This window comes from Micromys minutus, assembly GCF_963924665.1.
Source record: "Micromys minutus genome assembly, chromosome: 1".
Lineage (NCBI taxonomy): Eukaryota > Metazoa > Chordata > Mammalia > Rodentia > Muridae > Micromys > Micromys minutus.
In genome coordinates this window covers 121,573,329-122,140,353 of record NC_137969.1, presented here as the reverse complement: position 1 = coordinate 122,140,353, position 567,025 = coordinate 121,573,329, and the positions used below count along the sequence as shown (strand labels likewise).

Genomic DNA, 567,025 nt, shown 5'->3' with positions numbered 1-567,025 from the left:
AACATATCTAAGATTAAAAATTTCCTTAAAAACTCTCTGAAAATTTTTATATTTCCCCCAAATCTACCTTACCTCATACGCCTGCATTCCTGCCCTAACTCGTCTCTGTTGTATCAGAGTCCCTTAGTCTGTTCTCCACAGACGAGCTACAGTCATCTTCACAGAACTCATGTCTGACTGGAAGAGGGTCTGCTCTAAGTTTGCAAGCAGGTTTGCAGGTCATCATAGTAAAAGCTAAAGTCCACCCACGGGTGGCCCAGGCCAGCCCTTGATACATTCTTCCCATAAGATATTAGCATAGATAATTTTCACTCTAAGGTTCTGTTCTCTTTTCAAGTGTGGTATTCAATTATTGCCTCCCTGACTACCCAATTCAAAGTCAGACATCCCACTCCCTCTGCCCCAATCTCCACTTTCAAGCAAATCACTGATTGTCCTTATCTCTTAACAAACTATAAAATTTACCTTGTAATTAAATTTGTGTCATAGCTCCCTCCACCTTCCAGTAATGAGAGCCACCAGCCGTATGCGCCTAAATTTAAATTAATTAAAATTAAAAACATATTGTTATATATTATATCAGATATAAGTAGAATTTAGAGAAAAGATTATTGGGAGGAAGAAGAAGTCATAATAAGAACCAATTCACCAGAACAAAAATAACAATACTAAATGTCTATACATCAAAAACATAACTACAAACAGGAAAAAAACAACACTAAAAGAAAAGGTAAACAAATTTCACTACTGTCAAAATCTCAAGACTATACTGTCAGCAATTTGCAGAACAACTATACAAAATCCCAATACAGAACTCAACACCACCAACAATTAAAGATTTAGTCCACATTTACGGAACATTCCTCTCCACAGTGGCAGAAGACACTCTTTCCTATGCACATAGAAGTTTGTCATAGTAAACCATAACCCACATGACATGCCAAATCTTAAGGAGCTTCAAAGAACTGTATGCACACAAAGTATGCTAGGCAACCACAGAGACAACTAGAAATCAGTAACAGAAAGACAAGAGGAAATCTTCAAACACTTGGAACCTGAGCAATAACCGATCAAAAAGAGCAAGTCTTGGGGCTAGGGAGACAGACCTGTCAGTAAATGTGGTGGCACTAACATGAAGACCTGCCTTTGGGCCTGAGAACCCATAAAGAGCTAGGCAGAGTGCAGTTATCTATATAATCCCACAGTAGGGAAGGAAGGAGACAGGAGAACCCTGGGGTCACTGAGACAGCCAAGCTATGAAACTTGCAAGGACACTCAATCTTTAATTTTTTTAAATTATAGAAAAATGTCACTAACGAGGACATATTAAAACAATAACACAAGCTATACTCCCTCCCCCTTTTCTGGCTTTTCAAAACAGGGTTTCTCTGTGTAAACATCTGTAGACCAATCTGACCTTAAACTCAAAGAGACCCACCTGCCTCTTGCCTCCCAAGGGCTGCAGGTTAAAGGTTAAGTTATGTTCCACACAGCCTCTATTACACTGGTGGTTTCATTAAGCCTTAATACCATACAAGCTACAACAACATGCTAACAAATTAATATCTCAATCAGCAACTCTCCCTGGCCTGACATCAAACTCCCCACTGAACTTGATCCTCAGCTGGCAGATCCAATCACTGAGATGGGATTAGATCCTGAAGGCTCTGACCTAACCAACTTGGTTGGAGTGCCACTGGGGGTATGACATGAAGAGTCTGTTCTGCCCCTGGGCCTTTCTGACTCCCTGTCTGACTCCTACACTCCAAGGATGTTCTACCTTACCACAGAAGTGCCCACAAGCAAAAGTGCCAAGATAAAAACCTCGGAAACAAGGAGCTGAATAGTTTTTCTCCAGTGCCTGTTCAGAGACACACTATAGTCAATAAACATGCAAGCCTGTATAAAAATCTCACCTAGAGGCAATTGAGAGTGGCTGAAACCAAACAAGAGTCATTTTGTTGTCACTGTTTTTGAGACAATGTCCCACTCTGTAGGCCAAGCTGGCTTTCACTTAGCACCTGTGTGTTAGCTTCCCCTGCAGAGTGCTGGGCTTGGAAGCCCCTTAGCAGCAGCTCTTGACTCCTTTTCCCTTAAACCTCTTATCTTAGACACTGTACAAAATCTACTAGGTCTAAATGCAAAATACATTTGTTAGCCGGGCATAGTGGCTCACACCTTTAATCCCAGCACTCTGAGAGGCAGAAACAGGCAGCCCAGTTTACATAGAGAATTCCAGGACAGCCAAAGCTACATAGTGAGACTCTGGTCTTGGAAAAAAAAAATTTGGTAATCCACCCAATTCTTATTACTTCCACCTGGATTAAAGATAGCATCCTCTCATCTGGACATTTATGTATGTAGGTACCTAATTATCTATTTTTATATCATTTTTATTAAAACACAATATACATATCATAAAATTCACTATTTTGGGCAGTGGTTTCCAACCTTCCTAATGCTGCAAAACTTTAATACAGTTCTTCATATTGTGGTGACCCCCAACAATAAAATGATTTTTGCTACCTCCTAACTCTAAATTTGATGTTATGAATTGTACTGTAAATACCTAAGTTTTCCAATGGTCTTAGGTGACTCCTGTGAAAGGGTTAGTTGACCCCCCCCCAAAGTGGTCGCACAATGGGACCATTCATTTAGGGGTATTTTCTCTCTTTATGTGTATACATATGTACTTGGTTGTCTATACAGTGACATTATGTGCAGGTGCCCTCAAAAGTCAGAAGAGGGTGCCAGAGTTACAGGTGGTTGTAAGTGGCCCAGTGTGAGTGGCTGGGAGCCAAACCCCGTCCTCTCCAAGAGCAGGGAGTGCTATAATGTCTGAACTACCTCTCTAGCCCCTTTTCTCTTTTTGCATTTTTACTTATTGCTTCAGTGTTTGCTTGTGTGCTTGTTTGTTTGTTTGATGTTTGTGATTCAAAGGATTAAACCTGGGGCCTCATATATGATAAGAAGTATGACATTCTCCAAGTCCAAAATTCACCATACATAATTCAGAGATTTTTCAGCATATATGTAAGGCAATTCTGGAATTTTGGTTTCTTTAGAAATATTATAAGAATGTGTTTTTGTTTTAACCGCAGGTATGGTTATGTATATAGGGCTGCTTCGGACTGTCCAAAGCAGCTAATTAGGATTAGCTCTGGCAGAGGAGTGGTTTTGCCAGCTGCAGACAGTGTTTGTGATTGTGTGATGCTTGGAATTCTCGGAAATGTTCAGAGGATAGATAAATGCTAGGGCCCTGAGAGGCAGAGTTGGTGATTGTTGGTGGGCTCAGGGAGGTTAATTGTAGTATGTTAAGAGTCATGCTCAAAGAAGAAACAAAAAGAAATTAGACTCAAGGATCTAACTCTCTCTCCCCCTCTATCCTTTCTCTCCTATCTGGTAATAAGGAGTGAAATGGGGGGGGGGGTGTGTGGGCAGAAGATAAATGATGGGAAAAAGAACCCACAAAGTAGAAAGACCAGCTATACTGTACAACCATCACCACATTCTAGTACCAGAACATTCCTGACATATCTTCTTATTCCCCTGGTATCTCTTATCCCTGGCAACCACAAAGCCTCTGTTTCTGTAGGCTGCCTATTCAGGGCCACTGTACAAATGGAACCATGCAATAAGGCTTCTCACTAGTGTGTGCTTTGTTTCGCTAAACATTTCAAACTAAGATGTAGCCTATGACAGCACTTCATTCACTTTGCTACTGAGCATAAACACATCATATCTAACAATTTCCAAATGATGGAAATTTTAATACTTACTTTTATTATAATCTTACTCTAATCATCTTTTTGACATTTACTTTATTTTATGTACATGAGTATTTTGCCTACTTGAATGTAAGTGCACATGTGCACAATGCCCTAGAAGGCCAGGAGAGGACATTGGATCCCCTGGAACTAGAGTTAGACAGCTGTGAGCCACCATGTGGGTGCTTGAAACTGAACTTGAGTCTCCTGGAAGAGCAGCCAGTGAGTGCTCTTAGCCAATAAGCCATCTCTCCAGTCATATTCTAAACATTCCTGAATAAATTTTATGTAAACACATGTTTTCATATTTCTCAGAGAGAACTCTAAGTCACATAACCATTTAACCCTTTGAGGAACCATCAGACTTTTTCAGGAGGTACATTCCCGTGACCCCCAACTAGCCACAGACAAGGGCTCCAAATTCACTATACTCTCAACAGTATGGAGAACTGCCCTTCATTTTAATTATGGAGATCTTATTTAAATTTATCTAGTCTGGATAGTAAGTTTTGATTTGCATTTCCCTAGAGTTTAATGTGGCCAACATTACATGTACATTACCACTTGTGTGTCTTCTTCGAAGAAATACCTATTTTCACTACTTGCTGTTTTTAAAACTGATTTGTTTCTATTGCTGAGTAGAAATGAGGTTACTTACTCTACTTGGTAAGAGCGAGTTTTAAGCAGTGAGGTGATCTGAATGAGAATGGTCCCCGGAGGCTCAGAGATTTCAATGTTTAGTCACCACAGAGTGGCACTCTCTGAGAAGGGTTAGGAGGTGTGGACACACCCAGTCTGTCTTTGTCTCTACCCCTCTCTGTGTTCATGGATTAGGGTCCACACTCAGTTACTCTCCAAGCCAAGCCTGCCTCCCACCTGCCAAGCTAATGCCACACTCCCTGACATAATGGACTGAGCCTCTCAAACTACAAGCAAGCCTCCAATTAAATGGTTTCTTTGATAAGAGTTGTTTTGGCCACAGTGTTTCTTCGCAACAGTAGGACAGTGACTAAGAAAGGCAGTCACTGAAAACTATGTTTTGAGCTGAATGTGTGAGGGTGTAGCTATAGTCTTAGTCACTGCGGACACAAAGCACAAAGACTGTTCAAGTACAGAAAGAAGCTCAAGACCAGCAATGGCAACATGGCAAGAAAACATCTAAAGTAAATCTTCTTTAAATGCTTCAGATAGAGGGAGAGAGGGAGGGAGGGAAGGAGAGAGGATGAGAGGATGAGAGAAAGGGGGAGAGAGGGAGAGAGGGAGAAAAGGAGAGAGACCAGGAACTGAACCTAGATCTCAAGCAAGTACTCTGCTTCTGAGCTACATTCTCAGGCTTTTTTACTTATTCTGAGCCACCCAAACAGAATGGGATTAGAATGAGAACATAAAAGGCAAAGAATTGTGACTATGCTTTATTTATATTTTGTATTATTATTTATATGACTGTTATGTACACTTTTATATTTTCCAAATATAATATCTGCAGTTTTCAGAATCAGGAGAAAAAGTTTCTATTATCTATACAAAAGCAAATCTTTTTGTTTGTTTTGTTAGACAGGGTTTCTCCATGTAACACGCATTAGCTGTCCTCAACTCCCTTTGTAAACCAGGCTGGCCTCAAACTCAGAGATCCAGCTGCCTCTGCCTCCTTAGTGCTAGGATGAAAGGCGTCTGCCACCACACCCAGCACACAGAAGCAAACCTGAACTTCCCTCTATACCTCACCAGCTTACAAACTATCTCTTATCCATGTCCATATATGTGGTAACATGAAAGACACATGTAAGAAGTGTCCAAACAATATTTAGTACAGCTGGGAAATTCTAATGCATAAAAACACAGCTAAACATCTCAATTACTTTATGTATCCAATTTACATCAGTCTCATTTTTGTATTATATGTGGTTTATATTTAATTCATTTAGCATCTAATCTTGTGTCCTCCTTTCTCCTTAACAAGAACCTCTTAAATCCATGAATTGTTAGCAAGTTGTAGTTTCTTCACATATAGAGCTATGTTAAATAAGATAATATATTCTAAAAAGATATAAAATAAGGACAGATAAAATTTGATAAGAAAATGTAAAAAGATTGGACCAAATAAAAATTATTAATAATACTACAAACATAAATTTCATATATACTTCCCCAAAACTTCTACCCAATATCAACTTTGGTTAGCCTCAAACTTGCTATGTAGACAAAGCTGTCCTTGAACTTGCATCATCCTATATCATACTCCCAAACGTCTCTTTTTAAACAGTTTTAAAGAGCTGTGGTACTGGGACTCAGGATGTAACTCGGTTGATAAGCCACCTACCATGGACAATGCCCTGGGCAAGCACTATATAAAACTGGGTGTGTGGTGACATAGGCCTGTCATCAGCTCTATGGAGGTAGAAACAGGAGGGTCAGCAGTTCACTGGCAAGGTGGCACAGGCCTGTAACCCCAGTACTCAGGAGGTAGAGGCAGGTAGGTCTTTGAGGGTTTGAGGCCAACTTCATAGAACATAGTTAAGTTCCAGGACAGCCAGGGCTACATAGTGAGATCCTATCTTAGAAAGGAAAAAAAAAGAATACAATTTTTTAAATATATTTTTGGTTATGAGTCTAGCCTCTAACGGTTGAGTCATCTATGTAGCCAATCTTTAAGATTAAGTCAAATAAAAGATAATTTCAAGCACATAATATGACATACCTGCAATTTTAGAATCCCAGGACTCAAAGAAGCTAAGGCAGGATTGTGAACTCAAATCCAACCTGGGCTACCTGGCAAATCCTTTCCAAAAACATACAAGTACCATATGATAAAGATAAGGCAGATACTAAAGTCTCATGGAGATACCAAGACTAAGTCACCAAAACAGGCACAATTTATAGAAAAGAAACCAATTTTCTTTACAATGTATTTACATATCATAAAAATTATAATAATTGATAAGTGAAGTATAGTGCAGCCATTTAAAAAAAAAAAAAAAAAAAAAAATTGTTCTAGAGAGACCAGAGCTGAGACACTGTCACAATAAAGCCCATTGCTGAGCAGCATGTAGCTCTTGTTCCAAGAACAGATGAGGGTACGCGTCTCTACAATCCAGCACCTTTACAGCCCTTCCCTATGTACTGTAATATTCGTCTCCCTTATTTTAGCCCCTTCCATTGTTAGCTCCCTAACCTGTATTCTCTGTGTATACTTAGACAGGATTTATACGTGATTAGTCTTCCTGGTCATTGTCCCATGGAACCCAGAGCTAGAGCAATGCTCAGTGCTGACACAGCTCATCGTGAACACTGCACAGGGACTGTGTACCATGCTCCCTGAACATGAGAAAATATGGAGAAAGTAATTGACCAGGGTATCTGTAGTGAGAGTTTTGGCTTCTTTAAAATCCCAGTTGTGTTACGTAAACACGTTTTTGTTTTAACCCCAGGTGTGGGGTATGAGGCTGCTTCAGATTATCCACAGCAGCAGTCTCTTTTCATGCTAGGACAGGGGTGTGACTCTACCGGCTACAGATAGTTTAATTCTGAGATGCTATGAAGAAGAAGGAGGAAGAGAAGAGGGGAGGAAGCTGCTGCTGGTCTGTTGTTGCACTTTGACAAGAAAGAAGCCAGAGATATCCTATAAAGCTTGGACTTGACCCAAGAAACTCAATGCCCTTATTCAGCAGGAAGTAGTTTACAGAGACCCACACCCCTTTCCCCTATAACCTTCTTTCTCTTCTACCTAGTGTTGGGGGTGGGAACACTTGGAAAGGATTAGAGTTGATAAGGGTTGGAAGGGAGGTAAAGATAAAAGAACTAAATAAAATAGCAGGAAAAAAATACACATATGGGTATCCACTCCAAAAGTAACTTTCCGTTTCATCTGTAGATGTTCATCTCCTTGACCAACATGTCTGTGGTGGTCTGAATAGGAATGGCCCCTGTAAACTCATGTGTTTGGTTGAATGTCTGGCCAATGAGGAGTGGCACTATCAGGAGGTGTGGCCTTATTGGAGTAGGTGTGGCCTTGTTGGAAGAAGTGTGACTGTGGGGGCAAGCACGAGGTCACTTATGGTCAAGCTCTGCCCATGTGGGATTTAATCACCCTCTGCTCTCTTCAGGATACAGAATGGTCAGCTCAGTCTCCTGCACCAGGAGTCCCATATGCTGCCATGCTTCCTGCTATGACCATAATGGACTGAATCTCTGAACCTGTAAGCTAGCCCCTACTTAAATGTTAGCCTTTGTAAGAGTAGGCCAAGGTGTCTCTTCACAGCAATGAAACCCTAACTAAAACTAACAATGTTTCTTTGAGAACATGGATCATGACCTGAAACTATTGACATGGTTCCACACATAAAAAGGACACACGAAAAATGTACATATGGCTAACATTACATAAAATATAAAAGATAAAGAAGTGATCTACCAGGAGACGTGATATATCACGGTGGCCCACACCTTTAATCCCAGCACTCAGGAGGCAGAGGGAGGCAGGCAGATCTCTGATGCACAAGAGAGGTCCAGGACAACCAGGGCTAGACAGAGAAACCCTGTCCCAAATAACTATAGGAGGTGTGTCTTAAGGAAAGACTAAAACAGTCACCAAATGGAAAAACCAGGGCACCAATAGTTAAGCTGTCAAAGTCAGTAACTGTCTCACAACACCCGCTCTTCCAAATACCTAGTAACAAAAATGTGACAGTTGCTTTCTCATGATTTTTCTTTTAATCACTCACTCAAATATATAAATCGAAGTTTGAAAACCTCTGTGTAAAATATTTACCCACGACAAATTTAGTAGTACTTACTGGCTGGCATTGACAATACGCATGTGCTTAGGAAGGCCACAGATTGACGTCTGCAACTCTAAAGCCGTCTTCTTACTAGAAAATATAATAAAACCAATGTTAAATATACTTATAAGGCACAGTTAAATCAAATTACAATCTTTTGGGGAATGGGGATTTCACTATGTAGCCCCAACACTTACTCTGTTGATTGGGCTAGCCTGGAACTCACAGAGATCCACCTGCCTCTGCCTCCAAGTACTGGGATTAAAGGCATGAGTGTGCCACCATGCCCAGCATTCAAATTATAATTTAAACAAATAAAAATCTAAATTATATTAAACATTTAGGAGTACATGATATTGTTAGTAGAAAGCTACTAAAAAAAAATAAAACTCCATTTGACACCACTCCAGTTTGGAAATATTATTTATAAAGAACAAGCACTAGGCATCTATTCTAAGTAGGATACTATCAGAGAGAATCAATAACACTGAAAATAAAAACACACTAATTCTTGTTGCTTGTTTGAGCTTGGTTTGGACTGTTCCTTGGACTGGATAATGGTCTTATCCAAGACTTTGAGCTTCCTCCTCTGACCCCTTTGACCCTAGTCCTTAGTCCAGCTGCCCCATTGTCTTTACATTAGTCAGGAGACAGAAAACAAAATAAGAGCAAATCAACTGTTCTGATGTGTTCCAGTTTTTACCTTTAAAAAATTAAATTTGCTTTCAAGTTCTTTTTTATATATGCATGTATGAGTGCTTTTCCTACACGTATGTCTGTCCACCACATGAATGCCTGGTGCCTACAAACACCAGAAGAGGGCATCAGATCCCCTAAAACTAGAGCTGCAGATGGTGTGAGCTGCTGTCAATAGAACCCTGGTCCTCTGCAAAAGTAGCAAGTGCTCTTAAGAACTGACCCATCTCTCTAGCCTATTTTTACTTTTGAATCTCAATTTTTATTTCACAAATAAATGAATTAAAAAACTAAAACTAGCTGGAGAGATGGCTCAGTGGTTACAAGCACTGACTGCTCTTCCAGAGGTCCTGAGTTCAATTCCCAGCAAAAAGCTAAAACTAAAACTAAAATCACTAATCACCACTAAAAATCATTATTAGGTGAAATCATAATAAAAACTGGCCTTGTATAACCAGGTGTAGTGGTCCATGCCTGTAACTCCAACACACAGGCGGCTAAGGAAGAGCGGCAAAGACTAAGGCCAGTTTGGGGTTCGCAGCAAGTTTGAGGCCAAAATGAGCTGCCTGGTGAGACACTACTCAAATCTTCATCAAAGAAAAGGGAGGAGAGGAGTAAAAGTATTGATAGGTTTTATTTCAGGTACTATTTACCATCACCTTATTTCAAATGGCTTAGTGGCAGCTCAGCTAGCATGGACAAGGCCTAAATTTGATCCCAGTACCAACAAAGCTTACAAGGAGTGCTGTTGGGCTTTGAATAGAAAATATCCCAAGACTTTATGTTGAAGGGTTGGTCCCCAGCTGGGGCTATTTTGGTAGAAACTTTAGAAAGCAATTCACTGGAAGCATGTCATATGAAGGGTATCTTGTCTCTGCCATATTCTAACCCATACTCCAGTCAAAGTGATGCCACGCCTCACTGTAGCCCCACAACAGGGCCAGACGAAACCTTAGAAATGAGCCCAGTGTAATAAGTCCTCCCTCCCTCTCAGAACAGTCCTCCAGAAACAGATATGAGTCTGCACATCTGTAACCTCAGCACTCAGCGAATGTCTGAAAGTTTACAGCCAAACTGCTCAAAACAGAATCCAAGACAAGCCAGGGCTACATAGCAAGACTCTGTCTGAAAACTATATGCACACACGTATTCATGAATGCCTATGACCAGCTCCTCCACATTCAGTGAACAAAGCAGCTGCTGCTTCATTGAAAGTACCAACTTCCTTGCTCACCTATTCATATAAGGCCCTGTGACTGTGAGGCCTCATATCACAAAACAACTATGAGTATGATCCTTCAATAGCTTTTAATAAATATCAATGTTTTCCCTATACGTACGTTTGTGTACCACATGCATGTCTGGTGTCCACAGAGGCTCAAAGAGGACACTGGATCTCCTGAAACTGGAGTTATAGATGGTTGGGAGCTGCCGTTTGAGTGCTGGGAATTGAACCTAGGTTCTCCAGAAGAGCAGCACTACTAAACCATGTCTCCAGCCCCAAAAGTATAATCTGAGGGACCACATTCACATAACTTTTATTACAGTATATTGTTAGAATTTGGCCGCCATGGAGCTGGAGAGATGGCTCAGCAGTTAAGAGCACTCACTGCTCTTCCAGAGGTCCTGGGTTCAAATCCCAGCAACCTCATGGTGGCTTGCAACCATCTGTAATGGGATCCGATGTCCTCTTCTGGTGTGTCTGAAGACAGCTACAGTGTACTCACATGCATAAAATAAATAAATAAATCTTTAAAAAAAGAACTGGCCGCCATTTCCTACTTTGCTATTCACTATTGTTGTTCATCTCCCACTGTGTTCATAAGTTACTCTATCACAGGTGTGCATATATACATAGGTGTTTATATATATGGGGAAAACATACTAGGAAGTATTCCACCTTAAAGCCAACCCAAGTCCTCTTTTCTTCAATAAATCAGTATGTATGATTTCATCACAGGTATCTGTATTTATACTTCAACTCAGGTTTTTGTTTGTTTTTATTTTTAGTGGTACTAAGGACTGAACCCAGAATTTTCTATGTGCTATTCAACACATTTCCAGTCAGTTATTTTCTCTCATTTCCTCTCTTCTCCCCATGACATTTTCCATAGTTCAGGCTGGCCTAAAACTTACTTTGTAGCAGAGATGACCTTTCTGCCTCCATAGCCCAAGTGCTGGAAGGGATTCCGTTTGCATGCCACGGCACCCGCCTCCAGTTAGATCCCTGATGTGCTACGGATCTAAACCCATCTCAACATTTGTTTTACAATGCATACTTTACAACTCTGCACTCAATAATATTCTCAATCTCATAAACTTCCCCCACCCCATAAATACGGTGGCTTGAGCCATGTATTTAGCAAACAATCCTGATTCTTTACTTTCATCGACGGTGATCCTTTCTGACACCCTCCTCTAACCTTGTCATCTCATTTCCTCTGCCCTCACCCTCAAGCCATAACTTCCTTTCTTCTCCTTTTGAGATTTTTTTTTCTACTTAGTTATTTCATGTGATGTGTGATGCATGTATATGAGCATGTACATGCTATGCTGTATGTGTGGGGTCAGAAGACAACTCACAGCAGTCTATTCTTTTTTCCACCACACAAGATCTGGTATTAAACTCAGGTCATCAGCTTTGGCAAAGTGATGGTTTACTCCTAAACCATCTTACTGGTTCCTTTCTTCTTATTTATCCACTATTAATTTCCTAATTAGACTTAAAGATCATAAAAGCAAAGTGAGTGAGTATGTGTGTGTGTGTGTGTGTGTGTGTGTGTGTGTGTGTGTGTGTGTGTGTATCTCAAAGCATCGGTAGAGTGCTTTGTACATGGAAACCTTTAATAAATATGGAGTAAAGAAAAAAGATAAACATATACATGTAAGGTTTGATATTTTCTGCAGTTTCTAGCTGCCGTTTAGGATCTTGAATGCATCCCCAGTGGATACCGAGCATTCCCACTGAAGTCATAGCCTCCTTCAGACACTCTTCTGCTTATTTCTCTTATGTCACTATTCCTCCTGGGTCCTGTCACAGAACCAGCCTTTGTCTACTCATTTTTTCTAGGTCCATCTAAGTTCATAGTTTCAACAGCTATAACTAATCTGTTAAGGAATTCTCTCCAAAATTCAATAGTTAACTGCCTGACACACCGCCACATGGCTATTCCAGTGTGCTTCAATGCTTTAAAAAAAAAAAAAAAAAAAAAAATCTTTCTTGGCTCCATGCTCTCAGAATCATGGTCCACTTCCTTAGTAATACATTCAAGGAGTTTCATAGCCTGGTCCCTCACCGTAACAGCATCTTCTTTCTATACTTCACATTCTCTCTACCCCATCTGCATCTATCAGGTGCTTCTATCAGGAGGACAGTCAGCACAATGTATCTTTGCCTCATACATGCTCAACCCATATGCTCTACATCACACCAAAGCAATATTCCCTACCTCTATTAAACTTTTAGAAATGTCATCCACTCCCCCAAAGTCTGATTTCAACTCAACTCCCATTGCATCCTGGGCATACCTTTATCTTAGCATCTCTGAATTCACTTTAGACTATTTTTATAAAAGCTGATATGTATGTTATTTAGCAAACAAAAAACTCAATGAATATCCTATATGCTAGTGTAAGCCAAAAATAATGCTGTTTTTTTTTAAACAAAAGACTTACCATCTCAGCACCTGCAATATTTCAGATCCATAATCTCTTTCCCACAAATAAAGTACCTACAAAAACCAATGCATAATCAGACTAGTGACTAGAAATAGCAATGGACATCCTTTACATTTTCCAAGAACTCCTTCCTCATCCCTTGCTCCATCAGGGGTCACTTTTCCACTAAGATAACCCAAGCTAAAGCATCATCAAATAACATGAGGCGCTAACATGAAACTCTAATAGATAAGCCTGTGCTGATAGGAACCAGGTCTAATCCTTAGCAGAAAGAAGAATGAGGTCCATATGTGTTGTGTGTGCAGGAAAGGCCAAACAAGCTATGATTAAATTCCCACCCTCATGACTGCCTGCATCATATAATTTCTATTCAACTTCAACTCCAAAATGCCCCAATAACAAGAAAACGGAAAAGACAAAAATTAGAAGTCAAAGAGTATTTATCATTCAGGCTTTAAATTTTTTCATCTATTGTAGGATGATGTCATTACACAACAAGGCAGGTCCAGCCTATCATTGGATGAGAAGGAAAGGTAGGTGGGGAAAAGTCTAGGAAGGAGAGAGGAGGAGGACAAAGCAGGAGATTCAGGAGGAAGCAACATGGAAGCAGACAGGATGTTTCTCTTGGCGCATCTCTACATGGATAAGGTTGTTGTAAATAATTTATAAGGGATGGAATTGTATGGGATCATTTGACTCATCTAGGTGGGCAAATTATATCATACCAATTGGATATATTTTGGTGTTTTCTTTGATGTGGTGACTTAATTGAGTTTGAAGTGGTGGGATGCACAAAGCCTGCCATGGAGAGTTGGGATGTGTGTGTGTGTGTGTGTGTGTGTGTGTGTGTGTGTGCATGGCTTGGCAACAATACACCAAGGGAAAGTGAGTGAAAACAACACACTGGGGTAGTCGTGAACCACCCGGGACAGAAGCAGCTGGGGCAGTGGACCGTGCCTGGGTCAAAAGAAGCCGTGGTCTATGAGTACTTAGAGGCAGCACAGAGCCGCTAAAATAAAGATACCATAGCCCTATGGGTACCAGCACTAGCGTGGGATAAAATTTAATATTTAACACAACAATCTATCAGTTCCAATATCTCTGTTCTTTCTCTTCTAAGTAAACTCCCAAATTACTATTTAATTGCTTTTTTATTATGTTTCGATGCAAATCAGATCTTATTTTCAGACACTTTGTTATACCTTAAACAGTACATTGTAAAATGATTAATAAGCAAGCAATTTGTGTGATTATGAAAACACAGAGTACTAAGGAAACAGAGCTTGTGTAACTAAGTTTTGTATCAAAGCTTTTTGCAGAGCACTGCCCACACTTGAGACAAACAAATATGACTTAGCAAATAAAAGTGCAGGTCACCATGGAAGTAAAGAGCCATTCAAGAGACAAAAGTTTCTGGATTTAAAGAAGTTGGCATGTTAAAAAATTGCAAATAACTAAAAATAGCTCATTGAGGGGGGGGAGTCAGGAGAGGATGAAGAAAATTTAAAGTCAAATTATACAGATCTCAGAAGCCAAATCTAGCAATGAAAGCAATGAAAAGGAAAACAAAACCCCACAAGCAAAATACTTGCTCAACTATGTTAGAAAAATTACTCAGCTAGAGTGAAAGACAAAACCAATGGAAGCTATGACAGCAACCACACTGAGATGATGCTAACAATGGAATACAATAATAACATTAAGGATAACAAACACATCCAACAGATTGTTCAGAAAATAATACAGTGAGGCTCAGTGATCCATTGCAAGTAAAATGAAAAGGAACACAGGAATGGCCTATGTACAGCCAAGCAGTAGAAACGCACACACTACCTAGGTTAATCTCTCCAGAAAGAGATGCAAAAGGCTGTGCCTTTTGGTTTGAGGATAGGACAGTTGATGATGACTAGTTTTGGAAAATGTAGTTTGAATTAGCAGAAAGAATATCCAAACGAGCATGTCATTAAGACAGATGCTCGATTATCAGAAAAAATCTTTGGGCTAACAATTTATAGAACTGTCAGCACAGACGTGATGACGACAGAAAATACTTTTTGAAATCAAGTATCTGTTATTCACAACAGAAGTTATTTAATATCCCCATTCTTCTAGGGCAGCCATTCTCAACCTGTGGGTGGTAACCCCTCTGGAGTTGGACGGTCCTTTTATAGGGGTTATCAAACATGCTGCATGAATATCAGATATTTACATTATGATTCATAATGGTAACAAAATTACAGTTATGAAGTAACAACAAACATCATCTTATGATGAGGAACTGTTGAGAACCACTGCTCTAGGGTGTTAGAAATATTAAGCCAAAATGCTAAGACTCAATACCAGCCTTCCAGAGATTCCTGGTCTGTAGAAGCTCACTCAGTAAGCAGTAAGTGCATGGGAAAGAATGAAGAATAACAGCAAGTACCCCCCCCACACACACCCACCCCCCCCCCCCACACACACACACACACACACCCCTCAATGCTGAGTCAGCAGAAAGGCCAGGGAAAAGGCTGGAAGTCTATCTGATCTATTCCAGATAGACTCAGAAATTCAAGACAGGAAGGATTTTTGGTGGGGTTTTTATTGTTGTTTGGGCTTGTTTTGGGGGGGGGGTTTATTTTTGTTTTAAGACAGGATCTCACTATATCTCACTATAGACCCTGTCTTAGTCAGAGTTTCTATTCCTACACAAACATCATGACCAAGAAACAAGTTGGGGAATTAAGGGTTTATTCAGCTTACACTTCCATATCACTGTTCATCACCAAAGGAAGTCAGGACTGGAACTAAGCAGGTCAGGAAGCAGGAGCTGATGCAGAGGCCATGGAGGGATGTCACTTACTGGCTTGCTTCCCCTGGCTTGCTCAGCCTGCTTTCTTATAGAACCCAGGTCTACCAGCCCAGGGATGGCACCACCCACAATGGACTGGGCCCTCCCCCCTTGATCACTAGTTGAAAAAAAGCCTTACAGCTGGATCTCATGGAGGCATTTCCCCAACTGAGGCTTTCTCTGTGATTAACTCCAGCTTGTGTCAAGTTGACACAAAACTAGCCAGTACAGACCCCTAGCTGGCCTGGAACTCAGTGCAAACTAGACTGGCCTTGAATTTGCAGTGACCCCCTGCCTATGTCTCCCCAGTACTAGGATTACAGGACTGAGATAGAAAAGAGGAATTTATAGTGCCCACTCTGAAACAAACATTTAAGTTCTATTCACATTAATCCCCCAAACAGAAACATTTATTAAATATCCTTCTTAAAAATATATGGACTAAGGAAGGTGGAGCACACCTTTAATGCAGGCACTTGGAAGGCAGAGGCAGGGGAGTATTTGTAAGCCTGAGGCCAGCTGGACAACAATGTAGAGGGCAACTGTATCAATTTTTTTTTTGATAATCAGTTTATTGCCTGAGCTCCATCCATCCTTCTACCCACTTTTAAAAAATGTGTATAGACACTCTTCCTGCATGCATGAGCATGCACTCAGTACTTATGGAGATGAGAAGACAGCTGTTATTAACCATGTGGGTGTTGGAAATCGAACCCAGGTCCTTTGGAAAAAGAGCCAGTGCTCCTAACTGCTGAGACATCTCTCTAGCCCTCTCTTCTGACTTTTTAAGGTAGGATTTCTAGCTCTGATTGGCTTTGAACTCATTATGTAGCCCATAGCCCAGATCTACCCCTGACCTTATTTGTGACAGTCTTCTTGCCTTGGCTTCCCAAGTCCTGAGATTACAAGCAGGAGCTGCCACCACTTAGGTTGTGAAACAGAATTATTCCTAGGCTTCAGACTTCTCACTGCAGTTCATCGTCCATTGGACTTTGGCAGGTACATTTAATACTATGTAATTTTTATCAGGAACAAGGCCTAGAACTATCCTCTGCCACATCATGAATTCAAGGTCAATGTGGGCCTTGATACCATGTCCAAATCACAACAGAAAAGGAGAGTAGGAGCCAACAATCCATATTTAGAACATGGACTGACAGTGGACAGGTCTAGGGATTATTTTAAAGATTTATTTATTTATTACATATAAGTACACTGTAGCTATTTTCAGACACACCAGAAGAGGTCATCAGATCCCATTATAGATGGTTGTGAGCCACCATGTGGTTGCTGGGAATTGAACTCAGGACCTTGGAAAGAACAGTCAGTGCTCTTAACCACTGAGCCATCTCTCCAGCCCCCTGGGTCTAGGGATTTTTAATGAACACAGGAACCAGCTTCAGTAAGAACAACATGGAACTTCAAACCAGTAATTCCACTGATTAGTAATCATAAGAATCCTGCTGACTTATCAGTGTAATAACCCAGGGGAATCAATAAAGCATTCTTTTACGATGTTAAGTTATGTGTGTTCCAAGAGGCTATTAACTGCTGTCTAGGAGCACCAATGACCACTGGAAGGCAATGAGCTCTGAGCTGTGGGATAAGAAGGAAAAGTGTTCCCACTTTTTTTGAGGTCTTCCTTCTCAAGTATCAAAACCTACGCTAGGCTGGAGACCTCGGTGAGGATAGGCAGGAAGATACAAGCAAATCCAATAACCAAAATCCTTCATCACTTTAAAAACTATCAAACTGCTAGAAGGAAAATTGCCCACGTGAGAGTCCAGCGGTCTCATCCCACCCATGTACACCCACTAGAGCTGGTGCTTGTCCCTCCGTTAGTGAAAAGGTGGCTCATCTGGAGTAATCTTTATACTGGCATATAAAATAAGAATATCTTATAATGGATGGGCTGAACAAAGTTTTGAAAATGTAGTCATTCTCTCAGTATCAAAAGATTTAGGCCAGACATGGTAGGGTGTGCCTTTAATCCTAGTTTGGGAGGTACAGGCAGGTTGACTTCTATATGAGTTTAAGGCCAGCATGGTCTACATAGAATCCAGGGCAGTCTACATAGTGAGACCCTATCTTAAAAAAACAGTTCTAGATCCAAAGTGCCATAGAAATGTATTAAGAGAGAGGTTTGGGGCTAGAGAGATGTGTCAGTGGTTAAGAGCACTGACTGCTCTTCCAAAGGTCCTGAATTCAATTCCCAGCAACCACATGGTGGTTCACAGCCATCTATAATGGGATCTGATGCCTTCTTCTGGTGTGTCTGAGGACAGCCACAGAGTACTCATATACAATAAATAAGTAAATAAGTAAATAAATAAATCTTTAAAAAAAGAGAGAGGTTTGGATCATAAAAATATGGTTTCACTGAACAGTCATGTATAGGTATACACTGGGGTGACTTAGCAATTTGAGTATTTCTCAAGTCTCTTGTCTGTAAAACAAAGCTGAAAAACAGTGAGTGCAAATTTCAGAGTGAGGCAAATTAAACATAAGGAATACTAAAGTCCTTAAAACAGGGCTGGACATCAGTAAGTGTGTGATTTCATTACCATGAAGACAATAATAATGTATTAATCTGCACAGAGGGTTATCAAAAGAACTTCAACCTCAACACCTACATAAACTAAAGGGAACAGATATATGTTGAGTTCACTGCTCAGCCTGACTGTTGGCTGTGCTTCAAACTTACATGATTCTGTCTGTGAAAAGCTGAAGGGAAGGCAAGGGAGACAGGTGGCCACTTTACTTTCTAAAATCCAAGCTGATTAACACACTGTTATGCTGAGTATAGTTGATCAGACCTTTAAAGCTCTTGAGAAGCAGAGGCAGGTGGATATTTGAGTTGAGGCCAACCAGGAAAACCATACCTCAAAAAATAAATAAAAATCAAGTTTCCTTTGTATATCAAAAGACACGAATAACAGAATTAAATCATGGAGTCTTACAAGAAAAATGTTTTTTTTAAACACACCTATGTTTAGGTGTTAGCCTTTAATTGTGTATACGACAAACATCTTTACTGTGACGTAAGCTGTTTTTCTATTAAGTTCAGGACCCACTGTCTCTCCTTCACAGCAACTAAAGCCAACAGGTGAACAGAAAAAGCTCTGAGTACTGTACACTCATCTGCAGGGTAGGGAGGTCTGTTTTCTAGGTTGGGTTTTCTTGTTGTTGCTGCTGCTTTTTCTCATTAACTATACTGTTGTCTCTCTGCAAAAGAGCAGCAGCCATTTCTTTCTAATTCTTCGAAACATCTCCAGAGAACATTTAAGTACGTTGGCATAGTAACTGAAATTGACTGACCTTTAACTACAAAAGAAAAAAAAATTGGTTGAAAGAAAACTGAACCACACTTACCAACACACAAAAACGCATGTTTATGTTTCTTTAAAAAGGTAAGAATTATTTCTGTGAAAACTGAACCATGGGAGTTCTAATGAGTTGCATCTGAAAGCCAACAGTGGAAGTGATTCTTTTTCCTAAGGAATAAAAAGGCGAATCCTACTACCAATGGGTAATGCATTAAAAGAAATAAATTAACCGGGATCGAGAGGCAGCTGCAAATCAGTCATTGTTTTCTAAAAGGCCAGGTTTTCCCCGGGATTTTTTTTTCCGCTCCCCACCTCGGGGCTCAACCAATCCCCACCTTTTCTGAGTTAACCAGTCTCCAGGCAAACCGTGCTTCCTGATTGGCTCGGAGACACCGAGTAGGAAAAAAAAAAAAAAAAACAGCCAATCCTCCTCAATTCAGACCTGGGCTATGGAGACATTACAACCACTGCATGGCAAGAGTGTGTACAAACCTGTCGGTGCAGCAGTAACAGTCCTACTCCTAAAGACATTTGCGGAAGGATTCCCTAAAGCCAGAGGGCCCTGCCTCCGATCTAGCAATCGGTTTTAAAAAAAAAAAATCTTCCCGCTCTCTCTCTCTCTTTTTTTTTTTTTTTTTTTTTGCGGGGGGGGGGGGGTGAGCTAAAGAAAAAGTGTTGTTACCAAAAGCGCAAGCGGGATAAACTCTGCCCTCGGTCTGACTCACTCTCTCCAAGTCTGGTTTTCGGAGACCGTGAGGGAAAGTTACGGAAGGGAAGGGGCGAGGGTCGCAGGCGCACACGCCCGGAGGGAGGCGAGCCTGGCCGGGTAGAGCGAGCGTGCGAGCGCTTTGGAAGTGAGTAAATAAACAGCTCTACTAGCACTACGAGCCCGGGCAGGCGGCCCAAGTTCCCACAAGGCTCGGCCTGGGAAACGGCGGGGCGCTCCCCGGGGGCGCGAGGTCAAGGCGGGGCGGGAAGGCACCCCCGGAGAGTCCGGGGGCGGGAGGGGTGTGTCGGGGCCTGGAGGCCCGCCAGGCGCTGGAGGCCGGGGAAGCTGGCCGCGGCGCCCGCCTTCGCTCGGCCTCGGGCCCCGCGCCAGGGCCCGCCTCCCGCGACGCCTCACTCCCCTTCCGCACGGCGCCCGGCCCGCGCCTGCCCGGGCTGCCGCGTCTCTCGCCGCCCGCCTCGGGCCCTCCTCCTCTGGGACTCCGCACTCTCTCTCCCGTGATTCCCCCCCCTCCCCGAACCCCTCGCCGGCTCCCTTCTCCCCGGGGTCCCGCCGCCTGCCCCTTCCCTCCCTCCGCCTTTACCTGCTGCGGGACCCGGGCGTCGAGGCCCGGGCCGTGTCGTCGAGTGAGCGCCGCGGCTCCGCAGCCCTTTCCCGCCGCCGCCACTCCGCTCTCCGGCGCGGCGCGGGACTGGCGAGCAGCTGTGTCCGCGGGGGTGCGGGGTGGGGGGGGGGACGCGGCGAGCGTGCGGAGCGAGGACACACTGCCGCTCTCCGTCCGACCGTGGAAGAGCAGCCGCGCAGAAGCCCGCCGCGAGAGGGCGGGTGGGCGGCCGCGTGGGGAGGGGTCTCGCGGCCGCCGCAATGGCTGCCACGTAGCCAGGTGGATCTCCGCCCCCCGCCCCGGGGGCCGCGACCTGGGCCTCTCCGCACCCCCACCCCGGGGCTCTTCCTGGACGCGTCACCGCGCCGGCCCGCAGACCCGAGCCCACCGGTGCTGGCGCCTCGCCGGCCCGGGTTAAGCGAAGTGAGTCCCCGGCCTGGCGGGAGGCGCAGCCTGGGACCCGCGGCCCCCCAGGCTCTCCCGGAAGCTTGCGGCCAGTCGGTCTGCCCCCCCCCGACCCTCCCCCAGGGCTCCGGGGACTGGCGAGCGCGGGTAAGCGCCCCGGGCGAGCCGCGGCCGGGTCAAGCCCTCACCTCTCTTCCCGAGCCCGAAAAGCAAAACAAGGTCGTTCTGGCCCCGGGGCAGCGAGGGAGGAACTAGGAGCTGGGGCGGGCCGGACTGCAGCTGCGAGGTCGGCGGGGCGAGGCGATGGCCCCTCGCTGTCCCCCACGGGGGCCCGCTCGCTCGGGGCGGACGGGCGGCGGCGCCCCGCGGGAACAAAGGGGCCCGCGGCCCCAGCCAGCGGGACGGAGGCTGCGGGGACCCAGCCCACGCCGCCAACGTGCGGTCGGAACCCTCTGGCCTGAGCCCAGCAGAGCTGCGGCCTCTGCCAGTGTGGAGCTGGAGTTTTCAGGTGCCAAGAAAAAGCAACAGTGTTCCCTTCCCCGTTAACGATCCTGGATTAGTAGCCCGTCCCCTCAGCCCGCTCCATGTTTGCCCTGCTGGACTCTCTTAACTTCCCTGTTTTAATTTATGCCGTCCTGACACGAAACAATCAGAGTACAGAAGTGTCTCGCTCTGGCCTTCTGATGAGTGATGCTACTTGTCATTTCGGTTTTTGATTTTTGTTTTGTTTTTGTGTGTTTTCTCCCACAGTTTCCTCTCTTTGCATATACTTTGTATTCTTTCACTAACACACACACACACACACACACACACACACACACACGCTGCCATAGTAAAATAACTTCTTGGTAAGGTATCCCTCTACATCAGAGACAGATTCTCTGTCAATTGTTATGGCAACTACTTAAAGTAAATGTAAATTTGGAAAGTATTGCAAGTGGAAAGAAAAATTCCCTTTAGATCTCTCTGGTTTGAACACTCACACTCAATGAGAAAATGGTCTAGTGGGCTTTTTTTTTTTCTAGAAACTAGTGTATTTTAAGCAAAGACCTTAGGATGATCAATTTTCTGATGAAATCTCCCATGCAGAAAACACTATGAACAGATTTGTTTTTCATTTTCTTTGCCTTTTTAGGGATCTTTTGAGTTTTCATGTTTAAAAAAAAAAAAATGCTATTCAAGCACCTTTATTGAGGCTTATTCTAAATATCATAAACAAAAGAAATGTAATAATCCAGGATCCCGATCTTAAGTAGCTACTGCTGAGAACCTAACATTAATCTGCCTCCAAGCAGCTATTAGGCTAATAACTGTCATGTATGCCATTTTTGAAATGAAAGAAACTTAGTAATTATAACTTCAAACAAACCTAGCAAATTGATATTAATTTTGTTCACCTGAAATATGTTCAGCATGATAATAGAAACTCATATTTAAGTTCTTGAATTTCTTTTGAGCATCCGTTAAGTATTTATAACATCTTAAATCTGAATAATAAAAAAGGAATTCTTAACATTAGAGAATATATTTCAAGGCACACCACCACCCAGTCTGGATTATTTTTTGCTTACTATGTCAAAAGAAAGCTGTCAGCCCCACAGAATCCTCACAGTCAGACTGAAAGAACAAAGCCATCTTTACCAGTGCTCACAATGCCAAGCTTGCTTTATGAATAGTTACAAGGACGCCTCTTTCCTTATTGGCTCACATTCTAAGCCAATCGGAAAAGTACAGCACATCTTTCAAAGGAGGAGGCAGCACAGGAATAAATGGATTGTTTATCACATCCATTCTCTTTCCAGCTCACGGGTCCTGTAATTCCAAAGGAGACATGTGAGAGTCTTTGAGTTACTGACTGTCCGCACATGGATGCTACTTCTGGGTGCAGACCCATCTCTGCTGTCTTCAAGTTGACATAGTTGGTTATTATTAATTATGAGAAAGTAATATTTCTCTAAAATACCAGATGAATGTTAAGAATGACAAGATGCTACCAGCTAGTACTTGTAATAATGAGGTGACTGCTCAAATTTTATTTAAGAAACTGGCCCTTAAGGAAAGAGTGACTTATAAACGTTTTTGGAATGTTTGGAGCATGTTTAATGTATAAATTCTAAACCTGCTTACTTATATTTGCATTTGGAGCCTGGGTATGATTTCACTGCAAGAAAAGTAATCTATGCCACCTTTACATTCCTCTGAGGCTGTTTCCTGCTGCGTCTTGTATTCCTCACCCAAACCCAGAAACTTGCACAAAATAAGCAGTGTGCTGTGTTAAAGGTGCAATAAACATGCCCTATGACAGGCAATCAAAAGGAAATCTGTCTGATTCTCTCCTTAGCTACGTCATAGCAGGTCGACTGTTTTAGTTCCTGTGTCTTCTGACTCACCTCTCCTGAGGTCTGGGGTGTAGCTCAGGAACACTGTTCTTGCTTAGTGTATGAAGCCTCAGACAACAGAAACTAAACATGGAAACGGGACAGTAGGTGCCTCTGCTGTTATCTAAGTAAACAAGCTTCAGTGGCTTGTGTCAGATGTCCCTACCACAGACAGAGGTGTCCTGTGCCCTCAGAATGAGTATCTATTGTGTGATAAATTATGACCACATGTTAGGAACTCAATAAATTATAGATATGAGCCGGCTCAGTCCTGAAGAAAATGTAATTTCCTACAATTACTCATCTATAAAAAGTAGTTATTAACACCTTAGATTTTCAGAGTCTCAGATATGTACAGTTCATCGAGTGAAGTGTTAGCCATGAAAATGAGGGCCACATTTCAGATCTCCAAGAGGTGTGTCTGCAGTCCAGCCAAGCCAAAAATGGACAAGCTATGAATGAGTTCAAGAATCTAGTATTTGCTCAGTCCCATGAGGCTGGGTGTTTGAGCTGGTCTTCTGTATAAGCTGGAATCTTGGAAGTAGTAGGTTCCAATGAAAGAGTTAAAATTTTAAGTTGACCCCACTGACCCTGCCTTGAGAGCAGGTATGTCTCAAGGCTGAGAACAAAAAACCACAGACCACCTGGTCTCGATAAGGTCTGACTCCACAGTCCTGAGAAAAACAAGTATGAAGGTCAGAGTGTCCCCAAAGCAGAATGGCCTAGAGTTGAATCATGTCCAGAATAGGTAGAGTGTGCCATTTCAAATGAACCAATGAAATTGCTATGCGCTTGTTGCTAACTACCTATGAAATTTTCCGTATAAAAATGTCCCTCTAATTGAGTTCAGGGTCAAGTCCTCTATCTCCTGCATGAGATATATGTTGTCCCCAGAGCTCTGGCCTCCCCCGCCCCAAATAAACCTCTTGCCTGATTGCAGCAGGATAGGCTCTCTGTGAGTTCTTGGGTTCGAGTTCTCCTGCTACTATAGTGAATGGCTTCCCCAATTCAGGGGTCTTTCACCGACAGATTTGCTGGCAAAAAAAAAAAAAAAAGCCTTCCTTCTTTTGTTGTCCTTATGAAGGCCTCCAGCAGAAGGTATGGCCCAGAATGAAGGTATGTACCACCAGGCCTGAACTTGGAACTTACTCTGTCTCAGGCTGGCCTTGAACTCAGGGATCTGCTTGTCTCTGTCTCCTGGGATTAAAGGCTGCACTACTTTGCCTGGGCTTAAGCTTTTCATGGCCACTGTGCCTCAAGATCCAGATCAAAAGCCCGTGTCTTCCAGCTTCAAGATCTGGAACACAGGTGTGCCCTGTTTCTGGGTTGTAGTTCACTTTGGATGTAGGCAGCTGGTAAGCTCAGAGTGGCCATCACAGATATCAGCACAGAATGAGGAACCACAGCATTGGGAGGATGAGAGCCTCTAGATTGGATCTTTATCACTGAAACATGGCCTCCATGATCTCACATACCCCAGGAATGTTCTCTACCACCAAGCTGCATTCCCAGCCCTTGGTGTCTGCTTCTTGTATTTGGGGACAGAATTCAGTGAAGCCAAGCTTAATGAACTGAGTGTAAACTCATGCAGTGGAAGGGAAGAACCTATGTCCACAGTTCTCTGACCACTACATACATGTGATATGCATATACCCACACATCCACATACAAACAAATGTAATAAAAAATGCAAAGCTATACTGATATTAAAGAAATGTGTGTTAATGTGGAGGTGGGACTGGAGAGACAACTCAGTGGTTAAGAGCACCTTTTGTTTTTCCATTGGATCAGACATCCCCTTCTGACCTCTGCAGGCAAAAAAAACTCATGAACATATTTTTTAATTAATGTGTTTACAAAAAAAAAAAAAAAGCACTATACATGGCTTCTTTTAATTTTTATTGCCAAGTCTGGCTTGGCCACGTAAGGGATGGCAAGACATGATTCTTGCCCCTGGGACAGAGCCAGAAGCGGGTGGGCCTATACACATGTTAATGTTTATGAAGTGCACATATTTCCATGTCTCTTCTTCAGCAAATGTCCTCTCTGCCAGGGTCAATGGCTCAATGATCATCAGAGACAGCACAAGTCCAGGAGGTGAAGGTGTCTCTATGTCTCAGCAAAATGGTGAATGTAGACACCTTCAGGACAGCCCTTAAGGCTGTAAAAAAAGAACTCTTGAAAACATGAGTTCAAAGATATATAATTTTTCAACTATGTAATATATAATGATGCAATGTGAATTGTATAAAGAGCCTCACAGATATAAAAGAACAGAGGCAGCCACACTAAGCCAGCTTGTCAGGAAGATACTAAGGAAGGAGATGAAGAGATAGAGGGAATAGTGATCACAGGGCAAGATCCCACCCAGGTAGTTTTTCTTGTTTGTGCTTACAGGACTGGAGAGATGGCTGAGTGGTTAAGAGCACCAACTGTTCTTCCAGAAATCCTGAGTTCAATTCCCAGAAACCACTTGGTGGCTCACAACCATCTGTAATAAGATCTGATGCCCTCTTCTGGTGCGTCTGAAGACAGCTACTTGTCTGTGCTTACAAAATTAGGTAGATTCCTGAGTTCAAGGTCAGCCTGGGACAGGCCCTGAAGACAGCTACTTGTTTGTGCTTACAAAATTAGGTAGATTCCTGAGTTCAAGGTCAGCCTGGGACAGGCCCTGGAGTGGTAGAACATAAATTTCAGGGCAGGGTCCCACCCAGCTAGTTTATTGTCGGTGCTTAACAAAGACATGCAGCAGATCTCTAAATTCTTTTGCAGTGTTTAAAAAAAAAAAAAAAAGTACTTGCTGTCTCTTGCAATCAAGGGGCCAGAGTCATGGGATGAGATTCACAGGAAATCAAAGGGGAGCCTGGGGAAATGAATCAATTGACCTGTAAATAAAAGACTGGGCTTTTGATCTAGAATAAATGAGCTATCTGGAGATTTTAGGACAGCAAGAGAAAGCTGTCTCAGGCAGAACATAGAGAACTATCTGGAAACCTGTCTCAGGCACAACACGGGCTATCAGCTTGTAATCCAAGATTTGACCTAGCTTGCTCTGCCACCCTCAAACACTCCTTCCTCAGAGCCCCTCTCCAAACCAAGGCTGGTCCTTGGCAACTTACTTTATTTTATATGTATGAGTGTTTTGTCTGCATACATATGTATATGTATCACATGTATATCTGGTACCTTGGGATGTCAGCAAAGGGTACTGAATTCCCTGGAACTGGAGTTAATGTAGATGGTAGTGAGCCACCAGGCAGATGTTGGTACGTGAACTAAAGTCTTCTGCAAAAGCAACAAGTGCTCCTAACCACTTCCCTAGCCTATTAGTTTTTTGCTTTTTGTCTTTTTAAGACAAGTTTTTGCTATCTAGCCCTGACCAGAAGATACTCAACGTGCAATCCGGGATGGCCCGGGATTCTCAGCATACCTCTTGCCTCAGACTTCCAAATACTAGGATTATAGGATTGTGCAAGCACAATTTTTTTTGCTTTTAATTTTAATGAAAATATAAAAATTATCATGGATCCCTGAGAGTACCGTAAACCCTAAATGCTAAGATCTCTGAGTGATAGAGAAGTTGGCCTGAACCCTGGAGGAAATGTCTACTTTCTGAGATCAGTCTGACTCGAGAATAAAGCTTAGACTAGCAGTCCTAGGCTGCTCTTCCAGAGTCTGTCAGTTTGGTAAGCCTCTCTCCCCTCAACAGGAGTCTCTGAAGAGGTAGAAAAACTCACTCGTACCTCTTCAGCTCAACCCCCAGGAAAGACAGTATCAGCAGAAAGTAATCAGCTCAGCAGGTATAATAATCCTAGTACTCGAGAGGCAGAGGCAGGAGGATCAAGAGTTCAGGGCTAGCCTACACATCACATTTGAGACCAGCAAGCTATAAGAATATGTCTCAAAAAGAAAGTAAAGTAAAAAAAAAAGAGAAAGAAACAGCATTTCTTAGAAATTCTATCTTTATTACTGAAATTGCTGTGCTCCGTTTTCATAACTTGCTCAACCTAGTCTTGCCATCCTGTTCCAGCTTCCCACTAACCAGACAATTGTAGATGGCTAAGCCTTCCTTGAAGCTTTCCCTACAGGACAAGAGTGTCTCCAGTAGGTGGTAAAATAAGCAATCTGCTTTATATTATTATAACAGATTAACAGTCTAGTTTACAAGTCATTCTATGAGACAATGTCAGGAAAACCTATGGATTCATGCAACAAAAATTTTAACTGATGGGTTTTTTCTACATTATTGAGTCAGGGAAGTTCATGTTTAGCATCTGAGTTCTGATGGGTTGATCCAAGTTTCTACAGCCCTACAAGATTCAATCTTGTAGCAAGTTTTTATTAGCTGGGGTTCAGTTTTCCCATTTTCTAAGCGCAGCCTACCCATTATCCCTACACCGCTTCTCAGTCTCCCATGGAGAAAGAACCCTGCCAGAAAAGGTCTCCTCAGCCGGTACTTTCTTACAGTCCTATCCAATGAGAGAAGCTGTTACTTTCCTACAGTTGTAGCCAATGAGAGAGAATTAAAAATACATGCTTTTTCTTCCTCATGGCTCCTAATTGGAAAAAAAAAATTAGTCACTAGCAGTTAGTGCTATGTAAAACAAGGCATGTTCTTTATTCTTGACCAAAGAACAGAAGAAACTATGGCAAGCCTAACAGCTCAGCTTCTCAACCCATCCTCCCTGACAAATTGATTGGAACTTTTCATTTGGTCTTAACCAAATGGCTCAGTAAGATTTCTTTTTTGTTTGGTTGGGGTTGTTTGTTTTTCTAAACAGGATTTTTCTGTGTAGCTTGGCTGCCCTGGAACTTGCTGTGTAGACCAGGCTGGCCAGAAACTTAGAAATCGGCCTGCCTCTGCCTCTGCCTCCCCAAATGCCAGGATTAAAAGCGTGCACACCACTGCTCATCTAAAACCCAAGGTTTTGTGCATCCTACACAAGCACTCTACAAATAGCTTGAGCCACATCCACAACCTTCACTTTTTATTTTGAGATAATTTCACACAGACAGAAAACTTACAAAAGAAAAAGTCAGAGTTCAAATACACTCACCCCCTCCCACCGTTAGCTTCCCATAGATTTAACTCGAAGAACTAGTTGTCGGAACCAGGTTGTTGACAGTGTAGAAACTATGGACTAGTTGTCGGAAGCAGGTTGTTGACAGTGTAGGAACTATGGATCTGTGGATCTCGGCACCATGACAGAAACCTATAACTGTTTAAAGAACTGAATGTCTACTTGTCTCACGCTTCCTTTCAGTTTCTTTCTTTCTTTCTCTCTTTTTTAATTATCTTCTGTGTCTGGGTGTTTGTCTGCACACAGAAGAGCCCAGGTCCTCTGGGAGAGCAGTCAGTGCTCTGAACTGCTGAGCCATCATCTCTCCAGCCTTCTTTCACAAGTTTCAGTTCAAGTGACACTGGTCCTTCACTTGGCACATGAGGTAAGACATCATGGCGTTAGGAGTGTGTGGAAGAAACTATGTACCTCATGGCAGCCGAGAGGGTCATGACTCAGATGGCCTACATGCTCCAACTTAGCCCAGAAAAGAAGAAGTCTCAGAACCAGTAAGGCAGATCATGCAGCCCTGACTCTTGAGACCAAAGGCCAAAGGGACCAAAAGGAACAGCTACTGCAGACTAAAGTTTGGAGCTGAAGAACCTGGAGTCTGATGTTTAGGAGCAATGGCCCAGAAGGCTTGGCCCACTCCACCAAGGAAAGTCGGAGACTGTGTATCAGTTTCTTTCTTTCTTTCTTTCTTTCTTTCTTTTTAAAGATTTATTTATTTATCATACATAAGTACACTGTAGCTGTCTTCAGACATACCAGAAGAGGGCATCAGATCCCATTACAGATGGTTGTGAGCCACCATGTGGTTCCTGGGATTTGAACTCAGGACCTCTGGAAGAGTAGTCAGTGCTCTTAACCACTGAGCCATCTCTCCAGCCTGTGTATCCATTTCTTGAACCTTCCTTTTCCATGTGGGCCCTAGCCGACTGGATCATGCCTATCACATTGAGGGTCTGGCCAGAGTGCTAACCCACGTACCAGTGTTCTTTGGAAACGTGACACCCTAAATGAACCATCACAGATGACTTTAATTCACATGTAACTCCTTAAAAGTTAAGGGAAATCTAGAGTCACTTTGTAGAATGTCTCCGAGTTGAATTAGTTGCTCTTACATTTTTCTCATCGCTTGACTGAAGTACTGGATCTTTGGCAAAACTACAGTCTAAGAGGTCCTGTCTTCTCCGTGCATGCTATCAATATCTTTTTATTGGTGGCATAGACCTTGATGGAAGCATTAAGCCAGTATGTGCCAGTCAATAAAGTTACTGTTTTCTCTTTTGTATTGATAGTATCTTGGGTAAGACATGTTGTTTCTTTTATTAGTATATATTAATTTGTAAAATAGTACATTTCATTACGTTGGGCTGATACATATGTGATGCTTTGATAGTAATGCAAACATGTTACGTCTCTTCAGTGTTGCAGCCCCTGATGTTAGCAGGCATCACCAGCTCTTGCCTGCAAGTCCCACTCCTGCTGTGCCTATCTAAGGAAGAACACGGATAATCTCTACATCCCTCATTCATTTTGCATCTACTAACTGGAATCTCCAGTGATAAATAATGTGTCCTTGCTCATTTATTCATTTAATTTATCAATGTCGGTATGGGATCATAGACATTGATTTTATTCTGCACGTTATAATTATTCTATTTTCTCAAATCGTTCCAGTTTTGGCACTTGGAACTTAGAAGTTCATTAGTTCATGAGTCATTTTGATATTTCTACTTGTCTTTTTAAACCTTTCTTTCCTGTACTTCAGGATATTCTAGGTTCACCATGTCCCAGCCCTAGAATCAAGTACTTCTCTAAGGCACTCCTGGTCCCCTTTATCAAAGAATAGCACTGAGGAACCATGATCAAGCTCCAGGCGTGCTCATCGCTACAAGGTCTCGCCATCCCCATGCCTCCTGCTGAACAGAAATGATGAGTTCTATCCCATACACACTCATTTATATTTCAGCCATGTTGGATGGTGGGGCTCACTGAGCAGGCCGAGACAAGACACTGCCTCAAACTCAAGGGCAGTTTGTTCTACAGGGAGTTCAAGCCAACCTCCCAGACTTTAAAGAAGAGTTAATACCAGTGCATCTCAAACTGTTCCACAAAGTAGAAAGGGAAATGAGACGATCAAGCCAGCGATACTGAAGTACTAAAGCCAGTCAACAAAATGACAACGAAAGCAAAACTGTAGACTACTGTGTGTGTGTGTGTTTCTCTGTGTAACCCTGGCTGTACTGGAACATGCTCTGTACACCAGGCTGATCTCCACTCAGAGACTCTACAACCTCTGCCTCTGAAGTACTGGCCTTTGCTACCACAGCCTGCTTCGTTAACTAGTCTTTAGCCTGGTGCGGGAAGGGGGAAGGGGAGGTGGGCTCACACTTTTAATGCTAGCACTTGGGAGGCAGAGGCAAGTGGGTCTCAGTGAGTGGTCCAGTGAGTGGTCTCAGTGAGGCCAGTGTGGTCTGAAGAGTGAGTTCCAGAGCTACACAGAGAAACCCTGTCTGGGGGGGGGGGGGACAAACACGTAGAGGTCAAACTCTGGGAAGTAGAGGCAGGAGAGTCAGGAGTACTCCATCATCCTCAGAAACACAAACACTGGGACACTGCAAACAGCAAGGGCTAAACTGAGCATAGTGGATACATCTGTAAGCCAGACTGGGGAGACTGAGTCATAAGGAGTGAGGATTGAGGACATCCTGGGCTACATAGTAAATTCCAGTACTGACCACTAAGGAGGGAAGGAAACAAAGAAAGTCTAGGAGAGAGGGGGCAGGGAGAAGGGGGGAAAAGAGGGAGATAAGAAGAGGGGGTGAGAAGGTAGGTGGGAGAGAGACAGAGACCTAGATCAGTTAAGCAATATCCCCCCATATCCACCAGAGAACCAAATGTGTGGCCTAAAGCAGTGGGCAGGCCCCTAAAATCCTCCCTTTCATTCCCCAGACCGCAGCCCCAGAAGTCAGGTTTATTCTTTCAGGCAAGAAATTAAAGACTCTATCTCCAGAATCTAAATTGCTACAGAGAAAATACCTATATAAACAGGCACTTGGGAAAACACCTCCACCCAAGTTCATCAATCTAAAAATACCTCAAGAGCAACAGGACCAGCCCGTTCACACCTGGCTTCCAATCAGCTTCCACAGAGTCCTCTTAAGAACCAGATCCACAGAGCTCTAGGGCTTAGAGGGAAGCTTCCAACAGGAAAGATTGACACAAAAAGAAACAAGCTGGAGGAGGAGAAAAATTATAGTGATAACAAAGAAAATGCAGGCAGAGGAAAAAATCTGAAAAGTAAGTTAATATTCTCCCGGAGGTAAGATTGTATACCAGAAGACTCAAACCCTGTAAGGAGGGGGGATGTCCAGGGTCATCCTCAGGGACACAGAGTTGGAGGCCAGCCTGGGCTACATGAAACCCTATGTCAGGAAGAAAATAGTCTTGGAGGAAAAAAGATATCTTGAAATTTTATTTGAAGAGTAGTTATTTCTTCTTCCCCGTCCTCCCCTCCTCCTCCTCTCATTTTTTTCTCCAGATTGTTTCCTATTGACAGTTAAAGTTAACCATTATACTCTTTCAACACTGATTATTAGCTTCTTATTTTTTTTAAAGTTCTAAAAAAAAAAAAGATTCTTTAATCTTTTTTTATTACTCTCTGTATTTACATTTGAAATGTTATTCCCTTCCCCCACCCCACTCCCATGCCCCCCCTTACTTCTCTTCACAAAGGTGCACTCGCTCCCAATCACCCTCTCCACCTCAGTGCCTTGGCTTCCCCATTGGGAAAACGTGCCCTCACTGGACCAAAGGCCTCTTCTCACATTGATGCCAGACACTGCTATCCTCTGCTACATATGCAATGGGCCTCTCGATGCCTGCTTGATGGTTGGTGTTCTAGTCCATGGGAGCTGCGGAGGATTTGGTTGGTCGACAATGTTGTTCTTTCCATGAAGCCACAACCCCCTTCAGCTCCTTCATTCTCCCCCAGCCCCCAACCCCAGAACCCTCGCCAGAGTCCCTGTACTCGGTCTGATGGTTAGCTACATGATTCTGGAAGAACCCCTGAAGAGGCACCCCCATCTGGTTCCTGCCAGCAAGCACCTCCCAGCATCAGCGATAGTGTTTGGGCCTGGTGGCTGCACATAGGGTGGGTCCCCAGGTGAGGCAGTCCTGAAAGATCCCCTCTTCAGTCCCAGCTCTTCCACTTGATCCTGTACCTCCTCCCGTGTGTTTTGTTCTCTCTTCTAAGAAGGACTGAGGCTTCAACATTTTGGCCTTCCTTCTTTTCTTCCTCTCATTTTAAGTGGGTCTCACTCTATAGGCCAGATTGACCTAAATTCACTAGGCTAAGATTGGCAATCCTGATTCTCCCTTCCTGGTTTCACCCAGTTCAAACTTTCTAAACACTGGGTAAAAGGAGAGGTGAAGAGAGACTAGGAAGGGAGGGAGAGAGAGTTTTAAATCTTTCAAAGGGGAAAAAAGGAGAGCAAGCCTCATACAGAAGATTGTTTGTGTGTGTTCAATTAGAACATAATTGGACTTCGTGAGAAAAAGGTAATGAATGGTTTATTACTCATAGACCTCAGAATTAAGAATGACTTTAAAGCTAAGCAGTGGTGGTGTGTGCTTTTAAACCCAGCACTTGGGAGGCAGAGGCAGGCAGATCTCTGAGTATGAGGACAGCCTGGTCTACAGAATGAGTTCCAGGACAGCCAGGGCTATACAGAGAAACCCTGCAATAATAATAATAATGATAATAATAATAATAAATGGTAATAATTTAAATTTAGGATATGTGACATCCCAAGGTTTCACTTCTGTGTCCCACTTTCAAGCTGATGCCAAAGGATACGGATACAAGTGAGTAAAGTAAGAGCAAAAAGCAAAGGGAAAATCATCAAACCAGGACAGAGTGCTGGAGAGCCAAACGCCATCCATGCAGGAGCCCTCGCTGAAGCTAAGGAAGGGCCAGCCAACCAGCTAGGAGGGTGAAAGGAGAGATCTGACTCCTGCAGGCCCCAACCTCTATGCTTACACACAAGACACGTCAGCGTAAATACAAAAGCATTATACAAAATCTTCAACGAGCTGAAGCTGTGTAAGTGTACGGAACAGTGTGGGAACGGGACAGTGTGGGAAAGGAACAGTGTGGGAACGGGACACTGTGGGAACAGGACACTGTGGGAACGGGACAGTGTGGGAACGGGACAGTGTGGGAACGAGACAGTGTGGGAACGGGACAGTGTGGGAACGGGACAGTGTGGGAACGGGACAGTGTGGGAACGGGACACTGTGGGAACGGGACACTGTGGGAACGGGACACTGTGGGAACGGGACAGTGTGGGAACGGGACAGTGTGGGAACGGGACACTGTGGGAACGGGACAGTGTGGGAACGGGACAGTGTGGGAAGGGGACAGTGTGGGAACGGGACAGTGTGGGAACGGGACAGTGTGGGAACGGGACACTGTGGGAAAGGGACAGTGTGGGAACGGGACAGTGTGGGAACGGGACAGTGTGGGAACGGGACAGTGTGGGAACGGGACACTGTGGGAAAGGAACAGTGTGGGAACGGGACAGTGTGGGAAAGGAACGGTGTGGAACGATACAGTGTAGAAATGGGACACTGTGGGAACGGGACAGTGTGGGAACGGGACAATGTGGGAACGGGACACTGTGAAAACGGGACACTGTGGGAAAGGAACAGTGTGGGAACGGGACAGTGTGGGAACGGGACAATGTGGGAACGAGACACTGTGGGAACGGGACAGTGTGGGAAAGGAACAGTGTGGGAACGGGACAGTGTGGGAAAGGAACGGTGTGGAACGATACAGTGTAGAAATGGGACACTGTGGGAACGGGACACTGTGGGAACAGGACAGTGTGGAAATGGAGTTCTTGGGTACGGCAAGATGGAGAAGACTTCTGAATCTCGTCGATCGGTCAGTGCAAACATGGAGGGGACACAGTTGCTATCAGTCTATAATTTGAGGCTCAGGAACAAACAGTAATTAAGGTTTATTTTTTAATTGGTATATGTTCCTGAAATTCAAGGAGGTAGCCCATTTTTCAAATTCAGGGGGAAAACTTTACAGATTAAAATATATTATACAGCAATGAATTATAAAATCAGTGTCAGGCTGGAGATTTCTCAGTGGTTAGAGCACTGACTGCTCTTCCAGAGGTCTTGAGTTCAAATCCCAGCAACCACATGGTGGCTCACAACCATCTGTAATGGGGACGAGGCCCTCTTCTGGAGTGTCTGAAAACAGCTACAGTGTACTCACATGCATAAAATAAATAAATCTTTAAAAAATAAAATAAAAGCAGTGTCTCCTGTAGCCCAGAATGTCCTAGAACTGTGTATCAGAGGATGACTCCATACTCCCAAACCTTCCATCTCTACTTTCTAAGTGCTGGGGATGCCACGCTCAGTTTCATCTTTCTTGTTTGTACACACGGGATGTGTAGGGTCTACACTTACTTAGGACGAAGTCTTGGAAGTGGAATGGGGCAGGTCAAAGGCAACTCTACTTCTCTTTACTCTTTTTACCTTTATTTGTGACCGTGTTTGCAAACATGTGCATAGGCGGTTTACAAAGGCCAGCAGAGGGTGTACCGTGTCCCAGAGCTAGAGTTGCAGGTAGTTGTGAGCCCCCTGAAGTGGGTGCTAGGATCTGAACTCTTGTCCACTAAAAGAACAGAAAGTACTTTAACTGCTGAACCCTCTCCAGCCCCTTGAGACAGCTTCTTACCGGGTAGCCCAGGCTGGCCTCTAGCTCACATTACTCTGCCTCAGTCTTCCGCTGCTTGAATCACTAGCAGTTATGACTCTGGATTTCAATGACTAACATTAGTCTATCTATACATCAAGGATTCATTTTAGGCCCCACCTTGGAAGCAACTTGTAAAATCAACTGGAGGCCTAGAAGGGAGAAAAAGTTACACTTCCCTACTGTTTTGGGAACAAACTGGATGCGTTATAGAAATATCAGTTAGAACCTAAGACAGACAATCTCAGAGCTCTACCTCACTAGTTTAGTGAGGGGTGTCCATGAGAGGCTGGTGTTTTAGAAAGTCAGTGTCTGATGACTTTGTGAAGAACAACTCAAGGCCAGAAATGATGTTTTAAAATTAAAGTCATAAGAGTCAAGTGTGGTATCTTTGTTAGAGTTCCTATTGCTGTGAAGGGACACTATGACCATAACTCTAATAAAGGAAAACATTTAATTAGGGCTGGCTTACAGTCTCAGAGGCTTAGTCCATTATGGTCATGGCAGGAGAAAGTGGGGCCGAGCTTCTGAGACCTCAAAGCAAGACCACACCTCCTCCAACAAGGCCACACCTCCTCCAACAAGGCCACACCTCCTCCAACAAGGCCACACCTCCTCCAGCAAGGCCACACCTCCTCCAACAAGACCACACCTTCTCCAACAAGGCCACACCACCTCCAACAAGACCACACCTCCTCCAACAAGGGCACACCTCCTCCAACAAGACCACACCTTCTCCAACAAGACCACACCTCCTCCAACAAGGCCACACCTCCTCCAACAAGACCACACCTCCTCCAACAAGGGCACACCTCCTCCAACAAGACCACACCTCCTCCAACAAGGCCACACCTCCTCCAACAAGGGCACACCTCCTCCAACAAGACCACACCTCCTCCAACAAGGCCACACCTCCTCCAACAAGGCCACACCTCCTCCAACAAGGCCACACCTCCTCCAACAAGACCACACCTAATACTGCCACACCCTCTGGGCCTTTGGAGCCAATTTCATTCAAACCCCACTGTGTTGACTCCTGCCTGCCATCCCTGACATGTTTGGTAAAATGCAGTATGGTGTGGTGGGAAGGGGGTGCCTTAGCAGGACCCATGCCCAGGCATCCAGTCATACAAATGGAAGCCATAAAATGAAGTTTATTTGGGGGCATAGAAAGGGGGTTGGGAAGGGAGTAGAGACAAAGAACGAGAAGGGACAGAGAAGGTCAGAGAGAGAGAAGGAAGAAAGAAAAGAGGCTGGCCAGGAACATGGGAGATAAAAAGAGGGAGTGAGGTCAGAGAGAGAAAGGTCAGAGAGCATGAGAAACACACAAAATAGTCCTTTTATAGCAAGCCAAGCTCTCTGTACCTGGCTGTTGCTAGGTAACTGTTGGGCGGAGCCTGGAAGAAATGTTAAGGTGCTAATGATTTCAGAGATATGGAGGTGCTGGCTGGAGGGTCAGGAGGCCAGCCTTGGATCCTGAGACCTGGCTCATAGGAAGGCTATTATTTTAGAGCAAACTTCTTGACAGACCAGACAAAAACAGACAACACCAAAATGCCAATTTCTGGAGAGCCCAAGTCAGGAAGACTGCCTCCAGTTCTAGGCCAGCCTGGGTTCATAGCCTTAGCTAGATAATAAGATCCTACCTCAAGGAAAAGAAAGGAGGAAGAAATCCATAAACCCGGATTATTTGTTGGAACAGCCATTTCATCGGACCCCCCTGAGAAGTCTAGATTGGAAAGGTAAATGGCTACATTTTCCAAACAGACCAGTTTCTACTGGCGAGATACAGACTGTTGCAAACTTTGAAATACTCCCCACGGTGTTTCTGTTTAAATCTTTGTCTACAAAACCAGTGTCCTTTGGTTAGAGATTAGGGATTCCCTTATGTCCTTTGTATCTGTCACTGGAGTTTGAACACAGGGCCTCGGGTAAGTCCTCGTCACTAAGCTGTATCACCAGCCTTCCTTTTACCACTCTAGACCAGGCAGCCATGAACTTCCCGCTGAGGCTTCCGGAGAAGCTGGGCTCACAGCCGACAACAGCAGACCTCACTGGCCCATCCTGTGTCGCCTTATTCTACAATGACAGAAAAAGTAGAGAACGAGTTATAGCCTACGTTGTTTTCTTCCGTGAGCCTGTGAGCTGGAAGAGTAACTGCTCTAGCCTGGAAACAGGGTGACCAGGGCAGCCTGTGGTGACAAGCCTCCAGAGCAACCTGAGTCTTTCTCCCTGACTTAACGTTAGTTTCTTGGCTCTTAGAGGTAACAAATGCAGAGTACAGTAATTTGGGGAGGAATGTGCCAATTACTGGAAGGAGGAGCCATGTCTGCTTTGGGAAAGAATGGGGATTTCTCTGGAAATTTGAACTTTGTATCTTTCCCCTGTCTTTATGAGCCTGGTGGTAACCATGGCAACAGGCCTAGCACTAGAGGATGTGTCATTCAGCCTGTAGGTAAAATGGTGACGCTTGAGATTGTCTGGCAGATACTCTGGCAGCCATCTTAGCTCCCACCCTCTGGCTCACTCACCAGAACAGCAACTTCTGGCCTACAGCCATCCTGGCCCCAGTAGGGTAGGGTAAAAATTCTGCTGTCAAGTAGGGAGTGCTCAAGGTAACTCCTTACATGTGCCAAAAGCATCAGCCAATCAGTGACAGCACCTTTCTATTCCCTGAAGGCAGCCAGTAAGGTAAGAGGCAGGAACCCAGGGGGAGAACTGCTAACATCAGGCTCTAAAGCCATAAACCAACAAGTTAAACCTGATCAACAGGACTGTCCGATGCTTCCATAACTATGTCTCAGTGCTAAAAGAAATGGTCAGCTGTGGGTCTAACTTACTCCATCCCAAAGAAGACAAACCAAACACAAGGCAAACATAAAAGCTAACATCCTCACTTCTTTCCTCTGTGTGTGTGTGTGTGTGTGTGTGTGTGTTAGGGTCTTACCATGCTATATAGCCCTGGCTGTCCTGGAACTCACCATGTAGATCAGGCTGGCTTCGAACTCACAGATCTGCCTGCCTTTGTCTTCCAAGAGTTGAGATTAAAGGTGTGTGTTACCATGACAGCTTTTCTTTTCTTTTTTTCTCTTTTTTCTTTCTTTTTTTTTAAACACTTGAGACAGGGTCTCCTGTACCCCAGGCTGGCCTTTTGCCCTGTCAGTGAGATAGCCTTCACTTCTGGTCCTACTGCCTGGACTTCCTGAGTGCTGGCATTACTGGTGGGCATCACCTCACCTGGTTTACACTAGGCTGGGAGTTGAAACCAGGGCTTTGTGTGTGCCAGCCAAGTACTCTGTGAACCAAACCATAGCCCTAGCCCCTATGTCTAATTTTCTTTTCTTAGTTACAACTACTAGAAACACAAACAGCTCCAATTCCCATTGACCTCCTCAGGAAATCACTATAAGGATAAGGGGGATTCTCCACCCCAGCAGAAGACTGTGGGACCATGAACTGTAGCCTGGTTCTTGGTTGAGCAAAGGCTAGAAGCCCTGAAGGGACAGTAGGAGCTTTGCCTGCTCCCAGGCCCAGGTCCGTGTCACTAGCCACATCTCTCCATAGATTTGTGGCCATCAGTCACGTAAGGGCAACGCCCCAAGCCCCTTAGAAAAGGATGTGACCTGTGGTCACATAGGCTCAAGATAGATCTCCATGCAAATGAGGTACATAGAGGCCTGGAGGGCTTAGCCAAAGGCTTAGCTTTTCTTCCCTTTACCTTCCCTGTGAAAAACGTAATCTCAAGCAGACCCTGAAATTATGGAAAGGGGATATGGTTTTATGCATCCATTTTTTCGCCATGATAAATGTCTTAAAACCATGAACTGTATCCTTTCATAGGGATCCACAGTGGGGAGCCATGAAGAAGGCCTTCGCTATAGAGCCTCCCGCTAGTCTCCTATAGGCTTCTCTGTGCTTTCATCCAAGGCTGTCCTGCAGTCAAGCCAAGGACTCTTCCCCCACCCCACCCCCAGGGACCGTCCGGAGCTGCTCCCTTCTCTCTCTCCCTCACCTCCGCTAAATCCAGCCTGAGGGCCCAGAATCTGTTCTCAGTTCTTCTGTGACTTCCTGCAGCGCCAGCTCATCCAAGAGCCTGGGAATCCCACAACCCGACCACCTCACAGGCCCTGGGACCCGGGAGCCAGCTCCAACTGTCCCACACCTCAGACTGTGTTTTCCCACCCACACCCCCACCCCACCCCACCCCCAGCAGTGTCTCGGGGCTTCTCATCAACCCAACGCCTGGCCTGCCCGGCGGTGGTGCGGGATAAGCGCAGTCAACTGCCAGTGTCCCACCTCCCCATGTGGCCAAGCCCTATGGCATAGTGGACAAGGTACCCTACAACCCTAGAGAGGACAGCTGTCACACTACCCCCTAGTCCCTTTCACCATAGCTCTCCCTTACTCTCCCTGCCTTGTCCCTCACAGACTCCCCTTTTTAGGCTGCCCTCGGGTCCGCATTTTGTTTTCATGATTGACAGCACTTAGGTAACCCTCTGCCATGTCCCCAGCCCTCCCTTATGTTTTTGGACATCATTTTTCATCTCTTAGCTATTAGTAAGCCCTAAGAATATATGTCTGCTATTCAGTTAGCCTTTCTTTAAAAGCAAACCCCTTCTCCAATTCTGCTGAGTAAAATTATGTGGTTTTCCCTATTGGCCCCCCTTGACCAACAGTACATTGAGACAAGTTTTCTCTGTGTAGCCCAGGATCTTAGGGTTCTCTGGAGTCACAGAACTTATGGAATGTCCCTAGATATTAAGGAAAATGATTGGAATGACTTACAGTCTGCAGTCCAACTAACCCAACAACGGGCAGCTGTGGGTGGGAAGTCCAAGAATCTGTAAATTGCTCAGCACCACAAGGCTGGGTGCTTCAGCTGGTCTTCTGTATAAGCTGGAATCCTGAAGAGGTAGATTCCACAGATGTGCTGAATTTGTAAGTGCACTCGGGTGAAGAAGATCGAGCCTCCCTTCTCCCATTGTCCTTAGGAAGGCCTTAAGCAGAAGGTATGGACCAGATTAAAGGTGTGTGCCATAATGCCAGGACCTTAGCGGTTCTGTAACTGGCTCTGTCCTAGGCTGGCCTTGAACTCAAAAGTCTGCTTACCTCTATCTCCTGGGATTAAAAATGAGTAACACCTTTCCTGGGCCTAAGCTTTTTATAGCCACTATGCCTCAAAATCCCAGGCTTCCTGTATTCTAGGCACACACTCCACTACAGAGTTACAACCCCAGCACTAGGTAATATACTCACAACAGATATACATGTTTGTCTCCTGTCTCTGGTCATGCCATGTTCTCTGCTTAAGACTGCCGGCAAGATTATCACCAGATGTACACCCTCAACCTTGAAGCTCCCGGACCACGAGCCAAGATAAATTCATCCCTACCCCCTTTTTTCTCGGACACACGCAAGCCAGTAATGAATGCTCTTGGGTACAGACGTCAACCTGGATTGGTGGGAAACTTTCTTTGCTTGTCTTCCCTGCTCATCACACAGGACACAGCATGAATATTACTGCTGCAGGAGAATTTCAGCCAGCTCCTCGGGATCTTGCTCAGTTTTTTCCTACAGGGCTTCCATACCTTCCCTGTACAGCTGTGTCAGCCAGACACTGAAGAGATGGCTCAGTGGTTAAAAGTGCCCAGAGGACCAGGGTTCCATCACCTGCACATACATACATGTAGGCAAAACACTCATACATGTAAAGTAAAATGGATGGATGGACGGATGGGTGTTTGGCAGCCAAGAGAGAGAGTATCCAGAGATAGTATACCCTTAGTTTGGAACACTAGGGCAATGTCACGGTGAACTGTAGACATATTCAAAGTGATCGAGGCAGGGACAGCGCTTTTTTTAAAAATTCTAATAGTTTTACACTTATGTTTTGTTTTTCTTTGCTTGTTGTTGAGACAGGGATTCACTAAGTAGCCCTGGATGACCTGGAACTAACTGTGTAAACCAGACTGGCCTCAAACTCAGAGTCACTTGCCTCAGCCTAGTGCTAGGATTAAAGGCTGTGCCACTACGTCCTAAAGAAAACGTTTATGTTTTCTTGTTTGTCGATTGTTTGTTTGTTTACAATGTACCTGTGTTGAGAACAGAGAACAACTTTGGAAGTAAGTTTTCTCCTTCGACCTTGTGAGTCCTAAGGACCAAACTCAGATCGTTGGAGTTGGGTCCCACTGCCTTCATTCAAGGGAAAGGTTTTTAAGGTAAAATTGGGTAGGAAAATCAAGCATGGCAGCATGTATCTATTGTCCCAACATTTAGGAGTCAGAGGCAAGAGGATCACCACAAATTTGAGGACATCCTGAAAAGAAAAGAAAAAAAAAAAAAAAAAAAAAAACTAACCAATCAAACAAACAAAAAAAAAAAAAAAAAAAAAAAAAACTTTAATGGAGTCGATGATATATAACTTAACCAATAATGATTGCCTGACATGCACAAAACCCTGAGTTTGATCTTCAGTACCACATACTCCAGGCATGGTAGTTCATAGAAAAGAAAGAGGGTCAGAAGTTTAAAGTCAGCCTCAGCTACACGGCAAGTGTGAGGCCAGAGTGGGCTGTAAGACATACAACATCAAATAAACAACCAGGGCTGGTGACATGGCTTAGTTGGTTCAGCCTTGGGTTTAATTCCCAACACCATGAAAAAACAAACGTCTACTCATGAGAGGAAGTAGGATCAGAAGTTACCATGTCTCAGAAATAAATAAAATGTAAGTAAAATAAATCATAAATATCCAAGTGTTATATTTTTAATACCTGATATAATCCTCATGGGGGGTCATTTTATTTATTTTTTGTATTTATTTTATGTTTATTTTTATTTTATGTGTTTGAGTGCTTTGCCTGCATGTATGTACGTTTACCATGTGCATTCCACAGAGGTCAGAAGAGAGTGTTAGGTCCCCTGGAACTGGAGGTATGGACTATTGTGAGCTATCATCTGACTAATGAGAGCCACCCCCTTAATTTTACTTTTAAACAGAGTCCAATAAGTATCCGACGTGGATCTGGAATCTACTATATATTCCAGGCTGGCTTCAAACTTAAGATCCTTCCCTTCAGCTTCCCAAGTCACAGGGTTGCAGGTGTGTGCTACAAAAATCCATCTTTGCAATGGGTCTTTGGAGTGGCAGTGGCCCAGGTTGAACAAGCAGCTGCTGGCAGATGTCCTTGTAGAGGTTCAGTCTGTGTAAGGTTGGGGTGGCCTTCGTGATGCTGGCATCAAAGTTACTATCCAGAAATCTTTTAAAGATACTTTCCTTCATAACCTCCTGATTCTATTTACACCATACCCCACCACTTCGGGCTGCAAGTTTTTGATTTTCAATGGACCTCCTGAATCTATCTCTGCAGCTCCTCAGAGGGTCATCCCCAGACCTACCCTCAAATCCCTGAACGAAGCTTGTTTGCATAAGAACAGAAGCATTTACTGCATGCGGCGCCTGCTGAGCGAGAAAGCTGGCTGTCAGCTCGATTGCTTGGGACAGAGGTCATCTACTGCATATGAGAAGGCATCAGTGTAGTGATTAAGAATCAGATTCAGAGGACATGAGGCACATGAGAAAGCTGGAGCTGAGGTGACATAGAGAGTGTCTGAGTTAGGGTCTTATTGCCCTGAAGAGACTTCGTGACCACAGCTACTCTCATAAAGAAAAGCATTGAACTGGGCCTGGCTTACAGTTCAGAGGTTCAGTCCATTGTCATGGAGGGAAGCATGGTGACTTGGTGCTGGAGAAGAAGCTGGACACTCTACATTTTAATCTGCAGGCAACAGTAGATAGTGTGCCACAACGGATGTAGTTTGAGCATATCTTGACCTAAAGGAGGACCGCAAAGCCCATCTCCATAGGAAATGACACACTTCTTCCAACAAGGCCACACCTTCTAACAGTGCCACTCCCTATGGCCAAGCTTTCAAACACACAAATCTATGGGAGCCATTCCTATTGAACCACCACAGAGTGTTATTTAGTTTGGTCTTGTCTTGAATTTGAATATAGAGAGAAGAGGACTAGACGTTACTGGCAGAAACCCTGACTCACTCAGACCAAATTGCTACAGAGGTGTTTCAGCATTTTATCATTGTGTTTGCTTTGGCCAATGCATATTCAATGTTTTACTCTTCATGGGCTATGAATGTGAGTGTTTTCCACTTTGCTTGTGTGATTATTCCCACCTAGTGGTTCCTTTCTGTAGACTATTTCCTATCTCTTTTAATGATTTTTCTACTTCTCCATATCCAGCCTTACCTTCTCATTAGACCTTCTGTACCTGGCCTCCTCTTTATTAGATGTTTTCTTCAGTGTGCAAATAGGATTTAGCCTTTCTCATAAATCTTAATTTGTCTATACATGCTTTCAGCTGTGGATGTACCAGAAATCTAATTACTTTCTTCTTTCTCCTTTGGGGTCGTCACCATTTTAAAATTGATGCATTTCTTTTTCCGTGTGGCTGGCACCATCTCACGGGCTGATGTCCTACACTGAGTATATGAAAAGCAAGCAAATGCAGTAATAGCGTTCATATCTGTTTTCTGTTTGTAAGCACGATGTGAGCAGCCGCCTCATGTCTGCCTGCCACCACGTCTTCCCGTCATGGTAGACTGACTGTTCCGTCTTAATATCTGAGTCTCAATAAGTCCTGTCTCCCTAGAGTTGCTTTTGGTCAGGTATCAGATCACAGCAAGGAGAAAAGTCAGGTATCAGATCACAGCAAGGGGAAAAGCAACTGTGATCCCATCCTTAAATGGATTTAAGCTCTACCAGTAGACTTAACTCTACAGTGTTTTAGTATTTAATCATCTGGAACTAAAAACAAGCCCACTTAGTACAATTTAATGTAAACATGCATAACAATACCAGGTCCATTTTCCATCTCTAAAATTTGTCATTTGAGGGGGACATAGAGATGACTCAGCAAATACAGGTGTTTGCCACCAATTCTGCCTACGAGAGTTGAGTCTCCAGAACCCACACTGTGAAAGGAGAGAAGCGAATTCTGCATGTTGCTTTCCTGACCCACTCACATTCCCCCAGTACACAAAATAAATAAAAATATAATCGAAAACCTGTCATGTTTGAGGATGTTTTATAAATTAGAGAATTCAGTTTGTATTCTTTTGAATACAATGTATTGAGAGTCCTTCAAGTCATCGCATGTATCCATAATTCCTCCAGGGCTGGTGAAACAGCGCTGCAGGTTCGATGTGTTTGCCGAGCAAGCCTAGTGACTTGAGTTTGTCCCTGCAAGTTACATAAAGTTACATGGAAGGAAAGAAATCACCACACATTATTGTCTTCCATGTGCATTGTGGAATATGTGTGCATATTCACTAATACAGTATTATAATCATACAGACTAATAATAGTAAGTAGTAATAATTGTTCCACCCAGGAGAGATGGATCATGTTCAAAACTGAGTCAGGAAGGTTGATGTGAGTTTGAGGCTAGCCTAGGCTAAACAGTAAGTTCACAGCCAGCCTTAGCCTTGGGGGTTGGGAGTGGAGTTGTGTTGAATGCTGAGCATTCATGGATTTCCATGTCACCTATTAGGCTCATTTTTGGTGGTTTATTGATTACAGCTATTTAAAATAAAATCACTACAAACATTTCTATGTAGCTAATATGTGAATATAATTTTTCTTCCTTTTGTTTTTTTTAAGACAGAGTCTTATGTATCCCATACTGGCCAGCTTTAAGTTCTCTATGGAGTCAAGGATGACTTGAACTAATCCTCCTCCCTCTACTTCAAAGTGTTTGAATTTTTTTTTTCCTTTGGTTGTTTATTTGTTTTGTTTTGGGTTGCTTTGTACTTCAAGATAAGGTTTCTCTGTGTAACTCTGGCTGTCCTAGAGCTCCCTCTATAGACCAGGCTGGCCTTCAACTCAGGGATCTGCCTGCCTCTGCCTCCCCAGAGACAGAATTAAAGACACAATTGGCTAGATGATTAGATTAAAAAAAAAAAATCAGAGTTATAACATCAAGCTATCATACCTGTAATCCCAAGCACTCAAGAGTCTAAAGCTGGAGAACTGTTATGAATTCACAGCCAGCATACACAGTGAGTTCCAGGTCAGCTTAGACCTCAAGGAGAGACTTAGTCTCAAAAATGAGATAAAATAAAATCCACTACGCTCAGTTTAAAACATAATTTCTTAGGGCTCAATGACTTTAGTAGCAAGATCTTCTCCCATATTTCCTCCTCCCCCAAAGTGATTTTTATTTGGACATGGGGTGCAGAGAATCTACTTTGAGGTCTGGAGAGATGGCTCAGTGGTTAAGGGCACTGACTGCCCTTCCAGAGGTCCTGAGTTCAGTTCCCAGCAACCACAGGGTAACTCACAACCATCTGTAATGGGCTGTGATGCCCTTTTCTGGTGTGTCTGAAGAGGGAATCTACTTTGAATTAATCCTTGGTATCTGGGTACTTGCTAGCATCCCCTTCTATGATTGGCCATAGTGTACTTATCTTTTTCTGTCTCAGAGGATGGTTGGATGGTTTCCATAAGCAGTACTTTAATAGTCCACTCTGCTCATTTCACACAATGAGATGCCATTTTGTACACACCATTCTTCCCAAGTCATTCCCTGACCTGCTCTTATCAACCTGAATCATTGCTTTCAATTTTTCCATCACTTGAACAATCAGGAGCTTTGACTCAGGGACAGGTTTCTGGGGGGACACTTTTTCCTCTTGGACTTCCATTACAACACATGCTTCTGGTCACTCTTTGGGACTCCTCTCCTGCCCTTCTCTTTCCAGCCTTTCAATGTTGTCACATTCTGATCCTGTTCCTTTTGATTTATTTATTTTAGGCTCCTATGACAGGGCCCCACACATCCCAGGCTGGCGTTGAACTTGCTATAGAGCTTATGAGGGACTTTAACTCCTAATCTGCCTCCTGGTTTTGCATCCAAGTGCTGGGCTTGGATTGTAGGTTTGCCTAGCTTTCTCTTCTTCACTTGGCCAGCTTCAAGATGTCAAATGTATCTCTACACACAAGATTTATCTTTAGCCTTCCAGATCTTTATCTCTAATCTCAATGCCTCCTCTTCAGTGCCACACATTTGAACATCTCAGAACTTAGTATTAACAAACACGTACTGCTGATGAGTCTTGCAAAACTATGTTGCCTTCTGTGTCCTGCTCTGTGTCCTACAACTCACAAAGTCAGTGTTCGAACTACAGCATGGGACTCTACTTCATAATGCTTTCTTGTGTCTCCATCTTGTACATCTTGCTTGGTTTTATTTAGTTACTTTGTGAGCTGGGGTGGTCTTAGGTAGCTCCAGTTGGCCTTAGCATCATTATGTGGCAGACAGTAATGACGTCAAACTTCTGATTCCCTTGCCTCCATCTCTTGAATGCTGGAATTACAGGTTTATGTCATCGTGTTTGAATAATGGTGCTAGAATCCGACCCAGGCGTTCGTGCGTGCTAAGTAAACACTCTACAAACTAAGCTGCATTATCAGCCCTTAAATCTCAACTTCTATCTGAAAGATCAAGATAAATCCTGACTTTCTAACAGGTAAAGTAGAAGACCTCTAGCAGGTAGAGTAGAGCCAAAAATGTAGGTTAGCCAGTTCAGCAACAGTTCAGCAAGTCTATTCTTCTATTCCAGGAACTGGATGACCATAAAGAATCAAGGTTTGGGTGGCTTTGTTCCAGGAACTGGCGGGCCATAAAAAATTTAAGTTAGGCAATCTTGAGAAGCCAGGTGTTTCCCTTGTGAGTCTTCACTGGTATTTTCAGTATTTTCCAATGATGCCCTCCCTGTCCCCTTTGGATTGTGGTTTTTCTCCTTTAAATATTCCTTCTCCCAGCTATTCCGGGTAGAGCTCTTCTACCACTGTGTGGAATAGTCTCGGCCCCAGCGCGCTGGTTCCTGTCAATTCCTCCTGTGATTGCAGCAAGAACGGTCTCTTGTGAGTTCTTGGGGAGTTGTGTCATCCCAAAACTTGAGTGAGGGTCTCCCTACTCTGGGGAGTCTTTCATTTGGGGGCTCATCCCAGGATTTGCAACCACCCTTGTCTCCGAAGGCCCACTTGGAGGTGAGATATTGTCTGTGTCTTTGTAACTCTGTCCCGGCTAAATTCTGATTCTGTACTTTTGGTTCTGCAGTTGCTCTCGAGTTCTGGTTCTGGTTTTGCAGTCGCTTGAATCTCGGGTAGAGATGGAGACTCATGTTTTGAGTAGAGGCAGGGAGTGTGAGTATTGGCAGACGTACCAGGGGCTGACCAACTGCATTGCCCTGGATTATGTCCTGGGAGGTCTGGAAGAACCCCAGGGACGCCTGGGAAATTCCTGTCTGGGTGCTGGTGAGGATACGGTAGTTCTCCTGGACTGGAGAAGTTATAGCCCTCCCGGCCATCTGTATTTCTGGAGTGGTTTTGTCTAGGTGGAGACAGGCATCTGTTAGTCTTTGTGTGTCTTAGGTCTCTGTTTTGTCTTACTTGTAACTTTGACAATGGGTTATGACTCCTCTGAGTTTGACTTTGTATCATTGGGCTGAAGTTAGGGATAGAGCACACAATTTGTCAGTTGAGATTAAGAAAGGACAATGGCAGACTTTTCGCTCCTTGGAGTGGCCGACGTTTGATGTTGGTTGGCCTCCAGAGGGCACCTTTTACTTAACAATCATTTTTGAAATTAAAGCTATTGTCTTTCAGGAAGGGCCGGGATCCCATCCCGATCAACAACCTCACGTTATTGTCTGAGAAGATTTGGTTCAAAATCCCCCACCTATAACCTGTTGAGCTCATTGCCCCCATCCAGAACTTGGTGTACAGTACTGGACTTGAAGAAAAGGCATCAATGGACTCGTCTAGAGGTAGACAAACTTGTGAAGACTGTCTTAGGTCAAACTCTTTTGTGCCAGATTTGAGGCGTCTAGTGGGACCAGTAGTTGACATCTGTGTGCTGTGCCAGAAGTGAACGGACGTAGAAGTAAGGTAGAAAAAAGAAAGAGGCCGGGGAGGAAGGAGCATAGACCCGAAGTTTACTGGGAAGTGGATTTTATGGAGACTAAGCCAGGAAGATATGGATATAAGTATCTATTAGTCTTTATAGATACCTTTTCTGGGCCGGTGAAAGCCTCCCCACAAAGAGAGAAATGGTGGCAGTGGTCATAGCTAAGAAGATTCTAGAAGAGATCTTCCCTAGGTTTGGCACCCCTAAGGTAATTGGATCAGACAATGGGCCAGCTTGTGTTGCCCAAGTAAGTCAGATATTAGAACGTTTCTTGGGGACCAATTGAAAATTACATTGTGCTTACTGACCCCAGAGCTCAGGTCAGGTAGAAAGGATGAATAGAACCCTAAAAGAGACCAAAATTGGCCTTAGAGACCGGCGGGAATGACTGGACATCCCTCCTTCCCTTTGCCCTGTTCTGAGTACGGAATACCCCTGGACGATTTAAACTCACCCCTTATGAGATCCTGTGCGGGGGACTGCCACCGCTCGCTGAGTTGGGCGGAGTATATGATCCTGATGCTGTTTTCTCTAAACCCGTTTGTCCGCTTAAAGGCCCTTGAGGTGATAAGACGTCAAACCTGGGAACAACTGAAAGGCCTATGAGGCTGGGAGTCCAGACGTACCCCACCAGTTCCGGGTAGGAGACACCATCCTGGTTCGACGCCATTGAGTGGGAAACCTAGAACCTCGCTGGAAGGGGCCATATCTAGTGCTTTTGACAACTCCTACAGCAGTTAAAGTTGAAGGCATTTCAGCTTGGATCCACGCATCCCAAGTCAAAAGAGCACCAGAGCCAGCCCAAGATGAATGGAAATTGGAAAAGACTGCTGATCCTTTTAAGCTGCGCCTGCATCATAGGCGTAACTCAGGTGAAGGGTAAAAACCCCCATGCCCCTAAAAAACTGACTTGGCAAGTTTCTACACAGACTGGGGAGGTGATTTGGTCCACCTCCAAAGTGGCCCCACCATACACATGGTGGCCCACACTCACTCCTGACTTCTGCCAGTTGGCAGCTGGGCTGGATACCTGGGACATTCCTAACACAGACCCTCAGAGATTGCCCCTAGATGTCCCTAAGAGATATTCACCAGGGGGCAAGTTTGGATGTGGGAGTCCAGAGGCAAGGTGCAACTTGGGGAAACTAGGTTTTTACGTTTGCCCCCGAGACGGCCGAGACCAGGTCACCGTTCGACGTTGTGGAGGCTTAGAAAGTTTATATTGCTCTGCTTGGGGATGTGAAACTACTGGAGAGGCCTACTGGAAACCCAGTTCTTCTTGGGACTGGATTGTAGTACATAAAAATTATTCTTCCCCAACGCAGTGTGGCCGGTGGGATGCAGGGGCCTGTGGCACCAGCCCCACATGCCTGCCCTTGAATATCACCTTTACCACCCAAGGACAGACTAAGGATATGTCAAAATGGTTAAAAGGAAGAATATGGGGCCTTCGATGGTATTTTCCAGATAGATTGCTTAAGCAAGATTTAGGCGCCACCTTCACAATACAGTTAAAAATAGAGAGCCTTCCTGCTCAACCAATAGGTCCCAACAAAGTGTTACCCGAACAAGGACCCCCTGCTCCGGTCACTCCAGTGACACCCCCACCTGCCATACACCCCTCGGGGTCATCTCTAACCTCTCCTTCACTTTTTCCAAGCACCGGACAAAGACTACTGAACTTGATCCAAGGGGCATTCACTGTATTAAATGGGTCCAGCCCAAATATGACAGAATCCTGCTGGCTTTGCCTCTCCTCTGGACCCCCTTATTATGAAGGTATTGCAGTGTCTGGGACCTTTAATAACACTACCAACCATGACACCTGTGTCTGGAATAGTAAAAACAAGTTAACCCTTACAGAGGTCTCAGGAAAAGGGACCTGTATAGGGAACCCACCAGCTGCTTATAGACATCTTTGTAATGAGATCCTTAAGAACCCACAGACATCTACTAACAGATTTTTGGTACCCACGCTTGATAAATGGTGGGCATGTGGTTCAGGATTAACCCCTTGTATATCCACTTCTGTCTTTGATGATGCCAAAGACTACTGCATACTTGTACAGTTGGTCCCTCGGGTTTATTATCACCCTGCTGGCACTCTTGAAAATGAGTATGATAAGCACCCGAGACGTTTCCGTAGGGAACCCATTTCGTTGACCTTAGCAGTCATATTGGGACTTGGAGTAGCCGCAGGTGTGGGAAGAGACACAGCAGCACTAATACAGACCCCTCAATATTTCCACTCATTGAGATCCGCAATAGATGAAGATTTGCGAGCCCTAGAACAATCCATATCTAAGCTTGAAGAATCACTGACCTCCCTCTCGGAGGTAGTTTTGCAAAACAGAAGGGGATTAGACTTACTGTTCCTTAAGGAAGGAGGGCTATGTGCTGCCTTAAGAGAAGAATGTTGCTTTTATGTAGATCATTCAGGAGTGATTAAAGACTCTATGAGTAAGCTGAGGGAAAGATTAGACAAAAGAAGAAGAGACAGAGAAAAACAGCAAAGATGGTTTGAGGGATGGTTTAACAGATCCCCATGGCTGACCACTTTAATTTCCTCATTAATGGGGCCTCTTTTAATTTTGCTTTTGCTTCTCACATTTGGACCCTACATCCTTAGTAAGTTAGTAACTTTTGTTAGAGAAAGAATAAACGCTGTACAGATTTTGATGTTACACCAACAATATCATGCTTTAGGAGGCCAAGAAAATCAATATCATGAAGATACAGAAGTCTAGTTCTAGGATTAGAACTAGGCACTAGAAGAGGTGGGGAATGAAAGACCAGGATAAATCCTGACCCCTAACTCCCCACTCTGGGGGTCTTTTACTATCTTTTTCATTTATTAGTATTGTATGTATATGTATGGTATGTACTTGTGTATGTGTGTTATACTGGACAACTTTATGGTGTAAGTTCTCTCCCTCCATCTTAAGATGAGATCTGGGACTCGAACTTAGGTCACTAGAACTGTGAAGCAAATACCCTTGACTGACTGTCAAGTCAACTCACCTACCCGAGATCTTGCTTTCTAAATAAATCTTTAATCTGTCTACTTACATTTCCACTGATATCACTTCATTTTAAGATCTTACAATTCCACTGTCAGACATAATGACACAAACCCTTAACTCCAGTACCCAGGAGGCAGAAGTACATGGATCTGGTTGAGTTAGAAGCCTGAAGAAGCTATATAGTAAGACCTCAAAAACAAACAAACAAACAAAAAAGCCCCAACAACAGCAAAAACCCAGGAGTCAATGCCATGTCTGGTGTGGCCATGTAAGGGACAGTATGACAAGGTTTTCTCCCTCCTCCCAGTCAAGAATTGACCCTTCCTGCCAAGGTCAATTAATCCATGTTAGTCAGAGACAACAGAAGTCTGGGAGGTGAGAGCCTGTCTCTGTCTCAGCAAAACAGTAAACACTGAGACCTCCAGGACAGTCCTTGGGGCTGTAGGAAAGAACACTGAAAACATGAGTTCAAAAACATAATTTCTCAACTATGCAAAATAGAAGGATACAATATGAAGTGTATAAAGATCTTTACAGATCTAAAGGAACTAAGCAGCTGCACTATGAGACAGCTTGTTAGAGAAATACAAAGGCAGGTAATTCCTGAGTTCAAGGTCAGTTTGGAATAGAGCAAATGTAGGCCAGGTGTGGTGGGAGCAATGATCTCAGATTCTACTCAGCTAATTTATTGTCTATGCATACAAAGGCAGGTAGATCTCTGAATTCATTTGCAATGTTAAGAAAAAATGTGCTTGTGGTCTTTTCCTAGGAGTCAAGAGATAAGGGCAAAAAGTTCTCATTGGTGGGATACTCAAAAGGGAACCTGGAGTAGAGAACGAAATTGATATGTAAATAAAAGACTGGGCTTTGGTCTGTGAGAGCTGAGCTATCTGGATAAGCTGTCTGTTGATCTTCAGAACGCTGTCTCAAGCAGAATGCAGGCTGTCAGCTTGTACCCATGATTTGACCAACAAGTTATTCTTGTTGGTCCCAAAGACCCCTTCCTCAGAACCCCTCTCCAAGAGGCTGGTCCTTGGCAAGCATCGTATTCGTCTCTGACTCCTAACTATAAAAGAGCTGTGACCAGCTGCCTCACATTCCTCTCACCCCATTTCTGCAGCATGGTAGGTTGTACCTGCAGACCAAGAGCCAAACGAAACCCCTCCTTCTTCTAATTGATTTGTCCAATATTTTGTAAAAAGCATTAAGAAAAGTAGCTTTTAATGCAGAGAATTTGTATTAGGGGTCTGTCTGTTGGGATTCTGTAAACCCCACCTCTCAGTTACCTAGCAACAGCCAGGTATACCCCACCCCTCAATTACCCAGCAGTGGCCAGGTATGCTCCGCCCCAGTGACCTGACACTATAAAAGGAGCTGCTTGACCCCTCCTCTCTCTCTTGGCCTCTCCTGCCCTTGTGCTCTTGCAGCCTTGCTCTCCCTTCCCTTCCCCCCTCTCTCCCACGTGCTCATGGCCGGCCTCTACTCCTCTACTTCTCTCTCTGCCTCTACCACCCTCTTAACTCTCCCATGACCTGAATAAACTCTATTCCGTACTATACTGTTGTGTGGCTGGTCCCTCAGGGAAGGGATTCCCAACATGGACCTCCCAGAGGCATCTCCCCTGCCCTCAGGCCTCGCCGCACCTCTATGGGCCATATGCCCCCCACTCTCTTCATCCTTCCCCTAACATTGGTGCCGTGACTCGGATCGTTATCCTTTCACAACATTGGTGCCCTGTGACTTTTCCTTTCATTGGTGCCCCGTCATCTTTTCCTTACACTGTCTGCTCCATGTTATGCTGAGAACACCATGCTCTTACAAATGACTTATACCTGTTTACTGTCCTGTTACTAGCCTTTAGTTCAAAGTCTAGTTGGCTGATGATACATATCTGTGGAATAAATGAATAATTGAAATGGACCACTGTATATATCTATAGTATTTTTTAAAATCTGGTGGCCTTTACTGTGTTCAGAGCTTTGTGAGTTTGAGGCCAGTCTACATAGAGAATTCTAAGACAGTCAGGGCTTTAAGAGACCCTATCTCAAAATAATAATAATGATGATGATGATAATGATAATGATGGCAATGACAAAGCCTATAGGAAAATGTGTATGTTTCAAAATCTCTTGGGTAGTAGCAAAGCTTAAATACTAAGTACTGTTTTGTTTTGTATTTGTGATGCTGGGGTGAGCAAACCCAAGGTCCTGTGTATGCTCACCTAGGTCTCTCTCTCTCTCTCTCTCTCTCTCTCTCTCTCTCTCTGTCTGTCTGTCTGTCTCTCAACTCTTGAAGGTTTGTTTGTTTTTTAACATACACTGCAGTTGTCTTCAGACACACCAAAAGGGGGCATCATATCTCATTACAGATGGTTGTGAGCCACCATGTGGTTGCTGGGATTTGAACTCAGGACCTCTGGAAGAACAGTCAGTGCTTTTAACCACTGAGCCATCTCTCCAGCCCCAGCCAGATCTCTTAATGCTCATTGTTGAGTTGCTGCAGTCTAGTTTCTGAAAGCCATTCCTATGCTGGGATAAATTATAATGTCATAAGGAAGCATAAAAATATTTGTAAACTACACAAATATACTCCATTAAATCGCAAATCAATGCACCACACTTCCACTTATGTACAGCTAAATCCCCACATGTCTAAGGGTTTTGTTGTGCTATTTGTCATGAAGGCAAGGCTAGATAGAATCCTGTTGAAGAGCCTTTACAGGGGTGGGGCAGTCTCCTAAGTGTATAGCTCTTTAAGTCACTTAGTAAATGGGCCCAGCTGTCTTTTCTTCGTAGTGAAAACATGAAGTTATCAGTAGTGGGTGGCACACGCCTGTAATCCCAGCACTTGAGAGACTGAGGCAGGATGATCACAATTTGAGGCTAGCTTGAGCTATCCAATGAAATTCTGTTTCAAGAAACAAAATAAATAAAAACTTTAAAAATTCTTATACAAAGAAGTGGGGAGAAGGAGGAGGGAAAGAGGAGGAGGGGGAGAAGGAGGAGGGAAAGAGGAGGAGGGGGAGGAGGAGGGGGAGGGGAAGGAGAAGCAGCAGCAACAGCAAGCTGTGCAATAGTGGTGCACACCTTTAATCCCAGTGCTCCGGCAGCAGAAGCAGGCAGATCTCTAAGTTGGGCCAGCCTGGTCTACATGTGAGATCCAGGACATTCAGGGTTACAGTTACACAGAGAAACCCTGTCTCAAAAATCCAAATCAAAAGAAACAACCCCCCCCCCCACATTATTACCTACCTTGTTACAAATAACAGGACAGCATCTTTTCTAGGGCTACATAGTAATTTATTCTGTGTACTGCAGTACTGCATTTCCCTTCATCAGCTAGCTAGGGGCAGCTCAGTCGTTTGCAGCTCTCTGTCATCCTGAATAGGGCTGTATGGAACACTGGAGTGTAGTTGCCTCAATATGGTGAGTTCATGTACATCCAGTCGTGGGACTGTTGGATTAAGTAGTAGGTTTATTTTTAATTTTTCGAACAACTCTCATACTGTTTTCCATGTTGCTATACTGATTTAATATACATTACCACCAATGGTGCTCTTACATATCCATACCCTAAGCAGTATTTAGAGATTTTTTTTTTTAAGATTTATTTATTTTTTAAATATGTGAGTACACTGTCACTGTCCTCAGACACACCAGAAGAGGGCATTAGATCCCATTACGGATAGTTGTTTCTGGGAATTGAACTCAGGACCTCTGGAAGAGCAGTCAGTGCTCTTAACCACTAAGCCATCTCTCCAGCCCCCTGGGTTTTTGTTTTTTTGTTTTTCTGTTTGGTTTGGTTGGTTGGGTTTTTGATACTAGCCATCTTGCTGGGGGTGTGGGGAGACAATGGACTGTTCTGAGTGCCGATTTGACTCTCCTATTTATATAAGTGGCTCAACCTACCTTACCTTCGGTGCTCCTAGGTCACTGCTTGGCCCCTGCATCCTGGTATGGAGTCACTCCTGCTGCCTTCGGTTTTTCTAATGAAATTGTGTGATCACCATTCCTGAAACATGGTCTGGCCTTCGTGAAGAGTGTATCACAGACCTCATCAGAGATGTTGGGGGATCCTCCCACACACATGTAAGTTTCAAAGAATTGCATTTCTCAAAAAAGTATGTGTTACGGGAAAACTTAGGCTGAGACTACATGGAACAAAGACCTGCACCAAGATATCACAAAGCAAAGACATGTGTTCAGTCTCTTCAACAGAGAGGGGCCAAGACACTAAGGAAAAACATTGGCCCTTGATTGCTAAGGGCCAGAGTTTGTATAAGGTTAAGTGACACTTGTAGCTGCTTCCTAGAAGTCATCTGCGGTGCAGTGGCTGAGCTGGTTCTAAGAAGCCGCCTGCAGGATGGTAGGATTTCCCTCCTTTGTCTCTTATCTGGCTCAGCAGACAGATGTTTCAGGGTGAACTCAGTACTTTTACAAACTCCAAAATGGTGGAGGCCATTTTGGAACTTTTATCCTTATTAGGTCTTTTCAGAGTTAATGTTAGAGCTAGCTAGGCTTGGCCACTATGCTGGCTACTTTTGTATCAACTTGATACAAGCTGATCATTTGGGAAGAGAGAACCTCAGTTAAGGAAATGCTCCCACCAAAATTATCCTGCAGTTCATTTTCCTAATATATGATTGATGTGTGAAGCTCCAGCCCATAGGGGGTTGTGCCCCCTGGGCAGGTCATGCCCCTTCCAACCCCCCCATATAAGGAAACTAAGCATCCCTGGGGAACAGGCCTATAAACTGACTTCCTCCATGGTTTCTGTTTCAGTTCCTGGCTTGAGTTTTTGCCTTAAATTTCCCGGATGATAGATTACAAGATGTCAGATGAAATAAATCCTCTCCTCCACAAGCAGATTCTGCTCATGCTCTTTTGTTTTTGTTTTGTTTTGTTTTGTTTTGTTTTTGAGACAGTAAGCTTTGGCTATACTAGAACTATTATGTAGACCTGGAATATCTGACACCAAACTCAGAGATCCCAGAGGCCCACCTGCCTCTGCGTCCCAAGTGTTGGGATTAAAGGTGTGCACCATCCACCTGGTTCTGGTCATGCTGCATAATCACAACAGTAGAAGTTCTAAGATAGCTATTCATCCCGCATAGGCCAATTAAACGGATAAAAAAAAAAACAACAGTGAAAAGCAGAAAAAGGAGATCTATTCAGTGTGAACACACTGTAAAAAACAACGAGGTTCTCTCTCTCTCTCTCTCTCTCTCTCTCACACACACACACACACACACACACACTCGCGCGCGCGCGTGCGCGCGCGCACACACACACACACATACAGGACACAAGCAAGCATGCACAAACACTGTAAGTCCATCTTTGGGGTCCTGACATGAGATTTAGGTTTATTTTGTCTTGTTTTAATTAATAATTTTGGAGGCAGGGTCTCACATAGCACAAGTTGGCCTCAACTGGATATGTAGCCATAAATGACCTTCAACTCCCGATTCTCCACCTTCCCAGTGCTGGTGTTAGAGGCATGCACCACCACACCCGTTTATGCAAATGCTCTCCCCACTGAGTTACAGGTACCTAGTCCAATCACGACAGGTTTATTAATGTCGTCGTCTAATCGTGGAAGGGTTCTTATTGTTGCTATGTTAGGGTCTGTGAATTGCTGAAGAACGATACCCCAGATTCAGATAGAATCCAAAAGCAAAGAGCACTTATTCCCGCATGCAGGGGCCCAATTCCATCCAGATGGAAGTACCTCGACTGAATTTGCGGCTTCAGTTTCAAAGCCAAAGAGAGGACATTAGGGAGGGTGGGTAATGTGTATATCTTCATTGGTGGGTTCCATTTCCAGGGTCCGGGTGATGCTGTGGTTCAGACCAACTATTTTTGCTTCATGCCAAGGAGGGTCTAGGCAGCTCTTGACCTCGTCTGCAAGCTTGCCTAACTGTCCTTTTACAAGCTGAGGAGGGGTCTCTTTTACATAAGCCTTCAGTTGTTCAGTAACTGACTGGCCTAGTTCTGGGAAGTAGAAATTCAGGCCTGGTCTCCTGAACAGCTAATTTTCAGCCTGTCATGGGGTCAGCCTGTGTTGGACCAATTTACTCCTTTCAGCTGCTGCTGCTGCAGCATTTGTTTACTTGTGAAAGGGAGCACATGTATCGTGTGGAGGTTGGTTAGGGGACTGGTTCATCCCTTCTACCATTTTACATCCTGGTGATTGACTGAGGTTTTGAGGCTTGGCGGGTGGCCTTACCCACTGAGATCTCTCTCTTTCTCTAGCCCAGGCTTAGGTTTAAATGGAGGGCAAGAAGCATCATTTAGCAGTGGCCTCAAGGTGTGGCCTCAGTCATCAATGCCTGGCAGCTCCAGTCTCTGCTGCAAAGTGACCTGACAAACTGTCAGGCTGAGGACAAGTCTCTCCATAGCTATCACAGACCTCAGGGACCTTTCCTTCTCTCAGCGGGAGATTCCTGGAGAAATTTCAATGATTCAGGGAGTGTTCCAGTCTCTTAGCCAACGGGAGAGGGACAGTGTCTCTTTAGAATATCTTCATGCCTTCAAGGACTAGAGAGGTGGCTCTGTATTTAAGAAGAATTGCTTAGAGTTTGGTGTTTGGCATCCACAACTGTCTGCAACTCCAGTCCCAAAGGATCTGACTCTCTTCTGAACTCCCTGGGCACCAGGTACACATGTGATGCACACACATATATACATACAGGCAAAACACTTATTCACATAAAATTAAGCAAGTCTAAAAGAGAAAAGAATATTCTTGGCTGGCCATAGTGGCCATTCTGGCCTACATAGTGAGATCCAGGATAGCTAGAGCTATGTAGTGAGACCCTGTTAAAAAAATTGCATCCAACCCATATGATCACACGATATCATAGCAGGAAGACAAGGCCAGCGAGCTTATCAGACCCACCAGACTGAAGATACAGAAACACCTCAACTCTACCTAGAGGGCAGCAGGGAGCTCTGGAGATGAGTTAGCTGGGGAAGTGTTTGCCGTGCAAGCATGAATTCAATTCCTAGTACCCATGTAAGAAAAATCCGGGCCTAGTTCTTCACAGCTACAATCCCAGTGCTGGAGAAGGAAAGACAGGAACGTTCTGGCCAGCACCAGGCTCAGTGAGAGATGATGATGATGACGACGATGACAACGACAAGGAAGAAGAGGAAAATGAGGAGGAGGAAATCAACTGAGGGGAACACCTAGTCTACACATTCACACACGCCTGAACACAAACACACAAACACACATGAGGGAGAAAACCTAGCACTGTGATAGTGACAGCCCTACATACATGCAGCCATATGTATCTTGTCAAGGAACTAATAATAGGTAAAGGACTGATGGACAAGATCTGACTGTCCGATAATTTCAGCTCAGTTTGATCTCCATTGCTGACATGGCTTAACCAAACTGCCACACACACATCTGTTTGTTCCCCTGAACTCAGTCCTACATGGTACTTGAGCAGTTCCACTCAATCATGAATCTTGGTTATTTTTTGACACAGGGTCACATGTCTTGCCTGTCCCAGAACTTACTATGTAGTTGGTCTGGAACCGAGAGATCACCTGACCCCCCCTAAGTGCTGGGATTAAGGATTAAAGGTGTGCATCCCTATGCCCAGCTCAAAGCTGAGTCTTGGCTTCAGCCCGGGACTCTGCCTGTGCTCTGTGGTGAGACCTCTAGCAGCTCCAATAGACTTTGTTCTGTAATAACCTGTTCCTGAGATGCCCCCTGCATCCCTCTCAGCCTCTGCCTATAATAAAGCCTCTTTGAACTCCTTGAGCTTTACTGTGACCTCTTTAAACCCTGTGGCCAACATATATACATACAAATACAATTACCGTGTGTTATGTATTGTGTGAGATGAGAGTTAATTTTAGTGGTTAAGATTGGGAGAAAGGGGATTGGGAGATGGCTCAGTGGGAAAAGTACCTGCCAAATGAACAAAAAGACCTGAGTTTGGGTCTCCAGAATACACATAAAAAGACAAGTGTGTCAGTGTGCCCCTGTAACCACACCCCTCCAGTGTGGAGACAAGAACCTCATCGGCCAGCCTACCTTACCAAATAAATAAGCTTCAGATTTAGTGGGGGACCATGTGTTGGCTAGTTTTATGTTATCTTGACACAAGCTAGAGTTATTTGAGGAGAGAGCTCAATTCAGAAAATGCACCCACCAAACTGGGCAAAGTGTCTAACACCTTTAATCCAGCACTTGGAAGGCAGAGACAGGTAGATCCATCAGTTAGAGGCCAGCTTAGTCTACAGAGCAAGTTCTAGGACAGTCAGGACTACACAGAGAAACCCTGTCTCAACTCCCTCAAGCCCTCAAAAAAGAAAGTAAGAAAGGAAAGAAAAAAGGAAATCTACCCACCAGATTAGCATGTGGGCAAGCCTGTGGTACATTTTCTATTGATTATGGATGTGGGAAGGCCTACCTCACCATGATAGTGCCATACCTGCGCTGGTGGTCCTGGGAGCTATACAAAAGCAGGCCAAATGAGCCACAGGAAGCAACTCATTAAGCAGCGCTCCTCCCTAGCCTTTGCATCAGCTCCTGTCTCCAGGTTCCAGCCCTATTTATTCCTGTCCTGACTTTCTTAGTTAATGACGTCATAGAAGTGTTAGCCGAATGAGCCATTTCCTTACACTGATTTTGGCTATAGTGTTCTAACACAGCAGCCCTAAGATCTTATCTCAAAAAATAAAGGTGGCTGCTAGGCATGAGAGAATATGCCTTTAATGTTAACACTGGGCAAACAGATGCAGTCAGATCTCTGTGAGTTCAAGGCCAGCCCGGTCTACATACTAAGTTCTAGGCCAGCCAGGGCTACATAATGAGACCCTGTCTCAAAAATAAGTAAATAAATAAATAACAAGGGTTTGAACAGATGGCTCAGTAGTTAAGAGTGAATATAGTTAAGCAAATAAGAGTTAAGTAAATAAAAGGACCTGAATTCAGTGCTCAGCCCTCACATCAGACAGCTCACAATCACTGGTAATTCTATCTATATGAGATTTGATACCTCTGACTTAGGAGACCCCCACACTCATGCACATACCTATGCATAGATACATACCCATGTACCTAGTTTAAAAAAGCAAATATTTTAATTCTCTAAAATTTATTTTGTGTGTATGTGTTTTGCCTGCACATATGTATGTATACCAAGTGTGTATCTGGTGCCCAGGAGGCCCATTAGATCCCCTGAATTTGAAGTTGCAGATGGTTGTGAGTCAACACATAGGTGCTCTAACTGAACACGGTCCTCTGCAAGAGCAACAAACTAATTCTCCTAATCACTGAGCCATCTCTCCAGCCCTCCCCCCACAAAAAAATTTAAAGGTAGAAAGTAATTAACCAAGTTCAGGCCTTCACACATACCACAAACATATATAATACCACACACAAACTTAAAACTACAAATAGATTAGGATAAAAGAACTTCTGCTTGTTAATCATCTATCAAGAGAAACAGGAACAACTTGGACAATTTCAGGTAACAAAATCACCATAGCTTGTAAATTTATTGTTACTCAATAAGTTCTGACACTGTGGAAAGACACAACATGGCAGTCTGTTGTAACATAGCAGACTCCCAATACCTAGGCTCAACTCTCAGATTCTCTACTTCAGACTCCCGAAGACAGGAACTAGAGGCATGTAGGACTTTCGAAACTCTCATGGTGACAACATTAAACTTAGAATCTCTTAGTGGGATTTATTTAAACTAGCCAGACTCAGGTTTTTTGTTTTGTTTTTAAGATTTATGTATTTATTTCATGTATGTGAGTACACTGTAACTGTCTTCAGACACACCAGAAGAGGGCATCAGATCTCATTACAGATGGTTGTGAGCCACCATGTGGTTGCTGGGATTTGAACTCAGGACCTCTGGAAGAGCAGTCAATGCTCCTAACCACTGAGCCATCTCTCCAGCCCCAGGTTTATGCTCTTTTCACCGTTATCCAACACTTCTAACAGCCTTTCTCACACACATTCCCTGGATCTCCAATTATACAAACGTGTCTATTCAAACGACTCTTCCCAAGCCAGTATGTAAACCTCTTCACAGGTTTCAGTTGTCACTTTGCTTTTTGAGGCCTGCTGGGACTTGAATCTAGAGGTGGGTCTTGAGATCTTGCATTGGGGAGAGAGAGAACAATTTCCTCAGACTATTCAAGCTTCACTCAAAACCCACAGCAGAAGGGTGGCTGTGTGGATGTGTGTGTGTTGCTGGGTGAGGGTGGGGGAGTTCGACAGAGAATGGGGAGATCTCTCATTGGCAAAGGAGATTCAGCAGAATGGAAAAATCCTATGTCCTGAGCATCTCTAGGATCTTCCCACCTAGTCTCATCCCTGTTTTGTGCAGGGGGCGGGTGGTTGGGGGTGGAGAGGGAGGTGGGGGTGAGGGCAACGACAGAGTTTCTGGGGCTCTCTTTAAAAAGCAAGAAGGAAGCATCTTCAGGAGGACTGGACTGCCTTCCTGGTGGTCTTTCCGTTCTTTCAGTTCCCTCCTGAATTCTGAGATCAGAGTCCACCCGACTAGTCTGTCACCTTTTAAAACACTATCCTAAATCTCATGCAAATACCTGTAATTCCCTTAGCACTGAGGCAGATGCAGGATTGCCCTACACTGGAAGTCAGCCTGATCAACATGGTGTGTTTTAAGCTAGCTATGGCTACACAGAAAGATCTTTTACCAAAAACACATCTGGGGATGTAGCTCAGTTGGCAGAGTGCCAGTGCTTGCCTACTCTGCACAGAACCCTGGATCTGATCTCCAGCACAGCATACAATCTGGCACAGGAGAGGTAGAGGTGGAAGGATCAGAAGTTCAAGACCATCCTCCACTACATAATAAATGCAGGCCTGGCCAGCTGAATACAGGACATTTGTCAAAATAATAAGGAAAAAAACTAAAATGGAGAACTTATTTATTCTAGAATCCACAATACAGCCAGCGGCACAGACAGATCAGAAAGTAAAAGCAATTGCTGTTGAGGCTGACAACCTGAGTTTGATCTCTGTGACCCATGATGTGGAAAGAAAGAATTAGCTGCCCAAAGTTGTATCTGATCTCCACCTTCATGCTGTGATATGAGCCTTCACCCAAATCAATCAATTGCTAAAAAAGAAAAGAAGGTTAAAGACTACAATAATACCAATAGGTGGTTGTTGTTATGGTGGCGGTGGTGGTGGTGGTGATGATGGTCTACACCTTTAATTCCAGTACTCAAGAGGCAGAGGCAAGCAGATCTCTGAGTCTGAGACCAGCCTGGTCCATAGAGTTCCAGGATAGCTACAGAGAAAGAGAGACTGTCTCAAAAATAAAAGAATCCCACCATATTATCAGCCAACATGCTCTAATTAATATTTGTAGAATAGAGCATCCAACACATCAAAATAAAAAGGAAAAAGAATTATAAATTCCAACTCCTAAAAGGTTCAATAGTTTTTGTTTTGTTTTTAAAGATTTATTTATTTTATGTATATGAGTATATGCTGTCTTCACCAGAAGAGGGCATCAGATCCCATAACAGATGGTTGTGAGCCACCATGTGGTTGCTGGAAATTGAACTCAGGACCTCTGGAAGAGCAGTCAGTGCTCTTAACCGCTGAGCCATCTCTCCAGCCCTCAATAGTTCTTGTTAAGTTTCCTGCTGTATTTAATTTCTTTAGCCTCTAGACAAATGTGCAATAAATGAATTCTGAAGCCTTGGCCTCAGAAATCCTCCTGCTTCTGTCTCCCAAGTGCTGGGATTAAAGGCTTGATTCACCACTGCCCAGACAATACAGTTAAAGTTATTGTATTATTTTATGTGTAAAGATAGTTTGCATGCATCCATATCTGTGCGCATCTGTGCCTGGAAACCAGAAGAGTTACAATTACAGAAGGTTGTGAGCCATTATGTGGGTGCTTGGAATTGAACTCAGGTCCTCTGGAAGAAGAGTCGGTGCTCTTAACCACTGAGCCATCTCCCCAGGCCCCACCGAATATATTTCACCTGCTTTTGTTGTTATTGCTTTAAAAATCCTACATTAGACTTTTGCCCACCAGTTGACAAGTACTTTGAGTCAAGCTTTGGCGGAGGCTGTCTGCCAACCAATAGTTCTGTTTCTGTTGTTTCTTTGTGTTAATTGTGCAATCATTTAATGGTAAATTATTGTTTGTTTGTTTATAAGTCTACTTTTTTTGGATTTTTGTTCTGTTTTTCTCACTTTCCTGTTTTCCTGAGACGTTGATTTAAATATTATATAAACCCCTTTCATAAGCAGAGGCTCTGTGCTGGTCTGTGCCTGTAATGCCAGGCTCAGGTGGGACCTCCTGGGGAAGACAAACCACCATTGTCAACTATATAGGCTTGAGGGCAGTCTGAGCTACATGAGACCCTCTCTCAAACAACAAAAATAAAGTCCAGAGAGTTGAATGGCTGGTGAAGACGCTGGCTAGGTATGGTGGTTTTTATACGCTTGCCCAGGGAGTGGCACTATTAGGAAGTGTGGCCTTGTTGGAGGAAGTGTGTCACTGTGGAGATGGGCTTTGAAACCCTGCTCCTAGCTTCCTGAAAGATAGTTTTTCTCCTGTTTGTCTTCAGAACAAGCTCCTCTAATGCCAGGCCTGCCTGGATGCTGTCATGCTTCCTGTCTTGATGAGAATGGACTGAACCTCAGAACCAGTAGCCAGCCCCAATTAAATGTTGTCCTTAATAAGAATTTTCCTGGTCACGTCTCTTCACAGCAATGGAACCCCTAAGATACCGGGCTAGCTGAGATATGTGAGTTTGATTTCCACAGCCCACACAGAGGCGGAAAGAGTCAACTCTACAAAGTTGTCTTCTGACCTGAGGAAAGTGAACTTTTCCAACTGTCTGTGTGTAACATACATAAAGCTATGAATAGATTTTAAAAACAAAACAAAGCAGAGAACGGGATCAGAAACTTCACAAGTCGATATAGACTTTTCCTTTTAAAACAAAGCAACAAACAAAACCACAGGAGGCTGGAGGGATGGCTCAGTGGTTAGGAACACTTGCTCCTCTCCCAGAGGAAGAACTTGTGGGTGTGACTAACAACCGATTATAACTCCTGGTCCAGGGAGTGCTCTTCCGGTTTCCACAGGCTGCAGATACACAAGTGGTGCACACACATACATATATGTGGACAAAACATTTATACACATAAAAATAAACAGATCTTAAGTACATAGTCTTTTTTTAAACACACACACACACACACACACACACACACACACACACAAGGAAGGATGCATGACTAATCAAAAAGAAAGAAAAAGAAAATCAGAATCCACCTAAGTTAGCTCAGACTAGGCATGGGACACTGCAGTCCTAGCTACTTAGGAGGCTGAAAGGTGGAAAACTTGAGATTGGCATCCTGAGTCCCACTAGGTCCCCACAGTGCAACCTTACCTAGATAATCACACAAGCAAATAAAGAGAAGGAAGCAGCGCCTACTGAATCTAAGGAGAGCCAACAAAACTGAAACTGTGGATACAATGTGAGCTGGAGAGCCCCGCTGATTGGCTGTAACTCATCAGCTCCTCTGGCTTTGTTTGCTCATCATAAAGGGGGCTGAATCTAATGGAATAGATTCACTGTCTAGATGAGCAGCACTGCCTTTAGACTTTACCTTTCTTTATTTTGGTCATGTGACATTCGTTTCCACTCACATGTTGCCTTGCCAGGTGCAAGCTAGTCTGAGGAAAAGCTGCAGCAGAGAAGCATCCAGAAGACAGGTGTACATATAAGCTACCCTCCTTGTTAGCGTGCCCCACGTTCTTGAGATAGGGTCTCATTTGCCCAGCCTGGCCTCCAACTCTCTATGTAGCTGAGGCTAAACCTGAACCCCAGGTCCTCCCATCTTGAATCCCAGGGTCTGAACATGTGCCGTTTTACTCTTTTTCGCTATTTTGAGATAGAGTTTCACTAAGCTGCCCAAACTGCCTTTGAACTAATTCACTTTGTAGCTCAGGCTGGACTGAACTTGTGATCCCCCTGCCTCAGCTTCTCTGTAGCTGCAGGCCTTCACCAAAAGTTATATTGTTGTGGAGTCTTAATTCAAAGTTCCTCTTCCTGCTCTGCTGTCCCGGCTGAGCCTTTTATCTCCATTTTCCTTTTATCTTTTTTTACCAGTGTTGGCCGATGTCAGACATGGTTTCCCAGGCATGCAGCTTGCTCTGAAACTGTCCTTCCACCACGTCCCTGCTTGCTGACCTCCATGTCAAGATTCACAGTTGTCTTTCCCTGTTGCTTCCTCTCAAATGCTAATAAAATTGTCCCCAGCTTGAGAAAAAAAAGAACCAAAAGAAAAGCTTCAAGTAACCCCTCATGGTACTGGACTAGCATTATTGAGAAAGGGAAATCACATAGCGACAACGTGTCTTTAACTTGAGCAAAATAGAATCTTTAATTTTTTAAAAAAGATTGATTTATTTATTAAACATCTAAATACACTGTAGCTGTCTTCAGACACACCAGAAGAGGGCGTCATGAACCTTGGAGGGACACACCACATTCACGCGGTCACAGTGAGACTTCAAGATATTTTTTAGGGGTCAGGTCCTCTCAAATCTCAGTCCTGTCAGCCCCCCCAGTGCTGGGTTAGTAAACCACTATGCCTTACTTTACATTGGAAGGGAGACACACACAGACCAAACACTATTGGGCTCAGTTCGCATAGTCTTTAAATAACTGTAAAAAACATGGACAGAGACGCATGCTCCCAGGACTCTGGAGTTGGGGGCAGCCTAGTCCACACAGCCAATCCTAGCCAAGCCTATACTCCAGGATGAGACTTTGTCTCAAAAACAACAAAAACAGAGCAACACCTGAGCTTGGTCCCTAGTGGTATGCACTCCAGGCATTGTGGACTACGCTAGTAATTACCATTCATCCTAGAGTTTAAGATGTAACATCCATGGACTGGAGAGATGGCTCAGTGGTTAAGAGCACTGACTGCTCTTCTAGAGGTCCTGAGTTCAAATCCCCAGCAACCACATGGTGGCTCACAACCATCTGTAATGGGATCTGATGTCTTCTTCTGGTGTATCTGAAGACAGCTACAGTGTACTCACATATAATAATAAATAAATCTTAAAAAAAACAAAAACAAAAAGAAGTAACATCCTGATTCTCTGGTTTAGGGGTTCAGGGTTGTTTTATGCGACATACCTAGAAAAACAAAGAGAGTCAGAACAATGGCTCAGAGGGTAAGGGTATTTCCCATGTAAGCCTGGTGACATTAGTTTGATGCCTGGAGCCCATCCAGCGGTAGAAAGAACTGATTCCCAAAAGTTAGCCTCTGACCTTCACAGTATAATATATGCACCCCTCTCATCATGTATTATTAACAAATAAATTAAATAATATTAAGCAATCAGAAACAAAAAGGTATAGTCATAGGAAGCCCAATTCAGACTCTGTCTTTATCAATCATCATTGAACCATAGGTACGCTACAATGCTGTGTTTTATCGATCACCATTGAAACATAGGTACACTACAATGCTATGGTTTAATACACAGCCATCTCTCTCTATACCTGCAGCCTTTTATACTCATATTCAAAAACGTAGATTGAAATATTCAGAAAAATATGTGCAGGGTGTGGTACTATAATCATCCCACTTAGGAGGGAGAAACGAGAGGACCGAGAGTTTAGGGTCAACTAAGGGGTATATATTGAATTTGAGGCCCAATTAAGCTAAATGATACTGTGCTGAAAAGGAAGAGAAAGAAAAGGAAAATATAGAGACACACACCTGCAATCTCCACCTTCGGGGTGCGGCAGGAGGACCGCAGTGAGTTCTAGGCTAGTCTGAGCTACATAGAGAGTCTCTGTCTTCAAAACTCAAAGGAAAACACAGCAGGAGCGGCAAAATGATGTCTGCACCAAACGCATCATCTACTTCTCTTGTTATTGGTGACTAAATGCAACAGATATTCATATAACACTGACCTTATCTTAGGTATGTTAGGCAACCTAGACATCACAAAGCACAGGAGATCCAGACATGGTGATAAACATGTGTAGTCCCAGCACTGGGGAGACAGGCAGAGGCTAGAGAATCAATGAAAGTTCAGCCCACGTATGGTGACCCCCCTGGTATTGAGGTAGAAGCAGATTGTCTATTGTGTTCAAGACCAGCTTGGTCCACACAGGGAGTTCCAGGCCAGCCAGGGCTACACAGTGAAACCCTCTTTCAAAACAACAGGTCAGGGAAAGGCTCAGAAGGTAAAAGCCAAAGCCACATAAGCCTTGTGATCTAAGTTCATCCCTGGAACAAACATGGAAAAAAAAAAAAAAAAAAAAAAAAAACAGGGAACCTGGAGAGCTGACTCAGCAGTTGAGAGCACTGCCTGCTCTTCCAGAGGACCTGGGTTCAATTCCCACTACCCGAATCACAGCTCACAACAGTCTGCAACTACATCTCAATATACCCAGTGTATTCTTCTGGCCTCCTTAAGTACTACGTGCCTGTGGTGTACAGACATGTACGCAGTGCTACATCCATGCACATAAAATAAGAAAGGAAGGACTCTAAAGACAGTTAGATATGGTGTCGTCCATCTATAACCCCATCACTCCCACATGAGGAGTACGCAGGAAAGAGGCAGAAACAAGAAAGGTGGCCTCAGAACAGGAGAAAAGGAGATAGCCAGTTCCAGGAGAGTTGTTCTCTTCCTTCAATGCTCACGTAGCACCAGCGTGCCTTCACTCATAGCCACAGGATAAGTGAAGGCAACCATAAAGTATAAAGAGTGTGCACAGGGCGGGTGCACACACATCATTTTATATAAAGGTTTGCCAAGCGAAGATGTTAGTTATATCTGCAATGATCAATCTCCTGGACTTGCTTAGTGGTACCAGGGATGGAACCCACAAATGCCACACGAGGACCCCCAACTACTGAGCTGTCTCTCCAGCCCCCGTGTTCTTAAGATCTAAGCCAATATTTAAAAAAAATATATCTGAAAAGACATTAAATTAAAGCCTTACTTTTTTTTCAGCTTGACGATATGTTACGTATTGTTAGAATGTCTACATAGCTAGAGATAAATAAGGGTGGTTCCTATTTATATTTGTGAAAGTACATAGATTTAATTAGTTATATTTCAAATTTTAAAAGTAACTTCAAATAGCCAGAGTAAATAGCCCAGAGCTGCTTTGGGCACGTTGAGCAGTTTGTGGTTTTATGTGCTTTGCTGCGTCTCATCTCAGCCCGTTCACTGTGGCAGTTTCCTGTCCCCTTAATTCATCCACGGAAACTCTCTCGATTTCTTCCGTGGCATCCTGTAAGAACACTCTTTGTCAAAAGAGAAAATCAAAGCCATTTTTTTTTTAAACTTTTGAGATCTTTTTCATTTGAAGGTAATCTTAATGCTATTAAAGTCACAAATGCTATTTTTATTACCCAATCCTAATTATCTAAAACACACATTGAAAAACATACAAATATCTGTTCTCTCCACATGTCAGTGCCCACTCACCACGGTTTTGGAAGTGGGGAGAATAGATTCCCCTTAAATTGCAAGTCAGTAGGTGTTTCTTTACAGTTAACTTTAGCAAAATTCATACAAAATAGTAATTAACAATGATCTTCTTTTCTTGTTAACTCACAAGGAAACACCTTCAAAACTGCATTTTATTAGTTTCTGTACTAGAAACTGAACTACACAAATATTGAAAAGTTAAAAATTCCTTAATTTTTTATTCCTGGTACCACTACCACAATTTACAGGGCAATATACCTGATGTAATGAAAAGGAAAAGAAAAAGACAAAGCTACAACAGATAAAAGACCTCGGGAATGTCCATCTATTTGACACCACATTGCATTAATCAATAGCTGCACTTTTTGCAAACTGTGGCTATGACAGTCCTGAACAAGAAGGGTTTCCTGTTTAAGCTGCAGTAACTTTTCTGACTGTGGATCTTCCTTCCTCCTGTGGCAGATTGTTACAGTTCCTCTAATACATTTAGGACGAGTGTCTCAAAGTAACCTGCAGCTTTCCTGACAACTCCTCACTCTCTCTCCTGCTAAGAACTGTAGCCGTTTCTGTTTTATTTTAAAACCTTCTGCTACCATATCCACCACTTCCACCTCCAGATCCACAGCCACCTCCACAGGGACTGCCTGGGCTTCTGCCACCAAAACTGCCCCCTTTCATGGGTCCATAATTTGATTGTTGCTGCCCACTATAATTTCCAAAGTCATTATAGTTTCCACCACCACCATAGTTACCTCCACCAAAATTCCCTCCTTCATTGTAACCATCATATCCTCCTCCTCCACCACCGTATCCACCGCCTTGGTTTCCATATCCTGGTCCACCACCTCCATAGCCTCCTCTACTGCTGTGACCAGGGCCACCACCATAGTTGCCACCATCACCTCCAAATCCATTATATCCACCATCGCCACCTCCATAACTACCTCTGCTGCCTCCACCTCCACCGCCATAGCCTCCTCTTCCACCACAGCCTCCTCTTCCACCAAAGTTTCCTCCGCGACCAAAGTTTCCTCCACCACCTCCAAAGTTTCCTCCACGACCTCTCTGAGATCCAGCAGACTGCATCTCCTGTTTAGAAAGGGCCTTTTTCACTTCACAATTATGCCCATTAATAGTGTGGTATTTCTGAACAACAATTTTATCAACTGTGTCATGATCATTAAAAGTTACAAAAGCAAATCCTCTCTTTTTCGCACTCTGCCTGTCTTCCATAACTTCTATGGTTTCAATCTTGCCATACTTTTCAAAGTAGTCTCTCAGATTATATTCTTCCGTATCCTCTTTAATACCACCAACAAAAATTTTCTTCACCGTTAAATGGGCACCAGGCTTCACAGAACCCTCTCTAGAAACAGCTCTCTTTGGTTCCACCACACGCCCATCGACCTTGTGTGGCCGAGCACACATTGCAGCACCCACCTCTTCAACACAAGAGTAGGTCACAAAACCAAAGCCTCTGGAACGTTTTGTTTGAGGATCTCTCATTACCACACAGTCTGTAAGTGTGCCCCACTTCTCAAAATGTTCTCTTAAACTGTCATCTGTGGTTTCAAAGCTCAGCCCACCAATGAACAGCTTCCTCAGCTGCTCTGGTTCCTTAGGATCATAGCCCTCCATTTTGAGTCCGGACTCGCCTCTTCCAACTCGAGTTCAACATGGGACCGAGAGCTCAAAGCCATTTTTAATTTTAGACTGAACAGCTTTTTTGGTGACTTAGGAATTGAGGCAGCTCTCATTCTATGAAGTAAGAGGAGCACTCCCACTAAGCGCTACAAAAAACAAAAGTTGGGCTGGAGAGACCACTGACTGTTCTTCCAGAGGTCCTGAGTTCAATTCCCAGCAACCACATGGTGGCTCACAACCATCTGTCCTGGGATCTGACGCCCTCTTCTGGTGGGTCTGAGGACAGCTACAATGTATGCATGCACATAAAAATAAATGAATTTTTTTAAAAGTTGCTTGTTTTGTTTTGTTGTTTTGTTTTGTTTTGTTTTGTTTTTTTTTTTTGAGCGAGTCATAAACAGCCCAAACTGGTCTCTAAACCTGTTTATGTAGCTGAGGCTGACCCTTGAGCAGTGTTGGGATATCTAAGTGTTAGGATAACAGGCTTACACCATCATACCCAGCTGGTTTCTGTTTTTGAGATAGGGTCCCCCTATGTAGCTCCAAGCTATCCTCAACCTGGATCTTCCTGCCTCTACCTCCCTGCTTCCTGGATTACAGGCCTGGGTTACCTTACTGGTTTGTACTGTATTTTGTTTTTAAGAGACAGGCTGGCCTCTTAAAGCTGAAGTAAGTCTGTCTCAGACTCCAGAAAAGCCAGGACTGCAGCTGTGTTCTGCTGTATCTATCCAATATCAAGAACGTGAAGTCTTGGTAACCAGGGACTCCACAAACGGAACCGTCTAAAACTGAATAAGCCAAGAATGAAGATAATTCCTGCTTTCTGTGGTTTGAATGTTCACGCTAAACCCATCTTGAAATGTAGTCTCCATTGTGAGGTGTTAAGGGGGCAGAATACTGGACAGGGAGATAGTTCAGTGGATGGGTATGAGGAACAAGGCTCGGATCTCAGCACCCACATCTCCAGCACCCACATACAAGTCCGGAGGACACACAGAGCCACCTATAATTCCAGTGCTTCCGAGGCCAACTGCTAGCTAGACTAGCTGAATCCGATCTTCCCTGGCTTAGCGAGAGCTCTGCCTCGGTAAGAGGAGGCTGGTAAGACAAGCAAGCTAATACTAACACACACACAGTGCACCACCCCCAGGGAGAGCAGGCACACAAGCATGTTCACACATACACATAGAAACATGCAGGGGGGAAGGGCGTGCAGTGCTAATCTCACTCCACTTGGGAGGCCTCTGGGAGGTAATTAAAGTTAAATGAGGCCTTTATAAGAAGATGCTCGGTTTAACCACATGATGCCCTGTACTGCCTCTGGGCTTTGAAGAGAGGCTCCTCCAGAAAGAAGCAATCACCAGATATAGCTTCCAAGTCTTAAAGTCTTCAGAACCCTGGGCCAAATAGACATCTCTATGTGATCTAGGCTAGTCTTGAACTCACATTGATCCTCTTGCCTCGGTCTCCTGATGTTTATAGCCTAGACTATTATACAGAACACCTTTATTCTTTATATAGCAGTCATCCTGTGGTACTATTTATACCAACAACATAAGAACTAACCCCTCTTTTTTAAAAGATTTATTATTTTATGTATATGAGTACACTCTAGCTATCTTTAGACACACCAGAAGAGGACATCAGATTCCCATAACAGATGGTTGTGAGCCACCATGTGGTTGCTGGGAATTGAACTCAGATCCTCTGGAAGAGCAGACAGTGCTCTTAACCCCTGAGCCATCTCTCCAGCCCCTAATGCCCCCTTTTTCTGAGACAGGGTATTGGGATATATCTCAGGTTTGCACCTAGGCACAGTGGCACATAACCTCAGGGGCTAAGGCAAGAAGATCACAATGTGAGATTAATCTGGACTGCACAGTGGTTTGGGGGTGTGTCTATGGGTCTAGGGTAGGACTTCTTAAATTTTTTCCTTCTTATGATCTCTCCCTCTCCTCTTCCCCCTTCCCCTCCCCTCTCTCCCTCCCTCCCCCTCCCTCTTGCTCCTCCTCCTCCCTGGATTTTTGAGACTTCACTGTGTACCTCCTGCTGTTCTGGAACTAGCTCTGTAGACCAGGCCAGGAGGTCTTGAACTCACAGAGATCCACTTACTTCCTCCCTACTCCTGGCTCCTGAGGTCATCACCACCTGGTTTGTGATCCCTTTTTATCCAAGAAATTAATTAATTGTGAGACAAGGTCTCTTTGTGTAGCCTCGACTGCCCTGGAACTTGCTAGTGAAACAGCCTTGAACTCCGAGGGATCCTCCTGAGATTAAAGGTGTGTGTGCCACCACAGAGGGCTCATGCAGGAAAGTTTAAAATGACCCAAGTGTCAAATATATAAAATAAGTACCCAAATCAAACATTTGCTCTTAATAGTTCATGAGAATTTTCAAAAAATTCTTTGACATACATTTTTAAGCCACTTACTCACTTGCTTGTTTATGTATAGTTTACTTGTGTAATCCAGGGCGGCTCATAAATCATTGTGTTGCCAAAAATAGCTCAGAATTGATTCTCCTGCCTCTACCACCCAAGTGCTGCTAGGATAACAGGTGTGTGCTATATATTTTTTAAGATTTATTTTATATATATATATACACTGCAGCTGTCCTCAGACACACCAGAAGAGGGCATCAGATCCCATGACAGATGGTTGTGAGCTACCATGTGGTTGCCGGGATTTGAACTCAGGACCTCTGGAAGAGCAGTCGGTGCTCTTAACCGCTGAGCCATCTCTGCAGCCCAGGTGTGTGCTATCTTGCCCGGCTTTTTTCAACGTTTATTAAAATTTAAAGCAGTTACCATGCATGGTTCAGTTATCATTACAGAAGACACGACGGAGTAAAAAGAACGGAAGAGCTGACAGCCGGGGGAGAATGGTGAGTGCTGACTTCGGGAGATGGCCTGGCTGTGGCACACCTCAACTCCCAGTGACTGGCGTCACCTGCAGAATACCAAGCAGTCATTTTTTGGCCCAGGAGGCCCCGTGCTCGGTAGGAGAGTTATAGGCATTTGATGCTGCAAAGGAGAGTTCTTCTACAGGAATGGCCCAGTGGATGACCCTATATTCATGCACATATGGGCAACTTTAATTAGACCCAGGGGGATCATTAACACCACACCAAAAAGTAGACAGTAGGGGACTTCAGAGGAAGTTAAAGGGAAGCAGTGGCAGATGGATACAGTAAAAGTACATCGTATAAATGTAGGGGCTGGAAAGATGGCTCAGTGGTTAAGAGCACTGACTGATCTTCCAGAGGTTCTGAGTTCAATTCCCAGCAACCACATGGTGGCTCACAACCATCTGTAATGAGATCTGATGCCCTCTACTGGTGTGTCTGAAGACAGCTACAGTTTATATGTAATAAATAAGTATACCTAAAAATTACTTTAAAAAAATGTAGGGGCTGGAGAGATGGAGCTATTAAGAGCACTTTTTGCTTTTGCAGAGGACCGGTGCTCAATTCCCAGCACCCACATGGTAGTTCCAAGGCATTCAATGCCCTCCTCTGGTCTCCAAGAACACTGGGCACAACATACAGGCAAACTACACATAAAATGAATGAATCTAATAAAAATAATACACCATTGAATATAATGTTAAATACATGTATGAAATTTTCAAAGAATAAAATAGCAATTTTTGGGTAAACCAAACACATGTGTCCATGAAAACCTAATTAAAATTTTTGCTTACACTTCTGGCCTTTTTGGTTTCTCTCTTTTGTGTGTGGCTACAGCACAAGCGTGGAGGTCAGAGGACAATTTGAAGAAGTCTGTTCTCTCCTTCCACCCCGTGGGGCCTTCCATCTCTCTCTTGCGACGGGGTCTCTCTGTCTAACTCTGGCTGTCCTAAAACTTGCTGTGAAAACCAGAGTGCCTCCAAACTCTCAGAGATCCACCCGTCCCATCATGCTCAGCCCTGCTTGATTTCTGAGATGGGCTTCTTGTAGCTCCGACTGGACCGGAACTCACTACGTAGCTGTGCCGTAAACTCCTGATTCTCCCGCCTCTACCTCCAAACTGCTCGGATTACAGTTACGCACAGCCATGTGTATCTTTTGCTTACCTTTATTTGTGTGTGATCTGAAATGTTATTGTGGGATGGAACCTTGCTGTACAGCCCAGGGTGATCTGGAACTTGCGATACTCCTGCTTCAGCCTCCTGAACAACGTGATCATAGGTATGTTAACACTCTTAAGACTCTCCCCTGTGCAAGGAGCTAAAGGGGTAGGTCCCAGACCTGTGTCTGTCACTTTCAGGTACCCTGCTGAGTCCTTTACCATCTCTCCTTCCTAGGGGCAGCCTCATATGGCCTGCTACTAGGAGCTATATTGCTCACAAACTCAGTTTTAGGAATCTGGGACCCACTGTGGCCCAGTAACCCCTGGGATTATAGACCAGTCACCATGCAGGCTTTATCTTAAAGGTATCAGAAACTTGGGCTTGTCACAGCCCTTTAGAATTGCCTTAAATACACAATATTTTCATGTTATAGTTGTATATGAAGTGACTTGTTTCTGTTTGCTTTGGATTTTTGCTTTGTTTGTGTGTTTTAATTTTACGTATTTAATGTCTCAGTAATCTGCTGCGTATACATCCAACTGCCTGAAGAGGGCGCCAGATCCCATTATAGATGGCTGTGAGCCTCCATGTGGCTGCTGGGAATTGAACTCAGGACCTCTGGAAGTGCTCTTAACCACTGAGTCATCTCTCCAGCCCCCTTGGGTTTGTTTGTTGTCTAGTTTGTTTTGAACTCACTGTGTAGGTTTGGTTGGCTGAGAACTCAGAGATCTGCCTACCCTTGCCCAACACATTTCATGATTCCTGGATACAAGTATTTCCTCGTAGAATAATTCTATTCTATTCGTGTTTACTAGCAGACCTAAATTTGTTTAGTTTCCTTATACCATCTAAAATAAGGTGTTAAAACAACTAACATTTTAGCAATTTAACTTAGAAATGATTTAGCCAAGTTGGGTCTGGTAGCATAGTCCCGTAGTCCCACATAGTAGGGTTGCTAAAGCAAGAACATTTGAAGTTCAAAGCCTGCCTAAGCTTCAGAGTGATTTCAACATCATGAAACCTTACCTCAAAATAAAAATCAAACAAGAGAGCTGGGTGTGGTGGCACACACTTTTAGTTCCAATACTTGGAGGCAGAGGCAGGAAGATTTATGGGAGTTTGAAAACCCAGTCTACATAGCAAGTCCCAGGACAGCCAAGGTTGCATAGACAAACCTTGTCTCAACAAAGTAACAAGAAGGGGGTGGAGAGATGGCTCCCGTGGCTGTTCTTCCAGACGGTTCCCTGCACCCACATGGCAGCTAACAGATACTTGAAACTCCAGTTCTAGAGGATCCAAAATCCACTTCTGGCCTTGTTAAATACTGCAAACATGTGGCATAAGGTATTCATGCAGGCAAAACACTCATACACATAAAATAAAATAAATAAATATCTAACGAAAAGATACAAAAAGTTAACAGTGGAGCTGAAAATGTTGCATCACCCAGTGACAGCAAAGTCTTCATAACACTGCAGCATAAAACATTCTTACGGGCTGGAGAGATGGCTCAGTGGTTAAGAGCACTGACTGCACTTCCAGAGGTCCTGAGTTCAAATTCCAGCAATCACATGGTGGCTCACACATTCTTACGTGCTTATGGTGATGCTGGTATAAGTTACTGCACTAAATCATATAAAAGGTTTGAACACATGATTATGTACAGTACTTTTGGGTTACTTTATTGGCTTCTTATATCTACCATGCTTCCCCACCCCAATCCCTTCCAACTCCCGATACTAAATAGTCGAGGAAGAAGGTTGGAGCTGGGGGGGAGGGGGTGGGTATAGATCTCTCTAGACTACTTCCTGCAGATTAGGGGCATCAAGTTCCTTGGGGGGGAGGCAAATCCAATTTTCATTGTCAGGATATCTCCAATCAGTAACAGCAACCAGCAAAGGCAGTAGCAGGAACCAGCAGCAGCAGGAACCAGCAGCAGGAAGAACCAGCAGCAGCAGGTGCAGCATCAACCACTGAAGTCTCTCAGGGCTTTTTTATAACCCACTGTGGACAATCTAAAGCAGCCCCTTATACCTCACCTGGGATTAAAACACAAACATATTCGGGGGGCTGGAGAGATGGCTCAGTGGTTAAGATCACCACTGCTCTTCCAAAGATCCCGAGTTCATCTCAGCAACCACACGGTGGCTTATAGCCATCTATAGTGAGTTCTGATGCCCTCTTCTCGCTTTCAGCTATACATGCAGATAGAGCACTTATAATACATCTTTTTTAAAAAGATGTATTTATTTATTATATATAAGTTCATTGTAGTTGTCTTCAGACACACCAGAAGAGGGCATCAGATCTCATTACAGATGGTTGTGAGCCACCATGTGGTTGCTGGGAATTCAACTCAGGACCTCTGGAAGAGCAGTCAAGCAGTTGGCACTCTTAACCACTGAGCCATCTCTCCAGACCAAATACATCTTTTAAAAACAAACATAGTCACATAACTGGGTTTTTTAAGAAGTCAAAATTGTCACCACTCATAATTCTTGATAATCAATGACTTATTAGTTTACATATCTACTATGCTATTGTTTTTACTAATTTATTAAACTATACTTTTTCATCATTATCTTAGAGTATATTCTAACTTATTCATTTTATTTTACTTCATTTGTGTTGTTTCTTTTCTTTTTGAGACAGGATCTCATTTAGCCTATGTTGCTCTTGAACTCCTTTTAAAAAAAATGTTCTTTAAGATTTATTTACTTATTATATATGAGTACACTGCAGCTGTTTTCACAGACACCAGAAGAGGGCATTAGATCCCCTTACAGATTACTGTGAGCCACTATGTGGTTGCTGAGATTTAAACTCAGGTCCTCTGGAAGAGCAGTCAGTGCTTTCAACCACTGAGCCATCTCTCCAGCTCCTTGCTCTTGAACTCCTAATCCTCCTGTTTCCACTGCAGACATGCTAGGGTTACAGGTGTGCACCAGTGTGTTTACACTCACCCTTTATCAACAAGTTTCCAGTGTATCTCATGTTACACTGTCCGGAATCCCACAGATCTCACATTGACCTCACGTCATAACTAAACCATCAGTACTCTTGAGAAGGCTGAGTAGGTAAAGGTGTTCCCTGCCAAGCCTGAGGATCTGAGTTTAATCCCTTGAGCCCACATGCTGGAGGGGAAGAACATACTTAGTGCATGTGCCCTGAGCAGGCACATGCCTAAACATACACAGTCAGACAATAAAAACACCCATGTCAAACAACTGACCTAAAACAGCTGGGTTTGTAAAAATATCTAGTGCTTCAATAAACACTCGACAATGCATTTCTCAGACAATTATCCTTGTTAACAAGTGACATGCGGTTAACGTTTACTTACCGAAGATTTACTGAAGTCACAGGAATTATAATATAATTTAGTCCATTTCTCTCTCTTTGGGATAATTGCTTATTTTCTTTCAACTGTTTTCTCCCACACTCACTTATTTGTAGTAGAAGCCGTGTTACAAGGTCTCATGAAACATAGACTCCACTGAGTGCTAGGATTATCAACATGCTAGCTCTATGCCCTTATTTCTTCTTTAAGCCAATGTTTTATTTGGTTTGGTATTATTCCAGAACCTCAGGATGCTAGGCAGGAATTCTTCCACTGACTCCTTATTGAATCTGCTTAAATTTCACACAAATTCAATCAAATACAGCTTCCCCTCGATTTATTACGTATATAATGTTCTGCCTGTATGTATGGTCTTCTAGAAGAGTGCACCAGATCTTGTTATATATGGTTATGAGCCGTGTGGTTGCTGGGAATTAAACTCGGGACCTCTGGAAGAACAGACGGTGCTCTAACCACTGAGTCATCTATGTTGTCCAAATACAGCTTTTTTTTTTTTTTTTAGGGTTTATATTTTATTATTTGTGTGTATGTGTGTGTATATTGGGATACCCATTAAAGAAGGTACCTATAAGTTATGTATCTATAGGCTACACTGGACCAGGGAGGCAAGTCATCACCACATTCTGTAATAACGTTTCCACAGCCACAGCCTGGTAAACTGTAACTCTAGCCCTCTGGCAATACAACCAATAGACTTTGGGTACTACCCTTGGAAGCTAGAAGAGAGCATTTGATCCCCTGGAGCTAGAGTTTCAGGCTGTTGTGAGCAGCCTCCAAACATTAGAAACTGAACTCAGGTCCTCTGAGAGAACAGTGCTTTAGCCACTGAGCCATCTTCCTGCCCCACTTTGATAAGTATAAAGTTTTAACTTATTGACCTTTGTTTTATGTGCATTGGTATTTTGCCTGCCTGTATGTTTATGCAAGAATGTTAGATCTTGGAGTTATAAACAGTTGTGAGTCGCCATGTGGGTGCTGGGATTTGAACCTAGGTCCTCTGGAAGAGCAGTCAGTGTGCTTAACTGCCGAACCATCTCTCCAGTTCTTTTTTTAAAATTCTATTTCTTTTATTATTTTATTCTATGTTATATAGGTGTTTTGCCTGCACATATATATTGCTGCCATCTGAGGACACACATGGTGTCAGACTGGAGCTACAGATGCCGTGAGCCTCTGTATGGGTGCTGGGAATCAAATCTGAATCCTTGGGGGCTGGGGATTTAGTTCAGTGGTAGAGCACTTGCTTAGCAAGCACAAGGCCCTAGGTTCGGTCCTAGGCTCTGAAAAAAAAAAAGTCCGAGTCCTTTGGAAGGGCAGCTCTTAACCACTAAGGCATATCTCCATCCCCTAAAACACAGCTTTTTATAAGTTTTTCATCATTAAGTAGAAAAATACCATCTATATAGCACATACATAGAACATATCAAAACAGACGCACAGCTCTCTCCCAGCCCTCATTAAGTTTTTTTTTTTATTCCTGCCTTTTCAAACAGTTTCTCTTCACCTTTCAGCATATTAATCTCTCAGTCACCCGTTCATTTCCTTAAGAAACTGTTTGATAGGCAAGTCTGAATTTGTACTTCCAAGGGAATGATGTTGCGGTAGAGAGCACCTACAAGTCAAAGACACAGAGAAAGAAGTCAAGTCCTCTCTAACAAGTGCCGAGCATACCTTGCCTGCTAACAGAGGGCAATTTTACAAAGGCTGCAACACTAACTCCTAGAGCTAAGTGACCCGAAGGTCACCTGGTGGGCAAAATACCCATTTTCACTCAAACTGAATCAGGTGAATTTTCCTCAAGGTTTCTTCCTTGAAGTGAATCCAAGAATCCAGTATGTGTTTATCCTTGCCTGCACTGAACACTTCTTCATCCTTCTGGTCACTTATATGGACAGCCTAAAGCCTGAGCCCATAGCCAATGCTCCTCTCGAACCTGGCATTTGTTTCTGCTGGCCGATACCCTTGTGTGGCAGCCTGTGTCTGATTTGTTCCAATCGTGAAAACCACACTCTAGAGAGTTTCTAGGAGAGGGGAGGGGTTTAGTTTAGTCAGGGCAGCAAGATAGAGTTCAAAATGGACACAGAGGAAACAGAAATCAACTTCACTACAAGTTTTACAAGGAAGTGAACAGATGGGCTTCTGAGAAAATTCAAAAGCCTGTTCAAAGAAACCAGCTGTGAAGACATATTTTGGAGACCAATTTAGTTAGATATGCGGCTTTCCAATTTGGCTTCCGTTTCTTAACTGAATTATTACCGAGTTCATTGTGGAAGGAGTCCACAAGGAATAGGCCACACAGGGGATGCTCAGGAATCAGCATGGAAATCTCTGAAAAATCTGCATGACCAAAGGGACTAATGTGTCTGTGTGTCTCTGTTTGCCTGCCTCTCTCTGTCTCTCTCTCTGTCTCTCTGTTTCTCTCTCTCTCTCTCTCTCTCTCTCTCTCTGTGTGTGTGTGTGTGTGTATGTGTGTGTGTGTGAGTGAGTGAGAGAGAGAGAGAGAGAGAGAAAGACCTCCAGGGCCAGAAGAGGGAGACTAGAGTTAGAGATGGGTTGTTAATTGAACAAAATGTGTGTTAGGAACTGAACTTAAGTCCCCTGGAAAAGAATCGAGTACTCTTAACCTTGAACTTCTGATCCTCCTCCTACTTCCAGAGTGCTAGATTACAAGCCTATGCCACCATGTTCAGTTTACAGGGTGCTGGGAAGAAACTCAGGGGTTCCTGCATGTTGGGTGAGTGTTCACTCTACCAACTGAGCTGCATACATTCCTGACCCTAAAATCAACTTAATTTATGTGTTCGGTGTTTTGCTTGGATGTATGTCTGTGCTCCCAGTGATGCCTGCAGAGGCCACAAGAGGGCATTAGAGTTCCTGGAATGGGAGTTACAGACAGGTCCTCAGCAAGAACAAGCTTGTCTTTTTTTTACTGAGCCATCGCTTGTCTTTTTCTCTCTTTCTTTCAAGACATGGTTTCTCTGTGTAGCCATGCCTGTCCTGGAACTCACTCACTTTATAGACCGAGTTGGCCTTGAGCTCACAGAGATCTGCCTGCCTCTGTCTCCCATGGATTAAAAAAATGTGCCACTAGCCTTTTTTTTTTTTTTTTTTTTTTTTTAAATAGTGTCTCACTTTGTAGCTCTGGCAGACCAGGAAATGGATATGTTACATTGTTCCTTCTGCCTCCCAAGCGTCCCAAGAGTCGTGCTGGAATTACAGTCACCTGGCTTGGAGCAACATTTTTTTTATAGGTCATCCTGATGGCCAAGAGGAACCACCAGTGAAAGAGGTGAAAAGGTAGTGTACTTCCATGGTACGGAGCAGTCTTCCCTTGTCTTTATAAGGGGGTTTCAGCTGTTTCATGACTCAGATTCACAACGGGAACATCCAAAACTGTTATGCTAATACCAAATGGAAACACTATTATGCTGAAGCAAATTAGCTTAGTTGACTGCTATGTTGGTGTCAGCTGGTTTTGGCAAGATCTTGTTTCTCAGGTTTGTGTGATTACCCGATGTCCTACTGTAAGGCAGCTCTGTTGTTGCATCAGCCCAGAGCAGCCAGCCTGTGCAGCTGCCTCTTCCTGCTGGCTAGACAGCCTTGGCTTCTGAAGGCATCAGGCATGCATGGCTACCAAAAGGGGCAGGAGGGGCAGTGGCTCAATGGCAGAGTGCATGTGGAAAGAACTAGATTTATCTCAAGTGCTGAAGGGAGAGAGTGGCCAGAGTGGTAAGGTCTCTGTGGTGCAAGCACAATAGCCTGAGTTCAGACTCCCAGACCATGTGAAGGCAGGCACAGCAGCGCACGTCTGTGGTTGCGACACTGGGTGGCAGATGCAGGTGGACTCCTGAAGCTTGTTTGCCAGCCAGCTTCCCGAATCTGCAAACTCCAGGTTCATTGAAACACTTTACATCAGTAAGACAAATAAAGACCTGAGAGGCTGACCTTTGGCTTACACATGCATGCACATGTGCACACAATCCCATGCGTATTCGCACGCACCTATGTGAGCATGTGCATATGTAGGTATCTTAGTTAGGGTCTTACTGCTGTGATGGCCAAGGCAACTCTTAGAAGGACATTTAATTGGGGCTGGCTTACAGGTTCAGAGGTTCAGTCCATGTTCAAGGCAGGAGCATGGCAGCATCCAGGCAGGCATGGTGCAGGAGGAGTGAGAGTTCTACATCTTCATCTGAAGGCTGCTAGCCTGGAATCCTGGCTTCCAGGCAGCTAGGATGAGGGTCTTAAAGCCCACACCCACAATGTCACACCTACTCCAACAGGGTCACACCTTCTAACAGTGCCACTCCCTGGGCCATGCATTTATGAACCATCACAGTAGGTTTGCTTTTTTGGGCTTTTTTTTTTTTTTTTTTTATTTCTACCTCTTTTCCAACCCTTATTCTGCCCTCGTACCTTCCAAGTCAGTGCTGATTGGGGTAGTGAGTTCCTCAGGGTAAGAACAATTCTGACCCTTCCGCTAGAGTGATAGGCCGCCAGTCTCAGGTTTATGAGGTGCGGGGACTTTATAATACAAATATTCTAAAATAATCAGTAAAGCATTTTGTAGTCCAAGCTGCCAAAGAGGCAGAGACAAGAGGGATTTATTTGAGCCTAGGATTCTAGGGCCTGTTTCGGTAACATAGTGAGAACTTGTACCTTAAAAATTATTTTTAAAGATTTATTTATTTTATTTATGAGTTCACTGTAGCTGTCTTCAAACACACCAGAAGAGGGCGTCAGATCCCATTACAGATGATTTTTGAGCTACCATGTGGTTGCTGGGGATTGAACTCAGGACCTCTGAAGAGCAGCCAGTGCTCTTAACCGCTGAGCCATCTCTCTAGCCCTAAATTTGTTTAAAAAATTAAGAGTCATTATTTCTCTAGGATCATGGCTAGCAGCCACTATATTGAATAATGCAAAAGCGGAACTTCCTATTGTAAGTTGCTATTGGCCAGTCAGTCCCCCTGGGATCTCTCATGTTCCTATAGATAGCACCTTATTCAAATTCTTGTAAGTAACCCAATACACTCTAGTTTTAATATAGAAATTAAAAAAAAAAAGTAAATATGGCATAGTCAACCAGAGGAGTATTGTTGCAAATGGAAGGCTGGCGACAGACTCTAAAGAGTGTTGCAATCTGCTTCAATTGTGTTTCCAATCTCAGCCCGGTTTACTCTCTTTTGGAAGCTCTAGTAATTATTCGACAGTAGGAGGTTTGCATAAGAATGGCCCCTATAGGTTTGCAGGTTTGAATGCTTAGTCTCCAGGGAATGGCACTATTTGAAATGATTCGGAGGTTTAGCCTTTCCAGAGGAATTCTATCTCTGGGGGTGGGTTTTGAGGTTTCAAAAGTCCACAATAGGCCCAGAGTCTCTCCTCTACCGCCCTCCTTGCTTCTGAGTATGTAGTGGACTGAGCCTCTGAAACTAAGCAAGGCCCTGATTAAATGTTTCCTGTGATAAGACTTGCCTTGGTGATGGTTTCTCTCCAGAACAGTAAACAATGGCCTAGACAAATAATAACAAAGTAATACATTGTATGTTTGTATTTTACCTTTCTATACAAGAAGGTCTTTAAATAGCGGATAGTTGCAGAGCTCAGTGGTACAAAAGGTGCCTATCTGCTAGCTCCATACTCCAGGGGAGAGACAGGAAGATTGAAGAGCTAGCCTGGGCTATATAATAAGTTCCAGGCTGGCCTTAGGATATGGTGGGACCCTGCTTCAATAAAACAGTAAATTTTTTCCTTTGTGTTTTTATTCTTTAGGTCTTCCAAACCTTCGCCTCCCAAGTCCTGGGACCACTGGAATATCAGAGATTGCCTCCTCCCTGCCACATATTACTAGCTCGTCTAGAAAAAAAAACTTTATCTATTTAATGTATGTGAGTACACTGTATCTGTCTTCAGAACAGAGCATGGGATCCCATTACAGATGGTTGTGAGCCAGCATGTGGTTGCTGGGATTTGAACTCAAGACCTTTGGAAGTACAGTCAGTACTCTTAACCACTGAACCATCCCACCAGCCTCCTGGGTCTAAGCTCAAAAAATTCCCGTGCCTAAATCTCTTGAATAGCTGCAACCGACAAAGGCGAGTATTTTAAAGAATGATGCATAAACTCAACAACTGCACAGCTTCCTATTTGTTTTCTTGAGACAGGGTTTCTCTGGCCATGCTGGAACCTGCTCTGTAGACCAGGCTAGCCTCGAACTCAAAAGATTTGCCTACCTCTGCCTCCCCATGAAAGGCGTGAGAAAGGCGTGAACCATAACTGTCCAGCTTATTACTGTTTATTTTACTTTATTTTTTGAGACGGGGTTTCTTTGTTGCCCTGGCTGGCTGCTGTCCTGGAGCTAGCACAACTGGCCAGGGAGCTTCGAACTCAGAGAGGCACTTGCCTCTGCCTCCCAGGTGCCAGGGTTAAAGGTGTGTGCCGCCAGAAACCCTACGGCTTATTTTTATAGTTGTTTCCTGACATTATGGTGCGTGTTGTTCTGGTGCATTCGCTTACTATTTACCTTAAGTGGCTCAAACCCTGCTGCACTGAGTTTTCCTTGGCAATCCTTTTCTTTTGGAGGAAAGAAAAAGTATTCACATGTCAATCAAACAAACAAACAAACAAACAAACAAAAAAAAAAAAAAAAAAAAAAAACGAGGTCTCAGATTCACACAGTTCATCTGTAAGAACACCCTCCCTCTTTCTTTCTCTGGGTTTCATGATTCAGGAGCCCTGATCTGGGTTTTCAGCTTGTACCCCAAACGGGAGCGCAGGAGCCCAGGAACCATAGCTTGAGCTCGAATGGCGACTTCCTATACTGCAGCTTTGAGGACCTCGCTGGTGGGAGACGAAGGCCGCGAACCCGGGCGACTCTCCGAGCAGCCCACGTCGTGCCGAGCTGAGCCCTAAAACTTTGCCTCGGCTCCTCGAGCTCGGCTCGGGAAACCAGCAGTTCCTCCGAGGACTTAACCATTTCCCAACCAGTCCGGTCACATCCCCGCCGGATGAGCCTCCGAGAGCCCCGGACTCTGCCCGGGGAACGGGAGCGTCGCCAACCCGGCGCCTCTCGGGGCTCCGCTTCCCGCCACCGGGGGCTCCTCCTTCGCGCGCCCGCTCGGCGGCCGGCCTCCCGGAGGCGCCCGCGCGGGCAGGTCTTGGCGCCAAACGGGTGGCGGCGCTGTCCACACCGCGCGCGTGCGCGCGCAGGCGCGCGGCCGCGTCGGGCTAGAGGGAGGCGGGGGCTCGGCGGGCGGAAGAAGGAGCAGGAGCGAGGCGCGCGGTGCTCTCGCGGGCTCTCGCGCCGCTCGCGGGAAGGGCTCCGGGGCGTGCGCGACGCTCGGGCTCCGCTGGGGGGCACGGGGCGGGCCGGGAGCGCGCCGCGGCGAGAGGGCGTCTGGTGCGGGTGGGCGCGAGGTGCGGGCGGGCGGGAGGGACGCGCGGGCGTGCACCCGTGCGCGGGCCCTCGGAGGAGCCGCGGCCGAGGCTGCGCTTCCTCAGCCCGACGGAGAGCGGCAGTGTCGCCCCGGCCGGCGCACGCTCGGGCCCGCGTCTCCCCCCGCGGCGGCTGCTCCTCGGCACCGCCAGCCCCAGCGCCGCTCCGGGGCGGGCGGGCGGCGGCGGCGGCGGGACCCGCGGAGCCGCTTTGTGTGCAGCCCGACGAGGGGCGGCGGCGGCGGCGCAACCACCTGACAGAGGACCGGCGCTCGCTGCACCGTCCGCCCGCATGAGGAGGAGGTACGGCGGCGGCCGGGCTCGCGCCCTCGGCGGCGAGGGAGGGACGGAAGGGAGACCGCAGGGGAGGGCGCGCGCTGAGGCCCGGCGGGGTTGCCCGGAGCGGCGGCTCAGGCCTTGGCGGCGCCGAGTAGCTCCGGGCGACCGAGGGGGGCTCGAGATGCCGCCGGGCTCGGGTTGCTGAAGTTACGGAACAAAATGTGAAGTGCGGAGCCGGCTCCTCCGCTTCCTGGCAAGGGGCTCGGGCCGCGGGCGGCTGGCGGGGGTGGCGGACCGGCCGGGGAGGGGCGGCCGCGCGGCGGGGACGCCGTGGGGGGGCCCGGGGCTAGGCACGGCCACTGCGTTCTGCTCCCGGGCGCCGGCGCCGCGCGTGGGTCTTCTTGGGTACCGAGTTTTGCGGCCTAAGCTGAACCCTCTAGGCCTCGAGTCTCCTTTCCCGGAGGTGACCGGCCAGGCGGGGATCGGGCCGCTTCTCATGAGCCGAGCTGGGGCCGTTGGGTCCTCGCTGGGCCCCCCGAGGCCACCGAACTTCAGACCTAGGTGCTCGGGGGTACATTTCATTGTGAGAAGAGGGCTAGGAAACTCCGGGAGCTGCTCGGCGCCTCTCGCGGCCGGGGCTGCTGCAGCCCAGAGCCCCGTGGCACCCGGGCTGGCGCGGGTGGGGGGTGGCGGACGCCTCGCGGGGTCCGAACTCCTGGGAAGGAGCAAGTGGCGGGGTCCCCGGCCTCTGGGAGGGGGGGAAGAAAGGGCCCTCTCCAGATTAGAGATTTTTGAAATGGAAAAGAGGTTACAAAGTCGCCCCTTTCCCGCTGAACTTTGATTTTCTGACCGATAGAGGCCAGTAGAGGACTGTGAAAGAAAAGTTATCCCCCAGGATGGACTTCACGCAGCCGAAGCCTGCCACTGCCCTCTGTGGCGTCGTGAGTGCGGACGGGAAGATCGCTTACCCTCCGGGAGTAAAAGAGATCACCGACAAGATTACCACCGACGAAATGATCAAACGTCTGAAGGTAAGGGTCTGAGGTCGGTGATCGATGCTCTGGGTGGCGTTTGTGACTCATGTGGTTTCATTGGACCAACAAACTTTGCCTTTGGAGCTTTTAGTACTAAGTTTTTAAAGATACCTTAACCGCCCCGGAAAAGTATTGTTGTAACTTGGTGATACCTTTGACTAAGTTCTGAAAGTAAGTAGCATGGGAAATTTAGAGTGTGATCGTTTTCTGTTCTGTTTATTACATATAAGTATGCATGTTTAGTTGCTTTCCTTGTGGTTATTTTATTTAATGAGTATTGTTTAAACTGCTCGTACCCTTCAGTGTAGCGATTTACCCACGAAAGTTCCTATTTTCACCAACTCCAGAAAAGACTGATTTGTGCACAAGCAACCATATTTTCTCCCTTAGATTCTCATAATATTATAAGGTCTGGAAGCTTAGCTATCTATACAGTGGGCTAAATTTCATACAGTGTACAGATTTTTCAGAATTTGTGCTTAAAGAAAAATGATGATTTTAGTACACATACCCAAGAAAGTTGAGGACCGGATTGTTGATATTTCTGTGAGATTTCTAAAATTTATTTATTTATTTATTTATTTGGTGTGTGTTACATCAGTTTTGTCTGTCTGTTTTAATCTTGGAATTGTCAGTTTTGGACTTAACTTTTCTGCTAATGAATGAGGGTAGGGTTTGTTATGGAATCAGTTTCAAGCAGTAATTGTTACTTAGGACAAATTTGATTGCAGGGGATGTTGTAGGCAGTCTGAATCATTTTGGTTGTCAGTTGGCTTGAGTGAAAGGCAGTGAGCCTTGTGATGAAGTTATCAGTATAGGTGAGAGATCTTAAACTATTGAAGTAGGGCATTGACAGTGGGAGAGACAAAGAATGGTGACTTGTTTAAGAGGATTTGTAACCCTGCTAACAACTGGTTCTCAACCTGTGGGTCAGGACCCCCTTCACACAGGTTAACTATGATATCCTCTATGTCAGGTATTAACATCATGATTCATACAAAACTAGTTATGAAGTAGCAATAGAACCGCAACATGAGGAAGCATTAGGAAGGTTGAGAAACCACTGTGCTAAAAGGTTCACTTCAAAGTCAGACATAGTGGAAGGAAGAAACTTGCTGACAATGTTTCTACCTTATGCAACTTTATAAAATTATTTTTAGGGCTTGATCTTAGAATTGAGCATAGTGCCTAGTAAATGTTCTGTGTTTAAAGTGTTTCTGTGTTTTAGTTTCCATTTGTTGCCTCTTTGAAAGACCAAGTTTCTTTAAGTAAAAGACTTTTTTTCCTTTTTTCTTTCCGTTCCTTTTTCCAGGAGTGGAGGTGGGGCATGTGCTTTATCACTGAGCGCTGCACTGAGACCTCTAAAGCAGAGGAATCTTTGTGTTTTCAAAACAGGGTCTGGCCTGAATTTGCTCTGTAGACAAAGCTGCTCTCAGCTGTCCATTCTCTGCCTTTGAAGTGTTGGGAATTCAGTCATGCCACCAAGCTTAACTAAAGCCATTTTTAATGTGAGACTTTTGTGTGTGTACATGGATGTTTATGGTTAGGTATATAGGCACTGAGCTGGTCTTTGCTACTTCTCTCCCCCCTCCCCCCCCACCCCATCCCCTCAGTTTCACCCGGTCACTAGATAAAGGGCAGAGGAGGAGAGAGATAGAATTCCCTGAATCTAATCTAATTTCTTTCTTCTTGTTTCTTTGAGCATGACTACTAACACACTGCAACCGACCCCCAAAGGACCAACAACCACTGACCCCTCCTCTCAGTGTCCCAGCATTTGTATACCCTCTGAAAAGTTCCCAGAATTCCAAATGTATGCAGACAGAAACGATCCGCAGCTGGCAAAGCCTCTTGTTATTAGTCAGCTAAAGAGCTCCCTAGCCTCACACCTGGGAGTAAAACAAAAACAGACATTTCTGTGTTTTTTATTTTTTTTAAAGCAAACTTCCAGAATTCTCATACAGGGCACTTCTGTATGTTTGTGGAGGCCAGAGGACAGTCTTGGGTATTGTCCTCAGAAATGCTGTCCACTTCCTTTGAGACAAGGTTTCTAGCTGGCTTTTCAGTGAGCCTCCAGAATCCTTGCTGAGATTACAGTTGTCTGCAACCATATAGAACACATGTGCTGGGAATCGGAGCTCAAACTCAGGTCCTCATACTTAGGAGGCAAACACTAGTCACTTAGCTGTTTCCCCAGCTCCCTGAAGTGAATCTTGCTGCTTAAAGAATATTAATGTTTCCTAAGATTACATTGTGTATTTTGAGTAAGAAACTAAGAAAAATATGTCTGTGTGTGTTTTATCCTTCACCCCAGGTGTTGTTCTGGAGGGAGAGTAGTCTTCTATGTAGCTCTGGCTGTCCTGGAACTCATGTAATCCGGACTGGCTTCCTCTGCCTTTTGAGTGTTAAGATTAAAGGCATATACTCAGTGACCCACCCCAGTTTTGAGTTAGGGTCTTGCTGTTTAACTCAAGCTAGTCTTAAACTCACAGTCCTTTTTCTTCAGTCACTTGATTTGGGGGTGCTGGGATTATAGATGTGTGCTACCAAACCCAACAATCATTTAGTTTTGATCAAATGTTCAAATTAAAAATATTGAAATAAACCAAGTGGTTGTGGTTCATTCCTTAAATCACAGCACTGGAGAGGCAGAGGAAGGGGGATCTCTCAGGGTCTAAACTGTCTGAGTTCTAAAGCTACGTAGAAAAACCTTGTTTCAAAAAAAAAAAAAAAACCAAAATAAAAAATTGAAATAGTCAGAAATGGTTGTATTCATGTTTAATTCCAACACTTCAAAAGAGATAGGAGGATCTCTGAGTTTGAAGCCAGCCTGGTTTACATAGAGCATTCTTGGCCAGGTAGGAGTATACACTAAGACCCTGTCTCTAAAAATTAAGTTGGAGAATATTGAAACCTTGAGTTCTGAGGGTGAGCATATATATATATAATTTTTTAAATAGGAAAATATGGGGCCAGCTAGATTCATTAGGTAAATGTGGTAAATCTGAAAACTTGAGTTGGATCCCTCATACAGTAGAAGAAAAGAATGGATTCCCACAAGTTGTCTCTAAGATCTTCATGTGGAAGCCATGGATAGTCTCTCTCACACACGTACTAAGTAAAATGCAATGGAAAAAAATTAAAAACAGATAGGAAATTATGACTATATTTTCCACTTATAGCTATATTGAATATTAGAATTATTCTAAACTAAAAGTCAGGGTCAACACTGGGCTAGCTATCCATTTATTTAATGTATTCCTTTGTAAGTTAAAGTTGACATACATACATTTTTCAGGCTTAATTTTCTGCTTTTAATTTTTTTTTATTAACACACCAAACTGCTTTAAAAAAAAAAAAAAGACACAAACTTGTTATGAACCCCAGCTGCCCTCAAATTTGGTCTTTCTGTCTCAGCTTCACAAGCTAAGTGCTGGAATTACAAGTATGATGTGTGGTACCACACGGATCTTCCCCCCTTCCCCTTTCTTTCAAGACAAGGGTCATATAGTTTAGGCTTGCCTTGAACTTAAGATCTTCCTAACTCCACATCTGAAAATGCTATGATTAGAGGTGTATGCCACTATTTCTGAGGATTGAATCTAGGACTTGATGCATGCTGGACTGGCACCCTACCAAGTGACCAGGATCCTCAGCCAATGTTTCCCTTCATATTATCTACTTTTGAGAGAGGATCTCATATAGGTATGAGTAGGCTAATCTCAAAATCCTGATCCTCTTATATCCTAGGGATTACAAACATGTATCATCATATGAACTTGACTCCATAATTTTAAAAAAGTTTGTGTGTAAATTGGCATGCACCGTAGTGTGCATGTGAAAGGTCAGAGAACAATTTGAAATAGTTCTCTCTTTTCTACCACTTGCTTGGATGCCAGGGATTGAACTGATTGAACAGATTTGGTTGTATTTTGTTGCTTAAACACCTTTACTTACTACTGACTCCATAAAGAAATTCTGAAACCTCTTAGCAGATGACAGAAATTAGGTCCATAGTACTCAAATGACCAAGTAGCATTCATCAGGATCAGTTAAAAGCTGACTAGTGGGAGACCCAGGGCACTGGAATTGTATTTGTTTTGGTTCTGATGTAGCTCCCTTCTAAAGCATCTTCCTGCATATAACTAATCTGTAATGAACAGTTACATTGAAAGGCTTCTGTGTGGTACTGCATGGTTACAGCCTGTGTTGGAGAGGCAGGAGGACAGTTCTGTACAGTTGGTTCTTGCCTACCTTTATGTGTTCTGAGGATCAGACTCAGGTTTGTTAGGTTGTTAGGTTTGGCTGTTGCCTTTAAGTCTGAGCCATATCAACAGCTCATGAGTTGTAATTTGAGATGGGAAGAGAGATGGTGGGCAATTGATATAGTACAGAGCTGGCCCCACGCTTGCTGTGTAGCTGAGGATGACCTTGAACTTGTCATTCTTCTGCCTCTACCAGGAATACCATTGCAGGCATTCCTCTTTGCTGGGTTCATGCAGTATAACTAGAACTCCCCATGCTGGCATAGTGAAAACCAAACAAAACAACTTTTGAGACATGGTCTTTCTACATAGCCATAGGCCTTTCTACTTGGACCAGGCTGGCCTCAAACTCAGAAAGATTTGTCTGCCTCTGAAGTGCTGAATTGAAATTGTATACCACAGTGGCTGGTCATAGTAAAAATTTAATTTTTGTTTTGGGGCTGGAGAGATGGTTAAGAACACTGTCTGCCCTTCTAAAGGTCCTGAGTTTAATTCCCAGCAACCATGTGGTGGCTCACAACCAGCTATAATGGGATCCTCCTCTTCTGGTGTGTCTGATGACAGTGACAGTGAACTCACATAAATAAATAAGTAAATCTTTAGGTTTTTTTTTTTTTTTTTTGGAAAACTACTTTATGTATTTTGCAATGTTTGTTTACAGTTGTTCTGGTTCCATTGAATATACTGGGATCATTTCTGCTTTAATAGAGTGTTCCCATTATATAGCCCCCTCCATCCTTTTTCTGTAGGTCTCATTTCTTACTAACGGAAGTTTCTTAGATTTCATACTATGTAGTTTTAACCACTTCAGGTCATACACCCAGTTTTAATATAATGTTGGTCCGTTTGTTTCTTTAATTTGTCCTCTGTGCAAGCTTTACAAATATAGGCATTAGATGAGATTTGTTCACTTTTGGTTCTTACAGCATATTTTTCCATCATAATACCTGGTATAAAGATGCACAACAAATATTTGTTAAGTGATTAAATACTTTGATGGTTAAGTATTTAAGATCCCTCCTACTCAAACTACGCTAAAAAATGTATGTGTGTGCTTACTAGAGAATATTCTTGGGAGTTGTTTTCTCCTATCTTGTTGAGGCAAGGTCTCTCTTGTTTATACTATCCTGGTTCCTTCAAACTATCTGGCCTGCAACTTGTAGACACTTTTTCCTCTCTCCTATTTTGCATTAAGAATACTAAAAATATGTTGGTTTTGGAGGAAATTTAAAATGTTAAAAGTTTATATTCCCCACTCTACCCTAATTCCAATATAGGATTATAAACATTTGTAATTGCTCTTTTTTTTTTTTTTTTTTTTTAAAAGAAGATTTATTTATTTAATGTGAGTACACGGTTCCTGTCTTCAGAAGATGGCATCTGATCCCATTATAGATGGTTGTGAATCACCATGTGGTTGCTGGGAATTGAACTCAGGACCTCTGGAAGAGCAGTCAGTGCTCTTAACCACTGAGCCATCTCTCCAGCCCCTGTAATTGCTCTTTAATCTGTTTGAATTTTGGTCATTTCTCTTTTGGAGGGGGCAGTTTTGTTTTGTTTTTTTTTTGAGACAGGGTTTCTCTGTGTAGCCCTTGACTTACTCTGTAAAGTAGGCTGGCCTTGAACTCACAGAGATCCACTGTCTCTGCTGCCTGGGTGCTGGAATTTAAAGGTATGCACCACCACTGCCCAGTTTTTCATATTTGTTTTAAATCTTTCTTTTTGTCTATTTACTGGGTTTGGACTCAGGGAGTTGCTCATGCTTGGCCAGTGTTCTAACACCGAGCTGCAGCCTCAGCTCTAACGTAAACTTTTTCATTTTTAGGTATAGTGTATGAGTCTTTTGCTTGCATGTATGTCTGTGTACCTACCGTATGTGCTTTGTGGCCTCGTAGGTCAGAGGGGGCGCTTGTATCCTCTGGAGCTGGGGTTATAGATACGTGTGAACTGCTGTGTTGGTCTTCTGGAAGAGCACCCAGTGTTCTTAACTGGTTACCCATCTCTCCAGCATAACCCTTTTATTGCATTCATGCAGTGTATCTTAAGGTTCTATAATCTGGTTCTCTTATTTCCTTCTGCTTAGACTTAGGTAAACGTTATGGCAAGTGAACTTTTCAGTCAGAGATGTGTCCATTGAGGAACATAGGTCACTTGTCCTTTTAACTGTGCTGTTTAATACTTGTTCACATTTGGTCAGTTCTCCATTGTGAAGATAAGTTGTTAGGACAAGCAATGCTGTAGGAGATTATTCACTGGGACAACTTGTTTTCCAGCAATCCTACTTTGCTTTTCTGTGTTAAATGACTGACCCAAAGGGACTAGGGGAAGAAAAGGTTTGTTTGGATTATAGGTTACAGTTCATCTAGGGAATCCAAGGCAGAAACTAAGCAGAGACCAAGGAGGAACTAACTTGGTTTACTGAGTTCTCTATGGCTTGCTCAGTTTTCACGTATAACCCCGGACTACCTGTCTAGGAGTGGCACTGCCCATACAGGGCTGGACCCCTTTAAATCATTAACCAAAAACATACCTCCAAGTCTCCTGAGCCAGAGATGGGTAGATCTCTTCAAGGTCAGCCTTCCCTGCATAGCAATGTCCAGGCCAACCAGAGCTACACAGTGAGACCCTGTCTCAAAAAACACACAAAAAACAGGAACAGAGAACATAAAATGCCACACAGACATGCCACATGCCAATCTGATGGAGGTAATTCCTTAATTGAGGGTTTTTCTTCTCCCATGAATCCAATTTGTGTCCAGTTGACAAAAATTTACAATTAATCTTTAGAAACAAATGTCAAACTCTTGAGTTGAAGTTCAGTCTAAAATGTGTGTGTTAATTCTGGTATCCTTTTTAATACTACTGTCTTGCTGTGTAGACTTAATTGGACCTTATTGCATTAAATATTAAAAAAAAGAACCACCAACCCTGTCTAATGCTGGCACCGTAGAGCCATAAGGAATTAGCAGGGCATTTTCATCTCAGCAGTGGCCGCTCTCCTGGCTCTCTGCTGCTGGCTACTCTCTGGTCCCATGACTAGATGTCTCTCTGCCTCTGTGACTAACTCCTATCCCCTAGCCCTCCGCTGTGGAGGCAGCTGCCTCGGACTCTTCACACTCCCTGCAACTACCCCCAGCAGTCACTGTCACCACCCACAAACCCGACAAAATCAAAACTACAGAAACTTGCAGTTTAACAATTAGATTTATCTCAGCAAACTCTCACTTCACAAAATGTCCACACAATAAACTCAAAGCTAATTGATATGATACAATCTGCCCACCTAGACAAGACAAATTGTCCTGTAATAATCCATCCCTTATAAGATATTCATAGCTACCTGTGGCTATGTAAAGCCACACAGAGATTGATCCTCTTCATCCTCTATTTTGGCTTTTTGCTCTCTTTGCTTCTCTCCGAATTCCAAAACTCTGTCCCTGCCTTACTTTTTCACTGCCCAATCACAGGCCTTGCCTTACCTTGTGCCTGCCTTCACCTGTATATCAACAGGTTCTGGAATTTGTCCTGATTCTCCTGTTTTTTAGATTTCATGAACCACTGTCCAGCTAAAGAATCTCCCTTCTCCAAATTGAGGATTGAACTAAGGCAAGCTCTCTAATAACTACTGGGCTGCTTTTCCCAGCTTCAGCTCCCTACCTCTTCTGTTTGCTCTTTGAGGGGGACAAAGTAGGAGACTTGGGTGATACCATGCCTTATGAGCTTGCATAGGTGATGGGAGATGTGACTGAAGGCTGTGTTGTACAAGCCCACTGTGCTTCCCGTCATCCCCAGCAGGAGGGTCTGTCTCAGGTAGGTCTTCACCACCTCTGGCAGGTGCTGTACAACTGTATCAGCTACTAATAGGACAAGTCCAGCAGCTGGTTCAGGTCCATGTCCTAGTAGGTGAACTTGAGGAAGTTCTGCTTCTTTTACTCCACTTCTGCCATCTTACCTGCAGTTGTCTTTCTAGGAGCAGGCCTTTTATTTTCTTGTATAAGGTGTTATTTACCTTATACTTCCTGGCCCTATTCTGGTGGCCCTATTTCCAGTTTTAGTAGAAGATGGTGTTTACAAATCAAAAATCTAGTCATTGTGTTTGCCCATAGGATATAATTTTTTCAATTTTTCTGAATATACAAAGCTAGGAAGTAAACTTATGTTTATTTAATCAATAAATAAAATGCTTGTTTCGATTCCTCCAGTTAAAACTTTAATTATATAAAATTCTTGTAAGCTTTCTCCATTTCATAGTTTTTTTTTTTTTCATTTTACAGGGTAGGCCTGTTTTCAGAATTTATTCATACTACTTTACCTAAGCACAAAGTAAATTTACATTTTTTATTAGTACCATTTATAAGGTTTCTTTCTTTTAAAAGTTGATGTGCGAGGGTCTCAGCTTATGCTATGCCTCAAATACCTGCTTACAAGGTTGCCCTTCAGTTCATTCTGTTTTAAAATTTTCTTATTACTGTGATATATCTGTATGATGTATGTGCCATAGCGTATACTTTGTGGGCTTGGTTCACTTTGACCTTTATGTGCTTTCCTGGGATGGAGCACAGGCTGTGGGATTTTCATGGCAAGCACTTTTACTCCCTGAGAGTCTTGTTGGCTCTGCAGTTTTGTTTTTCTCATTAAAGGACTTGTAAAGTACAATGTCTGTTAGGTGCTTGAAACTGTAACTTGAGCTGCTTTCTGCTTGCGGTGCATGCCTGTGTCCAAAGTTACTTAGAATGTCTTGAAAATATTTGTAAATATCTTTAAAGTGGTAAAAATTGGGCAATTATAAAATGAAATTGCTTTTAGATTCTTGTAGAATAATTATATATACCATTTTGTTTTATTACTTGTCTAACTGCAATTTATAAACTCTTGTTTTTTTAAAGATTTATTTATTTATTTCATGTATGTGAGCACATGTGGGAATTGAACTCGGGACCTCTGGAAGAACAGTCTGTGCTCTTAACTGCTGAGCCTTCGCTCCAGCACAACTTTTTGATTTCTTTTTTTTTTTTTTTTTTTTGGACAAGGTTTCTTTTTGTAGCCCTAGCTGTTCTGGAACTCAACTCTGTAGACTAAGCTAGTCTTGATCTCAGAGATTTACTCACCTCCTGAGTGCTGGGATTAAAGTCATGGGCTACCATGCCTGGCTTATGGTTTATGTTTTAAGTTGACTACATTTTTAGAGTAGTTTTAGGTTCACAGCAAAATTAACTGAAGGGTAGAGTTCCCAGTCAATTCTTCATCACAATCTACCTTGGTGTGATACCTACCTTTGTCCAGATTACCACATTGGTATCACAGAAGTTCATATTCCTATTTTTGCTTTATTTTTCCTTGGTCTCTAAAGATTTACTCTTGGGTTTACTCCTTTAAAAACTTGTTACATTTATATGTGTGTGTGAGTGTGTGTGTTTGTGTGTGAGCAATCATATGCAACAGCTTATGTGTGGAGGTCAGAAGATATCTTAGAGGAGTTTGCTCTTTTTCTACCATGTGGGTTCTAGCAATTGAACTCAGATGGCCAGGCTTGGCAGCAAAGGCACTTATCCACAGAGACAATTTTCACTAGCATTTCATTTGATTTTTAAATTAAATTATTGGAGACAGTCTGGTCCTGCAGCCCTAGGCTAGCTCTAACTTTAGACTCTTGTATGTTCCTATCTCAAGGCTAGGGTAACAGTTCAGACTTGTCATGCCCACCCACCTTCCTGTGTATTTTTCTTTACTAAAAAATTAGGCAGTCTCATTCTGCCCAGGCTGGCCTCTAGCCAGGGATAAACTCGAACTTGATCCTCTGTCTCTGTTTCCACCTTCTAAGTGCTAGGATCACAGGTATGTACTGCTGCTATTGACTGCTTTTTTGTGTATGCTTGTCTTGGCTGGATTTTGTTTGGTTTGGTTTTGTCATTTTAACCCAGGCCAGAGTTACGGGAAATCAAGACCTAATTTGAGAAAATGTCTCCATTAGATTGTATTTTCTTGATTCATGATTGATATGGGAGGACCTAGCCCACTGGGGATCATTTCACCTCTGGGCAGGTAGTCTTGATATACAAAAGCAGGTTGAGCCAGCCATGGAGAGCAAGCCAGTAGGGTCCTCTGTGGTCTCTGTTTCAGCTTCTGCTTTCAGGCTCCCACCTTGAGTTCCTTTCCTTGATGGTGGACTGTAATCTCTAAGAGTACATTAACCCTTTCCTGGCCAAGATGCTTTTTCATCATGTGCTTGCCTTAGCCATAGACACCTACAGCTGTGAGTGCTGTGTGGTGGTGTGTGTGAGTCTGTATGACTATGTATACACATACCTGTATATGGAGACCAGAAGACAGTGCTGTGTGTCTTCTGTCACTCGTGTTCCCTCCCTCCTTCCCTTCTTTTCTTTCTCTTCTTCCTCCTCCTTTCTCCTCTTGACATGCATTCTCACTGGACCTGGATACCCAGGCACACTCTTCTTACCTCTGTGGTTACAGGTGTGGATTACATGCCTCTCATTTTATTATGTATTTATTTATTTATTTATTTGAGTTTGTCTTTATGTAGACCAAGCTGGCCTTGAACTCAAAGATACCCTCCTGCCTTGGGGTGTTTTGCTTCACTTGGCTCCATCCAGTCTTTTTCTCTTTTTAATTCAAGATTTAGTTTTGTTTATGTGTCTGTCTGTCTGTCTGTCTGTCTGAGAGTATGCCACATGTATGTGAATCCCCCAGCCCCACCCCAGAGGCCAGAAGAGAGAGTTGGATCCTTTGCAGCTGGAGTTACAGGTCAGAAGCTGCCTAACATGGGTGCTGGAAGCCAACCTTGTATCCTCTGGAAGAGCAGCATCAAGTTCTCTTGAGTCATCTCTTCACCTCCCACCAACCACCCTTCTGTTTATTGTTGATATGAATTCTGAACTGATGGCTACAAGTCTAGCACTTTAGCAGTAAAAGTTAAGTAGACAGGGAAGGAACAGGATAGAGGAGTTCTAGAGGGAAACCAGGAAAGGGAAAACATTTGAAATGTGAGTAAAGAAAATATCCAATAAAAAATAAAGCCAGAAAAGTTCTTAAGTAGAAGTGGCAGTTCTCAGATGTTTTATTAAACAGGGCTTTGCAGTTTTTTTTTTTTTTTTTGACATAGGGTCTGACTGGAGTTAAACTGAGCAATCCTCCTGCCTTAGTCTACTTATTATATGACTAGTGTTGAAATTAAAAGTGGAAGCCTTATGCCATTCTTTTTTCATCTTTCCTAAAGCAGGAGGGTCAGTAAAGACTGAGCTATGTTTTCATTGGCAATCCAGTTTTTTTATTGACAGTTTTCAGTGACAATCCGAAACTGATCATTCTTTTTGTTTGTTTTTCCTTTAAAATTTTTATTATTTAAACACACCATACTAGAGCAAATGTCTCTGAAGATATCACAAATAAAAGATTTTTTTTTTTCTTCATTCAGCAAATTAGAAGTGGGGGGGTTTCTACATAGTGTTGGCTGTGAGCCTCATTTTTTTTTTTTTTTTTTCTTTTCTTTTTTAACCTTTGTCATGGGCGGAGCAACATCAGGACAAGAACACTCACATGCATACATACATTGTATTTTACAGAGATACAATAAAAGTGTGATAGAATATCACAAAAGCTACATCTCTTTTCTTTTAACTCATGTTCAGGTTGACTAAAACACATCTCATTACAACACTTAAATATACAAAGAGCAAACAGAATGTTGATAAAGTAAAAGAGGGCGCACACTCTGGCCGGTGCCCTGCTAATTGTTAATGAGGGTAGAAAGCAGGTTCGTGATGCTTCTTTTAATTAGCTTCATTAGTCATTTCCCTCCCTCCAAGCACCCTTCCCCCCAGATGTCCTTCAGTGGATCTTTTTTCATTCTCGCTACCGTCTCCCATTATTAGCCCAGGTTCATGGAATTCTTAATGTTCATATTCAGTCATTTTAATACACCAATAAATGCAGGAAGGGCACTCAAGACTAAAGGGGGAACCATGACATGGTGCTGACTACAAAGGTGACTGGTCTACTGCGGACACACGGGATCCACCTGTGATGAACAAGTCTGAGATGAAGGCACGCACTCTGCATTACTCTGACCTCTCAGCAGACCTTCTGGTCTGGCCGTAGTGGATTGCTCTGAAGTGAATTCAAATGGCCATTGATGAGAGCTGTAGGTCTATCATGTTCACAAAATAAACTGCCATTGATGTCGTGAAACCGATCTCTCGGGACCCGGCGATTCCGGCAGGTAGAACACGTAAAACACTTGAGATGATACACGTTGCCTTGAGCCCTCATGATGAGTTCGCTTGCAGGAATCGACTGTCCACAGGCGCTACAAGCACCGCTATTCCCAAATAACCTAATGTAGTCATTTCTGCAAAGGATCATGCCGCTCTTGGTGTAACAGGATGTGCCGATGTCGCCCAGCTTCGCCTGGCAGCAGGAGCAGTTGAGGCAGCGGCTGTGCCAGTAGCTGTCCATGGCATAGAGCAGAAAGCGGTCCGCAATCTTGCCCCCGCAGCGCTTCCAGGATAGGGAGCCGGCCACGGGGGAGGGGGGACGACTGCGAGCTGCTGCGGGGATTCACCATGGTCTACTTCTCCCCTATATTGCAACACTGCGAAAGGCCGAGGCGGCGAAATGCGGCTTCCAGGGCAGGGGCCGGCTCTGGAGGGAGCAGGAAAGGGGAGGAGGTGGCTAAGGGCTGCTTTTTTTTTTTTTTTTAATCGCGTGGCTCTGGGCCGGGAGGGAGCCCTACGCTAAGTGGCAGGCGGCCCCGCGCAGAAGTCTTGTTTGTTTCTCAAGATATTTTTGTGTAATTCTGTGTAATATTTTGTGATTCTGTATAATATTCCTGGCTATCCTGGAACGTGCTCTATAGAACAGTCTGGACTCAAATTTACAGAGGTTCACCTGGCTATGCCTTCCAAGTGCTGGATTAAAGGAATGTACCAGGACACCCAGCTAATATTTTTTATTAGGTATGTGATTCCAGTTGTACTTTTGAGTCATCAAAAATGATGTTTTACTTTTTGATTCATTTGCAAACTGGAAATACTTAAATGTTGTTATTTAACAGAATATCTAGGATTGCAGATTACTCAAATGAGAGCATTTACAGCCAAGTGTGGTAAGTCTGTAATTCCAGCACTCAGGAAGCTTGGCTTTGGGGCTAGCCTGGGTTACACATAGCAGAAACATAGACAAGGAGAGAAAGGAGACATTTGTTCTCTGGTTGTTTCCAAGATCTTCTTTGTATTTAGTTTATTTGGTATACTCAGTTATTGTATCTATAGTTTATAGTTTATTTTTGATTATTATTTGTGTGTGTGTATGTGTGTGTGTGTGTGTGTGTTTGTGTAGGCCTGACTTCCTGGATTTTGCTGTGTAGACCAGGCTGGCTTTGAACTCAGTCCTGTTTCTGCCTCTGAAGTGCTGGGATCAAAGGCATGTGCCACCATGCCTAGCCTGTCTTATGTAATTTTTGAGAAACATTCAAATGGTTAACTCTTCAAATGTTTATTCCTTATTTCCCTTCTTTAATTTCTTAATGTTGTCTGGAAGTTTACTATCAATTCCATTTCTCTGTCTAAAGTATCCTTATTAATGTTTGTTGTTTTAATTAATTGTTCTTCATTTTTTTGTGGGTATGCATTTATGTGCACATGATACCAGAGATGATGAATTCTTGTATGCACACAGGAGTGGAAGCCAGAGGGCACTGTTATTTCTTGGGTCTCTCACTGGATTTGGGGTTTACCTTTTTGGTTTAACTGGCTAGATGACAAACCCTTGAGATGCTTGTCTCTAACAGTTTCTCCACCTTTTCTTCCTGGGATTATATGTGTGAATCACCATATCCCAGATTTTGACATGGGCACTGGTAATCTGAATGTAGGTCCTCATACCTGTACAGTAAGCACTGTGCCAAATGAGCCATCTTTCTAGGTCCTGTCCTTCTCCTTGACCCACCTCCCCCCCCCCCCCTTTAAGTAATAGGCCCTGGAACTTGCTGGTCTCTTCCTCAGATCTCATAGCCTTTGCACCCTGAGTGCTGAGGTGAAAGGCATGCACCATACCTGTTTGTTTCTTTACAATTTTACATATGTATTTGATGTGTAGATGTGTTTTGTTTGCATGTGTTTTGCCTGGTGCCTGCAGAGGGTATTGGGTGCCCTGCAACTGGAGTTATAGATAGTTGTGTGTCCCTGTGTGTTTGAAGGGGCCAGTTCCGGATTTTATGAAAGAGCAACATGTGCTCTTCATCACTGCATCATCTCTGCAGCCCCTATGAGCTTTTAGTACTGTGCATTACACATTAGGTGTTGAGTTGCAGTTCACAACAGGATATTCATAGAAACTGAGAGTAAACAAATGTTTACAGGTTGTTTCTCAGTGTAACAGTTATCTAATGAAGTGCATTATTTATAAGTATATTAAAATTAAAAACAAAATACCTCACTTGACTCTATACCACTTAGGATTTGAGAAACATGTCTAGACCTTCTAATTTCCAGGTTCAAATTTCCTCTTGCTCCTCTTTTGTAGCTAACTGGTTTTCTTGGGATCATTTAACTGAACCCTCACTGTGAAATCCTCAGCTGCTTTATCTGCCTGAAGAGCTCAAAGTGGTTGGGTGACAATCTCAATTACCGAGTGTAGAGCTAAAGCTGTATTCTAAGGTTATTGGATACATTCTTCTCATGAAAACCCAAACCATAAGTTAGCTGACCAAATGTTAATGTGGAAGCAAAAAATTGACCATGGTCAAATAGTGAAAGGGGCCCTCTGATTTCTACCGTCAGTCTTTAGACCCGTGTTCACTAATAGAAGTGTAAAGTTGAGTGAGTCTTAACTACCGAGAACCCTCCCCACCCAATTGAGATATGAGAACAGAGTTCGATGCATCTCGTCCACCCTCAATCAGCCCCTCGTGATGAGTGACTGGAAGGTGACCCCAAATGGCCATAGCAAGCAGCTTTTATACTTTTTAGGGATACAGGTTACATCAGCAAGGTTACAGCTTAAACTTATTGGCTAAGCATATTGACCTATGAATCTATTGGCTAGCAAGCATGGGCAGATTATGACACACATTCAAACTCCTATCTGGGACCAGAGGGTTAGTCTGCCTGCAGAACTCTGTCCATAGACTAGGCAGACCTCAAACTCGCTGAGATCTCTTTACCTTTGTGCGTAAAGATGTGTGCCTCCCAGCTCTTCAGTTTTCCAAAACCTAGTTATTTTGGTATGCATTTTGCACATGTTATGAGAAGTGTTAACTGATGTAAATATATAAATACACATATATAAATAAATATATATGAATATATATTGATAAAACAAAAAGAAAAATCTATGAGATAGGGATTTATGTAACACTATCAGATCTCAAACTTCTCATATGGTTGAGGATGACCTGGAGCTCCTGATCCTCCTGCTTGAAGTGTTTGGATTACATATAAATGCTATGCTTAGCAGCATTTTCATAGTACAGTTTGTACAGTGATAAGTGGCTGGTTTTCTTGTGCTTGCCTCTGCTGCCTGTTATTGTAGCATATTCCAGCTCAATAGGTATTAAAATAGGTGCCTTATAGAATTGATGAAGTGTGAGAACTTTTGTCTGCTGTTAGCAGAACTGACTTTTTAAAATGATTTATTATATTTATATGAGTACATTGTGGCTGTCTTCAGACACACCAGAGGAGGGCATCAGATCCCATTACAGATGGTTGTGAGCCACCATGTGGTTGCTGGGATTTGAACTCGGGACCTCTGGAAGAGCAGTTAGTGCTCTTAACCGCTGAGCCATTTCTCCAGCCCCAGAACTGACTCTTTCTGTTATGTCTAAACATCACAATTTTATGTTTCTGTCTTTATTTTACAGTTATAGAAAAAAATAGCATATTTAATTTAGGTCATCTGTACATTAAAAGGCAGAGCTGAATTGACATCTGGTATCTGAGTAAACCCAAAATAAGTTTCCTTCTATTGCTCTAAGTAAGAGGTTGGTTTTGGAGATTGGAGTAGAATGCATATCTGTTTTGCACAGTGCCCTGGTTGACATGATGTATATAACTAGTAGAAACTGAAAGGAAAAAAGAGATGTCCAGTCCTGAGGAAATCTAATCTCACACAGGACACCAGTGTTGTTAAAAGATGCTGTCCCGGGTTTCGGCGCCAATGTTAGAAAAAAGATGAAGAGTGTGTGTGTGTGTGGGGTGGGGGGGATATGCCCCATGGAGGTGCATCGAGGCCTGGGGGCAAGGGAGATGCCTCTGAGGAGCCCATGTTGGGAATCCCTTCCCCCCAAGGGACCGGCCACACGATGGCATAGTACAGAATAGAGTTTATTCAGGTCATGGGGGGAAGGTAAGAGGGTAGTAGAGGTGGGGGTGGGGAGAAGAGAGGAATAGAGGCAGGCCATGAGCACATGGAGAGGGTGGGGAAGGGAAGGGGAAGAAAAAGGTAAGGGGGAGAGCAAGCAAGAGAGGAGAGGGCAAGCAAGCCCCTTTTATAGTGTCAGGTAACTGGGGCGGAGCATACCTGGAGGGTGGGGTTTACAGAATCCCAACAGAAACTATTCAGGGCTGAAGATTCTTGACGTTCAGGATGGTGATCTAAGATAAGGTTAAGCATGATTGAAATGGCTGTTCAGTTCCACATTGTTAGGGAGTAAGTAAGGTAAGAGTGACTAACAATTTCATTGGAAATTTAGAATTTATATTAAAGGTAAATAGATTCACTAAGGACAAAAAAACTTAGGACATCATAGGTATTTTTAAAAGGAAATTGTGCAGTTAAGGATGCTGGAGGTAAAACATTTTGAAATGAGAGTTCTAGGTGCTACTAAGGTTTTATAAAGATGAAGAACACTGATGAGACAAATTAATGAGAGCTGTTTTCAATAATTAAGCTAAGACTCCAAGTATGAATTTGATCTTTCTGGAGCATATTGAGGCACATGGTTATTCTGTGAAGAGTTATGAAAGCCAAAGATTAATTGGGTCCTTGGTCTCTAGTTAATTGCAAGTCTGAATTCTTAGTTGGGGAGTCTGGATTTAGAAATTGACTGAGGATTTGAATCTATTCTTGAATTTAATATTTATCAGCAATAGAAGAAAGTCTCTCCTGAAATTCACTTCTCTCACAGAGAAGAATTCTATTCAGTTTCTCTGTCCTGCATAGAACAGAGAGATTCAACTGCTTTTGCATCTTTTCTTTCAAGTGCTGGGGTTACTTTATGTCTTAGTCAGGGTTTCTATTCCTGCACAAATATCATGACCAAGAAGCAAGTTGGGAAGGAAAAAGTTTATTCAGGTTACACTTCCACATTGGTATTTATCACCAACGGAGGTCAGAACTGGAACTCAACACAGGGCAGGAAGCAGGAGCTGATGCAGAGGTCATGGAGGGATGTTGCTTTCTGGCTTGCTTCCTCTGGCTTACTCAGCTAGCTTTCTTAGAGAAGCCACCCAGGTCTACCAGCCCAGGGATGGCACCAACCACAATGGGCTGGGCCCTCCCCCCTTGATCACTAGTTGTGAAAATGCTTTACAGCTGGATCTCATGGAGGCATTTCCTCAACTGAGGCTCCTTTCTCTGTGATAACTCCAGCTTGTGTCAAGTTGACATAAAACCAGCCAGTACACCACACAACAGCCTGTAACTAAAAATTTTTCAAACCCTGTTTTTAATGATGGTTCTTAAATCATTAACCTCCCTTCTAGTCCACCACTCATCAGAGATAGTGGGAAAGAAAGGATGCGGGGAAGTGGACCTGTTTAGAAAGGTTCTTTGGAGCAGCTCCTGTCTGTGTTGTCAGGAACTGGCAGTTCAGGTCACAGCTCAGCAGTGGCAGCTCCGTCCACTTGCAAACACTTCATGGATACACCAGCAGTCCAGTTCAGTATAGTTGGGACAGCAAACACAAAACAGCATCAGTGGCACAACCTTGCAGGAATAGCCAGGCCTCAGCTGAATTGGCTTGAGTCAGCAGGAGGGACCAGGGCCAACAGTTCTCTGCTGTGTATTCTCTGCAAAGCATTGCAGCTAGCTCTACATGCAACCCAAACTGTTCTCACAGTTCATTGAGTCTTATTTATACTCCCTCCAAACATCACATGTCCTGCACGGATCTTACCTCAGTATGTGAGTCTGACTTAGCAAACCTCCACATGAGTCTGTCTCAGCTATCACCCTGCCAAATCAGCCTGAGTCCTCAGAAGCGGCAAGAAGCATATCAGCAGAAGGTTTTTAATGCCTTTCTTGATAAGGAGTCCTGACAGATGCAGCTCAACTACACAATGTAAGGTGGACCAATGCATGCCCGTCTCAGTGAAGAATCTTTCACTTGCTTGCTTCAGCAAAACATTTCTTTACATTTTTGCCCCAGCAAAATGTCATCCAACACAACTGACCCTAAGTTTTCTTGTAAACAGTGTCTCATATCCTGGGCTAGCATGAAGCTTCCCATGTTGTCAAGGCTGGTCTTGAACTCCTGATCTTGCCTCTGCCTTTTGACCCCTGGAATTAGCAAAGTATGCCACTACAACTAGCTTCCTTGTAGTTTTGATTTTGCTTTTCTCTGGTAAATCTTTTCATATGTTAATTAGCAACTTGTACATCTTTCTTTGGGGAAAAAAGATTAAACTCTTTGACTATTAGCGAACTTAAAAAAATTACATTTGTTTATTGAATGCTGAGGAGGAGTATACATGTGTTGGAGCACACACATGTTGAGGTCAGAGGAAAACTTGAAAAAAGTTTGTTCTCTCCTACCAAATGAGTCCTGGAACTTGCACTTAGGTCACCAGGCTTGATGGAAAATGCCCTTATACTCTGTACCATCTTAGCTGTATTTCTTTGTAAGCCCTCCTTGTCCATTTGTAAGTATGTTTTTATCTTTTCATTATTGAGTTGTAAGAGCATACACACACACCCCAATTACAACAACAACAACAGATATGCAATTCAGACACCTTAATAGAAACATGAATTTAAAAAATTGTGCTTGGTTTTTTTTTTTTTTCCCTTCAATTAACTGATAGTCTGGTTTCTTTTTTAATTAGTTTATTTCTCTATTTTGTTTCTTTATTGATAGCTAAGATTCCGTCACTTTCATCAAAATCACAAAAGATTTATGGCTTTGCTTTTTACTAATCTTTTTACTAATCTTTTTACAGTTTTAATTCCTCTTTTTAAAAAAGATTTATTTTATTCATGTGAATGTTTGCCTGCATGTATGTATGTGCACCATGTGTGTGTCTAGAGCCCAAAGAGTCAGAAAAGGAGGTCACCTAGAACTGGAGTTATAAACTACTGCTTGCCTTTGCCTCCCTGGCTCTTTATACCATTTTAAAGATCATTATTTTTTCCTTTCCTTATGCCATTTATTAAAAAGCCTTTTTTCTTCCATTGTCTTGGCCTGTTGTTGAAAATAGTTTCTATTGAAGAGAATTCTCATTCAGTTCCATTGAATTGATTTCTATGTTTTTGCACCATACCACTGTCTTAATTATTGCTGCTTTGTAATATGTTTTGAAACCAGTTGTGTCCTTGTATTTTGCCTTTTTCCAGGATTCTTTTGTCTCTTCTGAGCCCCTCCCAGTTTATGGTCAGTGTGTCTGCTTCTGCACACTAAGGCTCAGGTTCTGATGATGACTATTGAATCTGTAGATTTGGGGGAGTATTAAGGTCTTTGTTTTGTTTTGAGACAAATTCTCACTGTATATTCCTATTGGTCCAGAACTTACTAAGTACACCACTCACTGCATAAGAGATTCTCTCTACAGAGATCTTCCTGCCTTTGCTCCTGGAGTACTGGGTTAACAGCATGTACAACTAAATTAAGCCCAGCAAAAAGATCTTTTTTTCTTCAGTGTATACTTCTGGCACCATTGTCAAAAGTCAAGAATTAGGTCACTGCCAGTGGACTGGTGTGTGTTTGGTTCTGTGTTCTCTTTCATTGGTTATCATATCTATTTTGTGCCAGTGACCTGCTTTTTTGTTTGTGGCTTTGAAGTATAATTAAACCCTTAAAATTAAGGGTTGTAATACATCTACAATTTTTTTTCTTTGACTTGCTTTGGCTGCTCAGTGTTTTTTATACTTGCATATGAGTTTTAGGATTGGCTTTTCTACTTCTGTAAAACAGTCACTGGAGTTTTGGCATTGCATTGAATATGTGGATCACTTTGAGTGACATGACTGTCTTGCAGGGTCAATCAGTTGTCCTGATTCCTCAGCACAAAATGTCTCTCAGTCTTACCATGTTTTCTCAGAAACTTTTCTTCAGAGTTCACTGTTTTCATTAGGTCTATTTGTAGGATTTGTAGTTTTTTTTTTTTTTTTTTTGGGTTTTTTTTTTTTGCATTTTTTAAGGTGTATATTTATAGTAAGATGGTAAGGACAACTTGTGGGAGTCTTGATCCCAGAGATCAAACTTATGTTTCCAGCTTGGCAGCACATGCCTTTACCTACTAATCTATCTTAATGGCTCCTATTTTTAGATTTTTTTTCTTTCTTTTCTTTTTCTTTTAAATATATTTTAAAATTTGTATGTGCTTGAGTGTTGTCTACCGTGCATATGTGTACCACATGTGTGCTTGATGTTCCCTGAGGTCAGACAAGGGCTTTACATCCTCTGGAATTGGAGTTAAAGATGCTTGTGAGCTACCTACCCACTCGGGTGTTGGGAACCAGATCTATAAGAACAAGTGCTCATAATCACTGCTGTCTCTTCAGCCCTTGCATCTTTTTATTTTCTTCTTTCTGAACAGGGTCTTGTGGCCTTTTAACTGTTCAGCTAGGAGTGACCAGAGCTGCTAGTCCTTTTGTCTTTACCTCCTGAGTACACCACTACCACACCCAGCTTTTTATTTTTTTATTTAGTGCTGCTACTTTGCTAAAAGTAGTTAACACAATTTTTTTCTAGTTTGCTTTTGGTACTCTGATAAACACCATTGACCAAAAGCAAGTTGGGGAAGAAAGGAGTTATTTGTCTCACATATCCTGATCACAGTTCATCACTGAGGAAAGTCGGGTTACAACCTCAAGTGTAAGTGGAGGCTGAACAAGCACTGAGGGATGCTGCTTACTGGTTGGCTTCCCTTGGCTGGCTCAGTTGCCTAGAAATGGGCACAGTGGTCTGGGCCCTCCTATGTTAATAAACAACTGAGAATATTTTCTCAGATATCTCATAGGCTAATCTAATGGGAAAAAATTCTTTGATTGAATTTCTCTCTTCCCAGGTGACTCTAGTTAGTGTCAACTTGACAAAAAGAAGGAAAAATCATTACAATGCCTATGTACTTTTTGGTTATAGTCTTTAGGGGCTGTACTAACTCTACACATTTCTTTGCCACTTGTTCCAACAAACTATAGGCTTATGGGCTGGTTAGGTTCTCATGAGGACTTCCTTACAGTGGGCTAGACCTTCCCAGATCAATCATCATTCAAGAAAATGCCCCACAGATTTGCCCTATAGGCCAATCTGTTGGAGGCATTTTTTTTTCCTCCATTGAGGTTCCTTCTTCCTAGATAACTCTAGCTTGTATCAAGGTGACAGAAAACTAACCAACAGATTGGCAGTGGTGGCTTACTTCTTTAATCCCAACACTTAGAAGGCAAGTTTCTGAGTTTGAGGCCTGCCTGGTCTATGAAGTGAGTTCTAAAACAACCAGGAGAAACCCTGTCTTGAAGAAAAGACAAAACTAAAGGAAAACAAAAAACTAAAACCCAACTAACAAGAGTTGCTGAATTTTGTTTGTTAGTATTTTGTTGAAATTTTTGTATTTATATTTAAGAGATACTAATTTTCTTGTGATATTCTTGTCTTGTTTAAATCAGATTAATTTCTCAAATTGACCTGAAAAATGTCCTTTACTGTTTTGGCAGAATTAGTACTTTTTAATCATTCAGTAAGTAATATTTAGCAATAATGAAGTCTGGGTTTTTGCCTGTGTAGTTTTTCATTACTATCTGTTCACATTATCTGTTTCTCTTGTTAATTTCAGTAGCTTTTGACTTCCTAGATGCATTTCATCTGTTATGTAACTTGTTGGTATTTTATAATCTGTTTTATTTCTGTACAGTAAGAAATGTATTTCATTTGAATCTGAATTTGGTCATTTGTTCTTGGTTGATTTAGCTAGAGTTATTTTGTTGAGCTATTCAAAGAACTGGCTACTTTCCTTTTCATTAGCTGCTAGTAGAAGTGACACCTGGTGTTGGAAAGCTTTGTTTCTGTTTCTTGGTCCCTGGCCCCTTTCTTGATAGTCTCCTTTTTATTTTGTTTCTAGGGAATTTCTCTGTGTTGATTTTTCTATACATACTAGTCTACCAGAATCTTAATTTTCCCCTATTTCTCATTCTTAAGCCATTTAACAACAAAAGAAATTAAGAGAAAGAAACCAACCAATGTTTTCATTTCCTGTACAAGCAAAGACTTTAAATAACGATTACTCACTTTACAAATAGAACAAATGATAGACCATTGTCAAAGATAGTTGACTCTCAGAAAGCTAGCAGACTCCAAGCACTTGGGAGACAGGCAAGAGGAGATAGACCTTTAAGTTTGAGGTCAACATACATAGTAGTTCCAGGCCAGCAAGGACTTATAGTGAGATCTTGTCACAGAAAAGAAAAGGAGGCTGGGGATTGGGAGGAAACTGAGTAAGTCAGTAAGTAGCATTCTTTTTTGTTCTTGCTTTAGTTTCTGTCCTGACTTTGTGACTTGGAAGTGTAAGCCAAATAAACCCTTCCTTCCCCCAAGTTGGTGTGAATATGTCATCATAGCAACAGAGAAGCAAATGAATAGCCTAGTAGCACCACTCTGGGAAACAATTTTGTTTTTAAACATATGAGATATTAAAAATCCTCATTGTATTCTGCCATAGATTACCAGAGGGTTTTTTTTTGTTTTTTTGTTTTTTTGTTTTGCTTATTTTTAAGACATAACCTTGCTGTCTGGCTGGGAATAGACTGTCCTTCAGTTTATAGTGAGTGTCTTCTAATCCCAGGTGCTATAATTACAGACACAGGCCTATATATTTTCTTAAAAGTAATTGTCTGTTTAAGTGCATGGTCCCTTCGGTTCGACTATTTCTGAGTTATATCTTGTAAATGATACATATTATTTATTCCAGCAAATTAGTGAACCTGAAGGAGTTGTAGCAAAACCTAGATTTATTATTAGATGTTTTATTAATAATAATAATTTAATAATAAAACTAGCTGGTTTATTAGAAGTACTGTGCTCCCACATACTTTGGCTAGCATCTGAAGTAGCAGAGGGGTCTGGTGAAGAAGTTTACCTTTAGAGCATTTCTTTAGTTAGATACTTTATGTGTATGTGTGCTCTGACTTCATGCACACCAGAAGAGGGAATAATCCCATTACAGATGGCTGTGAGTTACCTTGTGGTTGCTGGAAATTAAATTTGGGACCTCTGAAAGAACAGTCAGTTCTTTTATCACCTGAGCCATCTCTCTAACCCCAGAAGTTTACCTGGTGAGATCTATAGTAACTCTGGAAAGTTATTGTTGAGTATTGCAGGAGAGTCACTTGGTGTCAGAGAATTGATGTCATGACATCAACTTGATAAGCTTTGATATAGTGTGCACGCGCACACACACAGAGAGAGAAGTGTTTGTGTGTGTGTGTTGTAGTCATTCTTAACATCACTACTACCATCGTGATGGTGAATACCTCTGATACCCAGCAGTTTTACCCCCTCTCCTTTAATCTTTTCTGTTCTGTGTCAGGTGTCATCACATCATATTTTAAAGATTAATACATGTAATCATTCTTTTAATTGCCAGCTGGCATACATTTATATGAGTATACCATATGAATGATATCTGATTTTGGGTTTTGTTTGTTTGTTTGATACCTCTGTTTCTGGACTTCCGGAATTAAAGGCATGTACTACTGTGTCCAGTTTTCATTTACTTTTTGATGGATATTTCCAACTTTGAGATTCCAAAAATATATTTTTTAAAATTAGGAGTAGAGCGTTTTGTGCGCATAACCTATGGAGGTTTGTAGAGGGTATTGGATCCCCTAAATTGAGTTATAGATATTTGTGAGTCACTCTGTGGATGCTGGGGATTGAACCCAGGTCCTCTAAAAGAGCAGTCAGTATCTTAACCAGTGAACCATCTTCCCAGCTCCAATTTTAAGGTAGTCTTAATATGATTTGTAGACCAAGCTGGCCTCAAACTCACAGAGATCCACATGCCTCTACCTTCTTAGTGCTGAAATTAGAGATACTCTACCACCCCTGGCTTGCTTATGAATTTTTATGTGATATTTTCAGTTAAGTATTTAAAAGTACCCTGGGTACAGTAAGATGAACTTGTAGTTCCAGATATTTAGGAGTCTGAGACAGAACAATGGCTTAGCAGGGTATACAGGGCAGACTGGATAAGACCCTATATTTTAGTTTTGAGATAGGGTGTCATGTACCTCTGGCTGGCATAGCACTAACTGGTTATGTTAATCAAGGATGACTTTCAGCTAATGATCCCCTTGCCTCTGTCTCCGAAGAGAGGTGTAATCCACTTTAGCTAGCTATCTGATTTATGTGGTACTGGGGATTGAACCTAGGGCTTGTTCATGCTAGGTAAGCTCTCTGCTAGTTGCTGAGCTATGTATATCTCTAGCCTGATGCTTCTCTACTTTCCCTTCTTTTTTCTGCTATGTTACGAGTTTTCCTCCCAGTCCCAAACTCGTATTTTACACTCAAAATATATTTTCTAACACCTCTATGCTTTGGTTGATTCCCTGACTAGCTCATAACTTAATATACCATTTATTACAGTCTTAAGTTCTGTCATGTGCCTGGTTACCTCTGCTCAGTTCCTAGGCTTCCGTCCTCCATGTTCCTAGGCAAATCCCTGGCACTTGGCTCTCTCCCAGAATCCTTTCTCCCTACTAGATGTGCTACCCTCTACTCTTTTCTATAGGCCATAGGTTTTTTTATTGACAAGTGGTTCATCTATACAACACACAGAATGTTCTCTCTACCTCTCTACCTTTCTCTCGTTTGGGATTAATTGTATTCTCATCATTATCTTTTAAGTTTCATATATGTGTATATATCTTTTGCTGCATGCCAGTGTCTATGTACACCATGTGTCTGGTGCTTGAAGAGGCCAGAAGAGGGCATTGAATTTTCTGGAACTAGAGTTTATACATGCTTATGTGCTGACCAGCACAGGTGCTAGGAACCTAACTCAGACACTCTGCAAGAATAGTAAGGGCTTCTTCTAACCACCAAGCCATCGTATTATCTGCAATTTTTCTTTCTTTCTTTCTTTTTCTTTTTCTTTCTTTCTTTCTTTTTCTTTTTCTTTCTTTTTTTTTTTTTTTAACCATCAATGTCTTTCTTTTGGGGGTGGGAGGTTGAGGCAGGATCTCTTTACATAGTTCTGGCTGTCATTTATTATGTAAACCAGGCAGGCTTCATACTCTGCCTGCTGCTGCCTTCCAAATGCTGGGATTAAAGTTGTGGGCCATCACACCCAGCTGTGTGTTTCTTTTATATCTGGATTTTTTACCATATTTTCTTTCATGCTTGAGGTTTGCTTCCTCTTCCTCCTCCTCCCCTCCCCCCCTCCCCTCCCTTTCTCCCCTCATTTCTAGATAGGATTTCTCAGTGTAGCCCTAGCTGTCCTGTACCTCACTGTGTAGACTAGGCTGGCTTTGAACCCAGATATCTGCCTGCCTCTACCTCCTGAGCACTCACATGCTACCTGCTTTAAAATTCACTGTAAACCTATAGTAACCTGAGCTAGGAAAAAGCTCCCTGGTTAGAGCACTTTCAGGGCAAGTGTGAGGACTGGAAGTTTGGATCAAATGTCAGGTGAGCATTGCAGCTGGAGTGTAATTCCAGCCCCAGATGACAGAGACTTGGCGTCACCAAAGCAAGCTGGCTAGCAAGACTACTCATATCCGTAAGCTCTGGGTTTGTTTGAGACCCTGCCTCAGTAAATAAGGTAGAAAATCAATCAACTCAATCAAGGAAGATTTTTGACCATCTGCATACATGTGCACTCACATACACGAACCTCTCAATGAAAACTTCCAAACATGTATGAATAACATACCCACACACATGAAAAAAAAAAAGGTTTTAAAAAAAAAAACCCCAAACCCAACAAACTCCAAATCTACTGTGGTATAGACACATAAGCCACAGGAATATAATAGAGTCTAGAAAAATAGTCCTACATACCATGTTTCCATCAATCTTTGATCGAGAGAGAGAGAGAGAGAGAGAGAGAGAGAGAGAGAGAGAATATGTTTTTTGGTGGAGGTTGTGGTGGTGTGCTTTTAGCAAGGTTGTCATGATGCTTGAGCCAAAACTTACAGCAAAATTTAAAAAATTAACCCCAAGAGAAATCTAAATAGCAATTTTCAGACTAAAATTATAGAATTTAATTGGGAAACTGATAAGAAAATCTTTGCAACTTGATTAGACAGAGATTTCTAAAAACCATATAGGAATGAGGTTAATAAATTGAACCCAGGTCTAATATGATGATGCAGACCTTTAACTGCAGCACTATGGCTTTGAAGTATTTGTTAAGCTGCTTCAAAATTTGCTGATCCTTTCTATTCTGTGTGTAGCATACCTACTCACTTAGGAGAAAAGAAAAGAAGGAAAAAACCCTACAGAAACAAAAACTATGATACAGATACATAAACTACAGGACAAAATAGAGTGCTGCCTTGAAGGTTAACTTTAGATGGGCATCTAGGTCACCCTGCTTTTCTGTAAATGATTTTTTCAGGTCTCTTTCCCAGAGAGCTACATATGACTTGTCCATTTAGCAGAGATACTTCATAACATTATGGGAGTTGGGTTCCCATAAGGAACATTGCACCTCAGTATGCTAGTACTTAGCAGCTCCATCAAGCTAATATCCCTCTAGTCAAATATGTTATATGGTCATACTCAGAGCCATTGTAGGAAAGAAGATGAGGAGGCATTGTTTATGTCTTGGGGTGTCTGCTGCTGCGATAAAACACCGTAACCAGAAGCACCTTGGGAAGGAAGCTCACACCCAGTTCCATATCATTGTCCCTCTTAATGTCAGGGCAGGAACTGAAGCAGAGATCATGGAGGGATGCTGATTCCTGGCTTACTCAGTTATCGTGTGGCCTCTTTCGAAGGCAGATTCGGGGAGTTTGACTTCGCCTGACCCCACACTGTCTCTATGGGTGCTGAGCCGTAGGGAAGCCCCTGAGACACTGCTCTGGGAAAGTGCATTCTGAGATGTTGGGAAGCTGGAGCTGGTTTGGGGGTCCCTGGGCCTGAGATGAGGCCCGGGTTGTGGGGTTCTCAGACTCTTGGACATCCAGGTGCTGCTGGGAGACTCAGAAGAGCAGACAAGGGAGTAGGATGGAGGGAGGGCGCTCCAGCTGGTCTGGGAACAGCTCTAGCCCAGGGCAGGGGGAGGGGAGCTCTAGCTTGCCCCAGGGGTGATTGTCCTTAGCTAGGTGGTGGCAGGCTTGTTGGCAGTTTTGCCTGGGAGTACAGAGAGGCCTATGGGTGAGTAGGCTGCAGCTCCGTAGGCGAATGCTTTCTTCATAGCTCCTTATAGAGGATCTTGATGGAAAAAAAGTTCTAGTTCTAAAACAGTTTATTGGTTGTTCATGGTGGAAAATGGATCCATAATGTATCATACCCACTTTTCAGCATAGCCCTCTGGGCCTCTATGTAACTTATTAGCATGGAGACTCTGTTTTGGGCCTACATGATAGGACACATTTCTTTCTTTTTTCTTTTTTTAAGATTTAATAATTATATATAAGTACATTGTAGCTGTCTTCAGACACACAAGAAGACAACATTAGATCTCATTACAGATGGTTGTGAGCCACCATGTGGTTGTTGGGGTTTGAACTCAGGACCTCTGGAAGAACAGTCAAGCAGTTGGTGCTCTTAACCACTGAGCAACCTCTCCAGCCCAGGACACATTTCTTTATGTGAGGAATGTGGCAGGTTTCCAGGCCTGGAGTCTCAGAGGGAGGGAGCTGGGACTAAGCCTCGTGTGTGCCCACCGAGTCTTGGGTCTCAACCTACTCTACCTTACCAGACTTCCTGGCATGGATTTACATCCCACATCCAGCCTGCTTTCTTATACTGTCCAGGACTGCCTGTCCAGGGTGGCTCCTCCCCCAGTGAGCGGGTACTTCCATATCAATCAGGAAAATGCCCTACAGATTTGTTTATTAAAGGCCAATCCTTTGGAGAAATTTTTTAAATTAGGATTTTGTTCCCTGGGTTGGAGAGACAATTTAACAGCTAAGAACACTTGCTGTTTTTGCAAATGACTAGGTTAGTTCTCAGCACCCATATAGCAGCTCTCAATCATCTGTAACTGCAGTGTCTGGGGATCCAGTGCCCTCTTCTGGCCTCCAGGGGCAGCAGAGACACATGTGGCCAAACAATACACACACAGAAATAAATTCCCAAAATTAAAAAATATATAAGATTCTTTCTGGATGAATCTAGTTTGTGGCAAGTTGACATAAACTATAACCAGTACATTATAGTAGTATTCAAGGTTGCTTCAAATGGTATCTGTTTTCCTATATTCCTTGTGAAGTCCTTTCTAACACAGAGTAGTCCTGACTTCAGTAACTATGAGGACGTTGCAGAAGTCACGGCACTTAATTTGTAGGGACTCAGGGAGGCCACGGAGAGAACCTCACTCTTCATACACAGTGGTGCAGATTTGAGCCACCATGGGTATGAGCTGCTACTGAAGTACCCTGCAGACCCATTCAGAGCTTCAGATAATCTCTGTCATAGTGCAACCTCTTGAGAAATTCCAAGCTTGGCTTAAGCCAGGCTCACAATATTAACTGTGTGATAAATAAATAATTATTGTTTTAAGATGATTCATGGATGTAGGTTTGTTAGAAAAAGATGAAAACTTCAAGTATACTTTGAAAAGTAGAAAATATTGAGTCTTGCTATGTATCTCAGACTGACTTGCAGCTAGCTCTGTAGCCGAAATTGGCCTTAAACTCAGTATAAGGTATTTACAATCAAAAAATTTTTTATCAGAAATACAATTACATGAGATATTTAAATATGGGTTTTTATTATACAAAGGCCAATAAAATTTCAAATGAAGTAGGGTTAAGGAGCCTGAATAATGCAATTTTGATTATAAAATTAAAAATGTTACAAAAATGCTAAATATCAGATTAGTTGAGCATGTAGAATCTAAACCTTTGTAGTTAAGTTATATATGAATAATAAAAGCCAAGCATGTGGACATATACCTCTAGCTTCAACTGCATGAGAATCCAAAGAAGCCGGGAGGAATGTGTTGAAAAACTAAGCAAGATCCAATCTAGTAAATGCTCAGTACAACCACTAGTGCAAGCTTTTAAGTTATTTTAAAGAAAATCTGGTGTAGGGCTGGAGAGATGGCTCAGCAGTTAAGAGCACTGACTGCTTTTCCAGAGGTCCTGAGTTCAAATCCTAGCAACCACATGGTGGCTCACAACCATCTATAATGAGATCTGATGGCCTTTTCTGGTATATCTGATGACAGCTACAGCGTAATAAATAAATAAATAAATCTTTAAAAAAAATCTGGCAAAAATATAGATAAAGTGTTTGGGTAATCTATATGTTAATACATGGTTTTTGTAGGTTTCTTTCTGACCATGCTTCTTATGACTTTTTTTTTCAAGGGTGTGTGGGTGCATGCTTTTGGTTGTTAGTGAACCCAAGACTTTGTACTTTACCACTAACCTACGCAATCCCAGCTCCCTTTTTCCAGATTACAAAAGGAAGGGAGGAGGGACATCTTAACTGATCACTGAGTATTACAGGTTGGTATTATGTTTTTTACAGATGGTAGTGAAAACTTTTATGGATATGGATCAGGATTCAGAAGATGAAAAGCAACAGTATCTCCCACTAGCCTTGCATCTCGCATCTGAATTCTTTCTCAGGAACCCTAATAAAGATGTGCGCCTTCTCGTAGCATGTTGTTTGGCTGATATATTTCGAATATATGCCCCAGAAGCTCCATATACTTCCCATGATAAACTTAAGGTAAATGTTTACAAATAACTTTACTTTTATTTTTGTCATATGAACACGGGTTTTGATCATAGGTTTCATTTAATTTATCATCTATAGAAGTGACTGGTACAACGTGAGGCTTTGAAAGGTGGCTTGTCCCAGTCTGTTCATATTTAACCCTCCTGTTAGACAGTTAGAAAGCCCAGTTGGATAGATGTAAAGGGTAAGTAATGGCTCAGTGATAGTTTATGTGCATAGCATACATAGATGCCTGCAGAGATAAGAAGATGGTGTCAGATATTCTAGAATCAGTCGCTGGTGCTTGTGAGCCCCATCAGACGACGTAGGTGCTGGAAATTAAATTCGGGTTCTCTAGGAAGAACAGCAAATGCTGAGCTACCCTCCTTTTAAGTACAGCCAGTATTGCCCTTGTGTCCCTTTGGTTTCTCTTCTTATACTTTCAATCACTTGTGACCAACCATGCTCCAGAATATTAAGTGGGAAAGTCCATAAATAACATTCCATAAAGTTTCAGTTTAAGAGTGTTTTGAGGCCTATAGTGAAGTTCACTGTCATGCTTTATTTCTTCTTGAGACATAAGCCACCTGCTTGTCAGTCATAGTGGCTGCCTTGGATACCTCAGCATCTGGAGTAGTAATATTCAACTTTAATAATGACCCCTTTTATAACCTTAATAACACTTTTATTTGTGGTTATTTTTGTTCATTTCTTACTGTGCTTGGCTCATAGAATAAACTTTATCATGAGTATGTATATAAGGAAAACCACAAAATACATTACCAGTTTCCACTGTAAGGAGGATCACAATAAAACAATCCATTTTGTACCATACTAATGCTATTTACAACGAAAATACCTTAAAAAGGGGTGGGGAGATAAAGCGCTCTCATCAGCTCTCAGGCCAATCAATGCCTTAGGTTTGTTCCACACAACCTTGTCGCACATGGATTCAAAACCATGGGCTGAAAGCTACTTGCTTACATGTCAGGAGTAGTGATGAAAAGACTCCTTAAGTTCATTAAAAATGGAGAACGTTTGCCATGATGGAAGTACAGACAGTGACCAGAAGCACTGTTATGAAGAGTGTAGTAAGACAGTGCTCTTAAGTGAGAAGTCCCAGAGCACTCAGTGGACGTAGCCTTTCGTTTACTTCCAAAGGAGCTTCTGTCTGTGCTAATCACTCAAAGGAGAGCATTCCTTATTGAAATTTATAATTACTTTTTTATATCTATACCTATATGTAGATATTGCAAAAATGACAAGTAATATCTTAAAGTTAATATATTTTTCATTTTTTTTAACAGGACATATTTCTCTTTATTACCAGACAATTAAAAGGTTTGGAGGATACAAAGAGTCCACAGTTTAATAGATACTTTTATTTGTTAGAGGTAAAAATACTTTATTTAATAAGCATAATTCTGCATTATATATTTTTATAACTAATTAAAGTAAAACTGTTTTACACATAACTTTCTTAATAGTAAGAAACTGTCTTATGTTTCATAAGGAAAATAATCTATTTCCTCCTATCATAAAAAGTTACAAGTATAATTACTGAAAAAGTAATTTGACATTTTCATTCCTAATTTATAAATGAATTTCACTGCTCCCGAAGTTTTGATATATATACATATGCTCCTATTTCTTTTCAACTTGAAAGTTGATGCCACCAGTCATGCATTTAAAGATTAAAATGACTTATAATTGTGTATATTGAGTCTTTGTAGACTTTACTATAAAGAATTCTAGTTGTAAAAATTAAATTGTACTAGTGTTTTTTTTTTTTAAGTTCTACATATATGTGATTAACCAATTATTTTTATTTATTGATTTAAGAATTTAGCTTGGGTTAAATCATATAACATCTGCTTTGAGTTGGAAGATTGCAATGAAATTTTTATTCAGCTTTTTAGGACTCTCTTCTCAGTCATCAAGTAAGTTTTCATAATCTTTTTTTCCTTACTGTACATATTAACGTGTATATACTCCCTAGATTTATAGAGAATTGGTTACAAATGGTAAATAAAGAAGCCCTGTTTGAGAGCTGTCCTTGCCGTTGTTTTAATTATTCAATTATTCTCCTGAGGTAGGGCCTACTTTATATAACTCTGAGAGAATTGGAACTTTAAGTAGCCGGGCTGGCTTAAATTTGCAGCAGTCTCCTGTCAGCCTCTTGAGTGATTGGATTATTTGTATTGATCCAGCATACTTGGCTTTACATTGCTTCTTAATTTATGGTATAGATTAATAGGTTGCCTTTTCTGAGTCTTTTTGTGTATTTGGGGCTAAATATTATTAGAGGAATTAAATAAATAGAGTCCTTGGAGTTTTAATTTTAATTTTACAATTTCACACACACAGGTCATATTTACCTTCAGGATATCTATCTTCATGTCTTCCTTCACCTCAGTAACTCACCGAGTCCTGTAGTCTTTCCTGCTAGAATATTGAATGTTACTGTTGGCTTGATCTTGTGTAGGTAACCATAGAGCAACGGGTTCATCAGTACAGTGGGCATGCCACATTCACAAGTTAACACCCACAGTACTCTCCTCCTCGATGTTCCTCAAGTCTTGGTTTGGGAGGGCAGTGAATGCTGTAGGTATTTCATTTAGAGCTGGGCATGCAACCATCACTTATTTTCAGTACCTTGACTAGTTATGACTCTGTGTTGCCTACTTTAGAAACCTCTGGCCAGGGTTTAGAGTAGTGTTGACCTGTAGGTGTAAACACAAAGCCTGAGGCCACAGTTTGTCCACATGTCCACTTAGCAAAACAAGTGTAGGTTCTTTTCATTGATCATCCTCAGAGACTATGCATTTCTGAGCCGTGAGCTTTTGACCAGATTTATTATACTGGACATATATTCTCTCTTTGGAACAGGCCTCAGATCCAACCAGAAAGCAGTTGGCTACCCTAATTTTCATGTCACTATTGCACTCTTGGGTATTGTCAGTTTTGCAGCATTCACCACTGCATAATAACACTGGTTACTTTTCTCTCCCACTGTCTGCATAGTGCCTTGTAGCACTATGAAAGCTAGCTACGCAGAGGGTTCCAACTTGGATTTCTTTTTGTCCTTTAGACAAGGTGTATTCAGTGGTAGAGTCTTATCATCTAGTTATAGTGGGCAATCAGGAGCAATGGAAATACTCTGTTGGACATGGCTCTAGGACTTTTCTAACCAATAACTCAGAAGGAGGTATTTCACCCCTTGGAAGAAACTTAACTGCAATAAGCAACAGCACTGTCATAGTGTAAAGGGCATAAGACATGAAACAGTGATGAACTGTGGGACAGAACAGATTAGTCTGTTCACTTGCTGACTTTGGTAAGGTCTTCTTCTTATGCATATGTGAATTTATCTTTGTACGTAAGGAATGTATGTACTGTGAAACTGCTGATGGAATCCAGGGGCTCACATTTGCTAGATATAGGCAAATACTCTACCATTGATCTATATCCCTTGCTCTTTAAAGTCGAAGAAGATCGCTATAGTTAGGAGAGTTCAAACTGATTTCCATCTAGAAGTTTTATTGTTTATATCAAACATTTATGAGATATGTTTTAAAGTATTATATTATATGCAAATGTTATTAATTTTGACTTTTCTACCACATTAAAACATAGAAAAAGCAGATAATTCATTTTATTAGTTCATTATATTCAAAAGAAATCTTTGAGCATGTGGTTCTGTGGGGTTGCTTAAGAAGAGTGTTCTTTTAGATATTTAGGCAAACCCAGAATAAAGGATTGGTTAGATAGACTCCATGTCTCCATGGATGAAAGGCACACCATTGTCCTGTGACGTACAGGAGCAGTGTGTTCCTGTCGGGGAGATGGCTCAGTTGGTAAAGTGCTTCCTGCATAAGCATAAAGACCACATAAGTGTGAGCCACAGAAAACCCAGGCTGTGCAGCACATGCTAGTGATCTCGGTTCTGGCTAAATCCAGACAGACAGAATTTGGGGTTCTTGAGCCAGACGGCCTACTTGGTGAGTCATAACAAGAGATCCTCCCACAAAAATAGTTGGTGGCTTGTGAAGATTTACAGTAGATTTTGTCCCATCTTTCACACATGCTCAAATGAGTACTTGTGCACAAGACTGTACACATAGACCAACACATATATGTCAAAAATAATTAAAACGGACAATTTATAATCACTGTTTGCATTGTATCACCATTTCATAGATGTTCGTTTTGAAATTTATGATTGCTAGCTTCAACAATTTGTGAAAATACTGATTCTGTTCTGTCTTAGAAACCTTATCCACACAGAATTTATACTTTGAAGCCCTTTTCTTTGTTAATTCATTTTAGGAAACTCGATTATGATATATTATAAAACTTTTCTTCTGTTTTTGATTTTGTTTTGGTTTTGTACGTGGGGCTCCCTTGAGTTTCTAGACTCTGGGCTTATCCTCTTATGATTACTTTTCCAAACTCATAGGAAGTCCAAAGATTAGTCATTCTCTGGTTGCAAGGAACTTTCTCAATGCATGTGTTGATCATTAAGCCCTTTATTCTTTGACTTTGATTTATCAATAGTTTTTTGCCCAGATATTCAGCTCTACAAACTTTATCCTGTGTAGATTGGGGAGAACTATCAGGGTACACTAGGGCTGTCTTCCTTATACTAATAGCCTGTTAGCTTACTCAAAACTGAAAGTTATAAGCTGCTGATTTTTCCCTCATCAGTGCGTGCTTGATATCCCACAGGATTGTTTCTGTATTTTGCTCATTTAAAAAAAAAAAAGATTTGTTTGTTTGTTTATTATAAGTACACTGTAGCTGTCTTCAGACACACCAGAAGAGGGCATCAGATCCATCACAGATGGTTGTGAGCCACCATGTGGTTGCTGGGATTTGAACTCAGGACTTCTGGAAGAGCAGTCAGTGCTCTTAACCACTGAGCTGTCTCTCCAGCCCCTTTTGCTCAGTTTTTAATTGTTTCGAATACAGGGCAAATCATAGTCTTGTTACTAGAAAGTCTTTTAAGTTTACTGATTTGGACTGGTGAAACTTTTGAAGTAATTTGTTTTTGAGACGGGATCTCACTGTGAAGCTGGTCTAGATTCACTATGTAGATCAGGTTGGCCTTGAATCTACTTCTGCCTTCCAAGCACTGAGACTAAAGCATGCATCACCAAACTTGGACTGGAGTAATTCTTTAAGTCTTTTTCATGCGTTTTCCCTGTACTCTTTTCTTTCTGTTCAGATAACATGGATCTTTGATAACAAAGATTTCAGATAACAAGCACTCAGATTTTTGGTTTGTGTTGTTTCGTATCAAGCTAAATATCTTTATTCTTCCAACTCATTTCCACTGACACACACTCACGCACACTGTGCACACACAACTCACATACTGAGAACTGTGCAATCAATAGCCTTTCACAGATGACATTTTATAAAGTGTATAATTTGGAGAATACATGTGAAAACACTCTCTTTCTAAGAGTTGTGGAAACCATAGCTGTGTGACAATCTCTCTCCCCTGTCTTCCTCCCCCTAACTTTTTAAAGATTTCTGTTTTCATTAAAATTATTCAGTGCTAGATGAGTCTAATTTGATTTTTAATTTCAGGGAAAACATTTAAAACCCTTTAGATAATTCAGTCTCCAATTGTTTTAAGCCCTGTCTGTCCTTTTCCTATAGAATACAGGTTCCATTGTTCTATAGGCTGTACCTTTTATTTTGTTATTTTATGTGAGTACACAGATAAGTGAGTTGTAGAGAATACTATATTAGAAATCAGGGTGGTGTTCTGGTAGAGTATAATAACGTGGCTCAGTTACTGCATGCCATAGGCCTTGTGGGGGATGTGAATATGACGGTTGAAAATTTTGCCATTGTCAACATGGATCCTGTAAGTAAAAGTCTCTGTATACTTGAGATTGTTTATGTTGTACTGGGATGCTAGGCAAGTGCTCTACTGTTGAATTGTATTTCCCAACCTTATTTTCTCCCCTAGAGAGACTCAACTGTCCTTAAACTATGGTTTACCCTTTCCAGTCTCCTGAGTAGCTAGGATTACAGGCCTGTGCCTTCAGGTTCCAAGATTATTGTTTTAAACTGGAAATTTTAACAGGTATAGGCGTTGTGAGGAGGTGCAACATGAGTTTGAGATTCACCTGGGTTATGTAATAAGACTTTGTCACCAGTAAACAAGCAATTACATGAAAGAAAAAAACCCTGGGAAGCTTGTCTTTTTTATATGCCTTAATTTTTCCTTTTTTTCTTTTGTTTTCTTTTTTGTTTTCTTTTTTTTTTTAGCAATAACCACAATAAGAAGGTACAAATGCACATGTTAGACTTGATGAGTTCTATCATCATGGAAGGTGATGGAGTTACTCAAGAATTATTGGATTCAATTCTTATCAATCTCATCCCTGCACACAAGGTCTGTATAGAATCAAGGTCTTAAAATCATCTTACCTAAAGAAATCAATTACTGGTTTTGTCCATTTGCAATTTATATAGTAATTTCTATTCTGTCTCTGGAATTAGTCACATTAGTCTTATAGCTATTATTTCTAGAAGATACACTAATTAAAATGTTTAAGTTTGTTTGTTTAGTGTGTATGAGTGTTTTACTTACGTATATGTCTGAACTGTGTATGCAGTGCCCACAGAGGCCTGAAGAGGATATTCAGTTACAGACAGTTCTGAGGCACTATGTGAACTTCTATCCTCTGCAAAAGCAGCTCTCAACCACTGTCCTCAAAAGTATAGTGTTTCTAGTTATTTTTGAGAGGTATAAGATGATTAAGACTGAATAGATTCAGAAGAATCTGTGTTAACTTAGGTGTTAACCAGGTATTCTTGAAAATAATTTTCTCAACAAGTTTTAGATTTGAATATATGCAATGAGTACCATCCTTTTTTAATTTTTAATTTGTTATAGTGCATTGAGACGAGATAACAGTTTTCTTCATTTCAGAAACAAGTAATGTGAGCGTGATGGCTCACACCTTTACTATAGTATAGTCACTTGGGAAACAGAGAAGCGGATCTGTAAGCCAGCTTGACCTATTTAGTAGCTGCCCAGCCAGCCAGTACTACATAGTAAGGACCCTGTCTCCAAAAAAAAAAAAAAAAAAAAAACTGGGAGGAACATAAAATTACAGTTGGTCACAGGCCTTTCTAACCTCTTCCTTTTTGTGGTTCAGGAATTTGAATCTAGGGTCTCATAAATATTATGTAATTGATCTATTATACCACTGAATCTTCAGGACTTTTCTTCAAGCATACATTGATAAAACAATGAAATATTTAGCATGGTGGATTGGGTTTAAGAGAGGGTGTGTATTTAGAATAATGTATGTTGTAAGTTCTTGGTGTTAGCATACAGACTCAAAAACCTTGACATCTGTTTTCTATATGTTTGACTTTGGGATGCCCGTCTAATGTAGCATTTGACTTGTTGAGTTGATCAACTCACCAGTTCACTTAAGGCTTTACATGTTTTTGTTTTTCAGAACTTAAATAAACAGTCCTTTGACCTTGCGAAAGTCTTGTTGAAAAGGACAGTCCAGACTATTGAAGCATGTATTGCCAATGTATGTATTTCTGTATGTTTTAGAACTCTTTGATTCTTGAGGTATTATATGAATTTATTAGAATCATTCATATATAGATATATTTCTTACATAGACAGTTTTGTTTAGTAAAATATGAAACATGTGACTACTACCAAAATTGGAGAAGTGCATTATATCTTTCTAAAACTTATTCAAACAGGTACAAGTGATGGATTTGTCTTAAAATCTAACTACACTTCCTGTCCCATCTGCATCTGTGCTTTGTCTGTGTATCTTGCCCCTCCTTTGAAAAGAGGTCTTAGTATGTAGCCCTACCTGGCCTGGAACTTAACATGATGGCCTCAGAGATTTGCTTGTCTCTTACTTTACTGTGTACAGGTTTCTCATTGTGTCTAGGTGTTCTTCTGAAAACCTGTTTCTTCTTTAGTGTGTGTGTGTGTGTGTGTGTGTGTGTGTGTGTGTGTGTGTGTATTGTGTGTGTTGGAGCTAGGGGTAAATGGTAAAGTGCTAGTTGGAGCTGGTCTTTGCTTTGTAGGTTGTTTTCTTCTCACTCTTTGGGGTGATTGTTCCATCCACCCCACCTTTCACCCCCTCTCACTAGATAGGAGAGGAAGAAGGATAGAGGGGAAAGAGAAAATAAGAAAATTCTTGAATCTAGTTTCTTTTCTTTTGTTTTTTTTTCTTTGACCATGGCCAGCAAACTGAAAACAACCTTCCTAAAGGACCAACAACCACTGATCCCAACTATGGGGGGGTGGGGAGGGAGTTATAGCATTTATATACCCTCTGCAAGGTTCCCAGAATTCCAAATGTCACAGTCACAGAGACTATCTGTAGCTGGTAAAACCATGTCTCTGCTGGACTAGGAAACAAATCATAATCAGCTGCTGTGGCAATCCAAAGTAGCATCATATCCCCATATCTGGGATTAAAATAGGAATGTTTTTGTTTTTGTTTTGTTATTTTAAAGAAACCAAATTGCAGAGTTGATATTACATGTCTGGGACAGTTCTGTTCTTCTACTCTGTCCTAGGGATCAAACTATGCTCATCAGGATTGGGAGGGGAGCAGCTTATAGTGTCTTTCATTATCTCATAGACATGAAGTAGTTCCACACGCCTTTATTCCCAGTATTCAGGAGGCAGAAGCAGCAGTATCTCTGAATTTAAGGCCAGTCTGGGCTACAGAGCTTTTTCTGAGACAGCTAAAGATATTCAAAGAAACCATCTTTTTTTTTTTTTTTAAAGATTTATTTCATGTAGACACTGTAGCTGTCTTCAGACACACCAGAAGAAGGCATCAGATCTCATTACAGAGGGTTGTGAGCCACCATGTGGTTGCTGGGATTTGAACTCAGGATCTCTGGAAGAGCAGTCAGTGCTCTTAACCACTGAGCCATCTCTCCAACCCTAGAAACCTTGTCTTGAACCCTCCCGCCCCCCCCCCCCAAAAAAATAACTATACAAGCATGTGCATCAATTGAACATAAGTCTGTTATTTTTGCAATGAGTAGAGTGATAAAAATGTATAATTTTACAATCTTCAGATAGCAGTTAGTTGTTTTACAAATATACTCATTTACATGTCTTTTATGTCTAGTTTCATGTTTTAACTTTTGCTAATAATACAAATGACTATAAATTGACACACTCTTTTTCCTTATTGCCTTGTAATAAAGGTTTTATTGGCATTTTCAGATAATTTGTTAGAATTATACAACTGTTTGAAAGTGCTATATTTTTAAGATTTATTTATTATATGCACTGTAGCTGTTAGTTCTCTTCAGACACACCAGAAGAGGGCATTGGATCCCATTTCAGATGGTTGTGAGCTACCATGTGGTTGCTGGGAATTGAACTTTCCAGCCCTGAAATACCTTATTAAAAGTAAAGGATTATTAGTTTAAATTATGTAAAATTGCTATGTCTGTTACTAGATTTTAGTAAGTTACCTTGAATGTCTTGTTCTCATTTTAAAGAAATAACTATAATTTGGTTCAGATATGTTTCCATGGCATCATCTTATGTTTATTTATGTGTATACATGTGTTCTTTCAACATATTATTTATATATATGTGTGTGTGTGTGTGTGTTTGACTAAATGTATTTCTGTGTACCGTATCTGTTACCCATAGGGGTCAGAACTGGGTATCATATCTCTTGAGACTGGAGTTACAGAGCTGCCACGTGGGTCCTGAATCTGCTGGAGGATCAGCCAGTGCTCTTGACTGTTGAACTGTGTCTCTCTAAACCCATTTGTGTATATTTGAAACTTTTGGGAGCTGGAGAGGTGACTCAGTGGTTAAGAGCACTGACTGCTCTTCCAGAGGACCTGAATTCAATTCCTGGCAACCACATGGTGGCTCACAACCATCTGTAATGAAATCTGATGCCCTCTTCTGGTGTGTCTGAAGACAGCTACACTGTACTTGTATATAATAAATAAATTTTAAAAAATTATATTCTTCTTAAAGACCCTGTTATTAATATGAATATAAATACCTTAAAGTAAACTATAACTTACTAAACTCATAGAAAAAAACATAATTTTAAAATAGAAATCAGATTGGGACTTTAAAATTTTTTCCATTTAGTGATTCCATTATAAATGTCTTTATAATGTATTATACATGCTGTTTAAATTGTTTTACTTTAATGAAAATTAAGGTTTTCAGAAATGTCATTCCTTTTTAAAACAGCCTGTTGACATGGGTTTTGCTCTCCTTTATTGGGTTCTTAGACATCTGCCTCCACTTATTCCACTCTAGTCCCTTCCACTCCCCAACACTAAGTAGGAGAGAAAGAAGGTTAATGGGGAAAAGGAATGCAGACCTGTTTAGACTACTTCCTGCTGACTAGGGACCTTGACTTCCTCTGGGCAAGTCCAGCTTCCTTGTCAGAATTTCTCTTCTAGTTTCTTTGCTCACAACCATTTGACAAACTGCATCAATGGGAATCAGCAGCAGCAGGGGTCCAGCAGCTTCCACAGGCTCTCTAGCAGGCTTTCCTATTTATACTCTCTCCATAGTCCCCACAGCTATACTACCTGCTGCAGGCACAACTCATCCCCTTTCTTGTGCCTGCATATCATAATCACCTGCTATGAAGCAGGTTCTTATCCCACACCTGAGATTAAAATAAAACATATTCACGTAACATAATTGGGAAGAAACCAAAGTTCTACAACAGCCAATAATCTGTGCTCTTAATTTTTCTCTTTAACACTCATGATTAGATAACATTTGAAAGTTTGTTTCTTCTCTCGTTTAGAAGAATGTCCTCTTACATGTTAGAAATTCAGTAGCAAATCTGTATCTTTCAATTGTATGTGTAATACTCAGTCTTTACATGTATGCTTATAAAAATTTTTTAAGATTTTAAATAAAGTAACATTGTTTTATTGTAATCTCTCTTACAGTTTTTCAATCAAGTGCTGGTGCTGGGAAGATCATCAGTCAGTGATCTGTCTGAACACGTATTTGATCTGATTCAGGAACTTTTTGCTATAGATCCTCATTTATTGTTGTCTGTCATGCCACAGCTGGAATTCAAACTGAAGGTACTCTGAGCTTCATAGGGAAATCTACTTTGAAGAGGTTTTTTCTCTAATTGTATAGGAATGAAATATGAATTTAGTTTATCTCATTTATCTCATGAAACATACAAAATATTATATGTCTAGTTATCTGAACAGTGACAGGAGATATAAAATTACTGTTATCTTTGAAATTTATAATATTTGGTATTTTAATGTTAAAGAATATTCATATGCTTAAGTAAATACTAAACTTATATAAGTAATGGGTTTAATCATTTTTATGCCGATTTAGTATATTAAGATGAACATTTAGTCATACACTAAATAAATGTAATATTAGAAAAAAATTGATAAACTATGAATGTAGAATTTTGAAATATTTGGTCTTGTCACTCATTAAGATGGATATTGTTAGTTCAACATATTTATATCATCATGAGATAATACTTCCTTGTGACTTAAATCAACATACTTGTATCTAAGCAATAACAAACCATTTTACACCTGGAGGCCATTTTAGCTTTACTTGAGAAACATGACACCTTACAGTGATGGAAGCAGGGCTTTAGGTCAGCTTAGCTGTGTTTTACTAGGTAATAGATGTGAGACCTCACATTACCTGAAGGAGTCATGGGCCTGCAAACATAGTCACTCACAAGCAAGACAAAATTTTCATAAAGTATACTGTTTGACTACTTGGTTTGGATTAAGTATGAAATTTTAGACAAACGAAATGTTTATAGGGCTGAGCAATTTTTTGTTTTTTTGGTTTTTTTTTTTTTTTTTTGGCTGAGAAAAAAAGTTTTAAAGTTTTCATTTTTTTTTTTTTTTACTACTGTGTTAAAGCCTTACATAAGTGTCATTTTGCATTGTTTTATAAAATGTGCATATATTTTTCCCACTGCCCAAAAGCTTTCTGAAAGTGATTAATTTGAGTTTTGAATTTTCATTCTCCTTATAATTGTTTATTAGAACCTAAAGTCATCAATAGTCATGTGAATTTTTGGTTGCAGGAAACAATTTTTATAAAGGAAATTTACTAGGGTTTTTAAAAACCCTTGTAAAATGCTTCTACTTGTACAAAATGTCTATAATCAGTGTGCAATTTGCAAATAATTAGTAAAGTAGATATGAATTAGTAATAGGGAAGATGTGAAATAAGGTCAGAAAGCCAGGTGGTCTAACATGAAATCAGAAAAACATTTACATAGTAAACAGGACCGCGTTATATCTTACGTTGTTCATCTCACAAGTCACAAGTAATGGCACACACCCTCCCTCCCACATCCTCCCCACCCCCATATTTTCTCTCTCTAGAGCAACGACGGTGAGGAACGACTAGCTGTGGTTCGACTACTAGCAAAATTGTTTGGCTCTAAAGATTCAGATTTAGCAACACAGAATCGGCCTCTTTGGCAGTGCTTTCTTGGGCGGTAAGAAAGCATGATTTTAGAATTTTATATGCTCTATGTGATTATAGAGTCCACGGGGTTAAGATTACACATAACAAAACATTAATTGATACTTATTGGCTTTGCTGACATTTGTGTTATAATTTTCCTTTAGTATTTATGAAGAAAGTTCACTCATTTGTAATACTTGGTGTATGAATGTATGGCTTTGTCCTGAGTGTTTTTTATTTTATAGTAAAATTTGAAGTTTTAAGAATCTTCTATTTAGGGCTGGAGAGATGGCTTAGTGGTTAAGAGCACTGACTGTTCTTCCAGAGGTGGCTCACAAGCATCTGTAATGAGATCTGATGTCCTCTTCTGGTGTGTCAGAAGACAGCTACAGTGTACTTATAATAAACAAATAAATAAGTAAATCTTTAAAAAAAAAAAAAAAAGAATCTCCTATTTACATTGCTCTTAACCTTCACACACTCTCTCTCTCTCTCTCTCTCTCTCTCTCTCTCTCTCTCTCTCTCTCTCTCTCTCTCTCTCACACACACACACACACACACACACACACACACACAAACACACACACACACACACACACACAATCTCTTCCATAGCTCTTGCTGTCTTAAATTCATTATGTAGACAAGATAAGGCTATCTTTGTACAGCTGCCTCTGCCTCCTGAGTGCTGAGTTTAAAGGCATGGTTTATAGGTCTTTATATTTTCCATAGAATACTTCAGCTGTTGATATAATCAGCATAGTTCCTATTCAGTAACCATTTTGTTTATACATACTTTTGTAATATTTTTTGAAAATAATTATTTTGTTTTATTAATATTTAACAATAACTTTCTGTTTAGATTTAATGACATTCATGTTCCTGTGAGGTTAGAAAGTGTGAAGTTTGCCAGCCACTGTTTGATGAATCACCCAGATTTAGCAAAGGATCTCACAGGTAAGCTCCCTAGTATTACATATGTTAACCACACAAACATTTCAGATATGACCTGTACCCAACTCTAGTTCCTGAAAAAGATTTGACTGCCGGATGGCTTCATGTTGGCTTTGTGGGCTAAGAAATTATTTCCTATTTTAAAAATAAAACTAACTTTGAAGCATTTGTGTATTGATCTTGGGAATTTTTTTAGAAATCATGAATTGAAATAATGTCAGCATACAATAAGGGCACACACAGCACCATGTTCATAGCAGCCCTATTCATAATAGCCAGAAGCTGGAAAGAACCCAGATGTCCTTCAGTAGATGAATGGATACAGAAAGTGTGGTACATTTACACAATGGAGTACTACTGAACTATCAGAAACAATGGCTTTATGAAATTCCTAAGAAAATGGATGCATCTAGAGAATATCATCCTGAGTGAGGTAACCCAGTCACAAAAGAACAGACATAATATGCAGTCACTGATAATTGGATACTAGCCCCAGAAAGCTCTGAATATACCCAAGAAATAAGCCTTAGTCCATAAGAAAAAAAAAAAACAAGAGTATAGCACCCACACAGAGTGGGGTACACCTAGACTTTAAATCTTTAATAACTCAAGAGCTAAGAAGTTAGCCCTACGCAAAATTTGGCATTTAAAAAATCATATGTCTAATCTATACACACCAAGAAAACTTTGACTATTTCCAGGTTATATCTTGTTTTACATATACTTTATTCTTAATGTAACTAGTAAGATTTCAATGCATAGTATCAAACCTTTAAAAATTCAGTACTGACAAAAATATATTCATATAGTTTTATGCCAAAATGCTTTTTAAAATCTGTACATGTATCTCTGTCTTTTAAAAATAAAGTTGTAAGAAAAAAAATATTTAACAAAAAAATAATTGAGATAATGTAATTCTTATAACATTAGATTAAGAAAGGAATCACACCTAGGCTTAGTTTGACACTCCAGTGAGTTCTAGGACACGTAGTGCTGCACAGTAAGCTCTTGTCTCAAAATTAATAAGTAAATAATGCGTACGTACGTACATTTATACATATAAAGAAATCACTTCTACATTATTAAATATAGTAGCATGCCTAATGTGTGTAGAAGAAAGGGGACTATCTTCTAGATTAGATTCTGATATTAAAGTTTTTAGTGGAGTAGGGTAGATGTTGAAAGCAATGTTTCTCTACATAGCCCTGGCTGTTTTGGAGCTCGCTCTGTACATCAGGCTGGCCTAGAGTTTGAGCCACCTCCACAACCTCCTCTGCCACCACTGCCTTCGCCACTGCCACTACCTGGCTTTTATTATTCAGTTTAAAGTATTTTAACCTGTCTATTTGCCAGTAGCAAATAGAATACTTTATCAGCATGCTACTGTTTATTAGAAACAGAAAAACCAGTTTTGATTTTATTTGTATTATAATTTATTAAAAGGTCATATTTTATATTTTATATTATGTAATTATATGTATCATTTTTTCTCATGAATGTTATTTGTATATGTTTAAAGATCTCTGATCTATTTATTTATTTATTTCCATCAAACACTACCTCTTAGTCCATGTGTGTCCCTCCCCACCCCAAATTATAGAGAGCCTCCTCTAACTCCCTCTCCTCCTCTGAGATTTTGGGGGCCCTTACTGGGTAATCTTCTATATCAGGTCCACCAGGGTCGGTACATCCTCTTTCTTTGAGGCCAGACAGGGCAGCCATGTTTGGGAACAGATGCCACAGTCAGGCTACAGCATAGGGAGAGCCTCTGCCACCCTTGTTATTTGTGCTGTTTTTTTTTTTAAAGTTTTTAATTTATAAATGATATCCCAGACTATAAAAGTATCTTGCCATTTGACCTTCCAAAATACATTATTTTTTTAGATATGCTCTGAAGTAATAAGCGTAGTTTTATGAGTAGTAAGATGTACTTATTGCTGTTTTATAGATGATTTTAATTTGTTGTATAATTTATACATTTAAAGCTTTTAGGTTTTTTTATCATTCAGAATCATGAAAATTTTTGTAACTAACATTTAGCTTAACTCTTCCTTTTTATTCACAGAATATTTGAAAGTTAGGTCACATGATCCAGAAGAAGCCATTCGTCATGATGTCATTGTTACTATAATAACAGCTGCCAAAAGAGACCTTGCCTTAGTAAATGACCAGTTGCTTGGCTTTGTCAGGGAAAGGACACTGGATAAACGGGTAAGATTGGGGGGTTTTGTTCCTCCTGACTTTCTGTGTTCAAATTGTTGTGTGAGTCTGGTATTATAATAGCAGTTGCAGCTGGTGGATATCAGAATACCACTAACTGTAGAACTATTTGTTTTGTTTCAGGCATACACACTTACCTCTGACTGTCCTTTAACTTACTATGTAGAACAGACTGGCTTCAGACTCACAGAGGTCTGTGTGCCTCCATGTACATATTTTTTACTTTATGAATAAATATGTTGGGTTTTTCATCTTTAATATGGGAGTAGATTTTTCATATAGCATTTCTATATAAGGAAAAATAGGTTATTGAAATAGTTTGATTTATTTTTTTTCTTTCTTGTGCACATTTTCGTTTGGTTATATAATTAGTCATTTGTATTTTGTTTGTATCACTTAGCTGGATGTGCCATTCAGTTAAAAGAGTATAAGTATACTCCTACAAAAGTACTGTTTCTGTAAGACTTGTTTTAGCTCAGGGCCGAAGAGCTTTGTGTCCAGTTCCCTTCTTTGCTGCTTCTGTCACGGGATGCAGTGAGAAACATGAGCTGATGGGGAAGGTAGGGCTTCTAACCGCTGCACTTCCTGAGGAGAGGACAGTCAGCTTTAAGTAAGAGTCAGGCCTTTTTCATTTTTGTTTTTGTTTTGTTTCTTTGATGTGCATTGGTGTTTTGCCTCCATGTGTATATGTGTGAGGGCACTGGTCCCTTGGAACTGGCGTTTAAGTGTGAGTTGCTGTATGGGTTCTGGGTCCTCTGGAAGAGCAGCCGATGCTCGTAACTCCTAACCATCTTTTTTTTTTTTTTTTAAACAGCAGTTGCTTTACAATATACTTGTTCATTATGCATGCTATTGGTGTGATTTTTCTGGTTTATCAGTATGTTTTGACATGCTACCAGAGATAATATTTTTAAAGGAGTTATGTGTAGGTGTGGAAAAAAGAAAAGGATACTAACTTGTTTAACAGTGTCAGTAATTAACATTTCTGAGGTGTGTTTTGTTTTTGTCTCAATTTAAATTCTTATGTAGTGTTGAGTTCAAATTACTAAATTTACTCTCCCCTTTAACTTGATTGCCTGTTAAGGTAATGGATGGCTTGAGAAAAACACTGCATTTATTAATATCTATCCCACAGTTTCAAAAAAAAGGTGAATATATTATTTTTATGCCTGAATGACCTGGTCATATCATTATATATTTTTAGTTCAGCATTTTGGTCAGTTTGCTTAATTTTTGCGTCTGCTTTATGTTCTCTATTGTGGAAGATAGGGGAACACATTTCTGAGTTTCATTTTTTACATTGGTTAGGCTAAATGATTGATTTCATAGGCTTTAAAGTATTGACTTAAATCAATTAGAATGTATTTATTTTCTCTCCCTTTTCATGAAAAAACATTTTTTCTTCTTTTTCTTTTTTTTTTTGATTTTTGTTTCTTTTGTTTTGTTTTGTTTTTGAGACATGACCGTACTTGTAGCCCTGATTAGCTGGAGCTTTCTTTAGAGTAGGCTGGCTTCAAACCTACAGACATTAGTCTGCCTCTGTCCTCTGAATTTTGGAATTAAAGGTATTCACTAACACACACACACAGACACACACATGCTTTTTTTCTTTTTTTAAATACAGGGTCTTGGAACTAGAAAGATGGCCCAGTGTTTAATTAAGAGCATTGGTTGCTCTTCCAGACATTCTGAGTTCAGTTTTCAGCACCAACATGGCAGCTCCCAAACTGTACAACTGTAGTCCTCTGGGATCTGATACCTTTTTTCTGGTGATCAGAGGTATATGCAGATAAAAAAAATGCCCATGTAGGTACATAAATAAAGACAGGGTCTTCTATAGTTCAGACCAGCTTCCAACTCACTATCATAGATAAATATGACCTAGTACTTCTGATTCTCCTGTCTGGATTTTCTAGGTGTAGGAATTTCATGTGTGCAGTGCTAGGGATCAGATTTAGGGTTCTATGCATGCTAGGCAGGTTCTCTTCTAATCTAGCTGTATTTCTAGGCCCTGAACGACATTTTTGTTGTAGACTGATATTTATCATTCTTGGTGTGTATGAGTGTGTTTGAATGTATATATGTGCACGTGAAATCTGAGGGTTCCATGTAGGTTCTAGAGTTGGATTTGTTGTGGGTCCCCAGGTTTAGCAGCAAATGCCTTTTCTTGCTGAACTGACCTATGAGTACCATTATTTACAAGTCTGCAAAGTAAGGAAGTTCACCTAAGATATATATACAAAAAGGTTCTCACCAATTTTGTTTTTTCAGAATTCTTGGTACTATACTTTGTTATTCACAGTATAGTGAAGGGTATATAATTAAAGCACTATATAGCCTTTTTCTGTGCTGAGCAAATTATATAATCTATAATTTTCATTTGTGCCTTTTATTCACATCAGTATCTATTTAAAGAATTGAACTGTTTGGATTGAATTGAAAATACACAAAAATTCTCCATTTTGTATATTTTGTTTAAGGGGAACTAAAAAGTTGGTAGGTCTTTTAGCAGTAAGGCACTGAAAAGTGTATAAAGTAATCTGCTGTCTTACCAAAAATCGGTGCAAGATGGTTAGTAAAGCAGTTTGGCAAAACTGCTTAGGAGAAGATCCAACGTGCTGCTGTGCATGCACACAGTGACTACTGCCCAGCCTAGTGCAGCCTTTGCAGGATGTAGACTTGAGTAGTTTCAATGTCTTGCCCCTCTTATTTGTGCTATATTTTCTAGTGGCGAGTAAGAAAAGAAGCCATGATGGGTCTGGCTCAGCTCTATAAGAAATACTGTCTCCATGGTGAAGCAGGGAAGGATGCTGCAGAGAAAGTCAGTTGGATAAAGGACAAACTTCTGCACATCTATTATCAGAATAGCATCGATGACAAGTGAGTCTAATGTTTTGGAAAAACTGCTTTTCTTTTTTAAATACTTCTATTCAATTTTTAACAATTTCTAAGTATAGAAATAATTTTTTGCATACATATGGTGCTTACATGTGATTCTTTGTAAGACTATAAACTGTAGTGAAATAAACATGGACTTGAGTAGGCAGGACAGAGACAAATCGTTTTGTCTCTTGTTATTTTTATTTATGTGTGCTTCAGCTTTATAAAATAAGGAGGAGCAATAATGCCTTACTCCTGGGGTATCCTGTACACATCGGTATTAAGTGTCTAGCACTCATGCCTAGTGTCTGGGTAAAGCACTGTTTGGTAGCCCCTCTCATCATTGGGGGTTTTGTTTGTTTTAACAATACTGTAGAGAAATTGTTCTCATTTTCTTCCTTCCTTCCTTCCTTCCCTCCCTCCCTCCCTCCCTCCCTCTTCATTTTATTTCCTGTATGTGAGTACACTGAAGCTGTCTTCAGACACACAGAAGAGGGTATCAGGTCCCATTACACATGGTCGTGAGCCACCATGTGGTTGTTGGGAATTGAACTCAGGACCTCTGGAAGTACAGTCAGTGCTCTAACCTCTTCAGCCCTTATTCTCATTTTCTTATGCTACGTGTTATTCTGTTTTTTATTATGCCTGTACTTGTTTTTTGTAAAATATTTTGCAATGTTATGTTGAATTGAAGTAATTGATTTAATGCATCACTAAATACATATTAAATTGGTTAATGGAGAGCTCTTGGTTCTTTTATTTTGGCTTTTGTAAAATACTTTGTAGTGTTTTGTTGCAGTAGAGTGATGACTTCTGCATCACTGCATAGATGTATTACATTGGCTAATGAAGAGCTCTTGTGTGCTTTTTAGTCTAGTGATACTGAATAATAGAAATTTAGATTGAGGAGAAGAAAAGTGAAGTAATTCTTCCAGGAAGTAATGGTGGGAGATCCTTGTGTTTTCACTTCGTGGCAGCACAGGAAAGGAGCTGAACTACAGTCAGGAAATTAATAAGTTTTTTGAGAATTAGCTGTCCTTGGTGTTAAAGCTTTCTGAGTATTGCTACTTAACTTAATCTGTAGTTTCAGCCTGTAAAAGATTAGGGGCAGCCAATCACCTGTATTTAAGAATACCATTTAAGAAAACAGTGTGGGCTGGAGAGATGGCTCAGTGGTTAAGAGCACTGCTCTTCCAGAGGACCTGAGTTCAAATCCTACCAACTACATGGTGACTTAGAACTATCTGTAATGACCTCTTCTGGTGTGTCTGAAAACAGCTACAGTGTACCTCATACACATAAAATCAGTAAATAATTCTTAAAGAAAGAAAGAAAGAAAGAAAGAAAGAAAGAAAGAAAGAAAGAAAGAAAGAAAGAGAAAGAAAGAAAACAAGGTGTGTTGGTAATATACTTGTAATTTCAGCACTTTAGAGGCCTCAAGCAGAGGTTCAAAGTAAGCTTGTTGTATACATTAGCAAGTTTGAGACCAGCTTTGGGTACATGAGACTTGGTTTCTATTAAAAAAAAAAAATCAATGTCTCCCCCAATACTGGCAGAAAGAATGAGCAGGACTAGTGCTCACACCTGTAATCCCAGCACTAAGAAGGGCTGAGGCAGTAGGGGCTCCATGCGTTCAAGGCCAGCTTTGCTATAGTGTGAGATAACATTCTGGCATTCTAGAACAAATGTTTTATGATATAATGAAATAAACCACACCATTGCTGACATAATTATTGGTGTATAACCACTTTATACAAAATGGTTAATTTCACCTCTTCAACAGCGTAATTGTTTTTGTGTGTTTGTTCGTAGACTCTTGGTAGAGAAAATCTTTGCTCAGTATCTTGTTCCCCATAACCTGGAAACAGAAGAGAGAATGAAATGCTTATATTATTTATATGCTAGCTTGGATCCAAATGCTGTAAAGTAAGTTACTTTTCAGTCTTTCCTATATTTCCTAGGTGGGCTTGTTTGTTTATTTAACTTTTTGTTGTTTTTTTGTGAATTTCACCTCATGCACCCCAATCCCACTTACCTCCTCTACTCCTAGTACCTACCTTCCACCCTTGCATCCTCCTCCTCAACAAAGGAGAAAAAATCTTGTGGAACTGGTAATGTGTCACAGTGTGGCCCACAGTATATTTTTTGTGCATACTTGTTTATTTGCAGATAGATGTTCATTGCAATAATTCATTGATCTGGTATGAGGCCTAAACTATCAATACTGGATCCTTATTGGGACTCCTCTCTGATATGCTGCTCTTGCCATGTGTCATGGAGATCCTGTAGTTTTGGATCTGCAGGACTGTCCCCTTCATGCGCTCCAGCAGACATTGGGGGTGTGCCAATTCAAAGCCCTAGATCTGGGTCTGAAAAATATCTGAGTTGTCCATTCAGATGGCTCTCCTACCCTTATGCCCTTGGGCTGGCTCACAGCTACCAAGATCGGCTCTACCCTGCTTCACAAGTGGGGTGATAGCTGCATGTGCTTTCGATCATCTTTTCACACATACTTTTGGTAATGGTGTTAGTAAAAAGATTCAGGTATTCAACCAATGAATTAAACTGCCAGCCTTGGCCACGTAGTGAGTCTAACTGTGAGTTAACCTAACTATGTAAGATCTTGACTGAGAAGACACATACAAGTGGACTAGGATGTCTGGCTTGATGGCACATTTCTTTAGTCCTAGCAATTGGGAGGCTAGGTGAATTTCTGAGCTCAAGGCTAGCCTTATCTATATATAAAGTTCCAGAACAGCCATATTCCTATAGAGAGACCATGTCTCAAACTAAACAAAAACAACTTTTTAAAATTACAATCACATGATTTCCTTTTTTTCCCTTCCCTTCAACCTCTCATGTATCACACCTTCCTTGTTCCCTCTTGAACTCATGGCCTCTTTATTTACTTTTTATTGGATGTGGTATGTACACATGTACTTAAATAGAAAACTACCTCTGAGCCTCTTTAGTGTTGTTTATATGCATATCTTTTTACGGCTCACCACTTGGTGTTAGATAATGAATTAGGGACTTATCACCAGGGAAGACTATTTCTCCCCTCTTAGCGTTTCCTTGGTTGCATATGGATTTGTCTAGATTTTGGGCCTCATTAGATTTTTCCCTTCTGTGTTAGTATGTCTATTGGTATTGTCCTTGTTCGGGTCTTTGTTAGGCATCCATACTAAGGCATAGTTTCCTAGTGTATCAGGCAAGATTTTCCTCTCCTTTCTAAGAGACACAGTCTTACCAGGTTTTCTGGTTCTTTGCTTCCTGAAACATTTCTGCTCCCTTGTCTGTGAGCTTCCCTAAGTCTTCCTTGCCTTCACTGTGTTATAGACATGTGGATTAGGGGTGACTGACAGTCACTTGTCTTTTGCTTTTGATTTTTGTTACATTATCTGTTGTAAAGAGAAGCTTCTTTAATGAAGAATAATTAACAATTGTGTGGCTTAGTAAATGGTGTTAGTCATCTCTGAGACTCCTTATCTAGGATGTCCTCCATTTCCGTGTCCTCTCACCCCTGTCCCTCCTATGTGTATGTGCTTGGACTTATGACTTTCACTAGCCCAGAGCACTCCAGCTCCCTCTTTAGGAATAAACATTCCTCTGGTCAATTTTTGACCTCCCTAGCAAGATATTAGTGATCCTTTGGAACTTAAACATTTCTTCTCAGTGATAAAATGCTCCCCTAACATGATTAAAATTCCAGATTTTATCACTAGCATTACAAAGAAGCTTAATTCCTGTTATGATAATTCTTACTGAACTTCCTTAAATTCTAATAAAATTGTTTAAAATTTTCATGCATGAATATAGAAATAGCACACATAAGAAAATTCATAAAGCCAGGTGTGGTGGGTCTTAATCACAACACTTGGGAGGCAGAGGCCAACCTGGTTTACAAAGTGAGTTTTAGGACAGCCAAGGCTATATAGAGAAACCCTATTTCAAAGAAAGAAAAGAAAAAATTTCAAAAAGTTTAACAGTTTGTAGAGTTGTTAAGTAATGTATCTTTTTATGTTTAATGCCTACACTATAGAGCTCTTAATGAAATGTGGAAGTGTCAGAACATGCTTCGGAGTCATGTGCGTGAGCTATTGGATTTACACAAGCAGCCTACAGTAAGTTTATGATTTTTATTTTAATTTACAGATTGCAAACAAATTAATGTTTAATTTTTCTGTAGTATAACGTAATTAAAGTATCTTAAGGTGTCTTTTCAAATGTCAGTTAAGCGGTTTCCAGAGCTCAATTGCCTTTTTTGTTACTTCTTAAGCATTTCTTGTGTGTGGGATTGGTTGGGTTTTTTTGGTTTTTTTAGCTCAAGCTGGTCTAGAAATCATTGTTACCCAGGTTAGCCACAAAACCTCTGATAGCCTTCCTTTCTCAGCATTTGCTAGAAAATGCTGTCAAGGGAGGCGGAGGGGGAGGTTAGCCATCTTCTAGTTAGATTATGGTGAATTTACTTAAAGCTAAGAAACACATTGTACAGTGTGAATATTAATTTCTCTTAGAGAAATTTATTAATACTACTTCTTTGCTTATGTTTTAAATTTCAGTCAGAGGCCAACTGTTCTGCCATGTTTGGGAAACTGATGACCATAGCAAGTAAGTATGTTTATTCACTGAGGAAGCATATAATAAATATCAAAACAGGCCCTTTCGTATTTATTTTATTTTATGTGTATGCATGTTTTGCTTGCATGTACATATGTATGATGTGTTTGCCTGTCCAGTCTACTGGAACTGGAGTTACTTAAAGATGCTTATATATCAACATGGGATGCTTGGAAATCAAACCTAGGTCCTTTCCGAGAACAAGAAGTGCTCACACTGCTGAGCCATCTCTCCAGCCCACTCAAAACAGGTTATTAATTTAGCCAGTGATACTGTGATCTCATAGAGTGGCAAATGTTAATCTTTAATTTTGAGTTCTATTTGTCGGATTTTCTCTTAATGGCTCATCAGTAGTTTTTTACTTTTTTTTGTTTTTTGTTTTTTGGGGGTTTTTTTGTTGTTGTTGTTTTTTACTTTTTCATTTTACTTTGTTTTTATTTTTAATTATGTGTGAGCATGTGTGTCTGTGTTGTGGGTACATGTACCTGTAGGGCCCAGAGGTGTCAGGTGCCCCTGTAGCTGCTGTTACAGGCAGCTGTGAATAACCTGACAGAGATACTGAGTGAGTCCTTTGCAGGAGTAGGAAGCATTCTTTACTGCTAAGCCATCTCTCCAGCTCCTTGTCAGTTTCTTAAAGACAGTTATAATGTAGTTATCTTTTTTGTCTAATATTTATTTTCTTCATTTCATAGAGAATTTGCCTGACCCTGGGAAAGCACAAGATTTTGTAAAGAAATTTAACCAGGTTCTTGGTGATGATGAGAAACTGAGGTCTCAGTTGGAATTATTAATCAGCCCAACCTGTTCATGCAAGCAAGCTGACATTTGTGTGGTTAGTGAATCGTGATTTATGTTTTCTTTAGTAACAGTCTGAAATCTGTATTTTATTACATATTTTACATTTGTGTGATTTTTTTTTTTTTTTTAACTGTATGGTAGATGCTAGATTATTTAGGACCATATCCAAATGGAACTAATTTCTCCTTTCCTAACTCTCTCCAGCCATATTCCAAGAGGGAAAGGAAAAAACAATCAGATCTGAGCCATAGAGACTGTCTCTAGGAAATAACCAAGATAAAATACTCTTTATTTAATGTGTGTGTCTTCAGAAATGGGAAGAGTTCAAAGTGTTTTGTATGCATGCATGTCCTCTGTCTCTGAGCATGTCACCGCAGATGAGAAATTTCTGCGTACAGTTCTTCTTGCACCATTTATCTATTTAAAAAGATTTAATTAATTTATGTGAGTACACTGTAGCTGTCGTCAGACACACAGAAGAGGGCATCAGATCCCTTTACAGATGGTTGTGAGCCACCATGTGGTTGCTGGGATTTGAACTCAGGACCTCTAGAAGAGCAGTCAGTGCTCCTAACTGCTGAGCCATCTCTCCAGCCTCCTTATTTATTTTTAGGAAGCCAGGATCATTACAGAAACTCAGGGGGAAAGTTCATTTTGTTCTTGTCTTCCGCATTTATGTTATTATGCAGTTGTGATATATTATACTAAGACTAGGCTTAAACATGAATAAAAGATAAGCATTTTGGTTATTTACTTTTTACCCTTGTTCTGAAAAGGATTACAGTTGATAATTGAAATATGCAATGGGAGATTAAAGATTATAATAGATGTTATTACAAAATGGTCTGGGAACATAAAACACTTTTTATTCACTGTGGGGAATAAGTAAATAAATGGAAATCTTAATGATAAATGTAGGAGTTTGTAATTAAAGTATGCTAGAATGAATCCAGCAAGTAAGAAACATATGCAATCAAAGCCACTGGTTTTGAAAAAGAGGATAGTAGCTAGGCATGATTGCTGTTGTCTGCAATCTCAGCCTTGAGGAGATGCGGACAAGGAAGTTACTGTGAGTTCATGACCAGTTTTCAATCAGTAGCAAGATTCTGTTTGTGTGTTTGCTTACTTGTCTGCTGTTAATAAATAAATAAAAAACAGCTCATCAAACAGCTTGGTAGATAAAGGTACTTTCTGTGAAGCGAGAAGAGTTGGATCCTGTACCCATGTGGTGGAAGGAGAAAACAGAATCCCTTAAATTATCCTCTGACTTTGACAAGCCCTCCATGGCATGTGCTTACATACATAAACACAAAATAGAGAGACAGATGTAATTTTAAGAGGGTGCTATTAGTTCCTGCTTTTCTCACCTTTCTATTAATAAGCACAGTGTAACTTGTATACATTATTTAAATTACCTCTGTTTTATATATAAAATTGCAAGATTCTATAAGGTGGAGTGGTATGTTGTGCTTATGTAGGTCTGTAGAAAAAAAAAGAAAAACGTTGTTAGAGGGCCAGCATCTAAATGGAACAGCAGCATCGTGTTAGGAATGGCTGTTGCATTTCTAGTTTCTGGGAATGAACATTGTGTGTAAAATAAGAGAGCCAGGTTCAGTGTTATTTTCAGTGGCAAGCTCCTACCTGCATTCAAAACTAAAAACCTACAGTGGAAGGAGAGAACTGGCTGCTGAAGGTTGTTCTTTGTATACATGGTGTGGAACGCACGCACCCACATAAAACACACACTAATAATAATAAGTAAAATATAAATTAAAAAACAGAAGGTAAGTACATGTGTTCTGTGACTTGTGATTGGTTGATAATGAGTTAACATGGTTAGGACACCTGGAAAGTCTGTAGAAAACGAGAGGTTTCCAGCAAGCATGCCATTCCTTCTTAAGGGGAGCTGGTATAATATTGCCTTTTCTGAACTTAAGTAGAGATAGTTCTACTGCTGCGCCATCTCACTTCTTCAGCTTCAGATTTTTGTTTCATAAAGATAATTAGCTCTGTTCCTGTCATCTGAATTGTGGGCATTACACTCGTGCACAAACCCACACGTACATACACATAATATTAAGAATATGCTTTTCAGGGAAATTAACTGGAAGAAAACACAATATCCTATTAAATTGTAAGATAATAGAGCTATACTTATAAATAAAACTTTTTTCAATAAAGCATTATGGTATTACACTATATAAAAATTCTGTAGCAGAAGTGTCAGGCAAAAACAGAAGTGATTTACAACCACCGGTCTCCACTGTCTGCATTTTACAAGTGCTCACTGTGTATGTTTTAATCAGTGCCTGAAACATTGTTTTCACTTTTACTGGGTTTTGAATTTTTCAGTGATTCCTCTTCCTATATTTACTCTAATTATAAAAAAATACTAAAGGCATAAAATTCAACAGTATACCCTTTTTCTTTTATAGAGGGAAATAGCTCGGAAACTTGCAAATCCTAAGCAGCCAACCAATCCTTTTCTAGAGATGGTCAAATTTCTGTTGGAGAGAATTGCTCCTGTGCACATTGATTCAGAAGCCATAAGGTAAGCTAGGAAGTACATGTAGAGGAAAGAGATTGATGTTCATTCAGAGTGCGTGGTTGTGAGCTTAAGTGCTGGACCCATAGAGATCTGGGAACCATTTGTTTAACGCTTTCTATTATGGGAGAGGGTACCTGCCATTCTAATAGAAGGCTGGCATTGCAGTATTATTTATGTTTTCTTTTAAATAGTACTTAGATTTAGATTTATTCTGTATGTGCTAATTTGAAAAATCTGCAGTACACATAACACATAAAAAAAAAAAAAAACCCTGAAGTTTTACTTGTATGATTATTGACTAAGAGCTAAGATTTCTTAAGCATTTAGTAGTCACATGATAATCTCTTTTATTGTTTTTTAGTTGTGTAAGAATGGAATGGCACATTGAAAAAGGGAACTTGTCTTTTAAAAACAAACCTGACATTTGTTTCTAATGATTTGGCATTGTAAATTTCTGGGGATCATTTTTATCTTGTAGTGATAATTGTTTTTCCTGTTTGAATACTTGGTTTTATTGTCCTCTATTGGATACCCTATTCTAAGCTCAATGGTTGGCTGTGAGCATCTGCCTCTGTATTTGTCAGGCTGTGGCAGAGCCTCTCAAGAAACAGCTGTATCAGGCTCATGTCAGCAAGCACTCCTTGGCATCCGCAATATTGTCTGGGTTTGGTGGCTGTATAAGGGATGGATCCCCAAGTGTGGCAGTCTCTGGATGGCCTTTCCTTCAGTCTCTGCTACAGACTTTGTCTCTGTATTTTCTCTTGTGAATATTTTTGTTTCCCTCTCTAAGAAGGACTGAAGCAGCCACACTTTTATCTTCCTTCTTCTTGAGCTTCATGTGGTCTGTGAATTGTATCTTGGGTAATCTAAGCTTTTGGGGTAATATCCACTTAACAGTGGTACTCACTGATTCTTAATGTGAACAGATGCAGATTTAGAGACCTAGTGCAGAACCTAGCACTCACCAGATGCACTAGTCATGTCACCTGTGTGAGTCCCTGTTATGGTTATTTGAGAAGGCACATTATGCTAGTGGTCAAGGGTTAACCCTGATAGAATGCCATTGGCTGGCAAGTTAGAAAAGACAATTTTTCATTCTTCTTGTTTTCTAGTCTCTCTTCTCATTGTGTCTTCAAATGATCTTTTCTCTGCATACCCAGGATAAATCTCTGTTCTACTCTCTCATTAAGAAAATGGTGGTCATCCAGATTACACGCACACATCCCTATGATTTCACCTTACATAATTATTCCTTACTGCTCTGTCTGCAGATATAGTCACATTTTGAGGAAGAGGTAGCTAGAATCTATGAATTATTGAGCAGCAGGTCAGCTTTATAACATGAGTTTTACTACTAATAAGTTAAAATTTTCTGATCCAGTTTTTACTTTACAAATTAAAACAAAAAGTAAACCAAAATTTTTTGGGTCACGTTTGTTTATAGTTAGTTTCAAAAACGTAGGCACATTATTTCTTTTCAGTATTCTTTGGTCTGTACCATTTAATGTCCACCTTCCCTGCCTTTTGTTCAGCTGTGCTTATGTGCAGTCATAAGCACACTTATATGTGCTGGGGTTTAATTCACCACCTTCTGAATGCTAAGTGCATGTTATTAGTCAGGTCAGCTCTGCGTCTGTAGCATCACATTTAATGGGTTAGATTAAAGATACAATATAGTAGAAATGGGAACTCTTGAAAGGCATGTGCTCTGACATCAAGAAATCTCACAGGGGGTTTTCATGTCAGCAAATTACTATTGTTTGATTTCCAGTGTTGAAACTCTTCTATCTCATCATGAGTTATTTGATCACAAAGAACATCTTGGTTGGTATTTCCAGCAAACTATAATTTTATAAGAATGCCAGTGCTAATTAATATTTATGAGAAAAAAACATGTTTTGTATCTTGGAGTAGTAGCCTTTAATCTCAGCACTTTTAAAGTAGAGGCAAATGGATATTTTAGTTTATGGCCATATTCCTTATACTTATTCGAACCTTCACAAAATACTATATTATAAATAAAAGATTGTTTCTTAACTTAGTGGCTTTGTGTAAAGCACATTGTATACTTAATGAAGAATAAGTTACATAACTCTGTGTGGGTGTGTTGTTACAAAAGCCTTCAAAACTAAGCTATATATCTGATGAGTATTAAAAGGAAGTAGAAATGACTGGGATTAGCTAAGTGAGGACTACTGGGGATGAAGAACAGGTCACTAGCCTTGAGTCTGGGTTACTTAGGTACTCTTGAGCACCAGTTTACCATTCTCTAAAGTTACTACAGTAATGGTCTCTGTCACTTCAGGGCTAACCTGATCTACATGATTAGTTCCAGGGTAGTTGAGGCTTACACACATCCTGTTTCAGAATACACACAAAAAGGAAGGAAGAAAAAGAAAAGATTATCATAGCATTATCCATACTTGAAATTACTTAAAAATGTTTAAACTGCAATGATCATTGTGCTAATGATTAAAACTCAGGAATGAGAATAAAATGAGAGTGGACAGATATGAGGAGAAAGAACCAGATCCTGACTCAGCAATGATGACATGAAATTATTCAAAAGATTCTTGTATGAGGAGGCATGGCAACGCTTAGAAAATTATAAATGACTTCTATGTAAGCTACAAAGATTAGGTTGACATGATGGCTGAGCAGGTAGAAGTGCATGGCTCCAACCCTCAGGACTGACATGTGATTCCCAGAACCCACTGGTTGAATGAGAGAATTGAGTCCTCTTCCCATGTGCCATGGCATTGTGTCCACACAGATACTTGACAAATAAGTACAGGTAGAAGGCGAAGGCATTGGAAAGATCATTCTACGGTTACAAGCATATAGTTTCCCTCCCTCCCTTTCTCCCTGAGATGGTTTCTCTCTATAGACCTGGCGGTCCTGTCACTCATTATGTCGACCAGGCTGGCCTCTAACTCAGAGATCTGCCTGTTTCTACTGTGGTTAAAGGTTAGCACTGTCACCAGGCTTTAAGCATGTTCTGTCCTTGCAAGGGGACCCATGTTCAGTTCCTATTACCCATGTCAGGCAGCTGATAACCACCTGTAAGTCTTCCTCTAGGACATTTAAGGCCACCTTCTGCCCTCTGCAGGCACCACACATACACATGAAAAAAATAAAAGTCTATCTAGAGAAATCGAGAAAAGAGACTGAAAGGTGGAGGACTCACAGGACTGCCTACAGGCTAAATGACAACAGATAGCTTAGGAAAGAAGGGAAAATGCCACGGCCACGAGGTGACCCTAGGGCTCTGCTGATCACAAAGACTCAGGACTTGCTCCCAGCATGAGCTGCTCCATCTGCACCATGAACGCAGAGCATGGTGGGATTGAGCACAGAAGACTGCAGAGCCATGGTCACGCTCACTACACTGATGTTTGAAAATTCAGGTATGAAGACTTTTCAGAGTTCCAATTGCTTTAGGAGATAAATTGGAATGTGAGACAATAAATACAGACACCTTCAAATAAAAGAAAGTGAGGTGGTCTTGAGACAACTGTCATCGGTGATAGGACACACACACACACACACACACACACACACACACACACACACGGTTCGATTGATTGATTTACTTATTTTTGTAGTTCATGGTGACTTTTTGAACTTTTATTTTTCTTCCATCTTTCAAGTGCTAATACTGCAATTGTGTATCACACAATTCAGGTTCATACTTTTTTTTTTTAATCCTTTATGTTAACATATGTCTGATCCAGCTGTTAAAATGTAGAGTCAAGATTATCCTCTGCTACACATTGAATTTAAGGCCAGCAACAACAAAAGTTTTCTGATTTTCACAAGTAGTGTATGTTAAACCCAGCCTCTCAGATTGATGATCAAGAAGAGTCTGGGCAATGTATGAAGACCCTGTTCTCTGAACAAATCTTGATAGTTTGATTGAAGCAACAGTGTCAACAAAGGAGAAAATATCCCCCCCCCACACACACTGTTTTTGACACCAAAACTTGCTATATAACCCTAGCTAACTTGGTATTTGCTATGTATCCCACCTTGTCCTTGAACTCATGACAATCCTAATTTAGCCTCAATTATACCAAAATCACTGGCATGGCCACCACACACAGTTGTGTGGCATAGAAGATCAAACCCAGAGCTTGACCAGCTCGGCAGTCCTACCTACAAACTGCATTCCCAGCTTCACATTTGTTTTTGTTTGAAATGCTATCAGTTTAGCCGGAGGAAGTAACTAGATCCTGTAACTGTGGTCCTGTGTTATCAGCCATTCAAGGACTGAGTTGCGCAGACTAAGAGAAGTCAACCGGGGATACTTCTGAGACCTTTTCTCAGAAACAAGTCTGTTTTGTCAGGTAGTTTGATCTTACAGATCATGTAATGTTCTGTGGTAGTAAATGTATTGAAAAAATAACTAATTCCTTAAGGTATACAGTTTGTAATTATGTGTTTGTAAATAAGCATGTTTTTGATTAATTGGTTCTGTTAGTAATTTCTTAGAATGGAATTACTGATTGTATAGATTAATTTGCTAGTGCAATTAATAATACTTTGTATATGTTCACTGCTAAGTGTTTAGATTACACATATTCATTGTATGCACATGTACATGTGACACATACTTGGAGGTCAATAAGCAATGTTAGGAATTCTTGCCTTTCATCATGTGGGTTTCAGGAGTCAAACTCAGTGCATCAAGATTGGCAACAAGCACCTTTACCGGCTGAGCCATCTTGCTTGCCCCCTTACAATCTGAATTTTGTTCTGAATGGCCATTTGCCTAATTTTCAACTATTTTTGTATTGTCTTTATTAAAATATATCACAGTCTTTTTATATGTGAAAAATCTTTATATGTGTAAATATTGGAGGAGCTAATATTAATATTACAGTATATTATTTAACTGGCTTTTTTCAGTCAACTTGTTACTATAACACATTAAGGGAGGGTAACATAAAAGTAATCTCGTCAACACTGATCCTCATGCTACAGAAATTTCATTGACCATGTCCTTTTTAGATTCTCTGTTTATCATATTTTAGTTGGGATACATTACTAATTTAAGTAGTCTCACTAACTTAACTGACATTCCTTCATTTAATAGTGCACTAGTGAAACTGATGAATAAGTCAATAGAAGGGACGGCTGATGACGAAGAGGAGGGTGTCAGTCCAGACTCAGCCATTCGCTCAGGACTCGAGCTTCTTAAGGTATCTTAAGTAATTTCCAAAGATAAATAAGGGCGTTCTCTTTAGGGTGTGTATGAGAAGACTTATTTTAAGTTAGATTATTCAAAAGATTAAATTTTTCTGGTAGAAATTACATCTTTTTATTTATTTCGTTTTTTTAAAACAAGAGTCTCATTCTGTATCCCAGACTAGCATGAGACTCTTTATCCTTCTGCCTTGTAGCCTGGCACATGCTATGATTACTGATGTCTGCTAACATGCTTGGCTAGAAATCAGATCTTATAAAAGTAACTTTTGTGTCTAATGTAATTATTTTACATCATACAGTAGCATTTAAATTTTTTAAAAATCTTTTGTATTCCTACTATACTTGTGACCATTTATGCTAAATAATTTAGTGTTATCTTTCAAAGAAACTGTATGTGAGGCACTTGACTGACATAGGATATCATCTTTGTAAATGGGACATTTTAAAAGTATTCATGATCTTAACGCAAATGAATTCAGATTACCTATAAATAAGAGCAAGGTATGACTCAAGACTTTGCCATGTTACTGTGGGATGGGGTGTGGTCAGCAGTACAAGTTACCATTGTTCAACCACCACTCTGAATGGAGCCCTCATTGAATCAAGGAAAAAGAAAGAAATGGAGGCAAAAAGTACTTACTAATTGTTCTTCCAGAGGACCCAGGTTCAATTTCCAGCATTCACATGGCAGATCATTGCAATGCTAGCTGCAGAGGATCCAACACCCTTACACAGACAGACGTACGTACAGGCAATACCCACTCACATAAGATTAAAAATAAATGTGTAATTAAGAAACATTCTTCTAAGTTTAGTAAAACCCAAGAGATGAAGTGAAGATTAGGAAGAAGATAGCACATCAACTATCTTGGGAAAGAGACTAAAACACACCACACAGATTCTCTAAAATTTCTTGAGTAAAAGTAACTGCAGTGGTGGCTCAAATATGTAATTCATATTCCAAGTGCTGGAGCTAACATTTGTACACCAGAGTGTTACATTCTATTTATTGAAAGAAATCTCCTTTTTAAATAGACTAGAGCTGTTGTCTCTACTCCTAAAGGTGTATCTATTCCTCCAGGTTCTGTCTTTCACACATCCTACCTCGTTCCACTCTGCAGAGACATATGAGTCCTTGTTACAGTGCCTAAGAATGGAAGATGACAAGGTAGCAGAAGCTGCAATACAAATTTTTAGAAACACCGGCCACAAAATAGAAACTGACCTTCCCCAGATACGCTCGTGAGTATTGTTTTACATGGTAAACGAAGGTTTCTGTGTGTGGGAGTGATGAAGCCATGGCTTCTCTTTGATGGAAGAGATTGGCAGCAGAAAGAAAACTACTTTTGTGTCTCCCTGAGTTTCTGCCTCCTGCCCCATCTTACCACAGTTAGGATTAATACAGTAGGACAAACTGCACTGTTTGTATAGAAGAAAAGTTTTAGTAATCAAAAGTTATCACAGAATTACAGATTATATTTATGATTAATGTATCTTTCTCATTTGTGTATTTTTTCTTTCAAACCGACTATAAATTAAATAGCAACCACCTGTTCCAACTCTTCTCCCAAATAAATCGGGGCATTAAATAGTAGTGTTCATCATAAAATATTTATTAGTTGCTTTGTAATTGATAATGGAAACAGCAACCATAGAATAAAATACATTTTTTATGTTCATTTAACACTTTGGGATCGTACTTGTGGTAAGAGTGGGAAACATGGAAGAACACATTGTTATGTCCATTGCATCATATGTTTAGTGGTAACATAAACATGAAGTATTCATGGTAAACAATGTCTCATGTAATAAAAATAAGAACAAATGGACTCCTGTAGGTTTTATTAGATTTTATGTGGAACAAATGGATTATCCAGTCTGTTTTCAAGGAGTTTTGTGGTCTAAAATTTTAACTGTTTATATATCTGTTCATACAAATCAAAAAGATCATTAGGGCCAGGATATGGTGGAACAGGTCACAAACAAGGCAAGAATGACTTTGTCTCAATTTTTATTTTTTTTTAACATGACTTGAAAGGGTTAAGGATTTAGCTCAGGGGAGAGTACTTACTTGGAACACATGAGGCCTTTGTTCAAACCCCTGTGCACATTAAAAAAAAAAAAGATTAACATAGTAGGATAAAGTTTGGAATTTTTTTTCCAAGCTTGAAATATTTTTACATTTTAAGGCAAGAGTCCTTTTTTTTTTTTTCTCTTTCAACTTTATTTTTTTTTTAAAAAAAGAGAGATACATATACAGATTTTTAAAGGCATTTTGGCACACTATATGAATATATTTTTGTCAGTACTTAATTTTTTTAGAAATTTAATAGTATGCATTGAAATCTTACTAGTTACCATAGCATAAAGTACATGTAGAACAGACATAATATGGAAACAGAGCTTTTTTGGTGTGTATAGATTTAACATAATGACTTTTGAATACCAAAGGAGTCTTATTTTTAAAAGAATGCTCAAATTAAGCATTGGAAAAAGAGATAGAAGTGAAATAGTTAATTTTAAAATCAAAGATGGAAACCTTTTCTTAAGAATAAGAGGATAAAAGAAATAAAAACAGAAACACTAAAAACCTCAGTAACAACCCTGATAGTGTCTCTGAATTATAACACTCTGGAAAAATCAAAACAGAAAAAAGTTTGTTTTTGTATTATTTCAGGCTTGCTTTAAAAAATATTCCATATACCCACAGCTACATCTAAATTGTATCATCTGGGGCTGGAGAGGAGATTCAGCAGCTAAAAGTACACACTGCTCTGTTCTTACTGAAGACTCTAGTTTGGTCTTCATAATATTCTAGCAATCATAATAACTTTAATTCTAACTCTAGGAGATCTGATACCTGACCTTTACAGGCTCCTCTAAAGTGTACATGCCCACATACAGCCATAGAAGCAAAATTAAATGTTTTATTTATGTTTAAAGTATTCATCTAGCCTATGAATTTCCTTCTAAGTTGTTTATAAAGTCAGTAGCTACCACTTTCCTCTTGTAACAAAGACAAATCGAGCAATTAAGTAATGTTCATCATAAAATATTGAGTAGTTGCTTGATAACAGATAGTGACAGTGATCATTATATTAAGTGTATATTTAAGTGTATTTTCTTTAGTTGTTCACTAGTATTAGTAGTGGTGAGCTTATGAACAAAAGATCAAATGGTTCTCAGGGCTACCTAGGCTAGTTAGACTTGGAAATCCCTACCCCATAGTCCAGATCTTCCAGGAAATGGGCTTTAAACATTCATGAACATGTCAAAATTAAACCGATTAGCATATTTCATGGTATCTTAGGTTTTGGTTGAGGTGTGTGTTTTGTGGTCTTGAATATTGCTATCATGGCCTTGGAGACCAGCACACATATAAGTAGGGTGAATGAGAATAAGAAGAAACTGAGGGATTTGTATACTACAGAAAAACACAATTGTATTATTATTTTTGCAGAACTTTGATCCCCATTTTACATCAGAAAGCCAAGCGGGGCACTCCACACCAAGCAAAGCAGGCTGTGCACTGCATCCACGCCATCTTCTCCAACAAAGAAGTCCAGCTGGCTCAGATTTTTGAGGTATTTAAGCACATGTTTCCATTGGTTTGTCAGGCTCTGCTTTGAGAAAGCATGTAGAGTCTAGGTGTTAAGCCTGTTTATGTGTCTTCTTACACTGATGTGTACTTGAGCACGTGTCTGCTCAGCACTGTATGTTCTCTGTTAGTCCTGTGTTTTATATGAGAGCATTCTCCTTAGCGTTAATCTTGCCTGCTCTAGCTTATCCTACAGACGGTTACTGGACAGCTGAATGGCCCTTGCTTAATAAAGTACCTACACAGATACCAGAGTATTGGCCATCTTGTCAGTTCTCTGTGTGTGGTCTTTGGACAGACTGTTTCTTAAAAGGCATTTCCAGTGTTACAAATTGGAGATATAATTCCACAAACTCTTATTTTTACAATTCAGGTTGTTTAAGCTGTCTTCTTGGCATAAGAAAACAAAATCTACCAAAATAACAAATTAGAAGCAGAGAAATGGAGAATAATGCAGATGTCCTTATTTCTCCTTCTTTTACTTGGGCTTTATCTAATTTCTATATTTTTTTCAATTTTATTATTGTTTTAGTTACTCTTATCATTGTGATTGGAGGCTTGCTTATAGTGTCAAAGGTCATGGTGAGGAGACAGCTGGCAGACAGAAGTTTCTGAGAGCTCACATTTGTTCCACAAGTTGTGAGCAGAGACACAGACACTGAGTCTGCTGTGGGCTTTTGAAACCTCAAAGGTCATTTCCAATGACTTACTTTTTCCAATAAGGCCACATCTTCTCATCTTCCCAATTGAACATGTGAACCTATAGGGCCTTTCTCATTTGAATAACCAGAATTATATTTCAGCCTGTGAAATAACAAAATATCTAAGGGTGTTAAAACTAATTTAGATCATATTAGTAAAACAGATTGACTTGGACATTGTAAAATTATTAGGACTCTAGAATATCTAAATATTTACAAAGTCAGTTGATAATTTTTTTGTTTTATTTTCACAGCCACTCAGTAGGAGTCTGAATGCTGATGTGCCGGAGCAACTTATAACTCCATTAGTTTCACTGGGCCACATTTCCATGTTAGCACCAGATCAGTTTGCTTCCCCAATGAAGTCTGTAGTGGCAAACTTTATTGTTAAAGATCTTCTAATGAATGACAGGGTAAGTTTTTACCTTAATTAAATCTAGAGTCTTGAGTTTAAGATTGTTTGTATCTTTATCATGGAAACATCTCTTTTTCAGTATCTAGAGTGTGTGTGTTTTAAGCTTCACATGTTAGGCATGAGGTGACTGATGTTCCCAATAGTGTCTAACTCTTTGTCCCTTTGTACAAGTTTTAAAATACCACACTATATCCTATTACTATAACTGTCACTTTAAAATTATGGGTTCTTTTTTAAAAGATTCTTTTTATTTTATGTGTGTGAGTGTATTGTCTGCATGATTTTCTGTGTGCCTGTGGGGGCTAGAGAAAGTCGTTGGACACCTGGATCTGGGATTACAGAGCGCTCCATGCTGAGAACATCAACTAGGTTATAGCAAGTTTTCTCAATACTGAATCATCTTTGTAACCCCCACAGTGTATTTTTTAAATGATCTAATAATCTGGAATTAGGGAGCGTGCGGACACAAGGCACACTTATGAATGTTTTAATTGTAGTATAACATGGAGCACTCTAGACTCCTATTTTATGAAGTTAGAGAAGACAGGGATTAACACCAAATCCTTCACAGCATTTTATCAAGTCAAGCATGGCTTGTGTTCTTGCTCAGGATAGAATCTAAGCTACCACATCAGCCTACATCTGCCTATTTTTCTATTTTGTTTTTCGAGACTGGGTCATCTTGTGTAGCCCTAGTTGGCCTGAAACTGGGTATGTAGTTCAGAAACTGGCTGGCCTTGAACACAGCAGTGACACCTGCTTCTGCCTCTGAACTGCTGATACTAAATGCTGATAATATGCCACCATTTCAAACCTGATTTTCCTTTTTTCCCTTGTAAAGTTGGGCTTTATTATATGGGCCTGGCTATTCTAGAACTCACTCTGTAAATCAATCTGGCCTAAAACGCAGAGACTTGCCTGCCTCTTCCTCTTGAGTACTAGACTAAAGATATTTACCACTATGCCCAATCTTTTTTTTTTTTTTTTTAAATTAGATACTCTAGTATATACATTTGAAGTGTTATCCCCTTCTTCCACCCACTCCCACCCCCTCCCCTTGTCTTCATGATGGTGCACTCGCTCCTAATACTCTCTCCACCCCATTGTCTCGGCATTTCTCTACGTTAGGAAAACATGCCCTCCCTGGACCAAAGGTCTCTTCTTACATTGAACGCCCAGTCTTTTTAAGTTTTAATTGCATTAATTTATCTAGTCTAGGGTGCATGACAGTTTGCTTGTGGATGTCAGGAGATTTTTATAGAGTCAGCTCTGTCCTACCGTGTGGTTCCTGGTGAAGTCAGGCTATGAGTCTTGGTGGTAAATGCTTTTCTCCTGAGCTCTCCCACTGGCACTCAAGGCGGACATTTTCCCAAATGGAAACACTTCCACCCACTAAGCAATGCATTCAGATTTCCTTAACGTATGCCCTCAGAAACTCTGCACAGTGACTGTGGGCTTATTCTAGATATCTTATTGTCTAATCCTTGTTTCTTTACCGTATAGTTCCTCTTATCTGGCATGTTTCCCAGGTTCATTTTATTGTGTTAACATTTCATGTTTTTCTTCCCTGCTGAGAAAAATTCTTTTGTATATTCTACTTTTTTTGTTTGTTAATTAACAGTTTGGGTTTTGGCGATTGTAGTTAATATGTATCAAAAGTAAAATTTCTGAGTCATCTGATTATTGAACATTTTTTAGGTATTACCAACTGGTTACCATAGTGTCTACCCCCTTTTAAATCTTTTTACCAAACAAGTCTGTAGGGTCCTGTTTCTCCGTCTTTTTGAGAGAATAAATATAAAATGATGAATGTGGTATTCTTTTTTTTCTCTTTTTAATTAGAATCATTTTCTAAGTGCTTATTTGCCATCTGTGTACCTTTTGGGAGAGCGATCTGTTCAGATCCTTTAGTACTTGCTTTGGACTGTTGAGGTGTACGTTTTGATGGTTTTGAGATGACGGGCTCATGTAGCCCAGGTTGGATTTGAACTCTGTGTATAACGAAAGCTGGCCTTTATCTGCCTCCTTTCTAAATTCTTGGATTAAAGGCATTCATTACTGTACCAGCAAAGTTTATTTGTATATTCTGGGTATTAAATACTTCTTTAGTATTCATTTAGTTCATTGCATGGTATTGAAGACTTCTTCCTGTGTTACCTGCTGAGTTCATCGGATTTTCTTTTTAGGTGATGTTTGGAGATGTTTACTATCTAACAACATTCCTCATTTGTTGGCACACAATTTTCTTTTTCCCCAGAACATGGTATACGTATTCCTGACAAAATGAATTGACATCTATAATAAAAGGGCTATTTTTTTGGTGTTTTGTTTTCTTGTTTTTTAATAAAAAGGTTTTCCTCCCCTCTTCCATTGTTGTGTATTTTTATTCTTGCTTCATAGTCTTGTTTACTATTGGTTTATAGTATGTCTTGAGTTTGAAAACTGTGACTCCTCTAATTTTGTCCTTCGTTTCTAAGTTCTTTACCTGTGTATTTTCACACCGTAGTTATCGGGGTGGAATACTAAATTTTTTATATTATCTATAGTCAACAGGTGAGAAGAATGGAAAATTATGGTCTCCAGATGAGGAAGTTTCTCCTGAAGTACTAGCAAAGGTATATTTGCTTAGGAATTAATGGCCCTTATGTTGATAAAAGGGAATCCTTGTAGGTATCATGGCTTTTTAATGTTATAGTTAATAAGTTTTTTCTAGTGGGCTGCTTTATTTATTTCTTATTTATTAAGTGTGTGTGTATGTGTATGCGCGTGTGCACACACGTTAGTGTATGCGCGTGTGCACACACGTTAGTGCACACATAGGAGTTCAGGTCCCCTCAGACTAGAGGTAGTTAGATGTAGAGTTACAAATGATTTTGAGTCATTTTATGTGGGTTGGCTGAGCACACCCCTATCCTATGCTATGCTGAATCAGTGTTCTGACAATGAGGACACTTAAATATATGAGCCTATATATTACTTTCTTAGTCATATTTTTTGTCTGATTTTAGTCAGCTTGTCAGTATGTGTGTGTGTGTGTGTGTGTGTGTGTGTGTGTATGAAATGATACTTAGATCTTTAGCTCTTCATATATATTGATAAGTGTTTCAGATAAAAGAATTATTTATTTTATTTATGTGAGTACACTGTAGCTGTCTTCAGACACACCAGAAAAGGGCATCGGATCTCATTCCAGACGGTTGTGAGCTACCATATAGTTGCTGGGAATAGAACTCAGGACCTCTGGAAGAGCAGTTTGTGCTTTTAACCACTGGCCCATCTCTGCAGCCCTGTTTCCGATAACTAGGGCTGCAAATAGTTATGTAAGCTCCAACATTTTAGTTGAGATATTTAAGATGAACCAGATTTGATTTATTCAGTAGTTTTCTGATAATGTAGTAATATATCATCTAAATAATTGTTTTTAATCATCATAGTGGCTATTTTTAATTTTTTAAAGAATTTTGAAGATATTGCACTTTTTATGGAGTTATATTAAAATGTGTACTGATTAAATCAGGATAGTTAGCACATATTAATTCTTTGTATTAAAAATGTCCATAGTGATATCTACTTGCTACTTTGGAATGTAGTCATTGTTAAAATGTAATTATTTAATTGTAATTATATTTAAAGTTGATATTTTGGACAGCTGGTGGTGCATGTCCTCAGGAGGCACATGCATGTGGATCTCTCTGAGTTGTAGGCCAGCCTGGTCTACATAGTGAGTTCCAGGAAAGCCAGGGCTTTGTATTTAAACAAACAAACCCAAACAATAAATAAAGAAATTAATATATAAAAGTTATTCCACCTATACATGTACATTGCTGTACAGTTAGCATCCATTTCTCTTTCCTCCCTCCTACATAATAGAAATTAGTGGTTTAAATGCATATTTTACATGATATACTTTTAGGTCTTAACTGTATCAAAATCTGGAGAGCAAGACTTGAATGAGTTATCAATCATAGGAATGTGTGTCTTTTCTCTATTGTAAATAAGAGTGTGCACAGCTGTGGGACATGTGCGTGCACAGAACAGAGCGTGCTCTTATTGGTGCTCTTCTCTAATTGCCTTGGGGAATAAATTCTCACTGATTAGGATAACAAGTGTCACTAATCAAGTTAGTTTAAATTGGTTTTAATTAGATTTTAAGTAGATTTCTATTTTTAGCATGTTTATATTTTATAGGTACAAGCAATTAAACTTCTGGTAAGGTGGCTGTTGGGTATGAAAAACAACCAGTCCAAATCTGCCAACTCAACTCTTCGGTTATTATCAGCGATGTTGGTTAGTGAAGGTGACTTGACAGAGCAAAAGAGGATCAGGTGAGCTTTCTTCCTTCTAGTCAGTTTTCTTGTACCCAAGATTGGGTGAGAGTTGACTAATATTAAATATTTTAATTGTGCTGTAAGCTGTGGATTTATCTCTCTTGAATACAATGAAGAATATTGGTACATTTTTGTCATTTCCCAAAACTATGTACTTCTGCTAATAAATTTTTATGTAAGATCAGCTCAGAGTTACTAAAACCCACATTTGCTAGATAAGCAATTACTTGTTGAATTTCCAAGTCAAATCACCCCGTAATATGATCGAACAAATGGTTACTCAAAAAAAAAAAAAAAAAAAAAAAGGTTAGGAGAAGTCTATGGCAATTTCATGGAAAGTTTATACTTGCAAAAAGAAAAGAATCGATAAATTAATTTTCAGTTTTCAGTGTAGTGTAATTACTATCTCCTTTTTGTTCCTTACATGAAGACCCTTGTTTGTTTCAAATACTTGATATCCAGAGCATCAGCAATGAAAAATCATGATTTCTACTTAGATTGATGTGAGAGGACACAAATCCTATTTTTCATGCATTTAGTATTTATTGAGTACAATTAAATACTATGTACTATTATGTTATTTAAAGATAACATCAATTATTTTCTTAAAAAATAAAAAATCGACTTGAAGACATCCATACGCAATTATAGTTATTATGTTTAATGCTTTGATAAATTGAAGTGATTGCGAACAATAAACAAAACCCAACACTTTTATGGTGAGTAAATGAACATAAGAAATGGTTAAAGTTGGGTTGGAAATAATGAAAACTTTATATTTGGCATATCTTAACTGTGTGCTGAAGTGCAACTAAGTAGTATGATCTAAACTTAAAGCTTCAGTTTTCCTTATCAAATTGAAAAAAAAATTAGTGAATCTTTGCTTACTCACTGGGAAATAAAATGAATTCTGTCCTTATTCTCCTTAGGAGTTGGTGCCCTGTTTGTAGCACAGTGGAATAGTTTATATCTACCCTGTTAATAGCGATACATCCACACTCATGAAATATGATGAAAGTCATTCAAAGTAAACATAGACCTAATCATATTCTAATCTCTATGAACTTTCCTATATCTGGTTCTTCTTTGCAATTGTCTCACTGCCATTTATGAAATCTGGGATTATGTCGAGTTTCAGTTATTGGTGTAAATGTATATGATGTACAATCTGGATGTAACATGATTAGCTTCTTTTGCTTTGGTTTGTTTAAATCAGTCTTTCACAGTGACTGTATTCTTAACATGGGATTCCGACTGTGATGAACCTGGCTCTTAGCACTGTCTGGTAGAGTAAGTGGGCTCAATCGGTTGGATGAAAAGTTGGTGGTAGAGCATGCTTATGAGCCACAGTGACTTGAACCTTTTTGTTAGGTTCTGAGTTAATAAACACAAAGCAACTGCCTTTATTTGCACATTAAGTTACACTTACTAATCTCAGAGTCAAATGCAATGAGAATTTCATATGTAATGATGGTTATAGGAAATGTTTATTTCTTTTTGTTTATTTATAGTAAATCTGATATGTCTCGCTTGCGATTAGCTGCTGGTAGTGCCATAATGAAGCTTGCTCAGGAACCCTGCTACCATGAAATTATTACCCCAGAACAGTTTCAGCTCTGTGCACTGGTTATTAATGTAAGTGGAAAGCTTATTTCAAACCCTGGTTTTCAGTTTGATTGTATTTACTATTTTTTGAGTACAGATGCACTTGAAATATGAATATATACACCGAAGAGATTGTTTTTTCCATTCTTTCAATAAATCATCATCTTACTTTTTTTTTTAACCAAAGAAAGTGCATGTGTGTGCATTTGTATACATATAAACAATGTTTGCTGCCCATCTCGTGTATCTTTGTCTTTTCCTGATGCAGGATGAGTGCTACCAAGTACGGCAAATATTTGCCCAGAAGCTTCATAAGGCGCTTGTGAAGCTACTTCTCCCATTGGAGTACATGGCGATCTTTGCTTTGTGTGCCAAAGATCCTGTGAAGGAAAGAAGAGCACACGCTCGCCAGTGTTTATTAAAGAACATCAGCATACGCAGGGAGTACATTAAACAGAACCCTATGGCTACTGGTATGTGCTTGATAATTGAGTGTATGTCAGAGGGGCACTTGCATTTCTACTGTAGTTGATACTAAAATGGTTACCTTTAAAAAATGTTAGCATAGTTGTCGTATGTGTAGAAACTAAAATCTTGTATTGAAGTTGTTTATTTAACTTAAATGTTTTGAATAATTGTGTTTCCTTGTAGAGTCCTTGGTGTGCTTTAATATGGATACATTACTCAGATGTTAGAGTAACTTTCCCAGTCACCTGCATAGTAGCACAACTATTAATAGCAGGGACATAGCAAATGGACAAGGACAGCATTTATAAAAGCTCTTGTTAACTATGATGTTTTTATTTAGAGAAACTATTATCATTGCTGCCAGAATATGTGGTTCCATATATGATTCACCTGCTAGCCCACGATCCTGATTTTACAAGATCTCAAGATGTTGATCAACTTCGTGATATAAAAGAGTAAGTCATATGTTTCAGGAATTCTACAAATTGTGTTCACTTAATTTTTATTATTATACTCATTGTAATTTTTATGATTCTAAATTTAAAAAAATTTTTTAAAGATTTATTTATTAAATGTATGTAAGTACACTGTCACCGTCTTCAGACACACCAGAAGAGGGCACCAGATCCCATTACAGATGGTTGTGACTCACCAAGTGGTTGCTAGGAATTGAACTCAGGACCTATGGAAGAGCAGACAGTGCTCCAACCATTGAGCCATCTCTCCAGCCCAAGTCTCATACTCTTAAGGCAGTGAGAATAGTTTATTTTCTCCTAACAGTAATTCTAACACTGTTGGTCTTTGTAAAAGGATCAAGGATCCTACAAGTTAATAGGATAGAGGATTCTGAAACCAGAGAGTTACTGAAATTAATAAAGTGTACATTAGCATGCTGCCACCTTGTTCAGTGCGCGGCTCCAGTGTTGTTAGCATGGTTCGGTATAGCTGTGCTTGTTCAGTAATGCTGCTTTCACACGTGCTCACATGAGGACTGCTATGTTTGTCACATGTGTTTTATAAAAGTATAAAATCAAGGTTTTATCCTGATTCCATCTTTTTATTGTAACTTTGAGGTACTTAATCTCTCTTTTTAAAAAAGAAAGGGAGTTTCTAGAAATTCTTTATGGAATCCAGTGGAGGAGGATTTATATTTGTCACATTTTCTGCTTCACTGTTTTGACGGTCCCCGGTCCATTCTCATCTAGATAGAATTCTGGCAGACATAACAAATGTAAGCACGTTTACCATTCTTGTGCATTCTTAAACTAGCTTATTTTAGCCTAGCTTGGGCTCCTATCAGCTGTGTAGTGAGCATGACTTGAATGTGCACCATCATACCTGGTCGGCTTCAAGCCCAGCGCTTCACAGAATGTTGCCATATTCAGTCTACCCCTCCGGTGGGGAAAAGTAGGTAATCTTTCTTTCAGCATTTCCTTTTTTATTTATTCATTTATTTTTATAAATACACCATCATTGTCCTCAGACACACCAGAAGAGGGCATCACAACCTTTACAAGTGGTTGTGAGCCACTGTGTGGTTGCTGGGATTTGAACTCAGAACTCCTGAAAGAGCAGTCAGTATTCTTAACCTCTGTGCCATCCATCTAGCCCCTAGTAGGTACTCTTATATGTAAATCATCCTGGGAACTGGGCAAAAAAAGTTCATCCCAGACATGTCAGTTTCCCCAAGTGACGATAGTGGTTAGTATGGGTTGGTGTTCACTGCTCTTGTAAACTCATGTCTCGCCCTTTCAGTTTATGTTTTAATGCTCATGTTGTGACAAGAAACAGCAAAAGCAGTTTTATAAGGGACTTAGCTGCATGGTTGGTTACCACTTCATGAGACTTGCTATATCCCATCACAATTTACACAGCAGTAACAAACCTTCAGCATAGCTTGCTTGGTGCTAAAGGTATACAGTATGATGACTTGTTTATCTGTACTGTGGGTTGAAATACATCACAGTGTAAATGTTTATTGAGACCCTCTGTTGCTTTTATGCATGTCATGAAACTATAAGGAATTCTCAGAGCAGGCGTTTCTATTTTAAATATTTTGTGACTTTTTCCTCTTGCGCTAGATATAGTGGATTATATCTGTAGTCCTAACACTCAATGAAAGATGAGTTCAAAACTATACAATGAGTTGGAGGGCAACTTGTTATAGAAGACCCTATCTTTAAAAAATCCACATCATTTGATATCATTAATGAAATGATATGTTAATATTATTCTTTTATGTTGACAGCCAAACTTTTCATTGAAGACTTAGTCCATTGAACCAAAAATCATCTTCGTTTATCCTGTTTAATGTATTTTCTCATTAGGTGCCTGTGGTTTATGCTTGAAGTCTTGATGACAAAGAATGAAAACAACAGCCATGCCTTCATGAAAAAGATGGCAGAGAATATCAAGCTAACCAGAGACGCCCAGTCTCCAGATGAAGCCAAGACAAATGAAGTAAGGCAGTGGATGTCATAGGAAAATACACCAACCAATTATATAATAGTTTAAATTACAGTATTTATTAAAATATTCCTGTAACTTCTTAATTTTTTTTCAGATTTTTTTTTCTTTTTTTCTTTTTCTTTTTGGTGTATATGAATGGTTTCAATGTGTGAAATTGTACCAAGTGTGTGCCTGGTACCCATAGAGGTCAGAAGAGGGGCCAGATACCAGGAAAATAGAGTTATGGATGATTGTGAGTTATCATGTAGATATTGGTAACCAAACTGAAAATATTTACTGGAGCAACAAGTGCTGTTAAGCCTCCTGCCACCCCTCTTTTTGAGAATGGAGGACACACACCGATTAAACATGTCGCACATTCTGGTAGGAACCTCTCTAGGGAGAGAACACGGACACTTTTGTTTTGCCTCTGCTGGAATATAAGTCGGCTGAGCAGAACAGACTGCTGCGGGTGCTCACTTGTGTCTTACAGCTTGGATTTGTACGTGTGATGGAATTGGTACTTGGATCATTATGTTTCTTCTTTTCTTACTCTCTAGAAACTTTACACAGTCTGTGATGTGGCGCTGTGTGTTATAAATAGTAAAAGTGCTTTGTGCAATGCAGACTCACCAAAGGACCCAGTCCTCCCCACGAAATTCTTTACACAGCCTGAAAAGGTAATTTTCTTCATGTGATTTCTCTGTCATAGGAAAAGTGATTTAAATTTCAGTCAATACTGGTGATGAATATTAGATAGTTTAAAGGTCAGATTTTAGAAAGCTTCTGAGGAAAATGGAAGACGGGTAAACTTTCTGCTGCTGTTCTGGTGTTCATTCTACATATAGGAAGAAGCTTTCAGATTTTTAAATTTGGATATTTATTAAAATAAATACTACTTGTGGTTTTGTGTGTGTGTGTGTTTGTTTGTTTGTTTATGTGTTTATGTGTCTTCTGGAAGTTACACCCAGGACCTTGTTGTGTATGCTAGAAAGAAACTCTAGAAGAGCTCTAGCCCCAGCTGAAAAAAGCACTTTACAGACTGGCAGTGCTTTCAGGCAAGAAGTGCTGCGCAGTTGGGATCACGGCACTCAGAACATCGTGAATTCCAGGCCAGAGGATGGAGGGGATGAATAGATATTAGGAATTCGTAGTTCTACATGAATATATTAAATAAAGTTAGCTAGTGAACAGCTTGAGTCAGTACTGGCTCCTTCCACCATGTGGTTTTCAGGAATTAGTCTCAAGATTGAAGGCCTCTAACAATCAACCCCACCCACTTAGAGTGCTTGCTCGCTTTTTCTGCGATCATACGCCACTTTCTTACTTCTTAATGTTGCTTTAAATGTCAAGCATCAGAGCACCAGGCTTATGTGGGGGCGGGGGGTTAAGCTTAAAGCTTTATTTTGTAAAGGAAGTTACATAGCTGAGTTGGGCATGGTGCAAACACTTCTAGTCCTGGCTTGCACTAAGGAGCTCAGGCTAAACATATATAACAGGACTCTGTGCATGGAACAAAGCACAGAAAGAAACAATATAGGTTAACTCCTAGGCACATTTAAGCCCCCTTTTCACATCTGTCACAGCTATGGGCAGATCTTCCTTCCTTCCTTCTTTCCTTCCTTCCTTCCTTCCTTCCTTCCTTCCTTCCTTCCCTTTTAAGATTTTTAAATTATACCTTACTAAATAAGGAAGTTTTTATGAAAGTGTGCAGTGTACTTTACGTGTGTGTGAAATGAAATTAGTAAGACAGTCCTCTGCACTCTACTCCCCTACCCATTTTTCTCCTTGATTAGGTCTTGCTGTGTTGCCAAAGGTGATCTTGAACTCCTGTTGGCATCAGGTGGACTTCTTGTGAATCTTAAGACTAGCCTAGTTAAAAGGCAGGTGCTCGGTTTCTCAATACTAATAACTGAAATGCATTCTGGAGTTTAATGAATAGAAATACCTAGGATAAGCCTGGCATGGTGTGGCAGAAGTATCTGAAACCCTGCAGCTGCTCTACAGGAGACTGCCCCAAAAAGAAAAATTTAAGGTGTCAACAAATAAATATTGTCTTTTTTATCGGTTGAAAAGTAGATTTTATATTAAAGTAGTAATCATACTTTGAACAGTATGAGAAACTAGGAATGAACTAGGGCAGCCAGTTCTACATATAAAGAAACTATGTCTCAAAACAAACCAACTAAATAATTAAAATGTTGAACAGTCAAGGATATTATGCTCCAGGAAAGTTCTTGCCAAGTATGTGCAGTTCTCTGGTGCAGCAGTGCTCACCATGGCCTGGAACCGTGCAGGTCTGACTGAGCAGAGCACATGAGCTCACTGCTGCTGCAAGGGTGCTTGGTTTGTTCTTTCTTTCCACAGGACTTCTGTAATGACAAAAGCTATATTTCAGAAGAGACGAGAGTTCTCCTGTTAACAGGAAAGGTACTCTATACGTTTTGCTTGGGGTTTTTGTTTAATGTGCATTATTTCTGCTATATGCCTCCAGGTTTGTGGGGGTGCATTGTACATTGCTATCTTTTTTGCAATTAACCACTGCTTAGAACCATTGCTACTTATTCTTAAAAGTGGTGTGAAGCTCAAATTTATTTAAAATTCATAGGGTGGATAGAACAATAAGTAGATAAGAAAGACAAATAAGCTAGGTGTTGGTGGCTCATAAATTTAATCCCAGCACTCAGGACATAGCTTTATCTGTGTCAGTCCAGTGCCAGCCAGGGCTACATGGAGAGACCCTGTCTAAAATAAGAAAAGTAAAAGGAAAAAAGAGACTAATATGAAAGGCTGAAGTGATAGGATTACATTTTATAGAAGTAAGGTGATGTAAAAGTGTATACTCAGTAGTCTACTTCTAATTTAGGTGTGTCATGAATTCTGGATGTATGTTTTCTTTCAGTTAAGAAATAAGTAAAGACAAATAGCAAATATTGCCTCATTATTAAGTGAAGGTAATGGATTTACTCTTTTATTAAAAGAGCCATAGGTTTTCAGAATTATCATTCCTGGTAGCTCTCCAACAGAACAAGTACTCTTGCCTTATCACCAAAGCACACGTCTGAGCTCTCTACATTTTACATACTCCTTTCCCTTAGGAGTGAAATAACAAGTGTGTGGTTTTTCTTTCTTTCTTTTCTTCTTTTTTCTAGCCAAAGCCTACTGGAGTGCTAGGTACAGTAAACAAGCCTTTATCAGCGACGGGAAGGAAGCCTTACGTTAGAAGTGCGGGCACAGAGACTGGAAGCAATATTAATGCCAATTCAGAGCTGGGTCCTTCAGCCGGAAGTCGTTCAAGGCAATTTATTTTTCTCTGAATACACTTTGTTTTCTTGTTCACTGCTTGGCTTAACATTTTAACTTACTTTCAAGGCATTGGATCATAGAATGGGTTTATGTAAAAGTATTATAATTAGGATTTTTTTAATGAGACATAAAAGTATAGTGTATGTATTCTGAGACAGACTCTCACCGTGTAACTCTGTTTAGCCTGAAACTTGGTATTTAGGCTAGGTTGGCCTCAGACTCACCTGCCTCTGCCTCTGCTTCCCAGGTGCTGGGATTAAAGGTGCACATGCTCACACCTTGCTTAAAGAGTGCTTTTTATATAGTCAGACTATATGCTATAAACTTGTGGTATGTCTCTTGCTTCAGCCTCTGGAATACTAGAATTACAAACCTAAATACCACATTACATAGCACACCCCAGAAAATAAATTCTAGAACAGCAATTAGTTCTCTGAGGTGAGTGGATATATAGTAATATGACCAGTCAATAAATAAAATTGGTTATTTCTTTGCTGAAATAGAAAGACTTTGTTTTTGTTTGTTTATTTGTCTGTTTTTCTAGTAGGGAACAGAGTTCAGAGGCATCAGAAACTGGAGTTAGTGAAAATGAGGAGAATCCTGTGAGAATAATTTCTGTCACACCTGTAAAGAATATTGATACAGTAAAGAATAAGGTAAATATTATTCCTTTGTTTATTGTGTTGAGGTTTGCACAAGGCAGGGCTGGAGAAATGGCTCAGCAATTACGTACTAGCTGGTATTTCAGAGGACCCAGGGCTTTTTCCTACATGGCAGAGGATAATGTTTAGAAGCCATTTCTTGCCTTCCACGTTGTTGAGGCAAACTCTCGTTTGTGCTGCTCAACTCACTCCAGGCTGGCTGGCCCTGAACTCTAGCCTATTCACCTGTCTTCCATGTTCAGGGTTACAGATGCTTGCCATTAAGTAAGGGGTTTCCTGCTTATGTTCTGGGAATGGGACATTCTCAGCAGTGCTGAGTCATCTCTTTAGTCTTCTTTCCTGTGGTCTTCCTGTTACACTTCTCAAATAACTGGAATTACAGACATGTTCTACCATGATATTCAAACTGAAGCACTCAGTTCACTCATTCAAATCCACCCACCCATCTACCCATCCATCCATCCATCCATCCGTCCGTCCGTCCATCCGTCCATCCATCCATTGTGTGTTACTTAGTATTTATGTACGAATGACTTGCAGTTTTTGTGGATCCCTGGGGGCTTGAATTTACAGTTGTGAGCTGCCGTGTGGGTGCTAGGAGTGAACCCGAGTCCTCTGCAAAAGCATTAATTCCCACCTCCCACTTTTCTTTCTTCCTTTTTAAAAAAATTTAATCTTGTTTTATGTGTATGATTGTTTTGCTGTATATGACAGTGTAGCACATGTGTGACAAGTGCCACAGTGTGCAGGAAAGAGTATCAGATCCTCTGGAACTGGAATTTCACATGGTTCATAAGAGTAGCAAGTACCCTTAAGCCCTAAACTATCACTTTGCACCCCTCCCCCATGTCCTTCCAAGTGTTTTATCAGGAAGTAAAGCAGTGAAACATAATAGCAGTAGCAGGTGACTCAGATCTTGCTTCAGTATGTACTCTGCCTGATTCATTAACTTTCTGTTTACTTGATCCTTGAGAAGTAGCTCATCTTCCACTCCTAATGCAGGCAGGAGTGGCTTGAAACAACAGGTTACTAGACAAAAGTCAGGGCTGTCTCACTGCCATTAATTCTTGCAATACAGACAGCAGTGTGTCTGCTTACTGTGGGATCCCTGTACAGAACTAAGTGGGCTGGGCATACAGAAGCTTAAGATACACATACGGACTGCAGCAGACATTGATCACCTATGCTTAACATAGGCAGGTGTAGTTCGTTCATGGCCTTTGTGTCTTCATTATCTTCTACCTAAAAATAAGTGAATTTTTTACACATCGGGCTTCCTCCTTTCCTTCCTTCGTGTGTGTGAGCAGGAAGAAGGGGTAATTGTGGCGATGTTGTTTTGTTATTGTTTCTGTGATTTTTTTTTTTTTTTTTTTTTTTTTTTTGAGACAGAGTTTTAATCCATAGTCCCAACTGTCAGGTACTCACCATTTAAACTCTGAGTTAATGGGCATCTTTATGCCTCAGTTCTCTTGTATGCTAAGACTGTAGGTACGTGCCACTACATCCAACTTAGCTGTGCAGATTTGCATGGTGTTGTATTTGCTCTTGTTATCTGTTCTGTGCGGCACACAGTAACATAAAGATGAGCACAGGCTGTGTTCAGAGAACCCAGATTGCATGGATTCGGGTGAGGGACATAGTCAGAACATTGACTTTATTACTTACTCACTTCCCTTACACGTGCATTTGTACCCTAAATTCCATAGGAGAGTGTGGCCTTTGGGCTTATTTGCTTTATAGCCCAGATTGACTTCCAACATGAAATCTTTGTGCCTTAACCTCCCTAGTGTTGGGATTACACACACACATCACCATATTGCTTCGTTTATGACTTAGCAATAGAGGACTTACCCAGGTATACGGCTCTAAGTTATGGCTGTGTGATGACATTTTGTTTTCCCCAGGAATCTCCGTTTCTTCAAATGACTTATGTCTAGTTATTTTCTGAGGCATTACGAGCTGTTGCGTTGTGTTTGTGTGAGCTGCTCTAGGGGAAGCACCGTGGTCCCTGTATTCCTGCAGAGACTTCAGATAAACCCCACCCATTCTAGAAAGGGTTTTCTGGGAAAAATGAAATTTTGAAAAGATGTAGGTTATTTTGCACAGGGGTCATTCTCTTCTATTTGTTGTTTAGTTTTGTTGGTTGATGATTTTGCTTTGTTGTCTCAGTCTGGTACTTGCTTTATAACTGATGCTGGCTTAAAATTTATAGTCATTCCCTTTCCCATCCTTCCACATACTGGGGTTATAATGTGTATCAACTCAAGCGTCTCTTTTCTTTTAATTAATTAGAATTATAATAATTAAAATTGTAATTTGTTCCTAAGGTTCCTATGAGAAGGCCAATTTTCATTCTGCCTGTCTCTGCTTTCTCTGAAGCCCATTACACCTGTGTGGGTGAAGTGGGGTCTTGTTACTTGTAAACTCACACAGGAGCTAATGTTAAATTTTTTAAAAGTGGGTAAATACTAATTTCACATTTAAAAACCTTCAGTAAGAGCAAGGGACAATAAGGAAGTTAGGACAAAAACGATTATCTAAAGGTAATATAGTAAAGCCCTATTGCATTGTGAAAATAGCCCTCTCATGAAAAGTGGTACATTAGAGACCTTCCTTAGTAAACAAGGAACTAAGGAATATGGTGGAAAATAAAGTTGATTGTCTTTAAGGCTTACTGCATGTGGATAGCTTTTAAAATTAAAGGAAAAAGTATCTAGAAAGAAGAACCCGTGTTGGCTCCCGTGGACGTGAAGCCTTTGTTTGCTCAGTAGTTAGTGCTGCTCCTCAGCGGCGCTCACTGCGTCTGCGTGACCTCTGCGCTAACTCATAGTGGCTGACAGGACTTCTCCCTGGTTTTTTGGTCCATCTATTCTTTCTACAACACACAGCTAAGGTAGGCTGCAGGTACAGTCCATATCCTCTGGGAACTTACTTTTAGTGGAACTTACTTTTTAGATATAAGCAATTAATCAGAAAGAAACCTTAGCATTCCAACTTCTTTACAATTCTGTCAAGGGGCTTGTTGTCATGGCTCCACTCACAAAGTTGGTAAATATTTAGCTTGATGATCTGAGTTCAGTCCCCAGGTCCCAGATGGACAGGGAGAGAACCAACTCCTGCAAGTGGTTCTCTGACCTCTACACAAGTGCCATGAAATGCAGTGTGCACACACAAAATAGGTAAATAAAATGTAATGACTTGTGTAAAGTCCTTTCTGAGAGCTAGAAAGGTAAAAGAGTATTTGCTACACAACCAAAGCTTAGCGTGTATCCACAGGTTTCATGTGTCTTCCCCCCCAACCCCCCAGCAGAGGGACAAGACAGCAGGATCATTGGGATTTGCTAGCAGTGTTCAAGTTCAGGAGAGACTTGGAGTATGCTTGAGAATTGGGAAGGAGACCACAGTGCTCTTCAGGCTCCACACGCATGAATTAAATCACACACAGATGTGCAAAATTAGAACATCAGTTTACTTTTTTAATTCATAATCTTTTTTACTGTAATATTTAAGCGGTTTATGTTCACAAATTTGTTTTGGTGCTCTTTTAGGAAATTAATTCCGATCAGTCTGCCCAAGGCAACATCAGCAGTGACCGAGGAAAGAAAAGAATCGTAACAGCAGCTGGTGCTGAGAACATCCAACAGAAGCCAGATGAGAAAGTAGATGAGTCAGGACCTCCTGCCCCTTCTAAACCCAGGAGAGGACGTCGCCCCAAATCTGAATCTCAGGGCAATACAACCAAAAACGATGATCTAAATAAACCTCTTAGCAAGGGAAGGAAGAGAGCTGCAGGCAGCCAAGAGAGTCTGGAGGCAGGTAATGCCAAAGCGCCTAAGATACAAGATGGAGCCAAAAAGGCAGTTCCGACAGAGAGACAAATTGACTTACAAAGGTAATGGGCCCCACTCTCCCTCATCTTGTCCAGGATGGAAATGGTTGGCAATAGCAAAGTATCCAAGTAGGTTCTGGAAGAGCATGCTCCCACACTGAGACAGGACATGTTCATTGTGTGTGCTGCTAGAGCAAACTCATGAGAACTGAATGTCACAGTGCACAGCTGTAACCTTAGCCCTTGGAGGCAGAAGTGGGTTATGAATTCAGAACCACTCTGGGATGTGTTTCTAAGACCTTGTCTTTAAGAAAGGAAGAGAGAGGCAGGGGGAAGGAAGGCTAGAGGAGGAGAAGACTTAAACGTGATTTTAATTACTTCTGAAAGAGAATGGCATTCTGAATATACTACAAAATGGGTGAACCTTGAGGGCATTGTGCAACATTAAATAAACCAGTCTTGAAAGGACAGAAATTGAGGTTTCTGTTGTTCTGTTGTCGAGCCTTGAACTAGAGCAGTCCCTGCTTTTGCCTCCTGAGTGCTGGTCACAGCTGTGCTGGGGATTAGCGTCCTCTAAGGCTCTGCAGGAGAGACCTTAGGGAGGACTGACAGTTTCAGTGGAGAATGCTGGGAAGGCTCTAGAAATAGGTGGAGATGGCAGTAGCCATACCCTGGTGTGAATGAATATGCAAAACTCCATTGAACTGCTTGCTGGAAATAGTTTGCTGTATAAGAACAGTTGACTGTTTATTCTGATTCTGGGAAGCAGAATCATTTCAGATCTATGTTTTATAAATTGATAGTTTTTCTTGTTTTTGATTTTTTTTTTTTTTTTTTTTTTTTTTTGTTTGTATTGGGGGTGCTGCTGTTTTGGGTTTTTTGATACACAGTCTCACTCTAGACCATGCTGTCCTGGATGTCACCTTTATTCAAAACTGACCTTTAATTCCTGGTGTCCTTTTGCTTTGGCCATTCAAGTTCCAGGGTTATTGAGCCGCCGTACCATACCGTATGCTCTGTGTTTATATTCAGTCCTGAAAACGGAAGCTGAGAATTGGTCTCAGTTGATAGAGTGTTTGCTTGTTGTGCACGATATCCTGGGCTTCGTTGCCAGCGCCTTCTAAACTGATACATAGAGAATCAAGGCCACCCATGAGGCCAGGTTAGGCTTCATAAATAAGACTTGGAAAATAAGAGAGAGGTATAGAAACAGCAGGGAGATTGGGGTGAGAGGTAGATGGAGGGAGGAGGAGAGAGAAAGAAGGTAATTTCCTGTGATATTTTTAACAGGTCTCTATTGACCACATTTTCTCACTAGAGCTGGTGTATAAGTTGCCTCAGGCCAGCATTTCTTTTATTGCATTTTATAGTTTTGGTTTTCAGGTTAGAATCATGTTACCTGTTAAAATACTAATATAATTAGTTCTTCTGTGACTGAAGCTTGGTGCTGAGCTCCATGTATGTATTAGTGCATTGAAACTAAAAAGCAGTTCTGTGTGGGAAGGTGCTATCCTTTTCCTAGGCCATGATGGCCTAGGAAAGCAGGAAGCAAGACTGAACAGGGTGTGGCTCCAGTGCTGTAGTCCTGCCATACTGTCCTTTAATAACAGATTTAATACCTGTATGTAGGCATCAAGAACTTAGTCACATTTTAAACTAGACTCTAAGCATGCTGCTAGCTTCCTTCAAAGCACACCCAGGGAAAAGCCCCTGTTTTAAGGTTTAGTGAAACCAAAGGGAAGGTGGGAAGTGGCAAACTTAGATAACCAACAGTGGTAAGACTGAGTAGTTACCTGTAACATAGAGCTTGTTGCCCCTTTTCTAAAATAGAAACATTACAGTTTTTAACAGGAGCAAAATTACACTTATGAGGTAGCAACAAAAACAATTTTATGAGGGCTTGAGAAATGACTCAGTGGTAAGTACACTGCTCTTCCAGAGATCCTGAGTTCAATTCCCAGCACCCACATGGTGGCTCGCAACCATCTGTAATGGGATCAATGCCCTCTTCTGGTGTGTCTGATGACACTACAATTTACTCATGAACAAAATAAATATTAAAAAATAATTTTGGGGGGCGGTCACAAGAAAAGAGGAACTGTATTAATGTGTTGCAGCATTAAGAAAGTTGGAAACCACTGATATAAAGGTACATGGCATAATGCCTGGTATAGATATTAGTAATATGACTAGTAATAGGAAAAGTTGTTGCAAGTGTATTAGTCCAGCACTACCTTAGAAGTTAGGAAGTGTGGCCATTGTTTCAAATGAATCATGGTCACCTCAGCTAACAGTGATAGCTACAGATATTTCTTTTCTGCGTTAGTAATTTGAAATATCTTTTACCCTGGCAGTATTCCGTTATCTGTTACTCCTCCCTGTTGTGTTTTTCCTTCCCACCAGCGTAGAAATCCCTGTGTATGCAAACTAGCTTCTAATTCACAGCGCCTTGTCTTTCTGTGCATCAAAAATGCTAAACTTTCAGACATGACTAACCCTGTCCAACTTCTTATTTAGGAAAAAAAATGACCTCAAACTCATTGTGTGACCTAGACTGAATCTGAATTCTGGTTTCAAACCTCTAACCCTAAGTACTTCGTGCATAAGCAGGTGTCACCTTACTCACCTGAAAGAGATCTACTTTGTTTTATTTGTTTTATGTATGTAAGTACTCTGTCACTCTCCTCAGACACACCAGAAGAGGGCATCGGATCCCATTACAGATGGTTGTGAGCCACCATGTGGTTGTTGGGAATTGAACTCAGGACCTGTAGAAGAATGGTTTTAACTTCTGAGCCATCTCTCTAGCCTTTTTTTTTTTTTTTTTTTAAAGACTCTCATATTGACTGTCCTGGCCTTGAATTCGAGGATGACCAGGCACTTTAATTTATTTGTATATTATATGCATTGGTATTTTGACTGCATGTATGTCTATGAGGGTGTCACATCTCCTGGAACTGGAGTTATAGACAGTTGTGAGCTACCATGTAGGTGCTGGGAATTGATCCCTGGTCTTCTGGAAAAGCAGCCCTGGCTCTTAACCATTGAGCCACCTCTCCAGCCCCATCCTTGTGCCTTTTTTTTTTAAATTAATTAATTTATTTATTTTCTATTTTTTAATTTTGTGTGCATGTAGGAGTGCCTAAAGGTGTCAGAAAAATGTATCTAATCCCTTGGAGCTGGAGTTATGGGCATTTGTTAACTGTCTGCTGTGGGTGTGGGAAACTGAAGTTGGGTCCTCTGGAAGAGCAGGGTGGGTTTTCAAACAGCACTCTATAAATGAGGACCAGTAAGTGTCCTGTCCTTGTTTTAATCTGTGTTTAAAACAGTTTGTACCTAGAGAAGGCTCTTATGTGACTGGAGCATTTCTAAGACTAAGCCCTTATAACCACTGCTGTCTAGTGAGGCAACAGCATCTTAACAGCTGGGTGTTTGTCTCGGCTCAAAGTTTAATTGCTTGAAGAATGATGTTTCTTTAGTTGAATTACTTTTCTATTGTGTACTGGAACTAAACTAAAGGCCAACTGTTCACTAAATTCTGCATTGAAAATAGTGTTGTGAGTTCCGGGTCAGTCTGAGCTATACCCTAAAACCCTTTTCGTCCCCCCCACCCCCCAGACCTTTAATCCCACACCTAAGATACTGAGGTAGACAGGTCTCTGATCTGAGTTCAAGGCTGGCTAGTACTCAAAGTCTTTTTTTTTTTTTTTTTTTTTTTTTTTAAATCAGAAACACCATACTGGTGAAGATGACTCAGCCTATAAAGGCACTTTCTGCCAACTCTTAACAACTGAGTTCTGACTCCAGATGCTGCATAGTACAAAGAGAGCTAACTGTAATGTTTGAGGCTGGGATTTAGGTACTGGGAGTCAAACCTGGGTTCTCTGGAAGAGTAGTCACTGCCACCTCTCCAGCCCTTAGAATAAATTTTAAAATGTAAAGATAAAAGACAAGCATAAACATAAAATACTAGTAAATATCACTGATTCTGAATATGTTTTGCTTACACTCAAGTCCAGATGCTTCCATTAAGGAAGAAGTTAATATCAGTGAAGGCAGCTAGAATACAGCTTGATGGGTGGGTGGGACATAAGCATCGGATACACACCTGTAGTACTAGATGGAGGAGGTGCACAGAATTCAAGTGGACAAGCAGTCTTCATACTTACTATTTACAGGAAAGTGTCTTTGATGATTAACCAGTTTTGTTTAGCTCCATATCTGCCTAGCGTGCATAGTGTAGGTTTTAGGAGTTCAGGGATCTGGAATTTCTGTCTTATAATTTGGATTGTGAGCCTAGCCTTTAACATTGAGCCATCTCCCCAGCTATCTTAAGGAGAAGGATTTACTGATTTGCTTTGCAGTGGGAAGATGACATAACCTCCTGTTAAGCAACTGTTTGTTGGAGACAGAGTTGCCAAACAACCCCAGGTTGTCTTGGAATTTACGTCAGATTATAGGTTTGTGGTTCTGTACTAGACTTCTTAGTTTGATACAAATATACATTCAGTGACAGGTAATTTTATCGAAATACAATGACATTTTCCTGTTGGGACACAGACTGGATGAGGTCTAGACAATTGTTGCCGAGACGCATCTTATAGGTCGGTGTAAGAGCTCCCAGGAGCCCTGTAGATTTGTAGTAGGCCTGACATTAATCTTTAAGCCTCCGGGAATTGTTGTGTTGACTTACCCTTTTAGCATCCATTTTTGTTAACAGGTTAGGACTCTGTATTATTCCCAAGTTGAATTGTAAAGAAGGCAGAGTCTTAATTGATAAAGAGTATGAAACATGAGGGAATAGTGGTCAAGAATGTGCATAACTCCTCAGAAGATATCTGTTCCTTCACAGGGAAGAACACGTCTCCCTCATCATGTCCCGTAGATTGTTTATCAGATAGTTGGTTACTTCTTTCTTTCAAAGAGACAATAGAGCCTTGCTCCTACCCTATGTGCTTGAGGATCTGACTCTGAGTCAAAATTATTACTCTACTGACCTGTTAACAGACTCAAACTACATGTTGTGTTTGAGTTCATTCATTTGCTTGCTTGCTTTCTTCTCCTTCTGCCTCCTCTTTCTCTTGCCCCTCCTTCCTTCTTTCCCTTTCTCCTTCTCTACCTTCCTTTCTTGTAGGATAAATAGTTATTTAGCATACTAAACTGTATTTGTTTCCACAGCCCAAAATCAAGATTTTTCTTGTTGTTTATAAATTTACATTCTAACGTCTAATAGTATCTGACCCTTAATTTCATTTTTGAAAAAATTCAATAAAAACCTGTAGTTAATTGAGATGAACAGCTTTAGCATTTTAAACAGATCCGTCCTGACCACAGCACTTGGCTGTAGAGGAGAAACTTCCATATTGGTCTTTTAGTTTTATGGAGCTTAAAGGGCAATCCTCTGAACTTAGTGAAGGTCAGGGTGAAAAAGGGAAGTTTTGTTCACAAACTTAAGATGGTTCTAACTTTCTGTTCTTCTGTTCCCAAGGTAAAAGGAGAAAATGAAGGCCAAACAGAAGCAGATTCCAGGTTCTGTAAAACCTTGGATTCCAATGTCCCCAAACAGGAAATGAAGCTCACTTCAAATACACACTTTCTGCCTTGAAAACTGAAGAAGCTAGCCTTCCTTTCTACAAGAGCCACAGTCCTCTGGTGGAAATGTACAGCAGAGACTAGAGAGGCTGAGAGCATCTCTATCCTCCCTCCCCCAGACTTTTCCTGGGAAAAGTCAATAATTAAGCAAATTGCTTAACACTTGGTTCCAGGTCCTTTGTATCTGGAACTTAAAGGCATAACCATTTTTCCCATGCTGCAGATTTCATTTAGAGAGGAACAGGGTGTCCTTACACTGACGCTGAGGACTGGTCCATCCTAGAACCAAGAACCCCATGCCACACAGGAGAGCAGGTGTCTACTGAACTGGGGCTTTACAAGAGCGAGAGCAGATGACATATTTCTTTGTTTTCCTTTTGGAAACTTATGTATTATTCTTTCTGCCTGTCTACTTTTCTGCAAAAAAAAAATGAGATGTACAGAATTCTGTTCCCTGCTATGAAAAGTAATGTAGCAATTTTATAAATGTTGCTTTCTGAGTTTATCAGAATGAGAGAATAATTAAAATTATTATTGATCCTTCAGGTAGTAAACACTTCATATTATGATTTCTCCCATTTTAGTTTAATATAATTTGCAATAAATGTACATATTGTTTCATAAGGCATATCACTTTAAAATGGTTTTTACTCCTATGATCATAATGGAATAATTGGTTTTCAGGGAGTAAAAACTGTCCAGGATTTGGTTTTATAATTTTTGTCACCAGATTTTTATTATTAATGTAAAAAAAAAAGTTGGATTTGTTTTTAGGGTTGTTTGTGTTTAGAACTAAGCGGGTGACACCGGCAGCTGTGAGGAAGGAGGTGTGCAGAGCCGCTCTCAACGTCGGGCACCGTGCTGCTGGGAAAGAGGCATTTTATTTTTGTCTGATAATTGGGGCTTCGTTTTTATTTTTATTTTTCAGACAACTGTTACATGAATACTGTATTCCTTGGCATTCATTGTTCAGCATAGATAATGTGTGCACCGTTTCTGTGTACACAATCCTATTTAATTTTTTTGCATAAAATAAATGCTTTTAGATGTCTTATGGAAGTCTTATCTTTTTATCCTACTTTACTTCCTTAGGAATTTTTATGTGAAAGGGCTAGGATGCGAGAAGCTGCCGACCTCAGCCTACTCTCCTTATCTATGTAAAATGCGACTGTGCCTCAGGTGCTCGGTTTGCAGTGACTATAGACAGAAGATTAATGAGGCATGTGCAAGAGCGAGGAGAAGTTTGAAATTAATATTTCTCTTATCCTCCTCAGATCTTTTTGCCTGTCTCCACTGTTTCCACTTGGCCTGTACCTAAAATCCTACTGGGATGTGCTGCTCCGTTTGCATTCTGACTTGGTCTGGATGGGTGTGTAAATTCATTGAAGAATCTAAATTCTCCAGGATGAAATTCATGGATAATATATGTCAGTTAGGTTCTCATAGGTAATTGAGAGTTGGCTATAAATTAACTCTGGGTAAGAGGTGGGCTTTTAAGTATTTTACACTCACGTGTTTAGGTGTCACAAGATAGCTAGAGAGCGTGAATACCAATGATAAACAATAGTCCTTGACTGGGCGTAACGCCCTGCTCTGCCTGTTGCCTCCAGTCTGCTGACAGAGCATCTATGCATACAGTCAGGCCCTCATTCATTAGTGTGCTATACCATTTACATGTTTGTCACCACCACAACGTCATTGCCGGGATCCAGTGAGCTCTGTTGAGCAGTTAGCCACAGCAGATCCATTCGCATCCGTTACATTGAAACCGTTACTGCCGGGGCCTGTTCCTCATGGATGTGTGGGCTCTGGAGCTTAGAGAGGAAAGAGCAAACTAGTTGGGGATCCAGCAAATAGAGAGGGACTTGTTTACTGGAAATGTATCAGGTTTTCTTTGAAAAGGAAAATGTAAATCTCTTAGGAATTTGGTATTTACATCTCAGAGATACAACACAAAAGTGCAGACTTATATTTGAGAATTCATGTTAACCCTTTGTGTCTAGTTTGAAGCTTCTTGTATTTGTCTAAAACTACAAGCCAGAATTTTGTATCTCCTTTGATAAAAGTGTGTATAATGTAAAGTAGTTTTGCATATTCTTGTGCTGCACATGGGCTGGATTTTTAGAATTTTTTAAAAGACTTTAAGCCGAACCTTGTAATTTGTGTAAATGACAAGTGTAAAATCCTTCCATAAAATGCTTAAAAATATGCACTGTTTCAAATAAAACCAAGAAATGCAGCATTATGTAGAAGTGTGGAAACCTGAATATTCATGTGCCCTGTGCCACAGGCTGGTTACACTCTGCTCTGTACTCTGCATTTTCAAGCCTCTGATGTGCTCACGGGGACTGAAGCACATAACGCAGGGGATGGAATCTGTTCTTGTTCCCTACAGCTCTGTGATAAGTGTCACAAATGGGGACATTATATACTAGTTTAATAATGGAGTGATTATTGCCCCTGATCACATGGATGTAGAAGGGACTGACAGTAAGAGGTTAAGAGAGGCCATCGCCTAGCACTACATTCTATGTCTGATGCTCCCCATACATAGTTGGCCTCTTGACAGTCATGGCTAAAAACAGACCAAAGGTAAAGAGTATGCAGGCACGGGTTACTGGTGCTGATTTTCTTAAATCATCAGTCTTCAGGTAATACACTATATACTATTTAGTGCATTGTCTTAACAAAAACTATATGATCTGCTACGCCAGAGTGAAGTATAAAATAGAACAGATTTCAGTCTTACGTGGGCTCTTTAAATGGGCCTAGATCATTTGCGAAGGTAGGATAACTCTGATGTGCCTCAGCCAATATCCGTAGTGAGGGACAGTGTTGACAGACGTGTCTTCACTCCAACGGTCTGTTAGCTCTGACTGACGGCGCCAAACCTCCTGTCATTCATCCTGTTCCTCTTCCCGTCTTTGTTGTTTTATTAAGATTTGTCTGAATTTATGAGTGTGTTGATTGCATGTGTGTCTGTGTACCACATGTAAGCTTGATGCCCTTAAAAGTTAGAAAAAATGTTGAATGCCCTGAAAGTATAGTTGATGGTGAGGTCCCATGTGGGTGGCAGGAATTGGTCCTAGGTCCGCTGCAAAAATAAGTGCTCTTCATCTCTAAACTCTTTCCCCATCCCCATGCAGGGTCTCATGCCCAAGTTGTCTTTGAAGGCACCCTGTAGTGGATGAACTTGCACCTAATCCTCCTGCCTCAACCCCAAAAGAGCTGGAATTGCTAGCCCCACCCAAGCAGCTGGAAAAAACTCCCGAAGCTTCAAGATCGCTCATGTGCACACAGCCACACACTCCATTAATAGCATAGTTGTCTTCTGTCTTGCCTCAGACTCTAGCACAGGGATATAATGTCTCATTTCTCATGTTGCTGGTCCAAGGTGATGATCGGGATTTTAGGTGGGGACATTCCCAGATCACACTCCCTTGCTTTTCTCCCCGTGGCACCCTTTTGCTCCTGACATTATCTAGCAAAGACTATATTATACCAAACAAAAATCATTCTCTGTAAACAGCATTGTATTTATTCCTTGTTTCTGGGGGAGCTTGAAAGAACTAGAGGTGATCTGTACCTGCAAGGGCAGCAGCATAGTGCACACAGGGGCTCATACCATTAATCCCAGGAAGCCGAGGCTGGATGACCCGAGTTCAAGGCCCCCCCAAGGCTACACAGTTCAGTCCCCATCACAAAAAAGGCAGAAAGGTAGCTGAGAGCTGATGGGAATGTAAAGTCTTTTACAGTATCATATAGAGTTTATTAATTTCTTTAAAAGCTATTTTGTGCAGACACCTATTGTCTTAGCATGACTACTGCATGAAAGATAAGCTAAATATAGTTGGGCATGCTTCTGAGTGGACAGCAGTGTGGATGAAGAATAGCAAGAAACACACGCAGTTAATACAGCATCTCCAGTATTGAACTAACTACATAGCTAAGAATGACCTTAAGCGACCCCGATCCTGCGTCTACATCCCTAATGCCACCAAGCCCAGTACTGTGCATCACTAGAGGAGTCATAACTATTTCTAGACTTCACGAGAGCTTGTCATAATAACATGACTCCTGAGAGCCATGTTCTCTGTATGAACTGCTGAGTGGACTGTAGGTTCTCATTAACTCTTAAAAATACATACACACGGGTGAGTTTTTGGCAGTTCTGGCTGTCATACATGTAAAGCATACTTTGCCCGAGCTGCACCCTAGCTTTTTCACAGATGTCAGTACACAACCCCACATTTCTTTTTTAGAGACTTAGTGGGGACCACATGCTTATGCTGTGGTTTACTTCACTGCTGTGTGACCAATTCATGAAAAAGTTGTTTACATTAGAAAAATATACTATTGATGTTTTATCGCTTCAAGTACAATTCTTTTTGCCTATAACTTACCGTTTTTGTTTTCTACCTGTTCCACTATAGCTGATGCTACTGTAGTGCTGTGCATGGTGGACCCACCCGATAATCTGCACTTTCATAGAAGTATAAAGGGCAGCACTTGGCTGCTGGACAGCGGCCATTGTAAACCTCTCATTTCTGTTCCGAACATTTAGGTTTCTCTATATCATATTCTGAAAATCCAACTGTAAGACTAAACTTGCGAACTGGAACTTCTGTAAATATTCCATATTAGCACTTGAGCTAGGAATACTCAGAACTGCCAGTCAATCCGGCACAGATCTTGAATCCCAGCACTCTAGACTAGCCAAAAAACTTCAAAACAGAGGTGCTCTGTACTCAAAACTTGGAAGCTTGCATTGTCATGCCGTTTTATCTCAGATCCCCCTCCCCCAACTACAAGTTTCTCTGACTTGTTACCAGTACTGTGAATCATTTGCTTGAGACAAGGTCTCACTGTGGGAGTGATGTGGTCCAGTCTGCACATTGTTCTGTACTCTCTGGTGACCCACGAAGCCCATTCTCCTCCCAAATGCTGTTGATGCATGAGGACAAGCATCTGACACCATGCCAGGCTTTGGATGCAGGACTATTTCAGGCAAGTTACAATTCCAGGTTTTCTTCTCATTGTATTGAACATGGTCACTGATGCTTGGTATCGTTCTTAAAACTCCGGTAAACATTTCTGTATGGATAGCTATTTCTCATGGAGCTGAGGTTTTAGGAATGCTTGCAAATTTACTGTCACATCCTACAGGTGTCATTGCTGCTTTTCGACTTCGACGGTGTTAGCACGCCAATGGGCCTTATAACCTGGGCAAGTGCTGTAGGACTGAGGCGGCCGGTTGTCTGGCAATTAATTCTGGAGTCTTTAATAGTGCCAGGTCCATATGCTCTTACCAAATCCCTTCGAGCAATGCTTCGGGAAGAGAAGATCTCCCTAAGGCTTAACTCTAACAGCATAGGAACTGCCTAGGGCAGACGGTAAAGGACTCTTACCTCACAAGAACATGATAGTATCATGATTACAATTCTACATAACTCTCCCTCACGGCAATTATAGCCATCCAGCCTTAGTGGCGGGATTGCAGGTATATACTCAGTTTTCTTCCCTTTCAAAGTTGGTACTAGGGACTCGCCCATGGAGAACTAGTTCTCTAACTAAGATCAAAACACCAAGTGGTTCCTGTCCTTTATACACCTGAGGCAGCCTTGATCTATGAAAAGCATTTCATACTCCTCACTCCGGCCATTCTCTCAGCAACATAGCCCCGCAACACACTACCCAGGGAAGCCTACTGGATACTGTTTGTTGCTGGTTATACATGTTTATGCAGTTCAGTTAGCTTAGGCATGTGCTCTGATACTGAGCTAAACTCCCCAACACCACAATCAGTTCTACCACATTCGAAGATAGGATCAATCTGCTTTCCCAAGCTGCCACACACCCACCCACCCACCCCAAAACAAACTTTTAAATAATCCACTTTGTTGCTATTTTGAGCTTGAACACAAAGGGAATCTGTTTGGCCAAGAACTGGTGTTCAAATTAAGGCGTGTAGTAAGTGAAGACAGGATCAGGTCTGGAATTCCAGATACCAGCTTCTCAAGTGCTGAGATTGGAGCAATGTGCGAACACAACCTCTACCATCTTATCTGATCTTCACAAATACAGTAAAGCACTAAATACTTACCTAGATGAAGAACAGAATCAGAAAATCTGATAGGGTCTACTGATATAGTTGGTAAACCTGGAACTGGACACACAGACAGCACTAGCCTCAGACAGATCTTTGTCTCTCCCTGCCTCCTGAGTACTGAAATCACGCCCACCACACCTGGTACCAGCTCCATCTTAAAACTAAGATTAATCCCTGACATATCAAGAGCATTCAGAATTTTCATGGTACAACCACCTTTCCGTAACTTGTGTGCAAGCATGAAAACTGAATAATGTTGCCTCAAACACCATGTGAAGTGGAGAACTTAAACACCAGCTCAGGACTCAGCTCGACAGTATTCTAGTACAAACAATCCGGTTTGGCTAGAAATTCAAAGACCTGACACAATTCACAGAACCTGTTAGTACACACACCATCACTATGAAGCACATCTACCTGCTTCTTGTTTAATGTGATGAATTAATTCCCTGTCTAGAAACAAGACCCAGAAGTAAGAGAAGAACATGTGCGGGGTGGGAGGGGGATGTGCATGCATTTATTCTTAAGAATTCCCAATAAGGGGGAAAATTCAACATCTTTAAAAATGTGTTTATTTTTTTAAAAATTCAGTTGTATACAAAAGTGTTTCGTAGTTTTTAATTCTCAAGACAGACACCCAGCCCTCCACCCACAGCCCACCCTGCTTCAATGGTATTTCTGGTAACCAGCCCACTTTCCCCTTACAAGAAGTTAATGGCTCAGAATAGACCCTCCTACAGAATTTACCATGACTAACAAACTGTTTAGAGATCTAAAGAAGCTAACAAGCAAGGTTCTTTCAAAGTGAGGTTAATGAAAATCCCTATAATGGCAGTAACTTCCAGCAGACACCACGACAAAGCACCATCAAATGCTGAAAGCTAAAAAATAGATATTACTTTCAATAATATTTCATTTTCTATTGGAAAACTCTTTAAATTACATTAAATAAGTCTCTTTTCCCCCGAAGACATTGTCTAGCTGTTATGATGCCTGTGAAAGTAGGGGACAGTAAGCAGACATGATCAGTAAAAGCACAGTGCAATGGCTTGATTCACTCGCCTCAGAACCACAGACCTGTGCCACAGCTGACCAGACAGCAGCGTGGTGGGAAGAACCAAGCCACAGACACAATTATGACACCTTCTGGTGATGACTGCAGGCTTTGGAGTTTCTAGCGATCCAAGAAAGCAGTAGCAAGATAGGGAGGGGAGACACCAACCACCCCGCCCAACTTATGCTGAAGGTCTGTACTCTGTACTGCAACAGTGCCAACAGCATCGTGTATCACAACACGTGTAGACACTGGAAAGCATGCTTGAGAAAAGGCTAGGCCTCAGTGACACCAACAGATGCTGAAGGATGAAAGTCTAACTTGAAACATCAACTCCTTGGAACTAGAAAAAGTAATTAATACAGAACCATTTTATCAAAGTCCTTGAAATAAAGTAAACTAAGGACAGACACCTTCCTCTTTCCTATCTAAACACTGAATCCATCTATCTATGTACAATATACCTGACTCTACTGTTCACTTCCCAAATTCATCATAAACCCTTACCCCACCAAACTTCATTTCCGGTCCTGCTACACTAGACTGCAAACCATCTTCGTCTGCTGCAGCTTTAAAGGCTATGTGAGGCCTATGCTCACAGCTGGGTTCCACTTTCCACATTTGTAAACTTGCCCAACAGCCTAACCGCTAACATATAACACACTGTGTTGTACAGTGTAAGCAATACTACTGTCAATTTCTTTCTGCAGATACTTAAGTTTTTTTTTTGCATAGTGTTAAATGCCATCAACAATCAGAAATATAAAAAAATTTCAAAAAACTGTTTTAATCTCATTTGATAGTTACACTTCTCAAACGCAAAATATTCGGTTCCAAACATTTACATTTTTTTTAAAACTCAAAGTTCCCAACATGCTCTATAAGTTTTATATTAAAAGTCAGGCATAGGCTCAGAAAAAAGGCAGGACTATGTAACAGCCTATCAGAGGATCAGCGAATACTAAGGAATCTTCCTGCTCTAAATGGGACTTCACTACAATCACGGGGGCAGGGAGTTAAGACTGGACACACACCTCCCACCAGGCGTCTCAGAACCTGCCTGCCTTGCTCTTTCAAGAGCGTGGGAGTAAAAGCTCCACTAGACCTAGACCAAAACAGAACCTTTTTAGGACCTGCTAAGATGATAAACTGTTAGATGCAGAATCACAAAGATAATTTCCATCAGGGTATGTTTTGTTAAATCTAAATTTTTAGCATTGTTTTCCTAAATGTATATAAAACCAGGATAAAAGCCTGAACTGTTTCTTTTTAATTAACAAAACTTACAAATTGGGAAATAAAAGAATAAAAGAAAGCCAAATCAAACAAACAAAAGAGTACAGTGGGGGAACAGCTGGGAAGAACTGCAAGCAGTCCTACTTATGAACCTAGACAGCCTTGAGCTCATGCTTCTGACACCCAAGTGTAGGATCACAAGAGATGATGGTGTAGTCATGTAAAATCTATGAAACCACATGTTATATGTACATCTCCAGTTCCCTAGGTTCTAGGGACAGGTACTTGTTTAGTGGAGCCAATCTGAAGCCAATATGCAAAAAACAAAGCAAAAAACAAAACAACAACAGAAAAATAGATCATAGCTGCTTTTGAGACAATTTAGGTAGTGCCTGACTCAAGTCTTCTGAGCGGTCCTCACCTACCTCCAACCAGACAACAGACCCTGACAATTTAGGGAGAGAGTAAACTCAAAAATGTGTTCTATGCTTTCTAATACCTAAATATTAGTGTCACCAAGCCACCTCCACTAAAACGTCCTAATCAGCAATGGAGGAAAACTGCCCGTTATTTCACATGTTTCCATCTTATCCGAGAAAATAAAAAGCACAAAGCTTTAGCTAATTAAAATAAAGAAAGAAAACGTGTTTCCTTTGGCATCTTTATAAAATAACCTACAGCAATAGAAGGATGCAGCTGCAAGGGGAGATGTGTGCATGCACAAACATGGACAACAGCATAGCAGCTTGAGCTTAGTGTGCAGGACAGCGGCCCGAAGAGTCACTGTGAACTGTGAAAGCCTTACAAGAACCTTCACATCTTTAGTTATATTAATGGTTCTTTTATTGCTTGTAGTATCAAGATTAATAAAAGTCAAATGAAGTTATGCTAAGTTAATAGGTTCAAAAAGTATTTTTGAAACACTTCATGACTAAAGGATGAATCAACACCTCAAGAAAACAAACCTTTTAGAATGACTTTCAATACACATCCAGCCTATCGTTAATTCAGTCTGATTCCATTACATTTCTGTAATTTATGCATTGGTCCTCAAAATTTGAATTGTATCTCCTATGTAACAACTGCCGACATAAATTCATCTGAACTTTAATTGAAATGGTTAAATTAAGTATCTTGAGTTTGAAAAACTAGTGATTTTCAAGCTTTGGAACTTAGAAGGAGATGTGGCAGTTACTAAGGACAGGAAGTCTATGTACAAGAGAAGGTAAAGTTTCAATTCTCACATTATCAGAAACATCATAAAGAAAGCTAGATTTTGAATACACCCCTGTTCTATGTGCATCTGGTATCTACAGTGAGACAGCACAGCTTTCATGTATCAACATGGGGAATGCAAGAAGAGTAACTCAAGTGTCTGACAAAGCAAACTGTCACACCCGAGTCAGGCTGAGGACTAGGGGACAGGTGCTGCACCCTTCAAGTTTCCAAAGACTTTATCATTTAAAAAATTAATGTCAAAATCACTGAAAAACTAAGCAGTGTCCTTTTATTAAATCTAGAAATACTGCAACATCAAGTATTTACTCCTTTTGTAAGAGAAATAAAATTGGCATCCCCTTTTTACATTACTACTTACAAAGTGAAGAATTCGGACAAAACATTCCAAACCTATGAGCTAAATCAGAACAAAGGACACTGTTCCTCAGCACGTTTCCCACCAAACACAAAAGAAATTGACCATGAGAATCTCCATTCTGGATGGTGACAGGGAAAAAAATGTGTCCCTACCAGTCCACAGGGACGGAAGAGCTCTGAGTAGGTCACCATCTTTAAATCAGGATAAATCTCATTAATTCAAGAATGTCCTAATGCTTATAAGGGTGGTCTTTTCAGCTACCCATTCTAAGAAGTCAAGTACAAGCATGCAAGTAAGTTCACAGGCACAGAGGATCCGTGTTCAGGCTGGGGAGCTGTGATGCTACACCACAGTGTGAAGGGCCGACTCCAGTGTTATCCTAATTACTCAACAGAACCCTGAAGCAAACTCGCTAGTCTGTCACACTGCTAAACACTAAAGTAGCATGGTTTCCCATGGTTTTAGCTTAGCTCAGAGAATTTTTACACTATTAAGAAAAAAATTAAAAGTATTTCCCCTTTTTAAATTTACACAGACGTTTAATTAGCTTTATTTACAGAGCAGGGAATTTTCTCTTTTTTGCAGTCTCCAATGGTGCCTAGATAACATCAATAGGCAAGAATGCAAGTTTAAAAGAAATTTATGCAGAATCCTAAAAATAACAGGTGATGGTGCTCCTCCAGAAGAGGCGAGCGCGGCGCGGCTCCTGTGCTCAGTTACTCAGCAGCAGCTCTGTTGCAGTCTCTACATCCCACGATTTTGAAGACAAGGCCACTATTACTGCGTTCTGTAAAGAAGAGGACAAGAGCAGTCACATCCCACAGAAACTAAATCCTCTCCACTGAGAATCATGTATTCTTCCCTCTTCCAACGACTGGAAACATCATCGCTGATTCCAGTGACATAACACCAGTAACCAAAACTAGGATTTTAAAATTGCTAGTCCCCCTGTCCCAAGGACTGGGTGCAGAAGTTTAAAATGAATAGTCAAATCAATTCCTCTGGTACTTACCCTATCAAAACCCATAGCACAGAGGTTTTCTATTTTTTTGGTGTATTCTGGACTAGAAACTGGAGCTCCAGCATACACATGTGCCCAAAGTCGAGCTGTCTGCTTGAACATTTCAGGATTTTGTTTGTACTGTATGGAGGGAAAAAGCGGTTAACGAGACAAGACAGTGAGAGTCACCATAGCTGCTCAACTATGACTTGCTTGTTCCAAAGAAAACACATTTATCTTTAAGATGTGATTCATTTGGGCTGGGCTGTGGAGATCAATGGTTGTATTAGCTTACTAAGCCCAAGTTCAGAAATTCAATAACCAGTACACCATGTGCCAAACACAAAAGGTGATTCGTTTTCCATTGCAGAAATGTCATTCAAGAAATGAAGCTTTGTGAAAATAAAAGACAAAGTTAATACTCTTTAAACAAACATCTAATGTTAAATGAACTTTATCAAAATGCTGTAATTGTTGTATAGCAAATTATACAACTAAAGAAAATCAGTAGCATGTAAAGTTACATAAACATTAGCTAATAAGTAACACTGACTGACAAATACAATCAAATATGGCACCAGGCAGAACCTCTTAGAGCTCTACTGTATAGTAACCAAAGTAAACCCAACATTCAAATATCTAATTTACATTACTTTTGAAGACAACTGAAAACCTCACAAAAGAGCCCTTCTACATAGTAAGATTTCCAACAAGAAAGTGTTAAACAAGTAAATTCATTTGTAAAAATACTAGTAAAACAAAGCATAATGACTGATTTTAATGTTCCTTATCAAAGCACTATTTCTAAATTATATTTACGTTTGTGTATGTGCACACATGTGGAAATGCCCAGGAGGGCCAAGAGGACAGTAGTAAGTTGCCCTCAGAGTGACAGGAGAGGATTATCCAGTAGGCCATCCAGCTCTCTAGCCCCAGAGCTCAGTAAATTTACCATTCCTCTCCCTCCAACATTGCTTTCTCTCTCTTCAAAACGTTCAAAATATGTAGCCCTGGTTAGAACTTGCTATCTCTAGTTCAGGTCAGGCTTGCCTAAAATTTAGAGATCCAACAACTTCTACCTATAGAGTGCTTAGCCACAGCCAGCTCTTGCCAAACTAAAAGGCTAATTATATATCTTAGGTTAAAAGGATATACCTAATGTATTTCAAGCAATACTTTGTAACAAACAACACAAACACTACTTTAGGTGTTAAAATCAGCTATGGAAGAAAACAGATGGCTGGGAGGTTAAGGACACTGACTACTACTCCAGAGGACCAGGGTTCAATTCCCAGTACCCACATGGCAACTCTCAGCTGACTGTACCTCCACGATCCAACACCCTTACACAGATATACATTCAGGCAATGTGCATAAAATTAATAATTTTTTCAAAAGTCACCTTTTATTTTATATCTCCATTTATCTCAATTTGTGGGAAAATCAAAGCTAAACTTCAAGAAAAGTTCTGCTACCAAATATATTAATGAATAGCACATATGTGCAAACTATAAAAAACTGTAGCTCCAAGCACTTTAAGTCTAGCAGTGGAACTAAGGAAGCATGAACCAAAAGAATGAGCAGGGGCTGGAGAGATGGCTCAGTGGTTAGAGCACTGGCTGCTCTTCCAGAGGTCCTGAGTTGAATTCCTAGCAACCGCATGGTGGTTCACAACCATCTGTAATGGGGTCAATGCCCTCTTCTGGTGTGTCTGAAGACAGCTTACAGTGTTATATAAATAAAATATTTTTAAAAAGAAAGCATATTTTTTAAAATTATCTTTATTCCATGTGCATTTATGTTTTGCCTGAATGTATGCCCATTTTGTGTGCCCTGAAACTAAAGCTACAGGCTGTTATGAGCTGCCATGTGGGTGCTGGGAATTGAACCTGGGTCCTTTGGAAGAGCAGCTAGTGCTCTTAAGTTCTGAACCATCTCTCCAGCCAAAGAGAGCATATTTAAAAAACATTTTTAAAAAAATGTGAAGACTGGCTGATGTTTCCTTAGAGAGGAAAGAAAACAGACAAATGACCAAAAAATGACTGTAATCTCAAATTTGTATGAACTCCAAGAATAACACGTAAGAGTTAAGTGCTCAAGAAGAGCTGAACTCATGAAGAACCTCTGCAATGTAGATGTTGGGACATGCGTGACAGTGCAGTTCCTAACCTGTATTTATTTATTCTGTTAATTTGTTATTTATTATGTGACATGATCTTACTATATGTAACAAAATTAGTTTAGTAAAAGAAACCATTTTCACATTTAGTCCCTATGGAATGTTCACATGCTGACATCACACATTAAATACTGCAGACACGGCTCTAACAAAGTCTTTCAAAAGCTGCCTTCTTACCTGATTCGCTACTACTGCATCTTGGGGGTCATCTGGTTCTGCAGCTGCCAACAGTGCTTGCAATGACAATAATACTGTGCGCAGAGTCATTGCTGCTGCCCTAAGTTTCAAATTAGAAAAATATTCCAGTTAAAAGAACTTTGAATGACACGAACAAAGTCTGCTTTCTGAACTGAACCAAAATTGTGTAGTTAGCAAGCATGTGTATAGTTGCCATTTTGAAAATTTTTACAATTACTTTCCAAGACAATTCAAATTACCTCATCCTGACCTGACCTTGCTTTTTCACTGCTTGTTCCATTTACCTACCTTGTAAGCTTTATCTACTGATTTCATTCTTTAATTGATTTTCTTCTTAGATTTTGTGTTAGTTTTTGTCTCCATGTATGTATGTATGGCACTAAACGTCTGGTGCCCATGAAGGTCAGAACTGGAGTTAGAGATGCTCATGAGTCCCTGTGTGGATGCTGGGAACCAAAGCCAATTACACTGCAAGAGCCACTAAGCAATCTCCATCCCTTACCCAAACTGCACAATGAAATTACATAAATTTAAGTTACAAATACTAACAAACTGTGGAATTTTTAACAGATTTTTCTATTTTAATTCTGTTTCTGTCTGTGAATGTAAGTAGAGGCGCAGAGAGGGGCCAGAAGAAGCTGATCCTCTCCTGCAGGAGTCACACAGTTGTAAGCCACCCAACAGGGGTACCAGGAATTCAAGTTGGGATCACCGAAGAGCAAGCAGTACATTCCTTTACCACAGTTTAGCCAATAGACCTTTTAATGGCTACATAAAATAAGCAGATAAAGAATTCTGTTATCAATCCTTAATATTCTAAAATAGTATAAATTTTTATTTAAAATAGTATGCTTGAAGTTGGAGAGATGGCTCACAATTCTCTATGTGTACTGTTCTCTCAAAGGACCTAAGTTTAGGTCCTAGCACCCATGCTGGCTAGCTAGAAAAATACGTGAAACCCCAGCTCCACGGGATCTGATACTTTCTGGCCTGTGTAGGCACCTACATGGACTGCATATACCCACATCAATCCATAAACGTAATTAAAAATAAAAATCTCATCATTTAAGCCATGATCCTAATCATATTTATAACAAAAGCCTTTGTCTTTATAAAACAATTATGTTTAAAATTTGCTTCACTAATACTGAAATATTTACAATGCTAACAGAGTAGAGATGGAATATGAGGTTTGGGAGGTAGAGGAAGGTGAATCTCTGAGTTCAAGGCCAGCCTGGTCTCTAGAGCTACTTCTAGGATAGCCAGAACTACACAAAGAAACCCTGTCTCAAAAAATAAAATAAATAAAATAAAAATAAATACAAAGCTCTTGCTGAGGTACTAGGCTATCATATGGGCCGTGGTAAAGGCAAGCACACTACTTTTTAGCTCTATCTCTAGTCCTAGTAAGCTCAATTTTTAATCACACAAAAGATTATTCTAAACTCAGCCTTTTCTAGTTGAGTTTCTAATTCCTAAAAATCAAACAAACAAAACAAACAAAAATTCCTAGTGACTTTTCAGCTTCTATAACAATACACAAGAGACAATACTAAATGTTTAGGGGGGGAAAAAAAAAAAACAAAAACAACCCTTGGGGCTGGAGAGATGGCTCAGTGGTTAAGAGCACTGACTGCTCTTCCAGAGGTCCTGAGTTCAAATCCCAGCAACCACATGGTGGCTCACTACCTTCTGTAATGAGATCTGATGCCCTCCTCTGGTTTGTCTAAAGATAGCTACATTGTACTTGTATATAATAAAGAAATAAATCTTTTAAGAAAAAAGAAACCTCAACTTATTGGAAGCAGCATGTGTTAAAGCAGTGACCGTCAGTGAATAGTGGAATGGGCAGGACTGGGGACTCAGGTTTGGGACAGAATCTACTGTATCATCTTAAGAGATGGAAAACAGGATCCTCCTGTCTCTTCCTCTAGCTGCAAGAACGTCAGGACTGTATTACTCATGCTCATGACTTAGGCACTAAAGAAATGAGCACTTTCCTCACCTAGGACCTGCACAATTAGAAGTTAGGAGTGTTTGAGCAGATCGTCCAACGAAATGACGAAAGACAGCATTTGTATGCTAACTGGCAGCAGCTGTTCTCACCAATAAAATAAACTGCACACAAAATATAGGTCTATATTTCATAAATTAAAATAACCACTATACATCGGTCTCTAAAATGATCTTAGGAAAGACAGACACAGTAGCATCCATCTATAAGAGATGAAGGCATGAGGTCAAGGTCGCCCTCATATAAAGCAAGACCATCTAATGTAAGGGCAGAGGGGGAAACAATTAGAATGAAAATTTCTAACTGATTAAAGTATTCTTCTAAAGAAGCTAGAACAAGTGAGGAAACCTGGCGTGATACAAAGCACAGTGCTATGAACATTCACACTTAGGACTTGGTAGATACAGAAGACCAAGACTTCAAGTTAATGTTCAACTATATAGAGTTGTAGGCTCCATTGTGCTAAACTGAGCCCTGCAGCAAAAAAAAAAAAAAAAAAAAAAGGCAGAGTGGAGTAAATAAGACAATGGGCTCACATACTGAATCAGTACTTAAAACACATTAAGTGCTTTAAAAAGCTTTTATGGCAGTTTGCTGGTCCAAGCCTTCAGTGTCCCAGAGTGTGGGAGGCAGTATGGCTGGCTTACAGTTTAATAACAACCTTGGTGAGAAAACTTTTCCCACACAGCTACACTGCTTTATATCCTAGCTGACAAAACAGATAATTTTTGTCTGGATGTAGATGTTCAATTTTTTTAAGAGCTCCAAAGTTAATTTTCAACCTAGAGTTGTAATATATTTTTAGCACATTCTGAGGATGATGAGATGGCTATGTAGATAAAACACTTCAGATGAGTCTGAAGACCCAAGTTCATCCCCAGGACTGAGATAAAGTTTCAAAGAGAGAACAGATTCCACACTGACCTTCATACAGGCACCACACCCACAGCATATGTACAGATAATAAATAAACTTAACCCTTAAGTATTTATACCTTTCTTTCCATTATTACAAAAATATAAAAATAAAAACTCTTTCCTTAGGAACGGTCTATTACTCTAATATTTACAAATTTCAGATAGACAGCTGCTTCACTGAAGGAGAGTCTTCAATCCCAGAACCTGGGAGACGGAGGCAGGTGGATCTCTGTGGGTTCAACACCAGCCTGGTCTACAAAGCATGCCCAGGAGAGCCAGGGCTGAGACCCTATCTCAGGAACAGTTCCCAGCACCCCATGAATGCCAGCTTTACTAGTCTGTAGCTACAGTTACAGGTTTCAACACTCTATGACCTCCACAGACATCAAGCATGCACATGGTACACACATACGTTCAGCCAAAGGTAAATACTCAAAATTAAAAAAAAAACTTTAAAAACAAATTTTAAAGGTTACATTTAAAGGCACATGCACATTTGAAAGTAGCCTAGATTTATCAGCAAAAAGATGACTTATACTCGAGAGAGAAATACAAAAATAAGAGACAAGTGTAACATCACAAAATTGGAAAACATAACACAAGATGATTCCCTAGTAGTTGAATGTACTCCTGCTTTCTTTTTATGGTGTTACAAACTGAACCAATTCCAGCACTCTAATATGGGGCTGACTGGGCTTAACTCATATATTAAAAAGAAAAATTATCTTACTAAAAGCAATCTACAGATTCAATGCAATCCCCATCAAAATTCCAACCCAATTCTTCATAGAGGTGGAAAGAGCACTGTGCAATTTCATCTGGAATAACAAAAGACCTAGAATAGTGAAATCCATCCTCAACAACAAGAAAACATCTGCGGGAATCACTATCCCTGACCTCAAGCTATATTACAAGGCAACTGTACTACAAACTGCATGGTACTGGTACAGAGATAGGAATGTGGATCAATGGAATAGAAGATTCAGAAATGAGCCCTCACATATATATATGGTCACTTGATTTTTGACAAAGGAGCTGTAAACATTCAATGGAAAAAGGACAGCCTCTTCAACAAATGGCGTTGGTCCAACTGGCACTCAGCATGCAGAAGAATGAAAATAGACCCTTTCTTATCTCCTTGTACCAAGCTCAAGTGCAAGTGGATCAAAGATCTGCACATTAAACCAGGTACACTGAAACTATTAGAAGAGAAAGTAGGGAAAACCTTAAAACTCATAGGCACAGGAGAAATTTTCCTGAACAGAACACCAATAGCTTGTGCTCTAAGGTCAAAGATTGACAAATGGGACTTAATGAGATTGCAAAGTTTCTGTAAGACTAAGGACACTGTCAAGAAAACAAAACAGCACCCAACAGAGTGGGAAAAGATCTTTACCAACCTCACATCTGATAGAGGCCTAATATCCAAGGTATACAAAGAACTCAAGAAGCTAGACACCAGAATCAAACAATCCTATTAAAAAATGAGGTACAGAGCTAAACAAAAAGTTCTCAATTGAGGAATATCGAATGGCTGAGAAACATCTAAGGAAGTGCTCCACATCCTTAGCCATCAGGGAAATGCAAATCAAAACAACCCTGAGATTCCACCTCATACCAGTCAGATTGGCTAAGATTAAAAAAAAAAAAAAAAATTCAGATGACAGCAGATGCTGGCGAGGATGTGGAGAAAGAGGAACCCTTCTCCATTGTTGGTGGTGTTGTAAACTGGTACAACCACTCTGGAAATCAGTCTGGTGATTCCTCAGAAAATTGGACATAGTACTACCTGAAGACCCAGTTATTTCACTTCTGGGCATATACCCCAGAGAAGCTCCAACATACAACAAAGACACATGCACCACAATGTTCATAGAAGCCCTATTTATAACGGCCAAAAGCTGGAAAGAACCCAGATGTCCTTCAGTAGATGAATGGATACAAAAATTGTGGTACATTTACACAATGGAGTACTACTCAGCTATCAGAAACAATGACTTAACACAATTCTTAAGAGAATGGATGCATCTAGAGAATATCATCCTGAGTGAGATAACCCAGTCACAAAAGAACAGACATAATGTGCAGTCACTGATAATTGGATACTAACCCCCAAAAGCTCTGAACACCCCAGAAGCAACTCACAGACTATATGAAGTTCAAGAAAAAAATAAATAAAAAACCATTATGCTTAATTTTTACACACTAAGAAAACTTTGACTAATTCCAGGTTATATCTTGTTTTACATGTACTTTATGTTCATTGTAACTAGTAAAATCTAATGCACACTATCAAACCTCTAGAAAAAACCAAGCACTGACAAAAATGTATTTGTATACTTTTAGGCAAAAATGCTTAAAATCTGTACATTTATCTTTGTTTTTTAAAACAAAGTTGTTCAATTAAAAAAATTATGTTTTAAAAAATGTTTTTTTAAACCTTTGTAGACAAGGTCTGATAAAAAATAGTAATAGGAATCACACAGGAAATGAAGCAGAAACAAATTAAGGGATATGACCTTTGGACCACGGCAAGCCTTAATTAAGTAGTAAGAAATCATTAAATGGGAAAGAGTTGGGCTGGAGAGATGGTTCAGTGGTTAAGAGCACTGACTGCTCTTCCAGAGATCCTGATTTCAATTCCCAGCAACCGCATGGTGACTCACAACCATCTGTAATGAAATCTGACCTAATGAGATCAGATACTGGCGTGTCTGAAGACAGTGACAAAGTACTCACATACATGAAATATATCTTTAAGAGTTTATACATACATATACATAAATTATGTAAGTATATATGCATGTGTGTTTATGTATTTACGTGTGTATGTATGCAAACACTAAAGTATTTACTTTTTAAGAAAAAATTTTATGTATGTATTTTAGATGCATGCATGCCTGTGTATCATGGGCAGGCCTGGTGCATGCAGAGGCCAGAAGAGGGTGTCGGATCCTGATACTGAGTTACAGAAAGGTATGAGCTGTCATGTAGGTGCTGGGAATTGAATCTGGGTCCTCTAGGAGAAGAGACAGTGTTCTCAACAACTGAGACATCTTTTCAGGACCTAAATTGTTCTTTTAAGAACATTAGTTTGATAGTAAAGGAAAGTCAAAATATGAGAACCTCCTATCAGCCAGGCAATGGTGCTTGTGGTTAGTCACAGGACTTGGGAGGCAGACACAAGGGGATCTCTATGAGTTTGAGGTCAGCATGGTCTTCAGGTTGAATTCGAGCACAGCCAGGTCTTGTCTCAAAAACAAAAAAATGCAAAGAGAATCTCATATTCGAACAATTTTAATAAAGATTTTAATTGCGATACAAACATAAAAATGTAAAATCTTACACATTAATAGAACAAAAAAGACCTAAATAAAAAACTTAGAAGAAAACACAAGAAGAATGCCTCATGGCATTTATGTGACAATATGTTATTGGATAGAAGGAAAAAGTCCAAGAAGCAGAGAGAGGAAGAGAACAATCAAACAGACTATGGAACAGAGGAACACTGTTAGAACGTAAGGGAAAAGGGGAAGGAAATGTCTGCAAGTCCTTTTGTTTTGTATGAGACAGTTTCATGAAGTCTGAGCTAGTCTCATGAAGTCTGAGATAGCCTTATAACTTACTATGTAGCTGAAGATGACTTGAACTCCTGATACTCCGACCTTCAGGCCCTAGAGTGCAAACCATCATACATGACATTGCATATCACACATATCTGTACCTTCTGGAGGTATTTCTCCAAAGATGAATAAAATACCACCTATCAGGCACCAGATATCTACTAAGATGTCTAGCACAGGCTAGGTATGGCAGCACTCAGAAGGTAGGAGTACATGGGGCACTGCTAAGATCCAGGCTAGCCTGGTTTATCTACATAATGAGTTTTAGAACAGCCAGGGTTACACAGAAAAACCCTGTCTTCTCTAAAGAAAAAATAAACAGATACCTACTCTCAAAACAAAAACAGAAAATAATAATGTATAAGAATTTTAGCTCATTTACTATGAGTAGAAACAGATGGAAGTTTCTCAAAAATTTAAAGGTAATCCAACTATTCTACTTCTGCAAAGAGAGCCAAAGAAACAACAGCAGACTTCAACACTCATTCATCCACTCATATTCACAGGTTTACACACAAACGTCCAAAGGTGGAAGTAGTTACCACTGATGGATAAATGAAAAAATAAAATATTTTAATTACTCTGCGTACATGGAGATGTAAAAACTGCCAAGAACGGAGACAGAAACTCATGGGATACCAGAGTGGTCTGGGTTGAATATGCAATATGCCTAGCATATGCAGAGGAGGAAGACTCAAACCAAGCCTGAGAGTCTTCTCATTTGATGTGTTGGCTTGAATGTATTTCAAATTGGATAGATTCGTGCATTTGAACACTTGGTCCCTAGCTGATAACACTGAGGGAAGTTTACAAAAATGTTAGGATCAAGAGCGATGCTGGACAATTTAGTCTTTTAAGAAGAAGACTTTTACAGCTTCCTTACTCCCAGTTCATTCCCTGACTGTTATGACAAGGAAATGTGTTAGACAGCTGCTGTGGCTACCTGCTACCATTTGGTTCCTGACATTATGGATTCTTGCCTTCTGGACCCATAAAAATAAACACTTTAATTTCTGAGTTGCTCATGGTTATGGTATTTTATCACATCAACAGAAAAATAACAAATACATTCTATTTTTCTACGACCTTTAAAAACCTAGCACAGTCAACATGGATGAGAACTGTTACTTGCCAAATTTATAAAATCAAGTACATAGTTAAAATGATGTATATCCTCATGTTCAGAGAGAGACTGTTTCAAAAGGAACTGACAGTGACAGTATATCTAAAACCCATTTCTGCACCTGTCTCAAAAAGGGAGAAAGATTGCCAAAAGCAAACCAATAACTAACTGAATGGGTGGATAAAAAGTGAGCAACAACGAAAGCATGGACTGGGGAGAGCACGGCACAGAGATATTCAGGGAGCTGAAGGGCAGAGTAAGAAGAAATAGAATCATATTTCAATGTATACAAAAATGAAATTCTCAAAAAATAAAGTATTACTTTTTAAAATAATACTACAAGGCATGGTGTATGCCCTTAAATACCAACACTAAGGAAGCAGAGGCAGCGAGACTAGCCTGATCTATACACTGAGACTCTGCCTCGATAGATAAAATAGGTAAGGGGATGGATGGATGGATGGATGGATGGATGGATGGATGGATGGATGGATGGATGGATGGATGGATGGACAAAAAGCAAATAAGCAAACAAATCCATACATAAACAGTACAATACTAACCAATGACATACTCAATAACACTTTGAAATAACTGTACAAATATCAAGCAAAGCCGACTTGGCCCATGACAGAAACTTTATTTTTGAATAGAATCAATGCCTATTTTTATTGTTTTGGATTAATCTTTAAATTTTAAATTGACTAATGTGAAAAGTTAAGTTTACAAAAAAAACTCTTACATTCTATTCACTCTTGTCTCAAGTGCTAAGTAAACTGGCACTTCACTTACGTTTCCTGGATTTCATATGCATCATTAACTCAATTTTATGAAGTACTAAACTTCAAACAGGAATGTGATATTTCAAGATGCACTAGTTTGGAGACAAGGAAACAACTCAGTAAGTAAAAAACTTATGGTACAAGCACTGCGACTAAATTCTATGCCCAGACATTGTCTGTGTGAAATGGTCTGGGTAGGCAGTGAGACTGGGAAGGGCAGCTCCTAGGATCATCCAGACAAGAGGTAAAGTTCAGTGTGGGTCAAAGCAATCGTAAGGAAGCTGCTTGTGAGATGCAAGTCTTATCATCATATCTGTAGACAGAGAAAAAAGGCAAAGCAAGCCAGATATGATGGTGCCTGCCTTTAACCCCAGTACTTGGGAGGCAGAGACAGACAGATCTCTGTGAGTTTGATAGGAAGGGAGGAAGGGAGGGAGGGAGGGAGGGAGGGAGGAAGGAATTGAAAAGAGGAAGACTATGGAAACAGCAGAAGGATTTTTTTGTTTACTTGTGTGTATAGCTGCCTACAGGTTATCTGGGAACCATGAGTGATCCAAGTGCTCCCAAAGCCAGAAGATGATGTCAAAGCCATAGTGGTATAGCATGTGGGTATTGGGATGTCAACCTGAGTACTCTGGAAAAGCAGCCAGTGTTTTAACTTGTGAGCATCTCCCCTCTGCCTCCTGAATGCAGCAGTAATGTGGAAGTGTAAGCTCAATAAACTCTTTCCTCCCCAACTTGCTTCTTGGTCATGTTTTGTGCAGGAATAGAAACCCGGACTAAGAAAGAAGAATATTTGTATCTTTCCAGTTTTTAATTGGGAAAATATGAAATTGGAGTTCATCAAGAAGCAAAGATGGAAAAGAAGATTCTGGAACTGATCTCTGCAGATCAGAGACAGAAAAATCAAGCAGGATATAAAAAAACAAGAAAACCCAGGGTGGACATCCTGGGAGCAAATTGAAAACAGAATATCTCCAATTATGCAACTGTACACTGACATCAATGAGTCATGGAGTTATAGAGGCTGGAATCATTTCCCTTCGTTTGGTGATGTCACTTTCTTCTCTTTCCCTTTTCAAAGCAGTGTCTCGCTACATAGTGAGAACTAGCTGCTAGCTCAGCCTCCCAAGTGTGAAATACTGTACTCGAGTTCATTTTATAATTCTAGAGAGTTTTTTCCATTAATAAGTTTATATACTAATTATGAATGCAAAGTTTATGTCTAAACCTACACCAAGAGATTAATTAGTGCAAAAATATGTCAGCTTCATTCTAAAAACCTTACATGACCCAAAAGTAAGTTCTCTCAGGCCAAGGTGTACCTCATTAGCTTCATCTCAAAAACGAGAAAGCTGAGGCACAAATCTGTTTACCTCCAACAGCCTAACAAGGGTAAGGGAGATTGAAACTTGATGGCTATAAGAACAGAAAATCTTAACTATTCAACAGCCAGCAAAAGAGAAGAATATACTCCTAAGGGTAAGGCAGGAGAAGCTCAGTTCAAAGGCTAGCTTGGGCTCCACAGCAAAACCTTCTTTTAAAAGAAGAAAAAAACAAAAAACAAAACCTGTATGTGAATGCGCATGGGAGCATGTGTGTGCACCAGTGAAAGAGTTCAGCAAGTGAAGGTGCTTGCTGCCGTCCATTGCTACCTTGGGATCTTCCCCGAGAACTACAAAGTGTAGTGTACAGACTCCTAGGTTGTAATCTGGTCTCCATAATGTACTGTGGCATGGTCACGCATGCATGCATGTGGGTGCATGTCAAAACCAAAAAACGCAAATAAAATGAAGACCAGGCAAGTGAAGTCTTACATAAAGAAAATATCACTTGCAAAAGAACCTGTAACACCTAAGAACCTTAACTGTACTCCATCAATACAACTTTGAACAACTTTTGCCTATATTTTATCTGAAAGATAAGTGCTTCAAATTACATTTTTAGTCCTTTATAGATATCTTTCTAAGAAGAAAATTCTCCAAAATAAAAAAATTAAATAAGATTTTTAATATAAAATTATCATTTGATATTACTTAGAAATGTGTCAATTTAAAGAGCTATCATGATCTCAATTACAGCATACTTTTCATTGTACTTAAGAAAATTTATAAATTACTGCCTAAGGTATAACTTATGTTTTGGGGAAACTTAACATTTGTAGTCTTGGTTCTCCTGTGAAACAGAGAAGACAGAGCAAATTCAGAGATTTCTTACCATTGATCTTTCAGGATATCCAAACAAATAGCCCCTGTGACGGAACTAATATTAGGATGCCATATTTTAGTGATAAACCGGACCTAGAATATAAAGCACACTTGAGTTTTTAAGTAATAAAGACAACCAAAAACAACCCAACCTGTAAAGGTAAAATATACCTTGAAGAAAATAGTATCCCAAGATAAATGACATGACATTATTCCAAGAAGGCATATAGAAAAAAAAGTCTTTTGTAGGTCAAATGGTTTTTTTAATGTACATTCTACATCCAAACTAACAGATTATCAGATATTTACTCTGTACCTAGTATTACACTAGATCTGAGAAATACGAAACTATGAATTCCATTAAATTAAAAAAGCATGTAAAACCAAATAGATAATGATACCTACACAAGTATAAGGTAAGGTGCAACCCAGGCTTAAAGAAAAATGGGTTTGTATGTACTAAAAGTTTATAATGGTCCTAATTTTTCTATACAAATTATTCTCAAACATTTCTAGATAATTCAACAAATATTTGAAGGCCTACTATAATGTGTCAAACGTCACTAAGAAATTTAACTTTAGAGTTTAAAAACTAAATTCAAGGTGGGTTTAGTAGCCCACACCTTTAATCCTAACATTGGGGATCCAGAAGCAGGCAGATGTCTGTGAGAACTGGAGGCCAGCCTGATTTACATGGACAGTTCACACCAGTCAGGGCTACAAGAACAAAATAATAAATGTTTTCCATTTTTTAAATGATACCTACCATGTGTGCATTATTCACAGTCCGCTAAAGAATGTTCATTCCAGTTTGACTATTTGTGACAGGCTTGGCTTGTTCATGAGATGACTACATAGATGTAGTCATACATGTGATCAGCATGGCTTTAGACCACAGCTCAGGGTCTGTAAATTCTCTCTCCTCCTTGCTGTCTCGGTGATGTGCTGCTTCTTAGTGACACTGCTCTATCCTCTTCCCTGCACCAACTCATGCTTTAGCCTCGGTCACCTACAGCTTCCTCCTTCCTTTCTTTCTGTATATTTTTTTACTTCACAACTACATTTTTTCTGCCCTGTCTGACCTTTTATTAATAAAAGGTTTTGCCTCACTCACTGGCTATGGCATCTGCAACACCTAACGTATCTCACACTTAAAAACACACTATTATGGCAAACTTGTAATCACAGAGATTAAACAAGAGCTCTTTAAAACACAGGAATGTAAAGTTAAGACATACAGAAACTATGCAGTGATAATTTCTTTTGTTTGTTTTCTCATTTTTTTGTTTTGTTTCCAGACAGGGTTTTCTGTCTTGTTTTGTTTTACTGTCTTCAGACACACCAGAGGAGGGCATCAGATCCCATTACAGATGGTTGTGAGCCACCGTGTGGTTGCTGGGAATTGAACTCAGGACCTCTGAAGAAACCAGTGCTTTTAACCACTGAGCCATCTCTCCAGCACCCATTTATTTAAAAAAAAAAAAAAAAAAAAAAAAAAAAAAAAAAAACTACCTTATGTGTGTGTGTGTGTGTGTGTACACAAACTCGAAATCTGCTTAATCTGAGTGCCAAAAACTGCACTCAGGTCCTCTGGAAGAACAAGAGCTTTTAACTCACAAGCCATCTCTCCAGCCCTACAGCAACTATTTCTTTGTCAGATAATATAAGCACAAAATCTCCAACTTAGTATTTTCTTATAAAGACATCAAATAACCACTGACATTAACAGCAGTGACAAGGAAAGTACAGCATTCTGTAATTGTTAGCTATTTATTCTCCATATCCCCAACATGCCTGGAACTCCCTATATGGAAGAGTCTAGCTTCAAGCTAAAACTAAGATGTGTTTGTCTCCCTAATACTAGGATTAAAGGTGTGCTCCATCACACCCAGACACACTGTAATCAAAAGGGTTTCATCCTTTTCAATAAGAATAAAATAATATAAAGTATTTTTATTTTGTTTTAAGATAACGTGCTTCAACTCAGGATCCTCCTGACTGAGCCTCCTGGGGGGAGAGATTTTAAAGTTGTACTAACATGACTAACTTCTGTAAAAAAAGGATTTTTAAATTGCTACTGAAGAGTACAGTTTAGGCAAGTCATCTTAGTACATGCCAACTCATTATGTAATAATTTATACATCATTTCCTGAAGTGATACATGTACAGAACCAAGAAGTCAACAGGACCAAGGGAAATGTTAAATTAATTTTTATACTGACATTCTGAATTCCTGTGACACTCAGTTATCTACCACAGCAGTGAGACACTAACACCACACTGTGGAACACACGAGCACTCTGACCCCACGCTTTTCATGCTACCTGCTCTAGACCCACTTTCTCCAGTCTCTATAATTCCTAAACTAAGTTGGAAAAAACTGAAAACTTAAAGGGGAAAAAAAAAAGGTTGTCAGGGATGAAGTAAACAGAGCCAGGTGATGACACACCCCAGTGTCAGCAGTTGGTAGGTAGGAGCAGAAGGGTCATACACTGAAGATCATCATCAGCTATGTAGAGTTCTAGGTCTGCCTAGGCTACCTTAGACTCTGTAAAACAAAAACATGTGACACATATGTCACATGCTTTAATCCCAGTCTGTAAAAGAAAAGAGCGCATGCCAGATGTTATGGGTCATGGGTTAATTCCAATGTGACAGAGGCAGAGACAGCTGGGTTAAAGTTCCAGGTAAGCATGGCTTACAGGACAATGCAGATGTACATAGTGAGAAACTGTGTCAAAACAAGCAAGCAAGCAAAATAAGAGCTGCTAAGGTGGCTCAGTGATTACAAGATACCGCTGAGCCAGACCTGGTGCTGTCCACAGCCTCAATCCCAATACTAGGGAGGCAGAGAAAGGCATGCCTCTAAAGGGTCAACATAATCAACACCACCCCTTTTGGCTTGGTTTTTTTTTTTTGGGGGGGGTGTCCCACCATGCAGCTTTGGCTGTCCTGGAACACAGGGATCCATCTGCCGTGGGTCTGAAATGCAGGAATATCCTGACAGCCCGTGCAACTCTTGACAACAACAACAACAAACTTGTGCTGTGAAGCTAGAAAGCATGCCTAAATCCATATAACTCAAAGAAAAGTGGAAATATATATCTCCACATATATACAGCATAAACACACAATAATTGTAATTTTAGCAAACAGTACAGTAACAATGCTTTTAGTTGCATCCTACTCTAAACGAACATTTAAGTGATTTATAGTACTTTCTTTCGTACTACAATACACTAATGAAAAATTCAAGTCTCATTTTTACATAAAAAAGGCTTTAGCACCATGTGTGAAATTCTAAACTCAGTAGCTATAGGGAGTGTGCATCTGCTACACAAAAATCTGAATACTATACATACAAAAAAAAAAAAAAAAAAAAAAAAACCAGCATCAGCTTTCCTTTTTTTTTAAAAAAAAAAAAGATTTATTTATTTATTTTATGTGATTACACTGTCACCATCTTCAGACACACTAGAAGAGGGCATCAGATTCCATTACAGATGGTTGTGAGCCACCATGTGGTTGCTCAGGACCTCTGGAAGAGCAGTCAGTGCTCTTAACCACTGAGCCATCTCTCCAGCCCAGCATGAGCTTTATCTCCTCCTCCAACGCAGTCTTCATCTCCCTCACATTTTCACTCAACAAATACTATGGCTCCTATTTCATGTTAGATGCAAGTTCACAATTCCAAGTTTAATGAAAAACCTTAAGTAATATTACTTAATGGAAAATACTTCATTCATACAAAAGACAATATTCTATTAATTAAAACAAGCAGGCCCACTCATTAAAGATTAGTATTGGTATTTAATACCCAAATTTCCATTTCACATTTGTAATTTGTGATTGGCCACAGGATAAATTATAGACAGAAGTGCTCTTCTGTGATTAAAAAGGCACGGCCATTCAATTCCTTTGTAACATTCACTGACTATACAGGCAAAACATCTTAGTATAAGTCATAGTATTAATGTGTACAACTAGATTAAATGATACCTTGCTTGCCATTTGTAAGACCCAAGTTACTGTCAAAGACTACCCAAAAGTGGGGGTGGGGCAAGCTTTCAAATGCGTGGTATAGATATGCCACATTCTTGTTTGGTAGCAGCGTTAGTTGTCAAACACAGAACCTTATACATGCTTGGCAAGTGCTCAAACAGCTATATTGGCTAGTCCTGTACTGAGGTGCTCATATTAACTGGAGATTCAAATAGCTATATCCCCAGCCAACCAGCATCTGAATCCTAAATTATTTTTCGATATCAAGAAAAAAATCCTGGGGAACAAGGCTCCCTGTTCAGCCTGAACATAACTAGAGAGAGAGAGAGAGAGAGAGAGAGAGAGAGAGAGAGAGAGAGAGAGAGAGAGAGAGAGCAAGCGAGCGCAAAGGGCTGAGGACATGGGCCAGTAGTTAAAAAGCAACTGCTGTAAAAGCATTAAGACCAAAGTCTGAACAATGTGTGCATGAAACACTCTCTCTCTCTCTCTCTCTCTCTCTCTCTCTCTCTCTCTCTCTCTCTCTCTCTCTCTCTCTCTCTCATTCACACTCACAGACACAGGTGGGGGTGGTGATACTTCATTTTTATTCCTTCTGCACCAAGAAGATCATAGAATAACCTAACAGACTACCAAATCCTTAGAATCTGGATACTAGTCAACCTCTTTTGTCTTACCTATTAGAGCTAAGAGTTGTTATAGAAAATGGGGAGAAAATTCTTAGCACAAACTAATATCAGTTATGATTATCATAATATTAGTACTGAAAATACAGTATCTATAAAGCTCATTTCTTTTCTGTTTGGTAAAAAAATAGTTATGAACTAATATGGAGGCAAATTATTTAAGGCTAGGATTTCAAAAATCACAACAGGTAACATAGGGAAGGCCTTCCCCAAAACCCATGGGGCGCGGTGATCTGGCTCACACCTTTATTCCAAGCATTCAGGAGACAGAAGCAGGCAGACTGTTTTCCAGGTCAGTCAAGTCTTTCTGTAGACAAACAAGAAACTCACAAGTAACTTTTATTCTCCTGAAGTAATTGTCTTCTCCTATGTTTACTGCCTCTGTCTAATGTAGTCCTAGAAACTTCTAGTTTCCCTACAATCTTACTGAGACCTAGAATGTTTCTAGACCGTGAGACTTACTGCTGAATAAGCTCCCCATTTCTTGTGCTTTCTGATCTCTGGCTGATTGATTCAATTCAGCTATTCTGGCTCAAACTCTTCTCCAAGCTGATTGATTCAATCTGGCTTCTCTCTCAGCCTGACTTTCTGCTCTACTTAGCATCAAACTATAACTGGCCATTTGTTCTGATCTTCTGGCTCGTTCTGTCTTTACCTGTGTAAAACTTATTCTCTTAATCCTGTCTCTGCAAATCTCTCCCAGAAAAACTGCCTCCTCTCCTTTTCTTCTTCTGCACTGCTCTCTTACTGTTCCTCTCTTTGAGAGAGTTGGGCATATTCTATTCCATCAAATCTTTCTGATTTTTCACTTTTTCGGCCACTCAACTAGACATCACTTTCAAACATGACTGTTTCCTTCAACAAACTAACTTTATCTTCATTGTTTGGGAATAAAGGTGTGAACTAAGGGCATATGGGTATTACAGACAGAGGAATTAAAGGTGTGTGCTAAGGCTGAGCCACACTGCCACTACAAAGCAAACCCCGAAATCTCCGGGTTCACAGTGAGATCAAATATAATGCAACACTCATGGACTGACCACATGGTCAGAAGATAAACCAAACTTAATACCAAACGAAGTCCTGCAACTTGAGTTTGATGCCTGGACCCTGAGTAGTAGAAATAGAAACAACTCTCACAGTTTGTCATTTTACAAACATCAATGTATGTATCCTGGACAACTTACATTTACATAGTGTTTTTATATACACTGTAAATAAGCAAAAAATGCATTAAAAGTCCACTCACATGAATAGATAAGCAAGCTGAAGTATGTACATACAATGAGTGAAACATTGAAAAGAAAGCAAAATTTGACACATTATAACATGGATGAACAGAGGCAAGAAAATGCTACAGGCAGACACCAAGAGGCAAATACTGTGTGTGATTTGCCTTAAACAAGGCACCCAGAACAGTCAAATTAATAGACACTGAAAAAATAGAAATAGTTTCGATTTGCTTTTTTTAGGGGTAGGGTGAGGGATTATTTTATTTGGACAGGATCTCCACTATTAATGTAATTCTAGTTGTCCTGGACCAGGTTGACCTAGAACTCAAGAGTCACCTGCCTCTGCCTCCCCTGGGGTGAGGTTAAAAATATGTGCCACCATGCCCAGCTAACAGTGATTTTTCAAAAGCTGAAAGTAATTGCAGAAGTTCTCTTTAATGAATATATATTTCATTTTAAAAGATGGAAATTTCTGGAGTAGATGTTATAGCTACACAAAATGTCAATATATGAAATACTACTGAATAATATAACTAAAAAGGATAAAGGGCCTGGGATATAGCTCTGGAGCACTTGCATAGGATGCAGGGGGCCCTGCACTCAATTCCTAGCATAGAACAAATGTGGCACTGCACATGCATACATGTGCACAACACACACAAACCTTTAAAAACAAAAAATATAGGCAAGGTATATCTTTTAATCCAAGCACTTGGGAGGCACGGACCAATGGATCTTTTAGGTTCTGACGCCACTTGATGTATATAAAAGCAAGTCACACCTGCTAAGACCCTGTCTCAAAGGGGGGGGGGGGGGAGAATAGAGTCAGCTTAGAGGTTAAAACTGTTTAATGGAGGACGGCCAAGATATCTGGAGATTAAAAGCACTGGCTGTTCTTCCTATGAACCCAGGTTCAATTGTGAGTAACCATATGGCAGCTTATAACTCCAATTCAAGGGATGTCCTCTTCTGACTCTGTGGGCACTGCATGCACATGGTGCACAGACATATATGCAAGCAAAACACACATTTTTAAAGAATTAAAATATCAAAATGTTTAAAAAGAACACTTGCTGCTCTTGTAAAGGACCAATGCTTTGTTGCCAGCATCCACATCTGGCAGCTCATGACCACCTAGAAGTCAAGCTCCAGGGAACCCATGTCCTCTTCAGACATGCACAGTGATAGACAACTAATAATGGAGATAGAGATAACTAACTAAATAGAAATGGATTGAATTCTTGACTGGACATGGTGACATGTATTGGGCTGGCCTGATGCTGTTTGTATTCTAATGCTAACACTGGTTCCTCACGAGGGGTTGCCACCAACAAATAGACCATCACATACTCAGGTGAGGACATGTAAACCTTCTCCCCATTTTAACTGGTCAATAAATGGCTAGGGCTTGCAAGGGAAAGGTGGGCCTGAAGGATTGGGGGCGGGATAGGAGGGCGCAGGTGGAGGGAGGAGGGGGGAAGCTGAAGTGGACCAGAACCTTGTAGTAGGAAGAAAACCACAAGTAGCGAAAGGTCTTGTTGCTTGGGAACAAGTCAGTTAGAACTAGATCTGCCCAATCTAGGCATATGGCTGATAATTAATATATATGAAGTGTGTGTGTCTTTTCTATGGGCTTATTGGGGTTCAAGATTCCTGCAACAGTGACAGATGCCTTTAAAATCAGGAGGCAGAGGCAGTCAGGTCTTTGTGAATTTCAGGCCAGTTTGGTCTATATAGTAAGATCCTGGATGGATGGATGGATGGATGGATGGATGGATGGACGGACAGAAGAAAAGAACTAAAAAAAAACTCTTAATTTTTTTAAAATGAAAGCTGAAAAGGTGTACTTGTTGGGTTCAGTCTAAAAAGATATATTACTTTACCTGCTCAAAAGAAAATTGAAATTTCAAATAATATAAAGATTCATGTACAAACAACAGAAAGTATACAAGAGTAGGCATCTATCTACAAGGAGCAAACGATCTCAGCTGGAAAATGAGACTCGTGTATGGATGAAAAGGATAACAGACTAAGACAGACAAGAAAACTGACATCCAGTTCAAAGAAGTGTGAGTGCCTGGATAAGGACTTTTGACACTATTAGCAAAGAAAGATGATCAACATCTGAACACTTAAAAGATTGTTAAATCAGCACAACTAATGAGTAGGAGTAACAAAGATGGACAGCTACTCACATGACAGGCAAAGCAAGGAAGTAATCAAACTGAATGACTAAATGCTTATAGATGTAAAGGTATAAAGAAACTGATTCAGGGCTGGAGAGACGGCTTAGTGGTTAGAGCACTGACTGCTCTTCAGAGGTCCCGAGTTCAATTCCCAGCAACCACATGATGGCTCACAACCATTCGTAATGAGATCTGATACCCTCTTCTGGTGTGTCTGAAGACAGCGACAGTGGACTCACATAAATAAAATAAAGGAAAAAAGAAAGAAACTGATTCAGTGAAAAATTAAGTTTAGGCTGTTTTCTTGTTACATACAATCCTAGAATAACATCATTCTTTCTCAATATTTATCACAGTTGAAATAGTGGCTTTTCCCTTCTACAATGTGAGCTTCATAAAAGTTAAATGTAAAGAGGCTGGAGACATGGCTTAGTGGTTAACACTGGCTGCTCATCCTTATGGCGGCCCTCACACATCAGTAATTGGAATGTAAACCCCTCCTCTGTTGTTTATGAAGACAGAGTACTCATGCATGAATAGAAAATTATATATAAAAAAGAGTATAAGTTTTACTATTTCTCAGCATACTGTACTTAATTTCTTTTTCATTTGTTGTTATCATATTTTCTTTTCTTTTATTCTTTCCCATTTGGTAGTACAAATAAAAACTGAGGGCTAGCATACACATGAAAATTGCTTTACCACTGAACTAGCTAAATCCTGGCCCTCAAATAATTTCTAAATAAAGTCAGTATATATTTATTTAAACAGTATTTATTAAAGCAAGTAAGATCCTGTCTCTCTTTAAATCTGATTGTAAGCATTTTCTGAAGCTAATATTTGGGCCATTATACAAATTGTATTCCAATATATAGCCATCAATGGTTACCTTTAGTAAATTTGCTTTTCACTCTAACTTCAGAAGCAAATCTTTGAATAGTGCCTGAAATTTTGTCCATTAAACGTATTCACACAACTCAGAAAGTTGTAACTTTAGTTAAGTACTAAAGTACATTAATATTCATATATTATATTCAAATACTAAGTGTGTTAAGAAATATAAAATATTTTAAAATTCCATGTACAAAAATAGGTTTACAATACCTTAGGGGGATTAAATGGATATGTTTCTGGTATTTTTATCTCTAGTTGATATCTTCCACCTAAAAAAAAAAAAAAGGGGGTGGGGGGAACAAATTTAAGAATGCTACTCAAGTATCTAATATCAAATACACTGAAAACTTTCAAAATATGTATTATTTTGCATTGAGTACTGAGAAAATTGAAATCCCAAAATAATCAGTCATGATTTTTTATAAGAAAATGTAAAGCATACCAAAACCTCTATTGTATATAATTTAACAGTAACAGAGCTAAAGACAGACAAATTACTGTACATTAACTCTACAGCCAACTCAATGTTAAATATTTCATTATTAACTAGTAGCATAAAGCTCAATCGCCTTGTTCTCTAGGTTACCTGGTAAGAGATGCTGACAGAAAACGGGGTTAAAAGAAGAAAAGGCAAAGAATTACAGGATAGACAGAACAGAGACACACAGAGACACCAGACACAGATACATCAGTAACAGAAGGAAAACTCCTAGCCAGTTCTCTCCAACAAGGTTTCCATCTTCCCACTTCTCCCCTAAGCAAGGCACTGTGTCACACACCTATAACACCAACACTTGGACAGTACAGACAGGAGAGAACCAGAAACCCCAGGCCCACATTGGCTTCATACCAAGTTCAAGATGGGCTTAGGCTACATAAGACTATTTCAAATGAAAAGAATCAACTTGTATTTCTAAATTAGATGTCAATACTTCATTTAAAATTTCAAAATAGGGCTGGAGAGATGGCTCAGTGGATAAGAGCACTGGCTGCTCTTCCAGAGGTCCTGACTTCAATTCCCAGCAACCACATGGTGGCTCACATCCATCTGTAATGGGATCCGATGCCCCTCTCCTGGTGTGTGTCTAAAGACAGCTACCGTGCACTCACATAAATAAAAATAAATAAATCTTTTTTAAAATTTTTCAAAATAAAGTCAAAGAGCAAAATAAGAAATGGCAAGGCACAATATTATCCTCTTCCAAGACTTTACAAAGTACTAACTAGCAATAATTTGTATAAACAGAGGTGATATTCTGTTTGGTTCTGAAATTATATTGTAAGCACCACCTGGTATCCTTTCAAATCTACCTTTCTCCGCTGTTTTGAGGTCTTTTCAAATCTATCTTTCTTTACTGTTTTAAATGTATGCATTTGAATCTCAGAAAATAATAAAAGAACCAGAAGTTAAATAGGCATTTAGGAAGGGAGGCTGTTAGGGTTTCACAACTGAAGTATTCAAAGTAAACTATAACTCCATGTTCCAACTCTAAAGGAGAAAGTCTTGCAATAGGACATTCCTACAATACTAATACATGGTGTGGGAGGCTAGAAGATCCCCTGGTTGAAAACCCTGCTGAGCTACAGGGGTCAAGACCAGCCAGCTTCAAACACATCTCTCTACTTTCCATCTCCAAACTCTACCTCTAACAAACCGCCCAGTTCTAGATTTCATGGCCCATTAACATCAAATATTCACTACAAAGAGATAGGAAATAAAATTGTGCTACTAAAATACTTACACATGAAACCAAGGGCCTTTTCTACTAATCAAAAAATAAACTAGGGGCTGGTGAGATGGCTCAGCAGTTAAGAACACACTGGTTGTTCTTCCAGGTCATGAGTTCAATTCCCAGCAACCACATGGTGACTCACAGCCATCTTCAGGCAGGAATATGTTATATATATATATATATATATATATATATATATATATATATATATATATATATATATATATATATAAAAATGCAGCAGAGCACTCATACATTGAATAAATAAAATTTTTAAAAAAGATTTAAAAAAAAACCTGTCACATTATTGAATGAGTTACTTTAGGTTTCATTCTAGCTTTAGGTTTCATTCCTTCATAGGCATGTGCAAAGAGACATAGTAAGAAATGTGCAAATGACATTACTATCATCAAACATTTAGCTCTAAAAAAATTAAGTAGTGAACCACTGTCAGTGTATCAGGGGTCCTTCTAAATTTACCGTACCCCACTATTATAAAGGTATGCATCTGGATCTCCAAAAGAAATAAAAGAACATCTCACCTAGGTTCTTTAAGCAACAACTACCTCTCCTCCGTTACACACCCCAAAGTCTCACTATCTAGTCCAGGGTTACCTTAAAATCGCAACTCCCCTGCCTCAACTTTCAAAGTGCTGGGATTACAGGAATGCAATATCATACTCATCCTTCAACAGCTTTCTGATCACATTTCTTCTTTGGTAAAGCCCCCACTATCATATGATTGTGAATTGAACAAGAGGTCTGAATCATATGGCAATACTGACATGCAAAATAAAAACAGCAGTTAAAACAGAAGAAAGACAGGTAAGAGAAGATTGCTCAAGAGAATTCGGTAAATATGGAGATGACCATTTATACTAAGAGTTATAAATAACAACTCCAAATACAGATATTTTGTTTAAATACTATGGACTTCAGTTTTTCAGGAGTAAAAAAGATTTATTGACAGTGAGGGTAAAACCAGTCTGTTCTCCAGCACACGCATGGGGTAGCCTATATAAGCCCTTCTTCCCTCTGAGATTCTTTTCATGTTTCTGACCATCTTTAGACTGGCATCTTTATTAGCTGTCACAAAGCTTTTCCTTCTTAAATGTTTAAAAAAACTGTAAGAGCAGTCTGAAAGTCCAAAGATGGTATTTAAACACTGTTAGACTGTAGAGTCCTCAAAATCAGATTCCTACTCCCTGTCACACTGGTTTGTCAACTCTCTGTAGGATCAGTCACGACATAACAGTTTCTGTCTTGGCAATGGATATGACCTCATCTTGCAAATAGAACAGAACATGAGGTAGCTGTCGCTGGGCAGTGTCATCTCAATGGCCCACAGTGAGACAAACAAGTGGTCCTCATTAATGAATAGCTAAGAGGCTTTTATAAGCATTATACACAACAACCTTCAATATAAAATATTTACCTCTTCAAGAATACATATTTTTTATTCTATTTGTATCTTCTGTTGCTTTGTTTTAGAGGAGGTCTTGCTGTTCCCTAGGCTAGCCTTGAACCATTAGACGCATGTAATCCTTCCATCTCATTCTCCTCAATAGCTAACTTACAGATGTGCCCACATACACAACTTTTAGGAATAGTTCCAATTACCAAACATTTACTGACTTTTTCCTCTTATCTTGGTGGGGTGCTAAGGTATTTCAAATATACTTATCTGAGACTCATGTATCCTAGGATGGCCCTGAATTCATAGCAGTCCCCAGCTTCCCAAATGCTAGGGTTATAAGCAAGAGCCATTTTGTCCAGAGAAACAACTGTGAACTTTTTAACTTCCTCCAAAGAGAATAAAGGAAGTAGACAAAAATTACTATACTGCCCAACTGAATTTAACAAATTTGAAAGAACTTTTAGTCAAAAAGAACTAAATTAGTTCTTTACCACTGGGTTATTTAGAATAGGGAAGTTGGATAAACCCCCTTTTTCCATGTTTATTCTCCTTGAAAATCTAGTCATTTTTAATAATACATACAATTTCTTTTAAATGATAATATAGATGAATATTTTACAGGTAAACTTTTTCTTTAGCTTTAAATTTAGACCAAACCAAAAGCAGGGTAGAGAGACGCTACTCAGTGTCAGAGCTTGCCCAGCAAGCTTCCATCCCTGGGTTCTCTATCCAACCGGCCTAGCTCATCTCCAAATAGGCAGCAAGAAACAAAAACCAGCAAGCCTTCTTTCATCTGTGTTTGTATTAGGAAGGATAAGCAAGTTTATGACATAAATAGTACTTTTCTTCAATATTGCTTTAACAGTTTTATGATTAAAAACAGGTTTTAAAATACTCTTCAAGTACATGCCCCAAATCATTTGAAAAATATGAAGTCTTATTAAAAGTTGCATAAATAAGCACTTAAGTAACTTGTTCCTAGCAAAAATTAAATGTTTTATCTTAATTACTCCAAGAAAAAATATTTTCCAATGTTTAGAAGTTCGTAAAACACTGCTAAAAAGGTAACAAACATTGTAGCCACTGAGCTTAAGAGGATCCCTGTGTATTTTAAGTTTGTTGGAAAAGCTCTAGAGCAATAATTCTATTTCTTGCATTTTAAAAATGTCTGAACAATCTGAAAAAGAAACTCAGGAAGGATGACAGGACTGGGGTGTAGCTGAGTTTATAACTGCTTGGAAACATGCACAAGATCTTGAATTTGATCCTCAGCACCACAAAAAAAGGGGGAAAAAAAACAAAGAGATAATTACAAAACCTGCCATTAAAGAAACTAGGAGATGAAAACACTACTTGCTACTAACACAGTGATTTTTGTAAGATAATGAAGGCCTCCAATGAGAGATATCAAAAGAACTACGTGAGCCAGGTGTGCTGGTGTGTGCCTTTAACCCCAGCACCTGAACAGGCAGTCAGCTCTGTCTCAATTCAAGGACACCCTGGTCTACCTAGTGAGTTCTGGGCCAGCCAGGGCTACACAGTAAGATTCTGCCTATTAAAAAAAAAAAGCAAAACCATGGGCTGGAGAGATGGCTCAGTGGTTAAGAACACTGACTGCTCTTCCAGAGGTCCTGAGTTCAATTCCCAGCAACCACATGGTGGCTCACAACCACCTGTAATAGAATCTGATGCCCTCAATTCAGTGAACTCTTCTGGTGTGTCTGATGAATAAAATATGTGTACTCATATAAATAAAATAAATATAAAAAATATTTATAAAAGACAAAACAAAAAATATCACATAGGAACATGTACAACAAGTCACAAATACTAGTAGGTGTGGAATATTTAGCAATATAAAGATGTGCGCTGGAGATATGGGCTGTGCCTGTGAGCCCACCAAATAAAAATGGAAGCAGGAGCAGGAGCTCAGAGCAAGCTTTAGCCTCAACAGCCAGTCAGAGAACATCGCAGGCCACAGTGTAGGCCTCAGCAGAGCCTTTCTCAAAAATTCAGGAGAACAGAGGGAAATAGTGATGAAAACCAGGTTAAAGTGCCTTCCACCTGTAATCCCAACAGTGCAAGTTGAAGCAGGGGGATTGCTGAGAGTCTCAGGCCAGCTCAAGCTACAAAGAAAAACAATGTTTTTAAAAAAAAAAAACAAAAAACAAACAAAAAAATTTTTGATGATAATGATATTCTAGGTTTTTTTAAGGTTTGGAATAAAAATAAAAATTGTCAAAATACTGAGTTTTCTCAACTTCACTACAGATCAGAGAGCCCTCTAATTAAAGTAGCTATAAGCACCATTTCTAACACTTCATGAAACCTAATTGAGTCAAAAGCAGAAAGTTATTAAGAGTATAAGCTTTGAAGTCAAAGGTAGGCCAAACCCCAGCTGTTCAACTTCAGATGTTTGACCTTAGACAAATAACTTAAATTCTCTAAGTTCAAATGTATCCATTAAACAGGGATTATTATACTTACCTTGTAAGATTAGGTGAAAACTGAATGAGAAATACACATAGTGCTCTTACAAGGAAGTGCTACTACATATGGTCATATTTTTCCTGTTAAACCAGTATTCTTTAATGAAGATTTCTCTAAGAAATACAAATACTACAGTTTTTTCTCTTTAATCATATACTTAATTCCAGGTTCTAAAGTAAAATCATGTAAAAATCTGGAAAGCTAAAATCATATAAATATGGAAAATAAGCAAAGCTATTTCCTTTTTTGTATGTTTTAAAATAATCACTCAAAATGGTTTTAAATACAGAACAATCTATATAAATATGTGATTAATGAAATATGAAATAGGGAGGGGGAGCTTTAAAAGCAAAACCAACATCTTATTAATCAAAATGCTAAGATAAGGTTTGTTATTAATCATATCAAGGGTATCTGAGTGTATCTCCGTTCAAGGCTTAACATTCTATATTTAATTGTTACTCTATAAAACGTGGTTATTTTAAACAACAGAATGGGTAACAAGATAAAGAAGCTTTACAGTATAGTAGAATAAGACACAGGGAATGTTAAATTCTAGCCTATAAAACCTGTAACTTGGCTATGGTAAATGTATTTGAGAAAATATTTTAAAATCAGCTAAAACGCAATTAAGAAAAACCAGTGCAGTTAAATGTCAAAATTTATCATTTAAAAAACTGCAACACATCCTTCACCAATAAAATTACCTTCCATGAATGTTATAGATAGATGCTAAGGATTACTCTAACTCAAGTGTCCCAGACAAGTTCTAATAAGCACAATACTTTTATACATTAAAAAAATACTTGCCTTCATACGGTGTGTCTGGAGGTCCTGCTATTTCTCCTCTTAATTCTGTAAAATTCTCATCTACAAGATCTACTTTAATTTGATTTTTGCTCGTCTTAAAAATAAACAGAAAAATAAATGTTAGTTATTCCAGCAAGAAAAAAGCCTATTTTAAAATGTCACCTATTAAAAAATTAAAAACCCATTTTTCATGTTTTATTATCTACTTTAGGAAAACAAGTCTGTTTTTTCTAAGGCCTAAAAAGGTCTTAAATGAACAAATTGTAATTTCAATATTTATCATAAAATAGCACCAATCTGAACAAGAGCACAATTTTATTAGAGACAAATTATTTTCTGTTGGTCAATTCATGCATGCTTGTTGACCACTAAGGTGCTATCTCTACACTGTCTCTGCCAAGTCACCAGAAAATTTATGGTTAGTAAAAGACATTTAGGCCATAAGGTGCAATATGAGTTAATCATAACTCCAGATATTTGACTAATTGATTTACTGTACCAGTCACTGCAATAATAAACACTCTAGAAATAGTATTCCTTTCAATGGTAAAACTAAAACAGTAGAATCTTCTGGTGCCTTCTATTTATTTTTCAGATTTATTTACAGAAAGGTAATGACAACTACCTTCTGACTAAAACAAACCTAATTTAGATTTATCTGTATCTACTTATTTTGCCTTAATGCTTCTCAAATCATTTATCATAACCTTGTGAAAGGCTATTCTCAAAGAGTCATGGTGACCTTAAATAATTCAGAAAACCACCCAGTGTGGTTCACATTAGCATTCTTTTCTAACTGATCTACTTGCCTGCAAATAAGCTTTCTCCATTTACAGCTTATGCCTTTCTTATTATCTTACTGGTCTACACTGAGCACTCTGAACACTCCTAATTTGCAGGTTTTCTCAAATTAAAAGTAAACCCCTAATATTCAAATTTTATTTGAATTCCTTATTTTTATGTAAGTAACATGACTATATTTATGAAAGAACGGTTCACAAGTACTTAAATTGTTGGCTTTCAGAAGCACCTTCTGAATAGACGGAACTGCAATGGTGACTATTGTTTACAGTCTTTAGGTCTTCCTTTCACCTCTAATAAAAACAACCAATCAGTTTTACCTTTGTAAAATGTTATTACTATAGAAACAGTATGTAACTCAAAATCCAAGTTTAAGTTTTCATCTTTCATAATATTTCAATAAAAGCACAATGAGAAGACATGACTTTTATACATTCTAAAAGCATTCCAGTTGGTACTTTAATAACCTTTTCTCTATCTGAGATGGCAGCATCTCATTGTTTTCAAAACATTCAAAAGATGATTATTAGTCATAAATATGCAAAGGAAGCTTCTTCCTATATCCTAGGAAATTAGCACTGTTTTGTATTTGTGGTGGAGGAAGAAATGTGTATTTTAGTAAAAGTTAAACATCTTGTCCACTGTGTACAAGAGTGAATGTTAAGAAAACTGGAAGCAAAAATTAGAGGTAAAACTGAGTTCTACCAACCAATTTAAGCAGCCACAAGTATCAACTTCATACTTCATTTCTCCCACTAAAATGTCTAAGCAGAATAACATCTTGTAAAGATTACTACACAGCATCCCACAATCAATGTTCTCTCTAAAATGAAGTAACACTAACATGCTTCGACACTGAAGGATCTAATTAGAGTTGTTCTGAAGGGGAAAGAAAAGATAATAAAATAGAAAACTGCTTTCTTGCAACTGCCTCAATTATCTGATTAATAAAATGCTAAGTAAATAGTTACCAATTTTATACTTGTCCTTATATCTGTCCATATCTCTCCCAAATAATAATTCAGAGGTGAAAAAAAATGAATTTTTTCAATCTAGAGAAAGAATACTAGTAGTCTGAAGGATTTACTAAGTCTGCTCAAAAAAATACCATAACCATGATGAATCCCATTATAAAGAAGCATTCTACATTCTAAAGTAGGGTCTTTATCTGCAGATAACTAAAGATAAAAAGCAAATTAAGTTAAAACAGAATTTTTCACAACTCAATTTTCTATCAAGATAATTTTTTATTAATAATTACTCTTTATATCTTCACAGTTTGATTTAAACATCCAATTACTTCACAATCCAACAAATCTCCCACTACCCACACAGGTTGGCTTTAAATGTCAGTTATGTGACTCTGGAACATTCAGAAACATGGACAAGAGCAAGAGAATATCCTACTAGACTACTAGAAGGCATGGCCTGTGGAGTCAAACATATGCTGAATCCTGCTTCTGCCACTGACTTGTCTTATTGGTTCAGGGTATGCCACTGCAACTGTAACTCTCAATTTTATTAGTATAAAATGAGAATGCAAGTCATACAATCATTTTAACATATTTCTGTAAATCTTTTGCTTGTTGCTATTGTTTTAAAAGGGGGGTAGTGGTAGTGCTGGGATCAATACCAGGGCCCTTGAGCACATAGGTAAGAAAGATGTTATCAGCACTTTTCAGAATAAACAGGTTTCCTAAGCACACACTGAGTCATTACCTTTGCATAATAACAAACCTACAAGTCTTTCATTAGGAAGTATTATTTTATGATTCACTTCAGTCTTAAGAATGGATAAATTAATTTTTAGAAAACAATGTGTTGTTACCCATAAAGAGTCCCACAAGCAGAGCTGTAGCTTCCAGTGAAGCCTCTGGTGTGTTATTTTGGCACCACATCTTTAGTGAGTACAACTGCAAAGCTATTTGTAACTTTCTTCTAACACAGTTCAGCACAAGGCAGTAAAGACTTCTAGTAGTCTTGGTCTTTCTGACATTACTTTGGATCTACAAAACATTACTAATGTCCAAACACAAAAGGATGGCCAGACATGTGGTGCACACTTTTAATCCCAGCACTCAGGAGGCAGAGGCAGGCACTCTCTTGAGTTTGAAGCTACATAACAAGTCCCAGGACAGCCAGAGAAGCCCTGTCTTAAAAGGCAAAGGGGGTATTAGGGGGCACAGATGAATAAAAGATACAGCTCCTAGTAAGCAATGTAACTATTAAAATAGAGAACAGCCTAGAACAATGAAGATAATGTGGGTGAAGCAAAATAAAAAATGAACATACTGCTAATGAGAAAGTACAGAATTCCAGGCCCAGAACTTAGCTGAGTGCCTAGAATTCATGAAGTTCTGGCAGAGTATGATCCTAAAACTAGGGAGGTGGAAGGAAGAGGATGAGAAATTGAAGATCATCCTCAGCTACATAGCAAATATGAGGCCAGCCTAGACTACATAGACCTTGTCTCAAAAGAAAGAAATGAGGTGTGGGGGGTGGGGAGGAGCCAGCCACATGGTTCAATAGACAAAGGAAGTTGCCACCAAATGTGGCAATTTCTAGAACTTATGTGGTAAGAAAGAACAAACAACCCCTACACCAAGACAAGTTGTCCTCTATCTCCCTGCACCCACATGTGCATATAGACATGCATGTACACACACAAATGTAAAAATAAAGGAGGAAAAACAGTGCAAAATGTAATTCAGTAATAAGGCTGGGAATACACAGAGCACATACTAGGCACAAGCTCAAAATCCCAACACTACCCACTATCCTGCCCCAACTCCCCAAAAACAGTTGACACATTTCTAATACATTTTCAGAGATGAAAGAAAAACAAAGTACAGAAAGCAATTTTTGACATAGTAGTGCAGTTACTATGACAAAGCAGCAACTGATGTTCTTTCAGTCTATGTAGTGCAGGCCAACCTCAAGCCTGTGGAAATCTTTCTGCCTCAGCCTAGTGTATGCTGGGATTTTAGGCGAGTACCACCATATATAAATTTGGTATCGATGATCAAAGCAAGACTTTGCATATGTTAGGGTTAGCATTCGCTACACAGCTGAGCTACATCACCAGCTCATAAATAAAGTATTTGTTGTTGTGAATATGGGTGTTTTGCATGCACAGGTCTGTGTACCACTTGCTTGTCTGGTACCTGTGGAGGTCAGAAGAGGACATGAATTAAAATTTTTCATACACTTGTATCTATTCTAAAAGGAAATTTTAATCCAAATATCAAGCAGAACTAGGTAATACATAACTATAATCCAAGCCCTAGAGATGAAGAAGAATGAGGATCACCTCAAGAGTCTTGTGAGCTGTTCCTCTAATATGTGGGCTGTTCTTGGAATTGCTTTTGTGCTCTTCTCAAGTATGGTAAATAGGAGTGGCTTTACTTCAGATTACCCATCATGTTTTTATTATTCAGATGATGTCTCCAACCAGGGGCTGTCCTCATGACTGTAAAAAGCTTGAACTCACCTGAACTTTGTTCATATGATCTTGCTTAATCCTCAGAATATAAATTCTCTGATGCCCTAAAGTCAGTCAGTGATTGCATGAGACTTTAGTCCTCCTCATTTTAGGCCACATTTCCACATGCTCATGCCATCAACTAGAGCAGTAACTCTACCACTAAGTTGCATCCACTCAGCTCCAGTAGAAAGAACTATTAATTTAAGTAAGATGGGCATGGTAGTTCAAATGTACAACCCCAGCTAGCACTTGAGAAGCTTACTCAACAGAATGACTAGATTGGGCTTGACAGAGAATTCTATGCCAGAACTCCGCTACATAATGAGAACTTGTCTTAGAGGAAAAGAAAGTGGACTCAGCCATTTTGCTTCCATACCTGAATCTCCTGATCTCTTTTTCTGATTGCCTGTCATCATCTCCCACACTCCCATCCCTTTCTTCTTTCTTACTCCCTAACCCTCCTTTCATGGCCATGTTCAGTCCAGACACTTTGTACTCTCCCTTGGTGAGCCCACCCCTCAACCACACCTTATAGCTAGCAGACACAGCCCTCTATTTTTCATTTACCAATATTTTCCAATGTTTAATATAATTATTTACCTCTACCCTATCATTCAATGACTTAAGAAATAAGTCATGATTTTTACCTGAACATTTGGGGGTGGGGTATGAAGATCTAGCCCAGGTGCCTTGAGCATAAGCAGCAGTTCTGCTAGAGTCCAGTCACACCTACAGTCCCTGGACACAATCTCAAGCATGGGGCCTTTAATGTTCCCCAAGAAGAGCTGACATGAAGACTAAGAGACTGAGACATAATAGGAAAGTGAGCAAGAAAACTTTTATAGTCATTATTAAGAACAAAACGGTTATTCCTAGCACTACAGAGGCAAAGGCAGCCTGGTTTACAAAGCATATTCAGGCTCCACAGTGAGATCTCAAAACAGAGAGAAAACTGTCAATCAGTGCTACTCAACGGAGAAGTGTGAACACCAAGAATCTAGGGACACATGGTAGAGGAATTCGGGAAACAACTATTGGAAGGTGCTGCTCTCTAACCTCTGCCTGTGAGCCAGAACACATGAGACACCCACCCCCAGCCAAAAGTCAAAGGCACACTTTGAAAACATGACAGAGAAAGTCAAATGTAGCCAATAGCTACTGTATTATTGGACAAGCAATTCTATTCTAGCTAGAGAACCAGAAAATAATAGCCTCCCCAGTCACAGTGACAACATGTGAGGTTAAAATTATTAACCTTCATTTCAGCCGTACTTCAAAAACCTAAAATGCAAAATCAAATTATAAATTCTCTTTTATGTGCTCCAAGGTTAGTTTCAAAGCAGACATGCAGTCAAGAATGATCTGAATTTTTAATCCTCCTTTCCAATCCCTAATCACCCTCCCACCAGAGTGCTGGGATTACAGGTATTTGCCACGACCAATTTATGTGGTGCTTTAGAGTGAACCCTCATCTTCCTGCATGCTAGTCAATCCCCCTGAACTAAATGATATTGTGAATATTTACTAAAAAGTATTTGCAAGGCATTATTGCCAGTGCTGTTAGTATAAAGACACAGAACTACTAAATATATAACTTTCAAATGTATAAGACTCATGTGCAGGTGATGCACACCTTCAATCCCAGCACTCAAGAACTAGAGGAAGGCATTTCTGCAAGTTCAAAGTCAACCTGGTCTGCAGAGTGAGTTCCTGGACAGCAGGACTACGTAAAGAAACCTTTTCTCAAACAAACAAACAAACAAACAAACAAACAAACAAACACAAGAACTTAGTCTTTAATCCCAACACTCAGGAAGCAAAGGCAGATGAATCAGAGTTCCAGCCCAACCTATTCCTTGGAGTGATCCAGGACTACCCAGAGAAACTGTCTCCAAACAAAAACAAAACAACAAAAGAAAAAGAAACAAAGAAAGCAAGCATCAGAGTACTTAATAAAGAAAAAAATCTACAAAGAGACTTCCCTGAGAAAGCTACTTTTTAAAGAACAATAAATTTTTTAATTCCCATACTCAGGAGACTGGTATGACCTATATCCCAAGTTGCAGGGCAGCCACGATTACACAGAGACCCTGTCTCAAAAATAATAAAAGTCCAACATAGAAACTTGACCTATCACACAGAAAGTCCATCTCAGCAAAACAGAAGGGTTCAATATGTTTGGAAACTGAAAATTCCCCAATATAAAATGTACAACATAAGAGACTAAGAATGAGGGAGTGAGAAGTAAACAGGAGGTAGATAATACAAGATTAAAAGGATAGCAAGAAAAACTAAGGTGACCTGAGAATTCAATTTTAATCTTTTAAAAGTCACCCAGCAGTTGTAATGGGAAAAAGCTTGTAAAGAGATTAATATGTGTAACAAAACTAATGTTATGGTTGGGGTCACCACATCATGAGGAACTGTATTAAAGGGTGGCAGCATTAGGAAGGTTGAGAACCTCTGCTCTAAGACTGTATTTACTAATATATAGTGACTAAGACCTAAACATTATTTCTTATAGCCTTTGTTGTTGGGAAGGAGGAGTATAGGGTTAAACCACCACCTTGGCCATCCTGATACTATGTAGACCTGGCTGGCCTTGAACTCAGAGATTCACTTGTAGAGACTGATATTAAAGGGATATGTCACCAAGCCCACATCCTATTACTCTTATTAATTCATGTATCTTTCTCTTGAACTTACTAATACCTCTATAAATCAGCTCACACTGGAGTTTTTTTTTTTTAAACATAATCCTGAGGACCTAAAATTCAGATTTTCAGAACCCCACATGAATGTTGGAGGTGTGGGGGCAGGTGACTCACCAGTAATCCCAAACACACAAACACTTGTAAGTCCAGCACTATGGAAATGGACCACCTCTGAGGTTCACTGGCCAGGCAGATTGGCTTTATGAGTGATGAGTGATCCTCAGACCCCAGAGAGAAACCCAGACTTAAAAATAAAAGGTAAACAGACTATCCTGAAAATAACAGAGAACGACCTCTGATCTCCAAATCCACACACTCAAACATGCACAAAGGCCACTGGAGTGTACACACAATATGCAGAAAACTAAAAATTCTAACTTAACAAAGATGCACATAAATGTACAGATGGATGTTCTGTGTTCAAGGACGATAGGGCTCAAAAATGTGTCAAAACCCAATTTCTCCCAATTTAATCCACAGATTCAATGCAAATGTCAATTGAACTCCCCCAATAAGTTGATACACACTAAAAACTATCTAAAAAAATAAAATAGCCAATGCAATATTTAAAAACCATCTGAGAATGATTCAGCACGAGTTGAGTAACTTCGAGGCAGATGAAGGATCTCTTCAGTTCAAAGTCAATCTGGTCTACAAGTTTCTAGCCAACCAGAAGTACATAGACACTGTCTCAAACAAACAAAAAAAGAAAAATAGCTAGCTGCATAACCACAAAACTCAAGACAGCATAGTAATAAAGACACACACCAATAAAACAAGAGCCATATTAATATAGTTATTATCTTTAATAACGGAACAATGTGACAGATAAAATATGGTATTTTCAACAAATTGTGCTAGAACTTAATAGCCCACATATAGTAGGATCTTAGATGTATTTATTACCCTTTTAAACAGGATTTCAAAACTCTTGACATAGTGGCACATCGCTATAATCTTAGCACTTGAAGAAGTTGAAGAAAATAATCTTAAGACCCCATCTCAAAGCAAAGCAAAGCAATACCAATAGGCTCACAAAGATGAAAAGTATTAAAAGCAATATGGTAGGATCTGGAGTGAGTACCTCCTCCATGGAACCTGGGTTCAACTCCCATCACCACAGAGCAGCTCATTATCTGTTGGTAACTCCAGTCCCAAGGCCCTCTCTGGCAACCACATGGTATACAGACATACATGCAGGTAAAACACCACAGATACACTTTAAAAATAAATTTAAAAGTTAAAAAAAAAAAAAAAAACTAAAGTAGTATGGGATGAATGGGGTGGAATAGACCTTTAATCCCAGCACTTGGGAGGCAGAGGCAGGCAGAACTCTCTAATTTCAAGGCCAGCCAGAGCATATAGTGAGACCCTGTCTCAAAAAAAAGGGGGGGGGGTGAGAGAGGCTCAGAAGATGACTCAGAGGTTTAAGACACCCTCTTGCAAGGGACCCCAGGTTGAGTTCCTATCACCCATAGAGGGGTTTTACAACCACCTGTAACTCAAGTTCCAGAGGATCGGGTGTGCATATATACATGATACATGCAGGCAAAGACTCCTGTACATATTCATAATCTTAGGACTGGAGAGGCAGATACCAGTAGATCCCTAAAGTTCACAGGCCATCCAGCCTAGGCTATTTGCTGAGTTCCTAGCTAATGACAGACCTTGTCTCAAAAAGTAAAATTAAGTAAAAACCTGAAGGATGATCCCTAAAATTGTCTTCTGGGTTTCATGTGTATGTATACACACATTGAATCTTCTTGTTTCTGTTTTATCATATAAAAGGTTTGAAAGTCAACACTCATACCAGACGATATAAACAGGAATGAGGGCGTGGGATCTATAACATGTACAAACATCCTCTGCTCATTCATCGCACTACAAAGACAGAGAGGACGAGGTGCAGGAGGAGGGAAAAAAACCAACCACATCAAGCCGAACAAACAAAATCAACAGCTCAAATGAAAGGACACACTGCTAAAGGAATAGAGAAATCACAGAGATCACAAGTCACAGAGCAGACTCTCAGGATGCTCTCTGTAGGAACTCAGACCAACGTACAATCTATAGTGATGGATACGTGACTAGAGGTGAGCACAAATACTAGCAATTAAGAATTCCTTGGAAGCTCCCGAATTTTTTGAAACTGGTCCTCAAAATGACATACGAGAAGAAACTCCAGCAGGGGAAGAGAAAGGTGGGCTATTGAAATAATCCATAGTATTCTGCCCTAAACAAGGCCCACTCAAGAGAAATAGATGGTAGGGGCTATACTCAGGTCTTCAACAGAGCAACAAGTACTCTCAACTACTTTGCCGTCTCTCCAGTCTCATAGCTACTTTTCTTAAACTAGGTCTGTCCACTAATTTACAATATCCCTGTAGTTATGTGAATAGAAATGGTTCCCATAGGCTCCTATGTTTGGTCATTAGGAAATGGCAACACTTGACAGGAATTAGAGGGTGTGGCCTTGTTGGAGTAGGAGATGCCTTGTTGGAGAAAGTGTGTCACTAGGGGTGGACTTTGGGTTTCAAACACTCAAGCCAGGCCCAGTGTCACTCTCTTCCTGTTGTCTGCCAATCCTGATATACAAGTCTCAGCTGCCTCTCCAAAGCCATATCTACCTGCAGGCCACCATGATAATAGACTAAACTAAACCTCTGAACTGTAAGCCAGCCCCAAGTAAATGTTTTCCTTTATAATAGTTGCTGTGGTCCTAATATCTCTTTACAGCAAAAAAAAAAAAAAAAAAAAAAAAAACCCAAAAAAAAACCACTAAGACAATCCTTAAAGGTAAACTGTTAACTGAAAAAAAGAAAAACAGAGGCAAGTATAGAACAATCAGCAGATGCTTCTATAGCTTTTGGCATTCCTAGGGATTACCTTTGTAAGAGAAACCAAGATCTTCCTCTCCACCCTCCAAATGACTACAAATCTACAGGCCAGAAGGGCCCTGACCTTCTGGCATCTTGTTCTCAGACTTCTAAGAAATAGATTCCCCAGTATAGAGTAGTTTGATTATGGCAGTACAAACTGACCGAGAGTAAGTAATAAGAAGGAAAGGGGACCATTTGTTAGTACTAGAGGAACTATCCTGGTTAATGATACAAAGACCCTCCCCACATCCTGAAAAGTGAAGGCAAGTGTAACGCGTGATTGGGCACTGAGCTGACTTCCCCAGAACCACTGTGAGACACCAGCCTTTAACTTGGGCTCCTCATGCCTCTGCATCCCAGGAAACAAGATTTGATCAATAAACCAACATACCTGATGCAATTCTCATCATGCCAGAATTCTAGCTCAATAAATCTGAGTTACAATTGAGAAAAGTCACCAGAACTAACAAATAAGAGAGATATCGGCACCAGGAACAATCTAGTAAAGCAGTTCTCAACTTGTTTGTTGACTAGTTGGAGTTAGGGTTACTTTGACAGGGGTCCCATATCAGATATCTTGTATATCAAATATTTAAATAACAACCCGTAACAGTAGAAAATTAGTTGTGAAATAGCTATGAAAGTTTTATGGTTGGAGTAACCATACATGAGAAATTGTATTAAAAGTCACAGTGTTAGAAAGGTTGAGAACCGCTGCTCTAATAGATGAAAAATTGTATGTACCTTACTCTTTATCATCTTTTTATACATAAGTTTTAAAAAACTGATTTATGTACATGAGTGTTTTGCTTACATGGATGCATCAGCACCATGTGCATGCCTTGGGCCTGCAGAAATCAGAAAGAGGCATCAAAGCCTTTGAAACTGAAGTTATGGATAGTTGTGAGTCACCACAACTAGGGATAAAACCCAGGTCCTCTGCAAGAGTAACAAATGCTCCTAACCACCGAGTCATGTCTCAAGCATGGTCTTTTCACAAGTACATAGAAGTGTGTTATTAAATATTAGCAAATATTAAAATACAAGCCCTCATTCTTATGAAAATCTTCCTTAATCTCTGTCAACAAAAATTATACCTTTCCTTAAACTCCCGTCTGTGTCCCAGATCCCCACGTGGCTTTATTAAGTTCTTCAGCACTGCAGACCCAACCGCTGGCTCCACCCCATGAACACTCTGATCTTCTAACCTCACTTATCTCCTTAGGTCAGATTCCCAGGGACATTTCTTATTAGCACTCTCTTACAAAATGCTCTTGACAACTGATGTTTTCTTTTCCACAGTACTTACTTTTAGCCCCCAAGCTAGTTAAACTCATTTTCCAATTAACTAAAAAAAAAAAAAAACCCTTCTCCTCTTGCCCCAAGCCACCAAGCCACCATTACTTGAGAAAACACAACCACTGTTAATTGGTCTGTAAAGTGCAGACCACAAATCCCAACAGAAATGTAACTTGTCCTCTGTGTCTTTGTTTCTATTAAAGATCAATCTTCCCACTCTGTTATAAATACCACCCTGCCCCTGTTCTTTTTCAAGGACTTTGCAACTTCCTAAAGCAATCTTACTGAAGAAAAAAAAAAAAAGAAGAAGTAAGTTCTGATTACTCTCTGGCATAATCAGATTCTCCTACCCACTAACACAGGATTCCCAGAGTTCTTTTAAGGCCCCTGGATTGACTTCCCCAGCCTCTCTTCTCTATTCTCCTGCTAAGCAAAACTCCCCATACCACTTTCTCAGTCTATCTTTCTGTGACCCTCTCCAGTCAGACTTCTATTTTCGCCATTCCCATAGAAATTCTGACAGGTGCACTAATGGTCATTGTGTTGAAAAATCAATGATCATTTTCCTTCCAACAGCCAGCAAGCCAGTTTTTTCCTAGCACTCTTTTCCTGGCTCTCTTGATACCATGCACTTCTGCTTTTCTTTAACCCAAGTTATTAGCTCACTCTGTCGTTTGTTAGTTGTCCTATTTCAAGTTCAGTACGTGCGAAGGGCTGAAGCCAAAAACCAAGACTTCATCTTAAACCTTTAGGCAATTTCCCCCAAAATTACTCAGTTGAAGCTTTACATATATCACCTGCTTATCTTACCTATTTCAAATCTCTCTCCAGATCTCCCCTCCAAACTCCTAACTCAACTGCTTTCTTTCCATCACCATAAACCTAAAAAGGACATAGCAAAAGTCTTACTCTTCTCCATTGTCCCATCTCAGAAAGAAGCATTACCAACTAATCACTAGAAAAACAGACAGCTGGAGAGATGGCTCAGTGGTTAAGAACACTGACTGTTCTTCCAGAGGTCCTGAGTTCAATTCCCAGCAACCACATGGTGGCTCACAACCATCTGTGATAGAATCTGATGCCCTCTTTTGGTGAGTCTGACAGCTACAGTGCACTGCTATTAAAAACAAAAAAAGCAGAGGTAGGTGTTTTCTAATCCATTAACTGTGTTGTTTCTACCTTTTCAATATATCCCAAGACTGTTACTACTCTTCAGCTCCCAAGTCAATTCTAACCCATCTTACTATCAGCTCTTTTCCAAGTAACCTACACAGTTTCCCAAATGATCTGTCTGGATTTTTTTTCCTACCCTTTTCCCATAGCTATCTAAAAAACTTCCTTTCTCAACATCATAAACCTATGGTGTCAATACCTGAGACAGGTAGAAAAATCTGGGATTCAAGGCCATCCTGACCTACACACACACACACACACACACACACAAACTGATTCAAGAAACAGTTTTCTTTTCTTTTTTACCAATGAAAACAATGGTTTTAATGGGGAGCAATGTGCTTCGTAAAAAATACATTTTTGAGCATTCTCATCTGTGTATGGAGGAGGGGTATGTGGAGACAAGAAGACATTTGCAGTGTGTGGTCCCTTCCAAGGTTGTTGAGTTCCAGGGATCAAACACAGGTTATTAGGCTTGGCAGCAAGAACCTTTCTTTGCATGATGAAACATCTCATCAGTCCTAAATTACATAATCTTCCTTAATTCAGTAATACAATCTTTAAAAGTAGGATCAGAAGTTACTAAAAAGGACTCTGAGAAAGCTGTTTAAAGGAGGCGAACTCTGCTATCCCATGTCCTTCCCGATACAGCTAAGACATGCTGCCTGGACAACCACTGAGAATTTAAAAACAAAAAGTCCATTTTAAAGGACTATCAATTGAACATGAGAAGTAGTCTATCAGACTGTATGGCACTGTCTATAATCCCAGCACTCGGGAGACTGAGATAGAAAGGTCCAGCCCAAGGCCAGTTAGGAGCAAGCAGTTTGAGACCACAGACATAGCTGGACCCTATCTCACAAATTTAAGAGATTTGTAATCTATTACACTAAAGTCACCTGAACACTACCTTCAAACTTCCCATACTTGTCTAAACTACCGATTACTATCTTGGATTGGGGCTGAATATTAAATATTTGCATTATAATTTATAATAACAAAATTACAGTTATGAAATAGCAATAAAATCTAGAGGGAAATTTCAATCTCTCTCTCTCTCTCTCTCTCTCTCTCTCTCTCTCTCTCTCTCTCTCTCTCTCACACACACACACACACACACACACACACACACACACACACACACAAAACCACCCAAACTCTGTCTTTTCCATTAAACCCTCCTCCAATGGTTTCCAGTCACTGAAAACCCAGACTCTTCTTTTGAACCTTTTGACATCTGGCTCTTGCCGCCCTTTCCAAGCCCATCTTTCCTCGTTGCCCACAAACTGCTAGCTATAATGTACTATAATAAACTCACTAATGTATCAAAATATTAAAAAAGAAAAACAGGCCAGATGTAGTGACCCACACTTCTAATCTCAGAACTAAAAAGACAAGAGGCAGGTTGTCCTGACTTCCAGGCCAGCCACTGCTATACATGGAAACCCTGTCTTTTTACAATAAAGGGGGAGGGGCACAGCGGTACATAGCACTTGGAAGTGGAAGGAGAAATTCAAAGTCACCCTCAGCTACACAGTGAAGGCAAGGCTGCCCTGAGATCTAAGGCTTTGTCCCAAAACACAAGCTAGATGAGAGATAAGAGTAAGTACCTCTGGGGGTTTGGGGACTGGGGGGTTGGAGGGCTACAGGAGGCTCTAGTCTACTACTGCCTATATAAAGCAAACCTGTAATGTTTATATTTACAAAAACTAATTTTAAAAAACATAATTAAGCTGGGCAAGGTGAGATGGTACTTTTAATCTCAGCACTGGACATAGAGGGAGGGAGATCTCTGCATACACAACACATTCCAGACCAGCCAGGGATACATGAGACCCTATCTCAAAAGAAAGATTGGGAAGAGAAAAAGTAAAACAGAAGAGTAATCTTTCCATCTTCAGTTATGATTATCAGCTTTCCTACATGTATATAGCTGATCTTCCTAACATATAACTAAGTTTATTCAAATTAACCCTCAAAGTATAGTTTATTCCTGAAGAACTCTTTACCTGAGGGTAAATTAAATTATTCAACCTTATAGTTTCCTTATGCTATATACACACATACTTAAAATTAGCTATTCAGTTTCTCACTGCCTTGGCAGGCTAAAATTTACTCAGTAAAGCGTGACTATGTCTAATTTATTAACCACCTAAGCAGTTGAATAAATGAAAAAATATTAAGTTAACAAACAAAACCCTACAGGGACACAGATGATGTCATACACACTATTTAGGTGTCCCCTGAGATCTTCAAAGGTGAAAACAACAAAATAAAGAAAAAATAACTCCCTTTAGACTATCTTGCTTCCTAGTTTTTGATATGGGTATTCAATCTTCTAAATAGAAGACCCAACTAAATTAATAGCCTATAAATGTGCAACTTAACCTGGAAACAATCTTCAACAATCTTACTTTTCCTAGTCTCAGAAGCAGAGCAAAAAGCATTATGTTCATGATGGCTGGGATAAGCTCTCCAAATTTTTTTAAATTTATTCAGGAAAACAAGTGCCTCCCACTTACCCAACATGTGCTTAGCAATGGAGAACGAACTACCACGAAATTGGGTCTCCACAGTCATGGATATATCTCCAGCTTTTTTTTTTTTCTTTGGGGGGGGGGGTGTTTGTTTTGTTTTCAAGACAGGGTTTCTCTGTGTAACCCTGGGGGTCCTACAACTAACTCCCTTTCTGCAGACCTCCTTCTGTCTGTTCTCCCAGAGTACTGTGACTAAAGTCTTTTTTTTTAACACCCATCACACCTGGCCCATCCCCAGTTCTTAAGAAAGCACACAAAAAATAATGTAGCAACTCACAAAGTAAACATCTTAAGACAAAAAGTATGATAAAATCCAGAGACATTAAGGGGAAAAAGGCCTGACATCTGGACATGATGGCACACACCTTTAATCCAACACTCCAGTTCAAGACCTGTCCTATACAGTGAGTTCCAGGTCAGTCAGGGTCACACAGTATCCTGCATGGGGAGGAGGTCTGACATTCTGACGTACACAACCACCTAGGTCCATGGATATGACTGAATATGAAATAACATGCCAGGCATGCATAAGGCACTTGGTTTGCATGGAAGTTGAGATGTCTTAGGGGAGCACTTAGGTTAATTTAGCAACCAGACATGGCATAAACCTGTAATACCAGCATTCAAGAGGCCAAGGCTAATTTTTAAGCACTTTCCCTTTTGAAAGAATGAAGGAATAAATAAAATTTTATTTATTAGACAGCTATTTATAAAATCACTTAAACTACATCTAAAAACTTAATAAGGAATCAGTATACACCTCTCATATATATACTCAAAATTCTTGCCCATGCACAAACAGAAAATAACCAAATGTCTTAACAGATGTAGAAACTGTTCTCTTTTTTTTTTAGTCCTAGAGACTGAAGATGGCTCAGTGGTTAACAGCACTGATCACTTTTGCAAAGGACCTGGGTTCTAGTCTCAGCACCCACATGATGATTCACAACCATCCTTAATCCAGCGCCATAGGACCTGATGTATTCCGGCCTGCTCAGGCATGCACACATACATGTATCCTTAAAAGTTCTACCTGGTGGTGATATACCCCTTTAATCTCAGCACTCAGAAGGCAGAGGCAGGCAGATCTGAGTTTGAGGCTAGCCTGGTCTACATAGCGAAGTGCAGGACAGTCAGGGCTACAGAGAGAAACTCTATCTCAAAAAGCCAAAACCAAAACTAAAAAATCTACTTTACAAAAAAAAAAAAAAAACAAATCCCAGTAGGGTTAGAATGTAGCTCAATTGGTAGAACACTTGCCTAGCATGACAAAACCCTACAGATTAGGTATCTGTACCCTAAAAACAGAACGTAGTATTGTATAATTGTACTCAGCAGGACAGTATAACACTGGAGACAGAGGGAAGACCAAAAGTTCATTTACATTTCAAGTGTAAGCACAGCTCAGGATGCAAGACTTCCTCAGCCACAAAGGACTGGGGCACAAAAGCACACTACCTACCAAAGATTTAAAGTGATTAACACTTTTAAGATATTAAGTTATTACATTCCAGGAACCCTGCAAGGTGTTTAAGAAAAAAAATTCTAAAACTTTTCAAGTTTTCTAGAAGTCTATCAAAACCAGACAGACGTAAGTATAATTAATAATATAGAGTGCACTAACGAAGTACAATGACATTAGAAAACAGGGAAAACTAAGGGTTCAAGAAAAACTTAACTGGCATTTTAGCCATGCACAGTGACACACACGACCTATATATAAGCTCGAGGATAGATGTTCTGAGATTCAATAGCAGCCTTGGCTATACATTAAGTTCAAAACCAGCATAGTCTATCTACTTGAGACCCTATCTTTTAAAAAAAAAAGAAGAAAGAAAGAAAAAAAAAGCTAACGTTTAAGGATGAGTATATTTTATTTATTTGAAATAGAATTTCGTTTCCCTGTCCTAGTAGATCTTAATCTCCTATTTCTGAGTTCTTCTGGCTTATCCCAACTTCTTGGGTGCTGAGATAATATATATGTGCTCCCAAACTTGTCCTAAAGAGGTTTAAAAAAAGGCAAGAACTAGAAGAATGTAGCACACAACTTTAATCCCTACTCTCAGGAGGCAGAGGCAGGAGGATCTCTTTGAAGCCTGCCTGGTCTACATAGATTTCCAGGCCAGTCAGAGATATGTCTCCACAAAAACAAACAAAAGGAAAAAGAGTTGGGGGCAGTAAGATGAATCTGTAGGTAAAGCAATGACTAGCAACCTGAATGAACTCAATACTGTGGGAATAGAGCCAACTCCTGCAAGTTGTCCCTTGATCATCAACCCTCCCCCCACCGGACTAAATTCATTTTTAAATAAGGGAAAGGGCTACTGAGATAGTTCAGCAGATAAGCCATATGGAGAAAGTAGAGAACTGACTCTCCCAAGTTGTTCCCCTATCACAAGCCACCATGGTGCACAAACACACTAAAAATGGACCTAAGGAGTTGGTCAAGGTCCTAAAGTCAACTGAACAGCAAGCAGTTCCGTATTACTCAACTTTGAAATGCAAAGTCCTACATTTATATGGGAATAAAAGTATAAATCTGAGTCTAGACAATAAATGAGACAGGAGAAGGTAGGCTACAACAGTATAAAAGTTATGACTATGAAACAGGAAGCAGAGAAACTAAAGGGAAATGACAGGGTATTTTTATATTTCATGTATTTATTCTTGAGACAAAGACCCAGCTGGCCTAGAACTTGCTATGTAGACCAGGCTAGACTTGAACTGACAGAAATCCACAAGGCTGTCTCTCAAAAGCTGGGGTTAAGGCATCCCCCACCACACCTGGCCTTTTTAAAATTTTTACTCACATATACAGGTGTGTGTCCAAGTAGCCCATGTGAGTGAAGTGGCCAGTGTAGCCAGAAGAGGACAGTGGATACCCTAGAGCTGGAATTACAGGTAGGAGGAGCTCAAAATGAGCACTAGAACTAATCCTGAGTCCTCTGCAAAAGTTGTACCTATTTTTTTTTTTAAAGATTTATTTATTATATGTAAGTCCACTGTAGCTGTCTTCAGACACACCAGAAGAGGGCATCAGATCTCATCACAGATGGTTGTGAGCCACCATGTGGTTGCTGGGAATTGATTGAACTCAGGACCTCTGGAAGAGCAGTCAGTGCTCTTAACCACTGAGCCATCTCTCCAGCCCCAGCTGTACCTATTCTTAACAGCAGAACCATTCATAACATTAACAGCTATTTTTAACTGTGTCTGTGTAATGTAAATACAACTAGCAGTCAATATCAGGTGTATTCCTCTAAAGATTGTGACATTTTTATTTATTTTCTGGAGGAGGGATGCATATATGCCATGGCACAAGCATGTAGGGGTCAGAAAACAATTTACAGGAGTCAATTCTCTTCCTAAACTATGAATCCTGGGGATTAGTGGTTAGGATTGGTAGGAAGTGCCTTTATCTGCTGAGCCTTCCTGTCAGCCCCACTCCCTTGTTTTTTGAACTAGGGTCTCTCAGTGAACCTGGAGCTTACAATTTCAATTGGACTAGCTAATCAGCAAGCCCTAGGTTTTCTGCCTGTCTCTGTACCTCTGTCCCCAGTGCTGGGGTTAGAGGCAATCCACTATACCTGGCTTTTACGTGAGTGCTCGGGATCAGAACTCAACTCCCCACACTTGAACAGCCAGCACTGTACCCACTCACTGAGCCATCTCCTCAGCCTGAAATCTATAATGCAAAGATGGAATATAGCTAAGGGAAATAAAGTCAGTTACAAAAGCACCAATTAGATATAGTAAAAGTCAAATTCATAAAAACAGAAAATGGTGACTGTCAGGGATGGGGTAAGAGATAGAAAAATATTGAGTACAGATTTTTTTTTGGTAGAAATGGTTGTACAGCAATGTAATATACTTAACACCATGTAAGTATACATATAAAAGTGATTAAGCCAGCAAACTTTTATTTAGTGCTTTATCAGGACTAGAGAGAGCAGTACTGGGCTCAAACTCAGAGCCTTGTAAAGCCCCAGATGATAAACTATGCTATGTGCATTTTACCATAGTTTTAAAGAGTAAATACATTTAAAAATCCACATAATAGAAACTACCAAATGTATATAAAGAAGTCTTAGTCAGACATTATCTCCAAAAAACAAAACAAACAAAAAGCAGGCAAGAAGTGGGGGGAAAGGGGGGAGGGAGGGGAGAGGAGGGGAGGGGAGGAGAGGGGAGAAGAGAAGAGAGAATGGAGAACGTTTTACTCGGTTTTTCTGAATTTAAAAACTAAGAGATTAACACTGCTGGACAATGGAGGCACCTGCCTTTAATCCCAGCACTGCCTCTGCAGGCAGATCTCATCTATAGAGTGAACTCCAGGTTAGCCAGGGCTACACAGAGAAACTGTCTCAAAAAGCCAAAAATTAAATTAAAAAAAAAAAAAAAAAAGGTTAACACCTTGAGGCTTATATACCCCTATGCATTATTCTGTTTGCCCCAGATGTTCCCACATGACAACAAAGCTCTTAATTTAAAAGATTAGGTAAACTCAACATATGCAGCCATGAAGGAGCCAATGAGTAAAACACAAACATTAGCACCTGAGTTCAAATCTCCAAAGCCCATGTAAAATGCAGTGACCCCAATGTCCCTATGTTGAGATGGGAGACAGAGACTTGAGAATTCCCCCAGAAACTTCTGAGCCAACTAGCCTCCAATACAACAGAAAACAAAAAAGATACCGTGTTTCAAACAAGATGAAATGGTAGAGACCAACACCTGAAGCTGTCCTCTCACTGTGGTATGTCTCCTATGTGAGACCCTGACTCAAAAAATAAAAAAATAAGAGCTATAATGGATGTTAAAAACCTCAGCAGAAAAGCCATGACTTAAAATCTAATTATAAAGACCACACTCGTAATTAGTAAATTTACTATGTCACAACTCAAAAATCAAGTATCTATGCTTCCTGGCAAGTTTAAATTCTTATATAAAAAGGCAATAAATACCTAATATTAATACATTACTCTTCACACTGTTTTTAATATTGAGCCTTTATAGTATTATTACAAAAAGAATATTCCTTTTTTTTTTTAAAGAATTTATTTTATATATGTAAGTACACTGTCACTGTCTTCAGATACTCCAGAAGAGGGCACCAAATCCCATTACAGATGGTTGTGAGCCACCAAGTGGTTGCTGGGAATTGAACTCAGGACCTCAGGAAGAGCAGTCAGTGCTCTTAACCTCTGAGCCATCTCTCCAACCCTAAATAGAATATTTTTTGTGGAATATTTACATATTGTGTTTGGAGTTGACAAAATGTTTAAGTTCACCATTAACTAGCTCTGTGCCAAGGACCAACAACCAAACTCCTTGGGTCTCAAATTTCAGTCTCACAGGTAAGGAATTAATTATGGTAGCTTTGCTTGCACTCTTTAGAAAAAAAAAAAAATCAATAAATTTTAACTATTTCTAAGACACTATTAATATAGTCGGTTTGGAGTGTATTTGTAATGTTGCTGTTGACTTTTTAAGGCAGGATCTGGTGTAACTTCTAATTCCAAATGCTGGGGTTACAGGCATACCACCATACCTGGAGCTTTGGTTATTTGGTTGTTTTTTTGTTTTTGAGAGGTTTCTCTGTATAGCCCTGGATGTCCTGCAACTCTCTCTGTGGACCAGGCTGGCCTTGAATCCATAGAGCTCTTCTGTCACCTCAGTGTTGGGATTAAAGGCATATGCCACCACCCAGATCAAGCAGGATTGTTTTCTGAGACAGGGTGTCTTTATGCAGCCCTGACTTTCCTGGACTCTGCTATCTACACCAGGCTAGCCTCTAACTTACAATCAGCCTGCCTCTGACAGTACAGTGAGTACTATGATTAAAGGTGTGGCCACCAAGCCTGACTGAAGGTTTTGGTTCTTTTGTTTTTAAACAAAGATTTCAAGAGCCCTCTGAAATAGCTTAGCAGGTAAAATCAGTCTGAAGCCTCCAGTGGAGAGAACCTCCTTTCTAATGCTATCCTCTGACCTATGCACAGACAAGGGCATTTTTCATGACCTTCAAACTTGAATCAGAGTGTAAACTCACGTCTACTCTTCTACTCAGACATACTAACCTGCTCCATGAACTCAGAAACGGTCGAGCAGTGGCATATGCCTTTCATCCCAGCACTAAGTAAGCAGGAAGTTCAAAACCAACAAACAGGGCAGGACATGATGGTGCAGGCCTTTAATCCCCAGCACTTGGGTAGTAGAGGCAAGAGAATCTGTGAGTACCAAGCCAACCTGGTCTACATACCAAGTTCCAGGACAGCCAGGACTAAATATAGAGACCCTATCACAAAATAACAATGACAAACCTCACCAGCTCTACACAGCCTGTTTCAAGTCAACCAAGGGCTACATAGTGAGACCCCTATCAGAGACTTTTAAAAACAAAATTAGAAAACTAACTAGGGGTAGGGCTCCTACGGCATTGCTAATAGTCTGCTTCTTGATTTCAGAGCTGGCCATACTGCATATATATTTTACTTTGATATGAAAAAGGATATTTTCCCCAAAGATAACAAATATAATTAACCAATATGCTGAGTACTAAAGAGCTATTGACCTCTCTGTCCTCAACAGAAAAAAACAATGTCTTCCCCAACCCCATCTCTCACCTGTCTGTGCTAACAAGAGCTGAAGTCCTTCTCAACTTTCCTTCTGACTCCAGCCCAAGAACCTCTTCCATTCACATACCCTCCAAACACCCATCCATGACACTCAATTTTGCACCTAGCTCCCCCTACTCTAGTGCTCACAACAGAAGCCAGTCTTACAGATGTTCGGGAAGCTCTCTACACTGCCTGAACTGTACTCAGTCCTGACCTAGCTAGCATTGCTGTATTGTTACCTACCCTTTATTTACTACTCTACCATTCTATTAATGTTAAGTCTTTGGGGAGTTGAGAGCAATATGCTCAATACGTTCACAGAAAATAAAAATACACTTTATAAAGCAAACATCTGCCAGAGATCAAAGCCTCTCTTTTGCAGTGCTGAGTACAGAATCTAAAGCTCCCCACAAGCTAGACAAGTTTTCAAAACTGAACACATGTCCCACCTCACAAAGTCTTTTTCAAAGTAAAGTACAGTAAAAGCCTATGTATGGTAGTGGTGCATGTGTTTAGTTCTCATACTTGGGGAGAAGCAGGCAAATTTCTTTGAACTCCAGACCAGCCTGCTCTACATATTGAATTTCAGAACAGCCAGGGTATATAGAGACCCTGCCTCAATCAATCAATCAATCAATAATTAATAAATAAATAAATGTGAAGTAAGAAATGCAATCCAACAATTACTTGTATAGACTTCTGTTTTTTAAACCAATATGTAAGGCTGCTATATTCAATCCACTTCATAAGGCACACTAAATAATCCTCACATAAAAGGAGCTTATATAACTAGAAAAATTCTACTAGAGTATATTACAAATTCTTAGCAAACTATAAATAATAATTACACAAAAAAATAACAGGTACCATGAACATAAATATAACTCAGATGATATACATTAAGGGCAATGTCTATCACTGAATTTCAAATATAAAATATGTTAAAGTTCAAGTAAACTTTTATAGGTACCATGCAATGAGTTTATACGAATATTAATTAAACTTGTGCTTAAATGCTTTAGCAAGTAATTCAAAGTATTACAAGTAATAAAAATGTAGGCCCAAGTTTAATAATTAAAAGTATGCCTAGCCAAACTGAAGAGATGGTTCAATGGTTAAGAGCACTCACTGACTGCTCTTCCAGAGGTCCTGAGGTTCAATTCCCAGCAACCACATGGTGGCTCACAACCATCTGTAATGGGATCCGATGCCCTCTCCTGGTGTTGCTGAAGACAGCTACAGTGTACTCATTTACATAAAATAATTCTTTTTTTTTTTTTTTTTAAAGTACACCTAGCCTTACTGAGCCATGACAGTGTAGTGCATATTAGCATAAGAAAAGCCAAATTCTTAAGACAAATAATTTAACTTCTCTGAACCTCAATTTTTCATGTAAAAAGTAGACGTAGTGCAAAGACCTACTAAGCAGATAGGCATCACATGCCTTTACTATCCTAGCACATGAGGCAGAGGTACCTCAGATCTCTGTGATTTCAAGGACAGCCTGGTCTACAAAGTGATCTGCAGGACAACCAATGCTACAAAGAAACTCTGTCTTAAAAAAACAAACAAATCAATATGAAATAGAATTAGCAATGATATATAAACAATAGTAGAAGAGATATTTTGTAAATGGCTGCAGTAATAATTGGTAGCAATACAACCCACAATTTGATAAATTATGACTGATCTGTTGATCCTCTAAATCAGTAAGTTACTTACATAACGTGACTCAGAAACTATAATGTACTTTAGATACATTTTCTATTCTAAGCACATCTGAACTACTCCTTAAAATTCAGTCATATTTTAGAGTATCTAACAGACAAAAGACCAATCTCCAAATCATACTTTATGAAAAACACACACTACCTTTGCACTATTCACGACTAAAAATGGGAGATTTATACCCCATGACCAGTCACACAACTTCACCAGTTTTACCGATTTCCCATGAATCCTTTCACCTGTACTGACAAATACATCTCCTCTTTTGACACTAATATGACTGCCTCTTCACAGTATCTGGCTTTTCATCTTTCATGTTTATGTTAAGGGTTTATATTTTAAGATACTTAACAAATTAACTATTAAAGACAACTTCTTAAAATCAGAATTCAATGAATGCAAGCTATCTTTGATTGGTTGGGTTTGTTTGTGATTTTAGAGACAGGGTTTCTGCGTTAACAGCCCGGGTCATTCTGGAACTCCCCCTGAATACGAGAGGAACCCTGACTTTTCCACTGCCCACCTATTTCCGTGTTTTGAGGCACGATCTCTCTATGCATTCCTGGCCATACTGAATGGAACTCAGAGATCTGCCTACCTCTGTTTCCCCAATGCTGGGATCAAAGGCATGTTCTGACAGTCTCTGCAAAGGCACTTAAAAATTATTAAAACACTACCAAATGAATTATATACCTTGTACACTGGAGATTTACATGAAGTGACATGGTGAATTAATTACTTGACCAACTAACTATTCAAAGCTCATATTTTCAACTTAAGACTGCACACTATGCGTCCTTCACTCAAGTGAAAATCTAGGGAACTGGACTTACTAAGATGTCCACGAAATATATGTTAGGATGAAGCTAACTAACTGTTGGCTGTGGTTTTTTACAATATTAAAATTTATCTCATTTTTTTCCAAAATACTCTTTGAAACTTACTTCCTTGAAATGAGTTCCCTGCTAGGTTGTTAGGGACCACTCTTGAATAAAGTGTATAAACACCTCCTAGTTTCCTCCTGAGAACCACTGACAATTTTTAAAAAATCTTACACACGAGGATGAGCTTTTAGTTTTATTTGCATGTATGGGTGTAAAGGTCAAAGGAAAAAACCTTCTACCACGTGGGTCCTGAACTCTAGTCATCTGGCAAGCCATCTTTACCCATGGAGCCTTCTCCTTAACCCATCAGTTAAATAGAGCCATACAAATGCTGATAATCTTCCACTTAAACACCAAATGCCAGGTTGAGAAGTCACACCACACAAAGTAGAGAGAATATATCGATTTTCAGGGCAGGAACTTGACACTTTTAGATAAAAGAAAGCAAGAGAAGTCTAAGACCTGAACAACCTCATTATAGAATACTTTTAGGCTGTTAAGAAGGTAAGAATATGTAACAACAATCCAAAACTAAGTTTGCTTATTAAAGAAAAAGTTTAAACCACCATTAAAAATGTGAACACAGTCATTCACATTGTTTCTGCACTGTTCCACAAAAATACAAAGTCATCCTTCCATTCAGAGTTTTGGCAAATGAAAACAGAGGTCAGAGTTCATGCTATGTAAGATAAATCACTATTATTTCTTAATATGCTCACTAAATCTGCTAATATTGTCACTTTAATTTTGATTGACTTTCTTCATGTCTAATTGGAAAGATGGATAATTAAACATCTGCAAGTTTGGGGGCAGAAATAAAGCTGGAGGGCTACAAGATTTATAACAATTCCTCATATGCTTAAAATGCCGAATTTAAAAATCATTAATGACAATATCAGAGCGCCAAGTGAAAAACATGTGAACCTTGAAAAAAATAATTACTTTCAGAATTTTGTTGTTAAGTTCCAATCATAGAAAAGCTGGCATTTTTGTCGATTTAGGTCTAAAAAGTTGTACCATTACTTTCACAGGCAAGTAAAACTATTCAATCACTTTCAATACGTCACATAAATTTTGTGAGCATTAATATACTTTAAACTTGCAGGACTTACAGATAGTAGGAGTTTTTTTTTTTAAATATGCTATTTCCTGCTATAATATTGTGGCAGAAAAATAAACCTAACTTAATAATGAGCTACAACAATGTGCATCTGATGTAATCCCTTGTTTTTAATAGGCCTCTTTTTAAAAGTTTAGTCTCAAGTCAACTATGAGGGACATCATAATGAAGTTTCACAGTACAACACTAGTCACAGAGGCATTGCCCTAGGAGAGCCTCTCTGACACTGGTAAACAGTATTTTGAAATAAGCTACTCATACACTCACTCCATTATTCTTCCTACTTCAAATCATTTAACAAGCAATTTGCCTTTGCCTAGACAAAAAAGCTCTAAATGTCAATGATGAGGCCTAGTTACCGGGTGGGTACGTAGAAAAGAGATGATTATCTAATTTGGAATCAATCTTCTTTATCTGTAGTGAAAATTGTCTCAACACCCTTTCCCAATACAAGACTGCCCATTATGTCTCCATCGGTCCCCCCCAACACTATACTGTAAGGGAGTAACTGAAAGTCGTCCTCTCGTCTATACCTAAAGACTGTGGAGGTTCCTTCCCTAAGGAAAAGACAGCAAAGGCCTGGCAAGCAATATCCAGGGTAGCCCCTAAACGCGTGGGCCTGTGATGTGCGCTGCCGCCGGGGATCTAGTTACTACCTTTCCCCTTCCCCCAACCACTTCCCGGGTTTTCTCGGCCTGCTCCTTCCCCACCGCACCGTCACACTTCCAGATGTTGCCGCCGCCTCGGGGCTCTCCCTAGACCTCACGTGCCCACGACGAGTGCTTCGGCATCGGCCCCCCAAACCCTGTTCCTCCCCAGGCCGGCCGGCCGCCCGCGAGACCGCCTATCCCAGGGCCCGGGGAGGGGAGGGAAAGGCAGCGGGAGGAGGAGGGGAGACTGCCGCTTCCCCGTAGGCAGAAAGGCGGCCGCAGCGAGGCCGGCTGGGGCCGCCGGGGTCGCGGAAGGAAGGGCCCTGCCGCCCTGGGCTGAGATGGGGGTGTCCGGTAGCTCGTTCCTGACCTCCTCGCTCTTCAGCACCTCCTTGAACTCCCGCTTGATTCGCTGCACCGCGATGTTGGCCATGTCTCTGCCCGCAGCTGATTCGTACCCGCCTCCTCCGCCACCGCTACGACCACCGCCACCGCTGCCACCTCTCTCTCCACCGCCTCCTCCCTCAGTGATTCAGACCCGAGCACACGAACGCTGCCACTGCCACCCTTGCCGTCGCGTTCCCCCTCAGCGTAGAATCACCTCCGCGCCCGGCCACCAAAATGGCGCCGGGTCCGCGCATGCGCACCACGCTGACCCGGGCGGGCGGCGCAGCCGCTCCAGTGGGAAGCCCCATACGTCTCAGCAGCGAGCCCGCGCCGCGCGTCCCAGCCGGGGCTCCGGCCGCGTGGCTCCGCCCTGCCGGCGGCTGGGGCCAGGAGGGTGCGGCCTCTGTGCTGGTCCTCCCCTGCCCCTCGGCCCACTTTACGGTGAGGCCTCCAGTCCCTAGCCACGCACCCGAGGTGGGAGCCCCGCCTGGCGGGCTCCCCCCAGCCGGGCTGAGCCCCGCTCTAACTCGGCCAGACCCAGAACCACGGGCTAAAGGTGCCTCCCTGTGTCTAACGGAGGCAAAAGCTTTGCAGGAACTGGGGCCTGCCCACCGTCCGTTGGTAAACCCCCGGGAAATCCACTGCCGTAGCTTTTGTTCTGGAACCATGATAACGCAACTATTATTCGGTCATCTCAGGTATTACAGATTTTTTTTTAAGGTTGTGTAATGGTTGCATCTCACGGGTTGTAATTGATACAGGTGTTGCCAGGCAAGAGGCCTGTGATGGGTTGAAAAGACAGAAGTGAAATCTTTGACCTGTTTAGATAATCAGCTGAGCTGTAGAACTAACATGTTTTTCAAACTTGAACGTGCCTCAGAATCCCCGGAGAGCTGGTTAGATTGCTAGGACCTATCCCTAGAGTGTGGATGGGCCTAAGAATTCTCATTGCTAGCAAGCTCCCAGAAGCCCGTTTTTTTAGCGACCACGCTGTGAGAATGGCTGGATTAAGCGTGTGAAAACATGTATATAGTATAGTGACAGTCGGAGAAATAGAAGGCCGAAAGAGCTTTAGATCTACAAAGGAGTTTGGCGCTCATCGACGTCAATAAGCAGTGAGTGAATATAATTGAGTGGAGAAAAGATAAACGAGTAAAATGTTTTAATTAATTGAGCAACAACGTTGAGAGGCTATTTGAAAGTGGTTAGTAAGACTTTAAAACACTATAATATAGGCACTTTGAAAATAACATTGTAAGATAATGAAGGCGTTATTTTAGGAGTATGTTTCCTGTAGTCACCTAACCAATCAGTTCAGTATTCCATCACAAAACTAATCCAAACTGAGTGCGGTGCTGCACGCTTGTAATCCTAGATTGGGAGACAGAGGCAGGAGGATCATGAGTTCGGGAAACCAGTCTGAGAGTGCTGCAGGAAACCGAGAAGATTTTTTTACTCCCGCTTCTCTCCTATGCCATGTCCGTTGCCGGCTACGGTTCCCCTGTCTGTGAAATAAGGAGGTTGTTTAAACTTCTAAGAGTTCAAAATTCTGAAACATCATCCCAAAACCTTTCTCTGAGTAGACTGACATAAATTATAAAAGATCTTATAACAGAGCCCCCTAGTGGTTTTGAGGGGGATCAACTATATACTGAACAACTGAACACTACAAAGGATTTTTGCCATGATATAAATCTAAGAAAAGTTGTAGGAATTTGTGCCAATACAACCTAAGTCACTTTCCACCCTACTCTGCCTAACCTCAAGAAACAAAGATACTCAGGGTGTACTAGTTATAAAGGTCGGATGATTTCTTTGAAAGAAAGGGACTTGATAATTTTTGTTTTCTGTGCTGAAGCTTGAACCCAGGGTCTGTGCAAGCCAAGTATGTGAACAATGACTGGCCTATAGCTCAGCCAAGTTGTGTGTGTGTGTGTGTGGTGTGTAAACAGGCTCTCATACTACCTAGACGGACCACAAACAGACCTTTTCTGCTCAGTGTACGGAAGACCCCTCCACACCAGGCCAAGGTTTGTGAACTTTTTAATGCAAGTAATTATTTAACTACAGCCCCAGGTTTCAAATTCATTCTGCTAACATTCTAGAGAACCACAGAATGTAACTACTGACATCTGAGTAGTCTCCTGAGTAGTGTTGTAACAATGTTACCGCCTTGGTCTTAGCAAAGCACCACAATTTTCAACCTTCAGCTTAACCGAAGGTAAGGGAAGAGCATATTTAAATCCCTGCTATCTTTGCAACTTATCTGTACATCAGTAATTCTAAATTGGGCAAAGTGACTGACTCGCTTAACCCCAGCTACTTGGCAAGCTAGGACAGGGGTGTTTGGGGTAGCCTAGAGAAAAACTTCTGGTCAAGAGAATGGAATCTGTAGTCTGGGTGGAGACCTGACATTCCAGCCAGGCTGGTTCAGTAACTTCGGCTAAGGGACCACCTTAAGCCATACTAGAGAGGTAGGTGGCATAATTAGCTCTTTAATGAGATGCTGTACTTTTCCTTCCCAGAATCTCCACCCCTTGTGCTGAGCTTGGGAGCTGAGTGGCAGCTATGCTTGTAAGTCTGCAAACTTTTCCAAATATTGCTTTTCGTCCTTCTGTTTGCTAAGTATACTGTTCCTTAATATGTGTGCTCTTTCTCCCAGCACTGTGAATTCCTCACCCTTTCTATAAGGCTTGCCACTGTATGGCTACTTAGTCTCCGCGTGTCTGACCTCCATGACACCTTAAATAGCTCCCTGCCCTCTTACCTCCTGATAGGTGTTGAAATCTAGAACTTGCCTGCCTTGGGGTTTTTCTTTTCTTTGTTTTTGAGGCTGGGTCTCAGTGTAGCCTTTGCGGGCCCAGAGCTCAGTGGTAAGCCAGGCTGATCTCAGAAAAGATTCACCTGCCTCTGCCTCCTGAGCACTGGCATTAAACTCACACCTCTTTTTGTTTGTTTGGTTGGTTTTAGTTTTGGGTTTTAGGGAGATTTTGGGGTTGGTTTGTTTCTTTGTTTTTGAGACAGGGTTTCTCTGTGTAGCCTTGGCTGGCCTGAAACTCACTGAGATTCACCTGCCTCTGCCTTCCAGATTCTAGGAGTAAAAACAGACCCCAGAAGGTGACCCCAATAATATCAAGTCCTTCACTGAAAAGATTTTTTTTAGATTTATTTATTATATATAAGTACACTGTAGCTGTTTCAGACACAGCAGAGAAGGGCATCAGATCCCATTACAGATGGTTGTGAGCTACCATGTGGTTGCTGGGATTTGAACTCAGGACCTCTGGAAGAGCACTCCGTGCTCTTAACCTCTGAGCCATCTTTCCAGCCCCCAAGATTTTTTTTTTAATTATTCCAAAAGAAAGAATTAGGGAGTCATTCTCTACTTTTTACCATACGAGTCAAAGTGTCGAATTCGGGTCACCAGGCAAGCAGTGTTAGAAATAAGTTCAGGTTGAAAAAAAAAAAAAGAGAGAGCCACTATTCAAACTGAAAAATCTGTAAAAGACAAACTTTACCCTTGCTCAGTAAGATGTACTCGAAGCATGAACACATTAAGATGGGAAAGGCATTTGGTAGTGCCTGTGTCTTTTTCTCATTGGCTGGCTGGGGTCCCGCTTCACAATCTTAATTAGTATGACAATCTTAATTAGTATGAAAGGAATTGGTGCAAAGGAAATGAAGGAAAGGAGTCACCCTAGGCCATCAAGTACTATGAGCCTTAGGCCTTTATGTAAACAGGAAGGATATAAAAATTTGCATTAAGATCTTCCAAGGTTGGAAAGGGGATAAAAACCTCTTGAATTCCTTGTTGTAAACATAACTTTTATAGTATTGAATAGGGGAAAGATTCCTATTTAGTATTTCTATAGCAGCAAGCAACTTCCCCACTGCACCATCTCACCAGCCCCTACTTCCTCCAGCACCACCTTCAAAATGCCTATCAGCTCATCCATAATGCCATGAAATTATGAACCTGTCAATACATTGATTAGGTCAGAGCTCTCAAGATCCACCTACCACTCAATGATTTGATCCACTAGTTGGGGTCTTCAAAACATGAATGTTTTCAGGGAGGTACTTCATATCCAAGCTATAATAAAAACTACGTAATGTGGGCATAAACTTTTTGCAACCTACTTTTAATAAGGGTACAACCTCTAACCCCCCACCCTGCAGAGGTAGTGGGAGAGAAAAGTTATTAGGATGTGGGGGAAGTGGACCTGCTCAGCAATAGTTCTTTGGAAGCTAGCTCGATCTTCTTTGGCAGCAGCTCAGTCCCGTAGCAAACGTTCATGTGACTCAGCAGCTGCCGACCATTCCTTTCAGCAGGCAGGCACCGGGCACGACAGCTGTAGTTCAACCCTGAAGAAACTGCAAGGCTCACCAAGCGGCCTGAGACCAGACCACTGGAGTGGCAAGCTGCCACAGAACCTCACAGTTCTTGGGCCAGCTTCTCTCTCAAAGGCTGCCTTACCACAGTTGAGCTCAACAACGCCATCAAAGAAGAACCAATACATGTGTGTTGTTAGCGAAGAAACCAATGCTCAGTGCTTGTCCCCCACTGTCTGGAGATCATATACTCCTTTCCTCATCGGTCCTTTCACGTGTTCATTATGGTAAAGCATCCTTTCACCTGTGTCTGTTTCAGGAAAACATTCTTTCGGTGTCTGCCTTAATAGGACATTCTTTCACCTGTGAGCCCCAGCAAACCATCATGTGACAGAACTGACTTTCCAAACCAGAAGTTTTCACTTCAGTGTAATATAAGTCATACCTTATTAATATATTACCATTTACATGGCAGGAAAGATTGAGTTTGTGTATGTAATATTTGTGAGTTTTTAAATAGTACTGGATAAAACCATGTAAGAAAGTAAACAATGGGAGCTGGAGAGATGGCTCAGTGGTTAGGAGCACTGACTGCTCTTCCAGGGGTCCTGAGTTCAATTCCCAGCAACCACATGGCGGCTCACAACCTTCTGTAATGGGATCTGGTGCCCTCTATGGGCCTGCAGGCATACATGCAGGCAGAATGCTGTATACATAATAAATAAATAAATTTTTCTAAAGAAAGAAAGTGAACAATGGAAGTCATCTTTGAGAAAGATACATTTAAGTATTAGGGGAAAGAAAAATAGGTTAGGGCCTATCGGTGAGTGCTAAGCCTGATAATTGAGTTCTTTCCCTACAGCTCACATGGTAGGGTAGAACTGACTTGCTGTTTATCTGACTTCCACACATGCTCTTGGCATGCACACATGTATACACATAACACACACACACAAATAAATGGAAGAGTCAGTGGACGCTCATCGTGTAGTCTGTCGTATTAGCATGTAGTTTTGCTAATGTGCAGCAGGGTCTCAATGTGTAGGGCAAGCTGACCTCCAACTTGAGCTCTTTCGTCTGCTTCCCAAGTGGCAGGATTTGAGATATGGAACTCTGATGGAGATTTACCTGGAGATTCTCTTAATGTTCTACTGATTAAATGAGAAAGTGGCACTTTAACAAAATGGTAAAGCATTTGTGTGATTGAGTTGTGAAACTAAAGGTTTATTCATGGGACATGATTTTTACTGTAAATGACTGAGTATGCTATATATTTGTGCAGACTGGGTTGTCTAGTAGATATTTAATCTAAAAGAAACGCAAGCTTGGAATAGAGCTCCACAGGTTAGTACTTTCCTGGCAACTCCCTGGGTTTGATAACCAACATCGCAAAATCATTTGTTGAATTTATTCAACTTATAACTGAAAACTCCGATTTTTTTTTTTTTTTGTAGAAGTTATTAGACATAGTGGTACACAGGACTATTATCTCAGCATCTGAGAGATTTTTAAAAAGCGGGAAACCCATCCTGGGCTATATGAGGACCTATTTAAAAAAAAAAAAAAAAAAAAAAGGAAGAAAGAAAATGTACCTACCTACCTACCAGGTGTTTCTGATGAAATTTAGTAAAAGTTGTGAATGTTTGATATGTTGCAAAGAAATATACCAGCACTTGGAAGACGTTTGCAAGTCAGTGAACCAGTATTAAAAAACTGCCTTTGCTTTAGGAAAACACCCATTTAAGACTCGGGCTAATGGGCTAGGCATAGTAGCACATGCCTTTATTCCCAGCACTCAGGAGGCAGAGGCAGAGTTTGAGGCCAGCCTGCTCTACAAAATGAGTTTAGGATAGCCAGGGCTTCTACAGTAGGGATGAATTTCAAAACACCACGTGGAGCTGTTTAATCTGTGATGCCATATTTTCAATAAACCTGAAAAAAAAAGGATAGCTAGGGCTGTTACACAGAGAAACTCTGTCTCGAAAAACTAAAAGAAAAAAGGAAGGAAGGAAGGAAGGAGGGAGGGAAAAAAGATTAAAAAGAAAGCATGATGGTGCCCACCTTAAATCCCAGCACTCTGGAATCAGACACAGGTGGATCTCTGAGTTTCTCAAAATAATAATGGTGGTGAGATCTCAGAATTTTTCTGTTTATATAACTCTTGAGGCCTTCCCTTTTCTCACCCTGCTGAGCATTGGGATTGCCTTTGCTGAGCTGGTTAATTCCTTTCACATCTCTAAAGCAAAGGGCTTTGTGTTAGAACCTCCATTCACGAGAAGCCTCTAGGCTCACCCCAGAGTCCAGCATGGGAGAGAACTTAGTTGTGTTAAAATTCACAACTACTTTGTACTTACCCACAGTTGTCTTATCTATGCCAATTACCCATCAGTCATTTGGAACACAAGCACTTTCTAAATACTTTTGTTTGCTCTCACAAACTAACTCTCCATCCCCATCCAGTCTGCTCTGTGCTCTAAGATGCTGGAAGTATATTCTACAGTGGAGTCTCTGCATCAGTGGGCTCCATTAAAATCTGTGTTCCATTTAAGAGCTAATGGAAAGGTCTGACAGAAGATGCAGCTGAGGGTTGATGACGTCACCCTTATCTGTCAAAGCCCACACTTCCCATCCCTGGCTCTCCCAGTAGCTCTTTCATCATCCTGCTGATGTACCTTATCTAAGCATGTGGGAACCAAGGAAGGCTTCCTGCAGGTGTTAGCCCTTGTCATCATTAATGCCTATAGATGACCTCTATCAAATTCTTCTTCTGAGCTACCTTGAGATGAAGTTATACCTAAGTTACAGTACTGCACAGAACCGTAGTGTCCTGGGTGACTCCATTTTACATTACCTAATGACTCCACAACTTGTTTGTGGAAGTAAACAACCACCATCTATTCAATATAAACCATGAGGTTCAGACTGATAACTTAACAAACTTATCAAATCAGGACGCTTAAGGCATATGGGATTTTCTGATTTTTTTTTAAGATTTATTTCTTTAGTATATATGAGTACACTGTAGCTGTCTTCAGACACACCAAAAGAGGGCATCAATCCCATTATAGATGGTTATGAGCCACCATGTTGTTGCTGGGATTTGAACTCAGGACCTCTGAAGATCAGGCAGTGCTCTTAACTACTGAGCCATCTCTCTTCAGCCCTCTGATATTGTTTTGATTCATGGTCTGGACACACAAAAACATGTTCCCATGGTTTATGTAAAGGAGAGATGTGTCACATTAGGATAGGGTGGCACTTGGCATCTTAACAGCAGACCATGTGCTTTGTGTCGCAGGTATGTGTGTCAGATGACAAACATCTGACTGTTCTGAGCCTTCAGCATGCTTCACCTGCTCGACTCTGTCCACTCATGCTAGGTTCTATCCATGTCCATCTTGGTGACCTCATCAGTTTATTGAAGTTACCTATAGGGACATCGGTGACACCAGAACGACTGCATTACCAAAAAGTCACATCCCTCCTATTCTCTGTCACACACACCCAAGACCCCAGCTGGTTCAAATTGGTATACCTGAGGTGGGAGGGCATCATGAACTTCCCCCTTGTTCTCCAAGAGAACGTTAGCCCTCTACCCATTACTATCAACAGAGACTTGACTATTGAGTTTTCCCCTGATGTTTTGGTGGAAGGACTGCAGGCCAAGGTTTTCTGTAGTCACCACAGTTGCCGCTGCTTCATCGGTGGTGGTCATACCCCAGCAGCAGGAAATGGCTTCACTACAGAAAAATCTAAGCATCTGAAATGCCTCTCTCCCTCTGCATCCTTATTCGCTCTCTGCTCTTGTCTTTAGTCAGACTTTTTGAACCCTATAACCTCTTTAACCCTTTCAGAGCCATTTAGAACCCTGTATAGGGAAAGATGACTTAGCAAGTTATAAGTACTTCCTGCCCTTGTATATGTATTGGGTTACAACTGCTTCCAACCTCAGGGCAATCTGACACCTCAAGGGCACCTGTATCCGTCTACACATATACTTGTAGTTTAAAAGTCAGCATTTTTAGAGACTGGAGAAATGGCTCAGTGGTTAAGAGCACTTCTCTTGCAGAGGACCTAGGTTAGGTTCCCAACACTCACATGGTGAGTCACACCAAACATAACTTCAGTTCTAAAGGATCTGATTCTTCCATATGGGCTTCTACATACACGTGGTGTACATACATCTCTCAGGCACACACATACACATAAATAGAAACTTAAATCTTTAAAAACCTGTACAAACCTATCTATGTAGTCTATGCCTTTAATCCCAGCATTCAGAAGGCAAAGGCTGGTGGTACTCTGTGAGTTCAAGGCCAGCCTGGTCTACATAAAGAGTTTTAGGACAGCCAGGACTACATGGTAAGAACCTGTCTCAAATAAAAAAATCTTTGATGCCTAATCTTCATTGCCATGGAAACACCAGGAATGTTTCTACGAGGGTATTTCCAGAAACATTGAACTGAAGAGGGCTGACCCACCCTGAGTGTGAATAGAACCATTCTGTGGGCAGGAATCCAAGAGAGAGAGTGAGCAAGCAGAGCACTAGCAGCAGCATTCATCTCTCTCTGCTCCCTGACTGCAGATGTAATGCGACCAACCACCTCACATCCCCACTGCTCTCTCTTTCCTGAGATGATGGGCTGAACCCTGAGCCAAAATAGCATTCTCTAAGTTGCTTCGGTCAGATACTTTATCAGGACAATGAGAAAAACTAGCTCAGTTTCATTATGTATAGTGTAATGTTGGGCCTGAAAGTTAGTATTAATAATTAAGGTTGTAATAAAAGAAGCCTAATTGCAAGCCTTACTTCTTTGGGATATTGATAAGGGAATTTCAGGGTGCCCATGAAAGCAGCAGACCCTTTCTTGGCTGTTTTGCTTATCTTGAGAGACTAACACCCTAGAAATTCAATGGCTACCAGAGCCAACCTAAGCCAGAGGCTTCCAGGCATTTGTCTCCTGATTGGTCATGTCCTTGTAGTTTTCAGTGAAGAGTATTATTTTGGGGGAACCAAACGCATTCCTGGCATCCCTAGCCCCTCTAACCAGAGAGACTTGGCTTAGGAACTCCTAGCATCTCTGGTATCTGGCGAGGAAAAGGCTGTGGGCATGTCAGTCTTTAGCCAAGAAGGGAAACTAGGCATTTACTTTAGAGTCTTTTACCCAGAAACGCCCTCCCTGCCAGTCACTGTCTCTCTTCTGCTCTCGTCAGTGTCAGAAGACATTTTGAATGTCCCAAATGTACCGGATAAATACTGTCATTCAGCCTAGTTCATTATCTGAGTGAAGTTAGAGAAGCTGTAGGTGATGTCATTTGTATCAAGCCCAGAGCTGTGTGTAAAACTGTTGTGAACATGGCCTACCGCTTCCTTGTGTTGGTGTGGATTGAGAGGATTCCTTTTTTTCAGAAGCTTTATAGCTCACGTACAATAATCATGGTCCTGGTTGAAAAAAAAAAATGGTTTCAAACTGTATAAAACATAACAGAGAAATCAGTAAGTAATGAGAATGCAAAGGAGGCTGTGACAATATTTCCTCTTGTTTCTTGGAGACAGGGTCTCACCATGTGACTCTGGCTGGCCTGGAACATACTGTGTAGACCAGGCTGTCCAAAATGCACAGAGATCTGCTTGCTTCTGCCTTCCAAATGCCGAGTTTGAAATCGTGTACCGCCACATCTGACTACTAATGGTGAAGACAACAAAAAGGGATTTTATATGAAAAGGTTTTTGTATGGTAGGATAGGATTTTGTCCTAAAGTGAGTTTCACAGTGTAAGACCTGCTGCTGTCAAGTGGAGTATAGGGGCTCCTTGTAACCCAACACTTGAAATGCTAGGACAGACAGCTTGTTGTCTCAGATGCTGAGCTAGATTCATACCCTACCTGAAAGACCAGATGTGTTAGTGCCTCTCATCCCAGCAGAGGGGGACCGAGGCAGGTGGATCTCTTGTGAGTCTGAGGCCAGACTAATCTGCATAGAAACAAACCAGCCAAGGTTACACAGGGAGATTGTCTCAATGGCCCTACACTGCCACCATAAAACCACAGTTAAAACCAGTCATAGCTGCCGCTAAGAGAAGCTCAAGCTTTCGGCCATGGAAGTCCTTTCAGACTGGAACTAAGCCTAAAACATCCTGATGTAGAAATTAACTGGCAATAAGACATAATCACCTTGGGCGTTAGATACTGACCTAAATTGACAAACAAAGTAAAGCCTCCTTCAGAGACCAGTTCCCCTGGGGATTAGATTGACTAGGGAAATAATCTATCTATTGTGAGGGACAATTCCTGAAAAGAAGTTGTGTCTACAAAGTCCGATTGACCAACAGTGCCTGGAGAGTTTGGAATGTTGCAGGTCTAGAACCTAATTAGAATTTAACTCAGCTATCTTTAGCACCTCCTAAGGAGCCTTTCTTTACCCACCACCTCTGTTACACCTAACATCGCACCCCCCTAAACTGATAAAAAAGCCTTTGACCAAACTTGACTGAACCTTATCTCCACCAAGAGACTAACAAGCCATCAGAGACCTATAGCTTTCTCACATTTCCACCAATTCATTTGTAAGATGCCTTGGTTTATTACTTTCTTCTGTTATAAAAATTTCATGAAACTGCTTCCACAGTGGACCATGCTATTTGGGGAGATCCAAATCTATGTTCCTGGGCCACACTCGTTCATTTTTGGCTCCAGAATAAACCCTCTCTTATTCCCTTTAGATGGGAGCTGGTTTTTGTGTCAACTACTTGGGCCTTTTTGTAACTTACCCAAAGCGTAAAAAACAGATCAAGTGCCACCTTTAAGATCCAAACTAAGCAAGTTCTGACACATTCAGCTTCACTATTTTAATGTTTTAAATTCCTCTGTCACCTTGAGCTGAGCATACTCAAAAACATGCCTCCCATCTTCCCTTCTTGAATTAAACTAAGCATCCCAGGAATATGCCCTCTGTATATGAATATGTGTAGGCTGTCCAAATAAAGCCTTCAGGATTCCTTTGTTCAAGGACTGATTGTTTGGGAATAAACACTGTATGCTATTTTATCTCTTGGTGTGCTTTGCTTGTTTATGTGTATGTTTCTTGGGACCAAATCCATAGCTTTATGCTAAGTGTATTAGTTACTATTCTCAGTGACAATGACATAATACCTGACAGAGCAACCTAAAGAGGTGTATTTTGGCTCATGACTCAGGATACAGAGCATCATGACAGGGAAGGTATGGTACCCAGTCACTCAACCATGATATTTGGAGCTTGTAGTACAGCGCATTACATGCTGGCAGATCAGGAAACAGAGTTTCTAGTGAGCTTGCAACTGGACCACAATCCTCAGGCCTTCCCACCAGGAACCCACATCAGCCAACTAAGCATTACTACTTAAAGGTTCCATACTTAATGCTGCTAGCTGGGACGAAGTGTTCATTTACCTGGACCTGTGGAGACATCTCACATTCAAACCTTAGCACAACCACTGAGATACTGTCCCCTGCTCCTCTCACAGCATTTTGTGTGAGGACCATAGTTGGTCCGGCATTAATTATGTCATAATTGGTGTGATTTGTCCTACCAATCATTGCTGTTATCTTTCACACAGTACTTATAGACTTATAGTAGTAATAATAAATAAATGCTATGATCATTTTGAGCATGTATTTAAGAAGTTCTGAGGCTGGAGTGATGGCTCAGCGGTTGAAAGCACTGACTGCTCTTCCAGAGGTCCCAAGTTCAATTCCCAGCAACCACATGGTGGCTCACAACCATCTGTAATGGGATCTGATGCCCTCTTCTGGTGTGTCTGAAGACACCTCTAGTGTACTCATATGTTAAATAAATTTTTCTTTTTTTAAAAAGGAAGTTTCAATTTTATTTCACTTGAAGTACAAGCAAACCTGGTTCTTGTCATTGGGTGTTGCAGCAGGGTTTGTTGTTGTTTAAGCACACATACCATTACACTGAATAACTTCTCTGATCTCCTCTTTAGACCATATGCAATTCTCCTATTCTCAGCTTATCACCTTCTCATCTCCATTTTGTTATCTGTAAATTGGTTTTATTTTTGATACAGTCTCACTATGAAGCCCTAGCCAGCCTGGAACTCTGTGTTCACCAGTCTATTAGTAATTGTCACCTGCAAGTTTAATAAGCATTCTTCTTTGCTTTTTCATAGTAAACCATTTTTTAAAAAATGTTTAATTAATAAAGCTACAGACATTCTTACAAAAGGCTAAGGAGATATTTAAAAACAAGTTATGTGTCCACCCTTACCATTTAAGATCTGTCAGATGCCTCTAAAAGATAAGGATGTAGAGCCACATTCTTTTCTTGATTTATTTCTATAGTGATGGCAATGGTGAATGACAACAAGAAGTATGTAGCCAGGCTAATCGGTCTGCTTGTTTGTTTCGAGACAGAACTTCTCTGTGTAGCCCTGGCTAGCCTCAACTCAGAGATCTCCCTGCTTTTCAAGTGCTGGGATTAAAGGTATGTGCTACCACTGCTTAGCGAGGCTAAGATTTTTTTAAGTATATAATTTAATTGGTAGTGCTGGAAATTGAACCAGGTTCTGATACATGCTATGTACACATTCTACCAGCGAGCTCTGCACCTGGTCCCTCCAAAACCATTCTAAGGGAATGAATGGGAACATAGTTCATGCTCACTACACACCTGCATGACACATACAAGACCCTGGGCTAAATACCCAAACAAACACTAAATAGCCAACTCTCTCCGGTAGGCATTTATTAAATAATTTATTTTTATTTTATTTTCATTGGTGTTTTGCCTGCATGTATGGATGTGTGAAAGTGTCAGACCCCCTGGAACTGGAGTTAGGGGCAGTTGTGAACTACCATGTGGTTGCTGGGAATTAAACCCAGGTCCCCTGGAAAAGCAGTCAGTGCTCTTAACTATTGAACTCTCTCTCAGACCGGCCCTGGTATTATTTTAAGCCTCCTTATAACTCACTTAGGCACATATTTATTTGTTTACAGGAGTACTGAGGCTTGAGCACTCCCAGAATCTTCGACATGCCAGGCAGATGCTCTACTACTAAGCAGTGTACCACACAACATCCCTGTAGTTTCTTCTTATTTTCAGACAGTCTTGATAAGTTGTCCTTTTGTTTCTCAAAGGGGGCTGAAAAGATGGTACAGTGGGTAGGAAAACTGGCTGCTCTTCAAGAGGACCCAGGTTCAGTTCTTAGCACCCATGTGGCTGTCCACAACTTCGTTCCAAATCTCATGCCCTCTTCTGCCTCCTTGGGCACTGCACACACATTGCAAATTCACATACATGTAGGGAGAACAACCATACATGTGAAATGAAAATAAAAATCTTCAAAGTAAAAGCCAGTTTTGGAGAGGAAAAGCTTATTTCATATTACTGCTTGAAGTTCATCATGAAGGGAATTTGAAGCAGGAACTGAAACAGAATCAAAGAGAAACACTGCTTGTCTTGATTTCTATGACTTGTTTAGCCTATAATCCTTGAGATATATGGTGGATAGAAAGAACCAATTCTAACAAGTTAGTCTCTGACCTTCACATGCATGCCATGGCACAAATGTGCCCATGTGTGTGTTTGAATCCCAAGCATGCATGTCACACACACACACACACACACACACACACAAATGCACTCATCAGAGAACAACTCGCAGGAGTATTTCTCTCCTCCAAATAGGTAATAGGAATTGAAACTCAGGTCATTAAGCTGGACAGCAAGCACCTTTGTCTACTGAAGCACCTTGCCAGTCCAAATTTAAAGTCTTTGCTTATGAATTATAATAGTGAGTTTTTGTTCTTATTCCTTAGCTTCCTACACCTCTGTCTACCACTGTTGAAACAAAGCCTGGGTCAGCAGAGAGTACTTGGAATGCAGAGCCTGCCTTTGCTTCCGCTGTGTTTTGGAAACACACATGTTTTCACTTAGAGCTCTGAAAGAAGCGTTTATATTCCTTTCAAACTGCTTTCCCAGGGCAAGAAGGGACTGAACACCATCGCCTCTGACATCCTGTGGCATCTTCGGCACAGGCTCTGTCACCCGTTGCTCAGCTGTCTGGTTCTGAGGAGGGACTACCGTCCTCACTGAAATCCAGTTCAGGATTGTCTGCTGGGGTGATTTCATCCAGGCTCTAGAAGATGTCAAATATGAGACTCAGATCTACCCTGGGCCACTTAGACACTCTCCCCATGGCATTCCTATTTTTGGGTGTCATGTTTACAGCATTCCTGGGCTAGGCAGGCCTCCTGAAAACCTATTAGGTGACCCTACACCACCATGATTCTCTCAGAACCTCTTTTTCCTGGGTCATATCTCTCCTGCTGTTCTTGTTACTATGGCCTGGTTATCTGTTCTGAATCACATGCAGCAGTGCCTCCAACATTGTTTTTGGTCTTGTTCTGATGGGTTTTGCTCAGGATTGTTTTGTTTAGTTGGGGTATGTATGCTTCAAATTAATTTTAAGGTTTGTTTTTTATTTCTGTGAAGAATAGAATTGAACTTTCTGAAATATATAGTTTTTAAAGATTTATTTATTTATTATATCTGAGTACACTGTAGCTGTCTTCAGACACATCAGAAGAGGGCATCAGATCCCATTACAGATGGTTGTGAGCCACCATGTGGTTGCTAGGATTTGGACTCAGGACCTCTGGAAGAGCAGTCTTAACTGCTGAGCCATCTCTTTAACCCTAAAATGATATTTTTCGATAATTTCATACATGCAGTATATTTCGATCATATCCACCCTGGACCTTCCCCCATTCGGTCCTCCACCAACTTCAGGTCCTTTTGTCTTTATTTATTGAGAGAATGGGAAAGGAATATAAAGTTGGATGGGTAGGGCAGTGGGAAGAATCTCAGAAGATTTGTGAGAGAGAGAAAAAAAATAAGCAATTTTTTTTGTAGGAAAGCTCTTTTATTGAGGCCGAGGGTTCATTAATTTTTCCTGGCCGCTGCCTTCCTCATGGCTGCCAACACGTTGCTCAGCTCCTCCCTCTCTCTTGGCACAGATATGTGTGCCCACCCTTTACTTGATGAACTTGAGTGCGCTCTTGTCCTTGGATACTTTAAGCAGCTCCATCGCGCGCTGCTCGTAGGGAGCGAAGCCACACACTTCCCGGATCATGTCCCACGCGAACTTGATGTGCTTGGTGAGGCGCCCGCGGCACCGGCTGTGTCTGGCTTCATCACCTTGTGGCCCTGCTTGAGGCCCACGGCCATAGGATAGCACAGGGCCATGGCTGCTGCTCTAGGATGGCGGCCCAGCAAAATATTTTAGATTAAAATAATAAAATTACAGGCCAACTTCAAGGTTAAAAGAAGGTGGGACAATGATATTGTTTCTGAGAACTGTGCAAAAGGTATAGATGATCAAAAGAAAGACAAAAGATTTGTAAATGATACACTATGATCTGAATTTCACAAAAAGTTCATTGAGAAATATATTAAGTAGTACACTTTTATGTACTTAATTAAAGACTAAAATGTTAAGGATCAATTATAATAATAGTAATAGGGGCTGGAGAGATGGCTCAGTGGTTAGAGCACTGACTGCTCTTCCAGAGGTCCTGAGTTCAATTCCCAGCAACCACATGGTGGCTCACAACCATCTGTAATGAGATCTCATGCTGCTGTGTCTGAAGACAGCTACGGTGTACTTAAATATAATAAGTAAATAAATTTTTTAAAAATAATAAAATTAAATTAAAATTTTATTTAAATTAAATTAAAAAACATGAAATCCAGTGTATTCTGCCCATATTCACACAGGTGTGGGCCCATCTATTGGAATATATGCAACATGCCAGTGGCCACACCCCGAAAGGAAAAAGATTATCCCTCCACCAGCAGCCATCGACTGCCATGTCCCCTTCTCGTCCATGCTGGGATTGTATCAGGCTTTGTCATGTGCAGATGGGCTACAGGTAAGCACAGCTGCTGTAATGTATAAACGAATGGTCACACTGTAGCTACAGGACAGCACTCCTCGTCCTCTGGCTCTTCCATTTCTTTCTGGCCACTTTCCGTTGATGTTAATCAGATGTCCTGTTTAGGGCTGAGCGCTCAGTAGTGACTACTCTCAACCCTTTGACCAGTTACAGGTTACTGCTCACTTCAAAGAAAGAAGCTCCTCGGGAACTTTGAGAGCAGCAGTAGTTTATGCAGTGAATTTCTGCCAAAGCAATACTCAGTTGGAAAGTAAAGTTGTTAGGTCCTCCTGGTTCCAGCAGGTTCCACATGGTGCTATGTGGCAGAGAGGAGGATGGATGTCATTTGTCTCAGCAGCCTCACTGTGGGTAGTGGCACATGAGATAGGGCAAAGTTGTAAGATATTTCCTGCTTCCCAGAACTCTTGCCTTCTACTGTGGAATGTATGCCCAGTGTATATGTCACTTTCATTTGTTTTGTTTGAAGCACAGTCTCACTGTTTAAGTCTGGCTGGCCTGGAAGGAACTCTCTATGTAGACCAGGCTGACCTTGAACTCACAGAGATCCACCTGCCTTTGCCTCCCAAGTGCTGGAGTTAAAGGCATGAGACATCACACCTTACACTCTTTGTTTTATTCTTGTATGTACATGTGTGTATGTATGTAGGCGTATGTATGTTTACATGCATGGTAAGGCCAGAGGTCAATATTGGATGTCTTCCTCAGTTGCTCTGCTCTGCTGATGTGGCTAGCCCAGCTGGCCAGCACGTCCCAGGGTTCCCCTGCACCTCCCGGCACTGAGAGCACAGGGCATACCAAAGGATCTACTGTACATGCATGATGGGAATGTGAACATACGCTGTCTGCCTTGCACAGCCGTCACATTACTGATCGGGTCATCAGTCCAGCCCCCAAGTTATTTCTTTAAGCTTTTGTGAATAGAACTGTTTTTGAGATTTCTCTCAGCATGTTTGTACTGGGATAGAGAGAGCTTTCCAGTTCTTGTGGGTTGGTTTTGTATCCTAATTGTTTGCTGGAAATGTTTTCAATTCTGAGAGTTTTCTGGTGGAATCTGTGGGGTCTCTTAAATGCAGGCTGGGGACTTGTTCCTTTCCTACTTGCATCCTTTTCTTTTTTTGTCATCTGCTCTAGACAAGACTTCAAGAACCATCTTAGGTAGGGGAAGAGGACGTGAACTTAGTTTGTTTCTGCTCTTAGCACAAATGCTCTGAGTTTTCCCCCAAATGTTGCCTATAGGTTTGTTTTATATATGTTTTGCTTTTTTAAAAATCTTCTAATTATATTTTTCAAATTGATTTTCTGTTTGTGTTCATGGACACGCTACGGTAGGCAGCTAGCAGGATTGGGTTCCCTCTCCTTCCACCCGCCTGGTGGGTCCTGAGAATAGAACTGAGATCAGGCTTAGTAGCAGGCAGCTTTTCCTTCTGAGCCATCCCACTGGCCCCTATGTCATTGCTGTGGTTGTTTTAACCTTTTCTGTGAAGTTGAGGATCAGCTCAAGGGTTGCGTGTTCTTCCTCTAAGTCAAGAGCATGAAACTCAGTCCCTCTGAGCTGGCTTCTGCCGTCCACCCTGTTTTCTTCTGAACACTCACAAGCCATCCTTCCTGTTCCAGAGTTTTCTCAAGGAAAAGTGGCCACAGGATGATTGTTTTTTCTTTTTAGAAAATGAAGGTATTTGACCCTTTCAGTCATCTGGTCACCCCTGCTTTTTTTATGGATACTATCTGCATTTACATTTCAAATGTTATCCCTTTACCCCAATTCCATCCCCCTCCCCCTCCCATTGCCTCCAAGAGGATGCTCCCTCTCCCAACTACCCTCTCCCACCTCAGTGCCTTGGCATTCTGGGATGGAAAAAGAGCCTCCACTGGACCAAAGGCCTCTCCTTCCATTGATGCCAGAGAATGTTATCCTCTGCTGCATATGCACCTGGGGCGGTGGGTCTCACCATGTGAACTCATTTGTTGCTGTTTTAGAATATTGCTGATGCCAAGTAGTGCTTACTGGCAGGAACATGATATGGATGCCTCTTCAGAGGCTCTGCCAGAGCCATACTGACACAGAGGAGGATGCTTGCTTGCAGCCAACCACCGGACTGAACAGGAGGACCCCAATGAAGGAGCTAGAGAAAGGACTGAAGGAGCTGACAGGGTCTGCAACCCCATGGGAAGAACAAGATGATCAACTAACAAAACCCATCACAGCTCCCAGGGACTAAAACACCCCCGGCTCTTAACTGCTGGTCTCCCCCTGCTCTTACCAACTGCTCTTTTGTTTTGTTTTGTTTTGTTTTGTTTTCAGTCAGTTTCTCTGTGTAGCCCTGTTCTGGGCTCCCGCTGTAGACCAGGCTGGTCTTGAACTCAGACACCTGTCTGTTGTGGTTCCCTAGTGCTGGGGTTAAAGGTGTGCACCACCACCGAGTCATTTCAAGTTTTTTGGTTTTTTTTTGGGTTTTTTGTTTTGTTTTGTTTTTTATTCTTTTTTGCCAGAGCTATAGATGTTCTCTCATCCTTAGTTATTTGGACTTAATTTCCCTCTTCTCTGTGCAGGCCTTACCTTCCGGTTTGAGGAAGATTATTTGTGATGGGAGAGGAAAGCCAAGTAGGAGCTCCTTAATTTCGCTTTTTTCTGTCATCCGTTGTCATTGTGCCTTCTGCTCCTTGTCGGTCTTGCTTGCAACATCAATTTTCCTGACATCTACACATGCTGCTTAAAATGCTATTACTATGAACTTGAACTTGTACTTCTGGACTTGCCTACTTAAATACATCATAGTCAGTTTGATAAAGATCTTATTTTCAAATATTTCAGCCACTCCAAAGTGTATTTACTGTTGTTTTCTTGTATAACCAATAGTTATAACCCATAAAATATTCTTTTTACAAAGTAGTCTACTTGCAATATATATTCTAAAATACAGAGGCTTAGACAATGATGTAATTGTCTTATTATTAAAATGTAGTACTTTAAAGATGGCAAGAAGCAGCTGGGTATGGTGGTACACACCACTAATCCCGGCACTTGGGAGGCAGAGGCAGGTAGATCTCTGTGAGTTTGAGGCCAGCCTGGTCTACGGTGTGAATCCAAGACAGCCAGGGATCTGACACACAGAGAAATCCTTTCCCAAAAATCAAAAAAAGAAGAGGAGGAAGAAGGAAAAGGTCAAGATGCTATTTTAATATTGGAAATTGTTTATAATATTTTCTCCTCTTTCAAGTGTTTGGAAATTATCTGGGGAGATAAGCTAACCTTATATTTTATGACTAGATCTGAATTTCCATATATTGAATTGTTAGCAAAATATCAAAAATGGGCTATGGAGATTGCTCCGTGGTTAGAGCACTGACTGCTCTTCCAGAGGTTCTGAGTTCAATTCCCAGCAACCACATGGTGGCTCACAGCCTTCTGTAATGGGACCTGATGCCCTCTTCCGGCCTGCAAGTGTACATAGAGCACTCATATACATAAAATAATAAATCTTTAAAACGTCTTCCTGATGTGTTTATAAAAAGATAAGAGGTATGGAGGTGTAGTGAGATGTGGGGAAAAGGGGGTGCCTCACGGGCCCCATGCTGAGGTGTCCCTTCCCCCTGAGGGACCAGCTACATAATGTTATAGTATAGAATAGTTTATTCAGAGCATGGGGAGGGGAGTTAAGAGAGTAGTAGAGCCAAATAAAGTGTGTGTGTGTGGGGGGGGGGTAGGAGGATAGGAGAGGGGAGAAGAAAAGAGAAGTAGAGGCCAGCCATGAGCACAAAAAGGAGAAGGGGAAAGGGAATGGAGAGAGATTGGGGGCAGGAAGGCAAGAGCAAGAGAGGAGCAAGAGCAAGAAGGGGAGAAGGGGACAAGCAGCCCCTTTTATAGTGAGTCAGGCCTACCTGGCTGTTGCCAGGTAACTGTGGGGCAGAGCTTCAACAGAATGCTAACACTTCCTGCATAGGGTTTTGAATGTAAAAACATAGTAATAGATCTTTTTAAGGTTATCCTGGCAGCAATACACAGAATGATGTCTGTGGCCAGGTCTGGCTGTTTACCACCCCAAAGCCAGTGTTAATCCCACACATTCTAGGAGAAAGATCACCAGCCCAAATCATGGCCAAACTAATTAAGGTCAGCTTTTTTATTTGGGTACATAGGTTGTCTCTATCTGAGGCAGGGCTCAAGAGATCAGCATTGGATATGGGAAAGATGAGGGTTTTTATAGTTCAGGATTAGAAGGTTTCCACATGGATCTGGCAGACAAATGGGGGGGGGGGTAGAGAAGCAGAGCATAAACATAACAGGGTGGTGACAGCCTCCTGAAGGTGTGGTTGTCATTGCTTGGAACGGACAGTACAGAACCATTTGTAGTTAAGGTTATGGGTTGGTTAGGGCATAGAAATAGAGATTTAGGGACTGGAGAAGTGGCTCAGGAGTTAAGAGCACTGACTGCTCCTCCAGAGGTCCTGAGTTCAATTCCCAGCAACCACATGGTGGCTCACAACCATCTGTAATGGGATTCAATGCCCTTTTCTGGTGTGTCTGAAGAGGGCAGTAGTGTACAAATGTATATAAAATGAATACATCTTTAAGAAAAGGAAATAGAGATTTAATCATAAGTAGAAATGAACCTAGTTTGTCTTCCAAATAACAACACGGGGACTTAAATTTATTTATAATAGCTCAGGCTTTATCTCACTCCTTCCCCACTAGCTCTTATAATCTTATAATTAACCTTTGTTCTTGGTTCTATAAAAACAAATTTAATAAAAGCTATTCATGGATTGATACATTGGTTAGGTCAGAGCCCTCATGACCTCATTACCAGCCAATGATTGGAGACACTAGGTGGGGCCAAGTCTTCACTTTTGAAGAGTACTTCATGCCGATGTCGATGTCTAGTGACCTTAAACTAGTAATTCTCTTGCCTCTGCCTCCTGCATGCTGGGGTTACAGATGTATGTGCATCACAGTGCTTAGTCCTGTGGTTCTTTAGAGAGAAATTGTAAGGAAAAGATGACAGGGCACCAATGAAAGGAAAAGTCACTGAAAGGAAGAGTCACAGGGCACCAATGTTGTGAAAGGATAACTATCCGAGTCACTGCACCAATGTTAGGGGAAGGATAACAAGAGTGGGGGGCATATGGCCCATGGAGGTGCGGCGAGGCCTGAGGGCAGGGGAGATGCCTCTGGGGGGTCCATGTTGGGAATCCCTTCCCTGAGGGGCCAGCCACACAACAGTATAGTATGGAATAGAGTTTATTCAGGTCATGGGAGAGTTAAGAGGGTGGTAGAGGCAGAGAGAGAGGGAAGTAGAGGAGTTGAGGCCGGCCATGAGCACGTGGGAGAGAGGGGGAAGGGAAAGGGAAGAGGAGGGGTAGGAGTGGGAGAGCAAGGCTGCAAGAGCAAGAAAGGCCAAGAGAGGGAGGTGGGGGCAGGCAGCCCCTTTTATAGTGTCAGGTCACTGGGGCGGAGCATACCTGGCTACTGCCAGGTAATTGAGGAGTGGGGTATACCTGGCTGTTACTAGGTAACTGAGAGGTGGGGTTTACAGAATCCCAACAGAAATAATATTTCTTTTCTTCTGCAAGTTAAACCCCACAAGAGTATACATGTTTTGTATTAAATGAGTCACAGAATTAACATATTTTGATATAATCTGAAGATCACAGATTATTTTGCATTCTATGAATCTCAAAAGGATTATTTCACAGTTAACATATTTTTGTTTGTTTGCCTGTTTGTGACAAGATATTTATTACTAACTAGGCAGTTACCTTTTTCATTATTGTATTTAGTTGTCTGTCTGTCCGTCTTCCTTTCTGTATAAGGAGTTGGCTGCATGCATGTAGATGTCAGGGGACACTTCACTGGCCCAGCAAGGCTTCTCCTGGACAAAGGAAGGGGTTTTACTTCACAAAAGAAAGGAGTCCTACTGAGAGTGGCCTTTGTTACCTGTAGAATGCTTACCACTAGGCAGAAGGACCAATGAAGAAATCCTAGTGTTAGTCCTAATCTAAATAACACTCCTAGAAAGGAAGGGATATGGAAATTTAAGCTGATTAGGAAGTTACATTACAGAATTTACTGACTGCTTGGATAGTGGAAATTAAGGTGATAACATCAGGAGATGGGTAGCTTTGTTTGAGTTCCAGGTCAGCCTGGGCTACACAGCAGAGACCCTATCTCAACAACAAAACCTAACTAGAATTTTATTTGCTGGTTGTTTTTTGGGGTTGTTTGCTTGTTTTTTAAGATGTTGTCAGCACTCCAAGTAACTGGAACTATAGGACATTTTACCTCTACCATTTCTAGAAAGGTCTTGAGGGGCCCTAAGGCCTTTTACAGTCCCACACCCTCCTTATAGCTTTCCCCTCCCACTCTTACACCTCCCCTCTCCCACTGAGGGCTCTTGGGGTCCCACACCCTCTAGGAAGGAGTGCTTCAACCTTATTTAGGCAGCCCCTGGAATATAGGACAAGTGTCAAATAGCACTTCTTCCCAGGGGAGAAGTGTCTTATTTGGGTGGACCTGGAATATGGGCCTAGGTCTTAAGATGCAACCTACATTGGCAGCAGCCAATCCACTTAAAAGTCAACTAAACCCAGCAATGCTTGTGTGCCTGGTCACCATCGCTGTAGTCCACCCATTAGTAAGTATATAAAAACTATACTAATGGAGGGCTCAGGGTTGCCTCTCTTCTGGATGTAGGCCACCCCAGTGCACTGGACTAATAAACCTCTTGCTTTTGCATCAATCTTCGATCTCATTCATGGGAGCTCCAGGTAGTTGGGGCTCCATCTGAGTCTTATAGTCTCACACCTACCACTTTCTCATTGTTCCACTTTGGGATAAGGTTTAACTTCTGAATGCCTTAGTTTCATCTGTAATCCTTTCCTGTCTCTTTTCTCACCCTGTTCTTTCTTTTGTCTTCATCCTCATACTCTTCCTCCTTCTCTTCCTCTTCCCTCTGTGTGTGTGTGTGTGTGTGTGTGAGAGAGAGAGAGAGAGAGAGAGAGAGAGAGAGAGAGAGAGAGAGGGAGGAATGAGGAAGAGGAGGAGCAAGAACACACACATAATAAATAAATATTTGAAAAAGAATGTTATGGATGACGGTCTTCTTCAATGGCACAGATCTCTACACTAAAGGCAGCTGCTCTTATTCCCCCAAGACCCCCATGACTGTCTTTTAACTCATATCTTTCTGCTGTCTCTCACTGCAAGAACCAAGACAGTGACCAGGAACCTTGTGTAATTTGGATGTCACACTGTCTGAAAACTTATTCCCCTGTACAGTATAGTCCAGTCCTTGGTTTTGTTTTGTTTTTGAAACAAGGTCTCACTGTGTACCAAGAATGTGTTGTATACACCAGAAGATCAGATCTTTATTCCTGCCTCTGCCTCCAAAGTTCTGGATCTAAACTTCTGAGCTATCTCTCCAGTCTACTTGCCTGCCCGCCTACCTGCCTGTAGGCACACACACACACCCCTTTAATTCTTGACAAGTCAAGGAAACTAGGGGGAGCCAGAGAGCTAGTTGTTTGGGATATGATTTAGGTTTCAAGAGGCTTCCTGAGGTTGACATCTGTTACTCTTTGTTAATCACCTTGAGAAAGAAACCCGATTTGAAAGTCACTGATGTGTCCAAAGTAAATACCATATGTTTTGTTTGTAGCTGTGTCTCAGAATATGGAAAGAATCATAGATGGGGTATTGAGAAATTATATGAATTGTGTTTGATTTAAAAGATAAATCAAAATATTTCATCTAGATAATTGAGCATTACACTGGAGGTTGAAACACCTGGGCACAACAGTTTCTCAATACCCAGTCCTCTGCCAAATTGACTTTTCAGATAATCAAGTCCTACTTCCTTTTAAAAGACATTTTTTAAAAGTCTATTTGTGTACAGTGGGGGGAGGGGAGACTCCTGTGTCCCATTTCCTGCTCAGCCTCTCCTGCAAGGAGGGACAAAGATGTCAAGGAAGTGCTAACTGATCATGTCAAGCATGTAGTTCACTGACCTCTTTCACTCTCTCCCGCTCTCACCTTTTATCTTCATATAGTACAGGCTAGACTTAAACTCACAACCCTCTCCTAAAGCCTTTGACATTCTGTGGTTATAATGTGTACCTCCACGAGACCTTTATTTTTCCCCCAATCTTTTTTGAGTCCTCTTTTTCACCTCTTATCCGGAGGAAGGAGAGATCCAAGGAATACAATTTGAAGCTGGTGCCCGTCTGAGTCCATGGGGAATTTCCATCGCCAATTAGTTATTTTGTAATGTCCTCAAGCACTTTGGAGGGACAGAAGAAAAAACACAAGGAACTTATTAACTGAACAGGGTCCGCACAATGATTAAGAACACATTGTTCAGTGTGAGTTTAGCGTCTGATGTCTTTTTTTAAAAGTCATTGAAGCAAGTCCTTGCAAAGTAGATTTATATATGACTATAGTATAACTGTATATGTAGTTAAAGTCCAGGATGGTGCTAGAGATCAGAGTTATTAAAGACCTTTGGGGAAATTCCTTTTTTTCTTTTTTTAAATGGGGCAGTTTTGTTTGTTTGCTTGCTTGTTTTTTGTTTGGAGTTCTCTTCTACATAAAGTCCAGGCTGGCCTTTAGCTCACAAAAATTTGTCTGCCTCAGCTTCATGGATGATGGGATATGTGCTACCATGCTGGAGAGGTGGCTCAGCAGTTAAGAGCACTGACTGCTCTTCCAGCGGTCCTGAGTTCAATTCCCAGCAACCACATGGTGGCTCACAACCATCTGTAACGGGATCTGATGCCCTCTTCTGGTGTGTCTGAAGACAGCCACAGTGTACTCATATATATATATTTTAAAAATACATATATTTTAGAAGTGATTTTTGTTGGCGTATATGGTGAAAAATTCTTAGGAAGTCTTTCTTCAAGAGCACAGACTAATATTGTTCTGGAACACAGTCAGTCTCACTGATGTGTGTTGGCCTTTCTCCACTCTTAGAGGTCCTGAAAACCACAGGACACACTAATGCTGATTCAGAAGATCTAAGGAAAGGGATTCCCAGACATAGGAAGTTACTTCTTCCCCTTAGGAAGGGGGTCGAGTTGTACATCTGAGTGTGATGAACTGGAGGCTGTGCTGTTGTAAAACAGGATCATGGCCAGGAGCATAGTCAGTAACAAAGGGAGGCCAGAGAAGACTGGCAACAACATCTTGTATGCTTCCCTTCAGGAATGCAAAGTGAAGTTCAGACTTAGAGTTAGACTAACCCTGGTCTCTTCTCTATTGTATTTCTCGTTTGTAAATAATTGTTGATGCTGTCTTCTGACATTTGTGGCACATGCCACATATACATTCATGCAGATAAAACACACACACACACACACACACACTCACTCTGTGTAGTCATGGTTGGCCTGGTACTTAGTAGACCAGTGGCCTTGCCCTTCTAGTGCTGGGATTAGAAGTGTGCACAAGCTCCACAATTAAGAGCATTCACTGCTCTTGCAGAAGACTTTGGTTTGGTTCCCTGCACCCACGTGGGGGTTCATAAACACCTGCAACTCCGCCTCCAGTAGATCTGAACTCTACTGGGATTATACACATTGTACAAACACACTTGGGTAGCACATACACATAAAATAAAAGATCTTAAAACAAGTTATGCACACATAAAATGATAAATATGCCTTTTAAAAATTGTTTCCTGGGGCACTGGTAGTCGTGCACACCTTTAATCCCAGCACTCAGGAGGCAGAGGCAGGTGGATCTCTGAGTTCCAGGCCAGCCTGGTGTACACAAAGAAACCCCGTCTTGAAAAACAAACACACAAAAACCCAAAACAATAAAAATTGGTTCCTATTCTAGCCATACATGTTGCTTGTTTGTTTATCTAGAAACAAGACTGCTTTGTATCTGAGGCTAGTCTAGAACTTACTATATAGACCTGTGGCCTCCAACTTGCAGCCTTAAGCTATCAGGCAATTCTGCCTCTGCTTTCTGAGGGCTGGGATTATAGACCGGTGCCACTGCGGTTGTGTTAATCGTGTAGCAATGAAGAGAGAGGCTGGTGATAGAACTTTTGGACTGTCTTTCCCCCTTCTGTTGCAGCTATGTGTGTGGGGAAGCAGATGTATTCATTTATCAGTGTGGAGACCAGAGGTCAACAATGGCTGCCTTCCTCACTTTTCACTTTATGTTTGGTGACAGTTCCTATCACTGTCTAACTTAGGTTTCTGTTGCTGTGGTAAAGACTATGACCAAACTTGGGGAAGAAAGGGTTTATTTGGCTTACAGGTCATCAGGGGAAACCAAGGCAGTAACTCAGGGCAGAAACCTGGAAGCAAGAATTAGAACAGACAACTTGGAAGAGTGATATCTACTGGCTCACTCCCTATGACACACTCAGTTTGTTTTCTTAGGCAACCCAGGACCACCTACTCGGGGGTGGCACCACCCACAGTAGGCTGGGCTCTACCATATCAATCATTAATCCAAGAAAACTCCCTAAAGACTTATCTATGGGCAATCTGATAGAGACACTGTCTCAGAAACCACTAGTTTGTTATCAAGTTGAAGACAAAACTAACCAGGATCCTCACTGAACCTCACTGGACCTCCCGTTCACAGATTGAACTAGGCTGGCTGGCCAGCAGCCCATCTGTCATCCAAGTTGTCATGTGTCCCATCGTCTTTTCTCCCCCCTCCCCCAACTCCACTATGCTGTTTATAGTCACTGGCCTTTACACAGGTACTGGGATCTGAACCTAGGTTCCCATGCATACATCCCAACCACTTTACCAACTGAGCCATCTCTCCACTCCCCTCTTCAGGAACTAAGACGAGGCCTGTTATGGAGACAGAAGAAAGAGCACACGGTGACTGAAACAGGACGGCACCTGAAATGATTTAGGAGAGTGAGAAACCCAATGTCATCAGTTTTGCAGATTTTATGCCAGGCAGGGATCTTCTTCAATGTGTTTGGCTTTTAATAAACCTGAATAAAAAACAAAAACAAAAAACTCCTGCTCGCAAACATACTGGCTAAGGACAATATTTGGCCCACAAACTTGAAAGGTGGTGTAGGCTTTCAGATTGACCTGGCCCCAGCTTCATTTTCTAGCAATTCTCTGAACTCTTGTCTACTTTCTTCCCCATGTCTTCCTGAGGCTGGTTTTGAAGAAAGATAAAGCTAGGCTGGCAAGATGACTCAGGGTGTAACAGCCTTGCCCTACAAGCCCTCGTGCGTGAGCACACACACACACACACACAGACAGACACACAGAGACACACACACACACACACAGTCACAGACAGAACTTTTGTTTATAAAGAATGCTTTTACTCTGCTGGCCCCTCCCTCCTGCTCATCACTATGTTGGGGACAGAGGCCATCTCTCCCCTCCATCTCTCTTCCAGAGCCTAGATTGGGTCCTTGGGACTAAAAGGAGAGTTTGTGCTTATGTAAATCAATCACTAGCAAGGCAAGGGGACTGGCCAGCATCCAGAGATAATAAAGGGAGCCCTAAGCAAAACAGTGTATCAGAGAAAATAATCACAAAGCCCAGCAGAGCGAGTCTAGAAAACAGGCAGGAATGTGATTCCAGAGTGAAGAGATAGAGTCAGAGGGCATTCGCAGTGACGTTAACTAGAGACTTGGGAGAACTTGAAATTACTTACGGTGATGGCATTCTGTGACATGAGCAAGACAAGACAGAGGAGCCGAGGGTCAGGGTGATGGGAGACAGCGAAGACATAGCGATCTGCCTGCCTCTGCCTGCCAAGTGCTGGAATCTGCACCACCACCCAAACAGGTTTATTTTTAGTGTTGGGGAGATGAGTCGGTCTATAAAGTACTTGCCTTGCAAGCATGAGAAACTTCATCCAATCCCAGAACGTTTTTTACATTTCAAAAAAACCAAAGTAATCTGGGCAGTGGTGGCCCACGCCTTTAATCCCAACACCCAGAAGGCTGATGGAGGTGGATCTGTGAGTTTGAGGCCAGCCTTGTCTACAAAGCAAGTTCCTGGACAGCCAAGGATACCCAGAAAAACAGTCTTAAAAAGCAAATGAAAAGAAACAAACAAGAAAGAAAAACAAAGTCAAGTTAGTCCAACAAGATGACTTAGCAGGTAAAGTACTTGCTTGCCTATAAACTTTTATTTTAAAAAAATTATTTATTATATATAAGTACACTGTAGTTTCAGACACATCAGAAGAGGGCATCAGATCCCATTACAGATGGTTGTGAGCCACCATGTGGTTGCTGGGATTTGAACTCAGGACCTCTGGAAGTACAGTCAGTGCTCTAACCACTGAGCCATCTCTCCAGCCCCCCTTGTCTATAAACCTGAGGGCCACACAATAGGAAAGGACTACTTAGAATAATTCTCTGACCTCTGCATGTGTAAGGTGGCACACATGTTCCTGCCTGCATTCACACCTACACATCACACACACATACACACACACACACCCACACATCATGCACACACAAATAATTAACCCCAAAAAAGTAATTATAAAAGCCAAGTGGGTGTGCTTGTTATTCAAGTGATAGGATGGTAGAAACAGGCAGCTCCCAGGAGCTTGCACACCCACCCGCCTAGCCCACCTTGCAATTCCAGACCAGACCCTGCCACATTTTTTATAAAGTATCTAGCTCCTAAGGAAGGATGCCCCCATCCTGTCCTCTGGTCTCCATACTCAAGTGCACCTGAGCACACCAGCATGCACACACGTTTGTCTTTCTTCTTCACCTCAGCATAGTTCTTCACAGGTCAGTGTTCTGCTGCTTCTTCATCACAATAGCCTTCAAAGTTTGTCTCTTAATTCTCGTCTTTAATTTCTTAAAATTTGTTTAACTGCATGTGTGTTTTTGCGCATGCGTGATCAAAAGCCAGCAATTGGGAGTCAGTTCTTGCCTTAGACCTTGCTGAAGTATGGTTTCTCTTGTTTCTGCTCCTGAGGTGTGTACTCCAGGTTAGCTGGCCTTGGAGATTCTTGGGGGGGGGGGGGGGGGCTTCTCCTGTCTCTACCTCCCAACTCCTTGTAGGAGTGCCAGGATTTCAGATGTATGACTTTTTTTCAAACCCTAGAGACCCAACTGAGTCATCTCTCCAGACCTTTTTTTTTTTTTTTTGTCTGTCTTGTTTTTGGAGGTGGGGTTTCATTTCGTAGCTTTATGTAGCCTTGCCAGACATAGAGCTTATAGACCCAGTTAGCCTTGAACTCATGGATATCCACCTGTCTCTGCCTCTGGAGTACAAGTGTTAAAATCTGGCACCAATGAACCTATCACACCAAGAACTCTTGTTCTAAGAGTATCCCAGGCTTACTTCAAGCTTAGTGTGTACCCGAGGATGATCTTGAACTTCTGACCTTCCTACCTCTACCTTCCAAGTGTAGATATTCTACTGCCGTGCTTTGGTTGGGTTTCCAAGCACAGCATAAGTCAGGTGTGCTGGTGAATGCCTGTCACCCCAGGGCTTGAAAGGTGGAGGTAAGAGGGTTCAGAAGTTCAAGGCCAGCATTGGAGAGGTGGCTCCATGTTTCCAACCACTTGCTGCTCTTTAAAGAGGACCTGGGTTCAGTTCTCAGCACCCACATGGTGACTTACAACTCTCTATAAGAGGATCATCTGCCTGCATGCATGTCTGTGTGTGTGTGTGTGGGGGGGGTGGTGCTGGATCCTGTGAGCTGCCATGTCGGGGCTGGGATTTGAACCTGGGTCTCTAGAACAGTCAGTGTCTTCAGCTGCTGAGACATCTCTCCAGCCCCTTGGTGGTTTTTCTCTGTTTGTTTGTTTTCATTTTTGTTGCTGCTGTTGTTGTTTTTTTGTTTGGTTTGGTTTTTCTATCTGTCCTCGATCTGTAGACCAGGCTAGCCTCTAACTCAGCATACACCTGCCTGTGCTTCCGGAGTGCTAGGATTAAGGCCTGTGCCACCACCGCCCAGCTAAACTGACAACTTTATGCTCCTCATTTTCTTCATCATATCAAAAGGTATGATAGTGTATTTGTTTTTGAGACAAGGTCTTACCCAGTAAGTAGCTCCAGCTAGCCTAGAGCTAACTCACTATGTAGACTAAGGTAGCTTCACACTTAGCGACAGTTCTCCTATCTCTGGCTCTCCAAATCTGGGGTTATTGGCATGGACCATCACACTCGGCTTAATAGCAACGTGATTAGTAGTTCTGTTGGAAGAGTCAATACTCTTCCTAACACATACAGGGCCAGCACAGCAGAAGTGCTCACCTGATGGTGGCTGCCAGTTCTTGAGTCTCACCATCTCATCACACTCTTCATTTCATTCTCATTGCAAGTCACTGGCAGACAGAACATTCATAATTTAAAAAAAAAGGTTGTTGCTCAATGTGGTTTCCAGTATTTGGGAGGAAAACTACTGCTTGAAGCCAAGAACTGAGTGTTCTGTTTCCGTGTCATGCTTATTCAGGCCTTAACCACAGTCTGTCTTCGGCCTTACACTTCTCAGTAGCTTTATGATTTAATCATTGGAAATGATTGTCTGGTCCTATGTTCCTTACTGGGTCTGTCTTACGGTGGGAAAAGCAGGCCACAGCTGTTATAGATTATCAGTGTTTCCTTTAATTTAGAGATAAGTTTTCTTTGCTTTTCCTTTCTTTTCTTCTTTCTCCCTTTATTTTTCATTCATTCATTCTTTCTTTCTCTTTCTTCTCTTCTTTTTTCTTTTTTCCTTCTTTCTTTCCTTCCTTCCTTGTTTTCCCTCTCTCTTTCTTTTTTTTGAGGCAGGGTTTCTCTCTGTAGTCCTGGCTGTCCTAGAACTATTTTTGTAGACCAGGCTAGCCTTGAAGCCACAGAGATCCACTACTCTCCGTACCCAGTGAGGTGTGCACCACCACACCCACCCACCCTTTCTTCAGTCTCATCTGCTGGACCCAAGTGATTTCATACTGCCTCCAACTTAGTTTGTAACAAAATGCTAAAATTCTTCCACAGGAGATTTCTATTTCCATTTTCTTTTCTTCTACTTTCTTTTTCATGTACGGGAGCTTTGTCTACATGTATGTCTGTGTGCTGCATACGTGTCTCACACCGGAGGAAATCAGAAGTGGGAAGCAGGTTCCCTGGAACTGTAGTTAGCGACAGTGTGAGCTGTCATGTGGGTTCTGGGAACCAGTCGGAATCCTCTGGAAGGACAGCCAACACTGCTGAGCCATCTCTCAGTCGATGGTCCTAGTTAAATGGGGTTCTTCTGTTGCTGCATTCCTTAGCTTTCCAATTCTATAATAGATTCCTCAGCTAATCCCCTTAAAAAGAAGAATGGCTTATTTTGGTGTGTAGTTTTGGAAGCTACACTCTATAATTAGTTTGTTCCCATTGCTTTTGTGCCAGTGTGAAGACAAAGCATCTCACAGGAATACACAGAGGAAACCCTTTCCACCTCAGCTGACATCCCAGCAGTCCCTACTAAGGACATGTCTACAGTTGACCCAGACTTCCCACTAGGCTCAACTTCTTTTTTAAAGATTTATTTATTTATCATATATGAGTACACTGTTGCTATCTTCAGACACACCAGAAGAGGGCATCGGATTCCATTACATGTTGTTGTTGGCATTTGAACTCAGAACCTCTGGAAGATCCTCTTAACCACTGAAGCATCTCTCCAGCCCAGCAAGCAAATTCTTAAACACAGCAAACTGGAGCAGAGAGAATCATCAGGTAAGAAAAGGCCTTATTAAGGAGTGAGGAAACACACATATTTTGGGCATACAGAGTAAAGATCCTTTGCAAAGAGCTCTCTCTCGAATCACACCTGCAGTAGCTTACTTCCAATTAACTTTCGTTCTTTAGATGCATAACCTTCTTGGAACAAAGTGGTCCAAACAGAGGTTCTATGATTGCATTATGGTGTGTGTGTTTATTTATCTCTGCATGTATGTTTGTATATTTGTATTTTTGTGTGTATGTATTCCTGTGTGTGTGTTTTTATATTTGTGTTTCTCTGTGTGTATGTCTTTCTCTTTCTGTTTGTGTGTGTGTCTGTGTGCTGAGCTTAAAACCAAGGACCTCTTACAAACTGGGCAACTGGATAGGCCCCAACTGGACTGCCTATCAGGGCCTTTGTACCATCTGTCTACCTGCCTTTATTTACTTTTGGTACTTGACAGGAAAAAACAAACAGGTAATCTATGAAAGGGCCCAATAAAAATTCCAGAGGTTTCCTAACCCTTCTTCCTTTTCCTTTCATTTAGGAACCTTTGCTAGTTTATCCTTTTATACGATGGCTGAAGCAAATGTGTCTGTGGACTTGGTCAGATGAAGACATGATGGATAACAAGTGACATTTAAGATCATCTTGTAATGCCTGAGAACAGCTCAAGGTTTCAGTTCCGGAGCTGGAGAGTGGGTACTGCATATACTGCTCCAGCCGAGGGCCTGAGTTTGGCTCCCAACTTCCACGTGGTGAGGCAGGGCTCATGAGCTTTTATAACTCCAATGACACAGGACCCAGTGCCCTCCTGTACCTCTGTGGGCACCCGAATTCACATGGACACAAACCCTCATAAAGACAAACACACATCATTAAAAATGAATCTTAAAAATTTTAGATGCCAATCTGGACATGTAATATTCTGTTGTAGACCTTCTATTTGGAATGGGAGGCAGGGAGGCTCAAGGAGTTTAATATTATCTTCAGCCATACAGCAAGTTTCAGAGACCTTATGTAGACCAGGCTAGCCTCAAAATCACAAAAGATCTACCTCCCTCATCTCCTGAGTGAAAGGATTAAAGTTACAGGCTACCACAACCAGCTGACAGTGTTAACCTTTTTTGGGGGTGGGGTTGTTTTTTTTGAGACAGGGTCTCATTCTGTAGCTCTAGCTGTCTGGAACTTACCATGTAGACTAGGCTGGCCTTAAACTCAGAGATCTGCCTGCTTCTGCTGTCTGAGTGCTGGAGTTGAAAGTGTGAACTACTACACCCAGCTTTAAGACTGTTGGCCTTATGAAAAGGCTGAATAGAAATTTTTGGGGTTTTTTTTTTTTTTTTTTTTTTTTTTTTTTGAAACTCAGTGGTGTCATACAGTGTTTTTCTAAAAACTGTCTTATGAGAGGATGCTTTTGCTAAAGCAGACATGTGGGAGGATGTTTTGCTAAGAATAGACATGTGATGTTTTTCTAGAGGCAGCCTAGAAAAGGGGCATATGATATTTTGCTAGAGCAGATTCTTGAGAGAGAACATGTGATGTTTGGAAGAGCTATAAGAACAACCCAAAGGACAGTGGATAATGCCAGATGATATTGGTACACTTTGCCATTCTTCATTGGTTTTCGTTGGGCTCCGCTGCTGAGGCTGGGTGATATTCACATACCTTACCATTCTTTGTCATCATTTATTGTGACTTCATAGAGAGGAACACAACAAAAACCTCTGATGGTGTTCTGGTGGTTTCTTGCCGCTTCCTTAGATTCAGGCCAGTTTGTGGAGCTGTATAGTTTGTTCAGGATTGACCTGCTGTTGCTGATTGGTAAATGGTGTTTGTGAGTAGATTGAGCTGCCGCTGTTGATTTATGTAAACTGAACTGCTGATATCCTGACAACACAGATTAGATTTGCTCAGCAGAACTATTTCTAAACAGGTCGACATTCTGTTTTGTTCTGTTAACTTTTCCTTTCCATGGATGGGTGGTGGACTAGAAGGGATGTTAAGGCATTTAAGAACCCTTATTAAAAACAGGTTTTGAAGAATCTAAGCCTACTAAAGGCAGCAGAAGGGTGTGCATGTAGAGATTCTGTGAGGACATAGCAACAAGAGGTCATGTGAAAACCAGGAGGACATGACCTCATTGGAAGCCAACCCCTCTGGCATTTTAATTTTGGATTTCTAGCCTTTAGAAAAGGCAGTAGAGTTAGTTATTCCACTGTGGTAGCCTGGATGGGTTAATGCAGCAGGGTTTCTTTGTTTTGTTTGAGACAGGATTTAACTGTATCTCTGGCTGTCCTAGAATTCACTAAGTAGACCCAGCTGGCCTTAAACTCAGCTATCTGCCTGCTTCTGCCTCCTGAGCGCTGAGACTAAAGGTCAGTGCCGCTTCACCTGGCTCTTTAATGTGGTTTAAGAATGTTTACACAAAAGAGAAATAAAAAAGAATATTTCCGTATGGAGAGTTTACAGGCAGGCCACGGTGTGCATGTAAAGCCAGAAGGCTCACCTTTGTCACATGACAGGCTTAGTTAGCTGCAAGTGCTTTTTACCTGCTGGGCCATCTCACCTGCAAGCTCTCACAATATAGCCCAAGATTGGCCTTCAACTCAAGATCTATTTACCCCACTTCCAGTGTGAGGAGACTGATTGCAAGGTCAGACCACCATCCCAGTTCTTATGAATATTTTTATGGAATTTGAAATACTGTCAAATTGATTTTCAAAACATATGCCCCAATTTACATGTCTACCAGCAGCAGTTAAGAGTATTAATACCAAATCTTCCTTGTAATAATATTTCTCTTGGGGCTGAGCAGATTGAGAGTGTGCTGCTTTTACAGAGGATCCAGGTTCAGCATTCATGAGCTCACAACCCCTGTAATTCCAGCTCCACGTGACCCAGTGCCGCTTTCTGCCCCCCACAGGCTTTGCACTAATTTGTACAAACTACACACAGGTGCCTGTATATAAAATACATATATATTTCTAAATCTTTGAAATAAAAATATTTCCTTAATGTAGTAGTCAAGACGTTGTTTTAAGAGGCTGAAGAGATGGCTCAGCGGTTAAGTGCATATGATATTCTTGCAGTGGTCTTGGGTTCAGACCCCAGCAACCAATACTGGGTGGCTTACAGCTGTAAGTCTGTCTCCACAGGGACCCGTGTCTTTTGCCTTTATGGGTGTATACACACACACCCTAAACACTCACACATAAAACACATAAATACAAATGTCAAAGAAAAACTTTTCATTTGTATTTTATTTAATTGTACTGAAGATTTTCAAACATTAGTCATTTTATCTCCTTTTTGTGTCAGTTAACAGCTCATGTGCTATAAGATGTGCATGTACAGGCATTAAAGTCAAGTTAATGATTTGCTATGCTCACATATTATGATGTCTATTGATATTTGTGCCAATTTTCCATTATTATATTTAATTCTAAAGTCCATTTAATATATGCAATCTCTACCATGTCCCAGACATGTAGACATTGTGGTAGGAATTCTGCTAAATTAGACAGAGAATCACATTTATATTATTTTTTAAAATGTAATATTTATTGTTTCTTTTTTTTTTTTTTTTTTTTGTTTTGAGGCAGGGTTTCACTGTGTAGCCCTCGCTGGCTTGGAACTGTGTAGATTAGGCTGGCCTCACACTCACAAAAGATCCTTCTGCCTCAGTCATGGTAGGAAGAGAGACAGGTGCCACCATTCTTGGCCTACATATCCTTTTTATTTATTGAAGTTTGGAAAGACTGACTTTAAAGATCCAGGCAGAACCTATACAGACTCCCCATGTCTGTGGAGTAAGGTTCTTATGAGAATGCGGTAAAATGTTTTGCAAGGATGAAATTATCTGTTTGCATGATTGAGTAGATCAGTCAAAGCAGTACATACACTTGGCTGGCAACTTGGGTTTGTGTGCATGTATGTAAGACTCTTAATTTTTTTCTCTGTCTTCCTCATCTTTTTGGCTTATCAAGACAAGGTTTTTCTAACTTGTTCTATAGGCTAGGCTTGCCTTCAACTCAGAGATCCCCCTGCCTCTGCCTCATGAGTGCTGTGATTAAAGGTATGTGCCACCATTACCTTACTCCTTTTTAAAAAAAAAAAAAAAAAAAGTTGCATTGGGGATTAAAATCAAGGTGCATGCTGAGCTGTGGCCCATGAATTTAATCCCAGCACTTGGAAGACAGAGGCAGCCACTTTGAGGCCAGCCTGGTCTACAGAGTGAATTCCAGGATTGTCAAGGCTACACAGAGAAACCCTGTCTTGAAGAACTAAAAAAAAAAAAACCCAACAAAACCCAGGGTCTACATGGTAAACCAACACTTCACTAAGATATACCACAAGCTTTTGCTTTACTTTTTGTGCAGAGACAGGGTCTCAGTGATCTGCCCAGGCAGGGATTAAGCATCCAATATTCCATAGTAGCGTCTGGGATTACAGGTCTGTGTCATTAGGCCCTGCTGCTGGACCAAACAGGCAATCTAAAAGGGAGTGGAAAGCTCCAATGAGCACATTTATGAGTTGCCTTCAGAAGCCACATTTCTAGCACTATCTATTGATCCAATAAACCTTGAAGTAACACAACACTCCAGAGGTGAGAATCACTGAAGATCATTGGCAGCTGACCTAGTTTCCAATCCCAACATTTTTCTTGTAAGTTACTTTATAAAGCATGTATGGAGGACATACAGTGGACTGTGGCCTCCCAGCAGGCCTGCTTTCTCAAGGGTTCTCCCTACTACTTCCTAATACCCCCTCCATTTTTTTACCTTATAAATTTTATTTTTTATTCAGTCTTCTCTTTCAAAATTCAATGTAAAAAATGGAGTCAAGATACTTGGTTGACAGAACTTGATACAAATCTGTAAAATTTCATTCAAAAGCATGTATATGCCAGGCAGTGGTGGCAAAAGACTTTATCCCCAACAGAGGCAGGTAGAACTCTGTGAGTTTGAGTTCCAGGACATCTGGAGCTACACCCCATCTCAAAACCCCACTCATACAAAAATGAAAAAAAGTAATGGGGTCCTTGCAGGTGTCATACAGGAAAGTGAACCCCTGGAAAATGGAAGAATGAAATTCTGGTGCAGATTGGCTTTGTCAGCCTGGGTCAGACTTTGGGAGGTAGTTCATCGCCAGCAAGTTTAAAGCACAATGGAATTTGGGAAAAGGTTTCCAGGCAACAGTCACTCCAATCAGCCCAATTCCAGGTGCACGATAAAGATTAAGGTGTGACTACATAGAAACTCTACGATGTCCATGTGACCCTGAGGGTGGGTTCTGACAGCACAGAGGTCAGCAGGCCATGAAGTTCTGCAACATCTGAACAAAGTATGCATGGAGTCTAGGGAGGGAAGAGCCCGAGGTAAGTCATTCCAGGGAATTAGGGTGAGGTCATTAACAACACTCACTTTCAGCTTTCTGGATGGAATATGGGTATTTAATTTTATCTCCTCCATGGAGAAGAAAGTGTTTAACATTCCTGCTTCTCCTAGTGTTGTACAAGGACCTCAAAAACCCTCTGAAAATGCACAAACAGTGAAAAAATGGGTAACAGATGTAAAATCCTGTGCCCAAAAATTCTCTTGAGGGCTGGAGAGACGGCTCAGCAGTTAAGAGCACTGACTGCTCTTCCAGAGGTCCTAAGTTCAAATCCTAGCAACCACATGGTGGCTCACAACCATCTGATGCTCTCTTCTGGTGTGTCTGAGGACAGTTACAGTGTACTCACATAAAATAAATAAATCTTTAATAAAAAATGTTAAAATATAAAAGAATTTTCAAGAAATTATTTTCCAGTAAATCTGAAATGAATTAGGCAACATATGCTTAGGTAAAAGATAGACAATTTGATGTCCCCTGAAGAGATTTGTAAGAATAAACTAATATACTATTTTTTCATAATTTATGTAAAATATAATTTGCATAAGGTAGCAGTGATAACAGTGTAATGTTTGTAACCTATCAATACTTGAAACAAACATTCTGGGCATGATGGCACAAGCCATTAATCCCAGCCTCTGAAGGCAGAGGCTGGTAGATCTCTAAGTTACAGGCCACCCTGGTCTTCAGAATGAGTTCCAGGACTTCAATTTCCAGCAACCACATGATGGCTCAGAACTGTTTTGTGGCTCCAGTTCCAGAGGATCCAGTACCCTCACACAGACATACATGTAGGCAAAAAGGATGTGTAAATTATAAATATATGTAAAATTATGTGTATTAAAAATAAGTTACATATACATATGAAATGCTAGTATTACATGAAGAAGGATAGTGTCACTTGGTTGATGTAGAATCTCTGGAAACATTTCAAGCAGATGTCAAAGAAAACAATAGGTGATATTTAAGGACAAAGTAAAAATAATGCATAGAAGTAGATTGCAAGTTGGGCAGTCAAGTCAGTGGTGGAGTATTTGCTTGGCAAGTGGACTTCCATTTTCTTTTTCTGGTTTTTCAAGACAGGATTTCTCTGTGTAGCCCTGGCTGTCCTGGAACTCTGTAGACCAGAAAGCCTCAAACTCAAGAGATCCACTGAGTTTTCTTCCTTCCTGGTGCTGGGATTAAGGGCATATGCCATCACTGCCCAGTTTTGTTTTTCTCAATTCAGCAACCGAGGATCATGAAAGTTTTTTAATATGGAATGTTTCTTCATTGAACGAAATATTGTTGTTACAGTGTGTACCCAGGAAGACAGAGCTCCTGTGCTTGTTTTGGCTTGTCGGTCTTTGTTTTCTTTTCTAACTTGTAACCTTACCAAAGCATGCAGGCTGTACCTCAGTAGAACACGGAAATTTTAAACCATGTAGCAGAAGACAGACTGGACAGCACTGTTTTAAAGCGTTTTGTTGTTCTTTTTGTTGTCAGGTCGTTAAAATATTAGGGGAGAAAATGAAATTCCAAGTGGATGTTTTCTGAAGTTCACTATTTTTTGTCCAAACTTTAGATTCTCAGAATTATTATTTTTCTTGTACTTTCTTATAAAAATATGCTTAGTTTCATCCAGAGTTCCTTGAGGTCATTGGCTACATCTGCAGAACTAGGGCTTTCACAACTGCTTCCAGAGATGCTCTTTTTTCTTATCAGGCTCCGCACTTCTATTTGCTGGTATTTTCTGACCTTTCTTACACAGGGATTAAGATGACTTCGGATTGTTGAAATACTGCTTCCTAGAGAAAAGTGTGCTGCTACCTCCTTTGGCCACATTCTCTCCCTCACCCGGAGGGCAAACCCAAGGCTAGGCTCCCCTCACTTTTTATAAAGCAGACATTCTATGCTGCACTGGCTGGGCTCAAATTCACATCCTACCACACACTCCCCCAGAGTTTCTTGTGTAGCATTGGTTGTCCTGGAACTCGCTCCGTAGACCAACCTATTTCTTTTGCTGTTAATGCTGAACTTAATTTAGGTCTGTTTTCCAGTCCACAACCCGAACGTCATCAGGATCACGCAAACATGCTGACATGCTTCTGGTTTTCACGCGTGCCTGACAACGCACACTACCTACCACCACCTCTGCAGGTAGACCGGACCTCAGCAGACAGCAGTTGGGGCGCGCTCCCCTCCACCTACGTACAACTAAACACTGCAGTGGGCAGAAGCCACTCCCTACGCAAACAGACACACACGTCAGGCCATAATGACCACGGAGACGACGTGGGACAATTCCACAGCCCGAGCGCCCTTCCTTCCCAGCGGAGCAACCCCACCCCTCCGCGCCGGAACTGCCTCCCGGCGCGCCCACGCACGTCAGCGCCAACGCCGCGGGAACCGCCCCCCCTCCGACGGCGGTGGCCGGCGCGTCACGCGCATGCTCACTAGGGAGGGTCACCGGCGGCTCGGGGCGCTACTATCTGTTGCGCCGCCCTCGGGAGCTCGCAGATCCGGGTCTCGTGGCTAAGAGTGACGTGGTCTATCGAATCCAAACAGAGGGGAGGAGGCCGGCGGCCAGCAGCAGCGGCAGCGACAGCGGCGTCCGGAACGCTCCCGGCTGCCACTCTCCCCGCCCGCCGCTTGTTTGGGCGGGTGAGTGTCCCCCCCTCCGGCCCACCGTCCTCCTTGGCGACCCTCTTGGAAGTCGCCACTCGTGTGGCTGCGCGCTCCGGGGACCGATGCGGCAGAGCGGGTGGCTCTGGCTGGGCGCTGCACCCAGGGAGCCCGCTGCCGCTGGCCCGGCAGTCTGCAGCTGGGCTGGACGGGCACCCGCAGCCCGGGCGCTTTCACTTTTAGGGCCACATAGGCGGCGCGGGCGAGCAGGGAATTGGGGGACAGTAAGCCCCGAAAGCCGGGCGGTGGCGTTTGCCTGGTGGGTTCGATGAAGTCACCCGGACGCGGCCCTTTGTTGTGGTGTGTGGTAGCTGCCATCCTGAAAGTCAGAGCTCTTCTTTCGCCTCCATTGTGTGGCGGCTTTAGAGGATTCCCTCTTTTCTGTCCGTTCTGTATGTGCAGCCGGGGCTGACCGTGGAGCAGATAGCAGCACCGTTATTGGAAGGAATGCAGGGCAGCAGCCTGGCCGTGGTTTGAGGTCCGTGTCGCTGCTTAAAGCCGAAGTTTTCCGAAGTGGCTGCTTAAACGTTAGGATTTTAGCCAAGATGGATACTCGCTAACCGTAAAGAGGTGGCAGGATGCTTTTAGTTACTCCAGTTGGAGAAGCTGAGGATGCGGCCTTAATAATGGAATGCCCTGGGTTTACATCTGGAGCTCCTGATGAGCATCAGGAAGCATTTATACCCCCATTTGTGGAAGACACCCTCCCGATTTTGCGCTGTGTTATCAGTTGGCAGCTATTCGTGCCAGAATTTGGAAAAACCTACAATCTCCCAAGGGTTCTAGTCTGGAAGCGCTTAGGAGGCGCTCTTGCTGCCTGTGGAGATTAGGGGAAGCAGCTGCGTGCTTCTGCTTCAGGTGACTCACTGCTCGCGCAGATTCCTGTAGTGTAGCCGCCTACCCTTTTGCCCTCCGCTCAATCCAGAAAACCACGTCTGGATATTCCATCGGGGTTTTAGAAAGGTACATTTCCCCTTCTCCATGATACTTGATTAAAGTGTCTGTGTGGAAAACTGCAAGAAAGAACGCCCAAAGCAGATTGATTGCATTCTTCTGTCAAATCTGGAAAATGTATTAGGAATTTAGACCCCTATCTTTGAAAGGTGTGCCCTTGGGCAGTAACGGACTTCTTATGAAATCTTTTCCTCGCGTGTAGGTAATGGATTTTCCCCCCTTTTCTTCTACCATACTTGGAATCCTGTTGATATAGGCAAAAGGGAATTTTCATTTTGCACGTCTCCCTTTTCAGATTAAAAAAAAAAACCCGTTTTACTATTCTAAAACAATATTTTTGTTTTGCAAAATGCTTTTGTAATGATTGGAGGAGATGTTGATAGAAGCGACGAGGAGAAAAGAGTGATAGCGGTCCGGCTCCTCTCGCCAGACCTTAGTGTGTATCCTTCCAGATGCTTTTGCAACTGTTTTCTAAAAATACTATTACTCGTTTGCTTTTTAAAATAAATCTTATTTATTTAACATGTATGGATATTGTGCCTATATATATATACATATATATATACACACACATATATATACATATACACATATATATGTGTATATGTATACATATACACATATATATACATATACACATATATACACATATATACATATACACATATATATGTATATATAACATATATACACATATATATGTTATATATACATATATATGTGTATATATATATGTGTATATATATATGTATATATATATATATATATATATATGTATATATCTATGCTTGTGCACCTTGTGAATTCCTAGGTGCCCAAGGAGGTGTTGGATCCCATGGGATTTAAGTTACAGAGTTGCGGACTTGCTGGGAGCTGAGCCCAGGTGCCATGAAAAGTAGTTAATGCTGTAAGCTCTCTCCACCTCATACATTTGCTTTCTTTCCTTCTGGCTGTGGCCTTCACATACTGGCATTTTTTCCATTTATTTATTTATGTAGTAGCAGCTATGGACTGTGGACCTTTTGGGGTGAAATTCACCATGCTGGAAACACAGTAGATTTTAAAACCATGGAATTGAAAGTTTTTCCCTATGTCTCTATGGTGATATTGTGAAATTAAACAACAAAACCAGTAGACACTGAATGACATGTGAGGCTTCACTTGTTGAACTCTCAAGGCAGTAAGTGCAATGTGGAATTTTAGTGAGGTTTTTCTTATTTAATGGTTTCACAGGTAAGTTTAGGTATAACCCTTAGTTACGCCGTTTTCCAAATGCATTGCGCCTGTCACCACCCTGTGCATAAGATTCTGGAGGAATCTACTTTGCGTAGATTATTAGCTTTGGGGTTTAAGTGTGTGCCATCTGGTACAGGTTTTATTGTTTGGTTTTTAACCACTGACACCTCTATCCAGAAACGAAATACCCTGTTAACCCCAGCCTCAGAGGATTAGTGCCAGGAAGTATCCTAAGTCTGCTAATGCCAATTAGGGCTGATGTCTCAGAAGCTTTCCTAAGACTTATAAATCTCTTTTGCCATTCATTATCTCCTGAGTAATTAACTACAGATAGAACTCTCCCTAACTTAGTTCTTTTTAATTTTTACAAATCTTTACGATTGATTTTTTTTTAATCTTTGTCTAATGCACACATGAGTGCGTGTGCACATGTGTGTGTGTGTGTGTGTGTGTGTGTGTGTATGTGTGTGCATGTGTGTGCCAGAAGAGGGTACTGAGTTCTCTAGTACTGGAGCTAAAGGTGGTTATGAGTTCATAAGCCCCCAGTCAAGGAGACTAGGAACCAAATTGGGGTCCTCTAAACAAGAAGCAAGTGCTCTTAATTACTGTGCTATCTCTCCAGCACCTTTAATTAAAAGAAATTACAGCATTCAGTATGCATTGCTTTCCCATCCCTGGTGCTACCGCCCTTGCTAGACTACCACAGTCTCTTATGTGGTCAACTGAAGTAATTTCCTGACCCGTCTCCAACATTGGCTACTTACTTACTGTGCATTCTTCATGTCACAACCTAAGAGTTTCCTCAAATTTTAGATCCTCCCTCCCCCAGACAGAGTTGATTGAAAGTCTCCCATTTTGGTTAAATCCCTAGCCTGGCATGAGGGCAAACATCTTTAATCCTATCATCTTGGGAGGCAGAGGCAAGCAGGTGTCTGAGTTGGAGGCCTTTGAGTATCAGGTTTGTTAGGCTTCCTACCTAGTCCTGTACTCTGGAGCCGGCACACGGGTCTATTCCTGGCTTTCATCCCTTTGTGTTGTGTCTGCATCTCCTAGCGTTTGAACTTCTGCCTGAAGGCCTTTGCTTTTTCTGTACCCTGTGGCTTCAGTATTCTCCAAGTCGGCTTCAGTCATTCAAGCTGCAGTTCAGATGTCGGCTTTTCAAAGACATCACCCCATTTCTCTCTTCCTTTTATCTTATTGGCAGCACTAACCACTACCTGGGTCACCTTAATTTAATTCTTCATGCTCCCTAAGCTAGTGGTTCTTCAAAATGGCATTAGTAAGGACTCTGTGACTGTCCCCGGACAAGTGGACTGTGGACATTTCTATGTTGTTTCCCAGAAAACTGATTTTCAGCAGCTTCTTATAGGACCGTCTTAATTCTGTTCAGTCATTTTTGGTGTTTGTACCAAAGAGCACCATTCTATTTTAGACCTATGGAACCTTGGAGAAGTGTGTTCCCAGAGCCTATATTCTTTTTTTGTGGTGCTGCAAATTGAACCCAACCCTTTGTTTGTCGTAGGTAAGTGCCTTTCCATTGAGTTACACCCCAGATCATGGCTGTACCTTTGGTTGGTTTTTGGGGTGGGGTTTTATGAAACCGTGGCTAGCCTGGGGCCCATCTTGAACTTAGGATGCTGTTACTTCCACCAGGCTTTGAGTTTTTGAGGCGGTGTCTTGGCTCTGTAGCTTTGGTTGGCCTTGGCTAACTGGAGGTCTTCCTGTCTCTCCCCCAGAGGCTTCCCCAACATAATTACAGACATGAGCCACCACACCCAGCTCCAAATTTGCACTTTCAACACAGCTTTTGGGTAATTTTTGTTGTACATTAAAATTTGAGAATGTTTCTTGGTTTTTAATGCCTCCTTTTCAGAAGATAGCTCTTTTATAGTGGTCCTGATTTGGGGTGTGTTAAACAAGGTTACTGTGCTAAATATTACTTTTTCATCTTTTTCATGTAGCTACAGAGCAATCGAGTTAAGTTTTCCTACCCACATCTTACAAATGAAAAATGAAGACACAGACATAGTGAGTGATCAATCCCGGGCCTGTGTTTCCTCAGCTAGTCTTGCTGCTTGTGAGCCACAGCATTTAGAACTTTCAATAGGCTGGGCTATTTTTTATTAAGATGTCCTTATTTTTATTTTCTGCATATGGGTAGTTTGCCTGCATGCATGTGCACCACATACATGCAGTACTCAAAACAAAGGTTGAAGACTACATTTGATCCCCTGGAACTGAAGTTGCTGTCTACCATATGAATGTGGGGTCCTCTAGAAAAGTGGCCAGTGCTCTTAACTGAGGAACCATCTCTCCAGCCCTAAGCTTTTAGTTAAGGACAAAATAGTATTTTCTGTCCTATTTGCAATCTATGTGAAAGATTTTTTTTTTTTTTTTTTTTTTTTGGAAAAAAGAAATGTTTTACTGTTGGAAGTGGCAGAATTAGGAGACAATTTTGAGAAATACTCCAAGCATGCCTATTTCCAGCTACTCAGGATGCTGAGGGAGGAAGACCAGTAAAGACCAGTGTGGGCAGCATAGTGAGGCCTTATTTCCACCAAAACAAACAAAACAGCAGCAACCACAGAGAACCCTCTAAAACCTTCCAGGTCTGCTCTGAGAGCCTGCCTGGCTAGCACTAAGTAAGTTCAGGGATATTTTCATCCTTTCTTTGTTTCTCCTGTAAAAGGACATCCTTGTTGCTGTGTCACTCACTTCTACATCTGTTGGTGTGAGTGCTTACTCTCAGGACTGCATCAGGATAAGCGTGAACTGCAGAGTTCTCAGTCTGAGACGTCAACACAGACAGGCTCTACTGTTTAGTCTTCTGTCCTCTGTTAGCCTCCCGCTTTCTGTGGAGGCTAGGTCACTAGCTCTCTCACTCGGGGGCCTTGGCCTTCTATTAATAGCCCTGTATTTCTCCCTCGGCTTCATCTGCTTGTTACTGAAAAGTTACAATGGGCAATGATGTTTAAGACCCGCTGCCATGCTGTAATGCTCTCAGAAGTACTTGCCTTTCCCCCGTCTCCTGAGTTTTTTTTTAAATTACTGTATTTTATTTTATGGGTGTGGATGTCTGTGCTCCTATAAGTGCCTGGTGCCTGCAGAGATCAGAAGAGGGCATCCGATCCCTTGGAACTGTAGTTATTGATGGTTGTGGGGCACTGTGTGGATTCTAGGAACCAAAACTGGGTCCTTTGGAGAAGTAGCCAATGTTCTTAGCCCCAGAGATGTCTCTCCAGATTCTTCTATTTGATTTTTGAGAAAGAGTCTCAATGTAGTCTATGATAGCCTGTTAACTCCTTTGTCTCTCTTCTGTCAGTGGTGGGAATTGAACCTGTGGCCTCTTATTAGTATGCAAAGACTCCCATTAAGCTACAACCTAGACCACACTAAACATGGTTTCAACTGGCTCTGTGTTATAAATATTGTGTTTGAATAAAATCACTTGAAGTCTTTAGTTTATCTGGGTCTGAAAATACTTACCATGCTTATAATAGCATGAAGAACCAAGTTTAGTTAAACTCAAACTGAAGAATTATACTAACCAGTTTTAATTATAAAGTAAGCCATAGCAGGATGTTTTGGTATGCCTTTAATCTCAGCACCTTGGTGGCAGAGAAAGGTAGATCTACCTGAGTTTGAGGCCAGCTGATCACAGTGAGTTCCACGCCAACCAGAGCTACACAGTGAGAGTGGGAAAAAAATAACAGCGAGGCCATTAATCCCAGGACTTGGGAGGAAGAGGCAGGCAGATCTCTGAATTCAAGACAAGCTTGATTTACAGAGGGAGTTCCAGAAACAGCCAGGGTTACACAGAGAAACCCTATCTCGAAAAACAAAACAAAAAAGTTACAGTAAATTAAATAAACATAAAATAAACAATATTTGAAACACCTTAATGACTCAAAATGAAATTAATAGTAGTTCAGAAAATCTAGGCGATATACATGCACTTGGCTGTGGCTAGAAAAATCTGTGAAAATATTTGTATTAGAGCTGCCTGCCTCAAGGCTTGACTTTCAGTTTGGGTTTTTCCTGGGGTGTCAGGATGAGGTATTTGAAAACTATAATTTGAAATATGTATTGTTTTAAAATATTCAACTCTGAAAACATGTATTTTTTTTAAAACTAAACTGACATTTAGGTGTATTGTGGAGCTTACATACAGATTTAATAATATTTTTAATGGTGTTGCTTTTATTTTGGAGAAAGTTTCCCCTGTTACTTGTTTTCATATTGGACTTTCATTTCCCCTTTTGCTTTTTTTAAAACTGCAGTCAAAACACAGATGTACCAGCTTTGGGTGACTGCCGAGCAGGGCAGCTCTCGCCCCCCCCCCCCCCCCCCGCTCCCCCGTGCTGACCCCATTGCACTGGCAGAACTTCCAACCTTTCACACAGCCAACCATGCTTCTAGTCAGGGTGTGGGTGTGGTCCGCATCTCCATGATGTACATTCCAGAGGTCAGTGTCTTTTGCCTTATGGGACAGTTGGGTTTCCGTCCATTTGGTTGGTTGAGTTGTTGGTTCGTTTTAGACAGGGTCTAGGTAACCCTGACTAGCCTGGAACTCACCCTATAGACCAGGCTGGCCTTGAACTCGCAGAGATCTGTCAGTGTCTGCTACCACCACTGTCAGCTGCCATCACACTTGATAGAGCTTACTACTTCAGAGCTCAGCTCTACAGTGTAGCATGGCTGCTAAAGCTACGTTATTAACGTTGATACGTGACGTATTCACGGTGACCACAGATGGCCACTCTGGATTTTATTTTTACAGGATCTGTTGATACTTTCTTTGGAATATGACCAGTTCTGTGTATTGCTGCAGACAGGACCTAGGGCTTTGTGCATGCCAGGCGAGTCAGACCTACAGCTCTGCCCCCCAGGGTAGAAAGCACTCTTGAACTATTTTCAGAATTTGAAACTTCAATGATACTAAATATAAATAGTTTAATTGAAACATTTATTTGGCTGTTTATGGTAAATTTTACTCCAGGTAAAGAGAGTCTTTGAGATTGTACATGAGTGAAGTGTAGCTGAGAAAAGACATGAAATCAGTGGGGCTTCAGGGTAGGTAGACACCCCCACCCCACCCCCACCCCGTGCAGAATAATACCCAAGGTGCCAGGGGAATGGAAGCAGTGTAGGTAGTTAGTGCTGAGGGTTGAAGATGCCTTCTATTGAGTTGGCCTTCTATTGAGTTGGCCTTTGGCATTTTCAGCTTATAAAGGACGCATTAAAATTCTCACATGATCCTTTTACTCTCCTTTAAAGAGAATCATTTCAGTTATCAGTCCCGTTATCTTAGATGAACAGAAGCCACAGGTTAAGTGATTTATCCCTCTTGGTAATGCTAATAACCTGAAAGCCTTGAAGACATTTGTGAGCTACTCTCTTGATGACTTGGTGAGTTGTCCAAAGTGATTCCTGGAATATGAATCAGTTATTGGTAAGGATTTTTTTAAAAAGTCACTTAGAAAAGGTATGCCAGGCAGTGATAGGGTACATCTTTAATCCCAGCAGAGGCAGGCAGACTTCTGAGAGTTCAAGGCCAGACTAGTGTACCAACTTCCAGGACAGAGGTATACAAAGAAACCCTGTCTCCAGAAACCAAGCCAAAAAAACTCTAAAGAAAGACAGTGTTGAAAACAGTATTATCCAGGTTGTCTGTGTTTCCTCAAGAAGTGTGTCTGGAGCTGGGACCATCAGGAGGGGACTGGCACCCTTGTCCGACAGCCTGCTGTGGCAGGGCTTCCTTCTGGAACAGTCAGTGCAAGGCCATCCTGGGCTGCATGATGCTCCTGTCTTAGCACCTCTTCCCTCCTCCTCCCCAGACAAAGCCTGAGAGAGACATTTGCTGTGTCTGTCTTATTACCATGAGAGAGACTTAGCTTCCAACTGGGAGCAGTTTGGTAGTTTTGTCTGCATAAGCTCCCAGGCTGCCGCACTCTCTGTAGCAGCTTAAACGTACTAAGAGAGAGTTGGAAGGGAGAGTAGTAGGGCTTGGACAACCCCTCAGCTGCGAAACAGCTGCACCCCTGTCCGATGCAGAGAAACTGGAGTTCTCAAAGTGTTCGTCAGTAAGCTCAGGTTCATAAATGCAACCTTGCAAGGTGGTTTTGCTGTGGGCTGAGAAGAGAGCCGGTGATAACCTCATTCTTAGGTAATACTTCCCTGAGTAGTCCTGTTGGCTTGACTCTGTTTGTTAGAGAACAAGGGTGTGGCCAGCCGTATCTTTCATTTTTTGTTTGTTTTTTGCTAGGCATTGAATCTAGAGCTGCCTTTTGATAAGGATGTGGGTGGTCAGGTACCATTCACAAATGGACAATCCCAACAGCACTTTGGAAAGTATGAGGCTGTCCCTCCCATCATCCAGACGGCCTAGAGTTCAGAAGGTTGGGGGCAAAATGACGGCAAACCTTTTGGTTTGCCTCTTAAAGGGCAGCATGTTCTGTGGAAGGCTGTTCTCATGCAGAAGCCTTCCCTTCAGAGGAAACAGTAAATCCTGGTAGCTGCCCACTACCCAGCACAGGTTCATATCTGAAGAGCACTTTGCCTCAGGATGAGTCATATTCTGAGTCTCACCCTGGTTTACATGACAGTCATTCAGATACCAGCCCTACGCTTGGCAGATGCAGCACCACCAAAGTGTGTCCCCAGCATTGTGACATGAGGGTAAGCTTTTGGGCTTCAGATTTTTCTTATATACAGGAGTTTTGTGAGTGTGTGTGCTGTGTAGGTGTGTGCACATGGATGCAGGAGCTCACAGAGGCTAGAACGGGGTGTCAGATCTCTTGGAGATAAAGTTAGGAATCACCTAATGTAGATGCTAGGAATTGAACTTGGGTCCTTTGGAAGAGCAGTATGTGTGTTTAACCACTAAGCTCATTTCCCAGGTTCTAGACTTTTTTTTTTTTTAAAGACATGGTTTTACTGTGTAGTTCTGGCTGTCCTAGCGATCACTCTTTAGACCAGGCTAGCCTCAAACTCATAGCGATCCCCTTGCTTCTGCCTCCTGAGTACTGGGATTAAAGGCATGCGCCTCTATCACCTGTTGAAGAAGTACTGGGAGGACAATTAGATTAGAATGAGGTATTTTATGTTTGAGAAGGGCATGAACTTTGAGAGTAGGCAGAAGTAAAATGCTATGGTGTGAATATATTGAAGTTTTAATCACAAGTGTAATGGTTCAAGGGGGTAAGGCTTTGGGAGGTGAGTAGATAAGAAGAGCAAAGAGCCTTTGGAATATGGTTAGCATCCGTGTAATAGAGGCCCACAGCATGACCTTTCTTGCCATTCAGTAATGCAGCGAGAACGTACCCAGACACCAGCTCTGCCACATATGTAGCCTAAGTTGTGTGTGTGTGTGTGTGTGTGTGTGTGTGTGCGTGTGTGTGTGTGTGTGTGTGTGTGTGTGTGTGTGTGTGTAGGTCTTTTTACTGAGGTTGGATCAGCATGTTTATTTGAACAGTTGTATGTTAGTATGAAATTGCATTGTATTAAGTAACATTAGTAATTCAGCTCTAGAGTTGGGAGCTGCCTGTTGATATTTCTGTATCTTTCTGCAAACTTTTCTGCCTGTTCTTAGGGTCCCTAAGGATTTATTAGCCAAATCATTTTCAGGAAAGGAGAAATGAGAAAAAACATAGGCTTGAATGCCTCCCCTGTGTCCTGTGTCTTTTTGAGTAAGCTACTAAACCTTGACCTTAGTTCCTTCCTCTTTAGTTTCTTTCTCTCTCTCTCTCCCTCTTTCTTCCTTCTTTCTTCCTTCTTTCCATTCATTCATTCATTTGAATCAGGGACTTCCTGTGTAGCCATGGCTGGCCTGGAAATCATGTATGTGATTACATTATAGGTATGAGGCACCATGCCCCTCTGGTTCTTTCTTTAAATAAGTATATGAGGGCTTGGGGATACAACTTAAGTAATAGAGTAATTGCCTAGCATGCATGAGACCCCAGATTCTATTCTCAGCACTATACAAACCAGGACCTTGTAGTCTATTACTTTAATCCCAATAATCTCAGCCCTTGGGAGGTGGAGGCAAAAGGTTAGATATTCAGGGCTAGTCCTCTAACCCCAGCACTCAGGAGGCAGAGGCAGGCAGATGTGAGTTTGAGACCAGCCTGGCATACATAATGAGTTCTAAGCCAGCCAAGGCTACATAGTTAGACCCTGTCTTAAAAACCAAAGTACAAGTAGGAGAGAATTGCTGTTCCTCTAAGGCTGTGATAGGACCAACTGTAAACTTGCCATTGGTTGGCTGTAGACTTGAAATTTTGTATTGTCTGTTCTGAATCTTGCTACACAGTGCTCACCAGTCAGCACTCCCATGCACCACGCCCTGTTCTCTTTATATTCCCATATAACCTATTGTCCTTTCCACCTGCCTTACTTTCTGCCTTTTGAATTATACATACAGCATATATACACAAATGCACACGTGTGTGCACGCACACACACACACACACATACACACACACACATACATATATTGTTTTTGAAGTTTGGGCCTTTTTTGTTCAAGACAGAGTTTCTCCATGTAGCCCAGGCTATCCTGGAACTTGCTGCATAGACTATACTGGCCTCAAATTCACATACATCAACGGCCTCTGCTTCTTTGGGATTAAAGGTATGTGCCAACACTTGTTCGTAGTCTTTAAAAAATGCTAGAATATAAGAGAATGCACTTTTAGTCTCAACTCTTGGGAGGCAGATCTATATGAGTTTCAGGCCAGCCTGGTCTACAGAATGAGGTCCAGGATAGCCAGCCAGGACTACATAGAGAAATTTTGTCTTGGTAAAGGAAAAGAAAAGTAAGACTATAAGTGGCTTTTGTTTCTTTGTTTTACTGTGTTTATGTCTGTCTAAGGACAACTTGTGGGAGACAGTTCATCCACAGTATGGGTTTTGGGGATTGAATCCTGGTTGTCAGGCTTGATGACAAAGGGGTTGGTTTAATGGCTACCTGATGGCCCAGAGAGAACTTTTCTCACTGACCATACTGTTTGCAGTACTACAGGAAATTTTTAATTACAATTAGTGGCTGTGTTATATAAGAGTTAGGGAATCCTAATTCCTAGGCAAAAGGTACCTGTGATTTCTCAGGTATATACTGGGTCTGTTTCCACAGTGAAATGTTTTCGGTACAGCTCTAGTGATTTTAAACAGTCATGGACTAGCTTCAGCATGACTGTATCTTCCCTTGCCTGTTTGCCAGCAGACGTCCAAGTGTTGTTCAGAGTGTTTATTAACAGGCAGCTCACCACTAGCTGCCCTTTCTGTAGCATTGTGAAGTTGTTTTTGTAAGCACGAAACAGCTGTAATTGGCATGATTGGTCCTATCCCACAAGTGGAGATTGAGGTCTCTTCTGGCATTCACAGTGTGATTTCCTGTCCAAGATTTGTGACATATAAGCTATTTGAGTGTGATCATTGCTTTCATATCTGAACCAGTTTTCCTCTTGAGATAGCAGTAGCTCAAGCTGACCTCAACACACTGTGTAACTAAAAACTGTGTTCTGTGTGTGTATGTATATCCCTGAAGATTGTCTTCCTTAACCCTAGCTCTGTGTGTGTAGGCATGTGCCTTTGGACTATGGAAGAGGTCACCCGTGGAGCTGGATTTAGAGGCAGTTATAAGCTGCCTGACATAGGTGCTGTGTCAGACCCACAGAACCATCTCCTTCTCAGTCTTTCCAGTGTTGTGCAGCGCTGGGGGTCAAGACTGGGCCTCCTAACTGCAAGCTCTCTTCCCACTGAGCTGCAGCCCCAGCCCAGGTTCCTGTTCTCATTATTAGCACTTACCTGGCCTAGAACTTGCTTGAGCACAGATCTGTTTGCCTGTGCTTCCCAAGTGCTAGTGTGCAGCTTATAGCTGGCTTCATGACCCAAGTTTGAGCCCCAGAACCTTTGTAAAAGAAGTTGGATACAGTGGTGCACATCTGTGATCTCAACACTACTGAGGAAGAATGGGAGGAGGTAAGAGAATCTCTGAGCTAGAAGCTTCCAGGCTAACAAACTTGGAGTACAGAGTGAGATAAATCTGGAGCTGAATGCAAACATATTAGCAGAAAATCCAGAACTGACTGGTTTGCTAGTTGTGTAGTGTATAGAGTTTGGTGTAGTTGTTCTCCCCTTTTCTCCCATTCTGGGCAGCACAGCTCTGCCCCACCCTTCCTTTCTTCCTTTCTTCACCAAGAGGTGAATCACCCTTTGTCTCAGTGTATCCATACTGTATGTGCTACTTGGTTGTCAGTCACATGGTTACCCTCTGCTTACCAGAACTCAGACTGTAGTGTTTGTCTTCAAGAAAGCTATGTTTAGGGGCTGGAGAGATGGCTCAGTGGTTAAGAGCACTGGCTGCTCTCCCAGAGGTCCTGAGTTCAATTCCCAGCAACCACCTGGTCGCTCACAAACCATCTGTAAAGGGATCTAATGCCCTCTTCTGGTGTATCTGAAGACAGCTACAGTGTACTCATGTAATAAATATATACATCTTTAAAAAAAAGAAACAAAAACTGTGTTTAACTTTAGTATCAGCTGAATATAAGAGTAGTGATCCCTGCAGACTTGAAATGCCAAGAGGAAGCTGTGAAGAGTTTTCTTTCAGTGACATATGTGAAAGGAAAAAACGGCTAACAGTCTGTCCTATGGCAATGAAACATTAAGTTATAAAGATTAATTGTATATATTAGGCACAATTAATAAGAAAAATTATACCATGCTAAATAAATGTAGAAAAACATCCCTTAGCTTTAATCCCTGCACTTAGGCTGAAGTAGGTTACCCAGGCCACTGAGGATTGCATGAGGCCTCTTAAAACATAAAAAAAAAAAAAATAGTGTGTGTGTGGTGGGGTGGGAATTGGAAAGGTGGCCCAGCCAGTTAAGGGCATTGACTGCTCTTTCAAAGGACCTGGGTTAAATTCCCAATACCCACACGACAGCTCACAACTATCTGTAATTCCTGTTCTAAAAGATCTGACACCCTCACACAGTCATAGATGCAGGCAAAACACCAAATGTATATAAAATACAAATTAACACTTCGTTTAAAAATAAAAAAGTATACCCAGTCAGTGGTGCCTTTAATTCCAGCTTTCAAGAGGCAGAGGCTGGCAGCTCTCTGAAGATCACTGTGTAGCCCTGGTCTAGAACTTACTCTGTAGACCAGGCTGGCCTGGAACTCTGCATCCTCCTGCCTCTGCCTCATGAGTGCTGAGATTAAAGGTATACACTATCACCACCCATCTGTTATAGAGTACTTTTGTATTAACATTAACCAACAAATTTACTGATTGATGAAAGGACTCAGATAATTTGACATGCGCAATTCGAGAACCCTGAGATGTGCTTGCCCCTGGAGATAAGGCTCTAGCACGTTCCTTTCTAGGGATTTGTGCTATAGTTCAGTAGGAAAGTACAGAATACACGTGTCTGGGCTCAATCCACATAAGAAAAATAGGGGATTGGAGAGATGAGTCAGAAGTTTAGAGTGCTTGGTGCATGGTCTCGAAGTCTGGAGTTCGAATCTCGGCACCTATGTATGTGTCTGAGGAGGGCAGAAACAAAGCTGTTGCTGTCACTTGCTGGCGTCTCGCCTCCCTGAGAAATACAGCCCAGATTCAGTGAGAGATTTTCAAATGGATTAAGCAGAGTGTCAGAGGAGGACACCCCATGCCCTCTTGTGGCCTCTGTGTGCATTTCATCTACGAGGTGTCAGAGGCCCTGGAACTGGAGTTACAGATGGGTGTGAGCTGCCGTGTGGGTGCTGGGAATTGAGACCAGGTCCTCTAGAACCTGTGCTTTTAACCATGGATCCATCTCACCAGCCCCCCAAATTATAAGTCTTTACACATGTAAATTCAGAAGACACAGTTTTAAGACACAGGCTCTTGTTCTATCTAGACTAACCCAGAACTCCTGGGCTCACGGGGGCTTTGTGTCTCATATAATGGGAACTACAGATTCATGCTATTCTCTCCCTCACGGTACAATGAGAAGTACCATTTTTGTCCCTTAGGCACATAACAAATAGGTAAACAATTACAGAAAGCTTTCAAAAACCAAGATGGTGAAGATTTGGGCTGTTTCTGTTTATCTCTCTCTGAACAAGTGTCAAGATGGCTTAGCACATAGGGCTTTGGTATGTTTTTAAAATTTTTAAACAGTAATTGTGCTTGCACATGTGCATATGTGCACTCTGGTACATGTCATGGTAAAGGTCAGAGGACAGTTTGTAGGAGTTCTCTTCTTTACTAGTGGTTCTCAACTAAACTCAGGTCGTCAGGTTTGGCAGCAAGTACCTTTCTAGCAAGAGTGTGTGTGTAGCACACCACGTGAGTGTTGTTCTCTCAGAGGCCAGAAGAGGGCATGAAATCTCCTATAGCTGGAATCTGGAGCTGCTTAGCATGGGTGCTGGGAATGTACCATGACTATGGAAGAGTGGCAAGTACTCTTAACCACTGAGCCATCTCTCCAGCCACCCAACATTGTTTTCAGTAATATCTTTCATTCACGTGTATGTGCAAATGAACATATACATACACATATGTCAAAATATAATTTCAATCAAATGGTAAAATACTTAGGAAAATGGGGGAGGGAGCTTTTATCATCTGACCACTATGATTATTTTAAATAATAACCCTCTTCACTTTCCTGTTTTAAATTCTGGATTTTTGCATGCCCTGCATAGTTTTTTAACTCCTCAACCACAAGAATTTCACATTGAATATGGACATTTCTAGCTCCTTTCTTAAGAGGAAATTAAAAGTGTCAGTGTTCTCCCTGAGGGTGCGTGCGGTGCGTGCGTGCTTCCCAAGTAACTGGGACTATACCTTGTGCCCCAGAGCCTGCTCTAAAACAGTTATTTGAGAAGAGTCTTACCTTGTAGCCATCCCTATCTGACCTGGTACTTACTGAGTACTTCAGCCTGGCCTTGAGCTCAGAGTTCTAACATCTCTGCTCCTGACCCCTGAGATTGAGGGTGTGGACCACATCCAGTTTTCAGTGTATGCACTTATGTATGTATGTATCTGTCTATCTAATTTATTTTTAGATGGGTTTTTCCATATAGCCCTGGCTTTCCTTGAATTCTCTGCTTTGAATAGAGACCTATTTGCCTCTAACTCCCAAGTTCTGGGATTTAAATAATTTTTTTAATTTTAAATTTTTAAATTTATTTTATGTACGTTTGTACACTGTAGCTGTCTTCAGACACATCAGAAGAGGGCATCGATCCCATTAGATGGTTGTGAGCCACTGTGTGGTTGCTGGGAATTGAATGCAGGACCTCTAGAAAGAGCAGTCAGTGCTCTTAACCCCTGACCCACCCCTCCGGCCCCTTAAATAATTTATTTTTAATGTTATTTTTTAAAATTTACTTTGTGTGAGTGTGTGTTTGTATGAGAGAGATCTGAGTGTGTACTGTGGAGGTCAGGGGGAAACTTTGGGGGAGTCTGTCTTCTCCTTTTACAGTGTTTTGGTTCAAACACGGTCATTAGGCTTGCAGAGAATGTGCTTTACACACTGAGCTATTCCCTCCCCCACTTTCTAATACAGTGTTGGAACCACTTAGGTAAGAGAAAAGCAAATAAGCTGTGTGTGTGTGTGTGTGTGTGTGTGTGTGTGTGAGTGTGAGCATGCACATGCATGTATGTGCATGTGTCTCCAGGCCAGAAAGGGAGATAGGATTTCACGAGGTGGAATTGCAGGCCAATGCCAACCACTTGACTTGGTTTCTGGAAGCCAAACTTGGGTCCTATGGACAAGCAGCAGGGGCTCTTAACCACTGAGCCATCTCTCCAGCCCTATAAAAGAAATTCGTAATTGTATATGACAGGTGATTAAAAGCCAATAATAGAAAATCCCCCCTGGAGTCAGTTAGACAAAGAGAAATTGAAAGAGGCGAAATTGACAAGATGCTCAGTGTCATTGAAATTAAGGAAGGAAAATCAAGAAATACATTTTGGGGCCTTGAAATCCTAGCAAAGGTTGTGTGGTGGTGCACACCTTTAATCTTAGCACTCAGGAGACAAGAAGACAGATCTCTGCGAACTCAAGGCCAGTTTGGTCTGCACAGCCAGTGGCAAGCTAGCTAGAAAATTAATGGCTTGATAAAATTAATGGTTTCAATGTAGTGTACCCCTTGGGTGTACTTTTAGAGATTGTGTCTTTGGAAAGAGTTTTTAAATCGATTATGCTCACATCCTAGAGTACTGATTAGTATTTGTGGGACTCTGTTACTATCTATATAGTTAGCAGTGTATATATACCCTGTGCTATCGATGATGTGGCAAAGACAGGGCTGTAGCCTAAAGGAAAGGAAAAGAAAAGCAGTAAGTTTTTTTTTTTTTAATAAGCCCTTAAACTGAGACATGTTAGTTTTAATATTTCATCTAAAACGTTTGAACATTAAGGTGCTGCACTGTTTTGGTTTAAATTGGCAAGGCCATAAGAACAGAGTTTGTATTTCTAGGGTTCACATATAAAGATGGATGTATAATCATTCCTGCCAGATGTTCCTCTGGTGCTTCTTGGATGAGGCCATTATATTTGACCCTTGCAAAGTTGAACTTAGGTGAGTTGAACCCACAAGGCAAGCTTGAGATTTGTTTCTAATGGCAGAGTATAAACTGAGTAACACTGGAAATTTTCTTCACTAGATATAGAAACAACAGACTCAGCTGCCAAATCCACCAAGAGAAGTCCTGATGGAGAGAGGCTGACCATTTCCGCAGCTCTGGGGATGGGTCTGCTCCATACAGCCAGTGTCATTCTGCTTCTCCTTACTAGGAAGTGTCTAGGAATGGGTGGGCTTGAGAGCTTGCAGTGTGTATACATTTCTCCTTCTTACCACACAAGCTGCTGATACTACAGTCAGACTGCTGTCTCAGATACTAACTTTATTAGGAAAGTACCAATATAAAATTATAAGTTAAATGTTTTGTGCATTGCTTTCAAATGTAAAAAATTAGAGTGAGTGCTTCTAAATAGCCATTAATTACCTGATTTCATTGTTCACTCAGGGCCAGTTTTGTTTAAGCCATATGTAATTCCTTCAGCTTTCAGCTTCCCTAAATTATCGTGATTTTTTTTTTTTTTTTTTTTTTTTTTTTTGGAGACAGGATTTCTCAGTGTATCCCTGGCTGTCTTGGAACTCACTTTGTAGACCATGTTGTTTTGGTCTTGAACTCAGAGATCTGCCTATGTCTGCCTCCCAAGTGCTGGGATTAAAGGTGTAAGCCACCACTGCTGAAAGATTTAGTGTGCGTTTTTTTTTTTTTTTTTTTTTTTTTTTTTTAACTTTTTAAAAGAGAAGATTGCTTTATGTAGCTCTGTACTTGCCTACAAGGACCCATGGAGACCAGAGAGCATGGAACTGAAGTTACTGTAGTTGTGGCTGTTGGACACTAAACTGTGTCTTCTGTAAGAGGGTAAATGTTCTGACCCACTGACCCATTTTTCCTAGCCCTGGTGTGTCTATGACTTTGGCCTTTTGCAATCAGTTGCAAGTTCTCATTATATCAAGATGTCCTTGAAGTTCTGATGCTCCTGCAGAGTGCTGGCATTTACAGGAATGTTCCCCCATGCCCTTTCTATTTATGAAGTTGGGGGGGAGATCAAAGCCCACAGTCAACCAAGCTGCCTCCCCAGCTCTTTGCACATTTTTAAATCGTTTTTATTGGATATTCTATGTATTTACAAAATCGGCAGTGGGGCTGGTTTTGTCCTTAAGGAGTAAAGTAAGCCCATTCCTTTGATGTTGGCATTATTGCCTAACTTCAAGGATGTGAGCTAAAGAGGCAACAGCTTTAGCAGCAGGAACGGTGAGAGAGCAAGGTATTAAATGACTCCATCAAAGGCATCTTTGGGGCTGGTTTCCAGCGTTCTGACTCAGTGGCCCTGTTAAGTCTTGCTCAACACAATACAGCTTCATTTGCTATGAAGCAAATGTGAAGTGATCTGTTGCAAGTTGGCACACCTTGTTTGCTCACCAGCTGTGGTACTGAAAAAAGTCTTTTTGTTTGGTTGGGTGTTGTTTATTTGTGGTACCTGTTCTGTTGTGGTCATCCATCCCCATCCCAGTTTGTTTGGAGACAGGGTTTCTCTGTCCTGGAACTCACTCTGTAGGCCAGGTCGGGTTGGCCTCCAACTCACAGAGATCATATTGCTGCTGCCTCTTGAGTGCAGAGACTAAAGGCAAGAGCCACCACCACCTGCCCCCCCCCCCCAAAAAAAAGGTTATTTAAAGATGGCAGCCATAAAGTGAACCTGAGAGCACCTTTGCCTGTAGAATGCTGCATTGTAGAAGCATAGCTGTGAAGGAGTGTTTGGTCTAAAAATGCTCCTTCCCACAGAGGCCAAACAGGATGCACATGATTCAAGACCGAATCTTCGGATGTGTTTCTAGCACATACGTATTTTCTCAGTTGAGCACTGTGGCTGAAGCAGGGAGAAGGTGTTGAGCGAGGTGGTGACTAAGATGGATTCTTTGGGAGAAGAGGCAGGTCAAGTTGGATTAAGAGCTTACACTTTGATGAATTGTTGGGAGTAGAAGGAAGTTTCCCTTTTCACTAGTGCTTTTTGAGTGCCTCCGAGTTCAGAGGCTGTAGAGCAGGGAAGGGACTTGGACATTCTGGTATTTGAATTTCAGAAGTCGCGTGTGATGGCGCACACCCATAATCTTGGGAGGTGGAGGCAGAAAGATCAGAGTTCACGGCTGTGACCTGTATATCAAGTTCCAGGCCAGCCTAGGCTACAGAAGATCCTGCCTCAAACAAAATACTACTAATAATTTTAACTAATACTTCATTCCAAGGAAGACTCAGACAGAAAGGAAAGGCTAGTATTGTTGAAGGACACCGGTTATTTTCACGCCAGTACAGTCTGAAGGACGGGTTTAATCTACTCTAAAGGTAGATTATATTACTTTTGAGTTTTCTATGGCTGTTGTAAACAGTTCAACAAGGAGAAGGCTGACACCCCCCACCCCCCGCCCATGCCCTCACCCGCTTCCCTTTTTAAAGTTGTGGATCTGGTGTAGCTCCAGATAACGGGAATGAGCCAGAATTTGTGTACAGGGCGTCCTAGCTTGGGAGGGCTGGCTGCAAGCGCCTCCACTTCTGCTCCCACTTGGCTCCTGTAAGCAGGGTTTGGATGGAAAGAGTCTTGATGAGATGGTCAGGTGGGGTGAAGGACCGTGACTGCCAAGCCTAATGACTGGAGTTCTCCATCTCTAGAACTCACATGATGGAGAGAGCCAGCTCTCACAAACTGCTCTCTGACCGCATGTGCACGGACCCTTTCTTCTTAAAGATAAATTTATTTAATGTATATGACTACACTGTGGCTGTCTTCAGACACACCAGAAGGGGGCATCAGATCTCATTACAGATGGTTGTGAGCCACCATGTGGTTGCTGGGAATTGAACTCAGGACCTCTGGAAGAGCAGTCAGTGCTCTTAACCACGGAGACACCTCTCCAGCCCCATAATATTTCTTAAAAAGATTTATTTGTACAGTTTTTCCCTCTTTCTTTTAAAGGTTTGTTTATTTATTTAATGTATGTGGGTACACAGTTTCAGACACTCCAGAAGAGGGCATTGGATCCCATTGCAGATGGTTGTGAGCCACCATGTGGTTGCTGGGAATTGAACTCAGGACCTTTGGAAGAGCAGTCAGTGCTCTTAACCACTGAGCCATCTCTCCAGCCCGTCTGTACTGTTTTTAATTATATGTAACTTCTCTCTTTCTCTCTGTGTGTGCATGTGTATGTGAGTACATGTAGCACATAGTTCAGAAGAGCGTTTCACTTCTTCTGGAGTAAGAATTACAGTTGTGAGCCAGCCAGCATAGGTACTAGGGATTGACCTAGAGTCATCTACAAGAGCAATACCTTTCTCTCCAGCCCCTCAAATAAAAATTTTTTTGAAAGATTTTCCAAATCCCCACATTGAGATTGAATTATTTCCCAACGCTTTATATAGCATCTCCTATGGTTGTGCTGTGGTTCGTTTACTTAGAACTACACTGACAGATATTTTTGTCTATCAGTTTGGCTTTCAGAACATTTCCATGAATAATATTCTTTTTTAAAAAAGATTTGTTTATTATATGTAAGTACACTGTGGCTGTCTTCAGACACACCAGAAGAGGGCATCAGATCCCATTATAGATGGTTGTGAGCCACCATGTGGTTGCTGGGAACTGAACTGAGGACCTCTGGGAGAATAATTGGTGCTCTTAACCGCTGAGCCATCTCTCCAACCCGAATAATATTCTTTATCTGTTTGTTAGTTTTTGAGACAGGTTTTTGTGTGTAGATATCTATGGCTATCCTAGAACTTGCTCTGTAGACCAGGCTGGCCTGGAACTCAGAGGTCTGCCAGCCTCCTGAGTGTCTGCATACACACCACCACTGCCCAGGCAAGGTTGCTATTTTCATACTGGTTTTTCAGAGTTCTTTCTATAAACCAAGGAGATAAGAGACTGCAAATGCTTTTTTCAGAGGTCGTCTTTTCATTTTACTCTGTGGTTTTGGCTCATGTGTTATTGGCTGACAGAGTTAGTTGTCCATGGTTGTTTACTTGTCCTTCAGCATGTTCCCAGTCATCATGTAGCCTTACATGGGTCAGTCTGTGGGCACTGTTGTGGTCTTTTGAACTTTCGATCACTTGTACGTCTAGAATTTGTTTTGCTATGAGGGCTGGGGGTAGGAAGCCAGATTCATCATCTTCATAGGCATCATTAGCAATGATCTGTTCTAAGAGCATCATGTCCACAAGAGCCTCTCCTCCCTTCTCTTCCTCTCATCTCTCCTTTCGTACTGGGGATTAAGTTAAAACCTTACTGCATGCTATGCAAACACATGTTTTACTATTGAATAAAGATCACTGTTTAATTTTGACACTGGATCTTGCAAAGTTGCTTAGACTGACCTTAAAAGTGTCTCTGTATCCTGTCAAACAGACCTTGAACTTGCATTCATTCAGATTTGCATCCCAAGTGTCTGGGGTTATGGCCTTCTTTGTTAGGCTTGGCCAGATGGCCAGATTTCCCTTATGTATACTGGTTTCTCCTCTCTGTTTTTTATGGCACAGAGGTGATTTTTTTTTCCCAAAATAAACTAGGGCAAATCTACCTTTGTGGGCTCTGTGTTGCTCTTTGGATAAAGACCTGATCCTCGGTGTAACCCAGAGACCCTCTTCAGCCTGACTCCGGTTGTCCCTCCTTCTGTTCACAGTTTTATTTGAAGTCCACCTTCCTCCCTGCTTGGGTTTTGAACTGAAGACTCCCCTTAGGCAATTGAGTCAATCTCAATATCCAATTGATTTCCCATTGCTCAGGGAAGATTTTAAAAATTGCCTGATGGGGGTCTGGAAAAATAACTCAGAGGTCCTGAATTCAATTCCCAGCACCTACATGGTAGCTTATAACCATCTATAACTGTAGTCCTATGGGATCCATTGCTTTCTTTTGGTATGCAGATACACAAGCAGACAAAACTATATATACATTTAAATAAATAGATAAATAAGTAAATAAATAATCTTTTAAAAAAACTACCTGATGTGCCTTAGCTTGAAACTGTTGTATTCAGTAAGACTTATTTAAGTGTGTGTGTGTGTGTGTGTTTGTGTGTATGTACACATACACTTGTATTTGTGTGTGAATATGTGTACTTTACTGTAGGTGCCCATGGGAAACAGAAGCATCAGAACCCTCTGGAACTGGAATAACAGGCTGTTTTAAGCTGCCAAGTGTGGGCCCTTGGAATCAGACTCCTTGTGCAACTGCTTATGCTCTTGATGGCTGAGTCATCTCTCTGGCCCGTTTTATGCATTATCCAGTTTCTAAAAATTGTTTTAGACAGAAGGATAAATCTGGTTGCTAGTACTCCATCCCAGAATCTGGTTTTCTTTTGTTTTACAAAATGTAACAATGTAATTCTGTTGTCATTAATAAAAACTAATTTAGGTTTCTTTATGTGTGTTCATGTTTTGCCTGTATGTATGTATGTATGTATGTATGTATATATGTATGTATGTATACCACATGCATGCATGGTCAGAAAAGAACATTAGTTCACTAGGAACTGAGTTTACAAATGGTTTTGAGCTACTTTGTGGATGCTGAGAATCAAACCCTGATCCTCTACAAGAGCAGCAAGTGCTCTTAAATGCCGAACTGTCTCTCCAGCACCTGTTGTCATTAATTTAATTCCATAAACATTAATATTATCTAAGAAACCTCATTTTCTTTCAGATTTAAAATATTTTTATATGTGTATGTGTCTGCATGAATTTATATGTATCATAGGCATGCAGTAGCCTACTGAGGCCAGAAGAGGGTGTTGGATTCCCTGGAATTAGAGTTTTAGGCAATTAAGAGCTGCCCGATGTGGGTGCTTGGAATTACACTCAGGTTTTAGCTATTGAGCTATCTCTCTTTACCCCCAACTCCCTCTTTTCCTGAGAAGAGCCTATATAGCCTACATTACTTTCAGACTTGCTCTGTAGTTCAGGCTGTTTTCAAATTTCTATAGCCTCCTAATTTCTGAGATTACACACATGCCATCATGATCAGCCAATATTCTTATTAGCATAAAGATTGCTGTAAATTTTTATATTTTATTTTAGTAGCAAATAAAGTTTAGGAATTAAGTAGAATAGGTCACAGCATCAGAGGCAGGGCAATTAGAGCACCAAAGACATTTACTTTATAGAAAGTTGGGCTGGTGGTCTGGAGAAATGGCTCAGTGGTTAGGAGCACTGACTGCTCTTCCAGAGGTCCTGAGTTCAATTCCCAGCAACCACATGGTGGCTCACAACCATCTGTAATGAGATCTGATGTCCTCTTCTGGTGTGTCTGATGACAACAACAGTGTACTCATAACTAAAATAAATAAAAATCTTTAAAAAATAAAAGAAGGGCTGGTAGCAGAAGGAGCCAGTAGCTTGTATAAGTTCATAATTGATATGATAAAGTTGTAATTACTACATGTTAGTAAGGTATATGCCATTGATTGATAGACTATTCATAGTTTATACAGTTGATGAATTTTTTTTTTGTAGCTGAAAAGAAACTGAACATTACTCTTAACTGTCTTTTTTCTTATTCCTAGGTTTAAATAGTTGAGTAAAATCAAGCTGGTAACCATGGCTGAAGGAGGATTTGATCCCTGTGAATGTATTTGCTCTCATGAACATGCTATGAGAAGACTCATCAATCTGGTGAGATGAACAGATCTGATCAGGATTCTTCCTGGTTCTGTGATGTCTGTGTTTCCCTGTTATGTTTCTACTGCAGTGATGATTGTGAGCAAGGCAACAAGAAGAGGCCATTTATTTCAGCTTTCCCTCATGAAGCAAACCGAAGGAGAGGCTACCCCTGTACCCTGTGTCTTGCTTTTTAGCCTGCTCTTCTAACAACCCAGGACCACCTGCCCAGGGGCAGTACTGCCATGGCAGCCTGAGCCTCCCACATCAACCATTCATCATGAAACGCCCCACAGACATACCTACAGGCGGGTGTAATGGAGACACATTCTCTGTTGGGTTCCCTCTTCCCAGATGACAATAGCTTGTGTGTAATAGACAAAAACTAGCCAGCACCAAGGTTAATAGAGAATTTTCTCCAGATAGTCACTGACAAGTATTTGATAATGGAAACTCTATAGTCAATTAAGACAGTGGTAAAACACTTGCCAGTACTTGTTTTATTAGAGGTGAAATCCTAATTTTCTTTACTTTTTGTAGATTTCTTTGAGGACATTGGCCATCTTTGCAGAGTTAGCCACAGTCATGTTAAGCCTGTTGTATTCATGCTGGAACAGATTATTGTTTGTAGCTATGTGAACGTGACCTGCCAAGCTACTATAAAACCAAAGTTCCTCTCTCTCCTCTCTCTCTCTCTCTCCCTCTCTCTCTCTCTCTCTCTCTCTCTCTCTCTCTCTAAGATTTATTTATTTATTATAAGTACACTGTAGCTGTCTTCAGACACACCAGAAGAGAGCATCAGATCTCATTATAGATGGTTGTGAGCCACCATGTGGATTTGAACTCAGGACCTCTGGAAGAGCAGTTAGTGCTCTTAACTGCTGAGCCACCTCTCCAATCCCCCTTAAATTTCTTTTAAAAGTCGTGTGTGTGTGTGTGTGTGTGTGTGTGTGTGTGTGTGTGTGTGTGTGTTGTCTGAATATATCTGTATACCATGCATGCCTGGTACTCTTGAACACCAGGAAAGTGTCTCATATATCCTGGTTGTAAATCTCAGTGTGGGTTCTAGGAATTGAACCAGTATTGTCTGGAAGAGTAGCCAGTGCTCCTGATCACTGAGTCATCACTGCAGCCCCTTAGATTTAACCCAACATATAAGGCATTATTTTTAAAAACTTTGATACTTTGATATAAATAACAAAAACTAGTCCTACAATTTAACTGTGACAAAACAGGGATTCCATTTTTAATTAAAGCTACTATCTCTCTTTTAAAACTTATGTTTTAATTTAGTAGAAAATTTTTTTCTTTCTTTTTCTTTTCTTTTTTTCTTTCTTTTTTTTTTTTTTTTTTTTTTTTTTTTTTTTTGTTCCAACTTGGCCACATTTTAGAAGTAACTAACAATTAACACTGGGGCACGTCTGACCCTTCCCCTGCTTGGTTGTATGCCGTGACCCTCCACTATGCTGCTGGTTTCTAATTTTAGCCCAGCTTCTAGGTCAGGGTGCATGAGGAGGCTGAGGTGGAAGCGGGCAGCTATGCAGATTATATCATAAGGGAAGAAAAGTAGCTGTGAGCCAAGCCTCAGGCTGGTGCCTCAGCACACAGGGTCAAGGGAAAATGTAAGAGATGCAGCAGATAATTCCCAAGATGAAAGTATAAGGAGAAATATACATCACCTAAAGTTTATAACTGATTCCAGAAACATCAGCAATGACGTCCATTGGAGCAGAGAACCAGGGTGTTGCTTTTAAAACAGCCAGTGCATTAGAAGATCATATAAGTAAGTGGTTCACTGCATTAAAGAGAATATAAGCAGTTCGAGTTCACACAGATTCTGGGCTGCAAACACAGTGAGATGTGGGGGACTGTTAAAGACTGGAACAGAAACCTTGGGAGTGAATGGCTCACGATGTCAGATGGCAAGGTCAGTTGACGGCTTCATCAGCAACCTTGATCAGATGAAAGAAGAAATAACAGGTTGAAAGACAAGACTTTTAAAGTGTTAGTGCCAGACATAAATGAAGAAAAAGAATGAATAAAGAGAAAATGTGAATGGTTTGGGAAGCCTTCAGAAGATCACGTTTGGCTCGTTGGGATAACTGTGTAAAGAGAACCTCAGGTTGAAGGTACAGAAAATGTACTAAACAAACACCAGAGACATTCCCAACCCTCAGGAAACCATATAATCATGCAGGTAAAGGAAATGTTTAGAAAACTTGGAATAAGCATGACCTTAAAAGTACTTCTTAGCTGTTCTGATGGTGCAGGTAATTAATCCCAGGAAGAAGCAGGTGGATCTCTTGAGTTTGAGACCAGCCTGGCCCGCACAGCAAGTTCCAGGCCATCCAGGGCTTCAGAGTGAGACCTTGTCTGTGTAAAAGAAGTTCTTCTCCCCGGCAGCCATCTTCCAGTTAACTCGCCAACATGACGAACACAAAAGGAAAGAGGAGAGGCACTCGCTATATGTTCTCTAGGCCTTTTAGGAAACATGGAGTTGTTCCTTTGGCTACATACATGCAAATCTACAAGAAGGGTGATATTGTAGACATCAAGGGAATGGGCACTGCTCAAAAAGGAATGCCCCATAAGTGTTACCACGGAAAAACTGGAAGAGTCTACAATGTCACCCAGCACGCCCTGGGCATCGTTGTAAACAAGCAAGTTAAGGGCAAGATTCTGGCCAAGAGGATCAATGTGCGGATTGAGCACATCAAGCACTCAAAGAGCAGAGACAGCTTCCTGAAGCGGGTGAAGGAGAACGATCAGAAGAAAAAGGAAGCCAAGGAGAAGGGCACCTGGGTTCAGCTGAAGCGCCAGCCTGCACCACCCAGAGAAGCCCACTTTGTGAGGACTAATGGAAAAGAGCCTGAGCTGCTGGAGCCCATTCCCTATGAATTCATGGCCTAATGTACAAAGAGAAATAAAGGACCCGGACTACAAAGTGTTTTCTAATTTAAAAAAAAAAAAAAAAAAAAAAAAAGAAGTTCTTCTCTATAATGTATCACAGATTGTCAAAAGCATAGAAAGTTAGAACTTACATGTGAGAGAAGTGCCAAATAATAAGGCAAACAGATTCACCGATTTTTCTTTTTCAGGAGAAATTCTAAATGCCAGGAGAGCAGTCTCTAAAACAGCAGGTCTCAACCTGTGGGTCTCAACCCCTTCGGCAGTCACCATCATATATTCACACTACAGTTCCAAACAGAAAAACAAACAAACAAACAAAAAAAACCCACTGTGGTTATGAGGTAGCAATGAAAACAATGTTATGGTTGGGGGTCACTACAACATGAGGAGCTGAATTAAAGGATCCCAGCATTAGGAAGGCCAAGAACCACTGCTCTATAAGAAAATATCGACCCAGATTATTTATACCTAGTGTCGTCTCTAGCGTTCCTATTGGTGTAATAAAACATGGAGCTCAAAGGCAACTTGGGGAAGAAAGTTTTTTAGTTTGCAGTTTGTAGTCAATTATGATAATTCAGGGAAGGAACCTGGAGGCAGGAACTGAAGCAGAGGCCATGGAGGGTTCTCTTCCTGGCCTGTTTCCTATGGCTTTCTCAGCCCGTTTTCTTGTAGAATTCAGGGATGGCACAACCCACATGGAGGCAGTTTCTCAGCTGAGATTCTCTCTGCAGAGGTGTCTAGGGTTGTGTCAGGTTGACAGAAAACTATCCAGGGTACTCAGCACAGCTGAAGAATTTAAGACTGTTTATGTTAAGGATAGGATAAGGGAATTGATGACCAATAGACCAGAATTACAAAAAATGTTTAAGGAAACCTTGCAAGGCAGAAGAGGGAGAATGTGATCAACAGTGTCATTCAAACACGGGAGTAATGCTAGAGGAAGATTAAATGTGCTAGTGACAAGTAGGAAACAATCAAGATAGCAGAACACCAAATCATCACTTTATAAGGTAAATGAGCAAAATAGATTCAAAACTACCAGAAGAAAGTCAGCAAAATGACATTGCTTTCACCAGAAACAGTGACAGTGCACGGTCATTGTGTTTCTGCTCTGATGGGTTTCCTGTGACTCGAATCCAGGAACCACACAGCTGCGCCCAGGAGCTCAGGAGGTCAGCTACTTCGCTTCTTTGCTGCTTCTAGTGACTCACACCGGGCAGCAAATCTCCAGAGAGAGATTTATTGGAGGTCTAGGGTATGAAGGGATGCACGCTGGGATGGCTGCCCTCTTCTCCCAGGAGTGGACAGCCAGGAACTAGACAAAGGGTAGGGCTTCCATAGGATTTCTGAGGGGCAGAGATTTCAAGATTGAGGATTGCTATGGTTTCAGGTTCTGAGTTTGGGGAGCTCAGGAATTTGTGTTTTCATGTTCAGTGATTGGATGCCTTATTTTCACCCTCTTTTCCCTGTATTGGTTGGGCCCGTGGGTTAGGATGGCCTGTATGTGGCTTTGGCTGAGGCGCCATCTCTGTGGAGCTGCTTAGGGAGACTGGAGAGAAGGTGCTGCCACTGTGGACAGCTCCTGAGGTAAGGCTCCTACAGTGGTATTTGATGAGAGCTGTAGGCTGAGGCAGGGAATGAGCCACCTTGGACAGCTCTTGTAGGACAGCTTCTGTGATGGCTGCAAGCTGAGAGGTGTCATAGGGCTACCAGGAACACAATTTTTGGGGGTTGCATCTTAGGCTAGAGCAGGAAGGGGCGGGGCCTGCTGCTGCTTTGACAGGTTTTGAAGTTTGCAGCTTAGGGACTACAGTCATAACTATAAGTAAAACACAGACGTGGCTGTAGACGGTTCAGTGATTGTTTTATTATTGTTCTTCCAGAGGACCCAGGTTCATTTCTCAGGTTGTCAGGCAATCATGACCACCTGTAACTCTAGCTACAGTGGTTCCAACACCCTTTTCTGGTTTATACAGGCACTTCCACTCACATGCACACCCCTGTACACAGACACAAACATACATGTATTTAAAAAAAAAATACTCACTTTAGACTTTCTGATTAAAGACAGTGCTCAACAGAATGTGGCCTATAAGAAACTCAGCTCACCTGTGAGGACATAAAAGTAAAGAATGATATATCAAGCAAATGGGATCCACAAGCAAGTAGGAGTAGATTTACTATAAACAGATTAAAGACAAAATATTTTACATAAAAGAGATTATTATGTTTTGATAACAAGACAGTTTGTCTAAATGATGAATTTGTACACACTGAATTGGAACACCTAGTTTTATGAAGCAAGCACTGGTAGAAAAAAAAAGGGGGGAGGGGGAGATTCAGACTGCAGTGTAATAGTGGGTAACTTCAATAACTTTGTAAAACTACAAAAACATTGTAAAGTTCTATGTGGAAGCACAAAAGACCCAAGGTGGCAAAAACAATAGTTAAAAGTGTATCGCCAATTTCAAAACATACTAGAGAGATGTTGTAGCAAAATTAACACAAGGAAACACAGACCAGGGAGGCACAGTGTGAACTCAGACTCTGCTGTTAGCTGGTTATTAGTAGAGGTGATAAGAACAAGTATCTATTAAGGGAAGCCAAAGAGGTGACTGAGGAGTAAGAACAGAGCACTGGCCATCCTTTGAGAACTGTCCTAGCACCACAGAGCTGCTCACAACCATCTGTAACTTGAGTTCTAGGGCAGCCAACATCCTTTTCTGGTCTCCTTCAGCACCACATGCTCGTGATCCGCATACGTATACACATAAGTTTAAAAAAAATTAACCCTTCTATAACTTCTTATGGAAAAACTGATCTCCATATGTAGAAGATCAAAACTAAACATTTATCTCACCAAGCAAAACTAAAAAATTATTTGTCTATTTATTTATTTTGGTTTTTGGAGTTTTCAGTTCTTGTTTAGTTTTGTTTTTTTTTGAGATAGGACTTCTCTGTGTAGCTCTGAGTGTTCTGAAACTTTCCAGCTGGCCTCAAACTCCTGAGTGCTGGGATCAGTGTAAAGCCTAAAATGTATTGAAGACTGCTGGAGTAGAGATTAGGGGAAACAGTAGGAGCTCCATTCCCAGCACACCTACAACTTAGTTCTAAGGGCTCATGCAGCAAAACACTCATACACATAATATTAACTTTTTTAATTAAGGCAACACTTCAGGGAAGGGGCAAAGGCAGATATTTTCTGGATGACTTTAGCTGGAGAAATGACGTGGTGGCTAAGAGCACTGACTCTGATGGGTGGTGCTGCTACTGCTGCTGCTGCTGCTGCTGCTGTTGCTGGCCTTTAATCCCAGCACTCTGGAGGCGGAGGCAGGTGGATATCTTGAGTTCCAGTACAGGTGGGGCTATGAAAAGAAACTCTGTTCAGAAACAAAACAGAAAAACCCACAACAGAAAGATTTTTTGTTATTTACGTGTGTGTATGTCTGTCTGTCTGTCTGTCTGTGCGCATTAGCTCAGTTTTCAGTTTCCAGAAGCAGGTGTTTGTGGGTTGATGTTAAGGCGATACATGATTGGACAGTAGAGAGGTAGGTGGGTAAAAGGCTAAGAAAATGGAAGAGGAGGAAAGGAGGAGGAGATTCCAGGAGGAATGAAGATGGAGGCTGATGTGCGTATTTCTCTCAGCGCATCTCTTCATAAATAAGGTTGTTATGAATGTTTTATAAGGATGGAATTGTACAAGATCATTTGACTTATCTAGGTTGGCAACTTATATTATTCCTATTGGACCAGAGTAGTCTGGTGTGTTCTTTGATGTGACTATTTAGTTGAATCCAGAGGATGTGGTGGCGAAATGTATAAAGCCTGTCACAGAGTTGGTATGTGTGTGTCTAAGGCTTGGCAACAACATGCCAAGGGGAAGTGAGTGAAAACTACACGCTGGGGTGGTCATATCCACCCAGGACAGAAGCAACAGGGGTGGTAGAGTGAATCGTGCCTGAGTTCTTTGAGGCGGCATGGAACTCCAAGTCAGAGATCCCAGCAATGCCAGATGGCCCCACGCGGGAGCCGGCTTGAGCGCAGGATAAAAGGTTTAGCATCTTTTACTGCAGCAGATGTTGGATCTGCAGAAGCTGGATGGTTGTGAGCTGCCTGACATGGGTGCCGGGTCCAACTCTGGTTCTCTGGAAGAGCAGGAGGTATTCTTAGCCACTGGGGCATCTTTCCGTCACAGTTTTTAACAGTTATAATAAAGCTTTGTTACCTTTGATTTCTAAAGTGATGAGATTGGTTCTTAGCATAATTTAAAAAGTTACAAATATAGAAACCTTGGATGACTCCCTTTTATGGACATAAACCTTAATTCAGATTACTGCATATCTAAGTTTTAGTATGAAGACCATAAACTTGTTCATTCATTTTATTATTTACCTGTAGTGTTGGATTGTTGGATGTAAAGCAAGCAACTGTCTGTTATAAATGTAGAGTGTTTAAGTTCAGAGCTGTTTGTAACTGCAGTACGAATAAATAGTGCCCAGATTGGGGTACTCAGGATGTAATTATGTTATTGAGTTACATGAGTTTAAGATCCCTCTCCTTTTCTCCCTTCATATCTCCTAGATGTGTGAATATTTGTAATTACATTTGTATTGTATTTGTAATAATTTGTAATTAGATTGAATATTTGTAATTTAGTTGCAATGGGAATTACATATATGTTTCTATTTGTTTTGGGGATGTTTAAAAACCTATGTGTGTGTGTGTGTGTGTGTGTGTGTGTGTGTGTGTGTTCTAGAAACATTTTTTTCAATGATGGCTGTGAGATGGCTCAGTGAGTTACGTAAGCACAAGGACCTGGGTTCAGATCCCAGGTACACATATAAAACTGTGCATGCTGGACCACGTCTGTCACTCCCTCCCCAAGCTGTGCTGTGGGAACAGAATGACAGGCTCTGAAGCATTGCTGTGGGCTAGCCTGGTCAAAAAGTTCCAGGTTTAGTAAGAGTTTGCCTCAAAAATGGAGTTGGAGAACAACAGAGAGAGACATCCAGTGTCACCTTCTGGTCCCCAGCTATGCAGACAGGAGCAAGCAAACATGTGCACGTCATCCTCCATGGCAGTCCTCATGACAACTCTGTCCCTTCTCTTTCCCTTTAGGCTCCACTTATTAAATCCTTTCTGTCTGCCCGTCTGTCTCTTTTGAGATAGGGTTTTACTATGTGGCCCTGGCAGGCCTAGAACTTGCTGTGTAGAACAGGCTGGCCCCAGTGCTAGGCCTAACGGTGTGAGTCACCCGACCTGGTGAAATGTTTTCTAAAACAAGGTGGATGAGAACCAAGAGCCCCTTTCAGCTGAAAGTTGATGTGCTACACAAATGGAACGGTGACAGCACCAAACCAGTCTAACCCTAAGTCATCCACCTTAGTCCCACCAAGATATTTCCTTATAAATGTCTGCTAGGGGGTTTGTGTGTCTTTAATTCATTTCTTTACACCCGGGAAAAGCAGCCTTGAGAAGGGCCTTTTCAGTTTCAGTTGAAACTGCTTGCACCATTCTCTCTCTCTCCCTCTCCCTCTTTCCCTCTCCCTCCCGTCCTTCCTCCCTCTTCCTCTCCCCTTCCCTCCCTCTCTTCTTCTCCCCCTCCCCTTCTCTCAAGATTTATTTATTTCATGTATGTGAGTCCACTGTGGCTGTCTTCAGACATACCAGAAGAGGGCATCAGTTCCCATTACAGATGGTTGTGAGCCACCATGTTGTTGCTGGGATTTGAACTCAGGACCTCTGGAAGAGCAGTCAGTCAGTCCTTTTAACCTCGGAGCCATCTCTCTAGTTCCTTTTTCTGGTCTGTCTCCCCACCTTTTACCTACTTTCTCCTATAGCCTCTTGGTATAGAGTATCTTCCCTCAGTGGTGAGTTCTGGAAGAACACATGGATTTAGAAGTGTAGACTTGAGTTCTTTTTGTTTTACTTTTTTTTCTTTTGTAACTTAACAAAACGAAATACGGGGAGTTCTCTTTTTAAAGCTGTCTTTGAAGGTGGACCATGGTTCAGTGTGCACACCTTTGATCCCATTATTTAAGGGGCACGTGGGTCTCTCTAAGTCTATGCCAGCCTGGCCTACATGGCAACTTCTGGGCCATCCAGGGTGAGAATCAGTCTCAGGTAAAACAAAAAGAAGGAAGAAGGAAGAGAGAAAGTAAATGAAGTAGAAATACTTTAAATTTTCAGCCAGTGCTGGTACATTTTTTTAATCTTGACATTTGGGAGGCAGTCATTGACAAATCTCTTGAGTTTGAGGCCAGCCTGATCTACAGAATGAGTTTCAGGATAGCCCAGACTACCCAAAGAAACCCTATCTCCCACCACCCTCTAATTTGTTTTAGGTTGTTTAGGTCTATGTTTGAGCTGTGTGTATGTGTGCTCATGTGTGTTTGAGTGCACAAAGGTGCGGAGCTGTTTTCTGACACCGAGGGTCATCTTCATTCCCTTCAACTTATTTTTTAAAGATTTCATAGGCTAGGCAGTGGTGGCACATGCCTTTAATCCCAGCACTCAGGAGGCAGAGGCAGGCAGATCTCTGTAAGTTCGAGGCCAGCCTGGTCTACAGAGTGAGTCCAGGGCTACGCAGAGAAACCCTGTCTCAGAAAATAAATAAATAAATAAATAAATAGATAGATAGATAGATAGATAGATAGATAGATAGATAGATAAATAGATAAATAAAATGAACAAAAATATGCAGCATAATCTTAACATTAGTTAAGATCTTTCTACTTCTGTTCTGACTCAGCAAGACTGATCATGTTAGGGTAACTTGCAGGATAGTCTGTTGGTTATTGCAGCCCTCCCTGGATGAAATGGTACCTACCTTGTATAGAACACGGTGATTATAGTGTTATTGGGTTGTTACTGTGTTTCACTTGTGTTGTCTGTGCTAATCACTGATGGTCTCTGATAGGCAGTTTTCTTGTCCCCGTGTTAATAGGTGAAAAAGAGCTAGGGCTTGGAGGTGTCAGGCGGCCCATCCAAAGCCCTGAAACCCTAGAGTGCTGCCTCACCTGGCTTTAAGGCGATGCCTGCCCTTCTGTGGTACCCATGCTTAGCCAGATCAGCAGTTCTGTAGGTTGCTCTGCAAACTGATGCAGGGCGTAGGTTACTAAATATGTCAGAGGGTGTCATTCATAATGAGACCAAACTGAAAAATTACACGCTCTTCACTCCCATCCTTGCAGAGGTAGAGACAAGGAGGATTATGGTCATCTACTATGTAGTGAGTTTGAGAACCAATCATAAAAACTACAGGGCCTAGAGAAATGGCTCAGCAGGTTAAGAGCACTGCCCACCCTTCCAGAGGACTGGACCTGGGTTCAATTTCTAAAACACACATAGTGGCTCACAACCTCTGTAACTTCACATCCCAGGGATCCAGTGTCCAGTTCTGACCATTGTTGGGCACCAGGCATGTATGTGGTGCACAGACAAACATGGAGGCAAAATACTCACATAAAATAAAATAAGCATGTCCAAACTTTAAAAAGACGATTTGCTGGTTTGTTATTTGGTGCTAGGAATTAACACACAGGGCTGCATGTGTGCTGAGCTAGCTCCAGCACTGCATTCTGTCTGTCCACCCCCGAGCCTACCCTCTCCATGCCCCCCTAGCCCCAGTCTGACTGCCCTGCCACGATGCTGGCCCAGTAGCTAACGCTCCCTTCTGTTCCTGCAGCTCCGGCAGTCCCAGTCCTACTGCACCGACACAGAGTGCCTTCGGGAGTGTAAGTAGCAGGGCACAGGAGGGTGGGCCTGGGTGCGACAGCGGCCAAAGCGGTTCACTTAGCCCAGGCTGGCTTCGAACCCCCACCTCCCAGGGTGCTAGGATGTTAAACGTGTATCCTCATGCCCGATTAGTTTCTTCTAAGGTAAGTGGCTCTCCGTTGTCTCTTTGCTGCTTGATATACTCAAACATGTCTGCCCCCAGTGCGGTTACGGCTCCTCAGGGAAGAGGCTCGGGCACAACTCCTGCTGCCGTGGGTGGTAGTACATGCCTGATTTCTACATGGAAGGAAGGCTGAGGCAGGAGAATGGTGAACTCTAGGCTATCCTGTGCTACATGTCAAGACCCCGTGTTAAAAAAACAACACAACTCTTCTTTTATAACTTCTTCAGCTAAAACCACAAGTTTGGGAGACAAGTAAGACTTAAAGGGGTTCTAGGCTTCCAAGGGTGGGAGAGTGTGGGTGGAAATGAGAGCAAATTTGTGAAGGAAATTTTGTTTTCTACTGTAGACTCCGTCTTGAGCAAAGACTTTATATTTCATCATTAGACAGAAAAAACTGTTCATGGGAGTTTTGCCTTTAATTTGCTATTTCTAAATGGCTTTCAGCTCAAAAATAATTTTTTCAAATATAAAACCTTATTTCGGCCATCCTGAGGTCTCCTGCACACATCTGAAGGCTTAGGTTGCCGGGTTATATTGTCCTCACTCATCAATGGGTGCTGGTTTTCTAACCTTGGGTTTTGCCCATACTAGGCAAATACTCCATGTCTGCCCTACATTTCCAGCTCCAAATCCTTTCCCTTTCTCTGTGTATGTGCTTGTGTGTGCTTGCCTGTGTGTATGTGTATGTGTGTGCCTGCCTGTGTGTGTATGCCTACCTGTGTTTGTGCTTACGTAGGTGTCGACAAGAGGTAGACACTGAGCATATTCTTCAGTCACTCTCCATGGTGTGTCTTTGAGGCAGGACCTCTCAATTTGGCCATTTTAATACATGAAGTCCCAGATATGACCTTCTGTACCAAATAAGCAAGGCCTGCTGGGATACATATTTATATGTACATACCTATACATACCTATAATCCCAGCACTGAGGCGGCAAAGGCTGAAGGGTCAGAAGTGCAGGATCAGTCCCTGTCACTTCCAGAGAGGTATAATACAATGAGAACATAAGCCAAAAGAACAAATGGGAGAGAAATATTTATGCTGCTATTTATAGACTGAGCTTTGGCATTAGTCAGTGAATATGGTTTGGGTTTTTAAGTTCTAAGTTTTGATTTGTTTGCATGGTTGCTAAAGGCACCAGTGGTTTTTCTCTTTGATAATTCTCTGCCACTTTGTATTATTTATTTGTTTTTTATCAAAACTTAACTTCTGAGATCTTTGTTTTGTTACTTATTTATCTTGAGACAGTGTCTTTCTGTATAGCCTGGGCTAGCCTGGAGTTCACTCCCTAACGATAAACCAGGCTGGCCTTTAACTCATAGAGATCCGTCCTCTGTTCCCGTCTCTCTGTGATAGGATTGTTGTGCATCAGTACACACAGCTGTATTTATTACGCTGTAGATGTGTTTGTGTGTGCAGGAACACCTTTGTGCTGGTGCACATGCCACGTGTACACACATGAACACGGGCCAGTGTCCCATCTCAGGTGTCCTTTTGTTTTTAAACAGGGTCTCTCAGTGGGATCTGGGGCTCACTGAGTAGGTTCCTCTGTTTGGGGAGCCCCAGGGAAGGATTCCCCAGCTCCCTGTCCTCAGCACTGGGATTATAAGTATGCCCCATGCCCTCCTTTCTCACATGGGTTTTGATTGAACTCAGGGCCTCATGTTTGTATGGTAAGCACCTAATTGCTGGAGGTCCCTACCAAACACAACCCTTGGCATAATTTCCTATCTTTTCCTGTTTCTAGATAAAGCCTTTGTTTATCTGAGAACCTGTAATTATTCAGTCTTACAGTTTTTCCAACTCTCTAGCCATATTTTCCCCCAGTTCTGACTCTTCAGTTACTTTGTTTTCTTCATCCTCTCTGGCTTCATGAGCTCATTCCTTGGAGCTGTTCCTTTCCTACACTCCCTTAATGATGATCTGAAGTCATATGACTCATTCTGTGTGTTCCGGTGACTGTCTTGTGACTATGTCCACCACCATGATGTTTCGTAGGCAGTCTCAAAACCATCATCTTCAGAACTGATCTCTGTCATGGCTGCTTTTCTTCTGTCTTTCCTTTATGTCTGTTCTGAACGTGATCCTTGGCCCTTAGGTCTAACCATTATATATACCTTCAGGGTATAACCAAAACTGTCCTTGGTAGCACCCCATTCTGCCTCCTCCCTGATCACCATCTCATATCTAGGCTATTAGAATAGGTTCTGTTTGTTTGAGACAGGGCCTGAGTTCAAATCCCAGCAACCACATGGTGGCTCACAACCATCTGTAATGAGATCAGATGCCCTCTTCTGGCGTGTCTGAAGACAGCTACAGTGTACTTATATATAATAAATAAATACATTAATTAATAAATATATTTTTTAAGTGATAGCCGACTTCCACATTATCTTCTTGTCTCCCCAGAGGGTGCCAGGGCACGTTTCCCTTCTACATCCCGCAAATAAACATGGGTATGGGGTTTCCATGGTAGAGGGCTCTCCCGATGAAGGTCAGGAAAATCACATGTACTTAGACGGTGAAGTAGAGGGATGTTGCTGCCTGTCTCCTCCCTCCCTTCCCTGGAGGCTGCATGCCATTCTGCTCTCTGTGTCCTGCCGCCCCTCACCCGCTGCTCCCTGTGTGATGATGGGGATGTTTAACTTTCACAGATAAAGAAACCAAGGCACCAAGATCAAGTAGCCATGAGACAGTCCCTGCTCTTACAAAGCTAACAGCTTAGGCAAGCCATTCTCGGAACCGAGAAACGCTATGAGAGCTTGAAGGTTCGGCAGGACGGTAGCAGAAACAGTTGCTATAGGAGAGGGAGGTCGAGAGTAAATGGAGCTTGGGTGTCGTGCAGGGCAAGGTGGAAGGTAGAAGGACTGTGAAAAGACTCCATGCAGTCCTCCCTGCCAGGGCAGTATTGCTTGGTGTTACAGCATACTCATTTGGGAAGGTTTAAAAAAAAACAAACTAGCTCCCAGCTTTATGCTGCTCCTGAGTCAGATGGTCTGACACAGGGTCTCAGAATCTGTGGTGTAGGTCACAGGTCCTCCTGATGTGCAGCCAGCCAAGGGAAACATTGTCTGGAGAAGGAGAAGAAGGAATGAAGTATCTAGAAAAGACAATATTGGAGAAAGTGAAGATTAGACAAGCGTTGTCCAAGTCACCCTGCAGAGTTCAGGCTGGCGTCCCCAGAGCCCGGTCCACAGCCTTAGTCACTGGGTGGGTCAGCAGATGTTTTCGTTTCTGGTGTATTGGTATATGACGACATATACTTGTTTGGGACTTAGGAGAAGGAAAATCAGGAATTTGAGGTCAGCTTAGGCTACCCTGGAGACTTGAGGATAATGGATAGACCCTGTGTCAGAGGAACGGGGTCTAACGAAGTTCAAGTCAGATGGCTCAGCTGATAAAGGCACTTACTCACCCAGGCTCATGAGTTCAATCCCTGGAACTCACACAGTGAAAAGAGAGAACCAGACCCTGAAAGTTATTCTATAACCTTCATATGTGTTACTCCAGAGTAAATGTAATAAAAATGTTAAAGCCCCACAACAGAGTAATGAAGGGAACAAGAGACATGTGCTATGGGGTTTGGGTGTGGCACCGTGATAAACCGATTGTCTAGAAAGGCAAGGTCCTGGGTGCAACACCCAGCATCTAACACAGTGCCAATAAAGCATACGGTTTGGTGACCCCTGCTCCACTGACTTGGCTGTCGCTCGGAAAGTGACTGACGTCAGAACTGAAACTGCATCCCGTCTGAGTCCTGGGCCTGTGGGTCTCCTTACAGTGTGTCAGCTCAGTGTCGGTGTCCTATCCTGTAGTTTTTCTTTCCCTGATGCAGAAAAGCTAAAACTAGCCTCGTATTGATAGGCCATTTTTGCAATCTGCTGGGTTTTCTTTAAATCTTGTCTATAATTTTAGTTTCTGAAAATTGAGTATTTGGGGTTTTTTTTTTTTTAGTAGATTTTTTGTTTGTTTTGGTTTTTATTATTTGGACATAGACTTACTATCCAGCCTTCACTGACCTGGAACTTTCTATGTACCTGAGGCTGCCCTAAGACTTAGAAATCCACCTGCCTCTGTGTCCCGAGTCCTAGGATTAAAGCCATTACTGCTATTCCTACTACTGGGTATTCTTTAAAATTCTAGATTTACTTATTTATGCTTTGCCTACATGTGTGTCTATTGGTGCCTGTTGAGGTCAGAGGAGAGTGTCGGACTCTGGAAATAGACTTTACAGTTATAGTTGTAAGCCACAGTGTGGGTGTTGAACTGGACTGGAATCCTCTCTCTGCAAGAACAAGTGTGCTTAATCTTGAATCATGTCTCCAGCCCTCCATTAGCTATTTGTTTTTTGCTTTAGAGATTTATTTATTTATTTTATATGAGCACACTGTAGCCGTCTTCAGACACGCCAGAAGGGGACATCAGATCCCATTACAGATGGTTGTGAGCCACCATGTGGTTGTGGGATTTGAACTCAGGACCTCTGGAAGAACAGTCAGTGCTCTTAACAACTGAGCCACCTCTCCAGCCCTTACTGTGATCTTTAAAGCTAACTAGTTGGGATTGGTTTTTAGGTGTATCTTGCAGTATTTCAGTCAGGACGCAGTTTTACTACAGATGCTCTTTCTGCTTGTCCTTAGTGCCAGGACCCTCCAATGACAGTGGCATCAGCATCACGGTGATCCTGATGGCGTGGATGGTGATCGCCGTGCTCCTCTTCCTGCTGAGGCCTCCTAACCTGAGAGGCTCCAGCCTTCCTGGAAAACCCTCCAGTCCGCACAGTGTAAGAATTACCGCTGATCGTTACGGGTGGTGTGGGGTGTTTGCTTTGACTGAAATACTGAAGTTATCAAGAGGAAGACTTAATTCTTGGACTGAGTCCTTTCAGTATATTCATGATAAAGTTTTTCAGTCCCAAGTTGTCTTCTGTGGAGATGAACATAAAAAATAACAAAAACCAGAGCTAGATGTGGCCCATATCTGTGGCTCACATCCATGCGAGGCTCACACCTGAGATCCCTGCACTGGTAGGCACGCCAGGATTGCCACAGTTCTAGCGACCTTGAACTACAAAGTGAGATCTTACCTCGGGGAGGAATGGGTATCTGTAAAATTACACAGACTCTAGAAAAAAAAAGCTGGGCTGGAGAGACAATTCAGTGGTTAAGAGCACTGACTGTTCTTCTAGAGGCCCTGGGTTCAGTGCCCAGTACCCACATGGCAGCTCACAACCGTCTGCAGCTCCACTTCCTGGGAACCCAACACCCTCCCACAGTCACAACATGCACATAAAATAAAAATAAAAAGAATTAAGAAAAGAAGTTTCAGATTAGAAACGTGTAGCGATACGTGTAGTAAAGCCTTATGTCTGGCTTTAGATGACATATTGCTGCACCTGTGGCTAGCATCCGTCAATAGGGTTGTGGCTTAGTTTGTAAACTGATTACCTAGCATGTATGAAACCCTGCCTTGGCTCCCCAACACCTCATAAACTGGGTATGGTGGCACACACCTGTAATGCCAGCCCTGGGGAGGTTGAGGTAGGACATCAAAAATTCAAAATCATCCTTTGCTACCTAGAAAGTTAGAGCCTAGCTTGCTTTCCTATAGGAAACCCTGTCCCCAAAAAACCTTTTTCTACATGTTGAAACCACATGTTGAAACACCAAGTTACTCCATCAGTTCTGGTACTCAGCCTTCACAGCCTTACGTTGTTAATGTTAGCATTTATAAGTAATTCTTTAAGAGGAAAGCAGGCATACAGTGAGAATTGGCCTGCACCATGGAGCTTCTAGGAGGAGAGTGGATGGATAGACATGCCCTGTGCTGACCTAGCCAAGCATGGCTTTGTGGCACAGGAGGCTTTTCATTTGCAGCAAGGCTGGCCTGACACAGTGAGACTCCGTCTGTCTTAGGAGAAAAGGAGAGAAACTTAGTGCACTTTAGGCTTCTCTTGGAAGGGGATGTGCATTAAAAAGCTGCAGATGTAAAGTGTCCTTTCTTAGTCCTTCCCTGTGCTCTACATTCCGTGTATTCTGCGCACACCTTTATCTGTCTTGTTTCAGGGGCAGTCTCCCAAATGTTCAGAGAAAGAAACCCAGCGCCACTGACTGAGAAACCTTTACAAGTCACAGACCATATTGGTCCTAGGAACAATAGTCTCTGTGTCCTAAGCAAGGAGCAGAAAAATCACACCACAATAGAAAGGCTGCTCACCTTACAGAGCACACACCAGCTAACGTCTACACAGCCTTCCTGGCAATCTCACTCCTTTCCACCCCACCCCCTTGAGATAAACTCTCCCTCTGTGGCTCAGCCAGCCTCAAACTCTGGCTCCCCCTCTCTCAGCCTGGATAGTTTGTCATAGCTTTCACCTCTTCTTTTGGCTTAGATGCTTGCTGTTGTAAGTTGTTAAAAAAAACAGTGTAAAGATGATTAAGTAAGTGGATTTAGTCAGGTTCAGTGCTGCGAAAGTTCAGCGTCATGAAGCAGACTGTGCTTGTACACAGCTGTAACCCCTGCACACAGGCCTAGCAAATCCCCAATCTCAAAAAAGAAAAAAATTAGCAGTGCTGTTGTGAACCTAGTTTCTGGGCTGAGGATATAGCTCAGTTGGTAGAGTACTTGACCGGTGTGCACTATGCCAGCCTCTGAGATACGTGAGACCCAGTCTAAATACATACACATATTCAAACATATATACCCATCCTAAGAACATATATACATACATGCTTGCATAGCCAGTGTCTTTGCCTGCAGTAGGCTTCACTGTAGGGTGGGCAGAGGGCGGTTACCACAGGCACAGGAGTCTCATTCTAGTGGACATTCACAGTGAGAAGCAGAAGTCTCCACTTGTGAGTCTAATGCACTCAGCCAATCACATTCTCAAAAAGCTTGACGCTGCCTCACGGTGGCCGGGATTACCCCGTTACTGTGTAGCTTCCCTTCCATACCACAGGCCAGAATGGAGCAGGACTGCCCAGCCACAGTAGTTATCTGTGTTCCCCAAGTAAAAACACCAAGATGGCAGGTACAGATTCAGTGCGGCGTGGGTGGGGACAGGTGCAATGCCCCTCCGTTACCCACGGGATGTGTTAAAGTCACCTAACCCACTCTTTTCTAATGCCAGGGACAGGACCCACCAGCCCCTCCCGTGGACTAGCGTCCTGGTGTGGGAAGCCGTGATCGCGGAGCGCCCTGCACAACGAGCGACTGAGGATGACCAGGCACTAACTGTCTCTCCTTTCCATCTGCAGTTCGGATGGTATTGTTTCCATGAGCTTCTAGAAATTTCACTTGCCAACTGCCTTTTGCTTCCTTTTACCACAGTCCTTATTTACAGTTTACCCGAGTAAATGATTCTATTGAAAAGTTGAGGGCTTTGTTGGTTGGCCTAAGCTTAAACATTCCACTCGTTCTCCCTGGAACCCTGACCGTAACGTCTGAGGTGGTTTCTGGCCCAACTAAAGGAAAATTGGGACTTCTGCGTTCAAGTATATTAAGTGGTTTTGGTAGATTTTAATTCTTTTCTTAAGGTATTTATTTGGGGTTGTCTGGTATGAGTGGCAGAGCCACGCTGTAGTTACTTTCCCGTGGCAGTTTCTCCGTGGGTGGCAGTCTTCTGTAGTCCTTGACAGAGACGAGCCCTTACGACCTCCAGCAGGCTGACGTGGTTAGAATAGGAAAAGCGAATTGGTTGTTTACTGGTCTTTTTTAAGTCCCCATTAAAAATTTCTGATGTTAAGAGTACTTTAAATAAACATGATTGATTAATATAGTGGTTGGTTTAGAATCCGTTGCGTGTCATTGGAAGCCACGCGGCTCATGGTCTTTGTTTTCAAGTGTGTGCCTCTTCAGCAAGCTTCTCTTCCACTCCATCACTTCCTGTCAAAATGAATCATCTACGTCTGTGTGGGGCTGACATTTTAACACCATGACTTAATTTCATTCCCTTTTTTTAAATTAAAAAAATAAGTCTTTTGTTGCCCCTCTGACTTACAAGGAAAGCCTTTAATCTGAGGTCTTGGTAGATTCCAAAGAAAAAGAGGAAGATGACAAAGGAGAATATTTTTGTCACCTCTCAGCTCAATTCTGTTTAGTAGTGAGACGCAGATGCCGTTGGAGCATTGGCAGCTGAATTTTAAAATGTGCTTAACCAGTAAGAGGGTCAAAAGCAGTGACTACAGCCTGCGTTCAGATGGCCTGCACTCTTTCATCCTAGGAGTCACTGCAGGCCATCGGTGGGGGCCAGAGCATATTTTGTTATCAAGGTAAGGCTGACCCCTCCTCCATCAGTCTAGGCTGTCACTGTATAGAGCTCAGAAATTATTTGTGTGACCTAAATAAACTTCTACAACATCGCACCGCTGACAGGCCTGTGACCCAAGCAATTTTCCCCAAGTAATGGTTATCAAGAACTGTAGCATTGTTAAGGGCATCTCTTTGTCCTGTCTGGTAATCCTGGCTACGTGCACTCTTCCTAGCTCACTTGGCTTTGTACTCCACACTTAAAAAATAATATAACCACCTCTTAGCTCCTTGAGTCTGTAAGGAGTGATCTAACCAGGTAAGTTAATCCTGAACAAATGAACAACACAGCACTGTGGCCACCGGAAGTCTTACTGCTTCGTAGCCTGTGGTCAGTTTAATGCAAAAGCCAGATATGGTCACAGTCTTGAGACCAAACTAGGCTTCATAGTGAATTTCCGGTCAGGTTGGGCTGCATGGAAGGACCTTGGATTATGAAGGGAAGAACTGGGGTGAGGGACCTAACCTGAGCAAAACTGGGATGGGCTCAGGTGGAGCTGAAGTGATGTAGGGTTTCTTCTCCTGCCCTCAGCCTCTGAAGGCTGCTCGTGTCCCAACAGTGCTTTCTAACCCGCTGATGGCTTCACACTGTCTGCCTAATAGTTGAGACTTCACCTTGGATCAAAATAAAAATGTCGAAGGGTGGAGAGATGGCTCATCAGTTAAGAGCACTAGCTGCTCTTCCAGAGGTCCAGAGTTAATTCCCAGCAACCACATGGCAGCTCACAACTGTCTGTAACTCCAGTTTCAGTGGTTCTGACACCCTCAAATAAGCATACAAGCAGGCAAAAGACCAATGAGCATAAAATAAGAATAAATAAATTATTTTTTAGTGGAAAAAGCGTGGGTACAGAACATCGAGTCTTAGAGACCTGGAAAAGTAGATTCTTACTGTAGGCGCCCTTCCTACCACATACACTGTGTCTAATAACGTAGCTTTTCCCTGTGTAAACCCTCTATTAAGTTAGTAACACAGCCTCATTTTTTTTTAACCCAGTGAAGATTTTATTTTCTGACATAGATATGGCATATGGACCAGAAGTGCATATGATCACAGTTGTAGGAAAATCTGATGCAGACTTTTTTGTTGTTGTCTTGAGACACGGTTTCTCTGTGTAGCTCTGGCCTCAGACTCAGAGATCCACCTGCTTGTGCCTCTCTGGCTGGGGTTAAAGGCATGTGCCGCCACTGCCTGGCCCAGTCCAGGAGTCTCAATGCCTGTTAACAGTTGAATTTCTTTGAGAAGTAGTTGGCCTTGGGTTTTTACCTTTAGTCTTTGCTATTTTTGTTTTCTTTGGTAATTTTTTCTATATTCCTAAAGTGATGATGCCTTGCATAGAATATGATTATTAACCCAACCAACAATGTGTTGCTCTCTTCTTTAAGTTCCTACACGTGGCCCTTTAGTCTAGCATATTTCTACACCATTATTTGGCCTGCAAACATTCACCTGAGCTGTAGCTACAACTCTCTGAGAGAGAAACTTAGTTTCGACTCTGGGCTATCCATGCCCCCTAGAGAGTTCATGAGAGTCCCCCACACTGTTTCATAGGAAATCTAGTGGTTTTGTTTCTCTGTTTTCCATAGGGGACACCTTAACATTAGGCTGTTTATAGCAAGAAGTTTATCATGTATCTACACACCATCCCATGCCTAGGACTCACAAGTCACAGTATGCAGAGGTTCTCCGAGTAGCCATTGGGTGTCACTGTCCCGTGGTTCCGTTTAGTGTCTGTGACAGTGTTTACGGAGTTACTAATATCTTAGACTTTTAAAGGAACTGTGGAAGTCTGTCATTCTAAAGGAAAGTTCTCTCTCTCTCTCTCTCTCTCTCTCTCTCTCTCTCTCTCTCTCTCTCTCTCTCTCTCTCTCTCTCTCTCTCTCGGTGATTCTGTACTTAAATTTGACCAGCTCACTTTAAAACACAAAACAGCAACTTGAAGAAGAGGAATGACAAATGGTTTAAGTGTTGTCGTTGCAATGGAAAATGGGGACAGTCTTCTATTTCTATATACATGTGTACGGTTACATGTCCAGTGATTATTTTGTTAAAGGCAAAGGGGTCATACGATGTACTAAATGTAATTTGCTATTTTTCAATGTTTAAATCATGCCAAACAAATCAGCCTGTACCATCTTGCCTTTGGTATTAATCTTTTACTGAGTAATTGGATTCGGAGTTAAGGGCTTGTACTATGCACTTTTTATTAATGAATAAATAGAAAATGTTAGTAACACTTTGTTTTCTGTTTGGCTTTTATGGGAAAAGATACCCTCTATTTGATAAATATTCAAGATGTTCCCAAGAAATAGGGAAAATATTTAGATGAGAGCTCAGGACGCAGCCCAGCTGTTAGTGTCTTCATGCACAAAGCTCCGGGTCCTGTCACCACAACCATAAGCCAGGCATGGTGGGACATGTCTGTAATCCCAGCACTTGGGAGGTAGAGGCAGGAGAATTGGAAGTCCAAGGTCACCCCGTGCCATACCAGGTTTGAAGCTAAACTGGGATGCAGGAGACTTTTTCAAAAATTCAAACCAAAGCAAAAAAGCATAGGGGTCAGTATTCAGAAGAACGAGTTCTAAGAACCTCTAGAAAGTTGTATTACATTTCCTTAGTTATCCTTTCCTTCCTAGAAAAATGTCAAATTGAGGGAGTAGCATGCAGTAGTATTTATTATGAGCAGACATTTGTACCCAGAGCTGTACAGCACTCCGTCCCCCACACCACACAGAGGTAAGCTTCGCTTTTGCTCCAACCTGGAATGTGTCCAGACACTAAAGATCACAGTAGCATACAGCCTTTTGTTTCCAGGGTCACTGGTACTGTTTAATCTGGACAGAGGCAGCTGAACTGGCTAGTTGAACAATTGAGGATCTTGGTATTGGGCCAGTCCTGGGGTTGATTTTATTTTATTTTTTCTGACAGAGAGTGAGGCACCAACATTTTGCTGGGTATCTGTAAGTCTAACTCTGTCTCCTCCTCAGAGAAAGTGACGGCAGCTTTCAGTTCACACTTAAGGAAAAGCGTTTTACAAGGACCTACATGTATGTAGCATGGAGAATGATGCCGGTGCTAGTGTCTGTGCTGATATGTTTTTGAGACAGTCTTAGTATGGAGCCTAGCCTCTCTGGTGCTAGGGCTGCAGATAAATGCCAAGCTTAGCTAAATATCTTAAGTGGTACTAAAAGACCCCGCTACTGGGAATACCGAGGCAGGAGGATTGCTTCGACAAAAACCCCTTCTTAAAAAAAAAACAGGATACCAAGCAAATGTAGTTTGGTACTTATAGGTAATGCATTTTATATTGTAAAATTGCTGTTGGGAGAGTGAGGAAGACAAATATTGTCCTTCACCAGTGACTCCCATTAATGGTATAGCTGGAGTCTATCCCATTAAAACATACACAGGCCAGGAAGCTGAAAACACTGTCACTTGGTCATGTTTGTGCCTCAGGCCTCAGCAGGTTGGGGCAGAAATACCACCTTTAAGGTTAGTTTGGGCCACAAGACTCTATATCTCTAAGAAAATTAAAATCTATTTTAGCAATTAATAATAAGGATGATACGTCGCAGAGAAGCTTTAAAATGTTAGTAGCGCGAATATTTATTCTTCACATAACTGAACTTCCTGGTCATTAAGAAAAGTGATCTGTTTGAAGCCCTGATAAATTCAATTCCCAGCAACGCATACACACAATTATTTCTAGTTTCAAGGTACACACAGTACCAAAGCTAACAAAGAGCATGAGATCATTTCAAGAACCAGTAATCACGTCAAGAATTCTCTAAGCGGATAAGTGAGCTGAGGCCTGAACAATGCCACCGTCTGGGAAAGATGGTAGCAAAGAGCCTGAAACTGAAATAGAATTGCTCCCAGGGGATCAGAATAAAATCAAAGGATTGGGCCAAAGGAGCTCAAATAGTCTGTCTTACAGGGTCTCACAAGGCAAAGGCAGACTTTGGAGTCACTGAGCATAAAGAAAGTGATTAGCAGTGGAGATGAAAGGCTGTTTTTCTGGTGCCGTGTGAGTCAGGACAAGAAGCACAGGCAGGCTAGGGGACGGGGGCTCCCTAGCAGAGCATGTGTGAAGCTCGGCCTTTACTCTTCTCCAGCTCCATTACACCCCAAAAGAAGGAAAGGCCGGAAGAGAAGGGACAGGCTAACAGGAGTGAACCGGCTGTCCAACCATGGCAGTTAGGACGGAAGGTGTTAGCGGTGGGATTGGCAGATAGGTCCCTGCTGGCCGGGCGATGGATGAAGAGCAAGGTAGAAAATGAGAATAGCATTTCATCTTGGAGCCTGAGCGATTGAATGGTGCATGATAGAAACACTTTGGCCTCAATACTGTGGGTTGGGAGTGTGCCCTGGGCCCGCGGAACCTGTTACAGTGTATCAGCTTAGTTTCAGCATCCTGTTTGGGTAGTTTTATTTATTTTTTCCCTGAAGCAGAAAAGCAAAAAATAGCTGTCATATTGACAGGCCATTTTTGAAATCTGCTGGATTTTCTTTAAATCTGATCTCTAATTTTAGTTCCTGAAAATTGAGGGTAATTTTTTTTTGTTTTTATTTTTATTTAAATCTGATCTTATATAAGTTTTGTTTCTGAAAATTAAGGGAGTTTTTTGTTTTAAGATTTGTGTGTGTGTGCATGCACGAGCTCTATTTGCATGGCAGATCTTGCCCAAACAACAACTGGAAATCAAATGTTTTGGGTCCCTGGAGGGAGCTGTGATGGAAGCTAGTGTAATTCTTACAGTACCACAGGAGCCCCTGGTTATGGCTCAGATCCAGTGCAGACGTATATGTATATGGAATATACGTATGAAGTGTATGGTATACCATAGCCACTGGAAGCAGCAAGAGCTGGAAAGCCAGCGCAGCTGCATGACACACTCCAGTAACACCACCCGACTGCTACAGTCGCTGTCCTTCTGTCTTTAACGTTTCGGTTTTGTCTCTGCATGTTGCATTTCTTGGGGAGTTTCTGCATTATTCATTTTATATATTTTCCTGAGAAACATTACGTCAGAGTGCTTTTAGGAAAATCCTAAAATCAACTTTATCTGGCCACTGTTTGGAAGTCTTCCTTATGCCCTGCACAAGGTTATGAAGTACAGATAAGCACGTAGCTAGATGAGGCTATTACTCCAGGAATCGAGATCTCTGAAAGTGCAGTTCAAAGATAGGGATCATACAGGGACACTCCGGAGGAACAGAAATAAGACAAACTGACTGAAACAAACCTAGACGTTTTCTACTTTATACGCTAGACGGTAAAGCAGTAGTATAAGAAGTTAGGTATTATTTGCTATTCATAAAAATGGCAGGATCAGATGTTTTCTGTTTGGAGTGCTTCAGGGGAGACATTCTTGTTTAAATTGTGGTTATTGAGCTAATGATGGGAATAAAATCTGTTCTGTTTTATTGTCTAATTGTAACTGAACATGTAACCCTAGACATTTTAGGAAAAAAACAAAACCAATCTGTACCACTTGGATAATCATCAGTCTATCTTTGTTCAGTGAAACGTGCATATATAGAAACACTTCTGCTAGTCAGTCAGAGCTCAGACAGTCCCCTGACCGTGGTGCCTCAAGTACTCCCCCCCCTCGAGATTCCTGATCCACTCTTCAGACCAGCCTGTCAGCAACAACCCAACACCCTCCTCCCCTGAAGGTCTCCCAAGGGAGCATGGGTCAGAACGTTGCAGACTACATGAGTTACTGATGGAGAAAGAGGAAGATGGTATTAGAAACCATTCAGTACATAAAGGGCAGTGTAACTCCAGACATGAAGGAGAAGTCTAAGCTCATGTACTACCCAAGAGAATCCAACTGTCCCCAAATGTCCCTTGACTGGAAGACACAGGAGATTACTCAAAAGAATGTGAGCTGTCTCAGAACTCAGGAATGACTTTGGAACAGGCTTCAGAGAGCTAAAGCATTTTTCCCCATAAAGACCGTAAACATATTGACCAAGCAGGGAGAAAAGGGTTGTTTAAGACAGCAAAATGGCTCAGTGGATAAAGGCACTTAGCACCAATCCTGATGACTTAAGTTGCATTCCTGGGACCCACACTGTGGGAGGAAAGAACCAACTCCATAAACACCCGTGCTCAGGGTTTTGCGTCATTTTTCTTTGGGGGTATGGCCACTGGTAGGTTGCCCGTGCCTCAGTTTCCTCCCTGCCCCTTACATGTGTGCGTGCAGGCAGCACTACTTACACTGAGTGAGTTATTTTTAAAAAGCTTTCAGGTTCTGGTTCCAAGATCACAACAGAAAGACAAGGTTTGCCCCAGTCTCCTGCAGCTGATTCATAGCAGGACCTGCACCCGGTCCATGGCCAAGGACAAGGTCATTAAGTTCATCATTGGAAACAGTGAAGGCCAGTGCCATCAGGGACGTGTGTGGTAGATGCTATGTGCTTCCCAAGTTCTGTGGGAAGCCGTGGAACGACAGAAGCTGTGCCTTCTTATGGAGGGCAGGACGGATCACCCCCACCGCAGTTTAGATGGGCAGGTACTGCCTCACAACCACCATCAAAGCCTTTGTCAAGAGCCAGCTTCTTCTTTTTTTTTTTTTTTTTTTACTTTAACTCCATTTATTTTATGCTGAATTTATTCCCATGCCATAAGCTTTTGCTTCTTCAGTTTCTTCTGGGATATCTTTTCCTTCTGTGCAACCTCCTCTTCTGGCTTTGGAACGATCTGCTCCTTCTCAGTGAGGATCATCTCAATGTGGCAGGGGAGCTCATGTATGGGTTAATCCGGCATGAGCTCTGTAGGTTTGCCGGCGCATCTTAGGTGCCTTGTTCACCTGGATGTGTTCAATGACTAGAGAATCTACATCTAAACCCTTAAGTTCAGCATTACAATCTGCATTCTTAAGCATGTGCAGCAAAAACTCAGCACTCTTTTTTGGCCACCGTCCCTGTGTCCAGCCCCACTGTTTGGCCTGGGCGCACCTACCAGTGCCATCATTGTAATGCTGGAATGGCACACATTGCTTCTTTAAAGTGACATCCTTCAGATACTTGGTGGCTTTATGGATATGCATACCCTTGATTGCCTGGGCAGTTTCCCGGGTGTTCTTAAAATGAACATGAAGGTTTGAACCTCTGGATTTGCATGATTTTGTGGGGTTTTCTGGGTCAAGGGAGTAGGGAACCATCTTTACAGGTCACCTCTGGCCGCTTACAGGAAGAGCAAGAGCCAGCTTCTAAGGGCAGAAGAGAAGCCATGTTTGGGTTATGGGGGAATGTATGTCATACTTTAAAAAGAAGACATGAAGTTAGAAGGGGAACTTTCTTGGGGTATCTGGGGGACTTGGGATGAGATGGTAGATATGCTCAAAACACATTGTATACAAGTGTGAAATTCTCAGTAAGTAAAATATCATGCACTCCTCTGACACATAGGCAGAACACCCATACACATAAGACAACACCTGCAAGCCTAGCAATTAGGAGACAGGCGCAGATGGATCTCTGAATCTGAGACCAGCCTGAACCTGTGTAGCAAGTTCTAGGCCAGGCATAGATACACAAGTGAGACCATTTCAAAGGAACTAAGTGCATTTATTTAATTTATGTATATGTATGCCTCATATGTATGTATGCAGAGAGTTTTATATGCACAAAATGTGTGCAGACAACTGCCTTGGCCAGAGGGCATTGGATCCCCTAGAACTGTAGTTAATAAACTGTTATGAACTCCCTTATGCTAGGAACCATACCGGGGTCCTCTGCATGAGCAGCAATTGCTGATCATCTCCAACCTTGTACGCACATTTTCTATTCACATCTCCTTAGAGCTTCAGATCACATCTGTACATATAAACTTTGAGAAGTGTGTCACTTAAATAATAGGATGGCTGGGCTGGAGAGGTGACTCAGTGGTTAAGAGGGACCCAGAGGTCCCGAGTTCAAATCTTAGTATCCACATGGTGGCTTACAGCCATCTGTAGTGGATCTGGTTCCCTCTTCTGGTGTGTCTGAAGACAATGTACTTTACATAAAGAAAAAGAAAGAAGGAAGGAAGGAAAGAAAATAAGAAGAAGGAAGGAAGGAAGAAAAAAAGAATGGCTTCCAAGGTCCATCCAGAAGTCACTGCCACCAATCCAGTGATACTTTCAGTGATTATAGGATGTTCAAGTGGCAGTCTATAGTAGGGAGTTTGTTAGAGACAAGTGGAGCTAATTTCCATCACAGAGAGATGCTTTAAGAACCACAGGCTGTGGGTGGTGTTTCTTCTGAACTGAGTAAAAATCACTTATAGAAGGGTGGACAGGAAGGAAGTCCCTAGACTCCGGCTGGGAAAACAGTCTGAAGGGCTGAGCTCTGACAGGAAAGGAACAGAAGTAGGGCAGAGGAAGCAAGTGGAAGCAAGGCTGGTGCACGATCTCATAACCCCAGGAGGACCCAAGCCTCCAAGAAGCAGGTCAACCACGTCAGATTGTGCAGAGGCAAAGAACTGCACCCTGAGCCAATGACAGGGCTCGGTGACTAGTCACTCTGCTCCCAGGCCCCCGACCCTGGTCTCATCCTTGGGACTCAACACGGTGAAAGAAAAGAACCAACTCCCTCAAGTTCTCTGACCTCTACATGTGCACGGTGGCACATCCAACCCCATGCACACGTAAATCAATTAAAAAAATTTCAGTTGGACATTTTGGGTAAACAGATGTATTGATGTACTAAATAAGAATGTCATAGAAAGGAGAGAGCATGAACAACCTTTTGGCGTTTTATCATGAGCCAGGGTAGAGGATTCAGAAAGTCACTTTATTGGGATATTCCTGGACTTGAACTCACTGTGGAGCCAAGGACTTTGAACTTCTGATCCTTAGGGCTCCGCCCCTCCAGTGTGTTCCACCATGCCTTATTTGGTCTCAGCTCTCCCTGAACACCGGCTTCCTACCCTCCACCCACTCCGATGACCTTGCTGTGCAAACTTGCCTATTAGAGACGATCAGGATTGATCCTGTTTGTCACTATCCAGTTTGTCATTCTGCCTGATTTCTACGAGGTCTTGTTTATCTCCTAAAGGGACTCATTCTCAAGCTCTTCTGTCCCAACCTAAACTCAAGGACAACCATCAGCAAGAGGCACACATGCCCAACTTTTCCTCTGAGTACTCTGTTCACTGAGACCTGAAACCTCTCAACGTTTGGTTTCAACCCTAGGACAAGTAGACCAAGCTTCCAGGTTCTCCCAGCACCCCTGAGTCCCTACCTGGAGGGCCCTTCCCCCAGGGGCTTGAACTGGCTTATTTCACCAGAAGAGAAATAACTTTTCACCTAAGGGCAGAGCTCTCCATTGTTGAAAATGGAGCCTCTCTTCTTCCCATCTCTACCCAAAGGTTATAAAGGGGAAGTGAGTGTGGTCCCCATGTCTTATTTTTACTGCTATACAATTCTGTCTCTCCCTAAAACTCCCAACTCAATGGACATCATGACCAGCATCTGCAATCCCACCACTTGGAACAGAGAGGCAGGAGGACCAGGAGTTGAAGACCATTCTCTCAGGAAAACTGAGGTTGGGCTGGAGAGACAGCTCAGCAGTTAAGAGCACTGCCTGCTCTTCCAGAGGACAGGGTTCAATCCCCAGCAACCACATGGCACGTTCTGACACCTTCACACAGGCATATATATAGGCAAAACACCAATAAACACAAAATAAAAATAAGGTCTATTAAAAAAGAAGCTCCTAGATGAATATAAGATGATGAAGATTAAAAAAAAAAAAAAAAGGTTAGCCTAGCCTACATAACACCCTGTGTTCCTTTTTAAAAGAAATCAAGATCACTAATTTAGGCAGCATTGTCTGCTTGGCATTTATAACTTCTTGAATGTGATCTGTATTTCCCTCTTCTCTCACATTCTCCTTTGTTGATAGGGTTGGTACTGATGGGACACAAGGGCTTTATGATGCTAAACACATTGGCTATCTTTGAGCTGCACCATCAGCCCCAAAACACCCAGAACTTTTTGCCCTGGATAATGGGTCCCAGGAAGGTTTCCTTTGTTTTAAAGGCTAGCCTTCTGTTTGTAATGGACTAGTCTCAGGCAGATCACACACACATATATAAAGGTGCTTGTAGAACTCAAGAAGCTGGAAATGGATTCTGTAAAACTCCATTGTCCCAAGGAAAACTAACTTTTATTGTCAGAAATAAGTTTCAGGCAGGATGGACAGATGGCTCAATGGGTAAGAACACTTGCTGAGCAAGCATGAGGCCCTGAGTTCAGGTCCCAACACCCATGTAAAAAGCCTGGCTGGCCATGTGCTTTTAAGCCTGGTGCTGTGGAAGCTAGAATTGGAGCCTAGCTTCAGTGTGGAGAGAAATAGAGCAGAACAAAGATGTCTTCTGACATCTTGCACGGGCACACAAACATATCACACTCAGGCACACACACACACACACACACACACACCACACAGAGTTGGGGGGTGGAACAGAATGTCAAATGTCATCCTTTGGCTTCAATAGGGACATGAATGTCCCATACCCACACACCCAAATACAAGTTTCATGCTTGGTGTGGTATGAAGTGGGTGGTAGAGGACATTACCAAGGTCTTTATAAACTTTCACTTTGAGGTGTCTCTAGAGACTGTTACACAATCTCCTGGCTGCCGTCCTAGACAGTTCTACGTAACAGAGCCACTCACTGTCTTCCCTCTGTTTTCTCCAGGAGTTCAGCTTTCTCAGCTCGAGGAGGTGCTCATGAGGTGCTCTGCTAAGTGTTTTCCCTGTATCTAGTCAGGGTATTTTGTAGCTTAGGCTGGCTGTGTAACAGGACTGTTGGGTTTCAGACCTGGAACAAGGCACTGAGGTGAATTTTTAACAGATCAAAGTGCACCTCCAGGTTCTCCTCATTCCTCCATCGTTACCTGTTACAGGGCATGGCTTGCCACTTCCCCCCACCCCTCCCATCCCCCCATCCCTCCAACCCACCCCATCCCATTCCTCTGCCCTAAACTCTCCAGCCTGGGAGATGGGAGGTGAGGGGGATGGGGAGGCAGGACCAGCTGGGCTTCTCCTCCAGAAGCTCTTTCCTATTTAACTCAGACATTCTCTCTCTCTCTCTCTCTCTCTCTCTCTCTCTCTCTCTCTCTCCCCTCCCTCTCCCCCTTCCTCCCCCCCATTCCCTACATGTGCACATGCTCTTCCCCTTCCTTCCTGTCTGCTGTCCCCATGGCAACTCACCTGGTCTCCTTCCTTGGGACCAGTGAACCTGCCCCAGTGTAGCTTCCCAATAAACCTGCCTTTATATACTCTAATCTGACTTTAGTTGGCTCATTTCACCAATGGAAAATAACTTATCATCCATGACCTTTGGCTTCCATATCTTGAGAGCTAGGAGACCTATTACATATCTTTATAAAGACTGCATCTTTATCTTTGCATGGTGACACACACCTTTGACCCCAGCACTCAGGAAGCAGAAGAAGGCAGATTTCTGAGTTTAGGCCATCCTGGTCTACATATGAGTTCCAGGCCAGCCAGGACTACATAGCAAGACCCTGTTTCAGTGCACCCCTCCTCCTAATAAAGTCATTATAATTTTGCATATATTTGTGTGATTATTTGATATTTCCTAAAGAACAAAATTAGTGATATTTATACAGGCAATCAATGTGTTATTCTTTACTTACAGTGAGAATCCCAGTAACAGACAGTTCTGTTAGTTAATCAACACTTAATAGAAAATTCTTGTTGAATGTATAAAAATGTATGTATGTATGTATGCATGTAGTATATATTTTGCCAGACAGTGGTGATACACACCTTTAATCCCAGCACTTGGGAAATAGAGGCAGGCAGATCTCTGAGTTCAAGGCTAGCCTGGTCTACAGAGCAAGTTCCAGAATGGCCAGGGCTACAAAGCGAGCAGCCTGCCTTGGGGAAAAACAAAAACAAAACCAAAAAAAAAAAAAAAAAAAAAAAAAACCACAAACCACAAACAAATCAATCACTTTTGATGTTGTACAAGAAGCACCCGTTGTAAACTGAAATTGCAGAGGGAGATCAACACGGAGCAGAGGAAGGCAATGTGAAGGAGAATTCCCAGATACAATTCCTACGTTTACAGAAGCTGATTGGTGGTCTGGGGAGGTTGGAATGTTGCAGATCAAGATTCTAGTTACAATTTATCTTGGGCTATCTTTAGCCTCCTTGGCCATTTATGTGGTGGACCTAACATCCTATGAGCAACAGCTTGAAAATGTTTGGAATATATTAACGTAGCTGACCACTAGCTTGCACCGCCCCAGAAGCTAGCTCCTGAGGCCTATAGGTGAAATCTATTTTACCTTCAGTCATCTGATGTTTCAGTGTATTTGAAAAGTATCTTCATTTAAAACACAGATCCTCTCTGAAAGAGTAGCAAATGATCTTAATACTGAGTCATCTCTTCAGCATCTCACCAAGACAGGGTCTTACCACATTGCACTGTTTGGCCTAGAAACCACACCGGCCTTGAACTCACAGAGGCCTGCCTGCTTTTGCTTCCAGGGTGCTGAGATTAAAGGCATGCACCACCACGACAGGGCCATTTTACTTCTTTGTGAACCCCTAATGCCTTAAAGGAAGATATTCATAAAAGCAGATGAAAAGGACTTAGATGGAGCTGGATTCTCAGATCTGCCTCCGCAGTCGGGAGGGCTAGCCACACTATCACAGTGAAGGCCCTGGGAATTCTGGATTACATTAGTCAGAGAACAGGTACAAAACCAAATAAGGCATTATGAAAATGTTTTGTCTTCATGGTCTTCTAAAAGGTCCTCAGGGACTGGTAGGATGGCTCAGGTTGTAGGGTATTCACCAGAGAAGGCTGGCCACACTATCCCACTGAAGCATTGAGTCTGTCCCAGGATGAGTGTTAAAGCACAAAACCTATGTTCTGGGTTGATCTGAAGCCAAAGCAAGGTTAGTGCATTTAGGCTTTCCCATAATGATGGACTTTGATGGATTAGGTCATTGTTTTACTTCAGTAAGTGGTGCTATCTATGTGCTGTGTTTTATAGCCTAAATGGTACTTCATCATGGAGTCAGTTGTTCTAAGGTCTGAAGACATATTTATAAGAGTGGGGCCTTGCTACAATGTGTCTCCCTAATCAAGTACTGGCCACTTTTTTTTTTTTTTCAGAGCTGAGGCTCAAACCCAGGGCCTGGCTCTACCACTGAGCTAAATCCCCAATCCCTGGTCACTTGTTTGAGAGTCTCTTAGAAAAGGAGTATTTGTAGAAATGATTTTCTTTAATAAAAAAAAAAGCTTGTTTATAACTTGCCTTTACAAATCAAACTTTCACTTATATTTAACCAAGATAATAAGGTACTTTCAGACCATTTGGAGCTATGGACTCACCCTGCTTACATATGGTTATAAATTAATTGACCTTTAAGAAAAGCAGCAATAAGGGCTAGAGAGATGGCTCAGTGGTTAAGAGCACTAACTGCTCTTCCAGAGGTCCTGTGTTCAATTCCCAGCAACCACATTGTGGCTCACAACCATCTGTAATGGGATCTGATGTCCCCTTCTGGTGTGTCTGAAGACAGCTACAGTGTACTCATATACATTAAGTAAATAAATCTTTCAAAATTAAAGAAAAAAGGAAGAAGGAAAGAAAGAAAGAGAAAGAAAGGAAGGAAGGAAAGAAAGAAAGAAAGAAAAAGAAAGAAAGAAAGAAAGAAAAAGAAAGAAAGAAAGCAGGCTGGGCAAGAAATTGGGGAGCAAGCCAGTAAGCAGCACCCCTCCATGGCCTCTGCATCAGCTCCTGCCCCCTCCAGATTTCCAGTTTGAGTTCCTGCCTTGGCTTCTATCTTGGATATGTTAGCCAAACAAACCCTGTCCACCTCAATTTGCTTTTGCTCATGATGCTTTATCACAGCAATAGAAGAGGTGAAGTGAAGAGCTTCTTTCCTTTGCCATGAGCCCACCATTTTCCTGTCAGTTTTTCTGTCTTCCGTCTCTGGGACAATGTCTGACACAGTACATACTTAAATCCTGCCTGAGTGAATAAACTCCCTTGGCTGTATATACCCCACGTAGTCTGTCACATTTCTTACACTCTTCAGCTAACTACACTTAGCACTGTCCTAATTAGCTTTCTGTTGTTGTGAATAAAAAACATGACCAAAACCAACTTGAGGAGGAAAGCGTTATCTGACTTCCATGTTTCACCACAGTCTATCACTGAGAGAAGCCAAGGCAGGGACAGCAACATTGGCCCTGGGAGAACGCTCGCTGCCTACTGTCTTGCTCCCCTGGCTCACGTTCAGCCACCTGACTTCTTAGGACCACTTTATTAGGCATGACACCTCCCTCAGTGGACTGTGCCATCCCATATCAAATCATTAATCAAGAAAATGCAAATGTGCAGGAGGCAGAGGCAGGTTGATCTCTGGGTGTTCCTGACTGCTGTACATAGTAAATTTCAGGTAAGCCCCAAAGCCCCACAGACTTGCTTCTAGGCCAGTCTGATAGAGCTATTTCCAACTGAGGCTTCCTCTTCACAGATGATGTTAGTATCAACTTGACAAAAAAACTAACAATATGACACCAATTTTCCCAGAGGCTTCCTCTTCACAGATGATGTTATTATCAACTTGACAAAAAAAACTAACAATATGACACCAATTTTCCCAGACTTGCATCATGAGCCGATCAAGAGAGTAAAATATAAATCCCAGCAGCACTTGGGAGGCCAGTCTGGTCTCCAGAGTGTTCCAGGGCAGCCAGAACTACACAGAGAAACCCCGTTTCTGTCTTTCATTTTTAAAGATTTATTTATTAAATATAAGTGCACTGTAGCTGTCTTCAAACACACCAGAAGAGGGCATCACATCCCATTACAGATGGTTGTGAGCCACCATGTGGTTGCTGGGAATTGAACCCAGGACCTCTGGAAGGTCAGTGCTCTTAACTGCTGAGCCACCACTTCAGCCCAATATTAAGTTAATGGTTTTTTTTGTTTGTTTGTTTTGTTTTGTTTTTTGGAATTTTTTTTCTTGGATATTCTCTGTATTTAAAGTTAATGGTTTTGTTTGTTTTAAAGTTGGTCTTTTTGAACATGTGGCTGCTGGGAATCTAACTGAGGTCCTCTGGAAGAGCAGTCAGTGCTCTCTACCAGCGAGCTATCCCCCAGCCCCACTTGTTAATGATCAGTCTTCATTCTTAACTACTGACCTATCTTTCCAGTCCAGCACTTGGCTTTTCACTTGCGCTGGAGGGAAATGAACCTAGACCTCCGGGCTTGCATAGCAACTACTTTGCCCACTGAGCCACCTGCTCAGACCTATGCATTTGAGTGTACTTTCAAAATTTCCTAGTTACTTTACCCATGAGGTAGTCAGGCACCCCATAACATCATTTCACCAAGGGCTGACTTTATACAGGGTGGACCCATATTGTACTGAGTATGATGTTATTATAGTCAATGAGGGACAGGGATTTGTGCCTAGCTTTTCTCTCTCTCTCTCTCTTTTTTTTTTTTTTTTTTTTATTTTTTTTATTTCAGGCTTAAGATGATCTTTAGTATCTAAAGAAACAAAACAAACCTTCACATTAAAAGTGGGTGTGCCAGTAATCATGATTCCTAGGAGGTCGAGTAAGGGGATCACTGACAGTTTAAGGCCAGTCTGAACTATTTGGAGAGTTCCAGATTTGCCACCCCTACACAGGGACCATGTCGCAAAAGATTCCCGTGGGTAAACTAAATAATTTTACTTTAAAAAAAAGTCTACGTGTGCAGATGTCTGTGTGTGCCACATTTGTGTTGGTTGGTGGGTAGAGTGTGGTCTCCTGGAGCTGGAGTTTCAGGCGGTTTTGAGTCCTCAAATGTGTGTCCCAGGGAGTAAACCCCTTGGCCCTTTTTGGCAATTTTGCTTTTTTTATGTATTTGTAAGGACTGGAGACAGTTCAGTGGTAGAGTGTTTACAGTTCAATCTTTAGTGTTTCTCTCTCTCTCTCTCTCTCTCTCTCACACACACACACACACACACACACACACGCAAATACATACCCACTCATGTCTAAGTTGCACACGCCTTGCTATGTAGACAACCTCCCTTCTAAAATTTGGCTGGAAATTTTTCCTGGAAAATACGCCCTCCGGGCGTGGGCGCCGCCGTACTCTGGCCAGCGACCAACGGGAGACACTGGCTCAGTCATGAAGGAACTCAGCATCCTTTTGACCTGAGACAGCTCCTTCCCAACCCCAACGGGATGGGACGTGACTAAACTCTGGGCAGCAGACTAAAGGGCGCGGCGGACCCAGGGACTTGAAGGGCAGCAGAAATCCTTCAAGAGTCCAGGGGCTGAGAACCAACTTGGGTTCCAGGATAAGGGGGAGGCCAGAAAGCCGGAAGACCTTTCTGTGCGCTCGCCCCCCCTTCCCCCTCCCCAGGCCCTGTGATCACTGGTGATTCACTTGATACATGCGAACTTTCCTCATCCCAGATTGCGGGAACCTAGAGTGGGGAAGGAACACGGACCACGGCGACCATCCCGGTCCACGACGCCCCTCCCAGCAGCCGGTCAGCCTAGCCGGACCAGCCGAGCACGCAGCCACGCCCAGCGCCGCTCGCTGCGGGCGGGGGCGGAGCCCGTGAGTTGGCTCCAGCTGATTCGTCCTGTCCCGCAAGGGGCGTGGCCATACGTTTCGGATCCCGCCCCCTAGGCCGCTCTGGGTCCAGAAGGAAATAGAGGCCTGCCCCGGGGCCTGGAGTGGAGAGAGGCGGGGCAGTGCGGGGCGGTGGCTGAGTCCAGAGTCCGGGGAGGCCTGGTTGCAAGGGAATGAAGCCTCCGCCTTCCCCTGCAGAAGCATTTAAATACGGCCGCGGGCCCCGGCCTCGGGAAGCGGCGAGCGCAGAGGTGCGTGGAGCCTGTAGCTTGGGAGGAAGGCGCTGTCCGGGAGAACGGGATCTGCGTGGCCGCTGTGCCCCGGCTTTGGAAGTGGGTAAGCATCGATCCTTGCGGGGCGCCCCCGGGTGTACGCGCTCCCCGCTCACGGAGGGACTCCCTACTGCACCATCCTGGTCCCCCTTTTCGGGCCCGGAGGGAATCGCGTCGTGCACGAAGAGCCGGGCTTTTAATTCGCAGCTCGTGCGTCTTCAAGCCAGTTCTCATTCTTGTTATTTTCCGATTTGAGACGAAGGAGATTTTTTTTCCCCCCGCCGCTTCAGACGGCCAAACGTCCTCCCTCCCCCAAAGAGAGGGTTTTCTCTCTGTGGGGCCTAATGGGCGCTTCACAGTCCTAAGCTTTGTTGGGGATTAGAGTCTGCTCACCTGGGAGGCCGCTCCTCTCCCCTGGTAGCCCCTAAGTGTAGAGAGCAAAGCCCCTTGAAGATGAGGCTTAAGGCATTTATCCTACATCTGGGGAAGAGGGGTGGCTCCTGCAATCCACTGTTGGCCTTTGGACATATGCTTGGACGTTCTACTCAATGTCATGGAAGGCCTTTCTTGGGAGCTTTAGAGAGACCACGTTTTTGTGAGATCTTGAAAATCTTCATGTACTGCCTATAATTGAGTAGGTAGAGTTGACTGAGAAATCTCGTATAAAGAAAGGAGGGGCCGGTTGGGAGAGAGCTCATACGAGGGGTACACAGAGGACCAACTGTTCATCCACTCACCTCAAAGGCCAGGCTGAATTTTTCTCTTTTTTTCTTCAAATCCCCTAAGAAATGGAGAACAGTAGTCTGGTCTGTTTCTTCTGAGGGTTCTGGACTTGAAAGAGCGGAGTGTTTCTGCTGTGAGCTGTGCTTTTGAGTACTCAGCTTCCAGTCTGAGATGAATGCTATACAACCTTGGTTTGGAAAATACATTCCCCCACTCCCAACCTTGTCCCCTTCTTTTATCTCTGTATTGCTTTCTCTGCCATAAAAGCTCTAACCACTAGGCATGCTCTCTCTTTTCTGGAATTTTCACAGCTGTGTGTATCATTCCCACTAGACATAAAATTAAGTCTTTCACAATAGTCCCCCCCCCCCCCCAGTCAGGCATCTTTTAAGTGTGCTTTCGGGAAATGACTGAGGTTGGCGTGCCAGCTGTCCTATCATGTCTTCAGTAGCTGTGAAAGGGGTGGCAGATGGATGGTATTCTGTTCAGACTGCAGTATAGGGCATTTTACTGGCTGTTAGGGACATCTTGTAGGTTGAGATGCTTACCTGGATTTATGAGATTTTTACATGGACAGTATTTTCAGAATGGTGTGATATGCTGTGGTTCCCAAAATATTCCAGGTAAAGACTCATTTCAGAGTAACCTATTCTGTCAACACAGTGAAAATGGTGAGATGAGCCTGCTGGTAAAATCACTTGCTGTACAAGCCTGACCACCTTGAGTTCGACCCCGAGAGCCCACAGTGAAAGGCAAGCCTGGATCCCCCAAAGTTGTCCTCTGACCTCCACATGTGCCAGGCCTGCCCATCACAAAACAAAACACTAAAATTAGGAAGAAAAAAAAAACAGAATCAGAAAACATCTGTTGTAGAAACTGCATTGATAACATTGTATCAAGGTCCATGTTAAAGTTTATTGATGATTGTTTTGAAACTTCCAAGTGACTTCGAGTTGCACTGACTCTGCATCTGTCTTCTTAAGTAATTTCCCATCCATTGCCTTGTATTGGCTGCACTTCATAAGAAAACTAGCAAGGCCAAAATGAAGACTCAACCCAAGTAGCTGAGTGTAGCTGGCTCATGTCTATACTGAGTTTCCAGGAGGCTGAGGCAGATGTCTCTACCAGTTCCAGAGCAGCCTTGGCTGCAGAGTGAAACCTTATCGAGAGACAGAAAAGCGAGTGTGTGTAAAAAGAAGAAGGAAGAGGAGGAGGGAGAAAGAAAACAAAAGGGAGGGAAGGAGAACCCCAGTCGTATCCAGTTCCACACATGCGGCCGCAGCCGTCAGTAACTACTGCTTAGAAAGAACCCTGAACCACAGCCTTGAAAATAAAGGCCAATAAGAAGTAACTTGAGGACAAGGGGATGGGACACAGGGGTTGGATGTCTACCTGTGATTTGTGAGACCCTGGATTTAATCCCCTGCATTATAAAAACAAATAATATTAGAGGTAACTTAGGGGAAAATAAAGTCTATTCTTTCGGTGGCTAAAGGAGGTAGCAGTCAAATTACTGTAATCAATGATCAGCCATCTTAACTAACGCTATGAAACATGAAGCCTTCGATCCTGGAGGCCTAGGGAACAGTTATTAACTCAATACTCAGTGACGAATAGCCATCCTAGGTGTTAAAGGTGAACACCAGCCTTGGCACTGGAGACACGCTTCAGTGGTTAAAGGCCACGTGTTCCTCTTGCAGAAGACCTGGGTTCAATTCCCAGCACTCACATTGGTGGCTCACAACCATCCAACTCCCAGGCACTCATGTGGTGGGTATACACTAACACATATTAAATAAATAAATCTAATAAAAAAAAAAGATCCATTAGCTTGGGATACATTACTGAACTATGAACTCTTTAGGCCCAGGAGTTTCTTTCCCTAGACATTTGACCTACGCTTACTCTGTGACTGTTGATAGAACATGTCCAGTTTGCGCTTCAGCGTATCGGCTGTTTTATTAGCTGTAACTTCTTGGCTATGGAATTAACCTGTAACTCTGAAAGATCCTCTGGACCAACAACATACTTAGAATTTCTACTTATTAGTTTAATTGGGGGGGGGGGCAGGTGTCTCTTTCTCTTTTAAACGATGTGTTTTTATTTTCTGTGTTTGGTTACTTTGATACCATGGACATGCCTGTGGCCAGAAGGCACCAGATCCCCTGACACTGGAGTTATGGATGGTTGTGAAACCACTTTGTGGTGCAGGGGATTAAACCTGGGTCCTCTGGGAGAACAACGCGTGGTAATAGCCACTGAGCCATCTCTCCAGCCTGGCCGGATGTCCTGATGTGATAGTTCTGGCTCGGTCATGTGAGCCTTGAAGATGAACGCATAGGCCTAGAGTTAATTAGGGTTTAGATATTGAATTATGATGACGTAGCTTACAGAGAGACACTGCAGTAGAACAGCTATCACAGTAGGGATTTTATTGCAGGGCCTGCACATGGTCCTGTGGTATCTCTGGGACGTTTGTTCCAGGACTGCCACAAATGCCCGCATCTGGGAATGCTCAAGTCCTTTAAATAAAATGTCCTCCTGTATACTTTAAATCCTCTTTAGGCTACGTATGATACCTAATGTAACTGAGCATCATGGCTCATACTTATAATCCTAGTATTGTAGAGACGATCGTGAGCACAAGACTAGCCCAGGCTACGGACCAAGTTCTAGGCCAACCTAGGCTACATAGGGAGAATTTGTCTCAAAACAATAAAAGCCATATCTAATAAAATCTAAATAGTTCTATCTTATTGTTTAAGCAACAAGAAAAAAAAGTCTACATATTCAGTAGAGTTGTGATTTTTTTTTTTTTAAGATGGCACCTTACTATGTCACTGGGACTGACCTGGAATTTACAATGTAGATCAGGGTGGCCTGCCTCCAAGTTGCTTCTGCTTCCCTAATGCTAGGATTAAAGATGTATGCCCTAATACTTGGCCTCTAATTTCACACGCACACACACGCACGCACACATAGTTGCCTGATTCTGTGGTTTTAGAACCTGTTGGAACAGAGGAACAACTGTACTTGTACCTGAAATCTAGGCCATCTGTTTCTGGTAGTGTAGTTTCCAGGAACCCACATTTACAAAGCACGAGAACAGAGAATTTTGAGGAATTACGCTGTCCAAGCTTGGAAAATTTTATTTCGGTCTTTATTTCCCTGGAACTCAAGGGGAAAAAAAAGGTCTCCTCTTTACATTCCATGTCACTGTTCTTTTGTATAAAAGTAAATATCACACCAGATATCGAATTGTCTTGTTCCTAACTCTGTCTCCACACTTAACCCCCATCCCACCCTGCTCAAAACCATGCCCCCCTCTCCTATAGGGAATAGGTTTCGGTTGTCGAAATGTGTCCAGTGATGATGGTTCATTCCACTAGGTGGATTACTACTAGATTGTGCCTTACAGATTGCTGTCTTGCTCTAAGAGAGACACTCCAGAGCCACTTGTACCGAAGTCACGCCTTAGGAGACTGCAATCACTTGTCACAGCTCCTCAGTACCTATTGCTTCTCACTGAGCAAGTGCCCCACATCTGTTGATTCTTTTACTCGGACCTAGACTGTTCTTTCTGGCTTTCTTTTCAGGCCCAGCTTGTACTTCTGCACCGAGACAACCCTCTTCTGCATCTTCCTTCCCCACCCCTGATTTTTATTAATTATTATTGTGTGAGGGGTTATGGAGGTCATAGAGCCATATTCAGGAGCTGGTTTTCTCCCTCCACCTTGATTGGGGTCCAGGGCCTGAAATGAGCCCATTGGGCTTGCTTTACCCTCTGGACCACCTCATGGGCCCCTCTTCACCTCCTGTTCTCCCCTGGACTTGGACACTCATTTGGCCTTCTAGCTGATGATCTTATCACCTAGCCATTTTACTGGGGTATGATTCCCCCCCCCCCATCAGGGTTTCTCTGTGTAGCCCTGGCTGTCCTGGAACTTGCTTTGTAGACCAGACTGGCCTCAAACTCATATAAAGCCACCTGCCTCTGCTTCCCCAAGTGCTGGGACAGCTGCAGTGAAGGCTAGGAACATGTCTCCCTGAAGGAAGGAGATTTTCAGGTTTCCTGGAGCTCACCCACTTAGCATTCCCAACATCATCTTTGCCATTCACTTAGGGCAGGCAAAGGAGACGGGTGAGGCGAGGGAAGATGGCTGACGGCCAGAAGTCAGCTTGGGTACCCTTGGTATTTTTACTGAGGCAAGCCTTACAATTCTAAAAGATATTTAATAGAATGTTTTATACCCATAACTTCACAAGACCTAATAGAGAACTTTTAACTTTTAACTTACTTGCTCCGGCTCCTAAGCAATCTACTAGACTTAGCATAGTTTTAATATTTTTTTGGTAAGCATATTCATATAGAAGAATGCCGCATAATCATTAAAGTTGAGGATATGACTGTAGAATACAGTAAGTAAAAAAAAAAAGCCATATGTAGAGACTGTTTATATATGGTATTTCTTCAGTTCAGAAATAGATTATGTTAGGTATGAGGGTTGCTTGCCTTTAATTTCAGGAGGCAGAGCTTTGTAAATTTGAGGCCAGCTTGGTCTACATAGAGAGTTCCAGCATAGAGCTGCATAATTGAGAAACCCTGTCTCAAAAAGATCATCGTACACACATGCACAGGCACACACACACACACACACATGCCCACGCAGGCACATGCACGTATGCATTATATATGAATCTGTACTTAGGCAAAGTAACACTGGGTGTATACACAAGAAACAAAGGCGCTGCCTGAAGCAGAGTCAGTAGGGATGGAGCAGAACTGAGGAGTCTTGAGAGAAATTCCCTTGTAATGTTCTACTTTGGCACCAAAAGGATGACTCAGCTGGTAAAGGATACAGGTTCAATCTCTGGAATCTACATGATGGAAGGAGAGAGCCGACTTCTCCCCAAAACTTACTTCTATTTATACCATTAAGAATACTTTCTTGGGGCTGGAGAGACAGCTCAGAGGTTAAGAGCACTGACTGCTCTTCCAGAGGTCCTGAGTTCAATTCCCAGCAACCATATGGTGGCTCACAACCATCTGTAATAAGATCTGTTGCTCTCTTCTTTTTGATGTGTCTGAAGACAGTGACAGTGTCCTAATATAAATTAAATAACTCTTTAAAAAAAGAATACTTTCTTAATAGAGTTCTAAAACCCCTCTTTGGGGAACTAAAACTATGTTTGTTTGTTTGTTTCTTTGTTGTGACACTGGGCCTTACATCATACACGCTGAGCAAACTTCCACTGGCCTAGGAACACTCTTGGAAAGCACTGTGATTAGGCTGACCCAGAGAACCTGATCCACAACAGGCTGTTCAGGCGTCCGCTTACTAGTTTCCTTCTCTTTGGGTTTCATGAATGGGTTTGATTTGGTGATGTCTGAGACCTTGGCAGAGACTGAAGTACTTGGTCACTTTGACGGTGCCAGACATTCCTATATACAAGTCAGTTTCTTGTAAATTTTTAGTATCAATTCATTAGGTGTAGTAAAACCTACTGACTGTTAAAAACTTACTAAGATCAGTGCAACAGTATTGATAACTGCAGAAATTACTTTGCTGGGTCGGGGAGATGGTGGGGCAGTAAAGTGCTTGCTATGTGAGCCCAAGGGTTGGACCCCAGCACCCAGTAAAAACTACTGTGGCCGTACACACCTGCACGCCAGGGCGGAGAGCCAGAGACAGTGTGGCTCGGGACTGCTGGCTGGACATGAGCAAGCTCCAGGCTCCAGAACAATAGAGCCTCGGGCATCTGCATGTGCACACCAGCAAATAAACACACTTGACGTTTTCTTTCCTTTAGCCTTTTCCCATTTTCTGATTAAAGTTGAAATAGAGTTTTAAGATTATTGTCCAATACTTAAATATAATCTGTTGATGCCAATTAAGTATTTTAAAGGGCATTTTGCTCTATTTTCTGCTGCTAGAGAGATGGATGACTTATAACAAACAGGAATGTCTTGGCTCAGGGTACTGGAGGTTGGCAAAACCAAGATGGAGGGGCTGACACTGGGCACCATGCAGTTTTGCTGTGTCATTCCCTGGCGGGAGAACAAAGGAACATGAGCTCAAACCTGTGCCCTAAGCCCTGTTACAACAGGCGTTGGTCCGCCCTGGGTAGAGCTCTCAGTTGTAAATGCCTCCATTTATGCCCCACCTTCAAACACTTTTGCGTTGGGAATTAAGTTACTCACATGATTCTTGAGGAATAAATTTTAGCCAAGCAGGAGCTTAATCTTAGAGGCCAGATCTGAATCACAGAACTAATCTCAAAATCTGAGACCATTTAAACCTGTTGCCAAACTCACCTTTGTTAGCTCAAATTGCACTGATGAATAAATTTACTTTCTGGGGCTTTTTTCTTCTTCTCCTCCTCCATCCTCTTTGTCTTCTTCTTCATCTTCCTCTTCTTCATCCTCTTCATCTTTCTCCTCCTCATCATCTTTTTTTTTTTTTCTTTGTTGGGTTATTCCAGAGTTTCTCTGTGTAGTCCTGGCTATGCTGTACTGGAGCTCGCTCTGTCGACCAGGCTGGCCTTGAACCCACATCCTCCTGCCTCTGCCTCTGGGATTAAAGGGATCTACCACCACAGCCTGGCTTCATTCTACTTCTTTACTGTCTAACTGTCAGGACACCATCATTTTACAGCGTGTGCAGTGCTGTCCCTTGTTATAAACTCTTCTGTGCTGGCACAGTGAGGAAGAGGCCGAGTCATGATTGGAACTTTATTTTCCACTGGCCATTTTCGTATTCTTGAGGAAACGTAGGAAGTGGTTCCAGATATCGAACACTTTTGTGATGAATGCCAGTGATTTGTCCAGATTTTGTCTTCAGTGCTAAGACATTGCTAATTGTTTCCCTCTTAGATCAGTCATGGTTGAGATCAAGAAGATCTGTTGCATTGGTGCGGGCTACGTCGGCGGACCCACATGCAGTGTCATTGCTCACATGTGCCCTGAAATCAGGGTAACGGTTGTGGATGTCAACGAGGCAAGGGTCAATGCGTGGAATTCTCCCACCCTCCCCATTTACGAGGTAAGCTATATATTAGTCAGCTCTTTGTTGGTTAACATTCGAGATATACTATTATTGTGCAACCTATGACTGTAACCAAGTCAATGACAAAAAGTCTGGCTGGGAATGCTTGTAACACCCATAATCTCAGCTCTTGGGAACTGAAGCAAGTTCAAGGTCTGCCTGGTGTATGTAGTTTAAGGCCAAGCAGGACAGCACAGAGAGACCCTGCCTCAAAACAAAGCAAAGGCTCTGCATAGTGCTAGGATATAGTTCATGCTAGCTTGATTAGCCAACATATGGCCCTGGGTTTCAGATGAGAAGAAAAAGAAAGAAAAAGAAAAGGGAAAATAAACTAGATGTACTGCAAGCATGTAATCCCAGTACTTGAGAGGCTGAGGCAGGGGGATTACTGAACTACATAATGAGTTCCAGGTCAGCCTGGGCTATATCAAGATCAAAAGGCCAAAAGTATACAATAAAAATTTCTGATAAAATATTATGGGAGTGTAGCACATGAGGAGTGCCAGGACTTGGATTTCCGCTCCAGTACTGCAAAAGAAAAAAGAAGAAATGAAGGACACTCCAGTGACAGTTGTGTCAAGTGTGCTGAGATCCCAAGCCCTTAGGAAGAAGTGTATGGGCTGGGGTGTTGCTCAGTCACGGAGTGCTTGCTCATCATGCACAAATCTGCGCTTTTTTCCTAAGAGGAGCCATTATAGCATACTCAAGAGTTAGAGTCAGGAGGAACATCCCACAAGAGTGAGTTTGAGGCCAGTTTGGGATATATATGAGACCTCATTTCAAAAAAATAATAGACCTCTGGATATCGTGGTGCATGCCTTTAACTTCAGCACAGACAGGCCGATCTCTGAGTTTAACACTAGTCTGATCTACAGGTCATATTCCAGGACAGCCAGGGCTAGAGAGAGTCACTCTACCTCAGAACAATGCCTCCAAATTCTAGCATTTGGGAGACAGGCTGGCGTATTTCTGAGTTCCAGGTCAGCTGGAGCCACACAAGACTGCCTATAAATAAAGAAATAAGCCTTTTATGTATAGGACATACTTTGGTATGTACTTATGGATTACAGTGTGATATTTCATGTATGGTGCTTAATGATCACCTAGAACATTTATCATTTAATTGCATTAGTGGAATTTTACGAAACTATTTTAAAATATATCTGATTACAGTTACCAGCCAGCTGGATGGTGGTGGCACACACCTTGAGTCACAGTGCTCAGACGGAAGGCAGAAGTAGGCAGATCTCTGTAAGTTCGAGGTCAATCTGGTCTACAGAGTAGGTTCCAGGACAGCCAGCGCTACACAGAAAACCCTGCCTTGAAAAAAACAAAACCAAAAACCAAAACAATCCAAAAAATCCAAAATTCAGTTACCAGCCGTTGTCTCTAAGTCTTTCTTCTTATCCAACTGGACTTCTGAAGCCTCGGACTCAGAGATTCACCTGTCTCTGCCTCCTGAGTGTTAGGATTAAGGATGTGAGCCACCATCGCCCAGCTCTCAATTTATTTTTAACATAAATCTATTAGCAAAAACATTGCATGGGAAAAAGTAATAAAGATTTTCAGTGTGTCTTACAGTAGGACTTAGATAAATACACCCTAATGTCTGTGTGAAGTAAATACTGACTTTTACAACCACCCTGATGGTATGAGTCATGGGGTGGCAGGGACTGCATTCATAATGACAGTGCACAATGTTTGCTTGAAATCACAGGGCCTTGAAGGCTCAGATATTAGTTGATACGGAGGAGTTAATGGTTAACATATCACCCAGGTACATGGTCAATAATGACACAGCATTTTAGAGCTGCTGATCTTTGTGCGAGTTCAGCTCTGTTCCATTTAATGGTGACATCCTTACTTACTGTGTTGTGTATGGGCCTCCCTTTGTTTCTTTTTTAGTGATCAGAATACCTCCCAGTGTAGCCTGGGCAGACCTCAGATTCTCTGTGTAGTTCAGCCTTGCCTCAGGCTCGGCCTTCTACTCGTCAGGTCTGCAGGTGTGCGCTGCTGTGCCTGCGGGCCTCAGCTATTCTAAAGCCACTGCTGGGAAATCTAGACCTTTGCATTACAGCACAACCGTCCCCTTGACAAGGGTGATTCTGAGTTTGTCTTCTCAGGACTGATGATGTTACTGAGTACTCAACTCCTTTTCCCTCCCTCCTTCTCTAGCCTGGACTAAAAGAAGTTGTTGAATCCTGTCGAGGGAAAAATCTGTTTTTTTCTACCAATATTGATGATGCCATCAGAGAAGCCGATCTAGTATTTATTTCTGTAAGTAGTTTGCTTTGCCGTGTGATTTTTAATCTGTCTATCTGTGAAAGCTTCAAGGTTTTATATTTGGTATTAAGCCATAACAATGCCCTTAACCATGATAATATATTACATGTCATAGACAGGCAGTCCTTTAGACTGGGGACCTTTGAGTTCATTTTTGTCCCCTGGACTTAGAGTGGAACCCGCCTGCCTGTCCGGTATTTGTCACACGCATGGCAGCTTCTCCACAAGAGTTCTCTTGGTTCTTCCAGTGATTTCTCCCAGTGGCTGCATATGTAAAACGTGTTATCCTGTGAGGGTTAAGGCCATGATGACTGTTGACTAGTTAGCTAACCGATAGTCTGGGTTATCTTGAACACACTGAGCAGCCTTCATAGGCCCTCTCTTCTTTATCCCAAATGCTCTCACTAGGTGAACACACCAACAAAAACATATGGGATGGGAAAAGGCCGGGCAGCAGATCTGAAGTATATCGAAGCTTGTGCTCGCCGAATCGTGCAGAACTCTAATGGGTACAAAATTGTGACTGAGAAAAGCACAGTCCCTGTGCGGGCAGCAGAAAGCATCCGCCGCATATTTGACGCCAACACAAAGCCCAACTTGAATTTGCAGGTATGGAGAAAGAGAAGACTTGAATCTAATTCTTTTTAGGTCAAGACTGATGCCTTAAAGCTACCCACAGTTCATTCTATCCTAAACGTTCCTCTGCATTGCTGTTCTAGGTACTGTCCAATCCTGAGTTCTTGGCAGAGGGAACAGCCATCAAGGACCTAAAGAACCCGGACAGAGTCCTGATTGGAGGGGATGAAACCCCAGAGGGCCAGAAAGCTGTTCGGGCACTGTGCGCTGTGTATGAGCACTGGGTTCCTAAGGAAAAGATCCTTACCACCAACACCTGGTCCTCAGAGCTCTCCAAACTGGTTAGTGCAAAGTTTGCAACTCTTCATTAAATTGTTACTGTGTTTAGGCAGGGTATTCGATGTTACTTAGGCCAGTGTCAGACCCAGAGCCCAGCTTCCTGACTGTGGGGATCGCCACACACACGCACACACATGCACACACATGTGCACACATGCACACTTTGTTCTGTTTTTCAGTGCTGGGATTTAAACCTGAGCCCCACAGGTTAGTCATGCTCTGTAGCCCTGCGTCCCAGCCCTTCCCTTCCAAGTGTGTTTTCTAACTGGCCTTCCACTGTCTCCTCAGCATGAGTCCCTCAGCATCTCTCAGGCCTGCTTAGTGATTAGCATCACCTCAGTGAATGCACTGACATATGAAGCTGCCTCTCACTCATCACCATCTTCTCCCGTCTCTTTGTGATGTAAAGGCAGCCAATGCTTTTCTTGCCCAGAGGATCAGCAGCATCAACTCCATAAGTGCTCTGTGTGAAGCCACAGGCGCGGACGTGGAAGAGGTAGCAACGGCTATCGGGATGGACCAGAGAATTGGAAATAAGTTTCTAAAAGCCAGCGTTGGTAAATAAAATGTTCCCTACATATTTCTCCAGTAAAACAGGTTACTAACACTTCCAGGTTTGCAGAACCTCTCTATGAAAGATTTTTTTTTTAATTTAATGTCTGTTGTTTTTTAAAAAAGATTTGCTGGGCAGCGGTGGTGCATGCCTTTAATCTTAGCACCCTGGAGGCAGAAGCAGGTGAGTCTCTGTAAGTTTGAGGCCAGCCTGGTCTACAGAGGGAATTCCAGGTCAGCCAGGGCTACACAGAGAAACTTTGTCTCAAAAAGAGAAAAAAAACTAAAAAAAAAAGAAAAAAAAAAGAAAGAAAGGAAGAAATTCTAGAGGGTAGGGAGATGGCTCAGTGGTGGAGCACTGGCTGCTCTTCCAGAGGTCCAGCGTGTAATTCCCAGTACCACATGGTGGCCCACAAGCATCAGTAACTTGAGTTCCAGGCATCTTAAGCTCTCTTACTAGGTATGAATGTGGTACATATGTACACAGCAGGCAGAATGTTCATACACACAAAATAAAATAAATCTTAAAAAAAAAAAGACCCAGGACCTGTGAGAAGGCCGGACGAGTGAAGGCCCCGTCCCCATGCCTGCTGACTGGAGCCTGAACTCACTGCTGAAAGGAGAGGACCGACTCCCTCAGGTCCTCCTCTGACTTCCACACAGTGCCTTCCGTTAGGCTGTAAGATGAAGTGACGCCGGGCACACTGTGGACATCTCACCTCTTTGCCCTTAAGAAGCAGAGGGAGGAGGATCAGGAGACTAAGGCTAGCTTCTATTACGGTAGCTGCCCTGGATGCCCTTGAACTTGTAGCCCAGGCAGGCTATGAGTCTTCTATGCTCCTACCTCAGCCTCCAAGGTAATTGGACTTACAGATATGTGCCACCAGGCCTGGCCACATTTGCCCTCACCCCCATCTGTAAATGGATTTTACTCTGCCTGTAAAGTACATTTCTCATTACTGGTGGTAGTTAGACTGTATTGTAGCACTAAAAATACTTTATAGAGCACAACTTGGTGAAACCCTGTCTCATAATACAGAAAGGGGGTCAGCTAGGACTGGCTCCGTGTCAGAGTGTTTGCCTAGCATGCCCAAGGCGGGGATTCAGTCCCACCCTCACACATGTACACACTCACACTCTTTCTGAGGCTGTATGTCACGTTTCCCTGCCCTTCTGTTTTCTCCAACTATGCTAAAGCTATTTACAAAAGACACACTATGTGCCATGTCTACAAAAGACAACTATGTGTCATGTTTACAAAAGACACACTATGTGTGCCATGTCTACATCAGTGCTTTATCCTTTAAGCTTTATTTTTTTTCTTTCAAGACAGACATTCACACACAGGCCAGCTGGCCTAGACTTGCTATATAGTCATGGTTGGCTCAAACTCCTGACTCTCCTCCCTGTGCCACTCATGAACCGGAATTACAGATGTGACACTATGCTTTTTACTTTACGGTGCTGACCTTTTTAGAGGTTATTCATGTTCAAGGAAAGTTTTATAACTTGCCCAGAATGTCACTGAAGTTTTTACCTCCCTGCATGCAGTCTGATGACACTAGCTCAAAGGTGGCCCATATCCACTCCACAGCTCATTGTAAATAAGTGTTATGGGGATATAGTCACCGCACCCACAGCCCTTCTCTTCTCCCTGCCCACTATGGAGCTGCGGTGCCAGAGGTTAACAGTTGTGGCAGGGATTTTATGGCCCACAAAGACTGAACTATTTCCCACCAGGCCCTTTTGCCCTACAATGTACGAACTCTGCAGTAAAGGAAGAGACAAGGAATCATGCCAGGGAAGTGACTGAAGAAAGGGAAGTTAAATGTGAGGAAAAGGTCAAGTTGGGCTGGAGAGTGTTTATTCTTGCAGATGTCCCGTGCTCATCCCACAGCCCCTCTAAACCAGCCGTTCCCTTCTAACCTCTGACGTGATGCACATGTGTTCATGCAGGCAGGACACACGTACAAATAAAGAAAATTCTCTTTTAAAAGGAAAAAGGTCAGATGTACCTTTAATGAAACCTGGGTTGGAGAACCAGTTAGTAAGTACTTGAGGAGCTGATTACCTGTAAATGTCACGTGGTTTGTAAACCACTTTTTCTCTCTTTTTCATCTTGATTCAGGGTCTTAATGTAGCCCAGGCTGGGCTTGAACTCACAGTGTAGTTGCAAAAATAATTCTGCTGTCTGATTTTGATTACTTAGAATCTGAATAAAAGTTGCAGATGTTGTGTAAGCTTTGCCACAGGATTTAGTTTCTGGATTTTACCTGAAAATATTGTTAAGCTTATTTTGTTCCCTCAGGTTTTGGTGGAAGCTGCTTCCAAAAAGATGTTCTGAATTTGGTTTATCTCTGTGAGGCTCTGAATCTGCCTGAAGTAGCTCGTTACTGGCAGCAGGTATATATCTTTGTAGTTAATAACTTATTAGGTTCTAATCAAACATATGGCACCCTTGGTAAAATGGCTTTGCATTTACTTATTTCAGGTTTATGTAATGAGTGTCTGTTTTCCTAGTCAGCTGTGATGAGCATATTTGACACACCACTATATATATATATATATGCTAAATTTGCTCCCAGAATCAGCCAGGGAATATTATCCTTTATGTTTCGATGCATGTGTTAGAGGCTATCTCATGTAAACAGGCTGGTCTTGAACTTCCTGTCTAGCTGAGAGTGTCCTTGAAATATTCTCCCTCCGCCTCCCCCTCCCCAGTGCTAGACACACAGACATGCCCCCTCGTAAGAGTCAGAGTCTCCCTGTATATTCCAGACTACCCTGGAACTTGGTGTGACACATGCTTTTCTATGAAACTTAAGAACCAGCATTTTAATATTTCCAAATAGTCTGCATCTATGGATACTTTCTTTCCTTTCTTTGAGTTTCATGGAGCTAAAACCAGGAACCCCCCTTCCCAGTTACCAAATGCTTGTTTATTCTGGGTACCCTTTGGGGCACTTTGCTGCAGAATATCTTTTAGTCCTCATCACTAACATTATCCCCCATTGTTAGATGAAAGAGACTCTGAGACATAATTTGCCTAAGGTATCTGCCAGGTTACACACCTCTTCCAAATGCTTTTTTCTGAGTTCATAATCTTCCGAACTTCAGCAATGGCTATGAGCAAGTCTAGAGATGGCTCGCTTCTGACGTATTCCACTCAGCCTAGCAGGTGGCTTTTTGCTACTCATTCTGCAAAAGCTGCAGATGAAGTCCTGACTTTCCGACACTTTGTGCTCCTTTTCAAGCTCTGGAGACTTGAGATGGTCCCTGGTGTTTTGGTAAAAGCTTCTTTTCCCTGTGTGCTTCATGTGCAACTCAGACTCCGTGTCAGAAGCTCTCAGGCTCTTACTCTCAGGATATTTGGGTGATGTCCAGGACTTGTGGTGTCATAGTTTTGTGCTGAAGCAGGTCCCTCTCTGTTCTTGGCCACTTTCTTCTCATAGTGAGCTTTGGTGAGCAGTGTGTCGAGCATATGAGGGGTTACGGAAGCTGCCTGTGGGATGCCTTATCTAGGCTGGCCGTGTGGCTGATCTCAGATGCCTTCAGAATTCAAGCCTAGCTTTGTGACCCATCTTCTCAACCACAGTTTCACTCACAGCAGATCGAGTAAAAGAAAGTGAACATTTCAGGAAGGCTCTAAGGAAGGGAATTGTACATTTTATTATTATTTTATTTTTAGAAAGACAGGCTCTCTGTATACTGTAGATGTTCTGTAACTTGCTATGTAGACCAGGCTAGTCTAGAATTCAGAATTCTGCCTCTTTCCAAATGCTAGGATTAAAGGTGTGTGCCATCACATCTGGCAATTGGTGGGTTTTTAATTTTCATATTTAAATCTACATAACAGTGTTAGATAAACTTTTTTATTAATATATAAATGTATATTTGTATAGTATTAACTATAAAACCACATGTATATCCTAGACTATACTTTTGTAAGCTAATATTGTATATTGTACATATAATTTCAGGTCATAGACATGAATGACTACCAGAGGAGGAGGTTTGCATCACGTATCATAGACAGCCTGTTTAATACAGTGACTGATAAGAAGATAGCTATTTTGGGGTTTGCATTCAAAAAGGATACTGGTGATACCAGGTACCTGTTTTTTAAAACATTTAAAAAGTGGTGTGTGTGTGATTGGTTTGTTTTAATTTTACTGATGTTTACCAAATACAGTATTAATCTTGGGAGGTAGAGGTGGAGATGAGCCTTGAGCCATGGCTTGGAGTCCAGCCTGGTCTACATAGCAAGTTCCAGGCTATGGTATGTGTGAGGCAGTCAGAGAACAAGTCTGAGTCCTCAGTTCTCTCCTTTCACAGTGGGATCCACTTCTTCCTGCCAATCCTTTCACTGGGTCTCCTTAAAACATGTCAGGGCCAGAAGTGCACAAAAATACATGTATGTGTACTTATGTGCCTATGTGTTTTCTACAGGATTTTATTCTCCATCATTTAAAGATAGCAGGAGAGGGCTGTCAGCATGGTGTCACCATAAGCAGAAGAGGATCTGTCTGTCTCCTTTCTTTCCTAGTGTGTGTGTGTGTGTGTGTGTGTGTGTGTGTGTGTGTGTGTGTGAGAGAGAGAGAGAGAGAGAAAGAGAATAAAAAAGCATCTGTATTTTTACCAACTAAGCTTAAGTAGAACTTACCTGTATCTTAAATTCCGTTATTGGAATTTGCCACTTAAAACAATACTGATTTGTTTGTCCTTCAGAGAATCCTCCAGTATCTACATTAGCAAATACCTGATGGATGAGGGCGCACACCTCCACATATATGATCCAAAAGTACCCAGGGAACAAATAGTGGTGGACCTCTCTCATCCAGGTGTCTCAGCGGATGACCAGGGTAGGACTCTCTCCCACACAGCATCTTTGAAACCTTTATGTAATAGTTGTGTCTCTGTCACTGCTTGCCTGGTACTGAGCCTTGTTTCTCTAGGATGAAACTCTTTGCTGTGCTCTCAGCTCTGAGCTGACGTCATCTGTGCTTAATCTGGAGGAGCCAGGGGTATAGCCAGTGGTCCTCCACAAAGTCCCTAAGATCCCCAGGACATACTTGTGAAGAAAGCTTGGGGGTGCTCCTGGCTCCCACTTCCCATTTGCTCGCTGTTAGACTGTCTGTTTACAGTACAAGTGTTAAAACACGTAACTTCCAGTGCCTCATTTCTCACTGTTTGGTTGTTGTGCTATTTTTAGTGTCCAGACTGGTGACCATTTCCAAGGATCCGTACGAAGCATGTGATGGCGCCCATGCCCTCGTCATCTGCACTGAGTGGGACATGTTTAAGGTGACGTCTCAGATTAAATCACGGAAAATTCTAGAGGCATTCCAGTGCAAACACTAGTTGAATGTGTCTACATGTATGTTCTAATTGTTCATTTGTATGTCCACACAGGAATTGGATTATGAAAGGATTCATAAAAAGATGCTGAAGCCAGCCTTTATCTTTGATGGGCGGCGTGTCCTGGACGGACTCCACAGTGAGCTACAGACCATAGGCTTCCAGGTAACCAGGATTCTGGCTGCCTCTTCTGTTTGCTTTGGTTATCATTATTTTATTTAATTTTATTATTGTATGTGTGTTTGCATAACTTTGGGTTGTGGCATGTGTGGAGGTCAGGGGACAACTTCTGGCGCAGGGCTTCAGACTTGTACAAGTACCTTTACCCTCTGAGCCACCTCCGTGGCCATGGACGATCTGTAAACCCGCTGTATGGGTTTCAACTATTTTCTAAGTTAGCCGCTAGACCGTAATATAAACAGGACAAGACGCCCATTCTCTGCAAAGCCCGGAGTTTTTGGTAATCATTCCACTCCTCCCCTGTTTGTAACCTAAAGTTGGTTTCCTTTACTTGGCAGCTGGAAGGGTCTCGGGTACCTATCTTATGGAAAGAGTTTATCTTACCTCATACTGTAAGGTTAAGATGTCCCACTGTGGTTCGGGTGCTCTCTTGTTATTTATAGCTGAGTTTCCTACCCCAGTGAAGCCCTGGGTGAGGGACGGGGTTTCATTGTGGGTGGCCACTGAGGAAATACTTCACCTAGCAGCAACACTGTCACCTTCCTGTGAGAATAGCTACCATCCACCTTGCCAGGTACCTGGGTTCATCAGTGGTGTTCCTCCCGCACCTTTCAGACACTCGGCACTGTCCTTGTGCAGTGAGACGTCTGAAGGGAGAATATGGGGCTCATGAACCCTCTTCCCAGTCTCTTCATCAGTGTGGAGCTTGGGAAAGCTAACAAGAGCAGGGCAATGCATTGGTGCGTTCTACCTGGCTCTGCTGCACCAGAGCCCTGCAAGTACTAACAAGCTGTTACCTGCTGCCTCCTGAAGCAGTGCGGACATTCCTGGCAGAGTGACTTGGGGAAGGTTGAAGCCGTGGTGGAGGGCTGCCAGCACGATGCCACAGAGCTTGTGCGTGTGCTCAGCACTGGCTTAGAGGCGCTAGGAATAGGCCTTATCTACTCACCAGATAGTGGATCTGGTTTCTTTAACCTCTCACTCACTTGCTAAAGGTCCTTTCTCTGCCATTTGTGAGATACTGGGTCTCAGCAGAGTCATCTGGCAACTCTGTTAACTCCTTGGAAATTCTTCCATCTCATCCTCCTTAGCACGTGAGCAGCAGGGTTGCTTTTCCCAGTTGTGTTATCTTTTAAATGTTATTTCCAAGACACATGTAGAAAGACAAATATTTAAAACTTTTATCTAGGTGTAAAGTTTGTCACACCTTTAATCCCAGCACTTGGGAGAGACAGGTGGATCCCTGAGTTTGAGGCTAGCTTGGTCTACATAGTTAGTTCCAGGGCAGCCAGAGAAAACTGTCACAAGAAATAAATAATAAAAGTCTGGAGAAATGGCTCCGCTCTTGCACAGCCTGGGTTTAGCTTCTAGCACCTACACGGTCGGTCACCGCCATCTCTAGCCAGTTCTAGGGGATTAGGGGTCCTCTTCTGGTCTCCAAAGGTTCCAGGCACATGCACAGTGTACATATATGTATGTATAGGCAAAACACTCGTGTATATATAAGATAAAAATAAATGATTTTGAGTTCTTAGAAATGTAACTTCCCCTAGCAAGATTTTTTTTTATAATTCATCTGGGTTTGGCAGCGCCCTTCTATAATTCTGCACTTGGCAGATCGAAGCAGGATGACCAGGAATTCAAGGTCATCTTCTGCTGCATAGGTAGTTCCAGGCCTGCCTGGACTTTCTGCCTCAGAAATAAAAATAGGAAATGGGATCCTTAAATAAGGGAGACTGTATAAGTCACTCAGTAAGAAAACAGACTGCTATGAATAGGGCAGGCATCCTTTGCAGCATGAGTCAGAATGAAAGAACTAATTTTTAATTCAAAAGAGATATAGAAATAGACTAGTATGTTTATCTCTACTACAGAAGAGATAAGCTTACCCTGGTAAGTGGTTGTGTGGGGCTGGAGCAGTGGCTCTGAGTTTTCAGAGCACTCACTACTCTTCAGAAGGCCCTGACTTCAGTTCCTAGTATGTGCATGTGTAGATAAAACACCCACATACATATGTATGCCTGGTCTACATAGTGAGTTCCAGGACAGCCAGAGAAAACCTGTCACCAAAAAAAAAAAATTATATATGGCAGCTCATGACTGTCAGAGCCTCTCTGGTGTGCAGGTGTGTGTGTAGACAGTGCCCAGATACAAAGAAGGTGAGGGGTGAGGTGCTTGTGCCTTTTTAACTTGGTAATTGCAGGTACTGGTGTGTACCTGTGACTCCAGCACTTGGGAGGTTCTGTGAATGAGAGGCCAGCACTAGCAAGACCTGTCTCTATAAACCCCAACAAAATCAAGCCAGCAAAGTGGGGTGGCACTTGATGCTGCACACATCAAAAAATAAAGGAGCCAAAGATCTCTCAGCAACTCAGAGAACTTGAAAAAGTTTCTTCTTATCGTCTCTTAGCTCTGCTTTATAGAGCTCTTACATATATGTGCTGTGATTAATACTTAATTTTTTTTCCTCTTCAGATTGAAACAATTGGCAAAAAGGTATCTTCCAAGAGAATTCCATATACTCCTGGTGAAATTCCAAAGTTTAGTCTTCAGGATCCACCTAACAAGAAACCCAAAGTCTAGACATCGCCCTTTTACCTGTGATGATTTTGGTACTTCAGGGTAGCCAGCGTTTCTGTCTGATACTAAATGGTAAATGAACTACATGTTTTTAAGGAAACAAAAATATTTTTGTAATCATTAAATTTATACTAGCTATATGGGTGTTAGCATATCTAGTAATTATGAGTCTAGAATAATTTTTACATATTTTTATATCATTGTCCTCTCAGTTACTGAATGGATGGAAAACATTCATGTTGGCTTAAATGTCAGTTTTTACAAAATGAAACCTTGAACTTTTTGGCATTACAAATTGTCCACAGATTGCAGGTTAATAATACCAGGGAAAGGCAGTCTTGTTCCTACGTGTTCTTTGTCTGCTTGTCATTAAATGGGACTCTGAAGCCATGCTATCACCATGACAGGATGGGCTGGAAAGTTCTCTGGCCTTTTGTTTTCATGAGATTATGTTGTTAGTGGTTTTGTTTTCCCAAAAGACCACCCTGCATTTCTTTCTGTGCTTAACTTGAGCAGTGCTTTTTTCTTTTTTAAATTTAACCTGAGGATAAAATCAGTTGTATGGTCTGTTTCTTAGCTTCTGTACTTGCTTGTTATGTTTGTACCAGAACCAAGAAATGTTACCTTTATCTTGATTTTTTATTTCTATTACAATTCCATTTTTTTCCTTTAAGAAAACCAATAAAGTCTCATGTGTAAACTGAAAAGATTCTCCAATTTACATACACTTCATGTTCATTTGTTTGTTTGGAGGGGAAGTGGGGCATGTACATGTATAGGAGTCACCTCCACTCGAGCTCTCCTTCCATATGGTTGTTTTCAGTTGGGTTATGTCCTATTCTTTTAATTAATTTATTATATATAACTACACTGTAGTCATCAGACACACCAGAAGAAGGCATCGGATCCCATTACAGATGGTTGTGAGCCACCATGTGGTTGCTGGGAATTGAACTCAGGACCTCTGGAGGAACAGTCAGTGCTGTTAACCAAGTCAGTGCTCTTAACCACTGAGCCATCTCTCCAGCCCCGATGATGTCCTATTTCAATTTAAGGCTGTGTGCACTGAGGATGTACAAACTTTGTTAAACAAATGCAAGTCTCATCCTTTAGGACTTGCGTGATTAAGCAGTAATAGAAATTGAAGACATCAAATAGAAATTGAAGACATCAGAGCCTCTAACCTAGAGTTATGGGCAGCTGTCTAAGCCACAATATGGGTGCTCAGAACTGAAACAAAGGCTCTTAACCACTGAGTCCCCTTCTCCAGCCCCTACAGTTATGTTTAAATGCTTATAGAATTTCCTACACAATAGTCTCGACTTTGTCTTCTGGCCTACAAAACATACAAACTACTGGCTATTTGGTCTCTCAGAAAAGCTTTGCAGACGTTAGAAGAACTCATATTGGTGTAAGGATTAACCTTTACTTGTAAGACTCCTGAGAATAAATTATAGATTAGGATCTACTCTGTATGTGCTTGTCAATAAGATTATAAACAAAAATGTCTTGCTGAAGCTGTTAAAATTAGGTACTCCTGCACTGGGCGATAGTGTCACACGCCTTTAATCCCAGACTACACAGTGAGGTCCAGGTCAGCCAGGGCTACACAGAGAAACCTGTCTCCAAAAAATAAAAAAATTAGGCACTCCTTTTTAATTGCAGGAAGCATCTGTGGGAAATGAATAACTAACTGTGGGATACAGTTGTAGTTCAAAAGGTAGAAAAATTGCAATGGGAAGAAAATGGGCCAAATGTAGAGCCTTGGAAATTTCTATTTATGATGGGGTAAAAATATGTGACTCAACATATAAATGGGCACAGCAATTTGTCCTCTACTGTGGGAACTAAAGACCATGGCTTTAAAAAAAAGAACATTCAGGGTCAGTAAGATGGCCAAGTGGGTAAGCAAGCCCGCGTGTGATCCCCGAAGACGGTGTAAAGGTGGAGAAAAAACCTGATTCTGTGGCGTTGTCCTCACTGTACTCTGGGATGTGTCGTTCTGGACACACACCATAGAGATACAATAAGGATTTTAAGAGTAAAGCCAAGTGAAGTGACAGGCTTGGAGAGGGAGGGTCAGGAGTTCAAGGATAGCCTTGACTAATGAGACAAGCCTGGGCTGGATGAGATCCTGTTTCAAAACAACCCAAACAAAAGGACTAAGAGATGTCCCAGTGGTTAAGTGCACTTGCTGTTCTTCCTGAGGCACCCCCACACACATGCAATGGACACACATACATACACAGTAATACGTCTTTGTTATGAAGTGATACTGGCACAGAGGCAGAGCGATGGGCAGCCATGACCCGAGGAAGTTCTTTCTAAAGTAATAAAGCTCAAATTACCGGACTCAGAATCCCGTATTTGTTTATTCTATATGTCTTACGAAGAAAATTTTATGTGACTACATTGTAAAGTGTGAAATTTGGATAGTCCCATGTAAGATTTTTAAATAAATTGGTACTTTATAGGTTCTAGAGTCAGGGATGCAGCTTGGTTGGAACGGGTAACCACACACAGATAAAAATAATAAATTACAAATAATTTAAAAAAATAAGCCTTATTTTAAAATTAGCAATAGCAAAGAGGTGTGAGGCCAAGTGGAGTGGCTCCCTCCCTGTAAAGTGAGGTAAAGCAGGCAGATGCCATAGTTCCAGGACAGCCTTTTGTACACAGACTGACTCAGAGCACACACACAATGGACAAGATAATAAAAGCTGTGCTTTGGTCTAGAGTTGAGGATAGAAGACTGCTTGGGGCAGGTAAGGTGGGTGATTTTGGGGTGGCTTTGCTGCAGTCTAGACTGGCCTCAAACACTATATTCTTCTGCCTGCTAAGTGCTGAGTATAAGAGTGTGCTCCTGGACAACTAGTGCTGCAGGCCTGTAATCACAGCACATAGGGGACAGAGCCAGGACATCTACTGCACAGCCAGTCTGAGGCTAGCCTGGGCTATATGAGATTCTGTCTCAAGCAACAACAAAAAGTCAAAACCCAGTTTGGAAGGACAGATAATAGAGGCTTTGACCCAGGCTGGCCTTCATCTCACAGCAATCTCCCACCCAACTGCACCCAACTGCTGAGGTTCACAGTGTGTGCCATCATATGTATCCTGTGCACACGTGTGTGCTCTTCCCTTTGTAAGGAACCCATTATAACTAAGGATAGCAAGGGGTACAGGGAGGGGCTGTGTAATCCAATAGAACTGAGTAGGAAGGAGCCAGTGGTGGCCGGGAAGGTGGAAGACATTTCTGGACAGCACGGAGTGCAAGGTATGTAGTGACTGGGATGCTGGCTGTATCCCTGCAGGAGGAAGTGCCCAACAACTCTCCATCTTCCCCATTCCTAGACTCCAGAGTGCTGAGCGGCCTAACATTCTGTCTTATCCTCCTGGGTGCTGGGCCAGCCACTGGGGCACTGCTGCTCATCCTGTGGGTCATAATCCCTTGAGGTCACATATCAGATATATTTACATTATGACTCATGAACAGTAGCAAAATTACAGTAATGAAGTAGCAACAAAAACAACGTTATGGCTGGGGATCAGCACAGCATGAGGAACTGTATTAAAGGGTCTCAGCGGCAGGACGGTGGAGAAGCACTGCTCTAGAGCATGGGGCAACAGAGGCCACACCCTTGAGGAAGCTGGCTTCTCCTCAGCTACTGATACCAGTGGAACTCAGGGCCCTTCCCAACTCCACACGTTCTGACTATCTTTGCAGCGTTTAAAAGATTAGTTATTATGTGTCACGGAGTCCATGTTACTCTAACTCCAGTTCCAGAAAACATTTCTTCTGCCCCCTAACCCCCGCACACATAAATAAAAATAAATCTTTTTAAGACAAGAAATGTCATATATGTTACTGTGATTTATAAGATCTTCTAAATGCTAGTACACTTTTAAATTACAATGGCAACAGCAAACCGTTCAAAGATGTTCTGTGGTCATATCATCACTGACAAGGATGAGGACAAAGGTCGGCAAGAGGTCAAATGGATTATCTCTGAGATCAGGTCTTAGGAAGGGAGGGTGGCTGGGTGAACTTACACTTGGACCACGTCAGACTTTCAAACCAACAGTGCTGCTTTGCACGCACAGGAATCCTGACAAGATGGCACCGCCCTCATACCAACTGGATGTGAAATCTCAACATTCCAATGATCTTGAAGGTCTTGGCTAAATTTCAGAAACTTTTGTTCTTCTTTTAGCCACTAGGTTTTTCAGGAAAAATTCACCTATTTAGGAAAAATAAGAATACATTAATATCCTAAAGTAAGCTGTTTGAGAATCCTGCCCCCTCACAAAGAAAGCTTGAATTTACTGGCATTTCCGTCCTCTCAGATCTCAAAGGCAGTGTTTTTATCATCTAAGTGTTCCTTATCTTTGGTATTTCCCCAACTGTTTTGGTTTAATTTTTTATTTTTTGAGATTGTAATGTCTTGCATCTTCCCTCCCCCTTCCTCTCTGTAACAGCACAGGCCTGCTCAGGGACCAAAAAGGACTGCTTCATCTCTGCACTCTCAACTGTTACTCCTTCCAGCACCCAAGTGATCTGAGCCGTGAATCTGCTTCTGCACGCTCGTCCTGCTGTGAAGGCTGACTATTCCTCACTGCTGACAAAGTCAGGCCGGCTCTGACGTCATTGGCGCAGCTGATACTTATAGAGCAGACCTCCCTGCAGCTGAGCACTCAGCTGATGGAATCTCTCACTCCTCATTCCCCTCCAGGGAAGCCAGAGCTCTGCTTTCATAACGGGCCTGTTTCCTGTGGGGCACGCTCGGCTCCCTTCCCACTCCCTTCCCGCCCGTTAATGGTAGCTTCAGATGAAGACAGCACTTCCTGCTGCAGAGCAGCCCTCGAGGCTTCATTTTCTGAGGAGTCCGTCAGCTCCTCTCTGTCATCACAAGTACAACCAGACACAACCATCATCCCACACCATCACCAAAACTCCTGAGCCTCCTGTCTGCACCGCTCAGTCCTTCATCTCAATCATCTCAATTTCCTTTTAAATATTACTCTATGCTGCACAAGGCTGTTGACGCCTTTAATCCCAGACCTTGGAGGCAGGCGATTTCTGTGAGTTTGAGGCCAGTCTGATCTACATGATGAGTTCCAGGTCAGCAAAAACTATACAGTGAGACTGTTTCTCTAAACAAATAAAGAAATCAAAATCTACCCACCACAAAATAGAAAAGACAAAAAGCAAAATAAAGATTACTCTAGGTACCCACTTCTAGAAGCTAATATTGGTTCTAGCCTCTGTCTGTCTGTCTGTGTGTCTGTCTATGTATGTACTGTATGTATTATATAACCTGCCTGCCATCCTGCTTAACTCTCACTTCTAAATCACAGCCTGTTAGCGCTGAACCAAATTCCTGGAATTTTTATTAATTATAAAAATCTCTAACATGAATACACATTTTGATCATATTCCTCTCTACTATGCCCCCTAACTCCTCTCATACACCCCAAATCCATGCATGCTTTCTTTTATTGCTATTTAAGAAATAACACAGAGGTTCAAATTCTTGGCTTTTATACCTAAGATAAACTGTTCATATCTTAAATTTATTTTCTTTTCCTGGTTTTTTGTTTTTTGTTTTTTTTTTTTTTTTTAAACAAGAGTCTCATGGAGCCAGGCTGGCCTTGACTTCACCACACGGCTGAAGGTGGCCCACCTTCCTCCTCCCAACTGCTACGAATACTAGCATACACCACTGTGGCCAGCTCTCTAACTTATATCCGTGGTTCAGATCTCGGTAAACACGGAAATCCCTTAAACGACCATTTATAGTATTAACATACTTTGTATATATCCCAAAACACCTAGCTTACCAATCCCAATCGCTGACCCTCACTACGAGGGGAGACAGCTTCCTCTCCCATCCTCCCGAATGCTGGCTCTGCAACCTGACTCACCTGATCACCTGACATCTTCCCTACTCTTTTCCTCTGCTGCCAAGAACTAACCTGGGCCTAAACATGCTTGGCATGAGCTCTACCACCCAACTACATTCCTGGCTCCCAATGACTTTTTAATCTTTAGAAAATGTCTTTACTTTCATAATCAGCTCAGTCAGATGACCAAAACAAGAGCTACATACCAAAAGTGAAAAGATATAAACCAGTAAAAACTTGTTTAGGGATAAAATGATTTTAGTTTTCCCGTTTATGTCAAGGGGATTAGGTTAACAAGATAAACTGGGCTTTCGATTCTGACACAGAGCTGGACTCGGCAGCTGGCAGCATTGTCAAATGAATATACATTTCTGGGAGATCGCCACTGAAAGTCACGCATGGCATAAGCGACTGTGCAAATGGCTGAGCTATCAATCATAGTGAGAACATGTACAAATGAAGCTAAAGAGAAGCTTCATAATATGACCTGACCCTATGGAGTAAAGCTACAAAATACATTTCTAGGAAAAGAAGATCTCTCTCTATTACCCGGGGAAGAGACAACTACAGCCACTGTAATTTGCTTTAGAGCTTTGATGCTTTGGGGTGGAACATAACTGTGTGGAATTACGGCCTAAACAGGACCACCCCCTGCAGTCAGACTTACCTGCTTTATATGAAGATCGTACCAAAGGGCCACTGGCAGTATAGTGAAATCCAAGTTCATTTCCTACTTTTTCCCAGTATCTGAACTTCTCAGGAGTAACATATTCTTCAACCTTCATATAAATAATCACTTTAGAACAGACTTCAGAATTCTTAGTAATTCTGATTTTATATAAAGTCTATACCCATGTATACAGAATGACTCATCATTTATCCAGACCCCTCCCTCTCCTTTGTTGGATTATTTGTCGGATTCTATCAGAGCATAACCACAGAGGATTTAGAGAGGAAGAAACAATACTTTGTACTGCATGAGCTGTTCCAACAGGTAAAGAAAACATGATTATAGAGATCATTTATTAATAGTACAAGCCAGAATTGGTCATGTCTATAAGATTCTGCATGTGTGTATATATGCATGTGTGTACACACAGACTTTTGTGGGTGCTCATGCACACAGATATAGGCCAAGTTGTTCCTTGGGCATTTTTCACCTTCTTCAGCAACAGGGCCCTTCAGTAGTCTGAGACTCTTAAGTAGATCAGCTGGCTGGCCAGTGAGCCCCAGAAATCTACCAGTTTGCTTCCCCTGTGCTGGGACTATAAGCACACTCCACCATACCTCCTTAAAACAAAAGTGGGTTCTGGGACTTGACCTCAATCTGCAAGCATTTTAATGTCACTCCATGTATAAGATGCCTGAGGATGTTTAGCACTAATCCTGGCATGCTTTACTTTTGTTTGTTTGGCAGTACTAGGGTTTGAAACTGGGCCTCACACGCTAGGCTCTACGAGCTCGCTACAGCATCATACCGAGACAATGCTCTCCTTCACAGAGGCAGAAAACTGCCTTCTCTTTCTTAAGTCAGCTTTCTCTTTCAGGCAACTGTAACCAAGTCACAGGACCACCAAATGCCAGGAAGTCCTACCTCCCAACTCTTAGCTCTTGAATAGTTGAGTACCAGTGAGTACCAGTGAGTACCAGTGAGCACCAGTGAGCACCAGTGAGTACCAGTGAGTACCAGTGAGCACCAGTGAGCACCAGTGAGTACCAGTGAGCACCAGTGAGCACCAGTGAGCACCAGTGAGTACCAGTGAGTACCAGTGAGCACCAGTGAGCACCAGTGAGCACCAGTGAGTATCAGCATCGCTGCTTTGTGTGGCAAGATGGAAATCTGTACATACACATGGACGTTAGCCTACAAAGCTAATGCTTTCTAATCTCTACCTGTGGACAATGAAGGGTTACTTCAAAGTACTAAGAAAATATATGGCAACTCAGGACTTTGTACCTTAAGGTGGCGCTTTGTTGGCTGCATATACTGCCCTAGAGTTAAACAGTCCACATCAGCTTCGCGGAGGGCTGAAAAGGGAAAAAGCAAAGATTCCACTTAGCAGGTGTTCAGCTACAATTACAGATCTATAGGTCCTATGCTGTGGGCTGTAACTGTCAGACACAATACTAGACAGGAGAAAACCCACTCATTCAAAAACACTGAGCCATAGATTCTAATGAGAATTGGAAACACAGCAATGATTACCACAGTAGTGTGAAACCGGGAGACAGGAAAACTTGTAAGGCTGGACCTGGTGGTGCATGCCTTTAATCCCAGCTCTGGGGAGGCAGGTGTACACAGATCACTGAGTTCAGCCTGGTCTACAGACAAAGTTCCAGGACAGCTAGAGGTACACAAGGGGGGGGGGGGGATTCATAAATAAAAGCTAAAATAGGAGAAGAGGATTTCAAGCAGGATGTCATGAGGCATAAAAGATGAAGGAAGATGACTCTTGAGAAGCCAAGCTTGGAGGTGTGTCATTTTTACTCGACTCTATTATTCCCCATGCTACGCCTACATTAAATCCTTTTTCTTTTCTTTTTTTTCTTGATGGTTGGAGAGACACCCATGGTTGCTAGAAACTGAACTTTTTTGTTATGAACCTAGCCTTTACTACCTGAGTCATCTCTTCAGTTCTAAAGTCTTTTCTTAATAACTCCAACTCTACCTGAATTAAAAAAAAAAAAAAAAAAGGCAAAGGAACAACTTTTGAAGCAAAAGCATTCGTTTGAGACAAACATGGTATATTAGGGTTTTCCCTGGTGACCAGGGGGTGTTCTCCCAGTGTGGCTTGAGTCCTTCTTGGTCAGCTGTACTGTAGGTGAGCACCTACCTCTAAACTACAGCAGGCTTCAGCATCATCCTTACCCACCAATGCCTGGAACCTAACCCTCTCAAACCATCCAGTGGCAGAGAGCAGAGTGGACGAGATCCTGTTTTCCATGAACAGGTGGCGATGAAGAGGGCTAAATGCACACCATGCCATGATCTAAGAAAGCTTCCTTCCCCTGCGTGTTGCTGTTTGCACCCATGTCCTTTCTGGTTCTGGACATGGGGGCGGGATGCTCCTGCTGGCCTATACCTGCAGCTCCAGGTGCTTTGTTCTCAGCGTCCTCGGCATAAACTAACACGCTCTTCAGAACAGAGTTCCTGCTATCACTTGAGGGAAATGGAGAGGGTTTTGTTTTCGTCTTCTTACCTTTCATCGTGGCATAGACTTGCTCATCTGTCTCACCGAGGCCCAGCATTATTGATGTCTTGGAAACAACATCAGGCTGGACCTCCTTGGCATGTTTCAATACACGAAGAGATTGGTCAAAATTGGCCCGGGGATCACGAACTTTCCTGGAAAACAGGGTGGCTCTCAGTGACAAAACAAATTCAAGCAACTAACCTGTTATACAAGCAAGCTAGAAGACCGGAAAGCACATTCTAGAAGAGTGCTTCTCAACCTTTCACAGGGTTTCCTAAGACCATCAGAAACCACCAATATCTACATTACTACTCATAACAGTAGTGAAATTACACTTGTGAAATAGCAGCAAAGTAATACTATGGTTGGGGTCAGCACAGCATGAGGAACTGTATGAAAGGTCTCGGCATTAGGAAGGCTGAGGACCGCTGCTCTAAAATATACGGTGCACTGACCATAAGTGTCATGGTACATTTGTGCACAAAGTTTATTAACACTGAAAAGAAAACCAGCATTCACTGTACTACCTAGGTCTGTCAATTCTTCAGGCCTCCCAAGTCTTGAGACAGAGAAAACCAGACTAGAAGTCACTCGGTTTATACACTGAGAAATTAGAATTCTGAAAGTCAAAATTATGACTTCTAGCAAGAAAAGAAACTGGGTAGAAGACAAGACAAACCTCTAAAGAGGGAATGCTCACTTTGGGGGTTGAAACTTTTATGAGCATTTTTCCTGCAGGTTGGACTGCCCTCTGCTGGCAAGTAGTAACACTGCAGGCTCGGAGAAAAAGCATTCTGGAATTTTCACTGGTTGTTTCTGAAGTGAAACCAGGGAGACTGGCACCCACTGCTGGCAACATCGCCACAGGCTTGGTACAGCTGGGTGCTACCCCTCAACAATGGCCAAACCACTGTGGCTTAAATGTGACGAAAGGCAAAGCCCGGGAGTAACTAATGTAAGATCAGCACTTAGCTGAATTTTAATGCAGCTTCTGTTCAGTATTATCATTTTGCTTTAAATTAAAGGCAGAAGTTTGAAAAGATGGATCAGCGGTTTAGAAAATTGAGGACTCAGGTTCAATTTCCAGTACTACAAGGGGCTAACAACTGTAACAGTAGTCCCACGGGACTGACATCACCTTCTGGCCTCTGGCTTCCAGAGGCTTTGCATGCACATAGTACATAGGCAATTCACCCATATACAAGGAAAAACCAACAACCAATAGGCTATCCTTTGACTTGTAGATAGATGTCTGTGTCCTTGCACATGTTCACACTTACACAAATATATGTTTCAAAATAAACAGCAATTTTTAAAAAAATCATAAAACTGACAGTACAGAAAACTAACACTGAGAGACAATAATGCTAGCCATGCGGGCCTTGAACTTGCAACCCTCTGGCCTCAACCTCCTGACTTATACATTGGATGTACACGTGTGCTGGGTAAGGATGACAGCTATGTGCTACTACACTTTGCAAGATGCACTTGAGACACCTGTTTTGATTGTCTATTTCCTCTGTGTATGTTTGTGTGCATGTGAATGTACATAAACATTCACACAATGGCACCTGTGGATGTCCGAGGACAGCTTTGCTGGAATTGGCTCTCTCCTTCCACCATGTGGGTTCTAGGGAATCAAATCATGTCCTCTGGATTACCAATACACACCTCATTTGCTGAGTCCTCTAGGCCAGCCCAGAACTACTTCTTACAAAATATTTCTCCCCTGGATTAAAGCTGCCCTGGAGTGTTTACAATCTAGGAGCAATGTGCTTGGTACCATTCACTGCAACTTCTTGTAAATTTGAGGCACAGAACAAGGAGAGTAGCTAATTAAATCAAAGCCAAACACCCAATAAAGTTAAAGGAAAATATTAATCTTGTCTACAGCTAAAATACTTCTAATTTTTCTGAAATCTGAATATATTCATTATAGAGAATAACAGTCCTTCATAATTCATGACTACTGAAATTAATAGGAAGAACAGGGCATAGTGTCTACTTTCATGTGTGTGTGTGCTCTTGTTGTTTTTTTGACATAGGATCTTACCATGTAGCCAGCTGGCTTTGAACTTGAAACGTAGGATAGGTGGGCCTTGAACTCAGACCCACCTGCTTTTGCCTCCTGTGTGCTGGATTTAAGGTGTACACTATCGCTCCGGGCTTTTTTTTTTCTAAGCTCTGGAATTATAGGGCAGTGACATCACTGACAGCATCCTGACTAACCAGTGCATGTGCAATGATGCTGCCTTTGGAGGTCAGCAGAGAAGATGCTCAGCTCACTATTTGCCAGCAAACATCATCAGTTCCCAGCACATTAGCTTATGTCTCCAGGCTTAAACAGAGTACCAAAGGGGTGATAGCAGACATGATTGGCCAGAGACATCATGACAAGTGTTGGCACACTTTTAAATTACATGGGGAGTGTGCACATGCGTGCAGGTCAGTGGAGCGCAGAGGCATCGGGCCACCCTGGAGCTGGAGCAACAGGTGACCAGAGTGAGTGCCAGGAACTCTGCAAAAGCTTGTGTGCTCTTCGTCACTGAGCCGTCTCTCTAGCCCTTGGTCACTCACTCCTGGTGGCTCTCTTTTCTGAGTTTCTACTCACTCATGAAGAAAGAACAGAATGAAAAGTGCAAGAGAAAAAGGAAAGGAAGGAGCTGCGATGATGAAGTGCGTCGTAGCACGCTGTGACCAATTAACAAGAAGTCACCTCTGTAAGTCTGGAACAGTCTCTACATTATGCGCGTACACATCCAGTCCAGACAGAGCCACCTTCTCTACTGCGCTCAGGTCTCCTCGGAAGTCCGGGGTGAGGCACTCCACGAGGATCTTTGGATTCCTAGGAGGAAGAAGGTGAGCAGTGAACTGAGGACAAGAGCCAGCAGGTCTGTTACTCACACACACGTCACCATCGGCTGCAGCCCCTCAGCAGCCCCTGGGCCTTGCTAAGGAAGGCACGGACACAGAATGGTCCTAAGTGGGCAACCCCTCCGAACAGTGAACTGTATGCACATCATGACCAGGATGTGTACCCACAGAAAACAGTACAGTCTGACTTTCACACCTAATTGGAGTAGGTGATTAAAAAACAAAATCATTTAAGGGAACCACAATATAAAACATAATGATTATCGTTATTATTTTACTGTTTGGAAAACAAATTGGGATGTTTCTTCTGTGGTTGCAAATGCCACCTTCTTCAACTTTGGTTTCTCTGTAACTCATCAGGCACTGTCCTCACCTCCTCTAGGCAAATCTCACTATGCTCTGTGCCTTAAAGACTGTTTCTGGGTTTGCTGAATCATGGGTTGGTTTGTGTTGGTTTTCTTTTTTCTTGTTTAATGAAGTACCATTCAAACATTAATCACCCTGTGTCTATGGTGGCAGTGTTTATCATTATCACTGTAATGGTGAACTAGGTCACAGAGCTATTTGCACAGCCAAAGGCAGAGATCACCTGCTCCCCAAGAATAGATAGAAAAGACCACACTTGTCCCACTGTGAACGAAGATGCTGAAAGACCACAGCATGTAACTCTGAAACTGACTTTCTAAAAACTGTACCTGAGATGCATTAGTGGCTTGTTAAAGAAATTTTGTGAACTGAAAAACAGAAAATATATTTTTTGAATCTTAACAAGTAGGAAGTCTAGGGTGGAAAAACATGTGGTAGCACATTAGACCTTACACTAGCAGCAAGTTGTTTTGTTTTTTTAAGATTTATTTACTTATTTTACATATAAGTACATCATCACTGTCTTCAGACACACGAGAAGATGGCATCAGATCCCATTACAGAAGGTTGTGAGTCACCATGTGGCTGCTGGGACTTGAACTCAGGACCTCTGGAAGAGCAGCCAGTGCTCTTAACTGCTGAGTCATCTCTTCAGGCCCCCCACACTAGCACCAAGTTACAGAAATCATTTTGCTCCTTTTGTTTTTAGGGCCAGAGTCTCACTAGGAAGCCCTGGCTGGCCTGGAGTTTGCTATGTAGATCAGGCTGGCCTTAAATTCAGAGATTTTCCTGTCTTTGCTCTTGAACCCTGGGATTAAAGGTATGGTGCCACCAATCTATCAACTTTGCTCCTTTTCAATGTTTTTGAAATAAATGGGATTAAGTTTTTTTTAAATGTAGACAACAAGTAAAATTGGCAGGACAGACAGATAAAAATGAAAACTGCAGACACACATTTTACAGTGATGGTGTTCATCTCGTCCTTCCTGAGGCTTTTTATTCTTCTAGAGATCTACTCATTTTCACCTTCTGTGTGTTCTGCCTGCATGTATGTGCATATGCATTCAGTGTATGCCCAGTGCCTACAGGGGTCAGAGTGGGTGCTGGATTCCCTGTGGAGTTAGGATGCTTGTCAGCCACTATATGAGCTGGGAACTAACCGCAGGTCTTCTGCAAGCACAGTACATGGTTTCTTTCTTTCTTTTTTTCAGAGTTTATCTACATAACCCTGGCTGGTCTGGAACTCTACAGACCAGGCTGACCTTGAATTTAGAGATCCACCTGCCTCTGCTTCCTGAACGCTGTGTGCCACCATCACCCAGCTTAGCAGTACAGGTTTTTAAATGCTTAGTTTTTCTGTGTGTGGAGGGAGGGGGTAAGCATCAAGCCTAGGAATCTTGCGCATGCTGGACTGCTAGACAAGTATTCTACCACAAAGCTGTGTCCTCAACTAACGACTCTTAAGTGGTAACTTATTAAAGACCCAGTGCTGGGCTGGAGTGGTAGCTCATCTTTACTCTCAGCACTTCGGAGACAGAGGTAAGTGTGTCTCTGTGAGCTCAAGGCTGGCCTGGTCTATACAGTAAGTTTCAGGACAGCCAGGGCTACATAAACTATGTCTCCACAAAAGGGAAATAAGAAAAGAAAAGAGAGAGAGAGAGAGAGAGAGAGAGAGAGAGAGAGAGAGAGAGAAAGAGAGAGAGAGAAAAGACCTAAAAAATTAACAAATGTAAACCGAGTACCTTTCCTTCAAGCATGACACAGTCTTGGCAATGTGCTCAGCTCCCCCGTCGACCACATCTAGAAAGAACAGAAGCTACTGTTGAAGCTATGCCACAACTTAACTAAAGCCACAGTGACACAGTACTCACCATCTCGATCCACTGACGTCAGGACGACATAATCCAGACCCCACTCTGCAATTGCTTTGGCAGTATTTTCGGGCTCATTAGCATCCAGTGGAGGGGGACTTCTTGCGGTCTTAACAGAACAAAATCTGCAACCTCTTGTGCATGTGTCCCCCATCAACTAGAACAGAGATATCACAGTTTATATCAAGTATGCAGATGACCCCCAAGAACACAGCGCCAAAAATAAATGGCAGGAATGTCATCAGACTGGTTCTGTGTATAAAGAACCCAGAACATTCACCATTAAGTGATATCTGGGCAAGAGACACACAGTTATGTGGAAAAAGAAAGGAAACACTCAAGTGAGTATTAAGGGAACTGGAAGTAGTATGGGACCAGGAGGGAACAGATAATTTTATAATTTAAGGGGCCAGCGGGATGGGTAGTCGCTGGCTAGTGGGGAAAGGTACTTGCCAGGCCCCCATGCAAAAGTGGGAAGTTGATTCCCAGACCCCATGTGAAAGTGGGAAGTTCTCTGACTTCCAAAAACATCTCCACATGTATACAATCACTGTCTTCATCCTTGTCATCATCATCATCATTATCAACAACAACAACAGAATTTCAACCTGAAGCCAAGTGTGGTGATGCATGCCTGTAATCCTAGCACCTGAGAAGTTGAGGCAAGAAGATCATGAGTTGAAGGTCAGCCTGGGTTCCACAGTGCAACTCCGTCTCGGAATTTAAATGGAAGATGGCTGAGTGTTTTAGAGCCCTCTACATGCATCTGTGCTCGTACACATATGCACAGAGTGAAGAATGACTAAGCTAGGTGATGCTGGTGCACACCTTTAATACTTGGGAAGCAGAGGCAAGTAGATCTCAAACTAGAAGTAAAGTTAAATAATGAGACCCCAATGTACAGTTTTTGAAGAGGCTAAAGTTCTCGCCTCTAACCAGAGGTGCCAAGTCGCCTGTTGTATTGTACTCTTTACAACTTACTCATAGTTTGTAAATAACACAGCCCAATAATCAACAAGAAATGGTTTGGAAAAAAAATTTTTTTTTTGAGATAGGGTTTCTCTATGTAACCCTGAGTGTCCTGGAACTCACTCTGTAGACCAGGCTGGCCTCAACTTCAAGAAATCCACCTGCCTCTGCCTCCCCAGTGCTGGGATTAAAGGTGTGCACCACTAATGCACAGCTATAAATACATTCTTTCTTAGGTGACATTTTATTTATTTTGTGGGTATGGGCATGTATGTGTGAGAACACGTGTGAGAGTCGGTTTTCTCCTGCCACATGTGGGTCCTGTGGGTTGAACTCAGGTTACCAGGCTTCACAGCATATGACTTGACCCATCGCGCCATCTGGCTATAGAAAGATGAACACGCAGACCTGAGAGAAGTTGCACTGGAAGTGCTGCTGTTAAACAGCTGAGATGGGAAAAATACACAAAACAAATAGTTATGAAAAAAACTCCCATGCATTAACGTAAACACAGACCCTAAGGCACCAAAGAGTTCGATAGCAGATACACGGAAGAACCACTAACAGATTCATTCAGAGAGGGTGAAGTCACACAGGTGTCAAGACTGCCAGGTTCTCTGTGATCAGTGGTCAGAGTCTCACTGGGTATTCACAGTTCACGTGTTCAGGAGGAGGCAGACTCTCCACAACATGCCTGAGCTAAGCTGTGGGGACCAGGGCGCCTCACCATGATTGTGGCTGTGGCTGTGGCGAACTCCCCACCACCCCAGCACTCTCCGATGTTTGGACAGCGGGCCTCCTCACACACCTGTGAAAAAGAGAAACGATGCGTCAGGCTGAAAGAACCAACCTACCAACAACCAAGTATTAGGTATTTTAAGTGTTCTCTTGTTTGTCTTTTAAAGATTACTGTTATCAGCTGGGTGGTGGTGGTGCACGCCTTTCCTGCCAGCACTTGGGAGTCAGAAGCAGAAGGATATGCAGGAGGCCAACCTGGTCTACAGAGTGAGTTCCGGGACAACCAGAGCTATGCAAAAACCCCTGTCTTGAAAAAACCAATATATATATTTTTTATTATAATTTTGTGTGTATAGATTTTTTTGCCTGTATGTATATCTGTGAACCACATGCATGCCTTGTGTCAAAACAGTCCAGAAGAGTTATGAGCTGCCGTGTGGGTGCTAGAAATCAAACCTGGGTTCTCTGAAGAAACAGCCTGTGCTCTTAACCACTGAGCCATTTCTCCAGCCCAGTATTAGAGAATTTAAACTACTGACTATGTTTCCAACACAGTGCAGAAGAAATATAATCACCTTTTCTGTGGGAAAATTAGACTTGGTTTTACACACACTGAGACAACACTGGGTATATTCCTGGTCCCTAACCGTCTCTACATTTTATTACTGTTGGTAAGACATCATCTCTGTCCGCTCTCCCTGCTAGTGTTTACATATTCATTCATTCATCATTTCTCTTCAGTCTCATCTGGTACCGCCCATTTTCTAACCCAAGCACGCAGGAAGGTAAGGCAGGAGATTCACGTCTGAGAACAAACAGGCCTGCCTATATAGTGAGTTCCAGACCAGCCTATACTATCTAATGAGACTGCACCAAAACAAAAAACAAAACAACAAAAACCCTTTACAAACATGAAGAAACAGTATAGACACTGGGTAAAACGGAAAGGAAATACACTGGCCACTTACTGTGTGGAGATTTAAATTCCGCAATGTATTTTTCAGTTTATTGTAATTTTTACCCATGGGTATCTCTGTCTTTAACCACGGAGGTAGTCTTAACCTAGGGAAAGCCAGAGAGAATGGCCCATTACTAACCTGTGGAAAACATCTATCTTTACTCTAGCACAGTTTCCCAGGATAGCCTTTTCTGTATTTCTGAACTAATTCAATTTTATCATAGTAACAAAAACAAAGAGTCAAATTTAGGTCTGCTTAAGCTACTTTAGAGAAACACTAATAACGAAGTCTGAGGGCAAGCTATGCTTACACCTACCTGCAAACTTACATGGCTATATTGTTCTAATTAAAGGAAGAATACTTTTTAGCATATTCTTCCCTATGAATACTTTAAATTACTTCAGTAACTCAAAAGAACCCAACAACACACTCTCTATCCTACATTCTAGATTCTAGTCATTAATAAAGGGAGACAATTGGCTAAGTTTCAATGGTTCACATCTGTGATACTACAATTTAAGCCATAGAGGTAGAAGGATCAGGAGTTCGAGTTCAAATCTAACTGCAAAGTGAGTTCAAGGCTAGCCCAGGCTATATTGGTGAAACTCTGATTTAAAAGAGACCAAGAAATGAGAAACAACAAAGAGAAAGGTCTAGCCTTTGGAAAGGAAGCTATATCCTCGGTTCTCCCTGACTATTTACTTCCGATGGTCCAGGAGCTGTTTTATAAGTATTTTTGAAAACAACGCTGCACACCAAATCCTCACCCCTCTTCTGTTACTACTTGTTTACTCTGTTGCTAGGAATCTGGCATCCAGAGCCTTCTACATGCCAGGCAACCTTTCATCATTAAAAAACAATTTCGATAAAGTAACCTAAGGCAGTATGTAAACTTTCTCAGGAAAGGAACAAGTTAGAGCCGGGTGTGGCCGGTGCGTGGAGGTACACACCTTTAATCCCATCTCTTGGGAGGCAGAGGCAGTAAATCTCAGTTCTGAGTTTGAGGCCAGCCTGCCCTACATAGTGAGTTCTAGGTTAGCCAGGAACAAATAGTGAGTCCTCATCTCAAACAAAGAGTAAGTTAAATTATCAATACCCATGAACAATTAAAAGTATATGAAGGTGTAAATCAATAAAGTAAGCCAGGTGGTTGGTAGTGCATGCCTTTAATTGCAGCACTCAGGTGGAAGAGGGAAATGGATCTCTGAGTATGAGGCCAGCCTGGTCTACACGGAGAAACTGTCTCCTACAACCCAAATAAATAAAAAAGATAAATCAATAAGTACCAAGAGAATTAGATGCTAGTTATCAAATGGGATATGGTAGTATAAAATGGTCAGGTCATTTTAGTAAGGATGAAAAAGAAACGGTCAAAGGTTACAAAAGAATCAACTACAAGGCTTGACTTAAAAACAGTACAGAAAATCAAAATGGTCTCTAATATTCAATTACCTTTCTCCTTTCTGTCGCTTTAAGTTTCCTTTATATTCATCCCAGTTACTCCTGTCTGCAAGATCACCAGATACAAAATCTTGAAGGTCTGGTCCGTTGTGCAAAAATTCCTTTTTCTTATCTGGCAAAGAACTTAATGCTCTAACCGAGCAAGCGTATCTTCCAAATATCTACAGAAAGAGTTCGGTACAACATTCACTCAGTAGACTCTGAAATAATTTAGTTTTAACTCATTATAATACCAAACCCAAAGAACTGATTCAGAAATTATGTAAAACGATTTAAAAGCTCAAACTGCGTAAGTCAGAATCTGAAAAGGACTGAAAGAACCGCAAACCATAGTGGCTCATACATGTAATCTGGCACTCAGAGGAGGCAGGGTGAGGATTCTTTGGTCTAAAAATTAGTTTCAGGCCAGCCCGTGTTACAGGGACCCTGACAAATGGGAAAAAGTAGGAATCAGATCAAAGTTAACTGCTAAATATAGATTAGAAAACCTTAGGAAGTGACTTAACATGCCGCATTTTCATGTCTTCTATTCTTACGACAGGTACTAAAAGTACGTTGTCTTACAAGTTTGCAATAATTGAGATATGCCACGGTTGTCAGGGCCTTTTAAAAAGTTATCTGGAACAATTCCCTACTTTTGAACTTGGGATAAGTAATAAGGTTCCTGTCGCTCACCTGGGACCCCAGGCTGCGAGCTGCATCAAAGCAGCGTAGAGCCATCCCCCTCTAGGTCTTAAGAAGGGTCAAGGGACCAAGGGAACAGCGTTCCTGGAACCGGACGCGTCTAAACACCCGTCGCTTAACTTCTGACGCACAAACCTGATCGCCGAACCTGAGTTACTCGATCAGCTCGGCGATCGAGTAGTTTTGCCTTAAAACCGTCGCTCGGTCGTGACTCAACACGCAGGGCCCTGGCTGATTACAAAAACGTGATGACGTAGGACGTTCTCTCTTTGCCCCCATCTACTGCGAGGTGAGGAGCTTAGGGGCTGTGTGCCTTTGGAATCTGAACCCATCCTCTCTTGGGGACCTCGGCGGCGTGGATCCGATGCCCCGAGTCTTTGCCCCAACTGTCCCCCTGCACATCGTGCGTCCTTTGGATTTGGTGGTGCGAGCTGGAAGTTGCGTTCCGGCTTTCTGGCCCACTTCGGTCGCAGCCATTCCGCCATGGCGCATCGAGCCGGGCTCTCTAACACTCCTGCCCCGGCCCACGCGCCCCCGGGCCACTGGTCACCGACCCACTAGTGTCTTTCTCGCCGGATTTCCTAGCTGGCGATTTCCGGTATCTGGTGTAGGACTTTCCCCGTTCCAGCTTTCTTACCCGGGTGTTTGTGTTTCAGAATGAAGACCATTCTCAGCAATCAGACGGTCGACATTCCAGATAATGGTAAGGGGGCTTCGCGCTTTGCTCTCAAGTCTTTCTTGCATGCTCTGAGCCTTGGCCTGTGGTCTCAAGAGTTAATTTTCTCTTTCAGTCGAAATCACTCTGAAGGGGCGCACAGTCATTGTGAAGGGCCCCAGGGGAACTCTGCGGAGGGACTTCAATCACATCAATGTAGAGCTGAGTCTTCTTGGGAAGAAAAAGAAGAGGGTAAGGACTTGTAACCTCAGGTGCTGGTTTATGGGATTCCGTGCCTTTGGCAGTGCGTGTTGTCACATACCTTTTGGAGTCAGAGGGGTGACTTTTAGCGCTGCCAGTTGGGTGCCTGAAATTAGAGAGGATTTTGCTTTGGTGAAATTAAAATCAAACCCAATGCTGGTAAGCCTGGTAACTGATATTAAGTCCTACCCCCGAGCCCCCAAAATATGTGGCTTAGTACTTTTTCAGACCCAGTTCTCTGAGTGAACTTGGTTGTGTTCTCAAGGTTTTGGGGGGGGTGTGTGTATCCCTTCGTGGCCAGTACATGTGACATCTGGTGCATTTGCAGTAGCCACTAAAGATGCTGTGTTTTAATTCTGAAGTTTTGTTCTGTTACAGCTCCGTGTTGACAAATGGTGGGGTAACAGAAAGGAGCTGGCCACTGTCAGAACCATCTGCAGTCATGTTCAGAACATGATCAAGGGTGTCACACTGGTAAGGTGTCCCCCACCCCATGCTGCTCTTTTACCCTTTGGAAGAGGTTTCTTGGATGTGTTTTGTATGTATAAATGTCTAGGGCCAAGATGGACTGTAGACTCATAAACTAGGCCATTTCAGGTTTTCATGCATGGACATACTACAGATTAAACCTAGGAATTTGCTGGGCAGGCTCCTATACCTCAGTTTCAGGGGCTGGTTTTGTTTTGGGAGATATGCTGTGGTGGAGATGAGATTTCTAGTTGGTATGTGTGGGACTCATGGGTTAAATATCTGAAGTCACTGTTAGTTCCAAATCCTTTCTCCCAAAATATAGTTAATGCTGAAGAGGTTTGTTTCTCATAATTGTACCCTATACTGTCTCTCATGGACCTGTTGGATCGTGTTCCCTGTGAAGAACTGTGCCTTTTATTTAGCTTGATATTCTGACGTTCCTTATTTGGTGGTGTCTATATTCTAATGCCAAGAGGGAAGATCTTGTGCTCTCGTTGAGAGGATGACATGAAGCAAAGCTTTCTCCGGGAGCTTTAGTAAGAAGCTGCAATTTGCAGGTGGTGGGTAGGGTGTGTATATTTTCTAAGTTAAAAGCAGACACAAATCTGGGCCTGTTGGCATACATGTGTAATCCTAAGGGCAGCTAAAGAAGAGGAATCTCAATCTAAGCCAGCCTAAACTGAAAACTAAGTTGGTTCAAGATTGCTCACAGCTTGCTTGTTTGATGCAGGGCTTCCGTTACAAGATGAGGTCTGTGTATGCTCACTTCCCCATCAACGTCGTTATTCAGGAGAATGGGTCTTTGGTTGAAATCCGAAATTTCCTGGGTGAAAAATACATCCGCAGGGTTCGGATGAGGACAGGTATGTGTGGGCCTTCAGGAATGATGGGGAAGTTCTTTGTCCTTGGGACTTAGGTGAAGTCATGGTGTTTAGAAGTGGTAAAGACATCTCCTTTGGTAGTTTTGATGGCTTAAAGCTTTTCTGAAGAGGGAGTATGTTGGAATAGTGAAATAGCTTTTTGTGGGATCTGGGAGTCCCATTTGTCATCTGTAGTAACAGTATGTTCAGAAGTCCAACCCTAAAACCTTAGAGAACTTGATTGGCTGTTTGGAATTTTTAAATAAAGTTTATTTGTGAGATCTCATGTTAATGATATTGAATACACACCTCTTTCAGGTGTTGCTTGTTCGGTCTCTCAAGCCCAGAAGGATGAATTAATCCTTGAAGGAAATGATATTGAACTTGTTTCAAATTCAGGTGTGTATATTTATGTCTGTTATGCTAACATTTTATCTGAGTCTTGAGGTTGAATGTCTGATTTCTGTTTCAAAACTTCTCTGAGAAACATGAAGAAAATTATTATAAATCTGTTCTATATACATTTGTATACTGTACTTTTTTCATGAGTACAATACGGTTGTATATGCTCTGCTTGTTTCTGAAGTTCAAAATGGTTGGCTTTGTTGGAAAAGTGTTTTTCTGCCTATATTGGAGTGTGTGGCACAGTGCTCAGTTGCAATCCAAGGATGGTGAGGGGGTCCTGCTGTTAGTCTCAGTCCGCCGGGATTGGTTTCCATTTAGCAGGGCTTTTATACGATGGCTTTGGGTAGTGAAATAACAGCTTTGCCTATTTCTTCCTGTATAGCGGCTCTGATTCAGCAAGCCACAACAGTTAAAAACAAGGATATCAGAAAGTTTTTGGATGGCATCTATGTGTCTGAGAAGGGAACCGTACAGCAGGCTGACGAATGAGACCTCAGGTGGGTACAGCTGACTGCTTCAGATGCACATGGTGTGCTGTAAAAATGGTTAAAGAGCTTTTTTGGAAGGAATATTAACAAGTTTGTGTATTTGTTTTTTACAGTTTCCTAGCTCCAGAAACAAGACCCTGATCACAAGTACAATTTGGGGACAATAAAAAATTTAGATATTTTGTGTGTTCTTGATCTCTTCTGATTGCTTAGTGGGTCAGCTGATACTCAAGCACCAAGGTGTTTTTGGGTTTTTTCATGGAAACAAGTAGCTTAAAAGAGCACTGACAGGCAGCCTTCCGAGGGGATGTTTAGTTAGTGTCGAGCACTTCAGGAAGGCTTGACCCAGGCATAATGCTGACTATTGGGTGGACAGATGTCTCAGTAAAACATGCAGGTCGTGATAGTTTCTTTGTAAGCTTTAGCTTTGTAGAGTTAGCATCGATTATAAATTATAAACCTGAGGTTGTAGGCTTTGAGTATAGGGTTCTAGAAGTAACAGTCCTGGTGTGTATGAATTATTTCCCTACCCACCTGAGGAGTGAACTTGTGAATGCTAGTCAAACACCCTTAGTCCCAATCTTACTGGAGAAGACTGCCCCCTATGATGGCTTCAGACTCCATCTTGCCTCTACCTACTCATTGCTTGGATCATGGGCAAGTACCAAAACACCCAGCTTTTTTAATAGCCTTGAGACCAATTTTGTTCTTTATGAGTGCAGTTGCTGTGGTTCCCTTTCACCTTATTTGAGGCAAGGCAGCAGCATGTCTTCTATAGTGCTCAGGTGCAGGTAGAACCCAGTTGTTCTGGGATATTTTCCCTGGAGCTAGAATTGTCAGCAGTAAACTAAGAGTAGCCTATAGTATCCCTCTCTAGCCCTGGGCTGGCTGAGAGCACTTGCTACTCAATCTCATTAACTCTGATACCTTGTAGCCATTCAAGGCCATGGGCCCTGTCTCAGGAAAGGGCTAGGGTCAGGTGATAGTGCTTACAAAGGTAATAGAGGGCTTCCCCTGTCTGTAATCCTAGCTTTGCAGGGGTGGAGGCAGGAAAGGATCAGTGTCAGATGTGTAGACAAAATACTTCGTTTACCAGATGTTAACAGATAACAGTCATATTTAAAAATTTAACAAGTGGGTTTTATTGAATATGTAAAATGTGATGTCTATTTCTGCAGCTGCTCGGTTGAGGTAGAACTTTACCTTGGTATATCACTAGATCATAAGCAAATGGTACGATCCTTATATATGCCCCCATTCCCCAAGTGTGGCAGCAAGAAACCATTGGGCTAGGAACTTTACATTTGGGGAACTCAGCAAGGTAAATTTGGGGAGGAGTTCTGAGCTTAGCTTAATGAAAAACATTAAATGGGAAATAATTAGTTGGTCTGTGGTGGTATTTTCCTATAGCCCCTGCAGTGTGGTTGAAGTTATCCTGAGATAAAATAGTATGCTTAAGTCCAGCTTGGGCTGTATAATAGGCCCTGTCTCACAAAACAAAGGGATGGTTAGTAGAAAGCTGAACTGGTCATGGTAGTACACCTATAATTCCAGCTTAGGATCACTGCCAGTTCTAGGCCAGCCTGTTCTGCCTTAATTTGAATTAAGGGTTGCTTCCAGGTTCTTTGCCTTCTGCATCTTTCAAGGCTAACATGGAAGTTTATAGAAGCTAAATGTTTTTATCAATAGTTTTTCTGGAGTGAACTCTAGTGACAAGGAAAAACCTAACACCTCTGGGGTTAAGAGCACTTACTGCTCTTGCAGGAGCCAGGTCAGAAGTACCAGGTGGACATCCATACCTTGGCAGGCACAACAGTTTTAAGGTTTTAGGGTTTTTTTTTTAATGTCTAATGGTACAGTTTAGTCAACTATAATGGGTGTCATCCTAAAACCTAAAAACTGGTAAACTTGGAAAGATAAGTCGGTGCTAGTGAACGCCTGCAGTTAGAGGACCCAGGTTTGGTTTCCAGCATCCATTCCAATTGCAGGGGGTCTGATGCCTGCCTCTTCTGACTTCCAAGGATACACATGGAGGCTAAGCACCCATACACATGAAAGGAAAAACCTGAGACTGAAGGGTAGTTGGTTGTAACCAGGAGTAGAACAGGTAGGTCTGTTAGATTTGGCTAGTCTAGTAGCAACTTTATCATTTTTTCACGTCTCTGATTTATTTTTAAGTTAGTGCTGATTATAAGAATTATAATACGTTGGGGGCAGTGGTGATGCGCCCCTTTAATTCCAGTATTTGGGAGGCAGAGGCAGGCCTACAGAATTCTAGGATAGCCAGTTGTACACAAACACTATCTTGAAAAAACACAAAAAGAATACTAATTATGCCTTAAATTTGATATCTCACATTGGGTAGATAAAATACAATTTAAGTCACTTTAACATTTTAGGATGGTTTATTACTAAGGCTCTCTGGAAGAGCCACTTTAAGTCTAAATTCCTGAAGAAGGTTGACTAGCTGCAGGCACTCTACCTGTGTGTATGAGGAAGCTGAAGCTCTGGGAGGCAATGCAGAACTCTACAAATAATTGTTTAGTCCTTTGACTATTATTGGTAATTGATAGTAAAGTCTTAAATTTGATAAGTGTGCCAAATCGTGTCGCCTAAAAAAATTGAGAGTAATGGATGTAATGCCAGTTTAATACCAGAAGTCCAAACTGGGCATAATTGTGTACACCTTCAATCCCAGCACTTGGGAGGCAAAGGCAGATGGATCTCCTAAATTGCAGCCTGCCTGCTTTCTACAGAGACCAGGACAGAAAAACCCTGTAATGAGTCCACTCACCCTGCCACAAAAATAAATAAAAATTACAAGTCCAGTGAGTTAAGAAGTGCCTGGATTTTTTTTTTTTTTTTTTTAGAAAAGCTAACATTAGAGCCTCTGCTTTAACTGCCAGTGGACAAAAATAATCTAAAATTCTGTCTGTACATTCCTCTGAGGACAACCCTGACCTAACGAAACAAAACACCTTGTTTGATAAAACACCTTGTTTGATGTGACAAGAATATGTCACTAACTGCCCAGTTTAGTTTTAGCTGGGTGTGGTGCACACCCTGGTACCCAGAAGACTTGAGGCAGGTAGACCTTTGTGAGTTTGAGGCCAGCCTGGTCTGTGTAGCAAGTAATGTGGCAAGCAGAGCTATGAAAATAGATGTCTCAAAACAATGACATCAAAATAGGTTTAAACTATGAAATCTAAGACAACAAGAGCTCATTTTTTAAAATTGATTTCTTTACCATGAATAGTGATTGCTATTTACAGAAGAAAGCTCGAAAAAAAGGATGTGATATAGCAATTCACACTAAAGCAATGTTTAGGGTCATGCCAGAGTTCCTGTCAGGATGTCTTCAGCTCGAAGAACAGATTCACTGATTGTCAGTACCTAAAGGATTATTATTTGAACCACACTTGAAAGGCATTGATTGTCTTCACCTGGGTACACATCTCTCACATTGTAAGTTACCAGTATATGGAACTGGAGTGACTTTAAACTGACAAATGATAGTTTAGCTAAAAACTCGGCTGTGGCCTTTCTTCAGTGGTATGTTTTGCAAGTTCCTTGCTTTCTGGAATTTTCTTGTCTTCCGATGATGAAGAATGGTGATTGACAGGAGAACAGCCAGAGTGGAGGCGAAGCAGCAGCCGAGGAAGATGAGTGCTCTCTTCTGTGTGAGAAGTGAGCAGTCGGTACATGCCGTGTCTGCTGGAGGCTGAGCACAAGCTGGATGAGTGCTCTCAGACGGGGAGCCACTGCTGCTGATCAGCCTGCTATAAAACTGCACAGAGGACTTAGCTTTGAATTCAGATGTGAAGAATCCAAATCTAGGCTTCAATTTCTCTTCAGTCAGTTTGAATGCATAATAGCCCTTGATTTTGACCTTGTCAATGAGATATGCTGGGGAAAGAAAAACATTGATCACTAATGGATAGTAAAGTATCTTATAAGAATTTAGGCTCTTCCTGTAAGCGGCCAGAGGTGACCTGTAAAGATGGTTCGCTACTCCCTTGACCCAGAAAACCCCACAAAATCATGCAAATCAAGAGGTTCAAACCTTCATGTTCATTTTAAGAACACCCGAGAAACTGCCCAGGCAATCAAGGGTATGCATATCCATAAAGCCACCAAGTATCTGAAGGATGTCACTTTAAAGAAGCAATGTGTGCCATTCCGGCATTATAATGGTGGCGTTGGTAGGTGTGCCCAGGCCAAACAGTGGGATTGGACACAGGGACGGTGGCCAAAAAAGAGTGCTGAGTTTTTGCTGCACACTCTTAAGAATGCAGATTGTAATGCTGAACTTAAGGGTTTAGATGTAGATTCTCTAGTCATTGAACACATCCAGGTGAACAAGGCACCTAAGATGTGTCTGCGAACCTACAGAGCTCATGGCAGGATTAACCATACATGAGCTCCCCCTGCCACATTGAGATGATCCTCACTGAGAAGGAACAGATCGTTCCAAAGCCAGAAGAGGAGGTTGCACAGAAGGAAAAGATATCCCAGAAGAAACTGAAGAAGCTAAAGCTTATGGCATGGGAATAAATTCAGCATAAAATAAATGGAGTTAAAGTAAAAAAAAAAAATTTAGGGGGCTGGAGAGGAGCATCCTCTCAAAGGTAAAGGGGAGGAGGGATGGGGTAAAGTACTCTTGGGGGTACTGGGAAGCAGGACAACATTTGCAATATAAATAAAAATTTTTTAAACTTAGTTTTTATTGAAACATGTAAATAAAGTTATGAAGTCATAATTCTTATCTGCCCAGGGCTTTGTGCATGTGAGATAGACTACCAACTATATTTCCTAGTCCTTGTTGATTCTAATCTCTGCAACACTGATTTTCAACCTTCCTAATGCTGCAATCTCTTAATACAGCTCCTCATGCTGTGGTGAGCCAACCCCATTACTACTGTTCTGAATCATGGTGTAAATATCTGATAAGTGACCTTGTGAAAGGGTTGCTTGCTCCTCAAAAGGGTCTCAACCCCCAGGCTGAGAACTGTTGCTACAGTACATGTGTGTCTTTGTGAGGGTGTCAGATCTGGAGCTGGAGTTACATCTAGCTGTGAGCTGCCATGTGGGTATGGGGAATTGAACCTGGGTCCTCTGGAAGAGCAGCCAGTGTTCTTAACTACTGAGCCATCTCTCCAGCACCACAATATTTTTATATACTGGGCAATCTACTCTAAGGAAGTAATTAGAAATGAATTTCTCTACAAATATAATATTTCAGTGAGGTGCTACTCCCACTGAAGGAAGGATGGTGTGTGGGGGTGTTTTTTGTTTGTTTTGAGACAGGGTTTCTCTGTATCCCCAGCTTTCCTGGAACTCACTCTCTACACTAGGTTGGCCTTGAGCTTGTGGAGTTTATTCTGCCTCTACCTCCTGAGTGCTAACATTAAAGGTGTGTTCCACTACCACCACCCAGCACATTCATAAGAGCAGTTTGTCTTTTCTTTTGATGATGGTGGATAATTTTAATAATGGGGCTGAAGAGATAGCTCAGAGGTTAGAGCAGTGGGTGTTCTTCCAGATGTCCTGAGTTCTAATCCCAGCTACCACATGGTGGCTCATAACCATCAATAATGAGATCTGGTGCCCTCTTCTGGCCTGCAAGCGTACATGCAGGCAGAATGCTGTATACATAATAAATAGATATAAAGACACGGAGCACATCTAATGTTTTTAAAAAGTTGGGACGGGTGTGATTACCCATGCCTGTAGGAGGAGCAAGAGAGAAGTTTGTGACCATGAGACCCTGTCTTGAAAGAGGAAATCAACTATGTGGCCGCTTTGAGGTCGGTTGCTGAGCACACATAAAGCCCTGAGTTTGCACCCAGCACCCCAAAGAAAAACTTTGGGGAGTGGAAAAGTAGGTCCGTGGTGGGGTGTTTTGGCTAGTGTGTATGAGGTCCTTAGTTAAATTCTCAGTGCCAAGAAAAGGGATGGGGGGTATGGGGATGTAGCACAGCCAAATGGAACCTGGGTTCAGCTCCCCCCCAAAAAAGTTGTAGTCAAAAGGGCAATCACCTCAGCTCATCTGCATTGGCAATGTCTGGGAAGCTCACTGGAAACGATCCAAAACGAATGGTGCTTTTCTTGGGAAGTGAGATTTCCCAGGGGAGAAAATGCTTTGCAGTTTTTCCATGATGCGGTTATGGCACATTATAAAAAATGTGGCGGCCCAGATTTCTAATGCCATCACTTGGAAGGCAGAAGCAGGGTAGGAGTTAGCTCAGGTTACTACTTAGACCCTGTCTAAAAAACATTAATGATGAAAGTAAAAATTAAAAATTTAGCTAGACATGACAGTATACCAGCTTTTAATCTCATCCCTGGGAAGGCAAAGGATGGTGGATCTCTGAGTTCAAGGCCAGCCTGGTCTACATAGCAAGTTTCAAGACAGGACTACATAGAGAGACAGGGCCTCAAACAAAACAAAAAAATTAAATTTCGATAATAAAGGCCTGTTTCAAGGAAGAAGTCTAATGGACAGGAGTTGAGAGTCGGTGGTGAATTTTATACCTAGGTTTTCATTGCTGTTAAGTGTATATACCTTGCCACCCCTCTATGTCCCAAACCTTACCTTTCAGAGCCTCCTGGACATATTTCTCCAAGTAGTACTTTCGGATCTGATCATCCTCTAAAGCTAGATCATCGATGCCATTGGCTGTGATGTAGATATCCATGTCTCTGTAGTTCCTCCGGATCCATCCAAGGAGCTTGCGCATTCCCCAGGGTGTTACAGCCAGGCGGCTGGGAGAGCTCAGGCGGGTGATGTCCTGAAGGAACTGGACGTCCCTGTCTGCCACCGAGCGGCTGCTATTCAGCTGCTTGTGTATCACGAACCTCGTCGTGAAGTGGTTCAGTGCGTAGAAGTCGATGGTACCCTTCACCAGCCTGCTCTCCTTCACGGTGAAGCGCGGCAGGACCGAGCTAGACAGCCCACGCTGGTGCTTGGCGGCAATGTATTCCTTCATGGCCAGTGGGTAGTCGCCAGTCTTGAAGAGTGGATCTGCAAACCAGGCGATCTCAAACTGGAGGAAGCGCTCGGCTGCCTTCCAGTGAGAATCCACATAGGGGTTGGCAGGTTCTGCCCAGTCGGAATGTAAGGACAGCGACACAGCCCCATGCTGGACCGGCCTATACTGCCTATCATAAAGGTGCCAGACCTGGGCATGGGCGATCATCAGGTTGTGGGCCGCAAGGTAGGTGTCGTTACTCGTGCGGTTGTACATGTCACTCAGCCTGTTAGGCTCATTGATGGTGATCCAGAGCTTCACCAAGTCCCCCAGCTCCCGGAAGCACAGCCCTGCGTAGTCCTGGAAGGCTCTGGCTGTGTTGGTGTTTAGCCATCCCCCACTGCTCAGAAGCGGCGTGGGGAGACCTAGATGGGAGTGGGTCGGGTGGTACAACGTCACCATGGGGGAGACGCCCAGCTTCAGTCCTTCACTCACCACACACCTGTAGTACCTTAACACTTGTCTATTAACTTTAGATAGATTCCCAGTAGGAAGGATAGAGGTCCAGTCCAGAGCAAACTGGTAATGGGTGACTTTCATTTTTGCCAACATTTCAACTCGCTTTTTAATGCTCACATAATCTGTGCATTGGGACGGTCTTGTTTTTAGCCTTACTCCTTCCACTCGGTATAGCAGTCTGTTGCCGGTGACATTCCACACATACAGGTGAGGATCAGTGAACTGTGGGGAGGAGACCGTAAACTCCGGCTGTGGAAAACAAACGTATCCAAGGTAAATTGAGTGTGGCTCCTAGCACATCCCACCTGTCAGATCAGAAGAGCTGAGCCTCTCAGTGCGTGATAAAGGATAACTTTGTTCTTCATAATGGTCTCTGTATTCAAGATGTTGGTAATATGGGAGAGAGGACCTTCTTTATCTAGCCTTCCAGAGAGACCAGGAAATACCAGGACGGAGCCACACACAGGGAAGGCAGACCGGTTGTTTGAGAAAAACCCAATAAGCCATTTTCCAGCTCACTTGACCTAAAAATCCAGGTTATATAACATCTCATGTGACAGTTCAAATATTTGGTACCCTCAGTTGAAGCAATATTGAAGGACAGATTCTAAGCCCTGTCATAAGCTGATGGCACAGGTGACAATGTGGTTGTAATAGAGTCACGGAGCCGTGCATGCAATCCGAGGAGGCTGGTTGACAGACTATAACTGTTGACTGTCCCTGCAACTGACTGAGGGATGGGGTGACAGCCCAGAGTAGTGATGGTGCATGCCTATAATCACCACAACCTTTTCACAGTTCTTCCACCATGTGTCTGTGAGCACCGTACACACTCCACAGCAAGACTATGGAATGTTCGCTCTATGTAAGGAGCTTCGGTTATGGAGGGAAAAGAGTGAACTAAGCCCAAGTCCTGCAGGTTTATTGCCCTTTTGATCTCCCTGGCTTTCCACCTTGGAGAGTCATGAACTTCTCTGCCTTACTTTTCCTTTCCTCTCCATTTTCTTTCTTCCTATTTTTGGGGTGGGGGGTGTGGGTGAGGATAGGTGGCTATAGCCCAGGCTAGCCCTAAACCAGATAAGTACCTGAGTGTGACCTGGAACTCCTGCTTCTCTCTTTCCTTCTTCCCAAGCACTGGGGTTGCGGGTATATGCCACTAGCCCACTTAATGCAGCACTGAGGGAGATCCATCCAGGTCCCCTGCGTGCTAGGCAGCCGCTGTACCAACTAAACTGCAGCCTCAGCCCCGTCTTTTCCTCTTTGCGTTTGGGCTACACAACCATATGTCTCACCCACTTCCCAGGTGTGATCTAAGGACTAGAGAGCTCTGGGAAAACAATGTCTCAGCTGGGAACCACTGTACAATGGTAAGATGACTTAGATCCAGACAGCCAAGGGGACACAGAGAAACCTGGTCTCCCAAAACAAAATTAAGATAAAGTAGAATGAAACAAAAAGGCTTAAAAAAATACTTCCAAATTCAAGACTAATTAGAGCAAGGAAAAATTCATTTCCCTACCTGTGAGTGAATTTAAACGCACCAGGAAAACTAATAATTAACCTTTGGTAAATATTTTCCTTCTAATTGTTTTTTCATGTGTCATCTTTCATAGTCTAATTACAAAGCCATATTACTGCCCACTTGCCATCTGCCAACCAGTAATCTAGAACAATTAACTCAGAGAGCATGGGTCACATGATCTTCAAGTTCAGCCTGGGTATAATGAATTAAGTCCTCCCAGTCTAGGCCAGCTCCAGTGTTTTGAAAAGTTCAGAGCATCCCGATACTGAAAAGATGTTTACAAAAGGTCATTTTTCCACAAAACAAGGCAAGACCAAACAAAATATACCGTGCGTTACAACCCTCCAGAGAACACTAGCTGTAGACAACACGTGGTTCTCTGTGATAAGGCACATAAAGATGATGCACCCCAAAAGGAAGAGGGCCATTAGGAGGGAGAGAAGGGATACAATGTGGAGGTTAAAAAGACCAAAGTGCATTTTATACACATATGCAGAGCTGTTACTGAAACACTACCTCGTATAATAAAAACCAGTGGGTTCTCAGGGCACGCCTTTAATCCTAGCACTCAGGAGGCAGGGGCAGGTAGATCTCTGTGAGTTCGAGGCCAGCCTGGTCTACAGAGTGAGTTCCTGAATAGCCAGGGCTACACAGGGAAACTTGGTCTTGAAAAACCTAAACAAATAGATAAATAGTAGATACAGGCTGGGGAAATGGCTCAGAGGGCCATGCATTTACTCAGCTTGGAGACCTGAGTTCAATCCCTTGAACCCATGAAAAGTAGAAGGGGAAAAAAAAAACCTAACTCCACAAATTTGTCCTCTAAACTCTGTATGTACTGCAATAAGCACCACACATATTATATATATATACACATACATACAACTAAATCACAACCCAGGATTGGAGATATATTCTAGGGCCTCTGTAGTCACCAGGCAGACAGACATATATGCAAACAAAGTATACATTGAAAGTAAATGGCCTCCATAGGTTCACAGGAAATGGCACTGTTAGGAGGTGTGGCCTTGCTGAAGGGGGTGTGGCCTTGCTGGAGGAAGTGTATCTCAGTTTCTTCCTGATACCTTGGTTTCCGGATGTAGAGCTTTCAGCTACCTCTCTAGTAACATGTCTGTCTGCATGCTGCCATGCTTCCCACCATGATGATAACTTGTAAACCAGCCCCAATTGAAGACCCCAGACTTGCTGTGGTCATGATGTCTCTTCACAGCAATAGAACAATGACAAAGATATCCTTACAAATAACACTTGTAATGTGTGGTTAAATTAGAAGTAGCCACTTGGGCTGGAGAGATGGCTCAGTGGTTAAGAGCACTGATTGCTCTTCCAGAGGTCCTGAGTTCAATTCCCAGCAACCACATGGTGGCTCACAACCATCTCTAATGGAATCCGACGCCCTCATCTGGTGTGTCTGAAGACGATGAAAGTGTACAGTATACTTAACATTAAGCAAATAAATCTATAAATAAAAATAAAAGAAGTAGCCACTTACCTTAAGAACAGACTCAGTGACTCCCCAGGAGAAATCACAGGGAAACTGACCCTTCATGTCTGATATGGGCTCTTTCAAAGGGAAGCCATTGTCTAGTATAATCTGTTTGTAGTAATGAGCTGAGGACTTGGGTTTCCTCTCTTTCTGCTCACTATTAAAGTCCACATAAAACAGCCCTCGTCGGGTTGTATAAGCATCTTGCCACTCAAAGCCATCCAGGAGTGTCCAGGCTGTGTAACCAAACACTTGTATTTCATCAAACTTTATTGCTGCAAAGAGAAAAAGAAGTAGAGATTTATCAGAGGCCTAAACATTCTAGTTCATTTACAAGGTGCCAGGGCACGCACATTACAAGATGCTTCCCCTAAGTATCAGTGTTGGTATTCTGTAAACCCCACCCCTCAGTTACCAAGCAATAGCCAGGTATGCTCCGCCCCTGTTCCCTGACAGTATAAAAGGGGCTACTTGCCCTCTCCTCTCTCTCCCCTTCCCTTCCCCCCTCTCTCCATGTGCTCATGGCCAGCCTCTACTCCTCTCCTCTCTCTCTCTCTCTCTCTCTCTGCCTCTACTACCCTCTTAACTCCCCCCATGATCTGAATAAACTCTATTCTGTATTATACCATCATCCCTCAGGGGGAAGGGATTCCCAACATGCCCCCCCCCCAGGCATCCCCTTTTCCCCCAGGCCTCGCTGCACCTCCATGGACCACATCCACCCCTCCCCCCTCATCTTTCTCCTAACATTGGTGCTGAAACCTGAAACGTCATCTTTTAACAACATTGGTGCCCTGTGTGAGGAGATTAGATTTCCTCACGACTGGATATATCTTTTTCCTTTCAATCAACTCCAACCAAAAATTGTTGTAGCAAAATGGCTGCATCAGAAAAGGCACCTGCTATGGATCTGGACAACCTGAGTCAGAGTCCTGCATGGTTGGGGAGAACCAAGTCTCGAAAGTTGTCCTCTTATTTTTGTGCGCCCTACACTCAAAATAAATAAACAGTATGTACTCCCTACACTGGTGGATGGTAATTAAAAGATCGCATTAAGAACACTCTTCCTGATAGTTAAACACTTTTAACCACATTGTTTAGCAGGTTATGACACGGCATATACCTTTAATTAATTTCAACTCTCAGGAAGCAGAGGTAGGCAGATCTTTGAGGCCAAGGTTGGCTTGGTGAACATATTGAGTTCCAGGCCAGCCAGAGCTACATAGTGTGACCCTGTCTCAATTTTTGAAAAAAGGGGTGTGTGGAATCATATTTAGTGTGCAAATCTGTCTCCTGGGGCATGGCAATTTTAGAGCCTGTGGTGATATAAAAGTTGACTGGTTGGCCTAGAGTTTCTCACTCCGAGTTTTGGCTGGTTCCTGTTTGTGTACAACAGCCTGTTCTGTGAAATTGTTCTTCGGGACTGAAAATAGCAAATGTAGCCAGAGGCATGGAAGTAGTGTGGGAGGTGACTGGGCTGAAGGGCAACAGGCCCAAGGCCAGGCCCTGCTTGTCTTTTCTCAAACAGGAGCTGTTGGGCAAGGTTCAGAGCCTCAGTTACCTCATTTGCAAAAGGAAAATATTGGAAAGGATGTTCTCTAAGGCCTTTTTCAGCTTTAAAACTCTGACTAGGAGCCAGGTATATGTGTTTATGTATGTGTGTGGTGCATGTGTGTGTGGTTCCTATATGTAGTGTGTATGTGTCTGTGGTGCCTTGTGTGTGAGTGTATGTATGTAGTGAGTGTATATGTGCTGCATGTGTTTGTGTGTGTGGTACATGTATGTGTGGTTCCTATTTGTAGTGTGTGTGTGTGTGTGTGTGTGTGTTTCTTCAGTGTGCGTGTGAAGCCCACTTGCTGAAGTCACTTCTCTTCTTCCACTGTGCAAGCCCCAGGATTGGATAAACTCAGGGGTCTGGCTTGTGACAAGTGCCTGTGCTGGCCAAGCCATCTCACCAGCCCTGCACCCCCTGTTTCATGTGGGTGCTGGGGGCTCAAATCCAGGTCCTCTTGCTTGCATAGCAAGTACTCTGCCCACTGACTCATCTACCCAGACCTCCTACTTAGGACTTCTCAAGGGAACTGCAGAGCTGGAGAAAGATCCAGGGGAACCAGAGTCAGGCAGAATGGAGCCCAACTCTGATGGGGACACAACCTGAGCTGCCTTTGGCCTTGTTACTTCCATCAGCCTGTGGGTGTCACTGCCTGAGCAGTGAATGCGGTGACCTTAGGTAGACAGAAATCTCCATAAGCAGAAGTGGCTCAGCATTGCCTTAGACCTCTCACTGTTCAGTCACGTTGCATCGGAAGAATGGGTTGAGTTCAATAAACCACCCTTGATGGAAAACTTTAAATGTATCTCCACAGTGACTATGTCCTTCTTAAAGAACAAAATGACTGGGTGTGCTGGTAGATGCTGGGAGTCCCAGCATTTGGGAAGTAGCTCAAAGCTAATCTTGGTGAAACCCTTTCCCTCACAAACAGTGAACACTCCAAAACCCAACAACATAATCACATACTCACGGTAACTCCCTCAAACAAACAGCAAACCCTGAAGCAGCTGAGAGATACCTCAGCACTTACCAAAGCTTGCAGCTCTCCCTGAGTTTGGTCCCTAGCACAAACGGAGGCTCACTCCTGCCCATAGCTCCAGCTCCAGGTTACCAGATGCATTATTGTGTCCTCCCAAAGCTCTTATACATGTGGCATACACTCACGCAAGCAAACACACATACACATTTTTTTTTTTAAATTGGCCCAAAGTCTAACCAACCTTGAAGAACCTGGTTGAGGAAATTCTTCATCATGTAGATGGCCGTGGTGTCTTCTGTCTTGATATAACCATCTGTGAACCAGCCGTTCTCCGAAATCAAGATCCGGGGGTTGTCATATTCTAGTTTAATCCAGTTCAGGACCTGTCTTAGGTTGAGTGATACGTTTTGTCCCATTTTCACCACGGTGTTCGAGGGCCTGAAATTGTTGGGCCCGAAGGAAAAGGCAAAGAAGTCGGCGGTGCCCCTCACCTTCTCCTTCTCTGCCTCGGAGAACTCGGGGACCATGGAGTTCATCTTCATGAACTCCGGGTAGTCGCCGTCCCCGTGGATGGGGTTGGCAAACCATCCAAGCACAGAAGACATGGAGTGCTGGCAGTTGATCACATCCTCCATGTTTTCCGTTCTGTTTGGTTCTATCCAGTGGGACCCCAGGGTGATGGAGAGCCAACCCTTCTGATGAGGGCGGAAGTTTTTGTCGTAGTTATTCCACACCTTCGAATGAGCCTGGTGGGGAAGAAAATACCATCGGTCTTTACTGCGCTTACTCGCTGAAGTCCTACCATGGTTAGTAAACCCTGGGCAACTCAAAATTTGTGTGTGCGTGCGTGCGTGCATGCGTGTCTGCGTGTGTGTGTGTGTGTGTGTGTGTGTGTGTGTGTGTTTGCATGCACATACCAAGGCAAACATGACAGCCTTGGGAAGTTGGTTTTTTCCTTCCACCATGTGGTTTCTAGAGCAACAAACCAAGGCCATCCAACTTGGCAGCAAGATTATTTACCCACTGAGCCCTTTAGATCGATGGCTCCAACACCCAGTTGTTATTGCTTATTTCCATGAGTTCTGGGGATTAAATTCAAGTCCTCTCCTTTTCGCCAAGATGGCGCTGAAAGCTAAGAAGGAAGCTCCTACTCCTTCCAAAGCCGAAGCCAAAACCCAAAACAAAGGCCTTGAAGGCAGTGCTGAAAGGCATCCACAGTCACAAAAAGAAGATCTGAACATCACCCATTTTTTGGTGGCCCAAGACTCTGCTGCTCCAGAGGCAGCCAAAATATCCTCGAAAGAGTGCACCCAGGAGAAACAAGCTGGACCACTATGCTATCATCAAATTCCCACTGGCCACCGAGTCAGCCATGAAAAAAATAGAGGACAACAACACGCTTGTGTTCACTGTGGATGTTAAGGCCAACAAGCACCAGATCAAACAGGCCGTGAAGAAACCCTATGACATTGATGTGGCCAAAGTCAATACCCTGATAAGGCCTGATGGAGAGAAGAAGGTGTGTGTTCACTTGCCTCCTGATTAGGACGCTCTAGATGTTGTCAACAAGATTGGGATCATCTAAACTGACACCAGATGGCTAATTCTAAATATACGCCTTTTTTTCACCAAATATATATAAAAGTCCTCGTGCTTCTGTGGCAAGCATTTTGCTGATTGCAATATCTCCTCAGCCCCTCCCTTTGGTCCTGATGTAGAATTAAGGGCTCAAGGGCTGCGTATTCTGTAAATGGATAACAGTTCTTGAATAGGGGATTGTGAGAATAGGATTAATTAACATTGTAAATCTCTTTAAAACAATGCCTGCCACAGGTTAAACTTTACGTCAGCCTCACCCGCTATTGTTGCTATTATTTTACATTTCCAGTTGTGGTCTCTCTTATAGCAGAACCTGCATTTGTTTATCGAGCGCTTAATGTCTGGCTTGATCTGCCCCAAAAGGCGGAAACATTGGCTTATGCCCGGCTCTGGGGAAGGTAAGAGTGAAGTGTTTGGAAGAGAAATGCTGGAAATTCAAACAAAACAAAACAAAACAAAACAAAAACAACAAAAAAAACCCCAAAACAAACAAACAAACAGAACCCATAAATCATGAAAAAATACCTAAAAACCAGAAATGTGGTCCAGTGAGCCATGAGCTAAGGAGATGGGACCGAAAGACACTCAATGCAGGTTCTAGACAGGAAATGCTCAAAGCTGCTTCTATATCCTGGCCTCCCATAGGGTTGCCCTTCATGAGTGTCTGACCACTGTGCCTCTCCACAGAATTTGGCTTGCTTCACTTGCTTCTTCTGACACAGGGTCTCATATGGAGACTGGGTTGGAACTTGAGATCTAGTGGTGGGTTATGAGTTTGATCTTCTGATCCTCTGGCCTCTACCTTCAGAGGATCACCATGCCCGGTTTGTGGGTTGCTGGGTATTGATCTGCAGGCTTCCTGTTCATTTGTGTTTTGCCTGAGTATATGTCTTTGTGAGCACGTCAGATGCCCTGGAACTGCAGTTACAGATAGGTGTGAACTACCATGTAGTTGCTGGAAGAGTAGCCAGTGCTCCGGAGTACTGAACCATCAATCTCTTCTCACTCAGCAACCCTACCCCTTTCTCTGTTTCCATTGCAGGATCCTGGAACAATTTAGCACCAAGAATGTCTAAATCACCCCAAGATTTCCTTTCTTTTGAGACAAGGACTCTCTATGTACCCAAGGCTAGCCTCCAGACCACAGTCCTCCTGTTCCAACCTCCCAGGTACTGGGGTTATGGGTGTAGACTGTCATAGGCAATTTTGGGGATGAATTTAAATTTTATATTACTTACTTAATTTGAGTAAAACTACAGAGTTTTGCTATGCAGCTTTGACTGTCCCAGAACTCACTATGTAGACTGTGCTGGGCTCAAATTCACAGAGATCTGCCTGTCTCTGCTGCTGCTGGAATCGAATGGCATTGATACCAAGCCCAAGGATTTTATGAGTGCTTTCATCTTAGAGAAAGGTCTAACTCCAGGCAGAGATTGTAGTTTCTACAAGGAGCTAGCAGAGACAAGGGCAGGCTGCCTTAAGTGGTCTCAGCCACAGTCTCTCTGTGGAATATATATATATATATATCTTCCTTTTGCATCTGAAAAATTCCATTTCCTTAACACTGTCTACCACCTCTGGCTCTTGCAACGTCTTTGGCCTTCTCTTCTGTACAGACGCCTGGCTTGTGAGCTGGGGTAGGGTGTGTGCCATAAAGTCATCCCGTTCTGGACTGAGCACGCCAAAGTCTGCCGCTCTCTCCCTCGTGTGTCTGCATTAATTACCATGAACTCACAGAGACTGACCAGCACAAGATCAAACCAGACATAGAGGAGTGGAGGCGAAAGTCCTGCCCCTAGTGAAGAAGCAGTGTGAAAGTAACAGGCTGAGAGGTGGAAACTCTTCTGTGGAGTGACACCAACTCTATCCAGCACACTTCCGGGCAGGCCCATGAGCCAGCCCTTGGTTGTTGGACTCTGCTTTTTAGTGGAGTTTTCGATTGCTTTGTTTTGTTTCTGGTTTTTGTTTGTTTGTCTGTTTATAATATCAGTCTGTGCCATCAGGGGCCATGGCAGTAGCCACACAATTATGTACTTACTGTTGCTATCTTCAGACACACCAGAAGAGGGTATCGGCCCAGTTACAGATGGTTGTGAGCCACCATGTGCTTGCTGGGATTTGAACTCAGGACCTCTGGAAGAGCAGCCAGTGCTCTTAACCACTGAGCCATCTCTCCAGCTCGTACTTGTTTTTCTTTTTTCAGAGAGAAAAAGAACATGAATGAAGATGGGGAAGGAATATTAAAATATAGTGTGAATGGTGGATTCACAAGGGGCACCCCTGTCTTACTGTAGCCACTCATCCCCTTGACAATCCAGTGCTTTTATCCTTAGACGACACAGCGATCAGCAACTTCCTTCAGCGCTGTGCACACAGGCATGGAAACTAAGGACTACCACACAAGCGAGAGAGCTGAGCCATAGCTAGTCAGACAGTCCCCTCACTCGCAGGATTGCCAGCGATGCTACAGGAAAAGTCGGACAGAATGAAAATCAGTGTGTGACCCGCCCTGAACAGGAATTAAACAGAACCAAGGGTGGTAGCAGAGACCATATAATCCCAGCACTTGGGAGGTAGAGGCAGGAGGATCAGGAGTCCTAGGTTAGCCTGGGCTACATGAAGTAGGGAACCAACCCCCAAAAGGTTCTGATCTCATGCATTATAGTACACACGCGCTCTTCTAATTCACTCCTAACGAGTGAATGAATGAATAGATACATAAATAAAGGGTTTTAGAAAACTAACAAAAATTAACCAGCCAGATAGGGAAGAACATGGAGGTGAGTGACTTCAGAACCGCTCTCTAGTGACTCAGCGATTACAGGAAAGACGCCTTCAGTTGTGACAAATCTTGGTCACATCAGCATTAAAACAGGAAGTGGGACAGCTTAGAAGGCAATAGGTTTGCACTTTTGCAACTCACTTGCAGTCTGGGATTCTAGCTACCCAGTGTGCATGTGCAGCCATAGCCCAAGGTGACCTTCGTGCTCTCCTGTCTCTTGCTCTGTTGCTGCTGTTTGCATAGGCTATCGAGGTATCTCAGGTTATCTCTGCTCTGGACTAAAGGCAAAGATGCTTCTCGTTAGAGAACATGGGGGAGGTGCTCTCTGCAGCACTTACCGTTTTGATTTGACTCTGTGGCCAAATAACGGGGAAAAGGTTTTGCCCTCAAATGGTCCATTTGACCCAAATCTTGCAGGACTGTGCACGGGGACTGCAGCCAGGACTCTGTCACCTTGCATAACCTCCCGAGCTTTCCCAAGGTTACCTTCTATCTCGTCCAAAGTCTTTGGACTGATCGATTGAAGGGCGTGTCAACCTTTGTTCTTTAGACTCAGCAGCTTGACAAGAACGTAGCTGCCTTCTCTTTTTGAATCAGCTCTTGGGACTCAGTGCCCTTGAAGAACAGTAGGGGTCCCAGCATCTCATAATTATTCAAGTCTCTCCCACGTCCAACCGGCTGACTGTTTTGAGTCCCTCGGAAGACCAGACTGATAAAATTTAATGGGTGCTAGGAAGCAAATAAGAATGAAAACAGAGATGAAGAAGTTAGGGGTCACGTGACATGCAGGGACACTGGTGCAAAGGTTGGCTTGAAGGCAGGTGATGGCATTTGAAAGCATTGTGGGACCACTGGCTATGTGAAAAGTTAATTTTCTACCTGTTGGAGGTATCTGGGGGGATGGGAAGGAGGAGATGGGGATGAGTAGGTCTGATGAAGATATTTTGTTCACATACATAAAACTGAAGAATAAACGGGACATTCAATTTTCCAGGGACAGGTGTGAAATTGTGCATGCCTTGAATCCCAGCACTTGGGGGGGGGGGGAAGCCTGGTAGATCTCTGTGAGTTCAAGGCCAGCCTGGTCTATGTAGAGAGTTCTGGGTGAGCCAGGCCTATATAGTGTGACCCTGTCTCCATACTAACTACTGCTACTATTACTACTACTACTACTAATGTAGAAAGTTGATTTTCCAAATCTGACAAATTTTAGTCACATACATATTGTTCAAAATATCATCATGTAATTTGTAAGTTTGTTGGTTGTTAAAGCTATTGATTGAGTAGAGAACAAAATAAAAAACCTTATATTTTACTTTAAAATATCATAGTCGCCACGCATGGTAGCGCACACTTGTAATCACAGGCCTCTGCAGGCTTGAGGCAGGAGCATGAATGTAAGTTTGAGGCCAATTTGGACCACATCATTTGTTCTGGCCTGGTCTGGCTACATATTGAGATCCTAGCCCAAGGAAGGAAGGAATAAGTAAGCAAACAAAAGTCTCTATCACAGAACAAAATGTTTTTATATTTCTGTGCTCTCGTCCACCTTTTAGAAGGTATTTTCCTGCTGACGTCAGTTAAAATTTTTTCCATGGTGTATTTATTTATTTATTTATTTATTTATTTATTTATTTATTTAATGTATGTGAGCACACTGTCGCTGCCCTCAGACACACCAGAAGGGGACATCGGATCCCATTATCTATGGTCATGAGCCACTGTGTGGTTGCTGGGAATTGAACTCACCACTGAACCATCTCTCCAGCTCCCATGGTGTAGCCTTGATAACTGTCCTAACACTAATTTGACGACATCTGGCTTCCTCGGTCAGCACCGTATGTTGGTAGAAGTCAGCTTGTTTTGCTTTGGGGTTTTTGTTTGCTTGGTTGTTTTGTTTTTTACCTGTCATAAGTAAGGCTGTAGTTACTGGTTTTGGGCAGATAGTTTTTAATTTATTTGAATTCGTTTCTGTCAGTAACAGGGACAAATTAAGTTGACAATTTTTAATTTTAAAAAGTTCCATGCAGCTGGGCAGTGGTGGTGCATACCTTAGTTCTAGCACTCAGGAGGCAGGAACAGGTAGGTCTCAGTCTGGTCTACAGAGCAAACTCCAGGACAACCAGGGCTATACAGAGAAACCTTATGTGAACACCCCCCCCCCCCCAAGGCACATTTATTGGAACCAGAGAAATGGCTTAGAGGTTAAGCACACCCACTGCCTGTTCTTCTAAAGGACTTAGACTTTTTCCCTAGCACTCATATACATCTACATACATTTATAGATATCTACAACCTCAGTTTAGGGAAGCTGATCTTTTGGCACCAGATAGCCATGGGGTATCCATGAATATAGATATTCATGCAGGCAAAATATCGGACACATAGAAAGTAAAATGAAAAAAAGATATTTATTTGTGTGTGTGTGCAGGGCCTGTGCCTGAATATGTATGTGTGTGCAGGCCCTGAGTGTGTGTGTGTGAGTGTGTCCCTGAGTGTGTGAGTGTGTCCCTGAGTGTGTGAGTGTGTGCCTGAGTGTGTGTGTGTGTGTGTGCCTGAGTGTGTGTGTGCCTGAGTGTGTGTGTGTGCCTGAGTGTGTGTGTGTGTGTGCAGGTCCTGAGTGTGTGTGTGCAGGTCCTGAGTGTGTGTCAGTGTGTGTGTGTGTGTGCACACACAGGTCCTGAGTGTGTGCATGCAGAAGCACAAGGACCAGAGGACAGCCTGCAACAGTCCATTCTCCCCTCCCACCATTTGGGTCCTGAGGATTGAACTCAGGTCATCAGGCTTAGTAGCAAGTGCCTTTACCCACTGAGCCCTGGGTAACATGTTTCTAAGAGTTGCTTTGAACACCCCTACCACCCCCCCACATTTGTAGCAGATGTGCACCTTGGTCTCCATGTAGGTCCCCTAACAATTGGAGTAGAGGCTGTGTCTGACTCTGTTACCTGCCATTAGATCCCCTTCCTCTACCTGGACTGCTTGGTTGGGCCTCAGTGTGACGTGAATTAAAAAAGAAAAGAAAAAAAAAAAAAAAAAAAGAAAAGCCCTTTAAAGTATATGCTCTTAGCTCACTGCTAAGAGGCAAAGATAGAATCATATACTTCCAAAAAAAGAAAAGAAAAGAAAGAAAAAAGATAGAAAGAAAGAAAAAAAAGAAGGAAAGAAATAAAAGAACAATGGCTTTGAATATTCCTAAATCACTTGCCACACATTTTGCCCACTGATATGAACATTCTTTGATCACTGCTGCCAAACCTTGGCAGCTCTGTTTGCAGAGAAATTACCCTTAACATGATATGAGCATGTCCCTCACATCCTCCTGTTGGCAAAAAGACCCTCATTTTGAAGGAAAGAGATGTTTGTTTTTGCTGTTTCGGAGGCTTCTGGCCTTGCCCAGTGGTTTCCCTCCTGATAATGAACTGGAACTAAACACCCCAAGAACTGCCTTGAAGCAGACAGACGCTGTGGATGGCCCACAGTTGGTTGAGGGCTTTTCTTAGAATGTGAGAAACCCTCAATTCAGCCCTCCGCAGGCATACACTGGTGTGCTGACAACCCTAGAATCCCGGAGGAGGAGGAAGCGTCTGCAGGATCTGAAATTTAGTATCAACCTTGGCTACAGAGTGAGTTCCAGGCCAGGCTGTGCTGAATGAGACTGTCAAAACAAACAAACCAGGAAAGAACAAGCTGGAAATAATTTCCTAACCTCCCTCCCAATCCCCCACTTCATGCTGTGATTACAGGTGTGTGCATTTATGGTCACACCCAGCTGTTACCTCGTCCTGGGCAGACAGTCTTTTTCCTATTTTGCATCTATATGTTTCTGGAATTCAGAACTCTCTAGAAAGCACATAAAGGACCTGTTGGCAAATCCTCCACCCCAGATTGGGAAGCCACGTGTTTGTCCACGTGCCTAGCACAGCATGTGCCGATGGGGAAACCCCTGTGCCTCTTCCTAGAACCAGTAATGCTGGCATTGGACATTTTCCTGAGTGGTGGTAGAGGCGACACGAATCCCTCAGGGCACTCTGCACTGATTCTTCCCCCAGAAGATGGTGATCTTTACACTACCATCAGTGCTTAGGACAGCACCACCCCAAACAAGGAAAAGTGCACTTATGTTCCTAGGGGCAACCGACTTTCACCATCACATAGAAGAGTGATGATGTTAAGAACAGGGGAACATAATCATATAAATACTAGGACCACATAATGTTCTAGGTGCTTCATTCGTGCATGCTTTCTCATTCATTCATGCACTCATTCATTCATTCATCCATTCAGTGCTCGTGTGTGAGAGCACAGCTCTGTCTGTGTGTGTGTCAGAGGTCGCAGATACGACTTGCTGGCCAGCTTGCTTTGATAATACCTTGTTTCTGTCTTTACTTGGGTCCTGGAGATCAGAACTCTAGTCCCCCCAATCCATATGCTTCCGTAGCAAGTGCTTTAACCACTATCATCCCTCCCCCGCCCTCCCATTTAAACTCACTTAAGTCCTACCAAGCAGGCACTGTCATCCGTGTTTTAAAAGGCAGGAAAACGGGGTGGAGAAAGTAAGTACTCTGTCTCATCCACGGAGTGGATCATGCCTAGGCTGTCTTGCTTCAGATCTTGGCTGTTGCTTAACTTTAAAGAATATTTTATCTAATTAAATTTTTGTTTTGTTTTGTTGAGAAAGTATCTCTTTATATATAGCTTTGGCTGGCCTGGAACTCACAGAGATTTGCTTGTGTCTGCCTCCCAAGTGCTGAGATTAAAGGTATGTGGTCCCATAACCAGTTTTAAATTTTTTTTTTCCATTATGATGCTGAAACTTAAAAAGGTAAGTGACTTGCCCAAGTCTCAGTGATAAGGCTAGGACCAGACAGAGGTCCTTCCTGTCTAGTTCACTGTCATTCCCAATCATGTAGATTTAGTTAAGAGCCTTTGAAGTGTACCTTTGTCTCTGAGACTGGAAGGTGATTAAACAGGCTGTGAAAACGCAAGGGGTACATACGACTATGGCTCACCCAGAGAGAGCCTCTAGTAAACATAGCAAGAAAAGCCATCGGAGAGTCAGAACTTTGGCCTTCATCCTGCTTTTCCAGTCGGGCCCCTCCTCAGGACCAATCACACAGAGAACCCGTAGGATTGCCTTCTGCTTTGTTTTCCCTTGAACGTGTACATACATCAGCAAAAGCAAATTTGCATTTTTCTTTGAGACAGGGTTTTACTAAGTATCCCCGACTGTCCCCAAGCTCCCTGTATAGACCAGGCTGGCCTTGAACTCACAGGGATCCACTTTCCTATGCCTCTCGGTTTTGGAACTAATGGCATGCACCATCATGCCTGGCAACAAATATTTATTTTTAAAATGTAAGGCACCATCATAGACATTTGGGGAAAAGGTGAACAGCGCAGGCCTTGCCTTCAGGACAGCTCTCAGAAATAAGGAGCATAGAATGTCTACACTCCCTCCTTCCCAGTGTGTTCTGAAGAACCGAATCAAACTGAGAACGGAGGGCTGGAGATTTGCTCAGTGGCTAGAGTGCTTGTCTTGCTTGTACAAAGTCCTGGGATTGATCTCTAATTCTACAAAACCCAGTATGGCGGCCCACACCCGTAACCCCAACCCTGGGAAACTAGGGGATTGAAGTTCAAGGTCAGTGTTGGTTGCATAATGGGTTCCAAGAAAATAGTCTGGGGAACGGGAGACGTACCTTAAATTTAAAAATAGACAAACTGCTGGTGGTTCGGATGCGCTTGGCCCACGGTTAGGGGGTGTGGCCTTGTTGGAGTGGGTGTGGCCTTGTTGGAGAAAGTTGGTCTCTGTGGGGTTTGGCTTTGAGGCCTTATGCTCAAGCTCTGCCCAGTGCGGAAGAGATAGTTTCCTTCTGGTGCTACCTTTGGGTCAAAATGTAGAATAGTCAGCTCCTTCTAGAGCACCATGTCTGTCTAGACGCTGCCATGCTTCCCACCATGATGATAATGAACTGAACCTCTGAAACTGTAAGCAAGTCCCAATTAAATGTGTTCCTTTATAAAAGTTGCCTTGGACTTGGTGATTCTTCACAGCAATAAAACACTAATTAAGACACAAATAAACAAACATATGGCTAGGTAGATAGCTAGACAGATGAATGAATGAATGAATGAATGTATAAATGTATGAATGAATGAGTGAAGTCAGTTGTGGTGGTATACATCTTTAACCCTAGCACTCTGGAAGCAGAGTTCTCAATAAGTTTGAGACCAACCTAGTCTACAGTAGTGTGAGACCTTGTCTCAAAAAATAGAATGAAATAAAACTAACAAATTAAATTTACTAAAACCAGGCTGGAGGGATGGCTCAATGGTTAAGAGCACTGATTGCTCTTCCAAAAGTCCTGAGTTCAAATACCAGAAACCACATGGCGGCTCACAACCATCTATAATGAGATCAGATGCCCTGTTCTGGTGTGTCTGAAGACAGCTACAGTGTACTTATATATAATAAATAAATAAACCTTAAAAAATTTACAAAGTCTTTTGGAGAGTGATCAAGTTAACTTAACTCAATGTGTTTCAGTGCAGTTTGGTTCAACAATAAAATATATTATGTTTATAATTTGAAAAAAAAATCCAGGGCTGGAGAGATGGCTCAGTGGTTAAGAGCACTGACTGCTCTTCCAGAGGTTCTGAGTTCAAATCCCAGCAATCACATGGTGGCTCACAACCATCTGTAATGAGATCTGATGCCCTCTTCTGGTGTGTCTGAAGATAGCTATAGTGTACTAATATATAATAAATAAATTAATTAATTAATTTAAAAAGAAGAAAAAAAGTCCAGAGAGGACTCTTGGCAGCTACCAACCAAAGTGCACACTCAGGTTGGACCGTAGGGCTGCCTTGTCTGGCTACTGTGCGAGAGATTGCACCTAACCCCAAAGAGATTTGATATGCCCAGGTAGGAGGGCCCACTCTCTCAGAAGAAGGGGAAAGATCATGCAGGGGAGGGACTCTGGGAGGGTGGCGCTGGAAGGGAAGACAGCGTTTTGGGATATAAACTAATAAATAAATAAAATTTTTTAAAAATTTAAAAAAAGTCCAGAGAGCCAGGCTTAGTGGCACACATGTGTAATCCCAGCAGGCTGACTCTATCGGAGGCCAGCTTGGGTTAGCAAGCCCCTATTTTTTAAGTTAAACATGATTTTTTAAAAGCCAAGAGACATTAGAAACAGTTTTTGTTAGAGAACTGGGCTGTTTTATGTTCCTTCAGATTCCCCAAACTTTTACAAATCTCAAAAGAAAAAAAATATACATATAATGAGTGTAAATGTTAAGCTCAATTATTCTGGATTTTATTGTGTGGAGAGAGTTTTATGCCCAATGATAACATGCTGACGTTCAACGTAAAGCAAGAAGAGGAGGCTTTGATTCATGCTGCATTAATATGAAAGTGGGTCAGATAACAGTCAACGTGGGACTCTAAGATTTAGGCCACAATCTCTGGTTAAGATAGGAGGCAGGCAGTACCGCCATGACATTCCTTTCTCTGCCCAACCCCCTCCGCTTTAGCTTTTAGAGACAGAGTCTAGCTATGTAGCCTTGGCTGACCTGGAATTCACTATTGCTGACCTGGAAGTCACTATATAAACCAGGTAAGCAGCCTGGCCGGGTTCTCCCCAAACATTTTCAGATGATACCATCGGATCGCTCAAGGATTACTTGAAGTGTCCCTGTGATCCATTCACAGTTGACTGGTACCTTAGAATGTTCTAGGCGATGTTCGGCAATTGCTAAGATTGCCAGTGCTCAGTGGTTGAATGAAATCTTTGCTACTGTTACTATTACTATTGTATATGTATGCTCATGAGTGTGCTGTATGTGCCTGCAGTGATTTCACACATGGATACAGGTGCCTGTGCACATGTGCCCGCACAGAGACCAGAGCAAGGCATGGAGTATTCTATTGTGCCTTATGAGACAGAGTCTCTCACTGAACCTGAAGGTAAGCCCCAGTAGACTTCCCGTCTTCACCCCCTACAGAGCTGAGGTTACAGGCATAGCACAGCCTTCCTGGCATTTTACCTGGGTGCTGGGATGCAAACTCAGATTCCTGGGCTTACACAGCAGTGTTCTTTCCCCTGAGCCATCTCTTCAGCCCCTGGTACTATGATTATAATGTAAGACCTATGCATTAGGGGGTTAAGTGAATTATATTCACAAGGGCACATGTAGTAGTCTAGTATCCCTTCAACAGGATACTAAAGTTTTGAGCAAATTAACATTATTAAGACAAATGAGAAACTCCATTTTAAAATCTGTTAGGGCTAACCTTTTAATCCCAGCACTCAGGAGGTAGAGGCAGGTGGACCTCTGTGAGTTTGAAGCCATCCTGGTCTACAGAAGGAGTTCTAGGACAGCCAGGAGAATAGAGCAGTGTTTCTCAGCCTTCCTAATGCTGAGACCCTTTAATACAGTTCCTCATGCTGTGATGACCCCCAACCGTAAATCTTTTTTGTTGCTACTTCATAAATGTAATATTGCTACTGTTACAAATTGTAATGTAAGTATCTGTTTTCCAATTTTGAAAGAGTTGTTTGACCCCAAAGGGGTTTCAACCCACAGGTTGAGCACCCACTGACTGAGAGAACCTGTCTCAAAATAAAATGTTAGGACTAGCAAGGAGCTAGCTCTGTGGTTAAGAGCGCTGTCTGTTCGTGATTGCTGGCGCCCACATGGTGGCTCACAATGGTTTGTGATTTCCGTTCCATGGTACATATGTAGGGAAAATACCCATATACATAAGATTAAATAAATAAATAAATGAATATTAAAGATGTTAGTCATGGAGTAACTAAAAACAGGGCTTTTAGGTCTATTTGCAGCAAAATTGAATTTTGGTTGTATTGATACCTTATCATTTTCCTAGAGAAGCTTTTGAAAGTTTTACTATGCTTGAAGAATGAGATCTCAGAAAATACCTGTCGAGGCTGCAAAATTAGCTTAGTGGTTACCAACACACAGTCAGACAGTGGTGGCCCACGCATTTAATCCCAGCACACAGGAGCTAGAGGCAGGTGGATCTCTGTGAGTTCCAGGACAGTCAAGACTACATCCCAAATGGTCCTCTGCCTTCACTTGAACACTATATTTTTGAAGATGTTGGTGGGGACTTGGTTGGGAGAGACTTAGAGGTGATATCTAATCTAATTCCGTGCATCTCGAATCCCCGGAGCCTTCTTGATATTCCAGACAGGAGGTTCGGTCGAGTCTGGGCAAAAGAAGATGATAAACCATGGCAGGAGGGCTTTCCCAGTTGTTTTTGTGGTATTAACACAAACTTTTGCTTAAGAATTTCATCACTTTTAAGAAAAACAAACTATATAGGGACAGTTACGTTTTTCATTTTCTTTTCGAGACGGTGGACTTAACATGTCTCTAGGCTGGCCTTCAACCATGGAACCTCCTCAGCTTCCCAAGGGCTGAGATTATAAGCATGTTTATTCTTATAAAACTATCCCAGCTATTTCTATTGTTTATTCTTTTCTTTTTAAGTTTCAACTATCTCGTTAAGATTTGTTTTGTGTATGGGGATAGCATTTGCCACCATAAATGGCAGAAGACTATGTGTGGGAGTTGGTTCTCTCCATCCACACAGGGGTGTGGGGGGGATGTCAGGCTTGGCAGCCCCGCGTTATTTTTGAATATTCATTTCTTGTTTTAGTTTTACCTTCGCTAATGAAAACTATAAACGACAGAATGAAGAACGCTCACTACTCGTTTTCACAACCCAGGATTTAAAAAAAAAAAAAAAAAAAAAAGTTTTGTTTTAAAGGCTAAGGATCAAACCCAGAGCCTTGTTCACCTAATCATTGTAAAGCTTATGTGTGTTCTGCTGTGTGTGGGCTCGCCCCGTGTACGTGGCTGCCTGAGGAAGCCCTGAGGAGGCGTGGGAGTCGCCGGAGCTAGAGGAAGTTGTTAGCTATCACTGCCAGAGCAGTGGGAGGAGCTTTGCTTTGTTTATTTGTTTGTTCTTAGTTTTTTGGAGAGGGTTTATCTGTGTAGCCCTGGCTGTGCTGGAACTCACTCTGTAGACCAGGCTGGCCTCGAACTCACAGAGACCGCCTGCTTCTGCCTCCTGAGTGCCGGGATTAAACCCTTGCACCACCATCACCTGGCTGGTTTTTGTTCTTGTCCTTTTAATTTTTTTTAATTTAAATTTTTTTTTATTCATTTGGCTTTTTGAGATAGGGTCTCATGTAGCTCAGGATAGCTATACAATTGGTAATCTTGACCTCTTGGCCCCTCTGCCTGCGCTTCCCAGTGCTGGTATTACAGGCATATCCCATTACACACATATATAGAAATCTAACAGCTGGCCATTGTGGTGCTGGCATTTGATCCAAGCACTGGGGAACAGAGGCAGGTGGATCTCTGTGGTTTCAAGGCTAGCCTGGTTAACATAGTGAGTTAGTTCCAGGACAGCCAGAACTACATAGTGAGACCCTGTCTAAATTCCCATAAAGAAACAAATAAACAAAAGTAAATATAACAAAATGTTTATATTTTAAAAAAGAAAAACCATTCAAAACAATCTATTTAATTCTTTGTCACATACCTAACATATGTCCATTATGTAAGTTTCTCCAACTAATAATGCAAAGAAATACTGCAAAAAAGTCAGTCCTCAAGGAGATGGAAAAATGGGGAAGAAACACAGGCTTATTTCAAGCTCAGGAACCAGCCAGTAAGGTCCTGACCCACAGTAGCATTTCCCAACATTCTGTTCTCTAACGCCCTAAGTGCCTCTTTCATGGTGTGAAGCAATCTCTTGGTCCCTGAGGAATTTCAGAAAGCTTGTCAGCGTTTGTGTGTGGCATACAAAAAAAAAAAAAAAAAAAAAAAAGTGTTGACACAGGTTACATTTTATAGAAAACTGTGTTCTTGATGACTGTGGTGTAAAGTTCATTTACAATAAATTTAGGGTCAGCAAGATGGCTCAGTGTGTAAAGGGGCTTGTTGCAAAGCCTGCTGAAGTGAGTTTGATCTAAAACTGATTCCCCCAGTAGTCTTTTGACCTTCACACTTGAGTCCCAGCACGTGAGCAGCCCCACCCCCAACAAACAAAAATCCTTTTTTTTTTTTAAAGACAAAGTCTCTCTCTATGTAGCCCTAGCTGTCCTGTGTCTTGCTAAGTATACCAGGCTGGTTTCAAACTCACAAAGAACCATGTAACTCAGCCTCTCAAATGCAGAAATTAAGGCTGTGTGTTGAATAATTGTGAATCACGCAGCTTGGGTGCTAGAAACGGAATTCAGGTCCTTTGCAAGAGTGCTCTCAACCACTGAGCCACCCCTCCAGCACCCCTTTCCCTTTTGCTTGTTTGTTTCTTCCTTCCTTCCTTTCTCTTTTCTGTTTTTGAGACAGGGTGTTCTCAGTGTAGCTTTGGAGGTCCTATACTTGCTTTGTAGACCAGGCTGGCCTTAAACTCACTTCCTTGTGCCTGTGTCTCCTGAGTGCTGGGATCAAAGGTGTGCACCACCATGCCCAGCCCCCTCTTAAAATCCTTTTGTAAAGTATTGTGTCTTCTCTGAAAATAGACTCGCACACAAGTTAACTTTGAGGTTGTACATGAGCCTTACAGATCCTGTGAGAACATCTGGGAGGCAATGTTGTCATCTCTACACATCTCCTGCATCCTGGCCATGTCTCATCTGACCACTTGTCAGAAGTCACTGGGTTTTGAGAAGCGGGGTAAAGGGAAAGACTCTTGAGTGTTGTGATATATTTGGCGATGTCTGGAGACACTTTGGGTTGTCACAGGCCTGAAGCAGGGCTGGGTTCAGGCTGAGGAATTAGGCTGGGTGATTTGTAGCTGGCGGAGGCCCCAGAGTTGCTGGACACCGTAGAGTGCTCAGGATAGTCCATCTGAACAGAGAGTTACCCAGCCCCGAATGTCAATAGCTCTAGGCTTGAGAAATCCTCTCACTGTGTCAACAGTGTATGTCTATGAAAGATAACATTGCAGAGCCACAAAATGGTCACAGCTAACACAGAGGACAGCAACGCTTTGTGGGGTGAACCGAAGGAATGACTACTTGCTAAGGCTCGCACCCTAACCCCTGAGGCTGTCTATCCAAGACGGTCCACTTTAAGGAAAAAGTTTACACACTCAGATGATTATTTGTACTTGTTGACTTAATGAAAAACAAATGCCATTATTGCCTTCACTACTCGGTGTGAACTCTTGGGGTTTGAGGATCCGAGAAAGGACACCACCTGTGTAGACCAATTAGCTATGAAATGTTACTTATTTTGAAAATTACATTGTATTTATGTTGTGGACATGTGTGTCTATGTATAGTTTGTGTGTGTCAGGGGATACATGCCACAGACCTTATGTGGAGGTTCTCTCCTTTCACCAGGTCATCAGGCTTGGCATCGGTTGCCTTACCAGTTGAACCATTTTGGTAGTCCTACACATTTATTTTGAGATAGGTTCTTACTATGTAACCCAAGCTGGCTTTGAACTCACATTCTCCCTGCCTCCGCCTCCTGAGTGCCAGGATTAATATTGCCACACCCATATGACTATTGAACTTTAAAAACCAAACATAAAAAACCTCTTTCTTTCTTCTTTTAAAATGTATTCATTTAATTTTGAGTCAGGGCTTCACTGTTGCTCTGGCTGGCCTGGAACTCCACACAGACCAGGCTGGCTTCAAATTCACAAAGAACTGTTAGGATTCAGCCACCTAGCCCAGGTAAAATCTTTATTCTATAAATGCCAACCCATAAGAAGGAACAGACCTGAGAGAGGAGGAAAGGGTCCTCTGAGGGTGTCCTACCTGTTGACATTATCTCTACACAGTCAGCCAGGAAATTGCTCTTTTTTTGCTTAAAGCAAAATTGCTTGAATTCGATTTGTCACTCGCAACCAGCAGCATCCTGACTAATATACCACCAGATTAATATCAGCAATATCTCAAGAATTAGCAACAATACAACAAAACAGGAAGATTGAATTTGACATTGGCTCTTTGATTACAAAGATTAAGTTAGAGAGGCTGGGGGATGACTCAACATTTTAAGAGCACTGGCTGCTCTTTCAGTGACCCTGGGTTCAATTCCCAGCACCCACAAGGCAACTCATAGCTCTGTAGCTCTAATTCCAGGGGGTCTGGGACCTTCACAGACACACATGCAGGCAAACCACCAATGCATATAAAAACAAAAATAAATAAATCTTTTTAAAAAAGATTAAGTTAGAAGCCTAAAGTATTCATTTAACAGACATATATACTCTAACATGTGCCAAATGTTCTGCGTTAGATGCTGGAAACATAAGAGGAAAGAGCAAGCAGACAGGGCAGGAGAGATGGCTCAGCAGGGAGAAGTACTTTCCTTTAAGCCCGAGGAACTGAGCTCCATCCCTGAGACCCACATAAGAGAAAGAGAGAATGACTACCAAAAGTCACCCTCCAAGCTCCACTGAACCTGGGCCTCAGCACAAATAAATAGAATTTAAAAACACAAAGCAAAAGAAGCAAACACAAGCAATAGCAATGGCAACAAAAGTCCTAGGAACTCCTAGTCTAACTGAAGAGAAAGAAAGGAATCAGGGGCTGGAGAGATAACTCAGTGATTAAGAGCATTGGCTGCGAGGCTCTGCCAGAGTCTGACAAATAAATACAACCAACAACTGGACTGAGCACAGGGACCCCAATGGAGGAGTTAAGAGAAAAGACTGAAGGAGCTGAAGGGGTTTGCAACCTCATGGGAAGAACAACAATATCAACCAATCAGACCCCACAGAGCTCCCAGGGACTAAACCAACCAAAGAGTACACACATGGAGGGACCCATGGCTCCAGATGCATGTGTAGCTGAGGATGGCCTTGCCAGGCATCAAGGGGAGGAGATGCCCTTGGTTCTGTGAAGGCTTGATGCCACAGTGTAGGAATGCCAGGGAGGCATGCGTGGGTGGGTGGGGGAACATCCTCATAGAAGTAGGGGGAGAGGGGATGGGATAGGGGGTTTCTGGAGGGAAAACCAGGAAATAGGATAACACTTGAAATGTAAATAAGTTAGGAGATCCCGTTTAAAAGAAAAAAGAGCACTGACTGCTCTTCCAAAGGACCTGGGTTCAGTTCCCAGCACCCACGGGGCAGCTCACGACTGTCTGAGACTCCAGCTCCCTCAGGCATGCAGGCAAAATGCCTTTAAAGAAAGAATAGACTGGTATAACTTCAGTGAGCCCACAGAAGGGACAGTTACCTATGAGGTGGTGACTGTCTAAAGCAAGTTTGTCACAGTGTTAGATGGGAAAAGCAGGGCTTTGAAAGGCCTTCTGTCTGGATAGAACATGCTAAAAGGGCTGGGTGAGGAGGACTAGCAAGGTAAACCTGGGTGTTAACAACAATCCGTGACTAGTGTGTGCTTCCAGAGGGTGATCTGATATTGGGTTGGGAGACGGGCTCGAAAGGGGGTTTGGAAGGGCTGGGTAGCTCAGAAAGCTCAGAAAGCCATCAAAGTATTTCATGCAAGGAAAGCAATCCAGTGCATGTTTCAAATAGTATTGTTATTCAGGCATGATAATCGCTATCCTAAGGCTATTGTGAAAATTGCATATGAGTTAAGTTGATAAGATGCTTAAAAATGCCAGACCAAAAATCCACCTTATTCTGTTCCAAATACTATCAAAAACTCAGAACAGAACATCCATTGGTAGGTGGAATTATGGGAAATTCATGCCAGAGGTATAGACTTACTTTAAGGAATCTCAAAGTATCTTCAGTAACATAGTTTCATACGAGTTAGTGTTGGGGATGTTGGTAGTTGGTTTGCCCAGTGTGTTCATAGCACTAGATTTTCTCTCTAACACCTACATAAACCAGCGATGGTCGTCTAGACTGTTCCGAGGTGGGAGCGGAAGGGTAACAATTTGGAGGCCATGGCCAGTTACACAACAAAGTCAAGGGCAGTCAGGGCTGTGTGAGGCTTCATCTTAAAAACAAAAACAAACAAGCAAACAAAAGCTTACTTTCCAAGTATGGAGCTGGGCGATTCGGGTTCCCTCTAAACTAGGACATTTCAAATTGAAACAAACTTTTAAGATCATTCTAGAACTAGGACTATTGGCCATGCGGTTTCCAAAAACCTCTGAGAAGTAGAGTCTAAAGAATCCTACGCTCCTCACAGCTAAGCTAGTGTTAGCTTAATACATGTTATTGCAGTGAAAACTAATCTAAAGACTGCTTCTCCGTGCCACAGGGGGAGAAAGAAAAATACTTTGTTGCAGCATAAAATATCAAATCAATACTTTCTCTCTCTTTCTTTTTTGTTAAACGAGGGGCTGAGGGAAGAAGCCCTGTGGGGAAGAAGTTCACTTCAGGCTACCAAAGCACTGCCAGACTTCTCTCTGGTGCGATAGGTCACTGGGTTTTGCTGCGGATTTCACTGTTTTGGTGATTTCAGGGGACTCCTTAGGCCATTTTTCTAGATTTAGAAATTGTAAGGACAACGGAGAAATAACGTGGGGCAACATGATTATTTACAAATAAAATCCTCGGAGATGGCTCAGTAGACTAAGCCACTTGTCATCAGGCCTGACAACCTGAGTTTGTTCCCCAGGTCCCACGTGGCGGGAGGGAGGAACCGACTCCAGCAAGATGTCCTCTGACCTCCGAAAGCATACCATGGCACGTGCACAGGACTGGTGTGTGTGTCTGTGCGTTTGAACAGGCTCACAAGCACCCACTCACACACACACACATGCAGTCATACATAAATGTGAATTCTGGAAACAAGTCCAGTAGATGAGGTAGAGGAAAAGGGAAAACAGGAGAACAAAACATTTTTACAGCTATTTTGGATGGAACAAAAGAGCTTGAGATCATAATGCAATTTATTTCCTGCTAAGGGAAGATGTGACTGAATTCATCAGACTAAATATATGAGGTCTATATTTACATGAATCCAGAATCCGAAGGAAAAGGAGGGTTAGCTGGAGCAGTCTTATGTTCCTGGACACTTTCTGTTCCTACATATTTGAAATTTTGATTCCTTAGAATAGATTGTTTCCCCTCACACATTATAAAATGTTATTGATAACCCTTTCCTTTTACCTTAAAAATGTAACAAGCATTTCAAGTCAGTTATTCTTCTCAAGTGAACTATTTATTCAAGAAATTAACTCTGTTTCCAAATGTCAGTCTCCTGTGAGGCTGGGTCCCTCCCTAGATTACCCTTTAATAAAAATGGTTAAAATAAAGAGCTTTTGGTAACACTACCTATCGTAAATATTATATTCACAGCAGCTGAATTGTACTCTGAACATGACCGAGTTTGACCTCACTGAGCTTCCGATCTTAAGGTGAGAATCATGGAGACAGGGGCCTATTTCACGGCTGTCGTAAGGGTCAACCGAGTTCCACACAGAGCGCTTCCCCTCACCTGGGCTGCAATGCTGGGAACTGTCATTTTTCATGCACTTTTAGTATAGTTTGAATACATGGAGCTTTCCAGCCTAAACACTGGCTTCTGAAATTCCCTATTTTAAATACCTCTCCCCCAGGAGGGCCTCAGGTTTTATATTGTTGGTTTCATTTAGCTCCCAACACACGTTATCCCACCTGTTTTGATATGGGACCTATGTAATGCCAACTCTGAGCTGTAAATCTATCATTTTCTGTATTTAATATGCACAGGTGAGCTACCAACAATTCCCCTGACTATGTCTAAGTACCACCAAGCACAGGAACAACAAATCCACAGTAGAAGGATTGGGCATCAACATTATTCTTCCATTGGGTGTTACTGTCAGAAAAACAGTCTCTGTAAAGCGCTGCTTTCCCACCGAATAAAACTAGACTCCCATTCTCACACTAAGCTACATAACCGAGTATTTTTAAAGTGGCCTTAAGCGCGGCTGTGAGGGGAACTGAATCAATATATTAGTACCAAGGTTGGATAAGACCCATCTGACTATGAAATTGGAGGACAGACTTTGTAAATCAGTGTGAACTTAGTGCTGTTGATTTCTGGTAAACTGCCCCTTAAAAGAATGTTTCTCTTTAACCCAATCCCCTGTTTTGAAGCTCTTGTGAGAAGCCAGCTGTACAGTACCTTGATCAAGTTGTGTCCCACAGTGTAGACAGCTGTTAAATTTCCCTTCTCTCCTGGCGCATGCATACCTGTGCCAAATCCATGCCAAGCAACAAGGTAAGGGTTGTGAATTGTAATCCAGTATTTGACACGGTCCCCAAAGGTCTGGAAGCAGTATGTGGCATAGTCATTGAAGAGATCTATCATAGTTGCATTTTTCCAGCCCCCATATTCTTCCTGTAGCGCCAAAGGCAAATCCCAATGGTATAAGGTAACGATGGGTTCGATATTCCTGAGCACCAGCGAGTCCAGAAGTCTGTTGTAGTAATGGAGACCTTTTGCATTCACGGCTGCTACTGTTCCATTGGGGAACAACCGTGGCCAGGAGATTGAGAACTGATAAAAAGAAACTCCTAAAAAATCCAGAGCCAACAAGTCCTTTTCCAGAAAGACGTAACTGTCAGTGGATCTGTCTGTGCCGTGGACACCGCTCAGGTGTGAGTCGACGTAACGGTCCCAGATCGAGGGTCCTCTTCCATCCGTCTTCCAACTCCCTTCCACTTGAAATGCTCCAGTCCCAACGCCCCAGGAAAAGTTTTTAGGGAAAGTGTCATGGAGGAACAGCTGACTTGGGCTTACCGGACTCACGTATTGCTTTTTATCCCATATTGCTTTCCCGTCTCCAGAGAAGCCGGTAACAGCTCGCAGCAGGACAAACGCAGACAGCACGGCCGATCTTTGCAGTGCCCCGTTGGACATTGTTTTCCTAGAGCGTGTGTTTCTTTCATCAGAGCTGAGGAAAAATCCATTCATTCCCTGGAGACCCTGCTGCACAGCCTGTCTTCATTTGCCACTGACTGCTGGACTGTCTTTATCAGCGCTCTAGTAAAAGCCTGTGATTGTAAAGCCCTGTCAATGATTAGCCTGGACCGGGGAGACTTAGGATGGGTCATGAGAGCCACGCAATTGGAGGGAGGTGGCCTCGTTGCCGTCAACAACATGTGGTGTCGTCTTCTTGGGATGAGGAAGATCCGACCAGCGAAAATGCATCCCGGACACTAATTTGAGTGTGTTAAATAAATGCATGGAAACCGTGCCCGAGAATGGTGTTTTCTGTGTAGTCTTTCACATGGCCCAAGAGTTTTTCTGAATGGTTTGAACTTTATTGAATAAGGGATCTATTTTTCTATTGTTAGAGTTTGAGTGGTAATTTTATCATCTCCCATTTTGGGAAAGTCAGTTTTATGTACAGGTCCGTAGCCAGAAGTAAATATTTAAAAGCAGGACATTACACTTCACCCAAAACCATACACGCATAAGAATAATCTTAATAATCTACTTCAAGAAAATTTAGTTGGTCACGGAGGCTCATGACTACAATACCCATATGTGGGAGGCTGAAACAGGAGGATTGCTGAGTTTAAGGATGGCTTACATTACTTAATTGAAGCCACAATGGCTAGAGAGCAAGGCTCCATTTCAAAGACCCCAAAACCAAACCAAGTAGCCAGGTGCTTTGTGATCAGAGCACTTGGAGGTAGAATCAAGAAGAACAGAAGAAGGTTGTACTTCAAGTCAGCCTTGGGCTACATGACACTGGATGTGGGAGACAATTTGAGTTGAGGACTTGTTGGGGCCTATGAATTTAATTTCTTTGGCAGCACTAGAGATCAAACCTAGGTCTTATGGATGTTAAGAAAATGCCCTACCACTGGGTTATATCTTCAATTCTCTTTTTAATTTTATTTTGAAGCAGGGCTTCCTTCTGATACCCACAAACTTAATATGTAGTACAAACTGGCCTTGAACTTGTGGCAATTCCCCTGCCTCAGACCTGCAACATCGGGCTCAGCAAAGTTCCTAAACTTTCTTCTTTTTTAAGACAAAGTCTCACCACAAAGCTCTGTCTGACCCAGGACTCAAGTTCGCACTAGGGTTTCCTGTCACATAAGGAGCAGCGTGCACTGGGTGTGTGATGGTGTAAATCTTTAATCCAGCATTTGGAAGGCAGAGGTGGGTGGTCTACACAGTGATGACAGGCCAGCCAGAGCTACACAGTGAGACCCAGTCTCCAAAACAACAACAAAAGAAAACAAAAGCCCAGGAAGCATAATAAGAATATATTTATATATTAGTATGAGGGTAGAGTTACCTCAGGTGAGGCACTTAGACCAGAGATTAACACACAGTAAACGATTAATAAACCTAAATTTAAAAAATATTCTGAGACAGGCTTTTTTCTTTCTTTCTTTCTTTTTTTTAAAGATTTATTTATTTTATTTATGAGTACACTGTAGCTGTCTTCAGACACACCAGAAGAGGGCATCAGATCTCATTACAGATGGTTGTAAGCCACTATGTGGTTGCTGAGAATTGAACTCAGGACTTCTGGAAGAGCAGTCGGTGCTCTTAACCACTGAGCTGTCTCTCTCCAGCCCTGAGACAGGTTCTTAGTCTACAGTGCAGGCTGGGCTAGAACTTCTAGACTCTTCCTGCCTCAGCCTCATGGGTGCTGGGATTATGAACACACACACCATTGGCTGGTTTGGCTTTTTTGTTTTTTGAGACAGGGTTTTGTTGTTAGTCCAGGCTAACCTAGAATTTGTCATCTGTTCAACCTCAGCCTGCCCAGTGAATAAACATTAGTTTTATGTGAAAGGGGAAGAGTTCAGTAAGCGATACTCAGATGTAGCATTGAAGTTCTGTTCTCCCTGGGCTCGGCTTCTGACTTGGTCTGGCTTCCTTTGCCATCAGTTGAGACTTCATGCAGCACACTTCTCTTTGGCATCACGTGTGTCTGCATCCAGTGTAGCCTAGGGGTTTTCCCTGTGAGCTCCCTCGCCGTTCGCTATGGTACTCCTCTTAGCTCATGTCTGTTTTAAAACCCAGCTACATCCTCTGGAAAATCTCTCTGACCAAAGTTTGGTTGGATTTAGATGGGTCTCTGTTGTTTCTGTGATAGCCTGTGTGTTTCTATTAAAACACATCACGTAAGTCAACAAAAGACACAGTGAAATTCTGTGCAGTCTTTGTTCAATCGTAAACCCCCTCTTGATGATCACAGGGCCTGGAAAGCAGAGGCAGGCAGATCTCAGTTAGAGGTCAGACTGGTTTACATAGCGAGTTCTGGCTAGTCAGGCTGACATAACAAGATGAGACCCTGCATTAAGAAAACCAAACCAAACTGGAGCAAAAATAAATGAAACAAAACAACAACAACAAAAGACGAGAGGTTGGGCTGCAGATGTAGCTCAGTGGTAGCCTAGCGTGTTTAAGGCTTGAGGGTCCATCTCTCAAAACAAAGGTGTGAATAAGATTGTAAGTCCTAATGGTTTAATTGTGTCTTAGTGCAGCAGTACTTACAGGAAGTAGTTTTCCAGCACAACATGAACCTACACTTTTCTTGTATTTTTTGGTCCAATAAGTCTTGAAGTTAATCATGACTCAACTGTTTTTCCTCTTTTGAAATACATTCTGTTATCTTTTTAAAAGAATTCACATATGCATAAAGAGGTATTTTGAGCATATTCATTCCACATTCCTCCCCCTAACTCCTCCCACCCCACACTCCGACCTTATCTTTTCCCAGCTTTTTTTTTTTTTTTTTTTTTTTTTGCGACAAGCTGCTGTCCTAGAACTAGAACTATATAGACCATGATGGTATATTGTTTCCAGTTTGTATTGCCCGTGTACTCTGGTTAACCAAGGAAGGGCCACACCCTTAAAGAAAACTGGCCCCTGTCTTTCTGGAATATTGACTGGCTTGACTGTGTGCAGATTTGTTTTTGTTTTGTTTTGTTTTGGAGACAGGGTCTCACTATTTAGCTCGGGGTGTCCTGGAACTCACTACATAGACCAAGCTGGCCAGGAACTCACAGCAATCTGCCTGAGTGCTAGATGAAAGGCACGTGTCATTGTGTCTGGCTCTGGTGCTGGTTTTGGGTAAGTGGCTGCAGTGAGTTAATGAATACAGCAGTTTTTCTCTTCTAAGAAAGGGTTTTTCCCCAAGTAGCCCCTGTGCAACCATGGCCAGTGTGCTCCGCAGGGATCATTAACGGGTTTGAAGAATATACAGAGACATTGAAATGTTTAAGGTAGAACGGAGTAGTTAGTAGTGGGCTGTGCTTGAAGATGAAGAGCTGAACTAACCAGTGTAATTGAATGAATCAGGAATGAAACGGACAGTAACCAACAGAAAAACATAAGAAAATACTCAGGATTGCTATCAAATTGTGTTGAGATGGTGATCTCTGGTTTCATTTTCCTTCTTTTTGCTCTTGTAGAGAACTTGAGTTTGATTCCCAGCACTCCTATGGCAGACCACAACCATCTATAATTCTAATTGAGGGAATCCGATGCCCTTCTCTGACCTCCAAAGCCTCCGGGCATACGTGTAGTATTTATATACATACAGGCAAAGGATACACTCACATAAAATAAGAAAAAAATAAACATAAATATAATTAAAGATTAAACAAAGTGTGTATGTGTGTGTCTTAGTGAGCTTAAAGTTTCTTAATGAGGAATTAGATGCTTTCCTACCAAGGCAGGAGGAGGCAAAGATGTGGATTCTCATCGATGTGTGTGTGTGTGTGTGTGTGTGTGTGTGTGTGTTTGTGTGTGTGAGCGTGCGTGTGTGGGTCCTGGTGACTGATATTAGGGCTTCCCTAATACTCTATCTTCCTCACTTGATTCAGTACCACAGTAGAATCTCTAGGTAATCCAACTACCCAAGAAAAATAAACAAAACGCACACACTAGGAGAGAAGAAACAAAGTTGTAAGTTCATGAGTAATCATGATTGTTTATACAAACAATACCAAACGGAATCAGCTGTAAGTCCTGGTACAATTGAACAACTGTGTTAAGGCTATAAAGGAAAGGTAATCTAGAAAAGCCAGTTACTTTCTTGTATACCAGCAGTAAATCATGACAATGTTCATCATCCAGGGTCTAGAGAATGAGGAGGAGACTGCCCTGTTGACTCCCATGACCGGAAGGGCATCAGGGGTGGCAGCTTCTCTGACGCCATCAGGATCCGGAGAAGTACTCCATTCTAGAAAGTGTGCACAACCTGTTGTTCTCTTCAGAGACTAGATACTCAAACTCTAGAGGCCCGAAAGGAAAGAACATTTCTATTTCTACACAGATGTCATTAGAGGCAGAAACAGAGCTTCAGTTGGCCGCCTAGCCCAGCCCAACACCGCCCAGCACCACCCAGCCCAGCACCGCCCCTCCCGGTCCCACCCAGCCCCGATGGATTCAGGTTTAGTGAGAAGCCCAGTCTCAAAGAAATAGAGAAACAGAGCAGGATATCCTTCTTCCTGAGTCCCCTGCTGAGAAGGCATGATTGTGAGTGCTCCTATATATGTTCCTGGACACAAACATACCATGCACACAAAGTGAATTATTAGGCTACATTTTAAAATAGATAGTACCAGGGCTGGGGACGTAGCTCAGTTCTTGCTTCGCTTGCTTGAAGCCCTGGGTTCAATGCTTAGCTCTGTATAAACTGAATGGTCGTGTATGCTTGTATTCTCAGCACTTAAGTAGTGGAAGCAGGAAGATCAGCAGTTCAAAGCCTGGGACTGGAGAAAAGGCTCAGCAGTTAAGAGCAGCGACTTCTCTTTCAGAGGTCCTGAGTTCAGTTCCCAACAAGCACATCCGTGGTAGCTCACAACCATCTGTAATGGCTTCCAGTGCCCTCTTCTGGCATGTAGGCATATATGCAGATAAAGCACTTATATACATATAAAAATATATTTTTTAAAAAATCTTAAAAAAAAAAAAAAGACAACCAAGGCCATTTTCTGCTTCCTAGTGAGTTTGAAGCAAGCTTGGGTTACACAAGACTTTTGTCTTAGACTAAAATAAAATTTTCAAAAAAAAATTGGTCTGGGGAGTTGGCTCAGTAGCTAACTGCCTGTCATGCAGGCAGCAAGATTGAGGACCAGAGTTTGGGCTCCTAGAACTCACATAATGCCAGGGGGTATGGTAGCCTCCTGAAGTTCCAGTGCATGAGAGGTAGAGATTAGGGGAAACCACTGAAACAAGCTGGCTAGCTAAGGCTAGTGAAAAATGAAGACAGCTGTGTCAGTCTCTGGCACACACACATACACACACATACACACACAAACACACACACAAACACACATACATACATACACACATACATATACACATACATACACATATACATACATATACACATACATACACACATACACACACATACACACATACATGCATACACACACAAACACACATACATGCACACATACATACACACACACATACATACACACATACACACATGCACATGCACACCATACACATGTATGTGTGAAATGAAGACAAAAATTCTGTTTGCATTAGCTTATTATAATTTCTCTAATATTACCCTCTCTTATAGATGAATCTTAAATAAAAAAATAAAATGAGAAGTACTTAAGTATTTTCTCCTTGAGGGAAACCACAAAACTCTAATACAAAGACATTAATGAAGTAACAAGCTAGATGTGGTGAGTTCCTGTAATCCCTGTGCTTGGTTGCTGGAGGCAGGAGAATCAGGAGCTGAAGCCCATCCTCAGATACATGGCCAGCCTGAGCTAAGTGAGACTTGTTTTAACAACAGATCTATATGAGTGGAAATAGTTTAGTTACATGGATTAAACCCTATGCATTATGATTTTTTTCTGCGATGACAGGCACTAGCGATGGAATTTTGTGGATAGAGTGCTTGCCTTGTCTCACTAGGCGCTGGGTTTGATCCCCAGCTCTATAAACTGAGGTTGGTGTTGGACAGTGAGTTGGAGGCCAGTCTGGGATAAAGGAGAACCTACTTCAAAACAAACAAACAAACAAACCAACACCCCAAACAAACCAATTCAAACCGAAATCAAAACAACTCCCCAACAATGATAACACAACCAAATAGTCAATTTTCTATGGAATTTGATTTACAGACGCAATAAAATCTCAGTAAAAACCCAGATGGTAAACACCAACACTTTCTATTATCTACACCCAAACTTTTTATCAGCCTGAACTGACACTCTATTCAGTGAGTAATTCCTGCCCACCCCTAATCCTTCCAGCCCCCGGCAACTATTCTTCTATTTTATGTTTATAAATTTGACCACTCCATGAACTTTATATTAGCAGGATAATGGGGCACTTTTCCTTTGTGTCTAGCTTATTTAATTTAGCATGATCCCAGGGTTGATGCATGGCTGTTGGTGCTTCTGCTTCTGCCGTTGTTGAGGTAGACTTGTTATGTTGCCCAGACTAGCCTCAAATTCCTAGACTCAGACAGTCCTCCTGCCTCAGCCCCAGAGTATCTGGGAATCTGGGACTATTGAGGCAGGACACTGAGTGCTTAGCTCTCATTTTTAAAAGTTTGTTTTTGAGAGGGGGTCATGATATTAGCTCAGGCCTGAATTAGGAGCTTGTTATGTCAATAAAACAGTAAACCTTTTGTGTGTATGTGCATATGGAGACCAAAGGCCATTTAAGAAAGTTATCTCTATAAAAGCATAAAGTCAGCTGTAATATTTACAATCTAGAGAGCAAGGCATTAAAAATATTTATTTATTTATAGACAGGTTTTCTCTGTTTAGCTCTGACTGTTCTGGAACTCACGATGTGTAACTGACTAGCCTCAGACTCACAGAGATCTGCTATCCTCAGCCTTCCCAATAGGTGGCATTTCAACTAAAACCAAATTAGCTTAAAAAAAAAAAAAAAAGCTTCTCTAGATATGTCTTCTCTCTTTTGTGCTAATGAACCAAATTTTACACGGTTGAGGTTTTTTGTTTCTTTGTTTTTACATTAATGTTTGTGTGTGTCTTTGTGTCTTGGTCTATGTGTTAGTATATATGTGTAGGTTTATGATAAAGACAATATATGATTGGATAGTGGAGAGGTAGGTGGGAAAAGAGGCTGGAGGAGCATTAGAGGAGGCAGTAGGCAGAAATTGACAGAGAAAGAGATGGAAGCAGATGTGTATGCACCTCTCGGTGCATCTCTAGCTTGATGAGATTGTCTTGATCATTTCTAAGGGTTTCTATGGGTCTAATTTACCTTTTCTGGATGGGCAGTTTGTATCTTTGTCCACTGTTTGTAAGCTTATTGTGTAGAGGATTTGTGGATTGAGAATTTAACATATAAACCTGTTTGACAAGTTAATGGTTGTGAGTCATGTTTGTGTCGGATGGTGGAGGAAAGGAGAACGCTGGGGCGGTCGTATCCACCTGGGACAACAGGGCCGGTGGAGTGAACGGAGCCTGAGTTCTTAGAGGCGACCTGGAGTGGCCAACTTAGAGATCCTCACAGTGCTATACTGCCCGTGGGAGCTGGCACTAGTGAGGAATATAAGTTTAAGCCACCTTTTGTTATTTATCATAACACATACGTACAGTGTTAGACACCTTGTTAGAGTTGGTTCTCTCCTTTTACCATGTGGATCCTGGGAAATGAACTCAACTGAAATTGTCAGGCTTGGTAGCAAGTACCTTTTAGCTGATGAACCAGCTTTCTGGTCCCTGCCATGGCTGTCCTGGAACTTGCTAAATAAATAAATATAAATATAAAGAAATATATTCGTTAAATTATATTAATTAATCCAGGTCTGTGTTCATTTGTATCACTTTTCTTTTGAGTTAGGGTCTTGCTATGTAGAACAGGCTGGCCTCCAGCTTACAAATATTCACCTGCCTCTGCCCTCATGCAAGATTTTTTTTTTGGTTTTTTGTTTTTTTTTTTTTTTTTGTTATTTTCTTTTTTGTTCTCTGGAGACAGGGTTTCTGTGTGTAACAGATCCCTGGCTGTCCTGGAACTCTGTAAACCAGGCTGGCTTTAAACTCAGAGATCTGCCTGCCTCTGCTTCCTGAGTGCTGGTATTATTTACACCTAGCCTGGCAAAATTTTTTTTTTGTGTATATTTTGTGGAAGACCTTATCAGACCTTCTTGTGTGAGGTCTTTTAAATTCAGATCTGTAGGGGTGGCATACACCTTTAACCCCAGAACCCTGGCGACAGGCAGTTCCAGAGGCAGGAACTCCATCCCTGTGAGTTCCAGGCCAGCCAGGGCTACACCGAGAGATCCTGTTCACTCGATCAGTCGGTTAAATAATTCAGGCCTATGCTCATTTGCAGTGTTTTCTTTCTGAGACAGGATCTTGCTAACTTTCTCAGGCTGGTCTCAAACCCTCAAACCTACCAAGGGCTGAGAGGACAGCAGGTACACAGCATCATGACAGACCCTGAAAGACCTTTTGCCTTAAAATAAAATAAAATAAAATAAAATAAAATAAAATAAATAGGACTGGAGAGATGGCTCAGTGGTTAAGAGAACTGACTGCTCTTCCAGAGGAGAGGGCCCAGCAAACACATGGTGGCTCACAACTATCTGTCATGGAATTCAATGCTCTCTTCTGGTGTGTCTTAAGACAACGACAGCGTACAGTGTACTTATATTAAACAACTAAATAAATCTTAAAAAACACAAAAAAAAAAACATAAATACAGAGATGAGGCAATGCATTCAATTTATTCCAACTGCACAGCAAGGAAGATAATGAGAAAGATCTTCATGGAATCACAATCTTTCTATTGAGAAGCTTTTGAACAATGAATGAGGACTCTCTGGGCTTGCAGCAATGAAGCAGGACTTGCAAATATTTATCCAGAGGGTGGAAGGTCATTTGCTTCAGCACAGTGAAAATTCAATTGATTTCTGTTGATTTTTCAAAGTCTAGTGAAAGGCAATATGACCATTGTGCTCTTGAGGATGGTTTCAAAGTGAGTCAGGAGTGAATCCTGTGGCTTAGATAAGTTAAGGGAGACAGGGGCATTGATACAGGAGTCACACAAAGCTGTGATTAGAGTTTAAAGGAGGTCGTGAATCAGCTCCTGTACCTTACTTGCTCCTATGCCATTTCCAGATGTTTCAGGGCACTGCCATCCTGACTGTGTGTCAGGGGGTGTGGCTTATGTATATTAGAAACTATTAGATCTAACAGTTCACAAGTTGAGGAACAACTCAGAAAGATCCTATTGTCAATAGCCTAACTTTTGGGACAAAGAGTTTTTCATGGAACACAGACAATTTCCCTAGCATTTCTATTCCTAAGTGGGAAGGAAGATAGTTCTGATTTTCATAAAATTGGCTTTGTAAATAAAAAAGAATTTCCCACAGCGTTCTTTCTTTCAAGGATTTAAACAAAGGTACCGAGCACTATATAATCAGATCTAGGATGTGATATTTCAATTCACATGTGTCTTTTCAACAGTAGGTCTTCAATCATTAGGGAAAAACAGACAGACAAATAACAACAAACAGGAATTAGGGAGACTGGTGAGCAGTTAATAGCATCAGCATCAACCCTGGGTTAGATCTTCAGCATGGTATAAAATGGATGTGGTGGTGTAGGTCTATAATTGTGACTCCGCACTTGGGAAGTGGATGCAGGAGGATCAGAGAAGTTCAAGACTAGTCTTAGCTACATTGCAAACCTGAGGTCAATCTAAAATACATGCTATCCGTCTCAAAAAGGAAAAGAAAAAAAAATACTTAAAATAATACAAAAATATACAAGTTTTCTTTTTCATTCTTTTTTGAGATTATGTCTTTCTATAAAGCCTGGGCTTGTCCTGAAACTTGTGACATAGACCAGGCTGACCTGGAATTCACAGAAATCCTCTTGTCTCTTTTCCCAAGTGCTGGGGCTAAAGGTGTGAGACACTGTACTCAGTTGCAAGTTTTCTTTTTTAATGGTTAGGGTGGTGGTGACCCAGGGAGTGGTACTATGAGGAGGTGTGCTCTTGTTGGAAGAAGAGTGTCATTGTGAGGGTGGGCTTGGAGACCCTCCTCCTAGCTTCCTAGAATCAGTCTGTTTCTGGCTTCCTTTGGATGAAGATACAGAACTTTCAGGTCTGCCATTGCTGTGCTTCCTGCAATGATGATAACAGACTGAACCTCACAACCTGTAAACTACCCCCAATTAAATATGCTTTATAAGAATTGCTTTGGTCATGGTATCTCTTCCCAGCAATGAAAACCATAACTAAGATAAGGGTTTTATTTTATTTTTGAAGAGATTTATTTTTAAAACTATGCATAGGATTGGAGAGATGGCTCAGAGGTTAGGAGCACATGGTCTTCCAGAGGTCCCGAGTTCAACCACAGGGTAGCTCACAACCATCTATAATGGGATCTGGTGCCCTCTTCTGGCCTGCAGGCATACATGCATGCAGAATACCGTATACATAAGTAAAAATATCTTTAAAAAATAAAATTATGTGTAGTATGTGTATCTGTGAGGAGGTATGTGTGTGTGCACACAATATATATGCAGTGCCAGAGAAGGTCAGAAGAGGGCACAGATCCCTTTGAAACAGAATTACAGGTAGTTAGGAGATGCCATGTGGGTGACGGGCAGTTTGGGTCCTTGGCATGAACAGAATGTGCTCCTCCTGAGCCATCTCTCCAGCCCCCATGGTTTTTGGTTTTTGTTTCTGTTTTTGAGACAGGGCACTGAATTCCCAAAGATCTTAGCCTATGAGTGCTGCGATTAATGGCATATGTCACCATAGCTGGCATACGTAAGTTTTATGGATCTTAGTCATTGATTTAAAACACAATAAGCATTGGTTTAGGTTTTGTAATGTTATATGAACAAAACTCTATCATATGTCTGCTGTGTACACCTTTCTGGAGATTAGTTTACAGATCTTATGGATTTCTTGGTGGATCAAACAGACCTATTCTTTCTCAACCAACAATTGCCCTAAGCAAAACTGCAGAGAATAGATGCATCTAATTTTGGAATGCTTTCCTGTTTTATTTTTTAGGTCTCCTTTTATTTATTTTGTGTTTTTGAGCGTGAGCACACAGCTGCTGCCGCCACAGTGTGTGTATGTGTGTGTGTGTGTGTGTGTGTGTGTGTGTAGGCATCAGAGGACAGGTTTTGAGAGTTGGCTCATGTTCCTTCCATCTTGTTCTTGAATCAGGGTCCTTCCGGTTATTTCTGCCACACATGTGTAAACTTTATAATAATGATAACTGTTGACTTAAAAAACGCTATTGTCATCATATATAGTGGTGCATGTAAGCCTAGTACTTGGGAGGGTGAGGCAGGAGGATCTTAAGTTTGAGACTAGCCTGGGTTATATATATATGTATATATATAAATAAATAAAATATTATATATATATTATATAGTCTGGGTGGGCTGGAGAGATGGCTCAGTGGTTAAGAGAGCAGACCATTCTTCCAGAGGTCCTGAGTTCAAATCCCAGCAACCACATGGTGGCTCACAACCATCTGTAATGAGATCTGATGCCCCCTTTTGGTGTGTCTGAAGATAGCTACAGTGTACTTATATACATAAATAAATAAAATTTAAATGTGTAGGAATTTAAAAAAAAAAAAGAAGAAAGACTGTCTGAATTGAACTCAAACCAAATCAAGTAACTAGCACCACCACTACCACAAGAGAATGCTATTATTACTTGATGTGTGTCAGAAACGGTTCTATCTTTTAACAGATGAGGATACCAAGTCATAATTACTTCTCTATAGTCATGTAACTGTTACATAGTAGAGCAGGAACCGAATGACTGGCTTTAGAAGGGCCCACGCAGAGAAACCTTCTCACCAGTGACAGTTCACATGTTTCTAAGTTGGGGATTATTATTGCCGGTGAATTTTAACCTGGAACAGTACAGAGATGTGTGTGGGGTCCATGTTATAAACAATGCAGCTGTGGTACTCACCTTTAATTCCAGACCTGGAGAAGCAGAGGCTGCTGAATCCATATTGAGTTCTAAGCCAGCCAAGGATACATAGGGAAATCCTGTCTCAAACAAAACAAAACAAAAACAAAACAAAACAAAACAAACAAAAAACAAAACAAAACAAAACAAACCAAACCAAACCAAAACAAACAAAAAACAAAACAAAACAAACAAAACAAAACAAAACAAACAAAAAAAACCAAACCAAACCAAACCAAACCAAACCAAACCAAAACAAAACAAACAAAAAAAAAAACCAAAAAAAAAAAAAAAAAAAAAAAATCAGATTGCAGTGGACATCTAGTAAATACAAACTCTTGTATTCCTGAGCCTTTACTGCCTACTTTCCCAGTAGATATGGTGTCATAAAACGACAAGACCCAACAAGAAGTGGTTCAGAAGAGATTTCAAAGTCCAAGGCCAAAGTTGGATACTGCCTGCCCTCGTCACTAAATTCTTCGATAATGTCATGTTTTCTCTTGAAGTTGTATGCAAATGGTGTTACTTTCTATTCCGAAACCAAGTTGCTTCTTTTCTCAGAGGAATCTTACCAGCTAAGTGTGGGCCCCCATCCCTGTAATCCCAGCAGTGGGGTACAGGCAGCCCCACCTGAGTCACACACCAAGAGCAGCTTCCAAAACTAATAAAGTAAAGCTCACCTCTCTCCCTGCTGAGACTTGCTTATCCTAAACCTTTCCTGATTCTAGGTTTTTTTTTTTTTTTAAGATTTATTTATTAATTTAATGTATATGAGCACACTGTCACTCTCTTCAGATACACCAGAAAAAGGCATTAGATCCCATTAGAGATGGTTGTGAGCCACCATGTGGTTGCTGGGATTTGAACTCAGGACCTCTAGAAGAGCATTCAGAGCCATCTCTCCAGCCTATGATTCTAGTTTTTCTGTGGGGGTGTATCTCGGTATGTCATGGCTTCAAAGATTTCACTATTCTTTAATAGACTTAATGGAAGCTTTAGGAAGGAATTAAGAGGCTTGTTTTCTTTTTGGTAGTTTTAGAACAAAGCTGTTGGGGCTAGGGGTTTGCCCAGTTGGTTGCATGCATTCACAGAAGCTCTGAATTTGATCCCTTGCATTGCGTAAACCAGGAATGTTGGCATATATCTGAAATTTTGGCACTTGGGAGGCAGTAGAAAAATCAAAAGTTCAAGGTCATCCTCAGCTACATAGGGAGTTTACCAGGATGGATACATGATCTTCGGTCTCAGACAACAGGCCCCTAACCCAAACAAACAAACAAAAAAATCCTTTAATGTAAACAGTCCCTTAAATGCAAACATATAACCACATGATGGAAGACAACTTTGACCACTGCTAGTGCACTCCATCTCCAATAAATAAATGTACAAAAAGTAAAAAAAAAATATTCGTCTAGTATCATAGTAGTTTTTAAACTACGGGTCTCTTAGTTTGGACCAAAAAATCAACAGGTCAAACATAAAAATAAATCTGGGTGAAGTTTGATGCGAACAGTTGATGTGTGCGGGGGTGGAGGGCGCATCCTACTGAGGTGGCAGTAAGAACTTCTGGAAGCTGCTTCCGAGTACAGCACGTGTACGGGGAGGGGAAGGAAGTCAGTCTCAGAGACCAAACTGGGCGTCCCCAGCCACGATCGCACGCGCACTCCCATCGAGGTAGGCAACCATCCCGTTGCCAGGGCTGCGTGCAGCTCCTCCTCGGGGCGGGGCCGCGGGGAGCGCGCGCCTCCGACGTCATCGCCGCGCGCCGCCGGAGCTTCTGCCACTTCGCGGGAGAAGTTGTTGGCGCCAATGGATTCCGAGCCGTGATAACGGATATCCCCCACCCACTATCCGCGGGCCTGCCCACCTTGCTCCTGTTCGGTCGTGGGGCTGCGATGGTGAGCCGCCCGGGAGGCCGTGCAGCTACAGAGGCTTTGCAGGCGGGGTGTGGACGGGGCGCCGCCGCGGTGCGGGGTAGGGAGGACCGTGCAGAGTGCTCCGGGGGCCCCGTTTAGGGTGCGGGGCGCACCACGGACGCAGCGTGCAGGGATGTGGCTGCAACGCGGCACTTTCACCCCCCCCCCCACCCCCTGGCTCTTGGGGGACGGGAGGACGGAAGAAGAATTTTGATGTGGACAGGGCATTAGAAGTTAACTTTGGCGTCCAGCGTCGTCCCAGATCTCGGTTGGAATGCTTCCTTTAAGTCGTGGCTTCAAGCTTTGCGTGGAGGAATGTAACACTTGCCTTGCTCTGGGAGAAGCTGCTCCGGCCTTCAGGTCGAACCAGCTTCCTGAAGGGCGTCTCAGCTGTTATGAGAGCTGATGACACAGGAAGTCACTTTACCTTGTTTTGAGTGATTTATAGGAGTTGAACGGATAACCTGGTTTACTAGGCATAAAAAACACAGCGAGTACAAACGGACGTTATGTATTTGACAGCTGTCATCTCTTATTGCCTGTTACAAAAAGTAGTTTTTTTTAAAAAAAACCTCAGTTCCAACTTCAATACATAATTCTGTGTAGTGGACATTCATATAGCTTGAAAGTGAAACAGCCCTTGGATAGGAGACAGGTACAAGTTTGAAATAATTTTTTAAAAAGATTTATTTATTTATGTGAGTACACTGTAGCTGTCTTCAGACACACCAGAAGAGGGTCTTGGATTCCATTACAGATGGTTGTGAGCCACCATGTGGTTGCTGGGAATTGAACTCAGGACCTCTGGAAGAGCAGTCAGTGCTCTAACCACTGAGCCATTTCTCCAGCCCTGAAGTAATTTTTAATGTACAGGACAACTGAAGATGTTCAGCTAATCTACAAGATACTTAACAATCATATATATATGTGTGTGTGTGTACATACATATATAAATATACATGTATATATACCATGTATATATACTTTTATTATTCTTAAGCTTGTCAGAACAGCAGTATTCAAGGGAGAAAAGTGTTATACCAAAATGGAAAAAAATTGGGCTCTCTGTTTTTAATTCTTGGGGGAAAAAAGAAAGTGATGTTAGCCACTGTAAGCCTTTTTATTTTCTGGATAATACGTGAGTTGTTTGCTTTAAATACCTTCTAGAAATCCACTATAAGTGCTATTTAAAAAAAAAAAAGACCTATTTTTGTTTTAGTTATGTCTGTCTGTGTGTCTGTGTTTGTGTCTGTACACATAGTGTACAGGGCCATAGTTGCCAGAAGAGCGTGTCAGCTCTTCTGGAGCTGGAGTTACAGGCGGTTTTGAGCTGCTTTCTGTGGACATTACTTATGGAAGTCAGGGCCTCTGCAAAGAATAATATGAACTCTTAACCACTGAACCATCTGTTCGGCCCCCAAGTTCATGAAATTTTTATTTAACTTGTAATGTGTATGTTTTGTCTGACTATATTTCTACGAATATGCATACTTGGTGCAGAAGAGGTTGTCGAACCCTTTGGGGCTGGAGTTGATAAAAGAGCAGCAAGTACTCCAACAACTGAGGCATCTCTCCAGTCACACCTCTCTAGTTCATTTAGAAACTAAATAGAAGCCAGGTGGTGGTGGTGCAGGCCTTTAATCACAGTACTTGGGAGGCAGAGGCAGGCCGATGTCTATAAGTTGAGGCCATCCTGCTCTGTAGAGTGAATTCCAGGTCAGTCAAGGTTACATAGAAAAAAATCCTGTCTTGAAAAACTTTAAAAAAGTTACGTGTACAAGTCTTTTGTCTGCATTCATTAAAATTAATGTGCAGCACAGTCAGCCCTGGTCCCAAGGTCAGAAGAGAGAGCACTGGATCTTCTGGAACTGGAATCATACATGAGTGTGGATCATGTGGGTGGTGGAAACTAAAGTCAGGTCCTTTGCAAGAGCAACAAGTGTTCCCAATCACTGAACTACACCTCAAGCCTCCCAAGTTCTTTTTGTTGTTGTTTTTTGTTTTGTTATTTTGAGACAGAGTCTCTATGTAGTCCAGGCTGTTCTAGAGCTTACTGTGTAGACCAGGCTGGCCTTGAACTAACAGACATGCTTCTGCCTCCTGAGTGCTGGGATTAAAGTCCCGTGTCTTCATGCTCAGCTCCAAGTTCATTGTTCTGAAGGAAAATGTTGGGCAATAGTATTATGTATCAGGTCTTGAAACTATATTGTATATGGATTAGGCTGGTCTGGTCTTGAAACTATATTGTATATGGATTAGGCTGGTTTGAACTCATGATCCTCTTGCCTCAACTTCTAGGCACTCCACAGTCCAGCTTAATAACAGTAAAGACACCCTTTATAAACAGTTGGTCATAATGGCTAGTAGGCGGTTAAACCTGAATTAGAACCCAGGCATTTCTGACCACTACATTATTCTGCTTCCCTAAAATGATCAGCATTGCATTTTGGAATTTGGGTATTTTGGTATTGTGGAAAGTTGATGAGCTTTTGAGTCACTCACAGAACCTGGATCTCATCCATTGCCTTAACTGGCTGATGAGAAAGTTTCAGGTAGCTGGTCTGTCTCTGCTTCACCAGTAATAGGATTACAGGTGTATGCTACCATACTCCTACCTTTTTATGTGAGTACTGGGGAATCTGGACTCAGTTCTTTATCCTTTACCAATTGAGCCATCTCCCTATCTCCTGGTCCATCTTTGTAGTACTTAAAGTAATCCTCTTTAAAAGGAATGGGTAAATTGGCCATTACTGTTTGTTAAAAGGAAAAGTTTCTGGGAAGTAGATGAGATTTTGTCTTGTTGGAGAGATGGCTTAATGGCTAAGAGTACCTGGTGCTCCTGAACAGGGGCTCTCGTTTTGTTCAGCACCCATATCAAGTGGCTACAGCTGCCTGCAACTCCAGCTCCACGGGGTTCAAGGCACCTAACCCTGGAGGGCACTTGTACTCATGTGCACATCCACACAGATGCATACATACGTACATACATGTATTTGGGGTGGCTAGATGGCTCAGCTGTTAAAAGCTGTTGTTGCCGTTGTGGAGGGTATGGGTTTAATTCCTAGCAGCCACATGGAGGCTCACAACCATCTGTAGCTCCAGTATGAGGAGGCTTCAAAGTTTTTTGAGCTTCAAGGGTACCAGGTATGTATGTGGTATGCATGCATATACACAGGCAAAACCGCCATTCACATAAAAAAGATAAAGTAAATGTTTAAAAAATTATATGTTATATTGGTATTCAATTTAGTCCTCTAGGAGTTAGCACAAAAAGAAGCCTAGCAGAACCCCAGGACAAAAGTTCAATTTAGCAAGTGTTTATTGAACACCTGTGCCTAAGTTATATTATAGGACAATAGTTCTTAACTTCTGCTTGGGCCACAGTTCCCTTTGAGAAATGTGGTGAGAGGCATGCAAATTTTCTGACCAGCAGAAATGCATAGTTAGAGAACACCATTTTAAAGGCTTTACCTCTCTTCTGACACTCATCTATAGACAGATTAACTTTTGTTCTGAGAGTTGTTGAACTTGAGGTCTCCAGCTTTTTGAATCTTGACAGAGGTGTCAGATAATTCAAGTCTATTAAAAAAAAAAAAAAGGTGCCCAAACCAGTCTTGGTGGCACATACCTTTAATCTTGGCATTGGAGAGGCAGAGGCAGGCAGATCTCTGAGTTTGAGGCCAGCCTGGTCTACAAAGAGAGTCCAGGACAGCCGGGGCTCTCTGAAAAACAAACAGAAAAGGCCAGATAACCCTCATGCTAAAGAGTAAAACTTGGATGTTTACATTTCATACCTGATAGAAAACAGGGATGAATAAAGAATAAAAGACTGAGGCAGGAGGATCTCTGAGTTCAAAGTCAGGGTGGTCTGTAGAGTGAATTCCAGGACAGCCAGAAAACAGAGAAACCCTGTTTTGAAAAACTAAAACCAAAACCAAAAGAAAAGAAATATAGTTTTGCATTTAGCGGTTTATAAAGTAAAAGCCTGTTAAAATATTTGAGTACTTTTGTGAAGTATGTCGATGACATTTTTTCTTGTGAATTTAGTGGGCCATTTAGAATGTTAAACAGCATTTTCTTTTGCTAATTTTAAAATAGAGAAGTAAGACTGATTGATGTGCATTGCTATGACAGCTGCTCTGCAAAGCATCAAAGGCAAATGGCAGTGACAGTTTGTGCCTTTTCCTCTCTCATCTGCCTCGTCAGCTGGGTGAGGGAGCTGCGTGTGTCTGCCTCTACACTGAAGCTGCATTGCTTCTGGGTTTAGGAGGGCACAGCAAAAAGTTTTGATTTTCATCTCTACTTGTACTAGTAGATTTGAAACCAAGTTGGAAATTGTCTTATATATAAGATTAAAAATTAGAAAACGTACCCATCTCCTTTTTAGTGCCTGGCCAAGTTTGGTCGTTTAGTTTGATCTGTGTTTATCAAGATTGTATTTGGGTTGCCTGATGTGCAATACTTCTTTCTAATAAAGTCATCTTACAGAATTGTTAATTACACCCTGAAGATAGAAAATGCCTCTCTGTCCCTGTCCTTGCCTTTCTCTGTTGAGACGGTTTCACCAAGTGGTCCAGGGTGGTCTGAATTTCTGTTCCTCTTGCTCAGACTCCCTAGGGCTGGGATAGAAGTGCTGATTAGCAATTTCCCACTTATATTTAGGACAGTCTTCAATTTAAATATTTATTTTTATTTACATGTATTTGTGTGTGTCTGAGTAAATGCCATATGTGTGAGTGGCCCTTGGAGGCTAGAGTTACAGGTGATTGAATATTAACCTCTCTAGTGGATGCTGGGAAGTAACTCAGGTCCTGGAAGAGTAAAAGTGTCTTAACTGTGAGGTATCCCTCCAGTCCCAACCCTCAATCTAATTTTGAGACAAGGTTTCTCTGTTTAGCTCTCAGCAGGCTGGCCGGGAACTCCAGGATTTGTCTTCCCTGATCTTGAGTGCTGGGATTAAAGGGCTGTACCACCACTGCTGGTCCACTCTTCAGTTTTAAAGTTTTTGCTAGAGAATGGCTTTTTCTTAGTTTCCTAGCAGGGCTAACAATTTCTAGACTTATTCTGTGTGTTAGGCACATTGACTTGATTTATTTCTTTACCTATGAGGTAGAGTCTCATATATCCCAGGCTGATGTGGAACTAAGAATGACCTCGAACTTCAGTTCCATCGACTGCTTGCACCTTCCAAGTGCTGTAAGCAGTCACACCTGTGTACTGATTTATCCTATTAATCTATTGTGTGTGTGCATGTCTGCCATAGAACATGTGTTAGAGGCACCTTGGGAACCATTCCACTAGCTCTCCTGCCCCTCACCCCTACTCCCACCCTTCAGTGCTGGAGAGTGACCCTAAAGCCTTATGGATCATAGATAAATACTTTATCCTGAGTTACATCCCACACCCGTGGAGCTTTGTATGCATGTTTGGTTTTGAATATTTCTGGGGAAAACGTAACTCACCAGGTTTATGAAAATTTAATAATTTCTGTTCAAAGACCATGTGTTTTGTTTCTGACACACAAACATATTTTTTGGAACACTTTACTGAATGGGCTATTTGTTACTGACGGTCTCTGCAAGGGTAGATACCTCAGGGACAGAGAACTGCTCTGTAGTGTCTGGCATCTGTTACGTTTTCCATAAATACTTTGATTGTGAATAAACTGTAATTCCAATAAAAATATCAATAAGGTAAGAGTTACTGTCATTTTCTAGAGTAGGAGTTCTCAGCTTGTGGGTCACAACCCCTTGGGGGTCGACTAAGATCATTGGGAAACAGATATTTACATTATGACTCATAACAGTAGGAACATTACTGTTATGAAGTAGGAGCATGGTTAGGAAGGTTGGGAACTATTGCTTGCTCTAGGGGCTACAGTGATGTCTCAATGGTTAGGAGCACTTGCTACTCTCCCAGAGGACTCAGGTCAGTTCTCAGTGCCTATATGACCTTCCATAGGTCCATTTCCAGGAGACATGACTTTGTATTTACATTACTAGAGTATTTCATGATTGGGTGTGGTGACAGTGCACACCTTTAATCTCAGCACGCAGAAAGCCAAGGCAGAGGGTCCCGAGTTTGAGGTCTACACAGCCAGTTCCAGACCAGTCAGGTCTACATGTGAAACCTTGGCTTATTTTAGTTTTTTTCATGAAACATAGAAATATGGTGTTTTACTGTATTATATCATAGGTCTGCTTTTGGTTTGAACTTAAGTTATGTGGTCACATAGTTGAAATTTGATGTTTTTGGATTAGAAATAACTTGCGAAATGTGAACCTTTGGATGAATGAGAACAACAATCACAGTATGTTAGCTGTGTTGAATGTCTGAATTCTTAAATAAATCAGGCACAATCAGTCTCAGACATTTTAGTGTGAAAAAAAAATCCTTCTTGTTTTAAACCTGAATTAGATAATTATTTCCATGTTGTGCTCAGTTTTGTTTTTTTTTTTTAAGTTTGTAATTTTGGATCTGGAACCTGAAAATGTCTATGATGAATATTTAAGAGGCTATTGTATCCTCTGAATTTTTCACTGTCCCCTGATGATGGTGGTGTACCCCTCCCAGCACTTGGGAGGCAGAGACAGGTGGATCTCTGTGAGTTTGAGGCCAGCCTGATCTACAGAGTGAGTTTGAGTTCTAGGACAGCCAGGACTACGCAGAGAAACCCCCCAAAACAAACAAACAAACATTTTTTTCATTGTTGAGAAGAGCCTGTCAGGAAGAGGAATAATTAGTTCCCGTTTCCCTTCTGGCTGTGCTTCATTTTGTCTGCCAGAGAGCAGATGGAGGCTCTGTGAGAGAGGAGTGTGTGTGTGTTTCTCTTTCCTGTGTCGTTTCTTCTGAACACTGAGCACTGATCCTTCTAAGCAGGGCGTCTAGAAGTATGTAGTGGTAGTCTGAGTGAATGAGTCTTGGACCATAGAGTAGTTTTCTCCCCCGAAGTGTTGCAGTTGTGCCTCCCGTCCTGCGCCTTCGCCTTGCTCCGCCTTTGTAAAGACCACACTTAGTTATTAGCTCATGGTGTCTTCCTCAGAGAAGTGCTTGAGGCAGGGCTAGACTTCGATAAATCAATAATGTCTGCTGTGTGTCGTGACAGTTTTGATGTCTAAAAATAATTTGGGGGCTGGAGAGATGGCTCAGTGGTTAGAGCACTGACTGCTCTTCCAGAGGTACTGAGTTTAATTCCCAGTAACCACATGGTGGCTCACAACCATCTGTAATGGGATCTGATGCCCTCTTCTGGTGGGTCTGAAGGGAGAGGCAGCATATTTACATTAAAAAAAAAAAAAAAGCAGTTTGTGTGGCTGGAAGCCAATTTTGAAGAAGAGGAAATGGCCTACTAAAAGTGAAAGTTGTTTTTGACTTTTATAACCACAATATGGTAATGAGACACAAGAGTCAGGCATGCGGATCTAATGTAGGTGAATTTTAATAATTTAGTTCAGAATAATACACAGTGATAATTTAATATCTTAGTGTGTTGTGTGTGTGTGCGCGCACACATGCGTGAGTGCCTGTGTATGTATGTATGTATGCATGAATGTGGCGTGGGTCCAAGAGCATGAGGAGCCCAGAAGATGACCCCTGGTGCCCTGCTCTCTTTCTCTCCACCCTGTTACTCTGAGACAGGGTGTTTTCACTGAACCCTGAGCTAGCCGGCCCTAGCAGTCCTCTTGTCTATGCTCCTGTCTCAGTGTTGGATTACACATGTGTGCACTCATGCTTAGATCTTTGTGTGGGGTTTGGGGATTTGAACTTAGACTTACATGTTTGCATAGCATGCACTCTTACAGCTGAGTTGTCTCCCTAGCCTTCTTTTACATTTTCTTAAAATAAAAGCAGCAAGAACAGTTACAGCAAAAATCCCAATCAAAGATTTCCTGGGAGAGGGTATGGGACAGGGTCTTGCTGTCTAGCCATTTCTGGCCTTGTACTTGTTATGTAGCCTTGGCTTTAATTTGATAGTTCTTCTTTCAGCCTCCCCTGTGCTGGGATTGAGTATGTGTGCCACCATGCCTAACTAAAGGTTATTTTAGCACACATAATATTTATTCTGATTAGCAATTTATATGTCCTCTTGCATTGTTATTTTTGTTTTTCTGAAATAGGGTCTCACTGTATAGCCTTGGCTCACCAGCAAACTACTGTATAGATCAGGCTGGCCTTGAACTTACAGAGATCTGTCTGCCCCAAGTACTAGGATTCAGGATGTGTACCACTACCGAACTTATTTTTATTTTATGTGTGTGGATGTTTTTGCCTGAATATGTCTGTGTATCATGTGACTACAGTGCCCATAAGAGGCCAAGAGAAGGTGTTGGATTCTCTGGACCCGGAGTCACAGATAATGTTAGCCACCATGTGACTGCTGAGATGTGAACCCAGGTCCTTTGGAAGAGCAGCTGCTACTCTTCAGCACTGAACCATTTCTATTCCATTTAATAAAATTTTAGTTTAAGAAGTATTGGGTCCAAAAAAAAAAAAAAAAAAAATATTGGGCCATACCTGGTGGTGCAAGCTGTAATTGCAGTCACAGAGAAGCTGGGGGTGGGGGGTGGGGCGACGGGGGACAAGCTCAAGTTCTGCTTAGATTACAGAATACATTCAAGGCTGTAGCCTGGGCATTTAATGGGCAATAAATTAATATTGTCTCAAAATAAAGATAAATAATGGACTGGGAATGGAGCTTAGTGGTAGAGTACTTGTCTAGTGTGGACAAGACCTCAGGTTCAAGCCCTCAGGGCTGTAAAAAGTTGAAAATGTATAATTCCTACTAGAAAAACATGGTTGAACGAGTGACCAGGAATCCAGCTATTGTAACAGTGTTAAGCTGTATTTGGTCAAGGGGAAGAGGTTAGCATCAAAGGGCAGTTCTGCTGGGGATGGCCAAGACCAGTTTGTGTCTTTCAGATGTCCAGTAGTTGAGAGCTGAGTAAAGGCCTCAACACTCTAAAGTCGACTGGACATTTACTGAGGAGAGTCATGAACGAACTAAGGGTGTTCAGAGACTTGCTGTATTTACCTGTCTCTCTGACACATCTAGAGAGACCATATTTCTTGTACATATTTTTGTGTATGATATCTTTTGTTTCACTTTCTGAAAGTGAAACAAAATCCCCAGTTTGAGTGAACAATCCCTGCACCATTTTAAAGAGTGACACTGGTTAGAAACTGTCATTTCCTTCAGAAGCAATAAAGTAGTCAGCCTCAAGCTCAGTTCTTGGCAATTGATACATGTGACTGTGACTTTCTTTATTGCTCTATTCTTCACCACTTGACACAGATGTCTGTTTTGGAGTTTTATAGCCAAGGACTATAGGCTTGTTTAATTCACTTTTAAATATATTATCATTATTATTGTGTATGTGTGTGTGAGTGTGATGCTTATGTGGGAGCACACATTGCCACATACATGTGGTGGTCAGAGGACAACTTGTTTCCACCTTTCCTTGGTCCAGAGGTTGAGCTCAGATTTCCTTGCTGAGCTATTACATTGGCTTTTTCATGCACTTATTTGTTTGTTTATTTTTGAGACAGAGACTAACATCCCAAACTAGTCTGGAACTTGCTATGTAGCTAAGGGTGGTCTTGAATTGATGTTCCAGCCTTTACCCCTTGATTACAGGCACATGCTACCAACCTGGCAGCAATACTTTGTAAACTTAGATTTAGTTAATAAATTAGAACTTTTTATATAGTGGGAGATCTGGAAAGGAAGCTATGAAATTCTATACCTTTGTTTATAAATAGTTTATAAAATGGGATATTTCAGTGATGTGAGTGGATAATATCTCAAAATGAAGTGGAGAAGCTTTTTGCTGAGCCAAAATGATAAGAGATGCATGTTTAAACTTTATAAAGGGTAGAAATAATGATTTGCACTTGGCTTATCAGAGAACAGATTGAGATACTAATATTGTCCAAGGTCACACAGGTAGAATGAGCCTTGGCTTCTTAATTCTAAGGTCTGTCCCTTTCTATAGTTTTTTTTTTTTTAAATTTTAATTAATTATTTATTTTTTTTATGTAAGTGAGCTCACTGTCTCTTGTCTTCAGATAGCATCAGATCCCATTACAGATGGTTGTGAGCCACCATGTGGTTGCTGGGATTTGAACTCAGGACCTCTGGAAGAGCAGTCAGTGTTCTTCACCACTGAGCCATCTCTCCAGCCCATTCCTTTCTATAGTTCAAAACTAAATTAGAGAAAGGTAGAGTTTGGGTGTGTGGTGTGCACCTCTAACCCCAGCATGGGGGTAAGGGCTTTCCAAAGCAGGTGATCTCTTATGAATCAGAACCCAGTTGGGCCTACGTAGGGAGTTCCTGTGCAGCCCCTCTGTAGTACATTGTGAAATCCTGTCTCAAAACTCAAATAAAAATAAAACAAGAAGGGGAGGGACAATGTATATGTAAACAATAAGGAAACAGTGCTTTTAATGTTCAGTTATATTATAAAGTTTTTCTGTGATTAATTGAAATTCTATAGTTTAACCCAGGGTTGTGTAATGAAAGAAGTACATTACAGTAGGCTCTAGTCTTTCTCATTAGAGTTTGACAAAAATTATGTAGAGAAAAATTTTGTCAACATTCCTAGTTTCTCAGAATGACCTGGGTGTATAAATCCTGTGGCTGTGGGTAGTGCTGAGCAGTCTTTTCTTCAGCCTGGGATGATGGGATTGGTGTGTGCATTTTCAGTCACTACCTGCCACCTGCCTCTTAGAACCATGCTGTCATTGTCAAAAAACATTTCAAAATGGTTTATTTTATGTGTGTGTGTGTGTGTGTGTGTGTGTGTGTGTGTGTGTGTATGTACCTGTGTGAGTTTATGTGTACCACATGCATGCAGGTACCTACAGAGGTCAGAGGGCTTCTTACCCTCTGGTGTGTTAGATGGTGATTGTGAGTCATTTAACCCAGATCCCTAGCAAGAGCAGTAAGTGATGTAAGCATTTAGCTATCTATCTCTAGACTCCTATTATTATTATTATTATTATTTATGTATTTATTTATTTATTTGAGACAGTGTTTTTCTGTGTAGCCCTAGCTGTCCGGTAACTCATTCTGTAGACCAGGTTGGCTTCAAGCTCAGAGATCTACCTCCTTTTGCCTCCAAAGGAATAAAGGTAGGTGGCACCACCACCACCAGGCAAAAATTTTACTTGTTTATTTTTGCCTTGTTTTTGGTTATAGTCTGAGGATTAATATTACTTTATATTAGAAAGATTATTTTTATTTAGGTAACTATATCAGATGGCTTTATTTATAAAAAGGATGATGTTGAATATAGATGACCCTGCTTTGGAGAGATGACTTGGGTTAGACCAGTTTGAATAAGGTTGTCCTGTTAGTGATGGGAATTAGAATGTTATATATCTAATCTTTACGTTTCCTCTTCTGTTTTTAGGACATTCGGAAATTCTTTGGGGTTATATCAAGTGGAAAAAAGCCTGTGAACGAGACAGTAAAGAAGAATGAGAAGACAAAACCTTCGGAGGGAACTGTCAAAGGGAAGAAAGCAGTGAAGGAAGCCAAGGTCAGTTTGCACATCCAGTTTGTATGTGTGAGCTGTCCAGTGAACTCTGCTCCTAACCTTGTAAGTGCCGAGTGCTGTAATTGGGGATCCAGTTTAGTATACTGAGGAGGAACATAACAGGCCAAGGTGTCTAGCGCTATAGTTTGCTGCGTTCAGGCCTTTTGTCCCCTTCCCAAGCTTCTGTTTTGGTTGTTAAAACTTTGCATTTTGGTTTGGAGAGTGGGCTCAGCAGCTAAGAGCACAGGGTGTTTTTCTGTAGGACCCAGGTTTGATTTCTAGCACATGGTGGCTCACAGCCATTTGTAACTCCACTTAACAGGGTCTGAAGCCTTCATCTAGCCTCCATGGACATCGGGAATATACGTGGTGCGCAGACTTGTATTCAGGCAAAATATCTACAGGCATTAAAAACAACAGTAATAACAACAAAACAGAGTCAAGCTAACAAAACCTTTCCTTTTTAAGATGAAAAATTGCCATCTGTGGTGGTCTAGCATGTGTTGGAAATAAAGACTACCAAGAGCGTGAGGCAGGAATATCTTGAGTTTGAAGCCAGCTTGGGCCTCAAAAAACCCAAATAAACAAAACAGGTTTGCTATAGAGACATAAGAACCTATACTCAGGTAGATATGGTTAGACTCAGGATGATGCCTTACAGGAAAGATTCATTCTGTCATTTGGACCCAGAGAAGGTCACCTATGCTACTGTCGTAACAATGACTACAACGGTATATCTGAGTTAGTACTATTGCTCTGTATTTAAATTGTAAGAGGTTTTATGACTCCATAAGTTAACTTATCAGTATTATATGACATGCATATGTTTATATTCCACAATTGATTGTAATTTTGACTTTAACAGTTATGTGTTATAAGGAAGAACTGAGTGGTGGTGGTACTCCCTTAATACCAGCGCTCTGGAGGCAGGGATGGTAGATCTGCAAGTTTAAGGCCAGCCTGGTCTACAGTTCTAGGACAGCTACATAGAGAAACCCTGTTTGAAAAAAGCCAAAACAAACAAGAAAGAGTACAAGGAAGAATGTTCTTTTAAATTCTGTCATACATATCTGGTGTTCATCATTTCTCACTGAAGAACTGAGTTTTCTTCTGATACTGTTTTTGCAACCTGAAGAATTTTTTTTAAATTTCTTATAGTTCTGTTTCTGACAAGCTGTGTAAGTATATATGCAAATATATTTTGCATTCATCTTATAGGACATTTTTGCTGGGTATGAAATTTTGAGTTCCCAGGCTTCTGTTTTGACCCTTTAAAGATGTTCCTCTTTGCTTTGCCCAGTTTGATAAGATAGCGGTCTTTCTTTCTTTCTTTTTTCTTTCTTTTTTTTTTTTTTTGTTTAAGATTTATTTATTTAATGTATGTGAGTCCATTGTAGCTGTCGTCAGACATTCCAGAAGAGGACATTGGATCCCATTACAGATGGCTGTGAGCCACCATGTAGTTGTTGGGAATTGAACTCAGGACCTATGGAAGAGCAGTTAGTGCTCTAACCACTGAGCCATTTTTCTAGCCCTCATATTATTTTCTTGGTGTGTAATATTTTTTCCTCATATTTAGTTTTACTTCTTAACAAATATCTCACCAAAATTTTATTTGTCATACATACTATGATTGTGTAGGTGTGGCTTTTATTTCCTATCTTTTTTTTGTTAAAATAATTATTTTCTATATTTGAGACAGGGTCTTAATTAAATTGCTTTGACTGATCTGGAACTGATTATATAGACTTCAGAGGCCTGCCCTTCTAGCATAGCTGTAACTATATACTATGGAGGCCTGCCCCTCTAGTATAGTTGTAACTATTCAGACTATGGAGGCCTGCCCCTCTAGCATAGCTGTAGCTATACACACACTACGGAGGCCTGCCCCTCTAGCATAGCTGTAGCTATAGAGACTATGGAGGCCTGCCCCTCTAGCATAGCTGTAGTTATACACACACTACGGAGGCCTGCCCCTCTAGCATAGCTGTAGCTATAGAGACTATGGAGGCCTGCCCCTCTAGCATAGCTGTAGCTATAGAGACTATGGAGGCCTGCCCCTCTAGCATAGTTGTAGCTATAGAGACTATGGAGGCCTGCCCCTCTAGCATAGTTGTAGCCATTTTGTTCCATGCCTGCCAGCTGTTTCATATCATTGACGAAGAATCAGAGCAGGATCATGTTGACTACATATCCTGTTATGTTCTGTATGTTCTGGGATTCCACAGCCATAAGCTCCACTTATGGTCAGTTAGAACTCTTTTGTCTAGCTAGCCAAAATAGTTTGAGTCAGGGTCGACCACCCTGCCTTGCTGTGTATGAGCTCATTGTGTGTGTGTTTTTTTTTCTTTTTCTTTTTCTTTTTCTTTTTCTTTTTCTTGATAAACTGACCCTGAGAAATGTTTGAGGTTGTAGCTTTCAGCTCTGGAGTCTGCGCTATAGTTGTGATCCATCAGTCTTGGAGTGAGCATTCAATAAACCAGCCCTGTTTAACTGAGACCAGAGTCCAAATGGTTTGTGTGGCAATTCCTGAATTCCAATATAGACCAGGCTGGCCCTGAGCTCATAGAAAGCTGTCTACTTCTTCCCTTATGTGCTTGGATTGGAGGTGTGAGCCAGCATGCTTTGCTATTTTTTAAGGTTTATTTTGTTCTGATATGTATGAATTTTTTTTTTAACCATGTGGTACAAACACAGAGTAGATATTTCCATTCTTGAGAAGGAAGGGCTAATGGCTCTAAGGCAAGCCCAGAGCCTTTAACTGTAACACAATGGCCTTTAACTTTCATTTTTCTCCTGTTTTTTTTTTTTTTTTTTAAACATTTTATTATGGTGACATTGAGGATCAAATGTAGGGCCTTGTGGGAGTCAGGCAAGGTCCCCCTGTTGCTGAGCTAAACTTTCCATTCCTGGATCAGCAATCTGTTGATAGAGATGGGTGTGTTTTCTGAGATAAGGGTTTGTCTGCCCTGTGGCTCCGTTCTTTTCCATAAGCCCACTGCTCTTCACAGCTCCTTCATGGCATCCTGAGCTTTCCCTAGCATGTATGTCAAATCCCTCTGGTCTCTACTCAATCCCTGGTTTTTAGATACATTTTTAATAGCAGTATTCCATTTTTTAAGAACTAAAAATCTGGCTAGGCTATCCAGTGAAACACACCAATGGTACGAACATAACTCTAGATTCATTACTAAAACTAGGTTCAGGGGTACCGACAAGGTTTGCATCTTGTAAGTTGGAGACCCGGGGGAGCTGATGATGGAGCTGCGGCTGTCCAGGTGTAAGGCCGGAGAATCAGAATAGCTGAGCACATGTGTCTGAGTGATCTGTGACTGAAGGCCACAGGGGTGATGGTCCGGTCCCAGTGCAAAGGCTGGAAAAGCTGATGTGCTCGTTGGAGGTCAGGCAGGGAGAATCCTCTCACTCCAGGAGGGCTGACTTGACAAGGCTCAACGTTTGGGGAGGGATGTCTTCATTTCACCTCACACAAACTTAGGAGATAGGTTTCATCAGATATCTGGATCCTTTATCATTTGACCACACAAATTGTTGTTATTTTTCATTATTTTGGTTCCATTGTATTGAACTCTGTTATATTCCTACAAGGAATGTTGGTTCTTTTGGCTTAGCATGTAGTTAACTTGATTAAACTCAGTATTGAAATTCTTGCTTCTTGTTAGATGGGCAGCAGGTGAAATCTTGGTTTAGTTCTGTTAGCCTTTAAAATTTTTTACCTTTTAAGTCCTTGTAGCTGTTTTATAAAAACAGTCCATGAGAAAGCAGGTGTGGGCAGAGTCTGTAGGAAGGACCTGAGACTTTGTTCCAGCCTTTACCGCTACTGTCCTTGCCTTTAGTTCACGTTGCAGATCTACTTCTTTGTTGTGTCTTTAAATTGGAATGGTCCATTTGCCGTAGTTTTTTTTTTTTTTTTGAAGCTAATTGATTGCTCTTACGTTTTTGAAGTTCTATCTTAATGGACAGAAATACATAGATATTTTCATCTAAGTGATCATTTTTTCTCTGCCTACTTTCTTGATACATTTTTAGAAATATGAGTATGTTAGAAATGTGATGTTTATAAATATATTTAACCTTTTTGGCCTGCTTTCCAATTTTCAGCATGCACATGCTAGTGGTAGGCTGCCAGCCTAGATCCTATTTCTGTTTTTATCTTGCATCTTTAGGCAGCACCTGTCACCTGTGTTTATCCACTGCTTTGTTACTATCACAAAATACCTTGAGATAATCCACTTAGAAAGAGAAAGGTTATTTTGGCTTCGAGTTTTGGGGGTTTCTGGTCTGTGACCTGTTGCCTCATTGCTGTGGGTGGGACTCCTGACGCAGCAGCACATCATGGTGGGAGCATGTGGCGTGGTCCTCATGACCAAGAGACAGAAAAGCGGAAGAAGGGATTGGGTCCTCTTCCTTTTTGGGCCTTCCACTGGGATCTACCTACAAAGGTTCTACCACCTCTTAGTAGCACCACCCTAGAGACCAAGGCATCAGGGACACACAGGATCTAATAAACCTCTTGACCCTGCAGTGTTGACATCCTTTTACTCTTCATTATATGTGGGTTAGTTTTGAGTGTGTAGCTGTAAGTCTCCTCTCCTGATGCCGTTCAGCAAGAGCATTCCTGATATTTTGGGCTAGATGTGTTGTGTTACATGATGTTAGTAGTACTCTTATGTACTCTAGATGGTATAAAACCTCTGCCTCCCACTTTGTGGTAAACAATGTCTCTAGATATCAACAGAAGTCTCCATGGGGTAAAATTGTTTCAGTTGGAAGCTCCTAAACCCAAGTCTAATGAGAATGCTAGGCTTAAGTTGTATAAATTTCCTTTGTTCTAATTATACGCTGCTGTCTACAGGTTAATAATTCCTGTAAAGAGGATGCCTCCAAACCAAAGCAACACAACAAGAAAAAGAGGATAATCTATGATTCAGGTAATTTTGAGGATCTTTAAAGGCTTAAAAAGTTTATTTCCCATGTAACTGTATTTTTCAAGCTGATGTCTGAGACACACAGTCTCCAGTCTCTTTCATTGATTGATAATTACTGTGTGGAGAGAGCTCCAGTGGGTGGTCCTTGTGTGGAGAGAAAGAGAGAGCTCCAGTGGGCAGTCCTTGGCAGAGCTGCAGAGCCTTTAGTGTACTGAAGGTTTGTTTATGAGGGATCAGAGTATGTAGCAGGTCTCAGATTTACTGTGGGCGTGGCTTGCTCATTTATCTGTTCGTGTGTGCCTGTCTGTCTATGTATGTATGTATGTATGTATGTATGTATGTATGTATGTATGTATGTATCTATCTATCTATCGAATAGATCAGATTCAGGGCCTTACATGTGCTAAGCAAGTCTTCTACCTCTGATCTGTATTCTCAGCCCATATTGTAAAAAATAGTCCCATCTACTTTCTTTTTCCAAGCTGAGGTTTTTAGAAGTTGAATTTGAGAAAAAAGTACCTTACAGTGTTGCTATTAAAGTAAGTGTTGGTTACATTTAATTAATTTGCGTGTTTTTGGTTACACCGTGGCATGCTAGGAGGTCAGGGGTCTGTTCTCTCCTGTCACTAAGTAGTTCTTGGTGGATTTAAATTTTTTTCTTTAATTTAATTTTGAAAGATTTATTTAATGTATATGAGTACACTGTGGCTGTCTTCAGACACATCAGAAGAGGGCATCGATCCCATTGCAGATGGTTGTGAGCCACAATGTGGTTGTGGTTGTTGGGAATTGACCTGAACTCAGGACCTCTGGAAGAGCAGCCAGTGCTCTTAACTGCTGAGCCATATCTCCAGCTCCTGTGCCCATGTCTTGTTCATTCATCTATTCATTCATTCATTCATTCATTCTGCAGTGCCACAGATTGATCTGAGGCCCTCTGCTTGGTAAGCAAGCATCCACCATTGAACTATCCCCCAGGTTTGTTTGTATTCTTGAAACAGGTTGTTGCCTAAGCTTTTAAGCAGCTGGGACTGCAGGCTGTCACACCTGATTTAATTTTCATTGTATCTGCCCTCCTCCCCCTTATTTAAGTCATGGTCCCAAGTAGCCCAGGTTGGCCTTGAGTTCCCTATGTATCAGATGAGGATACAATTCCTGATCTTACCTGTATCTCTCAAATTCTGGAATTACAGGCATTTGCCATTATGCTTAAGTGGATGTAAAATATGTAGCCTAAGGAAGTATTTTGTTTGTGTATTGTTAATATTTTATCCTTTATTTTGATATTTACTTATCTTTTTGTTTATGAAGACTAAGGAAGCATTTGTGTGTATGTTTCACATATATATATTTGGTTCTTTCTTTTGATTTTATGTATGTATTTGAGATGGGCCTTACTTTTGTTGCCCAGGCTGGTCTTGCCTCATGTGTAGTAGCTGGAACTGCAGGAGTGTTGCAGCGTGTAGGCTATGTGACTTTTACAGTGATAACACAGCCCAGGACTGATTTTTCAGAGTGCACTTTACTGTGCAATAATATCCTTTATCATAGGGCTGTTGGAAGTGTGTATCTGTGTTCCGGAGGGTCCCCTCTTGAAAACCACTATATTAAGGTGAAGCAGCAGGAGCCGGGGGTGGTGACACACTCCTGTGATCCCAGCACTTGGGAAGCTGATGTAGTGAATCTCCAGGGTTGTGGTAAAAACCTGTCTCAGAACCAGAACTCAGAACCAACCACAACTTTTAGATGTAGAGAGAGGAAGAGGAAGGACAGTGAGTTTATGAATGTCGGACGATGGACCAGGCCCTGTTAGTTGCTTATGCTTTGCTCTAAATTGCATTACACACGTAGTCTGGCCAAGTAGGCAGAGTAACTAGAGTGCTCTCTTCCAAAGACCCACAGTTAATTCCCAGAACCTGGGAGTCTGTTCGGCTGCAGATCGGTCCAGATGACCTTAAAGTAAGATGGGCTCAGTGTGTCTAAGGAGTAGGAGGCAGAAGAGATTTGGAGAGAGACTGAGTGTAAGAAGGCACACTCCTTTAATTTCAGTACTCGTAGGCAGAGACAGGCCTGTGAGGTTGAGGCCATCCTGGTCTACTTAGAAAGACTCTATCTTAACCCCCCACTTCCATTAAAAAAAAAAAAGCATAAGGAGGTCTGAAATCAGGGAAATGGTAGCACTGTTTCCTTGAGGCTATCTCTTTGTGTGAGTGTGTGTGTGGTCCAGGGGATGAACACAGTTGCACATGCTATGCAGACATTCTACCCAGAACTACCTCTGTGTCAGCCATTGCTCAGAACGGTTAAAGATAATGTATTTAAGTTAGACTTTTATTTCCTTTGTTTGTTTGTGTGTGGGTGTGTACTACATTGTGTGCGTGGAAGACAGGTAGTATTTTGGGGGAATTGACTTTCTCCTACTATGTGGATCTCCAGCTGTGTGACTCGGGTTATCAGGCCTGGCAACAGGGACTACTACCAACTGAACCATGTCTCCGGCCACATGTGTAGTTGTTAAGTTAGTGGTTTGTGACTATTGTTATAACAACAGTATGATATGAATCTGTCTGAGTTTATTACTGGATAAATAAAGTAATGTAAAGATTTTAGACATGCTTCTTGGGGGATTGGCTTATAATGACTACTTTAAAAATACACTGGTAGTTCTTTTCACAGTTTCATTTTTCTCTTGTAGATTCAGAATCAGAGGAGACAGTGCAGGTAAAAAATGCTAAAAAGAAATCAGAAAAATTGCCACTGTCTTCTAAACCTGGTAAAATCTCTCGGAAGGATCCGGTTACTTACATTTCTGAGACAGGTAAGGTACTGAATGTATTCCTTTTGTCTTTTTTGAATTGTATCTGTCTTAGTCAGGGTTTCTATTCCTGCACAAACATCACGACCAAGAAGCAAGTTGGGGAGGAAAGGGTTTATTCAGTTTACACTTCCATATTGCTGTTCATCACCAAAGTAAGTCAGGACTGGAACTCAAGCAGGTCAGGAAGCAGGAGCTGATGCAGAGACCATGGAGGGATGTCACTTACTGGCTTGCTTCCCCTGGTTTGCTCCCCCTGGCTTTCTTATAGAACCCAGGACTACCAGCCCAGGGATGGCACCACCCACAATGGGCTGGGCTGGTTGTTCACTAGTTGAGAAAATGCCTTACAGCTGGATCTGATGGAGGCATTTCCTCAACTGAGGCTCCTTTCTCTGTGATAACTCCAGCTTGTGTCAAGTTGACACAAAACCAGCCAGTATAGTATCTTATCAGAGGAAGGACATTATCATCTTGCAATTTCTTATGTGGTAAAGGTCTAGTTACTGGTGAGGGTCAAATCCAGTATTTCATGAATGCTAGGCAAACACTTCACCACTATTTCTGTCCCTAGGAATAGTTTGTCTTTTTTTTATTCTTCTCAGAGCAGAGGACTGACTCTAAAGCCTTTGCACTTGCTGGACAAACCCTATGGGAAATAAGAATTTTGTTTTATATGTTAGGTGTTTTGCCTGCATATATGTCTGTGACTGTGGGGGCTACACAAGAGTGTTGGGTCTCCTGGAACTGCAGTTATAGGCTGCTGTGAGCCTCTTTATGGGTGCTGGGTATCAAGCCCCTGTACTAAAAGAGTAGCTAGTTCATTGGCACCATTAGGAGGTGTGTCTCTGTTGGAGTAGGTGTGTCATTGTGGGTGTGGGCTTTAATATTCTCATCTTAGCTGCCTGGGAGCCAGTCTTCTCCTAGCAGCAGTGATAAAGATATAGAACTCTCAGCTCCTCCTGCACCATGCTTGCCAGTATGCTTTCTTGCTTCCGCCTTGATAATAGTCTGAACCTCTAAGCCAGCTCCAATTAAATGTTGTCTAAGAGGTGCCTTGGTCATGGTGTCTGTCCAAGTAAATATTAAAAGGATGGCTTATCCTTTTTTTTTTTTTTTAAGATTTATTTATTTATTATATATGAGTACACTGTAGCTGTCTTCAGACACACACCAGAAAAGGGTATTGGATCCCATTACAGATGGTTGTGAGCCACCATGTGGTTGCTGGGAATTGAACTCAGGACCTCTGGAAGAGCAGTCAGTGCTCTTAACCCACTGAGCCATCTCTCTAAAAGGATTCACTCCTTGGATGCTGCTCCAGTGGGGAGCCAAGTGCACACATGTGGTCCCCACACCACTTGGCACTCCAGGCCGCCTCTAAGAACTCAGGCGTGGTTCACTCCACAGCCCCTGTTGTTTTTGTCCCCGGTGAATCCGATTGCCTCAGCGTTTTCTTTCCTCTACCGCCCAGCACAAACATGATTCCAAAACCCAATAGCTTTTCTTGTAGGTTTATATGTTACATTCTCAATCCACAAACCCTCTACACAATATTATATCCAGTGGACAAAGGTACAAACTGCCCTTCTTTATGAGATAAAAGACCTACAGAATCCCTTAAAATATTCATATCTACCTATTGCCAATTAAGTCCACCTGGATCCAGCTCATCCTTCTCAAGCTCCATCTTGATTTTCCTCCCTCTCCTTCTGCCTCTGCCTCCACTTCTGCTCCTTGACCTTTTCCACCCATCTCTTCTCATGTCTTATCATATATTGACTTAACATCAACCCACATCTGTTCACAACAGTAAAACACTAGTAGTAAGACAGTGAGTTCCAGGCCAGTTAGGGCTATAGTGAGACCCTGTCTGAAAAAAAACTAAAAACAGAACAAAACCCCAAAATTTAATTTGTTTTTACATTTTTGTTTTAGATGCTAGGAGTGAAACCTAGGGCTTTGAGCATGCTAGACTAGCTCTGTCTCTGAGTTACAGCACCCAGTTTTTATCTTTTTAAAATGTGGCTATTTTAAGATAATATATATATGGCCTACGTTTTATTTCTGTTGTGTAGTACTTTACAAACAATTTAAAAGATTGATTTTTATTATTAATTATGTATGTTTGTGATCTGTTTGGGAGGGAGTATGTTCATGTGAATGCAGATACCCACGGATGTTGGAAGAAGGCATTGGGTTCCTTGGAGCTAGATTACAGGCAGTTGTGGGCTGCTTTCTGTGCTTGCTGGGAACCAAACTCAGGTCCTCTACAAGGTACTGTGTGCTCTTGAACTTTGAGCCATCTTTGCATCTCTTCAGCTTCATGTAGTGCTTTCTAACCATTCTGAGAAGGACTGAAGGGTTGTGTGCATGCCAAGTGTTTTTGTTTATATTAGTAAGCATCCAGCCTTACAGTTCAACTTTGGGACTTATTTCATCAGCATTTTGATTAAATCTGTACTATAGTATTTGTCAAAATTTTAAAAAATGAGTTTAACTACATTAATTTCCCAATTTATAGGAAAAGGAAAAAACTGCTTATAGCTAACCATTGCTTGTACTGAATGTGCTTTCAGTTTTTAATGAAATAAATGATAGGCCTTGAGTTTGATTGTCAAAGGCTGCCTTGCTCAGTTTCACTAGCAGCCGCTGTTTGACTGAAGAAATTAGGGCTTTTCTTTGTCTTCACTTTTTTAATGCTCACTTTGCAGTAATTCTGGAGGCAGTGCTTTGGGAGTTGTACTTATATGATGAGTGTTAACTGGGGTAAGAAGTGGAGGTGTTATGCTTTCTAGGGTGCCTGGTAAGATCCATAACCAAAACTTGGGAAAATAGCAGAAAATATTGCTAGGGATTGGTATAATATTTTTCTTCGCTTAATTTTAGAGCTAGGCAGTTTTATGAATGCAGCAGAAGTGTAATATTCTGTCTGTTTGAGAGCTTCTTACAGATGCTGCCAGTGAAGTATGGATAGGGAATCGTTGTAGCAGAGAATGTCTCTAAGTGAGAGAACTGCCCACTGGATTGGATTATAGTTAGTGAGAATCAGTACTAATTGAACTTGGCTGAAGTATTTAGATTGACATATTTTTAAATCACCTCAGTTGATGTCTGTCTCCTCCCTGTGTAGAGGAATTACCTGGGAGAGGAGATGGTTCTCCTGGCATCAAACAATTTTGTGTATTTAATAAGTGTACATGTGTTTGTTTGGGTTTATATTTATGCAGCCCTTTTCATTATTTTTTGTTTTAACTTGTCTGTGCCACTTCTCCTCACAGGATGAGTACGGTTGGGTATGATTTCCTAGCACGCAGTAAAGAGAGAAACCTTTTCCCTGACTTGTTTTGGCTCTTTGAGGATTTATTGTTCATTTATTAATGAGACTCCTGGCTTTTCAATCAGTTTTGCTTTTTTGCTTATTTGCAGAGACTGTCTCACTCAGCACAGAATGAAGGGGTGCTCACTGCTTTTCCAACAAGTATTTTTTAGCCCTAACAACTGAATCTTCCTTTACCCTTCCAAACCAAGATGACAGCGCAGGGTTTGACTGGAGAAGCATTGAAAAGGCTCTTCATACATACACCAAGACTTTTGCAGCTTCTCTACTTAGGTTTTACTTATTGCTAAGTCAGTTATTTTTAATCTTTCTAATGATATCTCCCTGTTAATTAGGTTTTGGTATGTTCCAGACCAAAGGCAAGAGAATGGTAGCATCAGCTCCATCTGCAGAGACCACACTCTGAGCAGCAGGAGGTCCAGAATTAGATTTGTTTTTCCTGCTTGGCTTGTAAATAGATTTGATTGCAGACCTTCACATTATTCCCTCCCTCTCATCGTTATCTTTCCAAATTGATGAGCGTGGCTAACTCAGAGTGGCAGAGCCTTCTCCTCTCCCAGGCAATTCCTCTACTCTGTGTTGGAAATGCTAGTTTAGTCTGTCATTGTTAGCACACTTGAGATTATGTTGTCTATAAATAAAAATAAACAGCATTTTTACAAGGAGACAAATATCCTGGAGGGAAATTTTAAGTGTTGAGTTGCCTATAATTTTCAAGTCGTTGTCAGAAATGTGACTTACATCTATTTTTCAGGGTTTCATTACAGCTTTTGGGGAGGAGAAAACAGCTTGCCTTTGGCTTCTAGCAGACAGAAACAAATCAGCTTTACTAGAAAACAGGAATGTTTTACTTCTGCACTTTGTTCAGGACTACAGAAAGTTTATTTTACCTGAGGTTGGACCAAGCAAAACCTGTTATATGATTATGTCTTTGCAGGAAGCAAGTTATACTGTTGGATTCTTTTTGGCCTGGAACTCACTGGAGTTACTCTGCCTTAGTTTCCTAGGTGCTGGAGTTACAGGGCTGTATCACCATACCTGCCACACAGCTTCTGTTCCCTTCTTTTACATAACGATGTAACCTTTGAAATACTAAAGGCTAATGGCGGCTTTATGGTAGCTGGTTGGTATAGAGACAGAGTTGTTCTTCAAGTTTTGGTTTGGTCAAGGTGTCATGACAGGATGTCTTCATCCTGTGACTTACGGACTAAGTTAGATTTCCATCACGATGACAAAGTACTTGGCTTATATTTTCAGACATTTCAGTTATGTGGCTGCTTTGTTTATGGTGCCCCTACATACCCACTCAAGGCATAGTTTGTCTGTGTCATCCTGGCTGTCCTGGAACTTGTTTGTAGACCAGGCTGGGCTAGAATTCAAAGATCTACCTGTCCCTGTGTGCCACCTCCCCCCCCCCCCCCAGCTGCTTATGGACTTTTAAAAGAATAATTCTGGACTTATAGCTGTGAGCTACTGTGCAAATGCTGGGAATGGAACCCTGGGTTTTCTGGAAGAACAAATGCTCTTTTACCATGAGCCATCTTCTCTCCAGTCCTATCTGTAGGCTTTAGACAAGGAAGAACATAACCGAGTGGTGAATGTGCTATCTCGGAAGCAAAAACGGGGAGGAGGCTTACGAGGCTGGTGAGAAAATGTATCCCATATTGTATGTATGTATGTGTGCATGTGCCTCAGTGAGTATTTGAGTATTGGAGGTTAGAAAACATGTGGGAGTCCTGTCTCAGGGATGGAATGCAGGCCCAAGATTGACAACAAAGCACTTGTACCCACTGAGGCATCTCCCTGGCTGTTGGATTTTTTTTTTTTTTTTTTTTTTGGATATAAAATGTTACAAAATAAACAGTTTGAGGTCCCAAATGAATGGTTAGATAATTGTTAGATGTCAACCTTCATTGCGTGTGTAGCCAGAGTCTGAACTTCTTACCACCTTTGTGGACTACCCTAGTCAGCATCTTGTCTGTAGCTGCAATGGCTTCTCCCTACCTTTGCCTTTCCTCTCTACAGTGTCTCCTCCAGAGGACAAGTCGTAACCAACATGTTGTGTTAATGCTACTCAGGCTTCTGTGCTACCACTCCAGTTTCTTTCTGTCACCTAGGAAGTCCTATAGGATTTGACTCTTACCTTCAACTTGGGAGCGCACTCACTGTACGGGAGCACTGTAACTGGTGCTTGCAGTTCACTTTATCTGACTGTTTTTGCTGGAACTGTCTTCATTGCATGGCTCTGTGCAGATGTTGCTTATCAAAGAGATGGTCCCTAGTCAAGTGTATTAGTCATACTAGAAATCTCAGCATTAGGGATGTTGAGGCAGGAGGTTTGAGTTGGAGATCAGTTCTGATTATGTAGGAAGATCGAGGCCAGAACTACATAGACTCTGTCTCAAAGCCCATGGTGGTGCATGCCTTTAATCCCAGTACTTGGGAGGCAGAGGCAGGGGGAGCTCTTGAGTTTAAGGCTAGCCTGATCTACGCAGTAAGTTCCAAGATAGCCAAGGAATACACAGAGAAACCCTATCTAGAAAAACCAAAACCAAACTAAAAACCAAAGGCTTATAGCTAAGGGGGAGGGTACTTGCCTGGTACACAGAAGGCCTTGAGTTTGATCTCCCAAGAATAGTCTTTTTTGATGATTGATGTTACCAAAAGAACATCCTTCAGTTTCTCGGACATTTTCTTTTTCTTTTCCTTTATGGTGTTGGGAAGTGAACCTAGGATCGATCTCTCTCTCTCTCTCTCTCTCTCTCTCTCTCTCTCTCTCTCTCTCTCTCTCTCTCTCTCTCTGAAGTATTTATTTAATTTATGGGTATGAATACACTTTAGGTATCTTCAGACACTCCAGAAGAGGGTATCAGATCCCATTACAGACTGTTGTGAGCCACCATGTGGTTGCTGGGAATTGAACTCAGTGCCTCTGTTAAAAGCAGCCAGTGCTTAACCGCTGAGGGCCCCCCCCCGCCCCCCCCGCCCCCAACTTAAGGTCTCCTATGTGTTATGTGTGCTATGCAGCTACTCTTCCACTGAATTATCCTCTCTCTCTAATCATTCACTGTTTGGAGATGAAAAGTCACTGTTGGAGATCTTTAATCACTCCTTACTTTTTCTCTTGTTTCACTTTTTCTTCATACAGCTTGAAAATAAAATGTGTGTGTATATTTGTTTGTATACACACGTGTATGTATGTATAAAATTAATGTATCTATTTTTTTTCCTGGAGAATATTTGTTTTGTGAAGTTGAGGAATGCATCTTTCACTGTTGTATCTCTTCTTAGTCCTTAGATGTAGTCTCCGTGCCTGGTATATCGTGGGTGTGTTGCACATATTTGGAGCCAGCCATAGGCCTGACCTTTATAAATGTCTGTTAGATTCAGAAGATAGGAGGAAGAAAACAAAGTATTAGTTTTTTTTTAAAAGGCTGGTAGAAGTGATTAGTTTATATAATTAAGACCTATGTTTTATCAAAAATATTTTTCATTTAAGATGAAGAGGATGACTTTGTATGTAAAAAGGCAGCCTCCAAATCAAAAGAGAATGGAGTATCTACAAATAGTTACCTTGGAGCATCAAATGTGAAGAAGAATGAGGAAAACACTAAGACGAAGAATAAACCGTTGTCACCGATAAAACTCACGCCGACATCAGTGCTTGATTATTTTGGAACTGAAACTGTCCAGAGATCTGGGAAGAAGATGGTGGCAAGCAAAAGGAAAGAGGTAAGCGTTCGGCTTGCAAGCAGCATGTGAGGCTTGCTGGGTGTGGTGGTGTGCACCAATGTTTCAGCACTTGGGAGACTGGAGCAAGAAGAGCATTAGTGTGAGGCTAGCCTGTGCTACCTAATGAAATTGATATCCATTCATCGATACTAATAAAATCCTGGGATTAATAAAGCACATATGCTTTATTAAAATGAGATATTTTTCTGTGATATAAATATCCTCGTTTTGGAAGATATGGGAGTTAGAATATATGTGTATGTATATATTGTACTCAAAAGCAGGAAAACATTTAAACTATAAGAAAAAGTCTTGGTTCTTAGAATTTAAATGGAATTTTCAAAACATAAACTTATTTTACTATTGACTTCAGATGTACACAATTGTATTTTGAAATGGGATAAACACGTTGTTTTAACAGAGTGTGCCTATGCTGACCCATAGTTTGACTGATAGTGGATTCGCTCTTCCTTGGCTGTTTAGGAAATGGACCTATAGATACAGTGTAGTGCAGGTAGCACCTCAGTGTAAGCTGGCTGGAGTGTGTGCTGATTTGTTGGCACCTTCACAGGACTGGGCTGTGTTTACAGTGATTTGCCAGTGTTTTAGACTACTTCGATAGCCAAAGCATTAACCTACAGTGTGGGTGTGCATGTGTGTGCATACTTCTTTTGAACATATCAATAGGAAATGGGAGTCATCTGTCTGTAGAGTGTCTAGTCTTTATGAGATTGGATGTTACCAGAACAACCACAAACTTGACTTTGTGGCTGCATGGATTGTGGCCTATCTCTCACTAATGTGTTTAGTTAGTGTTGCCAGAAAAACAAAAACAACCAAAAAAACCAAAATTTTATTTTTAGCCATATTTATGCTTGCTTATCTTGCTTGATTTTCTTTGGAATACAGTCTTCTCAGAACACAGATGATTCCAGATTAAATGATGAGGCCATCGCCAAGCAGTTGCAGCTCGATGAGGATGCAGAGGTACTGCCGTTCCATGTAACTCATTGTTAGCTTGCTGTTGTGACTTAATGTTAGCCAGGCAAACAGTCAAGGTGGGTTTAATCCTTTCTCTTCTCAAGTCACTTCTGTCTGTCTGTCTCTCTGTGTGTGATCTGCTTGTCTCTCTCTCTGTCCGTCCATCCAAGGTAGGACCAGAACTCACTGTGTAGGCCAGGCTGGCCATGAACTCACAATTCTGCCTTAGTTTCCTGAGTGTTGGGATTTAGTAGTGCACAGCCATGATTAGCTCAAGATTGTTCTAGTCTAATTTTAAATTGAGCCTCATTAGGAGTTTGGTGTAAATGATAAAGTATATGTGGATATAAGTTCCTGTAAATTATAAATGATGAGACTAACAGATAATTGTTCATGTAAAGGTTTTGAAGTTCTGTGAATAGGAGGCTCCTTTAGTGTATTTGGAAGAATTTCGTTTTCTGTCTTCTTGCTTTCACTCTGAGCATACATACCGTTTGCCATAGCCTTAGTTACTGTACACACTGATGACTTCGGAATCTGCCTTTGGGTTGGAGTACTCTCTTGAGCTGTAAACCCATATCTGACAAGGATTTATTGATCATTTACTGAGTTCCTAGCATGGCTGTAGGTAGTAGATGATTGAAGTTTAGATGGAATACCAAGGAAGAAAACAAGATGCTGGGAAGTCACAGGAATGCAGAGAGTGCAGGTGGGGTTCTGGGTAGGTAGATAGTGCATTGTGTTTTAGAACGGAGCATGGGGAGCCGCTGCTAGTTACTCAGATGCCCACTAAGCACAGAACTGCAAGGGTAAGCTGGCTGGACAAATGAGTGAGAAGGAAGTTAGGTGATTTGGAGAGTAGCCATCAGCAAGTCCTGTAGGTCACAATGGGTCTTTGATGCCCAGGAAAAGAGCCTGATTGGTCAGGACTTCAGATTTAGCTTCTGTGAGATGCACACCATTGGGGTCCTTAATAAAGTGGCATGACTTGATGGGTCTTAAAAGTACAATTGCTTCTGTAATGCACAGGATAATTGAAGTCCTTCCCCGTAGTTGGGCATGAGCAAAATCAGACCAGCATGAGATCGTTAGGTAGGGCAGGTGGCAGGTGTTGGCTTGTGTCAGGTTGGAAGTGGGAGATGATGAGAAGTGACCCAAGATCTGGATGATTGATGATGCTGTCACGATGGAGAGAACACAGGACGCAGGGCCCCTTGGTACCAGGAAGTTAGGAGTTCTGTTCTGGGGCTACAAGATGGCTCAGTGGAGCGTGACATGGAAGCCTGGCCACCTGAGTTTGATTTCTGGGATCCATGTACAGGTAGAAGAACAGTTGTGCTCTGTGCTCCACCTGAACACCCATGCCCCCACACACAATTACACATTAATAAGTTAAAGAGTTCTGTTTTGACAGTGGCAGGTGTCTGATAGAGGAGGTAGTGGAGGAAGTAGAAGACAAGTCTGGCACTCAGCTGAAGCTATGTATTTGGAAGTGGTTAGCATTTGTGTGGTGCTTAATATTTGTATAACCCGTATGACACCTTGAAGAGAAAACAAAAGAAAAACACTTTTAGGATCACTCTTAACATTGGAGAAGAGGATCTGGCAGAGGGGACTAAGGGAGTGGCTAGTGGAGAGGGAAGACAGGGTGTGCCTGGTGTTTGCAGATGCTGAGCACAATGGAGTTCACGGGGAGTGCTCATCTTCTGAAGCTTTGTGTTAGGCCTTTGTGGACCCCTTCCCTGTTCCTAGACTCCTAGGACTGTTACTGTTTATTGAAATTGTGATGTAAATGCCTTCTATATGTAGCTTTCAAGTCCTGTCCCCAGGGTTAATGATGTCTCATTGCTTGTTGTAGTACCCTGGACAAACCAGGTGTGGTTCTTCATTTTATTAGCCGGACACTTCACACTTAGTGTTTCAAAAATTTTTTAGCTGGGTGTGGTGGTTTATACCTTTAATCCCAACAGAGGTAGACAGATCTCTAAAAGAGCTTGAGGTCAGCCTGGTCTACATAGCAAGTCCCAGACCAGCCAATACTATATAGTGAGACCCTGTCTCAAAACAACAACAAAAACCAAAACAAAAATATCTTCCTTGTTTTTGGTTATTTGGAATTATATTATCTTTAACCAGGTGTCCTGGTGACTCATGGTAGTATGAGTGGTCTAGGACAACTGTAAAGTCATTCTCAGGAACTTAACTTGCTTTATCTTTGCTGAACAGTGGAGGATTAGCTAGTTCTTTCCAAAGAACCAAAGGGTATTACAGTCCTCTGTTTTCCTATTTATATCACATTCTTTTAGACTCTTGGGGTAAATTATTAATCTAAGGAAAGACTTTCAGGATGTTAATCATTGATAGTCTTTTCTAATTATCTTCTAAGAATTCCACCCCCAGTTTTACCTCTATTCATGGTAACTGTGTGTTCATTATCTAATACTGAAGTCAGTATATCAAATGCCACATGAAGTCAGTTACAGTAAACATTGGTTAAAATGCAGGGGTCTTTATTACATGCCATAACTCAGTAATAAGTTTCTTTTCTTTTTTTTTTTCTTTTATTCTGAGACAGGGTTTCTTTGTGTAGCCTTGACTGTCCAGTAACTAGCTCAGTAGAACAGGCTAGTCTCAAACCAGGTTAGTCTTGAACTCCAGAGATCCACTTGCTTCTGTCTCCCGAGTGCTGAGATCAAAGGCATGCATTACCTGGCATTTTCCATTGGAAGTATATCAATTCCTTCTAAAACTCCTAGAATCTCTGTTAACATAAATGTAATATAGTGTATGATGTAGAAAAGTGGTGTTGCGTTCTGAAACCCGTGGAGGCTGCTGGTAAAGTTTGCAGTTACTTCTGCGATTAAGATGTTCACATTGACTTTAGTAATTAGGTGTGTAGTTGATTTGTAAAAAGAAATACTAGTAAAGGAAGTGTGTAAGGGGGCCCTGTTTACTTTCTTGTATGTAGCCCTACTTTTTATGGCTTCATGCACTTGTTTTTTTTTTTGGCTAGTGGGGATGAAATGGAGAGGCTTGCACATGGTAAGCATGTGGCCTTGTCCAGTGTGGCTACTTCATTTATTACCAGGAAGAACGTGTTTACTGAGTTCTCGTTAAACTTGTGTGCTTGCTGCAGCTTTCTTTCAGACTGGGTGAGTTGTTTGCAGACTTCCTATTTGAATAATATAAGATTTTGTTGGGTACTAGGTTGGGTAGTTAGGTTTACTAGGCACATGAAGTGAGTTTAAAATGAGAAGTGTATGTTGTTGCTTCACCTTCAGCTCTGTTCTGCTGAAAGTAGAAACATTTGGTGACGATAGGTGCTTATAATGTCTCTGTGTTGGTAGAATTGTGATAGTGAAAATGGTGATGGTATTTGTGTGTTCTTACTATTATACACAAAGAAAATACTTTTTTGTAATTTTTTTATTATTTTATGCATATAGGGGTTTTGTCTACATATATATTTGCACCACATATGTATCTGGTGCTGTGGAGTCTGGAGGAGAAAGTAGGATTCTTTGGAACTGGAGTTACAAACAGTTGTGAGCTGCCTTGTAGGTGCTGGGAATTTAAGTAGGGTTCTCTGAAGAGCATCCAGAGCTCTTAATTGCTTACCCATCTCCCTATATTAGATACAAATATTATTTCTTAGATTTACTGTTTATGTGTCTTACAGGTGATCTTTTTTTATATAGATTGAGATTTTTAAACAGGTTTATTATCTTTAATTATCTCTCTCTCTCTCTCTGTGTGTGTGTGTGTTTTGGATATGTGAATTGAGTGTAATTCTCTGTTGGGGTCAGAGGCATCCAGCTCCTTGGAGCTGGAATTACAGTTTTGAGCTGTGCTCTCTTATAAAGCAGTATGTATTCTTAACTGCTGAGCTAGATTTTCAGCCCCTTAGGTTGAGATTCATTCCAGAATACTTACTTCTAGAGCTTCAAATACATAAAGTAAGCTGGGTGTGTTGGACACACTTTTAATTCCAGTACTCAAGAGGAAGAGCCAGAGGCAGGTAGAGCTTCATGATCTTAGACTACATAATGTGACAGTGCCTTCCACAGTGTTGGCTGGGAGGAGGATAAGCCAGGTGTGGTGGTCCATGCCTTTAATCTCATCACTTAGGAGGCAGAGGCAAGCAGATCACATTGAGTTTGAGGCTAGCCTGGCCTACATCTTGACTTCCAATCCGTCCACTGTGTAGTAAGACCCTATCTTTAAAAAAAAAAAAAAAAAAAAAGATGGGTGGCTAGGTTGGAGAGATGACTCAGAGCTACTGATGACTTTGTAGAGGACCAGAGTTTGTTCACTAGCACCTATGTCAGGTACTTAGAGCTATTGATAACTCTAGTTCTGGGGATCTGAGGCCCTCATCTGGTCTCTGCATTCAAGTGTGCATACCTACATATAGATGCAAATATATACATAAGGTTTTCCTTAGGACAAATAAAGCATAAAACATACAGTGAAGAGAGCAGTTATACTAAGAACATTAAGAGAAAAATGTGACCTCAGATTTTATAAAGAAGTACCACTATAATATGCAACTCCATTGGCCAGTAAGATGGCTCCTCAGCAAGTGAAAGGTGCCTGAGGGCTGGAGTTCAGTCGGATCTTACAAGTTGTCTTCTGACCTCACCTGTGCCACGGTGTGCACACCCCACATACACAGTGAACAAACAAGTGTGTAATAGAGAAACAAATTTGAACTATGCTAACTTATGCTGCAGATGTAGATGTTTATAGTCTAATAGTTGGCTTAGAAACAAGCTTGTGATATTTGACTGTGAATGTTTAGTGGGAAGATGTTTTTGTTTTTTTTTTTTTTTCTTTAGGAAGTTTTTCTTTTTCTAAACAGATGAATCACACATTTAAAAACTTGTAAGTACAAAAAGCCAAAAGTTTCTTACTGTATTATGCTTTTTACAGCTGGAGAGGCAGTTGCATGAAGATGAAGAATTTGCAAGAACACTGGCCTTATTGGATGAAGAACCCAAGGCCAAAAAGGTAGCATTATGGTGTGTGTGTGTGTGTGTGTGTGTGTGTGTGTGTGTGTGTGTGTGTATGTGTACATGTGTAGACCAGATGTAGATGTCAGGTCTTGTAGATGTTAGGTCTCATCCTTTACCTCAGTTGACTTTGGAGCTTCCAGTTTCTTCTAAGTTGGCTGACCAGGGAGTGAGCCTCCAGGAGCCTCCTGTCTGTTCCCTCAGCATTGCAGTTACAGGAATGCACTGCCATGTTTGGCTTTGCCATGGGAGCTGGGAATCAGAACTGATGTCCCTGTCAGCTGCAGTGTGTGGGATGATGGCTTTATTCATTGAGTCTTCCCACCAGCTACATTGTGTGTGTGTGTATTCATTATAAAGTTATGCTTTCTGAAAGATTTCAAGAAATAAAGCAGAGCTTGCCCTACAAAACACAGTGGGTTTTACCTTTATTTCTTATTAGAAGGGATTTTTAAAAAAAGATTTAATTATTTTATTTATATGAGTACACTGTAGGTGTCTTCAGACACACCAGAAGAGGACATTAGAGCTTATTACAGATGGTTGTGAGCCACCATGTGGTTGCTGGGAATTGAACTCAGAACCTTTGGAAGAGTAGTCCATGCTCTTAACCACTGAGCCATCTTTCCAGCCCGCAAAAGGTATTTTATGTATTATGTCATAAAATGAATGTCAGCTCCTATGGAATGCAGATTTAATAACTAAAATGGTCTTTTCAGGAAGCAGAGTCTCTGTGCAGCACTTTTCTTTTCTCTTGAGAAAGCGCTCGTCTGCGGTCTTAGCTGGGTTAGTTTTGGGTGGCCTGACACGTGCATAGAGGATGGGTTTTAAGCTTGGCGTTCCCCCTGGCTCAGCTTTCAGCTACCAGTGCTGGGATCAGGATGTCAGCTTCTACTCTTGGCTTCTTTTATTTTTCTCCTGGGCTTCAATTTGTTATATTTTTTTTCTCCTTTGTTTCTGTTTTAGTATCCAGCTGAATAATACTCTATTAGTAGTCTGGGAGTTGAGATAAAAGAAAGACTAATAAAACTTGCATTTCTGGGTTAGGAGACTAGGGTGGAAGGAGGAGTTTTATTGAATTATTGCTATAATGTTTCATCTGTTTTCTTATCAGTAAAATGAAGTAATAAGACAATTCTGTTGCTGGGGTAGTTTTTGTGGATAGATGGATGGTAGTTTCCTGTGGTATCTTGCTGGTTTGGAAGTTTTATAGTAAAAGTTTTCCTATTACTTAATACTTCTGACACTTTTTAAACTTGTTTTAGACTCGAAAGGGCTCTGAAGAGGGAGAATCATTCTCACCTGTCCAGGCTGATTTAAGCAAAGCAGCAAAGCAGAAAAGCCCTAAGGAAGGTAATGATGGCAGAGGGGTGTGAGTGACCACTTGCTTGTCTTTGTAGAAGAGAGTACTTGCCAACTTTGCCTGACCATTCTTTTCACTGATTGTGTGTGGACATTTCAGAGAACTGTTTGACTGTGCTCCATTTAGATAAAGATGTTTCTAGGCTCATGATGTACTTATGCTCCAAGACTTTGTCAGGAGTTGGATCATGTCTTAGTGAGAAGTGCAGGTATGTATCCAGCCTTTTGAGTGTCAGCAGCATAGCACACTGGAGAATCTCACTGCCAATCCTGATATCTCAAAATGACGCTGAATCCATGAACGTGGAACCCACAGAGGTGGCAGGCTGATCTACAGTCACACTCCTATAAAATCAAACCTCAAAATTACCCCTCTGTCTGCTGATCGCATGTTTCTTTTGTACCGTTATAAAGTTGAAAACTTTTGTTTTTACTGGTTATTTTATTTATTAAATTTCAAGTGTTATCCCCTTCACGGTCTCCCATCCACACCCCCCTATCCTATCCCCTTCCCCTTTGCCTCTAACATAAAGTTAAAAACTTTTAAGTTGAACAGTCCAAATCAAGGATTACCTGCACTTTGAAAACTAGATACTGGAGAAGAATGCCTTCTGCATTTAGTGTTATGAAAGTGTGTTAGGGTATACTTTGTTAATGTCTGAGTATGTTTTATTGTGTGAAGACATAGAAGCAAATGCCTTGAGCTTTTCATGTTAGAGGTAGTGTCCCACAGAGTTGGTCCCTGGATTGTCCAGACCATCTGAAGCTCTTCAGATTATCTTGGATGGCCTGTTCTCCAATGGTCCTGATATTGCACCATCTACTGATAGAGTCACCACCTCTTGCCTTGTCTTACCCCTCTCTGTTTACTTTGCTATACAAGGGATTAAATCTAGGGCCTTGCGCATGCTACTTAAGCGATCTGTTTTCCTTTTGCCTTTTATTTTGAGATAGGTTATCTAGGCTGGACTTGAATCATTCTGTACTTTACACTTAAAGTTACTCTTTCTGCCACTGCCTTCTGAGTAGTTGGGATATAGAACTGTGGCCTAGATGCCCCCTCATCTGTGAAATATTAGTTTCATGACCTATATATGTGGGTCCCCATGTTAGTGGACACTTAAGCTCTTTATGTAAAAGATAGAATTTACATATAATTTATAGACAGGTTGGCTTCCAGCATACTTTAAACTGTTATTAGATTACTTTCATACAGTGTAATGATATGTAAATAGTTGTTGTGCAGATTGCTAGAGAATAGTGATAGGCATAAATATACATAGTTTGTATATACACAATTAAAGTACATTCTGTTGACTGGCTGACCCATGAGTGGAGCCTGCAAATGTGAGGGACTAGTAAATGAACTAATTCTAGAAGTAAATCTGCTTATGTAGTGCTTTTTAGCCTTAATGACTCAGGATTTGGGGTTTCCTACTGCTTTACAGAATTCTGTGCAACATATTCTAACTAGTGAGTTTTGTCCCTATACATTTTATAGCATATCTGTGGAAGGAAATCTTTTTATTTTTACACTGTTTGGGATTGATCTCAGGCTTTGTGCATCAGTGGGCAAATAGTGTACTATTGGGCTACATCCATATCTTTCAGTGTTGTTTACAATAATATATCAAATGGATAGTTTGTCTTAGTCAGGGTTTCTGTTCCTGCACAAACGTCATGACCAAGAAGCAAGTTGGGGAGGAAAGGGTTTATTCAGCTTACACTTCCACATTGCTGTTCATCATCAAAGGAAGTCAGGGTTGGAACTCAAGCAGGTCGGGAAACAGGGGCTGATGCAGAGGCCATGGCGGGATCTTGCTTACTGGCTTGCTTCCCCTGGCTTGCTCAGCCTGCTTTCTTATAGAACCCAGGTCTACCAGCCCAAGGATGGCACCACCCACAATGGGCTGGGCCCTCCCCCCTTGATCACTCTTGCGAAAATGCCTTACAGCTGGATCTCAAGGAGGCATTTCCTCAACTGAAGCTCCTTTCTCTGTGATAACTCCAGCTTGTGTCAAGTTGACACAAAACTAGCCAGTACATAGTTTGTATTTAAAATGACAATTCTCAATTTGAACTGGTTACAAAGAAATATTATGTGAATATATGTTTAAAACTAAGCATGCAAAGTAAGCTAAGTGGTAAATGTTTTGAAATAATGTGATACTATGTGGTACTAAAATCACATTGTTGAAAGATGAAGAAAATGTTGATGTTGGCTGTCATACTCCCCAAATAACAATCACATTTTTTCTTTGTAAAGCAGAAGAGCATTTCTCAAATAGAAGAAAGACCTACAGTCCTGCTAAGCATGGCAAGGGCGGGGACTCAGAAGACGCTAAGCAGTCCTGCAAAGCAGCTCACCAGAAGGAAGCCTGTTCATCTCCCAAGGCCAGTTCCAAACTGGCTCTTATGAAAGCACAAGATCAAAGTTCTTACAAAGAAACAGAGCTGTTGGCTGCAAAAAGAAAAGAAAATGCCATTGAGTCCAAAGGAGAGAAAACAACTCCTAGGAAAATGAAAGGTTCTCCAACTAAAAGAGAGGTAGGAACTTTATGAAAAGTATGTAATTTAGGAATAGATGGCAGTTCGAGTTAGATGGTTCATCACGTTCCTACACTGTTGTTAAAACATAATTTGAAGCTAGGGCTGTACCTCAGTACTTGACTCCCTGTTTGATCCCCAGAACACATCTCTTAAAGAATATTCATTATTAATATGGGGAATGAGCCAATATATATTGCTATTGTAAATGAGAAACTGTGGTCATTCATAAATTAAATTCCATAATCTTCACAATAACCTTTGAGATAGTTACTTTGGTTATTTGTTGTAAAGACACAGGCTGAAAAAATTTAAGTAGCTTTCCCAAGGTTACCTACCTGTGGTTCTCAGAACCACAAAAGGAATTTTCTTTGTCTTTAGATATATTTAAGATGATAATGGTGTTTTTGAACTTCTAGCTTAGACACACTTTAGATCTACAAGGAGAAACCAGCACTCCTTCACGTCTCTTAGGCACCTAGTATCAAAGGCAGAGCTAGACTTGAGCTCTCTGAGGACAAGCAGCAGTGTGAGCATTGGGGCAGCCTGGAGCCAGTTTTAGACCATACTGCTAGTGCTAAACAGATATAAAGTCGGGTATAGCACTCTTACCCTCTGAGCCATCTCACTGGTACCAAATATATAGCCTTATCTCCTTTCTACACACACATCGAGAACTAACCAGATCAGGATCCCTATCTGTTCAGCACTAGCAGTATGGTCTAAAGCACCATGGTGCAAGGAGAGAACTGGCTCCCAAAAATTGTTCTCTGACCTCCACACACACACACACACACACACACACACACACACAGAGAGAGAGAGAGAGAGAGAGAGAGACAGACAGACAGACAGACAGACAGACAGACAGACACAGAGAGACAGACAGACAGAGAGAGACAGACAGAGAGAGAGACAGAGAGAGACAGAGAGAGAGACAGAGAAAGAGAGAGACACAGAGAGAGAATTTGTCTTCAGATATATTTAAGAAGATAATGATCTTTTTGAACCTCAAACCTCCAGTTTGGAAGCACTTTATATCTACAAGAAGATCTATTCCTAGATTCTTCTTAGGCATTTAGCCTTAAAGGCAGAATGGTATTTTAACTGCTCATCACCTGTGTGTGTGCACAGAATTGTGAAGTGGTAAAGATTCTGAAATGCTTTTGTTTGCAGGAAATTCTCATAAACATGCTTGAAGCATCAGTTAACTTTTTGGCCTCAGATTTTTCTTCACTAAATATTTATCTGGTGGAGTTTTTTTCTTCAGGCACACTAAGTACATGGGAGTGTGATATTTTGGGAGAAGAAGGAAATAAAAGTTTAAAAAGTGATACTGTCATTTTTATGGTGTTTTTCATAGTTGGATTAGAAATAATGTAGAACTTGTACTTAAATAGTTTGTGCGGGGACATCAGAGTTTAGTAAATTCAATTGATCTTAGTCAAATAATTCTGGCATAGTAATTGAATATGCTTCAGTTATAGCCAGGTGTGGTGCATACTTGGGAAGCTGAGGAAGAAAGGTTGATAGTTCAAGGCCAGCTTCTGCTACATAGTGAAACAGACCTTGTTGCAGAACAAACAAGGAGGCAAGCAGGCATGTAGACAGTTCAAAGGTGCTTTTAATTTCAGGCCTTCACAAAATAGAATTACTGTTACAAATGAATAATATTCCCAGTTGGTTTATGGGACTGTGTTTTGAATCTTGTTAAAAATATGGCTTTTCAGGATACATGATGTGGACAGCTATAATTTGATAAGCCTCCCTATAATTTGAGTGGACCTTTGAATATGAGAGAGCGATTGTTAAGTAGGATTGGGGTCAGATATGGTGGTATATGCCATTAATCTTAGCACTCAGGAGTCAGACATAGGTAGATCTCTGAGTTTGATACTAGCCTGGTCTACATAGTGATTTTCAGGCAAGTCAAGTCTACACACTGGGTTCTTTTCTCAACAATAGCAGCAGCAGCATTAGATTTGGCTACTTGGATCAGCTGTAATAGTTTATTTAACTCATCAGCTTAACTATCTTATTGATCATGTCACTTATGCAAAATAATTTGTGTACTTCAAGAGATTTGGACTTACTTGTAAGCTAAAGCAATACAAAATAGGGATTGGAAAGAACAATGACAGTGTTGTAGTCCTAAAAGCTATTTAAGAGCCGCTCTAATAGTGTCCTAGACATACCCAGTATCTTTGGATCAGAAACCTAGAAGTGGATATTATATATGTAATATATACAATATATCTATAATCTATAAAAATATATAGCTTAATATATAAATATAAATATATAAATAAAATTATCTAATTTTTTTGAGGTACATCTGAATTTTACATGGCGTTTTTTCTTTCCTTCTGTCCCAAAGTCTGTAAGCCCAGAAGATTCTGAAAAGAAGCGCACTAATTATCAAGCTTATCGAAGCTTCTTAAATCGAGAAGGTCCCAAAGCTCTGGGCTCCAAAGAAATACCCAAGGTAAGGGGCATGAAGAGTGTGCTAGTCTGACTCATGGCTCTGATGTGCACTCTGCTGTGTCAGCATTAACAGAAAATGTCAGCTGCTGTTTCATGAATTAGATGTTTGTGGTCACATTGTGACTCATGCTATGGACACTTAGGCACTTCCCTTTAGACAGTAACTAGCTTGAGAAGGGATGTGCTTTCCCATACACTGATGAGAAGTCCAATGCTCTTTGCCCCTGTGGTACTCAGAGCTTAAGGACCAGCATGGTAAGTGCATTTACATCTGATAGTAAGTTTGTTATGTGCTGCAAGAAAAAAGTTCAAGGTGCTCTTAGAGAACAAAGAGAAACATATACATATGCATGTGTGTGTGTGTGTGTGTGTGTTCATATTACATGTATACCAGGTATCCTCAGAGGTACCGTTCCCTGAAACTAGATTTTCAGATGATTGTGAGCCACTGTGGGAGTGTAGATGTTGAACTTAGGTCCTATGCAAGAATTAAAAAAAAATTACTTATTTCAAGAAAGTGTTTTGTCTATGTATGTCTGTGCACCACGTACACGCTTGGTGTACTCTGAGTCCAGAAGAGGGTTTTGAAGCTCTTGGAACTGTAGTTGTAGACAGTTGAGAGCCGCCATGTGTGTTAGGAATTAAACCCAGGTTCTCTGGAAAAGCACTTAACCATAGAGCTGTATTCTACGTCCCTTATTTTTATTTCATGCATATGGGAGTTTTACCTGCATGTATGTGCACCATGTGCTTGCAGTGCCCGCAGAAAGCAGAGGGAACATTGATCCCCTGGAACTGAAGTTACAGATAGTTATGGTTTGCCATCCGAGTGCTGGGAATCCACCTAAGGCTCTCTAGAAGAGTGACCAATGCTCTTAACCACTGAGTCATTGCTCCAGCCCCAAGTGACATGGTTTTTAATGAAACAAGAAAAACATATAGGACTTGGTGATAATTGGAAGTGAGAAGTATAGTTGAATGGGTACCAGAAATGGTATGGTGATGGCACAGTCATCTGGGTAAATCAAGGCAGAGCATTTTGATGTTGACCGAGTTGTGATTTAGGTGTGTGAGCATCTATGTGGGGATGCTCAGTAGACAAGTGCTGTGTGGAATAGATCACATGTGAACCTTTGGTGAGACCCCAAAGTGGGCCTGATGGATAGATAGCAGGCACACACAGGGGACAGTCTGGGGGCGGCATCACAGAAGCACAGGCGACAAACGGTTGTCTTGTGGTTTTGTTTTTTAGATTATATTAAAGGCAGGTTTATTGGGAAGCTGCAAGTTCATTGGCCCCAAGAATTGAGGTCAGGGGAGTGGCCATGGAAAGGGGAGGTGAGGGAAGAGGAAGAAAGAAGAGAGTGAGAAAGGGTATTCTTAGGATGAGGTCTGTCATATGGAAGTTCCAACAAAGAGAAGACTCAGAATTGTCCATTGCCTATTGTCTTAGTCAAGGATTCTGTTCCTGCGCAAACATCATGACCAAGAAGCCAGTTAGGGAGGAGAGGGTTTATTGAGCTGACACACACTGCTGTTTATCACCAAAGGAAGTCAGGACTGGAACTCAAGCAGGTCAGGAAGCTGGAGCTGATGCAGAGGCCACGGAGGGATGTCACTTACTGGCTTGCTTCCCCTGGCTTGCTTAGCCTGCTTTCTTATAGAACCCAGGTCTACCAGCCTAAGGATGGCATCACCCACAATGCTCTCCACCCCCAGTCCCCCTTGATCACTAGTTGAGAAAATACCTTACAGCTGGATCTCATGGAGGCATTTCCTCAACTGAAGCTCCTTTCTCTGATAACTCCAGCTGTGTGAAGTTGACACACAACCAGCCAGTGCACCTAGAGTAAAATGAATAATGGTCTTTGCTAACCTCAGCAAGAACCGTGTGAGTAGAACAGTGGAGACAGCTGATGCAGTGACTGGAGGAGCAGGGGCGTCTCTGACTCTTCTGCCAGATGTTGGGACCTTTTTTCTCATACTGGGTTGCCTGGTCCAGCTTAATGTAAGGCTAATAATATTAATTATATTATAACAATATAATTAATATTGTTAACCGCAACTTGATATGGCATCTTTGGTTGACATCCATGGGCGGACTGCCATTTTCTGAAGATAAAGGATGGGGAGGTAGAACACTCAGGGGACAGTAGGTTGGGCTTTGAAATGCAGGAGCTTATTGATGTGGAGTTTCCCAGGGTGATCTGGAGTCCATTGTTAAGAGGATTTAATAGTTTATTTTACTTCTGGAAATGGGAGAGACTTAGACGTGCTGATAGCTCTGTGCCTCTCCCTGCCCCCTTACTTTCTGAGAGAATAGTAACTGTTTCCTTCCTTTCTTCTTCCAAGAGAGCTTCTTTATGTGGAGGGGACTGATGAGGCTGATGCTGGGGCATGTGTCGTGTACTCCTTATGTAATCAGTTTGCTTGGGTGAATAATTTAGCTGATTGACTATAAAACTCTAGAAATCTGTACTGGTGGAGAGTCGCAGTTCAGACTGAGGAAGAGAAGCTGGTGAGCTCTTTCCAGCGGGTGTGGCTGTGCATTCCGACCTTCATGTTTCTAGCACTTGCTCTGCTTCACTCTCAGAGGGAGTGGGGAAAGCAGCTTATACTTGGTAAGGTTTCCAGAAGCAAAGCTGGTCTTTAGCAGCAGCATGCTGTCAGTGGGCTGATTACATTTGATTGTTTACTACAAGGTATGAAAGCTATCATTGGTTTAAATATGGAAAGTGGAGATTAGTACAAGCAGGTTATTGTAGCTAACCGTATGTTTCTCTTGTTCTTTTGATCTCTGTTAAATGTTAGCTATGCAAAGACTTCATCACCATGTGCACCAGGATTCACTGCAGCTCTGTTGTAATTTCCCAGCCAGGTTTCACACTGAGGTTATTTATGTTGCTGGGTGAGAAAAGTCAGCTTGTTGCGGTATGGCTGCCAAATACTTCTTTGGGAAGCTGCCATATGGCTTTTTCTCTGCCTGAACATGTTGATTTTGTAGGGAGCTGAGAATTGCTTGGAAGGCCTGACGTTTGTGATCACAGGAGTGCTGGAGTCCATCGAACGACAGGAAGCCAAGTCTCTAATTGAACGTTATGGCGGGAAAGTAACAGGAAACGTGAGCAAGAAAACCAGCTACCTCGTCATGGGCCGGGACAGCGGGCAGTCCAAGAGTGACAAGGTAGGTTCATGGTATGTGCAGTGTGGCAGTTTGTGGTAATGCTGGCCTCATTTCAGTGAACAAAGGAGCAAGCCTTCACCCTACAGGGTTGTCTTCTCTGCAGGCCATATGTTTGTTGTACTGTCTTAGATCCTCCTGCCTGTTTCCTGACCTCCTTTCTCCCTCTTATCTTTGTCAAGTTGTTGGCCTCCAAGTCTGTATTTCCCAATCATTTCATTTTGTGTGTGTGTGTGTGTGTGTGTGTGTGTGTGTGTGTGTGCAATAGGCTGAGGAGAATGTTACTTATCTTTTCCTGTTACTCTCCATCTCATTGAGATGGTCTTACTCAACCTGGGGCAAGGTCAGTGTCCAGGAAGCCACCTCTGTCTTCACCTTTAGAGCTGCAGCTACAAGTACATACACAGCCACACCCAGCTTTTGATGTATGCACTGGGGATTTGAACTCAGGATCTTTCACTTGTGTGCCCAGCATACTTAGCCACAGAGCCACATCCTTAGTCCCATCTCTTTCTTTTTAATGGTAATTTTAAAACTGTATGTAAAGAATTTATAAGTAAGTGTTATGTAGTGACATTATCCAGACTCAAAGTCTGTGCATCTCAGGAACTTTTGTATTGTTAAAATAGCCATTCTAAAGCTGGAACTTCACATTGGATTTAATACTTTCATTATCATTTTTCCCTCTTTTTTTTTTTTTTTTTTTTTTAAAATGTGTCAGGGTTTCTCTGTGTAGCCCTGGCTGTCCTGGAACTTGCTCTGTAGATGTTGAACTCAGGGATCCACCTGCCTCCACCTGCCAAGATCCAGGACTTAAAGGCCTGTGCCACCACCAACCAGCTTCAGTTATATTTCTAATGCACTTCACCGTAGACCTCTAACTGAAAAGGGTCAACAGCTGACTTATAGCTAGAAAACCAGCTTTATAATCTCTTTCATAATTTATATATCTATTACTGGATTTTATCCTTACTGATAACTTTCTGGTGTTTTTTTTTTTTTTCTTTTAAATTCTAGTGTTGGGGCTTAGCAGGTAAGAGCAGTTGTTGCTCTTGGAGAGAACCTGGGTTCACTTCCTAGTACCCACATGACACTTAAAACTGTTCATAATTTTAGTTCCAGGGGATCTGAAGTCCTTTTTGAGTACCAGGCATGCTCATGGTACACAGATATACATGAGCCAAACACTTAGACATGTAAAGTAATAAAATAAATTTAAAAATAATTAAAAACAAATTTCAGCATTATTTAGTTTACAGTGTGTTTCTTCATCTACCAGTAGGCCTTAAAATAATTTTTCTACTGCAGAAAGGAGTGTTTCAGATACAGTTCTGACGACTTGTATTTTAATCAACAGGCAGCAGCTCTGGGAACAAAGATCCTTGATGAAGATGGCCTGTTGGATTTGATTCGAACTATGCCAGGCAAAAAGTCCAAGTATGAACTAGCTGCTGAGGCTGAGGTGTGTAAGACAAGCTAGCTTATTGAAGTTGGCAAACTCTCCATACCACAAGCAATTTACCTTATTTCCTCCTGACCTGGGGACTCTCTTTAGTGTTTCCTTACCTTCCAGGGGAGGAGAAGGGACGGGGCAATGAACAGTGTGCTGTATTTGACTTACCCGTTAATTGTACTTGCCCTCCTGGTTTTTTTTTTTTTTTTTAAAGCTTAAAAAAGTTTCTTAGCCTGGCTGGTCTGGAAGGAACTCGATGTATACTAACCTGGTTGGCCACCATAGAGATATACATGTCTCTATCCCTGGAATTCTGGGATTAAAGGCATGTGACACAATACGTGGCCACAGGTTTTAAATGCTTTGTTTATGTGTGTATATATCTCTCTGTGTGTGAGTGTGCACATATTATGCATGTGTGGGAGTGTGTGCACTTGAATGTAGTACCCACACAGGGCAGAAGATGGCATAACTTCCCTGGAATTAGAGTTACAGGCAGTGTGAGTCACCTGACATGGGTTCTGGGAACTGATTCCGGTCTTCTGCCAGAGAAGTAGGTGTTCTTAACTGCTGAGCCGTGTCTTTAGCCCATATTCTGTGTGCTTGCACTGTCTTTACTGTTAAGGCTACTGCCTGAAAGTTTTGTTTTCTATTTTTTGTTTTAATAGAGTTTATTAGCATCTTTAGTGAAAACTTTATTAGGATTTTTTTTCAATTATGACAGAAGCCAATCTCTATTAACAAAGGAAAAAAAAAAAGAAGAAGAAAGAGTTGGCTTACATAGCTAAGCTGAGCAGGATGGGCTTAGTCTAACTGAACCCTTCCATTATCTGTTCCAATCTGCCAGTGCTGTCACATCCATTCCCCTGTCTATTGCATGCCAAGATATGGTCCCTAGATGTCACCAATGTGACTACGTGGTCCATCCAGTTTATTCCAGTAGAAAAGTCCTAGGGATGATGTGTGTTCTGTAACCATGGTTGAGTTGTAACAAGTAGGGAATGATTGCTGCTCCTTTATGGTTAAGTGGAGCGTGTGTTCTCCACACGGCACATTGGTCCCTGTTGTCCTTTCTCTGCTCCAGCATCCTACACTAGGGGCTTGTGCTGCCTCTGCCTCCTCCAGCCTAAGGTATCTCTATTTCCTCAGTTTCTTCTGGTCAGTTGTTCGTAGAATGTATGGTGTAGCATTGTGTGATGTTTCTCACAGTTAGATTGTGTTACCCAGTTTGGGAAGAATACTACCGGGTGATACTGTGTCCTGCTCACTGTGTCTCATGTACTTGATACTGATGTATCTTGATCACTTGGTTGCAGTAGTGTCTGCTGGTCTTCTCCACGAGTGACAGGACTTTCTGCTTTGTGACTTACAGTTTTCATGAGTGGATAGTTACCATGTGTCTCCAGAAACCTCCACCCTAACTAGCTATTCATGAGTTCTAGCATTACTGGAAGGCATCTAACCGTTTTAGAAACTAAGATATTGTTACTTTCTTTAAAATTCACTCTTTAAAAAACCAAATTCATACCTGTACAGTGACTTAACTATCTAATTAAAAAATTTAGGGGGCTAAAGAAGCGGCCTAGCAGTTAAGTAGAATTTTCTGTTTTTAGCCTTTTTACTTTCTGTGATGGTTTTAAGGCAGACCATGTTGTAGCACACGTTAGTATCATTTTTACAATTGAATAATACCCCATTAGGTGGTTCATTTTTTACTTATACCAAGTTTCCCAGTGGATGTTTGGGCTCTTTCATTTTATGGCTGTATTATGTCTGTATCCCGTGTACTTCAGTGCTGCTCTGAATTGTATAAATACATTTTTCAGGAGACATAGTTTTACGGAGTCAAGAAGCTTTAAAATAAATTGTTGTTTACCTCATGATCTCATCTTTTTATGTTAAAAATGACCACTGTGTTGACTTTCTGGGCATGTTGTTAATTTGTGAAGTTTGTGAAGTGGTGGCTCCAGACACTAATAGTCCACTGTGACAGCAGCCCAGCTGGAGTGACTAGCTTACTTGGCTATGTCATTTTGCCTCTGGGGTATGTGTGGCAGGATAGACATTTTCTGTGTTTCATGAGGTTTTTGGTTTCTTCTTCAGATGAAGAAAGAAAAGTCTAAATTGGAGCGAACACCCCAAAAAAATGATCAAGGAAAAAGAAAAATTAGTCCAATCAAGAAGGAGTCAGAGCCTAAAAAGAGCAAGTTGACTCCCCTAAAGAACAGTCCTGTGAAGGCAATGAAGAAGGAGGCAAGTGTGTTTCAGAAGGGCCTGGATGTCAAGCAGGCGCATGGCAGCCACAGTGGCAGCAGAGAGGAATACCTGCTCTGGGTGGATAAGTACAAGCCCACCTCACTCAAGAACATAATCGGACAGCAGGGTGACCAGAGCTGCGCCAACAAATTGCTACGCTGGCTCAGAAACTGGCACAAGAGTTCTCCTGAAGAGAAAAAACATGGTGATTTCACAACTTTAGTCATTTTATGTGTGTCTGTCAACATGTAATGCTCAGTTGCGTGCATGGCCAAAGGCTCATGCATGTTTCATTTGCCTGTCAGCAAGTATTTTTGAGAGCTTGTTCAGAGCTCAAGTGCTGTACTAGGCCCTGGTGGTGCTTTTGTGAACAAAGCAGGCCCATCAGGAGCCCCAAGCAAGTGGGCGAGATAGATTATGAACCAGCTGTTAAAATGCATGTGCCAAGTACTATTGTAGGGTAAGTACAGGGAGCTCTGGGAATGCTGGTGTGTGGTCAGGGAAGAGGATGTGAGCGCTCAGCTCTGGAGGAGACTTGGAGCCTAAGTAGCAGACAGCTGGGTTAAAGGAGATGGGTGTGGTACTGGGCTGGAAGAACAACCAGTGCCAGTGTCTGAAAGCCTGTGAGAGAATGCTCAGGGTCCTCGAGGAAACAGGAAGGAGAAGCTGAGGTAAGCATTGGCACAGTGGCTTATAGCAAGTTACACGTGCGATTTGCTTTTGGTAGTGTCCTCACTCTGCTTTGGGATGCTCTTGGGCAGTTCATGAATGGTTCCTTCTGTTCTGGAGTGTCTGAAAGATGGTGATGTTAATACCCTGGAACTTCTCTTCCCTAGCAGCAAAGTTTGGGAAACTTGCCAGCAAAGATGATGGCTCCAGTTTCAAAGCAGCACTGCTGTCTGGCCCTCCGGGTGTTGGCAAAACCACTACAGCTTCTCTCGTGTGTCAGGTGGGTGCCCTGTCATGGTGCAGTGATCAGATAGCTCTCGTGCGAGTGTGTGTGTGTACTCACGCACCTGTCTGCCTGCCTGCAGTGTATATATTTTTCTAAAGTCAAAGTTTAGAATTTTCTTTGGCTTTAGTGATGATGTCACTTTAAAAAAAAGCTGTTATTCTGCCTGGGTGTGGTGGTGCATGCCTGTAATCCCAGTATTGGGGAGGCAGGCGAATCTGTGTCAATTCAAGGCCAGCCTGGTCTACACAGTGAGTTCTAGGATACATAGAGATAAATCTTTTTAATATCTTTTTCAACAAACTAAAGGGGGGAAAAACCTACCTCAAACCTGTTACTCTTTTGGCTATTATAAAAACATCCATTTTCCCTTATAGATGGATGATGTGTTAGTAGGTGCCCCATAGATGCTGTAGCTGCAGGTGGTGCAGAGCCCTGTATACCACCATGTGTTCCCTCTTCTCCTACACCTACTACGATACAGGCAACTGGTGTAATAGCCTGGCATGAACCATCACACAGCTTAACAGCTGTGCTTTTAAGACCAATCTCTAATGCTATGGAGAATATTACATTTGTTGCCTTTTGGTATTATAGTTAATATTTTTACTCATTTTTAATGTGACTTTTGGAACCTTTGTGTTCTTTAATTAGCTGCCCCCCAGGATCATTTGCACTGTGTTAATAATGATGTTTAATATTTTGACTAGGAACTGGGCTACAGTTACGTGGAACTAAATGCAAGTGATACTCGGAGTAAGAACAGTTTGAAAGCAATTGTTGCTGAATCATTGAACAACACCAGCATCAAAGGCTTTTATACAAGTATGTGCTTTTTTTGAACTGTGACTATAGATATGGTTTCAGTGTTCTGTAGTGAGCATACCTGTGTGTGTGTGTGTGTGTGTGTGTGTGTGTGTGTGTGTGTGTGTGTGTTAAGCATCCTGAGGCATCAAGATAGGAAAGGCCTTTGAGAGAACTCCTTTGGAGCATTAGTAATGCTCTGTGGTCTTACAGTTTTCTGAGAATGTGATAAAAACATGTGCATACCCAGTTTTTTTGGTGTGTGATGTTAATTCACAGGAGCATCATATAAAGAAGGTTGGGGAGAATGAAACGCTTGTTCCACATGAGGGGATGAGGCTGGGGTGGAGGAGGTAATTGTGTTTTGGGCAGTATGTAATTTACCAGTAAAAGGATGATATTTATTCAGAAAGCCTTGAAGAATGAAAGGGCCTACTTGGATCTAGAAGATGGGATTGCTGTGGAAGGTTAGGTTGTAACTGGTAGTCCCAAAGAGCTGGATTTAATGGGGGGAAATGAAAGGGTCCACATGCCTATGGAGAGTTACATAGACCCATGGTACTTTTAATGTTAGAAATTAGTTTTTCAAAGAAATTGCTCAGAAAAAAACACCTCCTCTGTGTGTGTTTGTGTGTGCGACATGCATATCACCACACCCAAGGTATTTTATGTGTGTTCTAGGGTTTGAACCTAGATTCTTATGTTTGCAAGGCAGATACTGTTCTGAATGAGCAATCTCTCCATATTACCTCCTATACATGGCTTGTGGAAGTATTAATTAATACAATTGTTTAGCAGTCTGACATTCTTCCTCAAGTCTAAATTATACATAATTTCTAATCTATAAATTTTAATTCTTGGAATTTAGCTATCATTATACTTTATTAAAGAATTTTATGTGCAGAATGGTATACATATACAGACACATGCATGCACATACACATATATACATGTACACACATAGACATACATATACATGCGTACACACACTATATGCTCTCATCAAGACATAGACATTATACTCCCACATGCACACATATGGGGACATTTAGATATTAGTATGATATAAAAGCTTGGAAGCATCTTAATAGTTTGTCAATAAACTACATTATTATCTATTTTAAAGGAGAATATTAAATTACATTGAAAAGAAGTGTTATTGGGGGTGGATATTACCTCTTCTGGTGTGCAGACAAAACACCAGTATACATACAATAAATCTTAAAAAGAAGAGAAGTGTTATTGATGGACGGATGGATGGAAACAGATCAAGGACCAAAATATATTAAGCGAAGAACCACAAGGTGCATATTTTTATGCACACAGGCTTTACATATACATGTATTGGCTGTATCTACATGGACTTAAGAGAGGTCTTACACATGCACTGGCTGTCTCTACATGGACTTAAGATAGGTCTTACACATGCACTGGCTCTAATGAGTTTGAGAGAGCTGCTGGGAAGGCAGAAGGGCTTCGAGAGTTTTTTCCGTGGCTTAACTCTTAGAGCTGTTGGAATTTAACTGTGTGCTGAAACGACTGTTCTTACCCTGGTCAGGTGGAGCAGCTCCTTCCGTAAGCGCAAGGCATGTTCTCATCATGGATGAGGTTGATGGCATGGCAGGCAGTGAGGACAGAGGGGGAGTTCAGGTAACACAATCACTGTGGCTTTGTTTTACTGTTGGCTTTTAGATTAAGAAAATAACAATTATGTGCATGGGTAATTGTAGCAGTTGAGAGCTTTTTAAAAAAATACTAAAATATATTGTATATCTTATTTTTTTAAAAATAATTTTTTTATGTTTCAAATTTGCCTTTTAGGAGCTAATAGGCCTGATAAAACATACTAAGATTCCCATCATTTGTATGTGCAATGATAGAAATCACCCCAAAATTCGCTCATTGGTTCATTATTGTTTTGATCTTCGTTTCCAAAGACCTCGAGTTGAACAGATTAAGGTAGGATGATTATAATTGCAAAGAATTAAAAAAAAAATTGGGGGGTTGTGTGTTCACAAGCATACACATGTGTGCTCATGCATGTGCAATTGGTATACATGTAAAGGGGCATCTTTTAGGTGTCAGTTCTCTCCTACTATGTGGATTCTAGGATCAGTCTCAGGCACCCCTAATGATGGGTTGCACCTTTACCCACTGAGCCGTTTTTCTGTGTTGTAGTAAATATTAACAATGGAAGGTTCACTCCATGGGTACTGCTTTAGTGTGGAGCTGAGCTCACAGACTCCATCACTCGGTCTACAAGCTGCACTCTCCGAACGATTCCTTTCCCTGGTGGTTTATTCTGCCTGCCCGACTGCCTCCGTCTCGGGTGAAATTACCACCTTGACATGTTTCTTTACCCCACTGCCCAACATAAACATGACTCTAAGGTCTGATAGCTTTTCATACAGGTTTATATATTTAATTTTCAATCCACAAACTCTCTGTATACATCGTATACATCCAATAGACAAAGATACAAACTGCCCTTCCATATGAGATAAAAGACCTATAGAATCCTTAACATGTTTATAGTTAAGTCCACCTGGATCCAGCTCATTCTTCCCAAGCTCCATCTTGATCCTCCTTTCTTCCATCCCTTCTCCTCTGACTCTCTCTCTCTCCACCTTTCCTTCCCCTGCCCAATCACTGGCTCTTGCCTTTATTTTACTAATTAAAATGAAAGGAGGTTCTGATGAAGTCAGCTGAGTACCTGAGTAGGCAGCCCTTCCTGGGGAAGTGGAATTAACATCAGAATACAAATGGCTGCAGGAGAACCCACTACATTGTGGTCTCAGGGTTCCTGTAGCTATGATGAGATACTAGTGGTAAGACAACTTGGCTTACACTTCTACATCTCTGTTCACCACCAAGGAAGTCAGGAGTTCAAATAAGCAGGAGCTGATGCAGAGGTCATGGTGGTGTGCTGCTGAATGGTTCTTTCTCCATGGTTTGCCCAGCCTGCTTTCTTATAGAACCCAGGGTCACCAGCTCAGGGGTGGTCCTACTTAGAACAGACAGCACCCTTTCCCATTAATCACTAATTAAGAAAATGCCCTACTGGCTTACCTACAGCCTGATCTTACGGAGTTTCTCCTCTTTTCAGATAGATTCTGTCAGGTTGACATAAAACTAGCCTGCACACTGGCCCAGAATATTTTTTAAATGACATTGTTATATTTATATAAGGGTTGATTTTTAACTTTAGGCAATGTGAGTATTGTAGCCAGTGAAGTTTGTCTAAGCTGTGATGATTGCTAACTGGAAATTCAGGATCATTTTTTTTTTTTTTTTCCCCCAAAACAGGGTTTTCTGTGTAGCCCTGGCTGTCCTGGAACTCTCTGCAGACCAGGCTGGCCTTTAGCTCTATATAGAGATCTGCATGCCTCTGCCTCCTGAGTGTTGGGATTAAAGACTTGAGCAATGATACCCAGCTCAAGAGTCAAGTTTTAAAAGTATAAATATTTATAGAATTTCAGATGCTATGTGTTAAAAGAATGTCAGTGACAATTTCCTTGCTTGTTAATTTCAGAGTGCAATGCTGTCTATTGCATTTAAAGAGGGTCTAAAGATCCCCCCTCCAGCTATGAGTGAAATAATTTTGGGAGCTAATCAAGATGTCAGACAGGTGAGTTAGGTATACATTTTTGGGAAGTTGTTACTTTTCTAAATTTAATTTTATTATTTTATGTGTATGGGTATTTCTCCTGTATTTATGTTGCACACCACTTGTATGGCTATGTTGTCAGAGGCCAAAAGAGGGCATAGATTCCCTGGAAGTGGAGGTACAGACAGTTGTGAGCTGCCATGTGAGTGTTGGGAGAGCCACCGAGCCAGTGTCCAGCTCTTGGCAATTGTCAGTACTTTAGCCTCCCGCTCTTGAAGCTTGCACAGGATAGAAGAAGAGCAGCCATTTCTCATCCTGACATTGTCTTCTTTATGTTTCTTCTAGGTTTTACACAATCTCAGTATGTGGTGTGCACAGAGTAAGGCCCTAACCTATGACCAAGCCAAGGCTGATTCTCAGAGGGCCAAGAAGGATATCAGACTGGTAAAATGAGTTTCCATTTTTTTAGTTATGAAGTTGGTATTTCTTGTCCTGCTTATATTAGTTTTGTAGACATAATGTTTCTCTTGATGTACCTCTAGAGCGCACAGACTTGTCACACCTGCAAGCAGTGAGTCTTCTTAAGCATGGTCATCTTTTACAGATTTCTGAAAAAGAGATCTTTTAAATGAGTCCCATGCTTCATCACTGAGAGCGATTTTCCCCAGCAGACCTTTTGCATGCATTTGTGGCCTGCTTAGTTGTGGTTTAGTTTAACTTCCAAAGCTAGAGGTCTGTGTCACTTGCCTCTGCTCTATTTTACTAGTCCAAAATTGCAGATAGAGGAATGGTTAGCTTTTTTTTTTTTAATGATATACTTTAGTTTTTGAAGTATTTTTAAGTTTTCAGCAAAATGTAGTAGAAGGCACAGAGGTTTCCCTTGCAAGCTACCCCAGTGTACGCTGCTTTTCTCATTAAGCATCGTGTACCAGGGTCTCATTTAGTGAATCTACACTGCACACATAGTTTACTGGGGTTCCTGCTCGATACTGCAGAAGACAACTCTGCATGGCCATACACCAACTGTCGCTTAGTCAAATCACAGTTGTTTTAAACTTTATTCATTTTTTTTCCTCTCTCTTTTTTTTAAAGATTTATTTATTTTTATGTAGTCTTCAGACACACCAGAAGAGGGCATCATTACAGATGGTTGTGAGTCACCATGTGGTTGTTGGGAGTTGAACTCAGGACTTCTGGAAGAGCAGTCCTCTTGACCACTGAGCCATCTCTCCAACCCCCCTCCTTCCTCTTTAGCCCACCATAACTACCAGTCTTCCATTTCCAAGGTTTTGCCTGAGTGTCATGTAGTGGGAATCATGTAGTATGTATCCTTTGGAGATTGGATTCTTTAACACAGTAGAGTACATTAGTGTACACTCAAGGCTCTGTCATGTCTTTTAATGAGCTGTCCTTTTTGTGTGTTTGGTCTTTTGAGATTGTATTGCTGGTAGCTCAGTTGAGCTGGCCAGTAGCTCAGTGTATAGCTTAGGCTGGGTTTGAACTTCATCTCCAAGTGCTAGGATTGCTGGTGTGTCCCAACATTCTCAGCTGATTTTTTTTTTTATTATAATTGTTGAGTCCAAGGCATGAGATACATTAATTTATTTACTATTTGGTTACTGGAGGAAGTATCTTAGTAATTCCAGATTCCACAGTTGTGATAAAAGTGCTGTAAACTATGTGCAGGATTTTGTGTAAATATAATTTTAGGTCATTTGGGACCCCTAAAGTGCCGTATCATTCTCCTCAGCAGGCAGTGAAGATGCCTGTTGATCCTGAGTCTTCACCAGTAGTAGGTTTTGGTCACTCAGTCATTCTCTGCCCCTTATTGGCAGGGCCCATTTGATGTCACCCGGAAAGTGTTTGCAGCTGGAGAGGAGACTGCACACATGTCACTGATGGACAAGTCGGATCTCTTTTTCCATGACTATTCCATAGCACCCCTCTTTGTCCAGGAGAACTACCTCCATGTAAAGCCTGTGGCTGCAGGGTGAGCATTGAGGGGCAGGATCAGGGCTCAGAGCACACAGAGACCAGGTCCTGTGTAGGAGTGGCTGGGAGTGGATAGTGGTGTAACGAGACTGGCTCTTCTTCTGCAGGGGTGACATGAAAAAGCACTTGATGCTTTTAAGCCGGGCAGCAGATAGCATATGTGACGGTGACTTAGTGGATAATCAGATCCGGAGTAAACAAAACTGGAATCTTCTGCCCACACAGGTAAGTGTGGGGTCTTCTTTAGCTGAAGAAGATTGTTGTGGGTCCTGTAGTTAATGTTTTTGTTATTGTTTTTTTTTACATACACACACATCTATATTATTTATATAATATAAATATTTTGCTTATATATAATATATTATAATCTGCCTTTAAAATGTACAGAGAAAATGTCTGTACTTCAAGACCAAGGCACCATTTTCTCACTTTGAAGTAAATGGGTGGATATGGTAGGGGAGGGCAGGTAAGGCTGGGTGTGGTGACACAAACCTGTAACCCCAGCAAAGGCAGACACAGGAGGACTGCCATAAGTCTGAGACCAATCTGTGTTACAGAGTGAATACCAGACTAACTAGGCTCCGTATCAAGACTCTGTCTCAGCAAAAGACAAAATCCAAGGGGGAGACTTCCTGGAGATCTTTGTTTCTCAGACCAGTAAATGCTGCTGAACAGTCCCAACACTCAGCTGTGGGCATAGATGAGTATAGAGAGCTGTTTTGTGTGTACAGGCTTTGGGTTGCATCTCTGTATGTGCACTAACACATAAATACACTACAACATTTAAACAAGAATACTTTTCACTTTTAATCCCAGCAGAGCCAGAGGCAGGCAGGTCTCGGAGTTTGAGGCCAGCCTGATCTACAAAGCAAGTTCCAGGACAGCCAGGGCTACACAGAGAAATGCTGTCTGAACACCCCCTATCCTCCAGCCTCCCCCAAAAAGAAGAAAGTTTCCCAAAGCATTAATATTAATTGGAAACTACTGCAGAAAGTTTCCATATTCGGCTACAGAAGAATAGTTAATATAGTCACTCCGGGTGAAGTGCTTCTACCTTCCACAGTTTATAGAGATTACCTAGAGAACATTTGTGAGAAAATGTTAGTAGAATCAAGCAGAATACATTTATGAAAAGTATAGCAAAAACCTTCAGAAAAGGGAAAATACTGGCTAACAAGGCATCTAAAGTTACACCTCTCTCTCCTTTTTTGGACCTTTTTTGGATGGTAGATCATTCTGTTTTCACTCTAACCTTCCTGTCAGTTGTTTATGCCAACTGGTTCTGTGCTGTGAGACTGGCAACTGGGAAATAGCAGGTATTGTGAGGTCAGTGGGTCAAGGTCAGGATGAACTGAGACAGTTGGAGTATCTTTCTGTGTTCATTCCACTCACTCTGTTCTTCTCCACCCACTTCTCTTCTGCTATGTGGTGAGTTCACTTGTCTGAGGCCGCCAGAGGTCAACCTTGGGCATTATTCATCAGGTGCTGTCTACCTTGGTTTGTGTTTGGTTTGGTTTTGTTGTTTTTTCTCTGAGCAGGGTCTTACTAAGTAGCCTTGGCTGTCTTAGAACTCTGAACTCTGTGTAGACCAGCCTGTCATCTGAGAGAGCCACCTGCCTCTGCCTTCTGAGTGCTGGGATTAAAGGTGTGCACTGCCATGCCTAGCTTTTTTGTTTTGTTTTTCTTGAGAGGTTGCGGGGAGGAGGGAGGGAGGGAGAGAAAGGGAGGGAGGGAGGGAGAGAGAGAAAGGGAGGGAGGGAGGGAGGGAGAGAGAGAGAGAGAGAGGGAGGGAGGGAGGGAGGGAGGGAGGGAGAGAAAGGGAGGGAGGGAGGGAGAGAGAGAGAGAGAGAAAGGGAGGGAGGGAGGGACGGAGGGAGGGAGAGAGAGAGAGAGAAAGGGAGGGAGGGAGGGACGGAGGGAGGGAGAGAGAGAGAGAGAGAGAGGGAGGGAGGGAGGGAGGGAGAGAGAGAGAGAGGGAGAGAGGGAGGGAGGGAGGGGGAGAGGGAGAGAGAGGGAGGGAGGGAGGGAGGGAGAGAGAGAGAGAGAGGGAGGGAGGGAGGGAGGGGGAGAGGGAGAGAGGGAGAGGGAGAGAGAGAGAGAGAGTGAGAGAGTGTGAGTCTTTTGGAAGAACAGTAAGCATTCTTTAACTGTTAAGCTGTTCTCCAGGCCCCACCTCTCTCCAGATATTTACTTATTAAGTACATATACATCTGTGTGTTGTGTGCATGCATGTGTATGACTGCAAATTCCCATGGAGGCAGATGTATTGGATTTTTCTGAAACTGACGTTAGAGGCAGCTATGAGCTGCCCAGTGTGGATGCTAAGAACTTAATTAGGCTTCTCTGGAAGAACAGTATATGTTCTTAATGGCTGGGCCATCTCTCGAGCCCCATGAAATAGAGACAGAGTGTCTTGATGGCCTGGAACTTGATTAGGCTAGGGTGGCCTGTCATTGAGTCCCAAAGACCCTCTTGTTTCCTGCCCAGTGTTGGGGTTACTAGTGAGCAGTATAAATGCTTGTATTTTCACATGGGTGTTGGGGATCTATCTCAAGTCTTTATGCTTGGATGGCAAGCGCTTTACTTAAACTGTCTGTCTCCCCAGTCACTATTTTCTTATTTCCTATGGGAGACGCTTCCTATACCTGTAATTTGGACAGGGAGCGTGTGCACTGTAATCAGGCAATGGGGCATTTCTTCCTCTAAAGACTGCTGCTCCTTTTTCAATTGCTGTAACGCACTGCCCACAAACTGGGTGAGATGTAAAGAAGTTTACCGAGCTCACAGTTTTGGGAGATGAGCCTGTGTCATGGCATCACATGGCAGGAGTGTGTGCGTGTGCTTGATCTCTCTTCCTCTTACAAGGCATCCAGCATTCACTCAGGAGAGCTCCATTGTAATGACTTTCTCTATTACAAATCACTTTGCATTAACTGCACCTTCAAATGCTACAGTTGGATTGTTTCTGCTCTATCTACACCTCACAGTGATGATGCAGATCTGCCAAAGAAATAGCCTTATACCGAATTTAAATTCTGGACTGTTTGATTTTCCCCTTTCCTCCCAGGCCATTTATGCCAGCGTTCTTCCTGGAGAATTGATGAGGGGCTACATGACTCAGTTTCCGAGCTTCCCGAGCTGGCTGGGGAAGCATTCATCTACAGGCAAACACGATCGGATTGTTCAGGACCTCTCCTTGCACATGAGTCTTAGGTAAGCAGAAGTAGTAGCCCTCACCCCTGTCACTTTGTCGGTAGGTGTGCCATTAGCCTTTATCCCTTAAGATAGCATGTGCTTGGAGGTGTGTGTTCTAGTTTGACTTTGTTGTTCATCAGCGAAATGAGCCTGCGTACGTTCCTGCCATTTGGCCTGAGTTCTTCTGTTATCAGCATGAAGGTTTAGAAGCAGCCAGGCATTTATTTATAAGTGTGTGTACATCTGAGGTCTGCAGTTGCTTGTTGTTACTGTGTTTCTGTTTTTTTTTTGTGGAATAACTTCCCTGCTTCAGAATAGTTAATATGAAAAACTGAAGTTTTCATAAAGAAACGAGTTAGTTTTTTCCTGTTTTACTAGAAAGCTGACCTAGTCATCTGAGATAGGGAACACTTTGGCGAAAAGTGAATACACTTGGAAGAGTTTATATAAGTTCAAAAGTATTTGAGTTCATCAGTTTGTTAAAGTTTATAAATTTTAAAAGTGTAAAGGATCTACTTCTAACCAAGAAGGTTCTAAGAATTTTACTTTCATTTCTGGACCCCAGAATGTTAGTATTTGATCCAGATCTACCCTGGTCACTGGGTAAAGCTGAGGCCTTCCTGTCCTTTGAAATTCTAGTTCCTACTGAAGTCCCTCTTCCTAGATTTGGCAGCAGTCTTTTATCCCCCTGTGGTTGTCTGTTGTTGCTTTACACAGAATGGCTTAAAACATCACAAAGTTACTGTCTCCCTGAAGGGTCGCCAAGGTGGGCGCAGTGGGGTTACCAGGTGTAAAGTGAGGCTCTGTGTGTGAGAGTCATGGAGGCTTGAAGGTGCTTCTCTGTGGCATGGGAAAGAGGAGCAGGGTGTGTTGGGTTTGCTTGGGGTCACTTCCATACCCAGCCTGTGGTCCCCCAAGCTTAAAGTACATGGACATAAAATTGCCAGGCTTAAAGCCTGAAGCAGTTATAAAAAGAGAATTTACCATTAGAAATATTTATTATTCTGCTCAGTTACTTTGCAGGACAATATTTAAGAAGGATTTTTTTTTTTTTTTTTTTTTTTTTTTTTTTTGAGACAAGGTCTCTGCATATCCCTGGCTGGCTTAGAACTTGCTATATAGACTGTTGCTGGCCTTGAACTCATAGAGATCTGCCTCCCACTGCCTCTGGAGTACTGGGATTAAAGGGATGTGGCCTCAGAAAGTTCTTTGTTGATAACATCCTACTAGTTCTCAGCAGGCCAGAGCCCGTTCCCTGCTTCTGGATGGAATAGACCATTTTTCAGCTCTGCAGGCACATTCTTGCTGTTTTCTTGGGTTTAGGGAAAACCTTGCTCTAGGAAGGTTCAGAGTAAAGGCACGAGGAGGTACAAGGGAGGCATTTTTATATAATTTTGTCTTTTACAATCAGAAACGGAAAGATATTAAACACTCACATAGGAGTGTCAAATAACAAAGGATATCTTACCGTTGTTTCCTGATGCCTTTACTATTTTGGGACTGGGAATGATGTATTTGGCTATGGTAAGGGTGAGCACAGGGGTCTAATTGTTTGGATGTTAGAGTAAGATGGAAGTTAGAATCATGTTTGCTTTCCAGTCACAGAGCGAAGAAGTAGGAATCTGTGTTTGAGCAACGTGGGGAGGAGTGCGAGGTGTCCCTTGAACGCTGTTAGATTTGGATCAGCAGTTCAGGGTGGACACATAGAAATGCATGCCCAGTTTACAAGGTCTGATTGGAGTGAAAAATTACACATACAGACACACACATACACACTCTTTCACTCTATAATCTTGTGTAGCTTGCAGCTCTCTACATGGAGCAGTCTGGCCTTGAGCTGACAGCTCTTCCCGATTGCTCCTTTCAGAGCGCTGGGATTCAAAGCGTGCACCATCATACTTGGCTAGAAACTTTTCACGATAGTTCAGTTCATTGCTTCTGTGGTGTGAATGTGTCTATTTCAGTGGCTCATTTTCAAGTCAGCATTCTGCTAGTGTTACTACGTATGTTCTTGTGCACACTACAGGGTGCTTGTGGAGGTCCATTTGTAGGATGGCAGCTCGGGTTGCCAGCTTGCATGGCAACTGCCTGTATCCCCAGAGCCATTGGCCACCCTAGGAGCTGTTCTCCTAGGACAAAATAGTATCCATTAAAAGGACCCGAGATATAACTTAGACGTGTTAAAATGATTACATGCTTACAAGATAAAACCTTGATCTGTACCTGGTTCACTGCTGTTGATGATCTAATGTGGAGATTTGGAGATCAGATGCCATTGACATGATTTAAAAATATAGATGTCCCTTCTGTCTGTCTCAGAACTTACTCCAGCAAAAGGACAGTGAACATGGATTACCTGTCACACATCAGAGATGCACTTGTCCAACCCTTGACCTCACAAGGGGTAGAAGGGGTTCAGCGTGTTATCACACTTATGGACACATACTATTTGATGAAAGAAGATTTTGAGAACATCATGGAAGTTAGCAGCTGGGGGGGCAAGCCCAGTGCCTTTTCCAAGCTGGATCCCAAGGTAAGTGCACTACCCACTATTATGGTCACTCGGAAATGACCATGCAGTGCCAGCAGCGCTTGAGGGATGTTGTGGGCACTGGACACAGCTTGTTCCCCCTCCTGAGTGTGAGCTACCTTCTTGTACAGCAGTCAGAGAAGACAGAGATTCCACGCCACGTCTGTGTTTTTATCTTGACCTCAGGTTGAGTGCCAGAGCAAGAGGACAAGGGTTTGAGCTCCAAGTGCACATATGTTCTTGATGGGCAGTGGCTGAGCCTGAGGGCGGCGTGAGGTAGTGAGAGGGGGTGAAAGTAAGAATGTGCTCATGGCCTGAGGAGTTTTGTAAGTTTTTCTTTTACCAGGCTGACCTTGAGCTCCTAATCCCCCTGCTTCTGGGAGTGTGAATATGTGCCACATTTCTGTTCTTAGTCTACCTGCTGACCCAGGATTTTTACACTGGTACTCGTCCATGGAGTATGGCTGTAATGTGAACACCAGTGATGGGATGTAAATACATGCTGGTCCCTCACTCCTGCACCCATGGTTGCAGTTGTAAAGGACATTCTCTGTGTCCTCTCTAGATTTTTACCCAGCTTAATGGCCTCAGTTTACTGTTACAGTAGACATTCTTTGTTGGGATGTGGGCTGCATTTTGAAACTTGAAGTTAGGTTATTAAAGTTACTTAGTACTTCATAGCAACCACTGTTACCATAGTAAAGATAAACAGACTGGTTTTCTTTTCCTAGAACTAGAGATGGATCCTAGTACTTTCTGCAAACCAGACATGTACTCTACTGCTGAGGTTTCTCTGCAGCTCACCAAGCTACCCAGGCTGACCGCATCATGTTGTATTTAGCCCAGGGAACCCCAGAACCTGAATTCTTCTGCCCTAGTCTCCTCAGGTTGCTGGGGTTACAGGCATGTGCTACTGCCACGTTCCCATTCCTTGTTTGTAGTCAAGACCAACTTGAATCTTAGAGTGAGCCCTTTTTGACTCATTTTGATCCATAAACTAACCATTGATTTGTTTTTGGTTTTGCTTTTTTTGAGACAGGGTTTTTCTATGTAGTCAGCTGTCCTGAAACTTGTTTTGTAAACCAGGATAGTCTTGAACTCAGAGATCCATCTGTCTCTGCCTCCTGAGTGCTGGGATTCAAGAGGTGTGCCAACCACTCTGCCGAACCATTGATTCTTAGTCATTTTTGTTTGTTTGTTTTCTTGAGCTGTGGGCTTGAAATTCTTAAATAAAATAAAAACAAATGGAGATGTAGCTTAATAATGGTGGGGTTGCTTAGTATACACATGATCTCTTAGTATACACAATCTCTAGGAACACGCATACACAGAATGTCTTTAGAGACGAATGACTATACTTCTCTTTCTATTAGGTATGTAACTAGTTTGCAAATAATTTAAAAGGGTTTCCCAGGCTTCTCAAAACTTCAACTTAACTGATGTTGAAGAATTGTTCAGCACTCAGGGTAACTTCTTTTCTCTTTCTTTAGGTGAAAGCAGCCTTCACAAGAGCCTACAATAAGGAGGCCCACCTGATCCCGTACTCACTTCAGGTTGTCAAGACATCGAGGCTCAGCACTGGTCCAGCACTGGATTCTGAGTACAGTGAGTTGCAGGAAGATGACTCGCAGTCTGATGAGAAAGAGCAGGATGCAATAGAGACTGACGCCATGATCAAGGTAGCGTGCTCGGCTGTGGGCGGCACCTCAGAGGACACTCTCCTCTGTGAAGTGCCATGGGAATAGTCGGCTTGTTCTGCAGGTAGCGTGGTGAGGAGGAAGTACAAGTATGGCCTGCTCCTTTTAATTGAAGGTGATGGGATAGGTTTCATTTTTATGAAAATGAACTTAGGGCATGAAAATAGGCCATCATAGTCATGTGTTCTATAGGAAGAGCACATGTGTGTGAGTATGTGCATGTGTATGTTCAAGCACATGTGGAACCTAGAGGTCAAGTGTTTCTCTATTTCTGTCTACTTGGTTTTTGAGACAGAGCCTCTCAGCGAACCGGAGCTTGCTGCTTTGTCTGGAGAGCTTGCTCATGCGTCCTCAGGACCTGTCTGCATGTCCCCTCTCCCTAGCACTGAGGTCATACATGTGTGCTGCCTGCCATCCCTTGCCTTTATGTGGGCTTAGGTTTTGAAGGTCATGCAAGTATCTTACCTACTGAGTCATCTCAGCTGCCACAGAAGAGCACTGTTTATACTTGGTCATTAGTACATGCTTTCAAAGCACAGGTGCATACAGCATAAATAGAAAAAGATTTTAACCCTTTCACCCACTTTTGTTTCTTGTGTTCTGTGGTAGCCATCAAACTGCATATAGAAATTTCACAAGAATAAAACTTTGTTTTGTCTTTTGCTAGTAAAGGTTAGATGGGGTATGGAATCCTGAGACAGGGGCATGGCCTCCTCCACCTTTCGCTGTGTCTTCCTGTGTGGCAGGTCTGTGGAGGCAGGCCATTTACAGTTGAATTGGCTTCCTTTCTCTTCACAAAATGAGTGTGCTTAAAAGTTCTGTGAAAGATTAAAAGAAAGGGACGTTTCTCATGTAGACACTGCTGTGTTTGTAAGTCACCCCTTGTCTGTTCTGGCTTTTAAGTAGACTGTGTTCAGAATTCAGGAGCCTGGCTCACACGTGGTGTCCTTAGCTCCTGTGCTGTTGCCTTTCAGGGCAGAACGCTTGCTTGTCGCTTCTCAGAGGCAGTGGTAGATACTGTGACCTTGCTTTTCTAATCAAATTGTAGGGAAAGATTGTGTTGGTGTGTTATTTACTCATCAGTGTATCAACTATTTTGTGTGTTTCTTCTGCAGAAAAAGACAAGATCGACAAAGCCTTCAAAATCAGAAAAAGAGGAATCCAAAAAAGGAAAAGGGAAAAATTGGAAGAAATGAAACCATTGTTTAGTACCAATAACTGCTTTTAACTGACTAGTCCAGCTGGTCTAGAGACTGAAAGCCTCACCCTTTGCCAGAACAACAGGTTCGGTGTAGCACAGTGGGGTGGCCTGGTGGCCCACTCTAGAGGACGGTACAGCTAGAAGGTCTGACTGTCAGCTCTCACGCACCTCTTATAGAGGTGGACAGGACTGCTCCAGCCCTGCAGTTTCTGATTGCTGGGACTCAAGTTGACTGTACAGAATCAAAGCTAGGAAGTACGCAGGCATTGGAGTCAGATTTCAGTTAACCATAGCAAGACTGGGCACAGTGGGACTGAGGCATCTTTGTAGCTTAAGCTTATCCCAATGGCCTTAGAGGGCCAATGCTGTTTTGTTTTGTTTTGTTTTTTTAAACATGGAAGTTACTATTTTATGGTGAAAGTCTGTAAATAAACCTTAATCCAAAGTAGCCACCACCTGGAGCGGAGTATTTTTGGTCTGTTGTCAGGTATCTTGCAAAATATGCATCAGGAATCAGATATCCATGTAACTCATGGGTCACTTTTGTCATCTTGAATAGCAGACTATTATGTTGGTATATTACTTTCCTTATTCATTTTCATTTCTTATTAACTCTGTGAGTCGAAGCTCTGCAAGTGAAGGGTTAGAGCTCAAGTTCCCAGCGTCCCTTTGCACTGACCACATTGCTGCTATAGGTAGTCTCAGAGAGGCCACTCGGTTAGTCAGGGTGTGCAGACAAGGGACTGCTACACATTCCTGTCCCTGTGCAGTCTTAGCCATCAAGTTGAAACCAGTAGAGCCTAGGCTGGTCAGACCCGCAGGCTCATTCTGGCCGGGAGATGCTGTCCTGTGATGTGACTATAAGCCCTACTGGGCTGTCAGATTGTATCTAGAACTTTGCTCGTTGAAGGACCCTGGGCTGTGGCTGTAACCCGGCCATTAGGTGTTTAGCTCTTTTTAAATCAGAAAGTGCTCAGAGGTCTGTGCTGCCTCTGTGAGGTATACACCAAAAAAAATATAAAGGAAAGACCATGTTCTGTCTGTGAGGACTCATGGCCTTGTTGGGAGAAGAGACAAAAGTCCTGGAGACATTGAAAGTGTATTAACCAGTGTGAAAGATGTTTCATGGAGATCTGTTCATTATGGAAATAAAAACACTGCCTTAAGCCTGAGCCTTCTGAGTCTTGCCCTTCTCTTCTGTGCTGGAACTGTGCTGTGGCGAAGGCTTCCTCACTCAGGATATGTTTGTTTTCCCTCTGCTGGATATGCTTTCCAGGAGCGGCTGGGTAATCTGCTTGCTTCAGAACAGAACAGTGCTCATCCACTCAGCTCACTCATAGCTTAAATGTTGAATGCCAGGAACAAGTTGTAAAATAGTAAAATGTGCTGTTTAATACACCAGGACAGCAATGCAAGTCTGTTGGCTTCCTCCTTTGAAGCCCCTGAACATGAAGTAAGGGCGCAGGGAAGGAAGGTGAGGGCTGGATGAGGACCCAGATGTCTGAGTGGTCTAATCTCCTAGCAGCTCCTGAAAAGTTTTATTACTTGACTCTTGGAGTTATTTTAAATGAACAAGTTTAATATATACCAGGATTGATTATCTTCCTGTAGTCCTGGAACGAGTGTGCTCACATGTGAAAGCTGAGGCTTGTGAATCTTAAAATGCAGCATGTTTGTCTTCCCAGATGCCAGGCAGCCCTGTTTTTCTCCAGTAGTGTGAGGAGGTAGCTTGGCCCTGGTGACTTTTTTACTAAGTTATATTGCTTGGTGAGCCCCTAAGACAATAGATACAACAGGAGTCACGAAGGTGGGACATTCAGATGCCAGAAAACATTACTGGCACTTCGTCCCCTAAATGCTATTGTTAGGCTCAGTTCCTGATTCAGTTGACGAGTGTGTATTGCCTATTGGTCAGAAAAGTACAGGTTTCTTGCAAGTGAGTGTTGTACTTGAGAAGAGACTACAGATGATGTGTATGTTTCGGAGGAAGTGGGCGGGCATGACGGTACACTTGTGCAGACAGAGTTCACTCGGTTTTAAAAGATGACTCATCTTTGGCGTTTTGGTTAAAGGAACAGCCTCTGCTTTATACCCTTCCTATTTCAGACTCTGCAGTGGTGTCTGCCTTGGCCAACATACCTCCTTCATCTCTTTATGTAACCAAATCCAGGAAAATGTTACAAGTATTTAGTCAACGATTTTATTTTAAAGGAGACACTTAAATATAAAAGTTATTTTAAAAAACTTGGTATTTACAATTCATATACTATTAATGGTACAGAGCACAGAATATGTAGGACTTTGAAGAAGAAACACACAAACTTGAGTAAACAGCAGGTTGTGTCACTGCAGAAGCTGAATGTGTTGGCCTGTTTCATTTTTCTGTATCCAAGGAGAATCATTCTTTTATGTCTACCAGGGGTGGACACAGCTTCCTGAGGACAGATGCCATCTATTCACTGTCTAAGGGACAGACCTTTAGGAGGGTCTCAGGTAAAATGGCCTGCCCTGTGATAAAGCTGGTTTCCTGCTCATTTCCTTGGACTGAGCTTCCTGACCAGTGCTCCACGGCAGGCTACTGAGGCAGTACATCGAACCGCCTGAGAGGGGTCAGGCTCTAGAGAACACGTTTCTCCTGAACTTAGACAAAGGTTCCTTCTCAGCAAGAGTTTCAACAGTGCTCTCTGTATAAGGAGACAGCATCATGGCTGCATAATCCCAGCCCACTGAAGATTGTGGGAGCCCCATTAAAATGGCTCCGCCTGTATGTGGCAAAGATACACACTTATCTCCCCACAGAGCTGTAAAGTCGGGACAGAATATGATAAGAACTAACTGCCCAAAGGTTTTAGAAAGCAGCTCAGAGATGCTGTCTTCTGAGAGAGATCTGCAGGGTTAGAATTCCCTGTGTGTGCAGGGGGATGGCTAGAACCACATCATGGTGAGGTGAGTTTATCCCCTGAATAAATGTTGAGTTTAGCACTCAAAAAGCTTCCTTTATTCCATTTAAGTAGGTTATATTGATTTTTTTTTGAGTGCTAAAGTCAACTTTTATTTTGTTCACACAATTCATTTGACAAAATTTAAATATTCAGAAAACTAAGAAAAAACTAACTAGATTGAAGGCCCTTCTGAAAAAAGAAAACAAAACATCCTAATAAGAGTGACAAGGCATGGTGTTGTAAGCCTGTGATCCCAGGACCTGGGCACAGAGCAGGAGGAGAACTTAGAGTGAACCTGGGGTAAACGGCCTGATGGCCTAAGTTGGATAGTTTTGTGTATTGTAAAGATAGCAAGAAAGTGAAAAAGCCCACAGAAAAAATACTTGCAAGTAGTACATAAAACTTACAGAGACTCTTATAAAGGCAATCCAGTTCTAACTGGATTAAGAACTTTGAGAACTGCACAAATGGCCAACAAGCACATGAAAAGATGTTCTGCCTGCTTCACGCTGAGCCAAAAGACAGACAGGAAATGAGCCTGTGAGCGTGCTGCAGCCCCTGTGGAAACAGTTCCTCGGCTCAAGAACAGCAAAGGCCGACGCTTCGAGGCAGCACAGTAGGTAGAAGAGACAAACCAGGCTGGAGCTGGTTCTGAGCCTGTGTGTGACCATGACCTAGAATTCCATTTTTAACCACGTTAGGGATTCACTCCCTCTCCCCTCCTACAAAAGTCCTTGTCACTGGAACGAGGTGGGAGGAGCATGTGTGTAGCTTTGTGTGGCCAAAGTAAGACTCAGGAAAAGAACAGATGCCAAAAATCTCTGGAAATCAAACTTGGTGTAGTAAATCGTCAACTGAGAAGCTCACATTTAAAAGAAGCTGGCTCTAGTTTTAAGGGGTTGATTAAAAATAACCCCATATAGTTTGATATAATACAGTCTAGTTAGAATTCATGATGCTGCTTGGCTAAGTAAGTTTTGCCATTTGGAAAACCTTATTACCTGCATTTTAACATTTAAATAAAGAAAAAGCTCATCAGGACCGTTGAACTTTGACAATTACATGTTACACAAAAAGGAGTCGATGCCAATATGAAGAATTAAGCTGTGTAGGCAACTGGGCCTGGAAGGAGTGTGCGAGGCGGGGCCTTCACCTGGGCCTGCGGCTCACTGTTCCGTCTCTGTCCGTAGGTACTGGGTGCAGTCTGTAATTTTTTTCAGTTGACTGGAGTTTAATCTTTCTGAACACATGGGACACGTGCTTTCATTGTTTAACAGGCTGTTTGGGGGAGATAAATACAGAGTAAATGAAATACATAATTAACATGTCTTTATCTTCGGGTTAAGCTAATGGGAAAATCTTCCACCTTCTACCTACACCTCTTAACAAGTCCATCCACTGAAGAGTGAGAAGATTCTCTCAGACCACGGAAGGTCCTTCAAAGATGACAAATTTGGGTCCTAGGATCTTTAGGGATATAGGGTGAGGGGCCCTCAAAGCAAAGAAGTGGCAGAGAAAAATGTACTGTTTCTGGATTCATTTGTGGTACTGGGATTGTGTTACTTACATCTTGAATTCTGAGTACAGCGCAGGGAAGCCACAGTGTGGGCACATTGTCCAATTGTCTTTCAACATGTGTCGGCCCTGGAAACATTTAAGAGTGAAGTCTGTCATCTTTGAAACACCAAGCAAGCCACATCCAAAGACAGGCTTCTGACTCAGGACATCATTGTTTCTTAATACCACATTCATAACTGTAGAAAGATGCAGCCAAAGGGCTATAGCTGGGTTTGACTTAGCAGGCTCATGTTTAAAGATGGAATAAGCTTTGACTTCTTACTTCAGTATATGAATTTATTTGCCTTCAAAATATAGCTTACATTTGTAGATTTATGTTAAGGCGATACATGATTGGACAGTGTAGAGGTAGGCGGGGAAAAGGTAGGAAAACGGAAGAGGAACAGAGATGGAAAAAAAAATCAAGATGGAGCCAGGGAAAGCAGACTTAGATCCTGGTGGCTGTAATTGGACATAGGTAGATATAAATATTTATAGGGACTCTATAGGTCTTTATCTCACATGGAAGGACAGTTTGTATCTTTGTCTATTGGATGTAATCTTATCGTGTAGAGAATTTGTGAATTGAGAATCTATCATAAACCTGTATGAAAAGTTAACAGCTTTGAAGTGATGTTTGTGATAGGCGGTGGAGGAAAGAAGACGCCAGGTGTAATTCCCCCCGGGACAGAGGCAGTAGGACAGGCGGAGTGAACCGCCTGGGAAGGGAATCGTGTGGAGGGGGCGGCTAAAGGACGGAGTGACAGAGTCCGTGTGCACGGCTCCATACTAAAACTGGCGTCCGTAGAGTGAGACTTCGGGGGCTGACAAAGAGATAAGCTATCTTGTTTTTAATATATACTGCAACATACACTAGCCAAGGGATGAACACATTTGATATTTTATTTTTCTGATAGTGGGTTTTGGAGCAGTGAGGTTAAGACAGGATTTCTCTGTGTAGCTCTAGCTGTCTTGGAACTGACTGTAGACTTGGCTGGCCGTGAACTCAGATTCACCTGCCTCTGTAGTGTGAATGTGGTGTGGTGTGCCATCAACACCGGCCTGATAGCTTAATGGTAAAAGTAAACTACCAGTTATAAATGCCACCGTATGTATGCCAGGTGTAGTACCTCAGTCCAAAGGTAGCATAGGCAGGAGCAGATGAACTTCCTTACAAAGCCAGCAGATGGCAGGAAAACCATGACAACACAACTTTGATGCTGCCTAACACTCCTGGAGAGGGCCTTCCCCCAACCCTCACCCCTGGTGACCGTGGATTTCATGCTAGATGTTCTGGGGAATGAGTCAGAAGAGAGTAGCAAGTGCCGAAAACGTTGGCACATCAAGTGTTGAAGTGGAAGGGGTGTTGCAGACTCACTGTTGCGATGCAGTAGGGGATGTTGTTTTTACAGCCAGGACACAGGAGCTCACATTCTGGGAGAAGAAACTGGCAGAAGGGACAGGGGGTCGTGGCCTCTTCTGTCTCAGAAGTGTCCGGTCTCCTGGAGAAAGCATTACAAATACCACTCCGTTCCTTGTAACGTGGTGGGAGGGCGAAAGCACTATCTGGAAAGAACTAATTCTTTACAGGCTCAGATACTTCCCAGCTATTTGGCAGCCAGGGCCCAGACCCCAGGAAGAGGAGGTGCTCTGAGCCTGGCCGTCTCCTCGCTGGTGGGCGAGTGTGACCAGTGTGGGATTTTCCCTCTGCATCTTGTGTGTAATTGGTGGTAAAGGCCACCCAGTGATGTTAAACAGACCTTTTCAGGCCAGTGAGCTTGTCCTAATTCTTTATCATCCAACACGGTGGCTAAGAGCCGTCTGTAGCTTTGGAGTGTTTCATGTAAGTGTAGTTCAAAGGGCTGTTCTAAAGCCCTTTCTGTTTTAAGGATGTAAGAGCCAGTGGTGACTAGCCCTGCCTGCCCTCCCCACTTGTTTATGAAGCACGTGGGATTAGAAGCTGTGCTGCGTTTGCTCACCTGACCATCGCCTCAATTTTCTTCTTGTACTTGGCATCAATTTTGTTGCGGTATTCAGGCCTCATCAGCATGGCTGCAAAGCTGAAAGCGGAGTTCTTCAGGCCTGCCCTGTGACACTCGATCACAGTCGATGTCAGGATCGGCACGATGTCTGCAAGACAGCCAAGAGCACAAAGCAGCTGAGTGCCTGCTAGTCTGGGCGACAGGAGTTACCTCACAAAGACAGCAGGAGGTGAACTCTGACCCATGCACTAAGAATGGTTTTTAAACAGTGGAAGGAAATACCGAGGTATTTTGTGATGTTAAGTGCAGTTCAAATTTCTGCATCCAGAAATTAAAGTTCTATTGGAACCCAGTGCCACATGTTCACTTCCATATTCACACCAAATGCTGATTAGTTATGACAGATCTAATATGACAGGCTTGGGATGTTTAACTTTTAGCTCTTTACAGCAAGTTTGTTGACACTGGTCACTTGTGTGATGAAGTCTGTTCATAAGAATGTTTAATGACAGGCCTTCCAGGAGAAAAGGACCTTCCCCAGAAGCCATGTCCTACTAGGCTTGGAAACATTAGAGAGATATCAATGTGATCTTGGGCACGTTACCTCCCTTAGCCCTGGCTTACTTACTACAAAATAAAAACAGGAATTACATGTGTGCACAAGTCCAGAGGCAGACCTTAAACCCTGGGCTGTGAGCCTGCCTTTGGGGCCTCAGCTTTGGAGAAGGTCCCTGTTTTCAGGACTGATGGGGGGCTTGAGGCACCCATGTATACATGTGCTGGCTACTTACTTTCTGGTACTGAGAACATGCCCGGCAGGAGGCTCCTATGTGACCATCTGCCAATGAAAGCCCTGGGTTGCAAATGTAATGCACTCCTGGCACACACACGTCAGACTTAGTGTCCCAACTTCCCCTGGGGGAGTAGTATGACTCAGATCGTGTGTGATGTTACCCAGAGGGAATTCTGAAAAGCTTCTGCCTGCACTTGGTTTCCTTTAGGCTTTGTTCTAGGCACCTTGTTCTGCTGACTTAGACCTTAGCTACTGCACTAATGTGCTGAGCCACGTGGAGGTTCTGGGAAAAGTGTCAAATTTTGGGGTGGTCTTCAGGATCTCAGTCTACTACTTCCTGGAGTTGTGGGGATAAATGATCTAACAACAGGGAACTGTGAACATACACCTGTCTGAGGTCTGAGGTGCGCACAGAGCTCTGCTGACACGGTACTTACGGGACGGGAACTTGCTGATGTTGTTGGCCACCCGGATGAGCATGCGTGCCCCCTTCATATGGTCTCCACTCTTAACGTGAATCTGAAATAGATTATAGTTTTCATTCTTGCAGCCTTATATTAGCTCCAATCCATGCTTGCTTTCCCCAAACAGCTCCTTGCTTGTGGTCCAGAACACAGCTAAGCTGAGACTCTCAAGCCTTGCCTGGCTCCTGGTACTGGGAATTTGCTTTCTATTTTTCCCTTCCACAGCCTGTCCCTGGAGCCATGGCTGTGTCCTATGTCCTTCCACAGCCTGTCCCTGGCTTCGTGGCTGTGCCTAGTATTGTATTCTGTCTTGGGCCACCCAAAGTAACTTCAGATCTTTGGTCCACCATTTTTGTAAAAACAGGTAAGCTGGCCTTTATGGGGCTAACATTGTGTAAGTTGTAGTGAGACCCGCTGAGTGAGTCAGGGTCTAAGAGGGAAGAGAGCTGGGCTTGAGAAAGGACGTGAGTTCAGCCTATGGTGGGAAGGGCCTAAAGCGAGGCAAATATGAATGGGGTTTGGGAAAAGGAGGGCTGAACGTGGGATGGGAGACAGATAGATGCCCAGCCCCAAAGCCACACAGATACTGTGACAGTGTTGCATTAATCTCTTCAGCCCTGACGGGGTTAGACAGTTGTTTGTTGTTGGTATCTCTGTCTTGTTCTGTGTGTGTGTGTGTTTTTTCCCCAAGATGGTCTCTCTGTGTAGCCCGGATGTTCTGGAACTCATACTGTAGATCTGGGATTCAGAGTTCCACCTGCCTCTGCCTCCCAAGTGCTAGGATTACAAGTGTGAGCCACATGCCCAGCCCCAGGGCTAAAGTGGTTCTGATGCCACAGTCACAGTCACAGAAAGTTCGGCAATGCTCCCTGCTACGTGAGAGGTGAAGTCACAAGGATGCTCAGCCCTGGAGGGGAGGGACAGGCCAGCTCCCCATAGAACAGACAGGCCCAGGAGAGCTGACGGGTCAGCTGTGCATTGGCAGCTCCTTCCAGAATCTGCTTTCTTTTCCCCACCACCTTGTTTTCGGCTTCTCCCCATTTCTGTCTTCATTTTGCTGGGTATGCACTCCCAAGACTGGCATCGTTCCTTATGCCTGATGCTGGCAAAGACCTCTGCCTCCCCAGCGCTGAATGTTGGAATCTAGATACCTGCTCTTTCTAAGTAGTGTTTCAGGCCTGTAGCGTCTACCATGGCTATGTAAATCTAAAAAGTAAAGTTGAAAGTTCACTCTATCTGCAATACCAGGTCCATGCCAAATGTTCCTCAGCTAGGCAAGGAACATTTTGTTAGCCAGATATTGTCAGAACAGACACTGTTCTGCCGCTAGAAAGTTCTGTTGGACAGTATCTATCTAGCTGATAATTAGGATTTTAATCCTTTGTAACTTGACTGTGTGAGGAACCATCAACCTTAGATGAGCTCACTGGGCTGGACAGACAAACTGATTTAGCACCAATATAGAAAGAGGGACTTTGGTAGTACTGACTTTATGGAAAAATATGTAAATTGAAGCCTGTCCTCATCTTCACAAAGGCCTAAATGTATACTATACATATGGGAGTGGGGGTGGGGAGCTAAAGAGATGGCTCCAGACTTGAGATCCACTACTAGTACCAATGTTGAGTGGATCATAACCTGTAACTCCAAGTCCAGGGGCATCCGTTGCCTGTGGTTATTGTGGGCATTGTGCACACATACAATTAAAAATAATACAAATAAGTAACAGAGGAGCCAGGCATAGTAGCACATGCTTATAATCCTAGCACTGGTAATGGGGAGGCAGAGGCAGGAAGATTGCTGTGGTTTCATAACCAGCCTGGTTTACATGGTAAGTTCCAGACCGGCCACGACAGGACATGACTATCTTAAAGCTAATAACAAAACAAAAAGAAAACCCTATGTAGGGTTAGGATATAGCACTTGTCCATTATGTGTGAGGCTCTGGACTCAATTCCCATCTATACGCAGACAGAGAATATAAAAACAAAAGCAACCAAACAAAAAAGCCCCCAATTATACATTTAGTAACAGGCCAGCCTGACCTACATAGAGAGACCCTGTCTCAAAGACAATAACAAAAACCAAAACATGGCAAAATCTGCTCCCATTCCTCCCCGCCCCCACTAATGGACTCTGGTGCTACACTGCTTACTTGTCCTTTGGTATATAAAGGACACCACTCTGAGTTGGCCTTTGCTACTGGAGAATAGAGAGATGCAAGCAATGGCGCTGATGCTCGGAGAAGCACGGGGTGAAGCTCCATTGTGTGAGCAGACCTCCTCGCAGGTCAGATCCATTCCACTCCCGCTGGGCCTCACCTTCACGAGTATGTAGCTGTGCAGGATCATGAGGTTGGTAGCCATTTCTGAGGGGATTTTGATCTTCTGGGATTTAAGTTCTGCGTACATACTGAAAAGAACATCATGTGCATTCCGATAGTTTCCTTGGAAAAAGAGAAAATAGTATTACCACTGAAGATGTAAGACCCTCATCTTACAAGTAACTCTACTTGTAGTGAGTCATGTTACTAACAGTTTTTCTACTTTGTTGATGGTAATAACATCCAGTGAATCACTCTGGGGAAAAATGTTTATCCTCAAAGTGCAGAGTCCTGAGTCCTTCAAGTCAGCCTCCTCAGGCCCCACACTCCTCTGTAGCCCTGTGCTGATGAGCCTTCCACTGGAGCCTCATCAGGATGTCAGAGTTTCCAAAACCTCTAGCCTCACTCCAAGCCAACACCCCCAGATCACACTCCAGCCCCCCAAAGAAGATAGCAGCATTATCTAGTGTGTGTGAGGCTGCAGACCTCCCTAAAGGCAGTAGGTCCTTGTTCTCTGGTCCTTTACCCCAATGTCTCATCCTCAGCTCCATCCTCCAGCTCTGCCCACACCTTGTCTTTAGGAGGCCCCAGTTCCTTCTGGCCATATTTCTCTCTCTACTCTAGCACTTGTCACCCTGAATAACAACTCTGAACTCAATTTCTTTTTCTTGCTTCGAATAGTAAACCTCAAGGGCAGAACTGTCACCTCGTTCTCCCTGGGTCCTGAGTTCCTGGCATGTATCTGAGAGACAGCAGGTGTCAGATCAACAAGAGCGGAAAACATACATGAGTGATGACCCTGGACAAGTTCACTGACGTATTCAGTAAGTGCTCACAGAACACGCCAGTGAACAGAACTATTCTCAAGACTATTAAATAGTTCTGAAGGTTATAAAGAACCATGTTCATAACGATACAATGTAATATCCAGCATCTCTTATGTGTGAAGGCCAAATACATGCGCTTTGAGGGAAATGCTGTCAGGGGTGTTGGAGAGGACAGAGGAGGGGCCTTAGAGACAAACTGCACATGCAAAGAAGAAACAGCCCAGCAAAAGGGCCTCAACATAGTTACTCAATATCCCGTGGGCTAGGGAATGAGTTTTCCTTCTCTGAATCCTAGAAAAGATGATCTGGTGGTTCTGGGGTCACAGCAAGCCTAGGCTAGAGGCTAGCTACTCTCTACTGGCCTTTATTCCATGACCCGTGTGTGTAGAACTTCTCAGGGACCTGGTGCTGGACAAGTGGCTTGGTGAAGTACTGTCCCGGCACAGGCACCTCAGAGACTGTTAATTGAGGAACACACCTGCAGACTGCTCTTCTCTGGCGATGATGATGGCGGTCCGGGCTGCTTCACGGTACTGTTTCAGTGCCATGTACAAGCGGAACAGGTACTTGGCATCCTGGTACACAAACCATTAGCAAAAGATCACTTCCTTCATTGGCCAAGCAAAGAAACACCTGTAACTGTGCCTTTCCGTCGCAACCACACTGAGCTCCCAGTAGCAGAAGTGACATTGTTAAAAACCAGTGAGTTGGCTCATGGAATGTCTGTCAGCTTAGCATGTACAGGCACTTACTCTAAGTGGTTAAGGGGTTAACTGAGCTAACTCCTCAGGTCTGCCCTATCCTAATTTGCAGATGAGAAGGGGAACAGAAAGGGACAGTGAGGCTCTGGTGCAGAGTGACCCAGGTACGCTCTATTCCTGGTGGCCTGCTCCACATAGCCTCTCCGGTGCAGGAATGGGACATTTTAGCACCCATGGAAGCCTTCTCTTTTGTTTATAATCCCTTTATAATCCCCTGACCACTTTCTACTTGATTCCAAATCGAGGCTGTTTCACGATATACTTGGGACAGGTTCCCAAGTTACTAAAGTTAGAGAACACAATGGAAGAGGCTGTGGGACAGCAAACAAGGGGCTCCTTTGTCAAGTCAGGGAGCACTTCTGGGTCTCCATGACTCCATCTGTAAGAGAAGGGTGAGGCGCACTGAGGTCCAGGCTCCTCCCCACAGTGAAGGCACTACTGCTTCTCCATACCAGTGACAAGAGTCTGTCACGTCAGATGGCTTTGCACAGGAAGGCAGAGGGGCACCACAGCTGTCCTCACAGGATGGAGGAGCCAGATCTGCAGTAACCTGCAGGGATCATGGATTCTGACATACACTTTTAGACCGACCTTATAGAGATTTATACCTATGTTTCATAAGACTTTATATTAATTCTACCATTTAAAAATATGGATAAAGCACTTGTCTTTAGGGCTCAGTGCTAAGCCAACAGTTTCAGTGAATATTTTTCACAATTTATAGAAGAAACAAAATTGTAACAGTTTATAAAAAACTGTGTGGGGAGGACTGTTACAAGCCAGGAGGACTGGTCCACTGTGACATTTATGGCACCTCCTAATGTGGCTGTGGCTACTCTCAGGGTGACACTTGTATAAGACTGTCCAGTCATGACATGTTAACAGAAGAGCAGAGAGGACAAGACAGGGCATGGGCCCCACACTGCAGAACCTCCTGTACCTTTGGCATGCCATCGCTCTCCCCCATGAGGTGGTCTATCAGCTGATTGGTCAGCAGTTCATCTTTGGCCTGGCCCACCTGTTTCACAAGAGAGAAACAAACCATCAAATTCTGCATCTGAAATTTAGCAGGGATGAGGAGAGAGGGCTGGGTAGAAGATGAAACAACTTTCTGCTGAGGAAATGAAATTTAAAAATCCTAGCAATCCGAGGAAATAACATGAAATTCAGTTTAGCCTGATGTCCTTTTTCACTGGTGTGTAGTCTTCCTCTATAAAATGATATCCTTCCAATCTCTAGCTTTTCTATCTGCTCATATCAAAGTGTGATTTTTATTTGTATACACAGAGAATGCGCTTCTTGGATGTTTCAGTAAAGACACAGACGGCTCAGCAGTTTAGAGCATCTGCTGTTCTCCCAGAGACTCTAGTTTAATTCCTATCACTCACATCAGGCAGCTAACAAATGTCTTAAAATTTTAGCTTCAGGGATAGATACACCTTCTTTTGGCTTTCTGGGTTCCTCCTACTTCATATGCATAAATAAATCTTACACACACACACACACACACACACACACACACACACACACACACATACAGGCTGGAGAGATGGCTCAGTGGTTAAGAGCACTGGTTTCTGGGTTTAATTCTCAACACCCACAAGACAGCTCACAGCCATCTGTAACTCCAGTCCCAGGGGATTCGATGCCCACTTCTGGCTTCAGAGGCACTGCACACATGTGATGCACAGACATATGTGCAAAACACCTACACACATAAAAATAAATCTTCTAAAAAGCCCATTATCACCAATACCACCACCAAAACTCCTCTTAAGATCAGTGACTAACACAACTCCATATTTTGAGCACACATAGATCTGACGCAAGCTGAGCATTCTACTCTGAGAATCTGAACTCAGACATTGGTGTGCGTGTCGTGCATGTGTGCATGTGTGTATACATGCATGTGTGTGGGCCACATGACAGTGCCAATGTCAGGTTTCTTCTATTGCTCTTCACTTTGTGTTTTTGAGACAGGGTCTCTCTGATCATGCTCAAAGCTGCCATTTCAGCCAGGCTGGTCATCCAACAAACTCCTGGGATTCACTGTTTACCTGCCTCCCCCGTGTGAGAGCTGCAGACATGGGCTTAGGGGAAATGGAGTAGCATTTGTCAAGTTCTACCCAAAGGACGACCTTCAGGGTAGAAAGAATAAAGCTTGTTTGCTTGAAAACAATTCAGGAAAGAGGGTGTGGCTGTGAATAAAGATTGTGTGTTGGCGCCATCAGCTTGAAGATGGCGTTGTATTTGGTAAATCTTTTCCATGTATGTGGACTTTTCTGTTTGGTTTTAAGACAGGGGCCTCAAGTAGCCCAGGCTTGCCTTGAACTCACTATGTAGCAGAGGATGATCCTGAATCTTTCTATCTCCTCCCCCTGGGATTACAGGCACGTGCCAGCAAGCAGTGCTGGGGACTGAACCTAGGGTTTCCCAAATACACTCTATCAACTGAGCTACATTCAACCAACCAACCACCCACCCACCCACCCACCCACCCACCACCCATCCATCCATCCATCATCCATCTACCCACCCACCCACCCAACCAACCAACCAACCAACCAACCACCCACCACCCATCCATCCATCCATCATCCATCTACCCACCCACCCACCCAACCAACCAACCAACCAACCAACCAACCAAACTACTGGCATTCTTCAAAGTTCTGATTCAGCATTTACTTACAGTTTCGATCGCCATTTCTATTGCCACATTATCTTCTGAGCTTGGGCATTTCAGGAAGTGCTTTAGTGCCTAAAATGAGAGACGGGCAGCAGTGAGAATTCGTCAGGCCCTGCGCACTGGGAGTCAGCTTGTACAACAGATGAAGTGACTGGGTGCTCTGATCTCAGGGCTCCACACGGCCCTGGGTCTTCTGCCTGGTTTGGTGGATAGTGTCTTACTGGGTGGTCAGGAACGCACTGTGTAGGCCAGGCTGTGACCTCACAGAGACCTGCCTGCCTCTATATCCTAAATGTTCGGATTAAAGGTGTGTGCTACCTACCATCCTGGCAGATCTACTTCAAAGGCTGAGTCTAGTTTTTAAAAATAGAAAGATCCAGAGGATGTCTGAAAACCCTAGTTATGATTTCTGATGAAAGGAAAATGTAAAATGTGTTCTTTTCCATAGGAAGATTTAATTATTTCACCCATTGTTTTGTCTTATGTGTGCTTCTCATGAAGCCAGACATGCTTATGGCTAAATTCCCAGTCCCTTCATTTAACATTTGTGGTCACCCTGCTGGTTCATGGGGTGAGGGGTGGGGAAGTGGGCTGGGCTGGGGGTCTGTGAAGAACAGCAAGAGGAGTCTGACATGATGCAGAGGATCCAGCTGTCACAGTCACCTTAACCACAGTGCCTCTTCTTTGGACATTGTACTCCCTGCCTTAGGCAAAGTGAGTTCTAGTAGGGGAGCAAAGGGCTGACTTAGAGGCAGAGAAACTGGAGGCAGGAGCACAGTGGACTATGTAACCGGTGCAGGGAAACCTGGCTTGGGGTTACATTGATGGTATTTAGACTAGATGGGGACAGATGTGAGAGACTGTAGGGAGCGTGTGTGTGTGTGTGTGTGTGTGTGTGTGTGTGTGTGTGTGTGTGTGTGTGTGTGATTTCAAAACTGGCTCTGAGGGTGACGTGGGAACTCACTGATAGGTTTGTGCTTGGCCCAGGCTGATCTCCAGTGCCAACAGAAGCCATAGTGAAATTTCAAGTCTCAGTGTCTGGGAGCATACTGGCATGTAGAATATTTCCTACGGTCACTCCTGTGGTGTCTGGGGTGTTTCCTTGGCAAATACTAACCCGTGAATACTGGCCACACAGCAAGAAGAATTTTCCAGCCTGAAAATGTCTCTTTTCTCCTTCGAAATATAAGGCAATGCTTTGATAGTCGTCGTTAGTTGTGTCTTCAGCACCTACGGCAGACGTTTGCTGAGTACAGTATCTGAGTAGAACCTGATGACCTGTCACGGCCAATCTAACAACAGTATCTATGAGAGGTGTCTGAAAACAGAAGGCTGGGGCAGGGGCATGGCTCAGCAGGGGAAAGTTCAAAGCTGTGCCTATCAGAGGACCCAAGTTTGATTCCCAAAGTCCACTCAAAGTAGGAGAGAACCAACTCCACAAGGTTGTTGTCCTCTGGCCTCCAAACACAGTTACATGTGTGCTCTTCCTCCCACATCATAGTGTACACACACACACACACACACACACACACACACACACACACACACACAACCCAACCAACCAATCTTAAAAACCCAGGAGACTAAAAGCCCCTCAGAATTGAGCAGCAACTCTACCATCTTGTCCATCTTCATCACAAAGCATATTTACCATAATTACTTCAGATATTAATACGCTCCTGCCTCTGCTTCACTCTGAACAGGAATGAGAGGAAACGAGGCTTATGCGACAAGTTGGGCTATGATCTTCTATTATTCATTCAGAACGTACCATACTCAGACAGTGAGTCTCATATTATCCAACAGTAGGAACCACGTGTGTCTGACCTTAAGACACACCTGGAGCTTCAGAACGACAAGAAGCCAAACTAGATACCCAACATAAACACAATCCAGCTTTCTGTTTCTTCCAGCCAAACTCCAAACATCCATCCATCCATTACTGGGCCTCAAAGCCATCCTCCTACCTCAGCCTCCAGGTCTGACACTGCTTTTGTCTGTCCTTCCTTTTTCTGTCAGGTCTTTGTGTTGCCCAGTTATCTAATGATTTCCTACTGATGTGTTCCCTTGAAGTCTAAAATATTTTCCCCATGCTCTTATCAGCTCATAGGGGCATGCAATCACAAAAGGACAAATGTTTTATTGTCATACCTGTATGAGATACTTGGAATAGTCAAATTCATAAAGACAAAGTAAAATAATGGTCACCAGAGGCTGGGGACAAGGATCATTACTAAGTGGGGACAGAGTTTTAGTGTGGGCTGCTGACAAGGTAATAATCCCCCTCACCTTTAGGCAGTAGAGACCCTGAAACCCATCAGGTAATGTCTGTATGTCTGTGTCTACACAGTGTAGGTTACACAGTAGTGCCTGTGTGTACACCCATCTGAGCTTTAGATCACAAGAGTCAAGGTTCCAGTGATAACATACTTATGAGAAAGTAGGGCATTTACCAATGATGTCTGCGTAGATTTCCATTTTGTTGTGCTGCTGAGCCAGGGTGAAGGCTTCATTGTTACATTTGGACAGGACCAGAAACTGTATGGCAGACCCATAGTCACCAAGCTGTAGAAAGAATCTATGGCAGTAACTTTAGTTAGCTTTACTTTCACATCAAGTTTATGACTGTGATGGTTAAGATCATCAATTTGACAGGATCTAGAATCACCCAGGATGCGAACTTTTGGGCATGTCTATCTGAGGCATTTCCTAAGTTGGACTAAAGTGTGAAGATCCACACAGACGTGAGCCACACCAGTCCATGGGCTAGGATCCCAGACTAAGTGAAAGGAGAAAGTGAGCCGGGGCCAGCATCCATCTCTCCGCACTTCCTGCCTATGGATGCAACCTGACCAGCTTCCTCAGACTCCTACCACTTCTCCCACCATGATCGGCAGTGAGATCACGAATTGTGAGCCAAGATAAACCCTTCCTCCCTTAAGTTGCTTTTGTCAGGTATCTGGTCACAGTGATGAGAAACATAACCAATACTATGACTTACTTATAAAACCAAACATTTTTTTAACCAGGTAAAAATAAAAAGTTTATCTCATAACTGACCATAACAGCCACTGCATTCAAAATATCTAGGGCTAATAAAACATAAAAAGAATTTAGACATTTGATGAGGGGAGAGGGGGGGTCTTTCTTTTACACTTGTAAAAGGTCCAAGTGAACAAGTGTGCTGTCACCTGGCTACCATCTTGGCTCCGTCCAGAGACTGGGTCTCTCTAACGATGCTGACGGCCTTTTCAGGGTTGTTGAGGTGGTCCAGGTAGATGCGGATGACACTGTTCCACTGCTTTGCGTTTTCATATGCCACCACGGCTTCTTTATACCTGTGCGAAACAAGATTCATGTAAGCTCTTGTGCTGTCGTTTTGGGAGGGAGGTCAGCAAACGTGGGGGACACATTTCTATTGTGGTAGAAGCTTCTATTTTTCTGGGATTCTGTCTCCTTCAGAATCTAATACCAGGAACTCGCCAACTAAAATGTATTCTTCTTTAGGGGTTGGGTAAGTGAAGGGTAAAGAATTAATAATGAATTTTATTTTCTTCTCTGAACTAAAAGTATGTAATTTGTTTACATTTCACCGTGTTTCTGTTTTCAAGTGGTAAGACTGTACTATCAGTGTGGAATTATTTTAGAAAACAGAAATTACAGAATGTTTCATGGTAATCGGCATGAAGCTTTTCTAGTGAGATACAGAATGGTTGAGCTTTGAGTTCACCTCTAGGTGGCGCTCAGGACTTCTCAGCTCAGACTCATTCTGCTCTTCCAATTTCAACAAAACATTCAGGGTGTATTTCCCAAGGCTGCTCTCCTAAAGTGGAAGGCATTACCAACCTATAGGGCTTCTCAACAGACACCTCTGAAATCACTTTTCAAGGGCTGTAGAAATTTACACTTCCATCAGCTAAACACACTTTGGGAGCATGGCTGTTAGTTCACAATGAAGACAAACGTTAAATCTGGTGCATGTTCTTATGTGATTAGGGGTGGGGCTTCGGGGTGCAGGAGTGCACTTCATAACTACCTTCCCTACCCTCGATCTTTTTGTCCTCGGGCTTTTCCTAGTCGGGTTTTCAGTTTCTTGTACCCATTAAGTTGTAGAAATTCTCAGCACATTCAAGATAGTCCCTCTTCATTGCTATATTTAGTATCACACTGTGGCCTAAACAGCATGGGATCCATGTATCTATTCTTTGCTCCTTCTGGATGCTGAGGCCATCTTTCCTACCATGTTCGTGCCATATTGTGCCAAAACTTCCTTCCTTAGCCTCATTTAGAGGAGGCAGCAGCTGAATCTGGATACACACAGGTCTGCCATGCTGGAAAGCATTTCCAGTCTGGTCCTTCCCTCGAGAAGGACAGTGTTAAATGTCTTCTTTCTCTGCCTGCCTTCTGTGCACTCTCAGGCTTCGACAGACGTGGGAAACTGCACATACCTTCCGTCTGCCTCCTTAGCTTTGGCATACTGCAGGTGGATCTTTGGAGAGGAGACATGAGGTAGAAGTTCTCCAACTTTTGCCCTAGAAACAGAGTCGAGAACGCTATCAACGCCATTTCTGACCAGGAGTAGTTCACAACCAAGCACCAGCTCCCCTTCCGTAGTGCAACTACAAGCATGCAGACATCTTGGCTCCTGTACACAATCCAGATGTAACTGCCTTTTCTCCTGATGCCTCCTCCCCCACCAAGCAGGTCAGAAAGATAAAGGTGAGTGCATTAACTCTTTCAGGAAAATAAGGGTTTTGTTTTTCCCCAATTTTATTTGGTTTAGGATGCTCTTTGGGATTGACTATGGATCCAAACTCATCTACAAAGTAACTTCAGAGATGGCAGGCAGAACCCAGGGTGAGAACAGAGTGGACAGACCCCTTTCCAAATCTACCTGGAAACTGCCAGCCCTTACCAGTTCTTGCAGCGGATGTAGACAGAAGCAGCTCTATCGTAATACTGCCCCTTTTCGTACAGCTGGGCTGCTTCTGAAAATTGCTGCAATAATAAAGGGAACTTAGGAGACCGAACTTGTTATGATTTGAGCACAGGGATGTTTGTGAAGATGGAGGAATACCTTCATGTTCTCCAGTATGGCTCCACAGTCTCTTTTCAGGACCCTGCTGGGGTGTTTGAGGGCTTGGTTAGCTCCTCTGCGGATGTCTCCCATTCTAATGGACATCTGAGCCACTCCGGCCAGGCACACTTCGTCGTGTTCCTATGACAACAAGACAAGGCTAGCACATCCTACCTAGTTTAACACCGTATCCTTTAGCCAGCCAACGGCTACAGCTAGCTTATTTAAAAACCTCACTGCTTTGAAATTAACATTTCAAAAATATCAGCTAATACAAAGTTCTTGTTTCTTCTCAGAGGTTTTAGCCTTATAAATAAAAGTTTTGTGATTCCTTGTGAGAATGTCTTGTTTTATACCACTTGGTATAAAGGTATATCCAAAAGCAATATACTAGTTATTATAGCATAAATACCATAAATAAAAGGGGAATCATTAATCAAATTGAAGACCTCTGTACTTTGTATGATTATACTACGTATGAGAACTGTTTAGGTCATTAAAGACAATTATAAACTTCTAATGTTTGCAGCAGGGTCTCTCAAGGCAGTTCTGGTTAACCTTAAAACTTACTAGGTAATCCTATATACATATATAAATACACATAAATACATATATACAAACATGCATTATATAACTTTTAAATAAAAACTTTATTTTATTATTTTATGTGTATGAGTATTTTGCTTACATGTATGTCTATGTAACATATGTCCTTAGAGTTAAGGACAACAGTGACCATGTAGGACCAGGACTTGAAGCTAAGACCTCTGGAAGAGTAGCAGCCAGTGCTCTTAACTACTGAGCCATCTCTCCAGCCCAAAGAGATTACCAAAACTTCATAAGCGCAAAAGTCATATGAAATCATAGTTAGCCTGTGACACATATGGACATAATATGGATTTTTTTTTAAAAAAGAAATCAACAGGCAAAAATCAACCTGGTCCTATTGTGTGCAAAGCTGTGTGTACCTCCCATGGCCTTTCCCGGCAAGAGCACACGGCTCCTTCAGTCTCTTAGGGGCATCTGTGCACCTCTCTCAGTCTCTTAGGGGCATCTGTGCACCTCTCTCAGCCTCTCAGGGGTATCTGTGCACCTCTCTCAGGATCTTAGGGGCATCTGTGCACCTCTCTCAGGATCTTAGGGGCATCTGTGCACCTCTCTCAGGATCTCAGGGGCATCTGTGCACCTCTCTCAGGATGGCACAGGCTTTCTCATCTATTCGTTCACTGAACGACACTGGCTTATAAATGAGATAGAATAAAAATTTTACTTCTAATCTTATTTAGAAGCTTATATCTAGGATGTAATGGCAAACAGGTGCATGGATAAAATATATTGCCTTCTTTAGTTTAAAGTGATTTAAGCATATTATTGTAAAGTGTTAATAAACTGGACAATTAGGTTCACTACTAGACACTGAATAACTAAATGCAAATAAGATCCGGATTAAAAACAAAACAAAACAGAAAACACACTCCTGGGCCAGTAGGCACATCTTGGATTTCTGCAAGGTTACCTTATTATCGCCGGTGATACCTTTCTCGTAATGAGCCAAAGCATTCACATAATCACCTCTGGAAGGAAAAGATCACAGTGAATTAACCCACATGTAAGTCTTTGACACACACACTTTAAAGATACTCGCAGCCACATGGCTCAGGAAAGATGCTATTCGACACAAAGGGCAGCATGCTCTCATCTCACTACTGTGAAAACGTTCTGGGTTGTGCTATGTCTTAAGATACTTACCAGGTGGTATGTTAGGCATTTTGGGGACTATGGGTCCCTGTTAGTTAATTATTTCCTCTAGGGCACAAATGACAACCACATAGTCATAGAGACCTAGTTTTTCCAAATGCAAAATATTTGTAAGAATGCACATGGTAAGAACTGGGGACAATTCAGCAGCTGAGGCTTTCGCTGTCACGCCTGACCTCTGTTTGATATAAAAAAGGAGTGATTCCTGCAAGCTGCTCTCTGAGCTTCACACATGTACTATGATGCATGCATGCACACGTGTGTGTGTGCACACACACACAGATATTTGATTTATTTAAAGGCTCACCTATAATGTAATTGTGCCAGCATGTTCAGTTGCTTGGCAAAATAGCTGAGGAAAATGAACTTATTTTGTTGGATTGCACTTCTCAGATGCTCCTGCCTATCACTCTGGGCAAGAGCACATGGCAGAGCGAGCTGCTCACTTCACGGCAGCCACAGAGCAGAGGACCCAATACAGTGCTCAGGGCAGGCCCTAATGATGTAACTTCCTTCTTCCAGGCCCCAGCTCCTAAACGTTCTACCACCTCTGACGTCAGTCTGGAGACCACTTGTTTGACACGTGGTCTTCAAGTTCACTGAGGACCCGGAACACAACAATAACATGGATCCTGTACCCAAGACTGAAAATAACATAGACTTGTAAATCCACAACCAGCATCTTCAACTGTGGGTCATGACCCCATAGCTGAGTGTGGGGCTCACAGAAGCACCTGATAGAGTAAAAGCAGTAAAAAAATTAAAAATCATACACATAAAGAATCCAAGGTGTTTCTCAGGCCCAGTCATTCAGAGCCTGTGACGTCACTGCCGCTTTGGTGCCGATCATACTGCTCTGTGCACACAGCCTCAGATCCCACGCTCAGATGTGTAACCTGCCATATTTTCTCTAGACGTTCAGTCTTCTGCCCTTACAGAGCTACAATGGCATAACCATAGCTTAGTCAGGGTTTAACTGTGGAAAACAATATTTACCATTTTCTACCACATGCATCAGCATGTAAGTATCAAACTAGTGTATCACTCACTGCATTGTGTCAGAGCGTGTGATCTTTCAAAACTGCTGTCTGAGCTGCTGACTGGAGTGTCATTAAAAAGAGAAATCATTCACTGAATTTTGGCTTGGGATTAGGACAGAATTCCCAACAATTTCTGAAATGGCCCTAAACGTACTTTTGGCATTTTTATTATATATGTATTTATGTGAAACTCTGGCATTAGAGATAACGTTATCAATAAACTCTAGAAAACAGTAATGATGATCATGTCCTGCAGTATAGAATGTCCAGGCAAACTTCATTCTTTGTGTAAAAATACATAGAGATATATTTTATTAGGATTCAAATCTGCCTTCATCTTAAGTGGTAAGATTATGTGTGTGTGTGTGTGTGTGTGTGTGTGTATGTGTATGTATGTATATCTGTGCATGTGCATATGACCTTGTATGCATATGTGGAGGCCAGAGGCTGGGGTCAGCCATCTGTCTCTACTGTTTTTCACATTATTTTCTAAAATATTATTTTTATTTTATGTGTCTGAGTGTAGCCTTCATATGTGTATGCACGTGTGTCCGACAGAGGTTAGAAGAGGACACAGAATCCCCTGGAATTGTGTTATGGCATCAGATGGGCGTGGGAACCTCACTGAGGCCCTCCACAAGAACAACAAGCACTTTGAACTCTTGGCCACTCTCAAGCCCTCCAGCTAGTCTTGAGCAGGATCTTGCTAAGGTTTGGTCCGTTGCTATGTATTCTAATGCTAATTCTTTACCTCAAGGTCTAGGCCTGCGAGTGAGTTCTCCCGGTTACCAAGCTTTTGCTGGGCAAACCTTGTTCCTTAACTGAAAACTCTTGGTTAAATAAAAATGGCTACAGCCAACTCCTGGAGAGACTAGAGGTAGGCGGGTTTTACAGTTACCAGGTTGAGTGGAGCAGGAAAGAGCAGAAGAGACGGACGGTGAGCACATGGCCAGGAGTATCTGGGGCACACGGCTGGGGCGGCGGCCGGGCCGGCAGTTAGAACAGTAGAGTGGGGTTAGCCCTAGTAATGCTCAAAGCCAAGAAACCATAGGCTCTTTCACTGAGTCTAGAGCTCACCATCTGGCTAGGACACCCCCACCTCCCATCTGGGATTCCAGGCAAGTGCCACCCTCCTGGCTTTTCTTTTCATGGTGCGGGGAATCCAAACTCAGGCCCTTGTGTTTATACAGCAAGTGCTTTAGTCAGTGAACTGCATCTCTGGTACCAAAGAACTGTCAAAAATACATGTCTCTATGACTTAACAGCAAATATTTGATCTCGATATTCTAGACCTATCTACTTGGGGTTGCATAAAAACTTCTTGGGGCTACAAACAATGTTTATGAGGCTCTGGTCTGACAGACTTACTTATCTGCATTTCTCAGTACAGTGACGTGCACACGACACTTTATTTGACCTGTCTTCCTCTGAGCAACCACACCCTCCGCTGTAGTCAACCCACTCTGAAATAGCATTAAGATTCATTCAGAGCCCCTTCATCAGCTCAGGCAAACGCTCCAGGTTCTGTGAGGCTCACTCAGTTCCTGAATCTACTGACAGATAACAAAAGCTTCAGAAGGGAAGCTGTGCCGCTGATTGAAGACTTTCTTTCATCAGCCCAGGGCTTCACAGTCAGCGAGTCTCCTGAATAGGAATGTCTAATTTGGGTCCAATTATATCAGCCCACCTAGGGACACCTCCTGACAAGAAGAGTTAGTCTCTTGCCCAGTACCCTGCTCAATTAGGAGACTCTAAATTAAGATTTTAGAGCCCTCTATTTTTAGCTCATGCCCTTTACTGTTACTTCATTTCGAACTTCTCATAGGAATCTAGCTCACTAGTAGAAGCCCCACCGGAGAGCTAAACCTCTCAGGATTTGACAGACCGGTTCTGCTTTAACACATAAGGGTTGTGGATACCTAACGGAGAGCCGGGCTTCGAGACCAGCAGCGGGTGCTTGATGAGAAAATACACTCAGGCTATTATCGGGGACGCTTTTGAGCTGTTAGGGGCTGGCAGTGTTAGGTCAGGGGTGAGATCATACACAAATAGCTTCACGGTCACATGCCACTGCCAAAGTTAAGCTTCTGACTAACCTAGTCAGAGCTAACTCGAGTCAGGTAAAGTCTCTCTCTCTCTCTCTCTCTCTCTCTCTCTCTCTCTCTCTCTCTCTCTCTCTCTGTGTGTGTGTGTGTATGAGCCACATGTGTGTAGGTTTCTGGGAAGGCTGGATGAGGGTATCTGATGCCCAGGATCAGTTGAGAACCATCTGACTTGGGTGCTGGGAACAAAACCCAAGTCCTTTGGAAGAGCAGCAAGAACTTTTAACCACTGAGCATCTCTCCAGCCTCCAGATAGAAAAGTACTAAATGAGGAGTCCTGATTTGAAATAAAAGAGGACATTTTGGCATAATAATTTATACAAGTAAAGTTTGTGTGATAATATCCTTCATGAATCCATTGTATGAAAATAATGCAGAATTAAATGGTTTTGTTGTTTTTTTTTTTTTTAAAGTAAATATAGGGCTGGAGAGGTGGCTCAGTGGTCAAGAGCACTGACTGCTCTTCCACAGGTGCTGAGTTCAAATCCCAACAACCACATGGTGCCTCACAACCATCTGTAATGGGATCTGATGCCCTCTTCTGGTATGTCTGAAGACAGCTACAGTGTACTTATATAAAATAAATGAATAAATCTTTTTTAAAAAAAAAGTAAATATAACCACAAACTAGCATTTTTCCAAAATCTAATATTTTTAAAATTTGAAATATATCTTAATAAATATCAAGAAAACCTGTCTAGTTGCAGTGTTGTCAGTGACTGTGTGAGTTTATGTCTGAAAACAAATGGCTACACCCTGTGCAGTGGTGTGCTCTGGGCGCAGTGACCACAGCTGGACGCTAATTTAAAACTGACTATTGAATACTTCTAAAGCGGCTTTTATGCATCACGATAAGAAAAGTGATACAGTCTGTCAACTGGCAGCTGAGATGACCGTCACAGTTGGGGATTCCGAAGCTATGTGGAGCCCCCATCCATGTATGCGGCATTCCGAAGGCAGCGGTCATCGTCCTCAGGAGAGCTTCTCCCTCACCGCTCGCCACGGCTCAGTTCTCGCCCGTATGCAAATCAATCCGTGAAAGAGAAAAATTCTACAACTTTAAGATCTGGTTGAAGCTGCTCCTGCCCTCTAGTTTTGGAACTTAACTGCTGCAGTGACAGCATTTCGGGGACAGTACTACTAAGTCACCAGGGTCGTGATTAAAGGGTGGAAGGGAATGCTCTCGTCTCCTCTTATTCTTTAGCCTTCCATAGTGTAAAAATTCAAGAATAAGCTTTAACCTAAGTGTGGGTGACTTCGATTTGGGTTTCCCAGCTCTACATCTATGAGAAGTTTCTAGTTTCAAAAGGTTGCTTTATTTTAGATTGGGTATGTGAGTTCGTGCACAGATGTGTGGTTAACTGCAGGGTCCAGAGGTGAGACATCCCCTGGAGCTGGGCTTACAGGTCGGTGTGAGCCACCTGTGTGGGTGTTGGAAACCAAACTTGGGTCCTTGGGAGGAATGCTCTTAAATGTTGAGCAGTCTCTCCCGCCAGAATTTTCTGGTCTTGGTAAATAACATAGTGTAGTGGTTTGAATATGCTTAGCCCATAGGGAGTGGCATTGTTAGGAGGTGTGGCCTGGATGGAGGAAGTGTGTCATGGTGGGGGTGAACTTCAGAGTCCTCTTCTTATGCTCAGGCTCCACCCATGGCAGAAAAGAGCTTCCTCCTAGCTGTCTGAGGATGCCCGTCTTCCTGGTTGCTTCAGATCAAGATGCAGAACTCTCAGCTCCTTTCTCCTTAACTCTACTCCCCCTCCGCCTCCATTACTGAAGAACACTGAAGAATCAGTGACAGTTTGGAACTGCTGAGAAGACACGGGCAAGGACTCACGTGAACTCCAGTTGGATGGCGTACTCTTTGGATATGAAGGGTATCTGGTCTGGGGCCAGCCGCTTCGCCAGCTGCAGAGCGCTGTCCCAGTGCTGAAGGTCCCGCCTCATCTGATGGAGAGACAAAGCCCTAAGGTCCAGAAAGGGAGCGTGCTTTTCAAAGTCACCACAGAGTCAGGCTTAGTGAAAGAAGTCCATTTTTCCTTAAATAATAAAGCTTTCTATTTACACAGACACTGTCATAAGACACATCTGTCCAAGTGTCTTCTAGACGGGAAAAAAATCTCAGCTAGTCGGGTAGTCTCAGCAGTTAATCCTACCTAACAAAATTTTATTCTTTAGTATTTTTCCCAATGAGATATTAAAGCTAATACAATCAATTAATTGAAAATTTCACCTTAGAAGGACACCAATAAAAAAACTAGGAAACACTTTAGGAATTGACTTCCTTCCTTCCTTGGTGAGGCAGGATTTTGCTATGTATTCCTGGCTGGCCTGGAACTCACGACGTAGCCCAGGCTGGCTTTGAACTTGCTGAAACCTTCCTGTGTCTGTTTCTTGCTGGGATTGCAGACATGAGCTGCTAACTTGGCTGGAATCAAGGCAAGTTTCCCTTTTCTTTTTTTCTAAGTCACACTTATTTATGTCCGTGGGCATGAGGACACGTTGTTACAGTGTGTATGGAGGTCAGAGGACAACTCTCAAGAGTCAGTTTTCTCCTTGTACACGTGGGTTCTGGGGATCCAGGACAAGTCACCAGGCTTGGTGGCCAGCACCTTACCAAGTGAGTCATCTTGGCCCCAATATGGGTTCTTAGGTAATTTGAAGCTATGTTGCAACAAGAATAACAGAAAACACAACACATAAAGCATCTTTCCTCCTGGATCCTGTGGTCTCTTACAGTTATCTGGCAAACAATCCCAAATATAACAGGTCACTACTGAGAATCTGCCCGTTCATTCGTCACTGATTTACACTGTAAAGAACTCGCAGCTAACTTCCTAAGTGCTGTCTTCTTATCAGGTTCTGTCTAGAACATGAGCTTATTGTATTTTTCATAGCTATCTTTGGCAATATTGTTTCTGTTTCAGAGACCCAGAAATGGAAGCAAAGACAGGCCAGGTCTTATGCTAGGCTACACTGCTAGTAAGAGAGAGCAGGTGGGAAGCAGGGCTCTTTACCTACATTGCTTGTCTTGCCAAGTGAGGCTGAAGGAACTGGAGGGTGCTATGTAACTACTGCACAATATTATGTATATATTACGTATTATTATATTATATATTATATAAATATATTATAAAAGATGGATTCAACTTATTTTCAATATCTTTGAGAAGAGATGACCAGAAGCTCTGAGTTTGTTTGCTTATTTCTGGCTACTACTAGTTATATAAATTACTTCAAATTAATTGTACTCTAAACCCATTTTCCTGCCCCACTACCCTGAGGGTCAGTCAGGCATTATTACCCACACTTTAAATAAGAAGGACCTGGGCTGGAGAGATGGCTCAGTGGTTAAGAGCACTGTCTGCTCTTCCAGAGGTCCTGAGTTCAAATCCTAGCAACCACATGGTGGCTCACGACCATCTGGGATCAGATGTTCTCTTCTGGTGTGTCTGAAGACAGTAACAGTGTACTCAAATAAATAAAATAAATAAATCTTAAGAAAAAGAAAGAAAGACCTAACCTGAGAGGTCAAAGAACATGCCCAAGGTCACAGACAGGTAGAATCTGAATCCAGATGTGCCTCACAAGCCCCCCTCAACCCCCACCCAGACAGTCTTGCTATGTAGCTTTGTCTAACCTGGAACTTGTTATTTGGGCCGGGCTGACCTTGAACTACAGCTTCTGTCAGGTAGGGAGCCAGCTGTCTGCAGACCTCCCTTTCCCTCTGACTCAGAACTTAACCCACATTCTGTTCAGTTCCCCATCTGCAACCTTAAGCTCCTCACACAGGAGGAACTGATCAAGGTCCTCATGTGGGAAATAGAGAAAATAACAGCACTAGTCTGTAAGATGGATGTGGAGGGTTAAAGGAGTTAATACAGATCAGGTGCTTAGAACGGCGCCTGGGCAACATGAACAATCACCGAATGACATCTACTTTCCTTTTACAGTTTTGTAAGTTACACTCAGTCTTCTCTCTTTGGACACATTTAGACTTTGAATTATTTAGCAATGCTACAACACCATGTCTTTTTTATACCTCCACTGAATGCAGGATGAAAGTGGTTTGGAAGTTAATGAGTACTCAGGGGCTCTGAAAGCTGAATGTCTACTTGTCAGGAGAGGAAGCCGGGTGGTGCCTGGTGCAGCCAAGTCTGACCGTAGAGAAGGGTGACTGCCCATTCTCTTTGCTGTCATACCTCCAGGGCTGCCACAGGGCAGTTGGATGCCAGGTACAGGTCCTGAGCCAGGTTGAAGTCATTAGTAAACATGGCGAGATGTCCTGCCAAAAGATTGTAGTCCTCAATTCCCTACAAAGAAAAGCAGTTGCCGATGAGAAGAAATATAAGGATTTTATTTTTCAAAGGCTTTGCCCCATAGGAAGTGGTATCAGAGGACCTATCCAGTTGCTTGAACTGAGACTGAAAGGTGGATGCTGAATGAGCAGCATCTACAATGTGTTCTAATGAGTCACGAGATACTGCATACCTTTATTTGTTCCAAGGACATCACTGTGCCAACATCCCCCATCGTCCGGGAAACTCGGATAGCAAACTCCACCTCCATGTGATGCAGACAGGCTCTGGCCAGCTCGCCCCATGAAGTGCGGTCGTTTAGCATTTTGCATATATCCCAAGCATCAGAAAACCTAGGATTGAGTGCACAGACTGAACCATAGCGCTGCTTGTCACCTACTAGGGGGTCTTTAGACAGCATGTCACAAGACATTGCGTGCTAGAGAAATCCTCAAAACATTTCTTAACCTATCATTAGCATTTGCAAGTTATGAAATGTAAAACTTTTTTCTTTGCATAGTTTTTTTACCTTCTTGCTGCATGTGTGTGGGTGTGTATGTGTGTGTACTTGTGTGTGGCCAAGGAGGCTGGAGGAGGAGATTAGTATTCTGCTCTATTGCCTTAATCCCTTGAGGCAGGGACTTGGACCGAATGTGGATTTCATGGTTTTAGAATAAGGCAGGGTAGGCAGCCCCAGACACTCCTGGCTTTGTACATGGGTACTAGGGACACGAACTCAGGTTTCCAGGATGGTGAAGCATCTCCCGGCCCCTTTCTTACCATCTTCTATAGTCAGAATTTACTCTCTATAATCAGCCCCTTCCCACCACCAATTAACAACTAATTCTAATTTTTAAAATTCCACAACAAAGAGTTGAAAATTATTTTTGTTCTCACTTAAACCTAATAAGACTAGTACTCTAGGCTCGGCCTGGTGGCACACACCTTAAAATGTCAACACTTGGGAGGCATTAAACTTGAGTTTGAGGCCAGCTGGTCTACAAAGAGTTTGAGGACAGCAAGGGCTACCTAGAGAGATCATATCTCAAACAACAAAACAAAACAAAATGCCCCCAGTCCTTGAACCCTACAAATGTATACATTTCAGAGTTAAGCAAATAGATGTTCAGGCACAGATGTTCCCTGTTGCCATTGCTTCCCCATAACTCTCTCTCTCTCTCTCTCTCTCTCTCTCTCTCTCTCTCTCTCTCTCTCTCTCTCTCTCTCTCTCTCTGTGTGTGTGTGTGTGTGTGTGTGTGTCTGGACAAATGCACAGTGAGAGAGGAGGAAAGAGTAAAAATAGAAAACTATAAAACAGTGGTTCTCAACCTGGTGGTTGTTGGTTGCAACCTTTTTGGGGGTCAAACCACCCTTTCACAGGGGTCAAACCACCCTTTCACTGGGGTCAAACCACTCTTTCACAGGGGTCTTCCACCCTTTCACAGGGATCAAACCACCCTTTCACTGGGGTCTTCCACCCTTTCACAGGGTCTTCCACCCTTTCACAGGGGTCTTTTAAGACCATCAATGTGCCTTTAATCCCAGCACTCAGGAGGCAGAAGCAGTTGGATCTCTGTGTTCAAGGCCAGCCTAGTCTACAAAGTAAATTCCAGGGTAGCCAGGGGTGTTATACAGAGAAATCCTGTCTCAAAAAGCCAACAACAACAACATTAAACAACAACAACAACAAAAAGAAAACAGATATTTATATTACAATTCATAACAGTAGCAAAAGTATAAAGTTACAAAGTACCAATAAAGATAATTTATGATTGGGGTCACTACAACATGAGGTACCGTATTAAAGGGTCACAGCATTAGAAAGGTTGAGAATCACTGCTCTAGAAGATGATGTTTTTAGGCGGGGCAAGTTAAATGAAGATAGATTTGTTTTATTTTGTTGACGCAGGATCTTGCTATATAGCCCAAGCTGGCCTAAAACTTGAGATCCTCTCAAGCACGGGGATGGCAGGGGCAGACCACTGCCTTTGGCTACTGAGGACACTTACATTTCTCTTTTGTTTTGAACTGTGCCAGGGATGGATCCCAGGGCCCTGAGCACAACTGGTGAGTTCTCTGTGCTAAGCTGAAGCCCTAGCCACGAAGACAGTGTCTGTAGTCAGTCTACATGGTGATAAGAAAGTCACGAGGGGAGAGTCATCCATGAAGGACGATTAGAGAAGAGCACAGAGATCACAGAACCTGAGGAACTACTCAAGACACGGCCAGAGGAATCAGGGCCGCAGGAACTCCCAGATGCCCTACACAAGAAAGGGGGGGGGGAGAGAGAGAGAGAGAGAGAGAGAGAGAGAGAGAGAGGAAAAAGGAATCTCAAGCAAAGCAAAAGTCAAACTTCAATGTTTGTTTAATAGTTAGAACTTTCCAGCAATGGGGCTATTTGTGGCTCTGTGAGCTTTTCTCACAGTAAAGCACTTATAAAAGCCCTATCAGCCAACAGCACTTCCTTTAGAATCTACATGTGTGTTCACATCCACGGTCTTTATTATGTGTATATGTGTGAGTGTGTGTGAACATACATGTGTATCTCAGGAGTACATGTGTATATGGTGCAGTACTCGGAGGCCAGCAGACAATCGTGGGTGTTTCTCAAATGCCGTCCACCCTTTCTTGAGACAGAGTCTATAACTGACCCACACTTGCTATACAGGCTGGGCTGGCTGGCCAGAGAGCCCCAGCAACCCAGCTGCGCTTACGCCATTATAGCCAGCTTCCTTTCAGTGTGGGCTCTGGGAACCGAACTCAGGTCCTCATGCTTGCAAGCAAGCACTTTAGCCCAGGCCACCTCGCCAGTGCCACGTATCTGTTCTCCACACTCTAATATGCACACCTGCTGGGTAGGCCATGAAGGCAAAGAGCTGTGCTCCGTCATTTCTGCTCCCACCTACCGCTTGAGCATCAGGGTCTGCGTCAGCATTTGCCTCAGGTCAGTAGGCTCTGTGTCTTTTATGCTGTCAAGGAAGCTGTGGGTGCTGAGGTAGATGGAGTTGATTTTCCCACTCTGTGTCTGGCAGGTCAGTTCTCCATTGTATAACAGCAAAGGCTTATGGGAGAAGGGAAGTTTAGTGCCACCAGCCAAAATCACCTTGGATCCTGTGTCAGAAAACAGACCACTTAATACCGCAGCTAATGCTCGGCACAGATAGCAGGAAGCTTTCCGACTTCACTACAATGGGCGCTCATTCATTGGTAAAAGCACAGCGAGTGATTGGTACCTTGGATGGTGTCCTTGTGGAACACATACGTGTACGCCTTGTCATCGTCATACGCAATAAACACACCTTTATCCATCGGCCAGTTCTCCCAGAGAACGCCTTTAATGGTTGGCGAGAAGTCTGGAATCTCATAGGTAGCATCATTAACCTACAACATAGGATTCACGCATTTGTCTTGTTAAGAGCCTGCCTGAAGCTGCAGCAGGCATGGCTTCCTGGCTCATCTCCGGCCGAACATCACTCTCTCTGCAGCCTCTTTCTTCAGCGGGAGAGCTTCTCTTCCTGTTACTGAACTACGTGCGGCTTGGGAAAAAAAAAAAAAGAACCCAGAACTGGGCAAATTCAGGGTATCATATAAAACCGGACTAGTTTATAAGGAAAAAAACCAAAACAGTAAGTTTAGACACCGTGGCTCCAAGTTACTAAAACGCTGCTCAAGATGGATGGAACAACTTTCTTGTCTATTTATTTTTGAGTCAAGACTTGAGCAGCTGAGGCGAGCCTGGGCTACATGGGACAATAACAATGTCCCCACAACAATGACAACTTTCTGTGTGAAGGATACTATAAACACAGAATAGAGACACGTTTCCTTGTCATTGCTCACTAGCAGGATATTAGAAAGACAGCAAAGAACAACAGTCTTTAGCTATCTGGAAGAGAAAACTGTAAACAGGTGCTGCACACACCTTTAATCCTAGCCCTGAGGCTGAGGCAGGTGGCTCACTGTGAGTTCATGGCCAGAATGGTCTATAGAAGTTCTGGGCAGCCATGGCTACAAAATGGAGATCCCGTGTCTCAGAAATAGAGAAAACAACCCCATTCTTACTTTACTGCATTAGAAACTTGAGTTTTGTTTTGTCTCCTAGCACCGGGTACTGAGCCAGGAAATGAAGCTTGCTGGACAAACACTTCGCCATCACAGAGATATACCTCAGCCCACATTTTCAAGTTTTCTAGACTTACAGGACAGTAAACAAATCCTTCACTCTTTTCATCAATGAAAACCAATCTGGTTCCATTTGGATCAGGAAATAGCTTTTTCACACCAACAGGATGCCGGTAATCATTAACAAACTGCCAGTCTTCGATGAAGAAATACTGAATAATGCCAGTCTAGAAAATTAAAAACAAAAAGCAATACAAAACAAAACAAACAAACAAACAAACAAAAACAACGTCTAATCAAGGAACTGTAAAATGTGGTTAAGAAAATACTGACTTTCCACATAAAATTATCCAGAGGATAATCTTAAAAGAAAAATATTATTACTCTTGGTAAAGGGAGAGGCTAATGCATTTAATGTATTTGGGAAAGTATAGACTCTGGAGAAATAAAATGGGAATTCAGAAGTGATTCAATAATCTAGTGACTGTAATCTGTTTAGTGACATGTGCTCACAATCCATTTATAGATTCTCTACTTGCTAGGGAAACTTAAGAAAAAATCCAGCAGAACCCAATTAAGCAACTACCAACTCTACAGCGGGCTGTGTAGTCTGTCACGCCCACTGCGTGACAGACGAGGTGGTCTCGGGGAAGTGTACATGAAGCAGATTCTTGCCTGCTTCCAGAGAAGCATGGAGCCATCCAGTGCACTTTCCTTCGGGTTTGGCTATGAGTGTGGACTGCCTGCCTGCTCCGGCCGCTTCAGTCTAGTGAGGCCCTGCAGGCTGCACACGGCCACATGCTCAACTGGCTTGGCTGTGTTCACCTGCTGGGGCTTGTCTTCCTACTCATCTGCACAGCCACACCCAGACCAACCGAGCTGCTCAGGAAGCACTGAGCGACCCGACAGGGGGGATCTATGAAACACGGAGGGAAAAAGTATCTACACGGTTCTAAGAAATGTTTCCAGAGAGTTGAGGATGACTAAGTCGTTTTTTTTGAGGTGAGTATTGCTTGACATGAAAATTAGACAAAAGCACTATAGAAAACAAGAAACCAGGTAGTGCATGCCTTTAATTCTGGCACTGGCGGGGGCAAGTGGATCTCTGTGAATTCAAGACCTGCTTGGTCTACACACACAATGTTCCAGGTCAGCCAGGGCTACATAGGAAGAGCCCACCTCACAAGACTAAACAGAACAAAAACCTCCAATAACTGAAGCTGTAGTAAAACAGCGTTGGAGGGAGGCTCAGCAGTTAAAACCACTGGGATCAATTCCCAGTACCAGGGAAGGCACACAACTGTATGTAACTCTAATACCAAGGGATCTGACATCCTCTTCTGGCTTCAGAGGCCAAGCACATATGTGATACACAGGTAACTATGCAGACAAAGCACCATATACACAGAATCTAAATTAAAAATATATTAAAAAAACCCAAACAAACCAATGCACAAAAAACTGAGATTCCATTAACCACAAGCTCTAGCAAGCGATCCTAACTATTTAAAAAGGAGACTACATTAGTGCACACGAAGGAAAGGCTTGTTTAAAGCGTCAAGTGACAGCCAGCAGCCAGCTGAGTTGACAGAGTCCCACACATCAGATTCTAATCTACCCATTGCATTACACAATCAAGATTGCCTAAGATCACCAACCACGCATGCTACTAGGTTCTACAAGAATATAAATGGCCAGTAAATTCTTTATTTGTACTGAATTCAATAAAAGGAGGAGAAACAGGAAGAGGATCGAGATTGTAAAGTGAGAATTAGAACTTGTCCATGCTCCGCCTTCCAGAAACTAATACGTACGTCAGTCCCATAGATGAGGAAGTCACTAGTTAGAGCGTGGCACAAAATCCGGCACTTATCATCCATGGCTGGAAAGAGCCGAGTCTCACGTTCTTCCTGAGCGTCCAACATTTCATTTTCTATCTAAAACATAAGGGTGGTCCATTCAGAGGGTTCATTGATTCCCCTGAGTAAGTCAGGTGTACAGCTAGGGAAAGTGTCTTTTTTCCAAGCTCAACTATATAATCAGATGCTCCCTTAGGTCAGCTTACACATAAAACAGCTGGCTTCCAGGGCAGCCCTGGGCATCCTTTGTTTAGTGGGAGGTTTGTAAGCAGCAGCTCAGCTGCTGTCCAGAGTTCTGACCATGTTCTTCCCACATGCAGAGTCAGGAAAGAGATGTGTGCATGGATGCCCTGGTCTAGAATCCTGTCCTTACAGGTGCCAGTCTCTGGAACAGCTCAAGAGGCCAGTTTGGTGGATCCCTACGTGCAACATGGCCAGTTACAGCAGTGAGTGCGTTCTCTTAGGTACTCACAGCTCACCTATGGCTCCACCTAGATGCAAATCACCAACCAGGTCATTTTATTATAGCTGATGCTGTGAGTAGCACTCAGGACACAGCAGTAAGAAGCCAACCACATATCTCATACCGTGCATCCTTTACCCAACATGGTGTTTTCTAGCTAGTATGTACATTCTTGTTCCTTGGCCAAGGGTCTTGGTAATAAGACATCAAATTTAGGCTCCCAGGAAATTAGGATTCTACTTACCAAATGTAACTGGATTTTGCCTTCAAAGAGTGCGGCAGCATAGTCAGAGTGAAGGCAGATGCTGGCTACTGTTCCCAGATATTCCACATCTTTTAGCTTTTTGACAACTGTAGCAATTTCAAAAACATTTAAACACATTAAATTATAGGTAAAAACACTGCATGTATGTACCTGCAGATGATTGTTCAATGTATATTTGGCAGGGATCTTCTGAACTAAACCTTACTCCAGCCACTCTAAAGAAAAAACCTCTTTGTGCTACCAATGAGTTTATCCTTGGGGTTCCCTGTGGCCTGAGAGGGACAAAACATAACAAGTAAAAATCACAAGCAAAACAAATAATGCATAAGTAACAAGAAGTTAATAGTTTTCTACTTCCTGGGCTTTTTATCTGACCCAGACTTGAGAAAAAGGAAGACCAAGTTCCCCTTATATGTTAATAGCATTATTCAAAGAGCAAACCAGGAAGGAATGGGAACTGTCAGCTACACACTTTCTGCTTACATGTGCCTCAACAACGCCACTGTGTGGAGTGAGGTAACTCACTTAACTTTACCTCCTGTCCTTTATGATCCCTTTAAAGTAGCTTTATCCTCCAGAGAGTCAAGTTCACAGGGTAGCTACAGTCCTTTAGCAGAGACAGAAAGGGACCTCAAAGCCAGGGCCTCTGTCATGGAAACTCTCATACCTTGCTGTCTTTTACTATAGGAACAAAGAACATCTGTCTACAAGTCAGGTACAGATTTTAGAGTGGAAACAAGGTCAGAATGAAGGAGGGCTCAGGTTTAAGCACCACTTCTGAACTTTTCAAAAGCTCCAGAAATGAGACGTGGTACAAGAAGAAAACACATGAATTTAGACTTGCCATTTTCACCAAGGACATAGAACCAAGCTCGATTATTCATCCCCACGGCCAGATGATAGAGCCCTACTGCAACAAAGTTGGGTTCCACATCCACGGAAACTGTGATTGGCGGCTCCTACAACACAGCATTGGAATAGCAGTGAACCCACTGTTACAACCATTTTACAAACAAAAGACATACTATATGGTTTACATACTCCTTCAATGAGGTTGGCCACGGTGACCTCAAGGAGGGAGGTGAGATACGCAATCCGTGTGTGGCAGGCATCCCCGAGGATAGGCAACTTGGTCAGGAAGACATGCAGTGAGCCTCTTTGGGTAGATAGTGCTAGCAACTGACCATCATCAGTCCAGGATAAGGTACCCAGCCCTAAAGCAATTCATAAAATAAGCCACCATTTAAAAATACAACGTACAGCTGCAGGCAACCAGATAAGCATTTTCACATAAAGGCATAAACACTTTAGATGTTTTCTTCCCTAAACCATCCTGCAATTTCACTATACATTAATAAGAGAGTATGGGAACCGAGTCATTTCCCTGTGGCTCAAACAAAAGGACCCGTCCTTTGTACAACTGGGATTAGAGCAGAGTTTGCTATATGCCTCTCGTACAAAAGTGTACTTACAACTTTTTAGTCGGGTAGTAGACTTAACACAATTCCTAAAGTAAGGAAACTATTTTAGGGGTGCTTCAGGGAAAGGTGTTAATTTTATTCCTTCCACAAGAAAACAAAGCACACAACGATCATCACTATTCTCCACAACAACAACAAAATACCAACTGGCTTCAGCACAGTCAATACCTTTATTTTCATCATCCAGATTAATTATAGCATACATGTCCCTCAATTCTGTCAGATCATGGATTTTTATGCTGAAAAAGAAAGAGAAAAAGGAACATAGATTTGTATTGTGTTCTAATCACACACACACACACACACACACACACACACACACACACACACACCCTTCCAGGCCCTGGTTTGTATTGGGTTCATTCTGGCATTTATATAAGTTGTTTCTAGCCACACCCTGACCTCCCGGCTGCAGGCCCTGCTGTTGGATGCTCCCTCCCCACTTCCATCCATGTGCTCTCCTCTCTGTAGCTTCCGCCCTGAGTCAGTGGCTTCTTCACCAGACTTCTGTCTGTGCTCTGGAGCCCACTTTCAGGCTGCAGGCTGCTGTGAGCACTGCCTAGGAAAGACTGGCAGAGACGTGAAGGTTCCCTGCTGGGTTGGTGGCACTCTGAATTCTGGTCTTGTCCTTTAACTGGACTGTTCTTACTCAGCTTTCAAAGCCCTTCAGTCTGTACACCTGTCTCAGTTTATGGTTGGATCAGGCTGGAGGCAGGTGGAGTGTGCACCATGTAATCTGAAACACCCATTTTGGTTTTAAGAATGGCTTTCTAGCATAGTCTACTTTATTCTTTTGCTCTGAGGCACTCAATCTTTAGATGTCTTTGTTCTACCACCTTGCTGTTCCCCTCTCCATTACCAAGAGACTGTGAGCACTGACCACGTGAGTATGCAGAGGGAAGTAGAGACTTAAACGCTTTTCTCATTGTAAACATGTTCAAAGAGTCCAAGAAAGTGTGGGGGTCACATGCACATCAACCGAAAAGTTTTGCTGATTCTCTTGAGTATCTCCCACATTCCCAGGAATATGTGGCTCTAACTAACCAGTTATCACCACATGTGGCAGCTTTGTTGAGAGTCTGTGACAATGCCACACTGGTTAGATTATCCTTATGGTCACGAGCCTTAAATATCTCTTGCCCAACTTCTGGAAAGTGAGTAGAAATGGCCAGAAACGTTCCTCGGGAAAAGCCAATCATGATGTAGCCGTCCCCATACCTACGGCAGCAAAGTGACAATAGGATTACAGAGGGGGTGAGCGACTGAGGGAAAAAATGACAAAAACCTGAATGTGATAAAATACAGTTCATCGAGGCCCTACTGTGTGTCAGACAACCCACCAGGTGGTGTTACACATAAACTTACAGACTACAACGAGAAAAAAATGCCATATACAGAATACAAGGTTAAGGATGGACTTAAACATAATAGGCAAGAACAAGAAACATGCCTTCCCCACAATTAGTTTTTTGTACATACCAACTGTAGCAGACGATGTTGCCATAGGCTTGCTGAAACTCCAGATCAACTGGGTTATCTGGTTCATTCAGATGAAAAAGAAACAACATTTTCTTGCCGACTACTGCACTTATCTACCAAGAAGATCAGGAGATGGTGGAATGAATTTTATGAGAAGACCAGCAAACAAGTCCAAACAGCTGAACCCCATTATGAAAACATCGAGCCAAAGCTGGATGTGCTAAATGCTATCATTAGTAAAAAATGTAACTAACAAAACAGCAAAAACCATTTGCTGACGTATAGCCTGGCAAAGGTCTTTGGCTTTATGTGTTTTCAGTATTCTCTTTGAGCTATACAGTCTTTTGAGGTCTCTGCACCTCCGCTCACATCTTGTGCTGTTTAGGACAGGGACTTGGGTATCACTTTGCTGCAGCTGATTTCACTTTGGCAGCATAGACTCTCTCCTTCTAAGAGACCTCGTGGCTTGTGAGGCAGCCTGGTTAGGTGAGCATTCCCAAGGGTAAGCGGGCTGATTTTAGCATCGTTTCCACCACTTACTGTGCGGCTCAAGTGGGATCCCTGTGTTGCTCATGAAAAAGGGGTACAAACCACAGTTGTCACTGGAGGGCACCTTGGTGTCACGGAGGAAGAAGTGTATACTAATTTGTTTAGAGATGACACCTCGCTGTATTTCCTGGATTCTAAAATGTCATCAAGTACAACAGCATCAATTTAAAACACAGTCTTTCAGGAAATAAACACCACCTCCTTACATTTTTTTCATGTTGATTATGAAAATTATCAGGACTCTGGAATCCTGAGAGGAAATTGTACCTGGTGCAGAAACATAGCTACGATTTTCAGAGCTCTGTTTGCTATTTGATACTGTGAAGGAAAAAAAAATCTGAAATCAGCGTTTCTATTCTTAAAGGAACTTCTTTGTTTCGCTGCCACAGGACCGGGCACAGAAACCCCAGCCATCACAGGAAATGTCCTCCCCTGCCGGATGTGAGGCAAGCAGCAATGCCAAACTGTGTTTTAGGTCTGAGAGACTAAGGCTTATCTTGATTAAAGAAACAATACATTTATCAAAGTCCAAGCCAGACGAGAAAAGGAAGTTAAATACTCTAGGAAACTAGCAAGCGATTTGGGTGTGGGCTTGGATGCTAATGCTTACTGTGTTTTCAGCAGAAGAAACTCGCTCATCCGTCTTGCTTGTGGAGAACTTGACGTCACTTGGCTCTGATTTCACTGGTGTCTACAGGGGCAATAAGTGTCATCACTGTGAACAAACTCAATAATGACATCGCTCTCATGGGCTGGAGTTCAGTGACGGGACACACGCCGAGCATGTCTGAAGTCCTACTCTCGGTTCACAATTCCTTCCCGCTCTATGACAGACCTTAGAGAGTCATTCCAGATAGTAATAAAGCATGAAGCTTGCTTCTGTTTACGACTAATTTTGGACTGTGAACCTGAGACTCCTACTGTCACAAATACCCAAACACTACAGCTTGGGGACAGAGGACGGAGAACGAGGACGGGGGGTGGGAGGGGGGTCAGCGGGAAGCCTACTTCTTAGCTCATGGTTTGGTCAGGAAAAAAAAATGTTCATTTCAAAAATGCAATCCTCAACCTGCTTTCCTATCCTTATCAATGGCCTGGGGTCCCAGCTTACATACTGAGCAGTCTGGGAGTTCCTAAGGGGAAATTTTCTATAAAAAGCTGAAGGAGCCTGGCCCGTCACACCATGAAGCATTGAGCCAAATGCTGCAAGTCTGACAGACTCTGAAGATGAGCTTAAAGTTCAAAGTAATGTAATTCACAGAGGAACAAGACACCAAGAGTCCCCAAAACACCATCAAGAGAGGCAGAGCAAGAGAGATTATATAGTAGAAAGAGACAGGAGGCTACTCACAAAAATGAGAAAGGGCACATTAAAAATATTTATTTTCTGTGTATGATTTTGCTTGCATGTATATCCACACACCGAGTGTGTGCCTGGTGTCCTCAGTCCTAAGAGGGCACAGAAACTGGAGTTATGCAGCACTGTAAACTTCTGTGTGGACACTGGGAATTGAGCCCCAGCCCTCTACATGGGCAAGTGCTCAGAACTGCTGAGCCATCTCTGCAACTGACAGATTGTTATTTGTGTGCGAAGAAGACACATTTTGCTGGGTAAAGTTCTGGAAATGGTATTGTTTGGACGGCACCATTTTTCAAATGTCTATCCTGAAGGCCATGTCACTTTTATCTACAGCTTCCCCAACAGAATACATGGTCACATCGCATGCCTTTGTCAGTGTGACAGGTGAGCAATAAAGTCTCAGCATGGCTCTCATGTTCTGTAATGCTGAGTTTCGTCACTATCGTGTGTTATTTTATACATGTGAACACTACTTTTTCAGATATTTCAAGCAGAATTTTAAAAGAACTACCAAGTATTTTTCTAAAAATAAAATGTAGAATTATCACAGTTTAAGACTTCCAGGAGGCTGAGGCAGAGAATGGTCATGTTTTTCTTTTTTCTTTTTCTATTAATCATTCTATTTGTTTACAACTCGAATGATGTCCCATATCCCTCTACAAACCACTCATCCCACATCCACCCTCTCCCCCTCTACTTTGCCTATATGAGGGTGCTCCTCCACCCCAGAGCTCCAGTATCCCCCTATACTGAGGCTTCAAACCACCACAGGACCAAGGGCCTCCTGTCCCATTGCTGTCAGACAAGGCCATCCTCTGCTGCATATGTATCTGGAGTCCTGGGTCCCTGTACACTCCTTGGTTGGTGGTTTAGTCCCCGGGAGCACTGGGTGGTTTGTCCAGCCAACACTGTACTTCCTATGGGGTTGCAACCCCCACCCCCTTTCCTCTGGTCCTTCCACCAGCTCCCCAGTGGGGTTCCTGAGCTCAGTCTGATGGTTGGCTCCAAGCATCCACATCTGCATTGGTCAGTTGCTGGCCAGACCTTGAAAGGCCATGTATTTAAAATCAGCCTGGGCTATGTAATAAGGTCCAGGCCAGCCTGGGCTACAGAGTGAGGCCTTGTCTCAAATGCAAAGAACAGTGGCTGGGGATGCGGCTCAGGGGCAGAGCACTGGCACAGCACACAACTCTAGGTTCAATCCCTAAGCTGCCAAACCAAGACAAGACAGAAGGAGCAAACCGGTCTCTATCCTCCAGAGGCAAGATATATGCTGAGAAGGGTAAACAAAAGCCAAGCCACACAAGGGACACTGGAGTGATTTCTCAAACCACAGGTGTGCCTCACCTACATGACACCTTCAGTGATATCCCTCATTTTGGAAGGAGACTTCTTAAGGTTACAAAGTAGAAACAGTTATCTTGTATACAAATACTGGCAGGATGTAGCAATCTCCTGTGATGATCTGTAGAAAACAATTCATGACCCAGGGGCTCAAAAAGTGCAAGTACCCACTGGGGATGTCCAGTGTGGGCTCCTGGGTTGGGGGTGCAGCAGTGTGTAAACAGTGTATCTATTGTTCTGTTTCTAAAGGGCACTTGAATAGAATGATCAAAGCTGTAAGGTTACTAGAACTCATGTGAGAGTAAACAGCTTTGAGAACACCAGAAGAATCTTAAATGCTACACTAATTGGAGGCAGTGCTTGACATATGTGCCCAATGACCTGAGCTTGAGTCCCAGAATCTATATAAAGGCAGAAGGAGAGAACTGACCCCACAGAGTTGTTCTCTGATCTTCATTCACGTGCCTTATAATTCAGTTACCATTTACTCACTTATTTACGGTGCTAAGGACCGAGCAGATCCTTGTGAACTGAGCCACACTCCTGACCTCTGTGATAACATTTGCCTGCACTCTGTCTTACTTAGGTTGTTTTCTGTCTTTTAAAGATTCACAGTCTAAAGTTTTACTGATCCTTATCAGCTCCCAAAGCTATGAAGCATAAAAGCTGTACCACAAAATTTTGGTAACTCATCACGGAAGGCCATGTGTCTTTTAGAAGACTCCCTAGTATCACGGCAGGAGTGTGTGTGAATAGGAAAGTTGTGGTGAAAGTGAAGAACCTCTTATAACAACCTTTGCTTAATTATAAATAAGAGTCCCAAGAAAGCTACATGAATTCCTTCCTGTCCACACTCCATCAGATCTATTAGGCTCCAACTCTTCAAAGGTTCCCCTACTTCCCCACAGTATGTACATGAAAGACCAAACTTCAGACACACGAACCTTTGGGCAACAAACCACATTCAAGCACAGCACACTCCACGGAGTGATCCACATGGCAAGGAATCAGGACTTACAGTGTATAGTGTGATTCTGGATAGGAACAGAAATCTGCAAGGAGCTGGACTCTACCAACAACTATGTGAGTAAGATTAGAAATGGCTTTATGGGAGATCCTGAGGCAGAGCATTTCAGGAAGCTGCGTCTGGATTCCTTGTCAACAATGATGAAACACTGATGTTTTAAGCTCCTACATTTTGAGATAATTTGTGATTCAGCAAGAGCTGATGAATACATCCCATTTCCAATTGTTTGTATAGTACAGACCAAGGAAGGTTTAATCCATGTGCCTAAGCAGACATTTCAAGAGCATTTAGCCAGTGCAGCCCTAGCCTATACTAGGGTGCTGAGGTACAGACACACAGACACTGCACTAGGGCACTGAGGTACAGACACACAGACGCTACACCAGGGCAAGAAGAGACCCTTTTAGGATTAAATCAGGTTTGGGAATTCCAAAAAAAGAAGGATTTTATCTTAATTGAGATTTAGTCAGGATTACTTTAGAAACTATTTAACATATCCATTAAAGGTACTGGCTTTGAAATCAGGAAGCTTGATTCTAATTCCACAAATCTCTAGTTCTTAACATTTATCAGTAAGTATGTATAAAATAAAACTTCACAAACACACTGACTATAATAAGCACAGGGCTGATAATCCATTTGATATCAAAGGGGAAAACACATTTCCTTTAATGGCTAACTTATTCATCTTAAAGAAAAACTTTCCAAGTGATATGTAAAAAGGATTGCGTGTGTATGTGTGTATGAGAGTGAAGGGTTGTGTGCTCCCTGTCTGGGTGCTGCACATGTGTATGATGCACGGGAACAGACAAAGGCTTCTGATACTTAAAACATAAAGCTGGGGGCGGGAGAGATGGCTTAGTAGGTAAGAGCTCCTTGCTCTTGCAGAGGACGTATTCAGTTCCCAGTGGCCTCATGATGGTTAGTCAACATCCCTAACTCTGGTTCCAGGAAATCCCACACCCTCTGCTGACTTCAGTGGGTCCCAGGCACACACATGGTACACATACAGAACTTCAGGCAGACACTTACACACACAAAGAATAAAATAATATCAGTATCTTTAAAACTACGGAATCATAAGCATATTCCATATAGTGACTTAAATAAACTTTTATACATTAATTTGACATAAAGCTGTTCATTACGAGGAAAAATGAGCATCTCGCATAGAGATGGCGGCGTGTTACCTGTCTTATTGTGTCTCCTTCCTGGTTACTAACTGTAATCATTTTATCTTCACCTCCCAAAGCAAGGAGATTCTCCATACTCCAACAGCCACATGTGATTTTCTTAGTATGCTTTCCTGAAACAAGAGGCAAGTTTTTCTGACATGTGGACTTCTCAGAAGGGATAAACACAAAATGTGTGGTGGAATCTTATGTGCCACGGGACTGAACAGACAGACAAGGGTTCTACTCTCATCAAAGCCCTTAGTGTCTCTGCAAGCTTATATCAAATGTTCCATCACTAAGCTAAAAATTAAGATAATGGTATGTAACAACGTTTTATCTGGATACTATACACAGGCCTTAGCTGGGAAAACTGTCTTCCTCTACAAATTTTGTTGACTTATCACGGAACCAAACTTGTAATATCTTATAAGAAGAAAATCCCAAAGCAGCAAAGTTCTCTTCACGTCACTGCTTCATGATAAGTGACTCACCATGCACAGTTTACTGCTCACGGACAACTACAGTATAATTCACAGTCACACCGAGGTGTGAGGCGTGTGTTAAGAGGGGAGTCTCTCTACCGCAGAGACAAAGATTTAAGGGATAAGAGGGGACACATGGGTAGGTGTGTGTTGCGTGTGTGTTCGGTGAGAACTGGCAGGTGCAAGTCTAGGTACAGATTCAGGAGTTCTCAGGTTATGGAGTGTTTCAAATTGGGAGACCAAAGCACGAAAATGAAGAAAATGTTTAGGGAAGAGACTGTAAATGGAGATTGTGTTGATCTTGGATTAAGGGACTCAGGTGGTGCAGAGGAACCAGGAAGGAGAAGGATTACGTGAGGAGAGGCTGAAAGATGCTGAAGACAAACACCTTTCTTCTTTCTTCTAGAAAATTACATTTATTTGTTTACTTGTGTGCTTATGTGTTTGTGCATGTGCACACACATGATATGTGCATATGTGCATGTGTGTTCCACAGTGGACATGCAGAGGTCAAAGGACAACCTTTGGGAGTTGACTCTTCCCTTCACCATGTGGGTTTCAGGGATTACACATGTTGTTAGGTTTGGCAGCAAGTGCCTTTTACCTGCTGAGCTGTCTCATTAGCCCATACATTCCTTCTTTAGCAAGGAAAAGGAGAAGAAACCTTCCTTTTTCCTCTACACTCTCACACTGCTCAAAACTCAGGTTAAGCATAGCATCCGTAAGAACAGTTAACTTGTACTCTGGTGACCTAACAGGAGTAATGATCTAGTACTTCTGGTCACTCTGGTGACCAAAATGGGAGACTGGTATTATTTAATTAAACTGTCATAACTAACGTGTGCATATCAGAACACCACAAAGCAAGAAATGCCAGCATCTTGTCGAGCTCAAAGGCACAGATCACTACAACATGAAATCATATTTGGTTACTATCCAGTGTGGTGGATCAAGCCCCCATGGCGGGCTGAGCTGGTTCTAAGAAGAGTAAGAACAGGGGCTGGAGAGAGAGCCCAGGGGTTAAGAGCACTCCCAGCACCCAGAGCAGGTGGTTTACAACCATCTGTAACTCCAGCCTCAGTGGATCCAACACCTCTGGCCTGCACAGCATCTGCACTGAGGTGTACTGGTGCCTAAACATAGTTTGAAATAATAAAAACAAACCTTTTTTTAAAAGGTTAAAAGGAAACAGCTGAGCCATGAATCCCAAATAAGTATGAGGGAGGCGACAATATATTTATCTAAAGAGCCTAAGATGGCCTTTTCAGGTGTGCTGCCATATGATTATTGAGTAAGAATGTGGCACTGGTACAGTACTTATATATAAATAAACTAAAAAGGGGGTGGGGCTGGAGAGATGGCTAAGTGGTTAGAGCACTGACTGCTCTTCCAGGGGTCCTGAGTTCAATTTTCAGCAACTACATGGTGGCTCACAACCATCTGTAATGAGATCTGATGCCCTTTTCTGGTGTGTCTGAAGACAGCTACAGTACTCATATATAATAAATAAGCAAAAAAAAAAAAAAAAAAAAAAAAAATGCGGCACTGGGCACATACCTTTAATCCCAACATTTGGGAGGCAGAGGCAGGCAAATCTCTGAGTTCAAGGCTAGCCCGGTCTACAGAGAGAGTTTTAGGATAACTAGGGCAAAGAAAAAAAAAGAATGTGGCAGAATCATATTCACATTAAATGCAGATTATACATAACATTGTTTATATGACAGCCTGATATGAGAATGATCATGCTTTAACATACTATTTCCACAGATCCAGTGTCTAAATCTCTGGAGCTTACCAGTGAGGGCGTTTTCCCAATGTGGGGGAGTGCCAAGGCACGGGGGTGGAGAGGGAGGTCGAGAGAGGGAACAGCTTCATGGAGAGAAGTGGAGGGGCAGCGAGGATGGGAGTGGTGTGGGGGGAGGGGATAACATTTGAAACGTACATACAGAGAGTATCTAATAAACAAAAACAAAAAATTCAACCTTGAAATAAAAAAAAAAAAAAAAAACAACAAAAACTGTACTGGAGGACATTTTCAGAAATAAAGAGGGAAACAAAATGGCTACAGGGGTTTTACAGACAATTTATAAGGAAAAAGTTTATTTTTGTAACTGGAAGAAAATTTTAGTTTGGTCTTAACAACAGATTAGTGATGCTTCTATTTATCTCTCATCATTAAAAATTAAAATTAACACTAAAGAGATGTGAAAATCATTTGAGATGACTCAAAGCTCTTAAAGGAGCACTTCCTCAAGTGTCCTGTAGGTGCCGCTGTCTTCAGCGTTTGCTGCCTCCCTTCAATGCGGGATGCTTGTCTGGCCAACTGCTTGCAGTTAGCCCTGCTCCCTCTACCTCTCATCAGTGCGATACTACAGTGAAAAGGGTCAACCTTCAAGGGCATTCAAGGGGCCACGGCCAAGTGAACAGAGGAGGGAGGAGCCAGAGCACTCCATGCAAGGTCAAATGGGCAACCTACTCACATTCCAAAGTCTGCACTCAACTGGTGTTTGGAGACTAGGTGGGGAAAGGATTAGGAGCGGGTTATCCCTTATGTAAGCAGTCACTGAACATTTTGGCTCACTTACTATGTGGATTAAAATTAGTATATGGTATAATACAACCACACTGACTAAACATGTGGGGTCAACATGTGTTGATACGCATATGAGCTATTCCATGTCTAGAGATACAACCTGGGTGTGAGAGGGAAATGAGGATCATTAATGCCCTGATGGCCAAAGACACAGGCTAACCTGTGTCCTGTGTATTTCATAAAATCTTAACAAGCAGGGGAGGGGTTTTCTTGGACAGATAGCTAAGATGGACCAGGGAAACCTTTCTCCACAATTTCCCGGGCCATTTCAGGGAAATCTGAGACAATGGAACCGACTCTCAGAAAAGCATTGCAAACATGTAGCAGTGTTTCTAGGCAGAACCTACCAAGAACAGGAATCTTTCGAGATGTCTGATGATTATAAATGAGCAAATTTCCTTTAATGGTCCCAACAGCCAGGAAACTTCCAATTTTTGACCAAAGAAGGAAAGACATTTGATCCCTGTAACATTAAGATATATATTACAGAACAATTCACAACCATAACCCCTTAAAATACTCTAAGAAATACTTCATATATAACTTTGACTTTTGTTTAGAAGCTTAATTATGACATTATTTCTCACGTACTTTTTTTTTAGCTGTAATCCTAGTACTCAGGGGGCAGAGGCAGGCAGATCTCTGAGTTCAAGGCCAACCATAGCTACACAGTAAGACTCTCAAGAAAAAAACAAAACAAAAAAATAAGAAAAACACTCACTCAGTTTATGGTTTTTAGATGAAGTCTAGATGCTAAAAGAATTTTGCAGGTGTCTGAGAGATGGTTCAGAAGCTAAGAACATTAACTGGATCTATGTTTGATTACCAGCACTTATATGGTAATCACAGCCGACTGTAACTCCAGTTGCTGGAGCTCCAATACCCTCCTCTGGCCCCTGAAGGCACCAGGAATACATGTGATTCACATTCATACATGCTGGCAAGACCATACACAGAAGATAAAATGGACATATAGTATAAATAAATAAAAATTTGAAAGAAAAATTGGAGACAAAATAAGATCATCTGGGCAGCAGGTAGACTCAAAATAATAATAATTTTAATGAAAACTGTTAGAGCGTAGTCCAAGAATGGAGTTGAATGAGGAGAATTCTAACTGCTTGTGAGAAAACTACAAGAAAAGAAGACCGAGTCTTGAGAACTCGGTTTCTTCAAAACACAGAATTGCTTCTGAACTGTGTCTGCATGCTCCTCCCAGGTGCAGAGGAGAGGAGTGAGCTTACTTCAGGTTACTCATTACAGGTGACTACTGTCATTTGTTTATGTGGCTCTATGGAAAACCCTTTTTTTTTGCAATGTGTGGTTTGTCTGCTCACCTCATACAACTCGCCCTTGTGACTGAACATTTGCTTCTACTTAACCCTCAGAGAATAAACTGTCTCATGCTCTGAATAAAGTTGGCTCTTGCATGAGACTTTAATCCACCTCAATAATTGGCTCCATTCTCCCAGGTCCCACTGGCTCTAGAGTGGTGACATGAAATTTAAGCATTGTTTTTTGTTTGTTTTTTTTTTAAGGTAGTTTTTGAAGTCTAGGAAGATGGCTTTGTAGACAAGTGTGAGGAGGGAAGACTGGATGTTTAGAATCTGTTTAATGCCCAGCGGGCCCTGCCTGCAATTCCAGTGCTTGTTAGACAGGAGGGGGATCCCCAGAGCAAGATGGCTAGACTACCCATACTGGTAAGCTCTGGATGCAGAGAATAAAGTGGAGATTGACCAGGTGATCAGCCCTGGGTCTCTACACACACACACACACACACACACACACACACACACACACACACACACACCACCCACCACCCACACACAAAAGGCACCACATACAACTTCACAAGGGCAGGGGATGACAAGTAACTTTTAATAACATGGCAAATTAAATTGGAGGAACCATTGAGAAAACATGACCTTAAAAGGGGTGTATCTTGGCTGAGCATGTGTTTTAGTGGTAGAGCACTGTATGTTTGAGCAAAGCCCTGGGTCAATTTCCTAGCTACACCAAAAAATCTAAAACAAAAACAAGGAAAAGGATTCTGTTTGTTGCTCCACTGCTATTAAAAGTTGTTCCTAAGCAGGTAGAGCACTTTTGCCTAAAAGTTTTAGAAATCACATTATGATGTGAGTGTGTGGCTGTGATGCCACAGTTAGAGGACACTTGTAGGAGTTGGCTCTTTCCTTCCACTACGTGGGGCCTTGGGATCAAACTCAGTTCATCAGCTTGGGGGCTTCTTTGCCAGCCCCAAGTTCTCACATGCATTCTATGATTCACAGGCCGGCTAGTTCTATGATTCTCTGCGAAAGGAAACAGTAACTCTCTGAAGATTACTTCCTTCACATTCTCGTATGAAAAATGGGTCCAAAACAACAGCTCTCAGAAATGCAATCCTAGAGGCAGCAACATCTCCCCAAGGCTGTGTGGAAATGTGGAAATGTCACTTATCAGATCCCATCTCAGACACACTCAATCAGAGACTCAGGACATGAGGCAACCTAGTAATCCGAACATTACCAACTCTTCTAAGAGATTCCAGTGTAGCTACATTTTGAGCACCACAGACAGACCATGCTTCTGTTTTAGTGTTTTTAGGTACTTTTTTTTCTGTATCCCACAACATTGAGTGAGGATAAAAATTAAGTGGGAGGAGACTTTGTCTGGCTAACCTGGAACCAGAGCACCAAAAATTCAGTGTGCAGTTGATACAATTTGAATCACTGAATTCAATCTGAAAGGTCATACATATGATGATACTTAGAAATTAAGATATATATTAGTTGTAATAACAGGTGAATAAAGTAAACACTTAGTTTAAAGCTTCTTGCAGGTCTGGCTTAGCAGTTGAACACACTTGCTACCAAGTCTGATGGCATAAATTCAATCCCTAGAATCCACACACACAAGTGTACACTCACAGTCATGCACAGTCATGCACATGTGCATACAGTCACCTACACATGCATGCTGTCATGCACACATCCACACCCCTTTACAAAATAATAAACAAACAAACAAACAGACACTGACTGGATGGACTGCATTCTTTCAGGAGACATGTGGGGGTGAGAGCATAGCCTATGTGTCCTTACTGTCTACTGTGTTTGACGTAGGGTCTTCCTTGTGCACCACTGCTGTCATCTCACCTCCAGATTTTCCATATAAATTTTGTTTGATCATTGTCATTTTCAGTATGTTCACTGAAAGACTTCTTAAAAGAAGGTAATCCTGGAGATGGAAAACCTAGGTAAGAGAACAGGAACTATAGACACCAGCATCACAAAAGGAATACAAGAGATGGAAGAGAGAATCTCAGGTGAAGAAGATACAATAGAACAAACATCAAAGAAAATGTTAAATGGAAAAAGTTCCTGACACAAAACATCCAGGAAATCTAGAACACCATGAAAAGACCAAACCTAAGAGTAATAGGAATAGAAGATGAAAAGTCCCAGCTTTAAGGTCCAGAAAATATTTTCAACAAAGTCATAGAAGAAAATTTCTCCAACTTAAAGAAAAAGATACCTATAAACATACTTATAGAACAATAAATAGATTGGACCAGAAAAGAAAATTTTCCTACCACATAATAAACTAAACATGGAATGTACAAATCAAGGAAAGAATATTAAAAGCTTTGAGGGAAAAAGGCCAAATACCTTTCAGAATTACATCTGACCTCTCAAGAGAGACTGTTAAAGTTAAAAGGGCCTAGGCAGATGTCTTGCAGTCTCCAAGAGACTATAGATGCCAGCCCAGACTACTATGCCCAGCAAAACTTTCAGTCACCACAGAAAACAAGATATTCCATAAAAAACTAAAGTTAAACAGTATCTATCCACAAATCCAGCCCTACAGAAGATACTAGGAAAAAAAACCCTCCAACCCAAGGAGGCTAACTAAACACAGGAAATAAATAAGACCACATCAGCAAAACCAAAAGAAGGGGAGGTACACACACCACCACAACCACCAACATCAAAATAACAGGAATTTAAAATATTGATCATTAATATCTCTCAACATCAATGAAATTAGTTCCCCAATAAAAAGACTCAGGCTAACAGACTGGATATAAAAACAAGATCCATCATTCTGCTGCACGCAAGAAACACGCCTCGGCAACAACACCTCAACGTGCTAGAAAAAGATTTTCTAAGCAAACAGACCCAAGATGCAAGCTGGAGTGGCTATTCTAATATCTAATAAAGTAGACTTTCAGCCAAAATTAATCAAAAGAGATGGGGAAGGACACTTCATACTCATCAAGGGAAAAAAAAATCAACAGAGATGATGTCTCAAGTCTGAATAACTATGTCCCAAATTTGTAAAAGAAACATTATTAAAGCTTAAATCACACATTGAACCCCACATACTAATAATGGGAGACTTCAACACCCAACTTACACCAATGGAAAGGTCATCCAGACAGAAACTAAACAGAGAAATAATGAAACTAATATGTTATGAATAAAATAGACCTAACATATCTACAAAACATTTCACCCAAACACAAAAGAATGTACCTTCTTCTCAACATCTTGAAGAGCCTTCTCCAAATTTGACCATATACTCTGTCACAAAACAAGCCTCCTCTTGCCTCTTGCCTCCTGGCTCTCTTGCCTCTCTTGCTCTCCCAACCCTCCCCCCCCCACGTGCTCATGGCCAGCCTCTACTTCTCTATTCCTCTCTCCTCTCTCTCCCTCTCTCTCTGCCTCTACTACCCTCTTAACTCTCCCATGACCTGAATAAACTCTATTCTGTACTACTAAAAAAAAAAAAAAAAAAAAAAAAACAAGCTTCAACATGTATAAGAAGATTGAAATTCTCTGTATCTTATTGCTGTCGTAAATTAAAGCTGGACTTGAATGATAACAGGAACAACAGAAAGCCTACAAACTCATGGAAACTGAACAACTCTCTACTCAATGGTCAGAGAATAAAAGAAAGAAATTAAAGACTTTCTAAAATTCAATGAAAATGAAGGCATAACATACTCAAACTTACTGTACACAATGAAAGAAGTGCTAAGAGAAAAGTTCACAGCATTAAGTACCTTCATAAAGGAACTGGAGAGATATCATACCAACAACTTAGCAGCACGGCTGAAAGCTCTAGAACAAAAAGAAGCAGACATGCCCAAGAGGACTAGATGACAGAAAATAATCAAACTCAAGGCTGAAATCAATAAATTAGAAATGAGAATACAAAGAATCAATGAAACCAAGAGTTAGTTCTTTGAGAAAATCAACTAGATAGACAAACCCTTAGCAAAACTAACTAAAAGGTAGGGAGAATAGCCAAATTAACAAACTCAGAAATGGAAAGAGTGCATAACAACAAACCCTGAGGAAATCCAAAGGACCATTAGGTCTTACTTCAAAAATCTGTACTCCACAAAGTTGGAAAACCTAAACGAAATAGATGGTTTGCTTGATATCACTTAACCAATGTCAAATCAAGATCAGGCAAACCATTTAAGAAGATCTATAGCCCCTAAGGAAACAGAAACAGTTATTAAAAGTTTTCGAACCAAAAAAAGGTCCAGGACATGATTGATGGGCATAATTCTACCAAACTGTGTAAGCGCTAATACCAATACTCCTCAAATTATTCTACAAAATAGAAACAGAAGGAACATTGCAGAACTCATTCTATGAGGTCACAGTCACTCTAAACAATGCAGACTCAACAAAGAATTTCAGACCAATTTGCAAATCAAATCCAAGAATATATCAAAACAACATCCACCATCATTAAGTACTCATCATACCAGGGATGCAGGATTGGTTCAACATACGAAAGTCCATCAACGTAACTCACCATATAAACAGACTGAAAGAAAATAATACCCCACACGATCATCTCACTAGATGATGAAAAGCTTTTTGACAAAATCTCTTCATGATAAAAGTGTTGGAGAGATTACTGTTGATTTTATTGTGTTTAAAGGTATTCACCTTGGATCTGCATACACAAAAAAGGCAATATACACACAACAAAGGCAATATACAGCAAGCCAACAGCCAACATCAAATAAAATAGAGAGAAATGTAAAGGAATTTCACCCAAAACAGGAACAAGACAAGGATACCCACTCTCTCTGTCTCTATTCAATATAGTATTTGAAATTCTAGCTAGAGCTATAAGACAACTAAAGGAGATCAAGGGGATACAAATTAAAAGGAAGAAGTAAAAGTATCACTATTTGCAGATGATATGATGGTATATGTAAACAATCCCAAAAATTCTACCAGAGAACTCCTACAGCTGATAAATACCTTCAGCAAAGTGGCTGGATACAAAATTAACTAAAAAAAAAAAAGAAAGTAAAAAAAAAAAAGAAAAAAAAACAGTAGTGCTTCTTTATAAAAATGATTGTACTGGCTAGTTTTGTGTCAACTTGACCCAGCTGGAGTTATCACAGAGAAAGGAGCCTCCTTTGAGGAAATGCCTCCATGAGAGTCAGCTGTAAAGCATTTTCTCAACTAGTGATCAAGGGGGGCAAGCTCAGCCCATCAAGGGTGGTGCCATCCCTGGGCTGGTAGACCTGGGTTCTATAAGAAAGCAAGCTGAGCAAGCCAGGGGAAGCAAGTCAGTAAGCAACATCCCCCCATGGCCTCGGCATCAGCTCCTGCTTCCTGACCTGCTTGAGTTCCAGTCCTGACTTACTTTGGTGATGAACAGTGATATGGAAGTGTAAGCTGAATAAACCCTTTCCTCCCCAACTTGATTCTTGGTGGTGATGTTTGTGCAGGAATAGAAACCTTGACTAAGACAATAATGAACAGGCTGAAAAGGAAATTAGAGAGATAATACCCTTCACAATAGCCTAAAATAATATAAAATATCTTCCTATAACTCTGACCAAACAAGTAAAATATCTATATGACAAAAACTTCAAGTCTCTGAAGAAAGAAATTGAGGAAGATATTAGAAGATGGAAAGATTCCCCCATGCTCATGGATTAACATTGTAAAAATGGTCATTTTACCAAAAGCAATCTACAGATCCAATGCAATTCCAATCAAAATTTCAACACAATTCTTATATTTTTTGGTTGTGAGCCTAGCCTTTAACGGCTGAGCCATCTCTCCAGCCCAACACAATTCTTTACAGACTTTAAAAGGGCAATTCTCAACTTCATATGGAAAACCAAAAAAATCCATGATATCTAAAACAGTCCTACACAATAAAAGAAGTTCTGAAGATATTACCATCCCTGACTTCAAGCTGTACTATAGAACAATAGTAATGGGCATAAAGGCAGACAGGTTTATCAACGGAATCAAATCAAAGAACCGGAAGTAAATTCACACACATATGAGCACTTGATTTTTGATAAAGAAACCAAAACCATACAATGGAAAAGAGAAAACATCTTCAACAAATGATGTTGATCTAACTGAATCTTCATATAGAATGCAAATAGATCCATATTTATTACCCTGGACAAAACTTGTGTCCAAGTGGATCAAAGATCTCAATATAAAACCAATACACTAAATCTGATAGAAGAGAAAGTACCTTGAGTGCATTGGGACAAGAGACAATTTCTTGAACAGAATACCAACAGCTCAGGCACTAAGATTAACAATTAATAAACGGGACCTCATGAACCTGAAAAACTTTTGTAAGACAAAGGACACTGTCAATAGGACAAAATGGCAGCCTATAGCATAGGAAAAGATCTTCACCAATCCTGACAGAAGGCTGATATTCAAAATATATAAAGAACTCAAGAAATTAGACCTCAAAAACCAAATAACCTAAATTTAAAATGGGGTACAGAGTTAAACAGTGAATTCTCAACAGAGGACTCTCTAAAGGCCAGGAAGCACTTAAAGAACTGTTCAACATCCTTAGTCATCAGGGAAACGCAAATCAAAACAACTCTTGAGATTCCATCTTAAACCCATCAGAATGGCTAAGACCAAAAACTCAAGTGATCTCTCACCTCTCCCATGCCACCCCTCCCTTTCTCCTCTGAGAAGGGGAGCCCTCCCATGGATATCAAACTGCCTTGGCATATCAAATTGCAGTAGGACTAGGTGCCTCTTCTTTTACTGAGGCTGAACAAGGCAGCACAGTTAGAGGAAAGGAATGCAAGGCTCCTGCTCCTGTTTGGGGTCCCACATGAAGATCAGGCTGTAGATCTGTTAATATGTTCAGGGGCCTATGTCGGTCTCATGCATGCTCTCTGGCTGGTGGTTCAGTCCAGTGACCTCCTATGAGCCCAGGTTAGTTGATTCTGTAGGTTTTCTATGTCTTTGTCATCTCTGGCTCCTTCAATCTTTCCTCCCCTCTTCCACAAAATCCCCTGAGCTCCACCTAAGGTTTGGCTGTGGGTCTCTGCATGTTTCTATTGGCTGCTGGGTGAAGCCTCTCAGAGGACAGTTCTTGTCTGCAATTATAGCAGAATATCATTAGTCAGGTGTGGGGCTCTCTCATGGCATGGGTCCCAAATTGGGCCAGTCATTGGTTGGCCATTCCTCAATTTCTGCTCCTCTTCCCTCCTTCCCCCAATCTGTAGGCAGGACAAATAGTGGATCAAAGGTTTTTATGGCTGGGTTGGTGTCCCCATCCCTCCATTGGAAGTCTCACCTAATTACAGGTGGCGGCTGATTCAGATTCCATTTCCCCATTACCAGGAATCTTAACTAGGGTCAACCTCATAGATTTTTGGGAGTTTCCACTGTCATAGGTGTCTAGCTCATCCCAGAGATGCCTCCCACTCTCCATCCTCACCACACTTCTTTTCGTTTGTGGATTGGAACATGGTTATCCTGTACTTTATGACTAATATCACTTATAAGTGAGTGCACACCATGTGCGTCTTTCTGAGTCTGGGTCACCTCACTCAGGATGATCTTTTCTAGTTCCACCCATTTACCTGCACATTCCATTGTCATTGTTTTTAACAGCTGAGTAATATTCTACTGTGTAAATGTATCACATTTTCTTTATCTATTCTTTGGTCAAAGGACATCTTGATTGTATCCAGTTTCTGGCTATTATGAATAAAGCTACTATGAACACAGTTGAGCAAGTATCCTTGTGGTATGGTGGAGTACCTTTTGGGCATATGCCCAGGAGTGATATAGCTGAGTTTTAAAGTACAACTATCCCCATTTTCGAGAAACAACCAAATTAACTTCCAAAGTGGTTACACAAGTTTGCCCTCCCATCAACAATGGAGGAGTGTTCCCCTTGCTCCACATCCACTGGGAGGAAGAAGGGGGCAAACGAATTGGGATGTAAAGTAAATTAATACTTAAATTAATTAATAATAAGCTATTTCACAATCACAACATCTTCATTCTTTTGTTTTTATTTTGTTTTAAAGTAGCGTCTCTCTGTGTAGTCCTGGCTGTCCTGGCACTTGCTCTGTAGACTAGGCTGGCTGTGAACTCATAGACATCTGCCTGCTTCTGGAAGATCAACCATGTGTGCCACCATAAGTAGCCATAACATCTTTATTCTAATTAATGGGAGGATTACACATACCAACCATAAGAGGACTGGGGTTTTTCTTTCATAAGAAAATTAATACAGGCATGATGATATAGGCTTGTAATCCCGGCACTTAGGAGGCCGGAGCAGGAGGATCGGAGTTCAAAGTCATGCTTCCCTACACACTGAGCTCCAGGTCAGCTTGGACTCTATGAGGTCCTGCTTCAACAAACCCAAAACCAAACCAAACCAAAGTGATGGCAGCCGCAGCAACAACAACAACAACTCATGGCCGGGCATGGTGGCACACAAAGGTCTTTCATCCCAGTTCTCAGGAGGCAGAGGCAGGCAGATCTCTGTGAGTTCTAAGCTAGCCTTGTTTATATAGTGAGTTCCAGGACAGCCAGGGCTACATCATGAGATCCTGTCTCAACATGAAACAAAACACCAAAAAGACAACTGTAAAAATAAAGGGGGGAGAGGGGAATCATCATTGTGTCTCCAAAATCAAAGCAGTAAACACTCTCAGCCTTAAGAGGACAAACGGTCACATTTCTCAGTGCAAACTTCAAAAATAATTGGAAGACGACAAACAGTAACATTGCTCAGTGAAAAGTGTAAAAATAACTACAAAGTTGGGAAATGCTAATTACACTGATTTGACCAGTACACGACACAAGCATCTGTAAAAAACCCTGTCTTACATCCCAGTAAAAGTGCAATTACTGACATTAATCAAATGATTGCATGACGGAAGTGCTAAGATCACCACGTAGGTAACAGCAGAGGTGTCCTTACCTCATGCCATTGTCCAGCTGGCTGGTTTTGTTTGTGTTGGCGTCCCACAGATAAATGCAACTAGACTTCTCAGCAATCACCGCCAGGACATCTCCGTCTTTATCCCAATCCATGGCAACGCAGTTGCTATTAGAAACGAGATACCATTACTATCCATGTCTCAAAAGTCAGACAGAAGAAACAAACACCCATCCATCTGAGTTCCTTCTGTGATAGATTATGATGTAGAAGCATAAGCCAAACAAATCCTTTCCTCCCCAACTTGCTTTTGGTCATGGTGTTTTATCATAGCAACTGAAACTCTCAGAAGCCACAAGTTGTCAGTGAGATAGTGAGGTACTGTTGGGACAGACAGAACTAGGCTGTTTTGGGGAGGACTGTGGAAAGACTTTGGAATTTTGGTCTAGAAAAGCCATTGGGTGTTCAAAGCTTGGTCAGGTATCCTGTGGGAGTGTGGAAGATAAGAATTTTAAAACAAACACAGGGGATGGAGGCCTGGCTTCTGCAGTTCCAGAGGGAAGTGTGAGAGTCAAGAACTGTACTGGGCCAATGCACATTCGGAGTCAAGCTCGGTTGAGCCGTGAATCAGCTGTGATTAATAAGATCCAGAAACTCTAAAGTGAACCCTTTGCTTTGCTGGGATAATCGATGCTGCTCAGCTGAAGCTGAGAAGTCAGCAGTGATTTAGAAGAGACCAGCGTCACTGAAGCAAAACCTTCTGGAAGTGATTCCTCAGCACACAGAAGCTGTGTTCCAGAGGCTGTACCTCACGTTGGCAGCAGAACTTGGCAGGTAAGAGTCTCCCAGGTGGTACTGATTCTGCGGGCATGAAGGTTGCTGAAGCTGCAGCCTCGGTAGCAGTAGAAGGCCCGGGACTGAAGCGGTCATGAGAAACTGAGCTTTGGTTCCATAAAGAGAGCCCAGGAGAGGCAGTTGGTGAAAATACAGCCTACTTACAGCAAGAGACCCGAGCATTTCGAAGATGCCAGGACCACGGGATGACCAACAAGAAAAGCAGCAGCAGTGGCAGGGACACTGGCTGAGCTTAGAAGACAATGTGTGTGCTGCAGAGGGAGGAGCCAGAGAAGTGACCCAAGGCCTTTGGGGGAGGCCAGATCATAAATGGGTCCTACCTGCTGGACACTGAGTTTTCACAGCTGGACTTTGGTTTTCCTTTTATTTGATTTTGTGCCCTGGTTCTTCCCACCACCACCCCCCAAGTAAAAAGTAACTTGTTTTTTGATTTTATTGGAACCCACAGTGAGAGACATTAGCTTTTATAAGACTTTGGATTTTAAAAAAGACTGGATATTTTAAAGAGACAGTTTTTTTTTTTTTTTTTTGCACACACATAGTAATAGGTAAAAGTCAATCTGAAAGGTAGCATACTATATGATTTCAAATGTATAGCACTCTAGACACTTGCCAACACCTAAAGATTGTTTAGCACAAGCAATAAACTCTATACTATAGTCAATGATATATCAAGCAATGTGGTACAAGCATGTAAATCCCAACACTTAGGATTTACCATCACAAGTTCCTGGTCTACCTGGAAATCCAGGCCAGCTAGAGTTACTACATAATAAAGCCTTAATCAAGAAAAACAAAAAAACAAAACAAAACTATAAAACATACTTTCTGCTTTCCAATTTGAAATTGCTCCCCAACCCCCTCCAAAAAAAAAATCTATGAAAAAAGAGCACAGCAAAACTAAAATAATATTATTTCTCAGATAGCTAAGCATTTAGCAAATCCAGCACAAGGCCATGAGGAGATGCCTCAGGTGTTAAAATTTAGCAGGGTGTTAAAATGATGGGCACCGATTTGTATGCAAATTCTCTATTCAACTGCAAGAGACAGGAGGAGGAGCTTCTGAAGATTGATGTCCAGTTTTTGGGGGTTTTTTGTTTTTGTTTTTGTTTTTTTGCCATTATAGGGATCACAGAATGTTTTTCTTTGCTTCTTCTATTCCCTTCAGATCAGATTTAAAGTTTCTCATGATCTTCTTGTTGCTGTGAACACATTCAGGACATAGCAAATCATCTTCTACTCCTGGTTCTGGAAAAACACAGGCTGGTAGCAGGAAGAGAAAATTCATTCTTTGAGGAGTGTCTGGAACCCAGGTCAGACCAGCATGGAATTGTGGTGAACCCAGCCTTTCCTATCTGTGGGGCACTGCCTTGTCATGGACAACATACCATCTGGATCCAGTGGTTTGTGGCAGAAAGGCCTCCCAGAAGAGGAAAAGGATTCACAGAAATTGGCTGAGCTCAAGGAATTCTTCCACAGACTGCAAATGTGGACCCCTGAGGTGAAGTCAGAATTTCCACTACACACTCTCCTGATTGCTACTTTGGCAGCTGCCTGCAGGCAGGATTCCTCTGAAGACTATCTTGAGTTTCTTGGGACCCAGCTTCGATCTGGCCTCATGAGATGTGCTGGGAATATAACATTCTTGTTTAGGATATGGATGAAGGGACAGAATTTCTAAGTGTTTGAATTTTTAAAGGCTGTGGAACTTTTAAGTATGTAAAATGCTTTATATTGTGATGTGTTTATTAATGTGTGATCTTAGGAATGAACAAGGAGGGAAAGGTTGTGGCTTAACATTGTTGTGTTTGTGTCTCAAGGGGTCAGTTATGTAGGCTAGTTTTGTGCCAACTTGACACAACTATAGTTATCAGAGAAGCTATAGTCTCAACTGAGAAAAAGGTTGGCTATGGGCCAGTCCATTGAGCATTTACTTAACTAGTGATTGATGGGGAAGGGTCCCGCCCACTGTGGGCTGGGCCACCTCTAAGCTAATGGTCTTGAGCTCAATGTAAAAGCAGGCCAAGAAAACCACTGCAGTAAGCCAGAAAGCACTGCCCCTCCATGACCTCTGTGTCAGCTCCTCTCTCCACCTTCCTTCCCTTTTGAGTTCCCATCCTGACTTCCTTTAATGATGAACAGTGATCTGGAGGTCATGGTGTTCTATCAGAGCAACAGTGACCCTAACTAAGACAATTGGGTACACGGCAGTTGGTGGAACAGTGAGCAGGATCAGGAGTTCAAGGTCATCTGCAGCTATGTACGAGTTCAAAGTAAGCCTGGCTATAATGAGATACTGTCTCAAAACCAAAATAAAACAATACAAGATGCATATGTGTATAAAATATATATTGCATAGATATAATTTCTCCAATTCTCAAAAAACAGACTTCGTTTATACAATGCTATTTCTCATTTGGACATTCTTTACTCTTGGGTAGTAGCTAAAACATACTTTGATTTACATTTAGGTTGGCAATCACTTTATTTTTCAAATGGTTAAGATGTGTTTGGGAACTTTAATTTCCTTTAACAGTCTTAGAAATTTGGGGGAGCACAGAAATGCAAGGTTTTCAAATTGTTGCCAAAATTATCATTTGCCAATTTAAGACTGACAAACAGCATTTTATTTGTCTGGAGATCCTCTCTGGTCAAATTCAACTAGTATGAATCTAGCCACAGAGTTCAGATGAGGTCCTTAGGTAGGCAAAACTGGGGTCACTGGAATAAACAACGAAGCTTACATGATATATTCAAAGCATCTTTTTTACTGGGTGCCTTCTTTTAGGCATAATCACTAAGTAACTATTTTAATGTCATTTCTCAAAATGTGGAAATCACAAGAGTGGGAAATGGAGACACACTAGCTTCAGAGGATGAGGCAGACGGCAGGGGAATCTGGAAAAGGAAAGGTAGACAACAGACAAAGGAGGCTATGGAGGGCAGCTAGTCAGTGGGAAGCATAGCAGCACCAATCCACAGAGGCCAGGGAGTCTCCATGTGAGTAACTGCGGAATGCCTACTCCACACTGAATTTACAGTGATCTCCCAACAGCCGGAGACATCTTCATTCTCCAATGGTGGACTGGTGAGAAAGGCCAAGTAGATACAGGTTGGGTATTCCTAATGGGAAAATCCTTATTTTGTAATCTTTTTCTCATTTTCATGTGTAGGTGTGTGTGTGTGTGTGTGTGTGTGTGTGTGTGCTTCAGGTGAGTCATCATTCTCCCTTTGCCCTGGCATTTATGTGTTCTTGGGATCTGAACTCTGGTCCTCATGTTTGTGAGGCAAGTGCTTTAACCACTGAGCCGTCTCCCCAGCCCCAGAGCAATTTTATTTTGGACTCATTTATCATACTGACACAAAGCTTCCCTGTGAATATTGATGTATGTAGATATAAACTCCAACTCAAGTGTCACACACATGCTTTACTAACTTTGACCCAAAGTAACTAATCCCTTTTATAGTTAAACAAAAACCAAAAAAAACAAAACAAAACAAAACAAAAAAAAAAAAAAAAAAAAAAAAAAAGAGAGAGAGAGAGAGAAAGGAGATGGGGCTGTTCATTTGGTTTAATTCTTATTTTTCATTTTATGTACATTGGTGTTTTGCCTGCAGGTATGTCTGTGTGAGGGTGTCAGATCTCAGAGTTACAGACAGTTGTGAGCTGCCATGTGGGTGCTGGGAATCAAACCTGGCCCCTTGGAGAGCCCCAGCTCCAAACTGATTTAATTTTAAGACAGTAATTTTTTTCTTTTGTTTTTTAAATCTTTTAGGCAACAAAGCTTAAAGTTTTCAATCCAACCTGTACTTACCCAGGTAAGCTAATCTCACTTCTTTTTTGGCCATGGCGATCAAAGATTTTAACAACATAGTCAGCTCTGAAAGCAAGTATAACAGAAAGAAACATTATTTCAATATTACTCTTGTTTTTCCTGCATTTAAAAATTAGGCTCCATTTCAGTTGATGTCAGTGTTCTCTCATGGTAGCCTCATAATTGGTATTTTAAAAAGTTATGACCACAGAATAGATTCTTTAAACTATGATATTAATGGGAGTGAGTATGTCCTTCTATTACAGATTGATTACACAAGAATTTCCACAGAAGACATAGTGTGGGCACAAGTTAGGTGTGGACACACACACAGCCACTATTTCTAACAGTCACTCTTTTCTTACCCTGTTACTGCGAGGTAGTTTCCTGATGATTTCTGCCAGGCAAACTGTATCGGAGCACCAAGCCAAGTCTTCTCTAGCAGAGAGAAAACGCGCTAAAATAAAAAATAAATAAACATGAGTTTTACTTTTTTTTTTTAAAAAAATGATGAATTGGTCAGAAAATACATCAACGTTTAATCATGCAGATATGCAGGATGCAGAATGAATGATGATTTTTATTCAAAAATAAATAAATAGCAGTGTGAGCCAGGCATGGTGGCTTACGCCTTTGATCCCGGCACTTGCCAGACAGGGATCTCTGTGGGGGCAAGCCTGGTTTACACAGTGAGCCACAGGCCAGCCAGGGACACAGAGTGAGGCCCTGTTTTAAAACAGACAAACAAACAAACAAATTAACGATAACTGAAGAAAACAAAACCAACGCCAATGCGCGTTAAGTATTAAGTAGTAGGTGCAGCAGAACAGACTTTCTGAAGGTTAGCTTTAACTGTTGACACATCCTGGGAGCATCTGGGAAGACGCTCAACGAGTAGTTTTCCACACTGGGTTGACCTATCTTACGATACCTGATGGGGGAAAGACCCACTGTGGGAGGCACCATTCCCTAGGCAGTGGGTCCTGAATGATATAAGAGAAACGATTGGAGAACAAGCAAGCAGGGACTCGTGCACTTGTTTCTCTGTAAGCTGACTGAGGGTGTGATGTGACTAGCTGCATTAAGCGCCTGCCATTGTGCCTCCCTTGCTTAATGGACTATATTCTGGAACTGTAAACTGAACTGCCTCCCCACGTTGTTCTTGTCAGGTAACTTTATCACAGCAACAAAATATAACTAGGACAGACTCTAAGGTAAAAGACATTATCACAGAACGTTTTTTGTGTTCTTTTGTTTGACTGGTTTGAGACAGGGTCTCACTGTGTAGCTTTGGCTGGGACTTGCTATTTAGAGCAGGCTGGTCTCAAACTCATAAAGATCCACCTGCCTTTGTCTTCTGGGTGTTGCTATTAAAGGTGTTTGCTTTTAGAAGTCTTCAATTATTAACCTTATAAAAACATGCCACAGTGCTTAAGGCATGCTGCATGAATTTATTAAGTGTGACACAGATTTGGGGGATTAAATTGATCAAAATGACTATTTAAAAATCCCGGATAGACCTGAGATGCTTACGGTCCCTTTAAAATGATCTTTTTTTTTTACTCACTCCTTACCCTATTTCTTTGTCATGTATTCACATTGCATATTTGCTGGGCAATGTATCACTTGGGAAACTTTACATTGATTCAGTCTCCTGAGGTTCTTATAGTTGCATTTGTTGTAATTATAAAATATATGTCAGATTTCAAAGACTATGAGAAACACAAATGATGTCATCAATAATTTGTTTTTCAGATCGGGTCTCTTTGTACAGCCCTGGCTGTCCTGGAACTCAATATGTTCACAGGGCTAAGCTCATACTCACAGGGATCCACGTGCCTCTAGCTCCAGACTGCTGGAATTAAAGGTGTGGGCGGATTCATTGATACCAATGAATGCTGGCTTCATTGATAATTTTTGTTGTATGTTGATATCAATTTTGGAGCTACTCGGCAAGACAAAATGTGTTATCACAATTTTATCTGTTTCTTTAACAATTTTATTGTTGCTATATGTCAAAAATTTGAACTTCCATTGGCTTATATTATTCTTATATCAGGCTTCTGCAATCTAGAATACTTAAGTACATGATCCTAGATGAAAAAAATATTCTAGTTAAGTACTGTAGATTAATCAAGCACACCCTTATCTAGGTAGATGCAGTTTAGATATTGTGGCTGAAGATTTGGATCTGAGTGGCAACAGAACTCCTCCAATGCTATCTGATCATATTCTGTGCTCACCTCCTGAAAACCAGTGTCCTGGACTTCAGTTTAAAGTAGAGGTACAGGTTCTGTCCGGCACGGACACTTAGGTATGCAAGAGAATCTTACTTCTGCATCTGTGGGAATATGTCAGCCTTAAACCAGACTCTATTCCTTTCATGGCAGATCTGTCTTGGGCTGTGATCTTACAGGTTAGTTTTCTTCCACAGAGTTACAGCTGCTCTAGGTACAACTGAGAGATAAAAGTGACAGCTCTCCAACCAGAAAACTAAAGGTTGGCTTATTGCACGTCATTGTAACTCTCAAGCACAGGAGTCTAAACTGAAGAGAATAGCATTTACTCCTTTCTGATACACCACACTGGAAAGTGAATTACCCTTCTGAAGCGAGTCATGCAAAATTATCTGCCAATTCCAGTGGACACACGAGAGCCACAGCGAAGCTTTAGGAAAGCTAAAACCATTTTAAAATCGGGCTTTCCATTACTTTGCCAGAGCAGTGAGGGGCAGTATCTCTGAGGTCAATCACAGCAGTGAAGCAGCTGCTCCTGTGGAATTTACAACAAACCCAATCAGAAAACCTGAGTGCAGCGGAGGACACACATAGGTGTGCAGATTTCTCCATCACGTGTTCTAGCGACCGGGGTTCTGCACACAGGACAGATCACAGGCCAAGTGTGTCTTGATTACTGTTTTAAAGACTTTTTATTCTCCGTAGGGCTCTTGGCCAGTGGCTTGGTTTGCCCAGGATTAAGAAAAGAGGCAGCTCGCTATATCGGGTCACCTCCACAGCGACCGCTTTCCGGCTGAGAAGTTCAGGCATCCTCAGATTAGGCTTCTACCAGATTCCAGAGGCCACAGGCCTCCCTCTCTGCCCGCTCTCCAGAGTTTCCCTTCCCTTCATCCCTAAAAGCCCATCTTCTCCCGCTCGCTCCCGGGCGCATTCCCCATTCCTCAGCACTTCCGTAGAGGGACCGGGACACAAACTCCTCAGAGACGCACTCCGAAAGCTGAGGAAATAGAGAAGCAGCCGCGTCTTCTTAACCCGCTGACATTTGTAAGTTATTTACCTTCATTTCAAGGATCCAGCGGCAACCCCGATCTTGTAAGTGCGCAGGCGCAACAGAACTCCCCTGCCCGGTTACCGCGTTCTCGTCACCCAGGAGACCGTGCAAACAGTGACCAATCAGCGAGCGTGGGGCGGGGCTCCCCTGGATCCCTCCTTTGAGAGAGATGGGCCGGGAGGATAGAATCACGTGACGGAGGTGGAGCTAAGCCCCGGGAAGTTGAATGCTACGAGGGCTGGTCAACTTCCTGCCTGAGCTCTGATTGGTTGAGGCTGCCCGGGAGGCGGGCCCTGTGTACGGAAAGGGTCTTGAGCTCTGAGACCAGAGGCCGCTGGTAGATGGGGGAAGAGTATTCCAGGAAAAAAAACGCAACACAAATGTTGGCAAGTAGTGGGTAGGAATTGGCTCATGAGCCAAACGGCTTCTACGAGGACCACATGTAAAAGGCTTGGGGAAACTAATGTATCATTCCTCACTTTTTTTTTGCAGGGTTTTTATTTTTTATTTTCTCCTAAAGGAGATGAGGTATGAGAAGTCGTTTTCTTTCAAGACCATTAAGACAATTTTAGCTAGTGTAGTCGGGGAGGAATGATTTAAAAGAAAGAAAGAGAGGGGGGGGGGAAAGGGAGGGAGGGAGGGAGGGAGGGAGGAAGAACTCGAAAGAAAGAAAGAAAGAAGGAAAGAAAGAAAGAAAGAAAGAAAGAAAGAAAACTCGACTCTAGAATTTGAGTATGGTAAACAAGAAGTTTAGCAGAAGCTAAGCTAAACGTAAGCAGTTAGCTGGAGGGAGGGGAGTGGGATTCTGCCCAAGCAGTCATTTTAACTGTAGCTTAGATACGATAGCTGGGCATCATGCTCTCGGGTTCCTAGAATAGAGTAGGGTAATTTTCCACAAGGATTTTTCATCCATGAGATAAGATTGTAGTCAAGCCTAAAATGGCCTAAGCAAGAATACAAGATGGAGAAACCTCTGCACTGTCTTGCCCTGTTACATTTGTAACAGGCTAATAGAAAAAGCAATAACAACACACACACACACAACAACAACAAAAATAAACCTACATGGTTGTGTCAATAGCTACAGTAATGAAGCATTTGACAAAATCTAACTCATGTAAAATTCTCAAAAAACAAAACCCAACAATCAAAAGCAAGACAACAACAAAAACCCATACAATAGAAATTGTAAACAGTATCTCCAAATAGCCCACAGCTGATGTTGTACTTGATGCTAAGAATTTAAGTGGTCTCTTTAGGAGTAAGGCAGGATGTCTGCTCTTGTGACTCTCAATTCTGGTGGAAGTTCTAGTTAATGCAATAAGAAGAAAAAAGGAGCATACTGCTCGAGGAGGGAGGTGGAAAAACTGGATGATGTGATTGAGTATGTAGAAAATCAGTGTGGGGGGGGGGTGGCGAGCTAGCCAACTGTACCAAGCCTTTAGGATATAATGTCAGTACACAAAGGTTTGTCACACCTGTCTATATCAGTAATGAGCAGCTTTGAAATAAAAGAGCAGTGCTATTTGTAAGAGTACCTCCCAAAATGTAATGCAGATAGATACCGGTGTGAAGAACAGTACAGAACTGAAGACACAGATTAAAAGAATTCACAGGGCTGCAAGGTGACTCAGTGGGTAAGGGTCCTTGTTGCCAAGTTTGATGACTTAATCCCCCGGAAACAGCACAATGTCAACACAGTGTGGAAGGAGAGAGAACCAGCTACCACAAGTTGTCCTCTGACTCAATGGCACGTGTGTGCCAGCACACACACGTAATGAAAGCAATCTAAAAGAGCCCCTGTCCATGAACTGCTAAGATTCAGAATTGTAAGATGCCAGTTTTCCTTCAAGTTGGTCTCCAGCTTCAGTGGAACTATAAGATCCTAATCAGTTTACTAACAAACGGGATTCTGAAGTCCACGGGGAGAAGCAGATGGTGCAGAACAGGGGCGTGGCGCTGCCGGGATCAGTTTAAGGTTTTGAATGAGCTCAGTTCCAAATAACCACTCCATTGTTAAAGAACACACACACACACACACACACACACAGAGAGAGAGAGAGAGAGAGAGAGAGAGAGAGACTGTCTGACTTAAAGACCTATAAAGCTACACCGTCAAGGGACCATGGCAGGGCAGGTGAGCTGCCTCCCTGGTGAAAACCCTTGCTGTGCAAGCCTGGCGATCCCTCAGTTTGACCCCTGGAGTAGAAAGAGAGAACCACCTTCACAGAGTCCTTCCCTGGTCACCATGCGTGTGCTGTAGCACACATATGTGCACTAATCATAATGGTTTATTTTTCAGCTTTTTTCAGTGGCCCAACAAGATAGGTAAAGACATTTTCTGCCAGCTTTGATTCCAGGTCCCATATGATAGAGAGCTGATTTCTGCCGGCTGCCATCTGAACTCCACATGTATGTCCTGCATACATTCCCCACACAAGTACACAAAGTAAATGTAAAAAAAAAATTGTGTTTAAGACTCTGTGGTAAGGATGATAGAAGAGACAAACACATTGGTAGGTTATAACATATCCCAGGAAAGAGCCAAAAAGATTTAGTCACCTGATCTTTGACAAAGAGCAAGAGTAGCAGCAGCACAGTGTAGCAGCCGGATTGTCTTTCCAACACATGGTGCCAGAACTGCTGTGTGTCCACATGCAAGGGAATCTGAACAATCTCTCACAAAAAGCACTTGAAATTATTAGTACTGCAGACCAAATGAAAGAAGCTAAATTGTAAATAAAACCAGGCTGGTGGTTCACATGTGCTTGGCCCACAGGAAGTGGTACTCTTATGAGGTGTGGCTTTGTTGGAATAGATGTAGCCTTGTTGGAGGAAGTGTGTCACTGTGTAGGTGGGCTTTGAAGTTTCCCAGTGCTCAAGCTTCACCCAGTGAGAAAGAGCCTTAGGATCAAGATATAGAACTCTTGGCTCCTCTACCACCAAGTCTGTCTACACAATGCTATGTGACTCAACCTAAATGAAATGTTTACCTTTATAAGAGTTGCCTTGGTTATGGTGTTTCTTTACAATAGTAAAAACTTAACTAAGACGCCAATATAGAGGAAAACAAAACGGTTATAAATTAGTAGCACTCTTGCTCAGTAAAAATCATAATTACTCCAGTTGTTCCTAATTTATGTTACTTAAAGAATATATATCAGTAGCAGGGGTAGACTGGAGAATGGCTCAGTAGTAAAGAACACAGACTGCTCTTCAAGAGGATCTGGGTTCAATGCCCAGGTACCCACATGGCAGCTCACAACCATCAGTTACTACAATTTCATGGGATTTGATATCTTCTGACCTCCATGCAAACCAGGTACACATAGACATACATACAGAAGAAAATGACCCCATACATAAAATAAGTAAATTTAAACTAAAAAAATATTAATGACAAACACCTTCAAAATGTGATAATGTTGACAATTCTATCTCTTCTTTTTTTAAAAAAAGATTTATTTATTACATATAAGTACACTATAGCTGTCTTCAGACACACCAGAAGAGGGCAACAGATCTCATTACAGATAGTTGTCAGCCACCATGTGGTTGCTGGGATTTGAACTCTGGACCTCTGAAAGGTCAGTCAGTACTCTTAACTATTTAGCCATCTCTCCAGCCCACATTTATCTCTTCTTGTGTCAAACATTTATTAGGCACTAAGTGTACGTGCGACATGGCTCAGCAGGTAAGAATGCTTGCTGCCAACTCTGATAACCTGAGTTCAATTCCTGGGTCCCCTGACGTGTACATACAAGTTGTGATACTTGGACATGCCTCACCTCAAATAAAGAGACAGACAATAAATTTAATTTTAAAGGAAGGAAAATGAAAAGACACACAATAAGAGAGGGCATGAAGAGGGATGGGGTTTTCTAGGTGGAAAATGGTGTTGACTTGGGTCTTATGTGACACAGAATGTCACCGTGTTGCCCAGAATGGTTTTGAACTCCTGGTCTGAACTGAGTTTCCAGTCTGTACCTCTTGAATAGCTGTGACTACAAGTATGTTGTTACTGCCTAGCTTAAGGTTTTTGTTTTTAATAAAAGAATATAGTTTTGTTTCATAAGACCATGCAAACGTCATATTCATATTAGTGGTTATAAATAAGTGTGGTAGGGTAGTCCAGATGGTGTGTGCTTTCCCACAAAGGTTAAAACAGTACATGTAAGAAGAAAGTTATATGCCTCTGTGGACAGAAGTCTGCAATGGCAAATTTTTATCTTCTCCCAGTAAAGTCCAACAGAGTCAGTCAACATGAAAACTAGTTATAGTGATTTTAACATGGCCATCTTACTATTGCACAGTTTTGTATCTGGGTTCTTGGTGATTTCTTTTCTGTGTGACTCTGTGTGGGTGTAGTGTTTGGATCCAAGATAGCTCACGAATATGATGTTGGATGCTAGTTGCTGGCATAAGAGGTCTCCTAGAGACGTTGGTCAAAGCTTCTTCACAAGTAGCCTGCTGTGTGCTGTTTCTCCTCATGGCTTGTGCTCCTCTGAACACAGTGGCTGGATTCTGAGTCACAGCATCCCTTTCCCATAAGTGAGTCATAGGAGGCAAAACTAGAAGGTGCCAGTGGCAGGAATTGATGCCCACCATATTCTATTGGTTAAGCAATGTACACATCCAGCATAGATACAAGAGGAATAGAAATATACTGAACCTCTTGAGAGGGAGAGCCACAGTGAATTTATGGTCATCTTTACCACCGGCACCAACACAAATCAGAAGCAAGACAGTACAACGGGTTCTACCATCTTTTTTTTTTTTTTTTTTTTTTTTGGTAAAAAATCAGAAACACAAGCATTAAATTTTTGTAAAAAAATCAGAAACACAAGCAAGATAATTTTTTTTTGTTTTGTTTTTTGAGAAAAGTTTTTCTGTCTAGCTGTCTAGCTAGTTTTTAGGTGTCCTGGAACTCTCTCTGTAGACCAGGCTGTCCTTGAAGATCAGCCTGCCTCTGCTGCCTGAGTGCTACGCTCAAAGGCATGTGCCACCATTGCCCAGCTATATTTTTTGTCATAACAAAAACAACCAAACCCTTCAGAGGAGCCCTCTTGTGGACTGAAGCGTGTAGGGACAACACACATACTCAACTCAGCTCCATGATGGACATGTATAACAAAGAAACAGGCCTCAAAAGAACTGGCCAAAACACACCACAGTAGAACCATTTGAACATGGCTGAAGGGGAAAGGAACGGTCTTCTGGTGAGGAAGACAGAAACTCCAGTGTGGTGTATCTAAAGACTGCCGAAGTACCAGAGGTTACAATCGTGGAGCCTAACAACAAAGAGGATGGTGCTGATAATGGCCATTCAAAAGGAGGGACGCAGGAATGCAACTTAGCATAACAGAGCAAGGCTGCACATTTTCCTCTGTCGTCAGCCAAAGTACAGCACATACCCACTAAAGCTGCAGTGCCTAACCCACTACACTTGCCACTAAAAGTCCAGTGTTGTTAGAGGTCTGTAATTAAGCCCAAGAAGACATCGCAGCAGTACATATCAATGAGCAGATGCAGTGCGTTATTCATAGCATGCTGCTTTTGGGAGAGCTAGCAGTGGGCACATTTAGATGACATTTATATAGTTATAAAAATGAAGACTTGATTCTGGCTGTTCTTCAGATTTAAAGTTCTGGATGGCATATGCTGAAGTAACTGGCGTCCTTGGTCAGCGTTGTGACGTCATTTAACCTCACAGGGTCCTTGTAGCCTGGTGGCTTTTGTTGGGTAACCAAGACTATATAGAGTTTTCCAGCAAGTTATGAACACAGAATCATTCGTGATGACTTCATTCTAATATTAATAAGCATAGTACCTTTGAAATTTTATCCCTAAGCCCTTAAATTGGCATCTGACAATTCTTGCCACATTGAGGTAGATAATCAAATAGCAGTGTAATATCATTTCAAGAAATAAAAATATTCTATAAATATCATAAATTGTCTTTATTATATATCCTATGATATTGGATAATTTAAAATATCCTATAAGGAATATACTATATATAAAATCTCAAAAAATGTATTTGTATTTTGTGTGTATTTTATCTATGTGTGTACACTGGATGTGCAGTTTTATCGGTGGCCAGCAGAGGGCACAAAATCCCTCGGACCTGGAGTTGCAGATGAGCGCTGACATGCAGGTGCTGGGAACTGAATCCAGGTTATTTGCAAGAGCAGTCAGTGACCTTAACTTCTGAGCCATCTCTCTAGCCCTCTATAAATGATCTTAAGAGGTATTTTTGTCTTGTTGAGATGGGGTTGGGATGCCAGCCAGCTCAAATTCACTGTGCAGCCAAGGATGGTCCTGATTGTCTGATCTTCATGCACCTCAGATCTCTATCCCACAGGGCTGGGGCTGTAAAATGTTTCACCATTCCTGGGAGAGCAAGTCCTAAAATATAGAGCTGTAGGGTTTTTGTTTGTTTGTTTGTTTGTTTTTTAGCTCATATGTATGCTGCCCAAAGTTTAATCTTTGGAGCCTTGTGCATCATAGGTTGGATGAGCCAGGAAAATTATCTCAGAAACAAAACATTTTATGCACATGAAGTGACTGCACTGCTAGTTTAACTAAGTGGTAGGGGCAGGGGAGTAGCTAGAAAAGGTGTGCTTCAGCTCTTAAAAATATGAGCACACCCTTTAATCGTTTACCCTTAAGTTATACCTTTAGACTGTTCAGACCTAATGCCTCAGTTAGGGTTTTATTGCTGTGAAGAGACACCATGACCACAGCAACCCCTAAACAGAAAAACATTTAACCAGGGCTGGCTTACAGTTCAGAGCTTCGATCTGTTGTCAGCATGGTGTGGAGCATGGCAGCCTGCAGGCAGACATGGTGCTGAAGGAGGAATCGAGAGCTCTACATCTGGATCCAAAGGCAGTGAAAACAGTTGTGTGTCACACATGGTGAAGCTTCAACATAGGAGACCTCAAAGCTCACCTCCACAGTGACACACTTCCTCCAACAATGCCACACCCACTAATAATGCAGCTCCTATGCAAGGCCAGCTCCGATTGTATGTGTTTAGTGATCCCTGAGGAGGGGTTGTGGGATTGGTGATGAGGTCAAGCAGGCACACACACACACACACACACACACACACACAGTCACACACACTTACTTGGTAGATGAACCAACCTACAATGAGCAACCTCCAACAACTTTATTTTTTTCTCTTATCCTTTATATATTACCTAAGGCAAAGATTCTCTATGTAAGAAAAGAGATAACCTCATAATCATAAGATGCATATTCTTCAAAAACCAATCGCAAGTAAATATCCTCCAAGAACAGTTTAAAATCACTACATGAAAGGAAATTACAAAATGATTATTGATCATGTATTCTTCTTTTCAAACTCATATCTAACTTATAGGAGGAGCAGCAGGCCCCACTGACAAGGTGGTAGTCGTTTCCAGGTAAACATCCTGGGTAAACAGCAAGTGAGGCCAGAGCAATCATGGAGGCAACTTCCTCATGAGGGCCAAATTGAAGTCTGCCTAGAGATTGGTGATGCAGACAATGTCAGCCAATCACGAACTGCCACTGGAGGACACACTTGCTTGGAACCAATGGGATGTGGGTGGAGGGTATAAAGGGCGCTCCCCAAGCTTTAACAAAGGAGCGTGCTTTCTCACCTGCTCCCATAGTCTGTGTTGTTGATTTCTTACCTTCTCACCCACTGCACCCAACGGGTAAACCGGGCAGGACAAAGGACTAAGGCAACAGTAACTAAACATTTCTCATCTTTCTTTCCACAAGTTCATCGCAACCCCAAAGCAATAGTTCTGTTGTCGTTGATCAGCAATGTTTAAGCAAACCAGTCCACAGCAAATCTCCCATGGTTGGCTGACGATTTGTATTTACCCAGAAACAGATCTTCCTCTATCTTCTGTCTCATTTTTAAAGTCTTGTACATCTAAATTGACTAAGCATATGTTCTCTGTTCTTACACTCAGAGTTATTTACTCTTTATTCAGAACCCTGTCTTTTCATGGTGCACACCAAAACCTGTGACCACATTCAGGAACTCACACCCAACCTAGAATGAATATTTCCTTTGATTTTTAACTTGTGCAGGCTTAGATTTTTCAAAACCTATTTTAATAAGGGTTCTTATTGAGTCCCCTTTTAGCTTGCCATCCAAAGGTAGGGGAGAAAAGATGGTAAATAGAGCAAGGGGATGTGGAGCTGTTTAAAGTAGTTCTTTTGGGGAGATTTCAATCTCCATTGTCAAGATACCAATAGTCAGTTCACCAAACAAGAATCAGCGCCCATAGAACGATCCAGCAGAAACAGCCAGGCCTTCAACAAATCTGCACAAGTCGGGGGGGGGGGTGTGTGTGTGTGTGACCAGAACCAGCAGGAACCTGGGGAAGTTCTCTGCCGTGCTTCTCTCAAAGAAAGTGAAAGATTAGCGAAGAAGCAAGACCAGCGAAATGTTGGTCTGCAAGCAATGCAAGTGCCCCATCACCGGTCGTCGATACCTATATTCTCTCCAGACATTACGTGTTCTCTCCAGACATTACGTGTTCTCTCCTGGGTCTTGCTTCAGCCAAACATCACATGAGTCTGTATCACATGACAGAACCATGTGCTTGTGATACATGAAAGCTCCCTGAACTAACCTGTGCAGCCCTCACTATTCCACAGAGGGAGCACGTTCTACTCAAAGTTTAAAAAGAATTATTTATTTTATGTATATGGGTACACTGTTGCTGTCTTCAGAAACACCAGAAGATAACCCCATGTAGTGACTGCCCATCTCGAGGTTGTCTTGTGCAGACTGCTCACATCCCCAGCCATCTGCTCCCTGTGATTCTAGTCACAA

The 567,025-nt window shown here is 42.0% G+C and overlaps 11 protein-coding genes, 1 long non-coding RNA gene and 5 pseudogenes across 23 annotated transcripts; 9 read left to right on the top strand and 8 right to left on the bottom strand.

Annotated features, from left to right (window-relative positions):
• Positions 1-68,936: 68,936 nt before the first annotated feature.
• LOC308425293 (heterogeneous nuclear ribonucleoprotein A3-like) lies at positions 68,937-70,192 on the bottom strand (the record flags this gene model as incomplete). 2 transcript variants are annotated; one of them, XM_080922507.1, is made up of 2 exons in its annotated part: positions 68,937-69,306; positions 69,451-70,192. In XM_080922507.1, 2 exons carry the CDS (start codon positions 70,190-70,192, stop codon positions 69,131-69,133), a joined length of 918 nt encoding a protein of 305 aa, XP_080778633.1. In that variant the 3' UTR covers positions 68,937-69,130. The 2 variants fall into 2 exon arrangements, with proteins under 2 accessions (XP_080778633.1, XP_080778632.1); XM_080922506.1 differs by having other exon boundaries at positions 68,937-70,192.
• Positions 70,193-85,137: 14,945 nt separating this feature from the next.
• PDS5A (PDS5 cohesin associated factor A) lies at positions 85,138-177,627 on the top strand (the record flags this gene model as incomplete). Of its 2 annotated transcripts, XM_080931604.1 has the most annotated exons (33): positions 85,138-85,366; positions 86,199-86,373; positions 116,518-116,721; positions 118,017-118,103; positions 118,552-118,649; positions 122,995-123,121; positions 124,200-124,280; positions 127,681-127,821; positions 129,118-129,233; positions 130,065-130,159; positions 132,222-132,367; positions 135,105-135,256; positions 137,069-137,182; positions 139,299-139,380; positions 139,819-139,867; positions 140,569-140,708; positions 143,110-143,225; positions 148,318-148,423; positions 149,512-149,672; positions 151,891-152,014; positions 152,984-153,142; positions 155,691-155,759; positions 157,333-157,469; positions 158,984-159,107; positions 159,346-159,550; positions 159,886-160,000; positions 161,873-162,005; positions 162,554-162,673; positions 164,361-164,423; positions 165,146-165,291; positions 165,844-165,955; positions 169,510-169,853; positions 175,279-177,627. In XM_080931604.1, the coding sequence occupies exons 2-33, from the start codon at positions 86,239-86,241 to the stop codon at positions 175,280-175,282; spliced, it is 4,005 nt and encodes a 1,334-aa protein (XP_080787730.1). In that variant the 5' UTR covers positions 85,138-85,366; positions 86,199-86,238. The 2 variants fall into 2 exon arrangements, with proteins under 2 accessions (XP_080787730.1, XP_080787731.1); XM_080931605.1 differs by lacking the exon at positions 175,279-177,627 and having other exon boundaries at positions 165,847-165,955; positions 169,510-169,857.
• LOC308438767 (LIM domain transcription factor LMO4-like) lies at positions 98,730-99,222 on the bottom strand (annotated as a pseudogene). The gene has a single exon. The product of its transcript is annotated as an LIM domain transcription factor LMO4-like (transcript).
• A 7,639-nt stretch (positions 177,628-185,266) lies between the features above and the next one.
• Positions 185,267-241,362, bottom strand: UBE2K (ubiquitin conjugating enzyme E2 K). 2 transcript variants are annotated; one of them, XM_080918698.1, is made up of 7 exons: positions 241,125-241,362; positions 214,869-214,962; positions 208,629-208,687; positions 199,432-199,514; positions 188,735-188,834; positions 186,391-186,519; positions 185,267-186,165 (listed from the first exon to the last, which is right to left on the bottom strand). In XM_080918698.1, the coding sequence occupies exons 1-7, from the start codon at positions 241,185-241,187 to the stop codon at positions 186,091-186,093; spliced, it is 603 nt and encodes a 200-aa protein (XP_080774824.1). In that variant the 5' UTR covers positions 241,188-241,362; the 3' UTR covers positions 185,267-186,090. The 2 variants fall into 2 exon arrangements, with proteins under 2 accessions (XP_080774824.1, XP_080774825.1); XM_080918699.1 differs by lacking the exons at positions 199,432-199,514; positions 208,629-208,687; positions 214,869-214,962.
• A 123-nt stretch (positions 241,363-241,485) lies between these two features.
• Positions 241,486-246,276, top strand: LOC308425716. Its single transcript, XR_013975167.1, has 3 exons — positions 241,486-241,839; positions 243,667-243,715; positions 245,471-246,276. It is a non-coding gene; the product is annotated as an uncharacterized lncRNA (long non-coding RNA).
• A 10,142-nt stretch (positions 246,277-256,418) lies between these two features.
• LOC308439994 (large ribosomal subunit protein eL36-like) lies at positions 256,419-256,721 on the bottom strand (annotated as a pseudogene). Its single transcript has one exon. The product of its transcript is annotated as a large ribosomal subunit protein eL36-like (transcript).
• Positions 256,722-280,991: 24,270 nt separating this feature from the next.
• On the top strand, positions 280,992-323,156 carry SMIM14 (small integral membrane protein 14). The gene is made up of 5 exons (XM_080917464.1): positions 280,992-281,129; positions 304,473-304,581; positions 315,164-315,212; positions 320,017-320,159; positions 322,506-323,156. Exons 2-5 carry the CDS (start codon positions 304,507-304,509, stop codon positions 322,536-322,538), a joined length of 300 nt encoding a protein of 99 aa, XP_080773590.1. The 5' UTR covers positions 280,992-281,129; positions 304,473-304,506; the 3' UTR covers positions 322,539-323,156.
• LOC308422503 (large ribosomal subunit protein eL21-like) lies at positions 306,973-307,513 on the top strand. Its single transcript, XM_080919135.1, has one exon. The coding sequence runs from the start codon at positions 306,994-306,996 to the stop codon at positions 307,474-307,476; it is 483 nt and encodes a 160-aa protein (XP_080775261.1). The 5' UTR covers positions 306,973-306,993; the 3' UTR covers positions 307,477-307,513.
• Positions 323,157-330,303: 7,147 nt separating the features above from the next.
• Positions 330,304-330,856, bottom strand: LOC308434092 (large ribosomal subunit protein uL22-like; annotated as a pseudogene). Its single transcript has one exon. The product of its transcript is annotated as a large ribosomal subunit protein uL22-like (transcript).
• A 9,570-nt stretch (positions 330,857-340,426) lies between these two features.
• UGDH (UDP-glucose 6-dehydrogenase) lies at positions 340,427-360,915 on the top strand. The gene is made up of 12 exons (XM_080933325.1): positions 340,427-340,648; positions 348,182-348,350; positions 350,529-350,630; positions 351,045-351,245; positions 351,356-351,553; positions 351,961-352,108; positions 354,412-354,506; positions 356,084-356,214; positions 356,832-356,965; positions 357,316-357,407; positions 357,516-357,626; positions 360,117-360,915. Exons 2-12 carry the CDS (start codon positions 348,189-348,191, stop codon positions 360,222-360,224), a joined length of 1,482 nt encoding a protein of 493 aa, XP_080789451.1. The 5' UTR covers positions 340,427-340,648; positions 348,182-348,188; the 3' UTR covers positions 360,225-360,915.
• A 1,659-nt stretch (positions 360,916-362,574) lies between these two features.
• Positions 362,575-379,355, bottom strand: LIAS (lipoic acid synthetase). Its single transcript, XM_080919217.1, has 11 exons — positions 379,230-379,355; positions 378,546-378,715; positions 377,103-377,196; positions 376,124-376,204; positions 374,428-374,584; positions 374,299-374,356; positions 372,033-372,161; positions 369,323-369,468; positions 368,080-368,150; positions 366,790-366,901; positions 362,575-364,459 (listed from the first exon to the last, which is right to left on the bottom strand). The coding sequence occupies exons 1-11, from the start codon at positions 379,272-379,274 to the stop codon at positions 364,401-364,403; spliced, it is 1,122 nt and encodes a 373-aa protein (XP_080775343.1). The 5' UTR covers positions 379,275-379,355; the 3' UTR covers positions 362,575-364,400.
• A 214-nt stretch (positions 379,356-379,569) lies between these two features.
• Positions 379,570-382,564, top strand: RPL9 (ribosomal protein L9). Its single transcript, XM_080939430.1, has 7 exons — positions 379,570-379,941; positions 380,030-380,145; positions 380,533-380,628; positions 381,356-381,488; positions 381,804-381,884; positions 382,273-382,387; positions 382,492-382,564. The coding sequence occupies exons 1-6, from the start codon at positions 379,896-379,898 to the stop codon at positions 382,377-382,379; spliced, it is 579 nt and encodes a 192-aa protein (XP_080795556.1). The 5' UTR covers positions 379,570-379,895; the 3' UTR covers positions 382,380-382,387; positions 382,492-382,564.
• A 2,415-nt stretch (positions 382,565-384,979) lies between these two features.
• Positions 384,980-417,725, bottom strand: KLB (klotho beta; the record flags this gene model as incomplete). Its single annotated transcript, XM_080909634.1, is given in 6 exon segments — positions 384,980-386,284; positions 388,974-390,117; positions 392,904-393,172; positions 395,670-396,174; positions 416,900-417,679; positions 417,681-417,725. Coding segments are annotated over 6 exon segments (3,132 nt in total). The 3' UTR covers positions 384,980-385,895.
• LOC308414412 (large ribosomal subunit protein uL22-like) lies at positions 386,379-386,932 on the top strand (annotated as a pseudogene). Its single transcript has one exon. The product of its transcript is annotated as a large ribosomal subunit protein uL22-like (transcript).
• LOC308437693 (large ribosomal subunit protein uL23-like) lies at positions 396,548-397,013 on the top strand (annotated as a pseudogene). The gene has a single exon. The product of its transcript is annotated as a large ribosomal subunit protein uL23-like (transcript).
• Positions 417,726-431,424: 13,699 nt separating the features above from the next.
• RFC1 (replication factor C subunit 1) lies at positions 431,425-494,360 on the top strand. 4 transcript variants are annotated; one of them, XM_080909571.1, is made up of 25 exons: positions 431,425-431,553; positions 442,983-443,111; positions 447,982-448,057; positions 450,750-450,872; positions 457,709-457,941; positions 458,851-458,928; positions 463,855-463,932; positions 465,200-465,287; positions 467,566-467,843; positions 470,221-470,328; positions 473,332-473,511; positions 474,866-474,970; positions 477,065-477,422; positions 478,057-478,166; positions 478,880-478,994; positions 480,532-480,623; positions 480,795-480,932; positions 482,506-482,601; positions 482,926-483,024; positions 484,416-484,570; positions 484,680-484,797; positions 487,640-487,785; positions 490,087-490,300; positions 491,788-491,976; positions 493,110-494,360. In XM_080909571.1, exons 1-25 carry the CDS (start codon positions 431,551-431,553, stop codon positions 493,188-493,190), a joined length of 3,390 nt encoding a protein of 1,129 aa, XP_080765697.1. In that variant the 5' UTR covers positions 431,425-431,550; the 3' UTR covers positions 493,191-494,360. The 4 variants fall into 4 exon arrangements, with proteins under 4 accessions (XP_080765697.1, XP_080765695.1, XP_080765696.1 ...); XM_080909569.1 differs by having other exon boundaries at positions 478,054-478,166; XM_080909570.1 differs by having other exon boundaries at positions 467,563-467,843.
• A 2,943-nt stretch (positions 494,361-497,303) lies between these two features.
• WDR19 (WD repeat domain 19) lies at positions 497,304-558,212 on the bottom strand (the record flags this gene model as incomplete). Its single annotated transcript, XM_080909285.1, has 36 exons — positions 558,187-558,212; positions 555,258-555,349; positions 554,893-554,958; positions 550,265-550,390; positions 540,352-540,467; positions 536,945-537,060; positions 532,634-532,714; positions 531,475-531,587; positions 531,040-531,213; positions 530,164-530,234; positions 529,556-529,728; positions 529,359-529,473; positions 528,494-528,600; positions 527,742-527,864; positions 526,005-526,154; positions 525,039-525,186; positions 524,712-524,916; positions 521,999-522,158; positions 521,710-521,820; positions 519,345-519,454; positions 514,127-514,184; positions 512,611-512,751; positions 512,449-512,531; positions 511,982-512,065; positions 510,725-510,871; positions 509,987-510,111; positions 508,606-508,763; positions 507,537-507,605; positions 505,785-505,862; positions 504,562-504,658; positions 503,255-503,379; positions 500,907-500,988; positions 499,674-499,824; positions 499,073-499,196; positions 497,705-497,781; positions 497,304-497,415 (listed from the first exon to the last, which is right to left on the bottom strand). The coding sequence occupies exons 1-36, from the start codon at positions 558,190-558,192 to the stop codon at positions 497,304-497,306; spliced, it is 4,074 nt and encodes a 1,357-aa protein (XP_080765411.1). The 5' UTR covers positions 558,193-558,212.
• Between the last annotated feature and the right edge of the window lie 8,813 nt (positions 558,213-567,025).

Coding starts and splice junctions, on each gene's coding strand:
- UBE2K (XM_080918698.1), bottom strand. CDS start 241,187: ATGGCCAACATCGCGGTGCAGCGAATCAAGCGGGAGTTCAAGGAGGTG. Junction 188,835..199,431: donor GATATCCTGAAAGATCAATG/GTAAGAAATCTC, acceptor TTTGAAACTTAG/GGCAGCAGCAATGACTCTGC. Junction 186,166..186,390: donor GTGCTATGGGTTTTGATAGG/GTAAGTACCAGA, acceptor TCTTCTTTACAG/AACGCAGTAATAGTGGCCTT.
- SMIM14 (XM_080917464.1), top strand. CDS start 304,507: ATGGCTGAAGGAGGATTTGATCCCTGTGAATGTATTTGCTCTCATGAA. Junction 304,582..315,163: donor TGAGAAGACTCATCAATCTG/GTGAGATGAACA, acceptor CTGTTCCTGCAG/CTCCGGCAGTCCCAGTCCTA. Junction 315,213..320,016: donor CACAGAGTGCCTTCGGGAGT/GTAAGTAGCAGG, acceptor GCTTGTCCTTAG/TGCCAGGACCCTCCAATGAC.
- LOC308422503 (XM_080919135.1), top strand. CDS start 306,994: ATGACGAACACAAAAGGAAAGAGGAGAGGCACTCGCTATATGTTCTCT.
- UGDH (XM_080933325.1), top strand. CDS start 348,189: ATGGTTGAGATCAAGAAGATCTGTTGCATTGGTGCGGGCTACGTCGGC. Junction 348,351..350,528: donor CCACCCTCCCCATTTACGAG/GTAAGCTATATA, acceptor CTCCTTCTCTAG/CCTGGACTAAAAGAAGTTGT. Junction 352,109..354,411: donor GTTTCTAAAAGCCAGCGTTG/GTAAATAAAATG, acceptor TTGTTCCCTCAG/GTTTTGGTGGAAGCTGCTTC.
- LIAS (XM_080919217.1), bottom strand. CDS start 379,274: ATGGCTCTACGCTGCTTTGATGCAGCTCGCAGCCTGGGGTCCCAG. Junction 374,357..374,427: donor GACGTCAGTGGATCGAGATG/GTGAGTACTGTG, acceptor TGTTCTTTCTAG/ATGTGGTCGACGGGGGAGCT. Junction 366,902..368,079: donor CAACAAAGCGCCACCTTAAG/GTACAAAGTCCT, acceptor ATTTATATGAAG/GTTGAAGAATATGTTACTCC.
- RPL9 (XM_080939430.1), top strand. CDS start 379,896: ATGAAGACCATTCTCAGCAATCAGACGGTCGACATTCCAGATAATG. Junction 380,146..380,532: donor TTGGGAAGAAAAAGAAGAGG/GTAAGGACTTGT, acceptor GTTCTGTTACAG/CTCCGTGTTGACAAATGGTG. Junction 381,489..381,803: donor CAGGGTTCGGATGAGGACAG/GTATGTGTGGGC, acceptor CACCTCTTTCAG/GTGTTGCTTGTTCGGTCTCT.
- RFC1 (XM_080909568.1), top strand. Junction 473,512..474,865: donor GGCAGTCCAAGAGTGACAAG/GTAGGTTCATGG, acceptor TTTAATCAACAG/GCAGCAGCTCTGGGAACAAA. Junction 482,602..482,925: donor CTAATCAAGATGTCAGACAG/GTGAGTTAGGTA, acceptor TGTTTCTTCTAG/GTTTTACACAATCTCAGTAT.